The sequence below is a fragment of the Vanellus vanellus genome (assembly GCF_965231255.1).
Source record: "Vanellus vanellus genome assembly, chromosome: 5".
NCBI classification, from domain to species: domain Eukaryota; kingdom Metazoa; phylum Chordata; class Aves; order Charadriiformes; family Charadriidae; genus Vanellus; species Vanellus vanellus.
Window position 1 is genome coordinate 81,450,378 of NC_138910.1, and position 532,774 is coordinate 81,983,151.

A 532,774-nucleotide genomic window follows, 5' to 3' on the forward strand; every position below is an offset into this window, starting at 1 on the left:
CTGCTCACCGGAGCTTCAGGAAAAGCTGAAATCCACCTTAGGATTCACCGGCTGCACAGGGAGGAGAGCTGTGGCAATGAGAAAGGCAGCCAGTGTCGCGCAAAAGCGGGACTGTATTAGCACCAGGGCTGCGAAAACGGGGGTCTGCGGCAGAACAAACCGAGCAGACAGAGTGGCTGATTGTGTTCTTGTCTTCTCCTTGGATTTTTAGGGCATAGTGATGTTGTAATGGGACTTGTTTCAGTAAACTGTGATGACCTCTACGAAAGGCTCAAATTCTTACAGAACTGTAAGTAGTCTGTGTAGGAAATGCCTTAAAATGAATCGTGTTCCCATTACGAGCTGGTGTGTTTGAAACGTGTTGCATGCACACAAGTATGAAATCTATCTAGAGATGTAGCTCAGGCACTTAAATGCGCAGAAGTGTAAATGAGTGGAGAGGAAGCAGTAACACAGATGTAAGAAACCTGAATTCTCTTCCCTGCCTTTCAGCGGTACGTAGGCTGGCATTGCGCAGACACCAGAGCTTTTGGGAGGCCTCTGAGGCTTCTCTCTCAAGTAAAGTTAATGACACTGGTTTCCCCTTCCTAACTCCTTCCAGAAAAGTCATAGAATAGAATCATGGGATCCTCTGGGTTGGGAGCCCAACCATCAACCCCACACTGCCCAGCCCACCACTAACCCACGTCCCTCAGCACTGCGTCTGCCCCTCTGTTAAACACCTCCAGAGATGGCGACTCCACCGCCGCCCCGGGCAGCCTGTGAAGAAATGTTTCCTAATATCCACCCTAAACCTCCCCTGGGGCAACGTGAGGCCGTTCCCTCCTGTCCCATCACCTGTTCCGTGGGAGCAGAGCCCGACCCCCCCTCGCTGCCCCCTCCTTTCAGGGAGCTGTAGAGAGCGAGAAGGTCTCCCCTCGGCCTCCTCTTCTCCAGGCTGAACCCCCCCAGGGCCCTCAGCTGCTCCTCACCAGACGTGTGCTCCAGACCCCTCACAGCTCCGTTGCCCTTCTCTGGACACGCTCCAGCGCCTCAATGGCCTTCTTGTGGTGAGGGGCCCAAAACTGAACACAGCACTCGAGGTGGGGCCTCACCAGTGCTGAGGACAGGGGACGGTCACTGCCCCAGTCCTGCTGGCCGCACTGTTCCTGATACAGGCCAGGGTGCTGGTGGCCTTCTTGGCCACCTGGGCACACTGCGGGCTCACGTTCAGCGGCTGTTGACCAACACCCCCAGGTCCTTCTCCGCCGGGTAGTGTTCCAGCCACTCTGCCCCATCCTGTAGCATCCATGGGGTTGGTGTGACCCAAGGGCGGGCCTCGGCCCTTGGCCACGTTGAACCTCATGCTGAGGGCAGCGTGGGTTGTTCAGTGTTAGTTCACCAGGGGCTGGGCAGCGGGTGAGTCGTACGGGTGCGTGAAGGCAGGAGCGCTGCGGGCTGCGGGGCTGTGGTTCCCCTCCGTCCCTGCCTTCCCCAGGGAGCGTGTGGCCCCTGCTCCCGCGGGGCGCTGAGCCCCTCAGCCTCGCTCGGTCGTGCTGCAGGAGACGTGGCACGTCCACGTCTGTCTGTGTGTGCAGCGCCTGCAGGTATGCGGGACGTGGCTCCTCACAAAGTCTCCGCAGGTATAACAGACCGCGGCAGAAAGAGAGCTCCGCCATTGCCTGTATTCACTTGACTTCATACACAGAGGCCTACAAACCTTTAAATTAAGCATTTATTCAACTTCATCTAACTCCTGTCAAGTACATCTGGAGTTTTTAAACTCATTCAGACATCAGGGGATCTGCCTAATGTAGAATTTTCAGGTATATAGGTTGATTTTAACAATTTCACTGCCTCTTACTTATAATGAATGCACTTCTGTAACAGTGCTCTGTGTGCCCCAGCCCAAACCACGGCCCCTGGCTACAACAGGAGTAAAGGCGTATTATGTCTAATGAATTTAATTCTTGAAGGTCTTCAGCTTGTTAATTCAGCTCGTTAATTGGCATCCCATGTCTGTGAGATGAGGAAGACGGATCCCATCAGTTGTATTTCCACTTGTCTTGTTCTAACTTTGGAAATTTTGGAAATTCGGACTGTATTTAGTTTGACTAAAAAAACCAATCCCTTTGTTTTACGTGGAATTTTGTTTCCGTTTCTGTAGCTCTTGGAGCTGTCCCATCTCCCTTTGACTGTTACCTGTGTAATCGTGGTCTGAAGACTCTACAAATCCGGATGAAACAACATTTCCACAACGCATTAGCTGTCGCTCGATTCCTCGAGTCGCATTCCCGGGTGGAGAAAGTCATTTTCCCCGGTAAGTTGGCCGGTCTTGGCGTGCGGCTGGATGGGGGGACCATAACGCCGCGTGCCGTCTGGGTGCCCTTCGCCTTTGGTGACTCCGCCTTGGCCGTGGGCTGTAGGGTGAGCTGCTCCCCGCTTTGAAGTCATGGTGATTAACTTAAAGCAACTTGTACAAATTCCAGGCTTGCCTTCACACCCTCAGCATGAGTTGATCAAGCGGCAGTGCACCGGCTGTCCTGGGATGATAACCTTTTACATTAAAGGAAATCTCAAACATGCAGCTGCCTTTCTCAAGAGTTTAAAGGTAAATGACAGTAAATCCGCACGACCTTAGAGGGTCTTGAGCCTGTCCTTCTGAGGGTGATAATGGAAGCGTGACCTGGCCAGGCTGGAGAGTTGGGCAGAGAGAAACCTTACAAAGTTCAACCAGGGCAAGTGTGGCGTCCTGCACCTGGGGAGGAGTAACCCCCTGCACCAGTACAGGTTGGGGGTGACCTCCTGCAGAGCAGCTCTGTGAAAGGGACCTGGGAGTCCTGGGGGACAACGGGATGCCCGTGAGCCAGCAATGTGCCCTGGTGGCCAAGAAGGCCAATGGCATCCTGGGGGGCATCAAGCAGAGTGTGGCCAGCAGGGCGAGGGAGGTCATCCTCCCCCTCTGCTCTGCCCCGGGGAGGCCACATCTGGAGCACTGTGTCCAGTTCGGGGCTCCCCGGGTCAAGAAGGACAGGGAACTGCTGGAGAGGGCCCAGCAAAGGGCTGCGGAGATGCTGAGGGGACTGGAGCATCTCTCTGCTGAGGAGAGGCTGAGGGCCGTGGGGCTGTTCAGTCTGGAGAGGAGAAGACTGAGGGGGGATCTCATCAACGCTTATCAGTCCTTCAAGGGAGGGGGCCGGGGGTGGGAACAGTCTTGTTCCAGTGGTGCCCAGTGACAGGACAAGAGGGAACGGGCACAAACTGGAGCACAGAAAGTTCCGTCTCAACCTGAGGAGGGACTTCTCTCCTGTGGGGGCGGCAGAGCACTGGCACAGCTGCCCAGAGAGGGGGGGAGTCTCCCCCTCTGGAGCCACTCCAAACCCGCCTGGAGGTGTCCTGTGCCACTGCTGGAGGTGCCCCTGCTCTGGCGGGGGGTGGCACTGGGGGAGCTCCGGAGGGCCCTTCCAGCCCCCACCAGTCTGGGATGCTGTGAAGGAAGTGTTTTCTCTTGGGGCGAGGAGAATCTTTCTCTGTACTTGCAAAGCTGCTGAAGTCTTTGGGTGTAACCCTCTCTAAACAACAGATCATTTGTAAATGAGAGGCTAATGAGAGGGAAGGGAAGGATGCCTCAGCCCCTTTGAAGCCTTTGTTTCGGCAGTAGGCTGTCATGGCCAGCTCAGCCCCGGCATTGCCCCTAAGGAGGGCACTGGGAGCAGCCCCTGGCAGAAATACCCGCAGTGTTTGAAAGCAGAGAAGCTGCTGCTGTAATGCTGAGTCCTTTGAAGTATTACAGCAGCAGGAGCAAAACCCACTGAGAAATGCCGTGAATCAGGAAGCAAAGAGGGAGTCCCTCAGCTGGGAGGAAAATTTGTTGTTTATTTTACCTAAACCAGAGGCTTTTGGTTTTGTCTTGGTGATGTATTCGTTCTGCCTCTGCTCTTTGATGTGTTTGCCACTCTTGTTCTCTGGTTAATTTGCCTCCCTCTCTTGTGTTTTGGCGGTTTTGTTCTTGGGAAAACAAATCAGTAATAATTGACAAAGGTGTATTAGAACTTCCTTCTCCTCCCCATCTTTCTTACTTGCCGGCTAATGTCATTGACTGAAAGTGAATTTGCTAAAAATATGATTTTCCCACAAAATAATCCTTTTACACGAGAGAGAGCATTTAATCCTGGCCCAGGAGATAGAGTATATTCACTTCAGCCCTTTGTCCTGGATAACGGCCGGTTTGTCACTGGGTTGGTAGGAAGGTAAAGCCGTTTCCTTACAGCAGGCTGAGAAGGGGATTCTTTGGTTGATAGGTTTAGTTGTATTTTTTTCTTTTTTTTTAAAGGTAAAAAAAGTGAATATGAGCAACTGGGGCTGGAGAGAAAGGTTGTGGGCAGTAAGTGCATTCACAGCAGGGGAACGGTGAATCTGTGTCGGCTCTAGAGAGCCTTTTTGTCATCCAGGAATTCAGAGCGGTGTGAAAAAAATCCCTTAACTGCCAGTAAGCATTCCACGAGTGCTGGTCCTGGTAGGCGCTGAGCAATTTTCAAAATACCGAACGAGCCATCAGACCCAAGAGGAGTGAAAAAAAAATCTGTTGAGCCTTATGGGAAAAATCTTAAATTTGGGGTTTTGCCCCCCGCCATCAAGCCTGCCGTTTGCCAGCCTGAAAAGCGCCGACGTTAAACGTGGGCGGTGATGGGCGATGCTGGGAGAAGAGTAGTTAAGGGTGGGATGTCATCTCTTCAACCTCAACTGACTTTTTTGAGGTGTGAGCCCAACTTTGTTGGGGCAGCCCGCTCCGTCCTTGCTCTGAGCGCAACGGCGGCTGCTGGTGCCCGGGCAGGACCCACTCCCGCACGTTGGCCTTCTCCCGCCCGCTCTCCCTCCGGGCAGCGCGTTGCGGGAACTACTCCTGACTCACCTTTGCTTAACGTGGGCATATCTGAATTTCAGTTTTGCATCGGTGTCTCTTCAATGCCTTTTTAGGATACATCTGTTCTAAGTCTTAGTAGCTCTTACCTGCTAAATGTGCGCTTTTTTCCCCCCTAATCGCAGCTAATAGCTTTTATACTATTATTATTATTATTATTAATAATAATAATATTATTATTAATATTAATATTTTATATTATAAAAGCTATTATAGAAAAACTTAGAAAAAAAGGCCCTAAACATTCCTTTTCCCTTCACTCTCTTTCTAAGCATTCATAACCTTACACTTCTGATGTTAACTTCTGTTTTCATTTTTCCTATAGGTTTTCACTCTGGCAGAGAGTCTGGGAGGATATGAAAGCCTAGCAGAGCATCCGTAAGCCATTCTTCATGTTAAAAGTCTAAAAAAGCTGCAAAGTAACAAAGTTGGCTCTATTTTGTTGGGAGTTCTAAAATTGTCTAGTACACAAAGCGAAGATATTTTGCATGTCGTTGAGATTCAAGGATAGGACGTTGTACAGCACAAAACCCAGTGGCTGCTCCAGAAATGGGACTTCTGTCAATATAAGAATGCAACGATTAAATAATTTCCAGGTTTGCTTGTTTTAACCCGGGGAATGAGCCGCCCTTTGTTGCTGTGATGACAAACCCAAGAAATCAGGGTGTATTTGAATAAGTGGCGTTGGGCAGGTTTGGCCACGCTGTTGAGGCCGGAGGTGTGCCCTTCTCCCGTCTCACACAAGAGGGCACGTTCAGGCCGTGACACCAAACTGCATCTCTCTCCGTGCCGGGTGAATTTTCTGGGGATTTTACAAATACTTAGCTGCCTCAGTCTAGGTTAAACAGCTAAAACTGGGATTTCTATGGAATTAGGTTATTTTATTTATATCCAATTTGCTTTTCAAAAAGATATGTGGAAAGTTACGACTAAACTTATATACTAAATCATTTCAGTTGCTTATTTTAGAATAGCAGCAAATCTTAAAACGCTCAAGCGGTTGAAAGGTGATTGCTACCTGGGGGGTGTCAGTGGCTGAGCAGCTGGGGCAAACAGCTTCTTACCGATATCCCCCGGAGCTGGAGAGAATAAGCTCTTGGTGTAAGTGGCACACTTTGACAAGTGATCTGAGAAAACAGAGGTTTAAACAAAAACCTGGAGATTTTATACTAGAGATTGTATACTATACCTGTTTCTCCACATGCTTAAAGTAAAGCTTTTAGATATCTTTTTAGATTTTTTTCTGAAAAATAGTATCCAGAAGGAGGAGGAATAGGAGTTGTTTGGGTTTGGTTTTTTTTTCCCCTCCTTTTTCATTTCCAGATTGTAAAGTATCCACTTTTTATTTGTCAATTGGAGCTTAGAAATACTGTATTAAAACGCTGGGAGGTGCACGTCCCTGACTCTGCAGTTGCCATAATTTACAGTAACCGGTGATAGGATCTCTTTCCATCTGTGGGTTAACCAGCCGGTGGTACACAAAAGGTGTAAAGTCCTTGTGAAATTCCAGGGGATGCTGGCAGGAAACCGATTTGTTTGATCTTTACTGATAAAAGTAAACGCTTCTTAGAAGAAAGGCTATTTTTTTTTTTTCCTCCAGGGCCATCATGACCCATGCTTCGGTGCCTGAAGAAGACAGAGAAGCTCTTGGAATCAGTGATACATTAATTCGCCTGTCAATCGGTTTGGAAGATGAAGAAGATTTGCTGGAAGACATCGACCAAGCTCTGAAAGCCGCGGTAAGCGGGTCCTTACCTTAGTGCCTTCACTCTAAAAATAATCTCCCCTTCGGTCCTCTGCCTTTTGCACTATGCTGTCTGTAATTCGTGCCTCACTTAATTTTTAAGCAACTTGTGAGCGTACCTTGCAGAGTGCGTGCAGGGTTTTAAAGCTTTCGTTGTTAGGTTTCCCTGTGCAGCGAGGTTTACCATCCTTGTCAGTCACCATGTGAACTGGAAAAGGTTCCGGCACAGCAGACGGGATGTCCGTGGCGCCTGAGCCAGGGACAGGCGCTGAAGTCGGGCTGCGTGGGGACTCTCACGTAGGCATCGAAGCACTGCGTGTGTGCTTCAGGTTTTACATATCATAGTTTTAGAGAGGGTTGAGATATATTAAGGAGCTTCAAGAAAAGGGCTTCTCCGGACAGTCAGTCCAGTATTTGAGTAATGCTGTTTTGTCTATAAGCACTACTTCTACGCCTCTACCCAAAGCTCTGTATTTCACCATGAGCCGGCGATGTGCGCTGGCAGCCCAGAGAGCCCCCCGCCCCCCAGGCTGCATCCCCCGCAGCGTGGCCAGCAGGGCCAGGGGGGGATTGGGCCCCTCTGCTGCGCTCTGCTCTGGGGAGACCCCCCCACAGTGCTGCCTCCAGCTCGGGGGGTCCCCACAGCAGAAGGCCCCGGAGCTGTCGGAGTGGGGCCAGAGGAGGCCCCAGAGATGCTGGGAGGGCTGGAGCCCCTCTGCTGGGAGGACAGGCTGGGAGAGGTGGGGGGGGTCAGCCTGGAGAGGAGAAGGCTGTGGGGAGACCTCAGAGCCCCTTCCAGTGCCTAAAGGGGCTCCAGCAGAGCTGGGGGGGGACTCTGGATCAGGGAGAGGAGCCATGGGGTGAGGGGGAACGGTTTTACACTGGAAGAGGGGAGATTGAGATGAGATCTGAGGAAGATATTCCTGCCTGTGCGGGCGGTGAGCCCCTGGCGCAGGGTGCCCCGAGGAGCTGTGGCTGCCCCATCCCTGGAGGTGTTCAAGGCCGGGTTGGACGGGGCTGGGAGCAACCTGGGCTGGGGGGAGGTGGCCCTGCCCGGGGCAGGGGGTGGCACTGGACGGTCTTCAAGGTCCCTTCCAACCCAAACCATTCTGTGATTCTGTAATTTCAGACAATAGATAAAAATTGTTCTTTACCTGTGGTAGTTAACGTGATGCCATATTGTGTCTGCCCTTCTCAAGGCAGGTTTGCTAAGACACATGAGGCCTCTATGTGTTTGTGTATGAGTATACACACAGGCGTATGTGCAGGGCAGAGGCTGGTTAAATGTGTATTATCTTTCGGTCCTGCACAGCTTTGTGCTACGCTTTGGATCGGCTGATGCTGTGACTGAAAAATAATGGGGGGGTTTGCAAGCTTTTTTTATTCTTTTTTTTTTTTAGTAATCCTTTTTATTTTTTCCTGGAAGGGATTAGTCATATCTGAAAAACAGAAAGCGTGGGCACTTGACTTTGAACCGGTACGTCAGTCTGATGGATCTCCTTTGGAAGCTGCGGACTTGCAGTTTGACGCGCCAGTATTTCATTGCAGAATACGCTGTGTTGTACTGTACTTCGTATTTATCACGCTGTGACTTATCAAAGGCGTTGCCAATGTCTTTGGTTTCTGCCATTGCAGATAACTTGTTCGGTGGGTTTCCCAGGTGATCCCTGGAAGCAGCTCACGTCGTGTGAAAGGTCCTTTCTTTTTCCCAGAAGGAGGTCCCTGACCTTCGGGGATGCCGGAGAGTTCTTTTTGATGTGAAATCTCATGGCAGCTTTAGATCTGAGGGTGTGAGCAAGGCGTGTGAACCAGGTGCCTTCAGCCTACGCAGGCGCTCGGCCTCAACCTCTAATTTTCCCTGTTCTCCAGAGCTTCCAGGGAAGGCTAAAATCTTTCCAACCTTCATAGGCATAATTATGTGTTGGGGAGAGGAAGGAGAATTTCCTCCTGATCCTGGCGGGCAACAAACAGAGCCCGGAGGCAGGGGATGGCTGCAAGGAAGCGCCGGCCAGGCCTTGCAGATGGCGTGGGAGATCCCGGGATAGCCGTTGCTCGAGGGATGCGCACTGTATCTTTGGTTCTTGTTGCAAGCTTTAGTTTTTCTTCTCAGGGACCGCCACCTACTGTCACGCAAACCCACCCAGAAAACTGCTTATTCTGTCTTTACAACTTCAGGTTCCGTTCCCAAGTATCCCGTTTGCCTCAGGTAGAACTTCACTCTTGGCAAGGCAAAAACTTTGACTTAAAGAAAACCTAAATGTACTCCGAGTCTGTTTGTATCCCTTTGAGCGCACGGTGCTCCCACGCAGGCAGATGGAGGTATCGGGCATGTCCCTGTCAGGCACTGAAGGCATTTCGTCAGGGCAGCACGTGCTCTGCCACGCCGTGGGATGGGCGAGGGGGCGAAGAGAAGGGGACAAACCAAGGACAGCAGCACGGCACGTCCTTAGGAGGGGCTTCAGCAAGTATTGGAATAAGGTTTAATAAATATCCACCCTAGAAAAGCACGAGTTTCCTTCTTCCCTTCTCCCAACTTGTACTTTTGTCCTGCAGGAGCGCCGTAACTCGTTGGTTTGTCCATTTGTTTTCTTGGGAATTCTGCAGGTTTGGTGGCCCCTCAGTAGTCCTTGCGACGCCGAGGACAGAGTTGATGGTCTTTGGTGGACCTTGAGTCGGCTCCAAGTCCATGGCACTACCTCGTTCTCCTCTGCCACCTCTGCATCCCTGCAGGCACCTCCATCCCCTAAAAGAATTAAAAAATAAAGGTGTTTGGAGTAGTTTTGTCTGTGTGAGAGAACATGGCGGTATCGGTGGGTAAAGTATAAAGTTGAGTCCTGCAGCAGTTGTAGCAGATGTAGTTTGATGTACTGTACGGACAGGAAACTTTCGACCATTTCTCTCTGATTTGGTGATAGGGAAACGTAGCAGCAGTAACTGCATGTATTTCCATGTGCCAGCACAGAGCATGAAGGTAATCTAATGCTAAAATGCATCTTATTTATGAAAAGAAAAAAAAAAAGCGCATGGTTGATACAGGTGCATAGCGTAATTATCTCTCACTTTTCCCTCTTGTTGCAGTTTGCAGACCATAAGGTTTGACGTTTGAAACCGGATCTTGGAACTGAACGCTGAAATGCCTAAAGACGATGACACAGAAAGCCAAATTGCTGCTGATTTGCCTTTGATTTGCCTCTGAGAATTGAAACCTGTTCAATCTGACGCTGGATCCCCGGGGCGTTCTCCCTGTGCGCCGTTGGGTCTCTCCGGCCGCTGCCCGGTGGCCCGTGGCACGCAGCCCGCGCCCTCCGCTGCGGCCGTTCCTCTTCTCTTGGAATCCTTTGCCTTTGGGATTTCTGGAGTCAGTAAGTTGTGTTTGCGAGCAGCTGTGATGTGAGCAGCTCGGGAATGTGATCCCCCTTCTCCCCGAGGAGATCAGTGTTTCTCGTGGGCGGTGCTGGTGCTGCGGGGGTGGTGGCTCAAAGGGGTTGGTTTCTGTTACTGCTCTGTAGGATGCCCAGTTAATTTTTCTCATCTCTTCTTATCCAACAGTCCAACTTAAAAACTTCACTTAGATTTTTTTTTTTTTTTTTTTTTAATAAGAAAATTAGGCTGGAAATATGGTTACATGCTTTTTTCACCTGTTGCTATTTTATGGAGCATTGAAAATGAAGTGAAATCCAATACCTGGTAAACAATAGTAACTTTCTACAGAGGATTCTTTCCCTTTTAAAGAAAAAATCATGTGGTGTTAATTGTGCTAATGATTTGGTTTATGTTTGGAATGGGAATCATTTTAATTAAAATATGCTTTGAATTTCCCTGATGTGTTACTCGTTTTGACATTTGCTTACACTACTTGCATTTAAATCGCGTGATAAAATGACCCCAGCTTTGTTTAAATTTTCCCATAGGAAAATAACGCTGTTGATGTTTTTACTTTCGTCAAGAAAAAAAAAAAGACAGAAATTCTAACATATAACAACTTATCGTGCAAATTGCGATATTCAGGCAAGGAATATCCAGGCGCCTCTGGGCGCTGCTTGCGTGAGGTTTGTGGTGGGGGCTGCCGGTGGCGCCCGGCGAGGTGCCATCTCAACCGGCCAGACCCTCCTGCCCGCCTCCCACCGCTGCTGAAGGACCCCAAAAAGAAGCCCGAGTGCTGCTGGTACTTGTCACAAGACTGACTACGCAGATCATCCGCGGTAAAAAACATTTAGCTTTCCCAAACTAAATGAAAATTAGACTTTCTGGGGGTGTCTTTTTGGTTTTGTTTGTTTCCCAGGTTGAGAGCCGACATGAGGTGCGAGCTCGGTGGCTTTCACGCACCGGCTGGTTGAAAGCTCCCTGAGATCATGGTCTGGAGCTCCCTAACGAGCGCGCAGCTGAGACGAGGGGGCTGTTGCAGGTGGCTGCCGGGACCCCTGGGGTACCCAAGCAGGGACACCACCTCTGCCCTTGCTGTAGCAGAATCGAGCCCTCGGGGTTCTGCAGAGCCCGGGCAGAGCCTGAGCGCAGGATGGCAATGATCTGGCCCTCAGAGCTGTTCTTCTGAGTCATCCGTGGTTAGCCGGTCTGCGAGATCAGGGAAACCTTCTCTGGCAGCGGGGTTGGACTAGATGATCTCTGCCTCCAGCTCGGGGGGTCCCAACATAGGAAAGACATGGAGCTGTCGGAGCGGGGCCAGAGGAGGCCCCGGAGATGCTGGGAGGGCTGGAGCCCCTCTGCTGGGAGGACAGGCTGGGAGAGGTGGGGGGGTCAGCCTGGAGAAGGCTCCGGGGAGACCTTGGAGCCCCTTCCAGTGCCTAAAGGAGCTCCAGGAGAGCTGGGGGAGGGGACTTTTTCCAAGGGCATAGAATGATAGGATGAGGGGGAATGGCTTCAAACTGAAAGAGGGGAGATTGAGATGAGATATTGGGAAGAAATTGTTGCCTGTGCGGGTGGTGAGCCCCTGGCGCAGGTTGCCCCGAGAAGCTGTGGCTGCCCCATCCCTGGAGGTGTTCAAGGCCGGGTTGGACGGGGCTGGGAGCAACCTGGGCTGGGGGGAGAAGTGCCTGCCCATGGTGGAACGAGATGGTCTTCAAGGTCCCTTCCAACCTAAACCATTCTGTGATTCTATGATTTAAATAGGGAAAGACTTCAATTTGTCATAATTAAAATGAAGGCTGTGCTTCCCATACTGAGTCAATACATCATTTTGGTGAGAAGTAAAGGGTACAAAGACAATCCTATCAACCTGTCGAGGTGCTGTGCCTTCTGAACAGAGAACAATTAACGCATATATTGACACACAAACAGAGTAGTCTTCATTATCTAGAATGATTAAATCCTGGGAAAACTGAGATGAAGGTATGCATAGCCAACAAACGCCTCATTTACTTATTTGCATTGCAAAGTAAAAAGCACGTGCAAAATGAGTAAGGTGCTACAGAGGGTGTAGGTGGTATGCAAATGAGGAGCTCGTGTTATTTTTTGAAAATCCCACAGCTGGTGCTGAAGGCACCGTGGCTGCATCGTGTCAGCTAGCAACTCTCCCCGCTCTAGTGAAAATCATCTTCTCATCCATGTTAATTTCTGCCTTAAATTTTCATGTGTGTGGTTACAACGTTTTTTGACTAAATATCTGATTTAATTTCTACGTTCCCAGTCCGGATGGTTTTTGTAGCGTCTTCGCTAACACAGAGGTAACGAGCGATGAACGTGGGCGGTCTTAGAAAGGATACACCGGAGCGGAAGATGTGCCTGCGTCTGCGAGGAATTGATGGGGAGACGCGAATGTCCCAGGGACCGCGTGCACCCTTAGGTGGCAGTGCCGGGCTGGAAACCCCAAACGCCCGCCTTGCGCAGGGCGAGGCAGTAAGAGGTGAGCGGTTTGCATTTTTCCCCATTCCCGGGAGATCAGGGACCAGAAGTCGTTTTTCCATCGTTATTCTTTATTCATCTGAGCATCCTGGATCAGCGTTTCCAAATTAGATCACAAATGCCGAAATATGATTTGGGTGAAATGGGGAAGGCGGGAGCCGCCACGCGGCAGCGGTGGCTGGGGGCTGGGTGGAGAGGGGACAGCCGAGCCCCGGGGGGCTGAGCTGCACGTCAGGGCCGTGGAGGGGACGAGAAATCAACACCAACCAGTCCTGGGGCAGGGAGCAGTGGTGGGGCTGGGCTGGGCCCTGCCATCCCGGTACCACTGGTGGTCGTGATGTGGCTTGTTTTGGTGGACCAGGGGCTGAGATGGCCCCTTCCAACGTTGCTCCAGCTCAGGAAGTTTTTCTCTCCTTGCAGTCAAGTCAACGAGTTTGAAGTGTTGCTGTGTAAAACAGCTTTATAATCGGGGTACCCTTCCTTCTGCTGAGGTTTCCCCAGGTCTAGTGCTCTGCTAACCACAGCCGCTGTCTTCCCATGGACCGCTCGTGTGGATGATCCTCTGAAGAGCTACGACTTGAGGGTTGGGGAGATGGGCTCTCGCGCCCTGCCAGAGCTGCCGTCCGCTCCAGGCCGGGCAGGATGCTCTGCAGCCAGTGGCAGAGCCCGGGGGGTTGCTGGGTGCAACAGTTTGGTTTAGTTTTTCTTATTCCTCCAAAACGTTGGTTCCTGGTTAACATCAGCTCAGCAGTAAAAGCCCATCCGCAGAGTCTCTCCCATACTAGAAAAACATATAGAACTGTGCAGCCACTGCGTTGTGCAGCGAGCTCCAGGTCCTGGGGTGGGAACGGTTGGTCTTCGGCTGCTTGCGAAGGGACACAAGCGTCTGGCTTCTATCAGAAGAATGTCTACCCCGAAATGAGTAGCTTGTGTGTTTCCTAGTCCTTCGGCTGCTGCCTTCTGCAGGTGTGAATTTCCTTTAGACCCTTTATTTGGGGAAAAGACAGGTGAAGCTTCCAGCAGCTAAACTCTCAATGAATTTTTCAATGATTTTCTTAACGTGCACATTATCAGCCTGAAGTTGGCTATGAGGCTGTCCTCCCCCCGACCACGGGCTGACCTCAACATCGGACCTGCCAGAAACTGGTCTTCTTATAGGGAGGGGTTGAAGTGAACAGGAGGAGAACGCAACAAGCTGATTATACACCAGATCAGAAGATAATCTTCCCTAAATATCCCTTCTTTCTACAACTTCCCCGGAGTCATCCTGTCTGCCCCCTCTCGCAGATCCATCACGCGTTTCACAGATCACGTTCTTTCTGAAGTTAAAAGGGCGCATTTCATCCTTTCATTAGATTTTGCAGATGTGGCTTCAGATTGCATTACACTTCAAGGGGAATTTCTTTTTTATGTTGAGGCCCAGATCACACTTGTATTGAATAAAGATTCCATTTGTTCCCCGGAAAATAATTGTATAGCGCTGGGCCTAGAAATAAGACCAATTAAAGCGTGTCTGTTCCGAGAAGGCGCAGGCTGCAAGGTGGCCGAAGGGCCTTCGGGGGAAAGTGGAAGCGCTGCGGCAGCTCCTGTGCAACATCCAGCCCGGTCTTGCCCCGTCCGTCGGACATGCTGGGAACCCGCGTGGTGGGGGACGCCGACAGCAAAACGGTCCTGGTCCTCACAGTGGTGGGACTGGGTGTCTCGGGAGCACGTGAGAGCGGAGCTGGGTTTTAGCACTTAATCTCCAGAGCCCCCGACCCTGCTGCTGTGAGGGGGGTTCTGCTGGAAAAAGCTAAATCCCAAATGGCGATTGCTTCGTTTCTGCAGCAGGTGATGCTCCTGCCTCACCGGCTGCGGGGCTGTGCCCACCCTCCCCGCTGGGGCACGTCTCGTTCGCTCTTCCCGGGGCTGGGCTAGAGGAGTTCGTGGCCTGTGGCTGAGATAAAACACCACCTGGGCGACTTCTGCTGAAAAACTCAGGACTGGAATGTCGTTTTAAGCTGTATACAAGAGTGATCCCCGTCCAGCTGTTTTCTGACTTTTTACCATCCTCATATCACAGAAGGGTTTGGGTTGGAAGGGACCTTTAAAGGCCATCTAGTTCCATGGGCAGGGCCACCTCCCCCAGCCCAGGTTGCTCCCAGCCCCGTCCAACCCGGCCTTGAACACCTCCAGGGATGGGGCAGCCACAGCTCCTCGGGGCACCCTGCGCCAGGGGCTCACTGCCCCCACAGCCAAGAATTTCTTCCTCATATCTCATCTACATCTCCTCTCTTCCAGTTTGAAGCCATTCCCCCTCATCCCACGGCTCCCCTCCCTGACCCAGAGTCCCCCCCCAGCTCTCCTGGAGCCCCTTTAGGCACTGGAAGGGGCTCTGAGGTCTCCCCGGAGCCTTCTCTTCTCCAGGCTGACCCCCCCACCTCTCCCAGCCTGTCCTCCCAGCAGAGGGGCTCCAGCCCTCCCAGCATCTCCGGGGCCTCCTCTGGCCCCGCTCCAACAGCTCCGGGGCCTTCTGCTGTGGGGACCCCCCGAGCTGGAGGCAGCACTGCGGGGGGGTCTCCCCAGAGCAGAGCGCAGCAGAGGGGCCCAATCCCCCCCTGGCCCTGCTGGCCACGCTGCGGGGGATGCAGCCTGGGGGGCGGAGGGCTTTCTGGTCTCCTGAAGGAGAGGAGGTGCTGCCCTTCCCATACCAACCTGCTGCCTTGCACCAAAGGTAGATGTGGCTGCGAACCCCCCCTCCATGGCCAGGAGAGGTGTTTTGGAGAAGGGAATGTGTGGGGCTCTCCATCCCGAGTCACCCGTGGAGGACGCCAGGAGCAGCCAGGGCACGCAGCACGGGACCGGGTGAGCAGTGCTGTCCTCCGTCGGTGGTTTTGGGACCTTTGCTCCCCGTCCCCGCGGAGAGGCAGCACCCGGCTCCCGGCCCCAGCGTTACAAATGGCAGCAAGCGCAGGAGTCAGCACCTCCCGCGCTCTCTCCCAGCCTCGGATTCCCCTAACTTGAGCTTTTTTTGGCATTTATCAGCTGTAGTCACAACCGTGTGATGAAGGGCTTTTTTTGTTTTCCAGCCGTAGCACAGCCAAGAGCCGCACCACATTAGTCAGAATAGTTCTTAGAAACTTCCAGCTTTTACTTACAGGAAAGTTGCAGTAATTGAAATCCGCTATTTATCATAATTATATAAACTTGTATATCTAGAAAATGTCAAGCGATACTGTGCATACTTTCCATTTCGGTGGAGACACTGGCCCATTTTGCAGATTTGCAGACTGGCCCCTGCTGTCGCCACTGACCGTGAGCGCCGAAATAACCAAGCTGCTTTATCTCCTCCTGCTGCCGTGGGTCTGTGTCGGAGCGGAGCTGGGAAACGGCAGCTCGCTATCCTGCGTATTTATGGACTTGGTGGCCTCAAAGGCATTAACTCCAGCAAAGCGGATGCACTCAGTGTTGGTACAGCTCCTTAACCATTGCAGGTGTGTCTTTGTGAGACGCTGAAATGAGTTTGAGCCTGCTAAGTGCTTCATAATTTTTTTTTTTATCGGCTGTTGTGCACAGTAGCTGACTTAGAAATGCAATTTTTGTTCCTCCCTTTTATCGTCTTCCATTAGGAAAATAGGGATTCTCTCGTGTCTTGCTGCAAAACCAGGTGTCGTGACGTGGCAACGGAGCCGTGGCGCTTGCCCGGCCAGCCTCGACGTGGCCAAACCCAGCTCCGGGTCCCCGGAGTTTCCCTCCTCCCAACTCCTGCGGCGGTGAGACCGTCCCGGTCTCCATAGACCCCCAAATCACTCCAGGCAGTTCTTGGGTTGGACCCACATCCCCACCCCACCGGCTGGTGACCGGGATGTCGGAGTAAGGATTGGAAGATTTTCCTCCTAAAATTTTCAACCCTCATTTTGAGCTCTATAAGCAACCATGAAAATTCATTTTTCCTCTATTGCATAACACATTTTTTCACTGATTATATCACCTTCCAGCCCACGTTTCCTCCCTGGGCGCTGACCTGTGCGGGTGTTTGCCCAGCGCCCGGCGCTGCTGTCCCCACGCTTGGCCACCGAGGACATCCTCTGGGCTCGCATCCCCTCCTGCCCGGCTTGGGCCCCGAGCAGGGAGCTCCCCCTCGCCGCGGGGGACCCACGTCCTGGCTCTTCATCTCCTGCCCAAGAGCGCCGCGTCCTCCCGGCCAGCGTCTTTAATGGAAACGCTGATTTTCTTGGTGAAAGTCTTCTGGTTCGGATTGGGGCTGTCAAGGCATCGCCAAGGACAGGAGTGGAAAGAGAGGGAAAGAGTTGATGAAAAAAAGGATGTGTTGAGCCTGGCACGGTTCTCTGAAAAAAGTCCGCCCCCTCGGGGCTTTTTCTGTCCCCGTGGGGTGGGAGCAGACGCCTGCCCCTCCTCTGCTGCCAGCACACCATCCCCGCCAGCCCTCCCCGCAGCCCCCCACTCCCCTTGCGCCCACTGCGCAGCCCCCCGGCTCCTTTCACAGAATCACAGACTCACAGCATCTCCTGGATTGGCAAAGCCCTGTAAGATCATCCAGTCCAATCATCACCCCAACACTGACAGCCCACCACTACCCCACGTCCCTCAGCGCTATATCTACACCACCCTTAGATACCTCCAGGGATGGGGACTCCACCACCGCCCTGGGTAACGCGTTCCAGTGCCCGATGACCCTTTCAGTAAAGAAATTCTTCTGAATATCCAATCTAAACCTCTCCTGGCACAAATTGATGCCATCTACTCTTGTCCTATTGCCTGTTCTTTGGGAGAAGAGACCGAACCTCCTCTCTACATCCTCCTTTTAGGGAGCTGTAGGGAGCGAGAAGGTCTCCCCTCGGCCTCCTCTTCTCCAGGCTGAACACCCCCAGGGCCCTCAGCCGCTCCTCACCAGACGTGTGCTCCAGACCCCTCACAGCTCCGTTGCCCTTCTCTGGACACGCTCCAGCGCCTCAATGGCCTTCTTGTGGTGAGGGGCCCACCGCTCTAAGGGCGAGCGATGCTCTCACATCTCCAACATGGGTTGCAGAGATGGAAAGAAGAATTTATTTGATTGTTTTGCAAAACGGAGAAGAGACTTAAGCTCGGGGACTGCTGGCTCGCCAGGACCCCGCAGCGCCGAGCCCTCTCCCAGCCGCGCGTGAGAAACGAACCCCAGTGCATCCCTCCACTGTGCAGATCTCACACAGCTAAAGGCGGTGCAGCCTTGCGGCACAGTCCTGCCGATGACCGAAAGAAAAAAAAAGAAAAAAAAAATCCAATTAGCAACGCTTATTAATTGAGAGTACTTGATTTATTGACAATGAAAATTCGTTTGCTGATGGATGCGCAGTACTTGAGAGGCTGAATATAAATTAATGGCTATAGATATTGATATCTTTTAGAAATCACAAAGGATTCTGCAATCATTTCCTCTCTTTTAATTGGGTTGGTCAATAGAAATTTCAGGTACATTTCTTGCATGTGGAATGCTGAGTAAGCTGCTCTTAAAAAGCCTAAAAATCGTAAGGCTACGTAAGTGTCTAGAATTAATGAAGAAACTGGAGTGCATGGCTAGAATTTCACCTGTATCTTGACTAAATACCGAGGTCATTCGGGATGAATAAATTAAGTCTGAACAGCTTTTTAGTTGGGTGTGATAAGTGGGAGAACTTGAAGCTGCCCTAACAGGGAGGTGGGCACAAACACGTCTCGTTTTTCTCCTCTGTCCCTAGGGAACACTGTGCTAATTTTGGGGATGGAACTAAAAAAATTTGTTTTCCCCTGCTTTTTTGACTAGTGCTCAAATGGGCTGCTGTGGGAAGATGCCCCCTCCTGGGTCCTCATCCTCTCGGTTGATGGCCTCATCCATCATTTGTGGATGTCCTCAGACACAGACGCCCCTACGGGACCCAGCCCGGGGTAGCAGGGATGCTGCGGTGTGACGCCTCGGAGGCCGTGAGAAGGTTTGTCAGGGCACCGGCAGGACGCCTGTCTCGGATAACGCTCCAGCTTCAATGCGGTGCTGCATCGGCACGCAATTAGTTCCTAAATTACCAGCCCTCCCTCATAGAAAATTCTTGGGTTTTTTTTCCTTATTCATCATCACTGCAATTATTAAAACTAGATGAGGTTTATTTAAATGTATTTCTAAAGTATGCAGAAGTATTTGTTGGATGCCAAATCTGTGATTTTCAGAGGAAGATCGCCAGTTCCCTGAGAAATTGGACACCTACTTTTCTGAGGAAAATCTGTAAACCCAAGACTAAACTGCATTTTACCCTTAGCAATGTGTTGCTCTTCCTAGTGGCAGTAATATTTATTCAAGATACAACGGTACAGAGTTCAGATTGTCTTCCACACTCAAGACCAAATCCCATCTGGTTTCTCAGACGTATATTTTTCTTAACTTCTTCAAGTAACTGTCCATGATCAGTTCATTTAGATTTGCAAATTCCTCACCCTGGAGACCACTATATATAGCTGAGACGATCACGCTGGCAGTAGCAACTTCGTTGTGAATTCATCCTTTGGCAGATGAGCTGGAAAGGATCCTCCGGGGTCCCGTATAAGGAGTGGGAATGTCCACGCTGCTCCGCAGCTCCCCGCCGTGATTTATAGCCCAACTGCAAATCTCATTTAATGAGAAGTTCAGGTCGGTTCCACCACCCGATCGCGTGCGAAGCCTTTCATCACATATTTATTGGGTTTGAGTGTGTGAACTATTTGCACGTCTTTCCCTCTTCCATCTTGGCATCTCTTCATCCCCCAGCCCCGCCGTGCCGCCAACCTGGGGGCACGGCAGAGGGCCGGGGCAGGGGATGGGATGGGACCTGGGCTTGGTCCTACCAAGAGACTGATGAACAGTCCACATCTCAGTCGGGTCTCACAAAATCTCAGCGAGTGGGGGTATTTCTTGGCACACCGGCAGCGCTCAGCGTCCTGCGTGAACCTGACCTTGGCTTCGCCTTTTCCAGCAGCTCAAGGCATGAAGCTGGAGAGTGACGGGGGCTGGACGTCCCGCCGGCAGGGCCAGGCTGGAGCCGACGGCCACCACGGCACCGTGATGGGCTGGAGCTGGAAACCCCAGCGTTTGCACAAGTCCACTGCTTAAAACATTCTGCTTAACAGGATAGTGAAACACTGCTAAGGAAATTTATGGTCTGACACCTGCGTTTCACAAACCACCGGCCACGCTATGGGAGAAGGTGGCCAAGCCCTTTAACGGGTTGAGCTTTCCCTTCTTTAGGCAATTTATTGGTTTGGACAAAATCAATTTTATTGGCAATTCTATGGACTGCATTTCCTTTCCCAAGCACGCAAGGTGCTCCTTTACCTGCTGGAAATCTCAGTGCCTGACTGCAATAGGGGAAGGGGAGTTTTGGCAGAGCCTTCAAGCGGTCTGCGGGTCTGCGCCTGCTGCTGGAGTGGGACCACTCCACCATTTTATATATATATGTTTCACACCAATGGACCTTCATCCAGATCAGTGGGAGAGGGGAACGGGATAAGGCCATCGGTGCTGGGGGGGCGGGTGCCATCGCAGAGTGTCTGCAGATGAAGTGGTTCCCTTTGCACTGCTCTGCAGGGTTTGGGTAGGAAAGTTTAATAGTTAGTTGTTGTTGTTTTTTTTTTTTTTAATATTTGCATGTCTGCCTGTATTTCCAAGACGCCTGCTGTGTTTTCACCACGGCACGATTATTGACATCATAATTAATGACTCTGAAAGGCTTCGTGTGTTTCACAAGAGCAATATGAGATCTGTGAAGAACGGAGCGGAATTCCATTTGAGTTGGGAATATTTCCCAAGAGAGCGTGTCACAAAGGCTCTAAGAATGAAGAAAATCTTTATATTTAGATTATGTTAATCATTTATCTCTTCTCCTCGACTAGGCTTTCTTGGGCACTGATGAACGTAAAAGGAATTCTTTCCCTTGGACACATAGAGAAGAGCAGAAACAGACCAGTTCCAGCCACGAGTAATGTCTTCTGTTCCCAGGCTTCATTTCAGAACTGGTGCTTCTGCTTTTGGTAAGTGATGTCATCCAAGCAGCAAGTTCACAGCTAGTTTCAGCAACGTGTTAAAATGAGCAAGTGGGAAGTTTAGATTTAAAATTTAGAAAATCTACCATTTGAGATATCCAAACATGTATTTGTCTGCAGTGAGAAGTATCTCAGAAAGTCAGATTAAGATGCTTCTGCTTGTAGGCGAAATAGAAAAGGGAGTGAACATGAAAAGAAGCAAAGACAGAGAATAACATAAGTAAAAACAAAAGCAATCAGATATCCTAAACCCTAGAAATTTCCCCCTAGTCCAAATATTTGGCTCATTGAGCTTTATTTTATCTTGTTGCTTTTGAGATTGGACATGGTCTGCTTGGACTCATTTTATATTTCCTACAGGGCATGTTCTGACCCGCAGCCTGAGGTCTTTGGGAGATTTGGCTTGGTGATAGTCCCCTTCTACGTTCACCGCTTCCACGAAATACCAACTGCAGGGTGAGTTCGTGCTGAGCCAGGTCCCATCCTTCTGGCTAGTTCTCTTTGCAGATCCGCCAGCACGGCCGCGTCGCTCATGCCTCACACGTTGCAACCTCACATGAGAAATTAAGCTAATGAGCTTTGTTACTAACTCGGTTAAATCCCTTCTATTCTTTCATCTCTAAAATGTGCATTGCATTATTACTAAAATTCCTTCTGATTTGCTGAGCTCTCTTTGCAGCAAACGTGAAGGCACCTGCATCCTTCTGTCGGCATCAGGAGGTGCCTGTGCTTGTTCAGCGTTTTCCTTCGGTGCAGCATTTCTTCCTGTCCTTCATCTCCCATGTTTGCCTACACAGACACGGGGGAGAAACTGATTATGACTGCCTTCCTAAAAGAATTTTTTTTTTTTAAATGAAAGTTTAATTAGCAAACTGAAGTCCATTGGAAAGCACTGTCCTCCTTTTCTCCTTTCCTCCCTCTTTTCCTTCCAGAAATGTCTGAACTTGGAGAATTGCGCTGGTGTCCTTCTTCACACGTGGGTTTTCATTGGTGCTGTTGCTTTTTCCAAAACCTTATGTTGAAAGAGCTTCTGTTCCCAACATCAAATCTTATGTGAGGGCTTCAACACTAAAAATAATTGATGCTTTAGCTGAAGTGGTGTCTTTGCAAATGGCCCCAGCTCTGAATCAGCAGTGTTGGCACAAACTGGAGCGTAGGAAGTTCCATCTCAACCCGAGGAGGGACTTCTCTCCTGTGGGGGCGGCAGAGCACTGGCACAGCTGCCCAGAGAGGGGGGGAGTCTCCCCCTCTGGAGCCATTCCAAACCCGCCTGGAGGTGTCCTGTGCCACTGCTGGAGGTGCCCCTGCTCTGGCGGGGGGTGGCGCTGGGGGAGCTCCAGAGGGCCCTGCCAAACCCCACCAGTCTGTCATTCTGTGATTGCCGCCTACATCCAGCATGGACTTCTCTGAGCAGCTTCTCCTGAAGCTCTTTGAGGAGCTCCAGGCATGTCCTTTGCAGGAGTCCTTGTAAAGTGGTACCACTGGAGCCCTACCCTGGCACCTCCAGCCCTTGAAGAAGCAAACCAGAAGATGACGGACCACGAAGCACTTGGTTGGACTCAGTTCAACCTCAGCATTTCTTGGGAGAAAAGAGAAATCTGGACACCCCTTGCTGGGAAAGGGGCTTTTCTGCCCTGGGCTGTGGACTGGGCTGGACTGGCGCTCCAGGCTGCGGGTGGGCCACCTGGGAGGAGAAAGGCTCCTGCACCTTGGTGGGTTTTGGGGCAACTGGTGGGGCATACTGGGGGTCTGGGAGGACCACAAGCGGGAGTGAATTGAACCCAGTCCACATCAGGCACTGGTGGCCTGCAGCACCAGCGGGTGCCCAGCGGAGCTGGGTCCTGCAGGCAGCCTGCCCACGCTGCCTGTAATTTTCAGAGATATGTTTCAGGTGGCAAAACTCACTGTTTATCCCTAATGCTGAAATACATTCTTTTTTTTCTATTGTATGTGAAAACCATACTGAAGTCCATCTCTGGCTTGCTTTTTTTTTTCCTTGGTAACAAATTTCTTGCCAGCTTGGCCACTGGGCTCGGTATAATTAATGAAAACTCCCCCTGAGACTCAAAGAAACAAATGCCTCCATTTACGGCAAAGGTTAAATCCAATTTACTCCATATTAAATCCATTCTTCAAAGAAAAATCCAAACAAAACCATCGCAGGATTTTTAGCACAGGCGACCGGTGCCGTGCGTTTCGTATGTCCCCCCGTCCCCAGGGTTAGGGCAGCTCTCCACCTCCGTAGACGTCTGCCACCGTCCCATCTGAGGACGGTGTTTGTCCAGCCGTACGTCTGTCCCTTGCGACAGGGAGCGTCGCCGGGCTGTTGGCAGCAGTGCCATCTGCTCCGGTATTTTCCGCAGAGTATTGTTCACAGGAGCCGTCCATGTATGGATGTGCCTCTGCCGGGAACCTGATAATGAGACGCGAGGGGACATGCAGGGGAGGACGAGAGCTGCTTTCATCAATTACCTGCATTACTGTAAGTGGACAGGTACTATTTCATTACCTATTGAGAAATGAGTTTTATTGATCCTGTTAATAAAGGAGACGGGGCTTTCTATTAGGAGGCAGTGAAGCAGATAATGAGGCAGCGGCTCTCCTCTGCCCTCGGATATTCAGGCACATCGCTTTTTACCACCTTCTTGAGCGCTGATCCTTTTTTTGACGCTAAATTTCCCCCTTCAGAAAGGACACGAGCTTCATCTCATCAAAACCCCATCTCCTGCAATCTCCCCGCACATCGTGTGCTCTCGTTTACCCCTCCGCCAGCGCAGCCGCCGCGGCAGAGCATCCTTTCTGCCTTTGAGGCTTGAACCAGAGCCCTTTAATTTGATGACCGCTGCGGGAGCTGATAAAGCCGGAGCCAGATTTAGTCCTCCCGGGGCCCCTGCGAGCAGCCCAGCCCGGCGTGGACGCGAGGGGCCTTTTGCAGTTGTATTTCGGAGCCGCTGAAACGTGAGGGTGGGTGGCCAGCCCGAGGGCGCGGGGGTTTCACCTCTCCTCAGCCCTTCTTTCCCTGAAATGTGGGGATCCCCCACGGTGCAGCCTGGACAGGTGCCCTTCGCCCGCTCCCCTCTCATTCCTGACCCGATTTCCATCCCCCACGAGGTTTGGTAGTGACGGCAACTCCTGCTGAAGGGACACCCCCCCCCCCAACCCTGGGGGAGACCTCCTGCTGCCAGCGGTGGCCGGGCCGGTAGCGGGGTGGCCCCGCGGGGTAACGCAGGACGCGAGGTGCTCTGTTTGCAGGGACACCCCGGCACCGTGCCCCCATTGCTGCCGGGGGAGCCCCGAGGCGAGCAGCGGCACCCCTCCTTGCTCGTCCTGCCTCTGCACGCGCGGGCAGCTCTAACGGATGCTTAACGATGGCTGGGGACGGCGGCAGCAACAGCCGTGTAAGCAATGGGGTGTTAATTCGCTAATGAGGAGGAGTGGGGCAGCCTGGTGAGCCTCCTCGGCGCATTGACCCCGGCGAGCGGCTCCGGAGGGCTCCGTGTGTCGGAGGGACGGGGCCGCCCGGCGGGAGGTGGTGCTCCGGTCCCTCCACCTGCAGCCGGCGCAGCGGGCGAACACCGGCGCGAGAAACGCGCCACCAACGCCGTGGGTGAAGCACATTTTCCAGTGAAATACAGGGAAGGCGGCGGTGGGGACCCCGCCAAAGCCGCCTTCGGCATCCCGTTGGCCAAAACTCCCTCCGCATTGGGGAAGGGCTGTGCGAATCTGGGCTCAGACTTGCTCGGGTGGACCGGGGCTCCGGCGGGGATTCGGCTGCCATGGGGATGTGCTGGCTGTGCCGCCGGGGTTGGGTGGGTGCCATGAAGAGCCGCCAGCTGCAAGGTGCCCATCTCGCCCTGCGCACGTGGGCGACTCTTTGGGGTAATTCCAGTAGTTTTCAGGCCATTCACGGGATATTCCCTGGGTTTCCTCCTGAGAGCGGCGCTCATCGTGCTGCCAATAGCACGGTAAAAGGGAATTGGCTGTTAAAAGATGAATATTTAATAGGTAGCTTATTATTTCTTTATTAAATACACGTCTTAGGAAGCTTTGCTCCACCGATGGGTGAAAAGCTCTTCATCCCGTGCGTGCTCCGGAGCCCGCGCCCCGCTCCTGCGCCCCCTCCCAGCGGCTCCTCCGCGCTGCCCCGGTGCCAAACACGGGGCCGGGCGGGAAAGTCCCGCTCCGCCTGCTCCGGGTGCCCTGCGGGAGATGGCTTTTCCCGGCGGCTGCGGCATCCCCACCCTGGGCACGTGAGTATCGGCGGGGAGGAAAGAGATCCTCATCCTTGCGTCGTTTCTATAAAACCTCTCCCTTGTATTTGTTGAGCTACACGAGGTTTAAATGAGAGAGCTGTGAGCGAGTAGGAGACTCACATGGAGTCTATTTATTTTAATCTTTCACTGTCATTTTAAAACTTAGAGATATTCTTCCCAGTCCTTCAATTTCCTTTGTTCTGAATCCCAGTTTATGTTTTCTTTAAAAGGTTGTGCTAACATGAATCAAAAGCCCCACAAGTCAGTTTGCAAATTTTGCTGCCAGCCCTTAATGACCTGCTAAAAATAACGTGAATGATTCATCTCCTAATCTATGGAAACGGTAGTTATTTGTTCTTGGCAGCTCTCTTGGGTTCGGTCTGGGCTGCAGGAGATGACAAGTATTAGCAAATCAAGGAATATTGAAGTGATTTTTCTCCCTTGTGGTTCAGGGGAATGAAAGCATTTTCTGCAAACCCAGGTGGGGTTTCCATGGTCGGGGGGGGAAGGAGGGGGGGGGGGATCCCCCCGGGAAGGTCTCGGGGCTTCTCAAACCTGCAGTCCCCAATTTGGTCACGGACATCTAATAATAATAATAATAATGTCAGTTTTAGACAGAAGTACTTTAACAGAAATATTTTTAAACAGAAATATCCTAAACAGTGTGTTTAAGAAGCCCTACAATGCTCAATATTTTTTAATCTTTTAATAGGGGCTGTCCGAATAAGAAAATAAGGGCTGTTGTGACAACTTCTTCTTAATTGAAACCAACTCCTCAGATTTATTAAAGCTATTTAGGTTTTAATTCCAAGTCTCCCGCAGACCTGCAGCATGCTCTATCGCCAAGGTTTCACACCACCACCAGCCCTTTTCGGAGCCCTCCACGCAGCCCCGTGCAGAACAACTCCAATTCGGGTCCTTTCTAAGGTGCAAATCCCAGGAGAGGGGCTGGGAAAGCCGACCCCTCCCTCCCGAGCCGGTGTCGCGGTGGCAGCCGGCTCTCTTTTCATCGGATTCGGTTGGGTTCGGTCAGAGAGGGGGAACATGGGGTCAGCAAAGTGTACTTGGGCTGAGCATAATATTTATTCCTCTGTCCATAACCCGCATTAGTTGTGCCTGGGGAACATTGGCGCTAACTCCGTTTATCTTCGCCGTGCTGGGATGTGGCTGCGTTGCACACAAACAGCCGCGCTCACGGGTGAGCCGGAGAGCGTATTGCTCACTAAACAAGTATGAAACCGCCTATATTAATGTTACGCGCCAGGCTTCGCCGGCGTGGCCAGCGCCGCGCACGGCACCGCGGGACGGCCGCCAACCCGCCCGAGCGCCGCGGCGCTGAGCAGCCTCCAAACCTACGCGGGGCCAAAATTTGTTTGCGAGTTATTTTGCAGCTGCTCACTGAAAATAAATAGACTTTCGGCAATCCGTGGCGGTTTGTGAATGTCTCCTTAATGGGGGGGGGGAGAAAAAAAAAAAAAGAAAAAAAGTCTGTTTCCTCAAGTAACCAATTTACTGCCTGTAATTTAATCATCTCCGTTAATGTCAAGGCCATCAGGAGGAGCCTGCGGCCAAGTCGCGGGGATGCTGAAGCGAGCGGTGCGGGGGGATCCCCGCCGGGCTGACCCCGCAGCCGGGGACGGCAGCGGTGCGCCAGGCGGGACAAGAGAAAAACACGGGGAGGAAGAAGTTAAGAGTCTAAAAGCAACTCTGAATCAAAGGGTTTGGACAAACATGATGGGTTTTTCCGGGTGTGACTACCGGAGCTGGGGGGTCTCGCCTGTAGTACTGACGGCCGGAATATATCCCGATGAATGAAGGAAGGTGTGAAGCATGCGAAATCAAAACGTCCATTTGAAACCCTGTTTATTTAAAATGTGCTTTTTATGGCGGTGCTGAGGAAGCATAAAGTGGTTGTGTTTAACCGTATAAGAAAAATATTTACATAACTCCAGAACTTCCACCACTTCCCTGTATCTGGCTGCAAAAGCTTGTCAGGAGGTTTCCTGAAGATTTTGACGTCTTCTTACAGCCCAAACGAGCGGGCAGGAGCAGCACACGCACTGCAGGGTGGGGGCAGCTGTGCCATTTGGCTTGTGGAGCCACCTGACAGGACCCCCTCCTCCCGCAGGCTCCCGGCACCTCTCTGTGCCCCCGGGGACACAAATCCGACACGGCAATCACGTTCTGGGTCTTAATTACCAACGGGGTGGTGGTGTTGTCCTCAGGTGTTGAGAAAAGCGCCACAGAAGCGGGTGCGGAGGTGGAGGTGGAAATGGTGTGGTGGACCTGGTTGTCTCTGTGGGTGGAGAGGAGTTCAGAGACGCACTGTGAATTTAACCTGGGCTCACACGGGAAGAAAATGAATGGAGATGAGATGTCGGAACAGATATGGTCAACAGCATGAAAGGCAGCCGGCAGGGAAAGGCAGCAGAGGATGTCTATGTGCTGTAGCCAGGAGGTGGACTCTCTTCTGGGTTTTCACGAAGAAAACATTAAAAAAAAAAAAAAAAAAAAAAGAATTTGCATCAGGTGAAGATGGTAGTGGAAAAGCCACAAAAAAAAAGCTGCTATCACAGCTTTCAGGTGGGATTGGTCCCAGGCACGCCCCAATTACTGTTTTAATTGGTTGCTTCAATGGTGATTCTACAGGACAACGTGAAGAACAGAAGATGTTTGTGGATAACATTGAGCTGGAAGGAGCTTCAGTCATTGCATTTGACAGGTTCAGGGCTAAAATGATCTCGAAAAGTTGGAAATGGTCCAGTCAAAGACTACGGGTCAGACAAAATTAAGGCTTTAGTGGAAAAAAAAAATCCAATACATCAATGCTGGGTGAGCAATAACATGGCAGACAACAGAGCTGTTTGCCACGGTCTGGAGGACCACGTACTGAACAGGAACAAGCAACTCTGCAAAAATGTCAAGTTTTACTTGGAAATTTGGACTGTTTTCTCCTTTCGACGATGCTGGTAAGATTTCAGCTAAAATACCGTGTCCGGTTCCATATGCCACACCTCAAAGGAAAGGTGGAGAATCGGACACAGTGTGGTGGGAAGCCCAGGAGAGCCGTCCCATGGGCAGCGTGGGCGCAGTCACCCACAGGAAGGGCCAAGCAAGGTTTGGGTGGCCGGGGGTGGCGTGGAGCTTGGGGAGGAGTCCCGGTCCCCACCGGGTCCTCCCCGGGTGTGCCCCCACCCGAGAGCTGTTGGGGAGCCCGAGGCTCTGGAGGACTCATGCAGACAGTTGGTCCTTCCCTCTCTGAAGCAAGGGCAGCAGCTAAATGTATTGTCTTTAATTATACGCCCCGTGACTATGTGCTTCATTCGTTGACCTTAATAGTGTATAAAGGTCTCATAAATCAGACAAGCCTTGAAGAAAAGACCACAAAAATAACGCAGCCGCTGGTGACCACAGTGCGTGATAGAGATCTAGGGAATGGTTTCTTATCACCGGGAAGGAGAAAAACCACCACAAAACCACCCTCTTCATGCATAAAAGGCTCAGTAAAAAAATGTTATGTATTTTCGGTGTGCAGCAGTGAGCTGTTCGGGGAGGACGTGAACTCGGGCGCCGCCGGAGCCAGCTGCATCGTCTGGCCGTGTTCGTGCCTTCTGACCACTGTTGGGAAAAGGCTCTTCAGCTGCTCTGTTTTCTTGCTTCTTGCCAGCCACGCCAGCTGGAAAAGCACTCGTTTGGGGCTGAGGGGCAAGGGAGAGCGTAGGATGAGCCCGGCCTCAGACATGCTTTGTGCCAGACCCTTGAAGAGGGTTTGGCTGACCCTCCTCCCGCCACGGCTGGCGGGACCACAGCGACCAGGGCTCTCGCGGTCTGAAAGTCTTCTGGTTGCTTCTCCAATGTATGTGCTGAGTCCTCCTCACACAGAAACGGGGGCAAAGTGTCCCCAACTGCTGATGCTGGGAGAGGGGTCCCAGAGCTGCGGTTGAGCCGCGAGTACACTGGTGGCTGTTCGGGGCGAAATGTAAGGGCTGAGGTACAAAACTGAATTATTTGAAAAGGGGCTGGTAGGTAGCTGAGCTAATAGTAGGAGCAGGTTAACGAGTCCTGCGACAGCTGATAAGGCTGTTTCCCGTGATAAAACAGTAGTGTTCCCGGGCACAAGCCGGGATGTGGTAGGCAGCCTCAGGAATCAAAGACTGAATAGAAGTAGTCTAGCCTAAACCCCATGAGATCCTGTAAAGGAGAGGTTGATCTCGTGATTTGGGAGGAGGAACACGTCTTGCTTTTGAACTTTTGGGGTTGGAAACGGCGTAGTTTTCATTACGTTGTCTCTGCAAGCTCTTCACGTGAAAGGAGATTATTTATTTGCTGCTGTGTCTGAAACAAAAAGGGAATTATGTTTTGAATAATAGCGAGTCATGGTTAACTTGCTGCTATCACTAGAAGCAAAATATGGTGAGATTCTGCTCGAAACACCATTCTCCGACCTCTGAGAGTTGCACGCCTGCCCCCTTCGCACAACCAGCGAATAATTTTTTCTTCCCCGTTGAGTTATAGCATCGGTGTTCAGCGGGTTTTATTACTTCTAAGACCAGTTTGGTGCGCGGACTATAACTCTATCAGAGTAATGAAGGATGAAACTCCTTTTATAGCACTTAATGCTGAGCTCTTTGTGTTCATCGTGACAGCTGCATGTAGGAATCTTGGATTTATTTTATTTACTTTTCGATGACTATTGTGTATTGTAACTCGTGCAGCTTGCTAACCCGGCATTTTTGCAATCGGCTAACGCTAACAAAAGGCGGCAATCCAACGACTTTTTGGCTCGTTAATGAGCCATGGCACTTTGATCATCCCTGCTGGAGGGGGCGGCTGGAAGGTGTTGTGGGAAGGACACTTTGGGTTTGCACATGAGTCTCTCGTGTCAGCTTTTCCCACTGTTTGATGGACGGATGAGAGGAGGAGGACGTGTTTTATAAAGGCGACTACTTGCGGACACTTCTTTCATCTCCATATCTCTAAAGAACTCATGAAATAAAACTGTGTGTGGAAAAGTGTCGCCCATGGACCAGGGAGTCAAGGGGCACTTTGGCTGTGAACTCTGTCCATTTGCAACCCGTTGGAAACACCATCCCCTTTTCGAATGAACACTTCCTGCCCAGTGAGCGCCCGTGAAGCGGGTGCGGTGCTGGGGGCAATTTCCCCCCAAAGCTGCCCCCAGGCTGGGGGGGTCCCATCACTCTCCTGTGTCCAGTGGCAGTGCAGGGGTGGCAGGACCAGCCCCACCACCCACAGTTCCTCTGGCCCTGCTCGCCGAGCCCCCTGCCGGGGTGCCCAGAAAGGGGAATCGTCCCCCTCGGGTCCCCCCTCCCTGGCGCAGTGTGGGGCAGCCCCGCAGGGAAATTCCAGCCCCGTGGATGTTGTGCCGTGGCAGGGTCACGTCACTGTGAGCTGTGGAGGAACCTGTCCCCCAGGGAGACTCCACCGGGAATATCACCAGGAGAAGTCCTGGCACCTCGGCCAAAGCTTTAACGGAAACTTTTTGTTTCTGACAGAGAAACTTCAGTGTGCACGAAGTTGTGTGCGAGTGGCTGAGTTCTGTGCTGCCATTGCTGGTTTCCAGGATGTCACGGTTTCGGTTGGGATGGGGTTGACTTTCTTACCAGCAGCTGGTGTAGTGCCAAGTTTTGGGTTTGGGATGGGAATGGTGGGACAGCGCACTGGTGGGTTCGGTTGTTGCTGAGCTCTCAGGCCCTTTTCTGCTGGGAGGGCACAAGGAGTTGGGAGGGGACACAGCCAGGACAGCTGTCCCCAACTGACCACGGGGCTCTTCCATACCGTCTGTTGTCATGCTCAGGATATAAAGCTGGAGAAGAAGAAGGAATGACTAAGGGAATGGGGGTTGTTTAGCTTGGAGAAGAGGAGGCTGAGGGGAGACCTTCTCGCTCTCTACAACTGAAAGGAGGTTGTAGAGAGGTGTGGGCTGACCTCTTCCCCCTGGTGACAAGTGATAGGATGAGAGGAAATGGGTTCAAGTTATGTCCGATGAGGTTGAGATTGAATATTAGGAAATTTTTTTTCACTGAAAGGGTTATCAAACATTGGAAGAGGCTGCCCAGGGAGCGGGGGGGGAGGGAAATCGCCATCCCTGGAGGTGTTTAAAAGAAGGGTAGAGGTGGTACTTGGGGACATGGTTTAGAAGTGGTTTTGTCAGGGCTGGTTAATGGTTGGACTTGATGATCTTAAAGGTCCCTTCCAACCTCAGCAATTCTATGATTCTATGTTTGGAGTGATGACGTTTGTCTTCCCAAGTAATGGTTAGGCGTGATGGAGCCCGGCTGTCCTGGGGATGGCTGAACGCCCGCCTGCCCATGGGGAGCAGGGAATGAATTCCTTGGTTTGCTTTGCTTGCGTGCACGGTTTATGCTCTACCTATTCAACTGTCTTTATCTCAACCCATGAATTTTCTCATTTTGACTCCTCCGATTCTTTCCCCCATCCCAACCGAGGGAGTGAGCGAGTGTCTGCGTGGTCCCAACTGCCACCTGGGGTTACACCACCACACAAGAACACTCACCCACCCTGCCCGGGCGGCCGATCCCCGGCAGCTCCTGGAGCATCGCTTGTGCACGTGGACGGGGCACATGGAGGGACCGGTGCTCACTGCCCCAGGCCTGTCCTTACGCATATTGGGTACGGATTCCTGAACGGGAAGAAAATGCTATTTCTTCTTTCCAGACTCAATAATGGAAAGCAAGAAGCTCATTCTCAGCACAACTTGCAGAAAATATATTAAATATTGACACTAATTAGATTAGCGTGGCTCAGTACAGTATTGATATTAATTTGATTAGATTGAATTTAAGAGGAAACAATGTTTAACTTAATGCCCGTAATAAATGAGGAGGAAGGTAGTGAAGCTTTCCTCCTCCATTAAAAAAAAGACAGATCAGAGAATAAATAACATTTTAGGGTCAGAAGAGAGACACCGTTTCAGGTGGTGGGTGCCACTGCCCTTAAGGTGCAGTTCCCTCCACGTTGGCCGTGGGGTGAGCGTGACAGGGCCCTGCCGGCACTCTGCCCCAGCCCAGGGGAGAGCCGTCCGCCCGGAGCGCATGCGGAGCAGCCGTTTGTGGATGGACAAAGGGAGGGGAAAAAAGGAACATCGGGGGAAAAAGGGAGTGAGGCCAGCGGCTCTGTGTGCAGCCCGAGCCCACCTGGCTCAAAGCCCCCGTGGCTGCACATCCATCAGCCGCGGGTGCTACCGGCGCCGGCGAGCTCTGCGGCTGGGCTGCACAGAGCATGAGCTCAGGCTGAAGGCGGTCTTTAGGTCTTCTGGCGTCTTGATTTATCCTCCCATGACAGTTGTTTTTCTCCTCTTCTTTGGCTTTAGTCCTTCCTCCCGATGAAGTTCTAGCAGACGGGAGCAAATGGGTTAGGGGGAGCAGGGGAGAGCGTTCACCCCGGCAGCAAGCGGAACCCAACAGTCCAACCGACCCCTCGGCTGGGTTTGGGACTGCCCGTCATCCCACACAAACCCCCTCCGCCCCCGACGTGTTTTCTGGAAATGGAAATCTCAAATCTGTTGTTGTACAATGCGGTGAGAGCAGAAGCAGGTGACATCCATCTTCACTGAAGCGCCCTGGTCCTCCCAGGAGCAGGACCACCCCTCGCCTGCCCCGGGGAAGTGGGCTCCTCTCCCTCCTGCTGACAAACCCTCTGCCTGGGGCCAACGAAGGCTTTGGGGATGCTCAGAGCGCTTCTCTCAGGGCAACCCTCGCGGAGGGGGATGCTCTGCTGGTGGGACCTCCTTCTCCAGGGGCTCCTTCCCATCACCCAGCCAGTCCTCCCCACATCTAGCCGGGAGGAAAGTGCCGTTATTTCCCAGCCATCTCCACCGTGCCACAGCCGTGGCACTTGAGATCCTGTCGATAGCTTTGCTTAGTTGGTTACTTGCTTAAAATAGTGGATCTTATTAACTCTTTGGCACTTTGCAGAGGGAAAACTTTTTAATTTCAGAGGGGAAAATTGTCCTTTGGGGTTCATTTTTAGGCTAGGTCAAGTTTTGTGGTTTGAATAGAGATATTTAATCCCACAAATAAATGTGGATGACCATAACTAATGAGGACATAATTATGTCCTGTTTAGTATTAGCATCTCTTAACAGCGTAAGCAGGATGCTCCTGCTCCCCTGTGCAGATTTTCTACAAGAGTATGATTTAACTCTACTTTTGTGCATGTCTGCAGCATCAAAAAACTACGTGGTAATTAATACAGATATTAATTGTCATGGACAGTTGGCATGAGCCGCACGTGACCACGCAGAGACAGAGAGAGTGAGATCCTGTGATTTTGGCAGCAAGCAGGCGTGTTGCAAAGCTGGCAGGCGGGAGTCGGGAGGAGTGCTGGACTTTTTAGCGTGAAAGCTCTGTAGACGTTCAAAGTTGTCAAAAGCAAAGCGATGGCAAACGTTGGATGACAGTCGTCATCCAGCCAAGTGGTCATCGCTCAACTACCTTCGCCCCCACGGCTGGAAGCACATAAGCCCATCGCTTCTAGAGGAAGGGGAGAGAGCAGGGACCCCGGAGGGAGGAGCGCCGTGGCAGGATTGGGATGATATATGGCTTGCTCCCAGATGGGAGAATCTGTTTATCATGGCTTTGTTGCTATAGCAGCGAGATTTTATTCCAGAGATGTTGACTGGGGGAAGGAATTTCAGAGGTTGGACGTGGGAAGGGGTTTGCAGTGGTTCTGCACTCAGTGGCGGCGCGAAAGCGAGAGGTGAGAAGCAGTAGGGAAAAGGCTTGTTTCTAGCCCGCATCTATTCCTCCTGTGGCACGGAGGACCCCGGGATGGACCCAGAACGCTGCTGTGATGGCGGGGTTTTTTCAGAGCCCGTCCCTTCAGAGCTAGACTGCAGGACCAGGCAGTTCTGTGTCAGACCGGCGAGGCAGAGGCGACGGTGGCGTGGGAACGGGCAGGGATGAGCGGAGGCAGCCGATGGAGTCGGGCCCCTCCCGGCAGAAATGCTCTTGGGATGGTTGGTGACACTTTGCAGGTGGTTTTGATGGTAATATTGAAAAGGTGCCTGCTCGGCTCTTCCCCGAGACCCTTGGGAGAGACTTTAGTCAGCTTTAGCAGCTGTAGGTACAAAGACGCTCCTGTATCCCCCTGCTCCCCTGCATCTGTGCAAACGGTAGTCATTTTGCCAATGGGATATGTGGAAAAATCATTTTTAGGTGACTTTGGTTTGTCCAGCTTCTCTGGCGGGTCCAACACAACGGAGACTTTCTGTTTGGTTCGTGTGTGAGTAAACGTTTTTGGTGCAACTAACAGTGGGGGTTTTCCTTTGCTTGATCTTTATCTTTGTAATTTTTAAACTGACTTCCGTAGATAGGAAAGGAAGTGCCAAGATCACCCCTGGACTACAGCAGCAACGCTGGTTTCCCAGTGCCGCAGGATTAGTGTTTTCACTGCTCTCATTAGCCGACCACAGAGAGTTACTAAATAGCTGCTCATTAAAAAGGTGAGACACTGTCACGGCCCAATAGATCATCTGTACCTCTGTAAACATCCTTGTCTTAAAGGCAAATAACAAACTAGTTAATTCATTACTAATTCTTTATGGACTTGTTGATTGATCCCTGGTACTGAGGACCAGCAGTAATTTTTAATAGCCAAGACGGAGAGTCCAATCCTTATTTCGCTGACCTTGTCCTGAGGTGTCCACTGCTGAACGCAGCACGGCGTTGGTGATGCTGTCGCCCGCTCCCCCAGGGCGCACGCTCTGCCGGCGGCGAGGCCACAAGCTGGGGTCCGCACCGGGCAAGGCGAGGGGCTTCAGCATTTCGGACTTGCTTCGCAGCTAGAGCTGCGTTTTTGGGGTGCTGAGCTCTTGTGCCAACATCTTTGGATGTGTCTGCGAGTGTCGGACACAGTGCCACCTCCCCTTGGTCTGACGCCCCGAGCTGAGGGGGGGTTTGCCACGACCCCGCTCCCAGGATTCCCTCCCTGATGAGGTTATGACTGTTGCGTTATTGCTCAGCTTTACAGAAGGCTGAGCTGACTTTGGGTGAGTCTCTCAGAAGGTGGTAATGTGTGATGGACATAAGGCTGCATGTAAATCATAGAATGACAGAATGGTTTGGGTTGGAAGGGGCATTTAAAGACCATTGAGTCCCACCGCCTGCCCTGGGCAGGGCCACCTCCCCCCAGCCCAGGTTGCTCCCAGCCCCGTCCAACCCGGCCTTGAACACCTTCAGGGATGGGGCATCTACCACCTCTCTGGGCAACCTGCGCCAGGGGCTGCTCCTCACAGCAAAAAATCATGGGCTTTTGATAATCTCTTGACTATTGGGACTCAAAGGAACAACTTCCTCGATTACTTTACATAAATTAGAAAGAAAGAAGTTTATGTGCTGCAATGGAAACACACTGAAGAGCTGCAACTGGAGAGCAGTGAAATGTGATTTCCTGGGAAGGACCTTTGCCAGGCTGGAATGGTGCTGTGATAGACCCCACGCGTGTCCTACAGGGCACGGCCAACAAGCCTCTGGTTTGAGCGCTTGAGGAGCGCAGGTGGTGATGCAGGGATGCCGCACGGCGCAGCGGCCGTCGGCGCTTACACACGCAGTACCCTGAACCCTGCCGGCGTTCCGAGGGATGCCGCTCGCCGGGCCCCCGGGGCTGCGCAGCCGACGGGAGAGGCTGAGCGCTGATGTGGGGTGAAGGCTTTGCCAGACCTTGTTTGGAAACAGAAGAGATCTTGGCATGCCGGACCCGATAAATGAAATCCATAGGAATTTAGCTGTCTAGACAGTCCTCTACACTTAATCTCCACGGAGCAGCGTGTTTATCCTATACCTTTCCTTGCTGCTATGTTGAAAATCCTTCTCGTTTCTGACACAAACTTGGGTTTTCAAAGGATCATTAGAAGTTATAAAAACAGCGGTGGGAGAAGAAGGATAAAATAGATGGAATAAAGAGAGAGGCGTTCTTGACGTGCACGAAATAATTGCTGTGCGCTTCAGACAGGGTGGGTGCTAACGTTTGTTCAAGGCCACGTATATATCCCTACAGACATTTATCTTGTTTGGTAGAGCAATAATGTATATTTATTGCCTGCCTGCTTGTCCTCGCGTATTCCAGCTCAGATGAGGTAGTTAAATTTGGTATGGCACGTACACCAAAACTAGTGTAAAGCGCTGAAGACTTCGCTGCTCCCATGGCCGCCAAAGCAAAGTGATCATTTAAAACACACCTCTGTAATACGCCTGGTTCGAGTTGAAAAGATTGGGGAATGAGGTTTTCAGGTGTCACCCTGCTCAGGGTGTTCCAGATCCAGCTGTAATCATGTAATTACTTTATCACGTGGAGCAGCCAAAGCGTTGCCCTCACGTGCACCGCAGTCCTGCCGAAATTCTGGGACTCTGCCCACACAATGGTGCAGCGAAATGCCCCCGGGGCCCCCCTGGGACAGCAGGCGAGAGGCAGACGGAGCTGAGGTTGGGAACGGGGTGGAAAAAAGGGGCTGAACAGCTTCGGGGGCGGGGGATGCACCGCCAGTTGTTATGGCTTAGGCTGTATGTTGTGTTGTGTTTTTCTCTGTCTGTGCTACATTCCTCACCGCACCTCCCTTAAAGAGAAATTAATTTTCACTACTCTGAATTCCTGCTATTTTATACTCCTCCAAAGGGCTATTATTCATCAGATTATCTGTGTTTGAAGAGCTGTTTCTTTTCTCTAATTTATATCGTTTCCATACCCCTGCAAACCTCTCCCGGAGGCCGGTACACGCCAAAAGCCCGGCCCATGCCGCTGCCGGTGCTGTGGGTCAGCACTGAGCTGGAGCCCGTGGCCGGAGGGAGCTCAGCACCGAGCAGCTGTCCCCGCGCTTGCGTTTCGGATGCGCGTTGCAACCGGGCAGGACTGTGACGCTACAGCCACTCGCTGCCCAGCCCAGAATCGCAGAATGGTTTGGGTTGGAAGGCGCCTTTAACGACCATTGCGTTCCACCCCCCTGCCCTGGGCAGGGCCACCTCCCCCCAGCCCAGGTTGCTCCCAGCCCTGTCCAACCCGGCCTTGAACACCTCCAGGGATGGGGCAGCCACAGCTTCTCGGGGCACCCTGCGCCAGGGGCTCACCGCCCCCACAGCCAAGAGTTTCTTCCTCATATCTCATCTAAATCTCCCCTCTTTCAGTTTGAAGCCATTACCTCTCATCCTATCGCTCCATGCCCTTGGAAAATGTCCCTCCCCAGCTCTCCTGGAGCCCCTTTAGGCACTGGAAGGGGCTCTGAGGTCTCCCCAGAGCCTTCTCTTCTCCAGGCTGACCCCCCCACCTCTCCCAGCCTGTCCTCCCAGCAGAGGGGCTCCAGCCCTCCCAGCATCTCCGGGGCCTCCTCTGGCCCCACTCCAACAGCTCCGGGGCCTTCTGCTGTGGGGACCCCCTGAGCTGGAGGCAGCACTGCGGGGGGGTCTCCCCAGAGCGGACCCACGTGCAGGACCTTGCACTTGGCCTCGTTGGACATGCTACCCAACTGACTCACTAATTAGGGCATATAAAAGCTCTCACTATGAAAACTTTCGCTTTTTGCAGTGTAAAAGCCAAGGCTCTGAACGTCTGCAGAGGAGGTGGGGTACCCACTGGTGAGAGGCAGCAAAGGGAACCCTGTGGCAGGGAGAACGGCGGGAGGGCTGGGGTGGGCAGGGGCCTCTGGAGCCCCCCGGGTCCAGCCCTGCCTCAGCAGGGGCTCTTGGAGGGGGCTGCCAGGTTGGCCTGAGCATCCCCGATGACGGGGACGTCACAGCCTGCCTGGGGAACTCCTCCAGTGTTCTGATTAAAACATCTCCATAAAACAATTGCATAAATGTATTTTTCACTTTAAAAGGTTTATTTTATCCATATAGAGCAAATATTGGCACATCTTCAGCTGGATTTGTTTAACAAACTGAATCGTTTGGTGTGACTTGTGATCCTCCAGTGGGCTCATTAAAGGTAATCCCTGTTTCTCTTTAACGAGGAGCACAGCCCGCAAACAAAGCCCTGTCACAGTGGTGGGTTTTGGTGGTGCTGGGGCGGAGGAGAGGTGGTCTCCAAAGCCCACAGCAAAGGGCAGGCCTGGATCTGTGGGGCTGGGGAAGGTGGGGTGCTGGGGTGGTGGGATGCAGGGGAGGTGGGATGCAGGGGAGGTGGGATGCAGGGGTGGTGGGTGCTGGAGAGGTGGGGTGCAGGGGAGATGGGATGGTGGGGAGGTGGGATGGTGGGGAGGTGGGATGCAGGGGAGGTGGGATGCAGGGGAGGTGGGGTGCTGGGGAGGTGGGATGCAGGGGAGGTGGGGTGCTGGGGTGGTGGGATGCAGGGGAGGTGGGATGCAGGGGAGGTGGGATGCAGGGGAGGTGGGGTGCTGGGGTGGTGGGATGCAGGGGAGGTGGGTGCTGGGGAGGTGGGATGCAGGGGAGGTGGGGTGCTGGGGAGGTGGGGTGCTGGGGAGGTGGGATGCGGGGGAGGTGGGGTGCTGCGGAGGTGGGTGGTGGGATGCAGGGGAGGTGGGGTGCTGGGGAGGTGGGGTGCTGGGGAGGGGGGTGCTGGGGTGGTGGGATGCTGGGGAGGTGGGATGCAGGGGAGGTGGGATGCAGGGGAGGTGGGGTGCTGGGGTGGTGGGATGCAGGGGAGGTGGGTGCTGGGGAGGTGGGATGCAGGGGAGGTGGGGTGCTGGGGAGGTGGGGTGCTGGGGAGGTGGGATGCGGGGGAGGTGGGGTGCTGCGGAGGTGGGTGGTGGGATGCAGGGGAGGTGGGGTGCTGGGGAGGTGGGGTGCTGGGGAGGTGGGTGCTGGGGTGGTGGGATGCAGGGGAGGTGGGATGCTGGGGAGGTGGGGTGCTGGGGAGGTGGGATGCAGGGGAGGTGGGGTGCTGGGGAGGTGGGGTGCTGGGGAGGTGGGTGCTGGGGTGGTGGGATGCAGGGGAGGTGGGGTGCTGGGGAGGTGGGTGCTGGGGAGGTGGGGTGCAGGGGAGGTGGGGTGCGGAGGAGGTGGGGTGCTGGGGAGGTGGGATGCGGGGGAGGTGGGATGCGGGGGAGGTGGTAGTTTTACCCTCACGGCTTGCTGCCTCACAAACCAAGAAGCGCCAAGGCACCGCAATTTGCCTTCTGCTCTGGTTTAGTCTTTAAAATAAAAAAATTAGTGTTGGTCCTCTGGACTGAGTCATTACATATGTAGTTTAATAACCTATACTTTTAAACTGTGGCTCACAGGTCAGAGGGCAGATGTGCTTTTCCAGGTTTGTGTAAGAGCATAAACTGCTTGGCTGCGGGTGGGAGTTGGGTTTGAACTGGTCCACAGTCATTATAACTCCTGATCGTGCTCGGACTGGGGTCAAACCCTCCTGTTGGCAGATCATCCCTCAAATTTGCAGGGAAAACAAAGCACACGCGGTAAACTGCTGTGTCCAGAGGGCTGTTTTTCAGTGACGATCTGGGGTCCCCCTTTGCTCCGAGCAGAGCTCCCCTGGCTCCACGTGGCACATTGCTCAGGTCCCTCGTTCTGTGGTTCCCAGCGTGGCCGGGGGTGTCGTGGCATGGGCTCACCCTCCTGTGCTCTCTGCGCCCACTCCGAGTGCTGCGCAGGGAGCCCTGCCAAACTCCCAGGGATGAAGAGGAGATAATTTGTTGTCCTGGTGGACAACAGGATGCCCGTGAGCAGCAATGTGCCCTGGTGGCCAAGGCGGCCAATGGCATCCTGGGGGGCATCAAGCAGAGTGTGGCCAGCAGGGCGAGGGAGGTCATCCTCCCCCTCTGCTCTGCCCTGGGGAGGCCACATCTGGAGTGTCCAGTTCGGGGCTCCCCGGGTCAAGAAGGACAGGGAACTGCTGGAGAGGGCCCAGCAAAGGGCTACGGAGATGCTGAGGGGACTGGAGCATCTCTCTGCTGAGGAGAGGCTGAGGGCCGTGGGGCTGTTCAGTCTGGAGAGGAGAAGGCTGAGGGGGGATCTCATCAACGCTTATCAGTCCTTCAAGGGAGGGGGCCGGGGGTGGGAACAGTCTTGTTCCAGTGGTGCCCAGTGACAGGACAAGAGGGAACTGGCACAAACTGGAGCACAGGAAGTTCCATCTCAGCCTGAGGAGGGACTTCTCTCCTGTGGGGGCGGCAGAGCACTGGCACAGCTGCCCAGAGGCGGGGGGGGGGGAGTCTCCCCCTCTGGAGCCATTCCAAACCCGCCTGGAGGTGTCCTGTGCCACTGCTGGAGGTGCCCCTGCTCTGGCGGGGGGTGGCACTGGGGGAGCTCCGGAGGGCCCTGCCAAACCCCACCAGTCCAGGATTCTGGGATTCTGTGATAGGATCAACCCACCCTCTTATTACTTTTCCTGCCTCCTTTCTACCCCCTTACCTTGCAGTCCCAGGGGGGTTCACACCTTGACTTTGGGTTTGGCTATTTAAAGGCTGAGCATCATTAGGGAGCGCCGTACCAGGACCCCCATCCGTCTCCTGCGGCAGCGCACGCCCCGTGCCCCGAGACAGAGCCCGACTCCCGCGGGGACCATCTCCTTCTCCCCCGAGGAGCGGGGACCTGGCTCCCCCCAGGCAGCGGGTGGGCGAAGGGACAACAGCCTGCCCGACGGCAGCAAAGTGCACACACAGGAATACAAAAGTACTAATTTTTTTTTTTTTTTTTAAATGGCATATTAACTAAAACCATAGCAATTTAGCTCCTCTCTTATTTTATGCCAAATCCGGTATAAAGTTACAGCTGTGCTATTGTGGTACATCAGACCAACATGCTTTATGCCACATCCTTCCTCACCCGGTTGTTAACGCTGAATTATTTTTGTGTCATCCCTTCAAAGAGTACCAGGAACAGAAATTCCCGGCACAAAGCTAACGGGCATGGCTCCGGCTCTGCTCTCAGCTGTTGTGCTCCCCCTCCCCAAGCAGAGTTCTGGATTCTGTTGGGGGTCGGATATACAATATAGGTATACAGATATACAATAAGTAAAGGAGAAGACGACAGAAACATGTTTCCGGACAATGTTCTCTCCACATTTGTAAATAACAGTCAGTTTCTACATTTCATTTGTGTTAACATGTATATATTTGTTATATGCATTTATCTATTTCTAGCAGGAAATTCATTTCCCCAGGGACCCCTAGACTACCAGCACCGGGTAAGCTTCTTGCGCTTCTACAAACTGGCTACTTTTTGGAAATTCCAAATTTTATTTTTCCCCGTGAAAAAGAGCAAGCCCGTTTCATTGCGAATGAGGAGTGTCACTACTGTAACCTGCGCAGAACTATTCCAACAGTCACATCAGATCCCTGTCGGGTTTGGGAGAAAACCAATTTCTCCCGAACAACAGTGGAAGGAAAATGTTCGTTTGCATCAGACAGCACAAATGAGACGACCTGCCGGCCTGGAAGTAAGCAAACAGTGGTTGCAAACGATAACCAATTGAGTTATGTAGCTGCCACGGGTGGCCTCACCCTCTCCGGTACATTTTAACATGCAGCAGGAGAACCTGATCCCGCCCCAGCCGGCGGCAAAGCTCCCTGCGGTGGGAGCGCAACCGGGGTCCCTGCCGCCTTTGGCCAGGGCCATGCCTCCTCCCCGGCTCGGGGGGCACGGTCGGGCACCCAAACCCACCCATGTGAGTCGGGGGGTCCCGGCAGCCCCTGCCGGCTCTCTCCTGCGCCCTGCCTGCCTCATCGCTCCCCCAAACCCACCAGCCCCCCCAGCCGGGTGCCCCAGGAAGCCGGCAGCACCGCTCGGGCACTGGAGCCCACACTGCGCCCCTGCTATTGCCATCCCCGGGGTGGGGGGGCCTTTACCTCTTGTCCTGTCACTGGGCACCACTGGAACAAGACTGTTCCCACCCCCCGGCCCCCTCCCTTGAAGGACTGATAAGCGTTGATGAGATCCCCCCTCAGCCTTCTCCTCTCCAGACTGAACAGCCCCACGGCCCTCAGCCCCTCCTCAGCAGAGAGATGCTCCAGTCCCCTCAGCATCTCCACAGCCCTTTGCTGGGCCCTCTCCAGCAGTTCCCTGTCCTTCTTGACCCGGGGAGCCCCGAACTGGGCACAGTGCTCCAGATGTGGCCTCCCCGGGGCAGAGCAGAGGGGGAGGATGACCTCCCTCGCCCTGCTGGCCACACTCTGCTTGATGCCCCCCAGGATGCCATTGGCCTTCTTGGCCACCAGGGCACATTGCTGCTCACGGGCATCCTGTTGTCCCCCAGGACTCCCAGGTCCCTTTCACAGAGCTGCTCTGCAGGAGGTCACCCCCAACCTGTACTGGTGCAGGGGGTTACTCCCCCCCAGATGCAGTACCCCACACTTGCCCTGGTTGAACTTCATAAGGTTTCTCTCTGCCCAACTCTCCAGCCTGGCCAGGTCACGCTGAATGGTGGCACAGCCTTCTGGGGTGTCAGCCACTCCTCCCAGCTTTGTGTCACCAGCAAACTTGCTGATGGGACACTCCATCCCTTCCTCCCTCTATCCTGGTCCTGCTCCCCCCGTCTGCATGCGGCACCCACCACCTCTGCAAGGGTGCCAAGGCTGGGCACCCTGCGTGGTGAGACACCCAGCGCCAGCGGGCGCTCCGGCAGCCCGGGAGGGCTCCTCTCCCGTCTCCACTCAACATCACTTCTTTCTTCTCACTTATTGACCAAGAGGAGTTGGGCAGGAGCAGCCACCCCCAGGGAAGCGGCAGGGTTGCACGGGGGCTTCGGAGCAGCCCCAGACCCCAGGAATTCCTCCTGCTGCTCTGGTTTTAGTGCCCGCGGTGGGGGTCTCCCCTCCTGGGGGCTGCAGGAGCCAACGGGAAGGGGTTTGGGTGCCCCGAGAGATGTTCCCAGAGTGCCGGAGGGAATGATGCTGCTGAGGACGGCTGAGGGTCAGATGAGGGTACACATAAATGTCTCCGTCATGTTCTTCTAGAGAAAGAGCTAATAGAAAGTTCATGGGTTTCGGAAGATTAATTTTCTGAATATACAACAAAGAAGAGAAGCTAATGTTAATGGAAATGCCCAGACACTTTCTGATCCCGCGGCTCGGCGCTGCAGCCCAGCTCCAGGCTCCCGTCCATCGCAGGGAATGTTTTCTCCAAAACAGAGCTGCTGAAGCAAACAGGATTAGTGCAGGCTGCTGGGATTTACTTTATTGTATTTTCCAGGGCCCAGGTTGCAGCCTCGGAGTTCACGCTCTGGTTAATATTTGCAGCTTAGGTTGCGGAAGAGTTGTGCTGTAACCTCTTGTAGGTGTTGCAGCGTCAGTGAGGCTCCGGTGGCTGGAGGGAACCGGAGCACACGTCTGGTGAGGAGCAGCTGAGGGCCCTGGGGGTGTTCAGCCTGGAGAAGAGGAGGCCGAGGGGAGACCTTCTCGCTCTCTACAGCTCCCTGACAGGAGGGGGCAGTGAGGGGGGGTCGGGCTCTGCTCCCAAGGAACAGGCGATGGGACAGGAGGGAATGGCCTCACGTTGCCCCAGGGGAGGTTTAGGGTGGATATGGGGAGAAATTTATTTACTGAAAGTGTCATCGGGCACTGGAACGTGTTACCCAGGGTGGTGGTGGAGTCCCCATCCCTGGAGGTATCTAAGGGTGGTGTAGATGTAGCGCTGAGGGACGTGGGGTAGTGGTGGGCTGTCAGTGTTGGGGTGATGATTGGACTGGATGATCTTACAGGGCTTTGCCAATCCAGGAGATGCTGTGAGTCTGTGATTCTGTGAAAGAGAGCTGGGAGCATGGCTTGGCACGCGGGAGCAGTGTCTCGTAGTCCTGACGGAGCAGGACACGCAGAAACCGGGCTTTGAAGCGCCTGGGAGAGCTCTGCTCTCTTGCACGCCGTTAATTCCCATCAGCCGGATTTCGAAGCATATTGACTGGCAGCACAGCATCTCGTGTGGCAGTGGACAAGGAGACGAGAATGGCTTTGTACCAGATAAAGGCATTGTATACATGTAATCTGAGCGAAGTGAGCTGGGGAAGGCAGGCCAGCGGCACGCCGGTGTGTGTTCACATGGCCAGGACGGAGGGAGGTGATCCATCCCCCTTGTCAGACCACAGCTGGAACGCCGCCTCCAGTTTTGGTCACCCCCAGTACAAGGAAGATGGGAGTAAACTGGTGCGGGTTCCGTGGAGGCGCCCAGGATGGGCAGGTGCTGGAGGAGCTGTGCCAGGGCTGAAGGAGCGGGGTTTGTTCAGCTCGGAGCAGGGGTGGCTTTGGGGACCTCCTGGTGGCCTAGAGGGGGTGGTCAGAGCTGGGACCTTCGCAGTGGTGCGTGGCGGGGATGAGAGGCCATGGGCGGGTGTCAGCTGAACCAAGAGAAATCCGTCTGGATGTAAGGAAAACCTTTCTGCCCCTGTGGAGTGCAGGGCAGCGGCACAGGGTGCCCAGAGGTGGTGTGCAGTCTCCATCCTTGGAGGTTGTCATGACCAGACCAGGCAAGCCTGGACAAGACCAGTTCTGAGCATCTCAGGGCACCCTACTTTAGCTGGTTGGACTGGAGACCTCCCGAGGTCCCTTCCAACGTGAAATATCCTATAAGCCTAGGAGTTGCGTTTTCCCCCAGTGTATAAAACAATTGTTTCAAATCAACCCTCAGTTCTTGGTTCCCAAATTCTTCTTCTGAAAGTATTTATAGATTGCCTTCTGAGGATATGGACTCAGACTGGAGATGGAACAGCTGATTCATTTAAGAAAAAAATATAAAAAAATATTCATAACGTTTGTCCTCTAGTAAAAGTCAAAGTTGTTTTGAAAATTTTCCTCTGTGAAATACAACCACAGAGAGAAGTGACATATATTAACAAATTCTTTTTTCTTTTTCTTAATCTGGAAAACTTGTGTACATGGAAATTTCTTCTTTCCAAATTGGGTTGGTGTTTTTTCTTATTGGTCCATTGTAAAGCAAGGAAATGAATCTCTGTGACAGTCCCAGGTTTGTGAGCCGCAGAGCAGGATCCAGATGACCTCATCATTGGCCGGTGATGTTCACCTCAGCTGGGGAACATCGGGGCGGGGGGGGGTGGTTGTGAAGAGAGGAGTTAGTGCTCCTGCACAGGACACCAACGTGGTCTTTAACAGACGGTAAACCTTGCTTGGGAGTGCAAGTTTACAGATATATGGTTGTGCAAGAAATGAGACGTGGGGAAAGTTCCATGGGGGTGTCCTGTGCCCATTTAAATCTGCCTTTTAGCAGGTTTCCTCTTTTCTCAAAGGAGTATTTTCAATGTTTTGTAAACACACGTCCACTCACACTAAACATCGGGTGTGCATTGGTAACACTGACCCACTATGCTGACAAACACGTAGAAGTAAATAGGGGCTGGAAAAGACAAATGCAAAAACATGTTTGCGCAAAACGCCCCGAGCACGTACCAGTTATCTGTCAGATGTTTTCAATTTCTATGGTTCGATAACGAAGACAAAATCGTAGTAAAGCAGCAAAACCTCACTGAGTCCCGGTTATGGTGACACTGTGCCACGGCAGCCTGCACGCCTCTGGGGTCAGGCAGGCGCGATTTTTTGAATTAATTATTATTTCATAATTTTTTCACCCCCATGGCCAGCCCAGTGTCTGCATCAACACCTGGTTCTGCCCAGGGGATGTCCCCGGCGGTGACCGGCGGTGGTGCTCCGGGCAGGTGAGGGTGAGCTTGGCTCCGCGGCGTGGGAGGCTGCAGAGTCCATCTGTCCGTCTGTCTGTCTGTCCATCTGTCTCTGCAGAGCTCGCTATGCGCAACCCTGCGCCGCAGAGACGCCGCTGCCCAGGACATGCGGGAGTCGGGGTCAGCTGGTTACTTCTCGGTTCGTTTCTTTAAGGTTTATAGCGAGAAAGCACGAGCGAGGAGAAGTCATCGCCGCTCCTTAGACTTGCTTCTCCAATGCTTGGTGCAAGCCACAGGATCGGAACTCTGAAGAGAAACGGTTAAATACTGCTCTCTGACGGAGATGGGTCCGGCCACGGCGGAGGCTCCAGTGCCCCCTTTGTTGTGAGACCTTACAGGTACCCACCGGCTCAATCCAGAGTGCTTTTAAAGCTCTGGCCCTTGTTTGGATCACCAAAGGGGGAACAGCATTCTCTCTAAATATGCTGTTTTCTTTTTTTATCCTGTGCTTTTCCCCCTCCTCTGTGAAAAGCACGGACGAGGGTGCTCAGCTGCCGGTCCGTGATGCTCAGCACCCACAGAGCTCCCCGTCTCCCGTTCTGCAGCCCCACGAGGGCAGCTGCCCCGTAGCATGCATTTGCATTAAGTGTTAAGATGAAATCTAAACATTGTGTCTTTAAAAAAAAAAAATAAAAGAAGTCCAAGCAGACATCCGAGGCTCCGAGGGCCAAAGTCCTCTGGAGCTCTGAACACTGGCGTGGCGCTGGCGAGCCCGGCAAGCCCGACGCCGTGTTTTCGGCATTCAGAGGCGGTTCTTGGCAGCGGCTGCAGAAGAGGCCGGGGACGATGAAGTATGAGGGTCCTGCCTGTGTGCCGTCCACTTGTGCAATCTCACGAGTCGCCTCTTGGAGTTTACGGTTCTTCTCAGCTTGTCTCAAGAGGAACAACATTTTGCTCAGATTTATCACGTGTTTAAACAAGCTGATAGTGCTTTGAAAAAACTTATTTTCGCGGCGGGTGTTTGGTGTCGTCTCAGCAAAAACACAGGGAGCGCTCAAACCTGCGGCCGCGCGGGAGCTGAGCGGGAGGCGACGGCTGGTCCCGCTCCGGCGGCCACCCAGGGGTCTGGTAGATGTTCCCCAGGTTCTCCAAGGAAGCACCGTACAGCAGCTCCATCAGTGAATAACCAGTTGAGGCCCACCGTGGTGCAGAAGCTGTGTGCGAGGGGAGGGTGTCCGTCTCACCATCGGTGGCAAGTTTGACCATTTTTTGGCTGCTGGCAAATTTCCAGAGCTGCTTCATCTTCCCCTTCCTGCCGTGCATCAGGGAAAGCCTTTGGGCAAGGGCAAGGCCAGGACAGCCAGCACTGATGCTCGGTGGCCCTGGGCAGCGTGACCCTGCTGGCCAGTGCTCTCCAACTGGTCCAGGTCACCAAGCGTGGCAAAACGCATCCAGCATGTTTTCAGATTCGAGGTGAGGTCCAGGTTTAGCCCAAGCTGTGCCTGGCACGAAGCTGGAAAGACCAATGAGCGAGCAAAGCTACAAACCGGTTTAGTCATGGGTTTCTCATGACTAAAGATGCCCACATCTTTAAACCTAAAGGTGAGGCATCTTTAGACTGACCTAAAGAAGGGGCATCTTTAGACTAACCAAAAGATGTGGGCATCTTTAAACCTAAAGATTGTTTAGGGGGTCCTGGGTGGGCATCACCAACTTCTGGGTGGCTTCACACCAACTTCTAACTCAAACTCTGTCTCTCTTCTCATATGAGGTTACAGACACATACAGAGCTGCGCTCCCTTTAGCTTTTCTAAGGCTTTTCACACTTTGTCCTCCAAAGCAAAGCTATTTTGCTCTACGTCTGTAAGAAGCAAACTTTTTGTGGGGAGAAAGGAGCCATCAAGCCTCCGGTTCAAAGCAGTTTAGTGGAAGAGCTTTGCATTATCTTTCTGACATATTCAACTTGAACCTCTTCGGTCTGGTGCGCTGAACCCCAAGTAAACAGCTGTGAATGGAAAATTTGCTCAAAAATCTGTGCTTTACAGGGAAAAATTGGCACACAGACCCGAGATGGACTTTATTAAATATTAACTAAACTGAAATCAACCGGGAGGGCTCATATGACATTGGTAGTGCTTCTGGCGAGTAAACGCACCCCTTCGCTTGATGTGAGTCCTGGACCTGAGCTCCGCTCTGTCCTCTTCCCAGTGGAGCAGGGGCTGGTTTCAGAGCCAGAGAAACACAGAACTGGTTCACACAAGGAGTGTTCAGAAACTGGAGATGTCTCCCCTCCCAAACACCCCCTGGCTGCCGTTGGGCTGGTGCTGCTCCGGCACTGCTGCTCCCTCCCAGGCGAGGACGGGACCTGCATGGGGATGGATGCTCTCTCAGCTTCCCCACTCGTGCCATACGGATTCACAGGAGCCCCAGTTCCTGGCAGCCACCGCTCCTGCTCCATCCCTCTCTCCCACGGCTGCCCCAAGCCCTGGCCAGTGCTCAGCTGGGGAGAGCAGGACCATGCCCAGTGGAGCAGGACTGCCCCTTCTGCAGCCGCCGCGCAGCGTGCAGGGGGCGATGGCCCTGGGAACCCCCTCCGTGAGCACCTCCCCGATCCCCACCTGCCCCCTCGGCTTTCCTCCACGCTGGCACCCAAGCTCCACCAGCTTCTGGGGTCTGAGACCCACCACAGAGTCCACATCAGCCCTCCATATCCCACACGCTCGGTGACACGCTCAGGCCACAGCAGCGCTGCAGGCTGCCGGGTCTTCTGAATTTCTGGAAGCTGAGACTGTCATATATTGTATATCTTGGCAGGATATTTAGGAGAACATAACCTGGCTTGCTACCAGTGTGAAAAAACTTGGATTTTTTTATTTTTATTTTAAACAACTCTCTTCACTGCTTTCCATCACCAGTGTTGTACACAGATCTTGCCGAATCAGACACTCTGGTTTTGATTTGTAACGACAAAAACAATCTACTAGTGCTTAAAAAATAAGTTGGATCTCACCAGAACACAGCTCTGGAATATCTTTAAAACTATTCCCATGTCAACAGACTCTTTGTTTCCCCTCCTCCATCCTGCGTCTTGTAAAATTGGAAGCAACGACCTTGCAGCCTGGGCAGAAAGAGTGATATTGCCTTTCTCTGAAGAAATAAACTCTAAAGGATATCTCAAGTTACTGAGATTAAGTTAGACCTTTTCTTAGAGGTTTGAGGTTAAAAGGAGCAGGGGGAGCTTCTATGAGTCCAATATTGATGTGATTATTCACATGATGGTTTTTCAGTCTCTGGTATTGGGGGAGGACAGATATCTGCCAACTTTGCCATTTTCCTGTGGCTGAGTGACCTCGAAAGATAATCTTACACTTCAAAAATTGCCCTTTTCCAACCCATGAGGATGGCGATTGCAGTATGAGCGCCGTGGTGGAGTCAAACCTGCGAGATGGCTTCAGTGTCATGAGGTGAAGTGGAAAGGAAATGGAAATAAATTAATTTGGAAACGACAGCATTGCTATATCAGTTGGTAGGAATCTATCTATCTATTTATTTATTATTCATTTATCTGTTTATGGAGTTTCCACCCATCCTCTATGCAATCCAGACTCAAGTTAGGTTCATCAGATCCTCTGCTTTTGCCAGGAGCTGAGGAAAACACAGACCTACAGACCAGTGGCTGGGAGCTGTGGAGCTGACTTGATCTTCCCCAGGCGCTGCTATTAGCGTCTCGGTGCTGCTGAGCTCTGAGCTCATCATCTTGGATGCGCTCGAAGCAGCGGGTGCATGTGCTACTCATCGGGCTGGGTATTCATCTCCCAAATTCGCCTTCTGCCCTCCTCTCCCTCCAGCTCCTGTGTCTCTGGTGAGTCTTTTGGGCGCCTGGTCTTGTGCTCCTGGGACTCTAGAGACGGTCTTTCATCTGTTTTCCTCTTTCTCCTGACCCCTCTGATCACAAAGCCGTGGTGCTCCACCAGCCGGACCCCTTCCGCCGGGTTTGACCTTGCACACAGGGCGCTGCTTGTAAGATCTCCGAAGAAAAGCATGCACGCGTGCATTTTTTTTCTTTCTGACTGTAAAAAGTGCCGGAATACTTCGTGTCCCTGTTCCTGGGGGACTTCAAGCGCTGTCACCCTGCCCGGCCAGCGGCCCCGGCTCTCCCCAGGCTGAGCTGGGCTGGGAAAGGTGTCTGGGCAGATGGAGCACCAGTCAGGTTACTCGTGCCCCAGTTAGCATTTTTAGTCCCTTTATTAGCTTTAAATTGCCAGCACAGATGAATGCAGGCTTTAATTCTGAGGGTGTAGCAGCTTCGGTTCAGATTGCTGCGGCAGCATTTTAACCCGAGCACCATTATTTTCATTTCTGAGTCATTTACTCTTTTTGAAAATTACAGAATCGCAGAATCCCAGACTGGTCGGGGCTGGAAGGGCCCTCTGGAGCTCCCCCGGTCCCACCCCCCGCCAGAGCAGGGGCACCTCCAGCAGTGGCACAGGACACCTCCAGGCGGGTTTGGAATGGCTCCAGAGGGGGAGACTCCCCCCCTCTCTGGGCAGCTGTGCCAGTGCTCTGCTGCCCCCACAGGAGAGAAGTCCCTCCTCGGGCTGAGATGGAACTTTCTGTGCTCCAGTTTGTGCCCGTTCCCTCTTGTCCTGTCACTGGGCACCACTGGAACAAGACTGTTCCCACCCCCGGCCCCCTCCCTTGAAGGACTGATAAGCGTTGATGAGATCCCCCCTCAGCCTTCTCCTCTCCAGACTGAACAGCCCCACGGCCCTCAGCCTCTCCTCAGCAGAGAGATGCTCCAGTCCCCTCAGCATCTCCGCAGCCCTTTGCTGGGCCCTCTCCAGCAGTTCCCTGTCCTTCTTGACCCGGGGAGCCCCGAACTGGACACAGTGCTCCAGATGTGGCCTCCCCAGGGCAGAGCAGAGGGGGAGGATGACCTCCCTTGCCCTGCTGGCCACGCTCTGCTTGATGCCCCCCAGGATGCCATTGGCCTTCTTGGCCACCAGGGCACATTGCTGGCTCATAATTGCTAAAAGCTTTCAGCTGCATTGCAGGTTCAGGTCCTCTTTCCCCCTCACCCCCCCGCAAAATCCCCCCACTGTGCTCGGCAGGAGCACCATGAGCTCAAAGGTACCTCAGGCTCTGCATCTCCCCCCGGCCAGCGCAGGAGATACCGTGGCACCGGCGGGACTGTGGCTGCCGGGGACACAGACCACGGAATGGTGACACGTCTGTAAATGGACTGCTCTTTGGAGATTGAATAAAATGGGGAAAGGTGGTTTAAAAAGGTAAAATTTGAATAGAAAGCAAAGAATAGAGAGAAGATGGGGAAGAAATTGGATGAGGTTACCCGAATGGAAAATTTTGAGCTGCTCTACCATAATTGGTATTTATGAACGACGGGAGAGAGCACTTGTTTGCTTGTAGATCGGTGATGTTTGGTGCCATAGCAACCGGCTAACTGCTAAATAATCAATACTCCTGCATGTAAATAAACGCATAGGCACGAGGGAAGGGAGTTTCTGCTCGGGCTCTCTTAGGTTTAAGTGCTGTTGTGCAGAGAGATAGAACCAAATGCACAGCACAAGTGTAAAAGGGGTCATAATTTCGTTAAATCTGTGTGTATTTCCATATCTGTGGAAGCGGCACCAGCTGACGTCGGGCTGCTGTACCCACGCGACAGCCCTCGGCAGCTGCTTTTTCGGGTCTTTAATAGTTCAAATTCTGAATGCAGCAGACCCAAAGTGCCCGAAGTGTCAGAGGCGACCCCAAACCCCGGTGTTTTGTGAGGCAGCTCGCCCTGTGGGGTGTTAAAGACAGCTGGCGAAGAGCGGGTGAAGCAGCACGGGGTACCCGGCTGCGCCGTGGGGCCGGCAAGCCTCCGCCACGTCACGGGGGGACATCTGGAATCACGGGTGGGAGTGGGCTGGGTGAGCACCAGGGGCTCCAAACGGAATTAAGCCCGTAGGCAGCAGCGGCAGTGTTTGGAGCCGGTACTCTCCCATGCGCGCTAGGGGTAACTCGTTAACCTCGGGAGACTCATTTTGAAGCTTTATGGCCGACTTCTGCGGAAATACTACACGGTTAAAATAGCCTGAGTTCTCGGGGGAAAAATATATTGCTATTTCCTTAAAAATTCTTTTAAAAAATCGTAAAATTGGGGAAAATTCAGTTCATCGCTTGGGATCTATGGAAGAAAGGTGAACTGCCAGAGCAGCTGTTATCGCCGCTACACTCCCTCCCCAAAGCCCCAGACCTCCTCGGGTTTCCGTACGGCAGCCACAGCTCTGACTCCGCTTGCGGTGGGATGACCTCTCTCCTCTTTTATTTGGCTGATTTAAGAGGAATGTTTCCTGCTACACAGGAACCGCCCCCCCGGCGGCTCTTCGGGGACCCGGGCTGCGGGTGCCTGCGGGGACAGCTCTGGAGGAAACCCCGCGGGAAGAGGCACAGCCATGACACTGGAGAGCCCTGCGCTTGTTGTGTTTCTTAAAAAGGAAGGGTGATCCCGGGGAAACATTCCTCCACCCGTTCTGCCACGGGAGCCCTCCATCCAATTAATCACCGCCGTGCTTGTTTCCGGGCCCTTTCATGTCTGCCGCTGTGGAGGATCGTGTCAGCAGCCCAGGTCAAGTTGTTCCTCGGTCTTTCGTACAAGCGCTATGAATTTGCAGTATTTTCTATGCACATCTTTAGTCCATGGAAATAATAAAGTGGCATGTTAGCTGTGTCATCAGAAGGTCTCACTGGTGCATCCGCGGTGACGTCTGGGATCTTCCCGCAGGGATCTGGGCCCCAGAAGGTGTTCAGCTGGGATGAACGCTTTGGTGTGAGCACTTCAGCATCTATCGCTTCAGCGTGAGCACTTTGGCACGCGTGCGTCAGCACGCATTGCTTTGGCGTGCATCACTTTGGCATGCATCACTTTGGCATGCGTCGCTTCAGTGTGCATCACTTCAGCATGTGCACTTCTGCATGTGTCACTTTGGCATGCATCTCTTCGGCATGCATCACTTTGGCGTGCGCGCTTTGGCGTGTGTGCTTTGTCATGCGTGCTTTGGTGTGCATTGCTTCAGTGAGCATCGCTTTGGCATGCATGCTTCAGCATGCATCGCTTCAGTGAGCATCGCTTCAGCATGCATGCTTCAGCATGCATCACTTCAGCATGCATCACTTCAGCACGCATCGCTTTGGCATGCATCACTTTGGTGTGCATACTGGTGTGCATCACTTTGGTTTGTGCATTTTGGCACATGCGCTTTGGCGTGCATTGCTGCAGCATGCATCACTGGCGTGCATCGCTGCAGCATGCATCACTTTGGTATGCATCACTGGCATGCATCACTTTGGCATGCATCAATTTGGCATGCATCACTTTGGCATGCATCACTGGCGTGCATTGCTGCGGCGTGCATCACTGGTGTGCATCACTGGCGTGCATCACTTTTTGGCGTGCATCACTTTGGCGTGCATTGCTGCAGCATGCATCACTTTGGCGTGCATCGCTGCAGCGTCCATCACTTTGGTATGCATCACTTTGGCGTGCATCACTTTGGTGTGCATTGCTGTGGCATGCATCGCTGCGGCATGCATCGCTGCGGCGTGCATCACTTTGGCGTGCATCACTGGTGTGCATCACTAGCGTGCATCGCTACGGCGTGCATCACTTTGGCATGCATCACTTTGGCGTGCATCACTGGCGTGCATCACTTTTTGGCGCGCATCACTTTTTGGCGTGCATCACTTTGGCGTGCATCGCTGCAGCGTGCATCGCTGCGACTGCAGCGCAAGGGAGCCGCCGCCAAGGAGCCCCTTGTCTCCCACGCGTGGGCAATGACCTCTCCCACCCTCACTACTGATTAACCATCTCATCGCCAAAAGCCACTGCCCGCCTCACCGGCCCCACGCTGTCGCTCTCACCCCCCGCCCACCGCTGTGGCTCTGTGTTTTGGACACGGAGGAAGGTTCTGCTGAGATGGGCGTTTTGTGGGCTGTGGGCTCCAGTCCTCTCTCTTAATTTGATGTTACGTGCTTAGGGCGCAGCACCTCATTCTAGTCGAGAGGTGAAGTGGTGCTGAGCCTTGTCATCATCCCACTCTCCAACCCGGGGTGCTGCTGGCCAGAGCGTAACACACTGCTTTCACTATACTGCACTACGGCTGCCATAATTCCTATTTCTAATGCTAATTGGCCAGATTGGTTCTCCTAACCACATCTTCATCGTTCGAATTTTTTTTTTTTTTTAATTTTTTTAAAAAAGAAGCAACCCTCGAGCCCAGGGGTAATGACCTTTTGTCCCCGAGCAAGCGCTGCGAGTGCCGTGCTGGTGGCCGAGCCGCTCGCTAAGGGACGCCGGCTGCTGGCCACGGCGTTAGAGGTGCCACCGCTGTTTGCAGGCGCTTGATGTCTGCACCAGTAGGATCACTCACAGAGGATGAAAACGAGCTAAATCACCAGATGAGGTCCCTGGATCCACGTTACTGCTGTGACTAACGCTGCCTCGGAGCTGCAGCGTCGCGTGGGGAAGGCGAGGAAGAGGACGGGGTGGTGTTAAGTGCACAGTTCGCAGCCGAAGGGCCGCCAGATGATCTAATCACAGCCGGGCTTGTTTTCGGTAACCCGGGATGGCGCCGTGCCAACGCCGTTGCCGTTCCTGCACTTGTTGGTTTCTCAGCAAAAAGCCGTGGCAAGCGAGGGCAGGAAGAAGCGAGCCTTGCCCCGGCGCCATGAGACGATCTTTTGCACTTCCAGGAGGAATTCAACTACTGTCAATGTCTGGAGGTGCAACATATCCTCTCCAAACTACGGCCCCCCCTCCAGTGTGGTGCGAATGGGGCAAACACGTGAGAAATCATTATCGGTTTTAGAAGAAACAGTAAGAATCTGCTGATTGGCTCGTTCTTGTTCCATTTGATATCTAGGCTTTACTTATAACCGTATTCACATACATTTACATACATATCAGTGAAATATCGGTATAGCGGAGATACGTTTTGGCATTAACAAAAATGAACACAGCACGTCTCTGAGGGTACAGAAAACACAGAAAACAGGGTCTGGGCATGTGCGTGGGTGCTGGGGGGGGAGAACATTAGCCGGTCAAATGCCGGTTACGAACACAGTGGTTGTGGAAGCTGATGGTGCTCAGGGGGTCGGTGGCCCACGTGGGACTGAGCCCCCGGGAGCAAAGGGAGCAGCTCGTGTCCCCCCTCTTCTCCAGGGAGAAGCTCAATAAAGAGGTTTCATCCCCGGCCATGTGCAGGGTGGCCGTGAGCGCGAGGTGCAAATTAGCAAAGTAATGAGATTTTGAGAAAGGTTGGAGAGAAACTGTGGGAAAACGCTGGGTGCTGGTGGGAAATGCTGGGGGCTGATGGGGAATTGCTGGGCGCTGGTGGGGACCGGTGGGTGCTGATGGTGTAAGCCTGGGGCCGCCGCTCCTGCTGCCCCGAGGGGGCTGTGGGGAGGGTCCTCGCGTGGGGGTCCCGCACGGTGCTGCCCCAGGGTCTCCATTAAACACATCAAAGCTTGGCTTGTACACAAAAGGCCATTCCTTTCCGCACCGCGCAGGGAACGAATAGATGTGTTTTGTAAAATACACTTCAGTTAATATTTAATGCTATGTTTGAAAGCGAAAATGAAAAAAAAATATTAATTCGTCTTTCTTTGGTGCTTACAACACCGGTTTAATTTCAATCTGCAAACACTTAGAATAAAAGAAACAGCTTTTAAATGTCTTTCTTTGGAATTAGTAATGGGTAAACACACTATTTATGTTCTCCAAAGCTGTAGAAATCAGCCTAATGGAAAGCTAATTCAGCTCAGCAGCGTCTGATTTCCGCCCCCCTCCAAATGCATTAGGTTATTTTAAATACATGAGTGTTAAAATTTAAAAGCGGATGTCCGTAGCCCTGCCTTGGGTCGGTCTGCCCTCTCTCCCGAAGCGTGGCGAGGGCGGGAGGAGCAGGGCAAGGTCCCTGCGGAGCATCCCGGTGCCCGTCCCGCCGCAGGTGGCCCGGGGAGGGGGACCGGGAGCACCAGCCCGGGGTGGAGGGGCAGGGGTCTGCCGGCCCCAACGCTGCCCTCGCTGAGCACAGGACCAGCGCCGGCACCTGGATCCGGCCCTCAGGAACAGTCAGTACCTTTCCCCAGGCCCTCAGGTGTCCCCCGTTAAAAGTCTTTGAAGAAAGATCAGAAAAACAATAGACAGATATAAAATGTTAACCATTGAGTAATACTGAAAGAAAACCGGTGCAATGCTCTAATGAGGTGTATGGAAACCCAAACAATCACTACGTGTGTGTTAAAATAAATGACAGATGTGGTAGCGCTGCACCTCAGTTACGTGCGGGCAGATGGCGAAGATAACGGCTGGCGCGGCCGCAGCAGCGTCTGCCCCATGCCCTCAGCGTGCCGGGTCATCCCCTCCGCGGCCCTGGAAAATGCTCCGCCAACTCTCAGCGTTTCTTCTTCTCCGGTGGGTTGGGTGGATGTAAAACAAAAGTCAGAATTGGAGTTAGACACAGCTGTGAAATAAGTAGATTTTCTGATTTTGGTTGTGGTTTGGGGCTTTTTTTTTTTTTTTCTCCTTTTTTAGAGTATGTTCATCCTTCCTCTGATCAAATCAGCCCTGGCTGAATGTTGCAGCCTCTCGAGGTGTTCTAAGGCGAGGAGCTGGCGCTCAGCCTCAGCCAGACAACGCTCTTTCCAGGTACTCGCGTCTCCCTGAAATTCAGACCCTTGAGTTGTTTTGTTTCCCGGGTGGCTCTGAGTCTGTGGGACATTGTGGAAAGGAGAACCCTTCTGCTCCAGCGCCCAGGCGCCCGCCGGCCGCCCCGGCTGCTCCCCTCCACCGCGCCTTTCTTCTTCCAGCACCCGCGGAAACGAACTGGGTAACGAGCTCTGAGCTCTGAGGAGAAGGATCTGGGGGTTGTGGTAGACAGTAAATTATCCATGGCCCAGCAATGTGCCCTTGTTGCCAAAAAGGCCAATGGAATCCTGGGCTGCATAGGGAAGAGTGTGGCCAGTAGGTCGAGGGAGGTCATTCTCCCCCTCTACTCGGCACTGGTGAGGCCACAACTGGAATACTGTGTCCAGTTCTGGGCTCCCCAGTTCAAGAGAGACAGGGAACTGCTGGAGCGAGTCCAGCGAAGGGCAACTAAGATGATGAAGGGCTTGGAGCATCTCCCTTATGAGGAAAGGCTGAGAGAGCTGGGACTCTTTAGCCTGGAGAAGAGAAGGCTGAGGGGAGACCTTATTATGGCGTACAAGTATCTAAAGGGTGGGCTGAAGGAGGATGGAGCCAGGCTCTTTTCAATGGTTCCCAGTGACAGGACGAGGGGCAATGGGCACAAGCTGGAACACAGGAAGTTCCGTTCAAATACATGGAAACACTTCTTTACGGTGAGGGTGACAGAGCACTGGCACAGGCTGCCCAGGGAGGGGGGGAGTCCCCTTCTCTGGAGGTTTTCAAGACCCGCCTGGATGCAGTCCTGAGGGATGTGCTCCGGGCAATCCTGCTTTGGCAGGGGAGTGGGGCTGGATGGTCTCTAGAGGTCCCTTCCAACTCTGAAAATTCTGTGATTCTGTGATTCTGTGAGCTCAGGCGGTTCTTAGCAGACACTTGAGCAGAAAAAGTCAGAGGTACCTTCGCAATGCATGGCAAAGAAAAAGGAAAAAAAAAAACAAACCAAGATGAGGCTGAAAGATTGCGTGAACGTTTTCACCCCGGTGTGACCATATGGTGTGTTGGACAACGGCGTTTTACGGCCATGCGTTGGACTGGGCACCGCTGCCCTGCTCTGCCTTGGAAATCCTCCTTACTTACACACTGATGACCTTAAGGAAAAGAAATATAGTTGGTCATTAAGTAACATTACAAAACTTAATTTAAAAACCCCATAAATAGTGAGCAACGTACAAATATATTCTCTGCTGCCTCAGGCTCAGCCAGCGCGGGTTGGGCTCTCCTCTGCCTTCGGAGGGGGAGGATTTGTCACCGACCGGTGAGCAGTGGAGATGTTTTGAAGGAGATATAAAAAATCCTTCCTTCAAAGCTTCCCAAAAAAGGAATAAATCGTTGCTCTTGTGCTTAATTTACGGTGCTCAATAAGTCTTCTGGGAAAGCCAAGGTGCGGCCCCTGTGCCTCGGCCTGTCACAGGCTGCGAGAGCCGGTGTCGGTGCCAAAGGGAGGCAGGAGAAGGTTTCCAGGAGGACCGGCGTGATGCAAGATGTGTATGGTATTCCATTTTTTAGCAGAAAACAGGAATCGGCTGTTTAAGCCATGCCTTAAAATGCAGTGGAGATGGGCAGTGTATGGCAGAGAGCCGAGTCCTACCCAGCCAATTCCACGGGGCTCAGACCATCAGCGCTCTGGAGCTCTGGGGGGTTCAGGGCCCAACGGGAGCACGCGGGAGGGACCCTGGGTGGCTTCAGGGGACATGGGCTTATGGCCAAGCCTTGGCCCCTCGCCCCCGCTGAGCCTGCACATCAACCTGCACCAGCCTTGGCAGCCCCAAGTCATCCTTAATGTCTTCAACTACTACCCAACAAATGTTGCAAGCCTCAAGCTCAACAGCCAGCGGCGCCCTCCGCGGTGCCTGTGTCCGCCCGCAGAACACCGTTTGTGGTCGCGCGTGTGGAAAACTTGGGAACGGGCAGTTAAATTAAAAGGTGGAAGCCGTTGCCTGCTGGCACGTCCTATAGCGGTCCCACCAGCCCGAAGCCCGAGGAGCCTTCCCAAGGGTCTCACTCACCGAAGGACGCTCGGGGATATGCTGTTGGTGGGGGGAGAAGTGGGGAATTACGAAGCGACCCAACGTCTCCCTGACAAGTTAAACAAAACATGGGCTGAGGGGGAGGCACAGCTTATGGGTGCCTTAGTGTCGCAGTAGCTTTTATCTACTTTTCTTTCATACGCAGAATGGCTTCAACAAGTAAGAAGTGACGCGTTTCCCAGCACCTGCATTTTTCCCAGAGAAGCTTCTCGCGTGGGGGCTTAATGTCACCCGCGCCGGGGGTGCGCGGTGCCTTACGCGCAGGTTTAAAAGCGAGTCCTTCGCCCGGCGAGAGCTGCGAGGTGCGGCACAAAGCCGGGGAGGTCTCAGGACCGGTTCTCTGGGCTCACGGCTCTTACTTTCCGTAACCCGGTAATCACATAATGCTGTAAACGGCTCAGGCGCTTTTAGGGGGTAAATGCCTGATTCAAAAACACAGCGTTGTTATTATTATAATGGCCATTGATGTAATTCTAGGTGGCACTGGTCCTTCCCTAGTCGCTGTCACCGCATCCCGGAGGAGAAGGTGGTGAGGAGCTACCCGGGGGCTGCGGGGGAGCTGGGGGAGAGGGAAGAGGAGGGAACTGGAGCCCCAGGAGCCCCTTGCGGGGCCAGGCGTCCCTCTGCGGGAGCGCAGCCGCGGGGGCAGACCCTGCTGGGGGGCGGCGAGCCAGGGGCTCTCCACCAGCCGCGGCTAAGAGCCGGCACGCGCGCCTGGAGGAGGACGAGCCCCGTCTCTCCCCATTCCTGCTGCTCTCCCAGCGCCGTTCCCTGCCTTCCCACAGCCTGCTGGGCAGGGGGCGGCGGGGCTGGGGGCTGCGGGACCCCCGCAGTGGGGTGCTGGGAGCTGGCTCCCCTCCCTCCGGCTCCTCTACGAAACGCTGGCAGCAGCCGTGTTCTTGCTCAAGGGCATCATCATTCTTCGCTGTTTCCCTGTAAACAGCCCTCTCTTTACACTCAGCTTTAATTTTTGCCTTTGCAATCCTTCACGTCCCTATCGGTGCCCTCCTGGGTGGACCCGGGGGGGGACACCCTGCTGGTGGCCGCGGCGGAGCTGTGTCATGGCAGGTGGGACCCTGGACGGGCAAGGAAACGCCGTTTGGACCCCGGCCAGGGTCTCTGCTTCTGCTCAACTTCCGTGTGTTTTGCAGGCAAAACCGGCGCTGCTCGGCCCCATGAAGCGGTATTTCAGCGTCAGCCAGGGGAAAGCAAACAGCTGTCCGTCCTCACTTTAAGTCCAGCTGGGACGGGTTATACACGTCTCATTATAAGCTCCGAAACAGCAGAACCTGTGCGCTGCGCTCAGGAACAAGATGAGCTGGTTCTTCACAATTGTAAAATCTATTACAGAATCACAGAGTCACAGCATCTCCTAGGTTGGAAAAGAGCTGTAAGATCACCCAGAGCAGTCATTAACCCAGCACTGACATCCCAGCACTAACCCAAGTCCCTCAGCACTATATCTACACCACCCTTAGATACCTCCAGGAATTTTGCCAAAAATTGAAAACATTGCCAAAAGGAAAACTGATGTTGCGGTTGTCCGGGCGCGCCGTACCAGCTCAAGCCTTTTTGGCTTGGGGTTTGCTGATGAAAAGTTCTTTGAAGCGTTCTGCTGCGATCCCCTTTATGGCTCTTCTGGAGAACTTTTTCTCCCTTGAGAATTTATCCAGGCTGCACTCCTGAAGCTCCCCGCCGCCCCCCGCAGTACTAACGCCAGGGAGCCTCTGCCTCCGTTAGTTCTTGGCTTTCTTTTACTTTGCAGGTAGCATTGATTGAACCGCCACGTGCTCAATATTTAAATAAAGATCTGAAACTTCAGTGCTCTCCAGGCATTTTCAAAGTTCTTTCGCCATTAATGCTTTTTCCTCCCCTCTTCCATAAAGCAGCAGCTTTCTAGGAAGGCCAATAAGGAGGAGAAGAACAATTCTCGGAATGGGAAATAACGAAACCAAAGCGCCAGCGAGCCAGGGCCCGTGGTTTCAGAGCTGCCGGGACACCGGTGCTGAGCACCGCGGCGGCATGAGGCGGCTCTGGCGCCCGGCTGCCGAGCCGTGGGAATTCGGGAGGGAATTCCAGAGGGAGTGCGGGAGCGGGGGGAGGTCCTGCTGCTGGGCACAGGTCTCAGGTCACCTTGTGTGTCCCCTCCCCACTCACCAATGCGTGTACGAGAGGTGTCTGGAGGAGCCGAGCCCGGCTCTTACCTCCGACGGCTCCGACGCGGGATGGTGATTAATGATCGCCCCCTTCATTGCACAAGCGGCGTCGCGCGGCGCTCGCCAGGCTCTGTTAGGAAATGTCTCCGCTATTTCAGCAGAGATCCCTCTGAGGAGCATTGCCAAAGTCACATCGCGTCCTAAAGAAAAAGGATTGCTGACAAACAACTGAAATTAAAAACAAGCTTTACCAGCGCCCAGCAAACGCCCGGGAAAGATATACAGAGGTTATTCTTCCAGCTGTAGGTTGTCTGACCCTGCTGACGGGCCTGAACCTTCTCCCGTATGTCACCTGGATCAGCTGAACTACCACCAAAATCAGCCTGGAAAGTGTTCAGAAGTGCATATAAGCACAAATAAAGTTCACTTTCAAAGCAGAGAATTAGGACGATGAAGGATGTCGCGGACAGCTTCAGGTGGGATCTGACGGCGCCTTATCTGGCTGTGGGGATTTTGGTGCCTTATCTGGCTGCGGGGCTTTTGCCGGGTGCCCGTGGCTGATGGATACGAAAATGGGAGAAAAACAGTGGGAAGGCAACATCTGACACTCCAGCGCTGGCGTTTCCAGCTGTCTGGTTGTATACAGCACGTAGTTACAATTGGATCCCAACTGATGCATCTCTGCACGGATAAAGCAATGTGTTTTGGGAATAAAAGTCCTGGCTGCTGTGCTGCAACCGGCTGGTGCCAGTGACAGCCAGGAGGGCAAGCGCGGGTGCTCCCGTGGCCGGGGGCCGTGGCAAAACCTGGCTGGCCGCTGTGGCATCCCAGCCCTCGGCACGCCGGCTCTTGGCACGCCGGCTCTTGCACTCTCACCGCCCTTTCCCAACACCGGCAGCGGCGCCGGCGGGCTCCCAGTCTGGGAAAGGTCGTGCCTGGTGCGATGCCGGGGGCGAGCCTCGAGAGACGTGATGCCGGGAACGCAGATGGGCAATGTCTAAGGGGGAGCCTGAGCCGGCATCACCCCTCGTCTGCTGCCGGCAACGTGAAATCTCGAGGTCACGTTGAGATTTCAGGGGGGGAGAGAGTAGCCGGGGGATCCCGGGTTTGCCTTCATCCTTCTCCCAGGGGATGCTGGCTGAGAGCCGAGGGACGGAGAAAATACATTGTCAATGCAAGTCAGATGGCAAGGTGAGGCTAACACTTTTATTTTGTTTAGTACGCTAATTAAAATGATTTGTTAATGTTCTGTATAAAAACCGGGGGAAGTTTGGCCCACTGGCTGCCTATAAATAGCCCAGAAGCGTACGCTTCGCCTGAATCACGCCAAGCGGGTGCTCCCAGCTCACCGCGCGCCACCGTTTCATGGGTACTGCGGCTTTCGGGGCTCATTCAAACACATTTCTACTCACTGAATTACAAAAATAAATAAATAAATGAAATAATCTTCGTTATTTCTTTGAACTCGGGTACTTTTCCTGGGAGGACCTGGGAGGAAGGTTCTGCCTGGTCTGGCCGGGAGTGAGGAGCGGTGGCAGTTGCACACCCACGTGCAAACTCCCCCCCCCCGTGGGGTGTGTGGGGTTTCACGCTGCAAACTGCCCCGTGCAATAACACCCCCCCCCCCCCCCCCGCAGTCCCTGCAGCCAAGGAGCCACGCAGCCCGTCGTCTGCTCCGGGAGGTACATAAGGAAACGCTCTGTTTGCCTTCTGGTTTTATGAAGCGGAGAGCTTTCCTGGGAAATCCTAATGGCTTTTTGGGGCCAAAGCTGTGTTTCTGCAGGGCCGGGGAGCAGCGGGAGCGGGCAGGGAGAGCGCGGCCGGGGGACACCGATGGGGGCTTTCCTTATTCCTTTATCAGCATCGCTCCGAGTCCTGCCGCCGTGCTCCCCCCATCCTTCCACTGTGGAGCAGCACACGGAGCCGCGGCACTGCGGCCACCGGCACGAGCGGCTTTTAATTTTGGGGGCTGCGTGCATAGTGGAAGAGCTTTGATTTCAGAAGTAGGTTGCGGGGTGGCATAACCTGATAATAACTCCAGCCCAGGTGGTTCCGTAGCCTTTTGATCGAGTAGGAAACTGGAGTTAAAACGCCCCCCTGGGGGGGGGGGACACCCTCACCGGGGTGCGCTGGGCACACAGGGTTCAGCCCGGAGCCCGGCTGGGCGCAGGGGGGCAAGTGGGGACACGGCCCCTGCCTGAAACGAGACCTTCCACCCGACACGGGGCAGCATCGCTGTCAAATGTTCTGTAAAGGATTAACTGGCGTTTCCCAAATCGCTGCACAGGTTTCCCTGTGCACGTGCACCTCTCAGCCAGACCCAACCTCATGCTCCCCCCCCAAAACCGGTGCCGCAGCTGAGACGCCCCCCGGGCCCGACACGGGGATGTGTGGGGTGATTCCTGCACGGAGCGGCAGAAGGTGGGGTGTGGGAAGGGAGTGGTGCCGTACCAGTTGGCACCCATGTTCCCAAATAAACAGAGCCGCTCTCCTTGCCTCTGCCTTGCTCTTCGGAGCGCTCCGCAGTGGCGCCTTTCCCTGTTGTGACACGAGCGGGCGGTTTGCAGCCGCCGCCGAATATCACTGTGGGAACCACGACAGGCTTCGCAAACAGTCATCTGCTATTTTTACCTAATTTGGAGCGGAGAATACAAAGAAAGGGACGGCTTGCCAGCATCCCGCAGCACCCATTTTGCACCTACCCCGGCGCTGGCTGCCGTCCCAGTGGGATGGCTGGGGACGCCGGTGACAGCGGTGACAGGTCCAGCGGGCCACGTGCCTGCCCAGCCACGGCCAGCCTGGTGCTGTGTCCTTGTGCAGCAGAAGGTCCTGGGCACGCCTGGGATTTGGGGTACCCGTCCCCTTCGCTTACCAGCACCGGTGTGCCAGGGATGGGGATGAGCACGGGCACCAGCCGCTCGTCCGGATGCTGCTGCGAAGCCCTGGTGGGGGCTGAGTTGGAAGAGGAATTTACACCCACGTAGGGGGCTTTGGGCTGTGCTGGAGTACCTGCTGCCGTGGGGATGAGGGTGGGTACCACCCCCGATTTTTGGCCAGCCCACGCAGCGTCCAGCCCCGCCACTGGAAAGGCAAAAGGCCGCTCACCCCGTCGGTTCAGATCAGAGCTCGCTTTGAAATGCGCGCGTGGACTCTGAAAACAGCACTGAGTTTAGGAGCAATGGTATTTTATTCTGAAAGCATAAACTTTCTGACAAAACAGAGCAGAGGGGAGGGAGCGAGAGCCCTGAGAGCCGGGGGGGGGGGGGGGCGGGGGGGGGCACGGTGTGATCCTGTAATTTGGTTTGAGATGCTCGGTGTAAAAGGGATACGTACCTGAGATTGAGCGGCTAAATAAAACCGATCGATAACGGGCAATGACCGCGTAGCCCAGTAAAACATCAGCTGAATTATTAACTTTGGCATTGTTGCTGTAATCAAACTAATTTATTGACATAGCTGCTATAATAATTCATTCTCAGTAACTTAGATAATTCTGCTAAGTCAATACGTGCGGGGGGGACGGGGGAACGGGGCCAAACCCCGCCGTGCTGTTCCGTAATTGTGTTTTTAAAGGGAGAGAGGGGGTGGGGAGGAGGCAAACAGGGCTTGTTGGGCGCTTGGCACCCAGCACCTTTTTGGTCTCGTTTTTCCCCGGCACAAAGCGATGGCAGCCGTTGGGTTTCTGACCGTCTGATATAAAAGCGTCAAAACCAGGCGCTGGGCGAGGGCAGGGGTGAAACCCAAACCCCGCTGGGCTCAGGGGTGGTGGGGAAGGTCAGGGGGTGCGGAGGAGCTCAGCGGGGCCGCGGGGTGCGATGGATGGGGCACCCGGGGCTCATCCCGCTGCCCAGCGCGGCCCGGCCACCCTCGGCTGCCACGGCGGGGGGTGACGTGCAGACCACTGGCGAGCGCGGGGTCCAGAGCATCTTTTTGACCTTGAGGCTGCTTTTAATAGGACATTTTGCTGACAACCGTGTGTGGATTTGAGGAGCCCGATGGCCTACAGCCGCTTGGCCACCCTTGTGCGATGCACTGGCAGAGCCTGAGCGATGCACTGAACAAACTCGTGTGACGCACCAGCCGAGCTCATGCCATGCACTGGCCAAAATTGCACGATGCACTGGACAAGCCTGTGTGATGCAGTGGCCAAGCTTGTACAATGCACTGGCCAAGCTTGTGCAGTGCAGTGGCCAAGCCCCACGCAATGCACTGGCCAAGTTTGCACGATGCACTGGCCAAGCTCACACGATGCACTGGCCAAGCCCATGCAATGCACTGGCCAAGCTCACACGATGCACTGGCCAAGCTTGTACAATGCACTGGCCAAGCTCGTGCAGTGCAGTGGCCAAGCCCCACGCAATGCACTGGCCAAGTTTGCACGATGCACTGGCCAAGCTCACACGATGCACTGGCCAAACTTGTGCAATGCACTGGCCAAGCTCACACAATGCACTGGCCAAGCTTGTACAATGCACTGGCCAAGCTCGTGCAGTGCAGTGGCCAAGCCCCACGCAATGCACTGGCCAAGTTTGCACGACGCACTGGCCAAGCTCACACGATGCACTGGCCAAGCCCATGCAATGCACTGGCCAAGCTCACACAATGCACTGGCCAAACTTGTGCAATGCACTGGCCAAGCTCACACAATGCACTGGCCAAGTTTGCACGATGCACTGGCCAAGCCCGCGCGGTGCAGCGGTGTGTGTGGCTTTGCCATGCCCTGTCCCAGCCTGGAGCTGGGGGCACAAGGCTCCCGGGAAGGGGGAGCCCGGCCGGGCCACCTTTCCCAAACAGCCGGGTCTTTTAATTATTACTGCTTACTGGTGGTTTAATTGCTGTTAATAGTCTGCAGCAGGTCCTCGTGCCCTCAGTCTGGGGTGAAGGCTGCCGCAGGTGAAGAACCGGCACCGGCTCGGGCACCGGCAGCCCCAGCCCCTCTCCCGGCCCCGGGAGATGCTGCGGGCTGGAGGGAGGTAGCCGAGGTGGCCACCGGGCTCTGGCACTGGGGACACTCGGGAACACGGCTCGGGGTGCACGTGGAGGGGCAGCCTGGGCATGTGGTGGCTGGTGGCTGAGTGTTGCTGCCCGATGGATGTGTTTATCCTGGGGAAAGTGCTCCTGGCGGCTTGGCAGCTCGTAGCCAGGCTCATTAAGCTACGCCGCTGCGTTCCTAATCCAGGCCTCGGGCAGCTGGCTGCTGCCGCTCCCCTGGAAGCCAGAGCTGTCGTCTCCCGCCATGCCCAGCACAGGCGCCACGGGGAGGAACGCTCAGACCGTTTCTTGGAGCAATTAAACCCAGGCTGGGAAGCCAAAATCTCAGTTTCTGTGTCTTAAAACACCAGCTGCAGATCCTGGGCTGGATTCCGCAGTGTGTGCAGACTCCGTGCCCGTCACCTGCCAGCAGCAGGACAGGGGTGGGCTTGCCCGGATCGCCGGCCGTGGGTGGGCAGTGGCATGGGGGCTCCATGCTGGAGCTGCCTCCAGCTCGGGGGGTCCCCACAGCAGAAGGCCCCCGAGCTGTTGGAGCGGGGCCAGGGGAGGCCCCGGAGATGCTGGGAGGGCTGGAGCCCCTCTGCTGGGAGGACAGGCTGGGAGAGGTGGGGGGGTCAGCCTGGAGAAGGCTCCAGGGAGACCTCAGAGCCCCTTCCAGTGCCTAAAAGGGGCTCCAGGAGAGCTGGGGGGGACTTTTTACAAGGGCATGGAGTGACAGGACAAAGAGACATGGCTTCAAACTGGAAGAGGGGAGATTGACATGAGATATTAGGAAAAAATTCTCTCCTGTGGGGGCGGTGAGTCCCTGGCGCAGGGTGCCCCGAGAAGCTGTGGCTGCCCCATCCCTGGAGGTGTTCAAGGCCGGGTTGGACGGGGCTGGGAGCAACCTGGGCTGGGGGGAGGTGGCCCTGCCCGGGGCTGGGGGTGGCACTGGATGGTCTTTAAAGGTCCCTTCCAACTCTAATCATTCTATGATTCTATGAAAAGCTTTAGGACAGGGACACCAGGGGACTTACAGAGCTGAGCTGCAACCCAGCGATCACCTAAACGTGGGTTTCTAATCAAAAACAGGTCGCCAAAATAATAATGACGAGATTTTTAGTGATGAACTAGCAGAGTTATTATTTCACTGGCAAATGATGCATCAAAGCACTGGTTGCCAAAGCTCCACCATGGCATTGATGTGCTCTTTCTTAAAAAAAAGGCCAAGCATGCTGTGTGCAGGGAGGAGGGCACACAGACGGCTCGGAGGGACTTGCGATATTTGTTTATATTGCTTGTTTTCACTGGCGTGGTCACCATGCGAATGGTGCCTCTGCTGGCACCCGGCAGCGGTTCCTCCTCACGCCGCGGTCCCTCCTTGCCTGAGGTCAGCCGTGACGGGGCTGTGTTGGTGGCAGCTTATTAGATCAGATCAAGGTCCTGAAAAAATGGTGTTTTCTGCCTCAAAAGTACGCACCCGCGTGCTTTGCGAGCTCGGGAATGTCTTCGGTGAGCTGCTCGTGGTGTAAGTCGGAGAGGAACGCTTCAGCTGCGTGCTGCCTTCGCAGCGGGGATCCTGTCCGCGGCTTTACTTCGATTGAAATGACTCATCCGTAACTTAATTCTGGGGGGATTTACCAAAACAACTCCTGGGCAAATACGTTAGCTAGATACTATTTAAAAGATAAATGGGAGCGAATGGGAGTTTTATTTGTGCCGGTCGGGGATACACAAATGAAAAACTGAATTACTGGAGGCGGGGCGGGAGCGGAGCCCGGCTGCGGAGGGCAGGAGCGGGGTCCGCGGGGCTGCACCGCCGTCCGTGTCCGCCGTCAGCTGGTGTGGAAGCAACAGCAGTTTTGAAGGCAGCAGCGTGGGAGGAGAGCCCTAACCCCGGTGGGTTTGAATGTCACCTTCAGTGAGTGGTGCAGAGCAGAGAGGGACAGACGGATGGACGCTACCAGCGTGGCGTAGCGCTTCTGCAGGAGCTCTTGCCTTAGGTTACGTCGGTCAACGGTCACCTCACGTCTTTGGCTCCACTCCTGTGGATTTACAGCCCAGTGTGGGCAGCAGCACCTGACATACTGCTGTCCTCGGCCTTTCGAGGTGTACCAGGGAGGGAAACGCTCTGTCAGAAGCTCTTCAGTTAGAACACACTGATATTCGTCATATACCAAAGGTCTGTTTTAATTATACAGTAGCAGCGAGAGATACCGTAGAACCGGGCGGGCATTTAATAACAAGAATAATCGATAAAATTGGGTTTATTAAACTTCCTAAAAGCGACCACAATGTTACCTTTATTAAATTTCTGATCAGCTTACGCGTCTTGGGAATGGCCATTTTAAAACTAGAAATAAATTTTGCCGCCGGGTGCAATCCTGTCCTGCTGCGGGCTGGCGGACGTTCAGTGACTGCTAATGGAGTGGGGGTGGTTTATGTCTCCCACGGACCTCCCTGTCCGGTGGCAAAGCATTTCCATAAACCAGGATGTACTTCTCTGGGATTTTGGTCTCTGGCTGAGCTGTAGGATAGTTTGAATCACCCACTGTAAAGGATATGTGTGAGTTAAGATGATGTGAAGTAATTCAGGTTTGGGTCGATCTTTATGGTTGTTTTTTTTTTTTCCATTATATATTCAGAAAAAAATCCTAATTTTAAATGTGGCATTAAATGGGTCTGTACTCCCAGTTGTCTTTGGAGGTGGCCCTCAGGCTGTGCCGAAGATGCCTCCATGCCCTGGTCATGGAAGCAGATGCGCCACGGTCATGCAGCACTTACAGCGCTGGGCTTTGCAGAGATGGAACTGACCGGGGGCTGGATGAGCCGCGGGCTGGATGAGCCGTGGGCTGCATGAGCCGTGGGCTGGATGAGCCGCGGGCTGGTGCCCACCTCGGAAGGAGCAGGACCCCTGCAAACGTGCGACCCCTCACCCTTTAGCTTCAGAGGGGCATTTCCTTTTTTTCGTGTGTTTTATCCTCAGCACGGTGCCTGCCTGCTCCCTGCATGGGAGGTGTTGCCGTGGGTACAGCATCCCTTCGGATCCCCTGCCCCACCGGTGGGGCCGAGCACCGCCGCAGCTGCCCCCGCACACACAGCGTCGGTCAATGAGTACATGTCCCGCTCTGCCACCTTCGGGCAGGACATGGCAACCTTGGCAGAGGACAAGAAGGACAAGAAGTTCTCGCCCTTCATCATGTAAATTTATCTGGAGGTTTCACTGCTGGGCGGCCTTATCGCCGCCCTGACGGTGACACCGGGCTGGCATCGCCACCAGCGAGGGCTGCTTCTGATGCCAGCAGCCAGCCGAGCTGAAAGGACGTGCTTCAGCAAAGCAGAGATCATTTTATCATTATCATTATTATGGTTTGAATAAAACATCATTGTTAAAAGGCTCCAGCTGCAGTTTGTCGCTGTGGAAGCATCGAGGCTTTCTTCTCTTCACACGAGGAAACAGCTTCAAGTCGCACCAGGGGAGGTTTAGATTGGATATTCGGAAGAGTTTCTTTACTGAAAGGGTCATCGGGCACTGGAACGCGTTACCCAGGGCGGTGGTGGAGTCCCCATCCCTGGAGGTATCTAAGGGTGGTGTAGATATAGCGCTGAGGGACGTGGGGTAGTGGTGGGCTGTCAGTGTTGGGGTGATGATTGGACTGGATGATCTTACAGGGCTTTGCCAATCCAGGAGATGCTGTGAGTCTGTGATTCTGCGGCGCTGGCTCAGGAGGTGACTGACCGCAGGACGGCCGGTGAGGGAAACGCTCTGGTTGGAGAGAACAGTAATTTGCAGAGTCTGTAGCCTCGTCTCACCGGCCCGTCAACGACCTTCAGAAGATCAAGAGCAGCAGCATGAGAGGGATAGGAGGGGGAGAAACCTGATTGCTCTGAGGCTAAATCTTTATTTCCGGAGTGTTTCGACATGACCAATCTCTGTAAAGCAGTGACTCTCCCCCTCTTCATTAGGCACAAGGTGACAGCACAGATTTAACAGAAAAATGAGCAGCGTTTGAAGGCCAGAAAGGGCAGTGATGCACTTTAGCGTGACGGCCCTGGTGAGCGCATCAGCGGAGGCTTTACCTGTCCTGAGGTGGCCTCTCTGGGGAAGAGCCATGATTTGGCAGCGCTGGGAGATGGAGAGACTCTATCACCTCTGGTGGTTTTATTCTAAGGCCGCAGTTACTGTTTGAAACACACTCTGCCACGTGAAACTCTCTGGTTTTAGTCTTGAACCGCTGAACCTTGATGCATTTTCTTCTGCTAAATGAGCTGCCCGAGGACAAGCTGATGTTTCCTTGCCTTCCTGGCACTCATGTACCACAGAATATGTTAATATTTCAAAGTTTCCTTTATTTTCAAATATTTTAAGTTGCACTATTTGGAGTTTTAAGGTTCCTTACACCTGAGTTTGAGGAGCGAAGAGGTCCCTGGTGCGGGGGCTGCCGCTGCCGGGCAGGGATGGGGGGAGGCTGTGGCCGAGGTGGGTTTGGAGCACCACCAGCCTGTGGTGTCCTGGGGGGGGTCAGCTCTGCGGCACGGGCCGCTTCCCACCCCAAAACCTGCCGTACCTGCTGTCGCCCTCAGCACGTGGGCTCCATCCCAGCGCCGGCGGAGCATCGCTCTGGTCTGGGGCTGTCGCACAGCACTTGGTGGTGAGACCGGTCCAGCCGCACTGGTGGGCGATGTCCCTCGGAGGGGGACCGAGGCGCCCGTGTGTTGCACGGATCTCACTGTGGGAGAGACGGGGGAGTCGGCAGATGGGACAAAACCTTGCCCAGGTGTGGGAAAAGGGTTTCTCGGCATGTTTTGGACTCTGCTCTTTAGAGCCTGCTCACGCTCAGGGCCAGGGAACTGCAAATACATCGGGCAAAATCCCACTGACTCCAACCTGCCATATACACCGCCAGTTGTCGGGAATTACATCTTCACACTGTAAAGCCACTCTCAAAGAGGGTGTTTACTTCTTTTCATCTGCAAGTCCTTTATAAATGCTGAATTTATTTTTCCTAACGGATGCATGCAATAACCGTGAGTGCCCTCTGTGCAAACAGTCTGTGTGCTGAAGGGTGGACGAGGTTTGTTAAATCAGTGTGTTTACAAAAAGCCGCAACAGCCGGGGCTTCCAGCCTCTGCTGCCATTTATTATCAAAACAAAGCGGCCCAAAATATAAATACGTTGTCTTTAATAAAATGCATTTGAACATGTTTAACATATTTTATATTCAAAGCGGTTCTTTTATGCTCCGCAGCGCACCAAAGCGAGGGCTGAATTTCTGCGCATCCCCTGTTGGCATCGGCACCGGGGCCCTCTGGGGCTGCCCTGTGCTTTAAGGTGATGCTGGCGGGGACAAACCTGGGGGAGCTCAGGATTAATTCTCCTTGTGACTTCATTCCTGAAAAGTTTGATATGCTCAGGGGGGGAACCACAGCTCGATGAAGCCGGCCAGGGGACAGCCACTGGTTGGGGTCAACCAGAAACAGCTTGGATCTACGGAGTGATCCCCAAAATCACCGGTCTGGAGTCCCTCTCTGCCACCGCGTCAGAGCACGCTGCCTGCCCCACTGCTCTTGCCAAGCGCTGGGGCTGCGAAGACGTGCCGACGACGGGATGCTGGTGCTCCGTATTTCTCCAGGCAATGCCGGGGAAAGGCAGGAGGGCAGTGGGCAGGATGTCGGTGTGGGGGGCAGAGCCCCCGCCAGCCTTTCCGGGGCTTCCTCTTTAACATGTCCGGGATGGCCCGGGGGCTCTGGCACCCCAGCGGGTCACAGAATCACAGCATCCCAGACTGGTGGGGGCTGGAAGGGCCCTCTGGAGCTCCCCCAGTGCCACCCCCCCGCCAGAGCAGGGGCACCTCCAGCAGTGGCACAGGACACGTCCAGGCGGGTTTGGAATGGCTCCAGAGGGGGAGACTCCCCCCCTCTCTGGGCAGCTGTGCCAGTGCTCTGCCGCCCCCACAGGAGAGAAGTCCCTCCTCGGGCTGAGATGGAACTTCCTGTGCTCCAGTTTGTGCCCGTTCCCTCTTGTCCTGTCACTGGGCACCACTGGAACAAGACTGTTCCCACCCCCGGCCCCCTCCCTTGAAGGACTGATAAGCGTTGATGAGATCCCCCCTCAGCCTTCTCCTCTCCAGACTGAACAGCCCCACGGCCCTCAACCACGGGGGATCTTCTTAAAAGGCCACAAGCAGTTAAATCCTGAAATTTCCTCCTTGCACTTCCCAGGAGGAATGGCAACGCCGAGGAGAAGGGAGTGTGGGGGGTGTTTGGCCACACGAGACCCCGCAGTGGTGGTGCAGCGCGCGCAGCCCGGCAGCGGGATAACCGTCAAGCACACGCTCGGTTTGGACGGCAGTGGTGGTGGGGAGGGCTGAATTCGGCCCTGCAGGGAGCACCGGCAGTGCCGGGGGGATGACCTCACGGCTGCTGCTGCCCCCGGGACGAGCTGCAGCCCTTCTCCGAGCAATCCCCAGGACGGAGCTCAGCCCAGCGCCCGCGCTGCCGCTGAGAAAAAACTGGGAAACCATAAAAGCAGCAGCCGGTTAATTTATAACCTGTTGTTCTCAAGCGAAACGGCAGCAGGTTAATAATGCGCAGAAGGGAGCTGGGGCTCAGCCGGCCGCCTCAGAGTATGACTCGCAGGGACGTTAATGCCAGCGAGCTACGCGGTGACTTGATTGGAATTTTTAATTCTCCAGGGGGATCTGTCAAACAAAACCAGGGCAGTGCCTGCACCCCGCGAGCCGGGACGTGCCCCCCCCCTGAGACCCAGCCCCGGCTCTGCCTCTGCACGGGGACCCCCTCACTGAGCCACGGAGTGGAAACCCACCTCCGGCTACCGCAGGGCCGGCTCGGCCGCGCTGAACAGAGCCGAGGGACCGGCCCGCGGGCAGCTCGCAGCGACAACTCTTCCGCCGGGGGAAAACTCCCTCAGGGGACCCCGAGCAGGATCTGAGCCTGGAAAACACACTTGACATCCACCCAAGTGCCTGTGACTCTGGGCAGAGACTTGTGCATCTTGAAAACGCCGTTTAGCCTCGCGGAACGCGCTTTCGGGGAGCTTTCTGCTGTCTCTGGGCAACCAGACCTATCGGCTCTTGTTCTTCCTGCTGCTGTTCAAGATCAAAGAGATTTGCTTTCTGCGGTTCCATCACTTTCATTTCGCAGTTTTTAATGCTCTTTTGCATTCTGCTTTTTTTTTTTTTTTTTTTTTTTTTTAACATAGTTCCTTGGGAACTATGGGACGTGGGGCTTTTTAGTCTGGAGAAGACTGAGGGGGGATCTTATCAATGGTTATCAATCCTTCAAGGGAGGGTGTCAGGGGGTGGGAACAGTCTTGTTCCAGCGGTGCCCAGTGACAGGACAAGAGGGAACGGGCACAAACTGGAGCACAGGAAGTGCCATCTCAGCCTGAGGAGGGACTTCTCTCCCGTGGGGGCGGCAGAGCACTGGCACAGCTGCCCAGAGAGGGGGGGAGTCTCCCCCTCTGGAGCCATTCCAAACCCGCCTGGAGGTGTCCTGTGCCACTGCTGGAGGTGCCCCTGCTCTGGCGGGGGGTGGCGCTGGGGGAGCTCCAGAGGGCCCTGCCAACCCTGTCCAGTCCGGGATTCTGGGATTCTTTGTTGGTTCGTTTTTAAACTGAGCTCAAATTAGCTGATGAAAGGAAACTTAAACTGAGACGCGCTGTGGCCCCGAGGCCGGGCAGTGAGGTGTTTCTTTGGGACTTGTGCCGAGAGCGGAGCTGCAGCAAAGCTGAGCACCCGGGAAAGTCCATCCCTCGGTGGTGCCACTGATGGCTGGGGCTGAGCACCAGGAGCCGTGCCCAGGGATGCACCCTGGGATGCTGTGCTGGGCTCAGCCATCTCGCCAGGGACAGTTTATTTGGTGCCAGAGTTTTGTTTCTAATCTTCTCGCCTCTCCTGGCACCATCTTTGGCAGTGCCGGCCACCAGCGCTGCTCCCTCGCACCTCGCCATCGTGCTGGTGTCACCCTGCCCACTGCTCCGGCGGTGGGGACAAGCCCTGAGCCAGCCACGAGGAGACTTTTTACTGGGGCATGTAGCGATCAGACGAGGGGGAATGGCTTTAAAGTGGAAGAGGGCAGGTTCAGATTGAACATTAGGAAGAAGTTTTTCCCTGTGCGGGTGGTGCGGCACTGGCCCAGGTTGCCCAGAGAGGCTGTTGAGGCCCCATCCCTGGAGGTGCTCAAGGCCAGGCTGGAGGTGGCCTTGGGCAACCTGGGCTGGGGGGAGGTGTCCCTGCCCAGGACAGGGGGTTGGAGCTAGATGATCTTCAAGGTCCTTTCCAACCTAAACCATTCTGTGATTCTATGATTCCATGAGTCAGCCCCGGTTTTGCACTGCCCTCCTCTCCCACCGAGTGTGAGATAGACCACTTCTTTCTGCGTTCTGCTTAAAAACTCACACTTTGGGCTAGAGACCGGGCACTGTGGGTCCCCCGGTGACTTTGTGGTGCCACCGAGCCAGGTCTGCCCCCGGCGATGCTGCCGAACAGCCCCGTGTCCCAGCGAGGGATGGCCCCGGCCTTCAGCCCTGCTGGCGCCCGGGGCACCCCAGATGGTAAACCGGGGGGAGAACACTGACTGAGCAAACAAAGGGTTAAATAAAATGGTGGTGACCATTGCAGGAGAGTTCTCCTACTCCACCACTGTTGCCTTTACAAACCTTCCAACTTTGACCAGCACACTACGAATTTTCTAGTCTACATTATTTAACGTTATCTACACGTCACGTGAATGAAAAAAAAATAATGTGGGCTTTGTTACTCTTGCCGACTAAAGCTTATGTTTTCATTTAGAAAATGTGGCAACGAGCAGGGGATCTCCTGAGTATCCGAGGTTTTCCTTCAGCACATTGGGCCGGTTGGGGTGCCCGACACCTCCTCCTCGCCAAGTCTGTCTGCACTTTTGGGGAGTGCTTCATGTTTTACCACCGAGCATTATTCAACTTCCTTATTCTCCCCCCATGCAGCAAACACATCCCTTTCCCACAATTACTTTATGTGCAAGATTTGAGCCTCCTTTTATATGCTTGTTTTGCAAATAAACATCTTGGGTAATGCTGTGTCTGTGCCACCTGTTTGCTTTCCAATTCATGTGCTCAGAGTGAGAGCGACCAGCACTGAGATCATCGATCCACGCATTCAACCCCGTGTGAACCTCATGAGGTTCAACCAGGCCAAGTGCAGGGTCCTGCACTCAGACCGGGGCAATCCCAAGCACAACTCCAGGCTGGGCCAAGAATGGCTGGAGAGCAGCCCTGAGGAGAAGGACTTGGGGGTGTTGGGGGATGAGGAGTTCCCCAGGAGCCGGCGATGTGTGCCGGCAGCCCAGAGAGCCCCCCGCCCCCCGGGCTGCATCCCCCGCAGCGTGGCCAGCAGGGCCAGGGGGGGATTGGGCCCCTCTGCTGCGCTCTGCTCTGGGGAGACCCCCCCGCAGTGCTGCCTCCAGCTCGGGGGGTCCCCACAGCAGAAGGCCCCGGAGCTGTCGGAGCGGGGCCAGAGGAGGCCCCGGAGATGCTGGGAGGGCTGGAGCCCCTCTGCTGGGAGGACAGGCTGGGAGAGGTGGGGGGGTCAGCCTGGAGAAGAGAAGGCTCTGGGGAGACCTCAGAGCCCCTTCCAGTGCCTAAAGGGGCTCCAGGAGAGCTGGGGAGGGGCTCTGGATCAGGAAGGGGAGCCATGGGATGAGGGGGAACGTGGGGCCACAGAGCCGCAGAGCGATGGGTGACACTGCAAAGGGACCACAGCCCAAACCAGCATGCCCAGTACCGCTGTGGCCTTTCATGGCTCTTCAGGTATGTCACAAGAGATGCTCTGTCTGTAATTTGGTTTTGGTGTGTTGGTCTGTTTATGTTGAAGCGTCCACATACGCAGTCATTCATGCTCCCTCAGGTTCCCAGAAGTGAAAGGTTTCCCTGCAGCGGTCCCGGCTGATCGCCAGCCGCTCACATTTGCACACTAGTATCACAGTATCACAGTATCACAGTATGCTAGGGATTGGAAGGGACCTCAAAAGATCATCTAGTCCAATCCCCCTGTCGGAGCAGGAACACCTAGATGAGGTTGCACAGGAAGGCGTCCAGGCGAGTTCTGAATGTCTCCAGAGAAGGAGACTCCACAACCTCCCTGGGCAGCCTGTGCCAGTGCTCTGTCACCCTCACTGAGAAGAAGTTTCTTCTCAAATTTAAGTGGAACCTCTTGTGTTCCAGCTTGAATCCATTACCCCTTGTCCTATCACTGGTCGCTACTGAGAAGAGCCTGGCTCCATCCTCATGACATTCCCCCTTTATATATTTATAAACGCTAATAAGATCACCCCTCAGTCTCCTCTTCTCCAAACTAAAGAGACCCAGCTCCTAGTAGATAAAAATCAAGTGACGGTGAGTATTTCCAGTTCTGCAGTGTCATGCACGGTTGAGAAAATTTAAATAAAGGTGCTTTTGATTAGCTGCGGAGTGCTGCTCGAAGGGTTTCCGTGATGACTGTCGGCATGAACTCCGGCACCCGCGGCCCGGGCTGGGTCCCAGCTGCAGGAGCGGTTTACACCATAAACAGGTTTCTGCCCTGTGGCTCCCACCCACGGGACACTTCCCTAAGTCCTTTACCGAGGACTCCTTTTTCCAGGAGAATCTCCTTTCAGGAGAGCAGCCAAGAAAAGCTGTAATTTGAAAGATGAGCATCGCTGGGTCTCTGTCCTCCGCGTATTGACCGGAGGCTGCTTCTCTGGGGTGCCGGTCCACACTGAAACACGGTACCACTGTGTGGCAATGGCTGTCATCCACCGAGCAGTAAGGGACCAGGCAGGGCATGGGGGATAAGGGAAAACCGCATATAGTCATTGGCTGTTTCTCTGCTGGTCATTTAATTTAACTCGGCAGAAATAGTTGGTGACATTCCACGTGCTCACTGGAGGAGCTCACCGAGCGCTGCCGCGGTGGTGGGTTGGGTTTGCCCGTCCCAGCGATGCTTCAGGCACATTAGTGGAGTCGCTGCTCTTCTGTATAAATCTGCTTTGGGAGCTCCAAAGGTTCGTGTTAAAACTACAAAATATAAGAAAAAAAAGCAAAGTAAAATAAAGTAAATAATGTAAAAAAGTGTGAGAAGATCCTTGGCAAGCGGGTCTGCGGCCAGCCACCCCTGCGGACCCTGAGCTGGCTTTCAGATCGGGCTGTGGGCTCTGGTCCCACACCCTTCTTGTCCAGCACCCCACGGCAGGAGCCGCAGAGCCCGTCCCGGCAGCAAACCCCGCCAGCCCCCCATGGCCCGTTCCTGCAGCCAGGCCACCACCCGGGACACTGTGCAGATCACAGAATCATGGAATGGTTTGTGTTGAAAGGGACCTTGAAGATCATCTCGTCCAACCCCCTGCCTTGGGCAGGGACACCTCCCACCAGCCCAGGTTGCTCCAAGCCCCGTCCAGATAAAATGGGATGGGTGTAATCCTGCCAGGTTTGTGTTCCATCAGCAGGAGGTGCTTCTGCAAAACTCAGGTAACCGCGTATTGGAAATGCTGTTACTAACCGACGCTCACACAGCGCTCGGTCCCGGTGGCATTGGGCACAGACCAGTGGGGTGGGCCAGTGCCCTGCGAGCTCCGCTGGCCAGGACGGACCTGCACAGCAAGGGGCCACAGCCGGCGCTGGGGGTTGCGCTTCCACCTGGAATTCCTGTTGGGAATGGTGGTGTCGTTGTGTCCCAGGCAAGAGCAACCCAGGAAATGGAGACCGGCTATTCCGTCGAACTTTTATTCTGACTGATACAACACACATGGATTTGGTACACAAACAAGCTCGTTTTTAAGGCAAACAATGATCTCAAAATGGTGTTTCCATACACTACAGTTCCCATAACATCTTTGACAGAAGTACAACCGATTAAAACCAGTATTAGAAATACTACTGTAGTGGAATTTAAATACATCACATAAAAGGCATCATGAAAGAAATGCAACAAAAATACACCTTCCCCACTCCACGAGGTAAATGGGAAATAAAAGCTTTCATTTATGCTTAAGCTCTTTGAATTCATTTTTGAAAGTGCATTCCTCCAGCCACGAGCCGTTACGGCAGCCGCGGCTGGCAAATAGTGCTTAAACTCCTTTGCTGTAAACAAATCAAAAGCGGACATTTTTTCCCATGTTCCGATATTTAAAGTAGCTTCTTCATATTCCCACACCCAAAGACGGATAGAACTGCCTTTTTCCAAATATAAAAGTGTCCTATTTCACTAAAAAAAGGCATGGCGTAAGAAAATTATTTTAAGTGAACTAAAGTGAAACCACCCGACGTTTAATAATAACAAGCCCATGTGCAGTTCCTCCAGAACCGAACACGGGGCCCTTCCCGCAGCCGACTTCAGGCGACGTCACCTTTGAGCTCTTCTCTCATTACCGCGTAGTGGATTGATCGCGCACAGGAAAAACCAGACCCTCCTCCTGCCGCTATAAAAGAGCTGATAAAGGGGATTGATTCCCTCTTCCTCGCAGGACCTCCCCCTCGGTGCCCCACTCAGGACCCCAGCCGAGCTGTGCACTCCGTAAGCGCCGCTGCTCAGAAACATCTCGACAAAGAACGAGTCAGTCCAATCGTTAAGGTCAGCCCGACATTTTCTTTCAAGCGACTGGGTTTGTTTATTTGTTTTAAAAAGCTGATGTACACCAGCTGAACAATACCAGTCCTCTGGGCAGAACACCAGGCTTTTTATATTCCAAAATAACTTTTTTTAAAAACCAAGCGTGAATCCTGCAAGGCACTTTTTCAAAGAGAACGAGTAAAATTTTTATTTCGCCGTGTTCCCCAAAGCGCTGCTCAGTAAGTGAACCGGGGGCAGCAGCACCGGCGACGTGCATGCACGTGCCCCACCGGCTCCGGCACCGCGCAGCAGCTCGCCCGGGGCCGCCGTGAGGGGTCCCACGGCCTGAGGGGTGCAGGCGACTTCTAACGGAAAAAGGAATTTAGTTCATTTAACTGAAGGCGATGATGAGTACTGATAAAGGAAAGGCAGTACCCCACAGAATGGGCCTCTGTGGTTTTAGGCTGGGTCTTGAATTAAAGAAGACAGACATCAGCTTTTCGGTTGCACCCGAACACCACCCGGGTACAATTAGATTTACGTAGACAGTGGCTTCTGCTGTCGGATTAATTATTTTTGTTTGACTGATACGAAGATAAGGAATTAGACAACACGGTAGCAGAACAAGAAAAGCGAGTAACCAGTTTCTCTTCTGAGTAGTTGCTTTTATAAACAAAGGAAGAGAAGCAAAACCAGAGGTTCTGCGCAAGAAGTTCCTATCAGATGCGTGATTACATTTGCCTTGAAGGCCCTGAATTCGACACTGTATGGCATGTAGTATATGGTGTACAACTATACGATGTACTGTATTTTATTGTATTTGCATCTGATTTCACCCAAGAGGCCATGACACAGGAGGCGTTAGAGGCTATCATCTACAAAAGGGCGAAGAAAATGAGGAAAAAACGTAGCCCTTTTTAAAAGAAACTTCAGATGCCACACAAATGGATTAGAACTCAGTTTTCTAATAAAACCTGGAAGTTACGTGGGGAAAAGATCTGACTATTGCACACACTTCTACACACCTCTTCCAGTCGCCTTTCTTTTAAAAATTCCCAAAGCTGCCATATCTCTCAAATTTGTCTTGTTGGAGGAAAGAAGAAATAAACTATTTTGAGGTACTACTTTGGCCACTTTGTAGGACACTTGAGTAATGAAGTTTTGAGTGGCATCCCCATTACTCACAAATAATTTGATTTTTTTTTTTTATCCCTAGACATGTGCCTTTCCAAATAAAACAACTCATATGAAAACAGTATTTTTGGCTTTGTAAACCTTTGCCATTAATCTACAGGAAGAAGAACATTTACTGTTTCTTACAACCTGTTTATCACTCTCTCCATCTGCTCAAAGCAGTTTTACGGCGTGCTTTGCAAAGAGCAATTCTTGTTAGGCCTGGGTATTTCACAAGCCGCTATTTAAAAAAAAAACCCACAGATTTCTCACTTGTGCTGTTTGCCCCAAGGCTACATCCTCCTCAGCAGATGAGCTTGCTTCAGCATCCACGCAGAATAGGTATTTATTGGCACAAATCCACGCGTCACAAACTCGTGCTACGGTCAGTCCTCCAAAGAGAACGACGTGCCATGATTGGTACAACACAACCTTTTCGGGTTTAAGCCACTGAAATCCAAATAAAGTCTCCTAATTTCATCTTTCTTTAATTCTTGTGGGCTTTGCCCCTTTCTCCCCTTGTCCCTCTGGAGAAAAGGAGGAAGAAGGACTCTCTGAAGTAGATAATCTTAGTATGAAAATATATATAGGACTGGGTCTCTTCAGTAATTTAATCTGTTGAATGTGTTCCAAGCGTCCCCTGATCGGAAAACCACTTTTTCTACCTTAACGCAAGAAAATTCCCTCCAAACTCTATTTTAGGCACAAAACCCATCAGGTTGTGCAGCTCAGTTATGAACGGCAATAAAACAGAATATAGAAACAAAACCAATGCCGCCTTCTGCATTTGAGAATTTTTGGCACATTGGATAATTAATTATTTGGCACTATAAGTCCGCTCAGCGATACCATTTTCAGCGATTCATGCAGATGCTAACGTGTTACAGATACCCCAATTCACAGTAAGATTTAAAACTACTCATTGGCAAAAGTAGCTTCCGCGCAAAGGGATCAATGGTCCTTCACGCCGCTGTCCGTCGGATTTCCTCGGACAAGGTGATCGATCTCTCCTTCCACTCATTGTTGGAGCACTTGGAGACGGCGTTGGCAGCTTGACAGAACTTCCGGAGGAGGATCTTCCTGAGTAGCAGGTAAACCCACGGATCCAGTATCTGGTTAAGGGAGGCCAAACGCACAGCTGTCAGGAAGAAATTGCATTCCTTGTGCAGTTCTGAGCTTTGGGCTTCACCCGAGAATCCCTTGCAGTGTTCAAACGATGTGTGGCTGAAGATCATCTTCAACATCGTTATCTAAGGAAAGTCAGGAGGAAAAAGTGATGTATGTTAAGAGACCGATATCTGTATGTCACTATATGCAAATACCCCTCAAGACAAAACCCTGCCAAGAATTGCTTTTTCCTCCCCCATCCGATTCAAACTGTGATCAGAGCAAATAAGCGTTAAGAGAGCAGCCCAGCTCGTGTGTGTGTGTGTGTGTGTAATGAGTGATAAACATGATACCTTTCAGCTATCTGTCTGATTTATTTACAGCTCTCATGCTGAAAACAAGGCAGCTCATGCTGCTTCCCAGCTCGGGACACAACTGAATCTGCGAGGTTCGAAATGGCCTTGGCTAGAAAGGGAAAGTACTGACCTTGCAAAATTGACTTAAAGGGACTCATTTTATCATTACCATATTATCACAATTACAAGGAACAGCTGAATACCTCATGATGAGTACAGCTCTTAAAAATTATGTTATAAACAGTAAATGTCAGAAAAAGGAATTTCAAATACAAAAAAGTCTTCTTTTTTTAAAGTTGTTTTAGTCTATGAATTTTAAATTTTAGAATTTGATTTTAAGGTAAACTATCTGTTTATGAACTGAGCCAAATTGAAAGAAAAAAGGTAATAAAGGCATTTTGGGCTAGGAGTCAAGAAAACAGAAAATAAATATTTTTCTTTTGCCAAAATCCACAGACTGCATTTTGTGTTAACCTGACCTGTATTTTCCTCCTCTCCCCCCCCAGTGAACACAGTGACAGATTTAGGAATCTGTTTCCCACAGTATCTGAACTCACATGACAGAGAGACACTATTTACACTGCAAAATGCTTCACACCAGTAGAAGTTTCTGTAACTGACGTCTCCCACACCTCACAGCACAGAGCAGCAAGCTCTGGCCTGGGAGCCAAAAGCTACACGCAGGTTGATCTTTTTTTTTTTTTTTAAATTTAATGCAAGCAGGTGTGGCAACATCTTAATTTACAATTCTAAGTACGCAGCGTAGAGCTATTGGGGTCCTGCCACAGGTATTACATGGATGGCACGTGTCAGAACACAAGCACTGATCAGCAGTAGTCAGAATACTCAGAAAAGCCTAAGAGGAGGCAGCTTTGATTAATACTTTCACCCCAAAATCTGTACTTTAAGGTAATTTTATCACTCGTATTTCAGTGTGAGCAATGATATGTGCTGTTGGTAACAGTACCAGCAGAGGGGAGGATTCCTTTTTCTTATGGGATGCTACACGGCTTACAACCTTATTGCACTATAATGACTCAGTCAACAAAAATAACAATACTTTGTAATTCCTCATTTTCCAAATGAAGACATAAACTTTACAGCTATCAGTGCCATGAGCCTTGAAACACAAGGGCACCTTTGCTCTCACGTTACAGCCTAGAGAGGTAAGACGCTGCCATAGGCTGCACAGAAACCCTGGGGCTGCTGAGGAGCGCTGCCGCACTCCCAGTGCGCTCCCAGCCCCCGGAGCGCTGCTTTGGCTATCCGTCTGCCGCTGCTTCAGCTGGAAATGGGGACAAACCTTTTGTTGTTTGTTTTTTTTTTTTTTTTTAAAGCTGGTGTGAGAGCTCACCATAGCTGGCGTCGTGATGCTCTCATATACTAATATATAACCACAGAAAATATGAAGTACATTTTGAAAGATGTCAGGTAGACATAATTTTCCATGGTTTAGTTGGTATCTGTTGTCTCGAGTTTTCTTCTGAGTTTTCTATACCAACTACAGCTGCTTAAAAATATATCACTTTAGAGGCATTTAGTTGCTTCTCTACAGATAAGCTACATTGGATTTCGTATCGGAGTGTTTTTTCCAGGGGCCCATAAACACGGGGACCAGAACGGCTCTGAGCAGGCACTTGGCAAGCGCCGTGCTGCCCAAGGACGTGCGTATCAGCTGTATGATGGGGAAAATACCTCTGCGCTGTGATGGGGAAAATACCACCCGGCTGTGATGCACAGTGAAGCGCTCGGGTGCTTCCGAGCACGGAAAAAGGCAGAGCTGATGTGAGGACGTGGGGGAGCTGCCAGCCGGGCTCCCCGCTGGGTACCAGGTCCCACCACGGAGCAAAGCATGAAGCGACCTGTCACTTGGGAAGCCACGGGCAGGGCCTGAGTGCCACACTGTCCTCCGAGGACAGGGCTATTGAACACCTCACTTTTCCTTGACAGGTCCTTTTTTTGCTTGCAAAGCTCTTCTGGGCATGACTTGAAGACCTCGACAGTCTGAATTTACTGCCTGGATATCCTGCAGAATGGAGATGCAGTAGGTCCGTGCATTTTGATGTGTCTGCTGTGTATGTCAAGGAGACGGATGCCTACGCGCAAGGGCTCTCATGTGCATCTCATTCACTGTCTTTGCAAAGGTCAGCGGTACCGTACACTAAATAAACTGGCAGCCAGTCCCGAAAACAGCCCGAGGGACGAGACTCGCAGTCAATTATTCACAGCCCTGTCCAACTTCTTGACTTCAGCCTTTCGAAAGAACCAAGACACCCCGCGCCAGCAGCAGCACAAGCCGAGTGATCCCAGCCACGGCTTTCCCACAGAAGGCTGTCTTCAGAGCGGAGCGTCACCCAGAGAGGTCACATCTGGACTTCTGCTGTCCCCAGAAACTGGGACAGTCAAAGCAAGAGGGACCAGGAGCAGAGGCTACGGGGGAGGATTTTTCCATTCAAAGGGATATTCTGGGTGCCAGATCAATAACCATGTGTTGACCTTGGAAAGACTTGGATGAGTCCGGAAAGCAGGGCAGCTCCGACAGTGAAATAGAACTGTTTTTGTTTCTTTAAATAGAAGCAGTTGAGGACTCCATCTACTACATTTAATTTAAATAAAATTGAAAATAAGCAACCACTGGTACAGCTTTTCAAAAATAGGGATAGATACAGATCCAGACCACATCAAACAGCCACTTGTGCACCAGATCCACACAACCCCACCACTTCCTCTGCCACCTCCACCTGTTTGGAACACTGTCACTGTCACCGTCACCGTCACAGCTCGGCCTGCGCTGCCTGCAGCGCCTGCCTTCTCTGCCCACCAGAGTCTGGCACACCCCACCTCCTGCCAGGGACGGCAGCATCCCTGTGCTGTAAGGAGCGGCAGCATTACATGAACATGTTGTGCCCACGGCACAGCCGATGGAAACCATCCCGCATTTGGCATTGCCAGTACGGGGATTACCTTCTCCCAGATCAGCTCTTCCTTTGGGAACTCTGCAATGGCCCTCGTTTTGCAGACCTCGTCGTCTCGTTGTTTTGTTAGGGAACCCATGGAGCTATAAAAATATCAGGCTAATAAAATACATTTCCCAAGCAGACAACTGCTGCTTATTTTTGGTTTTATTACATAATATTCCTTTACCGGAATATTTGTGGGACCAACAATTGCTCTACTGGAAATTTTATTTGTTTGATATCCTTAGAGGTTTTTTATCATGGCCTCTGCCGGTCTTCTAAATGAATTAAAAGAAGGACTGCAAAAGGTAGAGGAACAACATCAGGTGGAATAAAGTCAACGGAACTACACAGTTTATGCCAATAAAAAATATGGCTTAAAACGCACACAGTAATATAGTTGATAATTGTATTTATTCAATTAGAGTAGATAAAACTTTACTGTTATCACTGAACGTAGTTTTATAATAACACTAAACCTCCACCGCCCTGGTTTTCAAACTTACAACCAAAGACAAGATGTGGTTTCTGAGATGTGTTTTCTGAGATGCGTTTACAGTGTTTTGAATAAAGTTGGGCTGTAGTACCCAAGAATTTTTCAGTGTTGTTTCACAGGCTCCCCAGCTGGCAATTAATTTTACACGGGCAGCCTGTGTTACCCCAGGGACTCCCAGGCAGCTCACTATCATAGTGCAAATAGCGCAGAATGAACTTCCATTGCAGTTAAGAAAAAAAAGAAAAAAAAATCCCAAATATATTTTTCTGGTTTTACAAATTATGCTGGAAACTGCTGCTATCTGCAATAAAAGATGGAGAATAAAACAGTTGATGTGCTTAAAGGTGCATATTTTTCAGCCAAGCAAGAGCTGAGTAGCTGCTCTGGAACGCGGGGTAAGAATCTGACGGGAAATTCCTGGTCCCAGACTGCAAAATCTTTTCTTGACATAGCTTCCAAAAAAACAAAACATGTTTTCTATCCATCATGAAGACAGGAAGACAGGAGGATTCACCCTCTTACACTGCTTCTTCTCTCCCATCAGCCCTAATCTGCTGCTTTGATAATTCTCTCACACATAAAGAAGCGAGCCGGGGAAGGGACAGAGGATTCTCCTGATGAAATGCAAATAGTTAGTGGCTGTGGTAAGCGACGCACGGAAAGCCACGATGGAGAGGATATGATTTTGCCTTGCAATCGCTAACAATATCTATAGTCACATACCATCTTGTTTTAAAATCAAAATTGTAATTTTGTCTCATTAAATTTTTAGGACTCTCTTCCGCCGCCTGTGCTGAAGCTAAGGCGGAATGAGAGACTTCAGTTCGAGCAGGCCAAATGCCACTACAGACCCTGCTTGTGGACTCCTGAAGGAGAACTTCCCATTGCCTGGCATGGATTCCTTTTTAAAAGTAGAAATACTGCCCGTCGCAGGCAAAGCTAAGACAAGTCCAGCCAACTAGACTACAGAGGGGTGCGTTTGGCACCCGCACCACCTTAACCTTGGTTCTCTCCTTCACTGTACCTGCTCGTCCATCAGACCAACAGTAATCCAGAAAGGATCTAAGTTATACGGCACCTGACGATCTATCTTTGTTAGCAACCTTCTTGCAGTAGGGCAATGCAAACCCTCCCGATATGCGTGGACCACAGACGGACCGCTACGTCCTGGGCAGAACCGCTTCTCAGAGCCGGCTCGGCGTCAAGGCCACGCTGCTTTCTGCTCCGCACATCTGGTGCGGGCGCCGGCGGCACGGCAGGCACTGCTTCCATCTGCCACCCCACTGGGAACGCGCCACCACAGCGACCTCAAGCACATCACTTCTCTGTTCCCGAGAAACATACGATAGCAAAATCATTTGCAGTCCTCTTGGAGAATTGCTGGAGAAGGCTGGGGATTTCAATAAGACCATGTTTGCAGAAGGATAATCATGCAGGAAATCATGACAGGGTCCCATCAAAGCCTAGCAGGATTCCAACAAACTGGGTCTAATTTTTCCTGCTTGCTCGTGACCTTCTCTAGACAAATACAGTCCAGCAAAATCCAGTCTTTTGGCCAAACGGAAACGGTCAGTATGCCGGGGCAGTTCTGAAACAGGTGGCTATTTCAGGCTCAGAGGGAAGCGGAGCGTTAGTGGGAAGAGTTACTCATTCATAGAAAAGGAGCGTCTATTTTCCCTGCGGCTCAGTGTCTTTTTTTCTAAGTGAAGGCGCTTTCCCTAACTATGTTTTGCACACCTAAAAATATTACAAAAGAATATATTTTTAATAAAAATACCTATAAAGGAGAATGTATTTGACTTCTGTCTGACAGGAGGGTTAAGGAGGAGTATTTTAGTAGGAAAAGCAGCAAAACACCAGAGCATTTTGGCTTTCGATAGCCTTAAAACAACTCTGAGTGAATAATTCTGTAGCTCAGAGCTCTAAGAGAATTATGATGAGAATTTCAGTTTGTGCTGCACCGGTGTTTCTGTGCAATCAAGGAACAGCTTACTCTATTCTACCTCAGACTCACTTCAATCTGCTGTCAGTTTAGTTCAACAGTTATGCTCCACAGCCGAGCACCAAAATAAATAGAAGATTAGAACTGAAAACCACTTATGATAAAGCAATAGCTTAAGTGGAGCGTTTTCCCAGGTTCTCCGTGCTCAATCCCAGTAAGATCCTGAGTGCACAACAACAGGAGACAATGCCTGCATTACGTACGCACTGCCTCTCTTCTACCAACTCCGGCATAAATCAAGAAAAGGCGGGACGCTTCGTTAAGCCCTTTAGAGCACAGCCACTATCATCAGAAGTTTCACTTTTCTGTTAAATCACACTTGATTTTGTAATTTTTATCAACAATTCAGGTCTAAAAATACTGTCTGTGTAAAAGGGCATTGTTTACCTAATAGTAGTACTTGTCAGAATCCATTAGCTCTCAGTTATAAAACTAAGATTTCTTTAATAAAAAAGAAACAAAATATCTGAAAATCCCTGGATTCCTGTTTCAACTAAATTTCTTAAAACTGCTAAATGATGCAGCTGTAGGTTAAATGAGTTCTACAATCTGAATTTTCACTGAAAATGCCCTTGCATTACTCCATAGTCACTCCTCCAAAAATCTGGCCTCTTATTGCCAATTTGTACTTCGTAGTTGTACAGAAAACGCTGCAGTGTATGTATAAACACACTCCTGGAGTCGCAACCCTGCATTTCGAGAATACGAAGACTGGAGAATATGCTGAGTAGACAGGGAAGCTTTTCAGAACTCCACACGAGATACATGCTTTCAAGTGTCGCTGCGGCACCGGGAAACAAACTGTTGACAAAGCCACTCTGGGTCATGGCAGCGTCGCCCACGCCATGGGGCAGCAGTCCTCCATGCGACCGCAGCACGCCTGCAGAGCCTTTGCCAACCAGCGTCTCTCCAGCTGGCCCTGCCTTTGACTGGGAGCGCCGGGCTCCTCGCCCGGGGAGGCAGCTGACCATCCGTGGCCAAACCTCCGAGAAGCCCTGCTCTCTCTCACCAGCCCCCCCAGCGCTTTCTGGAGGTGCCAGCGCTGTTTACGACACGCTCTCTGACCTGGGCTCTGCTCCATTAACTCTGCCCACAGATCCAGTCAGTCGAGCGGGAGCAGCTCTATCGCTTTGACTTCTGACTGTTCCATCTGCAAAAATGCCACGGGAAGCAAACCCCCATGAGGGAAGCAAAGCCCCTGCATCCTCACCGATTTTTCGGAGTACTCAGGTTCTGAAGAAAGAGAAAAAGCGTCCCTCGTCTCAGGGATTTGCTCTCGATGCTACAAGGCTGGTTAAACCCTCCGGTGCAACACCCCCGTGGCCCCGGGCTGGGCGAGGGAGCAGCAGGGACCTGCCGCCTCGGCTGCGGAGGGAAGCGCAGAACCCACATCCCAATGGAAAGACTGCAAAAGCGAGGGCTGGGAGGCAAACGCACTTCTTTCATCTTAATAACTGCCTTCTAATTTTTTCATCTGCTTAATCACGGACAGGCATGCGACAGTTAACTTCTGCAGAATGAAGAAATCCTGGTGTCTCTCCTTGGGACCCAACCGCAGGCGCCGGCGGCGGTGCCGCAGCAATGCTAAAGGCGAGCACAGGTGTCTGGGGCTGCGGGCGACCCGTGCGCAGAGACACAGGAACGGCGGCAGGGCAGGCTCCGGCTTTAACTTCGCAAATCTAACGCTGCTCGGGGTGCGAGGAGCAGAATGTTATTCTTTGCTCTCAAGTTCTCACCAAATTTTCAGTGCGGTTTCATATTTTTCTTTGGTCACAAGCTGTTAAAGATCTCTAGAAAGTTAACCTACAGCCTCCGACTTATTTTTGGGGGGTTATTTTGGAAGTTTGATGGCATTTTAATTAATTTACAAGGACAACAATAATAATGAAATTTTTTTCCTCCTATTTTTACCTCATCCCTATCGGCCATTAGCTTTGTCAGCCATTCCTCTTGCCACAGCCCCATTAACAAGAGCTCAAGTTCTCAGAGCACAGGAAGGAAGAAAATTCCTTCTCTGCCCACAAAGTACCTAAGTTCAAAATGACCACAGCCAGCTTCAGCCCTCTCCTGCTTACGGATCCCAAGCACAAACTTTCCAAAAATCATACTGTCCTTCGAGAGCAGAGCACGCTGACCTTTTTAGATGGGGTGCCAGGCTCCCCGGTGTGCCCTTGCCCCACATGACAGAAAGAGACAGAGATTCAGCTTCCTCCGCTCCTAAATCACGAGGAGGGGTTTACCCCTGTGGGACAAAAAGGGGCGTAAGTGAGGAATAACACCACAGTGGAAAGAAATGCAAGGGTCCTTTAAAAAACCCCAGAAACATAAAGCCGTAAGTAAGACACCGTGAGCAGTCTGCTGAAAGCCAGAGGGCACTCTCAAAGTCACAAGTCGCACCATTTCTCATAAAACACCCAAGTAAGTTTTGCTACAAGGTGGGAGCAAATAAAAAAGCGTGCATGGCTGTTTCCCATGAGCACAGGGTTCCAAACACAGCAAGGTCTCGATAAACTTTCCCACAGGTTCCCCCAAATAAGGAACACGTAGGTTCTGGTTCCCCTTGTCCCATCACCTTCAGACCCCTGCGGTGGTGGCCGGCAGGTAGACCGTGCCGGGCAGGAGCACCCAGCGCGCCATCCCCCTGCTGCCAGCCACCCCCCTCCCCTGGGAACCTGCCCCTTCTCTGCCCCGAGCCCCGCCGTGTCCTGCTCCCACACCATCATCTCCTGGCGTCCTGCCTTTCTCCTCTGTACAAGACTCTCATTGTCCCTCCTTTTCCTTGGTCTTATTTTTCCAAATGCACTGCATCTTGGACCCCTCCCGGCTTCTCTCCTACCGGCCTTCCACACCTGACATCCCCCAGGCTCCGTCCCCGTTTTTCCTCTCCTGAGCGGCCCTTCACGGCCATACTGTCCACGAGGAACCTGAACCGCTGGCGCCTCCCACCCTGCCCAGGCCGGCGGCTCTCGGGGCCAGCATGGCCTCCTGCCCTCACGGAGGGACCCCCGGCGGGCAGCAAGGTGACCTACCAGCAGCGGTGACCAGCAGGCCGAGAGGACACACATGATCCCCAAGAGCTGGATCAGTGTCTCCATGGCGATTCGCCCCCACTGCTTGCTGGAGCGCGACGCGGTGGCTTTGGTCCGACAACGAGACACCAAGGCCTCGATGGTGGCCAGGTTGCAGGCCACCGTCACCACGAGGGAGAGGAGCCCCAGGACGGTGAAGGTGGAGGCGAAGAAGAGGCTGCCGGTGAGCCGGCTGTCGCCAGTGCTGATGAAGCACCATGTGCCGGGCCACTGCAGCGCGTACTGGCCCAGGCCGGCCACGGGCAGGAGGGCGAAGGCGAACACGGCCAGCCAGATGCCGAGCAGCACCGCCTTCGTCACCCGCGTCTTCATGTGGCTTGCGTACCAGTGGGGCGCGCGGATGGCCAGCGTCCTCTCCACGGCCATGGCGCTGGCGATGAAGAGCGGGCAGAGGCCGAAGAAGGTCATGCTGAAGCCGAAGAAGGCGCAGAGGTGGCCCGAGGGGTCGACGGCCTCCCAGGTGCGGTCGGACAGGTAGACGGAGATGACGATGGGGCTGGTCAGCAGCTGCCCCAGCAGGTCGGTGACGGCCAGGGAGCCGATGCACAGCAGGAAGGACCGCTTCCGCCGGCTCTCCTTGGCCCGGTAGCTGCGGGAGACCAGCAGCATGGCCAGGGCATTGCCCACGATGCCCGTGATCATCATGGTCAGCGGGAACGCCACCGAGACGGCGCCGCAGCCCTCCGCCGCCCGCCCCGTCCCGTTGCCCCGCTGCCGCATGGCGCCGGGCTCGGTGCCGTTGGGGCCGCCCTGGCACTGCCGCCCCATCCCGGCGGGCTACCGTGGCGGAGGAGGAGGCGGCAGCGGGGCGGCGAGAGACCGGCCCATGTCGGCCAGGAGCGCTGAGGCGAGCGGCGGCCGAGCGGGAGCCGTTATAAGGCGGGGTGGGGGGGGCGGGCGGAGGGGGCCGGCCATTCCCGCCCTGAGGGGAGGGGAGAGGCGGCGCGGCCCGGCCGCGCAGCTCCGCCGGTGTGGGCCCCCTCAGGGAGCCCCGGGAGGGGTCTGCGGACACCGGGCCCTGTCCCGCGGCGGGGATGACCCCCTCAGGCGGCCCGCCGGGACGGGGAGGGGGACGGGGGGCTCCGAGGCCGGTCATGGCGGGCGGGTCGCGGGCTCTGCTGCCCCCGGGCGGCGGCGGGACCGGGCCGGGGGGAGAGGGGACGGCCGGGTCGTGCCGAACTGCTGCCCAGCTGGTAAAGTCCTACGAGCAGAGACTCCTAATCTCGCTCCATCGTCCCTGGGGGTGTTCAAGGCCGGGTTGGACGGGGCTGGGAGCAACCTGGGCTGGGGGGAGGTGGCCCTGCCCAGGGCAGGGGGTGGCACTGGATGGTCTTCAAGGTCCCTTCCAACCCAAACCATTCTGTGATTCTGTGGTTCCTGTGAAAGCAGAGTTAACAGTTTTAAGAAACTTTGCAGGATAAAAGTGCTGTTAACAAAAGACAGTTTAAAGTACTGCCCTGCCCCGGTTTTACGTTGTATGACTGAGCTAAACCACAACGTGGGGAGAGCCACGCTTCTCATAAATAAGAACCACATTAGAAGTTATGGCTTGCCTCATAAATCATTGACCTGCAGCTTCTTTGTTAATCCTCTACTTTCTAGACCACGTACTGCAACCCGTCCTTCAGCGACAGGCCCCAGCCGCTAACCCTGCCGACACACAGCGGGACGGCGTTGCCAACCGAAATCCAGTGCTGGGAACGACGCCCACGCTGAACTTGGGTGTATGCAGCTCCAAGTAGAAAGTAAGGAAAAACGTGAGACAAAATATCCTTCCCCCCCCTTTTAATTGCGACATCGACACACTGATTTGAAGCCCCTGTGGGTTCGGCGCACGCCTCCGCTGCGTCCCCGGGAAAGTTTTTGTGCCACCGTTTGGTGCTGCGACAGGGGTGTGTGCCCTGCAGTTGTCACAGGGGGAATGGTCCCAATCAGCGTAGGTGGGCCTTATTGCTGGACCTGCTCCATACCCAGCTTATGAGACAGCATCAATTTATTAGTTCCATTTTCCAAACTAAGTAGCTTTTTAAAAACAAACAAACAAAAAAAAGGTGTAAGCAACCTCTTTTTCCAATCAAAGCACTACTAATTTTGATAATAGGACAGGTAAAGTGAGTAAATTGTGCAGGACTTTGTTTAAAGCTGTTGTCATAACTGGACTGTTACAGGAGCATTATTCCCTTCCATTGCTCTCTTGTCCAAATTTCAGAAAAGTCTGCACAAATATCTATACTTCCATACTTAAAAACCAACCCAAACCAAACACCGTATTAGCTGTTATTTCTGACTAAAGAACAACAACAAAAAATCCTTTACTTTAAAGGAATTCCAGACAGAGAATTCTATGACCAGTGATACATTTTGATTAATGCTCCAAGAACAAACTATGGAATTGATTACAAAAATTTGTGGCAGAGCTTCTTCCCCAGAAGCATGTGAAAAGTGCAGCAGAGACTGACGCAGCAGTAGCATCCCTGGCAGAGAAAGTGCCCAGCCAGGAATGACTTGAGAAGGGAGGTCCATCCTGAGGTGTTACCATTAACGGCCGGGAGCGAAGGTGCATTACTGGGGCTGTAGAACTCGCCTGCCCCTTATAGCTTCCATACACTTCAGTCAAACTTTATTTCCATTTAAAGTATGTTTTCGTACTGCATAAGAACATTCACTCTAAGATCTTAGTAACTCAGCCCATATCTGACTTGAAAAGGACTCAAGCATTGTATTTCCTAGGGGAAGATGACATTAAATTGTCGCCGTTACAAAGTGAGGTGCTTATGGAGAATGAAACTTCTGCTCCGAACCCCTCCATTTACATCTCATACCATCCCAGGAGAGCCAAACTCCATGGGTCAGCTCTTGATTTTCGAACTTTAAGAAGCCTTTTCTGATACCTGGGTGAAAGGCACCAGGTGTAATACACTATTACTATTTAAAGTTATCCTCCCATACTTGCTATTTGTTTTTCAATATCTGTCTAGCAGTGCTACATTGAAATTGGAAAGGTTTCAAATGTCAACAATATTAGTATTTTTCATTACTGGCGGGCTGATGATCCTGCATTGCATTTAAAAGGTGATCTTTTAAAACACTGGCCTGCTAACGAGCAACACAAGCCCACGCTGCTACATGCTGCCCCCCACCCTCAGAGAATAAGGCATGGGAAACAAGCAAATAAATGCCTAATGCCCTGAAAAGGATGAAAGCGTTGCAGATTATTGGGCATAACAACTAATTTGCAGTAGTTGATTATAACTACTACTGAGCCTAGGGGGTGAGTGAGAAGCCAGACTTAACACAGCGACTATTTAATCCCTGGTGGTTGATCACAATCACTTGCATCGGACAAGAGCGTCCAGAAGTCAGTTACCTGGTGTGGAAACAAAGCAAGCTTGTTTTAAGGTGTACCAACACATACATTTTAAGGCTTTTTATTATTGATTATCCATCTGAAGAAAAAAGAAACATTTTTCAGCAGTGGATTTTACTCTGTTGCCAAACTTACATAAAATTAAAGTCTACTCTGCTTTTGCTTAGACACACTTTCTAGTTTTCAAGTACCACAGAAGAATGCTTATTGAAAACCAGTTACCATTCATGAATAGATCTAATTTTTCTTAGAAAAGCACATTAGCCCTAAACTTAACCTAATCAACACTTCCTCCTTGGCCATGATGGTTGATAAAGCTGCACAGAAACGCCTGCTCATTTCTATAGGCAGCAATTTATCTGACCCAGTGGCTGAACTGAGGGCAAGGGAAATACCTTCTAGGTAAAAGGGAAAATGTACTGCCAGGCTACTGGAAGTAATCGCCCACCTGCCCCCGAGCCCCACACAAACCCCTGACTACAGTAAACCCACACCTTCCTACTGCCCGAGCTTCACCTCACTTTGTGGCTGTTCAGACAGGGACCCTCTTTGGTTCTAATAGTTTGGTTCTAATTTATTTGCTGATACTGTAACTAAAAAAAGAGATCATCTGTGTCACTTCTAACAGGCCTGCAAAGACTACCATAGTCGCCGTGCCTTTGTATTTTAAAATGTAAAAATAAAAATAATTTAAACATACCACTTCCTCTAAAAACTTTGTGAAAAGAAGATACAGAACGAAGATACAGAAGAAAATACCTTGAAGTTTTGTAAAAGCTTATTTCAAACCTGCTGCCCTTTAAATCCAAAGGTATTTTCAGTACTTAAAGAACTCAATCTGAAAATTTACGACATGTGGCCAGGTAAGTGGAGACACTGCCCTTCCTGCAATGCGGTAACACAGAACAACGAAGTCTGTCAGTATAGGGTATAATGAGAAATTTGCTCGTGTTTCCAAGAGAACGCACTCACTGCACAGTTGACTCACAGGTTTTATTTACACTTGTCTACAGAATCATTTTGCCTTACATTTTATCTAAGCCAAATGAAACCATAATTTTCCTTGTCTGTAGCCTATCGTTTGCTAAATTTAAAAACTTTCATCTGTTAAGTACAGCAACAATTTCAATACAAAGCACAAGAAAAAAAAACCAAAGGCTAACAACATAGCATCTATTAGATCTGATTTTTACAATTTAGTAGTTGGACTTTGAAGTCGTCAGAGGCACAGTTACAAGACTAACCTGCTCTTGTGCAATCTACACACATTTAGCATTGAAATTAGATAGAAAAGAAAGCATTAAAGAAGAAACTGCAGAGCATTTTTTTTTCTGCAAAAAGATTATCAAAATATTTCTACACCGAAAACATTTTGCTTATATACCAGTCCAAAAGAAGTGTCTTAAAAAAAAAAAAAAAAGGAAAGCAGAATGTAGTTGTTAAATTTTGCTCCGTTTGTTTTTTGTGCAGTTCATTTAAAAAAAAACAGCGGTCAAATATGGAAGTTTTACTACTGAAATCAATAGATATATTGCTGTTTGCTTGCTTAAAAAGAAGAATTTTCCTTAACATACTTACCTTGTGATGGCACTGAAGATACTTAAACCTTTCTTAACCAAACGGAGCTCAAGAGAGACCAAGTTTTAATGTGATATTGCTAGTGAAACAGATTCAATACAGCATTTTAAGCCATAAATTACGTTTAAGGGAAAAAGAATGATTGATGAAGAACACATTTAAGATGTCAGAACTTTCTACACAGTTTATTAATTTTCATTTTTAAATATAAATAAAATTCAGATACCTTGAGAATTTTAGTCAGCCCCAAATGAATTCTACAGGTGGCCTGCAGAAGCTTCACTTGATTCCAAGAAGCTAATTCCATATTCCTCCATCTCAAGAGTAGTTCCTAAGTGACGCTTTGCTAAGAAAGGATCGCAGAGTCCGGGGTCCACGCATGTGAAAATACCGTAGCCAGCGCCCACTGCAGAAAGGGCACTTTGCTGGCTGCAGCAAATCATTTCTACAGTGACAGGCACTCGAGGAACAGAGAGGACAGTGCCCAACGTCTCAAACAGCCTCGCTTCGAAGGAATGAAGTCTAATTCGCTCTCTACAGATTCCTATGATGGACTGGGTACTTCACAGCTATGTTGCACTGAGCATAGCTAAAGAGAAAGAGGGGTATCTGTCTATACTTTTACTTCAACACAGAAAAATAATAATAATAAAAAAAAAAAAATAGACCTACATACTGTCATCCAACGGGTAACGCCAGCCCTACAGCTACACTAATCTTTCGTGGTCCCATAGGAGTTACAAACAACGAGCTCAGGAGTTGGATGCAGAAAGCTCACGGGCTCTATATTCCTCATAGTTCTTCGTAATTGTCACGTGAAGCGCAGAGTTGTATTAGATCGGATCCAACCTGTGCCTGCTCACACATGTAATAGCGCCACGAATTGAGTACCTGAGTCTTTAAAAATAATAAAAAAAACCCTTACTCAAATAATAAAACTTTACACCTCCTCTGGGGAGTTTATGGCTTAAAATGCTACCTCACTTTTTGTTTGATGAATGAACAAAGCTGCAGTTTTCCAGAAAGCAAGGACAGACATGCACCTCTACTAGCAGATTTAGCACTTCTGACCAAGTAAGACACCAACTTCTTAAAAATGTCTCATGCACTGACTGGATTTTTTTGTTTGTTTTTGTTTTGTTTTTTAAATGTGAGCTCTAATACATTATTTCTTTTTAGAACTTGTACGGGAACCAGAATGGGAAGATCCAGATGATGATCTGCGGCGTCTGTAAGATATAAGAGGAGAAAGCATGCAAAGAAATAAGTTGAAATTAATTTTAGCATCCACTTTGAGTAGTCTGTATCATATAATAGCTGGAAGCCAAGTATATCTGATAGGGGCCTTATAAGATTATAGAAATAACTTTAAACCACTTTAAGGTCATGAATGTGAATTTAACACTAAAAATGTAAGTTTAACACTGAAAGTAGAATACAATTTCTAAATGCAATATTTACTTATGAAAACAAATGTTCAGGTTAACACTTTCAGACACTGAAAGAATGGTGACTCAGGTCTTTCTATGGAATGTACTTCTAGCAGGAGGAAGTTTCGTTGCAGGGGCGGTGGGAAACAATTACAGAGGTTTTAATAGAAAGTAATAGTAGGGGAAGTGAGAAAACTACTTTTAATATCAGAATAACTGATCAGATTTAATTCTTTCCCAGTGAACCTCAGTCCTTCAGAAAAAAAAAAAAAAAAAAAAAATCACACATTTAAATACACCCATTCTTATTCTACATAAACCCAAACCTTTCGGGTGACCGTGATCTCGATCGTCTTTTTTTGCGATCACCAGATGAAGTAGATCTAGAACGACTTCGCTTCTTGCTTCTCTCGGGGGAAGATGATGAACGAGAGCTTGAGTAAGATCTTTTTCTTGGGGTGGAAGACCCCCTGTAGGACCTGGAGCTGGATCTTTATTGATTAAGAAATAAATCAGATTTAATTCTGGTATAATATAGAAAGAACAAAGAAAGAACAAAAAGAGACAGTTTTCATGAACACTCACTACTCTATTTACATCTGTGTTTTATCAAATAAATTTGCGGATGCTTTAATACTTACTCCTTAGTTATCTGCCAATAGAGACTTCTACTGCCGTGGTAGTTCTTTTAATAAATTTTGCTAAATAGTGTTTCTTGATATATAGACCACCAATGGTTTGGAAACCTCTTTCCAGCATTCACCAGAACGACGTATTTTGACAAGGAAGCGATGGGAGTTTGGGACAGGCAGCAGCCTATATGAGGACCTTCCTCAGTAGTTGAATTCACAAAGCAAAATGGCTTAAAAACCACAGATTAATGGATATTTCACACTGGAAATTTGTAAAGTAGTGTTCATCTTACTAGAATAGTAAAAAACCTCAGAAGGTGTACTTACAAATCTCAAATTTGGGTAGAGTAAGACCTTCAACAGCCCAAATATTTTAAAACACCCTCATAGAATACAGCCATTTTGGCATTAAAAAAAAAAATAACCATTTTCACTTACAAGCACTCAAAAATCACTTCGGTTATCTAAAAAAAAAAAAAAACAAGAAAAAAAATTTGTGGAAAAAGTAAGAGAGCTGGAAAGTCCTTAACTGTAATTCCAAAATTATATAAAAACACCTAACAGGATTTTTTTCAGTAAGCTGGATATTAAAGAAAAAAAACCAACACGCCACCACAGTGTACACTCTTGGTAAAATATTTTCAGGGTTCTCACTGTAAATAACAAAGCAGTCCTATTTCACAGAAGCTAACACACTGAGGACACTCGGTGGATGCCATGTGGCACACACAAATAACCCTGCTGAGCTGATGAGCCGCTCCAGCATCTAGTGAGGGCACAGGCACCCCTTTTTCTCCCCCTAAAAAAGCACGGATTCCATCTTGTGCTGACCCTCACGTGATAACCCACAGCATGTTTCTGCCACCAAAGGGGGGTGCCACCACGTGTGATTGGCGTTCCCAACTCAAACTTCCTTATTTACAGTTTTTAAGACTCTCTGCATGCTGGGAGACGGGACAGTTCTTCGTGCCATCACAAAAAGAAAGTCCTACCAACGGGATGCCTGTGCCAGGACACCCCAAGGAACTCAGATGATGTTGTTACTCTTCCCCACACAGCTCAGTAACTGCTATACAGAAAACATCAGCCACCTCCAACTCCTGTCAGCTTCTCACATGATTTACTATCAACATTTTTATGCATTCCCCCCAGGCTTATAAAGGTAATGGCAGCACTATCTAGTGGAAGTTAGATACGTTATTGCTAAAGACAAAACCAGAAATATAGCATATTTTCTAATGTTCTTCCACATCAAGTAGCCAAAGTGGAAACAGCAAAACCAGCAAAAATTACTGAAGCAAGTAAACATGCATTCAAATTCTTCTTCCTTCAAAGTGAAGATCTGTGGCGTCCACTCGTCTAGCTTAGATCAGACTTAAACTCTTCAACCAAAACCTCGCATTCCCAAGAAATACATCTGTAGTGGCAACAACTTCGTGCAGAGACCCCGGGAATTCTGACTTCCAAGATAAAAATGAGTTAATGTTTTTTGACCAGCATAATTTTACGATGAAATCAACAAGCGGTTGGTTCTTCTGCCCTTTTTTCTCTCTGCAAGGAGAGAGTGCTACCTCATTCACCTTGATTTCGACCCACGAGATCTAGAGTGTTCTCTGGAACTGGAACGAGATCTTGATCTGGAACTGGAAGAACTTCTTGAATGGGACCTGAAACAACATGGAAGATTTTTTTTTTTTTCCAGTGCCTGACTTGTATTTAGCAGAATAACTGCCACTGTTAGCAGCAGAGACAACGGTGCATCAACACAATTTGGCCTAGAGTCACTAAAGAAGTGACAATTTCCTCTTACTCCCCCAGTATTACCACAGTACAATTTAAAACAGAAACATTAACATAGTAAGACAGTGCGTTAAAAATTTATGAAGTCAGCTTTTTATTACATTTCCTCAATCAAAGCACAAAAACTAAACAGGACTGCAGTTATTTGGCAAAATGAAACAACTGCATATCTACTAACTATTTCATGAAATCAATGCCTTAACTTTTAATTTGTGCCTTAACTTGAAAACCAGTTTCTTTGAAAAGCAGAGTACGTAACAGGATTAGGACTAATTAGGTCAAATTTTCCCCAAGTCAGTTCGCACACACATTTTGTAAGCAGTTTTCAAATTTTAGTAAAGATTTTCCCCTGCATTAAAAATAAAGTAGTAGTTAACTCTTGGCTAAAATACGGACATACCTAACTCTAATTGTTACTAGTCAAAATTATTTTCAAATTTTTCATGTTGATGGATTTTCTTTAAGGCACAAACCACAAGAGATACGTGAAAATGGTAGCGGACTTGCAGTAACTGTTGTAAAAAGAAGGCATTGCAATCAAATTCTAATAATCTTTTCAGGAAAAATATATGTGTTGTCAGTCTCCCGGCATATATTGTTGCCATGGCTTTTTCATTTTACTGTGCAAAACAAAAGCAGCATGAACACATGCTAACTAGAAAATATATTTAAACCTTTTTAAAAAACACAAAGAAGTATCCGCAAATGGCAACTGGTATTTCCAATGAAATCTGTAGCTAGAAGCAAAAAGTTCAACAGAAAACAGAAAGATCCCTAGCAAGTTTCAGCTGTGACAAGCCACTTTTTAATATTTGTGAATTAAGGAATAAAGTTATGGGCAGATGAAGCTCTTCTGTCTTCTTCGACATTCCCACCCCTAAACCCAAGAACTGCACTCAAACGCAGCCCACGCTGGCTGCATACTACCCTCACACAGGACAATACAGCCCCTTCCTCAAGGATCTTGCCCCACGCCTCACTTCATTTACAAAAATTGCTGACAGCCGCTCAGCTTAGTCACTACTATTCACTTAGTGCTCCTCCTCGCAACCATGCGGCAAACACCCGTCTCACGAGGGCCTCTGAAGGCGTGGGGAGGCTGACAATAGGTGGTGTGAAGAACGTAATTTCTCATAGAAGAGGCAGCATGAAAAAAAGCATGATAGCAATGGGGAGAAAGACAAAACAGAGACAGTGGCTGACACCTGGTTAGTACGAGGGTCCGAAGAATTTGGGCAGCGACCACAGCGGTGCGAGCAGAGAGGTGCAGTTACACAGTTAGGAAGATTAGAAGAAACTTGAACGCTATGTATATGAACTTTATGTATAGCCCCATGAGCTAGTACTGATTTGAGGTCTTAATCCTATCAGTATCATCCTTGTATTAGTTGTAAGGCAGCTAAAAAGCCACAACGTGATTTACATCGTATGATTACAAAACATGTATTGAATTGTTCATATATTAATGAATTTAAATAATAACGTCAGATCTTAAATCTACCCAGCAGACTTTTTTTGCGGTCCCATGACCAATATAAACCTTCAGTGTTACTCTGACAACACTGCCACCGTACTTGAAGCTTTGTTGCTTGCCAAATTAAGTTCAAGTTTCTTGCCTTCATTTCCAGGATATTTTCCATTCTGTCCTTTCACTGAACCTGTCTGGACTGCATCATCGCTGCCCTCTCCTGCCACTTCCTCCCACTTGAACAATACCACCCTTCTGCCTCTGTTCAACAGCTCTACCCAACGTTGCTAAAGAAAGTTCACCCATTGAATCACATACGGCCAACAAGCCTAAAAATAAAACTGAAAGTTATACTTTTAAATTTATTTGAAGGATTCAATTGAAATATCAACTTAAATTTACTAAAACAAGCAACAAGACACATGAAGCCTCCCTGCTGAGGATCCACAGAAGGTCAGACCAGAACATTATCTACCTGCGTAAATTCTGTACATAAAATTGTTAACATTATTAAACTAAAACTGTAAGGCAATCAAGAAAAAAAAGTAAATAAAGAAGTTAGATACTGACATTTTGCCTGGCGTTACCCTTGACCTGTACCCGTTTACCTGGACCTAGACCTTGAGCTTGAATGAGAGGATGAGCGCGATGAAGATCGTGAGTGGGAAGATCGAGACTTAGAACGACTGCGCCTATTGGATTTCTTTTTCTTATTAGTGTCCTCTTCTTCACTGGCATCAAGATTATATTTTGAAAGGTCAGCATCATCTTCATCCTCATCCTGAAAAAACACAGATAAACAAAAAAATCCCTAAGAAATACTTTGATCGTTTTCTTCAGTTAGCGTTTTTTATTTATCCTATGGTTTATTTTGTGCTTTTTTCAACCTTTGAAAATGCTTTTGTTTGTGCATTTAATGAGATCCCAAAATTTTAAGAGTAAAGAGTGACTGAAAATTTGCGTTTCAAAGCAAACTATTAAAAAGCCTGCAAAACACCCATCTGAAGTCCCATTTTCTGTTAGTTAATGAAATTAATGAAAATACAGACATTCATTTTTACCAGTTACTTTAAATGAGTGCCTGGAAGAACTTTCAGACTCAAATTCTATAACTGTAGCATAATTCTGCAGAGACATGTTTCATATGCACAACTGGGGGACTGCTGTGTTAAAAGTAAGCATATGCACGTGTCTGTCCCGGCAGGACAGCTGTCCAAAGATGTGGACAATCCAATACACGATAATCATGTATTTCAGAAAAGATGAAAAAATCTCCGAATATTTTATTCCATTTTATAAAAAAATAAATCAGGCGTGGTTTTAAAAGGCTAAGGATAAAATTCAAGAACACTCCATTTATATGGTAACCATAAAGGTCCCAAATAAAAATCTCAAGTTTTTGATTCTGATCTCAGATAAGCTTTTAATTTTCTGTGGTTTAAAAAAAATTACACAGTTTTGAATGCATTTATATATATATCTCTAGAACAAAAACAGTTTGTGCACATACTTTACAGAAGCTGTAGGCACCGTTATTCTGATAGCTACTCCTCTACATGACTCTACAGACAGCTAAAAATACAGACCAAACCTTATCTACTAATACTAAACAGCACTGTAGTAATAATTAAAAAATAATTGCTAGAAAAAAAAGCAAAACACGCTACCTCATCCAATTTATATTTGGAGAGATCTTCATCCTCATCCTCCTCATCTTCCCCTTCAGATTCCTTATCTTCTACTTCCTTCAGGATAGATGCAGGACCAACCGGCTTCCCTCTATACTTTTTCTTTTTGCGTCCAAACTAAGAAATTGTATTCCATTAGAATGCGATTTAATTAAAAGTAATTTCCAACTGCATTTTTTGATAAAACTTCTATGAGAAAATAAATATACATCAATTTCGAATAAGGTACTGCTTAAAGGGAAGAGGAATTATCAGGAAACATCAGTTAGCAACAAGAAACTTTCTAAAGATGTGCTTGTCTTAGATACGATTAGTGCCCACAGACAAGATTCATGGAAATCTGAATTTAACAGAAGAGCATTTTATATTTGTGTCTATGGTATATCTTTATAAAACAGCGTTGAACATCCGGCTGAAAATAAATGCATGACCCTGAAGCCAGCTCCGGAAGAAGTTTAACCAACTCGGCTTGTACCAGTGTCCTGGGTTCAGCCGGGATAGTTAATTTTCATCCTAGTAGCTGCTGTGGTTTGGATTTAGTATGAGAATAATGATGATAGCAACAACTAAAACAATACATGTTAGTAATACTTATATTAAGGACTTTTTCATCTTCCCATAGAAACAGAGAGGGAGCACAGACAGGACAGGCTGGCCCAAGGAATATAGAGATGCCAGGCTCAGTATATAAATGGGCCTGGCTGGAGGGCAAGGAAGGATCTGTGGTCGCGGCTTGGGACGGGCTGGGCAACCGATCATCGGGTGGTGAGAGCGACTGTATTGCATCACTTTATTCTGTATATTCTTTTACCACTATTATTATTTTCCCTTCCATTACTGTGCTATTAGACTGGCTTTATCTCAACCCATAAGGTTCCTTTTTTTTTTTCTTCCCTTTTTCTCCCTTTTCTCCCTATCCTACTGTGGGGGGTGAGTGAGTGAATGGCTGCGTGGTCCTAGCTGTCGGCTGGGGTTAAACCACACCGCCAGTTTAATTTGAACTCGTTCTTAGTTTTTCACCCCCCAAAAGGCAAAACAGATCCATTCACTTTCAGTTCAAAACTTTCACACTTGGGCATTTGACAGAAAGATGCATCACGATATATTTCTGCCTAGCACCTTTCCCTGTAAGGAAACCAAGTGCAAATGTATGAATCCTAAACACAGATCACACAATACCCGTCTTCCACGGTAATACATATACATAATCTTACCTCATCATACTCCCCGTCTGATTCTTCGCGTTCTATATATTCAACATTCTCTCGTTCATTAAATCCTCCTCCGTATCCTTTAAAAAGAGGTAAAACAAGACAAACTCTTGAGCTGCACCAAATTTGGCTACATTAAGCACAAAGATTAGAATAAACTTTCACAGAGGCTCTGGAAGCCTTCAATGGATTAATCAATATATGCCATACGAATGTAGTATCATAGAATCACAGAATGGTTTGGGTTGGAAGGGACCATCTAGTCCCGCCCCCCTGCCCCGGGCAGGGACACCTCCCCCCAGCCCAGGTTGCTCCCAGCCCCGTCCAACCCGGCCTTGAACACCTCCAGGGATGGGGCAGCCACAGCTTCTTGGGGGAACCTACACCAGGGGCTCACCACCCACACAGCCAAGAATTTCTTCCCAATATCTCATCTCAATCTCCCCTCTTTCAGCGTAAAACCATTCCTCCTCATCCCATGGCTCCCCTTCCTGATCCAGAGTCCCTCCCCAGCTCTCCTGGAGCCCCTTTAGGCACTGGAAGGGGCTCTGAGGTCTCCCCGCAGCCTTCTCTTCTCCAGGCTGACCCCCCCAACTCTCCCAGCCTGTCCTCCCAGCAGAGGGGCTCCAGCCCTCGCAGTACCTTCGTGGCCTCCTCTGGCCCTGCTTCAACAGGACCGTGTCCTTCTGCTGTTGGGGACCCCAGATATGATCTCAAGAGGAACATGAATTGTTCCCACACATACTTATTAAATATAGTTCCTCAGGAACCCAATTGGGAAAATGGATTAAGACACACAAACAACACAGAAGCAATAGTGTTTAAAAGAATGAGGAAAAAAAAATTCTCAGGATTATAGCATAGCCCTGCTGAGCAAACAGCTTCCTTGAGGAGCTCCGGTGGGGCTGCAGTGCCCGACAATCGCCTTGGTGTGGAAAAACACAAGAATGTCTCTGAGGGACTAGACCAAAGGCTCCTGTCCTCGAAGATCAAAATCCTACCTCTGAGAGCTGCCGGCAGCCAGCTCAGGAAAGCGGGCAGCGAAAAGAGAGGTGGGGGCAACAGTGGCTAACCGCTCTACCAGCTGCTGCTGCTGCTACAGCCCCTTTGCCCCAGCCAGGTCCTACATGCACACGGCCTCCTGCCTGGGCATGCCACTCTGCTCCCGCACCGCAATTACAGTGACATAAACTTGTATATACATCCTCAGGGAGCAAGAGGAATAAAAAAGGAATAAAACAGACCTGTACAACTGCCAAGATTTGCCTTAAGAATTTTTCTATTCCTTTTTATCCTGCGAGTTGAAAACTCAAATGGCTCATTTGAATTTCAGCTAACTTTGTAATTTACTGCAAGTGTGTGCAACATGCTGTGTCCTGCACATGACTGCAAATCCACTCTGAAGGACACTAGAACTTGAAAAATTAATTAAATATTAAAGATATTTAATTATATGAAACATAATTAAATATTAATATTGGTTTTCATTTTGAATAAGCTCTGTGCTCGTCTCCATGCTTCTTTTATATGCATTAATGTTACATGCTATGCATTAAATTCTCTGCCTGATCCCATTTGCAGTGGTAACAGTATAAATAGTTACGACCGCAGTGTAAGGATATCCTCTGTTCCAGTTACCACTGGGTTCATTCTTAATGCAGGAGGAACTTAAAATGCGTCAGTGTGGCCAAACCTCATTAAGAGATAACAGCCTAATCTATACAGCCTTCAAACACTGTTCTTGTGACTGCTGGGTCCTCTGCAGACAGACACTCTATATACACTAGACCTTTCAGAGTTTAATAAAGTCTTGCAGTACTCCTTCCAAACATCTTAGTATCAAAATCAAATATAGTGACAGTTTAAGCTCAGTATTTGCTGTCTTTCCAAATGAAACCATCATACTTTACACACTACTAAAAGCAATCAAGTCTAAGAACTTACAGATTTATTTACACATGGAAAATCATTCACCTTTGCTAGTTCTGCTGTGAAAACAATCCCTTTAGTTAAATTACACTGCGATTTATAAAAAGAAGTTGTCTTACAGTAATTTGAGTATTTTAAGCCATATAGATCTTACCTGTTCTTTCCTCCAATTTAGCGTACTTTGGAGTATTACACATATTACATTCTGATCTTCTGGCCCAGTTCACATTACCACATCTTCAGAGGCAAAAAGAACAAAAAAGAAATAAGAAACATTTTATTTCGAATCATAAAGCTTAAGTGTTGAGGCAAGACTTAAAAAAAAACCCCAACACACCCATAAAAGTGCATTTGCCAAGTTTTAGCAGTGACCTGCAGTCACTAGTACAACCCAATTAACTCCAAAGCCAACAGTCAGCAAGACACAAAGAACTGCAAGAGAGCCTGTGGGTATTTCACCAGCACAAGGACAATGGGAAGACGACCACACTGGACAAATCCAGGGGAAAGAAGTAAAATTAACAGGTAGGCAGACGGAAGCAAGACTACATAAAAAGTGTTGAAATTCCTCATGACTCTCCACTAGTGGCATTCACAGTTCAGAGGAGTTAACGAAGAAGCTTATGATATGGGAATAATGCTCATGATCAGCCACTGTCATCCACCCATGCACAGCTGCAGCTGTATGCTTCCGTTACTGCATTTCTATCTTGGAACGTCCTAAAAGGCCACTCATACTTCACCCCTCTGTAACACTACCATGAGGGTGCTGCGCAGGCCCAGAGACCAGAGGAGGAGGCCGGTAAGACACAACCCAGCTATGAATTTGGAAAGTCACGACAATCCTGAATTGTGCCATCAAGTGGGTTCCCTCACCGGGACCCACGGCGCTGCCTGGGAAACCCGCCCATCCCACGCTGCAGGACAGCGCAAATGGAAACCCAGCAGGCCGAACACAGCTAAGTTCTGACAGAAAAAAATAAAACCATTCAGATTTGACTGGTCAGATGGCTTATTCAACCAGCAAAGACTGAAACCCTTAAAAGTGCTCCAGAAAAATCTGAAAGCACCTTTCAAAAATCAAAGCATTTTACTGAAGCAATCCTTTTCTAATTTAGATCTCAATATTCCCAACTGATGGCTTGGAGAAACATCTGAGAATTTAAGTATGTGCTAAACTTTCCTCATTAAACATTTAGTGAATGTTAACACCAAAATATCACATTGCAATGAAGGTGTTACTTCCACCTACGTGTTTCTTCCACGCTTGAGAAGTGTCTCATCTCATCAAAGAAAAAACAAACTTTTACCTTTCTACTCTTAATTTTTTAATCTTTTTCCAGGCACATTAATTAAGTAAATGCTGTCCAGAAAATGAAAACGAATGCTCCCCTCACAGCACAACACTACTAGTGGAATAGCTGCGAGTTTTGATCGCTCTTCTCTCATCAGTACAAGTAAATTTATACTGACAAAATTAAGCATTGTATTGCAGATGTGTTGTGTGGCTCTAAGAGAACACGGTATTTTTCAGAAAGGCGTACGTTTTACACTGCCAGTCGTTAGCACTGAAGAGGCCACGACTCTTTTCAGCAAGCGTCTTTCCTATTTCAGTCCCTCCAGCTTTCATCATTTTGGCTTCTGTCGTTTTTTCTGGAAAAGAAAAGACAACAAACAGTTCTCAAACATCTTGCTTTATGATCATTTAGAGGGGTTTAATACTCTTTTCTTTTAAAAAGACAGAAACGGACGAGGAGAAAAAGATATATCATCTCAGATACGCACCTCTTCCACATCTGTTACAGCTGGTTCTTCTAGCAAAGTTAACGTTCCCACATCTGAAAATAAAAGCAGAAAGAGAAAACGCAGGTTAACTGAACGCTGGGAAAGGCACACACACGAGATTTGAAGAAAAACGCCTTTCTATTTCAAACGGAATTTGCTCCGAATTACACCACCAAGTTTCTCAGGCCGAGTCCGGCCCCGGGGCGGGCTGGTGACGAACCGGCCGCCCGACGGGGGTCGAGAGCCGTCAGGGAAGCTCGCCCCGGCGGGAGAGCGGCCGACCACCCCCCGAGAGCCGGCGGCGGCTGCTCCCCGTCCCTGGCGCTGCCCCGCGGGACTGTCCCGCCCCGTGCCGCAGCCCGGGCCCCGCGGCGGTCGGGCCCACGCTCACTTCTTGTCGGGGCAGATCCAGTCCCCGTCGCTCACGCGGAAATTCTTGGTCGACATCTTGGGCCAGGCCGGGCCGGGCCGAGCCGAGCCGAGCCGAGCCGAGCCGAGCGCCGCCGCCGCGGGAGAGGACCGGGGCCCTGCGCGGGGCGGGCTGCCCGCCGCGCCTGCGCCCCTGCTGCGGCAGCGAGTCGAGCCGCCGCCGGGCGGGATTTTGGTCAGGCAGCGGCATGGACGCCTCAGCCCGGCCGCGGGGAGAGGGCGCCAAGTATAAACGCCCCCTAGCGGGCCGGCGGGCCGCCGCGGAAGCGCATGCGCAGTGCGTTCCGGCGGCGGCTGCCATGGGCGGGCTGTGCCTGAGGAGAAAGGGCGGGCGGTGGAGGGGGGAGCGCCTCGGCCTGTCGGCAGCCGGCCTTCGGCTGCCCCGGAGGTGTGACAGTCGCTTGTACAGGAGCTCATTTATTCCTGGCAGCTTTTTTTCTTCCAGCGGTTGGTATGGCTCTGGCACCCCCAACATGGCGGGGACAGAACTGCCAAGGCTCCTCACCAGGAAAGCGTGCCGGCAAATCGCTGCATGTACACTTTCAGTAAAAGAGAAATCATCAGTTGCTGATACGTAATGAGAAACAAATTAAATAAGGCCTCATTTTCCCAGACGGGAGAGCACCCAATGTTCAGACTGGTTTCTCAGTGGGATGGCCCTAACAAAATCCCTGTCAGGACATACAGAGGGGTTCAAATATGAACAAGGCAGGGAGGGCATAGCTGTAAATATTAATCTCAGAGTGTTCAAGTAAATCCATTATTTTTTTAAAAAAAACCCTATTTTACTAATGATTCAAACCGCCTTTGGGGGTTTGCTGGTGGGCCTGCTGGGGCAGTGGCCGCTGGCCGCCATTCCCCCCGCGTGGCCGGGACCGGCGGCCCCTCTCGCAAACCGCCCCCGACGCCATTGCCTTGTTCTTCTTGGACTGGTAATGATCTGGCACGATCTGCTGCACTTAGGTTGACCAGCATTACCTAATCAACTACATGCAATGTACTTATTTATAGCAAGTGTTACTTTCCTGGCAGTTTTTATCCCTTTTCCCTCCCACATCCTGTGGAAAAATCATCTGGAATCTGGTTTTACAGGACTGGTTTTTATCACCAGTTCACGAGGCGAGATGACAGTGTTATTGCTATTTATTTATAAAAGTACAAAACAGCCTGAGCGCACTGGAAAAATGTGTTGGGGCGCCTGGTTTGTCTGCTGCAGAGGGTTGTGTGCAGATTCCCAGTTACGAAACGTCCATCATAATCAGAAAGGACCAAACCTGCCTTTTCCTGCAGCCGGAGAAAGTCCCAGCCGAAGGGCTGTGCTGGAATTTTGAACAAGGGCTGTGAAAAATCTTGTTTTTCTCTACTCCAGAATTGGAAGAATAAGGGGAAAGTACCAGATGAAAAGGAGATGGCGGCAGGGCGGCTGCCGCAGCGCTCGCCCGTTGGGACTACAACAGCAGCCGGCCCCGCGCTGCGCTCGTGGTTGTGTCCACAGCCTGCTTAAGAAGTGGTGCTTCACAGACGGGCACCGCAGCCTGCAAAATTTAAAACCTCGATTAGCAATTTTTTTCTCCAAAACGACATTCCTTTATGGCGCTGGATAATCAATCTGAGCTTAAATGAGGTAGCAGAGTCTTAACGCATTGTAGTAGATGGCAACAAATCTTCTTTGGTCACTTTGTCAGTGTGGATCTTTAAAATAAGGTAAATAAAAAAGAGCTTGAAAAAAGCTGGAGAATCCAGTGGCTGCCCTCTCACACTGCCTGGAAGGATTCACTCCCGCCGCCCTACCGTGTTTTAGTCATGACAGCAGGTGGCACTTTAGTAACGTACATCTTTTCAGGTGCTGTTGTTATTGCAGATTAAAAGCCTGGTTTTTTATGGAATTCAGGGAAGATATTTTAAATACCAACGTATTGATAACTCTATTAAAAAAAAAAAAAAAGCAAAGCATCACTGTCACCATGCATGATTGGCACTGGAAAATGAATGCGAGATTATTTTTGAGTTGCACGTGATACAGAACAAAAAGCTGGCAAAGTGCATCAGGGTGATGTGGTATGCGTCTCCGTTTGCACCTCCTACCAGCAGGAGTTTTCCACTGTCCCCTGCCTTTTCCTGCAGAACAGCCACCACCCGGCTGCTCCCCCGTTCCCGCCCCGGGGAGGCTCTGCTTCTGTCAGTAGGATTCTGGGGAGTAACCAAACCCAGAAGTTGTCCCCGAGAAGTTAATTCATTCCTGTGTGCCTCCAGGAAAGACCCTTTCATAAGTAACTGGAATATCGATCATAAAGTGTAATATCAGGGAGACAAAAAACCATCCAGACCTACGGAATAAAGTAATGTATGATGGAAGTTGTCTTCATCTGTAATATCCTTCTGCTTATTAAAAAGTATTGTCCAAAGCTAACATGTTAGAAGAAAATCGTTATCTGTTGATTTTAGTAAGAATTGGATTGAACTTCAGCATGCGTAGGAGCGGCATGGCTGTGAAATCTCGGGTTCCCACTGAAATCACTGTGAATTCGTTATGATCCCACTAGAACTGGGGTCTCTCCTGTTGGTGTCTGCAGAAACGCTGAAGAAGGGGCAGAGCCCGTGCAGAAGATTTCACGTCCTTCGCGTGGCTTCTGTGCAGATGCAAGGGCCAACTTCGACAGAACAAAATATAAAATGAGCTTGGAGGATGCCTCTCTCTATCTTGAATGATAAAATCCTCACACTGTTCAGGTCAGAACAAACCCCCGTATCGATGATTTCAAGGACAGGAATTTGTTCATAATCCCTGGAGGGAGACCAAGGCTCGCAAAACTTGCTTTTTATGTTAAGAATTGGAAGAGAATATGTACTGTTCTAAAAATAAGCACAGGAAAAACTGCAATTCACCTCACAATAATTTCAGGCTTAAATATTTTAAAAGTTACTAAAATACAATGAGTAAAATATTTAAGTGGTAAAGGAAACTTCCCAGAGGAGTCTCTGGCCAGGCACCTGCAGCCAGAAGTTTGGGGCGATGAACTGCATTTTGAAAGCAGGACCTTTCCCTCTCTGTGCAGAGAGAGGGTTTCTGTAACTTCTGTTTGTTCCATTTCCGTAAAAAAACAGATATATTAAAAGCTTTGAAAAGCCACTGGGGACTGAAAAAAAAAAATTATCTTTTAATTTATGAATAAAAGCAAGGCCCAAGTGGACAAGATCTTCTGCAGTCTGGAAGGATGCTGTGACCAGACAACCTGGTGTTCACCTCAGTGACTATATAGTATATTCCCTTTATTTTATAATCCAGTTAGCTTCAATTAAAGGTTTTTGGTATGCTGGTCTTCTTTTCCTGTGTTTCTTACACAAAGTTTCATTTAAATAACTACTCCCCATTTCACAATAGCTTATGAACAATTTTATTGGATTCCTGTTTCTATCACAATACATTTTGGCTTCAAACGTGGGTAAGGAATTTATAATAACCAAGTAAATGAGAAATACATCACCCATCGTTTTAACATAATGAAACTGAACAGTTGAGAATGAAGAAATGTACGGAAAACTGTTTAATTGGCCTGTCTCGAGACAGCCAATTCTTACCAACAAGCCCTGAAAATCAGTTTTCCTGAAGAAAAAATAAGTGGGACGAAGGTTGGCCAAGATCAAAGTCAGGTAATTAAATGAAGGTCGCCTGTGCTTCATGGCTCGTTCGTTCTGGTTTTCATCTCCCTCCCCGGTGTGATGGCTGCATGCCATGCTCTTTATTAAGCACCTTGGGGCACCGAGGTTTTTAAGCATCACTTTAAAGCACTTAGTACATTGTTGATGCTTTCCAAGACATAATAATAATAATTATTATTTCAGACCTATGAGTTAAGAGCGCAATGTGCTTCCATCGGGTGAAATCTAACTGGTATGAAAACCTGTTTGTATTGATGTAGTTGAAGATCCACGAAATTATACTGTGAAATAGTGTTTGACTGCTTGTTTTTCAAGGCACGTCACAACTTGACAGCTACTTGTTTAAACAAGAAGTAGTGAAAATGCAGAGTGTGTCCGAAAGCGCAAATGCTCCGAACTATTCCGGACTCTTGTGGGTTTGTGCTTTACTCTGAAATAGAGGGGCTGCTGAACTGGAGAGCCACGTTAGGCTGTGCGGCAGCTTGGGGAACCTTGCTCTTCCAAGCTTGGTTTCGATTTTCGAGTGTGACAGCCGTTTGGCAGTGGAGCTTTTCAAGCAAGTGATGGGTACTGACATGTCACTCGAGCTGACATGCTTTTGGAGGAAAGATTTTCTTCGACATGTGACCTTTACAAGAGGTTAGACGCTGCTTGTCATTTAGGGATTTAATAATTAAAGAATGATTCACACCTGCTGAGAGTACACAAAGTAAATGTTATCAGTAATACTTTAGATAAGTTTGTTTTAGTAAGAGTAGAGTTGGCAAATATTCACTACATCATTTAAAGGTGGGGCTAAAAGGGCCTTGAGGAGGTCGCTTAGTGCCCTGCCCTGGTTTGGAGGAGCAGTCGGTTAATGGGACCAGTCACGGGAGCTGCTGGTGTAACCCCAGACTGGGCTCTGCCCGCCTGGGCTCCGGGAGCCGTCCTGCCATCCAGCCACTGCCACTGATAGCCATCCAACGAGTCGCAGTCAGAAACACTCCTCACCTCAACCCCCTTCCTGCAGAGTGAGCGGACTGCGTTTTGTCTGTCCATCAGCGGGTATAAAAAGGGCCCTCTCTTGGTAGCACCCTCTGGTGTGGGTGAAGGGACTGTTCCTCTTCCCTAGACTTCAAACACGGACTTTAAAAACTTTCTTCCTAGGCCTTATTTTCGAGCTCTTCGGTCCTTCTTGTTGACCAGCTCTTGGCTGTGCCCCCGCAGTGGGGTGAGAGGGCAGTTGTGTACCGCGCCGTAGCTGAGGACCCGCTGGATGTGCTAGAAGGGCCATTTCGTTCTGCTTTTGTGCTAGGCGACTATTTGGGTGTGTTAAAATCATCCTTAGTTTTTTTTTCCCAAGTGCATCACATCATGAATACATACTGGGCTTATGATTCACCATAGGTCAACGCTTTTTGCAGTACTGTTGCTCTGCCACTTGATCACTATTTAAAACTTGTGTATTTGATTTCTCCTTTAAAGTCTGATATTTTGCATGTGGTCTGAGTTGAATTTCTTTTTTATTAATTTCAGATCAATTCTCTAAATACCAAGGTAATTCTGAATACTTAACCGGTCTTTCAAATTTCTTTCGATTTTCTCTTTGATTCAATCTGGATGGCATTTCCTTAGCTTGTGCGCAGGAGCGTCACACAGCCAAGGTCACTGGTTTTTCTCAGGGGAAGGTGGATCAGACCCGGGTATTTCCCTCCTGCTTGGTGGAGATGCTGGATGGAGTGAAAGGAGGTGTAATGTGACATACGCAAGTTTTGTTTTCACATAAACCTTGTAGCTTTTTTGGTACTAGGTATGTTATTTGCTGTTGTGCCATATATTAATTGGTTTTGCCTGTCATTAGTAAGCCTGTAATGGGAAATACTTTGCCTAAACAGTGTGTGAAACCAGCTCAGCTTTAAAAGGAGAAGCGTGCACGTCCGTTGCCTCGACGCCTTGCCCACGTGCTTTGCATCTGACCCTTCACATCCCCCATCAACATGTAATTTAGAAATAACATGGAGTTTCAACAGTCAACTGTGCAGGGACGATGAAAATGGATCCTATTTCATCATTACATTTTTACTCCAAAACAATAGCAATATATTATCTCACCGAGCTCCCGGTGTTGTTGACAACAGCCTTTCCTGCAATCAGAATTGTGATATAGATGCATTATTTTCTCCAGCAAATTCTACCTGTCAGACAGTTGTTTTAGTTCTGGTGCTCCTTCTCAGAAATAAATAAGGACTCATGATACACTTCACTCTTTTGACAGGAAAATCCAGACATGTTTGCCCTCAATTTAGTTGACATTTGCAACACAGGTTAGGATTTTCTTTTGGAGCCACAGGAGATCTGGTTTAGATTTTGAAAGCAGATGTAAATTAAAGTAACGCTTTCCTCATCATTTAGGAGAAGTAACCTATCCAGCAAAGCTGTATTTCTGGGTACGTGAAAGGGTACAGTTAAAAGTGACACCGTCCAAGAACTGACACTGTGTCTCCATAACCTTGGAAGAATTATTTTTCAATGCAGCAACTAACTATTCTGTGGCTAGCTAGATCTGACAAGAAGATGGCCTAGCTGACATAATCCAGGGATATCGAGGGGTTTTCGAAGAGCAACTAAGGTAAATGTTCTTTAAATTTAAGACGGGTATCTTTTTTTTCCAAGTTTTTTTTTTTTTTTTTTAAAGGAGCCAGTTTGGAAGAGAACCAGTTGCTGTGCCCTGGCCAAGCGAGGCTGAGAGGAGCAGTGACGATTCCTTGTTGACACATTCAGGGACGGGGAATGTCAGTGAAGGATAAGGATTCTCTGACTTGGAGGAGAAATGGCATAAATAGTCATGACTTGATCGTGAATGCATTTAGATAGAAATTAGAACACAGTCTAGCCACCCAAGAACGAAGGTCTGTACTGGTTTTCCAAATAAAATCGGGCAAGAAGGATTCTAAATAAGTTAAGATGGAGCTTGGTAAACATGTGGAGACGGTTGTTTGATTTACCAGAGGGCTTACTGGGGAGGGGAAGCTGCGTCTGTGGTACGAGAGTTTCTGAGCACCACACACACTGGCTTATCCTGGGAACTGGGGAGGTGACTGGATCATTGTTTTCACTACATAGTGCTGCATCAGCGCGATGCTTAGGGTTCCCCTTAGGCACCTCTGGAGGTTCCTGGAGTATTATTTTCCTCCTTGGCAAGAAGCTTCAAGGCTGCCGCTTCTCCCAGCTTTCTCTGGAGAACTCGCTGACAATCTGGAGTCAGGAGGAACGGTTGCTTGCTTCGCTTTTGGCTTTGGAGGGTTACTTTGCTTGCTTGCACAGCGGAGCAGGCGTGGTGGGATGCCAGCATCTCTATATTTCACCCCATGTTTTTTGATTTTTGGCAAAAGTTCTTACAACTTCCATAACTTTGTATTTCATAGCACATATTTTGCATATACACTTACAAATTTCAAGTAATTAGGAAGTCTTTAGTCAATGCATCTGAAAGTTGACCACCGAATTTGCCCTGCTGGGCTTCCCTCTGTTTTCAGCAGGACACGTGCTGTGTGAGAGGAGCAGCTTCTCGCGAGGGTGGGTTACCCCATGGGTACCCAAGAAACTGCTCCGCGATTGCTGGGTGCTGGATTTCTCTCACTTTCTCTTCTGTTCTCTTCCTCTTTTTTTCTGACCCACTTTGGTGTCCGTCAGGAGAGGACTGAAGGATTCCTCTCCAGAATCAGAGGAGTCTGTCAGACAAGAAAAACCCCAAAGACTTGTCATTTGTTCCTTTTTCAGCAAGCTGCTGGGGCACCATGATCTCTGCAGATCATTACGTGAGGACACCGAGGCCTCCTTCCTCTGGTGTCTCGGTGTCTCCGGAAAACACGAAAGGCATTTCCAGTGCTGAGACCTGGCGGTGTTGGTGAGCGGGGCTGCTTAAAATGATGACACCTGTGTGATGTGTGAGAGGGATGATGTCTGATGGGCTCTGCGCTCCCGTGTCAAGGAAGGAATAATAAGGCTCCCAGCAGGAAAAGCAGAAGACATTCTCTCTAAACCTGCTGCTTAAAGGAAAGCGATGTGTTTAAGAAAAATATACATAAACGAGCCAATATTTATGATTTTCAAAGGTATATTTTAACACCACGTAGGTGAGATGCAGAATAAATAATGCCCCAATTGACAGCTATAATTACTGTGGTTCAAAAAAGCTTATTTTGAATACAAATTTGTTTGAGCAAAAGCATTTAATGGGCAAGTGCAGTGGAAATAAAGGTGAAGCATGTAAAAATAAGATCTAATATACATTTTTTAAAAGCCAGGTTGGAAGGGGTTCGTCACTGTCAAGCAAAACAAGATGTGATTAACCTTTCCCATGCTTATCCTCCCCTGCTCTTCAGACACTGCATGGTACCACCGCTAATTAGTGTGTGGCCAGAGTCGGTGCGACGGGAGGATCTGTTAGAGTTCGTCGGCTCACCCTGTGGAGGAGCATCCGTCCCCACGGTATCAGAGCACCCCGTGGCTGCGACAGCGCCTGCCTGCGGCACTGCAGCAGGGATATCTGGCTCAGACGTACCTGGAGGGCTTCGGAAGTTTCCAGCTCTTTGGGGGGACATTTCTTTGCTTCATCAAAAATCTCACATTTGCCTTTTCACAGATTCTGCCCTTGTTGGAATCAACAGCGCTGCGTGGAAGATTTTGCAGGTCAGCGTTTACCCCTAGAAATTTGGTGTTAAGTAGACAAAAGTGTATCTTGGTCACAGGAATATTAACCCCTTCAATTGAGTCAATTTTAATCATTATTTTCTACTGTGTATGTGTAAATAAAATATAATTGGCAAAGTATGACTGACTTTGGCATTCTGTCTCTAAAAACAAGAGATGCAGTCGGTTCACACGTGTCCCTGCTGATGGAAATGTGCCGGTAGTACATTTAAAGGGAAAGGAACAATTCCAAAAGAAACTGTACCTAAAAGTTTTTGTGCTAATTTTAGCTACAATATTACTACTTTGAGCTGTATTTTTCTTAATGAACATTGTCCCCGTTTAGGACTCTGAAGTCAGAATTCGGCTGCTGAGCCCTCCTCGGGTTCCTGAACGGTGTTCTTACGCCTCTAGTTCATTGCTGGTGCTGTGCTTTTTGCATCTTACCGGCCTGACATATTTTGCTGCTTTTCCAAATTCTGTTTTGACAAAATAAAATAAAAAAATTTTAATGATTTGGTTCGGGTAAGGAACTGAACAACCCCCAGGGGTTGCTGTGCCATTTCTTAGAGGTGCCTCTGAGGGACCTGATTCTTAGGATGTCCAAGGAGAACCATGAGTGTTCCTTCACTGCCAGAGAATTTGTGAATTCTCATACATTGCTACTTACCAGCCAGAATGCAAAAGCAATTTCATGTCCTCATTTTTACAGCCAATTCTGCTACAAATTTGCACATTTCAGTGAAGACAGGCTCTCTTTTTCCAGAACACTCAATTACAGTAACATCAGACACACAAAGTCATTTTGACAAGTGTCGTATTTACAGAGAAGTGAATGGCCACAACGGAGAATTCTTTCTTTCTCCCCTTTCTTTCTTTTGTTGTAGAAGAAAACTCTTGAGTAAACTTTTTTTTTCTTAAATTTCAATTACAAGTAGAATAAGAAATTCAAAGTGCAATTTTGGTTCCCATCGTGCCTCAAACCAACATGCCACACCAAACCAAACCAAGTCAAGTGAATCCAGACTCGGAGCCCCGCTCCAGAGAGGTGCTGGGTCTCCTGGTCAGAAGCTAGAGAGATTGCAGTGGGCTGACATCTTGGCAGAGAACTGCTCTGCACCTCCACAAGACAGAACTTTTTTCCCCAAAAGGTTTTCTGACATGTATTAATCACACTTTTCCATGAGGTTGGATTAGATCCTGAATTCAACACAAACTCCTGGCAAGTGGGCAATCCAAGTACTGAGTGAAGCAGAGGTGCTTGAGCCAGCAATGTGCCCTGGTGGCCAAGAAGGCCAATGGCATCCTGGGGGGCATCAAGCAGAGCGTGGCCAGCAGGGCGAGGGAGGTCATCCTCCCCCTCTTCTATGCCCTGGGGAGGCCACATCTGGAGCACTGTGTCCAGTTCGGGGCTCCCCGGGTCAAGAAGGACAGGGAACTGCTGGAGAGGGCCCAGCAAAGGGCTGCGGAGATGTTTATGGGACTGGAGCATCTCTCTGCTGAGGAGAGGCTGAGGGCCGTGGGGCTGTTCAGTCTGGAGAGGAGAAGGCTGAGGGGGGATCTCATCAATGCTGAGCAATATCTACAGGGCGGGTGGCAAGAGGATGGAGCCAGACTCTTTTCAGTGGTGCCCAGTGACAAGACAAAGGGTGACAGGCACAAACTGGAACACGGGAAGTTCCATCTCAGCCTGAGGAGGGACTTCTCTCCTGTGGGGGCGGCAGAGCACTGGCACAGCTGCCCAGAGAGGGGGGGAGTCTCCCCCTCTGGAGCCATTCCAAACCCACCTGGACGTGTCCTGTGCCACTGCTGGAGGTGCCCCTCCTCTGGCGGTGGGTGGGACTGGGGGAGCTCCAGAGGGCCCTGCCAAACCCCACCAGTCTGGGATGCTGGGATTCTGTGATTCTGTGATCTATAGATGTATGCAGAGGGGTTCCTGAGGTCTCCCACCTGGAGCAGGTCTATCCCCAGTATGGGATCAGGCCAGCCAAGGCTTTATCTAACATCAGCCCCAACCCAGAGCCCAGCCCAGCCCCTTCCCCCCAAAAGAAATAAAACCTCACTGGTCCCCCTCTTGGGGAAGGTGGAGTCCTCACACAGACCACCAGCTCTGTCCTACTGCCGCTGCCAAAACCCTCATGCATTTACCCCACGGTGTGTGCGCCGCGTTCCCAGGCTCGCACCGTCCCACCAAAGCTCCGCTCCCACCTCGTCTTCGGCCATGAGCAGGATGGTGCTGCTTCAACACGCCCGGCTCCCTTTCACGCCAGCAGAAATGAATTTTGTTCTTATTGTGTTAGCAACTATGCTTTTTTGTTAACGCCGGAAATTTTGAGTGCTGTGCAAAATCCCTACGTTGCTATGGTTATAGCACAGCCATTCCCAGAGTCTCCCCGAAGTCGCCAGAAATGAGAAAAAGCCAAGGGACACTGTGAAAGTAATTCCCAGTAGCACGGGGTTTTCGGATGTTTCCCCTGCTGTCAGCTGGGGGGAATGAAGGTGGCAAACTAGGTTAGTGCCATCGTCTCAGTTCTAAGTAATATAGAAATCATTTCCGGCTGGAAACTTTTCAATTTAAATTACCTCCCAGGAGGTTTCCAACTTAAAACTTTGGCTCTAATTTCTCCACGCGCGTGCAGGTTTGTCTCCCCCCCCCCGAGCATAAGCGATCCAGCTGTTCTCTGATCTCCCCTCCATCCCTCACCGGTCTCCACCCTGCGTGTTCACCCTCTTCCCCGGCTCTTTCTCTGCTGTAGGCACAGCAGAGGGAACGATTCCCCAAATTGCCATGACCGCACAGAGTTTCTCGGCGCCGGGCTGGGAAGATGCTCCCACGGTCCCTCGGGCGAGGATGCTGCATCCCCCGTGCTCCCTCTCCATCCCGAGGACCTGCGGGACTGGTCCCGGCACCCCAACCCCACCGCTGCTGCCGGGTAATGGAGACTGACAATTTCATCTTTAAGCTATTTATCAGTGGGTGCTCTGCACATCAGGTGTCACGGGAACATGACAACTCTTGTCAGGGAAACAAGAGAGCCCTGTGACAGGCTTCCAATTGAATTTCTTCACCCAGCACTCCCAGCATTAACACTACGTTAAAACAACTTCATTCATTATTCAAAAAAAAGGAAAAAAAAACACCCCAGTGAGATCCTGACAAAATATATGACTTTTTTTTTGAATCCTAAAAATGCACCTGATTTTGCTTCTTCGATGCCTTCAGAATAACCTGTCTGGGTTCATTAAGAACCGCTTTATTTGTTGCCAGCGGATCAGCTAACCACGGGTCATTCTGCCAGCGCGTGGGAGTCAGTCGTTCGCTATGAATGATTCATAACTCAGGCTGCTTTTTAATAAAATGCTCATGTTAAAATTCTACATATGCTCAGAAGGAAGAAATAAAAATTCCTCTCTATATTTTCATTGGAATTTATAATAAATGGCAACTCGGAGATTTAGTCTCTTGTACGCCCGTCCTTTCTGCAGATGCACCACACTTGTCTACAGGCTTCACTTGGCTGCCCACCATCCCTAAAATCACTCTGCCATGTTGCTCCCGTACAGGCGTTTCACGGAGACTGTTAAGTCTGACTTTTATCTCCTCTTAAAAAAATGCTGAAATAGAAGAAGAAAAAGTACAGGCTGCAGGAGGTGGCGTCGTTCCTGTGCCTTCTTCCCTGGGAGAAGACAAAAGCAGTAGTACCAGCAGCGTGACCCATGACTTCTCTCCACGGAGAAAGCACCATCACCCAGGCATCGGAGGTACAAACCACATGCTCTGTATTTTCATGACACGTTTTTAATAACCCGGGAGTGTTTGATTATTAAGCATAACACCATGCTCTTCCAAGGGGCAACTGAAGCAGAATACCCAGCAACGCTCTCCCACATTCTCTGGGGAAAGGTGCGCAGACAGACCCGAGAGACTGGTGAGGCCCCACCTCGAGTGCTGTGTTCAGTTTTGGGCCCCTCACCACAAGAAGGACATTGAGGCGCTGGAGCGTGTCCAGAGAAGGGCAACGGAGCTGTGAGGGGTCTGGAGCACACGTCTGGTGAGGAGCGGCTGAGGGCCCTGGGGGGGTTCAGCCTGGAGAAGAGGAGGCTGAGGGGAGACCTTCTCGCTCTCTACAGCTCCCTGACAGGAGGGGGCAGCGAGGGGGGGTCGGGCTCTGCTCCCACGGAACAGACGATGGGACAGGAGGGAATGGCCTCAAGTTGCCCCAGGGGAGGTTTAGGGTGGATATCGGGAGAAATTTCTTCCCGGAAAGGGCTGTCCTGCACCAGCACAGGCTGCCCGGGGCAGCGGTGGAGTCACCATCCCTGGAGGTGTTTAACAGAGGGGCAGACGCGGTGCTGAGGGACGTGGGTTGGTGGTGGGCTGGGCAGTGTGGGGTAATGGTTGGACTTGATGATCTTAAAGGTCCCTTCCAACCCAGACAATTCCATGGTTCTGTGATTCTATTCTATGACAGAACAGTGGCAGTGGCAGTGCCAAGAGCTGGCGTGTGGCATGTTTGTTGCCTTCCTTCTGTTACACCTCATTTGTTCCCCAAAAGTCAGACGGAAAAGGGGTAATCCCCGTTCTATCCACTGACCATCACATGGCCTGGAAACAAAGCCGCTGGGACGCGGGGCTCTGCCATCCCTCCCCGGAGCCCCCGAGGCCGCCCCAAGGAGGAGCGCACATTTCCAACGTCAGCCGCTCGGCGAGGGGCCATTTCCCGAAGCCGCGGGAGTCATTCGCCTGTGTTTCAGCAGGGGCGGGGGGTGAAGCTCCCTTCACAGCTGGCCTCTGTGCCTCCCCAGCCTCCAGCGGCCTCCACCGGGGAACAGTTTGTTCCGCATCTCATGCCGTACCCCCATGGTACCAAAGCCGAGTCATCAGAGAAGCGAGCAAAAACCTGCTATTAATTTTAGTAAATCTCTTCACCACAAGGCAAAGGTTCCTTTTCCTTCATGCACGTGACTTTGCAAACCCTCTTTTTTCCCCAAATTCAAAGGTTCTGCTCAATTCCCAAAAATACTGGGGAAAAGCACCAGTTGTTCCTGCTTACACGGGTTGGCTTTGTGCAGAAGAATTAGTATTCCACGTGGTCGCGCAAACACAAATGGTTATAGCGGGTCCCCAGTGAATCCTTTATGAAACAAGACATACTGTGCTGGAACCTGTTCGTTTAAAGCCCCAATTAACACATTGGTAACTGCTTATGTCTTTCCCTTCACAGCTGCTGAGCAAGGTGGTGCAGGTCCCGCTCAGGAGTGTAACGGCGGGGACCAGCAGGGCTGGACGCCCCTTCCATCCCTGATCACTGCAGAAAGGCTTTGCCAGAGAATTAGCTTCCCTTTTCTCCTGTATTCCTAACTTTGAAGAATATTTTTGCCATAAATATTTCTCTCGCGTAAACGTTAGTAGTCTGTCTTTGCCTGGATGCTGCGTGTAATTTGGTTTTATTAATGACTATTCATCCCTCTTGCTCTGCCACTTGGTCCTCCAGCCTTACTCCTCACCCACGGGGTTCAAACGGACATCCACAGATCTCTGCGTCCCAGCTAAACGCTCTCTTCAGGGGCACAGCCTGTAAAAAGATACCTAGTTTTGACTTACAGGCCTCTGAGGATGCAGAACGACGCGTCTCCTGCTGATCTGCTGCAATGGTCATCATATTTTAAGAAGTGCGTACTGCCATGTATATATATTTTTAGTTATTGGGTCTTTATTCTTTGCCTGATGGATCCAAATGTCTCAGAAAAACAATTTTTATACCCAAAGACCCCATGAGTCTCTTTGGTTTATGTGGCAGGGCGCTGAAGTGTCAATAAATTAAGAATTGAGAGTACTCTTGAGATTTAATACCCACCATAAGTACCAGTCTCACTCCACTCACTGTCTTCAATAGCACTGTGAGGAGAAGTGACTATAGAAGAAAGGTCAAGATGTTGTGGTTTGCTTGTTTAAAAGTAGAGAACTAAATAGAATATAGGCAGATGGATCTGAGGTCATTCAAAACTCATCTCAGGTAACACAATGGAGGGAACTGGGTGGAAGTTTGGTGGCAGTCCTTGCGAGGGAGCTGGTGCCTCTCTAAGTTGCATGGCAACACGCTCAAGACAAAAATAAAACATCCATATGGCTTTGAAACTCTGATTTATTTCTAAGGTAAAATAGATTTTTTTCTTTAAGGTTGAAGTCTCTTGAATAAAATGAGTAAGTCCACTGACACTGGAAAAAGTTCCCAAGTTTTGAATTTTTCAAGGATTCCGATGTGTAGATTGTGTACTCCCATCCCCACTGCTCTTCACCTGCTCTGCTCTGCACTTCACCACTTCCTCCTCAGCTTTGACCCATCTTGGCGATTTCCTTTTTTAAGCTCTTCTTCCAACTCTTTGAGTTCTTTTTTTTTAAACTTCTTTTTATATTCTGAATGGTTTTAATTGATGAAAAACAATTCCTCCAATCGTTCCTGTGGAGCGGGAGTCTCGGAGCGATGGCCTTGCCTTGCAGACTCCACTGATGCCAACACGCTTCGCAGAAGAACGCTGGGTTTGTTACCGCAGTGTTGTCCTTTTACAGTTTGCTCCTCAAGCAAGAAGACACAGTGGCGCACAGCGAGCAGAAAGTGTGAATTTGGGAGTCAGGTCTTGGTCCCGCCAGAGGGAGGGACAAGGGTGAACGTACGGCTGCCGTTTGTGTGATCCCGTCCCCGTGGACTGAGCTGGCAGAGGGCGGTCACTTCAGCAGCCTCCCAGAGGGACAGACCCGTGCCAATCGATCTCTACGTGGGCACGAGGAATTCCTGTCTGGTCCAAACAAGGGGCTTTAAGCAGTTCAAGCTCATGGACATGGCGGATTTGCATCACCATCCCAGCTTCCAGCCTGGGAAGGTAGGTGGAAGCACAATATTTGAGCGGTTCCGTGGAAGGACTTTGTGTCTTCTTGGTACAATATCAAAGTGTCTTTGATTACTTGGGGTGTGAATAAAGAAAGACCTATTAAAATGGTTATAAGTACCTGCAGTGCGTCTTGCTGGATGCCATAGAATCATAGAAGAGTTTGGGTTGGAAGGCACCTCTGAAGGTCATCTAGTCCAACCCCTCTGCCATGACAGGGACATGGGACATCTTCAATGAGACCAGGTTGCTCAAAGCCCTGTCCAGCCTAACCTGGACTGTTTCCAGGCATCTCCCACCTCTCTGGGCAACCTGGGCCAGTGTCTCACCACCCTCACAGTCAGGAATTTCTTTGTCATGTCTGTTCTCCCCTGAGCACCTGCAGGTGGGATGCGGCTGTTGCTGCTGGAGGGGACACGGTTGAGGCCGGGTGCTGGTGACCACTTCCAGCAGGTGTCATTGCCGTGCTGTGACGGTCCCCTCCAGCCCTGCCCGCACTTCCTTGGGGATGGACCATAAATATTCAGTACCGGATTGGCTGAGATGTAAAATAGCAGGTGCAGCAAATGTGTGGTGAGGGTACATTTAATGGCTGAAGGATTCAACATTCCATCTACTGAGCTAACAACTGTATATAAAAACTCCATCTGTAGCTTTTTATGTCATGTTGAGGTTTTTTTTTAATTTAAAACCACAATTTATTTTAAAAAGTACAGATACTTTTGTTGGCTTTGTGCAATTAAATGGCAAAATGGATTAAAGCCATTGATAAAAATGTAAATATTTGAGTAATTTTAGGTTTCATCTGAGTACATTCAGAACAAAAAAACTTGTCCTGTGCAGTTCTTCATGTTCCATTCCCTATGGTAAAATTCTTGCTGGCAATTATGCCTTTTCTTTTGGCCTATTCTTCCTTTGTTTCCATCTCCCCCTCTCTTTCCCCCTAGCTCCTATAGCTCCTTGTGCTTCAAGAGCGGCTCTTCATTTTAAGAGGAAATGCTGCCGCGTCTCCCTGTGAGCCAAGTGCCTCATCAGCTTCCCTCAGCATAGTTTGCTGGAAAGCAATGCCAAGTATTTCCATTTATTTTCCCATAACGCCTTTACAACATCCCCAATGCTCGTCTTAGCTTTTATTGGCTACTCCTTGTAGGAATCTTGACATTTATACAGTAGAATTCCAATATTTAGACCAATTTATGCTTTACAGATCTGATTCAATTGCCAATGAAATCAATGGATTACTTGACTTCTATCAGAAACTTTCACGCTGACAGATCTTCCACTCCTTCACATTTATAATGGCTGAGGCACTATAAACTAACATATTTTGATCAAAAGCTACTTCATAAAGGTAATTTAGTTGGCTACTCCCTGAAATAATGGTATCTGTGGCTAATGTAGCAGTCCCAATTCAAAGCTAGTACAAGTAGGCAAAACCTACTTGAAAGCAAAGATGAATTTACCCCATATACCTCAAGTCGCAGGTGACATCACGTGGAATATACAGTGCAGACGGGGCAGCCAGCAGCCAGCTCCTGGACACAATCTAAATCTCCCCTCTTCCCATTTCAAACCATCACCCCTCAATATAGTCATAGAATCACAGAATGGTTTGGGTTGGAAGGGACCTTGAAGATCTTCCAGTCCCACCCCCCTGCCCTGGGCAGGGACACCTCCCCCCAGCCCAGGTTGCTCCCAGCCCCGTCCAACCCGGCCTTGAACACCTCCAGGGATGGGGCAGCCACAGCTTCTCGGGGCACCCTGTGCCAGGGGCTCACCGCCCCCACAGGGAAACATTTCTTCCTCATATCTCATCTCAATCTGCCCTTTTCCAGTTTGAAGCCATTCCCCCTCATCCTATCACTCCGTGCCCTTGTAAAAAGTCCCTCCCCAGCTCTGCTGGAGCCCCTTTAGGCACTGGAAGGGGCTCTGAGGTCTCCCCAGAGCCTTCTCGTCTCCAGGCTGACCCCCCCCACCTCTCCCAGCCTGTCCTCCCAGCAGAGGGGCTCCAGCCCTCCCAGCATCTCCGGGGTCTCCTCTGGCCCCGCTCCAACAGGTCCATATCTTTCCTCTGCTGGGGGCTCCAGAGCTGGAGGCAGTACTGCAGGTGGGGTCTCACCAGAGCAGAGTAGAGGGGCAGGATTTCCCCCCCTCACCCTGCTGGCCACACTTCTGATGCAGCCCAGGATACGGTTGGCCTTCTGGGCTGCGATCGCACACTGCCGGCTCATGTTGAGCTTCTCGTCAATCAGCACCCCCAGGGCCTTCTCCCCAGGGCTGCTCTCCAGCCATTCCCCGCCCAGCCTGGAGTTGTGCTTGGGATTGCCCCGACCCAGAGGTAGGACCGTGCACTTGGCCTTGTTGAGCTGCATGAGGTTGGCTTGGGCCCACCTCTGCAGCCTGTCCGGGTCCCTCTGGATGACAGCCCTTCCCTCCAGCATGTTGACCGCTCCAAACAGCTCGGTGTCATCAGCAAACTTGCTGAGGGTGCACTCCATCCCACTGTCCATGTCACCAACAAAGATGTTGAAGAGCACCGGTCCCAGTAGTCACTTTAACTATTCATGTTTGGGAGGAACTTCAGACCTGACCCTGACCTGTCTCTGATAAAAGCTGTTGTATTTCCCCAATCCATCTACTTCTTGAGATCAAGCCCTGTACACTTGATCTCAAACAACAATAACCGTCACTTTAAAAGTCAAATTATCACAGATTTTTCTACAAGCTTTATACACAAATTACTTCAATGCCATTGAAATGCAAATACAAGTTTGAACAGAGAGTTATTTTCAGAATAACTCCGCTCTAAGTAAAATATTTTCAACTAGAAATATCCTACATACTCAGCCTTTTTGCTGTGCGAATTTTATTTTCTATATTTTGCTCTGTAAACTTATTTTATCCCGTATTGGGTTTTGCGGGGTGAACCTGGGGTATAGCGGCTCAGGATAATAATGTGGGCAAAGAGCACAATCATGATTTCTGGTTAAGCTCACCTATTATTTAGGTGCTTTTTTGCAGGCTGACTTACATTCCTGTCACATTACAGTCACTTTTCATCAATACCGAAAACATTTGTATTTTCTGGCATGTTTGAGGAAATGATCTGGTGAGTATCAATAAAGACAGCAATAATTGCCATGGGCTTACTGTTGTTTATGCAGGAGAAATTTCTGTTATTCATGGTGGGCTGTCAGATGTAAGACATCATGCAAATGGAGTGGATCTGGGAAAGAATTCTCGTACGGCTGGAGCAGAACTCCCAGAAATATTTATCTTACTGAGAAGAAAATACAGAAAATTATACAGTAGCTGTTGTAGAAGCAATAAATATGTACCCGAGTATCATCTACAGTCGTTCATAAAGATCACTTGATTGCGATCGCAGTGCTGCGTGGTTAAAGTGAACTGCCTTGATAGAACAGAAGTTTTACGGATATATACACCATAATTAACTACTATTATGTATACTGATGCATACTGATAATTAATTACTCTTTCAAATGAGATAACAATCAAAGCCCTGATTTAAAAGCACAGATCTTTCTCTGTGTTTTCTCTGTGACCTCTGATATTTCAAAGCGTGGAAATACTGATGTTCCAGTAATTGGCTGTTCCCGCGTTGCTAATCCATTAGCTACTTGATTATGGTCAAGATGGTGGTGATGGGCTCAATCATGATGGAGAAGAGGAAAATACATCCAACGCGCTAAAATCAGATGCGTTGAACTTTGACTGTGCATCAGCATTTGCAGTTGCTACTGCTGGTGTTAACTTTGGGAAACATTATATTGCCTAGAAATTAACAAAAAAATGAAAATAAATGTCGTTTCCAGAAGACCCTTAGCATGACTGAAAGGGTGAAAGTTCATAAATAAATGGTCGGGTTTATGAACTGTTTGTCTGGAAAAGACTGCGTAGTGGGAGTTTTAGTAGTGCGCGTGTGGGTGAGTGCATGTGCGAATGCACGTAACAAGAACCGTCCTGCCACCTTCACAGCCTCGTCTCCTGGGCTTTTTGAAACGTGGCAAATTTATTATTCTCAGTCCTACCTCAAACCCAAGAGCAGAAAGGCCATTTTCTCGGTATAAGCTGCTTGCAGAAATCTGCTGTATGTTGATTGTATTATGGGTGAGCTTCAAATAGCAGTACATTTCCATTGTACAGGGAAAGTGTTTTAGCAATTAATTAAAAAAGTCCCAGGATGTGTTGAAAGGTGTTAAAACAAACAATGAATCTATTTTTAAATGACGCATTGAAATTCATCATAAACTGAGGGCATTCAAACATACGAATAAGAAAAACGTGAAGAAAATCTGTATTTTTCATCATATAAAGCATTAGTCTGTTGGATGGCGCTCTGTGCGTGGCTTAAATGTGAGACTTAAACATAAAGGAAAAACACTGTTACTGTGAGGGTAACCAGAGAGTGGAACGGGCCGCCCGAGTCCGCCGGGGGCTCTCCATCGCTGGAGGCACTGGAGCCGACGGAGGCAGCGCCGGGCGGACGGCTCCGCCTGACCCCGCTCGAGCAGGGGCTGCGCCAGGGGGTGTCCGGGGGTCCCTGCCCACCCCACCCCTCCCGTGATTCTCTCTCCGTCCAAGAGAGACGCCCAGTGTCCCGTCGGGCAGACCTGAGCGGCCGCTATCCCCGCTCAGGCCGCTTTAAGCGAGTCAAGTCAGCATTACGCTGAACAAACCTCCAACGTGAAAATTCCCCATCGGTGATCAATTTATATACGAACGGGTTACTCCCTCTTGGATCTTTGGGACTTACACCCTACTTTAAATCCAATCTCTCTTTCCGTTTGGGTACTCGTCAGTATCATTGCAGCTGAAGAGGGGAAGTTTGGGAGTCATCCCTTCAGGCCAAGGCAATGCCAGTGGCCGGCCCGGGTGACTGCGGGAGAACCGACACTTCTGTCCCGTCATGCTGAGAGAGAACTTCTCATCTCACCAGATAAAACATCTCTGAAGAGTAAGTAGTCAGTCATAAATCCATTTCCTAGACTAAATCCGCTCCTTTGGACTCCTGAAAAGACGGCTCAGAACGTTTATTAATTTTCTTTGCTATGTATTATATTCTTGTTGTTTCATTTGAGCTGTATTTTTCCATTAAAATGAAAGTCATCTGCATATCCTTTATTCCAGGATTAGCTCTTTTTATTTTATTTTCCCGGCAGACTGATTGTCAGTTATGTTTCGACAGCTTCAACCACTGATGGATTCCTACGCAGCTGCCTGGGCATCTGTGGCAATGAAATATGAACGTGTTCCACCGAAATCCAAAGACTTCTGCTAGGGGTGGCGGTTATCCATAAGAAAAGTCTTCTGGAAAATGTTAGCATGTTCTTCAAACGCAGCCTGACAAATTATTTAAGTTGAAGGTCATTTATCCCCAAGAAACTGTAGATATTATTCTTTGGGTGTTAATTAAAAAAATATAAATACTCCCTTTAAGAAATCTTTATATTTTACGCTTCATTCTCACAGAGGTCAGAAGATACAAATCCGAAATTGGAGACACAGAAGAAACAAAAAAGTCCTCCTCAAAGGCATGGCACCTAATGCCTTACGAAGTTCGGGGCTTGGGGAGAAAAAGAATGAATGAGAAGGGAAAAAAAAGGATCGTTTTCACCGTGTTTTGATTTTGGCCGCTTATGATTCAGTGCTCTGTATATTACGGGTAGATACCTGGAGGTGACGGACTCTGTGCGGATACTTCCAGAGATTAATATCCACATCAGACTAATACAGGGAAAGTGAAGCCATTTCTTTTTACCTAGAAGAGACAGAGGTTGTGTATAAATCTTGGGAGAAAACAGCGCCATAATCCTTTCCTGAAACACACGCTAAGGTGGAAAAAAAGAATCCTGCAGCCCAAAGTGAGCGGGGTGCCAACGCGGGTCTGGGGGTGCCGCATCACCGACGGGCAGCGCCGGAGCTGCAGCCTGGCCAGGACCCGCAGCAGGGACCCCACCGCTGCCCCCAGGCTGCCAAGGCTGGTGGTCCCGGGGCCCTGCAGCTCCCCCGGACGTAGCAGGAGTGGCTGTCTGCTGGCCCGCACGGCCGCAGGAGGGGACCGTTAGTGCTCTGGGGTGCTCGCGCTGGAGCCCGAGCAGCTCCGCTCCCTCGCTTGCCCTCAAGGCAGCCGCTTCCAGCTCTGCTGGTTCCTCTCGCCGTGCTAGGAAGAACGCAAAGTGACTGCCCCGCAGTTTCACGTTTGTGTCGCGCAATCTGAGCGGCGTTTGGTAGAACCGCATGGAGCGGAAATTACAATGGAATTTGAATTTGTGTACTTACAGTTGTCCAGGACGAACCAGAGAAGACGCTCTCGTGGAAAATGTCCCTGCCCTCGGCAGGAGGGTTGGACTCGATGGTCTTTAAAGGGCCCTTCCAACCCAATGATTCTGTGATTGTAAGGGTAATGCAGGATGAGAAAAGTGTTTTTCTGAAGAAAATCTGCGCTCCTGTGCTTTCTGCCATGCCCAGGAAGATCCTCAGAAGACACCTACTCAGCCACAAACGGACTAAACTGTGAATTCGTCATCCAACTCACTTCATAATAATGTTATCACTGAACAGCTGCTTTTAATGTTTAATAAAAGGTATTTATAAATTGCTGTAACAACATTGTTTACTGTTTGCATTACCTCTCCCAACCCGGTTCATTAGCTGTCATTAGAAGCAGTTTACAGCGTGCATTTTGCATATAGAAATGCGGAGTAATAATCTGCATTCAGTCCCATACCAGCTTCAGCTGTTCCTCTCCACCTTCCCCTTCTCTCTGACAGAACTCTCTGAATTATATAAAGTGAACATAAGGAGTCATGGACACTCAGAAAATTAGCTTTGGAGATGCCAGTAAGTGCCTCATTCCCTTTAAGGGAATATAAGCTGTAGTTCCTATAGCTTTTAGAAACTCCTACAAAAAATCAATAAAGACCTTAAAAATACATGGCATTTCACAGTGAATACCCTCCTTTATTTCACCTTTTAATAGGAGACTACCGGATTTTTCTAATAAGGTTATCATGTTCCACCGCAGAGAATGCTTTAGAACAGCAGCTGGTAATTGTACTCATGTTGTGACCTTCTATGCCAAATGGGGAACAACTTGAAATCCTCCTCTTCTCTTGCTGTGTGGAACACGTCACATTCCCTTTTGCAGCCTGGAGAGGACAGTATATACCTCACCCAAAGCTCCAAGTCAACAATAATTGATTTGAAATTCGGCAGTGCAGTGCTCCTACCGGCCCATCCCTTTTTACCCGGCCAAGGACCAAGAGTAACTTTTCAAACTTTCTGAGTTTGCAGATATCTAAAATTCCTCTAGTCAAGGTGTGGAGCTGTCAATGAATAATTTAAGCCTCCCGGCAATTTACAGGTTAGCTCGGGTGAAATTGTGTCCAGTTCGGGGCTCCCCGGTCAAGAAGGACAGGGAACTGCTGGAGAGGGCCCAGCAAAGGGCTGTGGAGATGCTGAGGGGAGTGGAGCATCTCTCTGCTGAGGAGAGGCTGAGGGCCGTGGGGCTGTTCAGTCTGGAGAGGAGAAGGCTGAGGGGGGATCTCATCAACGCTTATCAGTCCTTCAAGGGAGGGGGCCGGGGGTGGGAACAGTCTTGTTCCAGTGGTGCCCAGTGACAGGACAAGAGGGAACGGGCACAAACTGGAGCACAGGAAGTTCCATCTCAGCCTGAGGAGGGACTTCTCTCCTGTGGGGGCGGCAGAGCACTGGCACAACTGCCCAGAGAGGGGGGGAGTCTCCCCCTCTGGAGCCATTCCAAACCCGCCTGGAGGTGTCCTGTGCCACTGCTGGAGGTGCCCCTGCTCTGGCGGGGGGTGGCACTGGGGGAGCTCCGGAGGGCCCTTCCAGCCCCGACCAGTCTGGGATGCTGTGAAAGGCAAGAGGCAGAGCTGCAGGGGTGACGTCCCGGTCGATGTGCAGTGGGCTGTGGACAGTAAGGCATGGAGCCGTCTGCCCCCACTCCTGCACGTGAACTCAGCTGGTGGGAGAGACACCGACAACCCGGCACAGGAGATTTAGCGTGTTGGGTGATGGGAAGAGGTGCAGGTATATGGGTGGAAAAAGTATGGGATAATTTGAGAACTTATCTAATGATCTGATGGGACTGATTCATGGGTTCAGGTGCACTGGAACTACTGTAATTAGTAGGATTGATCTCATTTAACTTTAGCCGTCTGAAAGCTGGCTGTCTAGTCTACACTAGCACTGGAGTCAGCGAAGAGAAAGCGGTGCTCATGGCAGGTGATTCATCCCTACCTAAGAGCAGTGTCTGCAGTTGGGCAGGAGGGACCCACAGTTAAAATTTGAGATCAGCCAATCCTTAAGCAATCACGTAAGAAGGTGACACCATTAGAAACACCGTACTGGGTCAGAGCAATGGTCTGTCTGGCCAAGTATATTGTCTCTTCCGGTGGCACTGGGCAATGCTCTTCAAGAAGAACATCTGAGTCTTAACCAGGTTTTGCTGCCCGTTTGCCTTGTACTCCCCCAGCATACAGAGGAGTTGCATTAGGGATGTTCAGAGTTAAATCCCTGCCTAACATGATTAGTAGCCACTGACCTGCTGTTCAGGAATTTGTCTAATCCTTTTCAGAGTCCACTGATGGTGTTTGCCTCCAGAGCCTCCTGTGGCACCAGGTTCCAGAGCTTCACGACCTGCCGCGTGAAGAAAAATGTTCTTTTACCTATTTTAAACCATACTCCTCCTCCTCGTCCCACTGCCTGCTTCCCCGTCCTCGTTGTGTGTGAGAGAACAACAGCTCCGTGCCCAGGTTATTCCCTGCCTGCCAGTGCTTGCAAACCTCAGCTCCGTCCTCCTCCCGCCTTCTCCGGCGGCAGACTGAGCCCCAGCCTGTCACTCCCCTCCTCAGGCGGCCGTTCTTCTCTGCTGGTGGTTTCTGCTGCCCTTCTTCACGCCTTCCCGAAGTCTGCTGTATCCCCAAGGAGCGGAGCCCAGCACTCCGCGTGGCGCGGGAGAAGTGGGCGCACCGAGGTGGCGTGTGGTGGCAAAGGGTGCGTTTGCCTCCTTCGCCACAGCCGCTCTGATGACATTCAACAATTTGTCGGCTTTTTTTTTTTGTGTCTGGTGTGGCCAGGCAGTGATTTCAGGGAACTGCAGAGATGTCCGTAAGGGTTCGTTCCTAATTGTAAGTGTCGGCTCTGAGCTCAGCACCGTCCTGTCACTGTGTCCAGAGTTTTCCTCTTTATACCCCTTACCTTACGTTTATCTACACCGAAGCTAATCCACTATTTTTTTACTCCCTGCGTTTTGTGATCCCTCTCTGGTGCTCCTCACCAACAGCACTGCATTTGATCGCATCTCATGCTTTCCTCCTCACTAGCATGAGGCATAGTCGAATATCTCGAAGAACAGGAATGCCTCGCTCCAAATAGAAACATAATCCAATGTGATGATTTACAACAGAGAAAAAACAGAAAAACATGTTTACAATATTTTACTTCCCCACCCCGCAACTCACCCGGCGTTTTCTGAAATCATTCTGCCTTGTGCTGTGCGCGGCACGACGGAGCCGCCGCCGCCGCTGAGACTGGGCTCAAAGAATGCGCGAAGATCACAGACAGACGGTTCAAAGTACGGACGGATGGGTTTAATGCAAACAAAAGCGTGCAGCTCCATGCGGAACAGGCGTGCTCACATTGTTCCTGCTGGAAGCGTGCTGGTCTGTGTGATCTTCAGCAGTAGGAGCATCACAGAATGATTTGGGTCACAACAAACAGAGAGCTGGCAACTTTGAATTAGTTTATGTTTTAATCTATGAAACATATTTTCGACTAGGCAAGATCTATGGAAAAGGCTCTGAATAAATGCAGTGTTTGTGTGTTGCCAAGGCTTCATATCTGAGCAAGAAGAAGAGAAAACAGTTCTGGCTAGGCAACTCCCGAAATGCTCACAGCAAAGCGGGAAGACAGGCGTTTCTCATCTCTGCTTCAACTGGCCAAGGACAAACGTTCAATATATTCGTCAATGACCTGGATGAAGGGATGGAGTGTCCCATCAGCAAGTTTGCTGGTGACACAAAGCTGGGAGGAGTGGCTGACACCCCAGAAGGCTGTGCCACCATTCAGCGTGACCTGGCCAGGCTGGAGAGTTGGGCAGAGAGAAACCTTATGAAGTTCAACAGGGGCAAGTGTGGGGTCCTGCACCTGGGGGGGAGTAACCCCCTGCACCAGTACAGGTTGGGGGTGACCTCCTGCAGAGCAGCTCTGTGAAAGGGACCTGGGAGTCCTGGGGAACAACAGGATGCAGTGTGCCCTGGTGGCCAAGAAGGCCAATGGCATGCTGGGGGGCATCAAGCAGAGCGTGGCCAGCAGGGTGAGGGAGGTCATCCTCCCCCTCTGCTCTGCCCCGGGGAGGCACATCTGGAACACTGTGTCCAGTTCGGGGCTCCCCGGGTCAAGAAGGTCAGGGAACTGCTGGAGAGGGCCCAGCAAAGGGCTGCGGAGATGCTGAGGGGACTGGAGCGTCTCTGTGCTGAGGAGGGGCTGAGGGCCGTGGGGCTGTTCAGTCTGGAGAGGAGAAGGCTGAGGGGGGATCTCATCAACGCTTATCAGTCCTTCAAGGGAGGGGGCCGGGGGTGGGAACAGTCTTGTTCCAGTGGTGCCCAGTGACAGGACAAGGGGTGACGGGCACAAACTGGAGCATAGGAAGTTCCATCTAACCCTGAGGAGGGACTTCTCTCCTGTGGGGGCGGCAGAGCACTGGCACAGCTGCCCAGAGAGGGGGGGGAGTCTCCCCCTCTGGAGCCATTCCAAACCTGCCTGGACGTGTCCTGTGCCACTGCTGGAGGTGCCCCTGCTCTGGCGGGGGGTGGCACTGGGGGAGCTCCAGAGGGCCCTTCCAGCCCCCACCACTCCGGGATTGTGTGAAATATCTCAGCTTAGTGCGCGCTCCTACCAGCTCTCGGGAAAGGCAGAACTGCCTCTCCCCTCAGCCCGGCCGAGGGAGGGGACAGCCCTCACCCGCCGGAGGGTTTCATGGGTTTGTCCCTCGTTACGTAGCTGACCGCTGCTACCCACCCCCCGCTCCGTCGCTCGCACCCTGATGGAAGAAGACGTTAAGCTCAGGTTTGCTCTGGCTTCGGGTCAGACGGAGCCAGTCCCGGTTCTGCAGGAACACCCTGAACTGGTGCAGCAAAAGCTGACGTGAGTTGGACAAATCGTTTCCAGGGAAAGCTCAGATTTTGGTTTCAGTCCCTCAGCGGCCGTGAGCTCAGAACGTGGCTCTGTCCTTCAGCAGAGAGGGGACGTGCCAGCCCCAGGTCTCACGCTGCCTGTTCCTGCCTACATGGGTAACTCTGACTCGGGGGAGTAACTGTCTGCAGAATTGATTCTTTATATGGAAAAATCAACTCACAAGCACCTTCCCAGTGCCATCTCCGAAGCTGGTGCTTATTTATTCATTTTCATTTTAAAAAAACTACTCAGCCCTGGGCGTGAGCCGTCGCTGGTCCGTCATGACAGCTGACGCTTGCCTACGCGCTCACAGCGCCACCGCTTTCGGACTTACTGCATCAACGACACGTACCTGGGGACAGCCCGAGTACGAAAGGCACTGTATATATCCAAATTCTAGCAGACACTTCACGCAATACATGTTCATTGTACGGCACTTCACCAGGGCTTTATCTTAAAAAGAGAACAGAACACAAGACTTAGAGAAATGGTTTGCTTACAATCAGCGAAGAATTATTATTCTGGCGCCGTGCTAATACATTGTCATACAAATGGCAAGGCAGCCTGATAAGAGTTCCACTGTTTAAGTTGAAGGCTTCTGTTCTGTCTTGAGATATTTGGGCTACATTGTTATTCTTAAATCATTTCTATTTATAATATGGAGAGCGGGTCTAAATTGAAGACAATCTTATGCTATTTTTTTTTTTTTCTACTGTTCAGTTCTAACTAGTCAAGGCCATTCCCAAATATTTAATTAATAAATTTAGTCTGAATAGTTGGGTGTTTTTTCAGCATCCAAATCCAATCTTTCAGTGGATTTCAGTAAATCATCCCTGAAAGCTTTTTTTTTTTACTTAGATACAGTTTTTGCACAGCATCAATCATTGTGCTCTTTGACAGGAAAAAATGTTTTCTAAATCTGGCTTGCTTTATTGTTCTCCATTACATAAATAAAATGATTTATGGAGTAAGAAAAGGAAAGAAGGAAGGAGGAACATCGTCTGATCTTTTTAGAATTATTTTTTCTTTATCCTGAGATTTATGCGTTTGTTTTTTTTTTTCTCCTGGACTTGTGCTCGTACCGAAGGAGAATCTCAACTTTCTGCTAACCTCTGCTCGGTGTCTTTTGCACCGCGCCCCCAGATTAGTAAAATGTCAGACGAGGACGGCTCAGTTTTGGACGAGACGATGCCGGAGATCTGAAGAGCTCTCATGAGCCCGACAGCGCCGTGATGCTCCGAAACCCTCCGTCTGGCCACTTCGGCACGGCGGCGCGGGTGAGCGGCATCAGAGCGGGCGCTCCCTCCGGCTGCAGGAGGCGGCTGTCTCGCCATGGAAACACGGGGCCCAAACACACACACACACACACAAATGCACATGAAGCAAAATTAATGGTTGCTATGGTGACGGAAGACAAACGATGCTTTTTTGCAGATTCATCGGTGGCGCCGTGTCAGATAACCAGGTGCCACAGGGCTGCAGGAATTCTTCACCGGGGTCTGCCTCCAGCTCTCTTCAGTTCTAACTGAGTCAAAGGCACTCAGGGAAAAAACAATAAACATACCTGTAGCTGGTTCTGAGCTGCGAGCCCTCGCTCACGGGGAGGCAGTGAGCGCACAGCGCTTTCCTGGCTGCTCCGAGGGACGTTGGTGGGGTTGATGGTGCACTACTGGCTTTAATGGATTGCAGGAGGTCCCCGAGCTGGCGTAGCTGCGCTGCTCGCTCTGGGCACGCGTGACTCTCATCCTCATGTGAAACACCTCACTTCTGTTGTACCCAGGACCAACACTCTGCCTGAAGCCAGCAGAGAGGCTGAAGTACGGCACCGCTGCGGTTCCTTACCTCACGTACGTGTAGCAACAACAGCTATCGGCGCTACATTTCCATTATGGTTTTTAATTGAAGAATCTTAATTAGCAGGCACCACCAAAGTGTCCCTATCTTGCTGGATAAACAGTATGCAGAGAAACATGACTGGTGGTGTCTTCATGGAGCTCTGGTTTATAGAAAAGGTCTGGATAAGAAAAATCTTAGATGTAACTTAAGTGCTTTTGGTACCATTTTGCCGGGGCAGACGATACTAGGGAAGGATCATTTATCATAAGTACATTCTTGTAATACTCAGAGAAACAATTTTTCAGCTCTGCGTTATCTATTGCCGCTCCTTTTATGTTCTTATTGCTTACTATGAGCTTCTGTTCGAGAGAAAAAAAGTAAGTATATTTCAGAGTGACTGGAGTCCTACACGCAGCTTTTGTGTGATATATTCAATATTTTATGATTCCTTTCTTGTTAAGTATTTCTAAATAGCAATACCTTTTAGGCTGACTAAGAGAAATGGGATTTGCTTTTATTGAACGTAAGCGTATGCACATTGTAAGAGGTGATGGAATCATATAGGTGCGGGGAAAGCTTAAAGGTTGAACTATTACCTCTCTAAAGGAAAACAGAAGTCTGCTGGAAAGAAGAGCTGCATCTTTTGACCTTAGTGTCATCACAGTTTTGAAACAGAATCCGGGATGAGAAGTCAGAGACTGTTACTGTGTATAGCTATACATACGCTATGATAGCGATTTTCATTAGAATTTTCAGGGTGTGTTTCACTGTACGCAGCAAGGCAGTGCAGAGATTCCTGAGCTACTGATGACTGACGGCCAAACAGCATGAAAACTAGCAGGGAAATGTAACCTGTATGGAGCTTTGGCCTCCCCAGTCAGATTGTTCCCAGTACCCGCGCTTGCTTGTTCAGGTCGCAGACTGTATTAGCCGCCACGCTGCTGAAGAAGGACCAGCAACAGGTTCACACGCTCTCTTCTCCATGGAGCAAAGGAGGACAACCACTGCCGTATACTGTCACATCTGGGGTCTGCTCTGCGTTTTCCCAAGCAGACCGGGCAGGCAGATTATAGCTGAGCTCTCACTATCTCTTCTGGGATGTCTTACATGATTTCTTATTTACATTAGTGGAAATAAAATACTGGAAGATAATTTTATAGACCATCATGATCATTGATGCAAGCACTAAGCCCATTCACTCAAATAAAAATTCTGGAGTTTATTCAATCAAGAAAATACGTGGAGTTGATTTGTGCCCCTGGGTCGGGAAGGCAGCGCAGAGCTTTGGGAACCGTCTCTCTCTGCGGTGCCGGAACGGTGAGTGTGGAGGTCAGCGGGGAAGGTGGGGCGGGAGCGGAGGGTGAAAACTGCTCCCTCCCCAGTGGGGAGCTGGGATGCAGAGCAGCAAGTGCTCTGCGCCCCGGCCACGGTCTCTGAGCTCTCCTGGGTTTGGAGACTGAATGTCTAAAGTCTGACCCAATAGACAGCAGGTGGGAGGGAGCAGAAGACCCTCGCAGCCTGCTCAGCCTGGCAGGACCTCAGCGGATGCTGACCTTGGAGTGCCTTCCAGAAGAAGTCACCTTTCAGGGCAAGTCTGAGCAGCAAACCTGGACAGTGAGAAAACATCTGCTATTTTATAGCTGCTGTCCGAGGATGCCGCTACAGAGTTAAGAAGCATTTTGGCCTCCTGGCAGGCAGAACAACAGTGCAGCCATGGCTGCTGCTGCCCACCGTGCAGCACTGGAAATAGTCTCTTTCCAGTCCTCGGCAGACTTACATTTCCTGACGTTACTGTGCAGATGTGGAGCCAGTCTCACGGCTGAGGCCTGGCACTCTGCACATCTGTCTTCTGGCTGCGCTTACCGAGTCCTCAACAAAAAGAATGCAAAATACAAAGGAAAGTCAGTAAAGGAAAAGGGAACTCTTTATGCTTTCTCGGTTATGGCTTTTTAGAGCAAACCCGTTTAACACAAAATCTTGTTCAAGGACCAGTCCCTCTAAAGGAAAAAGTGAATATTAGGTAGCCGGTCTGAGAAAGAGGATAGCATTCTCCCCTGGACAGCCCAGTGACATGCGCTTGTAATGTTTTGTTAGGAGATGTGCTATGCTCGTGTATGAGTTTGAAAGAAAAAAATCCATTTCTAGTCGTTGTCAAGATAGGGAGAGAGAGAAAAAATCCTTTTCTGGAACAAATGAACAAAAGAAAACAAAATTCAAGGTCACAGCTAAATATAACACATAAAAAAAGAAAGCAAGTCCAACAGGCATCAAGTAGCTGTTCAGGCACAGCAATCTAATGAAACCAATTGTCCCTGACCTATTCTATTAACATTCTGAAAATGCAAACACACCCTTACAGCCTGTGTACTTGCAAAAACCCCACCCAGACAAGAGGGCCCTTAGGGCGATACACCCACCTGAGAGAAAGAAGACAAAAGGAAGGCTAAAGTACATCCTCAAGATTGTCGACCTTTTGCCCTATATCGCAGCAATACCTAAACCAAAGACTCCACTTGGCATGTCGCCCACTAACACACAGAGTATTCACAGGCAGCTCTGTATGTAAAAGCCAACTTCATAATTATTTCAGCTCATGATATTGGCTGGGGTGACCCAGCCGGCAGCCAGGACCACTCAGCCGCTCGCGCAGCTCTCCCCTTTCCCCCCAGAAGGGCAGGGAGAAGAGGGAGAAAAAAAGGGGAAAGGGAAAGAAAAAAACTCATGGATTGAGATACAGACAGTTTAATAGAACAACAGAAAACGAAAATAACAATAATCATGACACAAGTCACTCTCAGCTCCCAGTGAATCCCTGCCTTCCCGAGCAGTGATCTCAGATTCCACCCCCCGTGGCTGACCCCCATTTCTATACTGAGCATGACGTCTATGCTATGGAATACTCCATTGCCCTGGCTCATTGTGCTGTCTGTGCTCCTGCTCAGCTTCTATGGGAAGCTGAAAAAGAGTCCTTGAAAAGTATAAACATCGCCTAGCAACAACTAAAACAATATGCATTATTGACATTCCTGTCACAGCAGTCACTAGAAAGAAAAGTAACTCTTTCCCAGCTGAAACCAGGACAGATATATAACTGCTCTCAAAGGCACCAAGCTGCCGTGTACGCCCAGCCTCTGAAATGCAAATACAGGAGGTATCTGCACTCGCAGTTACCTCTCTCACCTGCTGCCAGCAGCAAAGTGACAGGCAGCACAGACTTCACCCACCAAGCACCAGGACAAGCTTTTGCTGCCCCAGCTTTGTTGCTGTCTCCGCCTACGCTGCAGTCCCCCCTCCTGAGCGCAGCGCAGGCACGTGGCTCGGAAAAGATCTGGGTTACGCTCTCCAGTTCACAACCAGCTTTCTGGCCAACCGAGCAGCTTTCTGGGCAGCTTGCTGCAAACTTCAGATGATACGAGAGAGGGAAGCACAGGCAATATCAGGGACTTTCATTGTACAGAAAAGCTTAAACTGTGCTTGAGGCTCTGACAGAGCACGTGATGCCTGAGCAGAGAGAAGATGGATGGAGCCATGCAAATCCTCAGCATGTTTCCCTGGTGAGAGCAGTACTCCTGTAACAGAGGGATTGCCAGAGCAGGCTTGGCGAGGCCAGAACTTCCACATGATCCTTGGCCGTGCTCAAGACATCACAGTCTTAGGACATGAATGTGCCAGAAGAGGCACAAAATGATCTCCACTTTACAGTCCCGACTCTGCAAGGTGAGACCTACCTGTTGCGGCAGGCATTGTCCTCAGTGATTTCCTGAACTTTCCCCTCTCCCTTACGCTTGAATTCAGCAAATTGTTCCAAGAACTCGGCAACAGATAAAAAAGTTTGAACTGTTCCTCTGAAGAAACTCTTCCAAGTTTTGGAACGAGAAAGATTTCAACCTTTCTCAACAGTCTGCCGAAAGAGGGAGAGCCAGGCAAGCCAGGCAATTCCTCTTGCCTCTCATAAAGCAGTGGCTGTGGTTTGAAAAGCAAGGTAATGGCTTTCATTTCACCTTTAAACCTTTGGCATATGGAATCTTGAGAAAAAAATCGCTAACAGAAATTCCTAGAATGGTGGCTGAAATAAAACGAGATGCATAATATCAAAAACATTGAGAATTTTATTAAATCTGAGTATAGAAATTAATAAGGGGGAGAAAGTGCCAGTTAGCAACCGGGCAGTTTAGATAAATGTCACATAGTGAGTACGTGCATTAATTTGCTGTATAGATTGTTCTGACTTGTCACATTCTGGACAACATGTAAGAGCCGTGCCTTCTGCAGCATTTCAGAGCTCAAGATGCATGGACTGAGCCCGGGAATCCTTGTAGCGTGTTTTGTCTCTTATGAGATTTTTTTACTTGAAACTGCATTTGTTTATCTTCAAGCGCTACACTGTGCAGGTTCCCATAATTTGCATTTCAAACTTGGCAGAGGAAGAAGAATAAAAATACATAAGGAAAATTTTACCATTATCTCTGAATTTCTGTGGTTTTATCGGTTTCACTCAGAATCCATCATGCCTCTGTAAGGCTGTTTTTAAAAGATAAAAATAAGAATTTCAGATTGCTACAGCAAAATATATTGATAAGGAAGAAAAAAATAATCGGAGGAAAAGCATATACCTATGCATTAAAACAATACTAAAAAATTATGAACCAGGCATAAAATGTGCATTCTTAATTGTGGGGAGACATTTCCCGACGAGAGTCAGTCACAGTCTTTATCAGTCTGAGACTGCTTCTTGCTGCTGTCATCTTGGGTTGCAGGTAAACATCGCTCTGATCACATTAATCTTTACGATTCCAAGAAACAGCTTTGAGATGGTTCTTAATCAATGGCAGTGGGGTTACAAATGTGTGCATGAGCTCTGAATCCAGCTTTTCTCTCCCTCTAAAATTCTTTCTAGTGATAGTGAACTTTCTTTTTGACTCCACTGCCAACCTTTAATCATGTAAACGTGCATTTAAATTTGCTTAATAGTAAAGCGAAGTTTACTCTGCCTCTTCGGAAGGATTCTAGAGTTTGTAGGTTCCTTAATGATGGCAGCCCCACCTGAAACCCTCTGATGAAGCCTGAGAATCAGATATGAAGTCAAACATCTGTCATATTCCTCTACCTTTGAAATTTCACTCCCTGAAAAATACCTCACGATTATTGAAGCATTTCCACTACTTTATGTTGCAAAAGACAAATGCTGATCATGCAAATACAGACCGGTCTTTCGTTAGTACTAAACTGGACTGAGCAAATGGAACTGATTAAAATTACCAAGGGAAAAAAGGGTTAGTTTTAACCAGGATTAGTTCCCCAGGTTAATTCCCTGGATAGCCAGAGAAATGGTTAAAACAGAGCAGGAACAAATATCTGATGCTGGAAAAAAGGAAGGACGTTCCTTTTGGTGGCAATGCGGGTTTGACATGATTATGGAGTAGCAGCTACTGTAGCCCATCTGAAATCCACATGCAAACCACAGGAACAAATTACACTTCTGCTTGTGCATCTGTGGGCTCAGAAGCCCAGCTTTGGTGTGCAGTAGGCACACGCGTTCTCACACTGCCTGGGAGTGCGCATCCAGCCAACTCCATTTCCCTTCCTCCATGGACAATGTTTGACTAATATACATTCCTTTTATAAGTTTAGGTAGCTCTCATAACGCAGTATAAAACCCCTTCTGCTTTCCACACATTCCCCTTATCTACAGTTCTACACAAACAGAAATAGCTGCATTTTTATTTTGGTTGATTCTTAGGCAATTTATAGAGTATAAAACTTAATCCACAGTGGGAGAGAGAAGGAACAAAATTTCAGTTATTTTTCTCCTTGAAGCTCTCAAAGCTTTTTCTAAACAATGCACTTTTATTTCGATAACAGAACTCTAACCTTTTTAGATCAAATGTGCTCTCTTCACACCTTTACTGTAGCAGAGTGGCTGTATTCCATATATTGGAAGCTGGCTGTTAAAACCGAGGGAATGCACGGACCACGGGAAGCATGACACAGGAACACCGAAGGGCAGGGAATATGGTGAAAGCACAACGATCTGATCAAAGTGAGGTCTTGTCAACAGGGTGAATCCTCTGCTTAATCCAAAGCTTGCGATGGAGGGCCTTTTCATTTTCCTGTTCTAGCTTCTTGAAAGAAGAAAATAAAATTAATATCCTCCCATGGGTGCCCATTTGCCCGCTCCTCTCTGAACGCTCCTTAAATGGGACACAATTATTTGAGAAGATGCCTAAAAACCTCTGAGCGATGAACAGGCAGGTTGGTATCAAAAGGGGGTTTTAGTAGCTATTTCCTTTCTTTGTCCCCAGCTGAGAACAATTAGACCAATTAGAAGGTCCAGGCAGTTGCAAATGATACAGGTAAACAGAAAAATGCTGATAATAGTGATGATTGGTTTTGACAGTGAGAGTTCTTAAGGTCAAAAGGAGGAGAACTTGAGACAGCAACAGTCAGTTTTCTAAAACTACTGGTAAGTGTCTGATTATTTTACTAACAAACATTGGTGAATATTTTGGATTATATGCTTCCAGTTCATGAAGAGTTTTGCTTTCTGAACAGTTCAGATCGGTTGGTTATTTGCAAGAAATGCATTTAATATTCTATGGAGCTTCATCAGGGTGCTAAAGCAAATCCTGTTCATGGAGCACCTAATGACAGTGGCTCTCAGAGTGAAAACAAAAGCAATATGATTTACTAAGAAAAACTGTCATTAGGAAAGCCCTTATGTAGCCTTACTGTTTAAAGAGGAAATCTAAACCATTGTCAAATGCAAACAGAGCTCTTTGTTTTCTATCACTGCAAATGTTAACTGCTCCAATAAAAGAGTGCCAAAACTGCACGCATCTGTGTAAAATGGGTGGCATTGTTTATACATCTGCTTAATATCGCCACTGAGTTTGTATTCAGACATTAAAAAAGAAATAACTGCATGAGCCCACCCCAAAACATCATTCTCCTTGGTGCTTTGCCTCCACAAGGGAATGCGAGTGAGAGATGGCCATTGAAATTAGGGAGGAACAACAGAAGAGTCAGTAGGATATTAGAAGAGCATCAAAAATACCAGGAGATGAGGACAGCCCACCTTCATTTCCTCATTGCCCTTCACCATGTTGCACAAAAGCTGGCTGGGGAGCTCCTGGCCTGCCTGATGACCGGGGAGCACTGGATGCGCACATGGGTGCAGCCCTGATAACCGGCTGGAGCACTGTCAGACCTGGAGAGCAAACTTGATTTTCACACCTACAGCTCACTTGTAACTGAAGTCCCAGAGCTCTTGCCACAATCGCACAGTTCCCTGTGTGGAAGTACAGAATATTTTGAGGTAACACGGTACCCAGTACAAGAAACAGTTGTCCTGTTATTCTGAGCCTAACAATTGGGGGAATTTTCCAAATTCAAATGCTGCACATTTGAGCTCCTCAACTGTTTTGAGTTTGAGGCAGATACTGCAGAACCTGAAAAGAACAGCTGCAGCCACATCTTTTCATGTTGCTAAGTTCACCTCTCAGTGCGAGCACAAAAGCTGCCTCTAGAAATTCTAAATTTAGCATTCACTGAACAGATTCCTAAAACATTGGAGAATATTTTTAAATGTGATGGTTTCCTGGCAAGATACGTGCAGTGCCAGCATGCTACCTGTTATCTTCTAGATCATGTTTGGTCTAAGCCTAGCAATGCAGGACTGAAGGGAATAAAATGCAAGGAAACTAACCCCTTGCCTATCTAAATGTCACTAAGTGCAGCTGTACCTTTAGGGTAGACTGCCGTAAATTAGTGCAAAGACATTCCCAGACCAGTACTTCTACTGGATAGCCTACTAAACCGGAGAAGCGGTTGGTTCGAGGAGACATAAGCATAGCCCAGTGCAGCAGGGGGAACTGTTCACCCGCGCGTTACAGATCCTGGGAAAGTAATTAGCACATTGAGCATAATGTTTTGCAGTTTTGTTTTTTTTCAGGATACTGATAATCCAAAACCTGCCTGCATATCAGTGTCATAATCCAGCCCTAAATTAGGGGAAAACGGCCTAAATCCTATACAAATGACAAGAGGTGGGGAGAAGTAGAAGACCTGGTCCAGTTATACCTGGGGCCAGAAATAAGTATGTATGTTGAGACTTTTTCCTCTCCCATTTAGGAAAATGTCTGTAGCTGCAGTGGAGAAAAATCATCTGGCCAGCGAGCACTCTGAGAGGGGTTTTGTGTGTTTTTTTTCTCCTTAAGTAGTAGTTTTGTCCCTCCTGATTTATGCCTGCGTTATGTAAAACAGTCATGTAAGGGTGAGCTGTGGATTTTGCTTTCCACATAATGCTGCGACAGAGGTGTCATCAGGTTCGGGCAGGGAGGGTGCGACACTCTGCCAGTGTTAAACCTAAGTAAACTGCAAAAGGAATCGGAGCAGTTGGTACTGACTGAACTGCGGCCCTGGATCAAGCTGAGATCTTGCTGGTGTCATGGTGGGACTACTGAAGAGTTATAAACCCCTTGGTTGGAGGTAGCAAGGGGCAGCTTCACTCGCATGATAAACAGCAGAAGGGAATCTTCCCCAAATTATTATCAAATGAGTGGAGACTTAATGCTTTGAATGGTGAAACTGAAGGCTGCCGTTACAAAATTACTGCATTAGAGTAATAGCAGAATTGTTCCAATTCTCTTCGTTGCTCCTGTTGATTAACTGATTTTATATTATTTCCCAGTGATACATACTGTATTATTTATTGCTGTAATCAGTAAGACTCCAGTGCCATAAATAACTTTGCTTGCACAATGTACGACTTTGTTTTATGGATCCGCATTAATGTATTAAATTATGTTTCACTGAAAATAGCTTTTGCTACAGTGCATCCAGAGAACACATGTATAAAGAAACAGCTGCTTGGATGACCTTGTGTTTGAACTGTGGGTTTGTTTTTTTTTTTTCAAAAAAAAAAGATTTTCTAAAAAGCAAGAAAGACCATAAAGTAGGTAGATGGAAGATACGAGACAATTGAAGCCAATACGAGGATGCCTTTCTTTCTTCCAAATGCTATTTCATTTAAGACACATGTGGTGAGTACCTACGGCTTTTGTCGTCCTACCAATTTCAGCTAAGCAGTTGTTATGAATAATTACTACTGTGGGACAGGCAAGTGATTAAAAATTGCTTTTGTTGCTGAGGCAGCGCAAGTGGGCAGCGGGCAGAGATCTGCCCTTGGGGGGGGAATCAGGCCGCAGCTCAGGGGTGAGAGAGCCCAATTTACCTCGATTTCTCCCCAAAGCAGCGAGACAGCGGGCACTTTCCTCAGCGCGCCGTACCTGGAACAGGGGCTACTCTTTCAGATTCCTCAGTCTAGCAAATGAAAAAGATTTCTCAAAGACTGTCAACAATGAGTAATTGTCAGATTACTCAGTAATAGCTTTGTTTTAATTTAAAAAATAATGGTAGTGAATTAAAACATGTTATAAAACTCCCCTGTTGCACGAATCACGACAGTGTGACTCGCTGTTTATCGCAGCCGTGTTGGATCTGCTGCCCTCCGAGGTCCTCTATAGGCTGGGAAGCAAAGATGAGATGGAAGTAGTGACCACACCAGATGCCAAAAACTCTCATAAGACTCAAATGCCGCCACCGTAAAATCCCAACCGACAAACCCACCGAGGGCTGAGGAGAGGAGGTCCCTCCTCCCCACCTCGGCCTGCTGAGGGAGCCACCCCGCCGCCCCTGCACTGCCTCCTGGGCAGCATCGCCTACTGTGATTGGGTGGTCATAGCACATTGCGTGCGTTCGGATTGGGTGGCCGTGGTGGCCGTTTGGATTGGACGGCTGGGATTGGTCAAGAGTGACTGCTCCCTGGCAGCTGGGCGGGACGGCGCGGTGGCCGGCTGAGGGGAGCGGGCAGCCATATTGGCTGGCTGTGGTGGCCGTGGTGAGGTGTTGTACCCTCTGCTGTAGCTCACTCAAAGCAGTCAGAGTATTCACCGGTTGCATGAAGGTAGGCACGCACACCCCCCTCTGATGACACAAACCAGACTTCATTAGGAAATAAGGTGGCAAAAAATGGGTTGCCGTAGTTATAATTCAATGCAGAGGCACCGGTACCTGGTGAAGTTCAATGGTGGCAGGTTCCCGCTGTCTCTGCTGGCATAAACCCCAGGCACTGCAACAGGAGCCTTGGAGAAGATCAGGGGAACGTCTGCACAGCCTAGCAGGGTTGTGCAGTGATACGTAAGCTGGCTGTAAATGAGGTGCAAATGTTAGTTAGCTGGGCGAGTTAACATTCACATCCTCTGGGCGTATTTACTCGCTTTATGGGATGTGGGGCTATGCGTCATCGCCTGACACCTCTCCACCAAAATACCTGCTGGCATCTGGCAGTGCCGGTAAGAAGTACAAAATGTTGATATTTGAGGTACAAAAGCTAATCCATTTGTAAAGTTATATTCTCAGCTGTATCATTTGCTTTTCTATTTGGTCAATGCAACCCATAGTCAATGCTAACCCATAAGGTGAAGAATTTATATGTGTGGTTGTTACTCGTATTTGTACTTGTGTTGTCTGATTTGATAGATGCTTCATTTTAGTGTCATGAATAAGTGACATTTGGAGATGTGCTTGCCTGCTTTTTCTCCCAGCCCAGGGAAAGCTGAACCTGTGAGCCTTGCGCAGGTGTTGAGGACAGCTGAGTGCCACTGAAAAGCCGAAGTGAAGGGAGCAGTGAAAGGCAAGGAGCCTGCCCAATTTACTCTCTCACCAGCGCTGCCTGCAGGGATGGGACTCACCACTTTTCTCCAAAGTTTTATTTCTGTCTTGTGTTCTGAGGGATGACGTAAATGTACAAAAAAATTATGTTCTTTGCAAAAGAGACCCAGAAGACTATTTGCACTAAATAAGGACTTTCATCCTTCTCATCTTTGTCCTATAAATGTGTTCTGGAGAGCTCACATTTTTAAAAGACAGCTCTGTAATGTGTCCATAGCAGGAAGGGGGAAAAGGCACATTTCTGTTCAGTTGTGAAGTGGTACAATATTGCAGATTTGCCCTCTGGAACCTTCCCAGTGTGTATCAGTCCATAAAACTATAGAGCAGTAGAGAAAGAAATATGCTTTCAAGAGGTGATCTCTGACGTTAGGTGGTAGACAGGAGTCATCAGTAACTTCCACCCTGCAGCATGTAAGAAGGTATAATGATCCACACACACCGCAAAGCAACATTTTATGCCTATTGTGTTGATAGCAGTGTTTCTGGGCTACACCAGTATTACAAACAGTTACTGTCATTATGGTGTCTTAAGAAACGAGTCAGCTAATAAAGACCAAGTTTGTTTTGTGTTGTTTTGGTTCTTTTTTTAAAGCATAGAAAATAATATCCGTTCAGCTCAGGTATCTTAGAAAAATGAGCCTTTCTACCAACAAAGGAAAGAGTGGGGGAAGCATAAGACTTCAGCAGATATTTCTTTTTTGGAAGAAAGAACAAGAAAACAGTGGAACAGCAAGATCTGTGCTTATTAAAAGATAGCACTGGGGCTCTAGGCAACATTTATCAGACACAGTCACAAAAGTCTAGTGTGGGATTTACTACTGCCTATCACTGGGAAAAAATAACAACTAATGAAGCCTGCATTTGTTCAAGCAAGTCAAATATCCCATTAAAAATCCTAGTTGCATTTCCAGGAAGGAAAAGCAAGAAAATACATTTTCCGGAGAGGTTGTTTGTTAGCAACAAATCTAATGGAAGCTCTTCCCGGGTGGCTTTTCCCTGGTCAGCGAGCTCCCGATGCTGACTGCCTCGTTGGTGAGGTGTTGGGGTGTGGAGGACTGGCCTTAGCCACCCAGGATAGTCATATGTTAGCGTGTGTCATGGCACCACTTCAATCCAAATAATAATATTTTCTTACCTCTATCAGGAAAAGAAAAACCAAATGCTTCCCTCCCCAAAATCTCAGCTTCTTGGAGGTGCTGCAGGCAGGCCTCCTGGTGGAAAACTGTCCTGGCTCTCAGCAGGCGGTGGCACACCGGTGGCACAGTGCCTTTGGAGTGCTGCACGTGTGGTTCCTGCGGCCGGGCTGGGAATCGGCAGCAGAGGCAGGGATGGTTTGCTTTTCTGGGGAGCGTGGGGGTGGGAATTTTATTTTAGCCCCAGTCTGATATGGGTCGTGTTTTGGGAGAGTGTCACCCTCCATGCAGAGGGGGATATATTTCCTTTCACCTGCGCTACGTGTTGTGTGGGTGCAGCTGTAGCGAGGGAGTGGTGCACAGCTAATGACTCCTGCTCTCTGAGTCCACGTGCTGGATAAAACTTGTCAGCAGGCTGCATCATCTGTATCTGGCAGAGTGTCCAGGGAGGAAAAGAGAAAACATGGGTTTGGGAATGTGTAAATTGCCTGTGGTGTGACAGAGAAGCATGAGCGAGGGGCAGAGATGCGATTCATATGTATACTCTGTAGATTGACAGGTCTGTGCCTGTCCCTTGGTCTCTCTTGAAGATGCTCCATGAATACCAGGACTCAGGTTCCTGCCTATCCGGACACGCGCTCCCTTCCTACACAGCGCCGTTTACATTGTCAGGAACACGATCAGGGGCAGTATTTCTGACTGCAGGGCACATACCCAGACCGAAATTCATGGTGTGTGGAGAAGGAGCAGGAGGAGCTGCTGACTCCAGGCCAGATGCTCGTTTGAACCACTGCCTGCAAGAAGCAAAAAATGGTTCTTAAAGTGTCTTACAGCAAAATTCTCTATTCTATTTTGGTGGCATATTGTCAACATTTAACTCAGCATAGATCAAGGTATTCAAACTACTATATTTTAGTTATCATCACCACTAAAATCCTCGGAACATCAAAACCTGTTCTACCTCTTTTTTTTTTTTTTCCATTTGCAAATATCTTTGGCGAGAGAAATTGAACAATAAACTTTAGTTTTAGTAAGGATAATTGTTAGAGAAGATCCTCTAGTAAAAGATGACTATTAAAGTGTTCTTGTGCATTTTTCACTCCTACAGAATTTAACATACAAGTTGTTGTCTTTTTCTCACAATGCGCAAGCTCAGAGGTAAAGAATCTTTAAGGGACATGAATAACTAAGTGTGTGTGGGATACAAAAAATAAAAAAGATTGCAAGCTAGTCTTTAATCTGATGGTAATCTCTATTTTTAAGGCAGCATTTTGTGCTTTCCGTGTATTAATTAAAGCGTAAACCAGCTGCTAAGCTTATCTTTACAAAGTAGGAACTATTAATATTCTTATTTTTTGTGCTTCTTTTTACTTGCTTTTCAGCTAAGGCACAGGAACGCCAGCTGAACCAATTAGCTGTCTAAAGTTTAAGGCTTATTACACATGCTAAGAAATGAAATTCTTGAACGTACAGTAATGAGGTACCTTAAAATGCAAGACAGTGGGCAGATGCAATCAATCAAAATAAATCCATCGGTGATACTCTCTTTAACATTTTATTGGTAACTATAAAGTGAAAGTAGACAGGCAGTGATCAGAATAGAAACCCTCTGATTAAAATTCAATTTGTTTTCCCTTTCCATACTTGAGAAGACTCCATTCAGCAGGTAAGGGTGAATGCACTCTGGGAAAAACAAACAGAATTAAATGAAGACATCATCCGATTCAGATCTGGAGAAATAAACCTTGTGCTTCTCCCTGAAATGAGCAGCCTGACGTTACGCATTAGCATTTTAAAAAGAGTAAAATAAATCCGACAATTGGAAAGATTGTGTGTTTTAGATAAATATTTTTGTTGTGCTTGCCTGAGACCATATATTTTTGTTTTCAACTCATTAACCTGAAGACAGAAAGAAATTAATTCTTGGGAATGCTGTAATGTCATTACTAGGAGTATTTTAAGGTTCAGTACTCGGTGCAATTCATTTCCCCAACGCTTAGCAATACCGCTCAGCTAAATTTTACAGCATACAAACAGGAGCTGGTACTGCAGCGGCGGGACGTGTTTGTCCTGTGCAGAGGCTGTCGCGGTGCCCCTCGGTTTCAGCCGTTGATGCACGGGGCTGTGGGAGTCGGCGTGTTTTCAAGAGCGCCTTCCCAAGTGATGTACTCTGAAGTGCGGTTAGTAGCTCTGCACTTAAGGAGCTACCTCTGCTGCTTTGAAAAGGTGTCCCTGGCCATATTGGTTTTAATGCTCTTCTAAAGCCTAATTCTCCTTTTGGTAGTGACCACACTCAGGAGGGACTGAATCAACTCCTGCTGTCGTCAGCGGGAATTCGGGGCAGGTAAGCGAGAGTCCAGTGGGTACCTAAAGTGTCCAGCCCTTGGCTGTTACACATAACCTAAGCTGATGTACACACCTCTAAGTGGGTGACTTTGTCCAGGCAGAAACCATGCAATGTGATACAGAGAAGATTCTTTTCAGCAGATCGAGAAAATTTTAAGGAAATGCCCACTGGTGACACCATGATTAATCTCTCACGCCGCTTCTGATGCATCTCTTTAAGACAGTGGGAGAGCTGTCATATTCAGAGCTGCGCTGCCGCCAGACTTGATGCAGGAGCCTCAGACTTGATGCAGGAACCCCACAGCCTTCAATGGGAAGACCAAAGATGCTGCAGAAGGTAACGCTCACCATTTTTGTGTAGCATTTCCTGGACATAATTAATGGTATGATCTATTGTGCGGTCTATCAAAGGCGCAACTGCTTGGGAAAGCGTAACATCAGGATCTTCAGATCCTGTGCTAATTCCTAGGGGATTTTATATTCAGTCTGCCTCAATTCCCTCTGAACTATCAATTTATCAAGTCAGACTCATTTGGGATGCAGCTGCTCTGCATCTCCTGGGGTCTTACAGATCTCAGCGTGAAACCTCCTCCCCGCATGCCTGCCATAAGCTCCTGCTACGGCAGCGTGCAGTTATTATGATATTCTTCATCTCATCTTCTGAACTGCCGCCGCGTGCTCCGTGCTCTTCCCTGGTCACCGTGCTTTGCCCTGCAGGCAGCGGCAGTTCAGTGTCAGGCGAAACAATTCTTGAGTGTGCAAATGTTTCTAAAATGTTTGTAGACCCTTTAGAAATGAAAACGGCTTGATAAGACCTATTAATATATATTATTCTGCTTCCACAGAAACATTTAAAGCGTGAGCATTGTCTTGGCAGGCTTGGTTAGGAAACATGGTCGATGTAGCTGATGCTTTAAAAAAAGTATCTTTGCCTGAGACGGCTGCAGCCCGCTGTGTGGTGGGTTACCAGAGGAGACACTTTGTCAGCTCGGTTTCATTTGGGGAGCAGCTGCTTTCTCATGGGGTCCGGTCCTCCCTGGCTTGCTGCCTCTCTTGCCTCCATCTCCCCGCTGCCTCCCAGAACGGACTTGATTTACTGACAACCGGGCAACCTCAGGTTTACTCCTTTTCTTCTGAACTTTTATCAAGTTTGGTTTGCTCTCTGACCTGCCTGCCGGTGCTAGCAGTCTGGTTGGCTCGGTAGCCGCAGTTCTTTATACTCTTTATACCTGCCTGCTCTCTTGCTCTGGACAGTGCTCGTGCTACTGTGCACTGCCAAACGTTTCCCTTTGCCTTCGCTGGTGTACCTTTATCCTCATCAGCCATCGTTTTGCAGTCTCAGTTCTCAGTGTGCTTTTTCAAGGATGCTGAAAAATGTAGAACAGTTTTGTGGCTACGCATCCCGACACGCAACAAGAGCATTTAATTGATAGACCTCATTTTGTTCCTTCCCCTCGCCCTGCTCCAGTTTGCAAGGAGACGGGCAGACAAATGAAACCTCCGCATCAAACTTGTACCCAAATAGACATGCTAGACATGCGATGCGTGAGGTTTTTGTTTATGTTTTTGAAAGGAGATTAGTTTTCATATATGCTAATAAGATAATGGTACCTCCTTTATTTATTTATTTATTTATTTTTGCTGGCACGGACATTTTCACGGTTTTAGATTTGGATACAGCTGACTTGTTCTGTCTGGACTTCTGGTTCAATCTTTTTAATTTATGTCTTCCCTTAAAGAAAAAAAAAATGTAAGAGAAAAAGGCCATGATGGCTTAAATACCACCATCACCATATATATTGCATCTCATCTCAAGTTCTGCCTCTGCAGGGGTCCCTTCACGGAGTCCTCAGAGGACTCTTAGCCTTATTCTACCAATAGCTCTCTGTTGAAAGCCTGTGCTGAAGAATGATGTCTTTCTTACCATTAAATAGCAATATGCAGAAAAAATACATCTAGAAATTAATTTTGCATGTTACACTACAAGATGGGCTTTCACTCAGGGCAGCTGGTTAATGCACCACAGGCACCAGCCAGAAAACGTGGTAATTCCTTTCTTTTTTTCTGAATAAAGTACATTCTTGTGAAATAAATGCACTTTCCCCCTTAAAAAAAAAGTAACAGTTAGGAACAATACAGCCAAAATGTTTTATTTGGGCAATACAAATACAATCAAATCAAAAATATCACAGATTTTCATACATTAGTAAGAAGTTACTGTACACTTGAACAGTTGCCATTTTTACAGCTAACAAAGCTTTACCTTTATTAAAATGTATTTTCCTCTCACATAAAATATACACTTTTCACTGACGTATTTTACATCATACACCTCTCTGGGATAAGAAACATTTCACAAACAATGCACAACAGAGGCCATCTTCTCTAAACCCATACAAAATATTACATAGAAGCGAGAAACACTGGTATATCCTACTAGGCTGCAGCCCTCAAATGTCATAGTCTGGTGCTACTAAAAATACTACATGCATTGTAAAATGCTGTACATCGTTTAAAGTTTGGACTTGTCAGGTTTGATCCTAGTTCCACACGGTACTGCGTCACGAGTGTTAAACATCATAGACTTTGTATTAATGGCACACCGACTCTTCCTTTGTGTTCGTATCTGCAATTAAAAACCCCTCGAACGATGTTCCTGATGCCAGAGCAAACGCAAGTGGTTTTGCAATATAACACCAGGGCAGATCATCTGATACCCCGCGTGCCTCCCAGACACGCAGTCTGCTCCGTCCTCTGACAGCATAATAAACAGCTGAAATGGAATCCGCGATCCACTGAAGTGAATGGAAGTCTTGCCGTTGGCTTCAGCGGAACCAGATTTTAACCCTGCAGTGGTGTTATATTTCCCTTACAATTAGTACAATACAAAAGGAGGGGGGGGGGGGGAAATGCTGTGAAGAAAGACTCCAGCCATGCTGCAATACAGAGATCACCGGCAGCAAGCATCGCTCTAACGTAAGGCTTCCATAAGAGCTTCCCCGGGGACTACCGAGAACCGTTCTTTCATAATCATTTTCTGATTTAATTTGGAGAACAGATGCAGGAAATAAATATGTTCATCCCTACAGGCTGTTGCTGAGATTTGGAAAGAATTAGGAACTCCGTTAACTTCAGGTTAAACTAATTAAAAAAACATAGAAAAAGAAAATGTGGCTATATTTTAATCCTGGGAGAAGTTCTGTTGTTAACCTAACGAACGAGTTGTGGGAAAGCGATTTTCTCCCTACCCATTGCACGCAGTAAGGGTACACGGAAGTTACCGGGTGGCTTTGGAAAAAAAAAAAATTCCCTGTACTTTTTAAGAGGCTTTTTCTTTAATTGCAAATAGGAAGATCTGCCCAGCTACTGAGGCAGACACTCTCTGTACTGTAGCATCGTTCTTGTAATGTTCTTTCTTGGCTTGAGTCCCTCCCGCAAGGCACCGGCCGCTTCCCGGTGCCGAGCCCGCGGCTCCCGCGGGACGTGGAGGTGCCGAGCCCCCCCGGCGCGGCCGCGGCTGGCGTGCCCGAGGTTTCGGAGCAGTCAGGCTAGCGCTAGGGTGCGGGGAAAGGTCCACCCAAGCCTGGTATCTCAAGGCGCCTTTCAGACATCAGCTTCTCTTTTTGCACAGGTTGGTTCTGGGCCGGCTTTACACAGAAACACCCTTCCTACCTTAGCTCGTCACCGGGGAGAACATCCCCCACCAGGATTTCTTCAGGTACCTTTGGGCAGGGGATTGTTCCTCTTCAAAAAAAACCCCTCAATCCTCATAAATAAGGCATCCGTTTAATTTAGTTACTGTAAACCGCTTTTTAAAAACTAAAATCCTCACGGTATCCTGTCATCTTGAGATGAGTCATTTAGAAAGGAATAAAAAAGAGTAATATATATATATATAAGTATCCTTTTCTAATCGTAACACAATGTACAATCTGCAACCTGATTCTGGAATAAAATACAATCCTTAACAGAAGCGACGTGAACGTAGGGAAAAGTAATTCAATCATCTCCCGTCACTCGTGCATGTACCGCATTAAGATGGCTTTATCTTCTCTGTGGCTAATGGTCACTCAGAGGGGGGGGGGGGGGACGGGACGCGGCGGTTTGGCATTACCCGCAGCCTGGCACCGCGGCGCTGCGAGGCTGCTGTGGGACGAAATCCTGGCTGCGAGCGCGGCTGCGCGCGGTGCCTGTCGGGCTGACGGATGCACGGATGCACGAGGAGCGCGCTCGTGGCGTTGGGTTCGGCCGGCGAGCGATGCTCTGACCCGGTCGCTGCTGGAGCCGGGGCGGGCAGGCTGCATTCGCTCGCTCAGCCTCGCCGGAGCGTTAGGAAAGTGCTTTCTGTGCTGCTGATTGATGGGGTTTAAGCGGAATTTGATGCAGTTGGGTTCGCACTAGTCGTGGGAATATATTTTCGCAGCAGTGCAAAGGTGACCAGTGTACTGTGATGAATTATATTTCCTTGGATTCGCTTGGCTTATGCTGTTATCAGCTATAAGCAAGCTAGAAAACAAACAAATACAATATCTGATCTTTTGACACAGATACTGTACATGGGGCCCAAAGCAGAAATTTCATCAGCAGAACAGCAGATAAAGGTGCGATGGTTATCATCCATAATGTGAAATCTGGCTCTGAAATCATGTGAGTGGCACGTTATACACAAGCACTTCCAAGCTGCGCTCGGCATTATTCTTAGATTTACTGTGTAATTTAGGCAACCGTTTATTTGTGGGAAAGCTGCCTGTGCACAAATAAGGGCAGAAGTTGGCTTTTCTTTTATCTGTGTGCTACTTTATTTGTCCTGGAATAAAATACAGTATTATTTGCTGGCATTTGCCGGTACCTCAGCAAAACGTTTACAGTTCTGAAATTCATTAAAAGCAGGTTGTCACGGCTGATTTTTGTTCAGTCTGTTCGTTAATAAAATCAGAGCACATTCACTTCATCTAAATTAAGCTGAGGTTTGGGGCACTATATAGAAACGATTATTTCTTTTTACAGTTTAGATATGCGTATGGGATATCATTTATACGTATAATCATACCTGGAGTTTGTTATATTGGTGTCTTGTGTCCGAGTGTATGAACATGCAGTGCATGCTTGCTTTCTTTGGGTTCCTAGTGTGCCCTTCATTCAGCAAGGTCTACTGTCGGAAACATTTTATAAGTGCTTCGTATTGACTTGTCTATGCTACCGAGCCCCTGAATGAGAGTCAAAACCACCTCCGCTGGTAGGTTGGTTTTTGTCCTTTTACATATTTTAATGTAATGGCTCTCCCTCGCTTTCTGTAGAGTGGAAATGAGAAGGGAAGCCCAATATTTACCATGAACGTGTTATGGAGATTCATGAGTAAATACACCGGGCCAACCTTCGCCTTCTCTTCAACTAATCTGTGTGGTTTACTTTGTTTGAACCGCTGAGGTTACTTGTGCCAAGCCGAAGCTGTAGCAGAAAGTGGGGTTTATTGTAAATCGATGGTATAGTGCTGCTCTGCAGGGGCAGGGCTGGGGGGAACCGGGAGTATGCTGCCGGGTAAAAAGGCCCACGGCGCAAAAACACCTCCCTAGCTCCAAGGGCACAAAATTTGTCACGGGCAGGTCAGCGTTGACACAATAAAGGCAAAATTTGCTTTCTCGCGGGAACCCCAGGGAGTGTGGGCATCATATACAGATCTACGGAAGAAGAGCTGTGCTAAGAAAACAACGTGATGATGCTTTCTAGGTCCCCTCTGCCGTACGGATCGCGATCGCACCGGTAAGCTCCCGGAAGTTGCATCTTCCTTCCTTTTGGTCTTGGGATAAAGGGGTTTGTAATGTCATTGAAGCTTTTTGATTTTGTATTTATTTTTATGAGAGCATCTTGTTATTGTGGGTCACTAGTTGATACATCATACATGTCCAACCTGGAAAGTTCCGTTTAAAATACTCTTTTTGAAAGAACAGTTCTATACTTGCTAAATAACACCAAGGATTCTCCTCAGTAATTTATTCTGCAACAAAAAGAATACCGGACTTTTGCAAAATTTTTTTTTTTTAACATTTAAAATATTGAAATGAATGGAAAAACATTTGTTTTCATTCATCAAGTTTAGGTAAAATGGACCCCCCCCCTTCAGATTTTCAGAGGCAGTGTGATGTAATGGGGCCCTGTGAAAAAACAAAGGGGTCGGACACCAACGCTCCCCATACTGACTTCTTTCCGCGTGTTTTCTCAAGGCTCATGTTAATAAACACTATTTCGGTTCTCATTCACTCAGATTCTTCCACCCGGGATGCGCGCAGGCTGCGCTGCGTCCGTGGGAAAGCCGCCGAGTCCCTCTGTCAGCGCGCCAGGGACTGTCACGGCGGTCTGGCAAACGGGAGCGCCAGAAAACTCTCCTGTGCCTGCAGGGGGTCCAGGGTGACAACGGCAATGCAGCATCCCCGCATCCCTGCCCGGCGAAATAGCGATTCCCGCTTGTTCTGCCCCACGGGGGACCGCGTCACCCGGGACGGCGCTGCATCCCACCCGCCCCTTCCCCTTCCAGCGCCCGCAGAGGAGTCATCGCGTTACAAACCCGCCGTAATCCTCTAGCGCCGGTTAGATTTACATAGGCGAAGGATTGTACGAATGTTTACTTCAACCGCTAGCAGTTGACGCGGAAGCTTTCTGTTCTGAGCGGGTGCGTAACGCTAGGCTTTCCCTTCATCCTCCTCAATGCTTTATTGACCTTATTTGCCTGTAAGGGGCTTTGCCATCCAAAGCTGTAATTCTGCTGAGCGATTTCCCGGCAGCGCGAGGAGTCCCGCTGGGCGACCCTTGCGCCGCGTGGCGTTACGCGCGGGGCTTGCTGCGGTCCAGCCTGGACCCCCTCATCATTACACCGCCAACTCACGCCCTGTAAAGGTCAATCTTATCAGACCTGCCAGCACAAAGGCCGCGTGTGCGCAGGGCTCGGGAGGCTGAAGACCAAAGTCAGCATATCTAACACAGCCATCGTTAGCCCAGAAATTAGGACTTGCCACGGTAAGCGAATGATTTCCTGTAGGTGTGCTGCACGAGGCCGCGCCGCCGTGACGGAGCTCGTGCACGTGGCTTAGAAGGGGCTTTGGCTTTGTAACCTGCGTCAGTTCTGCTGTTGGCCGTGTGAGTTTCTTGAAAGAGAGGCATTAGCAACACAGTGACTTGGCTTATACGTTTGCTTTGATCGTGTTTTTTGAGCCGTGTAATCAAGAGCTGGTGCTTGATAGCTAAGATTGGGGTTTATCTGTCAAGCTTCCTTAAGCTGTTAGAAGCTAACGGAGAGATTAGGTTTCGAATATGGGCTTCATATCCTAACCCCTTATGCAAATACGTTTAACAGATACGACACCACCCTGCTCCCTGGCTATAATCCAAAATATACCATATTATTATATGTTAGACCTGCTCGGTGAGAAAAAAGAATCAGTGGGTTGTAGGAGCTTTACCATGTCCATAAGTGTTCATAATTCATTCCTCTTGTCCTAGAAGTGAGCTCGAGTCTGTCTCTTACGGAACTCATCCTATCTGCTGTTGGATTTGCACGGGTAAATATCATTCAGACCCTTTTTAATAATTTGCTACTCCAGTTTTAACTGGAAAAGCTGAGGCTGGTTCGTGCTTCGTTCCCTCCTAATACGGTTCCCCCCCTGGTTCTCAGAGGTCAAACCAAACTGCAAGAGCACAGTTGGATCGATGTCGTATTTAAATCTGGTGTTTCACTGTAATTGCTTTTGCACTGCGAAACAGCTGTTTCGCAAAACCCTGTTTGACGATGCTTAAATGTCGTTTTTCTTGAACGTGGTAGAGGATTGACTTAGCCAAATTCCCCTCCCTGGTGGCTTTTGCGGTGTCAGTGAGAGCTGGGGCTCCTCTGGTGCTAGATCATCCTCCCCGTGTATCAAAGGGAAGGTGCACGAGTGGAGCAAATACATTATTTGAATCTCTGTGGTTATGAAGAAATACAAAAATGATAACTGCCGAAGAAACGTTAATAGCCAACATTGTCTGCTGGTGATGGGGAAAGAGTAGTGCCCATTAAGAAGGAAAAAAAAGAAAGCAAATCCCGAGGAAAGCTGCTTTCCCTCTTGTCATAATGACCAATGCTGTTAACGGGATTTCTAATGGATGTTTTATACTCTTCCCTAACAGTATGTTACTAATAAAAGTCTTACTTTGTCATATTTTATGTATTTATTTTCAGCATATGAAAATGTAGCAGGCATCCTCCCTGCTAAAACACGCTTGTAATTGAGCTTTGAAAGCCCGGGTCAGCTGCTGCACAAAAGACGCTGATGGTAATTGGCCAAACAGCCCATCGGAGCGCAACCCTGAAGTATCGACGTTGGCCCGAAAGGAGAGCTGATTCTGACAGGAGAGGGGAAATTCAGGGCCAGTGGACGTTAGTCACTCGGTTCCCGCCCCCGCCGGAGGTGCACCTACGCTGGAGTTGCTTTCTCTTTCTAAATCCCGCTAGCGAAACGTTCGGATTTAGGTCTAGCAGATCAGCGTTGGGTTCGTCTTTCTGACCAAGAAAGACACGTCGTTAAGCCTGGCCTACTTTGCAAGTAAAGCAAGAGCTTAGAATTAAGCGTAAACACCTTTGAAATACTCCAAAATGTCATTATTTGGGCATGAGCCATGTCACCTGTGGAAATCCACCAGCACGTTAGGATTGTTTTTGGGCAGAGAGTATTTTTATTTTAATTTTATTTTATTTTTATTTTATTTTATTTTTTATTTTATCTTATTTTATTTTATTTTATTATATTATTTTTTCTTATTTTTTCTTATTTTATTTTATTTTAATGTTGTTATGTTATGTTGTTATTTTATTTCAAACCAACGAGCCAGGTCCTTCTATTGCACAAAGCGAGCCCGTTGCCGGCCGCAGGGATCGCTGAGCCGCACTCTGGCCCTCCGCAGCGGCACAGCGGGGTTCTGCTCGGAAAGAGAAGGATGAAAAGTGGAGCTTTATCCCCTCAGGTGCGCAAATATCATCTACGTCACTCGGTAGAAAGTTCTGATTTGTAATTTTGCCCTCCGGAAGCGTCTTCCCTGACACTGCGGTTGCGCCCCCAGCGATCTCATCGCCTCCGTCCCCCTCCCCGGATGGGGTCCTGCCCCGGGGGGGGTGGGAGCTGCCCCTCGAGCCCCCTGCCCGCAGCCCGCGCAGCGCCGCTCCCCTCCCTCACGCTCGCGGGCTCAGGGTCTGCCTCTGCACTCACCTCTTGGTCTGGCATAGATAAAGATTTTAAACAAAATCTGTCCTTTAAATCATGGCCCCCACTTGGCAGCATATTATACCTACGTGTGGTTTTACAGCAAGTTATTAACGCAGCAAAATTATTTTATTTATTCCAATTTCACTGTTCGCAGCTCAGCACCAAACCAGGACTGCTTTATAGCTCCCAATAAATCACCTTAAAACCACGCTTTCATTACTGGCCTGGAAGTATTTTTGTTTTTCTACACTATTTTTAGCTGTAATATATATAGCATCATTCAGGTATTATCGTCGTGTCGGCTTTTTAATACTGAGCTTTGTATTGCAGGACTTATTTATTCCTTCAGCTTGCCTTATCATCGCATCATGCGCTAAGCCTTTCGCTCTGGATCCCCAAGGAAAGTGTATTTGCGGGATGAAGAACAGATGGTGCCGAACCAAGGCGTTATTCGGGGTACCGCTGTTTACTGCTCTTTAAAACCCTCCCTGTATTAGCAGAGTAATTAAAATAAGCGAGAAGCACTGGCACCTGGGGCGTTTGTGCTCAGGGCTCGGTATGACGTGGTTTCCCCAGGCTTCCCAATTACCGCGGCGTAAAACAAGAGAGAAAAACCAAAAAGTCTTTGAGGGAAGAGGAATAACCCACGGTGACAAGCGGGAAAGCGGCGCTGAGCTAAAAGAACGGGATAAATAACCAAGCTGATCCGTCCGCGGCACAGGGCGCATGGCATTCTTCTGGCTGGAGGGGAAACGAGAAGGCTGGAAGAACTGCCACGAGCTCTGCGAAAGGTTTCCCTCAGCCCTGGTTAAAACGCCGGCGGCTGAAGCCAGGGCGGACCGAGCGTGGCTGGGACGCGTGAGGGCGCCCAGAGCGGCGGCACGCTCGGCATCCTTCTGGAGCAAGGTGGTGGCCGGGGGGCTGGTGCCAGCGTGGGGCACACGGCGCTCCTGCAGGCAGGCGAAGGCGTGAAGCACATCTGGTGGGGTCTTCACCAGCGCTGCTTCGGGGCAACCCCCTCTCCCTCGCTTTAGATGACGCTGCGGCAGGTCAGCGCCTACATCTTTCGTTGGCACCAGACAGCCCCAGGAACTGGGACAGAGCGGTCCCTTTGCCTTTGCGCAGCATCGTGGGGTCGGTTTGCACTCTGCCTTAACTTTTTCTTTCCTCTTTGCTTCTCAAACATGTCTCTCCTATGCCTCAGGAAGATGGGAAACACGTCCCGAGGAACGCCGGAGGGACCAGGACCCCGGTGCGCGTGCCCGCCTGCGCCGGAGGAGGCACGACCCGCTCCGCTGCCCCTGCCCTCTCCTCCAGGTTCTGACACAGGGGTTGTCCTTCACGGGGGTAAGTGCTTTCAAAGCGGTTGGCCACTGCATGTAATTTGTGGAGACCACCGCGTCTCCAGTGCAGTGCTTGGGCCAGCAGAAGCAGGACTCCAGGCTGCAACCAGGAGGCACTGGATGCTCCATGTCGGCCCTTCCCCGGCGTCACCCCTCGCCGCGGCTGCCGGAGGCAGTAAAAGGTTCAAAGCCAAAGTCTTTACAGCCACTCGGGTTTTTTGCCTGCCCTACGAACCACGTTATTGTAGGCACGTGTTTCTGGAGCCACGCTCCCGCACTGAGCACCAGTACAGCACCAACCACGCGAGGTGCAGTTGGGCACGGAGCTGCCGTTGGCCTGAGGCTGGTTTTGAGACAGAAGTGCTGCTGACCTCTAAGCTGCTTTAAATGCTGAGGATCTCCAAACCCGCCTGGAGGTGTCCTGTGCCACTGCTGGAGGTGCCCCTGTTCTGGCGGGGGGTGGGACTGGGGGAGCTCCAGAGGGGTCTTCCAGCCCCGACCAGTCTGGGATGCTGTGATCGGTTTAAAATCCTGCCTGTTTTGTATTTCCCCTCATTTTCCATCAGAAGTCCAAGTGTGGCGTGTTGCATGACTCTGGCTCCACCAGGGCAGCCAGCTGGGGCGAAGCCCATTTAAAAAAGAACACATTGTCCCCAAATGAGGTTTGGCGCTGCTTCAGGCCTGACAGTTGTACCATATTTAGTGGGTACCATCCGGAGTATGTTTTTTCATGCAGATCATTTCAGTGCCGATATCAAGCAAGGTGCTGCAGAAAAACACTGGTTCTTAAACTCACGCCTCTCGGATTATGTCAATATATTATTCATATCACCTTCTTATTCTACTGCATTTTAAAAATCTGTTTATGGAAAAGCGCTCATAGAATGTATTAGCATTTGACCAGAATAGGGTATTTAATTCAGCATGCAAGCATTGACAAAGAAGCATATATTATGCCTCCTACACAGCATTTACTGTCATTAGAGTCGCCTACATATATTAAGTTATTTTGTTGATGATTATGGATGACTATTAGCGAAAGAACTTTGTGCAACATAAAACCATAGTTGCACCCTGTCTGAGAATGAAGGAGAAAAGGGCATAAACAAAGGGCTTGGCTTGCGAGTGACAAACTCGGTGTTTTGAAGCTATCTTCGGAAAATTAAGGATTGCATTCAGTCATCTGGCACTTGCTGCAGCATGGCATAAACCTGATGCCTTTGGGGTTTTCCTCTGCTCCGGTTTCGGCCCCTGACCCTTTCCAAAGGCGGCGCAGGGACGAAGCGGGGCTTCGGCGGAGTGCGGGGGGACGGATGAATTAATTCCCCACAGTATGTAAAGAGCACATGGGATCCCGTAGTCACTTCTGTCCCATGTGCAATGCTGTGCGTTGCCATCGCGCTGCACCAACCGGTTTGTTAGCGTTCATAGAATTTGTGGCATTGTATTAGAGCCAAGGCTCGGTGGTGGTGGTGGTACTGGTGGCAAATGTGGAATGGTCTGGAAGATTCACCGCCAGCCTGCTGGGTCCCTGCTTTACCCCGAGCTTCTGTGGGGCTCTGCAGCAATGACTATTTAAATTATTGAGCGGGTGATAGCGTCTGTAGGTTATGCAAACCTACATGCATGCCACAGGCTGCTCCACATGTTTTACCCTTCTGCATGCCTTGTTTTGCACTTGGATGTTGCCGGGGGACTCGTGTCTGAGTTTGCAAATTCCCTCCAGGTCTGCTCTTGAAACCCGCCTCTGAGATCTTTTAAGAGGTGTTGGGGAAAAAAACCTTCTGCATCGTGTTTTCTCCCGGCTGAGTCTGGGCTGGTCTGTGCAGCTCTCACGACTAATCCTGATCTTGCTGGTTTTGCCACAAATGCGGAGCTGACTGAGTTTCACCTGGGTGGCACGACAACGACGCCAACAAGGAAAAGCCACGAAGAATAGTTCAGTCTGGTGGGCAAAGGTGGTCTTGGGGCTGCAATGCCAACGTTTTCTGTGCGATTGAGGAGCCAAAGCAAGCTGTGGGGCTTGGGGAAGGTACCGAGTCCCACACTGGCCGTGACCCGGCAGCTTGGGAAAGGACGCAAAGCGGCTGCTGGTTCGTGGGGGATCTGCTCCACTGTGGGAAACTCCCGGCTTGAGCTGGGTCATGTTCTCCACTGGCATCTTCTCCTGCTGACCCCGATGTAAGGGCTGGGAGTGAGCGGGAGGCGCGTGAGATGGATTTGCAGTGGGTGCTGAGGAAATCTGAAGACGGAGCAGATGAGAGGTGGGGGAGAAGGAGTCTCCCCTCCCCGGGTCAGAGCTGGGGACCTCTGCTCTGGTTTCCCCCACCCTGGGCTGCCACTCCAACGTTACGGGTGGAGCCAGGAGCTGTGAGCGACAGCGCAGGGGATGCCACAGCCGGGAAGGAGAGCATGTCTTGGGGGAACACAGCCGTGACCAAGCAAAGCTTTCATGTCCCTGCTCCACCGAGATGCTCAGCTGCCGGAGCGCCGAGGTCCCTAAGGAAGGAGGGGGATAGCTGCATCTCCCCGAGAAACCCTGCAGCCCGAAAGGGTGCCTGCAGGAATTATTCTGAAGTACGTGGCTGAACTAATTTTTCCATTTAATCAACATTTGTCGCATCATTAGGAAAACGGCCCTGCCCAGGCTGCTGTACCTCCCCAGCGCGAAAGGCAGAAGCCCACAGGAGATGCTGTTCTGCCTTCCTTGGCTTCAGTTTGAAACCATGCGAAATAAAAGACATCAACAAAGCGATGCCCCGGGGAAATTGCTGATCACCTTTCCTACAGTAGTTTGTCCAACCCAGTAACAGATCTGGTGAACTGGTGCTGTCCGAGCCCAGGATTTTGAGGTCCTGCAGACCCTTTCCGTGGGTTGGGGTACGCAGAGACAATTAGATTTGCCCGTTGTAAATGATGGCCGTTGGTTTTGTTGAGGAGGAGGAACAGATAGGTGTCACAGGACAGAAAAGACTTTACAAAAAAAAAGAAAAAAATGAGAAAGAGTTTGTTCTTCCACTGGAGTAAATGGATGATTAAATCACCCGAGGGTCTTGCTCTGCGATTCTCGCTTTTCAGATAAAAACGCCAAGCCATCTAAACCGGTTCAGGCTGAAGTACGTACTATGCTTTACATCAATTCGCAGATCAGTATTTCTTTAAGCTCTAGCCGCCTGGTCATTCTGACCACATATAAAGGCCATTATATAAAACTGAACAGAAATTAATACAGTCCCTTGATAGCCAGAAGCTCATTTTCAGAGCAGAGCTGCCGAGATTGTTATTCTAATTGCCGCTCCGACTGCGTGAGCGGGGACTGCGTGGCACTGCCTCTTTCTCTGGGGCTGCGTCTTATCTCCAGCAATTTTCTGAGTGCATGTTCTGCGCCGGCTGATCGCATCAAGAAAAGCCAAAGGATTGAGAAGTTCGGGCGCTCGGTGAAAGGAGAGGCGCAGCAATACAGATGGAGTGCTCAGATCTGTGCGTTTTGGCTATCCACTTCAACAAAACGTGCTGGAAGATTTGCTCAGAAATAAGCAAACAGATCCTGCAAGCGCGATTGTGTCTCCATCTCCAGAATAATGCTGCCTGGATACCCTTCCCCGCAAACCACCGATCCCTTTGTGCTTTCTGATTACACTGTAAATCTCGCTCGCTCATCTGTCATAAAGATTGATTTTTCTTTTATTGTTTTGTCAGTGTGTGGTTTTATCTCTTCAACCCCCTTCTCTTCCCCTCCATCCCTGAGCTGACATTTTGCTGGAGCGAGTGTCGCCACGGCTATTGTACGTTACCGAGCGAAGCTCTAAAAACCGAGTCCTGCAAATTAGCAGACATCGTTAAAAAAAAAAAATAACAGCCCGCAAAAGGCACGGCGTGCCCGGACCGCAGGAGCCCGCTGCCACCTCCCGGGGTGGGGGACACCCCTGGCACCCCCCCTCCTGCCCTCGGCTCTGCTGCGCCTTTTCCATGGGGGCCACGAGACACTTTGTGAGAACACACGCGTTAGGGAAGGGCCGGGAGCGGTAACTGGGACCGCAGCCCTGCGCCCGAGGTACGGTCGGAGAGGTGGCCCGAGGCGGGCAGAGGTGCTCGTCCGTCCCCGGGGTCTCCCCGCGCCTCCCCTCCGCCGCAGCACGGCAACTCGAGCCGTGGGAATTTGCAGCGTTCTACTTGTTCGCTTCTGAAGGCTGGTAATTATTTTGTGTCACCGTTGACAAAGTTGACGACTTTCTTTCCCTTTACCGTAGTAATTCACTGACTTTTGTATGTGCACATAAAAAGGCGTGTTTACTTTGATTAGACAAATCGTGAATGGTAAATTACAGTCTGTACCATCGAATCTGCTATTTTTCTTCTGCCCGTTATTATAGACCAATATTCTACTTTGAGAAGGCTTTTAAAGCTCTTCACAGTGATTGAAGGCAACGGACAACTTTTTCTATTCTGTTTACACCGACCTCTATTTGATTTTAACAGACGTGAGAGGCTTCGACTGTGGGATCACCCTCATCTGTAGGTGTAGGCTGAGCAGCGGCAGCACAGCGCTCGTAAGCCAGGGAGCACTCTCCTTGAAGACTATTGCTAATTGTGTACGATTAGTTATGCCCTTTTTTAAACAGTCACCTTAAACACAGCCTCAACACCGGCAGACTGTCAGCTGTCTCCTTGTGACAGTTGCAGGGCTGTGTACAACCCGGGCCGTGCACCACTGGCCTGATCTGCTGCACTCAAGTTCTGCAAGAGAGCTAAAAGTTTGGCATACCGGCGATTTAAAACAACTTTCCATTTATAAAAAAGCGTGTGGGATGGAGTCATTAGAATAATAAATTCTAATGCTTATATAACACTTTAAATGTCTACGAAGCGCATTATAACCAGAGCTGTTTCACAGCCCTGAGAACTTGGGCAAAGGGCGGAAAAAAATGCCCTAATGCCCCGTCCCTTGGCATGGAGCTTGGCTGGGCAAACGAGCCCTTGCATGTCTCCCCTGACTCAGCTTAATTAATGAGCTGCTCCGAAATCCACCTGTGAGGGACCGCCAGCTGCCCCATGGAGGAGGTGCTCTTGGTCAGCAGAGGAGACCAAGCCTTTCCCCATCCCACTGGCTCTGGCTGTCCCCCCCCACCATCATCATCACCACCACCATCACCATGGCCATCACCATCACCACCATCATCATCACCATCGCCATCACCATAGCCATTACCACCATCACCATCACCACCACCATCGCCATCACTATGGCCATTACCATCACCACCACCACCACCACCATCCCCATCACCATGGCCATTACTATCACCACCACCACCACCACCATGGCCATTACTACCATCACCACCACCACCATCACCATCACCATGGCCATTACTACCATCACCATCACCACCACCATTGCCATCACCATGGCCCTTACCACCATCACCATCACCGTCACCACCACCACTACCACCACCATCACCACCACCACCACCACCATCCCCATCCTCATCCCGATCCATTTTGTGTACCTGGGGCTCTAGGAGTGCCTTGCCGCACCTGGCTGAGGTGAGAACCATGAAGTGGTGGTCCCTGCAGCTGAGGGGTGTGAGACCTGCCCCTCCCACCGGTGGGAGGACACTACCGAGGGACAGTGTGGTGACGGGCTGTTGCGTGGGCACCATCTCTGCTGCCTTGGGGTGCTTCCCCTCATCACTGAGCCCAAGGAGGGGACTTCTCTCCACAGTGGGGTGTGCTGACCAAGGAGAGGGTGCAGAGAGCCCCTCAGGGAGGGGAGAGGAGGAGGGCGAGGGCTGGCCGGAGGAGAGGGGGTGCTTGGGGAGGAGAGGGGGTGCTCGGGGAGGAGAGGGGGTGCTTGGGGAGGAGAGGGGGTACTTGGGGAGGAGAGGCAGGCGGCGGCTGCTGCTGCTGTACTGGTTTTAGAGCTAAATCAAGAAGACCTCTTTTCTCTCTTAATTTCTATTTTTTTACATCTTCTCAGACCATTTTAGTACAAAATAATTTCCCAAGCTCAGACATCCTCATTTGAATTGTTATATTATCTGTTTTTAATTGTTTTTCCCCCCCTCTGATTACACTGAAATGTTGGGCCAGATCCTGTGCTGGTGCAGACTGCTATCCCAAATCTTGATCTGCATATAGGGTGAGATGTTAAGTGTTAGTGGGCGGGCAAGTTGCAAACAATTTTATGATGGTGGGAAACTGGGAGCAGGCCAGCAGGAAGATCTTTGGACTCTAATGGGAGAGACCACCTGTAACTGCTCCTCAGAAGTGAGGGGTCTGGAGCACACGTCTGGTGAGGAGCGGCTGAGGGCCCTGGGGGTGTTCAGCCTGGAGAAGAGGAGGCCGAGGGGAGACCTTCTCGCTCCCTACAGCTCCCTGACAGGAGGGGACAGCGAGGGGGGGTCAGTCTCTGCTCCCACAGAACAGGCAATAGGACAAGAGGGGATGGCCTCCAGGGGAGGTTTTGATTGGATATTCGGAAGAGTTTCTTTACTGAAAGTGTCATCGGGCACTGGAATGCGTTACCCAGGGCAGTGGTGGAGTCCCCATCCCTGGAGGTATCTAAGGGTGGTGTAGATATAGCGCTGAGGGACGTGGGGTAGTGGTGGGCTGTCAGTGGTTGGGGTAAGGATTGGACTGGATCATCTTACAGGGCTTTGCCAATCCAGGAGATGCTGTGAGTCTGTGAATCAGGGAGGGAAACCTGCTTACAGAGGCAAACCAACCTGGTTTAGCTTTGGTTTGCTTTCCTTCTTCTCCCTAGTAAATCCACGTGTCTTTCATAGCACATTTGAAGTTAAAAGAACCGTAGATAACACCTCATCGCAGTTGTTAAATTTCAAGTCGATGAGCCGCTCTAGTTAGTCACCGCCCTTTGGGTCCTGCAGGCGTCTGCTCACTGCGCGAGGGAGAGGGCACTGCGACGCGGCGGTGCTGTCCCCGCTTGGAGCAGATGAAGGCCTTGGAGCCAAGGCTTCTGCAGGAAGCCCTGAAGATGTCACGGAGCCCAAGAACCTCCTTTAAACAGTTGAGGAGGAAAGAAACGGAATCAGTTTTGCCAGTGGCGTGTGGCAGAGGCGGCACAGCGTGGGCCTCCGGCCCTGGCTGAGGCTGGTCCCCAGCCCGCGGTGGTGGTGGAGGTGGTGGGAGGGGGACAGCACTGCGGGCACCCTCCTGGGGGCGGAGAAACCCCCGCCAGCCCTGAGAGAGGACAGGGCCAAAGAAAACCTGCGTCTTTCTGTGGACTGAGGGCATCTGCCGCAGCCCTCTGGAAGGTCACTGTGATGGCCGCATTTTTTTTAGGCAGCTCCTCATTTTCTTAATGTGAGATATTTCTAAAGTTAATTATGAAATCTTTAGTATTAAATATTCAGGAACACTTATTTTTGAATACCTCAGGTTTAATTTAGGTTCTTTGAAATTTTAATATCTTGCTTCAATATTTAATGCTACCCTGACATGAGTATAGAAATTTAAAGTCTATTCTTCGAATGAAACAAATCCCGGGTTTCTTTATGGAAAAGGCGGAGATGGAGAGGTGAAGAAAGGGTCTATCTTAAAAGGATGCAACTCTTTTTTCCTAGTGATGTCTGGGCCATTGCAGTATTTCCAAATAAACATGTTCTTTTTGCGCTAGTCTTCGTAAAGTAACACAGACTCAGGCATGCAAAATTTTTTTTCTTTCCTTTCTGCTAATTTTCGGAGGTCCCCGTGTCTCCAACGCAGCAGACACAGTTTTGGGTCTCCTGCACCACGCTCATCCATCAGGCGGCCCCGGGACTGCGCCGTGCCCGAGGCTGGGTACCGTTTTCAGTTGGGATGCTGAGGAAGCCCTGGCAGCGTTTGCTTTGGGGCTCCGCAGAAGACGAACGACACAGAGATCTGGGCAGAAATCCGCGTTACTCGGGCACTTTGCGGGTGAAGAATGAGGGCGTTTTTGCCCTGCGTGGTTTGCTCGCTGATGCCAGGTCCCTCCTGTGCCACAGCAGCCGGCGGTGGTGGGTCCTGGGTCGCCGCTGGGGGCGAGGGCTGTGTCATCTGGAGTCATTTGTTTCTGTTCATCCCCAAGGCTAATTCACGCACGAACTCCAGCTTATTGTGAGAACAACCCTTCATACACCTGCGAACTGTGTGTCTGTGTATTTATTGGGCCTTGTAGGGCTTTCTCAGTTCATGTATCAGTTCTAATTAAAGCCTCTCAGTTATTAAAATATCTTTATCGTGTTTTACAGCACAGTGCCTTCAAATCACAGAATCACAGAATGGTTTGGGTTGGAAGGGACCCTAAAGCCCACCCAGTGCCACACCTCCCACCAGCCCAGGTTGCTCAAGGCTATGAGAAGCGTTACAATTTTTTTAGTGTTTTTTTTTTTTTTTTTTTTTTAGGGGGAGGTAGTTGCCTAATCAACAGACGCTATTAATTTGTGAGCTGCAATTAAAGTGCAATGACTAATACGTGCTTTGTGAAATTTTTAAAGAATCTGCATTAGAGTCATAGATGCGTAAAAGCACTTGGGAAAAAATGACAAACTGATGGGGTTTCGTGTTTAAAAGCTATCAGCCAGCCTGTAGCTGGATGAAATCTGAATTTGTCTTGGGGAAAGAAAAAAAGGGTTCTTTTTAAGGGCAGAGAGCGAGCCTTGCGTGGAGGGTTCCGCTGCTGCCTTACTCAGAAGGCATGGGAAAAATACCAGCTAAGGGTGGCGGAGCCAAGTTGCTAGGTGCTGAGTGTCAAAGAGCAAGAAAATATGTGTGAACATGTAAAATAGCAGCATGCAAAATTATTATGACAAAGGCTCTCTGTGAACGAGAACGGGATATAATGGGGCTGATTTTGAAAAGCGGTTTTGTCCAGTTTTGTGCCTGCAATTTTATGTGAACCTATAATGCCGGTGCATCTTTATGGCCACATTTTATGCACTTAGATGATCGCCTAGCCAAGCTTTTACTGCCAATCAGTTAGATTTCCACGGGTCTGATATCAGGTACCATTCTTCACCAAGTGTAATAGCAGGCACAAGTAGTCTCACCAAGTTAACCGGACTGTATGTGCCCGAATAACCCGGCATGGATGAGGATGTCACCACTGATCTCCCATCCTCCTTCTGTGCTGGGCCATTAGTTGGGACAACAAGGTATTATTTTCAGAGATGAGGACACAAAATCACCATTTTAAATCCCTGGTAAATGTCCGGGCAGACACACGCACCCAGAGGAGGTACGGGGCTGCTCGTAACCGGTCCTTGGCACAGATTTTCACTGCTCTTTGTGGCCCGCACACGTATCGATGAAGCCTGGAGAAGTGTGTGGCGGGAGCGTTTTGTGTGTCCTCGGGGACCCTGTTTCAGCCCCAGCTCTGAGAAGGACTAACTGCCGGGGCCGGGTCCCTGCCGGGCTGGCTCACGGGGCACCAGCATCGCGGGAGCATCGCTCCCCGTGGAAAAGCGCTGGCGGTGGGAGGACGCAGCAAAGCACCTGCAGGACGCTGATCTTCAGCGGCAGCTTCGCCGACTCGGAGTACTACAGCTCCTGAGCAGCCCTCCAAAAGTGCACTCCAACCATGAACCCACTGACTGAGAGGTGGGCTGCAGCCCAGGGTAATCTGGCACGAGCAGCTCGAGCGCTTCACCCCTCGCCCCGGCTCGGAGCACCCTCCTTTACGTGTGGCTTTGCTCCCTTCGCTTAACGCCTTTAACCTTTTATGTTGGTGCTCTAAATGCACCGCTGAGGTCTGGCATCAAATTATTCTCTCTCTCTCTATCTCTTTAACCCGCAGAGTGCCAGTGCTCGGGTTTCTCACGGCGCCCATGGAGATGCAGCCAGAGATGTGCCGGGGAGGCACCAACGCGGGGCCGGGAGCTGCCGCGCCGTCACCTCGGCTTCTCGCTGGCTCCCGCAGAGCGGTACCCGGGGCCTGCAGGGAGGGCGAGAGCGCTCCAGGTGTGCTCCAGCCTCGGCATGACGATGGGGAAAAGAGGCCAGATGTGCTCTTAAAATGGCAGTGTTAGCTTTTTAACACCTTCTTGCAGCTGGACTAGATGATTGTTGTAGGTCCCTTCCAACTGAAATCCTCTTCTCTTCTCTCTTCTCTTCTCTTTCTCTTCTCTCTTCTCTTCTCTTTCTCTTCTTCTCTTCTCTTCCTTCTCTTCTCTTCTCTTCTCTTCTCTTCTCTTTCTCTTCTCTTTCTCTTCTCTTCTCTTCTCTTCTCTTCTCTCCTCTCCTCTCCTCTCCTCTCCTCTCCTCTCCTCTCCTCTCCTCTCCTCTCCTCTCCTCTCCTCTCCTCTCCTCTCCTCTCCTCTCCTCTCCTCTCCTCTCCTCTCCTCTCCTCTCCTCTCCTCTCCTCTCCTCTCCTCTCTCTCTCCTCTCCTTCCTCTAGTCCTATCCTATCCTCTACCCTATCCTATCCTATCCTATCCTATCCTATCCTATCCTATCCTATCCTATCCTATCCTATCCTATCCTATCCTTTTGTGTGGGTTTGTTTTTTTTTTTGAGGGTACATAGACCCTGTAGAACTAAGGCAGTGTTCTCCAGGGGCCGGGGTGGGTGAGGGAAGGGGGAGCCCTAACGGCTGAAGGTGAGCGCGTTAGGTGTGCGCAGCGGGATGTTCCCAGACGTTCCCAGGCTTGAGGTGGGATGGCGGTCAACGTGGCTTCAAAAGTGTGGAACCGTGATTGTACAATGAAACTTGAGGCAAACTCTTCTTGCTCTTGCGTCAGCTTTGCTGGAACGGTCTTGGATGGGGGTTTGTCCCTCCGAGAAGACACACCTCAGAGGGAGCGAAGGCAGATGACTGAGGAACCATTCAAGGCTTGAAGAAGTTAAAGAAGTGCAGACTGCTGAGGTCTGATGATGGGAAATTCATTAGCTGCCGGCTGAATAAGTAATTATGATTCTTTTTTCATGTAAGAGCTCTGCCAGCTTGCAAAGGAGCAGATGTGCACACAAGATGGATGGTTCCAAATAGTCAAAATACTGTTTTTTTGGGGGTTTTTGTTATTTTTTTTTTTTCACTTTAGTGATTAATCTTGTTTCATCTAAAATAAACCCAGATTGTAGATAGTCTGGAAAACAAAACAACAATATTTGGAGAGTGGGAGTGTTTGTTTAACAGGTGGCTTATTTAGCAAACGGTTCGCTCTCGTAAAATAATATTCCTGTAAGAGTTGTGCAGCAATGGTGCCGAACACGTGAGAGCGGGAAGGCAGGTTTGGGGGTTATTCCTCGATGGGGGCTCGGCTTAGGCTGGTTTAATTAAGAACATCTGCGGGAGCGCTTTGCTAAGTGCATCTGCGTGTATTACTGACTCCCCGCGGGGGGCTGCGCCCGGGAGAGCAGCCACAGCCCGTCCCGTCCCCTCTGCGGGGCGGTGGGTGACAGCACAGGACGTGTCTGCAGGGACACCGCGCTGCGGCCGAGCCCTGTGCTGGGAAAAGGGGCAACCGACGGGCTTCAGCCCGTCACCCCGAGGGACACACCACCTCATCAGGTGTCTGGTCTTTCCAGCCTCCGGTGGCACCGGACACCCATCCCTAAACACGGATCGGCTGCTCGGACGTTATTCCCTCTTCAGGATGTTATCCTATAGAGGGTGTTCCCTAGATCAGGTTGCTGTTCCCATTATTCCCATGAGCTGGTGACGGAGGAGCTGTCATTGTCACGCGGAGGGCGCCAACACGCCGCTGTAGGACCAAACACCTATTTTTTACAAGTCTTCTGCGCGGGGTGGGATAGCTGCGCTGGAATTCGAGCGGAGAGTTATTTTAGTACCAATATTTTGAATAGTGGAGGGATAATTACAGGCAGCTTTGGCTCGCTACCTCCACCAGGCTTGGCTTGCCTTTGCACGTGGTGTCTCTCCACGTTTAAAGAAATACAAATGGCTCTGTGGGGATTTTTTCCTATACTTATTTGGTTCTTAATAACCCTTCCAAAGGCGCTGACGCTGTATGAAGTAGCCGGCCCGGTACTCAATGGTACCCACACCACACACGGTGGGCTGTGTTTCGGTTTTGGCCTTCCCCTGCCTGAGCCTGTGGAAGGAGGGAAGGGATCTTTTTCCAAAATCTTTTTAATTTATTGGAATATTAAAGCGCTTTTCACAACTCCCAGGTTTTGCTAATGACGTGAGCTTTAAATATTTAAAGACAGGTAAAATACCTTTAATGATAAAAGTCATGATCGCAATAACGTACGTGATTATTAGGTTATAACAGCCCTAATTCTTGAATTCATTTTAAGACTCCGTCCCAGTATCTGCCATTATTATTTGCCATTTGCAGCAACGGTGTCATGATTTTTGGGGTGGGAGAGGAATTAGAAATTGGGAAAGGGGTGGTGGGGGGGAGGAAGGCTGGTTTGCTTTTTGCCCAACTTGGCCAAATCCCTGGTGGTCCAGCGCTGACGGAGGAGATCCATGCTAAAGGGACCGGCCTTAGGTGAAGAGCCCCGACGGTAACCACCGCGCGTTTCGCCATACGGTAAATAATTATTTTCACCTGCACACGTCTCAACCCCTTTCAGAAGTTTTTCGGTGAAAAACTCTCTACTCCCTTCTTCTCTTCATTAACCTTTACCGGAGTGCTAATTCTGTACTCAAATATAAGGTCAAAGCCCTCAGCTGATTTTTTTTTTTTTTTTCAGCAGCGCTGAGTGCCTGATCTGAAACCTCCCGGAGCGCAATTCCGCGCCAGAAGCGCCCGCGGGTGCCTCTCGCCTGGCGCCGCCGCCGCCATCGCTGCCCGAGGGGCCGGGGCTCCCTCCGAGGGGCAGCGCAGCTACTGCGGGTGATTAACTTTGGGAAGTGAATTTTTTGGAAACGTACTCTCTAACATTGTGGCCTTTTGCAAAAAGGTGCTTCAGGCACTGAAACGAAGACCGAGACGCTTATTGAGACTCCCGTGATGAAAAATGAATATTGCTGTACAGACTCGGGCTGTCTTTGCCCTACGTGTCTCACCAGCAGGGAGGCGAACCGGCGCGCAGACATTCCCGCTCGGATGTGCCCACGTAAAGCCACGCGGAAAGACCCGTCACCGCACCCCACGCTCCAGGACGGCGGCGCGGCCGCGGCCGGCTTGGCCAGGAAAGTTTTGCTGAGCTGGCAAAACCCTCACAGAGCTTTCCAGTTTGTTTAAATTGAAATGGGAGCCCTGTCAGAGACGAAGACGGGAGCTCCGCCCCCAGCGCACGAGGCGTAACACCCCGTTTTTGTCATCTTAGCTGAATAGTTGATGCTTTTTTTTTTTTTTCGGTCCGTTTTATGGGTGAGGAGCTCAGCCTGAGGGCGGCAGCCCATCTCCCGTCCCGCTGCCCTGCCCTTGCCCGTGGTGGGGGAGGGATGGGGACGGAGGGGGGGGGTGGCAGCGGGTGCCAGCGTGCAGTGACGGCGGGGACAGCCACCCCCTGCCCACAGCGGGGCCCGATGCCCAGCGCCGAGCGTCTCCTGCCCACCACAGCCCGCGGTGGCAGCGCCGCCATCGAATTAACGTGAGGAGAACAACCCCGACAAAAGTGCCCAACGCACGGGTCGCAGAGCAGGACGCTCCGCCTGCGCTTCTGCGGGGATCCCCGCGGGAGGGCGGGCGCAATCGCCTCTCCCCTGCGCGGGGTTCGCCGCTCCCCCACGGCTGACGCACCAGGATGCGTCTGCGGCGGTTTTAAAACCATTGATGCAGATACCCCAGAACTAAACTTCCGAAAGACGGGGTCGAGCGCGTTGTTTCATTTAGCTCTGACCCCCCCCGGGGCTCGTTTTCCTGTCTGGCACTCCGTTTGTCTTTCTGCTCCTAATAAACGCACAGGTAGGACGGATACATGCACTGAGTTTGCCAAAAGTGGCTTAGAAATGATTCGTAGGGACTTATGGTCCTTCATTTTTGGCAAACAAACATCCAAACCTCTTTATACGGAAAACAGTGGCAAACGCGATCCATTGCCCCCCCGGCCCAAACCCCCAGGATATCTCATTTTAAAAGCCTGGGGGGAGTCAATTTGCAGTAGCTTATCCAAAGTTAATGTTTTTTTCCTCCTTATCGTAATAAATGGAAAAAGGTCAAGGTTAATGAAGAAAATAGCGAATTTGAAGTTGCGCGGAAGAACAACCCGGTGCTTTTAGCAATTTGCTTAAACGAGGGAGGAAAACCAGGTCCTCCACCATTTTAAAGCCTTCGCAGCCTAACGAACCGTGCTACCACCTCCTGCCGCTTCCACCGAGCCGAAATTCCTGCAAGAAACCGCCTCATTAGGAGGCAGCGGGAGCAGCCCGGCCGGCTTGCCGCGGCTCCCCGGGATGCGGCGCCTCTCCCGCACCTCACCAAGGACCGCAACCCGAAGGGCCGCGTCAAAAATGTTAAGCGCACCTAAACGGCAGCACCTCCCAGCCTAAATCAACCACCCTGTGGAAGAGCAAAGCCTATTTTCATATAAGAAAATAATAAAAAAAAACAATAAGAGGAGGAGAGGGAAGCACCGGCCCTGCCGTCTCACCGTTAGACACCGGCCAGAAAACGGGGCGGCTGCCCTTCGGTCACGTCTTTAAGGTTTATTCTCACTCGTGGTTCACATTTAAGTCGCTGTCGTTGGAGGTTAATGGGAGTTATGCGCTCGCGACTATAATGGTTTTGATAAGCAGAAAAGCTGGTGCTATTGCACATAAATCGCATGGCGTAATGTGCGAATTGTGTTTTGGTTTTGGCTGAAAAATAATAAAGAGGAGGATGGATGTGCGTTAGGAGAGAACAGATCTCACCCTCTGGATACCAAATATCATATATATCATCATTACAGGCATTTTTTTCGTCCGGCAGCATAAAAAAAAAGGGGGGGGGGGGGTGCGGGTGGTGGAGAAATAATGAGTACTTTCCTATTTGGTGGATAAGGGGACATTCCTGTGGCCACAGCAGCACTGTACCATCTCCTCCTCCCCCATCTTTTAATCCTGGCTCACCGCACAGATGTAATTTATTCCGCTAATGAGGGCTAAGGTTTACCTGCCGCCCAGCTGCCCCGGGGGCTGGGGCAGCCAAAGGGACTGTGAGTAACGTGGCTTTCAGCTGTGCTCTTTTCCAGTGCTGGTTGGGGTTGGGGTTGGGGTTGGGGTTGGGGTTGGGGTTGGGGTTGGGGTTGGGGTTGGGGTTGGGGCTGGGGCTGGGTTTGAGGTTGGGGTTGGGTTTGAGGTTGGGGCTGGGGTTGGGGTTGGGGCTGGGGTTGGGGTTGGGGTTGGGGTTGGCATTGGGGTTGGGGCTGGGGTTGGGGTTGGCATTGGGGTTGGGTTTGAGTTTGGGGTTGGGGTTGGCGTTGGGGTTGGGTTTGAGTTTGGGGTTGGGGTTGGGGTTGGGGTTGGCATTGGGGTTGGGGCTGGGGTTGGGGTTGGCATTGGGGTTGGGTTTGAGTTTGGGGTTGGGGTTGGCGTTGGGGTTGGGTTTGAGTTTGGGGTTGGGGTTGAGGTTCCTCACGTGGGAGAACTGAGCTCAGGGCGAGAGCAAAGGAGAAGGTCTCTCCTGCATTCCTCCAGCCAGCGGGATGGTGGGGGGGCAAAACTAAAGCAAACCCTGGGGGGGGAGGGGGGGAGCTAAAATTAAAGCAAACCCTCAGGGACAATCTGTGGGTGATGCGGAGCGGCTGATGGCCCTCGTGCACCACGCAGCCCCCCCGGCGCGGGAGCCTCCCCCACGGGTGATGAGGGAATAGTCCTCCCGTACAGAGTTACACCCCACCGAGCGACGGGGAAGCTTAATACGCCCTAAAATATGAATGACTGAAACCTGAGTTTATGGGAGGTGGCAAATATGCTGATCTTTACCTTTTTTTTTAACAAGGGGAATTTTCTAATGTGAAGGAACTTTGAGCTCTTCGAAAATTAGGCATTAAAGTGGGCAGAAAGCGATGGGAACAAACAGGTATGTGCTCAGCGCTGCGCAGTAAAAATCTCCCTGCCCATACAAAATTTTTGGAGCAGGATGTATGGTGAATCCCTTCCAAATTACCCTGCGACCCTTGTGCCATTGCCTCGGCCCGGCTGTTTCCCGTTATGTTATGGACTTTTCCGACGGCAGAACAAATTCCCTCCCTCGCCCGCGATGCTCAGCAGAGAAACGTAAAACAGGAGCGAAACCCGGAGCCGACCCAAACCACGTGCGTTTGCAGCATCCCTGCGTGTGCATCGGCCGCGCTTAAGGTCAGCCAAATGGAAAGCAAATTCCTCCCATCGATGTCAGTACTTATTTATCTGCTCTCAATATTAAGGCTGAACGGAGAATTTTTAATTCCTGGTTTTGTTTTTTTTTTTTAAGATTTTTTTTTTTTAAGATTTTTTTTTTTTCTTCACTATTTTCTTGTTTTAAAGGATTTTGTGATGCGAGCTGTAGCGTGGCCGGCAGGGTGGGGCGTGTGGCCCCTCTTCCCGCGGGGACGGGGGACATGCGGGGCCCCCGGGGGAGTTACCCGGGAAGGGGACGGGGAAGGGACGTGGGGGGCCATTGGTGGCCCCCCCCCCCCCCCCCCCGGCAAACCCCGCCAGCCAGGCGATGCGCTGCCGGGCTAAAGCGTCAGCCTGAAATTTATCCTTTCCCTAAACTTCCTCACGTGTGTCAGTTTATGCAAGAATTTAAAAGATTATTTAAGATTCTTTTAAAAGAAAATAAAAGTTTTTCCTTGCTTTTTTCTTACCCCTCCCCACCCCCCCAAAGAAACAAAACCTTCCATGGCAGACTATGAAATATGGATTATTTACCTCCAGGCTGGGCACAAGCGTGATCCAACCTTAGAAGTAAATGCATATTTAGTCTTTAAGGCAATTTTTTTTCATCCATGTAAATACATATTTTGGTATACACATTCTTTAGAACACAGTTACGTGGACTAAGCGGAGATTTTGGTAGGCGTAACGTTTGCCGTTGTTTGTCTAGAACGCTAGCTCTGAAAAATGTGCAAAAAAGCAGCTTTTACTGGTGATGGTTTTTAACGCTCCTGTATCTTAAAAACAGCACAGTTTCTAAAAAAAGTATCTATATTGAAAAGTTTAAAAAAAGCTGTCTAGCTACGAAGGATACGTTTCCTGCCAAGTTATAAACCCTTGAGAAACTGCATTTGTTCGAGTTGTGAGACATCCTTTAATTCAGTATTAGTATAATCACGATCAGCGACTGTATAATTAGAGCATCGTTGCTTCTGCGACCGCCCCCGATGCAGTGGTAACTGCAGACCTGAGTTATCGCACAAGTAGGAACTGACGGTGTTACAGACTGTGGGGTTTCCAATGGGGACGACAATCTCGATATAATTATTCAGTTGAACTGCTTGGAGCTAAGCCATTTATTTTTCACGTCTGAAAGGTGGGAATAAATATAATAATATTTGCCCGACAGATACGAACAGTATGGGTTAATCCTTTGAAGAAGCATAGAACATACCTGCAAACAGTCGCCTACAGCAAATACACCCCACAAATTACAGGGTGGGCGGATTTCGTAAAAATGTGGCTGTGTTCAATTTGCAACAGTCCGTTTTGGAAGAAACGCCCCCATAAGTCCCAGTCTGTACAATTACCGGTTTACCGCACGGAACAGATCCACCAAAACCCCAAGTTTCTTTATTTGATCCACCCCGCCTACGGCTCCAACCCCGCAAAAATTAAGGTCGTTGGGCTCTATGGCTGCGGGATGGATGGGCGGTAGAGTTAAGGGCGGCCGTACCTCTTTGGAGGGCTGAGTGGGCTCCTGAGCAGCCCCAGGGGACGGACCCGACCGACAGCGGGGGCACACGGTGGCACCGGCGCCGCCCCGGCACTGCGCTGGGCACCCCCTCCCCCCCACCCCCACACAGCCCCACTGCCGAACACCCAGGTCTGACTGCTAATACACACCGATTCCATCTACGGAAACGCCGTCAGCACCTAGAAATGTTTGCGGGGTTTGTTTTCTCTTTTGACTTGACAAGAATTATGTCCCCCCAAATTTAAGTGCCAATTCAGAGACGGGACGGAGTATCTTGTCCGCGCTGCCCAGTGGCTCGACCTGGTATGAATGCAAACAGTCAATGCTTCATACTTCTTTTTTTTTTTTTTTTTTTTTTGATTTAATAAAGCTGCTGTTCATTCTATTCTGTTGCTGGAAATATCAGGATCCAGATATCAGGAATGGCTGACATAAAATATGTCATTGGAATACATAATTTGACCCAGCCACAGTATAGAAACATCTCCCAGTTTCACTGGGGACGAGCCATAGGAGTCGGGCTACGCGTATCCTTTTTGTCTTTCTTCGTAAAACTGCACTGACATGACACTTTCTGCAGCACCACTGTTTCTAGCGAATGGATTCTAAAATATAGCACTTTAAAGCTGCAATACAAGAGAGATCAGAATATCAGGACTGTGTCGGGTGTAATTTGAATTGGGTTTATACTATTTCCTTAAAGAATGAATTTTGTCATGTTATTCGAGGTTTTAAAAAATGCCACGTTTCTGAAAAGAGTCAGTGCTTATAGCACATGGCTGTAAATAATACGAGAATGTCCTATTCCGGACGGTTTCTCACTGAACGTACGCAGAGTCACCCGGGACATTTTGTTGCCGCATTTTGGAGTCAACGTGTTTCCGTTCATGCCCTGCGCCTGAGTTTGTCAGTGGCTACAACAGATGCGCCGCACAGTCCGTCTACGTGGCAGCATGGGGATAGTGTGTGTGTCGAGACCAGCGAAACTGGGAGTCTGCCTTTGCCAGACCGGGGGTACCCGCGAGCTCAATTTGGAGCTGGCGCGTGCGCTCAGCGCTCCGCTGGCACCGCTCGCTGCAAAGTCCTACTGCGAGCAGGAAAAACGTCGTATAATAATTGTGTCGCCGATTGGAGTTTGTATACAAAACAGGGGAATAATAACGTCGAGAGCGGTTGTGTTATTGTTCTTGTCATCAAGAGCTGTTTGGTAAGCAAGTCAAGGTCTTCTGGGGTCACCAGGAGATCTTGCACTCAAGGGGCTGTTGGCCATAGTCGCGTCCCAGCAATTTACACAGATGGCATTTTTCAATTCAGCCGTAAGCTGTGAGCAACCTTTTGTGTTAATGCTGTCTGGGGGTGTTTAAAAAAAAAAAAAAAAAAAGTTAGTACCATTAGATGTTATTTTGCAACTTGATCCTTCACTCGGTGAAATGAGAGTGTTATCTTGCTAGACTGCAAAACTAGGAAATTGCGTGCGAGGACTTCACTGCCGCAGTGAGACAGCTGCGCAGTGTTGGTACCTCGGTGATGGAGTCCTGTCTGTAAAGCTGATTCTATCATGGACGGCAACATGCACTTCAGTACAGTCATCGGAGCAACCTCGTTTTAATAGATAGATGTATTTTATATATATAGATGAATATATATAAAATTCTGCTTGATACTTGGTGTATTTTCAGGTATCTAATATTTAAAAGCATCCTTTATCATTGCTAAATTAGCCAAACCGGTACAAAATTAAGTGCAAGAAAAATACCGATTCACATAGGTTTTGCCGGTAATACAAAAGGGTCTATCCAGCTTCTCACATTTACAGCCGTTTAGGAATTTTGATTTAGAATGACTATGGGAACCGTTCCTACACTCAAAAGATGCCTCGAAGTAATTTGCATCCTGTTTCATAATGGGAAAACTCGTTTTTACAGAGATGACCTACTGGTTAGTGGTGGTAGGTGGGAAACATAAGATGGAGTTGGTGCTGTCCTCGACCGATTGCCTAAAACCGCTAACTTTAGTCTGCAGCAGTTCGATGACCGCCGGGAGGTGGGAGAGGAGGTTCTCCTTTTAGCCAATAGCACCTTTGTCCTCGACTAGAGATCTCTTACGCTCAAAAGGATGCTTTAGCATTTCCCAAAACACGTTCCAGATTTGTTGGAGAGGAAGAGGAAAGTAGTGTTTTATGAAGGCACACCCATGCGGAATTTGCAGGAAAAAAGGAAAGAAACCAGAAAGCGGTACTGCACAATGCAGTTATAATACAAGGTACAAGGCTCATTCTTGAAACCTGAATATCATGCTAGAAGAAAATCTAGATATGTGTAATATTTTTGAAGAAATATTTTGAAGGCAATATTATTTGACTTTTTTTTTATCAAAAAAAGAAAAAATATTTCTGTGTAAATGTGGATAGAATGCTATTTAAGAAGGGAACTGAATATTTGTATTGCAGCCTTAAAGAAGCACATTTTTACTGCAATATTCTTTTTTTTTTTTTTTTTTTTTGTAAACTACGGTCTGCGACTCAGCAGACCATGACTGAATGCTTTTGAAAACTTGTAGATTACAAACATGAAATCACGATTAATATCCTCTAAAAGTAATTTCAGAGCTTTCACGTCTTAAAAAAGGACAATGTGTACTGCTTCACAAGGTAATGCAGCTAATCAAAAAAAGGAGTAGAATTAAAGTATTTACATAATGAGCAATTCTACAGAAGGCGATCATCCCCATGTAAGCACTGCTGATTATATCCCACGCTGCTTTTAACAAACTCTACCAGATTGGATCCAGTCATCAGCACTTTCAGAGAATCCTTAAAAGCCTTTTATGGGTCTTTACACTTAGTGCAGAATGATGTTCTTCAGGTAGAATATGCTGGTGAGGGAGGACAGTGTCAACACAAGGTACCAGCAGGAGAAGAGGACTTCGGCGTCACCGGTGATCCCGTACTGGGCTGTACTGGGAGCTGCAAAGAGAAGAAGAAGAAGAAGAAGAGGTTAAGTGAAAATTTCCACTCTTAGACCTCCAGATTCTCAGTTTTCATCAGTTCTTCTAAGACAACCGTGAGGGCAGCAAAGACATTCCTCTGAAAACGGGAGCAAATGCTGCAGAAATAGCCGAGCCCTCCCGCTACACCGCTCGGCAAATACGGCTTTTTGTTTTAAAGAGGATAAATCATTATTAAGGCAAGCATTTAAAAATGTGAGTACTTAACATCAGATGAACGCTGCATGTTTAAACATCTGAATAATTTATCTGTTTTTAAGTTACTGAGCATTAAGACCTCCACTGAAATCAATGAGAGGTGAATATATTTAGCTCTGTTGGAAAAACAACTCATTTTCCGCCTGACTTTAGAAGCCAAAGTTTGGCAGTCTTGCTTAGCCAAAGACATTCATATTTACTTTCAGTCTCTTTGAAGAAATTGTATTTACTTGCTTTAACACAAAGTCTTTCTCAAATTCCTAAGTAAATATTACAGTAAGTGCATGCAAAAAAGAGTTAAAATATAAGAAAACAGTGTGGAGGAACAAGTGAGGAGACCCCCCCTTGCAGCGGTGGTGAGCGGGCTGCCCGCCGGCTGTCCTGACTGCGGCGGGGACCGACCCGGGCAGAAACCCGCGATTTTGGCCCCGAAAAGCCACAGGTGGGAGGAAGGGAAAGGACCTGTCACCTCACCCTGCGCCGGGCCGAAGCTATCGGGACAACGTTATTGGGATCGTCGGCTGCTAAATAAACACTGCGGGCACGCTTTGGCCAGCAGATTGCTGCACGAATTTTCTCTCAAATCAAATATTTTTCTTTTGTGTGATCAACCCGGACTGCTTAGAGGCATACGCGGCATCCTGTGCTCTTGGGTCAACCATCCTGTGCTCTTGGGTCGACCACTGGTATCAAAGGTTTTGCTTTCCAGCAAAACTATGAATACACTACAAATTATTCTGAAACATAATATCTGCGCCAGTCTGGTATCGGGTGCCGTTGCTACGAGCAGGCGTTGCTTACGCCAATGGCACTTTCTTTAGACACAAGTTGCAGAATTTGCTTTTTTGACTAACCGGACCCAACGTCTGCCAGAAGCACGGCTGGAGACCCGCTGGTGGATGCCGAGCGAGGCTGAGCCAGCTTGGTGCCCACGTCCCGGTGCTCGAGGCCTTTCCCTCGCGGAGGACAGAGGTGTCCCAAGGGCCGGAGGGGAGCAGACGTTCCCAAGCTCATTCCTGATCACCCGTCTTGAGCGAGCTGGGGATGCTCAACCCACAGGCTGCGCTGCGAAAGGGGGAGACCGCTAAGGTGGCTACTTTGAAAAACACACGAGCCATGAGTGAACGAAGAGGAGAGGTCGCCTGGGAGCCCGGGGTTGGATGCCACGTGGAGGATCCCGCCTCCTCTGCAGGAGCTCTCCTTCCACCCTGTTAAGCTGCTGTCCCGCGGTGTCCTCAAGGTATGGGGCTCTCTAGACCAAGACCACCAAGAGATGGTCCAAAGAGGAGACTTCAGCCAACAGCTCGGCAGGTACATGGGAGAGGGCGACATAGAACAGGTACCGGCGGTGCCGAAGACGGTTTCCCTGGGGCCAAGCCAAACCTCGTCCCACCACCTTGCCCGGCAGCACCGCGGCCCCTCGCCAGTGCCAAGTCCACCTCAGGCAGGGAGGCACCAGGGTATGGCGCTCGCAGGGCTTCGGAGTAAGCAATCGTCACCGAATCCTCGCGTGCTTCCCTTCTGGGCAGCGGAGAGGAGAAGTGACGCATCCGCGATGGCAGACACATGCCCAGGAGGGTTGCACAGGGCGGGCAAGATGGGGCCCAGGCAGGAGAGCGGGACCTTGTGCGGTGGGGTCGGTATCTGGCGTCTGGCTTGCATGGACCCCCCCAAGATGAACAACCATAATAAAGCAACAGAGGGATTTCCCTAAAATCACAGCCCGTCTGGAGGAGCAGGACACAGTACTGCAATCACCCAAGAAAATAAAGCAAACCCGTGGTTTTCGCCAAATCTGGTTTGCTTCTGCAGGACACGGTCTCCTGAATTTCAAGTCTTGTTCAGTCTGAACACTAAAACATAAACGTCCTTTTGCTTTCCGCACAGACATCCGTGCTGCGTGCCGCCGGGTCCATTTTCAACGTATGATATTTTATTAGGCGCAGAGTATGTGATTAAAATCAAAAATCATTCATTCCCCCCTGCCCCCGCGTAAAAGCTCAGGTAATAAAATAAATTACAAGACGAAGCTTGATTTTAAAGCTTAGTTTAGTGACTTATAACCATGACTAACCGCAGGACAGGGCGCGCGCTGCTCTTCTCTTCTCTTCTCATTAAAAAGGAACTTTCCGTGATAAGTCAGTATGACAAATCAACATTTAATTTATTACAAAAGCCAGGCTAGCAAGCTGAAGCATAGCGTAGGTGGTATTTCATTTTATCATATTAAAAGAGTTTCCCCAACGTAAAGATAATTTGAACTACGGTGGCTATAAAAGCGAGTGGAAAATTATGTAAATCTGATTTCCTGCATATGAACCAGTACTATCTTTCTAAAGCTTATTAAATCATATCTGGATTGTTTCAGCACAAAGGTACGAGGTGAATTAATGGGGGAAAAGTACCCAGACTTGGGTAGATAATAGAAAAGAGGTATGGTTCCTAAAGCTGGCTAAGCAGAAGCATTTGATGGGAAAGAAACCTGAAGGAGAAGCAAATCTGGACCAGTTTAAGTGACCGGACCCTACTGGGTTTGAATAAACTGCCCCGAGGGCTGAGTTCACGTGGTCCAGGGATGCCGAATGAGCGCGGGGGCTGGTTTTGCTGGTCCACGGACCACATACAGCCCTGTTTGGTCCCACACTCACCCCGAGGAGGGTCTCGGTGCTACGGCTGGCTCTGACAAACAACATTTCAGTTCAAGAAAAACCATTTCATAAACTCTCTGAGTGTCTTTCAACCCGTCTTCGGCATGGCAGTAAAGGATGAAATCCAGCTGTGCTGCCTCGCTCCCAGGGGCGCTGCGACTGACGCTCTGAAAGAGCGCGAGCCGAAATTTAAAATTATTCTCCAGCCCCTCTCACGCCTTTTGCGTTTCTCAGAGTCCTTTAAAGAGGGTGAACTGGTGGGAGCGTGCTGGCACCAGGGTCTGCTGGTTCGCACCTGCCTGGAAGAGTTTCACTTAGTCAGACCCGCGGTGGCATTTGGGATAAAAAAAAAAAACCAAAATAAGAGCTTGGTGCTCTTAAAAATTCCTGGAAATTCAACAAGCTTCTGCAGTCCTTTTCTTTTTCACCTCGGTACTTTGATTAACTTTTCCCTGACTGCTTTGCTGGCAAAAGAAAATTTTGTTCCCAAATATTAATAAAATTCCGCAGCTCTTTTGTGGTGTCTTACAAACTTTAAAAAGTAAACAAGTTTACTTTTAAAATTGAAAAGCTCTTCGTATGGTCTGCTTAGTCACCCATCTAGAATGAATAATTGGGTTTGCTAAGTGCTACGTAGTCCTTGTTTCATTCTCATTGCTGTGCAATACTACGCGAGGTCGTTTTGCACTTGGACTGGTTAATTTTCATAGGGATTTTTTTGAAGGTTCTTCGTGTCAGAATGAAAACCTCAGCTTAGGAACAAATGAAAAGGTTTAAGGGCTTGAAAAATAGCGTAAAACTCACGGATTCTTTTCTTCCCCCGCTACAATCAGCATTGACTGTCATTGTTTTATACAGACGCACACACTTGCAGTCTTAATATTTGTACAGTGAGATAATGGTGGAGGTATGTATGATTAGGCATCAAATAAAAGCATGAATTGTTTGACTCCCTGATTACATCTGCAGCTATCCCGAGCTTTCCCATAATGCCCATCCCCACCGCTATAATGTAGCGCTCTGTTTATAACTGATTTTACAGCGCTTGAAGCTTTTGGTACGCAGCGATGGGCAGGAGAACAGCGCTTGGGCTGCAGAGAGGTATTCAGCTGTCTAAAGATTCTCGTCCACAACAATGTCTGGATAACGACCTGAAGGAGGTCAAATTGTTCGACTCCCCTGGGGCTGATGTGGCAGTGCAAATTCAGTTCAGAGCTGTGGCAGTGGTACCTTAAAAGAAAGTGAATTTCCATCTAGAAGAAGGTTAAAATGAGCTTGATGAGAAGCCTGATGTTTGAAATACAAGATGACCTAGGGTTTAGAAGCTGCAATAAGTTTAAAATACATCAGCTTCAGTCATTGATGGATAATAATTTACTCTCTTGCTAACGGAGAAGGGGCGCCCTGTGGCTGGGCGCAGGGTTACTGGGCGCTGATGGTCCCACCAACGATGTTTGGCTGTCAGTGTTTCACTCAAGCCATCGGTTGCTGTCCCTGTATGACCAGAGGAAACGGCTGTAATATTTCGGGGGGGAGAGTCCTCCTCTGGTCGGGCAGGGCAGGGGGTGAGGCGGCGCCAGGCAGGCGGCAGCATGGAACTGGGACACCGGCGCAGGGTGCCCCGAGGAGCTGTGGCTGCCCCATCCCTGGAGGTGGTCAAGGCCGGGTTGGACGGGGCTGGGAGCAACCTGGGCTGGGGGGAGGTGGCCCTGCCCAGGGCAGGGGGTGGCACTGGATGGTCTTCAAGGTCCCTTCCAACCCAAACCACTCTATGATTCTGTGATAACACATTAAAATTAGCGGTAGATGTGTGCGAGCGGGCGCTGTCACTGCAGCAGGGACGGGGACTCGCGGAGAAGGTTTCTGCTCCTATTCCCCTCTTTGCTTTGTAAGTCCCGGCGTTATTAGTTATCGAGAAAAGTGTGTCCGCCTCTCACTTTTGACAAGACTGCATCGAGCATCTTTCCTGGGAGTCATTTACAGGGCGTCAGTCCTGCCAAAGGAGAAACCCCCGCTAAGGTCAGCACTGGCCGTGTCCCCCGCTGCCGCCAGGGCACAACCAGCTTTTGTACGTGCCTTTGAAGCCCACGTGCTCTTATCAAGCTCTCCTTTTTTTTCTAATTTACTGATTATTCTACATAATCCTAATGTTTTATAACAGTTAGCAGTTGCGAAAATATTTAAGCACACTCTTAGCACAGATAGGATTATATTCAGGCATCTCTCCTGGTGGTGAATAGAAAGGAACAAAGTAATATTGTATCACTCTGTAATTAATAAAAGAGATTAGGAAAAGTACTATGCTGAAACGTGCAAACCAACATTTCCTAACACCGAGGACTGCATTAACCGGAAATAATTATCAGCTTTAATGCTGATGCCTTGTAGACAAAAGCACAGACCTCTTTAGATTGTCTGAATAAGCAAGACTAATTCTGTTAAATGGATTATGCAGAGAGATGTTAATAAGCATTTCATTTAACTATATTCAGGTTAATTATTTATTATAGGGAAGCCTTAATAAATAGGTTTTGTGCAACATTTAAAATATACAGAGAAGGAAGAAATAAACTAACTCAAGGTCAAAGCAGTAAGAAAAAAAAGATGAAAAGCCCGGGCTGTCAAAAGTGGGTTTTTTTTTTTTAAAAGAAAAGATTGTAAGATAATGGGACTCTGAAGGCTCAGTGGAATCCTGCAGACAACATCTCTAAATATCGTTACACTTGAGGTTGGCTGAGGATTTATGGCTTTGGAGGAGCGGGTCAACAGTCTGCAGAAGACTGAATGAGAAAGCAAGGGCTTGTGGTAGGAGAGGTGATCTGCCTGGAGAGGACCGGCTTGCGCGTGGCTGGACCAAGGGACGGTTCGTCAAGAAGAGAAACCTCACTTTGTGCCTCGGAGGCCAGGCGGGATTGCAGAAAGCTTGACCTTGGGAGAACAAAACCTTAAAATCTTGTGTAAAAATGAATCAGCGAAGACACCGTTTTGTTTAGTCTTATGCAAATGTAATCATCCCCGAGGCTACGCGCCCGAGAGAGGAGATTTACAGTGATGGAAAATTCACGAGTGAAGTTAAATAGATAAATCTGAACGAGGAGGCCCTTTTGATGTCTGTGCCAGATGGAGACTTTGATTAAACACAGCTTTGACCATGATAACAACACTTGGAAAATGCTGATAATTTAAGTAATGTTGAAATGCGTTTGGGCCACGTCTGTGGTAGCTGAGAGCTGGACGCGGTGACTCAGAAGGTCCTCTCCAGGCTGATGTTCCTCTGTTACTGGTATGAACCACTGAAATTCTTTTTAATGAGAGAGAAATGTGCGGCACTGCACAGGCCAACATCCCCAGAGCGCATTTGAAATGCAAAATGCCTGTATTTTAAATATAGGCGTACATTTGCAAGAGATGTTATTTTATAAATGATGCATGGTCGAAATGTTTTGCTTATGCCGGCGAAGAAGGTCAAGTGAGGAGATCGGTGCAGAGCTACGCAGCCCCGGCTCTGGGGAAAGGCAAACGCATGGTAAGTGATGGCTCACGGGGCACTGCAAAACATTTTTACCGAGTCTAACGCAGTGCTAGACGAGGTCGCTCAACGCCTCTGGAGGTGTCCTCGCCTCTGCCCAGTGCTCATTTGTCTCCCCAGTCCGCGCTCACCAAACCGCAGGGACGAGGATTATACCGGGAACACGGGAGGAACGTGTCGGGGGACACCACCTCCTACAGCATCACCTCCAAGGAATGCGCTAGTGCAGGGACCAGCCAGCTTTTGCTCTGGTAATGCCTGTGCAGCCCTTCTCTGGGTCGCGTGGGTGCAATTTCGGGTGGAGTTTTGCTTTTATGTATTTTCTAGCCAGGAGTCACTTCGCACTACTGAGACCGATATATCTCAAAATCCTTGAGAAAGAAGACAGGAAATATTGCAAAAGTTGTCCATGAGCTAACTCTGCCCGGATGGATTTATGCAACTTCTTCAGCTTATTCTGAGACAGAGCTGTGGAGGATGAAGCCAAAAACCGCGAGGTCCTTAAAAGAGTGGCTTTGTCATTCTCTGAGATGTGGCAGAAAGATGCGGAAGATGAGCCCCCAATAGACCGATGGAATTGATGAGAGAGAGGTACTGTCAGGTCCTGTTCATCAGCATTCACACAAGGCTGCTGTCAGCTGCAGAAACCGTAAAACGAACGGCTTACGCTGATTTGTTTCTTATTTCTAATTTAAATGAATAATGCAGAATTTTTTGAGTGTTGAAATAGGAATGCAGAGAAGAAAAGACTATTGCTTGAACTGCAGAAGTAAAAAAACAACTATTTGTTGCACTAAAATATTAAAGCTTAGTATTTTAAATCCTTGAGACAGATACGCCACCAGCAATGTTTTAAAGTGAGATACTGTCCCTGGGTGTGTTCGCACGTATCTCTGCGTACGCACATAAAAGAAGAAAGAAGCGTTTCTTGTTTCAGTCGTAAAGACCCCAGTTGTGGTATGTTCTGTATCTAATTTGAAACTGGTCCTTGATACCGATTCCGACTGAGTTAAAGATAAAATATGATATTTATAGGGCCAAAAAGCAAGCGAAGCAATCAAAAGGTGATAACTAGCTCAGCCACCCAGCATTGTCATTTCGTAATTGTGGGGACCTTTGCCCGGGAATTTGGGTTCCCTGGCTGTGGAGACACGACGTCCAGGGAGGCGGCAGAGGCAGAGTCACCCTTCCCGTTCCACCCACGCACACACCGACAAATAACTCATGCTTATCATTACGAACGGTGAAGTACTAATTTAAAACCAGCTAAAAATACACACAGTAATGTAAATTTTAAGTAAGATGATTTTTGCTTGCTTATTAATGTGATGGGGCATGCCAGACACATTTTGCAGTTGTTCAAACTAGACCTGCTTAGTGAACACGTAACAGCTGCATTTCATTAAGCTCATAGAGAAGGCAAAACCGTCGCTGATGGAGGTTGTTAACTATGTGCAAAAGGTTTTAAAGTGGCTTAATTTCTGCTCTCCAATAGCTCTCTCCGCAACAAAGCATTTCCAAAGTCAGCAACTTCTCCGAAGCCCTGGGTGGAGGCCCCTGAGTGTGTGAGGTGTGGGTACGGAGGCACCCCGACCCCGCTGTCGGCTCACCGGCGCCGTGCTACCTCGCCAACAGAATTGCTCCCTGTTCTAAGGGGAGCATCCCGTGCTCAGGCCGAAGAGGATGCGGTGAAAGATCTAGCCACATATTTTGGGCGAGTTGTGAACGCGGCGCTGGGGCTGGGGACAGCTTTGGTGGGGACCGCCAGGAGCAGCCGCGCTCCATGGGGGTCGCAGTGCCACAGGGTCGTTGAGTCCCGTCACCTTTCGGATTTTTGCCATCCCCTGTCTGCTCTTCCCCAGTGTGACTGCGTTGACTGTGACTGAGTCAACCACCTCTCAGCAGCCCCTCTCCCACTTCCAAAAGCTGGGCTAACAAACGGAACCCTAAAATTGTAGTGTTTTTTCCTAAAACTCATTCGTCCTTCCTGTCAGCTTCCAAAATCTCACTCCTGATCTTCCAAATTGTCACTGACTCTTCCCATAGATATCCAGGTTTAAATCTGACTGTTATTGTTCACAGCACATCATCTAATGGAAAAGAAAAAACGGGTGTCATTTTAGAGGAACAGACATCTCCAATTTCTCAAACTTATAAATGGTGAGTAAATTTCCCTGCGAATTTATACTTTAACAAATCACAGTGATTTGATCATACGTGAAGTTACGGGTGGATTGTCAAAATTTGGGTAACTTAATTGAGAGAGGGTAAGATAACCTTTTAACTCTACTGAAATGGATGCTAGTGTTGAAGAGTATTTAAGATACCAGAAAAAAAATCCTCTCCAAGAAGGGAGGCCCATGGGATATCTTACACCGAGGCACGAGATCCGGATAACTCAAAACCCTCGAGTTTGGACGTTTTTACTTCATGTGCCAAAGGAATTGCGATGGTCCTCAGTGTCAACGTGCGTTTTGAAGGAGTTCAGCATCTAACTGACAGTGATACGATAGTCAGAGACCTACAGAAGCTATTAAAATTTTCTATTCAGCATACGTGCACCCTCCAGTTGTTAAAAAAACATGACACAACCCAAACTACAGCATTTGAATAGATTTGAATGTAAGCACTTTATATTGCTACTGTTTCCACAACAAAAAGGTATTGTTAAAACTTTATTACCTAGGTGTGATTTGTTTCCAAACTCCCATTTTAAATTTCAGCGTATGGTTGCCGATAGAAAAGTCCCCATTTACAGGCAATTATCACACAGTGGTACCTAAAACTCCCTGTAGTTATTGCTCACTCTAATTATATGCTTTTGCTGTTGTTCTTACTCAGTAGTGTTTGTAAGTGGGGGCTTTTCAGTGGGGGCCAGGCACGCGCCCTTTGTGCTACTCCAAATTTCTGTATTTACAGCGGATTCAGGTACCGCGCGAAAAATGGGCGTTGGTGATTTGGAGAAACTCTTAACAATAGCAGCCCGAACACAAAAGCCTGTTTTGTAGATAATCAGTGTAAATAATAGATTCCCCACACGCTGCTGTCTATCGAGTTATTTCCTCAAGCAAACGTCGCTGGCTATCATAAAAGCGGAAAAATAGTGGTGCTCAGAACAAAGCGGGCTCCCTCTCGTCCTTCAGGTACTGCTGACATGCTTGTGCTGCAGCTGCGAAAACAAAACCAAATTTGAACCCTTACCTATTCTTGTACAGTATATCTTTAATGGAATTGCGCTTAGACACAGATAAACTTGATCACATCAAATGAAAAAACCTTCCATTAAGTAATGCAAAGGGAAAGGATCCTGCTAAAACGTGAAGAGGAGAAACGAAGCGGGCACTGACCGCAGAGCGCCCTGACGTGCCCGCTTTCCACTGCAAGGAGTATTTCATAATCCCAAGAACTATTTATGAGGAAAATTACTGTGAGAGGACAGAATAAAAAAATGGCTTTATGTATCGTCCTTTATACTCAAGTTATCTCCAATTTCTCTGTGCGGCTGAGGAGCGCAGTCTCACTGGAACAAATAAAGCAACCTTCAGGAAGTTCAGAGCTGCAGGTGTGCACCAGCCTCGGAGGCCTGAGATGCAGCACTCCAGTACTGCCTCCAGCTCTGCAGTCCCCAACAGAAGAAGGACGTGGACCTGCTGGAGCGTGTCCAGAGGAGAGCCACGAGGGTGATCCGAGGGCTGGAGCACCTCTCCTATGAGGAGAGGCTGAGAGAGTTGGGGCTGTTCAGCCTGGAGAAGAGAAGGCTCCGGGGAGACCTTATTGCTGCCTTCCAGTACCCAAAGGGGGCCTACAGGAGAGCTGGGGAAGGGCTTTTTACTGGGGCATGTAGCGATAGGACGAGGGGGAATGGCTTTAAACTGGAAGAGGGCAGGTTCAGATTGAACATTAGGAAGAAGTTTTTCCCTGTGCGGGTGGCGCGGCACTGGGACAGGTTGCCCAGAGAGGCTGTTGAGGCCCCATCCCTGGAGGTGCTCAAGGCCAGGCTGGACGTGGCCGTGGGCAACCTGGTCTGGGGGGAGGTGGCCCTGCCTATGGCAGGGGGGTTGGAACTCAGTGATCTTCAAGGTCCTTTCCAACCTAAACCATTCTGTGATTCTATGATTCTGTGACTCTTAACAGGTGGAGGAGACACCAGCCCCAGTCCTGGGATGAACAGGATCACCACCTCATCCCTGCCTTTACCCACCAAAGGTGACGAGAGAAACCGGCTGAGTGCCTGGTCCAGAGGCGAAAGCCGAGCAGGTAATGGACGGCACCGCGCCAGCATCCCGCTGCCCGGCAAAGCAGACGGAGCCTGAACACGGCTCTTCAGAACAAGCGGCAGCGTGTGCCCAGTCGCCGACAACCCCAAACCACCTCCCCCAGGTCCCCAAGAGCTGACCAGCAAGGCAGGCACTGTCCCCGGGGGACCCAAGCTGGGATTTTAATGATAGAACCTCGGAGTTGGATGTGGGGTGAGGAGGAGGAGCAGCAATGCATTGCAGAGGGCACGTGAAAATGCAAAATAAACGTAGTGACTGAGAAAAAGCTTTTGACCAGAAAAGAAAAGTAATTCAATAATTCAGAAAAAAATCTGCTCTTCAACAAAAATAGCCAACTGCCCATGTACTGGAAGAGCAAGAACTGACCCTGTGACACTGCCTCAGAGAAGCAGCTGCCATCCCAGTGGATCTCCTGTGCCACCTTCCCAGGAAAGGCCAAATATGTTTCTGGGGTGTGTAAACAGAAGTGCAGCCTGTGAAGCAGTGCCGTTGCCCTCCTTGGCACGGGGGGGCTGCGTCCGCCCGGGGGGGTCACCTCGGGCGCTGCACAGACTGAGCGGACACAGCCCAGAGAAGAACAAGGAGAACGCCTCACCGAGGAGGACGGCTCGGAGTGGCAGGACAGTTCGAAACCCGAGGAGGAGAGGGCGTCCCAGTAACAACCATGGGATCCAAGCAAGGTTGAGGGCACGATCTGCTTGTGTCTGTAGCGGGTAGAACAAGACCAACAGGTCAGACCTTCGGCAGGCAGGACCCAGAATGGCTACAAAGGCCAACTCAGCCCAGAGTTGCATGGGAAGGGCGAGCATCTGCATCACTGCAGAGTTTTAAGAGCAGCGTGTATGAATATGTGTTAAAAATAACACTAGACACCAACTTCTTTTGGCTGCAGGAAGAGACCTTTCTGGATGTTCTCTTTGGGCCTTAAAAAAAAACCAAAACAATCCGGGAACGCACCATAATTAGCGGTGACTGCAACATTGGATTTCCTTCCGGAAGCGGGTTCCGCAGGAGGGAAAGGAGGGCAGCTCACGGCAGAGACAAAGCTCAGCCCCCTGCGCCGGCAGGTCCTGGCGGCGGCTCCCCAGCCCAGCGCGGGGCTGCGGCTCCCTTCCCCTCTCCCAGAAATCGGCTCTCGGTTCTCTCCGATGGCTGAAGGACATGCCCGTGGGATGCAAACCCTGCAGAAAACCTTAAACAGGTCTTTAATTCTTGCAGAAAAACGAAGGTGGCTGTGGAACCTATAATTAGCATACGCCTCTCGGCTTATCAAACCCAGCTCTGCTGTTGCGCCGTGGCTTGTGATTTCCCTCATAAATATTTTAAGATCTGTCTTAAAAGCGGTTACTTGCCTTCCAGTGGGAGCAATCAGTGGAAGGTTTCTCTACAGCTGCGCTTGTGAACGGGCAGGAATTTTCTCATTCCCAGGATAAAATTATCTTTGGATGAGCTCTGCCTCCTCCCGGGTCGCGCTGCCCTGTTTCCACAGGCACGGCTCGTGCGTGGTTTCACGGCGTTAGACTAAGCACCGTCTTCTAGCCTCCCTCCTCTTTCTCTTCTTTCTCTTCGCATAATAGGAAAACCACCATATTCGAGTACTTTACATAAACTTGCAGTTTTAACCCGTTTCTTTGCGGGATCAGACCTTGATGGGCTATAATTATCACTAATGTTCCCACATTAGAGCTGTTAATAAGTTAAAGGGCACTGTTGTTTCTACGGCTCGAAAGAAAACGCGGCTTCCATTTGCTTTGAGTCTGCCCAGCTTTCCTCTCCTTCTTTAGATGTGCTAAAAATAATTTACCCAAGGATTATTTAAAAAAAAAAAAAAAAAAAGTAAAGATTTTTCGGTATATTATTTTGTGTTTTATTGCATCAGTAATCTCTCTGGTGAGGTTATCTCCAGTGACTCAGATAACTTTGCCTTCAAATAAAAGTTATTACTTAGCCCAAAGGCCAAGCAAAGAGCGCTTTCTGGAATCAGATCCAGCCCGCCTTTTTGGAGCAGATACGAGAAAAGGTGACTAAATGCAAACCCAGCATAGCTTGATAGGCAGAGTTATATGATCTACTACTAGGTATCAATGAGCTAGAATCACTGTCTAGGATTTCGTTAGCAAAATAAGGTCTATTTAATTAATACAGTCCATGAAATGGTGAAAATTCCAACTCGGAATTCTAATAAAAGTCAGAGATTATCATATTGCTGTCTCCCCTGCTTGGTTACGTGGGCAAGGCTGCAAGGTTGGCTTCAGAAATGCAATCTGTCTGTAGGCACCTCTAGGCAAAAAAACAAATCCAGGCCCAAAATCCTGCCCTGCCCTCCTCACGCCCCAAAATCCCGCCTAATTGCAGATGTTTCCATTAATACTGTGCTTAGTGCTTTGTGGGCTGGAACACATATCGCATAGTACTGAAATAAAAATTATAACGACTGTGTCACCTGGCTGACCGACAACATGGTGCTGCAATCAATGACGCGGTGTTGCATCTTTTTACTCTAATAGATGGGCCTCCTCCATCGAGCGATGGGCGTCGGGGGGCCTGACCGCCTGGTCACTGCAGTCAGTGGCTCCATGTCCAAGTGGTGAGCAGTGACAAGCGGTGTTCCTCAGGAGTCGGTACTGGGAGTGGTACTATTTGACATCTTTGTTGGCAACATGGACAGTGGGACGGAACACACCCTCATCAAATTTGCCGATGACACCAAGCTGAGCAGACTGGTTGACACACTGGAGGGAAGGGATGTCATCCAGAGGGACCTGGCCAGGCTGGAGAGATGGGCCCATGTGAACCTCATGAAGTTCAACCAGGCCAAGTGCAGGGTCCTGCACCTCGGTCAGGGCAATCCCAAGCATAAATGCAGGCTCGTCAGAGAATGGATGGAGAGCAGCCCTGAGAAGGACATGGGGGTGCTGGTGGATAAGAAGCTCAACGTGACCCAACCGTATCCTGGGCTGCACCAAAAGAAAGTGTGGCCAGCAGGGCGAGGGAGGGGATTCTGCCCCTCTGCTCCGCTCTCATGACACCGCACCTGGAATATTGTGTCCAGCTCTGGAGCCCTCAACTTAAGAAGGACATGGACCTGTTGGAGCAGGTCCAGAGGAGGCCACAAAAATGATCAGAGGGCTGGAGCACCTCTGCTATAAAGACAGGCTGAGAGAGTTGGGGTTGTTCAGCCTGGAGAAGAGAAGGCTCTGGGGAGACCTTATAGCAGCTTTCCAGGATCTGAAGGGCGCCTACAAGAAAGCTGGAGAGAGACTTTTTACAAAGGCATGTAGTGACAGGAAAAGGGGTAATGGCTTTAAATTGAAAGAGGGGAGAAAATATATTAGGAAGAAATTTTTCACAATGAAGGTGGTGAGCCCTTGGCACAGGTTGCCCCGAGAAGCTGTGGCTGCCCCATCCCTGGAGGCGTTCAAGGCCGGGTTGGACGGGGCTGGGAGCAACCTGGGCTGGGGGGAGGTGTCCCTGCCCGGGGCAGGGGGTGGAACGAGATGATCTTTAAGGTCCCTTCCAACCCAAACCATTCTGTGATTCTATGAGTTCTATGTCTGAAGAGGCATACTGTAGCTTTCAATTACAGGTCTTACCAGAGTGTCCCTCACCCCGTAAAACCCCTGTCCTCCCATGTATGTGCTCCACTCCGGAGGTGTGCTCCACCTGCATTGCTCTTGGCACAGTCCAGGTAAAGGAAACCACAAAACCAGCTTGTATTTTGGAGTCTAAATGCTTTTGTCTTGTCTGGAGGTGTGACATAGCAACCACTGTAGAGGGGGACGGCAACAGAAAGGGATCGTTTTATGGGAAAGTTGCAGGAAAAAAACAAACAAATAATGAAATTATTTCATGATATTATTCAGTTTTCTGCTCATATTGCTGGTTTCAGATGTGATGTGTTCCAGGCTGGGACTATCCCCTTACCTACGTATCTGCAGTACACATCTAGCCCAGATTTTGTTATCACCTGTAGCAATAACAATCAACAAAACAATAATCACTTGTTTAGCTTAAAATTAAATAGAAAAAAAATATGCAGAGGGTAAAGACATCCAGTCTAGAACAGGCTGATGTTGGGTTCTGCATGGAAGTCTAAAATGAAACAGAGGAGAATGGGTCATGTTCTTCCACTGGACATGGTAAACACAGCTTCGGTTAAGAGGACATTGAGAAGAAGACTAGAAAAGCACTAGGGAAAGCACTGGGACAAGCAAGCCAGGCACCCATTCCCACTCCCCCGTCCTCGTGTTGTAGTACGTCACTTGGGGGACCCATCTCTATCCTGAACTTTGCGGTCTGGAAAGGTTCTTCAGTGAAGAAGAACCAAGAGGAGCCAAGAACCGTGACTCTCCATGACAGATAACCACGCTCAGCTTTCCATACCAAGTGTGTAATTTTTGAGTCGCCTGCAAGGGCTCAAGTTTGATAAATTCGCCCAATTCAGAAGCGTGATGCTTCAACAAAACTCTGGAATTATAAAGTCAAATGCTGAGAAACACAGGGTGTTTTGAAAGGAATATGCGTGGCGTGTGCTATCAGGTACTTATGCACATAATTTTGGCAGCCTACAATAACTGCTTCTCTGACAATGTTGCCCTCATTTGTAAGTGTCACATTTGAGAAAAGGAAAAGCTTTTTAATGCGACAGAAAAATTTGACTTGGGAGCTAATTGCTTTAATTTGATAGAATTTTTGGCTCATCTGCATACTTGACAATTATTTACAACTTACATTGGTAATTAGAGGTTGGGTCTTGGCTGAAATATTGCAAATAGCTTTGAAGACATTTGCTGATCCTTCTAACTTTTAGAGGAAATGAATTTATTAGTAGTTAATATGTAAAATATTTGTACTTCTGACCTTTTGTAAAACATTCTTTCTATATTTTAAATGATTGCTTGTCAGAATCGTTTTTCTCAAAATGAAGTGTGACATTGTAAATAAGCTCTTGAATTAAGCAGCATATTAAATCTATGTATTCAGTGGCAACCTTTGATAGTTCTCATATATCATGAAGATTTTGTTGGTTCTGCTACATTGAGGCAATGTCATATAGCATTGTGAACGATAATTTTTTACACTGAACTTTACAGTTTCTGGACAGTTTCAACATCATTCTTCTGATCTTGACACAGGATATTGAGTTAAGCAGGTTAGTACATGATTTCTTGCCTTTTTTTTTTGGTGACTGTGTATGAGAAAGGAACTTTTTTGCTGGAGGAGCTGACAACCTTTAAACAAATCTTCCAGCGGGGTAGTTGTCAGATGATTCCTAAAGATGCGTTTTTTTATTCAGCTATTCTGATGATTTTCTTAAGCATTTCTTTGGGCTTTCTCTTGGTCATATTTCTGCATAGTGTATATATTGCTCTCGTTTTATAGGTATATTAAAAAAAAAATAAACCCATGAAAGTCTTCCTGCTGAACTGCGCTAATAGCCAATCAACCAATCATCAGTAGAGCTTTCATCATAATAAGGTGGTGGATGAAATAAATAACAAAAAGTCAAACTGTTTACGAATTCCAGAAGAGTTAAAGTATAGTGCCACCCTGAATTGTAACTGACTAGACCGGCATCATCTCTGGAGTTTGCCTGGTATGTCAATACTGCTTGATCTTGTTCTTTGTAACGGGGTACGTCTTAAATAGAAGGACACTGGATAAGTCATATACATAAAAGAGATCTACATCTTGCTGGCATGTGAAATTCCTCTGATATATATTTTTATGAAACTACTCGCACATTATGTGCTCAGCAGCATAAATAAAGCTGCGTGCTACCCTGGCAATTTTACGTTTACTACATTAGTTAGTAAATGCAATGGCCACCCTTACTTTCCTATAATAAAAACCGCTGACCCTTTCCATGAAAGATGATTGCAATTTCCACCGGCCCGTATAGGCGATGAAAAAACATAACTCATCAAAATCTGAGCTATTTGCTCTTAAGATACAAGAGCATTTTTCTTGAACGCTTGACGTGACATTAACTATTCATGAAACTTGAGAATGTTCAAACACTGCCTGGGTAAAATTGTTACTACTTTTCAACTTGATTGAGATCTTTTCTGAACCAGACTCTACCGCAGCCAGCAAAAGGGCCCTCCGCACATAAGAAATGCGGAGAGTGTCCAGGTACTGTAGCTGTGAGCGATCGATTTGCTGAAAAGCCGAGTTCCTCCTCCAAAATTGATTCATGGTAACTGCCTCCCTTTGGGTCAAACAGTATTTAACCGCTTGTAAATTTTAATTAAATGATTTGTCACTTTGAACATATAGTTTGTCATCTCGCAGCTAAGCGATGTGTCTTTATCAGAGGCTGACTCAGGGGGAAGGCATCCATCTCCTGTCACCTCGCCCCCCATTAAGATAATTTGGCGGCTGCGCAGTGCGGGAGGCTCCGGGAAACAGACCGTGCTTCCCAGGAACAAGTCCATCGTGCACACTATAAAAATACAGTTTCTCCCTTTTGTCATTAGCATATGCTTAAATTTCTGAGAATAACAAACCCCTTTCCCAGCAGCACGCAGCAAAACAGATTTGTTCCTCCCAACAACTTACTTTTTCCTTTTTCACGCGCCAATGACACCTGTAGCTATTCTTACTCAGCTGCCCAACCACCGCGGCTGTGCCTACAGTTATCCGTTCTTGCAAGATGTCGACTCCAGGAGAAAGTGAAGAGAAGTTTATAAACCCGGTAAATCTGTTGAGTGACTCTAGAAACGATGGCTTATTTTAAACGGGTTTTGTGACTGTGTAGTCCTCACCCCCTTTTCTGTGTGACTATGGAGTCTTCATCGCGGTGAATTTAAATAGGTCTTCTGCATGTGAGTGTTATACAACACTGATGTGGGCGTACGGATTTCATAGACATCCTCCTCTATCCTTGACGGGGTTTCATCCTGCGAGGCAGAGGGCCTCTTGCTCGTGCAGGGACGCAAGCTGTTGCTTTTAAGCTCTTGCTTTAATTCTGGGGTCCACCAGTTGTGAGCTAGGAGGCCAGGCTGGACGGGACTGGAGCAACCTGGGCTGGTGGGAGGTGTCCCTGCCCAACGAGATGGGCTTTGAGGTCCTTTCCAACCCAAACCAGTCTACGGTTCTACGATTCTATGAGAACTTAACCAACACCATGTAAAGTGCATCCACAAAACACACAGAAAGCGCGTATAATCTAATCAAGTATTTGTTACTTTTCCTTCATGTGCAGATTTTCTTCTTTCCAAAGTACTTCCAGTTTTCCGCCCTTTTGACCGAGAGTGTCGTGTTAGAACGTGTCACTCAGTTTGATCTTTATTCGCTGCTCGCTATGATGAATTATTTGGGGCGTTTCTGGTAAGGGAATGCCACAGGAGCTGGCATGGCCCTCGGGAAGACTCCCGGCTTTCGCAGCTACCTACGGGGCTGAACCCCCTCACCTCCAGGGGGGTTTTGGGTTGGCTTTCTGCTGGGGCTCCCCGAGCCGCGGGGCCGGTGAGGGCCCCTTCGCAGACCTCCCCCCGCCATGCCCCTGGCCAGCGCTGCTTCTCCTCTGCAGCTGAGGCTTTCCATGCACCAGCCTTCCCCTTTTCAGCTTAATCCAGAGGATTTTGGAGACATTATGGCTCAGCTTTGCATACGTTATTATGCAGAAGAGAGGAAAAAAAAGACACCAAACCAACAACAGTGGAGCTTTTTCAAAGCTGACCGGGAGCTTTAGGCAGGGAACTCCCGTTAAGACTCCTGGCTTTGAAAAGCTCTATCAATTAATACGAGATTTTGGCAGAGATAGCAAAAGAGAGAAAAAAAAAAAAAAGCAGAAAGTGTTGGTGCCTCTGTGGGAGGCCCCTTCCCAATTAATGCTGATTAATGGTAGGGGAAGAGCACGTGGAGTGCATTATCCTCAGGACGGGTGTCCCACTTGCTGCACCTTTTGAACACGTTGTGCCGTGCAGATGCTTAGTGTCACCGTGCCCTCTCCGTCCCTCGCCTGGGGACGACCACTGGCTCCGACCGGAGAGATGCAACGCGGATGCAAGGAAACGCGCTGGTGAAAAATAAGTTTACCTCCACAGATGTGTTTCCTAAGCAGTATGTGCACGAAGGTTTGCACGAGCGTTGAGGGAAGATGCTCAAGCACTGCGCTCTCGCTCGCGCCGCCACGGGCCCCGCAACCGCAGCGGCGTGCTGACCCTGCGCCGGCCGCTGAGCCCTCGGGGGCCGAGGGCAGCTGCACAAACTCTCTTCCGTGTGTTATTTTCCACCCCCTTTCCCATCACCCGTGTGAAGGCAGGAATTTGGGTCTCTTCAGTAGAAACCCACTACGCTCACCACTAAAATGCACTTCGAAACAGAAAACAGAGAGCACCCAGAAAAAGTTCCTTCGTATTCTCAGCGATCAACGTTGTAGGTGAGCCGCGGCTCAGCACTTCTCCGCGGAGCGCTATGTTTGTGGGTGGCAGTCAGATAAACGCGCCGTCGCGTGCGTCCCCCTGTTCCTGAGCAAGCAGCACACACAGACTGTCAGAAGCGTTTCCCAGGCAGGCAATGGGCAATTTCTTTCTGCCATTGATTTTTGACTCAAAATCAGGATTTAGGAAGGCAAAGACAGAAAACAGTACGTGGCACTTGGCAGGAACGTTAGCAACTTTCAAAGTAGTTATGGATGTCATATTCTTAAAAGAAATGGTAACAGAAGGGGAAATTTTATATATATTTATTTTTTTTATTTTTTTTCCCCCCCTCCAGGTAGTAGACAAAGTTTGGCAGGCAGTGATGAAAGCTTTTCACCTTTCCCTTTTTCTAAGCTCGCTGAGAATTAAGGGTGCTTTGTTTTGAGCATATACCCCACGTCATGCCTGTCTAAAGAGCTGTGCTTTTGGGAAGACAGAGGTGGACCTGGATGCCTTTAAAACCGCCTCTGATAGTCTTTGAGACACGTGGGAGAAAGATACATTTTGCTCCAAAACCAATTAATTTTTTTCCTCGTTTATACTGCACATAACCCGTAACTCCTAAAATCCTTCAAGCTGCCACAAAAGGAACATTCTGAATAACTGAATGAGACCCGGATAGTGATAATCTGCATTTAACAGGCTGAGGATTCGTACCTCTTTGTAAAACGCAGCGCATTCTTCGTTTAAAATGGAAGACGAAACGGGACAGTACGTGGCGGGGGGGCACATCGGAGACTGTGGGTGTGGAACCCTTACAAACAACATCACAGGCGCTGCTTATTCCTGAGACGTCTCTATAACCAGACTGCTTTGCTTTGACAATTTACTGCAGACTATTCAAATGACTCGCTGTTTTCCTATTATAAAATCCATACCCCCTTCATTCGCGGGAACATGCTCTTGAGCTTTCAAAACCGAGTTGTTCTCTGAATTGCCTCAGTTTGGCAGAAAACTCATTCAGTGTAGTTTTATATACTGTGCGTGTTGAATAAGGGGGCTGAATGGTAGGCAATCATTTCTGTTGCAATCAGAGATATTAAGAAGGGTAAGTTCTATCATCTTTTTTTTTTTTTTCCCCCGAAGAGATGCATCCCTGCCACTGCGGACTATGATTGAGAGAGAAATGCAAGCTGAGACATGTACCTCGAAGATGAGAAGAAGGACATACAAAAGATGTCAAGGTCAATCATTTCGTCTCGGTGTTCGGAAGGACAGGCATCGCTGACTGTCCCAGCATCACCCACCGTCACCCATCACAGCGGGGTACAACGTGGGGGCGGGTGGGTGGGAGGGAGCCGGCTGCCACTCATCCCTTGGGTTAGTCTTCTGCTGCCTAATGCCAACAGCGTTTTCTTATGGAAATGTCTGACTCAGCAGCTGAAAAATGGTGAAATATTTTGCAAAACTTTCACCTTAATGAAACCCATCTTTAAAAACTTCAACCAGATGGCTCCACAGTTTTTTTGCGGCACTGTAAAATTCAGAGGCTCGGTTAAAATCTGGACTTAATGAAAATCATGTACAGGAACAGGTGCCACAAAGCACAGGAACGTCTACAAACTGAATTTTTCCTTGTAAACCTTGCCGCATTAATGGAGCAGCATACGGTAAATTGGGCCTGAGCTCTTAACGTGTTTCCTTCCACCTATCATGAGTGTGTCCTAACCCGGTGTGAGGTTCACACGAAGACCTGCTGCTCAGAGAAACAAACTCCCGGTCCTGCCACACTCACACTGTGGATCGCCCTATATCCTTGACGAGCCATGGTTTATTTTTAAATGTTGGTATTCAGGTCACAAATTCGCATTAGCAGCCAAGGGGACGGTGGAGCAGGACACTGTGCAAGTGGCTTGAGTCTAGAATATAAAGGCTACAGCCTGGACTCTCAGCTCCGGTCCGGCTCTGAGCAAAACATCTTTGTTTTATTCATCACTCTCAACTCCACAAGCGAACGACCTCTGTCTGCTCATCGTCAAAGTCCGTTTAAGCCACCCTGAATGCTCAGGGACCGCTCCGCTGCCCTCACTGGTGTACTTGGCCCTCCAAAAGCATTTCGTATTCCGAGGAAGCTCTGTCTCCAATAATTGTAGAGTCCAGCACAAAAGCGGGTTAAACCCAAGACGGCACCGCTCCTGGGAGCAATATTTGTTTAGTTCTTCAGAGCTGCTCCGTAAACCTGTTATGACCGCGCTCTTTGAAGGACATGGGCTTGGCTCAACTATCGTGTTTTTACCTAGACATTTTTGTTGTCTTTTCTTTAACCCACAAGAGACTATTAGAAGAAAAAACACATCTTAGAGTATTTCTTGGGCTGCCGGATGGCATGCTTAAGAGCTCGTCTGGAAAGTTTAAAGAAGGACCAAAACCAGTTTAAAAAAAAAACCCCAAACCAGTTTGGTAGACTCAGCCTTGCAACTGGTATATAATAAGGGAAAGATAAAGATGCAAAGATACGCCTTTAAACATTAGGGTCAGAATTAGGAAATGGCTGATCCTGTATTATCTCTGGATGTCAGTTTTCCTCCCTAGCTGGAGATATCGCTGGCAACTGCATCAAAACGTCCATGCTGCACAGATAATCTAGATGCAGCTGGCAAGACACTGAAATTTCCATTTGGTGAGAAATTCAGACAGTGAAAAGACAAGAAAAGAAGTGTTGCCTGGAATGAGACGGGTAGCCTGGAAGATAGCCAGTATTTTTTTTTTTTCCACTCAAAACTCAACAGGCTTTTATTTGAATTTCTTTAAAACTGACATATTCACGGAGATTTCAAATAGGCATTTTCTGACAAGTCCCCTATTCCCCCAAGCCTTCCCTCCCTTAACAACCCAAGTTTGTCAGATCCTTCCCAACCAGCTGTAGCTGTAGGCTCTTTTATATTCTGCACAGACTTGGGACCCTCCCTGAAGTTATAGATACGGAGTTATATATACATTTTAAATCTCTGCACATGGCTACACATCTCATCTAGATGGATATATGCATATTTATTCCCGTAAGAATTACTGTAGTCAGCCAATTCTGGCTGATAAAACCTTCACATAAAACATACCCTTCTGTGATAAATAAAAACAAAGACTGCTCTCTTTCTGCTAATGAATCACATTCTGGAATCTCCCGCTTCTCTTTTCTCAACCGGAACGCGTCCTTACATGCACGGTCTTCTAGAGCAGCTTCACCATGACCTGCAGGGCTGCGGGCGGGAAGATCTGCACTGTGACGAATGGAGTCACGCTTACTGTCTTACAAGCTAGACACGCAAACACCCGATTCCCTGCCGTAATTTGGGAGCACAGGCCTAAATCAGGTCTGTAGACGAAGAACAACATTTAGATATATGGATGGCTGCCCCCGGCCAGCCTTCAGAGCGGACATTTCCAGCCCGTGCACCCCGCCCACCCCCTGCCAGGCTTCCCCCACCGCCCGCCCGGCGTCGGGTACCACTGCGTGAGTGAGATGGGGAGATGTCTTGAGGACGTGGACTGAGATGGTCATGCGTTTTATCTGTATTGCTATTTAATAAACAGATGCCAGAGCTATAAAGAACCATAACTATCTTTCTAAGATAACAGTAACCGTGGGAAGTTAGTGCTGTGCTGAAAAGAGCTTTCCCCGCGTCTCAGAGGTGTGCTGGTTCCCAGGCTGTAGGTCCGACACAGTGTACACTGACATATGACAAATGCCAATGCCATTTACAATCCCATAACTGACTACGTATAACGAGAACCCACCGACGCCAAGGCCACCGGTCCCTCGGAGCCCAGGAATCGCGTACAGCCGCGAGCATCCCCCAGAAGGACTGCCAACCGTGCCTGCGAGATGGGGCTCATCCCTCGGCACCGCAAACCCCCGGGCAGGAGAAAGGGTCAGCACCGAAGCAGCAGCAGCTCATAGGGGGAGTGTCTCTGCCCGCCTTCCGCATCCTCTAACCTTTCCATAGACGATGGGAACTATATCACAGGCGTCCCTGCACCGCTTTCCCGGCATTTCTCACGAGCGCTTCTCGGTTAGAATGTGAGATTTCAGCAAACTGGTTGATGTATTGTACTCTGAAATATTTGGGCATTCTCATTTCCGTGTGAATCCCTGGATTTTGTTGGTCAAACGAATCGGTGAGTGCCAGAGCAGCTGCTCCTCTTAAGCGGGCTTCTCAGGTTTGTGGAAAACCTCGTTAATGTTGAAATGCCCCACGGCAGAAGGCACGTGGGCAGTACCATATCAGAAAACATATTCTTGCATTTTACGTACTGGTTTAGAGAGAAGGAATAGATGGACTAAAAGAGACCTATCTCTAATCCTATTTTTTAGCTGATAGAAAGTAGCTCTTTTGATATTAAATGATGCATCTATTCCGCAAGCAGTGAATAATATACTTATGATTTACTGCGTTTAAACAGTCTTCCGAAATGATGCAGTCTTTAAATATTGCAGAATGTCCCTGAGCACACACTGTGAGTTATCTGAAACATGTGTTTTACTTAAACAGAAACGTTTACCGAATTCCACAGATTTTACTTTGAGGATGCAACTTCCACAGAATGATTTAGAAACAATTTAACTCGTTTGTAACAGCGGGTGAATATAATACTTTAGTTATTTCCCATAGCGCAGCCGGTCTATAATTCTAAGGGTTCCTGGGTTGAGAACCTGCCTTGCTCTGCTGCACGTTCCTACAGTAACACATCGCACCCCGGATAAAGGCTGCAGCTGCATAAAGCTGGGTGAATATATAAACTAGGTTTTTTGGCAGAGAGAACTGTGCTGGGATTTCACATCTGCCTGGGGTTCTGAAACGCAACAGAAATGTCCATGATACGTTATGAATGTAAAGCTTTAAGATAATTAACAAAAAAGATTGATATCTTGATCTTTTTTTTTTTTTTTTCTTTAGAGACTGTTTACCTGTTGGATGCTTACCTACTCCTAGCAAGTCTTAGTAACCTTATATATGCTTTAATGTCTGTCAGCTGGGGCCAAAGAACCCATGGTGTTCTACCGGGTGTTGGAAGGGGATTCAAACACCAGATTGACAGGCTGGGAGAGGTGGGGGGGTCAGCCTGGAGAAGAGAAGGCTGCGGGGAGACCTCAGAGCCCCTTCCAGTGCCTAAAGGGGCTCCAGGAGAGCTGGGGAGGGACTCTGGGTCAGGGATGGGAGCCATGGGATGATGGGGGACAGTTTTACACTGAAAGAGGGGAGATTTAAATTGGATATTAGGAAGAAATTGTTGCCCGTTGGGGCGGTGAGCCCCCGGCGCAGGGTGCCCCGAGAAGCTGTGGCTGCCCCATCCCTGGAGGTGTTCAAGGCCGGGTTGGATGGGGCTGGGAGCGACCTGGGCTGGGGGGAGGTGGCCCTGCCCGGGGCAGGGGGTGGCACTGGATGGTCTTCAAGGTTCCTTGCAGCCCAAATCATTCCGTGATTCTATGATGAAGGAGCCGTAGGGCAGTCTGGCAGACCCTGCCTTCCTTCCCAGGGTGGGATAATTCGGGATGCAGCAAAGTGGCCACTGAGACTCAAAAGCTCTTTGAACAAACAGACGTGTGTTTCTAATGTATTTTAGAAGGTAAACTTGCAAGGGTCCAGGACCTGTTATCCTAGATCTTGATCATCTTTTCACACTCGTTTTTGGAAGAAATTCCACAAACTGGGAAGAAAGAAAGAAAATATTTCAAGTGCTGGCTGGTGAAGATGAACGACCGGCTGCTTCTCAAGGCTGATCATTCCCTTGTGCCTCAGGGCTCATCTCTACTCTGGTATTTGCTGTACCAGTGTGTCTCCTGCCCACATGCAAAAAATCCTTGTTTCATATACATGGTGTTTTCATTCCAGAAAGAATGGCATAAATTCCGAGATTCCGAATCCAAGCCTGTAGGTTTTCCTTACTCGGATCATTTGTTGATTAAAATGGGAATTGCAACTGCATAAGAAGAGGAGGAAGGGGGGGGTTGACATGTTTTTGTATGAAACAAATAGAGTCTCCTTGAGATTAGGTATTATTTGGTATTCTAGCATATTAAAATGTACTAGATAGGCGGTAAAGCACATTAGGGAGAAGTAACTGAAGTTCAAGGAGTTGTCCAACCTGCCCAGAGTGCTCACTTAAACACAGGCTTTTGTTCCTGAGAAAAGGAAAGAAGTTAAAGTCCTCCTCTCTCCAACTCCAATTTTTATGAAAGTACCCTATAACATGTGAAATCATTAATTAAAGAAGATCCCTCAGTTATTCTCTCCGACCTGTCACTGTTACTTATTTAGTCAGCATTAAGAATTCAGCAGCATCTTCAAAGGCTTTTCGAGACACCACCTGTGAACTAATTACGCTTAAGGATGAAAGATTTGTAAGTAACTACAGCTCTTGGCAATGGCTGACAAAATAGACACCAACTGTGGCCCCAATTTTTTAACTTTTGCGGCTAATTCTACATGCTTTAAGCGTTGTAGCTTAAAATTGAGAAAGGAAACCCCCTGATGTAAAAGGGGCTCCAGGAGGGGAATGCACGAGCGTATCGCTACGGCTCTCAAACACAGCGTTGGGTTTGCATTAGTTGTAAATGTTTTAAACAGTTTGTCGCCTCTTTGGAACAGGTAAGGAATCCTTAAGGATTTTCCTTTTTTAAATCAAAATGTTTTTTACAGGTAATCATTGAGAGACATTTTGGGGATGCTGCCACACAGCTTACGAACATCTAGGAAATGGCACAAAACTTCTGCGCTGAAATTTTACACATGCAGCTTATAAACAATTTTTAACAATAGAAGGTCAGAACAGTTATACTGAATATGAGAAGGAAAATCGGGGGGTGAAAGGTCTTTCTGTGTACCAATTTCAGCGCTGACAGAGTCTGCACAAAAGTGACCCGTAGGGGTCAGAGGCAGTAGCAACTCCAGGTTTAAGCATCTTAAGATGCCCGTGACGTTTTCCCTTTACACTACTCCTTCCGTACACATATATACATAGAATCATAGAATCATAGAATCAGTGAGGTTGGAAGGGACCTTTAAGATCATCAAGTCCAACCATTAACCTACCCTGATAAAAACACCACCACTCCTAAACCATGTCCCTAAGCACCTCATCTACCCTTTTCTTAAACACCTCCAGGGATGGTGAATCCACCACCTCTCTGGGCAGCTTATGCCAATGTTTAATAACCCTTTCTGTGAAAAAATGCTTCCTAACATCTAATCTAAACCTGCCCTGACATAACTTGAACCCATTTCCTCTTGTCCTATCACTTGTCGCCAGGGAGAAGAGGTCAGCTCCCATCTCTCTAAAACCTCCTTTCAGGGAGTTGTAGAGGGTGATAAGGTCTCCCCTCAGCCTCCTCTTCTCCAGGCTAAACAACCCCAGATCCCTCAGTCATTCCTCATAAGGTTTGTCCTCCAGACCCTTCACCAGCTTTGTAGCCCTTCTCTGGACACGCTCCAACACCTCAATGTCCTTCTTGTAGTGAGGGGCCCAAAACTGAACACAGTACTCGAGGTGAGGCCTCACCAGTGCCGAGTACAGGGGGATGATTACTTCCCTAGTCCGGCTCACCACACTATTCCTGATGCAGGCCAGGATGGTGTTGGCCTTCTTGGCTGCCTGGGCACACTGCTGGCTCATGCTCAGCCGGTGGTCCACCAACACCCCCAGGGCCTTCTCTGCCAGGCAGCTTTCGAGCCACTCCGCCCCCAGTCTGTAGCACTGCATGGGGTTGTTGTGACCCAAGTGCAGGACCCGACACTTGGCCTTGTTGAACCTCATACCATTGGCCTCAGCCCATCTGTCCAGCCTGTCCAGATCCCTCTGCAGAGCCAATCTACCCTCAAGCAGATCAACACGCCCCCCCAGTTTAGTGTCGTAACTACTTATGTATATATATGTATATATGTATGTATATATGTATGTATATACATCTACTTATGTATATACTCGTGCGCACTAATAACAATGAAAAATATTTTTCAAAGATGTTTTGAGAATAAGATAATTACTGCGTATTCAGAGTTGGACTAAAATCTCAACAGCAGGTGGCTTCAAGAGCTTCAGGAGCGCTACAGATTCTTCACTTTCTACAAAAAGTAACTCCCGAGTTTGGGCTTTAAGAAAGATCCTGGAAAACTCTACCAGTGATGAGACTGTTGGACACCCCGTCAGTCATGCCACAGAATCACAGAATCATTGGGGTTGGAAAAGACCCTTAAGATCATCGAGCACCTTGACTTACGGGGGATCCCTGGCCTGCAATTCTCTCTCGCCTATCTGCAGTTACATACCGACTCAGTTTGGCGTTTTGCCATAACCTTTGGCTCAATATCGAGACACCGGAGAAGGATCTGTCTCCTTCCAGCAGGAAAACCTTCTCCAGGAAAAGCATGCATTGAAGCTGCAGTGAAGCGAAGTTGTAAATGACAGCAGTAATTAGCCGACAAGCTGCAAGGCCTGGATGAAGTAAGGAGGCGGCTGATGCTCCGTGTCCCGAGTGATGCACGACGCGAGGAAAAGCGAGTTTCTGCGGGTTTGTCGATGTTTTGTATTGCTGCCACTGCACGCGGGAAAGCCGGGCAGAGGGACAGAGGTCCCAGGGGCGCTGCGGGCTGAAACCTCCCGGGCTGACTTTAAACAAAGTCTTATTTTACTGTCATAAGCAGCTACCGCCAAATAACCCGGGTTTTCTGCCCCGATCTCCCGGCCCAAGCTACCGTCTCCTCCGCCGACGCTGCAGCACATGAGGGACTCGGGTTTCTGACACTCCGGAAACTTTTTAATTGCCTCTGCGGCTGTATAACTTCGCGGCAATAGCGATGGTATTATCTAGCTATTTACCAGACTAAAATTAGAGAAGGAGAGGGACTATCACAGCGTTATTTAATTACGTGAGGCAAACAGAACGCTTCAATGGCAACACCGCTGCTGACAGCAGTGCTGATTTCCAGGAGGAAGGACTCAATCCCAAATTTTTCTCCATTTTGAGAGCTTGTCTTTTTTAAAAGAACCCCTCCCTGTTGTTTTTCAGGGCACCAGATGTTGTTTTCCATCTGCAAACTGACCTCGGAGTCCTTTCCTCAGTCATTTAAAGTTGGATTAGCTCATGTAGCTTCATCTATCGCAGCTTTAGCTTCCGCTCAATTTTTCCTCTGTTGCGTTCAAAGGCTTTCATATTCTCAATGTCATACTGTACTTCGGAAAAAGACCTCTCTATCTACCATCACGCTCTCGGAATTAAGGCAGGGATTGTTATAAAAGGATGCTGTTCATTTCTATTCCACCATCTCCATCCTGCTCCCCCAAAATTACATATAATTTTGCTCATTTGTCATACATTTCTGCAGACAGCAAGAATTCAAACACGTCTCGAAGCTATATTGCTTGAACATCAAGTTTTTAAAGTGAGAAAAGACTGCTGTGTTGTAGTGCTTACCTATGGAGATTGAAACCCAAATGTTACCGGAGTCCATTCCAACCATAACCACACAGCACAAACCATCGCTCCTCGAACAGAGCTTGGAACAGCATCAGGCTAAGGGCACTTTTCAACCAATTACAAAAACAGCATTAAACGACCCATAGACTGAGGTTCTCCTATCGCTACTTTGCACAATTGCCGTATCATCCGCGACTCTTTTCTTCTTCCCGGCTTCCGTTAGCTACAAAAATAATTTCTTAGCTTATTTCCAACTGCTTGGTAGTGCAAAGCAACTGTGAAAAATCACAGGGAGAGGAACTTTTATTACAAACACTATCAGCTTTTGGCAGGTTACGTCCGTCCCTCCCCTCCCTCCGCTGCCGCTGCGTTGTGCGATGAGCGGTGGTCGTGCGGAGGCGGCTCAGGCGCTTTCCTGAAGGGCTCTGCAGCGCAGACACGGCAGATCCTCTGCACGTAAAAGAGACAGACGAGCGCTTGGGAAAGCTCGCTGCTGAGGAGGGGCAGGCGGGCAGGCAGACAGCGAGCGTCCCCGCAGAGGACACCAGAGATTGCCCTTCCTAAGCCCTTTAATTAAAAGCACCGAAGGTTTATACGCTTGGCTTTTCTACTCCTGTAAGTTTTAAGGCGGGTGGATCAATCTGCTGCCGAGCGTTTCTTTTGTAACTCTCTGTTTCATCTGCATTTTTAACTGGGGAGTAGATTACCTCCGTCGCCGCGGCTTTCTGGCACAGTCTTTCTAATCTTTTTATCTTAATTTGGAAATCAAAGCATACACGGCCTAGGTTTTGCTAGAGGAAAACTCTGCTTGTCTTTGTCTCCCAGATGATCCCGGTAAGGCATCCCAGACTCCTCCTTGCAGGGGACCTGACCACTGCGCATCTTCTCACATTACGCACGTGGAGGTAACGTCGCCCCGTTGGGTCTGACAGCGTAACTGCCCCCCGGGGAAGGGGTCTGAGGTGAAGCAACGGGAGGTGGAGCAGGCTACGCCAGAGTCGTGACTTACCCCTTCCAAACCTCTTTGCAGAGTGGTTGGGAGTATCGATACGGGCTCACCCAGTGCCACCTCCCGAGCGGCTCCGGGCAGGGCAGCCCCTGTTCGGTAGCCTGTGCCACCGAGGCTGTCCTGCTGGGGAGCAGCAACGGGCAACCCCCGAGGAACGGGGAGGCACCACCGGCGGCCAAGACCTCTTACCACCCGCCAAGCAGAAGGGCGGGCTTTTCAGCGCCTAAAGGAGGACCTCGCAACGGGGTGTTAGATCCATCCTACGGGTCTTCCAGTGATGAGACAGCAAGAAATTTGTAAGCCTCAAAGCAACGTTCATGTTTACAGCGACACCAGAGAAGGGTCAGGTCATGACAAAGAGGAAACACAGCAATTGCACCGCGCGGCTGCATTCCCTCTGTACATCCACTGCGTCGCCCTGGGGCAGGGAATGAATGGCAGAAAAACAGAGATGCGGGGAGGGGTTGTCGCAAAAGGGGAAATTTAAGAAGAGGAAAAACATATGAAGCCTGGGGGGAAGACAAACCAATGAATGCACAAAGACGGGGAGGAGACAGTCCAGCACTACCACAACAAAGCTGCCCGTGATCAATTCCAGTCATCGATATGGCAATGTGTCGGTTATGAGTCCCTGAGGAAAAGTACCCAAACATACTTCGTGAATGTATGTGGATACTGACCTGGGCTTGAGACAGGACTAGAGGTAGTAGGCTCAATAATTTCTACAAAAAGGGAAAAGGAAAAAAAAAAGAGAACATTTGGGAGTTAATCACACATGGAAGACAAATACAGAATGAGACAGCAAACAGTCATGCAACAGACACGGCAATTTCATTTAAAGACCGGGCTGGCCGTCGCGGGCCTGCGACAGCCGTGCCCTCACCAGACTCCTGTGCCTCTGAGCAGTGCCGGCACAGCCCACGCGTATGCACACATATACACACAGCCGAGACACCGCTGCCTTTCTTTTCCCAGCTACGTCGTTCCTGGGGCAGCGGTATACAGCACCGGGACCACCGCGCTCGGAATATGCAAATATTTTTGCCTGCCGACTTGGCACAGCCACCCCGGGAGTTCTCAAGCTCAACAACTTTTCTCCTGGGAATCACTCAATCCTGCCTAGAAAAAGGTGGGTTTGTTGACTGCGCTGAAGGAAATTTTTTACGATGAATGTAAGTCGAGGTAACACTTTTGAACGGAGAACGTTTTTAAGTAATAGTTTTATGCTTTAGTGTTTTTGTTTAAAAATGCATGTCTTTTTAATTATCAAAGTCTCTCCAGAAGAAAACATTTATCAGAAACAACAAACACATTTTGAAGGTGTTTACTTCTCCTGGGGCAAGCAATACAACCAACAGATAGGTTAAGAGAAGAGCACAACTCTCCAGCGTTCAGTCTAATGAAAAAATCACCTGTGGCTTTTCATTATAATTTTACTTTAAATTTCATTATTCCGGGCCTTTTTATTAGCTTTGAATAGTGCTATGCAAAATGAAATACCAGTCCCAATCAATCTTGCACAGAAGCCAGCTACCATCTCAATGTAGCAATTCAATACTCCTAATAAAAAAGATTTAACAAAATTACCAAGCTCAAAAGATCATTGACCATATCTTGACTATAACAAGAAACTAATGAAAAAAAATGCGAGCGAGCTGACAACAACAGATAAGCAGGTAACAGCTGAACACACTCTCCACTCGCGTCCGATTTTGCATTTTTTCTCTACAAATTACTTTTCAGGTTAGTATGATGCAAAAATGATTCTAAGTGAAATAAAAGACAAATATTCTCCCAAGCAAAAAGTTATGAAGTTTCTTTGCCAGATTACTGACGTGAAGAATTCTGCTAATACGGACGAACGTTTCCAATCTGAAAAATATTTATTTGGCATCTGCATCATTGTGGCTGATAAATTCAAATCACATTTCAAAAAGAAAGAAAATGGAATTTCGACCGTATTACTCCAACTTTCGAATTCTATTTGAAATTTGAAATCCACGCAGGGTCGCTGACACCTCGAGCGCTCTTTAACCTGAAACGTGTTTAAAGCCTAGCATCGAGGTTTGCTACGCTGGAACAGGGGCAGTTGAGGGATGCGGCCGTGGGGAGAGGACGAGCTGGGGCCACGTCTGGCGGCCAGTCCCCAGACGTCCCTCAGGGGTTCCTACCGTGGCAGTTGGGGCAGTGGAGAGGCACGATGGGGCGGAGGGCGCTCGCCACCCTGCTGCGGCCAGCAGCGTCCCCGGGGAGGTGCAGCCTGCAGCCGCCGCGGCGGTGCGCGGGCGCTGGGCTGCCTCCAGCGAGCCCGATGCAAACTCGGTGAAGGACACCCCCTGGGCTTCAAGCGAGCAACAAGGGAAATGCAATAGCACCAAATGTTTCCGGCTGGCTAGAAAAAAAATTACGTCCTCTGTGAAATAAGGTTGTACTCCTGTGTAGAGCAAACCCGCTTTTAGCAGGGGAAAAAGAAACTGCGTTAAAACAAGACTCGGAAAAAACAAGGAATTATCATGAATTCATCAATTTTGTATCTGAATGACTGTTTCGTAAGTTTCATAACAATTTGATTTAGCGGTCTTTAATTTCTTCCAAATCTTTACATTCTGAGAAATACCATCCTGCCTCTCATGTGTAATTATCAGCTTTGCTTCAAACGCACTGTACGATGATGACAAAAGTTATTTTTCTGGCTACCCTAAAATAACAGGATCTTTATTTAGATTATAGTTCTTGTTGCTACGGCTTCCAGTAAAGGAAAAGGTTCCTCTTGCTGCAGAATAACAACATTCTTTGCAACAATCAAGTAAATTAACATACTCAATGAGCACAATTTTTCATTAAAAGGCAAAATACCATACCCAAACCAGCAGGGATTTTACTAGGATTGTGTCTCTTTTGGAAACGTTGCATCTAGATTTAATTGTAGGAGCTTAAGTAGCATAAAGTCACAGAATTGTAGTATCACTGAGGCTGGAAGCAAAGGCGGGAGTATCGTGTATTATTCTTGCAAAAATCTTGGGTTTTAAATACATTATTAGATCAAGGAACTGGAGGAGATGGATAGATTTCTAGTTTTGAGTTCTAAAACTCTTTGCAAATCTTTATTCATGAAATTGTTCGGGTCTATAGAGAGAAAACAAAACCAGCTGGTTTCCCTATAAGTACGCTAGGCTGGTTCATTAAAATTAAATATATTAATGACTTCTCAGTAACACCGGGAGGCAGGGATGCGCAGGGAAGAGTGGCAATATCTGTACATCACTTCGCCGGGACCCCAACCCTACAACATCGGGGCTGCTCAAGTTTTCAAGGGTGGTCGTGGGAAGAAGAAAGTATAACAGAACGACGTGATATTCTGTGACTCCAGTGGAGAATTCTCCTCGAGCAGAACTTTTTTGATTTGTTCCCTAAAGCAGAGGGAAAGCGACAGCACCGCCACTTGGTGCTGTCTGAATGGCCGCGCGCCGCGTCCTCGCTGTCACCTGCAAACCCCCCGCTCGGGTGAGGCAGGCGGGAGCCAGCAGCAGCTCGGTATTTTAAAGCAGAGCTTTAATTCAAGCTGGGACCGAAAAGAGAGAAACAGGAGCGTCCTGGGCATAGGGATACTGGCACAGCATCACTGGCTGCTAAACATACCTGGAAAAGGGGTAATTTCGGTCAAGGTCTAAATGTACTAATGCCCCAAACCACTTAATATTACATTTGCATTTGCCTGTGCCCTCGCTGCCCCGCCGGGAGAGCCGCCGGCTTTTCGGTCCTGAAAGTCCCACTTGCAGACCGGCTGCTGCTGCCAGTTTGGGATAACAGGGCAAATCCCCACCATCAACTTCAAACAGCCGGTGGACGGGCAAGTGAGAAGGTCATCACTCGTGGTGGGCATCTCCCCGCGCCACGAGGCTCCAGGGATGCTCAAAGAGGGCTTCTGTGGCCACCACGCCGCGGAGGCAGAGCTCAGCCCCTCCGGGAACCCGGACTCCTCCGGGAAGACGGGCCAGAACCGACTCAGCCAAAACAGAGCGGCACACTTTGGGAAAAGCTGACGAAAGACGACAGTTTAATTTTTTTTCTGAAGTGTGTACAAACGTAGCTCGTGCTGCCTTTTCAGGGTCAGCGCTCTTCACAAACACCCTCCCGACCATACGGGGATGCTGCCAGAGATGTCACTGCGGAAAGCAGGACTCACAGCAATGGTTTGGGACAAGCCAGCCTGGAGTTAGAAGCCCCCGTCCCGTCGTTGTAGAGGTGCTGCTGTGGAAGTCACAAAGCAAGTTTCGGAGCGGGGTCGGTACACCCGCGGACGGGTGACAGCCACCCTCTGGGGTCAAGGCTGCATCCCCGACTGGGGCAGATCTGGGAGATGCTCAAGAGATCTCTGCAACTGTGCGCAGGAAAAGAAAGCAAGCAAAGCAAATGGTGACAGGACAGCAAATAAAGTATCGGGTGGCAGACGGATTAGGCGCATGGAAGCAGTACGAATATCGCTGAGAAGAGCAGTCGGCTAAGGGATGCTGTCAGAAGGGGTGTACGAGTCACAGCCTGACACCGAACGGGGCCAGGGAGAAATACCAAAACCGCCCGTAAGCAATGCGGAGAGCGCTGGAATGGGGCAAGTGTGACCCAACGCAGCGCAACGCAACGCAGAGCAGCGGCTCTGGAGCAGCCTGGAACAGGGTCGGGAGCACTGCAAGAAGAGTTGCGATGGAGTAGAGAAGTACGAGGTGATGGCGTAGGTATGACAAGCTGTCCGGGTTAGCATTACATTGAGAAAGGTAGAGAAAAGTCCTCCCGGGACAAGACAAGGAAATCTATTTCTCAGCAAAGTCAGATTTTGATAAACGCAACCAGAGCTTTTTTAAACAGAGAAATGCACTGACACGTCCTGGTATAAGCGTCCGACTTCACGGAGGTGAAGGAGGGGGAAATGTGGGATAAGGTGTGCAGATATCTGTACCACGTTCTCACGGGAAGAAATAAAACCTAATGTTCTTTTAAAATCAGTTTTGGTTAGTGACAGTGAGCGTATGCCAGAGCCCACTGCTGGAAATAATCTGGCGTTAGAGAATCAGCAGTTGAGCGAGTTTAAATAAAGTGGAAGAATAAATCCCACAGACTTGTAACTACAGCTCTAATCCTCAAAAGCGGAATCTTTGGAGAATATAAGCTACTAAAGACAGCCGGGACAAGGAGGTGCAGTTTAATGTCAAGGACGTTTAACGTTGCCTTTTACCAATAGGAAAGAGATAGTATCTAGAAATTCCTCTCTGATCCCAGGCGGAATAAAGCTGGCAGAGAAAACCTCTTAACAAAATGGGAAACCACCCCATGAAAAGCTACAGAGCACGAGGAGGAAAACTGCGAGGCAGAAAAGGCGCCGGCCATAACGGAGCGATGTCTGGGGGACCCAGCGGGGGGGGGGGGGCGCCCGGACAAGCTGGATGGCACCTGCGAAGGGACACCCCAGCACAGCTGCCGCACAACAGCCGCAGCCCCACAGACGCCTTAGGGAAAAGGAAAGCACCTCCGCTTGTAAAGGTAGGGCAGAGAAATTAAGCGTGGACCTAAATATTTTTTTTCTTTCACTTCAGTATTAGCAACAGCTTAAAAGAGCGCATGCTGAATAGCAAAATGGAAATGCCCAAAGTTAAAAGCAAATTTCAGCCAGCTCAGGATACTCGGGTCAGAGGGATTTAAGCACGTTTGCACGTAAAATGATCAAAACCAGAGTAAATTCCTGGGGAGGGGAGGGCAGGAGGAACAGCGGGACCGAGGGTTGGAGCCAGGCTCAAGGAGGGTAAGCACACCCGGCTGCACCTTCGTGGCATGCTGGGCTTTAGAAAAGCACGCGGCGAAGGAGCTGTTAAAGGATATGGGCAGGTGAAAATAAACAAGTAAATAAAAACTGGCTATTAGTTTACTAGAGGCCAATTACTTCTAATTGTTTACCTAGAAAATTTCCTGCTGTATGACTAAGGAACAGAGGAATTCATCAGCCCCTCTTTGCTCGAGCAAAGGGGTGTAATCTGAGGAAGAGCGCGCCCAGAAACCCGCGGTGAGTCCGCAGCCTTTACAGCCCTCCCGCTGCCTCCCGAGCCCGGGCACAGCAACACAGGTCCCGGGAGGAGGGAACTCCGTTAGTTCATGGAAGGGATGACGGGAGGGAGCAGCCCACGGTATACGGGGATGAGACTCACTGACCCAGGCGTCCTCCCGGTCCCAGCGCATTCATAGCATAATCACGGAATCACGGAGTTTCAGAGTTGGAAGGGACCTCTAGAGACCATCCAGCCCCACTCCCCTGCCAAAGCAGGATTGCCCGGAGCACATCCCTCAGGACTGCATCCAGGCGGGGCTTGAAAATCTCCAGAGAAGGGGACTCCCCCCCTCCCTGGGCAGCCTGTGCCGGTGCTCTGTCACCCGAACCGTAAAGAAGTGTTTCCGTGTATTTGAACGGAACTTCCTGTGTTCTAACTTGTGCCCATTGCCCCTCGTCCTGTCACTGGGAACCACTGAAAAGAGCCTGGCTCCATCCTCCTTCAACCCACCCTTTAGATACTTGTACGCCATAATAAGGTCTCCCCTCAGCCTTCTCTTCTCCAGGCTAAAGAGTCCCAGCGCTCTCAGCCTTTCCTCATAAGGCAGATGCTCCAAGCCCTTAATCATCTTAGTTGCCCTACGCTGGACTCTCTCCAGCAGTTCCCTGTCTCTCTTGAACTGGGGAGCCCAGAACTGGACACAGTATTCCAGTTGTGGCCTCACCAGTGCAGAGTAGAGGGGGAGAATGACCTCTCTCGTCCTACTGGCCATAAACTGACCCTTTTCTCCCCAAGAGAATACAAAATGCTCTGCAAAGGTAAACAACGCATCGTTTCAGTCCGCTGCCGCAGAAAATCACCCCTCCAGCCTCTGACTCTCAGGTAAAAGCCACACCGACCCCCCAAAGCGAGCACCCCACCGCCCAGACCCACCGGCAGCCACAAGCAGAGATGGAACCGCCCTCCGTGCGCACACCAGATGGTTGTCACACCTTTCTGTTTAAAAATGCACCGAGCTCCTAGCGCGGGATGCATCCTGACTGCCTATACTGGCACGCCTCGGTTCAGACATCCTTTGCCCTGAGGTATGACTGGTCCCTCACCCTTCGCGGCCAACGGAGCCGCATCTCCCTCTCCGCCGCTCAGAGTCCGTCAGAGCGCAGCGACGCGCGCACACAGCGCAGCGTAATTACCGCGAAACACAATTGCTATGGCATCTCCCAAAGAAGAGTATGATCAGTGTTTGCCAGAATAGAGTTTCTCCCGTGGAATTTACTACTTCCGTAACACAAACGGTTTCAATATTAAACTGCAGTCTGTGGAAAGGGTGCAGAGACGGAACAGAGCCCAAACTGCCACACAACGCTTCCAGCTACAGAACATCGCGGGCTCGGACAGAGGCGTCTGCCGGTGGAGGAAAGAAGAGAAAAACTAGCAACATCTCAGCTGGCACTTGCAACCACTGCAAGTTTTCCCGCATTGCAAGTTTAAGTTAAAATTTATCGAAAAAGAAATTCGGTAAAACCCCAAATTGCTCACAATGCTTAACGAGGGTGCAGGACCTGAAACCTCTTTGGTGTCGCAAGTTAATTTGTTATTTGCAGAGCACTGCCACGGTCACGGGCCGGGCCGGGGGTGTCTAAGGCAGCCCCCGGGAGCCGTAGCTCACACACTGGTAGGGCTCATTTATTAAATCCAAGAAGGGAAAGGCAAAAGTGAAGACACAAAACCCACGAAGCTTGGAGAAATCGGGAACACAAGAGGACCACGGCGGATGATCACCTTCATTCTCGTCTCTTTTTCCCATGCCTTGTCCTGGCACAAACACAGAGCAGAGAAGAGCGCTCATCATTTATTCCCGTTCCCCCTCCTGCCCCCGCGCCCCCACGTCAGCTTTCTGCGTATCGTCTGTAAAAATTACACAGGACTTTTGACAACCTTCCCATTTCTGGTACCTTGCCAAACCCCTCAGTCTTCATCTGCTGGCTCTGACTCTGCGTTTTCTACAGTGAATTTACTAATTTTTCTAATCATAAATTTGAAATGACGAGAGGCGTCAAGCAACTGGGCACAGCGCTTTTGCCATTCTGCTGAGACGGATTTGCCCTTGAAAAAGTGATCTCCTTCAAGGTAGCCGAAAACAATGTGTCTCTGCGGATATCACTTCTGAGGCACAGTTCCGCTCTAAATATTGTAATTAATTTCATATTAACGGTATTTGAAATATAACACATATTTTTTCCCAGTGTATGAAGACTGGAAGGATTTCCTCCGCCAATGAAGGTCTTTAAAAACTGCAAATCACAAAATACAGACTTTCACGGACACAGAACCAGCCCAGTGCCGCTCCATGTCAAGACAGGGAACACCAGTGATTTACCAGTCCTATTGCCACTCACCAGCATCCCTGTCCAGCCGCTGGGCTTCGGCTGCGGGACCGCATTTCTGCTGACACAGGAGCCGGTGAACACCATTTATCTGTCGCTCTCAGTGGGTCTTAATGCCACCAGAAAAACCATTTCCATCCATTAAGGAAGGACAATTCTTCAGCAGTGTAAAAATGACGATGCTCTTTTACAGTTCTGCGGAGCCCCCTCCCAGCACCAGCCCGTCGCTGGGACCATTACAGAAGTCTTCAGTTACAGCTATGAACCCAATTTTTTAATGACAAAGATAGCTTGTTTCACCACTCTGCAGCTGGTCCAAAATGAACTTGTTTTGGTTGGCGCAACTGATACTGTTTTGAGGATACTAGTTTTTAAAAATGAAAAATATTGAGCAAAGCCTTATGCCACACTCAAATACCACTTTTCAGAATAAAACGCAATGCTACACAAGTCTGAGATTTAATTATTTGTATTCTTCACTATTGTGGTGACAGAAAGTCCAACTTATTTCACAATAACTATGTCAAACAGAAACTGTGAAATGTTTTAATTGCTTTCTGTAGCCCTCAACATTGTAACGTCGGTTTCTGCCATTCTACAGGTATTTTGATCCCAAGTGTGAAATGACAACTGGAACAAACTCAGGTTGCCTTTGGCTAAAAATGTGTGTTTCTTGAAATCTCGTTTTAGGATACGACACACACACGAGCATAGAAACCCATTCTGCTCAACAGTATTTTCTTAAGAAGACTGAGAAATCAGACACACAATCAAGACACACACTTAATTTGACAAAACCAAAGCATTGGCGTATATTCTAGGTTGTTTTTTTCCTAATGATATTCTAGTTTATTCAAGCATTATGCAGTCTAGATATTAACACACAAAACAGCTTCCTTATTTATATTGGGTTTAAAATCCCATGAAGTTTCTGAAGATAAATACAAATGATTTGAAAAGCTATTCATATGATTTGAGGTATTCGTATGATTTGAAAAGGTATTCATACCTACGAGAGAATGGCATTCGCATACACTGGGTAAGAGAAGGCACAACCTCATGAGGTATTTTATTATAGGATGGGGGTAGGTGCTTGCTCAGTAGTAGCAACATCTTATCTAATGAGAGTCCAATTTCTAGATGTGAGAAAGTGTCAAAACGCGATGGTACCAGCGTAGCGCACTTAGGGATCCCGAGGAGAGCATTTTCTAACAGGAGAATACAAAAATCTTGTTTCATTTCCATTTGCATCAGTAGAGTTCTGCTCTAATACTATTTAGACTTCCCACGTATCAGAGGAATCGATAACTGGTCCAAAATACAACCGGCAATTAAATACAAACACATTAATTAATTAAGAAAACCCCTTCATAACTATTATGACCTTTGATAATTAAGCAGGTTTATTTAATCTAATCTCCCGTGGGCTTTATCGGCTATGTTAAAGATTAATGATTTATTTTGAAATGAAGGTCCTTGAGCCTAGGTAAGGCAGAGGCTGTTTGAGTAAATGGAAAAACATATTTAATAATAAATCTTTTGGATGGAAAGTGTAAGTGGATTGGGAAGACACATGACCTTAATTTATTCTGTGTCTTTTACTCACCATTAATATTTTGCAATTGCAGTTTGAGCTCTTTTACAGGTTTGAGTTATTACACCTTAATTGCCTAATAATGGTTTATTTTGTTTAAATGGTTTGTTCTTTTATTACAGGATGATAAGTATTTAATAGCTCAAAGGCTATAAGACAATAAAAAAAAAAAAAATCATTATTAACCCTGAGTTTGAGACCTGAAATTGCCAAGTAGTTTACTCACTCCATCCTTCAGTAACCCTCCCTGCCCTACACATACAGGAGTTTTGTTTGGCTTGATAGCGGGAGTTTTTCAATAAATACTCAATGATTTTGAAGCCTGTGGAAAACCACGGTAATGACACCTTTGAGTGCATTCTTGTAGAAGAAGTCCGATGAAAGTTAAGTTATAAGAGCACTCACTGAAATCCCTCTCTGTGGAGTAGCAGGCCTGAGCACCACGCGTCTTCTGAGCTGCCACACAAGAAGTAATGGGATGAATTGACGGTTTTACTTAAAATTCTAATGAATTTGGTTTTCTTATGAAAAATCAAAGAAGGATACTAAAATAACACACTGTTTTAACTCTGGCGTCTACTAGAGTTTATCTATTTATTTATTTACCGGTAAGTTCCAGAATGAAGCATCATATTTTATGTAGTATGACCTATTTTATAGCACGAAACAAAATTGTTTTAAATTAACTTGATTGGGGGTGTGTGTGTGTGTGAACCACTAACAAGCCAAAATTATATTTCCATTAAAGATGTTGAAAATAATGTTTAAAATAAAGGTCACACATTTGATATTCTTGCCAGTAAGAGCACGCAGTTTCTGTCCCCACTATCGCAACAGTTTTACTTCTATAACACATTGGTGTATGCTCAAGGCTTTACTTTTCACCCAAATGCCTGTACTTTGAGGAAATTAATAAATCTGGGAAATTTATCCCGAGCAAAGGGATTTTGGCTAACGCACCCATTCGCATCGCAGTCTACTTTTTGAGTATCACAAAAATATACCCACTGGTTTGGGGTCCCATCTTTGCACTGGTGTTTACAAGCGCTACACTACTCAACAATGCAAAAGTGAAGCGCAACAAATTTCAAGGAACAAAACTAAATTTGAATAAATGAATAATGAAACTTTTTTTTCAGATTTGAAAAATAAATTTGAGGAAGGAAATCTGTACGGATTTCAGAATGGACCTCAGCACTCGTGGCCTTCACCCCATCCCACGCAACGCGGGGACAAAGACCCTCTTCCACAACAAGTCTGAGAGATAAACGTAAACCAAACGTACATGCAGAGAGAAGCCAAGAAAAGGCAAAGAACTCCAAACCCCGGTAGAAATAGTTTGTCCGAGCGCGAGTGCCCGGCACGGCCTGGGCGCGCGGGGTTGTCTGCAGCCGCCCGAGCGGCGCTGGGTGTGGAAGAGCGATGGTCGGGGTTTCGAGAGACGCTTTGGGAAGGGAGAGGACCAGCAGCAGCTCCGCTCCTACCCTGAAACGCCATGGGCATCGCACCCATCCGCCCCCCCCGGTATTAGGGACATGCTACTTATTCCACGTGAAGCCACGTAAGGATGGTTTTCTTCCAAAGAAACTGAGGCCCTTCCAGATGCAGAAAAAGGTCTTCCAAGCAGCCTAGGGACGCCCGGTGCAGTTTGTGAAATACAACTTTCGCAACCGAAGAAAACCGCCAACAGCACTTCTGCATTCTAAGAAGATGCATCAATAGGGCTCGTTTGATGTGGAATCGAAAAGCGTTTCTCTCGGCGCTGTGTAGCCAGTTACTCGACACTGCCGGGTATCATCAAAAATAACAGATAATAAAAGGCACAACCAATTTGCAATCTCCGCTGAGGATCTGTGTTTATGAAAACTTCCACATGGTTTACAATTTTTTTCCTGTAACGCTTATCAGAAAAGCACTACTGAGGACATGATTTGTGCAATTCCCTTCCCCTGCACACTTGAAGCACCTCAATTTCTCACTGAGCGGCGGCAGCCAGACTGCCAGCCAAAAAGGAAAAAGGGGCTGTTTTAATCGCCATCAATTAAGGGAAATTTTTTGAAAGCTTCCTGTCGTCGTCTAACCGGGCCCTGTGCTGCCTGACCACCCCTTCCAGCTTGTACGTTGAGGTTTGCCCGCCAATCCATAGATGTCAGCATCCGCGGCACGCAGGCTCTCGGCTGAGCAAAACCCCCCCCCGGACCTCCAGCGACCATCCATCAGCGCGTTGCAACCCGCCACGGACATTCCCGTAACAGAAAGAGCCTTAAAATAAATTGCGTGTTTTTAATTAAAACGAATGGGGGAAAAGGAACGGCTCTATTCACGGAAGAGAAAAAAGAATGCGTTAGGACTTTCCTGAAAGTGATCTCTAAACGTTTAATCAACCCTTCCCAGCCCGTCCCTCTTCAAAGCCCACGTTTATAGAACAACGTGGCATAACTGAGTTGCAAAACGGGCGAAGAAACAGAAGAGAGACAACCGAATTGTCGGGGTGCCATGCTGAGTACGACCTTCTGTTGATGGCAAAGGTCTAATGAGGCTGCTAATGAGCCTGCCCCCTGCCCGCTGCCGTGTCACCTGTGGGCTCTCTGCGCCTTAGGCAGCAAAACCAGGGCCAAGCAAACAGGGAAACCTCTTGAATTCCTATTTCCTACCAACATTTGAATTATGGCTACATGACAAAAGTTACATGGAATACAATGCTTTTATTTAGTTGTTCAAGTGAGAGTATTATAAAGGATAAACAATATTTGTTCCTTAATTCCTATTTCAGATTTTTCCAGAGAAAACTGCTGCTTTAATGATTTTTACAGCTGTTGAGGCCATAACAAAATGAAGAAAAAGTGACAAAGTAGTCTGCATCCTTTTAGCTTGGACTTTCATTCATATGTATAAATAGGAAGCTCATGAATAATGTAGATCTAGAAATCTGTTAGCGTTTTTGCTGCTCAGAAACATATGATTAGCATTGCTCTGACTCCCAATAATTATATTCTTGTTCTCAGAGGTCATTCTTTAAATCTGCACAACTGTCGCTATATTTCTGGAAGTAAATAAGGAAAAATATACATTAGAGATGGAAGACGACGCATGCCACAGCACTACCTCCTTCCCGCGCGTACAGCGGTATCCTGCGACTCCTGATTCTTTTTGAACACGTGCTTTTGCCAGGTTCACGCTAACAGGCGGGTATGCCAGTTCTGAACATGCGCAACTCCAACAAGACCAGGCTGGATGCCGGGGGGGACCTTTTGGGAGACACCCCCTCTCCCGCGCGAGGCTGGGGTCCGTTGCCAGCCGTGCTTGGGCGTCTCTTGGGAAGACCCAGCGTTAAACATAAAACCGCTTCTGCTTGCTGGCTGCCCGCACTTCACCCGGACGTGGAAAAGAGGTGGGCTTGGTTTTTTCTGGCACGCAGTGGGAGCGATATGCAATCCCTGGGAGAGACAGCTGACCCCAATATTTAAGACCTTTGATCAACGTGCCTGGCAGCTTTTGCTCTGACACACGCAAGCTTGATCTGGGTTGTATAAAAGATCTGTGGGCTACAAACACTGCGAACTGGGGTGCTCTGTAACCAGCAAGAGTAATTCTATTATTTCCCCAGTTTTTTCCATGGCATACCTTGCCACACAAAATTATACTTAGGTGACAAAGCTGGTTTTTTTGGTTTTTTTTTTTTTTTTTTTTACAAAGCTCTGCACACGCAGAAGTGCCATTTACACCGTCCTGGTGCAGAGAGAGGTATCGCTCAGCCGTACACCTACTAAAATCGCACTATGTGGTTACGCTTGAGCCAACATGAATAGTTCATTTCACCAGAGCCGAGCACGATTTCTGAATAAATATTAACTTGGGGTCAGACAGGGAGTCTACCTGTAAGGATGTGAGTCCTGGTACTCAAGAGCCACGTTTCTGCCCATTCTCTCAGCCACTCCGAGCAGTGACTCCATGGGGCCGGGACTCCATGTCCCATGAAGAGGCCTTGGGTGAAGGAAAAGTCCTGAGAGCAGCAGGCGGCTGAGCAACTCATCATCCCGATTGGCAGAAAACAGGGGAATCTGCCCGAGTTACAACGGGACAGCAACTTAGAATGGTTTGGGTTGGAAGGGACCTTGAAGATCATCTAGTCCAACCCTGCTGCCCTGGGTAGGGACACCCCCCCAGCCCAGGTTGCTCCCAGCCCCGTCCAACCTGGCCTTGAGCACCTCCAGGGATGGGGCAGCCACAGCTTCTCGGGGCACCCTGCGCCAGGGGCTCACCGCCCGCATGGCCAAGAATTTCTTCCTCATATCTCATCTCAATCTCCCCTCTTCCAGTTTAAAACTGTTCCACCTTGTCCTATCACTCCATGCCCTTGTAAAAAGTCCCTCCCCAGCTCTCCTGTAGGACCCCTTTAGGGACTGAAAGATGCTCTGAGGTCTCCCCAGAGCCATCTCTTCTCCAGGCTGAACACCCCCAACCCTTTCAGCCTGTCCATCGCAGCATCTCCAGGGCCTCCTCTGGACCTGCTCCCACAGGCCCATGTCCTTCTTATGTTGGGGGTTCCAGAGCTGGACACAATGTTCCAGGTGAGCCCTCCCCAGAGGGGAGCAGAGGGGCAGAACCCCCCCTCGCCCTGCTGGCCCCGCTGCTGGGGGTGCAGCCCAGGATCCGGTTGGCCTTCTGGGCTGCCAGTGCATGGACATGGAGAGCTGACTGGGAAGGGTCAGACTACTAACTGAAGTCAGACTGCTAACTTCAGGCACCTAACCAAGTCGCTAACGTTTGTAGTCGGTATATAGGGCAATAGATGGTACCTCTGCAGTCAGGGGCCATCACGCCATGGCTCAGCCCTTAGAGACGCTCCCCCTGACTGGGGGGAACTGGGATCCTGACCATACCACCTCCTGGTTAACCTCCTCTGGGGTTTGCCAGGTGAAGGTCTTCTGCTGCTCGCAGCACTGAGAATACAGGTATAGACAACTCTTTCTACAAGACCTTATTATGGCGTACAAGTATCTAAAGGGTGGGCTGAAGGAGGATGGAGCCAGGCTCTTTTCAATGGTTCCCAGGGACAGGACGAGGGGCAATGGGTACAAGTTGGAACACAGGAAGTTCCGTTCAAATACACGGAAACACTTCCTTACGGTTCGGGTGACAGAGCACGGGCACAGGCTGCCCAGGGAGGGGGGGAGTCCCCTTCTCTGGAGATTTTCAAGACCCGCCTGGATGCAGTCCTGAGGGATGTGCTCCGGGCAATCCTGCTTTGGCAGGGGAGTGGGGCTGGATGGTCTCTAGAGGTCCCTTCCAACTCTGAAACTCCGTGATTCCGTGAAAAGTCTCGATTTCAATGACATTCTTGCCCGAGCTCCGCATGGCTACTGTGTTTAGCGGCAGCACCCCCACCTCTGCCGTCCTCGTGCGTGTATAACACATGCCTACAACTAGATGCTGTTCAACTGCTCTGATGTTTGCTTTCACTGGCACAGCAATTTGTGAATAAGTTATTTAATAATTGCTGCGTAATTGTAGTTCTGCTGATCCCTGATGAACTGAAATCCACAGACAATGCCTATCAAATGAATCATTACAAATCTCTATAAATTACATGGTGAAATATGCCAATGTCATGATGAAATTCATAAATCGTCTACAATTTCTGCAAAAGGAGACTTAATTAGGCTGGAGTTATGGCTGCACATCTCTATCCAGAGTTTAAGGAGCACATTACAAGATTTGACTTCGAACCTTCCAAGAGAAATAAAGAGCCCCATAATGCTAAAGTCAGAGAAACAAAGAGAAGAATACAACGGTGAACATTAATGTGGATTATTCCAGTTACAAATGAGTCATAGAGACGTACAACTGGGTTTCATTTGGTACCGATGTATGCCAGAAAATAGGTAGAACGTGAGACAAACCGCACCTGGCTAATCTATGGAACAAGGCATCGTGCAATCGCTCCGAGGGAGGAAATGCATTTATTGCCTGGGGAGCTATGAAAAGCTGAGGTCAAGGAACAGAAGTCTCCTGCAAAGAGCCTACAAGAAAACAGAGGCTCCAAGCGCACACTGCGGTGGGTTAAAATAAACAACAAAATGCGCTTCTCAAAGGATTCACTTATCTCCCGCAGGGGATTTAGCGATATCAGACTGCGCTAGCTGTTGTCAGACCCCGTAACTTTTTCCTGGTCAAGGCAGTGAAATTGAAAATATTAAATTGCCTGTTATTTACGTATTGGGATCCCGCCTCGCAAGGTTAGACCCAAACCAAGGACGTCCCCGCCGAGGCTGAGGCAGACCGGCTTTCTGCGGCTGCTTCTAACGCACAATCAGCAGAAACTCGTAAAGGCAAGCGTCGTGCTGCAGCTTAGAATCTTGTTGCACAGATGAACTACTATTAGCATATTATAAATATACTATTATTATACTATTAGCATGCAAGAACCGAACATATTATTTCCGGAAACAGAAACACCTTCCCTGTTCTTCCCGATAGGAAATAGAAATACCTTCTCCATTCTTCCCGATCCCAAATCCACCTAAACCAGCCTCAGATAACCCTGGGCTGTCCCCCTCCTCAGCCCCGCGGGTGCCGACACCGACCCTCGCTACATCGCCCTCTCGCTGCTTTAACGACACACACAACAAACTGGCTACTTCGCCTCTATTGACCGTGAAATAAATCTTCATCTGCAAAAAGACAAACAGGACTTCTTTTCTTCAATGCAGAACAACAAAAATCGCCTTAAAGAAACCCAGAAGCGTGAACAGCTACGACGAAGGCATTAGGTAGGGTTAGACCCAGGGCAATTGTTTCCGTTAATGCCAGCCACGTACCCCACTTGTTAAACAGGGGAATAAAACCAAACCAGCACTAAATCCCTGGGTGAAACTGGTTTTGTTTAGCTCTGCAACAAGGTGTTCACTGGAAGAGCAGAAAGCCAGAGCTGCATCTCCCTTTTTGACTTTTTTTGTGGGGAGCAGACCTGAGGCTTTCAGTTCATTTCCTTAGCACTGAGGACAAATCCCTTTGATAAACTTCATGGTTGGGAATCATTTCGGTTGCGTGTCCCACCGCTCTCTATTGAAGACCGCTGCAGCACCCAGCTGTTCTAAGGGTTAGAGATCCTGCCCTCTCTGCCAGGATTTATGCATGACAAATTCATACCCAGTCGTTTTTGGACTGGCTTCATCCCTTAGCCCAAGCAGTGATTTTCCCAAGCGGCGCTTTATTGTGCTGATCTACGCGTAGGAAGAGCCCGCTCCCAGCCTTGCCTTGCTCCACCGCCACCGCGCACGGGTTTACTCAGGGGCAGTGTCCTCCCGCTCCGTCATCGTGCGCAGCATCACAGCCAGGCGCCAGTTCCAAAACCCAGGGCAAACCGAGCAAAAATTAAGAGTCATTAGCAGCCCCGTAACGAGCTCCAAGCTCCGCTGCAGCTCCGGCTGGCGTCAGACCAAGGACACGAGGTCAGACACACCATGTTCCTCCTTCCAGAATGGCACTGTCGGTAACTACCCATGTGCTACGAGAAAGCATTTTCACATCCCAGAAAAGCCCCAGGCAAAAAAAATGAATACAAATTGCGGTGCGACGGTTTCAGCCCCTGGCCTGGGAATTTTATTTAAAGCAACGCAAGCTTTTAGGGTATTTTTGATAACAGCTATTGCCAAAGACCGCAAAGAGTTGAATGAACCTTTCTCACTCGCGTTGACACTTGCATGTCCTGGATGTGATGGTCTGCTCAGGTTGCGCACCGAGCTGTGGAACAATATTTGCAGAGCCCAGGAGCAGATTAAGCGGCTGCTGGTTGAGAGTAAGTGCTGAAAGGTCAAGAATAAGCCTTTTATTTGCAAACAAAACGGGGCTGGCTGCAGAATTCCTTTAGTAGGAGAACCTATGGGGCTGATGGGTGACATGCTGAAATTCAGACAGGACGACGACAAGCAGTGCAGGGAAACTTTAATCCTTTTTTTCACATTGCATCCTAATTAGAAATCTGCATTCAGGGAAAGCATTTTGTTGTTTGGCAAAAAGTGCTATTTTGCTTCAAAATGTCAACCGCTTAGTCATTAATTAAAAGTACCATTTTAAACCAGACAGACTTTATACAATATATTGCCCTGATAATAGCAGGAATCTATTTCTTAAACTGAAGGCTAGGTGAAGAAAGGTGAAGATGAAGAAATGCACCTTGCTGAAGAAGAAGAAGAACTGCACAGAACTACCTTTTGCTGTAAAATCTTGCTTTAAAAATGCTGAAATCTCTATTGATTTAGATAAGATATTGTTGGATCCTTACTCCAAAGTTCCTTTCTCCAGCCTGACAGACATTGTCTCAGATACTTGCGGCACTGCGGAAAGCTCAGCAATAACATTAGCAAAGAAAAGGGGCAGAGACCAGATGTACGTTTTATAGGCTAAATAAATAAAAGCTGTACATCACGGCTCTATTGTGGTGTCCCTCAGTTTACAGTGTGGTTACTTCACAAGATTTGTTGCTTTCTCCCTCACATCCCCAATAATTTGAAATGAAGCGTTTTCTTCTTTTGCTCGGAATAGTACTTTAACTGAGTAAATTACCAGAATTTAAAAGAGCAAGTTGTCAGTTTTGTGGTTTATCTTTCAATAAAGTTCATGAAATCTAAATATTGCAGAGTCTAAAAATCTGAGTATAAGAGAAGGTCTATAACAGTAACAGCACCTTACTGCACAGCAAAATTCAAATTACTATTGTTGATGCTTCATTTTGAAGTCAAGGAATCAGCTTTGTTACTTGTGATAATATGTTTGGGAAAAAAAAAAGTACATTTATGAAAAATTCATGATAGGTCTTTTTCATTTAAGCACTTCTAATGTTGCAAGAAATATCTAAGCATCTGATGCCAATGTTTTTTGCCTGAGGTATGGAAAAGCCCTGAGAAGAGTAAGATTTTATATTCAATTTAAAATCCAGTCAAAATCTCAATATATAAACCTGTAGGTGGAATTAAGGATAACATTAACTGAGTTCAATATTTCAGATGCTTACTGAAATACCTCAGCATTTTGTTACTTATGTGATTCAATACAGAGGTTCATTAGTGTTTGTAGTGTGGGCTCACTGACAAAGCTCTCACTTTTAAATCTCTGAATCTATTTTTAGCTTTCTTGCCGCAAAAAAAAAAAAGGATTTTTTTTTCTCTTTCTAATTTTCTTCAGTTCACATTTAGGAACGTGTTGCAGCTTTCAGTAAAATGTAAATAGAAGCTGTGGAGATCATGTCTGTCTCTAACTTCTTTAGCAATCTCCAATTTAGAGGACGCTTGACAGGACAGAAGCACACACTTTTTTCAGATCATAGAATCATGGAATTATTTAGGTTGGAAAAGACCTTTAGGATCATCAAGTCCAACCATTAACCCAACACTGCCAAGTTACCACTAACCCACGTCCCTCAGCACCGCGTCTGCCCCTCTGTTAAACACCTCCAGGGATGGCGACTCCACCACTGCCCCGGGCAGCCTGTGCCGGTGCTGGACAGCCCTTTCCGGGAAGAAATTTCTCCTAATATCCATCCTAAACCTCCCTGGCACAACGTGAGGCCATTCCCTCCTGTCCCATCACCTGTTCCGTGGGAGCAGAGCCCGACCCCCCCTCGCTGCCCCCTCCTTTCAGGGAGCTGTAGAGAGTGAGAAGGTCTCCCCTCGGCCTCCTCTTCTCCAGGCTGAACCCCCCCAGGGCCCTCAGCCGCTCCTCACCAGACGTGTGCTCCAGACCCCTCACAGCTCCGCTGCCCTTCTCTGGACACACTCCAGCGCCTCAATGTCCTTCTTGTGGTGAGGGGCCCAAAACTGAACACAGCACTCGAGGTGGGGCCTCACCAGTGCTGAGGACAGGGGACGGTCACTGCCCCAGTCCTGCTGGCCACACTGTTCCTGATACAGGCCAGGGTGCTGGTGGCCTTCTTGGCCACCTGGGCACACTGTGGGCTCATATTCAGCCACTGTCGACCAACACCCCCAGGTCCTTCTCCGCCGGGCAGCGTTCCAGCCACTCTGCCCCAAAGCTGTAGCACCCATGGGGCTGGTGTTACCCAAGGGCAGGACCGGGCACTTGGCCTGGTTGAACGTCACACCGTTGGCCTCGGCCCATCGATCCAGCCTGGCCAGATCCATCTGTAGAGCCCTCCTGTCCTCAAGCAGATCAACACTCCCGCCCAACTTGGTATTGTCCCCAAACTGACTGAGGGTGCCCTTGATCCCCTCGTCTAGTTCGCTGATAAAGATATTAAAGAGAACCGGCCCCAACACTGAGCCCTGGGGAACACCACTTGTGACCGGCTGCCAACAGGATTTAGCTCCATTCACCACCACTCTCCGGGCCTGCCCATCCAGCCAGTTTTTCACCCAGCGAAGCATACGCATGTCCAAGCCATGAGCAGCCAGTTTCTCCAGGAGAACACTGTGGGAAACGGTGTCAAAAGCTTTACTAAAGTCCAGGTAAACAACATCCACAGCCTTTCCCTCATCCACTAAGCGGGTCACCTTGGCATAGATGGAGATCAGGTTAGTCAAGCAGGACCTGCCTTTCATAACCGATGCCGACATGGTTGGGTTTCAAGCATCTGCTTTTGTTAAATAACCTGGGGTCTATCTGGTAAATTATCTCAGTCATGGCACTTTCCAACCTGTCAAAGTATTCATTTAAATACTGAAGTCTTGGGTTTAAAATCTATTCTATGATTTTAATGAAAGTTCTTGATATCCTTGATCAATAGCTAATTCCTTTTTAAAGCCCTGTGAGCTTTAGTCTCAACAACTTGTTATGAAAATAAGTTCTGCACTTAATAATATTTTAATGAAGACTTGCTTTGCATAAAGTTTAAAATTTGCCACTGATTAGTGTAAGTGAAAGCTCTCTTGGGCTTGTTTTATGAGAAAACTTCCTAATACACCTCTAGACTAGCCAATATTTCAATAAGCCTCTTTTCCTTTAGAAGATAGACAGTAATCATCTTTAATCTCTTGACATGGGAATTTTTTCATCCTTTTTTCCTACCACCCCTTTATGAACCTCCCCCTCCATTCTGCAAAAATTTTCTTTTTGAGGCCAAGGCTGAAGTCTGTGTTCCGGATTGAGTTGTAAAATATACTTATATTATTACATTATAGAAAGTCTAGTTTTCATCCCGTTTGTTATGCATGGTATTCTTTAGATTTTCAATTTTTGCAAAAAGTTAATTTACTTCAAGTTTTTCTACCCCTTAGAAAAGAAACACAAGTTCAAGAGCTCTGACCGTCGGCGCTCCTCACCCTGATCAGGGCACGAGCAGCCGCTGCCTTTAGCAGCGCGCTGTAAATAAGTTCCACAGATGACCTTGAATGCTTTAGTCATCATAATTAACTGATACCTAAGATGAACACTCAGACATGCCTCTAGACATGCTTCAACCTCTCTGATTTATCCAGTTCTGTAAGAATATGTGTCTAAACATTGTTAGCTACGGTTATAATTGCACAATTTGAGAATATAAACACAAATGTAACAAAACATAACATAGAGGCACCTTTGGCAAGGACTCATTGCAAAAATCACTGGGGTTTTTGTTGGTTTCTTTTCCCCTGCAAACACAGGTACACTCTCAGGCCTTTAAAGTTTCTTCCAAATATCAAGGGGAGAAAGACACGCTATTGGCCTTGCTCAGACGGGTTATTTCTATCTCGTCCCATCTCAGTCACTTATTGTCATATAATTCAGAATAAAGCTCAAGCTGGAAAATGGATTTAGAGAAAATTTCTCCTTACCTCTCAGTAATTGTTACCTGGAGCAGCAGTTGGCACCCATATGGAAGGATCTCAAACCCAACACCTGACAGAATTATTACGACTTACATAAATGGAGGATTTGCCCATTTATCTTATTCTGTACGAATGTATAAATTTAAGGTGCTGAGTTTTTAACTCTGCCGGGCTCCTTGTCTCAGCAATATCTTATGAAATTAGTCCCCTGGGTCAACCTGTGATGTAAAGACAACGCTCTGTTTTAGTTGTGCGCTGTTCAGCTGCATTGTGTGTCTCCATTTCACCCTGTGCGAGAACAGGGAGAGAAGAAAGGTTTTTACCTTGGCTATCAATCCCATTGGAGGTGCCTGAAAGTTTTCAGAGAGTTGTTTTCCATGGGGAACATGAACGCTCAATTAAAATGCCCTGGATGAATACACCTTGATCGTTGAGAAAGGTCCCTCAAGAAACAGCTCCCAGATTTATAACCCCACTTCTCTAATTCCCTGAATTTCAACATGCTCATCAGGAGCTGGGTGTCTGTCCCAGTCTCCATTTCCAGGACAGGTCCTTTCCATGATGGATCACCTCTCCTATAGTGGACGGATCAGCCGGTCCTATAAGGCCAACTTGGACACGGTAAGCAAAACCAAGGACGTAGACCAGAAAACCCACCAGTGAAGACAGTGTGTGCACAGAAGGAAAAAAAAGGAAAATCACCTTCAGTCTGTAACGGAAGAGGTACACCACAGACGTTATGAGCTTCCATGTGGGACAATTCATCACACAAAGGTTTGGTTTGGCTTTATAAAGGGTATACCTTGAAACCCTACAGGCGTGGACCTGGATGTCCCTTGCAGCAGGTCAGAAGCCATAAGAAAGCATCACGGCTCAGGCATGTGACAACCCCTTTACAAATGATTTGCAAGTTCCCAGAATGGATTTCAAATCTGCTCGCTGTCCTCCACCCCTCCGGAGACGTGGGGGAAGAGACCTGCCCTGCACGCTCAGCAGCACCTGGATGAGAAGCTCCGGCCAACGCCTGCACCCTCAGGGGCAGGACGGACTGGACCCCTCCAAAGAAAAATTCAGTCCACGCACAGTGATGTCTACAGGAGACTTTGTGCTTGATCCAAACCTTATTAAAACACTAAATGTATTTGACTGCCTGCAGCAGACTTTGAATAGGCTCCTAATAAATCTATAAAAAAGATAAATCTATATAATTTTTTTTTTTTTTTTGGCAGACCAGCCCTCCTGGCTGAGACATAACACACAACTATGCAAATTTAAGTCTGATTTGCTTTGCAGGCTGGTATTTGAGAGATAAAATAGTAAAACATTTCTTAGGTAATTGGACAACAGCAGAAGCTGTGGACACAAAGGGAGTTCCCCTGGAGAGTAAATTTCTTTCTAGAAATGTCAAATTTGGTCGGCTAGGCAAAGCTATCGAGCTGAACCTTGGCAGAAATCTGTCGCACATCCAAATACACTAAAATACGATTCCTCAGTCAATAAAATGAAACTGCTGAGTTTAATGATGACACACCAAACTACCTGAAGAGGAGACAACCCGAGCGGTCTTTGCACGGTGACTACAAGCTACGGAAATTGCTGATAATACGGTCCACCCGCAGCAGCGCCAGCCTCGCCGGGCCCTGCGCAGCCCGGGCTCTACGGGAAAACTCCTGCGGGAGGTCCGGAGGGCAGTGCCAGGGAGAGGGGAGCGCGGCCAGAGATGCAGCCCGAACCTTGTCTGCAGCAGGAGAATTTAAAAAAACAGGGAAGGGAAAAGGGAAAAGGGAAAAGGGAAAAGGGAAAAGGGAAAAGGGAAAAGGGAAAAGGGAAAAGGGAAAAGGGAAAAGGGAAAAGGGAAAAGGGAAAAGGGAAAAGGAAAAGGGAAAAGGGAAAAGGGAAGGGAAGGGAAGGGAAGGGAAGGGAAGGGAAGGGAAGGGAAGGGAAGGGAAGGGAAGGGAAGGGAAGGGAAGGGAAGGGAAGGGAAGGGAAGGGAAGGGAAGGGAAGGGAAGGGAAGGGAAGGGAAGGGAAGGGAAGGGAAGGGAAGGGAAGGGAAGGGAAGGGAAGGGAAGGGAAGGGAAGGGAAGGGATAATAAAATACAGCTTGCTAAAGCAGGTATAAGTGCATACAGAAAACTTTATGGTTTAAGAAGAGTCACTTCAGGAATATGACTGCAGCCCAGGCAACAGACAACGTTAAATCACCACCGCACAACAGCGATGGAAGGGTGCCTGTCCCAGCAGCAAGCCCGCTCGGCCACCCCGTCCCCTCTACTGGTGATGATGGTAGTGCAAATGCATGTGTTTATCAGTACATGAAGTCGCTAATTCTGGATCATTCCTTTGCTCGTTTCAGGAGAGGCTTTTATGGATTTGGAGCCATTTATTTTGCCATAGCATTGCCCTTCCCTCCCTCTGCTCCAACCTCATGTCTCCTTACTCCCGAGAAACCCTGCTGTCTCCTCTTCCCACCGTGACTACGGCGGGTGGAAAGAGGCTGCAGCTGCAGTAAGAAAAGGTCTGGTTTAAACACAAAGGAAGAGTTGCTAACGCAGGAAAGAAGCACGGCTACGACCTGACGGCGATGGGTCACCCTGGATGGAGGGAGCAGGTCCAACAGCTTCCAGGAACGAGTGGCATCGTGAGCCTGCCCTCGGTCAGACGGCCAAGGTCCTCTCCCAAGTCCCCTTAAGCCCTAGTTTTCCTCTGATTTTCATGACTTGGCGCAGCAGGAAGTGACCATGGAAAAGGGTCGCCTGTCCCCTTATTTAGAAGATGTGTCCCAGCAAGGCCATTATACCACTCTGCACATACCCTTGATACCTCTGGGTCTTCAATGTTCTGGTAGACGTACCCAACGCTACACCAATTATACACAGTGCCACTGAGGAACATGCACAATATTACACGTTAAGTGCAATTTACAATGAGTTAATTTAAATTTTTGGAAGTATATTAATTTTTTTTTTTTTGCATTTCAGACATGAAACCCAATGTATTAAAAATAATAATACAGCAGTTTAATTAGGAATCTTTATGTAGGAACCGGGACACAATGCAATCAACGCATATAAATTGAGGGCATGGTCTGGTGCTTCCTGGCATGTAGAAATGTTTGAGACAAGATTCTAAGCATGTTGCACTAACCATAAGTTCACAGTTGGATGCTTATTCAATAAAGTAGTTCTGTTCAGCTGCCGCAATTAAATTAGCACCGAAAATACTACCACATCTCTCACACACCTTGCTATGCTCCTACTCCTTCCAAATGTCATTATCGACCTTTTCTGCAGCTCTTCACAATTATTTATGTTTTTGAATAATTACTGACAATATATCTAAGATTTCTGCGTAAACCCGAACATCGGTAACACCAGTGGATCACATAACCAGGACACGGACCCTTCTTCTGTATTGCAACTTTTCTTAAGAAAGGCACCACTTACCTGATGAGTTATTTATAGCATTCCTAAAAATTCTAGGGAATGTATAGGAGGTGCTCTTTAGAAAATAAAAATAATACCTTCACTGAAGAATGAAAACAGACATATCTACTAGAGAAGCAACAATTGTTTTCATCTTCTGCGAGGTGGTGGCTTACATGAACCAAGACTTTTGTGGATGACATCTTCAGGGGGCACACAGAGATCACACACGTAGCAGTGAATTTAATGCCTCTACGAACAGTCTCTTAAGTGGATTTATAGTTTCTGTAGATGTGTAGATTAAACCTACATGCAGATCCACAACCACTCCATTTCTTGCCCTAATCTAACAAGTGCTCAGGCAGAGGAGAGAGGAGATGAGGACAGGGGTTGACGTCGCACCCCTGACCGAGCCAGGATACTAAAGGATGCACCCTCCAGCCTGACTTACACCGCCTGGTTCTGCGGTGCTCAGGATCTGGCACCTGGATCTCCAGCAGTTCGTCCCTAAAGGATGGGCTTGTGGTGGCAGCATCTCGCCCTACGTCCTGCTGCGGGGACCAGTGGCTGCGCAATGGCTCCACCTTTATCCTCACCGATCAAAGGCAGGAAAAACCTTCTGCCACGACTCAGCTTTGCTAAGAGAAACTACCAACTGTGGCTTCTGGCCAGGAGAGCGCAAGGACAGGAGACAGCTCGGTAAGGACGTTGCTGCTTTAGCAGCAATAGAGACCATCTCAGTTTTGGCTGCTTCAGAAAAAATGGTGGAATAAACCTACCTCGCCGCCAATGGTTAATGATAACTCCCTCCCCTCGCAATGACCTTGCAGATTTGTTTGTAGGAAAAAGCCTTTTGTCTCGAATTAAGATTGCACTAATCTAAAAGCAAAATCTGCTTAATTAGAAAAGGGCTAATCCATTCCCCGTTGGCTCCTTGCCCTTGTAGATGGAACCTCTTACCCTGGGTACACACCGTAACGCCTCATCCCCTGGGTTTAACGAATCAGCAAATCCATGCTTTATTTACAGGAAAGGGCTACATTATTCTTCTTCTTAAGTACCAGAAATTCTGGGAAAAGCCAGCGTAGGCAGTGCTAAACTTCTGAGCAATTAGGCCCATAGATGGCAGGATGGGACTGTCCAACAGACACTCCTCAGGCGGGTGTTCTGGGAGGATCACGTACTTCATATGCTTACCCACAAAAAACAACACATTTGGATGATACAGAGGACTTAGCCATGAATAATTAGCAAATTGCCATTCATTATTAATTTATTGGAACCACTGCTTCTCTGTATTTTTCCCGCAAGGCTCAGGCTTTCTATTTTACAGCTGCTGAATTTATTATTAATAGCTAGACCTTAGACATGGCCAACAAGTCTTCAGTTAGGGATACGATAAATTTTGTTACGTTCCCGGGATCTGGCATGTTCATAACTCCCCAGACGTGAGGTTCTTCTGCAGACTGATCTGGCCGTCTGTCCCCAGGACAGAAGTGGCTCTGGGTGACCTTCTGCTGGGTCCCGGCTGACAGCAGCAGCAGGGTTGTCCTCTGGCCATGGGTGGAGGAGTCATACCCCAGAGAAGCTCTCCCCCTGGCACCGTCAGGTACACCTCCATTAATCATCTACCATCTCCTTTGCTCAGCCCACGTCGCAGCCACACAAAGTCAGCTTTTACCTTGTCCTGACATCCCTTTACCCACTTTATGACTTTCTGTTAGCTCGAGGTTGCCTTTATGGATCACAGAAAGCCAGAGCCCTCTTGGTAGTAGAAGAAATAATCCTTTTTCTGGTGTCCTTGAGTTTTATATCTGCATGGGATGCAGACACCAATAACGGGGAATTAGCTCTGTCCTCGAGAAAGGCTCCCAGCTGTGCACAGCGACGATGTCATTTATACATTATACAGGGAAGTGCAAAGAAAGAAAATACAGATTTCCTAACTCTGCTATACTCATTTTTCTTAAAAAAACCCACAAACCCAACCAAGAGCAGACAGAAACAGCCAATGAGCAATTACTTAGCGATATCGGGCAAGGTGCCCGCCCCGAAGAGCGGAGGTGTGCAGGCATCCACGCTCAGGGTTTGAAGCGCTCCCGCTGTAGCTGCGCCTTGTGACAGGGTTTTGATAACTCCCCCTGCGCCTTTGGGCACCCGTCGCGGTGTCGCATGGGACGGAGGGCGGGGGCCCGAATCGCGGCCGTTACCGGCAGCTGCACTAATGATGCTGCTGCAACCGCTCCGCATCTCAGACTCTACTGCCCCAGTGCAATTAACAGTTCAAAACACACGCTGAAATATGATGTCAATGTCTAATTGTTAACTTTTGTCAAGTTTCGTGACAATCAAATTATACTTAACCCTGTATTCGACTATCAAACGTTGCAACCAACCATTAACTGCTAACACGTCCCCCACACATACCTGAACCAGCGCATACGTTCAGCTATCAGTGCCAACAAAATAAAATGCAAGCAGAGTTTCACGAGAGAAAATTCTCTCTGAAGGAGTAAGGAGTCCATACTTAATAAGTTGCTACCCTGCGATTTTTTTTTTCTTTTTAAAGTGATACTCTTTCTAGATGACATTAATGCAAACTATGAGCAAGGAAAAAACTCCACCAAATGATCTTCATTCCCAACTGAGATCTAGATCACCACCTTTGGGAAACCTCTCCTTGTTTTTACTAGGTTAAAAAAATCATAGTATAAAATAAGACATTTCTCCTTGGTCTTTCATTGAAACCTCTGAGCTAACGCCACCCCCATATTTCATTCCGTGAGGTCAGGATCAGACCCAGATTTCAGTATTTTCTCTTAGACTGTTCTGCTTCACACATCCCATCTCTTTCATGATGGAGAACATCTATTTTTACGATTTGTAACAATGTACTCGGTACTTATATGACATTTTCAACCTCTGCATCTCAAAGTGCTTTTCAGTGGTGGCTACTTGGTTACCTCAACGATTTAAAGCTGATATAAAATCCTGGCAGCAACTAAGAGACGGATTCAGCTCTGCTCTGTTCAAAATTAAACCAAACCTTCGTTTTGCCTTCTCTGAATTGCAAATACACCAAATACTATCTGCTTCTGCCATAATATTCCTTTGGTTTCACTTCTTGCATTTTCTGTTTAAAATAAGTGTAACGTTGTTTCCGCTTTGTTAATGATTTCTCAAATATTCAGTAAAAAGGCAGCAAAGGCTTCGTGCTATTTTCTGCTTATTACATCTCTTCTACAGTAATTTAGAATACCCTGACAATACTGTCATATAGGAAGTATATTCAGAAGGAAGTTTCATGGCTAGAAGGCAATAACCCTAGGATTTAAGCAACTGAAAGTCTACGTTTCCACTCAATAAGGAATATCTTTATGTAGAGAAAAGCGTGTAGGATATATTCTAAGTTTTGTCTTTCAGTTTTATCACTATTAAAACAGATTAGCATGCAAATTCAACAACGCACATCTCCGGGTGCCACTAACAGATGGCTACATATTCAACAAACGCGAAATGCTACAAATGCACAGACAAAAATATCTTTCAAGCAGGACATTTGAGACCCATTTTAGGTAATCTTCATGCTAAAAATCTCAACGCTTTGCTTTGCCTATTACAATGCTTATTGTCTTTTCCAAAAGATTTAACTTCAAGTCCTCCGCGACTTCTCTGTCCCAGAGGCCAACGACCGACCCAGCGACCTGTGCGCGGGGCTCCGGCACCCCCCAGTTATTCAGCTCGGTGTACTCCTTGTGTTTAACTTTGCTTACAGCAGTGCCTTAGTCATCCGTTAGTGCTATTCTGGGCAAAAAGATTTTGTCATGCTAATTCTGTCTCTATACCACGACGGCGGGTTGGGTTTAGTTGTGGTTGGGTTTTTCTTTGGTAGATTCATAACTCATTAATACCCCCAAAATGTGGCATCACTTTCAGAACAGAAACCTTTCTGCAGCACGGAATAAATACCCAGGTGCGTTATTTCCCAGTACTGAGGAACACAATGGTATTTGTATGCCTTGTGAAGAAACCAGGGGGGAAAAAGCAAACTAATTATTTTTTTTTTTTGGCTTTTGAATCCATGTATGTGGAAACAAACAACCATGAACATTTGCCACATGTCCACGTTACTTACGGTTGAGAGGCAGGCTGGCATTGGTCGTCCCTAGCTTGTTGGCAGCGACACATGTATAGTTGCCAAAATGCTCTTCTGTCACATTGGTAACAGTAAGAAGTGATCTTGTACTATAATTTTTAATAGTAATTCCTTGTTGACCATTGATCAGTCTAGAAAGCAAAAAGAAAATTTCTGTAACTCATATACCATAAGCAATAAATTTCTTTTTTTTCTTTCTTTTTTCTTTTTTTACAGACACAACCGGTAGCACGCTAAGCTGTTTGTGAGCTGCCGAAGGAGCCGTTCGAGCAAAATTCTCATAGCGACAGATCGTCGATGCCGTGGGCAACTCTGGAGCTGTGGGGTGCTGAGGGGAACAGTTTCTGCCTGTGCGTCCTACAGTCAGAAGAAAATACAGACGGACGCGCACGGCCCCGCCTGGCCGTAGGACGGGATCTACACTCTCAGATGGAGAGCCGAGGTTTTAAATTGGGCAAAAAACCTAACTAAAAAATTAAATACCCTATATTTGGGAGCAGAAAAATACGATGGTAAATCTTTCAGAGTGTTTTTTCAGACTCTGGAGATGGCTTTGGTCCTTACGCACCTCCAGCTGATGGCAGATGAGGATTCGGTAGCCAGAAATGCGACTACGCAGGACTGTGACCCCAGTTTATTTTACAGGCCTCTACAGCTATAAATTAAACTTGTAATTAGGAAAAACGTGCTCCAGCAGCAGTGCATGCCAAGCCAGCAACCTGAACAGAAACCAGGCAACGAGGTGCAGGACAGAGCCAATCCAGGGCTCCTTCCACCCAGCTTGGCTTCACTGGCTTTGAGCTTCCCACCCCCAGTCTCGTAGGAACCGTGCGGGTCTTCTGACGCTGCTTCCAAAGCCACGTCAGAAACACCACTGCTGCACGGGGGCGAAGAAAGATGACCAAGCAAAATGTAGGTAAACCGCATCTGATCAAACAGGGAGATGAGAAGGGTAACTGTGTTATTAAAATACTACCTACGGTTGATTACTCTTAATTCCTTACATTTCACATAAAGAGCAGAGTTACGGATTAAGTAGACAATTTTTGTTTGATATATTGAAAGATATAATCATATAGCCTGGGAATGAATGCCATCTTTTAGCATTTTGTCTAAAAACATCTCAAGTCTGCCATTAATTGCACTTCTGCATATTATGGATTGAATACTTCTCATCGTTACTTGAGTGCCTCTGTTCCCATTTAACTATATGCTGCTGCACATAGAGGAGTTCCCCCCCCCCCCCCCCGCAGTTTGTGCTCTCAGTGGAATCACTGCGAAGGACTTTGGTTTGCTCTGGGCAGCCCAGCGATGAGGAGAGGACACAGCACATCCCACGGATACATGGGGTTTTGCAAGAAAAGCAAAAGAATGGGACTGAAACGCCTGGTTTGCAGTTACAACATTCACCTTTCCTCCAGACTTATGAAAGGCAGAAGTTTGTCCTTTCAACCTACGCATGTGCTTCTCCACATGGATGTTCTGCTTCTAAAACTGCCAGTGTCTGTTCATCCCCTTTCTGCCTCTCCTGCAGAAAAACCCAGGAGCTTCCCCCGCTCCGAGGGCTCCTGTGCCAGCACGCCGTGGCTCGTAGCTGGTGGCAGCGGGCCGGCACCCTGCACGTGGTGCTCAGGGAGGCAGAGCAGGCGGGCGCCCAGCAGCACCCCAGGTCCTCACTCCAGCCCCAGGTCAGATGCTTTCCTTGGGAAAGCATCCTTTTCCCTTTCCCCAGAAGAAGGCATGAGCTGCAGCCATGGCCACCATCCCTTCCGGCTGACTTTCACGGTTTGACCCCCCCCAACCGCTCTCCCAGGAGACTGGAGCGATAGCTCCACTTCCACCTACAGCTTATCCTACCAGCTGATTCCAAGCAACCTCCCTCCATCCATCCTCTTGGCCCACAACTGCTGTTTGAACTACAGCATCTCCATTTTAGAGCTGTAAGGTTTAACTCATCGGATTCCTCAAGGAATTGGCTGGATGGTTGCACTCAAAGAGTTGTGGTCAACAGCTCAATGTCCAAGTGGTGACCAGTGATGAGTGGCACTCTTCAGGGTCAGTACTGGGACCAGTGCTGTTTAACATCTTTGTCAGCGACATGGACAGTGGGATGGAGTGCACCCTCAGCAAGTCTGCCAATGACACCAGCTGTGTGGAGCAGCTGGCATGCAGAGCGACCTGGCCAGGCTGGAGAGGTGGGCCCATGCCAACCTCATGAAGTTCAACCAGGCCAAGTGCAAGGTCCTGCTTGTGGGTCAGGGCAATCCCAAGCACAACTCCAGGCTGGGCGGGGAATGGCTGGAGAGCAGCCCTGAGGAGAAGGACCTGGGGGAGTTGGTGGGTGAGAAGCTCCCCAGGAGCCGGCGATGTGCGCTGGCAGCCCAGAGAGCCCCCCGCCCCCCGGGCTGCATCCCCCGCAACGTGGCCAGCAGGGCCAGGGGGGGATTGGGCCCCTCTGCTGCGCTCCGCTCTGGGGAGACCCCCCCGCAGTGCTGCCTCCAGCTCGGGGGGTCCCCACAGCAGAAGGACACGGAGCTGTTGGAGCGGGGCCAGAGGAGGCCCCGGAGCTGCTGGGAGGGCTGGAGCCCCTCTGCTGGGAGGACAGGCTGGGAGAGGTGGGGGGGTCAGCCTGGAGAAGAGGAGGCTTGTAAGACTTCTTACAAGGGCATGGAGTGATAGGACGAGGGGGAACGGTTTACAAACTGGAAGAGGGGAGATTTAGATGAAATATTAGGAAGAAATTCTCTCCCGTGGGGGCGGTGAGCCCCTGGCGCAGGGTGCCCCGAGGAGCTGTGGCTGCCCCATCCCTGGGGGTGTTCAAGGCCGGGTTGGACGGGGCTGGGAGCAACCTGGGCTGGGGGGAGGTGTCCCTGCCCAGGGCAGGGGGTGGCACTGGATGGTCTTCAAGGTCCCCTCCAACCCAAACCATCCTATGATTTTTTTTGTCCAGAAAACAAGGGATGTTGGGATTTCTGCCATCCCCGTGCCCCGGCCAGTGCTGCAGCAAAGCAGCAGCAGAGCGGCGGCGTCACCTTCCCTCCATGTCCCTGCTGCAGGAAGTGGCTGACACCGGGGGGCCAGAACTGGGAGTGGAGAAAATGGAATCAGAGCGATATGCATATCAATAAGGCACATAATTAACGGACTGAGGAGTCGGCATTAGTTAGCATAAACTCAGCAGTTTTGAGGATTTCCATTTGCAGTTGTAAGAACCGGATGCTTTTACTTTTAAATTAATTACTCCCGTGCGCTGCTCTGCCTGGCTTATTGACTCAACACAGCGTTTATGACTTGTCTGGGTTTTACCAAGTTACTGCTCAGGCTGGAACGGCATTTTACGTTGTGTGCAGCCACCCTACCCCTTTCTTCCCCTTGCTGCTTCGTAGCAGTCGCTGCAAAGGGAAGAGCGATCTCCTTTTCATTCCAGAGATTACGCCTACGCATCCAAAGAAGATCACGCGCCAGTGCCAGCCCCGAGGGCTACCTTCCTATGAGGTTTCATATCTGAATACCTTCATGTTATTATAATATATTAAGCCACTATAATGAGTTTTGTTATTTCAAATGTAAGTCTTGTTTGCTTTGTCGAGGATGAGGGAATTAATATTTTTAGATAGGTGACTTTGGGGCTTCGTCCCCGTGGCTGTTTAACGCCCCGAGATCTAATTTCTGCGCAACCCAACATAACATACTTGAACAGTTCTGAGTCTCAGGAAGTGGGAGTCATCCCGGTGAGGCCGTTCTCCTCTCCGCAGGGACTCTTTGTACACTTTTAGAAGTCACACAATTTCAGTTTTAAGATGCTTTTACTAACTTTTCCCCCAAATTTCTGGTCCCTTCCCAGCTCACCGCACTCTCCCTGCCGGGGGGTGCCCTCCGCTCGGGGTCTGTGCAGCCACCTGACGGCTCCCGCGTGGGGTTGAAGGCACCGCTTTCCAGGGATTAAAGCGCGAAGTGGTCTGAAACGCGCCCGTGAGACCTCTCCCGGCCTTCCCCCCCGCTGCGGGGGGAGCGCCGAGGGGTCCCCCCAGCCCCGGGGAGGTGCCCAGCCTCCCGCGGGCTGCGGCTCCGGGGCTCTGGGCTCCTCGGGGGGCGCTCGGCCGGGCAAGGACGCGGCACAGCACGCCCGCGCGCCAGCGCTCGCCGGCAGGCAACGAACGGCAGCTCTCGCGAGCGCGGTGATTAGGTAGATTTAGCCCGGCAACTGCCGTGAAGACCAGCAGTTTTAACCAGGAGTGGTCTGCCACCGCTTTTATGCTTAGTTTTAACGGCTATTTTATGGTGAGGTGGTCCCCCCGGCGTGTGGAAACTGTGGGTTTGGATTTACGTTAATTTAAGTACCAACAATACAAAAGGCCCCTTTCAGACGCTGAGCGTAGACTCCGGCTTTCACATCTGACTCCCACTGCTCATTTATTCAACAAGATGTAGCAAAAATAATAATAATAAAAAAGTCCCAATCCAAGACTAACCGATGAAAATGGGATTCTCCCTATTCTGTTAGCAGGAAATATAGCGGGTGCGCACTCCCAGTCTATACATTTAGTCTTGTACTGTATCTGCAAATTACCTGCAGGACAATGTGCACGCTACTCTGAACTACCTACGAAAGCCGACTCTTCTCAGTTTTGCATTAAAACAACAGCTGAGCTGTCCAAGGCTCGTTCTGCGCTGGCTTTCCGTCATCCAGTGGTAAAAGGGTAATACTGGAGGAAAAAATACACGTATGTGTCCTTCCCCCTTTCCTGCAGGGGCTGGAGGCTCAGGGATCCCCAGGACCTTTGCAGTCATCTATGTCAAGCATATCTGTCGACAACAGTTTAACAAAAAAGGATGGACTATCAGATTTAACATAACATTTGAGCGGTAAGACACAATGGGACGGTGCATTCCTTGCCGATTATAGCAAGCCTCAGGTGATGCACCGCGTGAAACAGAAAACAGAAGGCACAACTTTGGCATCTGAAAGGCTCTGCTTCGTCTTTCCTGCTGCTGCCGTGGCACTGAACGCGCTCACGAAGAAAGCAATCGGTCAATGTTATAAATAGAAAGGTGATTATCGCACTGGAAATGGCTAATTGAATCCAGAGCGCTAAAACCTGCGCTGCAATACTTTCTACATAAAATATGTTTCTGCTGCAGCTCCCCCTGACACGCGTATATGGATCCGTATATCATGGATCTTCGGAAGTAGGATGCAAATTAATTTCTCCACCAGAAGAAAAACATTTGCTGTTATATATAGCAAAGATGGATTATATTGTTTTAAAGAACGCTTCAGGATATGGTCAAAGTGCAATAGTTCGGACTGCTCTGAAACCTCGCGCAGGAAGAAGAGCAGCTGATGCTCCTAAAGGGGAGCAGCGGGCCAGAGAGGAAGGAGCTGACAGATGGCTTTCTACGAAAAATGGTCATTAATATTCTCACGTCAGCTCCCAGGTTTAACGGGATGTTCCAGCTGAGAAACCCAGCACTTGGAAGCCAGGAAAGTCCAGAAGCTAGAAGGTGCGTACGGACAGTCGCTTACAAGGGACAGCACCCACGTGCTTTTGCATCAATATGTAAACTCAGCTTATCTAAGAGCTTGTTCCAGTTAAGAGCTGTAAACCAAAATTTCCTATTATAAAAAAAAAAATCTACTTGTTCAACGAGCGGCTTTTAAAATAAAGATGACCCTACAGAGATGGCTGCTATCATTGCATAGCACTGACGACCTGAAGGTGAAGCTGACTGTAAACAAACCCAAAGCGCTCGGTCAGTCTTTAGGGTTTGAGCAGAGCGCGCTCCCCTGACCCCTCTTGGATGCTGAGACGTGCAGCAGCTCTACCTGAGCCTGCGCGCTATAAACCTGTGGTCGAGACCGCTAATGGCACAACGGGGTGAAAATTCATACACATTAAGCTTCGCTTGAAAGTCTTGTTCGTGAACCAACCTTCCCACCCCAACACCCTTAGCGGGAAAACCTATGAAGATGAATTAAAAAAAAAAAAAGAAAAATATCCTTTTAGTCGACTTTTTCAGTGCTTCTCTGGTTATTATACTTAAAAGGCTGTAATTACTAAAGCAATTTTAAACGTTAGGCTCATTATTGCAATTATCGCTATCACAGCCCGGCCGCGGCCGGCCTGATTACGCCTCGTTTTTGAGCACGGAAACTACGATGGCAAGGAAACCGAGAACCTCCCCCCCAAAAGCCGCGCAGCATGGCTGCTGGTAGCCGACACCGCCAAGCACCCGCCGCCTAAAGCTCAGCGCCGGTTTCGGGAGAGCCTGCAGGACCCGCCATCACCGGGGACAAAGCCAGCCCGGCGGAGCCCTCTCTCTTCCACCCGGGTCCCCGCGGGCGGGCAGCATCCCCGGCAGCACGAGGGGGTCGGCGAGCGCCGGCTACTTACTTCCTCTCTCCTTTGTACCACTCAAAGACCGGGGCAGGAACTCCTGCACCTTCGCACCGTATCAGGCCGTTCCCTCCAAGCATCACACCGCTGGATTTAAGTTCCTGAATTGTGGGGGCAACTGGAAAAAAAAGAATTGTAAAAACGGACATTTGCATCGAGATAGGCAGATTGTTTAACGCCGCTCTCTCTTCGGCACGCTCTACGCTACGCTCAGCCTGGCGCGTGTTTTCCAGCTTGGTTCACATTCAACCACGTTTTCTTCCAGCAGTGTAAAAATTATCCCACACAGCAGATTCTGATATATATTCTGTGTATCTGGTGTAAAAAAAACACAACCGAGACATGAAGAAACATCAATCCCATACTCAAAAAAGCTGTTTTTCCAACTCAGTTACTCAACGTAAACTATTTGTAAGTGTTAGTGTCGCACAAGATGTGTTTAAAACCTGAGAATGGGAAAAAAGCAGATGGAGCCCCAAGGCTGGTGCGGGCTGCGGGGTCCCGCTGGGCTCGGCTGGGGGGGAATTCCGTGATTCCATGATTCCGTGACCGCCCGGCTGGGGAGGGGTGCGGCAGCGCCCGGGGACAGGGACCAAAGCAAGGGCAGGGCCAGCGCCACTCATCTTCTGCGTCACGTCTTCTGCAAGCGCCCCGTAAACCCCATAGGCTTAGATGGCCTTTGAGATGTCGCCTTGCCGACCTAAAGAACAAACTTACCTTCGCAATTATGAGCCAACTGCAAATGCCATATAACAGCACAACTTTTCCCGTATTGCACTGGGTATAGATTTGTTTCAGTAAATGCATTTTTACTTTTTAAATTGTAAACATCGTAAATAGCAATGAACGTTTTAAGCGTAGAACCGCAGGTACGAATACAGATAAAAAAGTGATTGTCAGTTTTTCCAGTTGCCAGCGAAAGGCAACCGTAAGCTGAAAATAAAACACAACAAATTCCTCGGGAAAGAGGTTATCAAAGGAAATGCTGAACAACAATTGCCTTCTGCCCGGAATTTCTTTTACATTTTCTGTTTTTAAACAATAATTTATGTGCATCATAAAACCACTATAAAATCCAAAACACAGAACTTATAAATAAAAATCTGTTTATTTTTTCCCAAGCAGTTTTCCAGATGTTGCTTTAAGGTGTTTATGTGCCTGTAAAATGCTGACTGCCTCTCGTCTGCTTCTTTCACCGTCTCACCCATAAGAGACCATAAGCTTTTATGGGAACCCACCGCGCTAGAGAAGCATCGGATCTATGGAAGAGCAGAGTGCCGGCCAGGTTCCCCCCGCACGGGCGGGTCACCTCCATGGCACACCTGATGGACACTTGTCCTTCACCAGCGCCGTGAGCGGCTGCTTTTCCAGCTGTGCAGGACCTGGTGGGACTCCAGCTGCCACAGCCCGGGGAGAGCAAACGCCCACTCTTAGCACCTACACACAATTCTCAATGTTTAGCAAAACCGCGCGAGGGCATTTTGGGGGGGGGGATTAAACAGCGAATTGGTTCTCTCTTGCCCACTGCTCATGTTCTACCTCGAGTCAGGCAGACAGACAGACCACAATTTGCCGCAGCCGGCAAACACCCCCTCTGCCTTCAATGTTCTCTTCCCAATGATTACATCGAACCAAGCCATAAATTCTTTAACTTTCAACCGGTAACATTAAAATCTCAAGTGGATAATAAACATATGAACAATTAACATGACTATTTGTCCACAATCTGCATAGGAAAAAAAAAAATAATCAGATTTTTTGTGTTACTCCATAAAAATCACAGGGACATACAAAGCTTACTCCTTCCTGAGAAATGAAGCTGTTTGTGCAGCCAAGACTTTTAAAAAATAACTTTGAGTAAGACTGATGAGCATGAAGAGCTGTGAACCGGTCACATTTTGCCTCTGCTTCTCCGGCAACGTGTGGCACCAGCAGCTACTGAGAGCACCCAGAGCTCCCGGCGCAGCTCGTGCTTCTGAAGCGTTCGAAAGAATAACACTACAATTGTGCAAGATGAACCACACAAAAGCACCACCTGGATGACGGAAGAGAATGAACGTCTACTGCATGGGCACGCAGTCAACGGAGGTTGCTGAAAGGTGGACGATGATGGGGAGGAGGTCTACCTCTCACACAGGGTCTCCACCCGCCCTGGGACCGGGGACCACCCGCCAGCGTTCCCACTGCTTCCCTCAAGTTGTAGGAAAGGTGTGAATGCTGCAACAGAACCCCGAGGACGTTTCTCCACCATTAGTTCCTATGTGACCATGGCCAGGGAGCACCACCCTGAGCAGGCCGGTCCAGGCACCGAGCCCAGACCCCCGGCGTTCCGAGAAATGCCAGCGCACTTCCCCTTTCACCCGTACCGGTCTGCCATCCTGGTTGTGGATCGCTGGGGGACCTGGTCCACCCGCCTGCCCGAAGCGGGGCCGGCCCCACCCAGGTGGTGCCGATGGACACCTCCATCCTGAGGTTTCAAAGCTCCAGGGAGACCCACAGCCTGCCTGGACCACAACACATGGGCACTTACCCGCACTGTTACAGGTACGCACCTTGCTGCAGTTTTGAACTCCTGCTTATTTTGTCCCTGGTGATATGAAGAGCAGGACTAAATTTCTCTTTGAAGAAAACTTTTACCCATTTAAAGACTCGCGCGCTCATTCTCCCCGTCCTCATTTACCTAAAAAACCTCAGCCTAAAAGTAAGGCAGTTCTACCTCTCATTTCGGATGTCACATTTCCCAAAACGCATGCTTGTCTTTTGATGTGCCTGGAAGTCCTCCAGTTCACCCACACTTTGCCTGAGTGTGCTCCACGCGGGATGCAGTCCTACCAGGGAGACGCTGCCAAGTGGAAGAGGGAGGTTGTTCCACATGGTCTGCGCGCGATGACACCTGCCATTGCTGACCTGACATGGCATTTCTTACCCCACTTTCCCTCGGGATTTCCGTGCCATGAGCCCGATTGCCCGTCTTACATTTGTGCAAGTCCTCACCTGCGCATGGACGCCACCCCACGCTTCTCCTTTACTGATCACCTTTCGTTTTTGTCACAGCCCTACCGTGTATTGAGACGATCTCCAGTCATGCCTGCCCCACGGGGCTGTCCCTGAGCAGAGCCGGGCCGCCTGCCCTGGGGAGGGATGGAGCTTGGCTGCACCTGGAATGAACTCAACGTGGCAGGCATGAGTAGATAGCATCTACTTCTGGGGACACCAGAGAGAAATTCTGGGAGAGGAACCGGGATAACGCACTGGACCCGTACATTGGGAGAGCTTTCACAAACTCACAGTTGAGTTGAAGCTATTGACCTCTTATGTATCTCCACCACCAGGCAAAGACACTGGGAAGCTTTTCAGTGACCAGAGGTTTTGTCTTTCAGGTGCTGAAGGACACTGGGAAGATCTATCCTGACCGTGGGTTTTGTCCTGTGCAAAGAAGAGCCACGACCACCCTACGGGTTCCACAAGTTTGGAAAGGTAAATCCTCAATAGGAAAGGGAATATAAATAAATATATATATATAAAAATAGTGGGAAACAGTACTTTATCCGGCCCTTTTCCCTCACCATCATGCGGTGGCTCCTTGGAAAGCTCTGCAGCGAGAGGCAAGCATTTTTAAGCATTGTACAAAGGGAATGGAAATATTTGGTTTTTTTTTCTAATTCAGAGTGGGTAGGATTATTAGCAAAAAAATGAGTGTGAAATGACTGTACCACACTGTGTGCACACTACACAGACGACACTTAGTTCTCATGAGTTAAGCAGAAAGAGCAAACAGAAGACCAGCAAAGGCCTGAGTCATGTAGAAAGATTTTTCCCCCAAAGTACCACCTTCACCCTTCTCAGCGCGGCCTGCCCACCTTTTGCTTGGTGTTTTGTGGGTTTTGGTGGATTTTTATTTTGGTTGGTTTTGTTTTTTAAATAAATGCAGAACATCACCGCTAATAAATTTTAAAATTAAACGATCCATAAGAAGGTACAGCTTGCCGATGCTTTTTCAGGCAGGAGCCCCAGGCACCGCGCTCCCGGCACAGCTGGGGAGAAGATGCCGGCTGGATCCCAGCTACGAATCACAAATCCGGGCTTTGCTGTTGGGTAAGGCAGAGTTTTGTTTGGAAAATACTGAAAAACTTCTGAAACGAGGTTTTCTTAGATCTCCCTCGCAGAAGGATTTCAGCTTCTCTTTGTTCAGAGTAAAAATAAAAATCAATATTGTCTGCTGTAGGAAACCCCCGGTTAGTGCCGGTACGAAAACACAAACCGGAGAGAGCTTAGAGTCACCATTCCTTTAGATTTTTTTCATTGTCAGGTTGTTTTCTTGGTTTGAGTATAAAGAGAAACTCTGTGACGCAGGCACATTTCTGGCGCACTGATTAGTAATGTGCTGAGCCAAAAATCCATCAGACCCTACTGCTCCCACCGGTGTGGAAGACCGAGTAACTCCAGACGGAATTACACACCTCAATACCCGCTGCCACTGGTTGCCAAGGTTTGCTTTGGAAAGGAGAGAGACGCACACATGGGAAGAGATGCTTGGGCCTCCACTATTTCATATATATTTTTTTTTTAAAAATGTTTTTCCATGTAGTCAGCAAAGACTTGTTTTTGAGAAGACGTTCATGTCTCTCATGCTGCAGTTGTCTGCGTTCTTACGCTGCTGGCGCTGCACGGGTCTTCTCCTACGTGAAAGATTTGGAGGTTATAACAATCACAAGGAATAGTCTATTGATCAAAATACATATAATTGAGCAAGAGGAAAGCTCGTATATTATGTTAACAAGTGCTCACGAGGTTCAGTTCTACTCTGTCGTCACCGTTACCCGCTGTAGGTTGGTCGTTCGGTGAACGCTCCCCCCGCCAGCGGAGGAGCGCAGTGCCGGGGGATGCGCGGGATGAGCCAAACCACCCGGCGGCAGAGAGGGATGGAGGCTGACAACACCCCGCCTCCAGCCGGGGCTGGCGGGCAGGACTTTGGGAGACCTTATAACAAACAGACACAAATAAACGTGATTTTTCCTCCCAGGTCACACCGCAAGAATTCCCCAAACACGTGCGGTGATGGTTCCCCCACCCCCTCCCTCCCCCTGCGAAGGCTCTCCGCGTTGCGCAGTGCTGATTGCCCCAACCTCATCGGGTCCTTCTCCAGCTCTTTACACCTTGCTTCATTTTCTTTCGTATTGCCAAAAAACTTACCAGCCCTCTGCTGACCCCCTTTTATCGGGTGTTACGAACACCATGGGGGGGGGGCCTCCAGCACACCCCCTGCCTCGTGCAGGGACCAGGGGGGATCCGACCTTCTTAAGTTACTAAGGCGGATGATTTAAACCCTGCTCAATCCCGACGGCAATTAGAGGCCTTCCAAAACCCCTGGCAGGTTTCCCACAAGGCCCTTAGGACCACCCCCAGCCCCACCAGCACCGCTGCCCACGCTGCCGCAGGCAATCCGGGCGGCTGCTCTCGGCTTTTTACGGCTGCTTAGGGAATCGACAGCGAGGATAAATATTGGCCAACTAGGAAAATGCTTTCATTCAGGAGATTAATAATGATGACTTGAAGTATTACAGAAAATCATTTGGCGTCCTTAACGATGCAGTCCCTCCTCCATTCAGCTGATTGAGCAAACAGACGCGAGCAAAAGTCCTGAGTGGGCAATAGCAGGGAAGGGATAAATACAGATGGACACGAGTTCGACGGCCTGATGAAAGTTTAAAAAGGCAAAAAGAAAGAGCAGCTTTAATAAATTTTAAGTAAAGTAATTACAGCTGGAAAAATAAGAGAAATTTTGGTTAAAGATTCAACACACAAGAATCTGAGGTTGAAGGGAGGCATAGGACAAGAAGGAACGGCCTCACGTTGCCCCAGGGGGGGTTTAGGGTGGATATCGGGAGAAATTTCTTCCCGGAAAGGGCTGCCCAGCACCGGCACAGGCTGCCCGGGGCGGCGGTGGAGTCGCCATCCCTGGAGGGGTTTAACAGAGGGGCAGACGCGGTGCTGAGGGACGTGGGTTGGTGGTGGGCTGGGCAGCGTGGGGTAATGGTTGGATTTGATGATCTTAAAGGTCCCTTCCAACCCAGATGAGTCTATGGGGCAGGCTAGGCTCCAGCGAGCCTTCCCCCAAACTCCGCAGCTTCCACAGCTCTCCCAGGCTTTCCCCTCCACGCCTTCGGTAGGAAGAGACGCCGGCTGTGTTGCAGAGACACAGACGTGCCTCTGAGCGCGTGCGGAGCACTTCGTTATAAATAATTATAAACACACAAGCGAGCAAGGAAAGAACAACTGGTCCCAGAGGTATAGAGAGTGAAACCGTTTACCTGGAAGAGCCTACGGGGGAAGGAAGGGGGTGACAGCCACAGAGCTCCCAAAGGGGGAGAACATAATAGAAAAGTTAGTGGTCTGACAGAAGATGCTGCAGTAAAATGTAACAGCGATGTTAACGAGAAAACCTTGTGTAAGACTAATAACTTCAAATGTATTTGCCATTTTTATATTTCCTAAATAATGGTTATATAAAATAACAAAGAAAAAAAATATGATATCATATATATCTGTCGGCAGCACTGGGCTTTTGTGACTCATATTTGTAGGTTTCCTCTCCCGACGGTGGATCCTTGTTCAATCCTCTCCCACAGTTCATCCCTGCGGAGCAGAGCACTTAAAATAAATGCTTCATTTCTGACTTGAAAATAAATTACTGGAACTTACTTAACATCAGCTTCTCAAATACGTGTAAGTGCTTTGCTGGGAAAGGCTTTTTCCAGTGGGCGCTCAGAGACTGGGCTGAACCGGGGTTTTGCCAACGCCCTTTTGCGCTTGTCCCTACACGAAACGGCACAGGGGTAAGGCTGTTCTTGACCCAAAATACATATTTATTATCCCCACGGAATGCATATTTATGTATCCCCACCAGGGGGATTTGACACGGGAAGCGTGTGAGCGAGGGGGACGGGAGCCGACATGACCGGAGAGGCGATGCGAGGTGCCGCCTCCGGCTTCGCGGGAGTCAGGCAAGTCTCACCCAGCAAAGCACGACGTGCCTCTGCAGCGCCTCGCACCATCACCCATCCAGGTCACATCACTTATGGCTAATACAGCATGGGAAAAGTGCAGCTTTCCTTCTTATTTAGGAGTAAGAGAAGAGAGCGCCACGCAGGACCGGAGCCCGACACAGCGTCAGCAAGAACGCTGATGTGACGGTTGAGTTACTCCTGTCCCATCACCAAAGACGCCGCGAGTGCGCTGGCAATTCGCTCGCTGCGGCGTGCGAGCCTCAGCGGGATGCGTTAGGGGTTTCAGGAGAGAGGAGCGCTCCGTCAAGTGCGTACGCACGCTCCAAAGTGTGCGCATCCCCTTTAATTTTAGCGAAACAATTGAAGTTTCAATAAATCGCCCTATTAAAGTCTCATGTGAGGATGCCGAGCCCTCACTGCGCTCCATCTCTCTCCCAGCGTGTTAATGAGAACGACGTGCAAACTATCATCTTCCTCTCCCGCTCCTGTGCTAAAAGAGCTCTATAATTATTTTCTGCTCCGTTTCTGCTCATCTGATATCATCAACGCGTTCGCATGAGTCAGGCGTTGGTGCCGGGAAACCAAATCCTGCAGCTTACGTTCCATCCAGAAGCGATGAAGAGTACTGCTGAATGTGGTTTCCTACCCAAATATTTTCATTTTGCTTTTAAATGTCTAAAGGAGCAGTTAAAACAATGCAGGCGAGGCGCTGGCGTCCAGGCAGGCGCAGAAAGCGTGCAGCAAACCTCCGGCTAGAGCAGGTTTCATCTTTTAACATTTTAATGAGCTCCGGGACTTTTACGCATATTAGTTATGTTGCCCTAATTACTCATTATAATTCTAATGTGCATTTTATATTTAATTACGATGCTTATAAAGATTTGGTATGGACAGTAAATTATTATAACTAGCGTGTGCATAATGATTATGAGCTGTATTTATTAACTTTTACACTAGCATTCAGGGCTGGCAACTTCCAATTTCACCTTTGTGATTAACCATATTGTCTGATTAAACTAACATTTTTTGTGGCATTAATTGTAAATGTCAAAAAAGTCTTATTTTCCCAGTTTCCATCAGATTTTAATTTGGCATCCTAACGTAGTCCTTTTGTTAGCGAAATTGCTCTCCAGTGTGTTAAGATAAAGACTTTCAGGTAAGAGAACAGGTTTTCTGCCTCAGAAAAACACATATGAGCGATATTCAAATGTATTCTTTTTTAAATATAGATACACACATAGTGTTTTGCCAATAAAGTAACAAATCCTTACAAGTGAAACAGCATTACTTGTACTTTATATAATTAAGATGGGCTTCCAATAGCCTAGTTTATTTAATCTGTCTGACTTATTCATGGCGGCAACCCTGCCTACTCCCAAATTAATGGAGGGCTTTAATAAATGCCTCTCCATATCAGAAACTTCTCCGGCGTGTGGCGACATTCGAGAGATGTGCTTTTAACAGTCACTGGGCTAAATGACTAAGATGCTTATTTCCCCCCCCCCCCAACCCCTCTTCTTGACGACTTACCAAACCCCACGGAATTCAGCGGGATCCTGGTGGGTACATATACACAAATTTTATATGCAAACGCACACGGTATCAGCAAGGACTCAGTTCCACTCCTGCGTTTCCAGATGTAGCCCAATGTCTCTCTCGTGCTTTTCCCTTTCCTGTCGAGGATTTACCTTTCCAAACCAGTGTACTCGAAGTGCTGATTAATTAAACGATTGTGTAAGTACCTTGCGGTAGCCATGACGAACGGGCGGATTCTCAGGCACCCCCTGGGCGTAATTTGGCAGGTGGCAGGCTGCCGCAGAACTTCCCCAGCCGCGCAGCTCCCCCAGCTACACCTAACGGATCGCATTATTACATGGTGACATCCCTGCCTGCTGTGCGAGTTCTGGTTTTGAACATCAAACCTCCCAGCGTTGAGGGGAAAGCTTAAAATCCGCAAGTAATTGGTACGTGGGAGAAAAAGAAAGAATCGGCAACACAAAATAATACTTAACAAATAATAGGCCAGCAGACAGGAATTCTTAACAACGTGTTTTACAAGGATTTGAGTGACAAGAAAGAAGAGGAAGAAACTTAAAGCCTCCCCAAACCCGCAAAGCAAACGGAGAGCTCGAGGGAGCCAGAGGAGGGACCGCAAGTTAGCGCGCGGGTGGAGGGACCGCTTTGTTTTTCTGTCCATCAGATTTCATCTCACCGCTTCATCTGTTTAAGCCTTCTATTTTCCGACAAAGCATTTTTCGAATCGGGTTCCCTTTAAGGTACCTCTGCAGATGTATTTCTATCCCCTGATGAAGGCGCTGCTCCAGCCCGGGAACACGCGTCCTTTTTGAGGGGCCCCCGCCAGCACCTCCTCCGCACCCCCGGCTTTGGCAACCAGGGTTCCCGTGGTGACTACGCAGACAAATATTCGTGTGGGCGCATTGGCAGGGTCACATCAACCCCCGCCCCGGCCGCTGAGCTGGATGGGAACAGCCCCCGCACCGTCAGCAGGGACAACTCTCCATCTTTTTGCAAAGAGCTGCGTCCCGTTTGACGGAACGAGTCCCGCCACCATACAGGAATTCACAATGTGAACTAAAAACTCAGCTCTGTGCGCTCCCGCAATCCGGGACCTCGTAAGGTACATCAGAGGAACCGGGAGGGGACAGCCAGGTCAGGAGCATCTCTTGGAATCACAGAAGGGTTTAGGTTGGAAGGGACCTTGAAGATCATCTCTTATCTGCACTTATCCGACGGCGTCGCGCTCGCCCTTTCCGCAGGCGTAATTGGAACCGTGATGAACGAACATGAAACAAATCCGGCATTTGCATACAAGACTCGTTGGTAATTTAGAAGGAACAGATGCACAAAACATAAATAGGGATATAAACGTTCGCTGTATCAAACAATGCCAAACACTGGAGTTGGTTTATTCTTCCATTGGCCAGTGCAGCTCGATTCAAATTCAACTGAAGTCAAAGTCTTTGTATTGACTTCAGTGGGCTTTCAATGCGGCCCAGAAAGATCTGCAATAAAAGAGAATTTCACAGTTTTCAAACCAAAAAAAAAAAAAAAAAGTAAAAAAAACCCGCAACTTGAAAGAGCACTAGTTTAACAAAGACAGCTCTTGTCATGTAAACCCTCTTTTTATACGCTATCGCTCTTACCGCTGTAATTTGAGGGAAAACTTGTCATCAATACTTTCTCATCAGCAAAGAATGGCTGAGCATCTGTAATTACCTGAGCTGAAAGAAGAAACTTTTATGTGCCATGGCATAAAATAAGATATCGACAGGACCCAGCAGAACCGCTGATGTTATTTTTTTAAATATTCGAAGGGGTATCTATTAAAAAAAAGGGCTTAAAACTCTCAGGTGTGGTGTGTAGGGAGACGGAGAGGCACAACTTGAGTCCTGAGGCTGCGGCCACAGCAGAGAGGGGGAAGGTGTGTTTGCTGGGACGCAGGCGACAGCCCGGCACCGCGGGACGCAGGGGACAGTGGGTCCGCAACAGGGCGCCGGGCTCCTGCTCGGGGAGAGGTGGCAGAGCCCGGGCAAAGTGCTGCCGAACCTCAGCAGCACGTAAGAGAGCACGGGTCGTGGGAAAGAGTAGGAGTGCTCCATGTACAGGAGCAAATGTACATCTCCGGGTACCGCTGGAGCACCAGTTAGCACGGGAAAGGGATGTTTCCGTAAGGGCCAGGAGCACCGCCACGGCAGGACGAGGAGGGAAAGGAGGATGATGTGCTGTCGCGTCTCTTCACCCGGGGCCACCGGGCATCCCGCCCGAGCCGGGCTCACCAGCTCCCGCCGGGCACTGGCATCAGCGAACCTCCCTCGGCTCTTCCTACTGGAAAAGCTTCCACGCAGTTAACGTGCCCTCGCGCTCCGCTGCGGCTCCTTTCTCTCAGCAATTTATTCAAACGTGCGTGTGGAGGCGAAAGGGGAAAAATGAGTATCGGCACCCCGGAGCGGTACCAAGGAAGGAGGAGGAGGAGGAGAAGGGGCTCTTGCATCCATGCGGTGCCCATCCAGAAGGAAGAGCTGGCTGGGAGCCTGGGCGCGAACAAACACGAGCGCTTTTACTTTGCTATTTCTCTCCCTCTAAGGAAGATAAAAGCATTGGACTTCAACAAATTCCAGGAATTACTAAGTAGATCTTTTGGCAGGAAAGCTGAGGAGAAAGTGAATTACAGCAAGCTGGTAGTTTTCCAAGGAAAGGAGGTTTGGAACAAAACCGTAAAATGTCTCAGAGTAGGTCAGGAGCGCGGCAGGAGACCTGCTCGAGCCCCACGGGAGCGCAGCCAGGACGCCAAAGCACAAAAGCAGATCAGGCAGGCGTGAGACGCCAAGGGCGGTGACAAACCGTGCCATCCGGACGTTATCAGGATCAAAGAAAACAAAAAGTTACCCTGCTGCTCAGTACCAGCCCTGCCTGGTGCCCAGGCCGTGGAAACACTCGTGGTGGCGTGTTTCTGCACCACCACCCTTGCAGCTTGGCCCAACGTGACACGACACGATCACTCATCAAAAACTTCAGCACTGGACCCAAAACGAACTCTGGGGACGCGCGTCCCTTTACCCTGGCAAGGAGCCTTTTGATGACAACTTTCTCTGCACCCTCACCACGGACTTTTCTTCTCATCGGCGTTTCCCATGCTCACACCTGTAAGCGCCACACGTCAACAGCTTATGAGTGTCAACACATGACACCATCTGTCTTCCCCGGCAACAAATGGAAATTAATGAGAAAACATGATCTGCCGTTGATGAATCCACGGTAGCTGTTACCCATCTCAGGTTATCTCCCAGGTATGAACGCATCTTGTTACGGTTCCAGCACGTGTCTGGGGACTGGAGACACGCCAGGTAACTGCCGGTTCCCTCTGAACAACAGGCACCCAGGACCTCGGTCCCCAGGACCTCACCCAGCCTCTCCAAGCTCTCAGAAATAACAGTTTCATCATCGTTTGCTTTATGCAGATCTTTGATGAAGGTTATTATCGTCATCTGATGACTTAAGACAACAATTAGCTTATAGAAGACGGTTACCCATCTACTGCAGGTTAAGAATTATTTGTCCGCTCTTGGTACACAGTCCTGGTGGCCGGCGGGTGACCAACCATCCCTTCTTCTGAGATGGTGGAGCAGAAAAGCAGGAGGTGTCTGACAACGCGCAGTGCTGGGAAGAGAGGGCAGTCCCTCCCAGAGATGCTCGACAGAGGCATTATCTAGTGCAAACCACCTGCTCTGTGGGGCACCAGCACGGTCTCAGCTGAAGTACCAAGCTGAGAAAAGCAGAAGGAATTGGGATTAGTGGTGCTGGAAAAGACAATTTCTTAGAGATACATTGCATCACTAAATATGTGAGATGGAAGAAAAAAGGAATCGGCTCTTCCCTATCTCGTTTATGGGCCAGGAAAGCAATAATCAACCAAAATTGAAGGAAGGGAGATTTAGGTCTGGTAAGCTATTGTTGGACGAGATTGCTTAAGGAGACCGTCAAGGTGCTCCTTCTCTTTTTTCATTTTAAAAAGAAAGGTTGAAAATTTGAATACCGCCATCTGCATCTGCACAGCAGCATCAGCCTGACTCCTCAGTTCCTCCTCTGGGCTGAATTTTTGTGGTCGCTGAGATCAGAACAGTTCCTATAACGGCAAATTCCTTTACTCATTTCTTTAGATACTGGTGTTATGCTTAAGGTTATATGCCATTTTTCAACACAACGGGGGGAAAAAAGAAATTATACTCTTCGCCACTTATAATAGCAATGAGATCTCCAGATTCATGCTTAACTACGAAAATGAGGTAAGTACTGGAACCGGATTTGGAATTAAAAAAAAAATAATTCAAAAGACAGGAGTACAACTTTTTTGCAGAAAACTTATCTCGTACCTCTCGGATCCGATTTGATATATTCCACATGCATAACAGAGTAGCTAGGTGTACTCACCAAAATGATATTTCTAAGGACAGAACTCATTACTACTGTATAATAAATGGAAGCATAAGTCAGAGTTAGCACTGAACAGATTGTTTGGGGTTGCAAAGACAGCAGCTGTCACAGCTTGACAGCTTTCTTGTTAGTGAATCAGCTTTACTGACAGTCTTTTTGATTGAAAACCCCTGTTCGCTGACAGTGTGTTATAGCTGATATACATATGTATCTCATGGAGAATGAGAAAGAGCCATAAAAGGTCTGGAAGCTATTGCTCTATATTAAAAAGAAGTGAAGTTTACATAAAGGGTTTTTGGTTTCTCCCCCCTCCCCAGTCATCTGCGGCAGATGTAAGCTGATGGAAGCAGGACAATCTAGACCGATAAGTGACAAGCGCGCACGCACAGTCAAGTCCAGAGCGCGTTCTTCTTCTATCAAAAAGCAATAAAGCCACAGAAATACTCGTTGCTTTCAAACGCTCTCCGGGAAAGTTTGAGTAATTAAAAACAAAGTTTAGAAATAAAATTACAGAAATAAAACTCAGTGCAATTCTGACGGGGGCTTCCCAGACCTCCTGCTAGCCCAAAGGGGCGACCTGCTGGAGTAGATCTATTCACATTAATCCAAACAAGAACCCATTTACTTTGAGTCACGTTCTAATTATCTCTTACACGCTCTCTGTCAATGGTTTCGACTGGCGGCTCCGCGGGACAGGGAGCGTTGGCTTCTGCTTTCTGCAGCACACTCAAAATATCTGTGCAAGACCACCGCCGCCGCCCGGCCAAGCACAGCCCGGGCTTCCTCCGGCACCTCGGCTGAAGAGCAGTGCCCTGGGCTCGCCACTGAAGAGATGTCATCTGCATCCTTGTGGCACCAAAAAATTAGCGGGCGGTGGTAAAAGAGGTATTGTATTGAAGCAAACGCATCTCGGGTGTCTCTCTCCCCCCCTCCCCGGTCTGTATTTATTTATAAGACTGTCCATATAAAGTGATTTCTTCCTCCGTGGTTTTGTGGTATTCCAACAGATAAAAGTCAATGAACTGGGTACAATGGATGTCAACTTTTAGTCCAAGATTGTTGCTTAAAACAAAGCAGACACGATGCTGCGCTGAGGAAGAGCAAAGCCGAAAAATGAGCGGCATTTATGAGCCCCAGAAACATCCAGGGCTTTGCAGTTTGTCCCCGATGATCGTTTATATTTTTGTTACAACTGCTCATTTCCAAAGAATGCCACGTATTTCTCAAGAATTGACAATAGGTGCCAAGTCAACACTTGGATGCAGAGCTGACTTTACATGAGGAGTCTGGAACATTGGGATTTCCCCACTTAAACATTGAACTGCTGCATTGAAAGATAATTCCCGATTTGCTCTTTTTCTTGACATTCTCTTTTGCCATTACTAATACCAGGCAGAGAAAGCGGCGAGCACCTGAATGTTGAGACGTTTGATATTGAACATAATTTTGTTCAAAATACACTGGAGATAGCGCATTTTGCAGGGATTTTTTTTTTTTTTTCTTTCCAGAATTTGTGAACTGAATTCTGTCAGTGTAGGAATGACTATCGCGATCTTTGTGCACAGTGTGCAACGGGTATCAAAGCACCTGAAGCGATGTGGTGCGTAATGTTACTTGTCTTTGGGAAGCGGCACCGCGTGCAGCCGTGCCCAGGAGGCGTCAGAGCTTTCCTCGCGAGAGCTGGCGTTTGCTCTGCAACGCTAAGGTCCAAAAAAAGGTCACAGCAGCCCCAGAGTAGTTTGTTTTTATTTGAGAACGGGCAGAAAATAAGAAGAGAACCAGCTTTATGGACTATAATGCCTGAAGAATGATGTCGGCAATTTTTCCTTTCTTGTGTGTCAACAGCACTGCTTTGGTTTAAACTCTAAAAGCAGAAATATTACTTCTCAAAGCTCCCCGAGCTCAGACCTGGGGCCTACACCACACACTTGCTAATGCCAACCAAATTGCAGAAGTTATTAAAACCTAATTTAGCAATCTCACCGGGGGACAAACAAGCTGTAACAACATCGTTACCGCCCTATCGGGCCTGGCTGTCTCGTTGACCCGCCGAGCGTAGCCAGGGGAGGAGCTGACGGGGGCCCTCGCCGCGTGGCACCACGGCCGTGCCCACACGCTCACAGATGTCTTTTGCGGAACCATTTCAAAGCGGCAGCGACTGCTGCTGGAAAAAATAATAATGATACTAAAAAAAAAAAAAAGAATCCGGGAGTTGAGAATTTGGCAAGACTGACACGCTGCTCAGACTTGTCTTTGCACGACCCCAGTTGGTGTCACCACCTGCGCTCAAGACCCCTTTAGACTGTCACCTCAAAGGCACGGCGCCTGCACGGCAGAGGGAAGGCCGAGCCTTAGACCAACAGCAACAAGGAACACCACAATTACTAGAAGAAATATTGCTTTACAACATGTTGACTATTATGAGAAATATTTTAAGTAATTGTTTTTGCTGAAGAGCAATCTGGGCAAGTGAACACTCCTGGAAGCTGAAGAGCTCTCCATTAATTTTGGCGCTAGTTTGGAGTCTACCGCAGCCCGCTGTATGCTTCAAATTGCTTCTTGAAATGCATAAGCTCTTTAGAGATGAGTCATCTCCTATTAAGACTTCAATTTCCCCGAACTGTCTCTGAGCCGGGGTTTAAAGTGGGATCACCTGGAGGCTGGAGAGCCAGCAGTGGGTCAGCGCCAGGAGAAAGCCTTCGCTCCCGCTGGGCTGGCTTCCCGGGGGGCTTCTCCTCAGCCGCCAGAAACACTTCCTCGCTTCGAACCCCCTCAAACCTGACGGGGGGAGCAGCCCACCTGCGAGATGTGACATTTCAGCACCTCCGGCGATACCGGGGAGCCAGCCCTGCAGCCTGGGACGCTGCCCTGTCGAGAGGAACGGGCTCCCGCTCCTGCTGGGGCCAGGAGGAATAGCTGCGGGAGAGGCGGCTTCGCCGGGGGTGGATGCACACAGCTGTCCAGAATCTTACTGTAACCTTATTTTGAATTTAAAATGACAGCATGAGTGGAAAAGTACACAAAAGCTATATATATATATATATATATATATAAAAACCCCACTTCATTACTTTTTTTTTTTGGCCACTAATTCACGAGCTGGTCCCCACACTCTCACCAACAGTGGCCGGAGGCCTTTACACTGTACCTTTGCTTCAACCATCAACAATATATTGTTGATAACATTTTTCGCTGCTATTCGGAGCGCGTGTCATGGATACCATTATTTGTTACAGCACAGTCTCACAGAGGTGCATAAACATAACGAAGGGCGTTTACTGGTATACCATAATTATACAATATGTGGACCTGTAACTGCTGGCAGAGTGTAAATCTGTGCAAATTAGTACAGTTATTTTTATTCCAAGGGCTTGTTTTCCTGGGGACAAGAAACAGATTACTTTCAAATGGGTAATCGTGGCAGTCCTCAGAATTAGCCACTGCAGAAGTGACAAAAAATCAGCACCTATAGGCTTCTGAAACAATAAAATCCCGATAAGAATAATAGAAAAAAAAAAAAAAAAGTCTTCTAATAGCTAGGTCAGACACACTGCTTCCCAAGAAATCAGTACTTCAAAAAAGGATTTGCTTGCACATCCTTTAATAGCTCTCCAGCTTCTCCATGTGGTTCACAGATTGGTGTTGCAGCCACCTTTGTATAGCGAAGGGAGAACCTGAGGGGTTTTTTGGTGTCACAAACTCTTAATGTGCCTTTGCAGCCGAGAGCAGGGCCATGGCAGCGGCAATGCTGGTGTTACGCTGGAGCATCATCTCCTCTGCCGCGGCAGGGGCCACCTGCATCCTTGTCCTGCAGCCTCACGTGCCACCGGTCAAGCCAAGACCGTTATGGCAGCGGCAGCTGACGTGACAAGCTGCTGTCCTCGCACATCGGCGCCGCACCACGGGCACACACAGGGGGCAGTCCCCACTCCCCCCCAAAATAGCCAAAAAAAAAAAAATAAAAAAATATCACTTGGCAGCTTTAAGCAGAGATTTTCTTTAAGAAGATGAAAAATGTATTCCTCATCTGTTGGAGGGATATCTTACTCCAACTTCTTCAAATACAAGACCTCGTTTCATGTTGCCAAAGCCCTTGATTATGTGCGGTGGCAGCAGAATGGCATCTACGCGAAGGGACATTATAATCAATTTTGTCACGCTTCGATATGAGCAACATTTTTCAGAAATGTGCAGTAACTGCACAGGGGTTTGCAGAACTTAATAGTAAACTATTACACCGCAGAAAGAAATCAATGTTAATTTAGGAGCCAAATTGCACTCGAGTCAGAAGCTTGAACTATATTGTTTTAATCTGACTTCTGAAATGTTAATAAAAATACCTGAAGGACATAAACCGACAAACATTACTTTCATCAGGGGCTTCTTTCCCCACCAGTGAGGGGAAAGAGATTTTCTTCAAATCAACGACATTCTTCCCCTGCCCCACCATTTGAGGTGGTTTTAAGTATGTGACCGATTTGTATTGAATCAGAATAAGTTGTTTTTCATTAAGTGCTACTATGAGACAGGACATCACATAACTCATGCAAGCGATCTCAGCGATGAGAACAGCTTGCAAATTACGTAAATAAGAATTCAGTCCTGATGTTGGCCAAATAAAAAAAAAACCCAAAGGAAGAACCCCCAACTCTGATTACATTGTACACGATCAAAAGCTCCATTTTACAGGAGAGCAGAAAAGTGTTCAAAGACCTTTATCTTATGCAAAACCCCCTCATTTTTCTTATTGGCACTAGTTACACCTGAAATATTCTGCCAGCAGCTCCTCAGCTGGAGGGCCGGACCCAAAGACAAGCTCTGCTCTTACTGACTTAACCACGAGCAAAGTTTTCATCTCAGCTGTGCATCATCTCAGCACCTCATCTCCTTCAGCTACCGTGGGCGGCTTTGGCTTCTCATATATTTGACCCATCGATATAGAAAGTAATTACGCTGTTATTTCTCTGCTCTCAGCTGCGTGTTATATGCTGCAGGAAAGATGTCCTCTCCATCGCTCCTCTGAAGGCCTTCCTACGCCTTTCTAATTGAAATGGAAGCTCAGGTGTAAGAGTCATAACTACTGAATTAGAACACCCGTACAACACAGAATCTAATTTTTTAGAAGCAGGTTAATATAATATTTAACAATAACAGGAAAAACAAGTCAAGGGATGGTCTTGTTGGACTAATAGACAAACCTCCACAGCCACGTCACTCCTGACCCGCCCGCGTTACAGACTGCTAACGTGTCCCTCTGGAACCCAGTCCGCGGTCCCCCAACAGCCCATCGCGGGGCCGCGCTGTTCTCACCATTCAAAGTGCTCGCCCAACTCTCACTTTGATCTTGTCCAACAGTTTTCAGATGAAAGCAGCGAAGGGAGGACACCGTCCATCCCCCAGGTCTGCACAGGCAGGACAACACAAAAGGGGACCAATCCTCGCAGCCTTCTTCCCAAAGAAACCTGAACATTCGTGGAAAACGGGGCAGCCCAAAGTCACGCTTTGGACACAGCTCGCACCTGGCTGGGGTCATCTCTTGCGCTTGCAGACTCTGACCCACCACGCGAGGCCACGCTGCACACCAGCGTGACCTTCACCCACGTGTCGAGGGCGAGAAGGTTTGGACAGAGCAGTCACACCCTGGAAAGCTCACGCTGCAACAAGCCCCACTCATCCATTAACAGAATCAAACACGAACCAGCAGTTGGATTTCCAGGAGTCCCCAGTGTGACTTAGAAGCCCAAAGTCCCATTTTAGAATGGCAACCTGAGAATTTAGGAACACCTGTTTCACAGAAGGCAGTGAAACTGCAGCCTGGAGCAATTTTAGCTTTTCCAAGTGTAATTTTGATACTTCAGAAGGGTATTGCAAAGGTCGGTCTTTCCAAGGCTCTGTGCACCACCGACCTCGAGACAGTCGGTGGGAATCGCGGCTGCTCAGTACCTGCAAATTGCTCTCCTTTGTTACAATATCGGGAAATAGTTTGTGATTAAAAGAGAGACTGACCTACACGATGCAGTTTTAAATGTGTGAATTGCAGCCAGATGGATAATATCAACCACTGCAACACCAAGATAAGGTCTTTCTGTTCCACGGTCAAATATGAACATATGACTTCATCTCATGTGGGTGCAGTTCTGTTTGAAGAGTTGACATGACCGGATTTACTTGATATAAATGACACTGTAAAGAACAGCAGTAACTTCTCCTCCACAGTTTTGTTCTTTCCGAGAACTGGGTTTTGCTGGTTTAAAAGAAAAAAAACTTTGTAATTGGATGGAAGCGTCCTCACCAAGGAGAAACGTTTGTGATTGTTTCCGGTCCTCTAAGGCCGGGAGGAGCAGCACCTTTGACTGAATGCTATCGTAAACTCCTGGTACCGCAGGCAGGAAGGCTGGTCCTTCTCAGGCTGGCTAACAAACAAACAGTATTGCAAAAACGAAGACTCACGCAAACACAAACAGCTGTTCCAAGAAAAAAAAAAAAAAGTTGCACTTATTGATCAAAATACATTTATGTAGAATCACTGGTTTCTCCAACAAAGACACTCCGGGTCTCCCAAAGGCAACGCTGACCACAACCCCCAAGTCCTAAATTTATTTGAGGATATAAATATGAAGCTGCACACCTGTAGCCAGTACAAATTGAAAGAACCAGAGTTACTTATTGATGGTTGAACAGAAGCCCCTCTCCTCCCCTCCCTTATAGCAGAGGAAAGTGGAAATTAAAACCGCAGATTGCTCCAGTCATTTTATACTTGGTACCAAAGCAGAGGGGGACGGAGACCTTTGGAAAATATTTGGGCCTTGCCTTTTCATTTAATAATGCATTCACCTTGACTGAGGGAAACTTTCTTTGTTGAATCCAAACCGAAAAGCTTTGCCCCGGCAATGTTTTTCGTAGGTCAGCACCAGTTCACAGCAAGACACTTCCTGGGAAAACCGAGTCACAGCAACGTGTCCAGGTTTTAGGAGCCCCAACAAACCCTGAAGTCCTATAATGTTTTTCCCTGGTAGGTTTAAGGTTACAGATATAATTAGGTTAGAGTGGCTTGTACAGTATGTCTGATTTCAAAGTAAAATCAGAGTATTATGCATAGCATTATGCAAAGCGCCATAGCAACAGTAAGGCAGACTTCTAAGAAATGCTAATGAGATAAGCTGTTCTGCAAAAACCCTAACCTGTCCAAGCGAAAAAACAAACACGTTACTTAAAATTCATACAAGAAACTCACACATTCCTTCTACAAAAAACCTCCACAGCATAAAATACCTTATCAAACCACGAGGGCAGGAAGGGGGCACAGGGTACCCGGCTCGCCGCTCCGACATCCCGATCCCGCCGGACCGGCACTGCTCCGGCTGAAAAGCAGCGGCAGAGCGCGGATGCCGGAGCCCGGGAGGGGGGCAGCAGCCCAGGGGCCCTTTGCCCTGGGCCACCCCAAGCGGGCGACGCAGAGCCTGCTCCGGCCACGCAGCCCCGGCCTCCGGAGGCAGGGGAAAATGGGCTGAAAGGAAGAAAAAAGTAAAAACCAACCCCAAACCAAAGACAACCTCAGATGATTTACTGAAGAACGTGAAATACGTGCACAGAAAGGAAAGGGTAAAGGAGGCAGAATCATTCCAAACACAGAACTTGACCAATTCAATGACCACAATTAATTGTTTTATATTACAGGTTAAGCCGAGGAAAGAATAAGGCAGCAAATACTTGAATAAACCGAACTGATACAAACCCAATTGGCCTAATAAACTCCAAAAATATATTCAAGAGCTGGACTGCGCAAATGTAGATCTACAGTGCCATTTCTGAGGTGTGGGGCAAGCGCCTAACACAGCCTTCAAGAAGGTTTCTCACAGAGGGAGAGCGCAACAGGAGCCGGGGAATTACAAGCCAGTCCATTTATCTCCAACGCCCGTAAAAACGCTATTCATGCAATCAAAGATGCGATAGCGCCTGGAAGATGAGAAGAGGAGCAATTGCCAACAGGTTTGTTAAGAATGGATTGTGCCGGGTCAGCAGCTCCTGCCGGGACGGGCCGCGATGGCGCGGCTCCGCCGCAGCAAGCGCCGAACCAGGCCCCAAGGCAGAAGCCGGCTGGGCTGGGCGAACAGCTCTCTTGAGGTGAGCCCCCCTCGTCTGGAAGGCCGTGCTCGCGGGGCTGCTGCCCCGTCTGCTCAGCCGGACGCCAGCCCCAGGCTTCCCGCCCGTGGGGGTTTTCAGCAGCACCATTATTGAAGACGAGAACCCCGAAACAACGCTGATAAGTTGAACAAGCGGCCTGAAAACTGGGTGAAACCAAACAAGAACGAGTTCCACACTCGGGATTCGTCAGCTGGATGAACACGGCGAGGAGGCGAGACAGCCGATCTGCAGACGGTGACCAGGGCTGCCGGGGTAACCCCCCCCGAGAGTGTCCTGCTGCCACAGGGAAGGTGAGCGCCCTGGCCAAATATAGGAACAGCCATCAAAACGAACCCTTCCACACCCTTGGCGATCCATCCCCTCACCTGGCGTGGGAGCTCAAGTTTTAGACACCTCCTTGAGAAAGCCCTTCCCTAGCACCAACCCATCTACAGAAGAGACTTTCCATCAATCCCTTAGCAAGCACGGCCCAAGAATAGAGATGAGCTGAATCGGGGCGGGTAAACATGGGGAGATAAACACAGGGAGCACGAGTCCACCGTCTCCAAAGAGACTGAAAGGCAACAGTGATCTGTTCTCCATTCCTCAGAGGACGTGAGGAATGGGGTTGTAATTCTGCAAGGAAGGGTCACATTAGTCCCTTGTGAAAAATGTTCAGTTAAGGACTGTGATTGAGTAGAGCGTGTTGCCCATGGAGCTGCCATCACTGGAGACACCTTACAGAGGGACTGGCCAAACATCCCTTGGCAACACTGATTCAGGGGCACAACTTACCAGGTTAATACCGATTTTACAGACGGTCTATTTATTCACTTCCATTTTCCTTTTTCAGTGTTTTCAAGATCTAATGGAAAATAGCTGCAGAAAGAGATGCTGTTCCAAGTAGAAACGGCTCAGCATCTAGAATATTTAGAGTTATCTTTGCATTTTTGTGCTTACTGTCTACAAAACTTGGCAGATGAGCTTTCTCTTCTGGGGGCCGCAGCACACGGGAAGCAGGAGGACTGCTGCGGGTCGAGCCCAGGCTGCACTGCGCATTGTCTCCTTTGAAGCACCTTGTGCCAGAAGAACCGGGAGCCCTGGCTCCGGAAGGAAGACCTCTCCTCCCGCCGGTGCTGCCAGGAAGACCCCAAGACAGCCAAACCAACAGACCCGGCAGGACCAGAGCATACCAGTGCTTCCCAGTGCCAGCTGGGCTTCCTCAGCACAGGAACTGTAATTTTCACCTCCGCAGTAAGCACCGGCTAATCCGGCCTTCAGTTTGCAGCGAGATGGGGTTCACAAAGGCTGAAATTAAATCATTGGCTTTTAATTTCAACTGAATGGCTTTTTGCCTCTCCAAAGCCACCAGATCTTAATTCAGCAAAGCTCACAAGATCCGGCCTTAGCAGAGCTGTTCAAGATACAATTGCAGAAAACTACACCCTTAGTGTATATTTTCTGGAGGGGAAGAAAAAAAAAAAAAAAAAGAGAATACTGCAATACAGCTCTACTTTAAAACTCCACATTTGCCATTTATTTAGGTAGCTGAAAATTTTAGATAAATTGAAATAAATGCCGGTTTCGTCATGCACACATCCCATTCTTCAGCATCTCAGTGTGGCCTCAACACTTCTGGACATTCTCGCATTTAGCAACTGCCTTTAATATTTTTTACGTATGACAGTAATAAACCAGAGGAGAGTCGGCAAAGCTACAGCACCACACGCACAGTCTCAGCCCGGCGTTCAGATGACACATTAAAGTCTCGCTAATCCAGACACCGCTTCGTTCAAAGTGGGGTTCAATATTATCGTGTACAAATCGGCATTTGCTTTATAAAATGTAATGGAAAATGCTAACAAGATTTACTTGTGAAATGAAATTGGATTATGTCTTATCTATTTTAACTTGATTTGGTACAGGATTCCTTCTCCATAAGCCAGCAGCTTCAATTTCTTTTTCCCATCCCCACCTTCTTTCCCTCTCAGAATTGAGGCAGACAAACGCACCACAGATTCTCAGGCGACCGTTTTTATACGGGAAATTACGGGGGACAGACATAAATTAAGTAGAAATTGTAGATTATGCAATACGAAGCAGTATAAAGAAAAAAACCCTCATAGAGTCATTAGAGTTATAATTTATGTGCTGTAAGGCAGACAGCAAGCTGGTTGTTTATGTGTGGCTGGAAGTTGCCCAGCCAAGAAACTTCAAATTCAGAAAGTAATTTAAACCTGGTAATTTTCTTGTACATGCTTGGATGACTGAACAACCGCTATATGCGATGAATATCCATATTCAAAATTATGCTTATATCCACCGTAACCGCTCAGGGCTCATTGATACATTCTATTAACTGGGCACAATAAAACCTTGATTTATTCTACAGTTATCAGGTCTGCGGTAAAGAACGTTCCTTTTAATAACAGGGAAACAGTATTAAAAATTGTCAGAAGCAGTGGTTAAGCCATCGCACGCATGCAAACGTAGTGCTGTACCCTCACCCTTCCGGGCGCCGGAGATGGTATGTGAGGACATCGCTGTACGAGACGCGGTGGAGGGAGACAGGGATGGAACAGGGATCATTCGGAGTCTGAGATGAAGCGATGCTCCTGCAGCACACCGCCGCCCGTACCCCATCCCATCGGCGCAAGAGCAGGGGGTGAAGCAGAAGCCACACACGTGACTTCCAAGAGCATTTTCTACCATAAGCACTACAGGTGGGAAAGGCGATCGGCGTTTTGTGAAGTTACAGGACGCCCGGAAGAGGAAAGGAGGGGAGTTTGGCGTGATGGTCACAGCTTCGGTGCCACGCGCCGAGGAACTGCGTCGTAAGTGGAGTTGGAGACGTGGTGGATGCGCGTGGGAGGTGGGCACAGCGTCCCTGTCCAGATGCACAGCCACCCAGTAACACCAGTGCGGGTGAGGAGCTGCAGAGGCTGTGGAGCTGGTGCCGAGTCCACGCGCAGGGCGTTAGCAGGAGAGTTTAACAAGTTCGCAAAACCAGAGAAAAGAAAGGAATTGGATTTTTTGGGGGGGTGGAGGCAGAAAGCCTTGCTCTTCGTTAGTTCGTTAGACAAGTGAACACGTTTTCTTAAAAGAAACAGGGCTGAAGAACACTCGACTAAGGACACCCTGCCCAAGCCAGGGTAACAAGAGGGCCTGAAGGCTTCCTCTCTTCTCTTACATTTCTCCTGTTAAGATCTTTCCAGATTTAAAACTTTAAAATAAATTTGATGGACATTTCTTGTAAATACCGACTGGTAGACAGACCAAAGCCCTCCTAAATGAAATATTTAGTTTTGCCTGGCAGGAAGCTGTCCTGCCAGGCCAGCACAACAGACAGCAAACGGGCAGGATTCTGCCGGTTTGTTTGATCGTGCGTACCACATTCCTTTTGGAACGGGGCCGCCCATGCCGAGGGGCCGGGGAGCGAAGCCCACCCCAGCACACGGTGCGTCCCCAGGGCCGGCGCCGGCGGGGCGAGCTCTCCCAGCATCGCCCTCCTCCCTCCCGACCCTCTCCTGAAGGCAACGAGCCGTTTTTCTGCCTGGTCAGAAACAGATGAGCGTCATCAGCAGGGAGCAGATGTTGCCGGTGCTTTTGCGTTGCGCTTATGCAGCCAGGGGACAGCGCGCACAGCCGAACAGGAGCGCATTAGCAATTAGCTGACTGCGACAAATCACTCACGGATACGAACTGTTTCACGCTGGAGCCAGATCCTAGTTTTACACCGCTGCAATTTTATTTCCCTCCTCCATTTTCTTCTTTAGTTGTAAGAGATATTTAAACAAACAAACAGTCAAATACTCTACGTGTCCCCAGTGCAGATTTACAAGTTTGCCTGAAAGTGGCATAATGCCATGTGCATCCACACTATGGCCAAGGACTCTTCCAGCTTAGCCCGGGTCACCTAATTGGGACAAAGATCAGCTTGGACACTTTGCTCAAGGATTTCCCGAGTTTCCTGGTTGATTTAGCACTGTTGCGTGTTTCTCACGGCAGACAGAGGTACCCTTATGCTGCGGGCACACCTGAGCACCCCTCGTTTGTGCTACGCACCGAAGAGGAGTATGATGTCCAGAGCCTGCACAGCCACGCCGTTTGTCCCATCACGCCCTTGGCTCGGTGTTCAGGGAGAGCTAATTCCATCCCACCTGCAACCCCACCTCTGCTGCCGGCCGTACCGGCACCCCCGGTCCCGCAGCGAGCCCCGCGCTCACCCCGTGTGCCCGCCGTGGCGGCTGTGGAGGGGCCACGGGCTGGTGCAGGAACAGCCCACCGCTGCTCAGCTTTACCTTCCCAACGCTGTCAGAGCTCATCTTTCCCACTCAAAGACGCCCGACAGACTCGAGGCTCGCATTAAGAGAACGGTGAACCGAGGGCAGGAATAGCTCCGGCTTCGACACGGCGCGGGGCGCAGGGCACGCGCCGACGAGCGCATCAGCTGCGCATGGCACTGAAGCTCGAGCTCTGGCTTTGGCCAGCTAAGCTGATGCTTTTGACTGTACTAGGACTCCCCAAAGTCTAGATCCTGGCTCAGAAGGCACAAGAGATTCTGTGAGTTTACCGCCTACTCTATGCTCTTTTTTTTTTTTTAAATAAAATTTTTTTGAATAAAAAAACCCCAAACACCCAAACAAGCACTAAGCAGACTTACCAGTTCTTCCCTTGCTGTGAGCACTCCGAAAGCTCCCGAGACAGCTAGTTTCACCCTTATTTTGCATCACGGGGATTTTAGTAACACAGATGCGATATTTGTTTTGCGCTCACCATTCCTTCTGGTGCCTATCGCAAGTTATTTACCGGACAACACAAAGCGTTTGAGTGCAGCCTGTGTGAAAGGTGTCACCCCAAACCACCCGGGACACACCTCCACAAGTATCCGCACAACTTCTCCCATTGGCAACGTACTGCGCAAAAAGTAACGGTCACCTGTTCCACGGGACATCACCCCTTGCGGTTTGTCCTCCCACGTAGCTCCTAGTTTTTAGGGAATTCCTGCTTTCGGGAATTCAGCCAGGCTGATGTAGGTGGAAACACATCAGTGAGGGCAAAGCAGCAGTGAGAGTGGTGACGGGCTCTCCCCGCGCCGCTCCGCGGCTGAAGGCTGCCCTCGGGACCCGGAAAGCAAGGACTGATGCTCACAGCACGTCACACCAGAGCCTCAGAGCCGAGGGAAAGCGGGATCTGTGCCCAGCACCTCTGGCCTACGTGACCACGCGGCGCAGAAAGCTCTCGGTGGGACCCAGCGCACGGCCGAGCGATGCTATAAGCATCGGTGCATTGATCCACCGTGCCCCAGGACATGGTGGGCTCCGAGTACCCTGACGACATGTAAAGGAGGGGAGCCCAGTCAGCTCTGGGAGGTGGGAACATCCCATAAACACCTGGTAGGACGGCTGGTGCCATCAGCGACCCCCTGCAGCAGCCCCCCTCCCCTGCTCCGGCCCAGGGGCTTTGCTGCCCACAGCGCATCCATAGGGACAAGGTCTGCGCAGGGAGACACAAAGCCGAGATCCCCAAAAATTGTGGTCAATAAAGATGCCACAGCAGTTTTCAAACCAGAATCTGTTACAAATTACCAGCTGGGTAGTTGTACTTAACCTCAGGAAGTTAGTTAGACTGAACAAAGCCAATTATTCCGATTTTCTTTCCTATTTTTTCTTTCCCCTCCCCATGTTGGAGGGAAGAGGAACACTGTTCCGAATGATTCGTGCCACACCAAGTGCTAAACCAAATTCAGCCCCAAGTCAGAAGCCCCTCCTCAGTGTGACAGTCCCCGAGGGTCAGACCTGCGAGGCTGCAGGGACAGGTGACGGGCTGCGTGGTGGTTCCTGCCCTTTCCACCCGGATCGCTACGGCAGAACTGTGCACCAGCAAAGCCCTCCTCGCCTTCCCACCCGGGCACCCCCACGGAGCGGCTTGCTGCCTATACGGGGAGCACTTCCAATTTCCGCCGAGATGGATCACCCAAATCTTCCAAACAGAATCTCGAAAAAGTTTCTCATCTCCTTATATTATTGCATAACTGCGGCAAATTAAATCGGAACCGCTTCAGCCCAACAACCACAGCAGTCCTCAGAAGTGACTCAGATAACTACTCAAAAACTTACTCCAAAACCCGAGTGTCAGCACCACAACCCAGCGAGAGCACAACGCCCACGCCAGCGCCACCGTCCCCGGGCAGACAAAGGGAGGATTTGAACCTTCATCGCGTTTTCCCTTCCTTTGGCGAGACTACCGCCTACATCAAATAGCACAGGTCATTTCGCTACTGCGATACAAAACCCAAACACACCCCAATTTCACCACGAGCAGCAGTTCTCTGCATTAGACTTTTCTTCTCAGCCATGTCCCGCTTCTCCATCGGATTTAGTGATTAAAAAACAACATGACTTACAGTTTACTGTGACTTTTACTTTTCTCACATCTGGGACCGAGACATCGTTTTCCGCACTGCATTCATATTCTCCAGCCTGGTCTCTTGTGATTCCATAGATGTCCAGGTACTGCCCGCTCTCAAACGGTTTTGCTGAAATGAAATAACCAGAGAAAGAAATTACTGGAAGCTGAGCACAGAGCACCCGAAGCTTCACCAACATCTCCACAGCGGCTGGAGGGCTTTGCTGGGCGCTGCAGGTAACACACGCCCAAGGGCAGCTGGGCCACCACGGCAGCTTTAGCTCAGAAACCCCCCTGAGCTCCTGGACTTGGCCAAGGGTCGGGTCAGGTCCTCTCCTGCCCCTGCCCCACAGTCAAGCTCAGCAGCCTCCAGACCCACACGAGCAATTTGCCAAGGCAGCTCCGTACCTGGTGGGCTTCACAAAACCCAGGAAGTGGTCCTCGCTCGGAACCTTGCCTTAAGAGTTTCAGCGTGCGTTAGGGCTTACGGTTTGCACCTGGGTGGACATCTGCCCCCCTACAGCCAGCAGAAGCAACGCCATTGATCAGGGCAAGCCACAGGGACAAACGCCCAGCCCTGGAGCAGCTGGTCCACCCCCGCATCAGCTTCCCATCACAGGTGCCCTCACTTCCCATCACAGGTGCCCTCACTTCCCATCACAGGTGCCCTCACTTCCCAAGGACCATTTGAACTTGTAGATATTCACCAACCAGCCCCACGTGGAGGGTGGTAAACCTCATCAGCTGGGGGCCGCCTGCACCCCGAGGGCTGCCAGAGCCAGGCAGGGAACCTGCTGGGGGGACCAGCGGCTGCTCTTCTCTAACGGGCGGCCATGGGTGTGCAATGGGTGGGGCATCCCCCGTCCTACCTCCGGCAAAGAGCCCTTCCAGGCTTGCCCACCACACCACCCAGTCCTTACGGGGGTGCCCTAACAAGCGTTGCATCTTATCAATTAAACATTGACTAATAGCTCTCCTCTCCCGCAGGGCCCAGAGGCAATGAGTAAGACCCCCGGCCTTTACCTTGCTACAGGGGAACACGGACAGCGCTGCCGAAAGCAGCGTCTGATGGGAAACAATACGAAATACGTGACTCTTTGGTGTGTTATATCTGAAACTATTAAATATTTTAGAGAGCAAGAACGGTTATAAGATTCAAGAGCTCATTTATCTCCACTTGACATGGACTCATAGCACACCCAGACGTTCGTGTCGCTTGCTTATTCCCAGCGTCTCCCAGCTTCTCCCGACTGTGGCTCTCGCCTTGCAGCGAGCACTTTGATATCCTTCAGAGGAAAACTGCCACCTGGTTCAACGGTCATCTTTCTACGCCCGTTGAGCAGTGGGCTCCTGGTGGGGAGCAAATGAATTGTTTCAGATTCCTCATAAGGCGTTCGCCGCATAACAAACCAAAACCTGTTAAATATATTTTTTACCTTCAAGCAGTACATCACAGCAGTCATGACTACACATGGTGGAAATTCCAGGCCTAAAGGTTAAAAAGACTCGCTGAAAACGTTTTCCCACACAGACAAGAATTCCATTGACTGTTAGTAACTGTGCAACTTATGGAGCAATGACAAAAATCTGAGCTGGGTAGTGAGACCTCAGTAAGAAGCATTCTGGCCATGTCCACTGCAGCAGTGAATTTCATTTGCTTATCTCCTCGCGGATTAATGTTTTAAAGTGCGCAAAGTTCAAAACATCAATTATAACAGTGCATCGCTTAGCAAGATAGCGCTCATTAATAAGCACAATATGCCACACCCATCATGGGAAAGGGCCCCAGTAAGCACTGGTTATGTAAAGTAGAAAGATAAGACTGAAATCGGAATATCATTGTGAATTGAAGTGAACGTTCATAAAGTGCAATGAAATAATTTGTGGGATATGAGAAGTTGCATGAGAATTATTTTTTTTCTCTTCCGTGTTGTTCATAGGAATAAATTACAAAAAAAACCCAACACCCTTCTACAAACAAACCAGCTCTTACTGCTCACATGGTGGCCCTCGTCCTGCTCCACTCTGGCCAGGCTGAATCATTTTCTAGGAAAACTTTATGTACTATTGCTTTGAAGAGCAGTGAAGGATGCAAAGCCCCTGCCGGCACTGGGGCACCTGCCCGGGCGGAGGACAGACCTTCCAAGGAGACTTCTTCTTTGTTTCTAATACCAAGAAAATGATATAAAATGCAAAATTCTCCCGCGTGTCAGGTTAAAAATGACTATTAAATTACGAGATTGTAACGCTCTCCAATGTCAGTACTTCCCTGGATATATGGTACGCACCGAAATATCGTACAGTGAATTCTGAGAGTATTTGATGTATCCTATCCCGAACAACATCCATTTGGAAAAAAAGAAAAAAATTAAACGGGGCCACTCCGCAGCGACGGAGGGACGGGTTTATGCGTTCGGCACAATTCTTCTACGGCACGAGCAACGTCAGCCCTCAGGGCTGGCAAGAAGTCATCCGGCCGGCTGGAAAATATCGACGGGAACCATATGCGCAGGGAAAGCCAAGGGGGTTCCCGTGCCAGCGCGCCTCGGGGCGCCGCGGCGGGCGGAGAGGGCGGCACAGCAAACGGCCACAGCTGAGTGGAAACTTGGTGGGACTTCCCACAATAATTCCTGGAAGAATGATTTGCAAAAAATGCCCCTCAGCCCCCTTCAGAAGCCCTGGATTCAGAGGGATCGTACGCTGAGCTATTTAACCTAATTTACGCTGCGAACTATGCACGCAGTTTTATAGCGCTGTAAGCCCCACCTGTTTTATGCAACTCACATACACATCCGAAAATACGAAAATTAAGTCATTTTTAAAGCCCTCATGGCCCCAGGAATTTTGCATCTAGATCACACAAGAAAGCTTTTAGTAAATATTAGAGATAAATATTTTTCTTGGGGAATACACAGACGCCACGTTTCATCTTTCCTACTCGTCTGCACAGTGTTTCATCTCCTGCAGCTTGTTTGTAGTTCTAGAGATTTCCTGTGGCTGTGTGGGAGAACGCAAATCGCGTTATGTGAAAGGTATATGCATAAGTGTATGTAAGTGTATTTACGTTGCATTGCATACGCATCCAACTCAAAAAAGGCTACTCCTAAGCAGTAGGGAGAATAAATTGTGTATGAAGATATTGGTGAATGAAGACGAGTTTCAGGAGACAGCTCAGTTTTCTCACTGTTTTTTTCCGCGACGTCTCACAGCCCCGGGGTAACTGCTCCTCGCTCTGCCCTTCTGCAGACCATGTGCGTTTTATGGACCTATTAAGACATCAGGAACACGTCTGGCTGAATTTACTGGCCGCAGAGCCAAAAGACTTAGCAGATTTGGTGCCTGAGAAAAAGAAACGTGGAAGGTTCGTTAGCACCGGTCCACCAGCCTGAGGTCGTGTCTGCCAAAACCGTTGATCAAAGATGGGAAGAAGTGTTTCTTGAAGTAAAAGAAACGTAACCATGAGAGTGCCTTGTGTCCGAGGCCATTCCTGATGGGTTTTTCAGGAGATCTCTTAGCTCGACTTAGGGATACACATACTGACAGGCAAGTAATCTGCTCCGGATATCTTGGGTTACAGGATCAGGTTCTTCAGCCAGGAAGGGAAACGCCTGTGAAACTAAGCTCGACTGCCTCTTTTCTGCTACTGCCATGTGATATGATGCCTGATAAATCATCTCACTCGTTATTCCTCAGGAGAGTACACAATTAAAACTGTGTTTTCCTACCACGCATATGGTATCTGGCATCAGGTGTAGCACACGTACACACTGCCATATGGACCAGTTCTCAAAGGCTTGGATGGATGGTTTTTGCAAGGGTAGCATCTTCCTCCCCTGGTGTTAAACATAAGTCAGTAAGAAGAAAAATCTGGTGCAAGTCCTGGGTAGCTCCAAAAAACTCCGAGGACTTCATCCGAGCCAAAGGGAATATTTTTTTTTTTCCTATTCACTAGGATATTAAATAACTACAGCCTCAATCTAGGACTGGGAGAGTGGGGAGCGCGAGGCTGAGCTGATGCCAGTCCTGGTTTATCACGGACCCAGGACACTTCACAGGTGGACACGAGAGACTGCTGGGAGCCCAGTGAATCGTCTCAGGAAGAGAAGCGGCATGAAGATGCCAGCATGGGCTCGTCCTCACGTACGCTGCCTCAACGATGAGGACTGGGCTCAGTGTGAGAGAACAGAAGGTGGTCTCCAGTGACGATGCCATCATGATGCCATCTGATTATCACCAGATGCTTTGAGTAGCCTGTAATCCATAAGGTCCTTCTTGATCTCAGAGGCTGGGAGGAGATGCAGGACCAAGGGTGCAAGGAGGCACCAGGACATGAGTTGTCGTGGGATGCTGAGAAGAATCTAAAGTCAAAACAATTGGGATTCACACAGAAAAATAATCTGAAGCCGTTTCTACTACTCATTATGGATTCGGGGGTTGAAGTTACACCAAGTGCTGTAACTGGATGACACGTAGTCCTCTCCAAGGAACCGCAGGTAACCTGAACAGCTCGCTGCCTGCTAGGAGAATGGCCCTATCACATTAGGGACCATTTAAACATTGATCACTGAAGGCTGTTTAGCTTTAGAGAAGCCACGCTCCACATTTGAAAAGAAAAATCACATAAAATGCACAGAAAAAAAAAATAATCCAAAACTGACAGAAAAATTGAGGGCTGGAGGAGATCTCCCCGCTGACAACACGAAACGAGGAAAGCAATTAGAGCAGTTTTGTTAGAAAGGCGTGCTGACAAAAGAAAAGGGATGTGAACATAGATGGACAGAGGTGAAAGTTTCAGAGGCGCAGACGAAAGGTTCCCTCTCGCTGAAATACCTGGGTACGGAGAGAGGTGTTTGGCGAGCTGGCTGCGCGCAGGCCCATAGCGCGGGCGGCGGGAAGCTCAGCCGGTGGCGAGAGGTGTTAGGTGGAGAGGGTAGAGGGTGGTCCTCCAAGAGAAGCTGTCACAGTTAGTTTTCCTCATTCTCTAAATTTACATCCGTTCCTGTCTCTGCGCAGAACCGCTGCCACGCTGCGCCATGGGTCCGAGATGCACGGAGCCAGCATGTTTTGGAGGAAGTTTTGAATTTTCTCTTTGCGGACTTCATCGTGCCGTGGTCACCTCCTACTCCAGAATATGGACTGCCTGCTCTGCCTCAGCGGCCGAATATTAACATAAAGGAGAGCCAGCTCCATTTTAACGCCTGCGGAGCAGATGCAGGCAACCAGATGCTACTTTGGAAGAAAAAAAAATACTTGAGCTAGTAGGTTCGCCTGCATGTTATGTCTTCTGGATATTTAGTTTCACGTGTATCGGACTGCACGCTGATTTTTGTGGATCTTTTCAAAAGACACCACCCCCAGCAGGGAGCTCACCTCCGCGCCACGACACGCACAGCGCCCTTCGGCAGGAGAGGGGTTTGCAGGAGATCCTCTCCCGCCGAGGCCGCTGGGTCTGCTGCAGCGAACAGCCGAACACGGACATCTCCAGTCTCAGAACAGCCTAAAAAATCCCCTTCTCTACAAAACGAAAATTAAAACCATGTCGGGAAGAACAGGGCAACGATCTTTTTAATAACAAAGCTACACGATTAAATCTCACTTGAGCTTATTCATAATTCATCGCACTTAATGTGGGGATTTGGCTCTTGGGAAGGGGATAATTATTCCCAATGAAGCCCCACGCCTGCGGCGCCTTTCGGAAGAGCCCTGCTCCATCCGCCGGTCAGCCGGCGGCGCGGGAGCCCCGGGGCTGGGGAGCGGGAGGGATGGGGGGCAGGAGCCCCAACGGTGCCCCCCAGGCGCTCACCGTGGGGTAGAGGACTTGTAGTCATGGCTTTTCTGATGTCCAATGGCCTCATAACGCCCCTTCCTCCTGTTGCTGCATCAAAATGATGCACTGCAAACGACGGCCTATTACTCATCTACTGATTATCTGTTGGGCTCAAATACATTGTGTTGATCCCTCCCGTTTCGCATTACTTTTCTGTCTGCGGTTTGTTGAAACTGGAGGCATTGCTAGAGTTAAATGAATCACTAATGACTTTTTTTTTTGGTATTTCCTCATACCCCTCAAAAACAACACCATTTTTTGGTAAAACGTGCATTTAAAAAAGAATTCTTGATATGTTTAAAAGATGATTTATTCATGAAAATGCCCAGAAGAAATGATTCTGGGAAATCACAGAATCACAGAATGAATCCCAGACTGGTGGGGGCTGGAAGGGCCCTCTGGAGCTCCCCCAGTGCCACCCCCCGCCAGAGCAGGGGCACCTCCAGCAGTGGCACAGGACACCTCCAGGAGGGTTTGGAATGGCTCCAGAGGGGGAGACTCCCCCCCTCTCTGGGCAGCTGTGCCAGTGCTCTGCCGCCCCCACAGGAGAGAAGTCCCTCCTCAGGCTGAGATGGAACTGCCCATGGTCACGTTTGTGCCCGTTCCCTCTTGTCCTGTCACTGGGCACCACTGGAACAAGATGCTCCAGTCCCCTCAGCATCTCCGCAGCCCTTTGCTGGGCCCTCTCCAGCAGTTCCCTGTCCTTCTTGACACGGGGAGCCCCGAACTGGGCACAGCGCTCCAGATGTGGCCTCCCCAGGGCAGAGCAGAGGGGGAGGATGACCTCCCTCGCCCTGCTGGCCACACTCTGCTTGATGCCCCCCAGGATGCCATTGGCCGCCTTGGCCACCAGGGCACATTGCTGCTCACGGGCATCCCGTTGTCCCCCAGGACTCCCAGGTCCCTTTCCACAGAGCTGCTCTGCAGGAGGTCACCCCCAACCTGTACTGGTGCAGGGGGTTACTCCTCCCAAGGTGCAGGACCCCACACTTGCCCTGGTTGAACTTCATAAGGTTTCTCTCTGCCCAACTCTCCAGCCTGGCCAGGTCACGCTGAATGGTGGCACATCCTTCTGGGGTGTCAGCCACTCCTCCCAGCTTTGTGTCACCAGCAAACTTGCTGATGGGACACTGTCCCCTCATCCAGGTCATTGATGAATATATGGAACAGGACTGGACCCAGTACTGACCCCTGAGGGACACCACTCGTTACTGACCTCCAACCAGACTCTGCACCACTAACCACAACACTCTCAGCTCTATCTGTCAGCCAGTTCTCAATCCACCCCACTGTCCATTCATCTAACCCACACTTCCTAAGCTTGCCTGTGAGGATGATGTGGGAGACAGTGCGGAAAGCCTTGCCGAAGTCAAGGTAGCCAACATCCACTGCCCTCCCCTCACCCACCAATCCATCCAGTCATTCCATCGTAGAAGGCTATCAGATCAGTCATACGACTTCCCCTTGGTGAATCCGTGTTGACTACTTCTGATAACCTTCTTTTCTTCCAGGTGCTTTGAGATGACACCCAGCACAAGCTGTTCCATCATCTTTCCAGGGATGGAGGTGAGGCTGACCGGCCTGTAGTTTCCCAGGTCATCCTTCTTGCCCTTTTTGAAGACTGGAGTGACGTTGGCTTTCCTCCAGTCCTCAGGCACCTCACCTCTTCTCCAGGACCTTTCAAAGATGATGGAGAGCGGCCCAGCAATGACTTCCCCCGGCTCCCTCAGCACTTGAGGGTGCATCCCATCGGGCCCCATGGACTTGTGGGTATCCAGTTTATCTAACTGATCTCTAACTTGTTCCTCATCAACCAAGGGAAAGTCTTGCTTCCTCCAGACTTTCTCTGTTACCCGCAAACTCTGGGTCTCCCAAGGACTGGCCCGAGCAGTGAAGACAGAAGCAAAGAAGGCATTCAATAAATAAATAAATAAACCTGCAAGTGCTGCAGGTATGGTCGGGATGAATGTGGCATCCGCTATCTGCTCGCTGTCACCTCCCTGGAGCATCTGCCTTCCCCCGCCTGCCCAGCCTGGGGCTTCTGCCTGCCCGCAGCCCCCCCGCAGGGGACGTCCCCAGAGGTTGGCACCTCCTTGTCACAAAGCCCTCCAGCCACCGCCTCGGTACCCACACCTACCAATAAGTGGGGCATGACAAAAATAAGAGTAACAAAATTAATATTTTTTTTCTTAAAAAAAAAATAGCAGCGAAAAGTAAACTAGAAAAAAAGGAGCATCTCGTTGGATTTTTGAGATCATCTGTTACTTTTCTGCAAAACTTTGTTCAGGCCCCCAAGTTGGCATGCTGTCTTCAAAAGACCGCTAATCTCCCAAAACAGTCATGAGGGACACTATGCCAAAGGAAGGGGAAAGAGGGCGAAATCTACAGTTGCTTGGTTTGGTTTTGAACACTGAAGATTTTGTTTCACTGAAATATCTTCTATGATTCATAAATTGCTCACTCAAAAGTGCAGTGTTTCTCAAATAAAAATCTACTAATATCGGAGGGAATAAACTAAGCATGTATTAAAACTCTGATTTTCATAGCACTTAATGAGTTGATCTGCTTTTATTGAAAAGCAAGAAATACTTTCTGTTTGTTATACAATTGTCAGAAAAGTCATACTTCTTTCTGTGCAATGTTTTTGTACGGTTTTAGTTTGAACCTCCATATTTCACTAAGATTGTAGTCTTACTCTCGTTTCTCACTTCCTTCACAAAGACCCAATTATTTGACCAGTTTGAATATTCTTCTCCCCACAACCGTATTTAACAAGAAATATTTTTTTCAGCCTGTTTAAACATTTTAAGAAGACATGAGGATTTCTAAGAATACCTTTAATTGTTCCTGAAGGGATGCTCAAACTTCTAGAACAGTCTTGACAAAAATGACATTTTTTAAGAAGCCTTCCTCAGAAACCCCCTGACCACAGACGGTGTAATGTCACTTGACTCCAGAGCAATGGATCGTGATACTGAATGTCACTTAATTGGATTCTAATACTAAATCTCCCAAGAATGGTACTTACAACTATTGTCAAAAAAAAAAAAAAAAAAAGCCACAAGTCCCATAACCTGCAACCAAAAGATACCGTCTTTTGTACGGGAGAGGTGGGATTTTGGAAGTTCCTTATTTTTGGTTTATCCAAAGGCAAAGGAAAGAATCACAAGAAGCAGGTTATATTGAGTACTACTGTTTGCACTGCTGTCTTTAAACTGTTAATTAATCCCCTCATTTTCTCCGCCTAGAGCTCCACACCATTTCCCCGTGGGTTCTCGGCCGGCTGCCAGCTCTGCGTCTGATATCAGGGAACTATTGATTTCATGACACGTGATACCTTTCCCAACTGAAGAACGCCCTCCAGGATCACAGGCCAGGCCATTAAATTCATATAAAATATTAATCACAAAACTTCAAGTCCCTTAACGGTTGTAGGGTGGACCAATCCATCTACACAATCACCATGTGCCCATCGGCATGATATTTAGCTGTCCCACGCATAGAATCACAGAACGGTTTGGGTTGGGAGGGACCTTGAAGACCACCCAGTCCCACCCCCCTGCCCCGGGCAGGGCCACCTCCCCCCAGCCCAGGTTGCTCCCAGCCCCGTCCAACCCGGCCTTGAACACCTCCAGGGATGGGGCAGCCACAGCTTCTTGGGGCACCCTGCGCCGGGGGCTCACTGCCCCCGCAGCCAAGAGTTTCTTCCTAATATTTAATCTAGATTTATGTTCTTCCAGTTTGACGCCATTCCCCCTCGTCCTACCACTACATCTACTTGTGAAACGTTTCTCCCCAGCTCTCCTGTACACCCTCTTTAAGGACTGGAAGGCCGCAATAAGGTCTCCCCGGAGCCTTCTCTTCTCCAGGCTGAAGAGAGGGAGTGCACATGTTTTTTCTTGTGTAAAGGCTGGTGAAAGACCCCAAGTCCCCCTCAAGCCACCCCATGACCCAGGGGACACACACCTGGGTGTCTTCCAGGGAGGTCTTGCTCGGCCGTGCACGGGAGCCGCTCCGAGCAGCACATTGGCAGCCGAGGAAGCGCTTGGGTAGGAGGCAGCCCTGCGAGTTGTTGCATTTAGGATGTTCAACCACCCAACGAGCGTTGCATGTCAAGAGGGCTGTGTTGCAGTAGCTCATCCTATACCGCCAGAGTAGCATGAATTCCTGCAGCTGCACTGATTGCTCGGGCACCCAGCCCCCACCCGTGCGAGCCCGAGGCCCTGGGCTGTGACTCCTGAGCAAAGAGGGAACGTGCCAGGCCACCAGACGGGCACATCTCCTGATTCCGGGAGGTCCCAGCCAGAGTGGCCGATTCGGAGAAGCAGGTCAATAAAAAATGCAAAGCAACGGGCTTGTGTAAAGCACCGCAAGCCACAGCTGTGAACCCTGAGCTGAGTGCTGAGTGGCCTCCTCGAACGGCGCAGAATGAGGATAGGCAAGCGGCACATCCTCTATCGAGGCAGATAAAGAAGGGGTGTTCTCCATAAACCCCACAGGAGCAGGACATGAAAGCTTTGTCAAACCCAAAGGCATCTGAGCCTTAAATTAAGGTTATTTTTGCCAGCGGAACATGCTGGCGTCAAAGGCGTTGCTTCTGAAACCAGCTGGTGCCAACATGTGCAACACACGGCCAAGAGACAATTTGCAGGTTTCTCTGGTGGCTCCGGACAGCCGACAGCACGTCCCCGTCCCTCCCTCCTCCCGAAGCTGGGACAGACGGCGTCGGCAGACGCCAGGGGCTAAGTGGAGTGGAAGAGGAGCCGACAGCAATGCGCAGGACTCCCGTGCTTATCTCCCCCACTCCCCCGCACAAGGAAAACTTCCCTCATCATGGTCAATCTTAGCCCGGCACTGCTGCCACTCCCTGCCCTGGTCTGTCTCTGAAGGTTTCCTGGCTCATCTCCCAACACGTCCAGCTCGGTTGCGAGGAACAGATGTTTCGGCTCAGTCCGGTAATGCTTCACCTGAACGAGGAGCACAGCGCTCGCGCCGTAATGAAGCTGTTGGCTGCAAGATGAGTAATGATGGCATAAGGGAGGCAAATCACTGTCATTGCTGATCAGGTTAAATCACTGAATTATTTTACATTCTGCTCCTAAGACACCTAAAGGGATCTAGCTTCGCTTTTGGTATAATGCGGCAATAAATCTACCTCCGTTTAGGAAAGGTGGCTGTGTGTCCTTGCCACTCGGAAGGCCATGTCTGGCATGGGGCAGGAGCTCGCTCCACCATGCAGCCGTGAGCACGTCATGGGGTCCGGCCTCAAAGGTTGGTCTCCTGCAGGACATCACCTTGATGAAGTGATAGCTCTGATGTGAGAAAACCCTTCATTACCTGTAGGGCTTTACCACACTGCCGGGGAAATGAGATCATAGAATCGTTATGGTTGGAAGAGACCTTTAAGATCATCGAGTCCAACCATCAACCCCACACTGCCCAGCCCACCACTAACCCACGTCCCTCAGCACCGCGTCTGCCCCTCTGTTAAACACCCCCAGGGATGGCGACTCCACCGCTGCCCTGGGATGGGATCCCTTAGAGAGGGAGACAATGGAACAGCAACTCCAGGCAACGCAAACCCAAACCCACGAACCAGGAAACAACAATCCCCCATTTGAAGCTATCCGGGACAAAGCAGTTTGGGCGAAGGAGGTCTTTTTGGGTGGCAGAATTGCCAGGCTGCTTGGAGCACCTGCTCATTGGACTTTGAATTATGAAGCTGGGAAGACGTGGTTCGATGGTGAGATCCTTCTCACAACTAGACTGGTGCTGGGAGTACCTTCACTGGGCAAAGGCAGCAGCTGAGTGGGGGGTGGATGAGAGCAGCTTCTCATAGCTCGAAAATGATATCATGCACAATAGCAAATATATTAGAGGGAAACAGTGGTGTGAAATATCCCTCATCAGCGATGAGATCTGTTAAATTTTTAGAATTTAGCAGGACAAAAGACAGCAGGTGGAATCTTTTGTTTCTAAGACTTTTAGTTTTAAAACTACTTTGAAGTAGACGGATCATTTTACAAGGCGAGCTCAGACTTTGTACACACACAAAGCCCTGGAAATCTGATAATAATTCACGTCAGTATTTTCAGCCTGAAAATCCAGGCTCAGGCTACTTGCACTTCAACAAAATACTTCTCATTTCTGTCACGTGTGGATAACATCTGAAGAACGGTGGGTTTCTACCAGAAGTGCAAGGCGAAGAAAATATTTGGCAGTAGCTGTCCTGGTATCAAGCTTTGTTTGTTTCTCGGGATTTAGCTAGAAGTTTTAAAAAAAGCCTCTTTGCTGCTCTCCCCCCGCAGCAGCTCTCCAGGAAGGGCCTCGCAGGGATCGCACCGCCCGCTCAGGGACCGGCGTCGCCTTTTGTCCTGTAATTGGATTGAATCGGCTCTTAGACTCATTCCTCCCAGACAGCCCTATCATTTGAGCGCTCCGAAGATGTATTGCACTAATATATCGTCAGAACGACATTGCTATGATGATACATTAACGCAATACATCTTCACAGCTTTAGGGCTGCCCAGAAACAATAGGACGGGCTACGGATTCAGTTCAGTCATATCACACTCGTGCGCACACGCCCCGGCGGCAGATGGAACCTGGTAGAGAAGAGGAGTCATCACGTGAATATCTTCGAAGCTAAATTCTGGCTAGTTTCTGGAAAAGTGTAGCTCTCCTCAGTGTTAGTGAAAAATCTGTTATTTTGCATGTGCTAAACAGTTCTTACAGGTTTTTTATTTGGTGTTTTTGGCTTTTTTTTTTTTTTTCTTGTAAACACTTCAGTGTCACTATTCTCTGGAAACAGGACTGAGCGAACGCAAGAGTGTCCCGGTGCCAGGGATTTGCCTTTCACTCGACATGGGGAAATCTGTCCTCATTCAGCTAAATTAATGTTTTCTGAAAATCTGCTCTCCCAAACACGTGCATACACATCCATCCAGTTTACCCTCACGTTTCAGGAGCATAACTAGAAACTAGACTGGAAGTGATGGGGAGAAAACTGTGAGAAAAGGGCAAGAGAGCAGGGAAGAACTGGAAAACACGAAACTGGAATTAAGCAGGGCCGGCGCCGAGGATCCGGGCTGAGCTGTCACAAAGGCGGAGGGGGACTGCTCAACATGAACGAGCCGGAGGAGCCGGGATGGCACAGTCAGCAGACAGTGCCACACACTACACACAACTACAAATAAACCAGGAGATTCCTATGTCTCAATCTTATTTTTTTCTTCCTTTTTTTTTGCCGCCTGTGGCCATTGGCCGTGAACCCCGCTAGCAAAACCGACATCGACACCTCAGCCTCCTTGTCTGAGGAGCCACTGGTGCTGAGGGTCTACGCTAATGCAGGTGACAGGAGGTAATGCAGCGTGACAGGAGGGGATGTGGAGATTAAAACGGTGCTGAGGACCTAACGTGCACCGTGCGCGGGGTCTGGGGTGGCTTTGCTTGGGAGCAGATCTGTCCTGGTTGCGTGGGCTGAACTCCCGCTCGTGGTAGGACCACGCGAGGTTCACTCCAGAAGAGCCTCCACCCGGTGTCCTTCATTTGAGGGAGTCGAGTTCAGGCACTTGGGGTGCCTCTGGAGCGGCACTGCAGTTTGGACCAGGAGGGCAATCTTGTGAAGCTCCTGGTTGCCCTCAGGCCTTGCACGTGGCTCGGTGCTGCAGAGCGTACGTGTGGAGCCCGGCCTTGCCCTGGTCAACAACGCGATGCCAACACCAACCCAGGAGAGTGAAAATATTTGTTTGAAACATAGGGAACTTCATGTAACAACACTTGAGGTAAATATTATGATGGCCAAGTCACGCACTCCGGACAAAGCCAAAAGTGAGGGCGATGGGACAAACAGGAACGGCCTCACGTTGCCCCAGGGGAGGTTTAGGGTGGATATTAGGAGAAATTTCTCCACCGAAAGGGCTGTCCCGCACCGGCACAGGCTGCCCGGGGCAGCGGTGGAGTCGTCATCCCTGGGGGTGTTTAACAGAGGGGCAGACGCGGTGCTGAGGGACGTGGGTTGGTGGTGGGCTGGGCTCGATGGTCTTGGTTGGACTCGATGATCTTAAAGGTCCCTTCCAACCCAGACAATCCTATGATTCAAACATAACAAACATAAACAAATGGGAAACCTCCACACCCTGACCGTTAGCCTGTGCCGTGCATTTTCAAGAAGTGTCCTTCTGGTTGAAGGGAGTCAGGTAGAAAAAGTTTTGCTTTTCCCATAAAACTTTGGGAAACTTTGGAATTTAACCTACTTTACATCTCGCTAAGCGCAGGAAACGCCGGGCTCTCCCACTCCGCCTGCCCCAAGCAGCAAAGCTGCTTCGCCGCCAGTCCCCGCCGGATTGCGCGGTCGGAGCGCGGCCGCCCGGGTGGGCCACCACCAGCGTCCCGGGGGCCACCGGTCCCTCTCCGCTGGGCAGACTCGCCTTTGGAAAGTTTTGTCAAAACCAAAGCGGAAAAGAGTTTTAATATACAGCACCTGAATTTTGCAAAGCAGGAACGTTCCAGCAAAAGATTTCTGAATGGCTTTTGTTGTCACCGCTCCTGGCAGCACCCGCCGAGCTCCATTTTCAAAACCCACAACGTGACACACACACTCCGCGCACAGGTGCTAAAAGCCGGCGTTATGTTCCAGGCAGACCTTAATTCTTTAAAATTCCGGTTTCATTCTTAAACTATCGATGCTGCACTTTGCTCTTAAATGTCAGAACAAAATAAGTAATACCTGCAATTTATTCAGATGACATTTCAACAATACGAGATTTTCAGATTACAAACTGCAGCCCCACGTTTCTTACGGTGTTACACCGAATGTGTAGATTTTTTGGCTTTACATAATGGGTTTGTGTAATGAATATTTATATAATGAAAGCATTTACATAATGACTGCAAGTTAAACATGCACAATAAAGATTCCAGGCAAATAATTTATGTACTAAGTTAAAAATCACCTCTAAATACATTTTATTTTCATTCCTACGAAAGGTTCATTTTATCTCTTGTTCAAGAAAATGGAATCCGACCTCGGCCAAGTAAAGGCTGCAGTGATGCAAATCACGATAATATTTCGGAATTAGTCTACATTGAGTCATTTGTATTCAGAGATTTGAGTTTCTTATCTTTTAGTAGCAGCTTTGACAAATAATTTCAGAATATTCTAAATATGATTCCTTCATATAATTGAGTGTTGTATTCTAGATGTGACGCTTGCATGTAAGCCTCATTAGTGCCACTGGGAATTACAGGAGAAAACTGGTAGAAATTATAAAGTGCAGATGAAGCCTGGGCTTAGATAAAGGTACTTTCCTGCAGACGGAATATAAACCGTTACAGAAATCTGGTGTTTTCAACTCTCTCGCATTTTGTTTTCTAATAAATCCAGGGTTCCCGTTTGCCAGACTGATATTTAATTGGATTTGAGCGCCATTTGTAACTGTCTGTGCACCAGAACATACACCTGAGCACAGAAGTGGTACAGTGTTACGGAAATGGAAAAATTCTTCTTTATTTGGTCGACCAGTGGACAGCACACACTCTGTAAACTAGATGTTTGCTTCCATCACATTTTACAAGATTTTTGAGCAAAAAGTGATTTGGAGCCTGTGTTCTCCCAGTCCGGACAGAGTTCTGTCCCTTCATCAACCGGGGGACACCCGCGGCACATCCCAGTGCTCTGTGGCGGCCGCATCCGTGCTCCGCTCCCGGAAGGAACGGGCTTTGTCACGACACAGCCCTGCCGTGCAGCGCCTGCAATGAGTTTGCCAGGCCTCAGCACCGAGGCTTGTCCTGCCCTGCCTGCAGCTTTGTCAGTCGTTTTTCTGCGTGTAACGAGGCATCTATGGCTGTTAGACAACGATGCGAAGCAGAGGAGCGCAGGAGACCCCCCCCCGGCTGCCAACAGCTCACCCGCGGTCGGTTGAGTAAGTGCAGGTTTGGAGCCGGACAAAGTGGGGTTCAGGGGTATCGGAGAACAAAGGAATGATATTGGACATACAGAGAAGGCAGCACAGACCGTGAACTGGGATGTGATGTGGCGCTGCAGAGCGATGGAGGAAGAGCAAAGGTGTAAAAGCATGATAGCAAACATGGAAAAACGACCCCAAACGGATCCTAGAGGGAGGAAGAAGAAACCACCACTGCGAACATCGTATTCCTCCCCTTGAAGGATCCTGGATCCCCCGAAACTCACCCTAACAGCCCCCCACCAGAATGAAGCCACCCACCTTCAGCCCCCGTGGGGCAGGGAAGGGTGTGCTAATCGCCAGGAGGAGGGATAGAAACTAAGTGCTTCTATAAAAACTTAAACTGCATCAGTATTCTTTCTTTTTTTGGTATGCCACAGACTCACAGAGTGGTTTGGGTTGGAAGGGACCTTCAGAGATCATCTAGCCCAACACCCCCACCGTGGGCAGCGAACACCAGAACTAGGCTAATAATGATTCTTGAGTTGAAACTTCAATTATATATATAAAACAAGCAGTTATTATTATTGTATCCGGTATACCTCCTCTTTGGCCATAAACAAGATTGAGCAGTTGATGAGCACCGGTGTAAATGCATCTGGAGGTGAAGTAAACCAGTCGTGCCGTGAGGAGCCACTTCCAGTGGCACCCCGGGCAGCGAGCCCGCCGCGGGTGCACGACCCACTGTTTTACGGTGGGCTACACATGCGTGTCCTCAGGGGCCCCTCCGGGCAAGAGAGACATGGACGTCCTGAAACGAGTCCAGTGGAGGGCCAAGAGGGTGATGACGGGGCCAGAGCACCGGGACTGAGGGAAGTGGGATCTCGGCCTGGGAGGAGAGGGCTCGGGGATCCTGTGCCTGGTGGGGGTGTAAAGGAGGTGGATCCAGACTCTCCTCAGAGGTGCAGGTGACAGGACAAGAGACACTGGGCTCACAGGAATTCCATTTAAGCATGAAATAAGTTTTTTTTACTGTGAGTGTGATCACACACTGGGACAGGTTGCCCAGAGAGTCTGTGGCACCTCCATCCTTGGAGATATTCAAACCCAGCTGGGCACGTTCTGGGCAGGAGTTGGACCAGCTGATCTCCAGAGGCCCCTGCCCACCTCAGCCAGTCTGTGGTTCAATTCTGTGATTTTCTTTTTTTTTTTTTTTGAGTACCATATTTGTTAATCACATGTTTGTGTTTCATCTAACCTACTGCTTATGGCGAGAGAGTAGGGGATGTGGCAAACCCAATCCAACAAGCCGCCCTTAGAATCACAGAATCACAGAATGGTTTGGGCTGGAAGGGACCTTGAAGACCACCCAGTCCCACCCCCTGCCCTGGGCAGGGCCACCTCCCCCCAGCCCAGGTTGCTCCCAGCCCCGTCCAACCCGGCCTTGAACACCTCCAGGGATGGGGCAGCCACAGCTCCTCGGGGCACCCTGCGCCAGGGGCTCACCGCCCTCACAGGAGAGAATTTCTTCCTAATATCTCATCTAAATCTCCCCTCTTCCAGTTTGAAGCCATTCCCCCTCATCCTGTCACTCCATGCCCTTGGAAAAAGTCCCTCCCCAGCTCTCCTGGAGCCCCTTTAGGCACTGGAAGGCCGCAATAAGGTCTTCCTGGAGCTTTCTCTTCTCCCTTCCCCCAAGGACAGTCCTAAAAAGGAGAAGGTGTATGGTCTTGCAGGATTATCTGCCAGCTACTTGGTCAAGATGCTCTGGCAGAGAGGATGCAATAGCGAGCACATGGTAAATGCACGACGCTCTCTCCAAGAAGAGGGGGTCCAAGAAGGGCTGCAAGGGCAGAACAAAGCAGGTATGGGGGACGGGAAGGGAAGCACAGGCTGTAACTGCCTGCCCTTAAATCCTCAGTGGTGAGAAACCATACCCGTCTGCCCCCCGTTTGCTGTGCCAGGCGCTCGGCGAGAGCACGCCGTCCTGGCGCCGCGAGCACTTTGATTGACTCTCCCTCCCGCGCGGCATCCTTGATTAGTCTTGTCCTCAAATTTCATTTTCAGTCCTCACTGCGGTACACGTAATGGGTCCGCAGCTGAACGATCACATTTTTCCTCTCGGTCCTCATTGTCAGTCCTTTGGTCAAGATACAAAATCAGTGGGTTCACTGAAAGCCCTTGTGATTACGTGCACTAATTGTGTCTGAATTCAAGATGAGGAGGATCTGATTCCTCCTCAGACCCCTTCTCCAGCCTGAGTGCACTAATTCCCCTTCTCTGCTTTTTTCCTCTCCAGAAACATTGTAACAGCTCTTTTCTGTAGACGATCTAATGCTTTAAGCTATTACTCTAAAGTATCACCACGGTTTCCAATAAAATTTTATTTGACATTTAGTTAAAATCCATTTTCTGCTACAACTGATTTTTTTTTCCCTAGTCCCTTGATGGACACTTCAAGCCAAATTCATTGCCATTGTCTTAAAGGTCAAAAGTTGAGGATTTTTTTCCAGATCTTGCTTTGTAAAGCCAACCGTTACTGCGGATTATGAGACACGGCGGTAAGCCGGGACAGTCCATGAAACCGCTCTTCCCCGCAATTACATGGATTCCATAAAAGTCGTGTGAGCAAACAGAAAGACCTTCACTGCAAACCCAATTCTCATCGTAGAGCCCCTCTAGAAGGTCCAGCGCAACACCAGCCTTGCCCGCGGCAGCATCTCCTTTCAGAAGCGCAAGACCCACCAGGACCCCCCGAGCGGCAGCTGAGAGACGGGGCGGGGGGGCGCCCCCGCTCTGCGCCCGCAGACCCGCGTTGCCCGCCGGGACCCACCTCCGCCGCCTCCGCAGCACGTCGGCCGGCGCAGAGATGCCCGCGGCCTTCGCTGAAAGCGTTCCTGTCAACACGTTATGAGGGATTAAAAGTATAAATGGAAATACTAAATACAACCTGTGCTGGTTTGTTTGTAGTTTTTCATACCTGTAACTTAATTTGCTCAATAAAACCGTTCTAATAAACTATGCCGTACCATGGAATAATCGTTCAGTGGTAGATTCATTAAAATAAATCTATTGCATGATGCCTTAATGTTTTTAACTTTCACTCATGCTTCCAGGCAGCCCTGTGTGTTCTTCACGGAATCACGGGATTCTCAGAGTTGGAAGGGGCCTCTAGAGACCACCTAGTCCGACTCCCCCGCTAAAGCAAGTTCTTGATTATTTCCCTGTTTTGCTTTTAATTGGGATTGTTTGATAAATGCCCCCAGCCCGTTAAAACGAGCTTAGAAATATACGCCTATTCAGGGCGCCGTTATTTCTCCGTCCCCATGCTACAGGAGGGTTATAGTTTTCACTGCTCTCGGCTGAAATCAGAAGCAGCTTTTATTTTCTCAGAGTCGAGTCAAGCACACGCTTTTTAAGGCGTTACAAAAGTGATGCTGTCACACTTCCGGAAACTGAAAACGCAAAAACCCGTTTGGCGGCAAAAGGCTGCGGAGAGCTGGAGGTGACAGGCGGCTGCGCTTACCGGAGGGAGAGATGTGCCTCCAAGAAATGGAAGGCTCCGGCTTCCCCGTGGCCAGGCACACCAGCGTGACGTTGCTGCCTTCGTTCACGACGATGTCGCTCGAAATGCGGAATATCTTCGGAGAAACTGGAAGGAAACAAGGAGAAAGTTGTAACGGAGAGCTGCCGGAATGAGCGCAATCCCGCCAGAGCGCGGACGGCTGAGGAGCGCGGGGACACCCTTATTGCCACTGCGGTTACACGTACACGCGGTTATTGAAATACAACTATGCAAAAACCTCGTTTGGGAGTGACCGCAGCTATTTCCATCCCGTTCGCAGAAGCTGAGCCAAGGATCCCAGATGCTACGAGCCTGGACGCATTCCTGTGCAACCTGCTCTAAGGTGGCCCTGCTCTGGCAGGGGGGCTGGACTAGATGATCTCCAGAGGTCCCTTCCAACCCTATCATTCTATGATTGCCGCTATTTTGGGTGGAGCGGGCATTGTTATCCAGTTCCCAGTAAACTGCTACCGATGGATGCTCTCATTTAAGAGAAGGTTGAGCTTGCTCACGACAGAATGAAAAGAAGATTAAAATAAAGTTTTCTGGTACTTTTAAAATAATGATGCCTATTACGTCTACTCCGTGTGTACTTGGAGAGTCACATCTGTTCACGGAGAAGGCTAAAATACCTTTATTTTGGTTGCTTTGTATTGCTTTTGAGCTTGCAATAGCAGCATGGCCAAGAAAAAATAAGCTAGATTTTTTTTCTTTCATTTCATCCGCAGAATTCTCCTCTAAACTCCGTTTTCTGTACCATTTATACATCTGGGCATAAGAGACGAGAGTTCCACATGGATGGAAAATGATGGAAAGCATTAAACGGCCTAACCCTAAGGGAATGCTTTACTTCTTGTAGCGTTACGCAGGGAGGAAAGGAACGCAGGGTCTCAGCAACGAAGGCAGGAATTCTGGATGTCAGAACGAATCTTTCTTTCTAAAGAAATATGTATTTCTTTACATGTCTTATTATCACATTTGATATAGAAATCAAATCAACACGGTAACGAGGCACACTCTATTGACTTCTCTGAAAAGCACTATATATGATAAATAACAACTTTTGTACAAATATCAGGGAAAGATATAGAATTTTACATGTGGGTGTTCGGGAGCCTTCTGTAACGACTGCTTTAAAAGCAAAGTGCTCTGCAAGGTAAATGGGTACCAATAAAATGAAAAAAAAAAAAAAAGTTTATGATCTTCCGTGATGTCCCTGCCCGTGGCAGGGGGGCTGGAACTAGGTGATCTTTAGGGTCCCTCCCAACTCCAGCCGTTCTGTGATTTTCCTAACCAAAGCTTCTGTCCAACCGGAGCTTTACTCTCCTGAACGCCCCAGTCTTGTCTCGCTGGTTTGCCAAAATCCCACCATCTGAATCCATACAGCCACCTTTGCAACCTGCGGTATATTTTTAGCACCTCTTCAATGTACGTTAAAAGCACAGAGCTTTTTCCCACGCACAGAGCGGTTTCGTGTGCTTTGGGATCTCCACCTGCAGATGTTCTCCAGCCCCGTCCCTGCTCCGGTGACTGGAAGCATCTCAGTCCTAGAAATGGGTTGGGGTCAGACCGACTTCAAAAAGCTGGAAATTCTCGGTGCTTGCTCGTGGCTATGCATTTGTGAGCACAGAAAATTAAGAGTCTATGCGGAGCATTTTTAATTAGCAGAGAAGCATTGTCTTTAGGGAAAATGAAGGTCTGGGGAGGGCTGAACCTTCCCTAATTCCTAAAGCAGTGAAGGTCGGCGTTACCACCTTTGAAGTTCAGGCAGGTTTACGCGATCCCTTGAACAGAGATGTACCTCCGAATTTGCCATAGTCTGACTCACAAAGGTGACAATCACAGAATCAAATCATAGAAGCACAGAATGGTTTGCAATGGAGGGGACCTGAAAGACCAATCCCCTCTTCCCCGCCTCAGCTGATGACCCGGAAAAGCACGCAGTCATTACAGAGCGTTTTTAGGAGCTGAAACATACAGAAGAGTTATTTCCATGTAAAGGGGTAATTTATTAATCAGATTTCTTTGCAGATCCAGGCGATGAACCCGTTACTCAGCCTCCTCCTGCAGAAGTCCCGGAGGAGACCGTGAATGGCCCCCCCCAACCTGCCCACCCCACCTCAGCTATGCCATGGCACGACCCTTCCTGGGGGCCCCCCAGGCCCGGGAACGGGGTGCTGGTAATGCAGGTCTCCCCCGCTGCCCCGTCCCAGCCCGAGTTAAATATTAACGTTACAGTTTGGCGATAGAGAAAACATTGAAAGGAATTGTTATTGTCCGAAAAATAAATCTACTCCCTAAAGACAGCTGGTGAGGGATCATCCTATCCAAAACGTGGAAATCCATCTGAGAGCAGAACATCACGAGTAATGTGCCATACGCAGTGGCTTTAGTCGGGCTACAATATTTTAAAAATATCTTCCTAAATCTGAGCTATTTATTTCTTTATCCTTCAAGAACGAATGTACTTCCAGAAAGTCAAGCGAAGGAATCAAATAACTCAAACCAGTTCTTCTCACAAGTAAATATATACAACTGACTGACACAATATCTATTCGGAAATGTGAAAACATTTTCCAGATGGAGTAAACGTTACAGTGTAAGATTTCCAACGGCATTAAACTTCGTATTGGAGGATCTGCACCTTTGAAGGTAGAAAGAGAGATTTGCTCATGTTTTGGCATTACTGAAGCAGTACCACAGGGGGACTTTTCACGCCTATCGCCTAATGCTGTTTACCCAGCCGGTTTTTATTTGCCTCAAAGCTCTCACCAAACACAGAGGAGGTGGCCGGAGCCGGCTGTGCCGCCACGACGGCACCGGGGCGGCAGCGCGGACTAAAGCGGGGCAGAGGAGGTCTCCCGGTGCTGCGCCAGGGTCCGGGTCACGCTTGGTGCCGTCCCTCCCCTGCGCCCGCCCCCGGCAAATGGGGGGGGTGAAATAGCCACTCGTGGTTCAGCGCACCGATTTCATTACCGTGACTGATAGAAACAGGTTAGAAATACGGTACCGGTAATTTCGGTGGGGATGCGGAGCTCGTGGCGCGCTGCACTGCCGGTCCCTCAGCACAGCTCCTGTCGCTCCCGGGAGCGGAGTGCCATAAGGATCCAGCAGAAAAGCTGGATCGTGTCAGCAACTGTAATCAAATTCCCCCAAACACAAATTTCCAAAGAAAATACACCCTCGGTCCCGCCACAGGCAGGAATCTGGAGCTGAAGTAATAGGGATTTCATTCAGTTGACACAGACAACAGAATTTCTTTTCCACGGCAAAGCTCAGCACGGTCTACTCTCTCCTCCGCTGCTTAGTGCAAGCGTTGCCTTCGTCCTCCGCCGCCTTCCCTCATCAGGTCTTATTTGCTCTTTATCACTCACCTCCTTTTCAAGTGCCCTCTTCTCACAAAAAGCAGCACATTTCCCCCAGCGCTCAGGCTCCCGGCCACGGCTCTGCTCCCGCAGCTCCAGCTCTCCCCCCTCCCCCTGGTTTTAGGATAACCATTAGCTCCGGCTGTCAGTCTCGCCTTCTTCGTTAGAGGTCTTGCCCACCGTGTTCAACCCCCAAACCTATAGTATTTTGTCAAACATTTTAATTTTGATATAACCGTATGTTCTAATGGCAAACAATTTGAAAATCTTTGCCCGGTGATTCCGCACGTAAGCCGTGGCTATGGAGCACAGGATTCGATATGAATGGAACTCAAGCGTGTTAACAGATTTGTGGAATATTTGGCCAGAGGGGCCATAGGATAATTTCGTCTGAGCTCAGATAGTCACAGGCTCTCGAAATTCTCCCAGAAGCCCGACTAAAGTATACGTTTCAGAAAGCTGTCTACTCTTATCCTGGCAACCGCAGGTGATGCTCGCGCTGCCACGTCCGGTGAGCGCTTCCAGCGATTAAATACCCCCTTGCTGCCGGGAAATAGCATCTCAGTTCAAAATTGCAGTCCACAAAATCCCGCTTTCAGAAATCAGATCTTATTATGGTTTTGTCTGCAAGACTGAACATCCCCCTTACTATCGAGTATCTTTTCTATTTCTACGTGATAAATGACCTCTTCATCTTTCTCTGCAGATGATTTGAGCACCACAAGCTTAATTTTTGGAAGTCTTCCTAGGTAATATTTGTTTATCTCTTTTGAGGAATAGCTGAATCATCCTGAAATGTGAACAGTGGAACAAGACATAACGGCCTCCCAAGGGTGCTACCAGCGCTGTGCGCAGAGGTAAACCCACTGCTTTACCCCAGCTTTCGTGCCCCTTTCCCTGCGCAGTTATTATCAGCCGGACCGCTATTCCGTGCCGCGGGGGCTGGAGGGAGGGAGAGGGCAGGAGGCACTGACAGGGAGAGGGTGGTTTGCTGCTGTGTGGTTAAGGACACCGGTTGCGTACGCTCCCAGAATGACAGGAATACCCGGGGGCTCCTGCAGCTCCCCCTGCACGTCCGCCTGTGATTCCCTCCTGAGCAGTACTATGGGAACCTCCGCTTAACTTCCTCGTTACAATTGCATAGCTTGGCAGCAAAGGCTGGGTCCCCAGCAGGAGGAGGGAGAGCAGCAGCATCCCCGGGGCTCTGCCGCAGGAGGGACCTACCTGCTCCATCCAACGGCATCCTCTGTGCCACCTCACAGCATCCTCTGTGCCACCTCACGGCATCCTCTGTGCCACCTCACAGCATCCTCTGTGCCACCTCACAGCATCCTCTGTGCCACCTCACGGCATCCTCTGTGCTACCTCACAGCATCCTCTCTCCTACCTCACAGCATCCTCTGTGCTACCTCACAGCGTCCTCTGTGCTACCTCACAGCATCCTCTGTGCCACCTCACAGCGTCCTCTGTGCCACCTCACAGCATCCTCTGTGCCACCTCACGGCATCCTCTGTGCTACCTCACAGCATCCTCTCTCCTACCTCACAGCATCCTCTGTGCTACCTCACAGCGTCCTCTGTGCCACCTCACAGCATCCTCTGTGCCACCTCACGGCATCCTCTGTGCCACCTCACGGCATCCTCTGTGCTACCTCACAGCATCCTCTGTGCTACCTCACAGCATCCTCTCTCCTACCTCAGCGTCCTCTGTGCCACCTCACAGCATCCTCTGTGCTACCTCACAGCATCCTCTCTCCTACCTCACAGCATCCTCTCTCCTACCTCACAGCATCCTCTCTCCTACCTCACAGCATCCTCTGTGCCACCTCACAGCATCCTCTGTGCTACCTCACAGCATCCTCTGTGCTACCTCACAGCATCCTTTCTCCTACCTCACAGCATCCTCTGTGCTACCTCACAGCATCCTCTCTCCTACCTCACAGCATCCTTTCTCCTACCTCACAGCATCCTCTGTGCCACCTCACAGCATCCTCTGTGCTACCTCACAGCATCCTCTCTCCTACCTCACGGCGGCTCCACTGACTTTCCCAAACCAACTGCCCCACCAGTGCCTGGCACAGCGCTGCTTTTTCCCCTGCCCGCTCGGAGGAGCTGCTTTGTCCGACCGGAGCTGCTGCGCCTGAAGCCCGACTGATCGATGCTAATAAGAATCCAGTCTCTGGCTCCTACTTCTTCCCAGAGTCCGGAATTACGTGTGCCATTATTTTGCAGGGGATTGACACGGAGTCTGTAGTTCATTGCAGGGGCTCATTTCTCGTTTTCAAGGACTGGAATTTTATTCTCGGTTACATTCACGTGTACATAAATGATGCAGCATAACAAAGCTTACAAGTGGAGTGGGGATGACTGTAGGGTACAGCTGCTTTTTTAGCCGCTGTTGCTTTTTGAAGGTGGGAAAGGATGCCTTATTTTCATCACAATTTACCACGTAAAAAGAAATCTGGGGCCTCAGCATAAGTGCACCCACCTTGTTTCTTAAAATCCGTGCTGCCGTACTGTTCCCCCCGTCGCAACGTCCAGCCAAAGCCTATGCCGTGTCAAGATTACAACATACGCGGATGGACACACAGCTCTGCTTCTGCTGAGGGTTTCCCCAGATAAAGGCGATGACAAGTTATGAACTACATTTTTTTATAGTAAGATTTATTAAATCCCATGGGCGCCAACTCCCTTTTCAGATTGCAATGTAATCAATCCCATCTTATCTACAGAATATAGCCAATCCCAACAGAACCTATAAAAACGGTGAGAGGAATGGGGTTATAAGTACAGCAGTGTGACGGCGGGGAGTTTGGCAGGAGAGACCGTACCACCAGAACCTAAGGAATGGCCTGCTTCACCCCCCCAGGGGCTGCAGGTAGAGCTCACGTGCTCGTACGGCCCGAGCTGAAGCTCCGTACGTTTGCTTTTCAATAAAGAGGGGCTTTTTTGGTGAAAGAGAAGTATTCTGTATCCCCTTTTCCAGAATTCCCAACACCCTGAAGCTCTCCATGCAGACGCCGGGCTGCGCTCCCCACCTCTCCGTCTCCAGTGCTAATTTGATTTTTTTTTTCCCCTAACGACAGTTTCATAATTAATCAATAAACACAGGGCGGGGGAGAGACGGTGCTGCTTTCAGCAGCTTAACTAACCATTTCTTTTGGCCTGGAGGCAACGCGTTGCCCACCCCAAACGTGCAAATGCGGAGGCGCCCCCAGCCGCGAAGGGGCGAGCAGCGATGTGCACTGACGCCGTCCCCCACCGTCCCCAGCCCTCCCGCCACACGCGCTGCGGCTCCGCTGCGCTGCCGTCTTCGAGCACAAAGGATGCTGCTGCTTTGGGCGCGAGCTGCAGCGGAGGGCAGCGGCGCGAGGGACGCTCGAGGTGCCTCGGTCTCTTGAGATTCAGCCTTCCAACGCGTGTTTATAAAAGCCACACGTGCCCCAGAGACAAAACCCTCCCGCGGAGCACCGGGGTCTCAGCAGGCGGGGGTCCCGGCAGGGGCGGGGGCGATGCAGTGCCCAGCGCGGGCAGCTTTCTTCTCTGTTACAGGTTCTCCGATCCTGCTGCCCGCGGCGATCGGCACAGAGGGGCTACGGAATCACGGAGTTTTCAGAGCTGGAAGGGACCTCTAGAGATCATCCAGTCCAACTCCCCTACAACAGCTTTGGGCATTCCCACGCACGCAGAAGGAACCTGCTCCTTCCCACAATATTTCGTCCTCCTTCCCACGAATCCCAGAGCCGGGCAAATTCACCCCAAGGGCAAACCAACACCGCCAATTCTCTTCCCGTGGCTGTTGGCGCCTACGGGCCGTGAGCGCACACAGTCCCCGCTGGCCGTACCGCACGCCCTGTCCGCTCTATCCAAAATACACATAATTTTTAAATGCACCATATCTTATGCTATATATGAGACTACGGTTACGAACACATAAGGTCTATCGCATTTTTATTCGGGAGAGAGAGAAGCTCTCTGGTGTAATGGTCCCTCCCCAGTGCCACACTCCACTCCACGTCCATCCGTCCGTCTGCAGGCAGCACGGCGCCCCCGCCGAAGGCCCCCGCAGTGCCGCCAGGGCTCCCGGTGCGACCGCCAACCGCCCCCGACAGCTCTTCCCTCCCACACTTCAGCCGTTGTGTCTGTGTGGCAGTGAACCCTTTCCCCCCTCGTGCCCTGTGATGGTCTATCACAGAACTACAACTGAGCTTTAAACGCAGAAGAAAGAGGCAACGGCAGGCGGGAAGCCCAGGGAGTGCGGCGCAGTGATTTTATGCCCAGGGGTTTTCCGCACTCCGCCTCCTACTGAGCACAGAGCCCACCGTCCCGACCTCTGCGGACACCAGGTCCCAGCAGACAAACCCTCTCTGAAGTCTGCTGAAGACTGGAAAGCCTGACCCAGGAGAGGCGTGCACGCTTTCCCTTCTTTTTGAGGCTCATCATCGGGAATTTTGCATTCTTTCTGGGGGAAGATTTGAACTGTGACGTGGTAGAAGATGGAGAATTTTCCAGACTCACTGAGTGCAGATTAAGTGATTTTCTCTTAAGCACATGCTTTGTTCATTCTCTAATTGACCGGGCTCTTCTTTAATCTAGGTTTTATTGCGGGGAAATTAAATAAAATCGAGTAGAAGCTGTTTGTAAGTCTTACGGCAACGGCACTGGGCAGGTAGAATCATTTATGCATTTCCAAAGTAGAATTAGAAAATAAATGAACACAAGCCATACATTGACTAAAATAACACGCAAGTAAGCCCAGAAATGCAGTGCTGCTCTGTAATGTAATCCTGTAAAATTACAGAAATGATACAACGTGATCTGGTACTCGTGAAAAATTGTAGATTTTATTTTTACTAATGATTTCCTAGGAAGGTCTTCTTTCTCATGACAGAAATCGGCTTCTCTAGTAAGCGTTTCTGGAACATCGCAGTTTGAGACAAACAGTGATTTCTGCTATATTGGTACGCTGCTAATTTTTCTGCTGTCTACTGACGGTTAGGGATCATTACATTCAGATCACTAAAATCTGTGGAATTTATTAATTATGACTGGAATATATATGCATACTCACAATGGAAAGTTAATATTTAATAAGAATTAGAAAATGTTTATTTTGCGTACGCGCTTCTTAGGATTCCTCTAAAGACTGATCTACGGGCAGATTCAGCTCGTAATATCTGCTACGCTGAGCTTCCAGTGCAGATTAAAGCCACCGCAGAGCTGCTCTCCGTTTCAACAACCACAGTCCTCCGCCCATCCCACACGGCAACGGTGAGGGTCAGAAACACATTCAATATAGCAGCGAATAAGCGTTTATGCAGTAGGTGGATTAAAGAAATGCACAAGAAACAAGACAGCAAGCAAGGGCGGAAGGCAAATTAAGATCCCAAGTAAATTCCGTACAAGGGCCCGAAACCAAAAGCGCTTTGCAGCCATCTGATGGTTTTCCTTGAAACGCTTTTCGAAGGAATAGGTCTGGTGGGAGGTGTCCCTGCCCAGCGCAGGGGGTTCAACTGGGTGATCTTTAAGGTCCCTTCCACAGGCACCGAGCAGCGCTGCGGCGCGACAGCGGCGGTGGCCACCGCTGCGGGGGCCCGGGGTGGCTGAAGAGCCACGGGCAAGTGAGGGCCACCCCACCGCGAGGTCGCAGAACCCATTTGCTGTAACCCGCCTGACAGTCGGGTTTTCCAATGACATATTTTGAGTGATTTGGGACCGATTCCCCGTTGGCAAATTTCAAATTGAAGAGTCGCCCCTGCTACATCTAATATTAAACGCACTTTAGCCTTTGATCATTTTCGGGGAGTCAAAATAAATCAAAATCAAAGCCAAAGGTTTTTGTTATCTAAAAGACATGAGAAAAATTAAATGACTACTTTTTATTTTGTTGATGAAATTTAAAGCAGTGCTAAACATTTTGCAAAGAGATTGACATTTTAGTGAAGCTTCATTTTCTGCTCAGAAAGCAGTCTATGACATCGCTCTAATTAAACGTGATTAATTGAGAGAAAAATATGGAGCAAAAGAGGAACATGGAGGATGAATGCATTCTCTAAAAGCTGTCTGTAAATGACCAATAATAGGGAAATTTCAGCATTCTCCATTATTTCCTTTCTCCAGTTCTTCGTTGAGAATAGTTATTGCACTCCGCTTTAATAAGCAATTTGTCAACATTATAGGATAGCAAAAAAACAGGGAACATCCTCAAAAAAAAGTTGTTTACCTGGTTGGTTTGCACGGTGTTTTGTTTAAATATTTACCAAAGCTTATATCCACTACAGCATTAAATAAATGAATCACCTTTATTAGAAGGGCACACCGATAGAGTGCGGGACGCAGCGGCGTGTTTGCTCTCCCTTGGGCTGTTGATCACGGAGGGAAATAAATCTGTTTCTGTTTCCAAAAGCCATTAAAACAAACGGCGTGGGAATGAAGTTCAGACAAGCCTTAATAGCGCGCTGCTATGAAATCAAGCGCGCCATAATAGCGATAACGTTAATAATAACAACCATAATTTTACCCCACCCTGATGCCGCTAAGGCGCTCCTCATTGCAACCGGTCCCTCCGCTCCAGAGCAGCTCGTAAGCGACCACAGCCCGTGGGACCCCCACAGGTATCCTCCCGCGAACGCTGCCCTCAGAGGGGGCTCTGCCCTTGTCCCCCCGCCCAGCCCGCCTGCCCCCTGCCCCGACGGCGGGACGCTGCGCTCAGCCCCGGCACCTCCCTGCGCGCCCTCGGCCGGGGAGGGGGTGCTCACGGTGGGCAGGAGAGCTCGTCAAGCACCCGGGCCCCCTCGGTGATAATAAAAACCTCAATCTCAATGTCGTTTGTTACCATTAGCAGCCAGGAAACGCTGTGAGCCGCACTCGCAGCCAAAATCTAAAAAAAAAAAACCAAAAAAAGAGCTCAGGAGAGGAGGGGATTATTATTTTCTCAGGCTCCCTGCGTTTTAACCTCCTCATCGGGTGTTTCTCTCTGGCCTTTGGGAGCAGATGACCCTCTGATCCCCCCACCAACCTGCCGAACCCCGCACGGCTCCCGGCCCCCACGCGCCCCTTCCCACCCCGCCGGCAGCGCGGCACCCGCGCGGCGCCCGACACGGCGGCAGTGGGGACCCCCCGCTCCTCCTCCCACCAGCACACAGCACCCCTCGGCGAGGGGCACCAAGGCAGCGAGAGCATCGCCGCATCTCCCCAAGCCCGTCTATGAATATACAATTTTTTTCCACGTATACACAGATTTTGTAATATTTTCTGTACATCTGCCTTTTCAAATCTAAAAAAAAAAAATTCATAGAGTCATAGAATCATAGAATCAGTGAGGTTGGAAGGGACCTTTAAGATCATCAAGTCCAACCATTAACCTGCCCTGATAAAAACACCACCACTCCTAAACCATGTCCCTAAGCACCTCATCTACCCTTTTCTTAAACACCTCCAGGGATGGTGAATCCACCACCTCTCTGGGCAGCTTATTCCAATGTTTAATAACCCTTTCAGTGAAAAAATGCTTCCTAATATCCAATCTAAACCTGCCCTGACATAACTTGAACCCGTTTCCTCTTGTCCTATCACTTGTCGCCAGGGAGAAGAGGTCAGCTCCCATCTCTCTAAAACCTCCTTTCAGGGAGTTGTAGAGGGTGATAAGGTCTCCCCTCAGCCTCCTCTTCTCCAGGCTAAACAACCCCAGATCCCTCAGTCGTTCCTCATAAGGTTTGTCCTCCAGACCCTTCACCAGCTTTGTAGCCCTTCTCTGGACACGCTCCAACACCTCAATGTTCTTCTTGTAGTGAGGGGCCCAAAACTGAACACAGTACTCGAGGTGAGGCCTCACCAGTGCCGAGTACAGGGGGATGATTACTTCCCTAGTCCGGCTCACCACACTATTCCTGATGCAGGCCAGGATGGTGTTGGCCTTCTTGGCTGCCTGGGCACACTGCTGGCTCATGCTCAGCCGGTTGTCCACCAACACCCCCAGGTCCTTTTCTGCCAGGCAGCTTTCGAGCCACTCCGCCCCCAGTCTGTAGCGCTGCATGGGGTTGGTGTGACCCAAGTGCAGGACCCGACACTTGGCCTTGTTGAACCTCACACCATTGGCCTCAGCCCATCTGTCCAGCCTGTCCAGATCCCTCTGCAGAGCCAATCTACCCTCAAGCAGATCAACACGCCCCCCCAGTTTAGTGTCGTCTGCGAACTTACTGAGGGAGCACTCGATCCCCTCATCCAGATCGTTGACAAAGATATTAAAGAGAACGGGCCCCAGCACCGATCCCTGGGGGACACAATTATCTAAATTTAGCTGTGAAAATGCAAAATATGTGGTTGGTTTGTCGGGTGGTTGGTTTTTTTTTGTTTGGTTTTTTTTTTTTTTGGAGATGTTTATCAGAGTTAAAAACTCATCAGGTCTTGGCTTGGGCTAATAATCTCCGGCAATTGACCCCGCAAAGAGGCGGCAGCAGGTCGCCGGCTGGGCTCCCCCCTCGCGCCCCGGCGGGTGGCAGCGATGACGGGAGCCGGGGACAGACCCGGCTGTGACGAGGAACGTTTCCTCCGAGGCGGCCAAGGGCCCGTCCGCCCGCGGCTTCTCACCCCGCCGGCGAGGGGAGAGCGTGCCCGCAGCGGGCAGGGATGCTGCAGCCCACCCTGCGGGTACCATCCGCCGCATCCCCGAACCCCACAGTGCCGGCGCGGCGGGTTGGGCACCTCCGTGACCCGAGCTGTCTGCTGCAGAGGATGGAAAAAATACGGTGAAACAGTGGCTTCTCTCTGCAGACAGAATAATTTATTGCTTTGCTTTCCTAATATGCATATTGTTTTCATTAACTTGTATAATATCCAGAAATCTCTAACATGACGCAAGAAATAGATTATTTTTCTTCTTTTTATGGCTTGGACATAATAATTAGTTTTTATGACAAATACATAGAAAAATTAAAATGTGCTTATGAGGGTTATTAAAACCAGTGATGAACTCCATTTGCCACTAATTGAGAATCTATACGACTTTTCAGTTTGCAATCAGCAGATCCCCCGGCATCTGGAAAACCTTCCGCTTTACAAATGATTCTGTTTTCCAAAAGTTTTCATGAATTTTGGCATACGCACTCGCATGAAGATTTCTTGTAAAGAAAAAAACAAACCACCCTGATTTTGTATTCTTTCCTCCTTTTACTTTTCCCGTTTTAGTCAGAAGGACGAAGCAACTTGTGACTGAATAACCAGACACAACCACAACGCTCAAATGTGGAAGAAGAAAAAAAAAAAAAAGAAAGAAAAAAAAAAAAAGGCAGTTAATAAAAGGAAAGTTTTGACAGAAAAAAAAAAAAACAGGTTGAAATGTGGTTATTAGGAATAAGTAATACGTTTGAACCATATGTGAACGGGGGGGTTTGGGGGGCGAAGCGCGTGAACAGCCCGCAGGGTCGTGGCCAGCCCACCCCACCATCCGCGGAGCTCATCAATAGCCATCTCCGAGCAACAAAAAAGTAATAATATTGCCCAACGCAAACCGCTGCGACTACTGTGAGGTGTATTAATTAGCAGAAACAGATGTAACTTATTTCCAGGAGATTACGCTGGCTGATACCCCGCGCAGCAGTTAATGCCGCTAATCCAGCCCAGTGGCTAATTAGCCGGAGAGGTGTCTGCGCGCCGGCGAAGCTTCAGCGCTCGCTCCTGACCCCCATCCCGGCTGTGAGTCCAACCCCGCTCCCGCCCGCTCTGGGAGAGGACACCCTCCAACCAGCGGCTCCCTACGGAAAGGAGAAGATGCCAAACACTGGTGACCCCACGCTAAAACCGGGAGTCTCGCAGAGGAGCCCCTTAAAGGCAGGACTCTGCACAGATCACCGTCAGGCGGGCGGTTAGGGAACAAAAGTCCCCGCGATGTAATGCAAAATTCATAAGTTACCATAAATCGGCGTGCTTCCAATGCTCCGAGGAGCGAGGAAGTATTTCACTGCTTTAAAACACCCTTAATTTTGTCAAGATTTTTAAATTATTTATACCTGCATAAATCCCCTGGCAAACATGTACACCCTTTTCATCCTCAGACCTGTAAACAATTTCGATCCCCTACACAACCCCTAAACGCCACATCTAAAATACCTTACTTTAAAATAAAAAATCCAACAAAACTGTTTTTATAGTTGAACATATTGCACCATAATATCTATCATAAAAAAGATAATTGTGCTTTTTAGCACACTGTTCCACTTCTCCACTTTTACATACTTTTCTTTTTTTTTTTTTTTTTCCTGGAATGCGTTAAAGCTGCCGCACGAGAAATATTATCCTACCCTCCTCTGCTCAGCCCTGGTGAAACTCATCGGGAGTGCCGGGTCCGGGGCTGGATCCCCGGAAAGAGAAGCCCGGAGGGAGCGGAGCGAGTCCAGGGGAGGGCCACGAAGGCGATGAAGCATCGATGGAGCATCTCTGCTCCGAGGAGGGGCTGCCCAACCTGGGGGGGAGAGCTCGGGGGCCTCGGAAGATTCTCATGGGAGTCTTGCCAAGGTCCGGCTCATATTCCCATCGAGCAGGAGTGGATGAGCAAGAGAAATCGACGGCAAAGACTTAAATTGGTATGCAGTTTGTTGAGTTTAAAACGAAATTTAAATTGCTGCATTTGAAAGGGTGTGGGTGTCAGAGACGAAACCCTTCAGGGATAGGTTGGACGGGGCTGGGAGCACCCTGGGCTGGGGGGAGGTGGCCCTGCCCGGAGCAGGGGGTGGACTGGATGGTCTTTAGGGTCCCTTCCAACCCAAACCAGTCTGTGATTCTAAGTCCCATCCCAAATTCCCAGCTTGAGGCAAGAGCGAAAAAAAGGTTTTTCGTTGGGAAGGAAGTGACCTCCTTTGGGAGGTCACTCACTGAGATGAACAGCTCCGAGGGCTGGAGCCCCTCTGCTGGGAGGACAGGCTGGGAGAGGTGGGGGGGTCAGCCTGGAGAAGAGAAGGCTCCGGGGAGACCTCAGAGCCCCTTCCAGTGCCTAAAGGGGCTCCAGGAGAGCTGGGGGGGGACTTTTTCCAAGGGCATGGAGTGATAGGATGAGGGGGAATGGCTTCAAACTGGAAGAGGGGAGATGAGATCTGAGGAAGAAATGTTTCCCTGTGGGGGCGGTGAGCCCCTGGCGCAGGGTGCCCCGAGAAGCTGTGGCTGCCCCATCCCTGGAGGTGTTCAAGGCCGGGTTGGACGGGGCTGGGAGCGACCTGGGCTGGGGGGAGGTGGCCCTGCCCGGGGCAGGGGGGTGGCACTGGGTGATCTTCAAGGTCCCTTCCAACCCAAACCATTCTATGAGAAGGAAATTCCTTGAAAGCCAGGATAAGTGGAAATTGCAAGTTACAGAATAATAAAAGTTCAGAATTTTCAAGCCATATTCATCTACGGAACCAGTTAATCGCCCACATGCCCAGCAGCGTTTAGCGCTCCAAGAACTGTAGTGCTGCGCCAAGTCTTGACCCTGTGGCCCCTCACCTCCTCAGGGCTGCCGAAAAGAGGGAACGGGAGGAGGAGGAGGAGTTTGCCCTCCCCGGAGCGTTTCAGGCACGCGTTGCTGGAGTGGCTCCCGGTGCAGCTCACAGACTATTAAAGCTGCCGCCAGGCGTGACCCGAGACCGCGGGACGGGGTGGGAAGGCGGCAGGGCAGCCCCGCGGGAGCAACACGGAAGGTCCAAGGCCCCTCCTCCCCCCCCGCACCCACCACCGCCAATGTGAGGGGGTTTACAAATGCAGAAAAATGCAGGTGACCGTCTGGATGACTCTCCATCCAGCGTCGGGTTTTGTCCAGCCGAGGGCCCCTCGCTGCGATCACGTATTGCACAACGATGACCCACAGATTTTCTCGTGTTTAACAAAATAAAGTAATAACACGAGCTCAATATTTAGTGAGTTGTAAAATGCCCCCAAAACATATATGATTTTTAGAGTATAGTTAATACAGTCTTTAAATCAGTAGAGTAAATAATATAGAGAAGCAGATAACAGCCTGTGCCAGTGCGGCACAAATCTTCATTTACGTGGCAATCAGTCACCAACTGGGGAAACTAAGAATATTTTTTTTCTTTTTTGCATTTACATGATTAGTTCCTTAACAGCAGTTTGATTGAAGAGCATCGCCTAAAGGTCCCCACCTCTTGCTTATTAAGCACACTTTGTCTTGTCCGCCGAAGAAGCATCGGCACACTGGTTCTGATAAAATAAATTATGGGTGGGCTGAGAAGAAAAATCACTGTATCTTGATTCATCATTTATTTTCAATTCATGTCAATGCTAAAACGTGAGGAAAAACTCCTAAAAGTAGTACTTTTGTAAGTTTTTGATTAATCTCTTTTCCTCTTATCTATCATTAGCAGTATAACCATAATTTGTATAAACTCATGTAATATCCTTCATGTTTTAACTAGAAATTTATTATCCCGTGTTACCTGTTATCAGCAATCGATGTATTTTAGACCGACCTGAATATCAGTCTTAAATTATAGAAAAAAAGACCCACATTGCCACAGGAATATGCTAATGCAGATTTGGAAGGAAAAATCGAACAAAAAACGTTTAACCTGTTGTATCTAATGTATTTCTGTATCTATTGTATTTCTACCGACAGTACCCCGGAGTCCCGGCCAGGACAGTTTCCTGGAAGCAGACACTGGCTGGTTAAAGGCGACACAGCTGCACTCACATCTACAAGATTTTTCCTAAATCATTTGTTTCGGCACAGAAATATTGGCCTTTACCTGCCCGACTTGGGGCAGCGTCACTTCTCAAAGGTAACGATCTATTTTAACCTCCGTACAAGTTTATGGAGGCACAACAGACTTGGAAAGATGTCAGCAGTGGCAGACGTGTCACCTACATGGGCGCCATCCCTCCTGCTGCCTCGTTACCTGCCCAGCCGCTAACGGCGGCGGTGTGCGCCAAAACTTCTCGGACTCTGGGAGGGTCACTCAAAAATAGTTTATTTATCCTCAGCAGCAGTACCTCAAATAGAATCACAGAATCACAGAATGGTTTGGGTTGGAAGGGACCTTGAAGACCACCCAGTTCCACCCCCTGCCCTGGGCAGGGCCACCTCCCACCAGCCCAGGTTGCTCCCAGCCCCGTCCAACCCGGCCTTGAACACCCCCAGGGATGGGGCAGCCACAGCTCCTCGGGGCACCCTGCGCCAGGGCCTCACCGCCCCCACAGGCAACAATTTCTTCCCAATATCTCATCTCAGTCTCCCCTCTGTCAGTTTGAAGCCATTCCCCTTCGTCCTATCACTCCATGCCCTTGGAAAAAGTCCCCCCCAGCTCTCCTGGAGCCCCTTTAGGCACTGGAAGGGGCTCTGAGGTCTCCCCGGAGCCTTCTCTTCTCCAGGCTGACCCCCCCACCTCTCCCCGCCTGTCCTCCCAGCAGAGGGGCTCCAGCCCTCCCAGCAGCTCCGGGGCCTCCTCTGGCCCCGCTCCAACAGCTCCGGGGCCTTCTGCTGTGGGGACCCCCCGAGCTGGAGGCAGCACTGCGGGGGGGTCTCCCCAGAGCAGAGCGCAGCAGAGGGGCCCAGTCCCCCCCTGGCCCTGCTGGGGATGCAGCCCAGTAATTAAGAAAATCTATTTGGGTTTTTCAAAACCAACTGGAATGAGGCATGCCTTGAATATGGGAATTGAACGAAAAGTGAATTTATACTCAAGAAAGATTTGCTGAAGTCAGTGGGAGTTTTGCTATTGATTCATCGAAGTAAGGAGTTTTCTCTGCATCGCTAAACCCAAACGACGTTATGGCTGTTGGCTCCGTGCTCACCGCGCGCCGCCGCGTGACGGCTCAGACTCTCGCCGGGGTTTCGTGGGCAGCGGCCGCGGTGCCGGGGGAGAGCAGAGGCGGGCGGCGGGGGCGCTGCTTCCATCGTGCTCGGGGGACTGGTACCCAGCCTGGCTTCACATGCCGAGATACCGTTCACAACACGTGCATTGGAATAAGTTTATAATTTCAGAGAGCGTCACCGCATAAAAAGTCAAGGAATGGAGGCCATTGCAAAAGGGCGAATTTTTTTTTTTTAACTAAAATTACTCAGAATAAAAAAGTAAGAAAATCTTAGCAACTATGTATCAATTGTATCACTGTGATTGATTTTCACTTAGAATATGCAAACATTTAACGAAGAACTACCCAAATTGAATTTTTTTTTTCAAGAACATTTTAGTAAAATTTTGAAAGTTTAACAGAAATTAGGCTAAAATGGATTTAGCCTAATTTCTGTTTTTTGGATTTTTTTTTTTTTTTCCGTTATTAAACACTGAGAGTGATTTTCAGGGACCGTTTTCACACCGAGATGCTAACCCCTCCGATGCCTGGCTTCCACCCACGGTCTTCAAAGACCGAAAGCAAAAACAGCTCAGCAAAACCGCGTCTATACCGCTTACGAGAGGGGTTGGCCCCAAACCGGGAACAAAGCGCCCCTTCTCCGGGGAGGGCTGGGGATGCGCCTCCAGGCGTGGTGCTTCTGGAAGAGGCACCCTGGCCTGCATCCCACCGTTCCCGCAGGAGGGGAGGCAGCCGAGAGCCCTGGAATCCCACATCCCCCCCCTCCCCCTGGCCTGTTCTACCAGGCGGGAAAGGACGCGCTCTGAACGAAGGCTGATGGGCAAAATTTGTTATGATGCTGAACGTTCTTTGAAAGACGATCAGGGCGGCTTTCTTTTTTTCCAAGCCAATCGAAGGATCTTCATCTCTTACCCACAGTTATTTTGTCACGCAACCATTTTTCCATCAATGAAGCAGCAGACTCTCCGCAGATAATCATTCTTCACTTTCTGATGCCATAGATTTTCCCTATTTTCTGTGACTCATATTGTTCACTCGGTAACTGCAGAGAGAAGGGAAAGGACGAGCACTTGTTCTCTCTGCAGCCCTTTCATCACTCTCCTACATTTTTTTCATTACTGTACTCAATTTATCACTGAGAAAATACAGAAATAGAAAATCTGTATTCTTTGCCATGAGATGGATTTGTTATCAGCAGTTTGATGCTTTGTAAAGCAGAAGAAATGCAGAAAATAAAATTGGCATTTCTGTTAATTGATTTGCAAAAATCCAGTTTTAAATCATAAAAACCTTACTGAACCAAAAACCTAGCAATTTCTTCTTTTTTATTTATTTATTTTTTTTTACTTTCAAAGCTTTCCATCTTTTTCGCTTACGTGGAAAGCCATTCCCAGGCGCATTGACACCGCCAGACCGCTGGGTCCCCGACCAGCACACCCCCTCCTTTGATGGGTCAACGGTTTCCAGCAAAGCGAAGCAGGGCCAGGGGCAATCCCACCCTGGTCCCATCCCGCTCCCATCCCAGCCTCGCTGGCCAAACCGGCGCTGATGCTGCGGGACAAGTCCCGTGTGGGCTGGTGGTGCTGGTGCCACCACCCAGGCTGAGGGCCGTGGGGCTGTTCGGGCTGGAGAGGAGAAGGCTGAGGGGGGATCTCATCAACGCTTATCAGTCCTTCAAGGGAGGGGGCCGGGGGTGGGAACAGTCTTGTTCCAGCGGTGCCCAGTGACAGGACAAGAGGGAACGGGCACAAACTGGAGCACAGGAAGTCCCATCTCAGCCCGAGGAGGGACTTCTCTCCTGTGGGGGCGGCAGAGCACTGGCACAGCTGCCCAGAGAGGGGGGGAGTCTCCCCCTCTGGAGCCATTCCAAACCCGCCTGGAGGTGTCCTGTGCCACTGCTGGAGGTGCCCCTGCTCTGGCGGGGGGTGGCGCTGGGGGAGCTCCAGAGGGCCCCGCCAACCCCAATTCTGGGATTCTGCGATTTGGGGACCGCGGCGCTCTGCCCCCGCCGAAGGCTGGTTCGATGTTCAGGCAATTGCACAAGTGACGCTGATTTTGGCCGAATGCATTTTCCTCCAACTCCAGCACATCTGGGTGGGTTTTTTTAACCACAATTTCAGCAAGCTGAGAGTAATTAGGTGGGTATTTTTTTTTTTTCATTCACTATGTAATTATTCTTATTGAATTTCTTAAGCACAACTGAAATTGTTTAAAATGAAAAGCAAATCACTTGATTTAAAAAAAAAAAACACAACCCCGACTGATTCCTGCTACTAATAGCACTGTAGTGGGATGATGCGGTGTTATGTCTTTCTGGTCTGAAAAACTGAAATAAAAGGAAATGAGAAAAACGTGTTTCTGCAAGCCATAAAGTCCTCGAAGCACTCACATCCCATAAACCGGCGTACGCGTGTGCCCTGCGCAGGTGCGAGTGGGACACTTCCCAGCTTCAGCGAGAATCCCTCAGCCGAAATAAAGATTGTCAGAGGACACTAGACTCTGCATAGAAAAAGAATTATTTGATTTGGAAAAGCTTTCAGACGTATCACAAACGCCTTTCAGTAAGCAACGTTCTTCAATCAAAGTGCCGCTAAAGATTTAATCATGTAAATGCAAAAAAAACCCAAAAAACAACCCAGAAAGAAAAAGAAAAAAAAGCAGCAATAATCTACTGGCTAAAACTAAAGTTTTCTCAGTTGGTGACTGATTGCTGTCTAAGTAAAAGGTCTGAGCCACAGATGATATTCTATTTTAGTTGCATTGTTTAAGCTAATTTAGCACACACTGATACGAAAGCACTCTGAGAAATCAGGGAGTCTTTCTGTGAATCTTACAGCCTGCTAACTATGTGCTACATTTAATTATTTCCTAAGCAAACTATGTCAAATTTACTTTTAATTTTGATTCTAAAGGGGACCCTTCTCTGCTCCAGACCCTCCCGCACACCCCAACAGCCCCAACCCTCTGTCCGGCACCGGAGATTCGTGTCGTGCCTGTGCAACTCCTTCTGTACGAGACCGAAATATAATCTCAGGAGGGATTCTGGGAAGCATTATCTCAGATAAACAATGCAAAAGTCTTATATGCATTAGTAGTGGTATTGTTTGATTAATGGAGTTACTCCAATTCATTAAAAATGTAAATAAAGATTATTCATAAAGGTTACTCTTTAAGATCCTTTCCAATTTAGTGATTTCAAACATTTAGTATATCCACACCTGGAATATAGTGTGATTTGAACGGTGTATTGTTACAGAAAATAGGTACCCCAAAAAAGAAGGCCGATTAAAAGCATGAAAATGGTCAAGGGTCAAAATAATACAACATTCAATCTAGTTAAAAAACAATGACTCCCCTGTATTAATTTTATCCACCAGCATTGCAGGGGAACGATCACTTAGAAAAGACAAGAAGAAAATTGTTTACATAGGGTAAGAAAGGAACAACGGGGTGGAACGGGATATACATTTGTCAGTTAAAATACAACTGGAATAAATTTGTATAAAAGAGTCAGAACACTTCAGAGACCTCGGGGTCCATAGGAAACTTCTGAAGACCTCTCTCTGTGTCTCTCCGGTCCCTTCCCTGTAATTCAAGCGCACGGTGTGATGGCAGAACACGTTTCATAGAATCATAGAATCATAGAATCAGTGAGGTTGGAAGGGACCTTTAAGATCATCAAGTCCAACCGTTAACCTACCCTGATAAAAACACCACCACTCCTAAACCATGTCCCTAAGCACCTCATCTACCCTTTTCTTAAACACCTCCAGGGATGGTGAATCCACCCCCTCTCTGGGCAGCCTATTCCAATGTTTAATAACCCTTTCAGTGAAAAAATGCTTCCTAATATCCAATCTAAACCTGCCCTGACATAACTTGAACCCGTTTCCTCTTGTCCTATCACTTGTCGCCAGGGAGAAGAGGTCAGCTCCCATCTCTCTAAAACCTCCTTTCAGGGAGTTGTAGAGGGTGATAAGGTCTCCCCTCAGCCTCCTCTTCTCCAGGCTAAACAACCCCAGATCCCTCAGTCGTTCCTCATAAGGTTTGTCCTCCAGACCCTTCACCAGCTTTGTAGCCCTTCTCTGGACACGCTCCAACACCTCAATGTCCTTCTTGTAGTGTAGTTTCCTATAAGCAGCCGCTTTCCTAGTCACTATAGTCTGCCAAAAATATTCTAAATCCTCTCTTGCTTCCTGTGCCATTAGGCAGAAGCTACACTGTCCTCATTTCTCCAGAAGGTGTCAATAAGTTGCTAGTTATTATACGAGGACATACACATATTATTGCCTTAAAACCCCACTATTCCTCTTTTCTTGTCAGGCAGTAAGCTAAATACTACAAGGTTCAATTTAAAACCAACGGAGAGAAAAGCATAGTTTGGGCAAGCCAGAAAAGCGATGTAATGTAACAATTCAGAGTAAACTTGTATTTGCCGTTCCATATCGCTGTGGATAAAGCAACAGCCGCGCTCGGCCTTCGCGAAATGGAGAGGCCACTTTTTGGGGCGGGCAGGCTGTCGACGGCTGAAGTGGCTGTGCACTATAAATACATATTTAAGACACATTTATGCATATATAAATATACATGTATGTATAAATAGAAACAGGGGACATAGAGAAGCGAGAAACAGGTAAAATGCAGAAATGGGGTATGTGTAGATTTTGAAGATGAATTAAGACATGAGTGGGCATAGAGCTTTTCGCTGCAATATTTTACGCAACACACTAAGTACCGAGAAAAAAATTCTAGAATAGAAAATCAGAGGTAAACACCATCGGTAATCCTTACAGGCAAAATTAGAATATTTGAGGTTTCTGGCAGATAAACAATAATATACTCGTTGCCACTCTTGCTATCACATGAGCTATATAAAAGACCTGTAACGATTCAAGATGCTTTCTTGTAACTGCACATTTTTTCTTTTGGAGAATTTTACGGGTTCGATTTTTCTCCGGTAAGGCCGGATGACAGATTTACATTGTATTCCCAATATAGTTATTAAAATAATTTCCCTTGACAGTTCTCTGACCGCATCACTCCCCCTTCTTTGAATCCCAACCATATGTCTCTGCTTACTTTGCATTTCAAGTATCTGAGAAGCAATTCGTTGTCCTTTACTCCTCAGTACGTGTCCACTCTCACCCGTTACGACGCGAACGTGCCGTTGGACGGCGCCCACGGCCGCCCGCTCGGACGGCACCACCTTCCCCTTCCCTTCATCCACATCCCCCTCCACGCCGGGGAGCCCACGGGGAGGACCGTGCCACCTCCGCCACCCCTGGGGACCCACCGCCCCTGTGAGGGCCACACGGAAGCAGCGGACTCCCACTGCCGGCGGAGGCAGTGCACCTCCCCTGGTGATAACAAGCCACAGTCATACCACTTCACAGACGCTGCCAAGTGTTGGGAAGCTGAAAAGTCAAACCTTTCAAAGGTCAGGGTGACTTGAAACGTGGCATGGGCCCGTGGTGCTTAGGGAAAAACTTTGGTACCTTGTCAAACGACAGCTTAAAAATGGGGCTGAAAGGAACGGAATCAATCAACAACTTCAACCCTTTGCTCCGAGAGAAGATCAAGAGCATTGGAGACATCTCTGGCGGGTGTCAGCCCCACCTCGGGGTGTCAGCTGATGGCGGACATCTCCCCAGGCCATCTCCCTGCTCGGGCTCTTGTCTGCCCACGGAACTGGAAGTCCCCTCCTGCTCTCCAGCTCCTTGCTGGGAGGTCTTCTTGACCGCTTGTCCTGCCCTTTGCGTCCTCTCTGTAACGACGGTGCAAATATTTGAAAATTTGTTTTAACCTGCTAGAATTCCCTGGCTAGAGGCACGAAATCTTGCACATTTCTGTCGGGTGTTATATTTCCCACTATTATTTATTTTTATGCCTTTCGCTTTTATCTTCCTTTGAACTTTGTTCACCTTGCCTAAAACTTTCTCTAAATTATTCTTCCCCAAATTGGGCATCCCATTCCAGCTAAGTCTTCATCGGGGGCAGATAAAGAGGAACGGGTACGAACCCTCTCCAGTCCGGGTACTGCATCTCCAGACGACATCTGCCCTTTTCCTGCGGTATTTACGTTGCTGTCTCAGGTGTAATACATGGCCCACCATCACTCTTTTGAAGCACTGCTGCCTATGTAGTTTCCACTCATTTGTGTATTTGATTTCTCCCCATGAGCGCTGTCTCGCACCGTCCTTATTGAATCTCGTCTTATTGATTCCCGACCCTTTCTGAAATCCATCATTTTGAATTCGAAGCCTGTTGTCCCAGGTACTTGCACTTTGATGTCACCTGCAAATTATAGAGATGTATTCTCCAGTATATCACCTGATTCATCTATTGAAATCTGTATTAAATCCTTCTGGAATCATGACAGACCCATTTGATACGTCCTTCCCGTGGGGCAGTGAATTATTGACAATCATTCCTTCAGTATTATTTTTAACAAGCTGTGTACCCACCTTACAGCAATTGATCTGGGCTGTCTTTCCTTAATTTTTGGAAGAGAAAGCCGGGACTGACTGTGTGAACCATCCCTCCAACGTCAAGATGTGGTTCCCATCTGCTGCCTGACCTTTCCTGGGAGGCGAGTTACCTTCGCGGAAAGGAAATTAGACTGGTCTCTCATAATGCCTGCTTTAAAAATTAATGTTGCTCGTTTATCATCTATTGCCGTTGGATTGTTTATGAGATTCCCTTTTTTTAACGTGGCAATCCCAGACTTTTCTCAGGTCAGAAGTCAAGCTCACTTTTTTATATTTTCCGGGGTCTTGTGGAGAGCGCTTTTTTAAAACTAAATACGAGGTTTCACCTCCCCCCCGCCAGTTTCCCCAAACAACCTGTCAGGGTTCAGAGACCACTTTCAGAAGTTTGAGGCTGAACGGTGCCAGTTTGTGGTTACACTCCTTGTGTGATGCAGCTCAGCATTTCATTTGATCTTTCCCTATTTTGGCTCCCCGACCCCCCCGCGATGAGTAACGCTCTCCGGCCCCCTGATGGAGGTGGGCCAGAGGGACGTCTGCTCTCGGCACACACGGACCACTGCGGGAAACGTCTGCTTCCCTTCGGGCTCCAGTCTCCGTGGATGGAGGAGGAGGAGGACGCAGCACCGCAGGAGGATGAGAGGAAGGACGGGAGACCCACCAGAGGGGTGACCCCCAGTGCCCCGTCCAAGCATCGTGCTCACACAGACACGGGTTTTCCAGCAGCTCTGGGACAGGTTTGATGACGAGTACCACCCTGACACAGCCCCGTGTTGCCGTGCACCGAGCGATGCCTCTCATTACCCAATCGCATACTATTTTTACGCAGGAAAACGGTTCTCGAGCGATACTGAATGCGAATATAGACTGAGCGAGCGTCGAATGAATTGACTCAATTCACATGAATAGCGGCTTGCTCCCCGAATTGCGTCAGTTGGTAGGTGCTTATTTTTGTTCTCACCACGTAGCCTAGAAATTAGTAATGATTATCTAACATTTAAACTTGGAATGGCTTTCCACATTATTAATTTCTCCTCTCGAGTTTCTGCAGAACTGCCCCCGTCGCACCTAACCGTGTCGCGAGCGCTGTGATTTAATCTTCATGACGTTCCAGTGACACGGGAAGCATTAGTATTAATGGGGATTAATGGGATTATTAATATTCACGTTTTACAGACAGTTAACACCAAATTAAAATCGAACCGGTACCCGCCCGACAGTTTTGGATACCGCACCAGAGGCAGTGCAGATACTTGACCAGAGGCATCTTCCAACAGGATGCCCCCGTGTCCGGCTGCTGCGGGAGGTGCCGGGGAGGACGGCGCTGCCGGTTGCCCCGAGCAGGCTGCTGCTGACGGCAGCGCTGGGAGCACCAGAGGGCACCCCGGGGATCAAGATTATGTCGACGTTTTGTGCAGAAAAAAAGGGAATATTAAGTTTGCTCCGGGTTCCTAACTCTGCAACTTTAATATGATTTTGATGTGGCTTTTGAAAACGTTGTCGACAAGAAATAGATGTTCTGACCCCATAGCTGGAACTGTTCCAACCCCAAACGAACTTGAAGGCTTCAACCAACAAAACCAGCGTTTGCCCCACCTGAGCAGAGGTAGGCGAGGTTTTATTTCCGAAATGGTTGCAGACCTGCCCTATACAACATCCGTGGCTCTCAAGTATTCCTGTACTGAGCCTTTTGCCCTTTGCCGTATTACCTACAAACTAGAAGATTTCTTCTGAGAAAAATGCAGTCAGTTCTTCTGCTCTACCCCCATGCTCAGCCCGGCATAACCTTGAGATGATGACAGGATCACCCTCTGCCTTTTCATTAACAGAAGCAGCACGTTCGACACAGCATTGTCCTAATAATGGAATTTATAACGTTTTGAAGTCCTACAGTATTGCCTCAAGCGTAATCTCTGGGCCAGCAAGGATTTGAGTGCCAAATGAATGCCAGTTCCCTGTTAGGCTATTTAAATCGACTAACAAAGGTCCAAGTGAAAATTTTACCATAATTTCAGCCATTGAATCACAGCAATAGATTCAATTTCTCTTTCCAGTGTTATAGTGACATATACGCTGCGTTACAATACACAATTACCACCCGGAATGTCTCTGCTTACAGAAATCAATAAAAATGAAAAGTGTAAAAGGATTCTATGCCCTTGTTCCCTATACATTACACTGATTATTAAAGACTCCAGCAACAACGAATAAATCAAATCTGCCCCACCACGCAATAGTATCACAAGGATCACAACCATTCAAAGCAGGCAGCTTACTCCAGTTCATACGGACTTCCAGAGCTGAGTACTCAAAATCCTGTTTAATTAGGGCTTCAACATCCAGCTAATGACTTTGCTTTGATAACACAGAGCAGCGCTTTCCATCCTAGGTTGAAATTACAGCAGTAGCTTGTCCGTGCTGGGTAACTATGTGACATACCAGATTCATGAATAAATAACCATTTCTCAGCGTGAATGAGCGGCCAGATTAATTTACAGTACTTCAAAGTTAAAAAAGACTAAGCACACTCTGGTGGCGTAGCTCACGATGAAGGCAACGCTGGTTTCCCTTTGGCAGAAGGCACGGCGGCAGAATGGCAGAAGCATCAGTAGAAATGGTTAAACTCCACCGGTGTCCTTTGCTACGGTATTTGGCAGTACCTCCGTGGGGAGCTCAGTGTGGTTCAATCAAAGAACATACAGAGACCTCACTTGGGACTCTCACGAGGTGACCAGCAGGAGCCTGGGTCGCGCACCCCGTGCTCTGCCGCAGACCAGCCCGCCTTTGCCCTGGGTGCTGCTCTGGACACTGGGATGGAGCCGGCGGGCACCCATGAGAGAAAGGGATGCTGGCAGGAGTCACCTAGCCCCAGGGTGGTGGGGGCTGGAAGGGCCCTCTGGAGCTCCCCCAGTGCCACCCCCCGCCAGAGCAGGGGCACCTCCAGCAGTGGCACAGGACACCTCCAGGCGGGTTTGGAATGGCTCCAGAGGGGGAGACTCCCCCCCTCTCTGGGCAGCTGTGCCAGTGCTCTGCCGCCCCCACAGGAGAGAAGTCCCTCCTCGGGCTGAGATGGAACTGCCCATGTTCCAGTTTGTGCCCGTTCCCTCTTGTCCTGTCACTGGGCACCACTGGAACAAGACTGTTCCCATCCCCCTGGCCCCCTCCCTTGAAGGACTGATAAGCGTTGATGAGATCCCCCCTCAGCCTTCTCCTCTCCAGACTGAACAGCCCCACGGCCCTCAGCCCCTCCTCAGCAGAGAGATGCTCCAGTGCCCTCAGCATCGTCATGAAGCACTGAGTCAGTGAAGTACCGGTGGGGGCGGAGGAGGAGAGCAGAGCAGAGAACGCACACTATGGGCCAGCGGGAGCTCAGAGCGCCGGGCGGGCAGGGACCTCTGGAGGTGGAGCGGTCCAAGCCCTGCTCACAGCGGGGTCACCCCGGGCAGCTGCCTTGTGGGAGGGCCAGAAGGTGGCAAGCACTGGGAGCAAGAAGAATAGTGGAGCTGGAGGAACTGACGTGGACACACACACGGGAGCACGCAGTCAGGAGATATTTGCTGATGTTCTACAGCCTTGAAAGCACTGCCTGGAAACCCTCTCGCTCAATGGTATTTTGAGGGGAGATCACGGGCGTGTGCAGGATGAAATCCTCGTGGCCATCCATGGTATTCAGTTTGCCCATGTCTCTGCCATTCAGCTTTTGTCAAGGAAAAGCTAAACAACACGGAGTGGGCAAACCTCTTGTGTCTCCTACCCATCAACGTGCCCGTTCCTATGAAAATAAAAATCAGCAGTGGAGATGCTCGTGCCCGAGGAAGCCTCGCAGTTAGGACGTTTCAGAGTTGGGAGGTTGCTATGATAATTTTCAATTGTAATCAACGAAGAGCCATAGCAAGGCTTTTCCAGCTGTTAAAAGATGCCTTTGCAATGTGAAAGGCTCATGACAAAACATTATCATCAGTGGATATTTCTGTCAGGTTGAAACAGCTATTTGCAATGTGGGGTTGGAGGATTTACTCAACGTTGGTTTTATTCTTTCCACTGCATAGCAACAGAGGTTATTAAGAGCATCCTGTGAAATATTAGATTTGGGACTCCGTGTTAATGAATTTCTCCACGCTGGAAATACTAAAGACTGACAGAGCTAAAAGCACTTCACCAGTGGAGGTCATTTTATCCATACAACTGCAGTTCAGGAGCAGATATGATTATAATATAAAATCGTTAATTAGTTTGGGAACTTTTTATTTGCGACCAAATTGGTTTTTAAAACTCATTTAGGAAAGACTATGGGATTATGGCGAAAGCAAAGGAGAATACGCTACCCGTGGTTTTGAGCTCCTTGCCCCGGCACAACAGCTCTGTGCTAAATGAGGCACGTGAAATCAGTTGACCTCCGTAGGACTCTGAACAGCTTCCCGCGAGGGCCTAGGAATCACCGTTTGATTTTTGAGCGTGCGATGCCGTGGCCAAGTTCTGGCTCTAGCGGCCAGTGGAAAACATGGTAAGTCACGGAATCACGGGGTTTCAGAGTTGGAAGGGACCTCTAGAGACCATCCAGCCCCACTCCCCTGCCAAAGCAGGATTGCCCGGAGCACATCCCTCAGGACTGCATCCAGGCGGGTCTTGAAAACCTCCAGAGAAGGGGACTCCCCCCCTCCCTGGGCAGCCTGTGCCCGTGCTCTGCCACCCGAACCGTAAAGAAGTGTTTCCGTGTATTTGAACGGAACTTCCTGTGTTCTGACTCGTGCCCATTGCCCCTCGTCCTGTCACTGGGAACCACTGAAAAGAGCCTGGCTCCATCCTCCTTCAGCCCACCCTTTAGATACTTGTACGCCATAATAAGGTCTCCCCTCAGCCCTCTCTTCTCCAGGCTAAAGAGTCCCAGCGCTCTCAGCCTTTCCTCATACGGGAGATGCTCCACTCCCTTCATCATCTTAGTTGCCCTTCACTGGACTCGCTCCAGCAGTTCCCTGTCCCTCTTGAACTGGGGAGCCCAGAACTGGACACAGTATTCCAGTTGTGGCCTCACCAGTGCAGAGCAGAGGGGGAGAATGACCTCCCTCGACCTACTGGCCACACTCTTCCCTATGCAGCCCAGGATTCCATTGGCCTTTTTGGCGACAAGGGCACATTGCTGGGCCGTGGATAATTTACTGTCTACCAGGACCCCCAGTCGGGCTGATAGGCAGCGCTGTGGCGGGGAAGGTGCTGGGCTCAGCCCTCACACCAAGGGCAGCCGCCTTCGCGGGGGACGGCAACTCAAAGACCCCATAAATGGATTATTCTTCCGGCCAGAGAAGTACAAGGGATTACGAGCGGTGTTTCCAAATTAGCACATGGCACAATGACAAAGGTCTCTAGTTATGGCCAGAGAAAGCTCTGGATGAGTAAATATCGCTGTGCTACTGATGAGATCGGTGCTGAGAGAGAGGATCAGCCGCCGGCACGTGCCAGTGGGGACGGCCCGGGAGAGCTTAGCTCAGTCAAACGAAGAGTGACATATAAAGTAATAACGAAGCGATCTGTTTCTAACAGTGGGAAGACAGAAAAGGTGACTTTAAAAGGAACAGAACTGATTATTGCAGAAAGAAATTTTTGAGGAAATACGTGAACTAATACGTAAGGTAGAGAAAGGCAGATAGCTTTACTATTTAGCTTTCCTCAGGTTACTCTGACATTTTATATAAAAAAAAAAAACCCCAAATAATAAAGCAAATCAAAATGTGTTTAAGAAGAGGTTAAAAGTGTGCAGCACATCATAAACAATAATTTCCACAAGGTCTCATGGATGCCAGGACTGCGTAGGGGATATTGTTTCCCATCACACCGGACCACAACAGAGGAGGGAAATACCTGAATTTCAAACCAAACAGCGCCTGGCCGCTCTTCGGAAGGCGACTTCATCATTTTCCCTGTGGTTAAGTTGTTCCCCGCGTCAGTTCCTATGGCTTTCCCGTATATCACCGCGGGGAGGGAGAGCGCTTCCTCTCGCGTTATGCCTTTTTTTAATGTGAAATGCAAATCGCGCTGGCTGAGCTGTCGCTGGGGCCGAAGGAGCTCCTTCCCAGAGCCCCGGCGGCTGGGAAAGAAAATCCCGCCTGTTGTGATGAGGGAGGAATATCTCCGTACAGAAAGTTAGCAGTTAACGGCTTGTTTACATAAATTAATGGAAACTTTGAATAAGAAATTACTTCTTGCTCATAACAGACTCTGTGTGTCTATTCTAAGTAGCGTTACGAAGGGAATAATTCAGCATAGCTCACGCACGATGACGGGAATGGGATTTAAAGACGACTGGAAAATTAGGCAATAAAACACGGCAGGCAGCGTGTTCGCGGGGGTTTCTCCAAGAGCTTTCCAACAGCGGTGAAGTGCAGCGGTGTGCTGGGCACGCGCTTCCCTCCGCCACTATTAGAAATGGAAATTAAAAAGGAAGAGTCAGAGGAGAGTAACCGAAGAGATGCGCTTCGGGGAGATGATCCGAAATGGGGCAACTCCTCCGACAAACGGGCCAAACCGCGAAGCATAAACCAGAGTCCTTCGATATCTGCACACGTGGAAACACCTCGGGAAAAATTATCACAGCAATTCTATTATAAAATTAAATATTTTTGCATCTGCTTGCGAGAATCAGGCTTATACCTATAAACATCCCTGCTGTACGTAATTATACTCATAAAATGGGTTCCTGCATGGGTGAATGCGGCGACGCAAACGCAGTGTTTACGCGCGTGGTTATTCATTTTGGGGTCACAGGCTCAAGGCGCATCCAAATACTCCAGCCGCAGCCAGGGAACCCTGCTGAAAACTTGACCGCGCTGTTATAGCGGATGCATTTTACTGCTTTAATTGAACTTTCCTGCACACTTTTATTTCAAATAAGCAATGTCAGAACACAAAGCAGGCTGCGAATTTACACCGGGGACACATTTTATCTCATTTGAACCTTATCTGAATATTGCATTATAGATCTGGAAACACATCCAGTAAGTCTGGGTGAATAATGGATTTTTTTTTTTTTTATGAGCAGTCGATTTCTAAGTTTGAAAAAAAAAAAAAAATTAGTTCACGTAGAACTGAGAAAGGAAAGTTTCAGTTTTGAGAACTGAAATGAAAACCAATAAAATTTCTTTGGGGAAACATGAATGTTTTTTTCAGTCTAACCCAAACCCTGTGTTTCTTTTCCAGGTTACAGAATCCTGTCTTGCTCAAAAAAAGGCCGTTTAGAAAAGGGCAGTTGAAAAGCTGAAGGCATGAGACACTGATTTCTAAAGAGTTATTCTAATTATCTGCTCATGTGTAGCATTGAGGGGTCCGTTACCCCGAGACAGCCCTCGGGCTGCATCGTGTGATAAGTAAATGATGAGTACGACCCTCTGCAGGTGACGGCTTTTCAATCTCGCCGCTGACTCCGGATTTCAGAAACTGCTTTAAAACTGCATCGTTCTTGACAAAAAGGACCGAATGTCTGCGGGTGAAACCTTCCTGGCTTCATCATATTTGTGTGAACCCCAAACTTAGTTCTTCTCTTTCCATCTCCCTAATTTGGGCTAAAAGGCACAACAGTACTTTTTCACCAACATTATTCGAACAGTCCCTGCAGTGCACCAGAGACTGGCACGTGATCTTTTAAAATCATTTAATCTACAAAGCTGGTTTCGGAAGGAAAGCTTGCTTGATACAGGATAGATACCACATATATTCATTTTTGTTTTAAACAAAGATTCTATAAACTGGGGAAGTCTGATATTAGAAATATATGCAATTTGTTGTCTCCAGCGTTCCTGGTTTTTGAGTCACGGTGCGAAAAGACCGTATTCGTCTAAGCAAGCTGTACTACAGTCCACAGTGAATTAGAAGAAAATCAGCCCCTTGCAAAGCCCAAGGTAAATACAATGTCAGGAAGTAAACTACAGCAGCACTTAAAGATTATAAATATGATCAAGAGCCATTATTGTAAACCCAGAACTGTAGGCATTCTGCAACTGACTTGCATTGAATACCTATAGTAATTATATTATAGTACAGTAATACCGATTTCACTACATTAAATATTAATTATAATGTTTATGTACTGATCTTATTCCTCAATTCCGTTCAATCTTATTCCCAATAAAAAGAATTAGCTGTTGAGGACAAGACTATAGTGGCCTTTGATTTAAAATCGGTCTCACTGGAACGGACCGATTCCATCAGACCCTTCTTCGCAGCATTCCGAAAGTCAGCAGAGAAGACCGAAAGGCAGAAGGGATGACAGCCCTATTATTCAACGCGGTGTTTACGTTTCAGTGACACAGAGGGGTCTCTGCAGAAGACGGTCCAACTCGGAGAGGTTTATCATCTCAAGAGAGACATACGGCAAAGACCTCTAAGCCGCAAAAGGGCCGGGGCGGTCCCCGCACACAGGCGGAGCGGCACCGCTCCACCCCGCCACGGCTGTTATCCCGGACAGAGATTTTGGAATACTTACGGGCAAAATGTTTTAGCACGCCAACTACACTCAATTCACCGTCAAAACAAAACAATGTCTTTCCTTTGAAGTATTTCAAACGGAAAGATTTTTTTCATAAAGCAACCCTTTTATTGTATAATGGAAATGTTGTGGGGGTTTTTTTGTTTTTTTTTTTTTTTTTGTTTTTTTTTTTTGCCAAGGATCTATTTTACATAACAAAGCGAATTTGCCAACTATTAAGGAAATTTTCCAGTTTTCTCTTACAGATGACAGAAGGAGAATTAATACCATATTTCAAATGCAAAGTGGGGATGATTAAAATTTCAGTCCAAATAAAGTAAGAACATTTCTGAATCCTAAAGACAACACAACAAGTAATCTGCTGGGGACAATACAACAGTCTTACGATTCTATACTTCAGCCCTTGGTATTATAAAGCCTTACAAGTACGCAAAAGTATAACTATTTATTTTGTCTCCCTGTAATGTCTTCAGCCCTGTTGGCCTCGAGGCAGGTTTGAAAACCACAAGCTGAGGAATGTGCCCGTTTTATCTAACTCCTGAAGTGCCTTTTCATCCGCTCAAATCCAAGTTCACACCTCTCTCGTGAGGCTCTTGTTTAATTTTTTCTTTTAAATGAACGTATTAACTTGAAGGGACAAATGCTCAAAGCATCACATGGAAAGAAAGAATGCCAAAAACTATAGTAAATGAACAGATTTTGTATGTGCACCTCCTTGAGCACAGTTTTCAAAATTTCCCCATGGGGCTAGGCTATTGTTTGCTAAAATTCCAAAGCTTTTATCTGAATAGCTAGGATAAAAGATCTGTGATAAGTAGGTATAACACACGTTAGAGTCATATTATAGGATTGCATTAAGAATCAATGCTGTATGGTTTTCATTTCGCTATAGAGTTTTCTTGTATGGTGCAAAAGATCTTTTACCATTTATTATCCGTGTTACTGCTTCATAAATTATAACATGCAGGAAACAGAGTCCCAGTAATTTAAGTCATACAGTTTTCATCACATGGTTCCTTTAAGGAAACTCTTCAGAGCATTCCTGTGAAAGATCTGTTCCTATAAATGAACAGTCAGTGTTACGTGGCTTGGTCTTGAAAGGGAACAACATCGCTCTTCGTCTCCCAGGACACATATCCTTAGGTTATATTCAAATCCTGAGCATCGTCTGATGCGCAGATAAACCCAGTAAAAATTAAAAATTTCCACCGAAGCATTGAGGAATTAACGTGTTCTGCCCTTCTGCCTTTCCCCCTTACTCCTGCTTGGCGGTTCCTCCCCGCTCCCCCCCCCTCCCCGGCGCCTTCCACTTCTCACCATTGCTCCTCGCTGGAGGGAAGCTGCAAACCCAAAAGGGCGCCTGGCTGCCCATAAGTGGGGGGTATTTTCATAAACCTAATTCCGCTGTTATGGAAAATATACCTGTACGGGCGGGAGAACAGTTCACAGAAAAACCCGACCCACCCCCGACTCCCCAAACGCTCTCTCGTGTCGGATATTCAGTTCCGCTGCCTTTGAGCAAACCGTAAACACCGGAGAAAGTTGTGAAACGAAGCATTTGAAAAATCAGCGCAAGAACGGCATTTTCACGCCTGTTCGCTTCAAAGGATGCTCTGATTTTGCTAATTGCCTCGAAGAGGGCTTCGATTTACTGTTTGCTGCAAACAGTGTTCTCCTGTAGTTCTGCGCCGCAGCCCGGCGGTGTTTGGGGCGCGCTGAGCTGTTCTTCTGAAATTCATTCCCTCGGGTCCACGGGTGAGACGGTTCATGTCTTTGCAGCCTGGACGCAATGCCGTGCACCAGGCGGAGCCCGAGGCACCCTGGCCTTCGACATAACCACCTCTCCTGGCAGGAAACCCCCCCATATTTTCTTAGTTAACATATCCTAAAATTCTGAGCCTTTGCCATAATTATCAGATAGAAAAGAGAAGAATAATTCGGATTACCCTCTACCATAAACGTTGTGTTTTTCTAAAACCAAAGAGAGAAGCATCATTCTAGGACGGCTCCAAGAGTTGCATAAGGCCACACCAGCAGGATGAAAAATACCCGGGTGATTTATTGTTTCAGTTTTACCTACAAAACAAGGGCTAATTGAGTCTAGTCTAGTGATACTAATAAACCACCGATGAAGCTGCTTATTGAAGAGCAGTGACTCCTGACCACCAAGACCCACTTTGTAGGTTCTGGTTGCTCGTGCCCACTGGATGGGAGACGATGAAATCAAAGTGTTAACACATGTGAACACGTAGTTACACATTAACACTTTTTTCCTTTGTTCTTTCTGTTAAGGGATTTCAAATTAAATCACACTTTCAGTCACCGCTGAAGTGTTTTTTACAACTTGTTAATGATACTGTAATTATTGCTTCATATACCGCATGCGGGCAATTTCCAGATCGAATCTGCAGCCGTTTGATTACAGCAGGTCAGTCCCCAGAAATAGGACGTTCTGGCTGTTATTTTACGTCTAACGGCTCCTGAGACCTGCCCCAACCATGAGGCATTTCCCGGAAATAATTCACTATTGGTGCAACTGCTACTCAGATATACCCACGTACGCGACTAGAGAAGAACCGGTGCTCAGTGCCGTGAGGATGACGAAGGGCGCCGCCGCCGCGGGGGAGCGCGCAGCCCGGAGAGGAGGGGGATGCTCAGGGCCGCCGCCTGCCCAGGCTGCAGCTTCCTCTTCTGAAGGTCCAGTTTAGAAGACCAAAGCCTCCTGAATTAAACCTCAGCGTGAAGGTCTTTCAGCTGCTAACGTGGGAACAGCAGCGTCTTCATTTCCCCTCCAGAGGATGACCCCTGCAGCCTGGGCAGCCGTCTCGGGTTAGGTAACCTCTGCGTTTGCTGTCCTGGCATCTTTTGATATAAAACAACTGAAAAAGTTTTCTTTACATCTTTATGAAAGCTGTACAATCAAAGATTTTTTTTTTTTTTTTTTCTAATGGAGATTTTCCAGGCAGGAAACATTAAATCCATATCCTTTAAAGCTTTATTTCAAATTCCCTACAATTCAGCATTACAGTATGAATCTGCGACTGTACTTTTCAGTTGCTCTCAGCCCTTTCCTGAAGTTTCCCTAATTTAGCACTATGAGTTCTTTTTAAAAATACACATTTGATTTTCCTCTTTCCAACTGGTGCATTTTGCTGCTTGTGAATATCAGATCTTGTTATCATGCTCTCTCACCCTCTCCTAAGCTATAAAATCAAGCTTAAGCTGTAGAGGACTCCAAAAAGAAGACAATATATGAGAAGGAACTTCTTTAATAAATCCATCCCCATGCTTGCTCATTCTTGGTAATTCTCCCATAACCATGACTCCAACACAACCCATAGTACAAAATATTTTTCTTCTGCAAGTTCCCAGTACATAAAACCAAGACCAGATATACCACCTAATAAATTGAAAGGGAAGAATTGTACCTTCATATGCTGGGGGTGGGATTTGAAGAGCTAATACACAGTTCTTATTTTTCATTTAATTAAACCACCTATGCAACGCAGATAAAGTTTGTCCTCGCTCAGTAGAAGACATACCGGAGCAAGTCAGCTCCCAGACACAGTGGAGTCCTCGGCAATGGACTGTCCTCAGTGTGACTTGTTCAGCTGCATGGGAAATTTTTTTTATCCAATTGGGCTTCACTATGGATGGGGATTAACCTTGGGCATCGGTCTCAATATACAAACCTTACAAGGAAGAGTGTAGTGAATACATGTATTTATTTCAAGACTGATTGTCTTGCAAATACATTCCTCCATAAGTATCTAGAGATGCTGCCCCTGACGTGAATGGAAAAAAGGTCCCATCTTCATTTAGTCTTTTTGTGTGTGTATATTCACTTAGTTGGTAAACTGTAAAGGAGACTGGATTGAGAGCCGACGTGTTTCCAGAAAACTGCTGCGCATTTTCCGGTACAACGTATGGCTGTTTCTGAGGCAAAGGGAACTCCTCTTCTTAGACCGAACATTCGGTTTCTCTGACGCGGTCTCCAGCTGTTAAAGTACTTCATGTTCGGGCATTTAACTCTTTAGTCCGGTTTTCCTAATGAGAACTTTCTACCCCTTCCTGTTTATGGATTTTTATTAATGGACTGGTCACTGGAGGCAGAATATTTGCGCCTATGTATAATTCAGTGAGCTTTATGAAAGCGCCTAGCCTGCGAAGGGGTCCTGCAGCAGCTGCCGCTGAAGCCGAGCTAGCTGCCAAGGATATAAATCTCAGTCCTTTACACTGTCCTGGATAAGAACGCCGTCTCTCAAGGACGTCATTAATTTACACGCGGGTATACAGGCTCACTTCACAACTCCTTCAGAGCAGACTACAACTAGAAGCGACGCAGCAGCCTGCAGTGCAGATTTAAGTATTATGCATCATATAAGGAAATAAAAGACAAAACAAATTCGCTATGCTATCAGCTCCTCCAGCATTAAATGTGGAAATGTAGCATGGAGTGCACCGCTCGTTTTATTGCAAATATTCTATCAAAGTCCTCCGAAGTTGACTACTCTCTCTGCTTGTAACTCCAACTTCATTTTCCTGTGTGCTTGGCCCAGTTTCACTGCAGCTGATGCTTCTTCAAAGACAAAAAAAAAGTGTGGGAAGAGACTGACACAGAAAAATGAATAGCGAAGCATTTAAAACAAAACCAAAAAAAGGACACGCTCTGCACTGGTGCCATTTTGTATTTTGATATTATACGTAACCATTTCTTACTGGTAAAAATGCATATGGGGAATGTTCCTTACATTTTCTTTCTCATTTAATTTTACTTCATTTGCTTTTGTGTTCAGCATTTCTATCGCCAAATCTTTGTGCTTCATCCTGGGACACCTTCAGTGACAAAGGTCATATTGCAAACAAAGATGCGCCCTTAGACAGGAACCAGGAATATGGCCCCTCTCTCTTACTTGGACACTTAAAATGCTTTTTATTTTACTAAAAAATGTCTGTCAACTACCTGCTAAAAGTATAAAAATTCTTTTGCGTCAGCTGTCTCCAAATATTTATAATGAAATTTAAAGTAGGATCATAGAATCATAGAATGGTTTAGGTTGGAAAGGACCTCGAAGATCATCAAGTTCCAACCCCCTGCCCTGGGCAGGGACACCTCCCCCCAGCCCAGGTTGCCCACGGCCACCTCCAGCCTGGCCTCGAGCACCTCCAGGGATGGGGCAGCCACAGCTTCTCGGGGCAACCTGTCCCAGTGCCGCACCACCCACACAGGGAAAAACTTCTTCCTAATGTTCAATCTGAACCTGCCCTCTTCCAGTTTAAAGCCATTTCCCCTCGTCCTATCGCTACATGCCCCAGTAAAAAGTCCTTCCCCAGCTCTCCTGTAGGCCCCCTTTAGGGACTGGAAGGCCGCAAGAAGATCTCCCCGGAGCCTTCTCTTCTCCAGGCTGAACAGCCCCAACTCTCTCAGCCTCTCCTCATAGGAGAGGTGCTCCAGCTCTCGGATCATCCTCGTGGCTCTCCTCTGGACACGCTCCAGCAGGTCCATGTCCTTCTTCTGTTGGGGACTCCAGAGCTGGAGGCAGTACTCCAGGTGGGGTCTCACGAGAGTGGAGTAGAGGGGCAGAATCACCTCCTTTGACCTGCTGGCTGCACTTCTGATGCAGCCCAGGATACGGTTGGCCTTCTGGGCTGCGATCGCACACTGCCGGCTCATGTTGAGCTTCTCGTCAATCAGCACACCCAGGGCCTTCTCCTCAGGGCTGCTCTCCATCCATTCCCCGCCCAGCCTGGATTTGGGCTTGGGATTGCCCCGACCCAGAGGTAGGACCCTGCACTTGGCCTTGTTGAGCTGCATGAGGTTGGCTTGGGCTCACCTCTCCAGCCTGTCCAGGTCCCTCTGGATGGCATCCCTCCCCTCCAGCATGTCTACCTCACCAAAGAGCTTGGTGTCATTGGCAAACTTGCTGAGGGTGCACTCGACCCCACTGTCCATGTCACCGACAAAGATGTTGAACAGTACAGGTCCCAGTACCGACCCCTGAGGAACGCCACCCATCACTGCTCTCCACTTGGACATTGAGCCATTGATCACAACTCTTTGAGTGTGACCACCCAGTAGAGCAGAACTGCTTTGTTTCTCTGGTAGCTCTCGACTCCCCTTTTGGGAACTGTTGTAACACGCCCCAGTTTGGCTTCCCCCAGCGATCCCCATCTCTTACTGGCTGCTCCTGCACTCGGCATTTCTCTCTTCTTAAACACCAGCAACAAAACCAAAACCCAAGACCATTAGAGTGGCCATATAAGTCTGGAGTGGACTTTTTTCCCCTTCCATCTATTCTGTGGGATAAAAAAACATGCTGGTGGACTGGATGCTTGAATGGGACACTCATTTTGGGGACATTCATGCTGAATGACTGTCCAAAAACCACAGAATGAATGGACCAGCAATGGAGATTCATCATGCAGATACAAATCTTTCCCTTAGTGGTTAAAAAGCAACATAAAATATCGCCTCGTACTATTTCCCTTTATGGGACTGGGATTTTCCTCTTCTTTTTTGATACTTTAAACTTACATTTAACCGCCCTGTTCCGCATAATGACATTTGGTAAACTATGGGTTGATTTAGCCTCCGCTGATGAGAACTGACATTTTTCCCACTGACTTCTCCCAACACCTTCTCTCATCTATGAAAATAAACATCTTTTCCCCCTGATGAACCCTAAAGAAGCCAAATAATCTTACATTTTCTGTCCTGCTGATCTTGTTTTCATTTACAGGGCCAGTCCGTCCTTACCCAGCCAGAAAATACTGTAAAATGACCTGTAAGTGGGTCGATTTTTGTGTAATCAACACTGAAACCACAGGTTTATAGACGTCCAGCGGGAGCGGAAAGCGCTGGCCAGCAAGGTGCGAGGCCTGGGGGGGGTCTGCTGTCTTCTCACCCTTTTCCAGAGTGAGACTGTGTTAGAGCACCGGCAGGAAAGCAAAATAAGACCTAACAAGCAAAATAACATGCTCGGCCGCCCACGGGCTGCTGCCGCCAGCGGAGGGTGGCGATGGGAAGGAAGGGAGGTTGGCGGGTCCCCCCACCAGCGGGGCTGGGCTTTCTCGCCGGGAGAGCAGCCGGCTCCCAGCTCGGCACCGGGACGGGGAGGAGCGGCGGGAGGGGACGCACAAATCCTTTTCAAACAGCAGAATCTGGCTGGGCGCTGCGGGCAGCGGGCGCGCGTGAAAAGAAGGCTGACCCGCGGTATTATAAAATTACAGTCCGGTTTAAAAGGCCAATGGAATCCTGGGCTGCATCGGGAAGAGTGTGGCCAGTAGGTCGAGGGAGGTCATTCTCCCCCTCTGCTCTGCACTGGTGAGGCCACAACTGGAATACTGTGTCCAGTTTTGGGCTCCCCAGTTCAAGAGGGACAGGGAACTGCTGGAGCGAGTCCAGCGAAGGGCAACTAAGATGATGAAGGGAGTGGAGCATCTCCCGTATGAGGAAAGGCTGAGAGCGCTGGGACTCTTCAGCCTGGAGAAGAGAAGGCTGAGGGGAGACCTTATTATGGCGTACAAGTATCTAAAGGGTGGGCTGAAGGAGGATGGAGCCAGGCTCTTTTCAGTGGTTCCCAGTGACAGGACGAGGGGCAATGGGCACAAGTTAGAACACAGGAAGTTCCGTTCAAATACACGGAAACACTTCTTTACGGTTCGGGTGGCAGAGCACTGGCACAGGCTGCCCAGGGAGGGGGGGAGTCCCCTTCTCTGGAGGTTTTCAAGACCCGCCTGGATGCAGTCCTGAGGGATGTGCTCCGGGCAGTCCTGCTTTGGCAGGGGAGTGGGGCTGGATGGTCTCTAGAGGTCCCTTCCAACTCTGAAACTCCGTGATTCCGTGAAAACAGAACGCCGCTCATGCAAATCTAACTCATCAAAAGCCAGAGCTTTGCTCACCCTTGACCACGGCACCCCGAGCAATCCCGACTCTTAAGTTACACGGTGCTTTGAATTTGCATTTTTGGGTGGCAGACCCTTTTAGCCCACCATGCCCCTGCGGTCACCGCAAACACCCCCCCCCCCCCCCCCCCCGAGTTCCTCTAGGTATTGCGTGTTTCCCCAGGGCCGGGGGGGCGCGTGGCTTTCCCCTTAGAGCCCACAGTACACGGGGGAGCACGCAACACGTGCGGTATATGGAGAAGCCGCAGTGCGAGGCTGCCACGGCGGATGGGAGATCGCCCAGCCCCGGCTTTCTGTTGTAGGCAGCCGTCGCCCTCCCTCCCCTCAACACCGTTTAAAACACTGCCGTACATAGTTCGACTCCTGCGGGAGTGCACAGAAACAGAAGCAAAGTACACAGCCAAAGACGGCACACGGAAGAAGAAAATGCTGGAGACTAATGACAGCACTGTTACCCAAAGACGACAGCTCGATTGTTTAAATTTCATAGAAAGGAAAAGCTAGAACAGGTTTGTCAAGAGGTTTCTGAAGAGCCCGAATGACGTTTCACAGTTTTACAGATGCTAATTATTCCAATAAGACTAATGCTTAATGGGGTTTCAAAATTCTAGATGCTGATGTCAATGTTTTTAGGGTTTTTTAAGTGTTTAATATTGACATTTATAACTGGTTGGATTTATGGAGTTTTTTCCTGTTAGATAACGTTCAAGATATGTGCAGAATTACCTTCAAAAAATATAAGGACAGCGGTGAACTGATCCAAATCTTATCGGTGAGAATTAGTAGTTCAGTTACAGATCCGTACCGCTAACACGGTGCTTCTCTGCAACTACAGAACGCGGTCAGCTGTAAGAGAAGGCAAATCTCGGAAGTCTCTCTCCACACTCAGCCTCTGCATTCAGCATCCTCATCCTGAATTACGCCACCGTTTGACCCCTAATATGAATATATACAACCAGGAACCGGCATATGCACAGCCACAGGTCTGGGCTTGTGCACGCTGATGTATACGTTCCTGGCAGCCAGGGCCAACGCACACGGACCCTAAAGCCTCTTCTACTCCTGCCAGCTATCCGCTGTGGGATCACTTAAAAATAAATGTGGGTGAAACCACCCACCAGTTTTATTTCTCTCCACTAATGCCTTACTGGCTGGATTTTCGTGTTGCTGAACATCAGAAAGGCCATTCCAGACCGTGAAATAAGTCTGATTTTATCCTCTCAAGCCTGTCAGGGTCCCCCCTTGTCAAATGGAAGGTAATACTTTTCCCTATTTAGCAATAGTTATGCAAATTTAAGTTGAAAAGGAATACAGTTATAAAAGGGCAATCATTATTTACTTATTGTGGATGCATTGATTTTAGTCTATAGGCAATATAAATGAACTATTCCTTGTACGAAGAAGTTTCCAATATTTCTGATCGCTCCAGTGGCAGAGCCTAAAGACCCCAAAGCCCAGCGCGGAGCCCCACCAGCCGGGGGCACGGGAACCTGCGCCGGCAGCAAACCGCCCTCTCTCTCACGCTGAAGCAGCAAAAAAATTCAGTATTATTGCAGTCGCACGGCGTTGTTCTAGCAGCGTTTCCACAGCAGAAACTACTGCCAGCCTCTTTATTGATACCCCGTTTCCAACCCGCCTCTCCAGGCCAGCGACAGAAGAGGGGAAGCGGAACCGGGGGGGGAGGCAGAGGGGATGGGAGCTGGGGGGGACGGGACGGGACACGGTGGTAGTGCCGCTCCGTCTCCTGCCGCAGCCTGGGGACGCCTGGTGCGCCCCAACAGCCACTGCCAACGTGCAGAAGCCGCTTCCCAACCGGTTAAGAGTCTTGAGCAGCAAAATGTCTAAGAATGGCACTCTGATTACGGTAAATTTTCTTGGAAAGTATCACGTCACTGTGATTTATTATTATCACAGAAAAATCTCAGAATCTCCTGGATTGGCAAAGACCCGTAAGATCATCCAGTCCAATCATCACCCCAACACTGACAGCCCACCACTACCCCACGTCCCTCAGCGCTATATCTACACCACCCTTAGATACCTCCAGGGATGGGGACTCCACCGCTGCCCCGGGCAGCCTGTGCCGGTGCTGGACAGCCCTTTCCGGGAAGAAATTTCTCCCAATATCCACCCTAAACCTCCCCTGGGGCAACGTGAGGTCATTCCCTTCTGTCCCATCGCCTGTTCCGTGGGAGCAGAGCCCGACCCCCCCTCGCTGCCCCCTCCTGTCAGGGAGCTGTAGAGAGCGAGAAGGTCTCCCCTTGGCCTCCTCTTCTCCAGGCTGAACCCCCCCAGGGCCCTCAGCCGCTCCCCGTAGGACTTGTGCTCCAGACCCTTGACTAAGATATTTGTCACTTTAAATGAGTGATTGATTCTAAAAGCGCGTACGGGCACAGTTACGATGCCGCGTTTTCGGTGGCATCAGCCGAGAAGGGATGCTGCGGGGAAAGCTTCGCGCTTTGGGAAACCTGTATTTTCAGCACCGTTTCCATTTGTCTCCCGTTTTGAACATTAACTGGACTTGACAAAAGGTTTTTATCAGATTATAGTATTTCAACTAGGATATTTAGTATGTCAGATGTTATTAGTTCTAATCAGGCTAAAAGCAAGCTGCTGACCTCAGTCTTTCATGCGGAGACACGGCAGATGTGCTCCTCTCGGTGACGCGCGGAAGGGACACGGCCGTGCCTCTTCAGAACGTCTCATGTGCCCTTTTATTTTATTTTCCAGTTTATTTCCATTCTGCTTCTACAGAAATGGCTTTCATACACAGATCTACGTTTTCAACTATTAAAATGAACAGAATTCCTGATACGGCATGTTTTAATTGCATTAATTAGAATCGTGCGAGGAAGAATTTACTAAAAAGCTTACCATGCCAAAGTTTTGACCCTAAAATACTTTTATAGTGTTTTCTCCTCAATCTTAGAGAGACAGAAGATAAAGATTTTTGAAAACGTTGGGAATTTGTGTGAGGACAATCAGTGGCTTTGCACCTCCTTAGCAAGACTTCACTAAATATTTAGATTAAAAATCTTTTTGCAAGATAAACCAAGCATGTTCTAGATCTTCCCTCCATCAGGTGAGATGATAGTTTTTACATCCTTCTTCAAATCTAGTTGATGAAAATGATGACACCGCAAGAGAGAGTTGCTGAGATTGGTCTCCAACACACTCCACGGCTATTTAACTTTGTTAACATCATTCCAAGCAAAAAATAAACTTTTAAATGCGGGACACCTTTTTTTCTCCCGACAACTGCCAGTCTAGCACTACGGAAGTTGAAATAAAGGAAATCCAAAGAAAAAGAAATCAGACAAATCACAGTAATCACAGTGACAGGCAGCGGAAAGCTCAATAAAATATTATAGTGCTTACTCAGGGTGCAGAGTTGCAAAACCACTCGCAATGTGGAAATGATGGCAATGAATAGCAAAATAATTATCTCAGTTTTTCCAGGCCAGCCCCATTGCCTTTAATTGAAGCAACAGGACGTCAAAGAGGCATTCAGAGAGGGAATAATCGCGCCCATAGTAAGGGCAGTCAGAAGAGCATGTACTTACATGTAACTGAACCCTTAAAAGTGTTATAAACCAAATTTTACGTCTTTACAATAATACACCCGCAGTTCGTCACAGTTACAGACTAACATTTTGGAGGATCTCTTCAAACGAAATGGCATTTGGATAAAGCAATTGTAATTAAAATCTCTGCATTGCCACACTCTAGTTTCAAATGACAATTGCATTTCCGAGGCAGCGCAGTGGAAAAAAGCAGCATTTCAGTTTTGCTCTTCCAAGCAAGTCTTGCCGTGAGCGGTGACTCTTTCCCGAGTGAAACTCTCAGAGCTTTTGCCATTGAGTTCAGTGGGAACAGCGTATTCAAGAGATGCAAAACCTTAAAAAAGACATAAGCAGTAAATACAGAATCTTTCAAAAAGCACAGCTTTGGCAGCCTTGACAATTTCGTGCCTTGCACGACGCAATCGCACATCACCTTCTCCTACCAGTGACTCGTCGCGAATGGACTCCCGCAGGTTCATCAGCCCGCCCGGACACGGGACGCCGCGTCTTCTCCCCGCTCGTGGCCAGCGCCAGGAGAAAGCCTGCGGCAGCGGCGATGCCGCCGGGGCTCGAGGAACACGTGCTGAGCCCCCGCGATCCCCGCCGGGCGGCACTAACCACAACGTTATTTTCACATTTTCAAGTCAAACTCTTCTGATTGTAAACGCCTCAACGAAAGCGTTTTCGTTGAGATGTGGGAGACTACGGAGGTCATCTGCACCTTACTTAAAAAGGAATAAAAATAATAATAATAAAAAAAAAACAAAACCAAGCTGGCCCAACAGGTTTTGTTCACATCACCCACTTTAGATCAGTCTAACGCAACATAAGAGATTTGAGCTCTATTTGCCTCAATGCCGGTAAGAACCAGAGGAGACCCACAGCGCAGAGAGGGCACAGCCACCACGTCGCTCCCCGACAAATTCTCATTCTGAATCAGCTTTGTCTCCTAAATATTGTTTTAAAACTGTCTTTCAAAAAGGTTGGTAATTCTTTTCACGCGGCATTTCCAGCGGGTTGTCTGTGTTTGACTGGAGGGAGGTCCCTGTTTGCGGGGCGGGAGCTCAGCCCAGCGGTGCCTTAGAAAGGGCCAGCAGGGAGTGCACGCGCCGCTCTGGCTCGGAATTCTTCAGTCAAGAATTTCTTCCTCATATCTCATCTAAATCCCCTCTTTTTCAGTGTCAAACCGTTGACGTGGGTGGAGACGGGATGCAGAACACAACTAACCTTGCGAACGCAAAGCTCAGAATTGAATACGCGGCATTTTTCCCCTTTGCATTAGACCACGGTGTTCTTTAACCTAAGCTGTTGGGGTTTTCTGCTTTGCCCCTTATTTTCTCCTCCTTAACTTCTGCTTCTGGCGCTGCCGTATAACGCAAGAAGTTGCCGAAAGACGGTCGGGACTCTGCTGAACGCAGCTTTCGCAAGGCTCTCACGGGGCACAAACCGACCCATTCAACTTAATTCAAACGTAGCAGAGCTAATACACTTCAGACCAGAGAGCAAATGATCATTTTGTGTAGATTACCTTTTGCCTGCGGATTTCAGAAGATGGAAATTTCAGGCTCATAATGGAAATTCGGTTGCAGCCACGACTGTAAAGCACCTCCAGCGCTGCAGAATTATGAGTTTCAGCCTAGCACAGCCCTGTTCTACTTTAGATGAAATATTCCTGATTTACATCCTCGTAAATGAGATCACCTGCTAATGCAAACATTTTCCCATGATTTAAGTCTTTTAAAGAAGGGGAAAAGCCATTCATACATATTTTAGAGAGCGGGAGCCCCTGCAGCTCCTTTGAATGCTGTGAGAGGTACAGATGTGGGAGGAATTTAATGAATGGATAAAAAAAAAATACAAATGCTGGAGAAAACATTCTGATGGGTCATTAGCGATGCGTTAATGATTGCGGATGCAGCCCTGGTAAGGGCGAGGGCGAGCGGGACGCTCGACTGGGGGGTCTCTCTCATCGAGCAAACCTCACGCAGCCGCCTCCACCTCCGGAACAATTTCTCTAAGTCTTTTTCTTCTTGTGCTGAGCAGGGACAAGATGATAACAGTGGCTGGCACTAGTGAGTTAATTTTATAACAAAAACTGACATGCTACTCGAGCGCTAGCAATTTAAGAGAGTAATGGATTGTCAGTTTTTGCTGGAAAGTGGTTGTTATATGATTTTTGAAGTCTTTTGCATATTTATTTTGCCCCACTTTAAATAAATTTGGGTAAGATTTATCTCGTTAGCTCCAAATGCAAGTCCCTCTTGGCCTGATTGAGGAAAAAAAAATTAGACTTTGCAAACATTGCAAAGACTAAATCAATACATTAATATTTAGGGGACATCAAGGAGGTTTATTAAACAGAAAAAGTGCCTTGAGTATTACTTTGGAAATATTATACACGTTTAAGCAAAAAACGTAGGTTGTGGTTTCTGACTGAATCTGTAAGTCGCATTTGCGTAGATAACTGGACTATTTACAAGCACGGCGCGTGGAGTGCGGGTTCCGTACAGAAGCCAGGCGCCGCAGAGGGCAGGACGGGAGCAAGAGCCGTGTCTCACACGCAGGGGGTCTGTCCCGGGGGCAGCCCTGACGTGCCCAGCACGGGCCGGACTGAAATCAAAATTAGGATGTCAAGTAACTAATGTAAGAACGTTTTTGTGTCACCGATTCCCCGGGGTTCGCATTTTGGTACCGCTGGAGAGCGCTGATGTAGGCGGGATGCGGCTCCCGGGGGGTGGGGAGGGCAGAGGGTGCAGTGGGGTCAGGGAGGGCAGCAGAGACCGCGGGGGGGGGCAAAGGGAACGAGAGCTGTTATCGGCACCTCAGAGCCTAAACCACAGACCTACCCGAGCTGAGCATCCACGACAGACCATAACACAGCCTTGAAAGGACACCCCTCGACCCAGGCTGTGCCAGCACATCGCGGGGCTGCCGCCACCAGGAGCACGGCCAGGCTCCTCGTTCGTGTTCAAGGAGACAAACAGGGCTGTCGGATCCTTAATCCCGTCATTCGGAAGACCATGGCCACAAACCTCACTCATCCTGGTCACCCCCCAGACCCCCGTGTGAACCACCGTCCTGCACCCCGGCTGCTCGCCTTGTACAACCCATCCCAACGTGACAGGGACCGGCCACCTTTCCCGCATCGCTCATGAAAATTCACTCACGGCTAAGTTATTGCAGAATCACGGACTGGTTTGGGTTGGAAGGGACCTTGAAGACCACCCAGTGCCACCCCCTGCCCCGGGCAGGGCCACCTCCCCCAGCCCAGGTTGCTCCCAGCCCCGTCCAACCCGGCCTTGAACACCTCCAGGGATGGGGCAGCCACAGCTCCTCGGGGCACCCTGCGCCAGGGGCTCACCGCCCCCACAGTCAGGGATTTCTTGGGGGAGGCCTGGGGAGGTGTGGCTGGAAATCTGCCTGGCAGAAAGCGACCTGGGGGTTCTCATTGACAAGGGGCTGAATATGAGCCGGCAGTGTGCCCAGGTGGCCAAGAAAGCCAATGGCATCCTGGCCTGTATTAGAAATAGCCTGGCCAGCAGAAGTAGGGAGGTGATTGTGCCCCTGTACTCAGCACTGGTGAGGCCACACCTCGAGTATTGTGTCCAGTTTTGGGCACCTCAATACAAGAGAGGTATCGAGGTGCTGGAGCAAGTGCAGAGGAGGGCAACGAAGGTGGTGAAGGGCCTCACAGACAAATCCTATGAAGAGCGGCTGAAGGAGCTGGGAGTGGTTAGTTGGAGGAGGAGGAGGCTGAGGGGAGACCTCATCACTCTCTACAACTCTTTGAAAGGGCACTGTAGAGAGGTTGGTGCTGGTCTCTGCTCACAGGTCATTAATGACAGAACAAGAGGGAATGGCTTCAGGCTCCACCAGGGCAGGTTTAGACTGAACATTAGGAAAGAATTTTTCCCAGAAAGAGTGGTCGGCCATTGGAATAGACTGCCCAGGGAGGTGGTTGAGTCCCCATCCCTGGATGTGTTTAAGAGACGTTTAGATGTGGTGTTGGGGGATATGGTGTAGGGGAGAACTTTGTAGAGTAGTGTAGATGGTTGGGCTTGATGATCCCAAGGGTCTCTTCCAACCTAGACAATTCTGTGATTCTATGATTCTTCCTAATAACTCATCTCAATCTCCCCTCTTCCAGTTTGAAGCCATTCCCCCTCATCCTATCACTCCATGCCCTTGTAAAAAGTCCCCCCCCAGCTCTTCTGGAGCCCCTTTAGGCACTGGAAGGGGCTCTGAGGTCTCCCTGGAGCCTTCTCTTCTCCAGGCGGAACCCCCCCACCTCTCCCAGCCTGTCCTCATAGGCTGAGAGAGTTTGTAGGAATTTGTCTTGTAACAGTGCTGTCCCTCAGCCGGTACACTCGTTCTCCCTTCCCGGGAGCCACCCCACGTGTATGTGTAAAGCATAACAAAATCCCCCCGAGCCCTCATTTCGCTAGGTTAAACAAAGCAATCTCGTTCAGTCGTGTCCTCTATTCTTTGAATCGTCCCGGCAGCCCTCCCGCGGTCCGTCTGAGCACCCCGTTCTGGCCTCCGTCCCCCCGGAGCCACGGGCGAGGGCCCGACCTGCCCCTTCCCCGCACGGTGCCGCTGCGCCCCGACACACGGGGGAACGGGGGACCGGCGCTCTGCCCCGCCGCAAAACTAATTCTCAAGGGCAGCAGTAAACAAGTCTTAATGTTTTTTTGCAAATTGAAAGGGAAACACAGATTGGAGGGTCCAGTTTAAACTTTGGTAGAATAAACCTCAGATTAGAAATGGCAGAAATCGCAACGTTTTGCTAGAAAAATTATGAGCAAGACGGTGTGGTAAGAGCTATTTCATTTTTTTACTTCACCGCGGCAAACGTCTGACGTTTAAATCATCTGTAGTTCACGACTTTGCAGATCGAGCATCTGGCACTGAGGTAGAGCGAGTTGATTACAAACTCCTACCTTCTAAACTTTTAATTAATTACTCCATAATTCTCACTTCTTTTTAATAAGGTCGCCGGAATAAAGTGAACCGGATTATCTTCCTCTCTTTCATGTGATTTTTCTTTCACTGATGTAAGCGTGGGCTAAAGACGCGTTAGCCTTTTTTCTTCTTTTATGAAGTATTTTGATTAATTTTCTTGGTACAAAAAGGCGTAACTCCGTAACAGGGAACAGTGCTCTAGACTGGACCGGGTGGTCTCGTTAAGGCGCTGGGCAGGGGTTTGGGAGACTGGGACTCAACTTCAAGCTCTGCCAGAGATTGCTGACTGACCGTGGCCAAACCCCGGAGGTCTCGCTGCCGCCCGTGTCCGCGCCTGGGAGAGCGACGGAGCGGCTGCCGCTTCCCTCCAGCCGGGGCCATCTGCTGACCACGTCACCTTTCTACGTTTTACTCACGGAAATTAAGGCATCTTTAACCCATTAAAGTGCGTTTATTCTCTGGAGCACTCACACGAACGTGTTCAGAAATTGTCAGCCCGAAGAGCAGAGAAGAGGATATTCAAAATGAGAGCTACTGGCTCTGTGTGTATAGAAAGACCTCACCCACCCACCCCCCCCCCCAAAAAAAAATAAAGAGAAAAAGAGAGAGGGAGGGATTTACATGGCTTTTAAAGTGGATCGTCACAGCAAATAATTTTGCAATCTGGAGTTTGAACCTATTTGAGAGCTCACGATCAGACGTAAGTCTTTATTCATTTAGTCTGTGATAGGACGCGCACACCCCTGGCTCCTCCAGCTCTGCTGTTTGCAGCAGGAGAACGTCTTCTTTCAACGCTACTCGACAGAATACAGCCTGTGGGCAGAGGAATTTTAAAGGGCTAAGACTCGGCTTTCAAATTTGCTTTTTCTCCTGTTATTTCATGTGCTGCCGTAGGTCTGCCGCTGGTCGTGGCTCCACAACGTAAAAGGACACCCAGCCCTTCGACTGAGAGATTTTCCTTTGCCAAAAAAGACCCGCTTTTCCCTTCATTTATTTCTCCCCGATAGCAGAAGTTGTCTCTAATCTTGAAATACAAAGCCACGACCAATATTAAAAGGAAACATAAAACCGCTTCCATAAAACGTTATTACACCATCCCTGTGAGCCCTGTGGGGCAGGGGAGGACGTACAAGCTTACGGCACCAATTAGCCCTGTGATGTTTCCTTTCCAGCCTCCGTTACTTTCAGACAGGTCAGTCTCCATCTCAAAGGACGCCTAAATCTCCCGTCCCCGCCGCCGGAGCCTCCGCACGCGCGAGGCGCAGCCGTGGCTTTATTAGCAGAGTAAGTACGAAGCGACCCGATTAACTGTGCTGACATGCACAAGCCCCATTGCGGTCCACGGGGCGGATAACGACAGTTACCTGTGTGACACGGCTCTCTCTAAATCACCGTGCAGACGCCAGCGTTGACGCCAGGTGGAATCCCACCCGTGTGGGTGAGCGATTGGTGCAACTCACATCTGATCCACCGAGCACCCACTGCACGGCCGCTAATTACTACTAATACCTATAGCGATATGTACATAAAGGTATGAGCTGGAACGGAAAGAAATGGCCACAGTCACCACGGGGATGGGATGGGGCATCCTCCAGCGCCGCTGACCCCGCTCGGCCGCCCAGCGGGTGCGGGACCGCTCCCTCCAAGCGGGAGCTCGGCAGCTTTCCCTTCTTGAGAAGCGCTACGAGAACTACACCGCGAAAAACACAGGGACCGGGGCCGTTTATTTAACCTCAGCTGGAAAATGGTCCGCTTGTTCCGGCTGTGCTCCACGGAGCTGGTCCCTACCCCCTACGTAAAATAATATTGGAGTGACTGACCGTATATCTGCAATTGGAATATTAACTGACGCTGTCCCAGCTCCTTCATTCCGGCTCCCCAGTCCCATAGCAAATACTTCTGCCATCCCTGAACACCCCCCCGCGTACACAGTACGTTTACGGGTCTCCACGCAACAGCCGCCTGGGAGGAGGGTTATAAAAATGACCCAGTGACGGCTTTTTGGCCGCACTAATAAAATAACGTTCATTATGCAACAAACACACTTAGCTCTTGGAGAGCTACAGTCTAACTTTCTTACAAACCATCGGGGTCTGAAGGTCCGGTGGTTAAGGATAATTAGTCCGAGAAGCGTTTCATACGTGTTACTTGTAAGGGATTTTGGCGTGCCATATGGATTAATAGAGATTGCCATTTAAATTCCTCTGGTTTATACTCATCGCTTTATTACTCATAAAAATGCAACAGAAAATGTTAATGATGATTACACCAAAGACTAATAACTTAAAGCCTTAGGTTATACTTTGCATTTCTGAAGATATAAATGCAACCGCTTAATAATTATGCATATTTTTAACTATTGAGTTATTATTTCTCTCTATACTTGTAGTTAGCCTAATTAATTTTAAGCTCCTGTTTATACGTTTCATACACGCAATTAATTTCCAACTTTTTTTTTTTTAGCCCCTTGCACGAGGTTATTAACTATTACAAAGACAATCAAAAATACGAATTGTTCACCCCGGAACGATACGATAAATATCACCTCCGTGTGTGTACGACTGACAGTGTTGTTCTGGAGTGCTCAGAAGAGAAAACTATCTCATGGGAATAAATGGACTGTTCTTATTAACAATATTGTGATCTTAGTATTTCTGTGAGAAAACTGGCTGGAAGAAACAAAAAGTATGGATTTTAATGCAAAATCAGCTGATTTTGTCTTCATTTTATTTCGGTTTTAATGAATTTCTGTCAAATTTCTAAATCCAATAGAATTTCTGGTTTTGAAAAATTGCTTTAGTCGTTCTAATTTTGCTTTTTTTAAGCTGATGCGTTAATTCTTGGTTTTATAACTATGCTTTGTTTTATAACAATGCGTGTGATACCTCAACTATTGTGTTGGTATTTTCCTTTTTTATTTTTACGTCGTGTTCAATTGTCAGAAGAGCGAGGATTTAAACCAGATTGTGGCAAGTTGGAGACCCTTCTGGGCTAATTACCTATTGGCAGGGGACCAGAGCCAACGGCACATACAGTCTATGGCTACATGTATCGGAGGAAGAAGGGAGGAAGAAGGGAGGAAGAAGGGAGGAAGAAGGGAGGAAGAAGGGAGGAAGAAGGGAGGAAGAAGGGAGGAAGAAGGGAGGAAGAAGGGAGGAAGAAGGGAGGAAGAAGGGAGGAAGAAGGGAGGAAGAAGGGAGGAAGAAGGGAGGAAGAAGGGAGGAAGAAGGGAGGAAGAAGGGAGGAAGAAATTCTTTAAAATGTGCTCAGCTGACGTTTCCTGTCTATAAATGATTTTTTTTTCCAGTAGATCTCCAGTAACGGTTCGCAATTAGGTTGAACGCATACCTTGTACAATTAGGTGCACCTGCATCGTCCTGGGAGTGTGCTGGGTTTGCACAGAACAGGTGTATGGACCGTCATCTGTCACGTCCACGTCCTGTATCTGCAGGCTGTATTCTCTTCTGTTGGCTGTTGCGATGGACACTCGCGGGTCTACCGACCACTTATCGCTTCCAGCAAAAATAATGCTCGACCGATTCAGCCAGGCCCCCTTTGAAGCTCCATCTTCCAAGTAACACCTGGGAAAGAAGGTGAAACCGTGAGTATGAAAATGAAGGAGCTTTTAAATGCCCTTCAGCCGCTGTTGATTTTTAGCCCGACTACAGCTGTAATAGATTAGAGCTGAACCTCAAACCCTGAGTCATTTGTTAATTCACAAATCATCCCACACCCAAAGCCTATCTTACCAACAGGCGATAAACGTAACTATCTTTTCCTGCTAAGTTCTTCCTTTCTGATCTTCCTGCCGTGGGCGCTCGGTGGAGCGGGAGGTAGAAAGTCTCGGTTATTTCTGCACCGGACCCAATGACATCGTCAGAGCCGCCCTTTCCGCTCCGCTTTCACGGGGCTGTGCCAAATGACGGCCCCTTTCCCGAGACACAATCAACTTCTCCCTGCTTAGTTACGGAACTAAAACAAAGTTTTAGTTTTCCCACCAAAAACTATAATGACATCTTTGAATCCAAAACAATATTTTTTCCTTTTCAAAAGGTTATTAGATTTGTCACTGCTAATCATATTCAAGACATCTCTTTTAAAGCAAACACGCATTCAATTAACATGTATTTCCCCGCTGACAAGAGCGATGAAATATAAAGCATCGCTCTACTCAATAATTTTTAAGACATCTTCGGTATGGCAGAATGCGATTTGCTTATTATGCCATGCTTTAGCTTTATTAAAATTATTATTAGAACAATAACTAAACATAGCGCTCTGCAGGGTATAACAGTCACCTTAATCGGAGCTCGGTGAACACCACCACCCCTACAATCAGAAGCAGACATACCCCAAACAGATTCCTTGCCGGCTAAATTTTAGTTCAAAAATTTTCCTCCATGAAGTAGGTTTGGGTTTGGTTTTGGTTTTGTTTTTTAAAACGAGTAAAAAGTACAGCTGGAGAATGCAAACACGTACATCTGCAGAGTTTGACAGCCTTTCTACACAATATCTCGGGGGTTTGAACACGGCCCCGGAGACTGGGAGGGAACAGCGGCCGATCGCGCCAGCGTAGGCGCTGCAAACCGTCTGACACTAATCAGCTGAGAAATATAAAGAACAAGGTATATTGCAAAATCTAATTTGTAGTCCGTTTCACCATCTGTAGATTCAAAAACCAGTCGGAGTATTAAAGGTCAACGTTAATTGAAAATCTTTTCTGTAGATATGCAACCAAAAAAAAAAAAAAAGCCACCCAGGCGTAACAGAAGTATTACCTTCTACTGAGGTAATTAGGCACTGCAATATGCTGCTCTTGTCAATATTTGGTATTGCGTATTAGGAAGCGTTTGTAATTTCTCTCTAAAACAGCTTTCCAGCTGAAGTTGCTCCCTTGCACACCGGGATGAGGAGAACCGCGCCGTGAGGGACACTAATAAATCATAGAATCATAGAATCAGTGAGGTTGGAAGGGACCTTTAAGATCATCAAGTCCAACCGTTAACCTGCCCTGATAAAAACACCACCACTCCTAAACCATGTCCCTAAGCACCTCATCTACCCTTTTCTTAAACACCTCCAGGGATGGTGAATCCACCACCTCTCTGGGCAGCTTATTCCAATGTTTAATAACCCTTTCAGTGAAAAAATGCTTCCTAATATCCAATCTAAACCTGCCCTGACATAACTTGAACCCGTTTCCTCTTGTCCTATCACTTGTCACCAGGGAGAAGAGGTCAGCTCCCATCTCTCTAAAACCTCCTTTCAGGGAGTTGTAGAGGGTGATAAGGTCTCCCCTCAGCCTCCTCTTCTCCAGGCTAAACAACCCCAGATCCCTCAGGCGTTCCTCATAAGGTTTGTCCTCCAGACCCTTCACCAGCTTTGTAGCCCTTCTCTGGACACGCTCCAACACCTCAATGTCCTTCTTGTAGTGAGGGGCCCAAAAATGTCACCGGCGAGTCCTGAGAAGAGCACGGCATCAACGCAGCGACGAAAACTTTGGGGGAAAAGCAGTAAGAAGTGGGGGAATAGCGCTGACAGCCCTCCTCAGCACAATTAAGAAAACAAGAAGGAAAGCAGAGGTTTGCTGGGGCGGGATGCCCGCGGAGGCGAGCTGGTGCTGGTGGCAGAGCGCGGCGCTCCCCAGCACCGGAGGGGCAGAGCGGTGGCCGGGGGGCCCGGGGTGACGCCGGGGGATGCCAAGCTGCTCCGGAGCCGAGGAACCCCTGTCACTGGTGGGGCTAAAGGGGCGGCCACCCAGCGGCACGCAGGCTGCCGGGAGAAAAACGGTCCCAGGAGGTGCTCTAACTTTTAAGTCAGCTTTGGAGCTGCTGGCTTTGGAGTGGCCATCAAACCTTCCTGTCATCTGGAAAGAGGGGAGCGGTGCTGGTGACAGGAGATGGAAAGGGCGGTAAAGACCACTCCTCAGACCCATGGGCGTTTTGATGGTGTGTTCAACGGACGCTTGGGACACAGCCTACATTCTGCTTGGCGGAGTCGGACAGAGAAAGCAGTCCCCAGGCAAGGCAGCCCAGGGATGCTCTCCTGAACTCCAGCCAGGAGGCTGACTGTCGTGAGCAGCCAGGAAGACTCACGGAAGAGCAGCGAGGAAAGAAAACATAACGATGGGAAGGAAACCAATCAACACCAGCAGAACACAGGACGGGGTGAAGTATGGGAATACACGGAGAACATAAACACTGGAGATACTTCGGGTACCGCCTTGCCATAGACAAGGAGACGGTTGTCACAAGAACAGGAGGGCTGGAGGAGACAGGAGAGGAGACCTGAGCAAAAGAAAACGGGTGAAGAGCCTGGGGAAACAGGACTGGGAGAAGGGGGTCCGGGAGGGACGGCCAGCCAGGAGCGTCCCTCTCCGGGGCTGAGAAGTGGGGGGATAAAAGGACAGAGAGAGCATGCAGGAGGAGCTTTATTTCCATGAGCCGATGGAAAAGACTGAGCCTGTCCGCAGGGAGGTTACGGATATTTAACTACGGCTCAAAACCGAACCGAGCACTATACTCCAGTTTTCCATAAAGAAGGTGACATCCAGCGCGTGGGCAGAGGCCACGTGAAAGCGATGTGATGTGACTGGGAAGTCATAAATGTATTACCTACTTTTAAGGAAACACGGAGAGTGAACTAGGCAAATTTTAGGCTCACCACCATGCCCACAATAGAACAGGCTTTAAGACAACGTTAAAAGTTGAAGGAAGGTACTACAAAGTGCAAAAGACTAATGGGGCATTTTTATTTGATAAAGAGGTTTTTTACATGAAGAAAATCCAACAGAAGAAGAGAACTCAATAGATCTCACCTCTTTGATAAAACATTAAAATAGCGCAACTATGGAAGCTGTTAGGTGGGAGAAAATGGTGATTTCGTAGCTTAAGCATATGGCGGTATTGTTTAAGGGGAAAAATGACATTCCCTTTAGGAATAAGAAACTAGAAGCATCAGGCTGAAATTCTTCAGAAATGGATCATGAGAATAACCCTTCATTTAATTAATGATCTCAACATGAAATCTGAAAGGGTTCTGAGAGAAGCTGCGTACAATACGGGATAAAAAAAATCTCGGTTTATATAGCAGAGAACTGGGATGTCATGGGGAAGCATCACTTTGAGGACGGAGAGCGCAGCTGATGTCTGCGAATCCCTGCAGGAGGAGTGGTGCGGGGTCTGGTCCCATTCGGAGAAGGCAAGGAGCCGCTTGCGAAGTCTTATGAACATTTTCAAATGGATTCTAATGAACAGAAAACCGGGGAGAAGCAGAGAAACCTCAGATTCGCTGACGTTTTTCCACAATGCGTTTCCTTTCTACTGGTATTTCTGCAGCAGCTGGATGCAGTCAGTTATAAATGAGTATTTTTGAAGGTAGCCCGGAGTTTCAGTGACCGTTTACCATTTTATTTAACTCCCTCATTGTTTACACACACGCACATCATCAAAAACATGCAAGAAAGCGTTAACGCGATGGCTTCTTCCCACAAAAGAGAAAACCAGCCTCCTCCTCTCCCAGCGCACACACCCAGCCTCAAATTCCCTGCTGTCTGTGCAGCTTCTAAGAACAAAATTAGCCCCACTTAAAAAAAAAAAAAAAAAGAAGAGAAAGAGATAATAAAAGATGATTTTTTTTTTATATTAATTAAAGACAAAAGGGGAATTCTCATCAGGCACAAAGCGAGCCAGCTGAAAACCATGCCGAGAAGGGCAGAGCTGTCGCGGCAGCTCCAAAGCATCCTCAGAGCCTCCGCACGGCCCCCGCTCCCAAAGCCCCAAAGGCTCCCAAAGCCCCAAAGGCTCCCAAAACCTTCTCATATAAACACAGCCCTTTTGAAATGAAGGCTTTCCTGCCGAGAGAAGGGGAGGCACAGCAGTGCAAAAAGCAACATGAAACCTCTCGCTGTTTTACTTGATATACAAAGGTATTTCCTCAAAATAGCTTTCTAAAACAAATAAGGAATTTTGCTTTAATTATCGAAGGTGCGCGGTTATCTTGGATAGAGATGAAAACCTGCTAAACCCAACTTTCTTCTATACCCCACTAATTAACAAAAAGCATGCAGTATACGATTTCCGTATAAAACATGAAAAGCGAGGACCAAAGATGGAACAGATGTTTAGCTGCTGAGAAAGGTTTTCAAGCTTGATGAAAAAAAATAATCACAAAAGGTATTGCTAAAAATGTAACTAGGAGAAAACCTTCCAGTCTTGTTCAGACCCTGACGAAGCGTGTTGTATTGTGGAAGCACATCGGTTTCAGGCTAAAAATTGTATTCCAAATAAGGTTCTTTGAAAACAGGTTAAATATTTTACCTAACAGGCTCCTTCAGCAGCCCAAAGTACGCTTTTCTCTACATTTACTGAAAACCCGTGCATGTTCCCTAACACCGTGGGAGCCGACTGATTTGAAAATGTTGCTGAATTTGGCTGAAATATTTTGCACAGATTAGCCTTCAAATTAAACAGCAGCCAACACGCTGTATTTTCCCACTACGCCCGCGAGATGCAGTGGATAAAGTGCATGTTTACTCCATGGAAGAAGCAATCAAATGATTCATCTCAGAAATGTTTCCTAATCTAACGAATTCAAACTCTTTCTGTTTGCAAATCACTTCTCGTTTCTGAAAATGCAGTTACTGCTTAAAACCATTCTGCAGGCAACTTGGGCTACACATTCACCCACATGTCCTCCTGGCCATCGGAGGCAACGCTTCTGCACTGTAGTTACTGCTGAGGAACGGAAATAAGGACAAATGAGGATTTTTTTCCCCTGTAAGTGAAGGCTTGGTCTTTTTTCCCCCTAAACCTTTACAATTTTCTATGAAAGAGCAGTCTTTCCACATATGTTTTGTGGGACGTAACCAAACACGTGTGTATGGATGAACATTTGCACAGAATAAACACCGAGAAAACAAAAATACCGACCCCAAGCAAACCCATGGGATCGGAGCAGTGCGCGTGGACTCAGTCTGCAACACCACAGCCGACCCCGAACACGGCCCCCGCGTTTCTCCCTGCAAGTGTATTTCTCACACACTTGATCTCTGGATGCACTTCTTCATTTCTTCTTCTTCAATGGCACCCTGGGGGGCATCAAGCAGAGTGTGGCCAGCAGGGCGAGGGAGGTCATCCTCCCCCTCTGCTCTGCCCTGGGGAGGCCACATCTGGAGCACTGTGCCCAGTTCGGGGCTCCCCGGGTCAAGAAGGACATGGAACGGCTGGAGAGGGCCCAGCAAAGGGCTGCGGAGATGCTGAGGGGACTGGAGCATCTCTCTGCTGAGGAGAGGCTGAGGGCCGTGGGGCTGTTCAGTCTGGAGAGGAGAAGGCTGAGGGGGGATCTCATCAACGCTTATCAGTCCTTCAAGGGAGGGGGCCGGGGGTGGGAACAGTCTTGTTCCAGTGGTGCCCAGTGACAGGACAAGAGGGAACGGGCACAAACTGGAACATGGGAAGTCCCATCTCAGCCTGAGGAGGGACTTCTCTCCTGTGGGGGCGGCAGAGCACTGGCACAGCTGCCCAGAGAGGGGGGGAGTCTCCCCCTCTGGAGCCATTCCAAACCCGCCTGGAGGTGTCCTGTGCCACTGCTGGAGGTGCCCCTGCTCTGGCGGGGGGTGGCACTGGGGGAGCTCCAGAGGGCCCTTCCAGCCCCCACCAGTCCGGGATTCTGCAATTCTAACTACGAACAGTATTTTAATAGTATTTTTCAAGCTGCCAATAATAAGCGATAACTCTGTATTATGTTTATTGCACAAACATGAACGTATCTGGAGAAATAAGAGCTCTTTTGACTGCACCCCTGCAACGGTTCAGCTCCTCCAAGAAGACAAACAGCCCGGCTGCCCGCGCGCCCTCCCCGTCCTGCTGCGCCGGCAGGGACCGGGCCACGCTCGGCGACAACCCAGCGTCTCGCGAGTGCGGACTGGGGGGGAAGGCAGCTGCGAAGAGACAAGACCCCGCACAGCAAGCCAATGGGACCTACGGGGAACCCAACTGGAGGGGCCCACGCCCAGCGCCGGGGCTGCACGTGCGGAGGACATCGCTGACCAAAGCCCTCCGCGGGAACCTCTACTTCCTTAAGACTGCAGCAGTGTAGTTGAGCAAAATTTTTACTAAAAACTTAAATGCTGGGTTTGCGCTCTGAAACGGTCTGCCCATTGAGTCTGCCAAACGTTTCAGGGAACTTAAACCAGAAGCTGTGAGCAAGGCTGAGCAGTGAGTTGGAGCAGAGTCGTGATTTCACGGGCACCGATGGAGCTGGCAGCCATCCACCGCAGTTCCCTCAGGATGAGCCTGAGCCTCGAGCTACGAGCCCACCTCTTCGTCACCTTCTGCTCGTTTTAAGTGCCACAAATACAGGGGATAATGGTGCCAGATCAACGCACGGTTCCACGTCAGCACAGGCAGCTCCCCGCGGGATCGCGGCACTGAGGGTGCACGGTTGCTGATCACTGATGGACAATTCAAGTCCCACAAGAAAACATTTCTTACAGTAAAGTATGGGAAATAATCTATTGAAAAGATGACAACCAGTAGAAACCGCAAATATTAGTGGCCTTCCCCCTCCCCCGGCTTTCCTTTCTTTCCTTTAATTTTGTTCATTTTTAAACTTCCTGCACATCATGGCAGCATTTTCTGCAATGTAATTTTAAAAATCTATGCGTAGGGCCAATTATTTTTAGAATTTAATAATAACACTGTAGCACAATTAAAGAAAGCATAACAATCATTAAATAAAAGTGACTTTTGCTCTTTTTACCTTTACTTTGCTTGGGAAAGTATTGATTAAACTATAGCTGAACTCAGAAGATAATTATTCTATTTTTAAACTTAGAATGAAAAAAAGAACCATTTATTTTTTTAACTGATGATTGTAATCAGAAATTCTCTACTCAACAAGCATAAAAGATAGATTTTAATGTTAGTTTTCATACACGGCTGAGGTATTTTATTATTTTTCCGATCATTATTAATGGGGATGATCTTCTGTAATTTGTAAGTACAGAAAAATATAGCCTCGCCCAGCTTCCTTAAAGTTTTTAATCCTCTCTCTTTTTGATACCTCCCACTTTCCTAGCTCTCTAGTCTATTATTTCCCCGTAATTAAAACACAGACCTATTAATCTTTGAAAAAGCCCAGTTCTTCTCCATTGTTTAATTAAAACCGCACACGGTCTCTTTTTCCAAGAGCCTTCGTGGCGCAGGGGGGGTTGGAGCTCCCACCTCGCTGCCCCTGAAACGAACCGCAGGGGACTGCGCACACAGCTTTCCACGTTCCGCATATCACGTGAACGTTTGGCATACGCCTGTCTCCAAACAGCCTTCAACACACTCTCCAGGGGTACCTCTGGGTAGTACTCGGGTGCGTCTTCAAATGAAAAAAAATCTTCAGTCAGGCAGGACCAAAAGCTACCATTACACCCCCTTCTTGTGCCGTTACTCACCTGACCTGGATTGCAAAGCTAGAAAGATAAGTTAAAAACTGTCTTATAAATCTGTAGGTAAATTCACAGAATCATTTTGGTTGGAAGGGACCTTTAAGATCACCGAGTCCAACCGTTAACCCAACACTGCCATGTCACCACTAACCCACGTCCCTCAGCACCACCTCTGCCCCTCTGTTAAACACCTCCAGGGATGGTGACTCCCCCACTGCCCCGGGCAGCCTCTTCCAGTGCTCCACAACCCTTTCTGGGAAGAAGTGCTTCCCAATCTCCAATCTAAACCTTCCCTGGGGCAATTTGAGGCCGTTCCCTCCTGTCCCATCGTCTGTTCCTTGGGAGCAGAGCCCGACCCCCCCTCGCTGCCCCCTCCTGTCAGGGAGCTGTAGAGAGCGAGAAGGTCTCCCCTCGGCCTCCTCTTCTCCAGGCTGAACCCCCCCAGGGCCCTCAGCCGCTCCTCGTAACATTCGTTCTCGACTGAGCCTGTGGAACCCTTCCGATACACCCGTTCAGCCCCATGGGTCTCCACCTCGTGCTCCACCTCATCGTTTCTGCTCCGCTCCCCCCAGGTGGGGCGGTGGGGGGTGAGCACGAGGAGCCGCAGGGCAGCCGGCCGGGAAATGCCACCCGGGGGCTATGGCAGTGCCCAGGCGCAGAGCTGCTCAAACGCATCTCTGAGAATGCCAAGTGACGTAGTGGGAGACGCTTCCTCCACAAAACACATCCCCCAAATGGTGAGACACATACTCCAGGTCAGAACATGACTCATTTCTGTGTAGGCTGTGTCTCTAAAACCAGTGATCCTGTTGCAGTTCAGGTTAAAACTTTTATCTCATTTACAGAAAGTCCTGCGATCCTTTCCTTTCCCTAAAAACCTGGAAGAATTCGACTTGAAATTTTTTATGGTTTTATATAAGTGGTGCTTTGGGAGCCGGAGGAGCTGTCTGTAACGCCCCCAGGGGATGCCAGCGCCCCCTCCCACCACCCTGCGGCGGGCGAGCGTTCACCAAAGCAGATGTGAAACACTTAACAGAGTTGTTATTGCTTACTACAGCATCTTTTTTTTCTTCCCAGTGAAATTGGTTTTGGCATTGAGTTATAGACACTTTTTTCAGAACATAGAAAATGCTTCGCAAAAAATCAGCGCTGCTAAAATTTTTCTGCTTTAAAGAAGATTGGCTTTGAGCCCCACAGAAGGGGAGAGGGAAACGCGAGGGTCAGAGTTCAGCCTCGAAAAACACCCAGAAGCTCAGAACATAAAACAATACATCCGAGCTCCAGAACCAGAAAATCACACCAGAAGCCTGCGAAGAACTTTTGCAAAGTCCTTTTTATTGATGATCTGATAAACGTTTTCTCTGGGTTCTCCATGGTTTCTTATGAATAACATCTTAAAAGTTTGCTACACTAAGGAAACTTCTCTGAACGATAAAAATAACTCAGGCGCAATGATAGGTGATCCTTTTACTTTTGTCCTCAAAATCAGTTTTCTCGTGTTTACTGCTGCTCAAAGCATGGCATTCTGCATAAAGAAAACCTGTGCAGCTGCTCGTTATCATCACGGCATTTTATTTATTTACAGGAGAGCCTCAGAGCATCGGGGAGCTGATGCATCGATGGCCGGTGACTGGGCTGGTGGCCACCAAGCCCCGGCTGCCTCTGGGCCCGAGGCTTGAGATCCCCCCCACAAGCCACCCTATTTATTTATGAACCATGCAAAGGTCAAATTATCCTGCAGAGGGAGACTGTTGTGTCGCGAATGGGACAGAAATCTGCAAAGACGGTTTCTGGAAAGTCATAAACAGGAGTTCCGTAAAGCAGGGGAGACGAGCAGTCGCCGTAAAGCAGAGTTTAAAATCAGCACCCCAAAACTTTGGGTCACGGCAGCCAGAGCAGATCTAAAATAAGTAAGCGGCTTTGCTCTGCCTGGCATCTTCGTTAGGTGCCAAAGTCCTGAGATCTACCTTTAAAAATGCTTTCTGCTTGAAGGATGACGGCAGCGCTCAGCTGAGACGCGCTGAGGTTTCTCTCCATGAACCTGCACCTCTCCAGCACCGATTCCCCCCTGGTGCTGAGCCGCCCCCCCCCGGCTCCCAGCACGGTCCGGGCCCACCGCCACCCCTCCTGTGCCACGCCGCACTCCCAGAACGGCCCCACACGCGTCGGGATTAACGACGTGGTGCTAACGGAGCCAATACAGATTTTGGGTTCTCTCCGCACAGCTGCCAGTCGACAGCAAACATTTGTGAATTTTGCGGCGTTTAGTGTAGGTCCTGCAAACACTGCAAACTCTGCTTTGCTCCTCTGTGACCCCCCGGCAGCGCCCTGCATCCTCCTGGCACGTACCCCGGCCCCACCATATCCACCCAGTCCACCACAGCTTCTGCTCCCACCACCCTTTCCAAACCTCTTCCCTCCCTCCCGCCCCGGGACCAATTTTCCTGCTCCACAACCAGCAGAAGCCCCAACATCTCCATTGTTCTTTGCCTTTTCACGGCAGTGGCGGAAGGAGCTGTGATTACACCTCGAGGTGTCAACATGCACAAATGAGCCTTTTTCCTCTGATCTTTGCTCTGTGGGTGTTCTGCTTTTTAAGCACCATAAACCGTAGCCGGCATCAAACCCTTTTTTAGAGCAAGTTTTCTCTCCAAGTTCATAGAATCATAGAATAGTCTAGGTTGGAAGAAACCCTTGGGATCATCGAGCCCAACCATCCACCCTCCTCTACAAAGTTCTCCCCTACACCATATCCCCCAACACCACATCTAAACGTCTCTTAAACACATCCAGGGATGGGGACTCAACCACCTCCCTGGGCAGTCTATTCCAATGCCCGACCACTCTTGCTGGGAAAAATTCTTTCCTAATGTTCAGTCTAAACCTGCCCTGGTGGAGCCTGAAGCCATTCCCTCTTGTTCTGTCATTAATGACCTGTGAGAAGAGACCAGCACCAACCTCTCTACAGTGCCCTTTCAAATAGTTGTAGAGAGTGATGAGGTCTCCCCTCAGCCTCCTCCTCCTCCAACTAAACAGTCCCAAGTTCAAAAGACATAGTGCATCTCCCCTACAGAGGATGGAGAGTCTCCAAAGCCAGTCTCCTTCCAAGCATCAGGACGGGGATGCTGCAGGAGACCGGTCCCTCCGCAGGTGCTCCAGTAGGGGAGAGCACCTCCAGGTGCTCCAGGGGATCCCAGCGGGAAAACCTTCCTTGCTCTTACAGCACCGTGTGGGGGATGACAGAGCTTCCAGCCTCACCTCATCCCTCCTGTAGCCTCTGCTCCGAGGCACCTTGGGGCAAACAGCAGATTAGATTCAAGGGAGGTGATGCTTATTCCCCTCTACTCAGCCCTGGTGAGATGCCACCTGCAGTGCTGCCTCCAGCTGTGGAGCCCCAGAAAGCAGAAGGACATGGACCTGCTGGAGTGGGGCCAGAGGAGGCCCCGGAGATGCTGGGAGGGCTGGAGCCCCTCTGCTGGGAGGACAGGCTGGGAGAGGTGGGGTGTCAGCCTGAAGAAGAGAAGGCTCCGCGGAGACCTCCGAGCCCCTTCCAGTGCCTAAAGGGGCTCCAGGAGAGCTGGGGAGGGACTTTGTCCAGGGCATGGAGTGATAGGACGAGGGGGAATGTCTTCAAACTGGAAGAGGGGAGATGAGATCTGAGGAAGAAATGTTTCCCCGTGCAGGCGGTGAGCCCCTGGCGCAGGGTGCCCCGAGGAGCTGTGGCTGCCCCATCCCTGGAGGTGTTCAAGGCCGGGTTGGACGGGGCTGGGAGCAACCTGGGCTGGGGGGAGGTGTCCCTGCCCGGGGCAGGGGGGTGGGACTGGGTGGTCTTCAAGGTCCCCTCCAACCCAAACCATTCTGTGACTCTCTGATTAATCTGCTGCACTGACAGCACAGGAGCCAACGATGTCATAGCATCTCCTCCCCTTCCAAGCGGAACAGACTAGCCGCGCCTGAGGCATTTCACCCAGCGTTTGCAGTCAAATAATTCATTGAGCACCATATCAATACACTTATTCGTAATTACCTCCTTTAAATAAAGATGTTCTTCCAAACCTCCCACCCTCTATTTCCTGCGACCCTCAGCAGTCCATCACATCACTTTCTAAAACCACAGCTCAGAACTGGAGATCTGCAAACTTAGGACGAAACCAAGATAATTCTTTAAATATTTGCTGACCCGTGGACTTTTCGAAAAGGAGCAGAGCTTTTTATCTGGCAAACTGCCTGAAATAAATGGGGATGCACGCTACCTGAATTTTCATGAGTGATTAGCATAATTAACCCCCCGGCTCTACTCCTACGCCTCTTCCATCGCTCCAGAGAGTTGATATACAGTTGATTAACTGCGAGAACCCATCAGATTTTCTGCTCTACCGTTGGGCATGACAAAGGTGGCAGGTACCTGCCAGCCTGCGGAAGAACCAGAAGGCAGAACGGAGAGAGAGAGAGCGGACAAAACGACTGGGAGAGAAAGCAAAATAAAACTTTTCCACTCCACGCCTCCAGCTGCTTGATTTGATAAACTCTGCTGCCTTGAGATGCTTTAAGGTACCATAGGAAATCTGTCTGCAGACAGAACATGGATTAGTCCCTAAGTCGGAGATATTTGAAATGGAAAAGCAGTAGAATATTAGTAACTAATAGCAAAAGTGTTTACTCTTCTACTTCTACAAGATTTTAAACGTAATTTTCTCTGCAGCTGATGTTATTTCAATTTCAACCTGAACGGGTTTCCACCTCAATACCTGCCAATCCATCCAATCCGTCCGAGAGACCACTGTCGCAGGGGCTTCCTGGCCTCCAGCGCCCATCATAACCACCGGTGACGTCCACCGTGTGCCTTTACCTCCTGCCACAAAGAAGTGGCCTTTGGCCATGGGCAAGGGCAGAGGACGTGGTGGCATCGCAACCGCACTGAATTCATTTGTTGTTTTTATTTATGCGAAAATATTCCCACCCCTTTTCACAGACACATTTTCATATTAAAATGAACAAAATAGCATAGTGTAAAGCTAAGAATTATTAGTTATTCATTAATTATTTCATGGAAGCACATACTGTTTTCTCTTTGAAGACTCAGAAACATTATCGCACAACATTATTGGTTCTGACCGTCTCGGTTTCAGCTTTAGAGAGTAACTCCCAGCTTAGTCACATTATTTGAAATATTTAAAAGGTGCCGGCTGCTGCACTGGATATTTATTAATTCCTGAAGATTTACGATTTAGAAACGCTGGCTTCCAGAAATTATGAAGAAGAATTTGCATAGGCAGAAAAGTAAGTAAACAATTCACGGCACGGTTTTGTCTTTAGATAATTTTGCACTTTTCTTAAGGCAGACGGATCCTTGAAAATTTGAGAGCCAATTGTGTTTATTGTATAGGAATAAGTAAGTCAGCGGTTTCTCGTGAGGGTGAAAGCCAACCAGGTGGCAATTTCCCCTCCGCCCCCGCTTTTTTGCTACACAACACCGAAACACAAATTAAAGGAATAAAATGCAACATAAGGTCTGAGACGATGGCAAGGCAAAAGGTCATGCCTAGAGGATGAGAAATACTGTGAAAATCCCGTGTTACTTTCCAAATTTTCAATATCACAGCACGCTATTGTAGGATTTTAGCACCCAGAAATATACAACTGAATTAAAACAGCCATGATACTAATGAACTGCAGTTATTTCCGTTTCAGAACAGTTACATTAGTCTTTATTTTTAACGCTAAAATGAAACAAAGGTTTCTTCACTGACGCAATAAGCTCTGACAAAAAAATGAGGGCTTACAACGGGAGGCTATTACGGTAACGCGCTCTCAGGATACAATAATGAGTGTCTGATGGCTGTTACACTCAACAAGCACATAAATGCCGTAATTTGATAATGAATACAGCGTGATGGCGATGCGGGGCTGGCACCAGCTGCAGCACATTACGGAAAGCGCGAGGCAGGCTGGAGGGCAGCAGGCATCGCCGGGGAGCCCAGCGCAGCCCCCACCAGCTTCCTCCGGGGGAAACTGGGGAACTGCCACGCTAAACGCAAACATCCGCCCAAAGTTTTGAGCTCCCAGCCCAGGAGAGGGACCCGGGGTCAGCGGGAGGTCCCCAGGAGAGGCACGTGCGGCCGGGCAAGGAAACGCGGGCTCCCACGCGCACGGACCTCCTTGATATAAACTTGCTCTGCCTGCACTTCTGCACTTGCCTCCGTAATCACAGAGTCACAGAATGGTTTGGGCTGGAAGGGACCTTGAAGCCCACCCAGTGCCACCCCCCGCCCCGGGCAGGGACACCTCCCCCCAGCCCAGGTTGCCCCGAGCCCCGTCCAACCCGGCCTTGAACACTTCAAGGGAAGGTAATGTTTTGGAAGGCCACACCAAAAGGCAGGTGTGATAGGGACAGAGGCCAAACACTATTTATCAGTCATTTAACATATGTGATGAAAGAAACAAGTAAGAAAACCCTCGAGATCTGTGCTCTGTTGGGGGGTTCTCCATGCCGCGCTGCCCGGGGACCCCATTGTCCGCAGCTCGACAAGGGGTGGGAGATCCCCTCTGTGGGCAGGAGCCGTCCCGGCTTCCTTGGCTGCCTCGACCAAGCGTTTCTGCCGATGCCGCGGCTCCCTCCTGCTGCCAGGTTGGCCGCTGGGACCACGCGGTGCGGTGAACCTGCTGAGCTCCCCGTGGCTTCCTAACGCCGGGGAGTGTTCCGCCGCCTGCCTGCAGAGTCAACGCAACGGAGAGGTCCCCTCTCCCCGCTTAGCTCGTAAGAACAAAATGCACCAAACATAGGGAGAAAAACCCCTCTACAAGCAAAGGCGCGGGTGCTCCTGCTCCACAGCGGAGCTTTGGTAACTCCACCTCTCCCTCCTGCAGCAGAGCAGCGACACCACTGCCGCCGCCCGGGCTTCGGGGATTTCTTAATGAATACACAGCGTTTGTGTTTCACATGTTCTTCCCGAATAGGCTTTTTTCACTAACAAGGCTTAATGAAAAAAGCATTCTTTCCAAGTGAAGACTAGTTGGATTTTAGGATTTCCATATAATAACATCTACACTATGAGTAGGCAGGAGACACAAGGCGGGAGCTAATTGTGTGCTGTGTCGCGTCCTTTATTGGATCAGTATTGACCCGGGACTCTTCTCTGAGAAGGTAATACCAACCCTGCAACGCAATTCTCTCCAGGTTGGTTTAAGGAAAATAATAGAGTTAATGACAGAAGCAAAGCTACCTAGAGAGGTGTAATTCATCATGGAGTGTTTCGTGCCATTATCTTAAAAACATACAGTGTAGTAATCACTTGAAGTAGTGATAACACATAATTGTATGCTTCTCATAAATTATAGGTGAATGGGAGTTTCAGCTAATGAGTGCCAAATAGCAGCTCAGGAACTGTAGTGATTACAGAAGATGTGGTGATGAATGCATTTATTATTGGGGTATTACAAATCTTTTTATAGCAGAGATGGCAAGTTTATAAATAAATAACCAGCCACGGAGGTACCTGCATGTCTAACCGAGACAACTAAGTTATTAGCCTGCAGTTTAAACCACCCTCTTAGAGAAAAACATTTTTAAAGCTTGGGAAAAACAAACTGCAGCAAAACAAAGAAAACACGAGTCCCGCCCAAACATCGGCATCCGTGGGCATCCACACGCTCCTTTGCCACCACTCGCAGCAGACACACTGTTGGAGCGTTCCCAACACAAAACAAGAGTTTTGCATTTTTTCTCATGGAAAAGTATCATCCCCCCCCCAAAAAAAATAATTAAAAGCAACAGTGCTCCTTTATGGTACAACTAAGGTGCTGCCCAAAGGCAGGAGCTCCTCCTGCGTCGCTGGTTGGGATGAGGGGGGAGCGGGGCGGGCGAGTCCCGCAGCCGCCATGGATGCAAAACCCAGCAAAACCCCGTTCGGAATGCAATTTTGAATCTCTTCTTCCTCTGCAACACTCGCCATCAGAAAATGCTTTTATTTGACAACAGCAACAACAAAAAATAGGCCGGGTTGGACGGGGCTGGGAGCAACCTGGGCTGGGGGGAGGTGGCCCTGCCCGGGGCAGGGGGTGGAGTGAGATGATCTTTAAGGTCCATTCCAACCCAAACCGTTCTGTGATTCTATGAAAAAAAATAGCAATATCTTTTGGGGCTTCTCCCTCCTCTCTGGGACAGGAGGACCGATGGCAGAGGAGGGAAGGGGGGAGCTCCGTGACCCCCTTTCTGGGGGCTCGCCTCCTCCCACAGCCACCCCCCACAAACCAGTAAACACTGGGGGCGAAGACACAGACGGAGAAAGATCAAACCTACACTTGGTGGTGCGAATGAGCTTTCTCACTGATCGCAGTAGAGGCCAACTGGTTCCAGCCTCCTGTTGCCCGTGGAGAAGTTTCTCCTGAGCGCCCTCTCAAATATTCCTGCCAGCGCGGCCACTGCTTAGAGCCCCACACAGGTAACTGGGGGTTAGTTCCATTGCTTTCTTTGCACGCTAAAAACAGGACTGACTGTCAGCACTGCAGAGAAAGAAAACAAATATAAAAGAAAAAACCAAGCAGAAAGCAAGCAAAAATCATACAAAAATGTTGATGCGACTCAAGAGCCCGACGCGAATGCGAATGCTCCCGAGCCGATGTGTGGCCGAGCGGGGCTCCGGGATGCTCCTGCCCCGCCAACACCACCGAGGCATTCGCGCCTTTTGATGTCAGCGTTGTTCCCCTTTGGACCCTGAGCTGCCGACGCGTACCCTGCTGCGGGCGGCCCCTCGGCGCGGTGGGCTAGCAGTTCTGCGTTTGGAAGAATTTGGCTACTCCCTTGCTCTTTTAAATGAAACAAATATGTTAAAACTAATATTAAAAAAAAAAAAAAAATCCAAATGAAAATATTCTGGCAATCTGTGACGTGTTTTGGCATTTTTACAAACACCACATTTCCTCGCAGGGATTTCTCCGCAGCCTGGCAGCGTGCTGTGTGTGCCACCGCTGCTTTTGTCATCGCAGTGACAATCAGCCAAATGGCAGAGCGAGAGAAGCCCCCCGTTTCTCTGAAGCCTCCGACATTAGCTCAGACCCGGGTTTAGTTGCTCCTCCAAACTCAGGATGATCTATGACTGGGAGCTTTGCTCCTCGTCAGGCAGAGCAGAGATGACACGGAGGTGTACCGCACTTCAGGTCAGCGTATAACACGTTTAGGGAAGTGCAGCTGGCAGACGCGGCCACTTCAACAACTCCATTTTTGTGAAAATATTTGAGAAGTTATCTTCATCCCGCTGCGGAATGAAAACAAAATTTAAAAACCTCAAAGGCTTTCGTGAAATAGAATTTTCCACCCAAACTACTAACTAAATAACTCAATTCGTATGAGTTCTACCAGGGCTGGTACACGATTTCGTCTGTGCTTATCTCCTAGAACATTTAGTTGGCAGATATACTACTGTTTGGACTATTAGTAATAAATAAATAAATAGATAAGGTAAATGTAATTGTGCTGCAGTCCTTCAATATAATGAATCTTTTGGGAGAAATAAGAATGACCTCTTTATTTAAAAGAGGAATAAAATGTTACAGCTGGAGCTGTGCGGCTGATGTAAGAAGACGCGTTTGGCGCACAGATGTCTCCGGTTCCCGCTGCCAGCCATAGCCAGATTTTGGATGAACCTTACATCCGCCTGCTCTGCAGTGCCACTACCAATACATTATTAATAATATTATTAAACGCCTCCCCGGGGGATGATGTCGGCGTGGCGCAGCCGCTCCGGGCCACCCCATCAGGGCAGTGGGCCCCCAGCTGGGAGAGGTCGGGGATGCTGGTGCCCTCCCTCCCGGCCACGACTCCTCACCCTGCTCCTGCGGGGCCGCTGTAGCAAGAAAAGGAGCTATACATTGGGAAAAGGACCCGCAGCTCAGGAATCCCTTCAGCTGGGCTGTGTTTATCGCTTGGATGGACCAGAAAATCCACCCGGTTCCCAGCGGAGCTTTCCAGCATCGAGATCTGCCCATCTCCAGTGAAATGCAGAGGGGCTGCTCCGTGGTGGCCCTCAGCTGTACTACACACTGCCACGTGGTGGAAACCTTTGCGTCTTATGCCATGCATTGATGTCTCAAGTATTTTGTAGTGGGATCTCATGGAATAATTGTAGGACACCCCAAGGCGTCCTGCGTTTGGCAGATCCATCTTGGTGGTCCTGGTCTCTCTGCCTCTGCACTAGCACCGCTGGTGAAGCGAGGAAAAGGCAGGCAAAGGACATACGTCACTACAGTGGCACTCCAAAGAATTTCATTAATTCATATCTCATTTTATATATCCTGAATTTCCACCATTTGAAGGATATATCCTGGATCCAATCCCTTCCATATTACTCACATGTAAGATTTAAATGAGTCTCACTGTGCAAGATAACGGAAAAGATTCAGACAAAGAGTTTGCTTTTAGAACGGCAAATTACAACAAAATGGCTTTGAATTCACTGGAAGATAAAAAACCTGACCCAGTTCTTGGTTCATGTGGTGCTTAGTTTCCCAGTTTTTATAGAAAGAAACCATGTAAAATCTGAAACAGTGGCTACTGATCCTTAATTTATTGGTGCAAAATCATACAATCACAGAACGGTTTGGGCTGGAAGGGACCTTGAAGACCATCCGGTGCCACCCCCCTGCCCTGGGCAGGGACCCCTCCCCCCAGCCCAGGTTGCTCCCAGCCCCGTCCAACCCGGCCTTGAACACCTCCAGGGATGGGGCAGCCACAGCTCCTTGGGGCACCCTGCGCCAGGGGCTCACCGCCCCCACAGGGAAACATTTAAGGACAATAGTGGGAGCTTTAATTATCTCAGCAATAGCAGCATTTTATGTACCTTTGGGCTGAGACTGAGATAGATATGTTGCCATAGGTACATGCGGGATGCCACATCTGACCAACACGGAGAGCAAAGCAAGACAAACAGCAGTGTGAAGTTCTCCGCTATCACAAATAAAGTAAGACAGTAAGGACTGGCCTACGGGTGTCTTTTAAACCAGACTGAGTATAAGACGTAAAGGGGTTATTATAAATCTGGGCGGATGCCTTAAATATATTATACATCTTCAAATGTTGTGCCCAGACTTGTTATTTTTTGTCGCTGTACTGCTAATAGGATGAGCGTTTTTTTGAGCACCTGAGAAGCCTATTCTCGTTTCTCATGCTGCATTTCCACTTGACTCACTCATTGTGAAAAGAAATTTTACCGGAGGAATTCAGCTTTTTACAGAAGGCAGCCAAGGAAGTCGATTACTTAGCAAAACCGCCATCTCCACTCAACTGGTGCTCTTTATCTTCTCGCAGCAGACACTCACGCGCTTGCCTCCGTAATCCACTCTGAAGAACATGGCCCACCACCACTAAGCGCAGTTACGGCGGGATAATCACAGCTATTGATCCTGGCACGCTGGTTTTTCTGCTAAAATCTCCCACTATCTTCCACTATCTTGCGGAGCGGGGCCTAGAGCGCATCCACCCAACCAGCACGTCGCCGGGGTTTGGTCTGCTCCTAATTGTTGCTGCGGATTCTTATTTACAATATAAAAAACAATGACGTGGAAACCACTTCGCACTCGACTGGCTTTGAGGAAAGCGGCACAAAACGCGTCTTGCCTATGTCTGCGTGCTCCACAGGCCTGCGCCCGCGGGCACGGGCAGCCCACACACCCAGTGAATAATTGCACCGCGCCGACCCTATTCAAGTCCCGTCTTTGAAACGGCGATGCAATTTCTAGCAAACGATTTTAGCAGATGTGAACGACGATTACTTTTAAAGATACAGCTGTTCACCTGGACTGCTCTAAACCAAAACCCCGACAAAGACAAGAGCGGGCAACAGCGCGCCGGCACCGCCTGCGGCTCCTGCACGGGGGAAACCACGCTTGGGCGACTCTTCTGCTGGAAGGGAAATAAGAAAAACATGCAAGCTTTCCTCCTCTCTTCCTCGGCTGCAGGTGACTTCAGCAAGGACAGGCTTTCACCCCAGACCTACACCAACCTTGTAAGTCGTTTCATAGAACCACAGAGCAGCCCAGGCTGGAAGGGACCTCGAAAGACCAAGTGGCCCAACCTTTCGTGGGAAAGGCAGCCTCGATGAGAAGTTTCGGTTTTCCTTTAGTTTCAGAGAAATTAAATGCAGCCTTTATTGGGCGCAGGAAAACAGCACTGCTCAGCACAGGTTGTTTTCTGAAGAAGCGACAGTGCACACAGAGGAAGGATGAACAACCTATCCAAACAAACATTCACCGACTACCTAAATGCAACTATTTTATTAATTACTGGGAAATCCATTCGTGCCATTTGAATCTCGCCAGAGATGACTTTAGCACGCACGACTGCTCTAAGGCAAAGTTTGATACAGCCCTGTAACATCTGCATAACCTGTGTGTAACAAGGAACCGGTCTTGAGTAGTTTCCTTTAGCACATCACCTATAAACAAGCTTCTTAACAGTAACAACTAGTGGGAATCCCGTTTTTTCTTTTCCCTTTATGTTTTTCCTTTGAAAAAAAAACATCCAGTCTTCTTATTCATGTTCAGACTACATTGCCTGTTCGTTCTACTTGTAAAAGAGGTGGAAAGACAGAATCACATCTTTTGAAAGTTAACAATTTCACATCTCCAGTGCCACAGAACAAATAGGCTTTTAGAAAATGGATCAATTACTGATAACCTGTGCATGAGGTACGTTAAGATGCTGAGGGTGTTAACAGGTGAGGTAATCACACTGGGAAAAATACAGTGCACATTAAAATTAATTTTCAGATGGAATAGCTGCAAACGTTTCTCCATATGTTTTTAGATTAAAGGATGTCGTCTTATGCACTTTGAGCCACCCTCTGCGCCCCCCGTCCCTCCCGCAGAGGGGACACAGCTGGAACCCCACAGGTGACGGAGACATTTGCATTCACCAGTGTCGGGAGGTGCTTGGACGGCACAGAAAAAATCCACAATCACTAACGGGATTGGTTAGCCGAATAATTGCGCCTGCTGTTTCCCACCCTTCTGCACTCCGGTCAATACGGTGTTATGCAAAACAAACCCAAACCATCCGCTATACAGTCCCTGTGTGACTATCCATGTCATATAAATGCATATATAAAATGATAACTAATTCGGTAACTATGTTCTGTATAGCCATCACTATATAATCGTTATATAGAAACACGTATGATTCACATGCCTTTTCAAGAAGGTGTTTAAATTAAGGCTCAAGTCAATTACGGCCAAAGCACAAACATTTAAGGGTAACGTAGTGGGGCTGATGGAAAGGCAGTTGCTGAACAGCATCTGCCAGTGTCTTCCCAGAGGAAGGCTACTGGAACAGCCTTCCAGTATCTGAAGGGGGCTGACGAGAGCTGGGGAGGGACTCCTTACAAGGGCATGGAGTGAGAGGATGAGGGGGAATTGCTTCAGAGTGGAAGAGGGGAGATTTAGATGAGATCTGAGGAAGAAACTCTTGGCTGTGGGGGCGGTGAGCCCCTGGCACAGGGTGCCCCGAGAAGCTGTGGCTGCCCCATCCCTGGAGGTGTTCAAGGCCGGGTTGGACGGGGCTGGGAGCAACCTGGGCTGGGGGGAGGTGTCCCTGCCCAGGGCAGGGGGTGGGACTGGATGGTCTTCAAGGTCCCTTCCAACCCAAACCAGTCTATCATTCTATGAAGAGCACCACAAGAAGTTCCCGGTGGGGTGAGCCCGTGGCGACAGTCTGTGCCGTGCCGCCGTCTGTCCCTCCCGGCACCAGCAGGACACACGGCTTTCCCCACCGGCTCCAAGCGGAGCTCGATGCCGTGTCTCCTCTGGAGCGCAGAACCGGGCGGCTCCGCAGCACGCGGTGAGCGATCGGCGGTGACATCCCACCGGGAGCCGCCGGGACAGGCAGGGCCGGGTGGAAGGAAGGCCCGGCAGCTCGCCATCAGCACGTCGCGTCTGCAGCGCCTGCCGTCCTCCAACACCCCCAGGAGGGCCTGTCCGCGGTGGGTTTGGACATCTCGGATGAGAAAAGGGAATTCTGCTCTGAAAATAACCACGCAGCAACATTATCTTGCGTAACAATTCATCCCAGACACACAAACACATCTATATACCAGCATTTATTTAAATTAATGGCAAAAATAGGTTTCCTTCTCCAATTCCCTGAGCCAGGCAGGAGTCGGTCAGCACGCACGGCTCCGCTACACCCTGAGCATCAACAGAAGCGTTTGCTGAATGCCAGCGGGTTACAGCCCCGCAGAGCATCAAAAACAGCTCCTTTTTTTTTATTATTATTATTAAATGTAGCTGGAAAGAGTTCAGCCTGACTCTCAGAGGTAAGCCGAATTCAGAGTGCCGGGAAAGAGAAATCAAACAAACCCCAAACCTGACCATGTTTTGGGCAGAAATAGTTGAAACTACAGGTGGAACCTCACCGTGACATTTGCAAAGAGTGACTTCATTAAAAACAACTACGTTTCCGACTGCTAATCCACCTCTCCTACGCCCTTCCCAGACAAACGCTTTAAATGCCGCTTGCCGGAGAGCTCAGAGAGGTTTCAGCTGCTCGCCCACTTTGAGCCATTTTTCGATTTCTGGGTTTCCTTTTCTCCGTGGGTTCGGTTCGCGCAGCGGCGGCGGGACGGCAGCGCAGAAGCACCGCGCGCGGCACAGAGGGGATGCGCAACGCTTCTCCTCAGGTGCACACGGAGGGACGCGGGAGACGCACCAACATTATTCCCACATCACAGCGCGTCCTCGAGCAGACTCGCATCACTCACGGTTTTGCTTTGACGAGTAGCGAATAGGAACATCGAATAGGAAGACTTCATCCTGTTATGAGCAATATCTTATAAGCAAACATATTTTTATACAAGAAGGAGGGTGAAAGACCTTACTGGAGCAACGGCATTAAAAAAGCGAGGAAAAAAGGCAGATCCCTACAGGCAAGAACACGTCCACCTATGCACTCCTGGTGCTATTAGTGCTCTTGCTGAGCGCGCTAGAAATCAATACATGTTTTTAAGCAACTATTCCAAGAGCAGGTGGCATACGGCCAGCCTGGGAGCTGAGCTGGGAGGGTGGGAAGGCATTTGCTCTCCATCTTCTCCGCGTTTAAAGCAAACCAAACGTCTGAGCTGCACCACAAATAGCACGAATCGGAATAAGGTTATTAATCCTTGAGAGCCACACGCAACTGCGATTAACCAGCTTGTCTCTCATAAGCAATATCTGCGACTCCAGAATAAAAAACATTGCCATAAAGAACACGCAGAGGCATGAACCTCTTCTCCATAGCTTAAAGTCACATCTTCATCACGAAATTTTAAAATCCAGTCTCTCTTTTGAGGCAACTAGGCAACCATCAATAATTTCATCTCATAATAGGAGAGATAATTAACTGAAATTTACTGGCTTGTTAAAAAAGAGCGTATGAACGGAAAAGGAGAGGTCCACGTTGCTGCCCCGGCACTGGGGCACCTGAGGGAGCCTCAGACGGGGACGGGGGCTGTGCTGGGCAGGGCACTGCCCACCCCCCCGGGGAAAACCGCCCTTTTTCCCAAACAGGATGGACGTGCCTGAGCCGAGCTCCAGGCTCCCACCCTGAACACGCCACCGCTCTCCCTGCTGCCACTTGAAAGCTGCCACAGTTATCCCCAAACTCCTACGGCACTGATGCTACGGGTAGTCATATCCTGAATACTGTACTTTTGGGGTTTTTTTGCCTAAAAGGATAAGAAAGCATCAAGAAAATGGACCAAACCCACCTGTTGTTATCATACACAAAATTCATTTTCATTTAACTACACACATTTTCAGGATGGTGCTCTGCTGTGTTTCTCAGATATCAAAATCTTAATTTCACTGTGATGCTACAGAGGTATCTGCAGTAAGATTGGGGTTTTTCATCCACCAAATGAAGCAATAAATATTATATAAAAACTGATTAATCAAAAGAGGCTGCTGTCCTGCAAATTTCAGAGCTCACTTGTCTTCTCCAGGCAAACCCAGAAGTCAGCCCCACCTCCCCAAAGCCCCCGGTTCAGTTCCAGGGAGGAGCCTGTAGGAAAAACTCACGAATCAGAGACCCAAAAGACAAAAGGCAGAGCGGCAGGACTATGTTTCCAGGGAAGCTTTGCTATTATTTTGACGGGATAATCAGACCTGGGTAGCGGTGGCGGTCCCTGGGCAGCGCGCGGGGAGGGGAGGCTGGCGGCTGCCCCGGTCCCCCCCGCTGGGACCCTCCCGGCCCCCCGCGCTCGCCAGCCCAGCGCTCCCCAGCGCTCCCACGGCCGCGCTCGCCGGGTGGGAGGGAAGCGTAAAAGCGTTGACGGGACGCTGACGCACGCCGACAATAAATTTACAGCCGCTGTGGGAATAAAATCGACGGGCCCGATGACAAAGGGTTGCGCTATCAATCTGCAGGGATGGCATCAGTTGCAAAAAGAAGGGAGAATGGGATGCCCGTAGTTTTTAACAGTAAGCATGTTTAGCCTTTGCTGGGTTTGTTAGTAGGAGACAGAGAATTTTACGTACATAATTGCACAAAAATTACATATTTGCAGACCATTGGAAAAAATAATGATCTAGCTTTTAACTGTTATGCATACTCAGCCCAATTTAACTCCAGTGAAAGCCCTGTGTTTATACGCAGGGAAGAATTCGACTTAATTATTTCCAGTATTTTTAATACAAATTCTGTTTGTGGGTATGGAAGTGTGTTTACAGCCGTTCTGCGTACTGGAGGATAATGGAGGGCTGACTTTGTGCACCGCCGCAGATGCCTGATTGCGTATTTATCTATAATGGACATTTCAGTGAAATGACCCAATAATTTTGCCGCCCGGACTTATTGCAATACCGCATGTTAATTGCTAGAGCGAGCTGAAAATAGATCTTAAAATAGGATGTAGGTGGTTAGCCTCAGGGGAAAAGAGGAATGAAAGATTCCGTCTGCGATGCTGGCTGTGTTCAGGAAGAGAAGCGGCAGATAAGCCTGAGAGAGGAGTAGGAGCAGACGGAGGAAAGAAGAGCTGCGGTTGTATGGGGAGCCACATTTCCACATCCATCCGGCACGTGCTGGTTGCTGTCTAAAAGGCTGAGCAGCATCATAGAATCATAGAATTGTCTAGGTTGGAAGAGACCCTTGGGATCATCGAGCCCAAACATCCACCCTCCTCTACAAAGTTCTCCCCTACACCATATCCCCCAACACCACATCTAAACGTCTCTTAAACACATCCAGGGATGGTGACTCAACCACCTCCCTGGGCAGTCTATTCCAATGCCCGACCACTCTTGCTGTGAAAAATTCTTTCCTAATGTTCAGTCTAAATCTGCCCTGTTGGAGCTTGAAGCCATTCCCTCTTGTTCTGTCATTAATGACCTGTGAGCAGAGACCAGCACCAACCTCTCTACAGTGTCCTTTCAAAGAGTTGTAGAGAGTGATGAGGTCTCCCCTCAGCCTCCTCCTCCTCCAACTAAACAGTCCCAGCTCCTTCAACCGCTCTTCATAGGATTTGCCTGCGAGGCCCTTCACCAGCTTCGTTGCCCTCCTCTGCACTCCCTCCAGCACCTCCATATCTCTCTTGTACTGAGGTGCCCCAAACTGGACACAATACTCGAGGTATCACCCACGCGCATGCACTGGGGAACAGAGATTTGGGGAACCCCTGGCGAGGCTGCGGAGGCGGCTAACGCAGGAAAGAACGGGAACATATCGCTCCGCTGAGAGGGCACCAGGAGGAGCAAAGTGACACTTCTGCAGCTGGAGCACGCTCCATCCCGCAGGTACCGGCCAGGGCACCTTGGCTCTGGGTCGCCCCTTCGCAGACGCCCGCCGCAGCAATATTCCTAATATTTCTGACCGAAAAGTGTTCTCTCTTGTTGAGAGCAACAAGTAAATAAAAAAAGAAATCCAGCACTTCTGCAGCCTATTCCTAGCACTTGGTGATGTGGTCTCCCGTCCCAGTTGATACCAGTTCCATTATTACTGGTATCTGCACTGGGGCCGCTCCTCAGGACCCTGCTCTGCGGCAGCAGCCGCTGAACCAGCGCGACAAAGACCCCACGAAACTGGCACAAAAAACAGCCAAAGTCCAAGTATTTCTTCGTTACTATTCCCTACGTCTTCTGAAGTAGCCTTGTCTTAATTGTGTTCACATTTGTTGTCCAGAAATTTAATTTCTTATAGTTCTTTAGTCATGTGTCAACATATCTAAAATTCCCGTAATATTTATTCTCCTTCTCTGGATAACCTTGTCAATCTTAATTATAGCTTAGGGTAGGCCAACAAAATTGAACGCGTCACTCCAGATGAGATGTACCATTGTTCAATATGCCGCTGTAATATATTCCGTACTTTTAATGCACCAAAGCATTTTAACTGCTGTTGCACACTGTGCAGACAGTCATTTGAGCTCTCAACCACATTTATTTATTTAGATTTCAACCTATAAAACATAAAGTAATACATTTCAAGACTCCAGGTGCCCTTGACAAATAATTAAAAACGCAATTCAACAAATCCTGAAATAGCACCAGCACATCAAAAACTTTTCTCTGCATTAAACCGTACAAATGTCAAACTTCTTTACCTCAACTGTCACAAAACTTTATTTCCTCCTGTCACCCATTTCCACTAAAACAGTCGCATTTACCTGCCTTGCTCGCAAATTAAAAACCCTTTCCAGCCAAAGGGAGTAATGGATTCTCCAGTTCCAGGAGTTTTCTGGAGAGAACTCTGCCGGTTCTCAGTGTAAATGGTTTTTGCAAGCCAGGCCCGTTTCGCTGCCGCCACCGCCACAGCAGCGCAGCCGACCCGGCGGCCCTTGGCCGAGACCCCGCAACGTCTCGCTCTGGCTGCCGGAAATTCCCCTAAAACGGGGCGAGATGGTCCCTGTCCCGGCACCCCCAGCTTACGGGATGGGCTGGCGGCAAAGGCACAGGGTGGCTGCAGAGACATCTAAGGGCCCTTCTGAAGTGAAGGAGGAGGTGGTGAGGACCTGCGAGGAGCAAAGGGGGTGCGCGTGGAGCCGCCCGGTTCCCACCAGGCCCGTGCCACCCAACGTCAGGCTCAGAGGCAGAGTGGGCAACCGCAAGCGCGAGGGAGAAAACAGAATTTTGCCTATATGAGCAATCTCCTGCCTGGAGCAGCCCGACGGACGGCATGCATTCAACAGAGAGCGAGCTGCCGTCTCACAAAACCCCACAAGTCCCAGAGCCAGAGAGTAACTTGGGCTGGAGGGGGCTGGAGCTCCCCAGAGCTCAGAGCAGGGGTGACTTCAACCCTGGGCCAACTTGCTCTGGACCTTGCATATCTCTTTTCATAAAGTTATCATAGAATGGTTTGGGTTGGAAGGGACCTTGAAGATCATCCAGTTCCAACCCCCTGCCCTGGGCAGGGACACCTCCCACCAGCCCAGGTTGCTCCAAGCCCCATCCAGCCTGACCTTAAATATACATATGCCCATCTAATGCCCATCTAATATGCCCACCCAATGCCCAACCAGGCTGTGGTGACGTATGCCCACAGCCTACTTGAAAGTACTGCTCTGCATTCACCAGCCAGTGCTGGATCTCTGTATTTTTCCTACCACCCTTCTTCCAAGCACATATTTTCTGAAATAGGAGAGGTGATGGTAATTTAAATGTTTTTCCACTCTTGTATTATGTTACTGTATTCCTACATGATGTAGAAGGAAGATACCAGAAGATATCATGGCCAGTGGCCAAAGGGTCATGTTAGTGGACACAAAGAGATGACCCCTCCACCATCCCTCTAAGACTCAAAGAGCAACAGAGGACGCAATAAAACAAACCGCAGCCGCCTCAGTTCCTTTTGCTGTAGATGACCAGGTTATGTCTCATGCCTAACTTGAACCTCTTACTGCAACAGGAACTGTAACTCCCTGAGGATTTCAAAGTGACTCTCTTCCTAGCGAGTACTTAGGACTATAAGAACCCCAGCAACCCGTCTTCAATACTGAGTGACCAGTGGATGGATACCACTGCAATAATGCATTACAGTTATGAGAGAGAAGCTAGCTCTATCGCATACAGCATCGTCATTTATCCGAAAAAATAATGAAGCAGATAGAATAGAATAAATATTAACAAATCAGAGAAGCCATTTCCAAAGATGTGGTGACATTATTACAGCACTTAACTATTACCTACATTTTACCTGTTCTTTCTTTAATTTAAGGACATTTAGAATAGAATTCATGATTATTATTCAAATTATGTGCTCCAGAAGTGCCGCATGAGTCCACCGAGGATCCTCACCTTCACCTCGAGAAGACACGCTCTGCATTGGTCCTTCACACACCCAATTGCATAAAAATCCGTCTCCTATGTGGAGGCGCATCTCTCCCATTCTTGTACCAGCCTTGCATTTGCCCATGGAGCTGGTGGTTCCCGCAGCACCCCCGAGCTTGCCAGGCTCCACTGTCACCACTTACTTTTGGAAGTCTAGCTAAGGACGTAACAAATCTTGCGTTTAAGTACCAAACACAGAGCTCCTTGACAGTAATATGCCAGCTACTGAGTGTATCCCTTCGATAGCGAGCGATTAATCAGACCTTAGACGTTCAAGTTGCTTCAGGATTTAAAAATCCCACTTGTGGAGGCTTCACAGAGAATAGGGTAGCGCATCCGGGTGAATATTTAAGATTTTTTCGAAATGCTTAGAATTTGCAGCAAATATTTTACAGTTGCAGACAAATTTTGTAGAGATTAATCAAGGGAACCGGTGAAATATCTGAGAGAGGCTCCTGCCTTAACAAGATCCAACCACAAGGTGACGGCGTGGCTAGAAAGGTAAAATGCTAAAAAAGTTTCTATTACTTTAGAGACTTGATTCCTAAGGGAATGGTTCTATATAAATTATATTTTCATAATGTGGACTGGAAAGCGTGACTAGAGCACTTTCATCTAATTTTCATAAAGTGTCTCGAATGAGCAAGTACCCATCCCTGAATATAGGTATTGCAGAAAAATTGAGAAAAAAATGATGTCTTAGTTCAAGCTTCCCTAAGGCAGCTTCAAGTGGAGAAATACGGACTTATTTAGCAAACTATGAAGGTTGAATGTGCTAGACCGCAATGCTAGTAATTATTAAGGATTTGCTCAGAGGCCAGGCTCTCCCTCTCCTTTTAAATTCTAGGGGGGGAGGGAGGAGGGGGGAAAGCACCTTTCCTCAACAATTAACCTTGTCCCATATGGATGAAAAACAAATGAACCATTGCCCATGTCTGTCATAAAGCCTTTTGTTAAAATAAATTGGAAAAATCAACATCACTGAAGTCAGTAATCAAGTTTCTTCTGTCTTCTACTAATGGAACTCTGCTCTCATCCGCTGCCGATATCCTCACGAGCGAAAAGTCTGGTACAGCATTTCCACAGAAGCAGAGACTGGCTGAGACTGGCAGAGACCGCCGGGGCTCCTCTGGCCCAGTCCCCTGGAGCTGGTGGCCCAGGACCGTGTCAGGTTGGGTTCTGGAGTTATTTATATTTATTTAATATTGCTAACTCAGACAAGATGTAGTTGAAAAGTAGAAAATTTGAAGATTGGGAGCTGTTTATTTGAGTGGCAGTTTTAGAATCGCAGAATCGTTGAGGTTGGAAGGGACCTTTAAGATCATCGAGTCCAACTGTTAACCCAACACCGCCAACACCGCCACTGACCCATGTCCCTCAGCACCACGGCTGCCCGGCTTTTCATTATCTCCGCGGACGGAGACTCCACCACCTCCCTGGGCAACCTGCGCCAGCGCTCCGTCACCCTCCCGGTGAGAAGTGTTCCCTGATGTTCAGAGGGACCCTCCTGTGTTTCCTTAGAATCGACTTCCTAAGTTTTATTAAATGATATTTACAAAAAAAGCCTAAATTTGTTTCCTCACTAAATAACAAGAAAGCTACTAGAGAAGATAGAAAATTATATCATTATTAATAACACAGAAGGGGAAGAAATACATTTTTTTTATTCTTTTGACCAAATTTAAGCTAAAGGATGAAAATACATATTCTACTGAAAACCTCAAAAACATCAAAACCTTTTTCAAGGAAGAGAAATGATGGATAAAGTTTTCATATTCCAAAGGAACGGAAGTTATTATAATTACACTTGTGGGCAGCAAGCTAGCGCTTAGGAAAACAGAAATTCATGAGATACAACTGACTACAATTTGCCAAATAAAACCAGGATGAAGAAGGTTCCAAAGGCTTTTAAGAGCTAAGAGGTTCACAAGGCTGTGAAATTCATGAGGAATTTGCATTAGTATCAATCCGTACCGGCTCTTCTCCTCTGGCATGCAAAAAGAACGTTTTTGAAAACAGAGTCCTGAAGTTAGAAAATTGCTTAAGAAATGCTGCTTAGAGGCAAAAAAAGTCCCCCCCCAGATTAATTTTTAAGCTAGTTAATATTTCAAAATTATGTGAAATCATCTCAGTCTCAATATTACATTTCATTAAGGCACTTAATTACACGTAGTTCGGTTTAGAGACCGCTCAGCTGCGTGGGGCCGAGCGAGTGCTTAAATTCCTGTCTGAACGGGGTAATAACACTTGCAAAAAAGATTTCTCTCTTCTCTCCCACACTGAAAAGGCAGCTTGCGTGCAACCAGACACATCTACTCTACTTGGCGTGAACCAATGCCGTTTCTCGGTCCTCCCCCCGGTACTCCACGGCGCAGAGGGTGACCGTCGCGACTGCCGACGGCAGCAGCCCCAGAAAGGGTTTGGCGCTGCCCGGGGGGCCGACCAGCACCTCCCAGTCGTGGTCTTGTTGCCTTTGGCAGAAAAAGTCACTCTGAATGATTTTTGCCAGCGGTTTCCCAGCCGCGAGCATTGTCCTGCTGATAATACTAATAATCCTTTGGACTGCTGATAGTCCGAGGTCCAGATGTGCTGTGTGAGAGCCCACGCTCCTGCTTGCAAAATAGTAAAAGTAAACAAAAATATTCTCTGTGGCAAAGAAGTAGCTGCTACCAGCTTTTCCTATGAGCTAATTAATTTACTAATTTCATACACGGGGCTTGGAGCAACCTGGGCTGGTGGGAGGTGTCCCTGCCATGGCAGGGCGTGGAACGAGATGGTCTTTAAGGTCCCTTCCAACCCAACCCTTCTGCGATCCTGTGATTTTCTCCTGCGTGAGTTACCAGACAGTTGATATCCGCAGTTTCAAGAGAATATATATACCGAGGATGTTCGAACTGAAGGTGACGTACACCAGTGCTCCCGCATTAGCCAAAAATGATGCTTGCGGAATGTTTTGGGTTGGGCTTTGGTTTTTTTTTTTTCATAATAAACACGTCTCTGCAAGCAAGACAAGAAATCGCATCACGCTACCGCGGTGCTTCCAGAGCAAACTCATAAACATAGATTTGCTCCCTCTTCTCCTGATTTCTTAAAGCCCTATCAGTTTTGGAGCCTGACAGGACCGGCTTCACAACACAGCAGCTGTTCCGCTCTGCCTGGTGCAATATTGATTTTTACAACAAGCTCTGTAAATATCAATATTTCTGTACTTCAAGCAGGCGAGCGGCAGCACAGCGCCATGTCCCCTGCCAACCGAAGGCGCCGGGTCAGTCTGCAGAGAGCCAAGACAAGTTTAATGAGAAAGTAAACCAGACAGGAAGACAAAGAGCTCGGAAATAAAAAATAAGCCGTGGAGGAAGAGCTGAGAGCTGAAGTGAAAGAGAGGAAAGGCGGGCAGAGAAAGCGCAGAGCCTCTCTGGGGGCATGCCAAGCCCAGAGGAGGAATAAGGGAGAGAGGGGAAGCCGAGGCGAGCGGCGTCGGGGCGGCAGGGACAGCCCCCGGGACCGCAGAAGCTGCCTCTTAGGCTTCCTCATTTTCTCATTATTTTAACTAAGTCCTACTTGCTTGTCAATGACAAAGCGCACGCGTTGGTCTCATTAAGCAATGTTTTGCGATCTTGTAGGACTGGAAAGTCCTACAAAATTGAAGAAACTGAAGTTGCGTGTTGTGCATTTCATGGCTGCCCTTCATTCCACGGGCCATGGAGTCGGCGTCTTCCCGAAGCTGCCCCAGAGGTGGGCTGCGCTGGGAGCGCACCGCCCAACGTCTCGCTGCGAAAGGGGAACACTGAAGAGGAGGGCTGAGGACGGGAGCCGGAGCGGAGGTGGGTCGGCCGAGTACGTAGCAGGGAGGCTGGACAGGCCCCGTGACCTCCCGGCCCCGTCCCGGCCGGGCAGGGGCACCTCGCCCACGCCACCCCAGCCGCAGGCCTGCCCCTCCCCAGGGACCAGGGGGTCCTCACCGCCCGCCTGGGCGGCCTCTCGCTGCCCTCAGCCCTCAGGAAACTGCAGAGGGGGCAGAAGCAGCCCCGCGCGGGCACGTTGCTGGTGGGGGGCCGCGTGGAGGAGGCAAATTGCGACATCGGTGAGTATTTTTAGTATTTTGTCTCACGTTACTGTAGTTTCAGTAATTCCTTCACACAGCGGATATAGCAGAAGGCTATAGACAAAACTACGTTTTATTATTATTTTCTGATGCCAAACATTAGCGAAATTAGCTAATATTGTGCAGCTGAACAGGGGGAGGTATGAAGCACAACATACTCCCTGCGCGCTTTTAATTTGGTTTATGTTTTCAGGTAGGTTGCTCGTTAAAATTTTCACGAAGTAGTAATTCAGATGGAAAAAGCTGTGGAATGCCAAATTCTGAAGGTTTCCTGTAATTTTTTATTAAGCCACAGAATTAAACGGATCTTCTCTGAAGGACTGCTCTTTCTGTAGAGAAACCAAGTCCAAGATCAGAAGGAAACCCGCCTGCCGCCTGCCCGACCGACGCTCTGCGCCTCAGCCCTTCAGCTGCTCGCAAGTGAGCTGCCCGAAATGGACTTAAGCTGGCTTTGGGTTTGGTGGGTGTTTTTCCCACAGCCTTAAAAGGGTATCCTCTTACCTGTACTATGACACAGAGTTTATTTAAATGAAGAACTAATATTTTTCCAGTTAAGCACGAAACTATTCTTTATACATTCTTGGCAAAATACTCCATGTCAAACTCTTTCCAGCATTCCCTCATCTAAATACTGAATCTATAGCTTTCAATTTTCTTTTAGAATAATTCTTTATGTGACTTAAGAGCTCTTAAATAAAAATACAACAGTCCTCCAATGTGAACCGAGAAAAAAACTTTTTTTTTTTTTTAAGAAGAAAACATATTTCCACCAGGTATGCTGTTATTACGTCTGCCATTAATTATGCCATTTATTAATTTAAACCTTTTTCCACCTACCTCACGCATATTTGAAATAAAATATTCAAACACATCCCATGCCTATAAAAGGGTAAATTCAGCTGTGAAACAGAACAGATTTCCATTTTCCTAATGCTTTTTGGCACTTGCTGCTGTCCAGTTACATTAGTCTGTAAAAATGTCTCCAGCTAAGTACGTGCCAAACCAAATGTGAATTTATAATTCTGTGCAAATAAGTCCTGCACGTAAAGACCCTCAAGAACTAAGAATATGTAATAGAAACAGTTTATACAATTCAAATGCCTATAATCATAACACTGTACCAAAAAACGTGATATATGTTCCATCAGGAAAAAATTAGCTTTTTAGTTAAATTCTTGACAAGACATAACCTTAATAGCTTGCATTTTTCTGTGCTACATACGATTTTGACAGAGAAAAATAGAGGACATTTCAGACACATTATGCATTTTGACATTAAGTAACTAGCAATTAGCTAAAGTACATAATTGCATCTTAATGCAGCAAAGGAGAAAATAAAAAAAAATGGGGAAAAGTGTTACAAAACTGGGTGTTTGGTAATAGGGAAAGCAAAAAACAAAACAAAATCTGGGGGGAAAAAAATAACATAGAGACAGTGAAATCACTCATATGAAGCTGAAAATGAAGGTGCATAAGATTCCCAAAACCTGCATTCCTGGTTCAGCCAGAATTCCCGTGGCGTACTTAGAGGTGGGCTCACTAAAGATAGCAAACAAGTCCTATGAAGAGCGGCTGAAGGAGCTGGGGCTGTTTAGTTGGAGGAGGAGGAGGCTGAGGGGAGACCTCATCACTGTCTACAACTCTTTGAAAGGGCACTGTAGAGAGGTTGGTGCTGGTCTCTTCTCACAGGTCATTAATGACAGAACAAGAGGGAATGGCTTCAGGCTCCACCAGGGGAGGTTTAGACTGCACATTAGGAAAGAATTTTTCCCAGAAAGAGTGGTCGGGCATTGGAATAGACTGCCCAGGGAGGTGGTTGAGTCGCCATCCCTGGATGTGTTTAAGAGACGTTTAGATGTGGTGTTGGGGGATATGGTGTAGGGGAGAACTTTGTAGAGGAGGGTGGATGGTTGGGCTCGATGATCCCAAGGGTTTCTTCCAACCTAGACAAGTCTATGATTCTGTGATATGTCCACACAGCTCCACCACCCTCAGTGCCGCGCAGACAATCACTCCGGTAGGAAAAATAACATTCTTTCTAGCTGCTCTTCTTTGCACTCGGCTGGTTCTGAGAATTTCCCCTACGTGCTACGCTATCGTAGGCTTCCACAGCAAGGAAAAAGTAGCTGTTTTGAAGAAAAAAAGAGAGCCCCACGACGCGAGGCAGCTTTGGAAAACGCGCTGCACTGAGAGCCCGGGGCCCGGAGCCACGGTGGGTTCGTGAACACAACTTAGAGTACATAGCGTCCGCGCTGCTCGCACTGTGTCCCGGGAAGACTGTACAAATTCAGGCAAAATGTATTGAGCCAGAGAGGGAAGTCAAGTTCTGCAGCCACTTGCAAGCAAGAGAAAAAATGCAAATTTGACGTGCAAATTTGAGAAGGACTCTCCAGCATGGCTAGCTCCCGTGGCAAGGTGTTAGACTCGCCACACAGAATGGGTTGGTTCCCACAGCCCGCAATGCCCGCACGGGCCAGGCCAGGCCAGCCCTCCCTGATGAACGAGGAGTAACACCTCAGCTGGCTGGTACACTCGGCCCCGGGGATGATGCTAAGGATAAATATGGAAATATTTATTCAAGATTAGTGTCGGATTATGGAATTGCATGTAGCTGCAGTTGGCAGAAGTACGTTTTCCATGTTCAAGTCATCAAGAGACTGAGTGGCTTTCTTTGGCGTCAGGACTTGCTCGGAGTCATCTGTAACTGTGTTGCTTTGACAGAAGGTCTCCTGCTCCTTCGCTCGCAGACAGCTCGTACGGGTCTTTCTTTCAGCACGTGCAGAGACACGGGACCACTGTACCCACCCTTCAGCAACCAACGCCAATTCGCTTCTGGTCAGAGCGCCTCTGTAAAGCTAAAAGCTCTCCTGTGAGGGGTCGAGGATTTAAGGGAGCTCCCAGACCAGCTTTCCCACAAAGACGCGTTTGTCAGGTGTGTGTCCTTCGGAAGGGCTTCCTGCAAGGTCCGCTGGCACCGGCGTTTGCCATGCTGTGACTTCTGCACAGGAGAATGCCCTATTCCATTGTTCCCCCTGACCCCTCTCCCTCGGATCCTTCGAGGAAGAGTCATCTTTAACGAGGCAGAGGGGATGTGGTAGAGATGGGTTTACTATAATTGCTTCAACTCCACATTTGGGATAGCAATTATGACAAGTCTTTCCCAAGCACACTAAAAGCAATGGAAGATGCGTCACGCAGCTTGCAAACCAGTGGATTTCATAAAGGAAACAAAGGGGGCAAAGAGACGACATTTTCTACCAATACGTTCTGCTGCTCTATCACAAATCCCCTTCAGTGATCTGGATCAACGCGGCAAACACCAACCTTGGCTCGGCAGGTGCTGATGGGAGCTCAGACGGCACAGAGGAGAACGGGACAAGAACCAGGACAAGAGCTGAAGGGGACAGCGGTGTGCGCAGTGGGTCAGAGAGGGCTACTGGTGGCCAGCCCCGCGCCAGGTGGCGAGCGCGCAGCCAGAGGGAGCGAGCATGTCCACGGGGAGCGGGAGGGAGGAGAAGCGCTGAGATTACAGAAGACACCCAAGGCCGGTGTTGGGGTCTTCAAACTTGTAGAACTGCTGCTCAGCAGGAGAATGAGTGGTGACACCCACGAGCAGCGCTTCTTTAGGGCAAAGGCTAGCAGAGGGTCAACGGAGGTGAAACAGGGACGCGTCAGACAGGGTTTCGTGGAAAGCAGGAGTCCAGCGGGGCTGTGTCTCATCTTCCAGATGTGAACTATTAAGCAGTGACATGGTACTTGAGAAGAGACATCTTCATGGATGCTACAGCTTCTCTTTCATGATCAACTCCTGCGCCGCGGAACAGCGTACTTGGTTCTGCTCACCCGCTGACTGCGGGTATGCAAAGGGAATACAGGAAGGGAAGATTTAAAAAAAAAAACCAAACCCAACATGGAAACAAAAAGATTAAAGAAATGGGAATAGTTTCGATTACGAGGGATAGCAGAGGCAGCTCAAGGTCAGGCTTACAGCAGAGGGAGCAGCGCAGTCGCGCTGAACGTGCACAGGCACCGCTTCTCGCCCCCTATCGTTATTGTCAACGAGAACCTAAAGCGCGGCATTTTCCATGCAGCGAGACCGGCAGCTTGCCTCGGCCGTGAGTGTCACTGTGTCGGCTTTTTGGAGGCACTCTCGGGGCAGGCTGAGAGCTGAGCTGAGCTGAGCTGAGGAGGTGACTGCCCACCCAGATCACTGCCACCGGCAACACCACCACCTTCAGAGTTGGCTTCGCAGAGGCAACTCTGGCCGGTTTGCTTGACCGCTTCAAAACCCCAAGGGTACCCGGGGGTAGTTCAGCCCATTATTTTCTTAAAATGCATCAGGTGAAAATAAAAATGATGATAAAACACTATTCTGTACGTGGCGGAATTTAGGAAGGGCTGTTAAGGTTTAGGGGATGGTACAGGTTTACTGAGAAGCATGACACATCCTGACACAACTTCGCTTGATGGCTTCTCCTGTCCTCTCACCTCTAGCTAAGCAGAGGCACCGGGATTTGCCCACAGCTGAGGTTCGTTTAAATACATACAGCTCAATTCTTACGGTCTGTCTTCAAATCCCCAAAATACGTGCCAAAGCACTAATTGCAGGGGGGGACACAGATATGTGTACACATGTCAAAGGCAGCGGGGTAACCCTGCTCAGGCGTGTACATTTCAAAATTAATAGCTAAGCAATTTCTCAATGAACTCTCAAGACTTCAAGCGCCTGTATATGACAATAAACGATAGCGATCGGTTTCATTTTAAGTAAAATGTTGAACAATTCATTCAACATGAAACGAAAATGTTGAACAACAGTGAGTCCTCATCACTACGGCACTCAGAGTTCTTTACTCAACCTTAGGATCAAATCTTCCTTTTGACCAGGATGTTATGACACAAAATAACACCTCTCAGCACGATGTGCCGTAAAGCTACAAAAACATTTTAAGCTCTAAAATATACACCCGAGGAAAAAGGTGTATATTCACAGGTACATTTTATCCGCAATGCAAGCAAAGTATTTTTATACTGAGTTTCTAACGAACAGATTTTCAGATAATTTTCCCTAGGTTGCTGGGAATTGCACATAATGATGCAAAACCTGATCTTCTGGAAAGTTTCCAGAGCTGCACTACACTCCATCGTGGTGATCGCTATACTCAACGCAGTATTTATTGTCCCATGAAACGCTTTATTGCTGTTAGGAAACATCTGAATGTTGGTAACTTGCTAAACCTGACAATTACAGACCCGTCCCCCACCCCTTTTAACATAAAATCTGACCACATCGACCTCGTGGCTTTAAAAGGACTTTGTATTCTGATGTCTCGAAAGGTGAGGCTGGATTCCTGCGCCTATTAGCATATTAGCATAATTAAATTGGCTCTGCCTTTAGGGCAGCCAATCAGACTGTGCGAATGCGGGTGCTCATGGAGTTGTTGAAATAATTTGCCCCTTGAGAGTTATAGTAAAGCGATTCAATCCCGCTCTGCTGCGAAAGGAGTTCAGTCAGAAACGTGAAGTCTATCAATCGTCCCGCAAATACCCCACGGGCTGAGAAGACAACGCCCTCCGCGGCCTCCACCGCCCCGAGCAGCGGCAGGGAGCACAATCCTGTTTCCGTGAGTCGCCCCTCGTGGTGAGAAGTCTGGTGGGATTTGTGGAGTTGGTGAGGTGAACAGCAAATACAGGAGCGCGGGCGGCATCGGCGCTCACCATCGCACGCGACTGCCCCGTTTCACCACAAGCACAGACATCCCCACTAAGGTGATACCACACTTTGGCGGACCACCACCTGCCCCTGCCCGGGGAGCTCCAGCCTCGGCTGCACGGCGGCTCCCGGCACCGTGGGCACCTCCCGGGAAGCGCCCTTTGCTCCTGCTTCCCCCCAGGGCACTATCGTCAACAATAACAGTCAACGAATTTGAGCAAGAATAAAGTTTAAAAAAGGAAGATGATTATTTTTGGCAGTGTGACGGTAGTGCAGCAACCCCAAAGCTACAAAGACTTAAGAGCGTGTTTTTACCAAGCCGAGGCCGACCGAGGGAGGAGTAGAGCACCGAGGGGCAGAAACATTCTTTCCTGAAGGGTAAAGCCTAGAAAACCTCACCGGTGTAGTTATTACTCTCTAACACAGCAAATCTGCGCTGGCGCAGGATGCACTGCCCTCCTCCCGGAACCGCGCTCTCTCCTGAGCAGCCCTCAGCCTGCTCTCACGTGCAAACCAGGCGAACGCGAGGCGCGCTAACAAAACCGAATCTGCAGAGCTTGAAAGAGCTGCGGTCCTTTAACAAGAGGAAGGTTAGCGGGCTGTGAAAAGGTAAACAATCTTTTAAAACGTCGAGCGTGAGAGACAGAGAAACGGTCTGCTCAGAAGCAGTAAGGATCAGTATTTGCCAGAAGTGGCCGTGAGTTTTACACCGCCCAGCAACAGCCGGCGTCGGCACGGCTACCAACGCGGCACGATAGTGACACGTCCTCCGCTGCAGACGCAGCCAGAGCTGTGCCTGATCTGGTACCGCTCTTGTGGTGGCATCTGCGGGGACAGGGCCACGTTTTTCCTGCATTTGTTCCTCTATTTCACTACATGATTTCATTCATATATCCTATTACGCAATACCAAGACGACAATGGTACGCACCGGCAGCCAATGACTTTTCATGGGGTTATCACACTTCTCAGAAATGGACAGAGTCAATCAGACTGGTCCAATACCATCAACTCAAACCAAAGTAAAATAAAAAGTTCTCACCACCGTAACTGTAACTTATTACTTCCACCAGGAGCCACCCAATGCTAGCCTTTTTATGCCTCAAAATCCGCTTCCTTTCACAGATGCTATCACATGTTCACAGCTATAAATATAAGAAACAAAGACTACGTATTTTGGGCATATGGAATTTTGACAGTCAGAATTCTGATTGCTTTTGATTTTCTAGTTTTACGAATTCCTTTCTGTAAAAAGAGATCCCTTAGCTCTAAGTATCTAACTGCAAAGAAGAAGGAAGAGGGTTAGCTAACAAAATTAGCCTAAAATTTTACAGGCCAAATAATGCTGGAAGGCCAACGTGACTAGGAAACACACCTTTATCAGTTTTGAGGAGAATACAGGACACTAACAGGCACAGTTGGAGATAGGCAACGAATAAACATACTCTGTTGCTACCGCAACCACTTATTTGCTATCAAACATCTCACTACAGGACAAGCAAACGCATTAACCTATTTGATAGTATTCTCCCTACTCTAAGGGGGAAGTATTTACTAACATTACCGCAAACCAGAGCTGCTCGCTATTCAGTATTGATTGCAATGCTACAATAAAAGATTGGAGTGTGTTTGAGACGACTTCTTCACGGTCAGCGGGTGAGTGTGGGTGTGTATTATTCTCTCGCGCGAGGTTTTAGTGTCATTGCTGTCCCCAAAGACCACAGACGGACGGGCCCATGCCGAGGAAGAGCAGACCGTGCACGGGGTCTGACACAGCTGCGCCCTACCGCTGTCAAAAACTAAATCTGCGCCTTTTACTCCACTCCCGCGGGGACAGGAAGGCAGAGGAGGGATGCAGAAGTCCTGAAGGCCGGATCAGCCACCTCTGCACGGTGGTCCTCAGCCCCAGCGAGAGCCGGACCGGGGCACTGATGAGCGCACGCTCAGAGAACCTACACTGCACAGAAACAATACTCTGAAGTACAACCATGAAAGTGTACCTCGTTAGACATGTGAAAGAAAAATGCCTTGTGAAGCTCTCGTGGCTTTTCAGAAATAAAAGATACCGCGGAAATGTAAGAAAACAGAAGAGGAGATTCTCCGTGGTGTAAATCAGCACAGTGCTCCCACCGCCGACGGGGTGGAGCGGTGCCTCTCCGTACCCAGCTGGGATCTGCTGACATTCGCTGCCAGGGCACGCGTGCATCGACCCCCAAAACTTGGAAGAAGCGCACCCTTTACAAACCCCACAAGGTAGGATATTAGCATTACAAAAGCTTTGCCCTTTAGGCTGAAAATATGATGCAAATACTTGCCAGCATCTCATCTCTAATTTCTGGCATAATTATTCTACGTTAGGAAAGATGCTAATTTGAATGTCCATTTAGAGCACTGATCAAATTGATGCCACTGTTGGAATTCAATTATCTTCTTAGGCTTTCAGCACTGCAACCTAAGGCAATATGTGTGTCTAACACGACATCGACGTTTGTTTATATGCCGCGATAATCAGAAGTGACAAGAAAGTGAATCTTTTTTTAAAAAAGGACTGCCTTAAAATGGTTCTGTTCGCTGAATATATTTTCCCAGGGACACTTGAGGACCACGCTCCCCCCTGCCCCCGTTTCCCATCACCGAGATCGGTCTCTGCCTCCCTCGTCAGGATCATGGCCAACGAGCCCGTGTCGCCCACCTCCGCCGCCGAGCGCAGTCTGGGGAGAGCCACTGCGAGCCACAAAAATGCACAGCAGCGAGACGTGGGGTGGGCTCGTGAGGTTGTTAACATCATGAGAGACATCAAGATCAATCAAGATTAATCCCCACCGGTCAACACAGCGGCTCACCTGAGACCAGCAGGAACGAACGAACGAACTCATGGTGGGAAAGGCAAGGCTGAGCCAAAGCCCTGCAGTGCGGATGGAGAGTGCCGCGGTGGCAGAGCTGAGGGCCCCGGGCAGGGAGCGGGCTCCCTGCTCCAGCCGGGATCCTGCAGGGGGTGAGGAACCCCGGGGGGAGAGGCTCCTGCGGAGCTGCCGGCGCTGGCGGCTGGCCGAGCCCTGGGCACAGCCCCGCACGGCTCCGGCGCAGGCTGTGGGGAACCCAGCTCGCCCGCTTCGCCCCAAGCGCAGGGGGACAAACGTACCGGGCTCCATTCTGCTTCTGATGGCGAATCTGAGCAGTGACGCCCCAAACCTCGCGCTCTACACTCCACCGCCGGTGGGAACCCCGAGCACAACGCCGCACCGCGACCGGGTCTGTGACGCGGGAGCTCATACTCCCCACTCCCTCGGCAGAGCTGACGTACAGAGGCAGTCTCAAATGGGGGCTGGAGGCATTAATTGTCTTCTGGAGTTCATGCTTCCCTTATTTCCCAAAGATGTCCGCCGGCCTTTCCATCTTGGCAGAACTGATCTACGGGGAACAGGCGTACAGAGATTTTATGCAACCCTTACACAAACTAAAATAAGGGTGTTGGTGTCCTTTTTTAGTTTGAACCTGAAATTCTGACTTGAAACCAGAATGTTTACATCTAGCCACAGAGTTTAAATCTACCTATAAATTCTGGTATTTGTTTCTATACCCAACATGAGCCTTGCACATCCTTTCTTTCTGATATTTGTTTCTATACCCAACATGAGCCTTGCACATCCTTTCTTTCTTTCCCACTTAATTTTCCACCCAAAGGATTCTGGTTGTCTGCACAGATTTGCCTTAGTGGGAGGTCTTTAGCTGGCCAGCGGCAATGCTACCAGATGCTGAAATTTTAGAACTCTCATTTGAATGGTAATTGTGCTAAATGTTCTCAGCTTGCTCGTGATACACCAGTTGTTAAAAACACATCAATAATGCAAATCGAGTCCTGGTGAGGACCTGACCGCACGTGCAGCCATCGCAAACATGGCAGAGCTTCCCATGGCTGTACCTAGGTTTGAAAGTAGTCGCTACTGTTTCAAAAAAAAAAAAAAAAAGGGCAGACTTTTGGAGTAATCCTCTAAATAACTTCTTTGCTTGGAAAAAACATGAGCCTCCCATTGCTGCATGACTACCGACGGCTTTACCAAATGTACTTCAGCTTATGGTAATGGGAAGAATTAGCAAGGTCAGGGATGCTGCCACGGAGAGGCTCTCTCGTCGAGTCACTGACATCTCTGGAAGCACGGATTAGGATACGAGGGGAAAAAGAAACACAGCAATAAGGTTGGAGGTTTTTCAGTGTCTTTTTAACGCTGTTGGAGAGGCAGCTGCTGCTTGTTTTTGAGATACAAACTACAGTAACATTTTTAATTGTAAAATGGATAAAGACAATGAATTGTAAATGCTTTTAAAGGAATATATTAATGAATGTAGTATATGAAATGAAATTTAATTAAAACTGTAAAGTCGTAAGCCTTTAAAGATAAAGTGAATTAACGAAAAGGCTTTATAATGAATTAATATAATACATGAATTGGAATTTAAATAGATTTTAAAGGTATGTTAGATAGTTCTTGTATGGAAAAACAGCAACACATGTGACTGTAACTTTTTAATTGGTTTTGATTACTGGGAAAGAATAGTTACTGGCTTCACTTTACTTGAGTATAATTATTTATACATAATTTATTCTATTATTCTAATGCTAATGGAATAATAGAAATTACGTAGCTATGTAAACAACTTGATTAGATTAGGTAATTAAATTACTCTCCAACAGCGTAAGTAGGGTCCCTATAGCGTAAGGCACGCGAGGGTTTCCGTCTCCAATCCCGCTGAAACTTTCTCAGTAACAGGAAGTGACCACCGCATAACCATTAAGTCTTAATGAAGACGAACGCAGGCGACCTCACTGCCTGCTCTCTGCCTTTACCGCCTCTCCTACAGTTTCCAGTCCCATTCCTGAGAGACCGTGTTCTTTAGGGAGCCCAAAACAACTTGGGAAGAGCTCACACAACACATCCGCAGAAGAGCCGCTCGGTTTTCCCACCCGTGCCCTGCCGACACCGAGAGCAGGAGGAGCCTGCGGAAAAGCCCCTGGCTTTACCCCCTCCTTCCAGAAGCTCAAATACCAACACACTATCCTAATTTTTCCATACAGTTATCTCAAAGTTTATCATTACAAGGATACCATTCATCATTTCATATTTGCAGTGTGAAAAAAAAAAGTGTGCAGCAATGGCCCAGCAATGTGCCCTAGTCGCCAAAAAGGCCAATGGAATCCTGGGCTGCATAGGGAAGAGTGTGGCCAGTAAGTTGAGGGAGGTCATTCTCCCCCTCTACTCTGCACTGGTGAGGCCACAACTGGAATACTGTGTCCAGTTTTGGGCTCCCCAGTTCAAGAGGGACAGGGAACTGCTGGAGTGAGTCCAGCGAAGGGCAACTAAGATGATGAAGGGCTTGGAGCATCTCCCTTATGAGGAAAGACTGAGAGCGCTGGGACTCTTTAGCCTGGAGAAGAGAAGGCTGAGGGGAGACCTTATTATGGCGTACAAGTATCTAAAGGGTGGGCTGAAGGAGGATGGAGCCAGGCTCTTTTCAGTGTTTCCCAGTGACAGGACGAGGGGCAATGGGCACAAGTTAGAACACGGGAAGTTCCGTTCAAATACACAGAAAAACTTCTTTACGGTTCGGGTGGCAGAGCACGGGCACAGGCTGCCCAGGGAGGGGGGGAGTCCCCTTCTCTGGAGGTTTTCAAGACCCGCCTGGATGCAGTCCTGAGGGATGTGCTCCGGGCAGTCCTGCTTTGGCAGGGGAGTGGGGCTGGATGGTCTCTAGAGGTCCCTTCCAACTCTGAAACTCCGTGATCCGGTGATCCCTTCCAGTCTGAAGGGATGCCACACCTCAACGCTCCCCCCTCCCGGTGCCCACGCCAGACACTCAGAGAGGTCCGTGTCTCCCACTCAGGACTGTCAGCACATCAAGATAGATTTTTTATTTCGTTTTGTTTCGGGCTAAAGACTAAGTTCAAGAGCTTTAAATCTTCCAGCTTATTATTAATATTTTTGTTGTATCTTATCGTCAGTTAATCCATGTTTTTTCTTTCTTGTCAAGTATACAGATAAGACACACAAAGTTATTAGGTACATTTGGATGGATACGTGATATCACACTGATAAAAGCAATCCTACGATCTTTTATCTAAAATGGATATGTCAGCTTTTACCCAACCCGGCAGTAGAATGGGCTGATATAACTTGACCTAAAAAGTACTCACTTGAGGGAAAATATTTTTGAAAGGAGATGAATTTTTAAACTATCAAAATATATAGAAATCCGGTGACTGAAATTTCAAGATTTCAAAACAGATTCAGTTTAAATTAACACTGGCTGAGTTCATCCTAGCTTTCCTGCATCACATGTGAGTCTTCAGGTGAAGACAGACTTCTTTTCTAAAAGACGTATTCTAGCTGAAAAAGAAATTGTGGACTGGATACAAAAACTACACAGGCAGATTCTGTGGCACAAAAGACTACACAGTCGTGACTGGTTTCTTCAAGGCTTAAAATCTATAAATCAACTCCATGACAACAGCTCATGCCACGTTCTCCATGTGCCCACGTTAGATGTCTAGTTTGGATCAGGTGTGAACTCAGGAGGATCTCCTGGAGAATGCCTCTTTATCACCTCTTGGTTCGCACCACGGAGAGGTCACGGAGCACCGTAGCTGCTTCCAGAACCAACTACGCTGGACAAGATGCTCGAGGATGGCACGAACTGCCCCCCACCAGCTAACGGGCAAGAGCACACGGCATGCACCGCAGCCACCCAAAATACGGCAGCTGACGGAGGTGTACTGTGGCTACTGGATCCTTTGGGCGAGCTGCTCTGCTCCCCACCTCCTCTCCTACGTGCCCCAGGACGTGCCAAGGCAGCCATGGCTGGAGAGAGAGCCATGGCTGGAGAGCCCCGGGAGCAGGACGGTGGTGGGACGGCACAAGTTCTGAGCAACAGGCACGGGCAGGAGAGCAGCACTGCCCCAGGAACGGCAAGGAGAATGCAAGAGAGCATCCTACAGTGCGCCAGAGACCTACTGCAACTAATTATTTCAGAAATCCAGCCTTAACGTTTGGCTGCCAAGTCAGTGATGAAAAGTTCGTTAAAAAATACTATAGCGTCTGACAGCTCTGGCCAGATCTACCATGTTCTCTTATTCTAATATATGCTTTAGGAATAGCAAGTTGTCAGATACTGGGATGATCAGTCTTTGTTCTACATTTTCATCTTCATAAAATGCCTACGTGTAAATATTTCAGAATCTGTTGTTCTTCTTAAATTACGCTGCACTACAAAGAACTAAACACTTCACGTGGAGAGCCACCAGCCAATAGGAGTTGGGAGTCCTGAAATCTCCGGGGAGATTAGTCCTTAATAGTTTTTAAGTGCAATTGCTGGAGACTAAAAGCAATTTTAAAAGCCTTCTAAAGAGAAGCCATGATCTAAATGAAGTGATATCCAGCCACAGTAGGACAACACCCTAGATAAGAAAGGGCATTTTAGCTTAGCCAAGCGAAATGCTGTTTGCTAGAGAAAAAATGAAAGAGGTAGAGAAAATTGAAGAAAGGACATGTAAAACTTTTAAAACTTCCCAGTGTACCAGCTGTAACCGTGTGAACTCTGTGGACAGCAAGGGGAAAAAATGCTGCCTCCTGACACTTCATTTGAAAGATGAAGTCTTCCAAACAGAGGCCAACAGCAGTACCTACAGAACCACGGCCACAGCTGTTAATCTACAGGTAATTTGCTATTTCCTTCAACAAGAGGGAAAGAAAATTTGCTGCACTGAGCTGATTTATGGTCAGCCTGGGGAGGGTGCCAGCGGTGCTCCTCACGGGCCACGGGGGAAGCGTGGCCGCTGGGTGCGGTGGCGGTTACCAGAGAGGACACCTTTGGGTGCCTTTCCCACATCGTCCTCCCCACGCGAGACCACTGAGCGGCCCCCGGGGCTGCGGCAGCCCGACGCCGAAATGCCAAGCGCTGGGAGGCCAACACCCCCCCCCACATCCTTCGGAGCAGAAAAAACGTTGGTTAGTTTAAGTTTTGTGTTCAGGCGTATGTAATTTCTCATTTAAACATTTCTCAATAAATATATCCGTTGAAAAGGATCGGGAATAAGGCATCAGCTGCAGTCTAAAAATACTGCTACAGGAAGTAAACACACCTAAGCCCCAGCAAAACCCCCGGGTGGGTTTCTGTGAAGGCAACAGCCCAACCTCCTCCTCCCTGGTGTCAAGCTCCCAGCAGAAGTGGCTTAGCGGTGGCAGCGATCATGTAGATGGCGAGTTCAGTGTTCCACGTCCCGAGTCAGCCCCGAGCAGCCGCAGGTACCAGCGCAGCGCGCGGACACCGCGTCGGCGCCACCCACCGCCCGCTCCCTCCTGCATACCCTTTGCTTCCGTTTTTGCATCTCTTGGGCATTTCTGTTCAGCTTCGCTTAACTATATCTTTCCAGCTTAAGCTTACATATCGAATATATTGCTTTTTTTTGGTTGGGTTGGGTTTTTTTGCTATTTTAACCAGTATTTCTTTCACTAATTGAAAATGTATGTATTACAAACGTCTCGTGAACGAGTCACATGTCTTATTATCAGAGCAGGCTCTGACTGCAGTTGGCGCACCTGGGAGCTCTGGAACATTAAGGGAAACACCCAAGTTTGAGTTAATGACCCATCCCCGTCCCTGGGTAGCCACTGCCAAAGACGACCCCAACGCAGAAATAACGTATTTCTCCCTTTTAGTAAATTAACGTCTTAAAACGAAGTTATCAAACCAATACAACTCAAGCGGGCACTTCGCCTCTCCGGCAGAATTGCCGTGTGGCGCGGCGCGTGTGCCGACGCGGTCGGGGGCAGCGGGGAGCCTGTGTTTGCCGAGGGCCTCCAGGGCAGAGCCGCCGGGGAGCGTTCACTGGGGGCTGTCCTCGCTGAGCTCTGCAGCTTCCCACCGTATTTACTGAGGATTTTGGCAAAGGCGCTATCCTTGTCCTTAACAAGCTTAGCTAAGCTTTTACGAGCCCGTGGCAGGTTCTGCTTGTCTCACATAATCTGATGGGAGGAAGTACTTTTGCCTGTACTGGAAAATAATTGCTCGCTTATCTTCTACAGTGCTTTTAAACCTCCTCCCGCACGGTTGAAACAGCTTCTTCAGTTTGCTGGCCTAAATTCTGCAAGATAAATGTGTTGTCTCTTCTCCCTCCCGCTTCCCAAGCTGATAAACAGGCCATTGTGTTACGCTGCATAGACTGTACGTAAACAGCTGAAAACAATATAAAAGACAATTTCGCTATGACTTGATCGTAAATGTCGAAGGGAAGAAGTTGCGATGATTTTCTCCTCTGCAATAGCAAAGCAAAATAAAGTTATTCTGAAATGACCAGAAGTGCTTTTCGGGCTGTAAAAACACGCATTAAATGTGAGAATGGCAATTCCATTAACCCAGAAGAATAAAAGATGAAGAGCGAAATACCGTCCCCACAAAAGGTACAATGGCATTCATTCCCAGGGGTGCGTCAGCCGCGGAGGCAGCCTGGCGCGGGCACGCGGAGCACGCCGAGCACGCGGCGCTCTGCTCTTCCCGGCGTCCACAGAGAACATTTCCAGGCGCTGCCGCATTTACCCTTTTTAAGTCAACGGGACTTTGAAAATGGCATTCTTCGCCTCTGCGTGCTTCTGCTTGCCTGGGTTAAACCCACCTGCTTGGCTTGTAAACCACCTTCATCGGTGAAGAGCAGATTATGATACCTCTGCACTGGGTGACATCTTCCTCGTCTCCCCAGAGAGACCCCAAGCATGTATTGTCACTCACGTTTCGTGACAATATTCCCAAAATTCAGCACATCTCCACACACTGCTTAATTGTCTTGAGAAACGATAGGAAACACCTAAAAGCCCCAGGCACAGTAGATGATACGCTATTTTTGCAATATCCATCTGAATAATACTTCCCAGCCTTCGTTACGGACCAAACAGTGCTTCCAAAGGACTCTGGAATACAAGAAGCCTGTTGGTTTTCTTAACGGATTTACATTGTTTTTACACTAATATAAACAAGACGAGATTCGGGCTTCATCAGAATTTCCTGACAAATAAATCCATCCCTATTGAAAAGAAAGCTCCTCTTCTCATGACAAAGGCACGCGAATGAAACCATGGTTACAGAAGTTGTCTTGTGTGTTAAATAATGTAATACTGAATTATTTTAAGTCTCTAATCTCATTAGGATCAAACTGTAGCAAAGGATTAAAATAGAGATTAGAAGCAGTGCAGAAGGATACGCTGTCCCTCTGCAGGTATAAGGTGAAAAGATTTTACCCTATACTCACTAGGTTATGGAACGGGTTTTACTTTACTAATAATTTTTTACTGTACGAGCCTTAACAATCTGCAGGTTCAAGGAAACAGCTGGAAACGCCCCGTACATCTGCCACCCTCTCTCTGGGCTGAGCAGAAAGGACGGGGAAGACAAAGGTGGTTCTGAGCAGCTGTGTCCTGCCTCCTCTTCTCCCTCGAGGTCTGCCACCTCCGGTTTAACTCGAATGAAAAGAATTATGAAAACCACAAAATAAAAATAGGGGGAAAGACAACATAAAGTCGTTTTTTTCAGGGGTGCAGATGCCAGAAGTGCCTCGCAGACTCCGCCGCCAGCGCTCCCAGCAAACCCGTGGCTGTCGCTTCCCTATTTCACCACACTGGTTTGGTGACGAGACAAAAAGCTCAAGCTTTCCCCTAAGGCTAGCTGGTGGGGTGCGGAGGTAAATCCAAGCATTTCCACTAAAACCAGCTGCCTTTTCGGCAGATCTCGGCAGCCTGCACCCTCCCCAACGGCGGGAGCTGATTGCATTCGGATGCAGAACACAATTACCCTCTAACTTCGCCTCTAATCTTTCTGAGGTCAGCCCACGTACTGCTGCTTGCCTGGGAACGTGTAATGAGAGATTTGCATCATTTGCAGTCAGTTTTAATAAACTTTCTGTTTACAGTTGTCTAGTACGGAACAGGAGTTCATCCAGTTAACTCTTTGCTTACAGCAGGCCTCCAGGGTACACGAACACACAAGCTAAAAGACACCCCTGAGTCGAAAGAACGGATTCCGCGCTTTCCTAACGGAACCCTGTCCGTCTCGGCGAGTCATTAAACTGGTGAGAATTTTCAACCAAACTCACAATTACCGTTATGCAGAAAGTTCACCAAATTAAATAGGTAACTCAATTTCAGAATACATAGAAATGTTTACGTTACTTGGAAAAAATAAAGACTCTGAAGTTCATCACGTGGCAATATTTTAAGGGGATGCAGAGCCTCGGAGCTCACGCTTTGAGACTTCTGGCTTTCCGCTCCCTCCGTTAACCCCAGAAAATCAACAGGGGACTCTCCAAAGGACAGGAAAGTAGAAAACCCCCAATTACTTCATTACGAATCTCGTTACAATAATTTCAGTATTTATCAGTGGTAAGAGGTAGCTCTCACCTCTTAGCACTTACTGTCTAAGAGCCACACACTGACCCTGCCCGCGTATTAGGGACAATACACTGCATTTAAAGGGTTTTGGCAGAAATCCCATCATTTTTGGTGACCTGACCTCAATTTCTTTGTCATCTGAAAGGATAAATTTCTGTTGAAGATTTTGCATGACTTGCATTTCTTACAATAGATTGGTTTTATTTTACCTGTGTGGGTATATATGTGTGGGTATATCCATGAAGACAGAGCGTATTCTGCCAGCAAGGAGCTGTTCTCATAATCTATTTCCCTGTGACAAAAGGCTGGATTTTCTTAAAAAAAAAAAAAAAAAAAAAAAAAAAAAGAAATGCTTTCACCTCCCAAAGAGTACCTGCTGAAGAACCGCCTAAGTAACGGCAGGACTGGGATCTCCCTGAGCGGAGGTGGGGCTCGGAGCCATCCTCCCCTTCCCACTCCCAGGGCCGGCCGTGCTGCACCCCCCTCCAGCTCTCCCTCCCCGCATCGTTCCCTTCCAGCCCTTCCCCTAAACTGACCCTCACGGGGACTACGAGGCTTTTTTGCTTCCCGTGGGTCCTGTCCCACCAAGGCAGGAAATCACCGGAGAAACATAGGAAAAGAGCGGATTTGTACTGGTAAACAGGCAGGGTGATATTTATCCAGAAAAACCCTCTTTGTGACGTTGCGCACGCTCTCACAGCTGACTCCGCTGCTCGGCCTCAGCACACGGCGCACACGATGGGCATTTGTCTTGTTTCAGCCACCGAGCGAAGACCACGACCGAGCAGCTCGCCGCGCACCTGAGGCAGTCGCAACCGACCCTCGCACAGTTTGTGGGCAACCCCTGGTGCAGCGGGAAGCGAATCCACCCAGACGCCGTCCCGAGGGAGGAGGAGCGGCGCAGAGGAGGGAGCCGTGCGGGAGAGAGGGATGGGGACGCCCCGAGGGAGCGCAGAGCGGAGCCCACCGCTGCCCACCAGCGCCGGGCTCCCCTTCCTCCGCGGCCGCCTCCGCCATCGCCCCTCGTGTCACGGTCCCGCTATTTTCCTCCCACGCAGGTACTGAAAGTACGTTTTTCCATTACTGCTTTGAAACCCAACACAGTTTGAAGTATTACGAAATATTACTCATAATTGGGTGTGACGTGCTTAATCTGCTGAGAGCAGGTGACGCAGCCATCCACCGTGTGGCCGATCCGCACGTGCCGTGTACGTGGTGCTAAAGCGCCTTCGCCACGTCCCCGCACCCCGGGTATGCCACAGCAAATCCGTGTAACCCCGGCGCGGGGAAGATCGCACGCATTTGGACCGTACTCCTCCGTGCTTTGCATGTGGCACCTCAGGGAACAGGGCCCTCTGTTTAAACACACGTCTGGTGTGGTTGTACACCTCAGTTCAGCCAGCAAGAGCACTGTCGCCAGGTACGCTCGCTAATGAGGGGCCTGATGCCTTTAGCTAGTAAGATAATGCAGCAGTGAAGAGGCAGCAGTAGAAGTGAAGATGGAGCAGTATGGAGATCAGGAGGTCCCCCCATGTCCTCAGCCACCGTGGGGAAGTCACCTGTGACCACTGAGCTCAGCGCAGAAGGATCATAGAATGGTTTGGGTTGGAAGGGACCTTGAAGATCATTGCGTCCCACCCCCTGCCCTGGGCAGGGCCACCCCCCCCCAGCCCAGGTTGCTCCCAGCCCCGTCCAACCCGGCCTTGAACACCTCCAGGGATGGGGCAGCCACAGCTTCTCGGGGCACCCTGCGCCGGGGGCTCACCGCCCCCACAGGCAGGAATATCTTCCTCAGATCTCATCTCAATCTCCCCTCTTCCAGTTTGAAGTCATTCCCCCTCATCCTATCACTCCGTGCCCTTGGAAAAAGTCCCCCCCCAGCTCTCCTGGGGAGCACTGGAAGGGGCTCTGAGGTCTCCCCGGAGCTTTCTCTTCTCCAGGCTGACCCCCCCACCTCTCCCAGCCTGTCCTCCCAGCAGAGGGGCTCCAGTCCTCCCAGCAGCTCCGGGGCCCTTCATCTCCAGCAGCAGAGCAAGCGTGCTGCCGAAGGATGCCAGACCCAACAGCGACAGACGTACACGCATAACCACAACAAATCACACATTTTGGAAAAACAATGTAGATATTCCAGTGAAAGCCTGCAAACTTCATCTGGCGTATGACAGAAGTAGTTAAACCCCAGCTTCTGAAGGAAATCAAATACGAAATTGCCGATTTGTTACCTGGCATGAGAGTTGGCCTCAGAATTAGGGGAAGGGAAGGCGGAGGGTGCAATACAAATTTTTCAGAAGGCTCCAGCAGCACTCACACAGACCATTCCGCCTGACTGCCATACTGGGCAAACAGGTGGACACTGGTGGAGTACCAAACGAGGAGATGTACTGAGAAGTGGGGTTAACAGAGAAGAACTGGCATACCTTCTCCTCAGGGCAACGGCACCTCAGCGGGCTGTCCCCCACCTCGGCAGAGCTGACCCCGACGCCCCCTCCCAACGAAGAGACGGGAGACGAGGGGTGAGGAATTGGCTGGTTTTCGGGTTGTCTGAGCAGTGACATCTCTGCTGGGCAGCGCTCAACCTTATCCCAGGCTGAAGAGTGGCACAGAAGGAGACGACAAAGTCCCTCGGCGACGCACAACACTTTGGGGCGGTAGGAAGGCACGGCAGCCAAGAGAGCCCCAGCCCAGCCTGGGGGCAGCGAGCACGGCCGAGGGACCCGCCGCACTGGCTAACGGCAAGGAACGGCCATGGTGGGCGAGCCAGCCCTAACACACGCTCGACGCCAAAGGTCACTGACTGAGGCGGTGCTGCTCGGACACCTGCTCCAGACAACGGAGTCTTTATGGGTACTTTTAGCTTCGTGCTGCGGAGAGGAGGAGGAAAGTGAAGGTACGGGCAGGAATTATACAGGAAGGCGCCGATGACAATGGAAAATGTCATCATGCCAATAAAAATCCACAAGAGCGCCACAGTCTGCATATCTCGCATCCTATCTCAAAAAGGATTCAGAAGACCTAGAAAAAGTATGAAAAATGTGACGAGAATGCTTAACTAATTGGAGGAGGTTCTATTCAAAGGAAGATAAAGTAAAGCGCTATTCAGTTCGGGAAAGAGAGGAGGGCGTAGCGGATGTACAGAAAACCATGTACGGCAGCAAAAGCATGAAATGGCAAACAATTATTTGTTGTTTCTCAAAATGCAAGAACAAAAGGTTGTGAGAAAAGAATTAGACAGTAGGTGCAAAACAAAGAAAAGAAAGTATTTTTTCACGTAGTGTATAATTAAACTGCGGAACTCATTACCACGGGATGCTGTGGGAGCCAAACACATAAATGGATTTGAAAAGCAATTAGACAAATTAATGGAAGAAAAGTCCATCAAAGCCTATTAAACACAAAGACGTGGATACAACTATTGACACAACATTCATCATCAGGCACACGGCACTTCTCTCCTACTACGTTTATCTGGAAAATGCCGTTTCCCGGCCCGGCGGCGGCGGCAGCGCCTCCTCCGCAGCGACAGCCCAGCGCCAGCACCGCCGGCCACGGGGCTCCTCTCCCCTCGCCCGGGTACCGCAGAGAGCCCTCCCGCGCACCAACAGAGCCGGGTTTTACCACGAAAGAAAATAAAGCCTCCACTGAAGCACCAAAGTACTGATAAAGTAATGACACACACTCATCAAAAATACTGGAAATACCAGCAGTGCTACGCTCAGAAAATACCAACACTTGGAAAAAAAAGCCACAAAAACCTTTGCTGACTCTTACTAACCTCAGATGAACTTCCAGTCGTTCAGGTTTGCCAATTAGGAAAGACTATACCCATACCTGGAGGCTGCAGCAACATATATCTGTTTTTATTATGCTGGGAAATGTAACCCGAGGGCTGATTATTGATAGTCTGTACGAGGTAACAATAAACACTGTTTTTATTTTCTTATTAAAGAAAGGAATTTCTGTGTGGAGTTACAGAATCCCGAACTGGTGGGGGTTGGAAGGGCCCTCTGGAGCTCCCCCAGTGCCACCCCCCGCCAGAGCAGGGGCACCTCCAGCAGTGGCACAGGACACCTCCAGGCGGGTTTGGAATGGCTCCAGAGGGGGAGACTCCCCCCCTCTCTGGGCAGCTGTGCCAGTGCTCTGCCGCCCCCACAGGAGAGAAGTCCCTCCTCGGGCTGAGATGGAACTTCCTGTGCTCCAGTTTGTGCCCGTTCCCTCTTGTCCTGTCACTGGGCACCACTGGAACAAGACTGTTCCCACCCCCCGGCCCCCTCCCTTGAAGGACTGATAAGCGTTGATGCGATCCCCCCTCAGCCTTCTCCTCTCCAGACTGAACAGCCCCACGGCCCTCAGCCCCTCCTCAGCAGAGAGATGCTCCAGTCCCCTCAGCATCTCCGCAGCCCTTTGCTGGGCCCTCTCCAGCAGTTCCCTGTCCTTCTTGACCCGGGGAGCCCCGAACTGGGCACAGTGCTCCAGATGTGGCCTCCCCAGGGCAGAGCAGAGGGGGAGGATGACCTCCCTCGCCCTGCTGGCCACGCTCTGCTTGATGCCCCCCAGGATGCCATTGGCCTTCTTGGCCACCAGGGCACATTGCTGGCTCACGGGCATCCTGTTGTCCCCCAGCACTCCCAGGTCCCTTTCACAGAGCTGCTCTGCAGGAGGTCACCCCCAACCTGTACTGGTGCAGGGGGTTACTCCCCCCCAGGTGCAGGACCCCACACTTGCCCTGGTTGAACTTCATAAGGTTTCTCTCTGCCCAACTCTCCAGCCTGGCCAGGTCACACTGAATGGTGGCACATCCTTCTGGGGTGTCAGCCACCCCTCCCAGCTTTGTGTCACCAGCAAACTCGCTAAGGACACGCTCTGTCCCCTCACCCAGGTTGTTGACAAACATGTGGAACAAGACCAGCCCCAACAGGAAGGTACCACTGAATTGGCACTTTCAACAGGGGCATTCCCTTTGATGGGGATAACCTGCGGACCGGTCCTTCCCAACTGGCCCTGGCAGCCTCGGCTCGCACCGGGGCATGGCGGGTGCCGTTCCCCATCCACGGCAGTGCTGCGAGGGGACCTGCCCGCACGCGCGGAGCTCGGGGAGAACGCGAATGCTGCACACCTCTCGCTGAGGACAGAATATTACTTTGCAAAGTTTTAAATCTTTTCCTGATTATATTGAGATATATCAACCCATTTAGTGCAGACTGAACATGCTGCAAATTCTTATTACGCTGATATGTTTTTACTTAGGAAAAAAAATTACAGCTAGGGTTATTTTGCCAGATTTAAAAAAAATCATGCTGAATCGAAAAGTGTTTTTCTCGTAATTTAGAAACCAGACAGGAATGAAATGGCAGCAAGCGTCAGCCCTGGATTACTGACACTCCGTGTCACACAACACGAGCAGAGCTGAATGCAAACTATTCTGCACGTGCCCATCTTAAAACAAAATCTGCAAACAAATAGCACAGCGAAAGAAATGGTACAGTTCCAGGAAATGCCACCTGCGTAAGGGAATATTTTTTCTTAAAACATACTGACTATTGGATATTTTTATCTTAATTGGTAAATTCTAGCAGTAGGACGCGACTCTGAGACCTGTGCTAAGCTTCCAAGTTCAGATGTGAAATCCAAAATTTGTGCTACTTAGCGAACCTATTGCATATTGTAACCTGAAAAATGACATTTTCATAGAACTGCCACATAAAAGTTGTCGATAGTTTTTTTCTAGCATCGATGTAATGCTCATTAGAAATAAATAAAAAATACTCCCACTAAATTCAGTGTATCTGAGACTACAACATATTTCCCTAGTAAGGTAAAATACTTCCAAGGCTAATTTGATTTAATCTATTTGCTGGTCTTAAGTAATATCTATTCTACTAAAAAGGCACTTAATTACTGATAATGTTGCCATCTTTGAATTGCATGTATTATTCATTTTAAAAATATAAAAAGCAATACTACAAACTATGTAAGACTCAGATCTGAGTAACCTTATTATAATCTAACTAAACTCATTAAAATCAATTGATTTGCAAAGAGATTGAAAAATTGCCAGAAGAACCACAACTGGCATTTTTGAAACATTTAACAAATAACACACCAGGAAAACTTTGCCAACAACCAAACAAGTGTCCTATAGAAAAGGTATTGGTCCTTCCGCATAGGAAAGATCAACAAGCAAGTCTTTTAAAATGAAATAATTATAAAGAAAATAAAATTAAAATTAAAAAAAATATATATACCTCACAGTGACTGGACTGACCACTGCGAACCCTTCCGAGTTTCACGCGCTCCTCCAAAAAAGCTACTTTACTTCAGCGTAAAGAAGCTGCTAAGTCTGCTCGAGGACCACTCTGAGAGTCAGAGCCCAGAGGTGAACGTGGAAAGTACACACAACATGAAATTACAGCGCTTCTACCCACAGACCTTCAAAACTCTTCTCATCTTTGCTCTTCTAATTATTAAACAGTCTCCAAAAGTCTGGAGAAGAAAGAGGTCTGACAGAAAAATAACACACACTGATTGCTAACGACGAAGCTAATCAACAGCGGTTTTTAATTCTTGGCTTCAACAGCCCATTTGCCTTTTTTTTATTAATATGCAGAGCAGCACAAGTTGTGTAGTCTCCGGGTTTTAAGCAGAACAACTTTTGTGCGTAATGCTTTAAAACTTTCTTCCTTGACATCATTAGGCTACTGCAATAATGAGTAGTGCTGAACCCACTATAAAGTCCAGTTTTGCAGAATTTTTACTTCTGCTAAGGAAAGCGGCATGGATATGAGAAAATTATAATTACATCTAGCATTCAAAATAGGTAAAATCCAGATTTGTGCAACCTCTGAAATGCCACTGTAATGATTACTGCCTTTCCGATGGAGGAAGAGCTGCATTAATTAAATTGAATTGGAGCCTTGTGGAGGTTTCCAATAACTTTTTAATTATGGCTTAATGCTGCTTTCTAGCCCTCGCAAAATTGAAATTTCTCATGTAATGGCTGTATTTCATTTTCAGTCTTCTTTTTTTTTTCCCAAGACACTCACAGAAAGCCGTGAAGTTGCAAACCCGTCAGCCGTGAATCAAGCAGGGAGAGTTTTGTGCCATACAGCATTCTCCCGGTTCCTTCCCAGAGTGCAGACCTGCTAAGGAAACGTTCTCCTGACCCGCTGCAGCCATCTGCACCGCTGTGCCCACGCCGGGAGTGCCGTCTCTGTTAGTTAATCAACGGAAAAGAGCGTTTTCTGGCGAACCAAAACATTGCCACAGGCTCCTGCCCTGCCTGAGGAGGAGGCGGCTCTCCTTTCGTTTCCGTTGCCCTCCTCGTTGCCTGCAGAGCGGCTCTGTGAAAGGGACCTGGGAGTCCTGGGGGACAACAGGATGCCCGTGAGCAGCAATGTGCCCTGGTGGCCAAGAAGGCCAATGGCATCCTGGGGGGCATCAAGCAGAGCGTGGCCAGCAGGGCGAGGGAGGTCATCCTCCCCCTCCGCTCTGCCCCGGGGAGGCCACATCTGGAGCACTGTGTCCAGTTCGGGGCTCCCCGGGTCAAGAAGGACAGGGAACTGCTGGAGAGGGCCCAGCAAAGGGCTGCGGAGATGCTGAGGGGACTGGAGCATCTCTCTGCTGAGGAGAGGCTGAGGGCCGTGGGGCTGTTCAGTCTGGAGAGGAGAAGGCTGAGGGGGGATCTCATCAACGCTTATCAGTCCTTCAAGGGAGGGGGCCGGGGGTGGGAACAGTCTTGTTCCAGTGGTGCCCAGTGACAGGACAAGAGGGAACGGGCACAAAGGTGGCCATGGGCAGTTCCATCTCAACCTGAGGAGGACCTTCTCTCCTGTGGGGGCGGCAGAGCACTGGCACAGCTGCCCAGAGAGGGGGGGAGTCTCCCCCTCTGGAGCCATTCCAAACCCGCCTGGAGGTGTCCTGTGCCACTGCTGGAGGTGCCCCTGCTCTGGCGGGGGGTGGCGCTGGGGGAGCTCCAGAGGGCCCTTCCAGCCCCCACCAGTCCAGGATTCAGTGTGACTCCGTGATTCCTCAGGGCCGGAGCCACACATGCCGGGCAGCAGAGCCCAGGAGCCCGGGGCCGGGGGAGGCAGCGAGGCCCGACCGCCTCCGATAGGCAACGCAGGGTGGGAGGAGGAGGATGCACCCTCTGCTGGGAAGCGGCACTGGAAGTGCTCATGGTCCCCTTACTGGGACTGGGGATGTCCTTCCTGATGCTGGGACTGGGGATGTCCTTCCTGATGCTGGGACTGGGGATGTCCTTCCTCATACTGGGACTGGGGATGTCCTTCCTGATGCTGGGACTGCGGACATCTTTCCTCCCCTTTGAGCAAAACCTTCCCCCCGCTTCTGGATTTTACCAAAGCAGTATGGCACGGCCACGTTCACTGTCACACTCAAAAATCAATAATTTAGAATTCCCATAATGCGTAGTATCTGCTCTCAGACTGAATGAATTAATCCTGATTATAATTACTATGAACATCAAATGAAATATTAATATGCAGGCATTTTCATGTGAGTTCATATTTCCACTTTCAGTCCAGCAAGAGTGCACAAAGAGTGACATTTACAGGAGACAATATACAATGTTCCATGGTATAAATTCTTGACGCGCAGAAACTTTCTCCGTCTGAAGGGTTAGGCTGACTCTACTACATCCTCACAATATAAGGCTTTAAGAGATATAAAAGATGACATTTCATTTTTGTTCTCTGGAACATTTCTGTTTGAATGGAATTCTTTCCTAAAGAAAATATCAAAAAAGAGGAGTTTAGAATGACATTTCTAGCACTGCAAAGCTTTGATTCCAAACGCACAAATTCCAGCACGTGAGCTTTGCAGCCTGAGGGCTCTGCTCGCTGACGGCAGCTGACACGCTGATCTCCAGCCAGACCTGGAAGACGTGGGGTAAATTATCACCACCTTTGAAAATTATCTTTGTGCAAATTAATCTTTTTCTTTCAACTGGTCGTACCGTTAGCGAGCAATTTGGTAGGGAGGAATTATCAAACAATTTTAAAAGACTGACAAGTCTTTTCACTTTATTAGCAGAAGTTTCAGAAAGTCAAGAAAAGTTGAATTACTCCTCAGCTGCAGAAATGTAACACCTAAACCTGAACTCTCGATCCAAGAAAGTCTCTGGGAGAAATCACGTGAATTCCGCTCCGAAACCACCGTGGCAGAAACAACAACAGCTGGGATGTATTCTGTGCTTCTGATACAAATCAGCATTCCATATTTCCAATACTTTTGGCAGAATATTCGGCGTCGCGGTGGGTTTCAGGAGACTCAGCGATGGCGATGTGACCACCTGACCGATGCCAACCGAGATGCGCGTTGAGCCCCAGGACGGGGAGAGGCCTCGCAGAGCCCGCGATGCTCCGTGATACAGCCGCCACCCTTCGTCTTCAAAAGCCTCCGAAATTCCAGGTGTCTAAACCAGGAGGGGGCTATAAGCACCGCTTGTGTCCCACCATTCCACACCCTCCCGCGGTCCCTGCCAGGCGGGTTCGGAAACGGAACAGGAGCAGACAGATTACTGGAACCCAGCCGCCCTGAGCACCTTCTCTTCTCTCTGGCTGATGGACTGAAGTAATTAGTCAATTGTCTGTGCGTTTCTACACAGCACAAGTAAATAGCTGTGATAAATAATTACAACCATTAGCAAAAAGAAAATAATTCTAATAAACAATACAATGCAGCAGGGACGCACTGTCTGTGTTCATTAGCCTGGAACTAACAAAGCTCCGGTTCTGGGAGGATTACACCGACAATCCTGTCCACTGAGTGGCTGTTCCTCGCTCCTGAGATCAAACATAAAGGCTAATTTATTATTCTTTAACTAAAATATTATCCCAAATTACCTAGTGTAAAGTCGTTGGCTGTAAGAGCCGCCGGCGGGCAGCGGCCGCAGCACGCGCGAGGGGAGCGCCCCACAGGGCCACGCGCCCGTCTCCAGTCCCTGTTCCCTCAAAACGGAGGAACGCGCTCTTTTCATTTCAAACTTTGACTCTGCACCGCGGACACTCAACCGGTTTGTCACGGCAGAGTAAAACGCCTCCTGTGCCCTTCTGGTAGCGTGCAGCGGGGCAAGAGCCCCAAATGAATCATCTCGTTTACAGCAAGTAATCGATAGTAACGAGTAAACGCTAAGTGAGGAAGGAGCATTAATTTTACATCAACTCACCGCAGGTATGCTGTTCCTGGGACGGAAAACACCGAGATACAACCCCATAAACATCTTTATACAAAACAACACAGTGGTGCGTGTGTGAGAACATAATACCTTTTCCTCTACTTTTTAAAAATAATTCCTACACGAAAATCAGCATTCGGTATGGTCCAGAGCAAACCGTTTCCAGTCGCCAGCTACGAAGGACGGGGTGCCCCCTGTTAAGTTACGGTCCCGCTTCTTAAATTCACCGGCACGCAGGGGCAAAGCAAGGCAAAGTGTCATTGGAATATCTTCGCTTACGCTCGGTGGAGAAGAAGACAGACTTCCGGCTCTGCTCAGAAAATGAATAAAAATAGGAGTATCAAAAATAGGCAAATGCTCTAAAGCAAAGGCAAGGTGGGGAATCTGGCCTGGTCACCAAGGGGGAAACCAAAAAAAGGAGAAAAAAAGTCTTGCACTGTCCTCGTCAGGTGGGAGAGAGCCAAGGTCCTGCCCCTGCTGCCACCGTGGTGGCACACTGCGGTGTGGGACGCTGGCTTGGTGGCCTGGGGGCAACGGGCATCGGCCAGTGCCAAGGGTCATCGCCAGCCGTCACCTTCTGTGGGTGACGCTGGTGCGAGCAGGAGAGTGGTTCTGCCCATGAGTTAGACTCTTGGTCGCAGGCAATGCCCACGACACCCAGATGTCTGACCCCAACCGGGGACTGGGGATGCTGAAAGGTCACTTTTCCACCGAAAGCCATGGAAATAGCTGAGCTTCTGGTAATAAAGATTAAATAACTTCTTACAAGGCTATTAGGCAACTTAAATCTACAAACTCCTGACCTTCCAGTGCCCAAAGGGGGCCTACAGGAGAGCTGGGGAGGGACTCCTTACAAGGGCATGGAGTGATAGGACGAGGGGGAATGGCATCCAACCGGAAGAGGGGAGATTTAGATGAGATATCAGGAAGACCTTCTTGGCTGTGCGGGCAGTGAGCCCCTGGCGCAGGGTGCCCCCAGAAGCTGTGGCTGCCCCATCCCTGGAGGTGTTCAAGGCCGGGTTGGATGGGGCTGGGAGCAACCTGGGCTGGGAGGGGGTGGCCCTGCCCAGGGCAGGGGGTGGGACTGGGTGGTCTTCAAGGTCCCTTCCAACCCAAACCATTCTATGATCCTATGATTTACCCCAAGAATTTATGGTCTCAAAAGACTGGTCAATTCTAAATTTGCAACTCCTACCTCCGGGTGCGGGGTCTGTCACCTGGCCAGACCCACGTCTCAACGCCCACGCGTTACGCCAGCACACGGAGCTGGTGCACTGACCACGTTATCAGAGAATTTGCCTCCTGTTTCACCTGTGCCAGCCCAGGGGGGACGGGCCTGCAGGACGTGGGGTCCAGGATGGTTTTCACCAAACCTGGCTCAGAAGCACCTACTTCACTACAGAAGTGAGGACACACCACAGCGGAGCGGGTGCTCAGCATCCCTTTGCCGTTACGTCACTGCTGAGGCGAGCAAGCAGGGTAAGGCATTTGTCTACAACGTTATGTCACTCAAAACACGCGTGACGTTGCCCATGAACATGGCATTGAGGAGCCCGACTCGTTTCTGCTGCTGGAGTCCAGCATCCCAAAGGCACCCAAATTAACCCCCCCAGGAGGCTGATCTGCCCCGGCAGCAAAAATGATGAAGGAGGAATCAAATCTAAGTTTGAGTCTAATCTTACGGTCAGTAATACAATATTTATGTTTTAAAATAGCTTCTAATGTATGTCATTAGCATAATTGCCCTGTGTTTGGGCCAGGTCTGGGCAAGTTCTCGCACTGAAATTAAACAAAAGCAATCACACCGAAGTTACACAGCTATTAATGAGCGGCGCAGTGATGTCTCCGGGATTCAGGGTTTGTAACAGGGCAGTGCAGCGTTGAAGGAAATAACTGTGGTGGCCTCTGCAGCCCCCACGTAATCAGATGGAATTCTTACAAATGTGGTGAATCTAGTTTCCTATTCCACTACAGAACTCCCTACTTTTGGGGTTGTTTTTCTCTTTCTCTGTTTTTGTTTGTTTGTTTGTTTGTTTTCCTGGAAAGAACAGTCATCAAATAATATCTAAAGCAAATAATATCCAACCCCTACCTTCCAACCAGCTTTTCTCTGAGCCTGCTCCCAGTGTCTCAAACCCACACCTCTACCAGGAGTTGGGTTATCATATTTTCACCGCTTTCCTTTCAAAACCTGGCCTGTCGCCATCACCTTGCTTGCTGCTCATCCACCAACAATCCCTTTGCGTGTTGCCAACTTTGAGGCTAAAGACACGTTTGCTGTAAAATCAAACCAGGCATTTTCTGTTGCAAAGACTTGTGCAAGTTCATCGTAAGCTTTTTTTTTTTTTCAGTCTGCCCTTCCCCTTTTTTGAGGATTACTTCCCAAATTGAGCTATACGTGCCGTTCGCTGTACCTCTTGAAGGTGAGAATGACATTTCTAAAGGAATCATCAGAACATGAAAAATCTAAAAGTCTTGTGCCTGCGTAAGAAAGAAATTTCAGATAGTTTTGAACCATCGGATCTATCCAAATGCTGGACAAAGACAAAAGAGAAGGGTTTAGGCACACTTTAAGAATAAGGGCATAAAAAGATTAAGTTGTTAAGGCTCTGTTAGCTCTCACGAAGGGCTGACACGGAGTGAGCTCCTCTCCGGAGCCGAGTAACTCACCACGTCGAAGGTCGTCCCAGGTCCGATTGCCGGGCTGGTCCGCCGGCGCGCTCCGGGCACAGGGACGCCTTTGTTCCCCGAGGAGATAACCCCAATGCTCTAATTAGGAATTCCAGAAGGCACAGCTGTGAGGAATCCAAACTTTGCTCTCCAGTAACCAGACTCACGCAGTCTTTTCATGTTTTAGTGTAACACAAAAAAGACACATTTTCAATCAAGAGTAATTAATTAAAAAATGAGTAGTTTGAAACAGTGCAGTGTTTGACCACATCTAACACTGAAGGAAAGCCGGTTAGGTAACTATACTAAAAAATAAAAAGTCAAAATAAATGTGATTTTTCATGTTGCTTTGCACTAAATCTTTAATTCCTCCATGCGACTTAATCTGAAATACTAGACTTCAGTAACTATGTGGCTAACTAGGCAAATATTTCAAGCCAGAGAATGCATTCCACAATTATTCTGTGGTTGTGAATGATCCGTGAGCAAGCTGTAGTGTGTACAAACATGCAATCTAGTCAGGTCATCGGTACGATGAATTAAACCCATGAATTGTAGATGGACTTTGCCACGTGAGCACGTCAAATGCTGTTCACTAGTCACATAGATCTCACCAGACTTACATCAGGTTTTATTTGATGAGGACTGGATGGCCTAATCCAAACACACCAAGCAAAATGTCTATGGAAATCATGTTATGACTTATGGAAGTATACTTTTGTGCTTATATATTTTTCTTTCGGTATAGAAACAACAACAAAACGCATTGACAGCATTACGGTCGCACTCCCAAACGTTCCCTTATCCAGAACAGCAGTGGAAGACAGAATGCCCACCTGGCCTTTCCATGCCCTTGTGGCAGTCTCATTAACCACGCAGGCCTTAATTAGCACCTGGCCGTCACACCGCCCAGCCCCCTGCCCGTCACCCCGGCCCTCCTCCGCTCCGCTCCCCGGCACTGGGGCTGCTCCAGGCGCAGAGCAGGAGAAGATGCTGCTGGTCCAGTGCCACTGCCTCCGCCTGGCTGAATAAACCCCGGACTGGTGGGGGCTGGAAGGGCCCTCTGGAGCTCCCCCAGTGCCACCCCCCGCCAGAGCAGGGGCACCTCCAGCAGTGGCACAGGACACCTCCAGGTGGGTTTGGAATGGCTCCAGAGGGGGAGACTCCCCCCCTCTCTGGGCAGCTGTGCCAGTGCTCTGCCGCCCCCACGGGAGAGAAGTCCCTCCTCAGGCTGAGATGGGACTTCCTGTGCTCCAGTTTGTGCCCGTTCGTTCCCTCTTGTCCTGTCACTGGGCACCACTGGAACAAGACTGTTCCCACCCCCGACCCCCTCCCTTGAAGGACTGATAAGCGTTGATGAGATCCCCCCTCAGCCTTCTCCTCTCCAGACTGAACAGCCCCACGGCCCTCAGCCTCTCCTCAGCAGAGAGATGCTCCACTCCCCTCAGCATCTCCGCAGCCCTTTGCTGGGCCCTCTCCAGCAGTTCCCTGTCCTTCTTGACCCGGGGAGCCCCGAACTGGACACAGTGCTCCAGATGTGGCCTCCCCGGGGCAGAGCAGCATTTTCTCTAGTCCGTGACAGTCTTATGGTGAAATTCAGGGGCCGAGACGTCAGTGAGAGAGGGGCATCTCCTGGGAGGGCAGAGCTGGAGCAGCCGTGCTCCCCCACGGCTCACCACCAGCCACCACGAGACCCGCTGCCTGTGCGGCGGCCAGACACAACGGATGGCGCGGCCGTGGTCCCCGCGGCAGGGCACGGCCCTAAAGTGGCCAACATTCATTCCAGGGGCAATTAAAATATCCCTTGGAACAGCCCTTTGTCTGCACCTCCGCACGCTGCGCCCTGTCCCCATCAGCCCGGGTCCGGGGCCCTCAGATCCCGCGCGCTCGGTGCTCCCGTTACACAAATGTCACCCGCAGCAGTGGCTCTGACAGACCTTTCCGCGTCCCCCTTGTGTTTCACGGCTGCCCTCGCCCGCACGAATTGGATGCTTCGCTCCTGTTTGAGGACGCCGCTTGGCTTGCTTCCAGAACTTTTAAAATTTGTACCAGAGACTTTCAATATTAGGTGAACTGCTTTTTTATTATAAAAACTGTCAAATGTTTGAATTGCTACTCTGCATCCTATCGTTTTTCATTTCCCCTAATCTATACCAATCACTAAGCTTGCAATGCTGCTGTCACGTTCATTTTTTTCCTACATAACAACAACTTTATCCTGTAACAACTTCACTTTGTAATGGAATAATTTAAAAAAAAAAAGTAAATCCAGTCATACACATCTCTCATTACTTACAAATAAGCAACTTGCCAAAACCGTCCCACACAGACACAGTAATTTTACTCCACTGGCTAAATATGATTAGTGACCTCACGTCTTTTTCAAAAGACATTGGCATCACTTTACAATTCATTATGGGGACCAAAGACAAACTGCCTTATAAATCCGGTATCAGTAATGAATCCGAAGAGCAGTAATTACCAGCAACCGGCGCAGGTTAGCAGAGCACCTCGGAGTGCTGCAGCACCCTGTCAGCGGGTCGGGGTTTGCCACACTTCGGTAGCAACAGAAACGTTATTGCTCGAAGAAGCATCTTTCTTCAGGTGCTTCGCGTTCAGCTGATAAAGTCAATTTTTCCTCTGTTTTAAGGCGTGGAAACGGAGGACCGCGTGGCTCCGCTTCAGATAACAGCCAAATCCAGCGACTGTCAGACCTGCGCTGCTGCTTTCCATGAACTGGCACAAACCCGACCGCGCGCAGCTGCGGCCCGAGGAAGGGCACGATCCTGGAAGCCAAAGAGTTTGCAACACAAATTAAGAGCTTTCTGAAACTCAAAGAAATGCTGCAACTTCCCCGTTTTCCACAGAAACAGATTTTTCTCATAGTGTTCACGTAAACTGACTGTGGAAATCCTTTCTGACTTGTTTCCGGACAAAGCCAGGCGCAGTGACTGTGCTGCGCCCATCTGCCCGGCTCTCCTGGTTCCCGCGGACCCGCCGGCCCGTTTGCATCCAATCCCACCGAAGGACGGGAGGTTGACCCAAGAGAACTCCATGAAAATGAGAAAAGAAACCCTATCAATGCTTCCAAACTGCGAAAGGCAGGAGCAGCTCAGCCTTTGCCATCTCCTTTGGACAGACAACATCTGGCTGCAAACATGGTCAGGCTTCCCGAAAACTCAACGCAAGCAGGCAGCTCCAGGCTGGTCCCACCATCTCCCAGTCCCACCATCTCCCGATGCCAGCACCTCCCAATCCCAGCATCTCCCAGTCCCTGCATCTCCTGGTCACAGCATCTCCCAGTCTCACCACCTCCCAGTTCCAGCATCTCCCGGTCCCAGCATCTCCTGGTCCCAGCATCTCCTCCCAGTGGGCAAGTCTCATGGAAAGAGGGGTGAGAAGAATCATAAGGAAGAACCTAAGAATGTCCCAACAGGTGGGAAGAAGAGGGGCGGAGGACACAGGACCCCATTTTGTAAGAAACCAGCCTTACTTGGTAAAAATGTCTCCGTGAAATATGTAAGAAGTGTGAAAGTGTCCCATTTGCCATTCACTGCAAATTTAATATCAGAAAATCCGCTTTCTCGCAGGTTCACTCTTAGCTCAAATCCAGCACCGCGGGATCACAGTAGAAACAATACCGCAATAGGAAAGGTTCCCCGTATGTCGGAAGGATGACGCTCTAAGTTTCTAAGACTACGAGCAAAATTTCCAGAAATAGGCAGAGGGCACATGGAGCTTATTTAAACCACTCGCCAACCGCGATGGCTCCTGCAAGGTTCCGCACCTGTTTGGGGTTTTGTTAAATGCCACAAAAATTGGCAGCAACACAAAGCGGTAGCAGTTAAATTGTTCCTTAACGGAAGTGAAGTGAGAATTAGAACAAAAGTAACACACGTATTGTGTTTGCAGATGAGAGAACAAACAAAGTGTACACTTTTCTAAGTTGACGTTTGAATGTTCTTATTTTTCCAGTGGCGGTTTGATACCTATACCAAAAAAAAAGCAGCAATAGAGGAAGCGTGCTTTGGTTTAATGGAAAACAGATTAAGAAGACCAGTGGTAAAACAGCAGAAGAAAACACCCTCGGAATGAAGTCTTCAGTGCCAGGGTGACCTTGGATGTAATCCACCTCCGAGATATAAAAAACAAAACCGATGTACCACGGCAGTGTATCAATCATTTTTTATTACAAAACAAACTAGGAAAAGCTATGGGAGGTGGATCAAAAATGGCTGGAGACTCTGCAAGGCGCTGATATGCATAGAGTGCCGTGACACCGGCCAAGAGGAGGGGATGTAATTATTGTTTACAATCCCAGGTTCAAGTAATATTGCAGGGGAAGATAAATCAAAGCCTGACATTCAGAGCAAAATATCGGTGACCTTGGCAGGGACAGCCTCTTCAGCGGCCCAAGTCACAGCCACAGCCACCAGACGCGGGGCTTTCTCGACGAGAGGACACCGGCAGTGACACCTGCCTTTCACCAGCGAGGCTCCGTCCCTCCCTCTTTTACGCTGATCTTTCATTTCCGTCCCGTGGGTTTTTTTGGAAACTTATTATACTACTCTCACCACATTAGTCGGAACACTTACACCAGTCTTAACTGTGATCCTTCTTCAAAAAGCTGTCAAAAAGCTTAGAAATGAACTGAAAATTTCAAAGAACAAATTAAAATTGCTGAAGTTAATGGAGTCCAGCCAAAGGCAATCACGGGACAGTCTGTTTTTAGATATGCTGGTGGCCCCTTCTTAACGTTTCTGTCAGATGTCATACACCATTTTAGCATTTTGGATGAGATTTCCCTTCATCCATGACCTGACATCACACAGAAATACGTTACAAGAAATGGCAAAATTAGAAGGAATTTTTCTTTTTGACTTCATTAAGACATAGACCGTCCTCTAACATCACAGTTCTTAGTAACTTTTGATCGTTATCTCCCCCTCCTTTCTCGCAGCCCGTAGGCTGCGGTAAAGGGCCCGAAGAGGAGCGGGGGGAGAGGCGGCCCCATGGCCCGACGCCGCGGCAGCGCTCCGGCTCTGCTGGGAGCAGCTTCCCGGGCTCGAGGAGAAGGGGGAGGGACACCCCGCCGAGGAGAAAAACTTCTACCTATGTTAAGAATAAGGGTACAAAATATCAACTTCTCACAGCTCCCCTCAGCTTCCACAAAGGGATGACTGACAGCGATTCCTCCTCCGAAAAACTATTGTCTCACCGCATCTCACGTTACCTCTCCCTTTGGCAGTGTGTGGAACTGGGGATGCTGGTGCCAAGTACCGCAAGATACTGGCTTGTTCCTGCTCTTGTAGCATCGTTACAGGCTGCTCTTCTCTGGCAGTCTCTACAAAACACGATGCCCTGAAATAGGGTAACTTAAGTTCACGCTTATTTCAAGTACTTCTCTCAGCACCACAGACTACTCTTAATATGACTTTTCTTGGTTTTCTGTCATAAACATTTGTGAAATCATTTTTTTTTCTTGGGAAAGCATCTTCAGCACCGGACCACCTTTTCTCTCCCGACTGCTACCGTTATCAAACGCAGTCAAGTCCATTCGTCAGTAAACAGCCAAAACAAGGTGGCTCAGCTCAAATCATTTGTGACGAACACTAGAGAGGATTACAAGGGACAGCAGACCAGGCAAAACTGACAGTCTTCCAAACTATTCCTCATAAATGTCTTTACTGGTAACTGACTTGTTTGGTACATCGGGGAAAAAAATATTTTCAAGAATGGAGAATGAATAAACCACCAACATTCACTATTAAAAAAATCCCTTGTTCAATAGTTAAGTAATTCCAAATATGGAAATATTTAGCCTTGCCCAATGACCGAATAGCAGGTATTTTGAAGGTCGGTGCACAGCTTCATACAGCTGCACAAAAACTTCAGACAGGTAAGTTTATAGGCTAAAAACAGTATTGAACTAATAATAACGTAAAGCTATAGAGACAGACTATAAATTACAGACGAAAAATTAGATTACTAGAAATGGAGATGAGAGACAAGTACCTTCCTTTTGACGGCCATTTAGCTCAGGTTATGTTTATTCCTCCACTTTTTCTGTGGTCTGATTCCCCGCCCTTCACTTGCTGGAGGTTTCTGAATCACAGCCACCGAACTGCCCCTCTTTCCCCGCTCAGGCTTGCCAGGCTGTACGGGAACGGGGGTGCTACACATTCACACAAACCCCAAAATTGCCCTAAGCCATTGTGGGAGCACCAATGAGACCGGTCTGGAAGACGTCCCTGGCTTCCCCTTGTGGTCCAGAGTGCGGTTTGGTTTGAGTGTCATTTCTACTGCCTACGAACAAAGGACCCGTCTAGTTTTGATATCGTTTTGTTATGAACGAGAGGGAAGGGAAGGAAGAGGGCTACGAAGATGATTAGATGATGAGGGGATTAGAACATCTTTCATATGAGGAAAGGCTGAGGAACTTGGGTCTCTTCAGTCTAGAGAAAAGAAGACTGAGGGGGGATCTTATTAATGCTTTCAAATACTCAAAGGGAGGATGCCAGAGGGATGGGAGGAGTCTTTTTTCAGTGGTGCCCATTGACGGGACAAGGGGTAATGGGCACAAGCTTGAACATAGGAAGTTCCATCTTAACATGAGGAGGACCTTCTTCACTTTGAGGGTAGTGGAGCACTGGAACAGGCTGCCCAGAGAGGTGGTGGAGTCTCCCACTCTGGAGACGTTCAAAACCCGCCTGGACGCTGTCCTGTGCAACCTGTTGTAGGTGACCCTGCTCTGGCGGGGGGGTTGGACTAGATGATCTCCAGAGGTCCCTTCCAACCCTGACTATTCTGTGATTCTGTGATTTTGTGATTCTGTGAAGGCTCCTACCGAATTTTTTGTTATACATGTATTACAGTACGTGCACGTACCACCAGAGAAGTCAAAGACTATATGACGGTCTGAGTCCTCATTATAAGAAAGGCCAATATGTTCCAATAACTTGGCCATCCTGGAATCCAGCCTTTCATTTCTGGCCGGGCAGACTACGGGCAGCTGTGCGTCTCTGCAGCCGCTGAAGCCCCCGCCATCTGCCGCGGGCTGACGAGGAGCCAGCTCACGCCTGCGCTGCGCCAGCACCACCACGCTTCCTGGAAAACGAACTAAAAAGAACCTGGAGAAAAGCAAAACTGATTGGGAACCCGACCGCTGAGAAACACTTGAAAGAATGGGATCTTCTATCAAAGGGAACGCTACTTAGACACTTGCGTTTTGACCTCCGTTAACGACCTGGAGAAGGGACACTGAGAAAATAAGGAATATTGACAGCATGGAAGGTGTTCTGGAGCTGCCCCATGCACAAAGAGTGATTTAATTCTCCGTATAGTCTCCAACTTGGTGCACTGACATCTACAGCAGAACCTGCGTACAGAGCTCCGAGTATCCCAGATCCCCTTCAAGAAAAAAGCAGGCTGGAAATATAGTTTCTGTATATATTTTTATACATATGTATAGAAACACATGTATGTACACACACATACAATTTCCGTAATCTATTGCTGGAAGTTTATAATCAAATCTTTTTATAAAAACCTTATGAGAAAATATGTAATTTAGATTGACTCTAGTTCTAAACCTCCTGTCCAACCCTTCCCACCACTGCCTCCTAACACTGAACTCACTGGTCTCCAACGATCGATTTGTCCGAAGACCTTTAAGAAATTGACATTTTATCAAATATTCCATCTTTATATGTTTGTCTCCTGTAATAGCAATTGTTTTAACATTTTATGTAAAGTCTTTTGTTGTGGGCTAGGCTTGCGCCGGATATTTTCTGAAGATGGGATAAGATTTGGCATTTGAGCCAATTCGTTGTTCAGTAGCCTACATTCATCTTCCAGCGTTAGGCAGATCTTTCCCCAATTTATATATTTAATTAAAGGTTTTCAAATCATTATTATTCAGTGGTTGCCAGTGCACTTCTGTTTGCTTTCAGGTTTCATGAGGATTCAAATCATTCATGGAACTTTCTTTCTCTCTCCCACGTCCATGCGTAGAGAGCCCTTGATTGGCTTCCTTGGACGCAGCGGGAGCTGCTGGAGGCTCCCGGGTTGCGCCGCAGTGTGGGCATTCGTGTTCCTTTGCACGCAGATAATGAGCGAAAGAAGCAAATGACTTGATACGACGTGCCAGGAGAAGTTATCTGAAGGACTTCGCAACTTGACCTCATATTATAAAGGCTGTGACTATCTTCAACGATGCTTTGAAAAGTGAAGTAGCTGAGACAGGAAGAGTCCCCGTGACATTGCAATTATGCGAAGGTGACATATAAATAAAACCCCTAAGCAAAAAGAGCTGCCTTTTCACACTAAGATTGAAATAATTCTCAGATCAGGACTAAATTTTTGTGAGAACTGTCATATCAATTAGAGGTTTTAAGGAAACTGAAGACGTAGATAATGTATTGAGCATAATAAACTGACATTTTGATATGCAACCAGCAGACGTTAAAAAATGACAACTGACGCCAGAAAGTCCAGAAAGATATTTAAATCAGTAATGCTGAAATGAATAAATTAAATGAGCAATTACGAGTATGTTTGACAAAGCACGATATAACAATGCATTAAGCATATATTAGCTGAGCCTTTACTCACTGATCTTTATCTTCTTTTAATTAATGAATTTAATTGACTGGAAGGGAGATTTAAGAATGGCTTTTTACAAGTCAAGCGGGAAAACCATTTTGCACTTGGGAGAGGAGAAGCAAAGAGAGTATGCGATGGCTCGAGAAAACACGGGGGTGGAGCCGCTACGGACTGTGTCTGGGGCCAAAACCTGAGAAGATACAGGACAGTCATTCACAATCATAATTTTCACAAAGAAGAGTTTATCGACGTCAAAACCAGTAGGACGTGCAGCATAAGGGGAATTCCAGCTAAACTGGACGGATTCATTCATAAAGAATTTTTCAAATCTTGGGATCTTGGAAGTCCTTCAGATAAGAGGAGCGCCGTTACCTGCCTGCCAGGGCCCCGAGCATCCCTGGGGCTGCCATGCTCGGCCACGGGAAAGGCGGTGAGCTGGTGATCTCCGGTGACACGCAGCTCTAAAAGCACCCTCTGGGTCTTCCGGGTGTTTTTCCAGAAGAGCCGCTACTCTTTTCTGGGTCCGGATACAATCAGCCGCCTTAATATCATCGTTAGCCATCAGCCAGCCTGGACACAGGGATACCCACCGCCTGTCCGCCCAGCGCGTGCTGCGCCGGGAGCGCGCTGCTTTGGGAGGAGAAGGAGCGTAGTTACCGCTGCACGGGAAGGCAGATCCGCCCCCGCCGAGCGCTGCCTCCCGCATCTGGGCGCCACCAGCTTCGGCCGCGGGGAAGACGCGCGCCGTGCGCTCCCTCCCCCTGCCGGAAAGCGTTCCTTGTTGCTTAGGCAGGCCCACAGGGTTCCATTTTAAAAGCTGTATCTTATATAAATTCACAAATATGCCTGCGTTTATATATACTACCCTATGTATATGTTTGTATGTGCATATATATTATTCCAAGAAGGTATCAATAATATTCTATGATTCTATTAAGTCAGAAAAGAAGAGCAAACTATCTAAAAAGAAAGATTTATTCCGCTATTATGCATATAATCTTTATGAAGAATGAACAGTAACTATTACCTCTTTCTTTTCTTTTTTTTTTTTTGGCTTCTCTTTCTATTGTATTTTAAATAACAACTGTTTGCGGTTTTCTCCATTTTCCATATCTGGGGAATAAAATATATGCTTAAACTATTTGAAATTTGTTAAGCCTAAAAATGTCAGATGGAGACTGGTCCTGGAGTTTCTCACAGCAGATTATATTTAAATGGCTCATGACTTTGCTAATAGTAGACTGGAGGCAGCGTAAGGACTAACACCACCTGGAAGAATGAATTCCACTAGTTATAAATTAACCAAAGATTTATTTTATTAAGAAGGCTTATATATATAAAAAAAAGATTTATTTATTAAAAAGGCTATGAAAAATCAAAGATGGTTTGGCAGAGAAAAATGCAGCCTATATATACCATAACAGGTCTGAAGGCTTTTATATCACATTTTTTCAAATGTTGCGCTCTATCACAGCAAAAAGCAGAAATATGCTGAGCTACTCAAATTCGATCTCGGCGAGCAGTGATGCACAGAGAGCCAATGGGGAAATTTCACTACGCGATTCGTTAGAAGGCTCTACTGATGGGACTCGTTATGATGGGTACTGGGGAAGCGTCCCCGTATATATTTATTTAATATATGCTCACATTGGCTCTTGTTTATCTTTTGTTTCCACCAATCATTAAATAATAGGACCAAAAAACCTACTCTAAATCCTGAAGGTGCAACTTTTAGCAAGTACATCTCAGCGGGAACGACCACTCACTCCTCCCTGCAGCTTCTGGAAACAAAGCAAGAAAAAGGGAACGGGGCAGTCGGTGGAGCAGCCGGGACAGAAACTCATGAAGAACCTCTGGGGAAGGACAGAGAGAGCCTGGAGTGCGCGGAGGGAGAGAACCAAGGTCCCTCCTGGCGCCCCGCGCCTCGCTGCGGCCGCGGCTGCCCGCGGGTGGGGGACATCCCCGGTTGCGCTTGGCTCGTGGGGGTGGCAGAGGAACAGGGAACAGGGATGCTAAAATACACATCCTGCCAATATGCGCTGTCCTGCGAACACAGAGCTGAACAAATATTCAGTACCGCAATGAAATGAAAATGTGGAATATTTGTGGAATGCGTAGATCCTTCACAAAGTCGGGGTTGAGTTTTGATACTTGTTTCTATTGGAGGGTTTTTTTTCTCGCAGTGTCTGCACTTACACACCACCACGGCACTAGGATGGAGAAAAGGGGTCAGTAGGAGTGCGAATTCCCGGCGTGCAAAAAGCCCCACAAAGTCGGCGTTGCCCCAAACCCAGCCCGTCTGCGCGAGCACAGCCTGACCGAGGGCATGGCACCGACCAAGCCGAGAGGATTTCCATTAAACTCCATTCCTCGGATGCACACTTACTGTCATCCATAAACTCACCACCGCCAAAAGGCAGCAGCTGGAGACCAGCTTCTCCTGCTCGGAGCGGAGTTTGGTACGGCAGACCCGTACCCCACGGCTCCGGCCAACGCCCAGAGCAACACGGCCAGACCACCACCCATCGTTCATCCACTCTCGCCCGGTTAGGTTGGTTATCTGGGGGGGCGGCTTGGGGTTTTCCCTACGCAGGAGAAGACAGTGAGACTCCACGTGCAGGTCTGAGTTTTGCACAGGAAGAAATAGAGCGCAGGAAATATTTGGAAGAACGAGTCCTCAACGTTCTACTGGCAGACAATACCCAGGCGGAGCTACGGCTTCCACAGGGCAGCTGGAAGCCTGTTTCATCACTGGCCTTTGATGAGCGAGGAAATGATACCGCCTATCGTTATTCGCACTCGCCAGCTAACGAATCACACTTTTTAAAGGGCGGCTGAGGAAGGAGCTGTGTGAAGCAGCAGCAGACAGCTGGTTGCGTCCGAGGCGCTTTGCTCCCAGACACGTCCACTGCTAACCAGCCCCACAACAACAGAGCGAGCCTTTTAACCGTCCCATTAGCCGGGCAGCTTCTCACCATCGCACCAGAGGGTCTAGAATAACAAGCTTATATAAAGCTCTAGTCACATTAAATATTAAAATATTGTTAAATATTAAAACTAAACTTCTGGAAGATAAAAGCGAAGCAGAAGTCACAACCCATTCTATTATTCTCCTTAGCTTTGTCTCAAAGCGTTTTGTACCGGGAACGGCCCAGGCACTTAGGAAAACCCAAAGGATAATAGCTGGCACTTAATTGTAGCGCTAAACGTCGGGTTCCTGTTGGCGGGAGAGAAGACAGGACCCAGCAACTTTTATTTGCTTGACAAATTCATCTTCCGTTCCTCTGTTCTGCTGACTATTAACACGCTCAGGACAAACGAGAAGGGGCACCAAAGAGAGCAACTCCTTTGAAATTCTGCCGCCGACCTGCCCCTATGCAGCCACGTATTTTTTTTTCCCTTTCAGGGAATTTGATATTTGTTTCTATTGGAGGGTTTCCCTTTCAGGGAAAAAAGCATCCTTTCATTTCTGTATGCTTGGTGAGACCGAGCGAATCCCTGTCTACTAAATGGGGGTGGAAGACATCGGCGGCTGAAGTCTGTGAAGCCTTCACCCAAAACGAAGGCTGTTCATTCAACGGCCAGGAGCCACAGGTCACGCAGAGAGCTTTGGTGGGACTGTTGCGCTCGAGGTGCCTCTCGGGGCAGCCGTGAGCAGCCCGGAGCTGGCAGACTGCTCGGCGTGAGACGCTCCGGGCAGCTCCCGGCAGGTTTTAGCGGCAGCGGGAACGGGAAGGGGGAGGGAGAGAGAAGAGGGAGGCAGATGAAAGACAGGAGAAACACCAAGCGGAAGGAACGAGGGATGGAAATTCCGCTCTTTCCAGCAGAAGACAAGAAGTCTGCGTGCGGAAGGGCCGGACACAAAAAGGGAGACCTGAAAACATACAAGAACCGATGTATGAGATGACTGAGGGTCTCTCAACCTCAGAATAATTTGAGAAAGTGTCCGAGCAAAAACACACATTGCCATCATTTACAACAGCAATTCAGAACTGAATCACTATGCTTTTTTTTTTTTATTAATGCGTTAAGACGTGTTTCCTCGCTAGTAGCTGTTATTTTTCACAGCCCGCCCTCAGCCAAACACCCCAGAGGTTGCTCCACCACCCAAATCCGCTGCGTTGTGGGGGAACCAACGTATGCAAACCCGTAGGAGAATGAAGACGGTGATACCAGATCAGAACCCGCATCCGCCTCAGTGCAGCGGAACGTACGGGATCAAACCAGAAGAGCTTTGACGCAGACCTCGAGCCGGGGAGAAGGCGGCTCTCCTGTGGGACACGGCGCCGGCCACGGCCACCCCCCTCCACCCGGCCCCGGCCGAGCCCCGGGCCAGCAGTAAGTTTTTTAATTACAAACGCTATGCTCTGAAATTGGATAAATATGCCTAATTGCTTTTTTGTTTGTTTGTACAAAGATAGGGAAAAAGCACATTTGAAAGATGGTAAGAACGAAAAGTAAACAGGATCTCCAGTACCTCTCGGAATAATTGTACCTTTCTGCATCTCCCGGGGTAACCACGGCAAATCACCGCCCTCTGCTCGGCACAGCAATTCGCGCGCATTAGTCATTCTTGATGCTGAATTACCTTTTCACAAACAACCAGTTTGCAAACAATTAAACTATCATAAAAATGGCATTTTTTTCTCCACAGAAAGCTCTGGGATATGGCACGTTGAGGACGTTTTTCAAAATTTCGCAGGAATCCTTCCTCTGCTTGTGCAGCAAACACCGGCGGTCACCACTGCTCACACAAAATTATATTTTATTAAAATTACATCCAATAAGAGAAGAAAAAACAATGGCAGAGTCAAGGAGGGCTGACCCCTTCCGCAAGGGTGTGCTGAAGCCGGGGCAGCAGGTCGGCTCTGGGGACACTGGAAGATGCCATCCACCCAAACCCTCCTCCCCTGCATTTAAAAGCAAACTCTCCCCCCCACAGGACTTTCCTCCTTTATTGCAAAGAGAATATTAAGATATCAGAAAATATTAGGAAAAAATTTCTTCCCGGAAAGGGCTGTCCCGCACCGGCACAGGCTGCCCGGGGCGGCAGTGGAGTCACCATCCCTGGAGGGGTTTAACAGAGGGGCAGACGCGGTGCTGAGGGACGTGGGTTGGTGGTGGGCTGGGCAGTGTGGGGTAATGGTTGGACTCGATGATCTTAAAGGTCTCTTCCAACCTAAACAATTCCATGATTCTATGAAAAGAAGTGGATCTGGTGATATCAGATCCTGAGAAACTTATTCAACAGAGAGGCGCAGGAGCCTGCTCCTAACTCTGCTTTGTGTTATTAAATCAACAAACAGTTAGAAATTCCCCTCCCCCCTCCCCAACCGGTATTTTTTTTCAAAACGCTTCCAACAAGTCAGAGAGAAATCAGCCAAGTGTTGACAAGTCGGGTAAAACCCTCCCGCCCCCGGCGCCCCGATGGATCCCAGTGCTCCCCAAGCACTGGGGGGGTCGGGCTGGTGGGAACACTGACATCGCTCCACGGCCACGGGTACCGGGCACGAGGCCAGCGGAGCCGCAGGGCACGGCCATCCTCTTCCTTCCTTATAGCAGATTTATCTCCTGACAGCATCTTAAATATATATATATATATATATATAAAACTGATTTTTTTATCACCGCTGCATGCATGCAGGGAGACTCTTTATAGATCCAGAGCCACAAATTGTGCCATAATCAAACTGTACTCGCGCAGGCACCGTATCACTGTCGGGGCATGCTGTTTATACCCAGAATATACGGCTTTTATGTAAGGAAAGCTTTGGCTTCTGTGGAAGCAACAGGTACAATAAACCCTTCCGAGTCTGCGGTAGCTAGGTCTCACTGTTCAACCTCGTTTCCATCACAATTTGTACGATACGGGAGAAAACTGTATCTCACGTCACCCAGAGCAAGTTATTTCTCAGGAGCTCCTGAGCTTTTGGTCCCGGTGCAATTCCATTTTTCGCACCTCACAAAAGTCTCTCGCAAACGTACCTAAGCTCGGAAATCAGAAACGATACCCGCTTCCGTCAGCACCGCGCACGTACACCTGTGCAGTGCGATGCGCAAAGCAAAGCCCTGGTGGCAATCAGGATGGACCTACCAGACGGAAGGTACAGAGGACACAAACCCCCTCTAAATTAGATGCGTACGGGGTTTGCTATTTTTACCTTTGAAAAATGAAGCTGAACTACACAAGGGTCATAAACACAAAGGCTATAAAATAGAGGTGAAGCCTATATAACGCATGCAGGGATATTTGAGAACTGAAAAAAAAAATTATGTAATTTGATGAAAAATAATAGTAAAATGTAAAAAAAAAAACAAAAAAAAAAAACCCAAACCGTCCCAAACTCTTTTTGCCTATGAAATATCACGCAATGAACAGTTCTCCTCGCAACACTACCATGCTCTTGCAAAACTGTTTGCTGGGTGAGGAAAACGGACAGAAGAAGGGGCGCTGCGTGGAGGAGGGTGGCTGACGGTGGAGCCGTGGCCCAGCGCCGGGGCTGCCGGTCACCCAGCGGGAGCCCGTGGCCCTTTCAGAAGGTCCGATTCACACAGGGACGCGCTGGGGAACAGACCTGGGGACAGGACATCTCCTGTGGGCACCACAGCTTTAACTGCACCTTCAGTTCATTCATCATTTTCATTTTCACCATCCCTGGAGGTGTTTAAGAAAAGGGTAGATGAGGTGCTTAGGGACATGGTTTAGGAGTGGTGGTGTTTTTATCAGGGCAGGTTAATGGTTGGACTTGATGATCTTGAGGTCCCTTCCAACCTCACTGATTCTATGATTCTATGATTCTATGATCAGAGCAAATGGAGACTGGCAAGTGTGGCTTTAAATACATGGGATGTTAAGGAAAGTTTAGGGTTTTTTTTTCATTCTATGTGTAATATTACACTTTTCCACACTTCTGTTAAAAGAAGGAAAATTAATAAAGTTCTATGATGGCTTCAAAAAAGTTCCTTCTCTGGTTATTTTCTTCTCTGCTTTGATTTTTTTACTGCAATTTCAACACTAAAAACCTAAGGTGGCGTCGCCTTGGGTTATACGTACCTTACTTCACAACAGGAAACAACTTGTCTAAGTTCTCCTACACGGCGCGAGTGCTATAGTGTGGCACTATCTTGTTTCCCGAACAATACATGTTCTGAGCTCAGCGGAGGCAGTGTAGATCGCGTTTCCTCTCGTTCTCTCCCAAACAGAGGAACACCGGCTGGTTTCCACGGATGAGTGGCACCATGGCTTCCTCCGCGCCGGCAGGAGGCGAGCAGGGGAGCAGCCTTTCGGATGGAGGGATTGGGATGGATTTCTCTTGATGTCGTCTCCTCTACGTGCTGACATTCAATCAGCAATTTTGAAGTTGTATCCTAAAACCAACTCCACCCAGGCAGGTTATTTAACCTCGTTCCTCACCCCACCACCGAGCCTGTTTGCCTGCGAGCCCCCGCTCTGCCCTCACCGCCCGCGCGCCCCGTCGGCAGCCACAGCCAACTCTGAAACCTACTGACAGCCCGCCCGGAGCGCAGGAACCCAGGTGCCCAGGAGAGGAGGAGCGCATGGAGACAGCGGCACGACGATGCGCACCAGCCACCCTTCGTGGTTATCGGCAAGATCTCTGTTAGTCCGCAGGACGCAGAAGTCAGAACGGAGTGGTTGGAAATTAAACAGCATTTCCAAGAGACTCGTATTTTCTACTATTACGTATGTCACTGCCCGCGCGATGGCAAAGAGCCAACGGCAAACCTCAGAGCTTGTTTCTACCGGCACGCAAAACTATCTCAGACTGAAGAAACCAACAGCTGGATGGAGAACGGCAATGCGGCTCTCAGGTACGCTGACTGCAGAAATTAGAAAGCATACGGTGTTTATTGCCTGAAAAGAATTCAATAATAACGGCCATGTCTACTTGGCCTTCACCCACCAAAGCGACGACGGACACGGTGGAGCTCCTGTCCCATCAGCCTTCACATGTGAAGCTGCCCTCCAGCAGGTCGGCCTCTTCCGCCAACAGCGGTGTTTGATGAACGAGAGATGGATAACGTATCGAAGGTTCATTAGCTGACAGCCCATGACGGGTCTGGCGGTGGAACGGCGCGCAGTAGAACCCTGCCAAGATGGGGCTGCGCCAGCTCCCCCCAGCAAAGGCTGCACTGAAAACCTCCCAAAAGCGCTTCGGCGGGGGGCGGGGGGACGTGGGCACACAGCGCCTCGGTCTGGGCAGTCACAGTTGACTTGTGAAGAGCAAAGACCAGATAAATTTCCTAAAATTTCCGTTTATTGGAACTTAGTTATATGCACTGGAAAAGCCCTCTGGTTAAAGCACACCCCACTCATCTTTGAAAATTCAGAGATAAAAGGCCAGGTAACATTTTACCCCAAATACTCGTATTTAATTAATTTATTACACAGCTATGAGTATCTGTTTCTAACTGGGACGGACGATGACTCAGGCGGTTTGTCCTTGCTGGCAGGTTTGGTGGCGGGTCCCTCCTTACATGCTGCCCCTCCTACGGGCATCCTCTCACAGCCGCGCTCACCACGGCGCCACACCACCATTAACCTCAATATTCCAACACTTACGGGCAGCACCTTTGACAGACGTATCTTTCTGCTCATTTTCTTTCCTTTTCTTTTCCTCTGCGTCTCTCCCTTTTTCATCTTTCTCGGTGCAGAGCAGTTATAACCTGATTAATTAAGCTGACCACTCCACTGAGATTTTGTAAATTGGGTTATAAACTGAGCAATTAATAACCATTATAAACACAAATATAAACCGGCACTCCGCATTTTGGTAGGAGTTGCAGGCGGTCCCTCTGCTCCGTTCCCGGCGGGTGGTGGCTCTCCTGCCCTGCAGCGCTCGGCGGCGCCGGACCGTGCCCCGTTCCCGCTATTTTGCAGAGTCCTGACCTGAATTCCGATGGGAAAGGGAAGCAGTGCCGACCGACACCGCGCGGCACTTCCCTCCAGTGCGCGACCAGTACGCCGGCTGCTGATCTCAGCTTTTATGGAAAATACCTATTCAGACGACACAGATCTTTTACATAACCGTACATCGGTATTTTACATTCTTACTGTATATTTTGAAAACAAAGGATGCATTTAACGCAATAGTATTTATTTTGTAAGCCTGAAAATATGGATTTACTGCGAATTTCCGTGTGCGTGTACTATTTCATTCATTTACTGCAGTTTCTTTCCTTACGCAGTGGACGCAAAGTCCTTCGCCCAGCACAGACACAAGCCCAGCAGATTTGCCCCAGAAAACACCACTTTACCTACACTGAGATCCAATTTGGCCTCCAAATTCCCCGTGATATCCTTTCAATGATGTGCCACGTGCTCTTTGCGAGACTTTTCAGAACGCTTTAATGCTGTGAAATGAGGATTCGGATGACGCCAATTTAACACGGCCCATCCCATTGCAGATCCACGTTTCCCTCTTGGGGAGCAGCCACAGGACCGCAGCAGCCGTGGCAGAGAGCAGAATGTGCTCCATCCCCCTTCCAGGCCCGAAAACACGCCTGGAATACTTTTTTTTTAATCTCTCTTTATTTGTTTCTTTCGTTTGGTTTGGGGGTTTTATTGGAGTCTTCTTTTGCTTTCCTGTGTAATAACAAGGGACATGTTTTTTCTCCCAGTGAACGACCGGTGTTCTACAGCCCTACATCTTCGGAGACGCTACCACCCCCAAACAGCCCTAGCGCGGGCAAGTACAGAATGACACAGTTATAAGGGTTTTATTTAATCTTTCTCAAAATAGAGAAAGCGGCTGGTTATGGCAAACACAGGTGCACTTTTTTAGAAACTTGCTGAAGCTGTCACACACACCCAGAAAAAGCGTCTCAAAATTCAGATGTCGACACGTCGCTGTGAAGAATCTCACGAGAAGACATTTACGAATCTCTCTGCTACAATAAGAAAGTTATAATAAATGAAGAAGGGCTCCTCTCCGCGTGGAAGCAGCGCCGTGTTTCAAACAAAGGCGCTCTTAGACATCACGGCAAATTTATCAGAACGCGTTGAGTTCATCTGTGTCCCGATGAGAAGAACCCCCGGCCCCGGGCGAGCTGGCCGCGGTTGTAACGCAGCGCTCTCGTGGGGCTGGCAAACGGGGGACGCCAGGGCTGGCGGCAGGCACAAACCTTCACCTCCAGCTGGCGGTCCCCTTCCGACCCTCTTTGTAACGCAGTGGCCTTCGCACGCACACGCAGAGCTGCGGCGTTTGAGCGCTTGGCAGAGAGGCGGTGGAGGTCAGTCCCGGCCCTTTCAAAAAACTTTGTGCTTATTCACAAAAAAAAAGCCGCTTTTGTAGCGCTGGCTTAACAAAGGGAACGGCTGTGTTTCCAGTGCCACGGATAATCCCTGCTCAATTACTTCCGATTTACTGGAATAGCAATCCGGAGAAGTCATTGCACTGAACACAATGTGACAGCGCCGCAGACATACTGTCTTTGTATAATTAAAGCACAAGAAAGGCTCCTCTTATAAGTTTAATACATGAGTCAGTTCCAATCTGGTACAACAAGATTGTTTCCACATGATATTTTTCTCTTACGCATTGAGATAAAGAAAAAAAACCACGACCCTAACCCGGGGAATTTTGGACGGTATCCTGAGCTGATATTAAGCATTGTACCACCGAAGTCATGAATTAGCATTAGACTAGAATCTGGCTGACCTACTAATTTAAATTGATCCAAGTAGTACATTATTTTTTACAAACTAGAAATTAATCTTAATTCGCAATGCAGATAAAGACGTGTACCTTTCTCTACTTTTACAAATTTACTGGAAACCTTAATACGTACCGGAAACCTTAATACTTACATCCAGTTCCAAAGATCTTGCGCATCCTGCTTTCTCACTGCTTTTACTCTTATTCAGAGTTACCATCTTTAAAAAAGCTACAAGTTCTAAACGAGTCCTATCTGGAAATGCCTTTACGTGCTAATGTAAATGTAATTAACGCCATGCACAAATTGCCTGCAAGCAGAGGGAGCTCTGACTCTTCTGAGCGCAGCCCCCGCGGCTCAGCGCCTCAGGATCAGACCTTGGGGACAGTGACAGCAGATGCCACCCAGCCCACCCGTATCCCCCAGCCCTCCCCGGGGGTCCCCGCTTTCGGGGCTGCCCCATCCCGCTGCCTCCCGCAGCCTCAGCACAGCCCACCCCTCGCCTCCACGCCAGCCCCACCATCGCGCATGGGGTGGGATTTTTTTTCCACGCTCGCTGTAGAAATAAAACCTGTCAATAGTAACTATCTTATAGAAAATATTTCAGAAGAACGATGGGAACTTTATGCAACAGTCTGTAGAAAATATGTTTGTTAAATCATAGAATCACAGAATGGTTTGGGTTGGAAGGGACCTTGAAGACCATCTCATTCCACCCCCTGCCCCGGGCAGGGCCACCTCCCCCCAGCCCAGGTTGCTCCCAGCCCCGTCCAACCCGGCCTTGAACACCTCCAGGGATGGGGCAGCCACAGCTTCTCGGGGCACCCTGCGCCAGGGGCTCACCGCCCGCACAGCCAAGAATTCCTTCCTGATATCTCATCTCAATCTCCCCTCTTCCAGCTGGAAGCCATTCCCCCTCGTCCTATCACTCCATGCCCTTGGAAAAAGTCCCTCCCCAACTATGAACTATTCCGCATGACATGCAAAAAGGGACACGATCACCACTTACTGCCTAATAGAAAATGTAATAACTTTACACCCGAGCCCGTTGCCCCAGCCCTAAGTGAAGCGACGACACCGGCTCCAAGGCGGAGTGTCCCCGCGCCGCCCGGCCGCGGGCTGGGCTCCGCTCCCCTCGCTCCCCACCAGACCAGCTCAGTGACCAGCACGGGACCACGCAGCATGGAAAGCTGCAGCTGGACCGGCCCCCACCCGGCCCGACCCCCCATCGCAGACCTGCACGACACCTGGGGCTATCGGAAAAACCTCACTTTGTTTTTTGAAAGACCGCATGGTTGAATGCAATTAGCGTTACTGTTATGAACAGGAAAAAAAAAATATGAAAATTAATACATAGCTTTACATAAACCTTTTCTTTCTATGTGCAGTCATACAACCCAAAAGCAGTTCTGTGCTCAGCAGGCAAAATGAAGTCTTGGTATATGCGTGCTTATTCTGTAAATAGCGCCAAGGATAACACACCACGGATTAACGCAAGAAAACGTGCCTGACCCAGCACCAAGTGGTATCAACCCCCCCCAGGACAGCAGTGACCAGCGGCACTGCTCTCAGCTCTTTCAGCCGCGCTGCCCGACCCAGGCTCAGCAACCTCAGCTGGGTCACATAGCTGAAAAAGCAAATTTTCAGTAAAAAAGTTGTTGGCGGACAAGTGCTGCAGCACCTGGAGCAGCAGTACTGCGGTGGCTCCTGTCCAGTCGTGGCAAACCCCAAAGCTGATACATTGGCAGAGCAATGCAATATCAGATCTGACAAATAGAAATAATTTGACTTACAAATTCTCAAAATTTTTATAATTTTTTTTTTTCAATTGCGAATGCTTTACAATGTGAGTTAAGAACACTTCTGTTGTTTGCAAAACTTTAAATGTGGTTTTATACCTACTATTGAAAAACGTACTTCTTACAGCAAAAAATATTCCTATAAAACTGCTTAGTGAGGAACCATTGTCACACTTCATCAGGGAGCAGCTGAGGTTGTTCTCGACCTGCGGCGACCTGCCAGCCCCCGCCTGCTGCCAGCAGGGCCCGCTGGCGCACGACGCTCAGCACCGCGTCCAGTTGGGTTTGAACGTCTCCGGAGATGGAGCTACTGCGACCTGGGCAGCTTGCCCCGCTGCTCAAGCGTTCTCGTTGTCAAAGAGGTTCTTTTCCTTTATTGCATAAGGTAAACCCGCTGTCCTGATAAGGACCCCACACCACCAAAGAGCATCGTGGGGACAAACTAACAGAAAGGCCCGGGAGAAAACTAAATCCGCTTTTTGATCAAATCTGGCGGAAAATCTGACATCCGCAATTAGTTTGATGCAATGTTTTCACTGAAGGCACAAATTAGGCAGCGTTGGACTGCGTATAAAATAAGATAATCAGAATTATTAAACACTTTCAGAGGGGAAAAATACCCTTCTTTGCGTGGAAGAATTTCCTTGAACATCTCACAAGTTGAATTATGGTGACCAACTAAACATACAGTCAAATTTTAAAATTATATACCAAATTAAGTATATGTACTTAAACAAATGTATCTGATAATGCTTCTAACAATTAACACGTCTTTAAACAATTGCTGTTAAACGTCTCCAGGCACTGGTGCCACGTACGAACATAATTTGCCTTATCACAGACACAAAGCCGTTCCTCGCTCTTTTCTATATATTTAAGTACTGTTTATTTTGACCTCTGAGCTACCTGACTAAAATTAAAGTTTTCTCTGATGCTCCAACTAAGCAGAGCAAGAAATATGTGTCATTTGCTATAGGATATATCCATATTCGGCTCAAAAAAGAAGAGCAAAAGGACTACCAGTAATGATTACAATACATAACATAATCACATCGGATTACGGAGATGAATTACATTAGAGCTTTTACACTGCGGTTAAAACCTTCGAAAAGTAAGACACATGCTAAAATAACAGCTGGAGAACAGCTGGATACTCAAGACAAAAAGTATTGAAGCACAGTGTCCCTCAAACCAGGACAGACAGTAATAAATCATGAAACCTCCACGTCTGCCACACTGACTTGATCAGGAAAAATGAATTGCCGAGTACAAAGAGCAATGAAGAGAGGTGCCAAGAAATAGTCATATCTGCCAGTAATAATTTGAAGTCGAAATATAATCATACACTATATATATGATAAATAATGTGAGACAAGCTATCCAGCGACAAAGGTAAATAATAAATTTATGTGGAAATGAGGATTTACGTTGAAGCAGGGAAATAAAACTAGAGAGATACTGTAAATATCGCCCATTCCCAATGATGACTTTTAATTTCTCAGACAAATAACTTCTAAGGTTTCCCATATATTTTCTGGACCTGGAACCAATACCTTTTCCATCTCCAAAGTTTCAAAATAATACACTTCCAGCTAGTGGCCACCACTCGGTTTTGACGGCAACGATGTATTTGACAAGGAAATAACGAGTAAAAAATCAATTATGAAAACTTATAAGAAACCAACTTATCGCATAAAAACGACGGCTTATTCCCACGTTAAACCCCACAGAAGAAAGCCAGGGGCAAGCCGCTGTGAAGACACCGCTGCTGGAAACATCTGCACCGTTCCACCCCTTGTCCCTCAGGCGGAACTGGCCACCAGTGGCCACCGCGCGGCTGCAGGGACCTGCGCGCAGACAGCCCCCCCGGGCTGGGGGAAGGAGAGGGAACGCGCATCGCCTTCAGAAGCCAAAGGGCCCTTGTACGAGGCTCATGCTGCCCGAAATCTTGCGGTGGTGCCATGGCACGCGGTAAAGGCCGCTTGAACACAACATCTTCAGAAAGCAGAGCGCTTGCTGCTGTTCCGACCAAAGGTGATATTTGCCTCAAATTAAATCTGTCGGGTTACACAAGAAGCCCCGGGGGGGTACCCGGATTGCCATATGCGAAACTAAACTGCAACACGCAAAATTTTATCCAGGATTTCAACCACTGTCAATATGTAACTGCAAAGAAATAAAACATCCCTCTGACGTACCTGGCTTGTCAAGTTCAGTTCCATACGGATCGGTTTATCTATGCCACAGGGCTATGATTTTTTCCAGGCTAATTATTATTACTCATACTTGAATTTCATTGGCAACACTATAAATATCTGAATAAAGTTTTATGTTAAATGTGCAAAATTGTTTCTCTATAGAGCAGGAACGCATCCGCGCTGAACCTGCTGCACATCCCAAACGTGCAGCTCTGGCAGTCAGAGCATTTCGGTCTGCTGCTGAAAGTAATCCAGATCGCCACGGTCCTTAAAAGTCAAGACAGAATTAAAGATAATACGAAAAAAAGAATTAAGCACAAGGCAAAGCACCGCAAATGAGAGGCCGGGAGGGCCCGCAAGCAATCAGCGGTGAACTCTGGGGTGGAATTCACATAAAATGTATCCTTGCATCCTCTTTCTTGTCCCTTTTGGGGGCTTTCTTGTTAGCTTGCGCTCCCAGGGGTGCGTGGCGAAGTGCGGCGGGTGGCGAGCGCGGCAGCCCTCCTGCAGGCCCGGGGGCTTTACGGGATCGGCAGCTCCCCTAATTAGAAAGGAGGAAACCTGCACTTCTCTAATAACATGAATGGCGAAGCGCTGTGTCCTCAGAGACCTGCTGCGTCCAGACATAGAAGGACGCCTTGGAAGTGGGTAACATTTAATTTTTTTAGGCCCTGTTTGAGAAGAAGAATGAAAAACGTGCTTATCAACAGATGTACAGAGCAAGATAAGTAGACCAAAAATACGACTAATAAAAAACCAGGAGAAGTGCAGGAGTCCAGTTCTAAGACCAGTATGTGTACAGGAAGAAGAGGTCCTCGTGGAGCCTTCGTGGGCATCACTGGGGCTTCCAACCCCGACTTCCACCGGCACACATCAACGCTAGGAAAGCCTTCTGCTCAGAACCCGCGGCCTGGCTGCTACCGGAGCCCACGCGGCCTGAGGTGCCGTGTGGGGACCGGGACCCCCCCACAGGCCCCGCCTGCCTCGCGCACCCCTCACCACCCCGTTCTCCTGCAGCAGGGCTCGCACGGGGAGGCGCAGCACGCTCCGGGCCTTCCGAAGCAGACTGAATTGCCGTCATGGATGATCTTTGTCCAATAGCACCGTGAACTACCCCTCGCTCTGAGCTCCATCGGAGGGTCTGATCTCCACCGCCAAGGCTCCAGCCCCCGTCCCACGCCTTGGGCCAGCAGCAGGACTCTTCAGATGTCAAATAAAGCCCAACGGAGAACAAACACTTATAAATATAATAAAAATAGTATAAAGCACTTTGTACAGCTCTCACAAGCAGGCACCAGAGAGCGGCTGCTGAGGCTCAAACGTAACAACGCAGGCTTCAAAGAAAGCCATCATTAAACCCGGGGCCGAGGGCTCAGCACTGATTGAAATCTGACTAATTGGGTCTTCCAGTAAACAGGCGGAGACTAGAAAGGAAAAATATTTAGGGTAAGCAAGTGTCCTAGAAAAATCCAAAGCTCTAGTGAAAAATAAATTCTGGTGCATGTTCTAGAAAGGACCTTTTTGTCTACAATTAAAAACAAACTGGAGATTTTGGGGCAGTTTGCAACAGGAAGGTAAGATGCTGTGCAGGAGTCTGGGGAGCCCAGAAAGTGGTCCACTGTCACACTGCAACAGGATATTCAAAATATTTTGTAGCATTTTGCTGTAATGCAGTACAATATAACACAAAATATCGTGCATCCAGACGAAACACGGCGCGGTGTTCGTTACTCCAGCCTCGCTGAAGGGTGTTTCTTGGCATGTCTTCATCGTGGACTCAAGGTCTCGGCCATTCCCAGTCAGCTGCTGGGCTGCAGCTCTGCACACAGAAAGGAAATTGTGACTTATCCCCGAGACTCCGCAGTATGTAACATAAAGGGCTGTTCTCTCAAACTGCTGAGGGAAACGATGTCGTAAGAAGATTTGCAGTGATCGGAATAAATGCGCTGTCCTGGGGGTGTGGGGAGGGACGCCCCAGACCAGCAGATTTGGGTTTTCCTCTTTCCTTTTACCCAGTCACTTTTTCTGTCTTGCCTTTATTTTTTGAACTACCTAGAAGGAACAAGGTAGACCTTTTTTGAGTAAAAACTGTTTGCACGTAAGCGTTAAACCACCTACGCTTGTCAGAAATTTAAAAACTAGGAGCATCGGTTACTAGTAATGCGTTACTGCTATGTCATTACTAAAAGACGTAACTTTTGCATCACCGCGCCAGTATTTACACTTCATTATATTGAAGGGAGTTATTATATTTAAAGGATTATCTCTCCTGCCTTGCACTGTTCAAAGCAATAAATGGCTGCCAAGTTTGATTAATGGCCAAGAGGAACCTAAGGCATTTAATCAATCTCAAAGGTTTTTTATTGCAAATATTCTACAAAGAGCTTATTCCTGTTATAAAACAAACTATGGATCAAAAATAAAAATAAAAAGAACCATTCTTCCCTCCTATGGGAAATTGCAATTATCTTCTAACACAGCGTTGAATTTTCAAGGGATGTAATTTTTTGCTCATGTCAAGGCATACATATATTTGTATGTGAAAAAAATGCATTAAAATAAATAATTGAGTGGCATGTGTGGAAAAAGATTAACATTTAACACCTGAGGCACAATTTTCAGAATTACCCATGCAAAAATGTGCATGCGATTGCATACCACCAAGTAATTACCTGATTTGCATATGTAATGAACTATGAGGCCATCCCTCCAGGAAGAATTTCAGTGTCATTTTGAGGGGTCTGTCCAGCGCAGAAAGGGAAGGAATGGTCGGCTCTCATCTTCTCAAAGTCTGACATAAGCGCGGTGCTCGGAAAAGGTCCCCAACAGAAAGTAGTGGAGACCAAGAAGGCTGTGGAGACCACTCGAAGCCTGGGCAGGAGCTGCACAAACATCCTGCCGGCCTGTCTGGGAACACCAGCTGACTGCTGCGGGAATGTGGCTCATAAAACACCCTGATGGCTCACCCCTCCCTGGCCAGCTCTCGGGCTTTTGAAATGGGGTGTGATTAACATTTAAGGATGAAATAATAATTCATTTTTGTACCGGGAGGTGTGATGGACAGGCAGAGCTGAGACCTCTGTTGGAAGCCCTTCTGAACCCAACCACTGCCTGCCCGGAGGGCATCAAACGCACGTCACAGACCGGACCTCCGAACTCAGGGTGTACCAAGAACCTCAGCAGACGCACCCAAGCAGAAGGACGCGAAGGCAGCCCACGCAGCAGCCCCCCTCACCCCACCACCACCGCCGCCGTCGTTACGATTGCCAAACCAAAACGTGGTCGTGCCGGTATCATTCCGTTAAAGTAGAACGAGGGGTATGGTGAATCGTAGTAAGTTTTACTTTTGTTTACTTCTTAACATTCGGGATTAGTTGTGCGCATATTTATGTTGCGCTTCAAAGGAAATAAAGCACCCCCCTCAGGGAGATTTGATTTTATTTTAGTTTAGATTTTGCTTTATTTTGTTTTGTCTCACTAAACAGATATGTTTGAGAAGCACATACAGAAACTGTATTTCAAAAGATTTTTTCCCCCGTTATAATTAATTCATAGTGTTATATATAAAAGGTAACCAACAATGAGAAGGGGCTATTGACCAGAAGCAATTCAGGAGTTATGCCATTAAAAATATATAAGGTAAAAGTAAACAGAACGCTCATAGGTAACACTGCGTAAGAACCGACTTCTTGAAAATCGATTACTTTTGGCGAACAGACACAGAAATTTATGCACCGATCTAATATTCCGTCTCACAGTACCCACCGGGCTGCGCTGCACCAGGGAGCCGCTGTATGGGAAGAGTACGGGAAGAGCCACGGAGAAGTTAGGGAGCTGCCAGCGGACGGGGACCTTTCCCGTGAGGTGTTATTTATTGGCCTCAGCCATCCAGTGCGCCTCCAGTGACAGCCCGCCGCGCGCTCGCAAGGTGCCCAGGGCTGTCACTCCGATAGACCTCTCCACTGTTTCAGGCTACTATCCATAGCATTTCCTTGTTAAAATACAGGAAAGCGCATGCCCAAAGGAGAGCTGTGCTCTAATCAATACAGACTAGGATGTCAATAAATTTATTTTCTGTAAGCAAGAGCGGTGCTGTCCCCACAATGAGAGCTGAGATAACAAAGCTCTGTATATCTGACTGAGTTTCAGTATAAATGATGGATGCGGTACGTACGCCTCCAAACATAGCTGCAGCTGCAGTCATGTATGCGTTTATTGATTCTAAAAAATTACTCAACCTATATTTTCCTGTGCTATTCCACAATGCTGCATTTTATAGCAGTAAAGTACCACAGGACTCCAACAAAAGTAAATCTTTATAACCAATACTCAGACAATCGCAGTTTTTCCCAGTGACACTGAGGTAATAATTAAAAATTCACAGAAAAAAAAAAAAAAAAAAGAGGATGAATAGGACCATAAAAAAGCCAGCGCCTCATAAAAAAAAGGATGAATCAACGTGAAGACCCTGTAACAACTACCGCTATGAATGGGCTTTGGACGGCCATCTCTGTACAAGATACAAAGCCATCTTTGTAAGAGATATAGACCCATCTTTTTAAAGCGTCTCTGCATTAAAGAGGAAAGGAACAATTAAGCCTAATACCGGGAGTGAACTATAGGAAATTATTAAATGCAAGCTTTGAGTTTTGCTCCCCGCGCTGTTCCCGTGCTTTGCCGCAGCACACAGAGCCGTAACTAACGCCGTTATTGGCACAATGCGAGTAATCAGGCTGGTGGCCCGCAGGCAAGCCATGGGAAATACTCGCGTTTGGGAACCTACGGAGGCGTAAGCACGCCAAAAAAGCTCACCAAAGAGCTGAGATACCTTGCAGGTGATGGTGAAAGGGTCTATGTCAGCATGGACCAGAGCGGCATCCCTCTGTCCTTCCGGCGGTACGCGGGAGGGACATCCCGAGCCTGCGGCCACGCAGGAGCAATAGGCGGAATAGGAGGAGCACTGTGACCCCGGTATGAACATACGTCTGCTGCCAGCACTGGAGTGGTCTGTACATTAAGCTACTGAGTCAGGGGTATATGACACTACCACCGTTGAAGCCGTTCCAGGCAGTATCTCCTATCCTGCAAACCAGGACACGGACTCTATTCCAGTCCCCTCCGCACTGGCTGGGGTGACCCGTGCCACACTGCTCGGAAAAGCCCCTGCGCTCGGACTGCCGTCAATCAGAGACAGAGAACGGGCTTCTCCGGAGCTCTGTCTCCACGGATAACCACCTTCAAAAGTCTGTTCAGTTCCTAATTTGAAAATGTCTGGTTTAATCCCGCTAGCCAGCAATTCCTGCGACACCCTCCTCGCCCGATCAAGGAGCTCTTTTTGCACCTCCCCACAAAGGAGGATTTCACGCAGACATTACAGACGCACCGGTTCTCAGATTTGTTTCTGGCAGGTGGACCGGGGCTTCTCCAGCGGGTCTCCTGAAGCCACGCGCGGCGCGGAGGTGGGGCTGGCTTCGCTCCTGGGCAGGCAGCGGAGGGGAGAAACACGTGGCGGAGAAGGTCCCTTTCGTGGCAGGGCTGGAGAAGAGCGGTGCCGGTGGCGGTTGGCACTCCCTGAATTGACCTTTGCTTCCCCGTGCTGGACATTGAGGATTGTAACCCAAAAAAAAGGCGGTGCCACAGACTCTCTGCAGCTCTGTGGGTGACACCGGTTTCCTTCAGCCCCGGGGAACCCGCGCAGGGCCGTATGAGCCGGCACAAGCGAGACGGCGTGGAGGCACTGCAAGCAAACGCTATTTGTGAGATTATATGGTCGTACAGGAAATATTATCTGAGTTTAAGTTATTTGTGACACAAGGTCTGATGGGACTAGATGATGAACGCTTCCCTTCTCGTGAAAAATGACAGAGTCTGTTGGCCACGTCACTCTTGTGACTGGCACTTGTTTTTTCTGAGGTGGCACAGAGGGAAACGTAGTACAATACATGTAATTTTTTAAAGTGCCTTAGTTGTCGGCATTTAGATGACAGTAAATGATCTAACAGGGTATGTTACCCTTGGTACTAAACTGAACCAAAAGCTCAGCAGTTATGGACATTACGCAAATAACATCATCAGTACTCCTGGCTGGTAATCTTCTGAAAACACCCCGTGGCCAAGAACACAGCATCTGTACTGCGTCAGTCCTTCTTACGAGCATATAAAAAAATAAATTGTTGAAGGTGGGATGTTTGAGCATGTCTTAAAACCATCATAAATATGGATTTCCATGGCTGAATCTGCCTTTCAGGCTTGGGAAAACGTGCCTTGGCTAAACAAAACCAAACCCCCAATTTGACAATGTGGGGAGCCTGAAAGCTTCCGATGTCGGGCGGCAGCCCAGACGCCTGGAAGTCCTGAAGAAATGCATGCTTCGATAGCGAGCTGTGCACGTCCAAGGGGCTCAGCGCCTGCGGGCTGCAAGCGGCATCCCAGGAGCATCAGACATAGCGCATCGCCACTTGAGCCCTCCCTGCGCTGCTCTGCGCGATGCCCCATGCAGAGACCCGGCAGCCCTACGAATCTCCTTGCAGCTTTCAGGTACACACGCGCGCGCGGAGGGAATGGCTCCTGCCTTCAGCACGCCTCGCAAAAACATTTCAGAAAATATAAATAAGAGCTCAGCAATTCAACGTGGACAATGACCACCAGTGATGCGCGCTCTCTTCTGTCTTGTCTTACAGCCGTCATGGAGAGACGCTTCCTGTCCCACTTACAACCTGCACGTACGCGAACCCAATTCGACCTGGGTGTTTATCACACCCTTGAAGCAACGGTGCGTCAGAGGTCTTCCGCGGGTGAACCGCCCCACGCGACGGAGCGGTGCCCTCACCGCAGGACCGCTCCTGCGGGAGCGCTGTCCCCTGGGGCGGACGGCAGAGACGCGGCACCCAGGCCCCGGGGAACGGGGATCCCGCGCCACGCTCCCCTCGCCGCACAGTGGAGGACACCATTCAGCCCAAGAAGTGAAAATGCGGTGTGAAATGTAAAAAATAATGCTAAGAATTGTTTGGGCAACAGAAACGCTCTCAAAATGCCGGACTGCCCCGGGTCAGTAGCTCAGCTTTCTGTGGTTAATTTCAGTCCTAAATACACATCCAGGGGGTTTCTGGCAAAAGCTGTACTTTCAAACCGTAGCATATTTGTAACAGGTCTCAAACAGGTACATATTTGTAAAGCAATTTAGCTGTGACGTGTAATAAGTAATAACTGAGTAACAACGAGTGAAATTTTATTTCTTACACGGCACTTCCCAAGCCCCGCAAGTACCGCTCTTGGATGGCAGCTGTTTGTATCTCCAGGTGGCAGCCAAAATGTTTTGCTCTGTTTTCTATGAGCCCGTCAGTGGATCTCCTTGTTCTCGTCACGTATCAGTGCTCTGAATCCTCCCATAATTCGCCTCCTTGCAATTCATAGTTCATAGGCATTAAAAGTCCACAGCTGAGGGTCTTAGGCTGAGAAGATTTTCAAGATTTCCTCTGTCATTCATTTATTGTCCTTCAATATTAATTTGCATCACCAGCGAACCTGACACCTGTCAGGAAGAACAAGCCTTTCAACCTGGGAAGATACCGTGAATTTGTAACTGACACACTTTGACTTGGGAAGAAAAAGCAACTTACTACTTTTTTAAAAGGAATGCATACAGAAAAAAGAATCCTGGCTGAGCTTTCTCCATTAATGGTGGTGGTTTAAGTGATTGGAATAGAAAACTTTGCACTAACCATGTTTAAAAGTAATTGCAGAGAAAGGGAACCGGATTAAAAGGACAGAATTTTCTGAGACTGTATGAGGCAAATTTTAGGTCACATTTGAGTGAACTGCTGGATCGCTGCAGATTTCCCAGTCCTGAATTTCTTTTCCTGATGTTAAATATAACACTTCAAAGCATATACGTTGTATTTTAGTCTTATATGAGAACTTCAGTGGACCTTTGGAAAGTAGCTAAGCATTGAGTAGTTCTAAATTCGCTTTTATCAGAGAGGTACAAATAAGAACAACATACAACTATGGTCAAGACGCAGAGTAAAAACTGCCTCTGAGAAAACAGGGCTCCACTCAGCCCATGTCTTGCAACACGTCTGCAGTGTAAGAGGTATCATCATTGACATAAGATCAACATCAGGATTTAACTTCTTCAGGAATTTGAGGTTTAAAAATATATAGCATGGAAACGTATGACACGCTTGCTCTGCATGAAACGAGATGGTCTATCGAGAAAGTTATTGTTGTTTTAAAAAACTTTTTAATCTTCTAGATTAAAGGAATAAGCCGTTGTATTTTAATTATCATAATCTTAGTGCCATAAACAAACTTCTATAGGGCCAAATCCTCAAACGCAGCACATCAGCAACTCCACTAAAATGCTATAATCTCTGCAGAAACGATAAAGCAATTCCCCTAGATACAGCGCAGTATTTTAACTATCACATTGCTGGAACCTTCCCCATTTTTGGCAATACAATACCATTTCTAAATTGAAGACGAGTCTATCTCTATATTGGCAGCTCTATGTCTTTCACACAGGTGAAATACAGATAGGTGGATCAGGTTATCCATATTTTGCATAGTCGAGGATAGCATAAACAGCATAGCAAGAACAGAAAAAGCCCTTATTCCTTAGGTAAGCAGAACTTATAAATTAAAAGGGCAAAATACTCTATATTAAGACAAATCTAAACATTGAATGCAATTGGAAGAGGCTTCTGGGCAAGCCTGCATTGGAAATTCAAGCTTGTAGCTCTCCAGGCTTAACCGCCACCGCCACCACCACGTTTTGTTTTCACTTTCAGACGGACAGTATCTCAATACCATCATCAATGCCTGACAGATTTCGTCCTTGCATCTGATAATCGCTTTCACACTTCAGACACTTTTCTGTGTCAAAGAGGATGACTTAATTTCTTTTAATATCTGCCTAATAAATTTGACTCCTCGCTGTCAAACTTCTCTTTTTCCTTTCATCGCTTCTCAAAGTTTGATGTTCTCAAGGGCTGATTTTCCGTCTACGTTCTCTAGTTCTCTCAAATTTCTAACAACTTAATTCCAAAAAGACACCAAGTCATGGATTTGTGGAGGATACATGGAGGATATGCAGCAATAAGCTTTTGTTCCTCAATGCCAAGTACTACAGAAATATTGATAAATATATACATTAGGTATTCACAACAGAAAATCCTGCTTTAAGATCTGACTAAGTGAACGATGTGTTGAATACCAAGAATGGCTCACTGCAAATTCTAATATTTAAATGGTGATGGGAGATTAATAATACCTTTCAATAAAGGACAATAATTTATTGAATACATCCAAACCACCACTTATTTAAAGGACATTATTTCAAGAGCAAGTAAATCCGTAATTAGTGGCTTAGTCAATAATCCAAAGACAGATTTTATTTTTCATAATTAACACTTGGCAAATACACTAGCTTTTAAAACTTGTATTTTATACCGAGGGACTTAGGCAGACTGCCAGAAGAACTGTATGTCTTATTCATAAATACATTTTTATTGTAACTACCGGCAGGGTACGTACAGAGTGATGTGCACGCTCCTGCCCAGCCACGTGTGCGGTGACACAGAATCACACAACAGTTTGGGTGGGAAGGGACCCTTAAAGGCCATCTAGTCCAACCCCCTGCCGTGAGCAGGGACACCTTCAACTAGACCAGGTTGCCCAGAGCCCCGTCCGACCTGGCCTGGACAGTTTCCAGGGATGGGGCAGCCCCCACCTCGCTGGGCAACCTGCGCCAGGGGCTCGCCGCCCTCAGAGTAAAACATTTCCCCTTTATAGCCGGTCTAAACCTTCCGTCTTTTAGTTTAAAGCCATTACCCCTTGTCCTATCACTAGATATCCTATGTATCACCAGATAGGACTGCTAGAAAGTTTGTCTTTGCTTTCTTTGACTTTTCTTTTCAGGCTGACGTACCTGTAGAAGCCCTTCTTACTATTCTCTGTGCCGAGCTCAGCTCCAGCCGTGCCTTGGCCTTCCTGACCCCATCCCTACACAACCAGGCAGTGTCCCTATACTCTTCCCGGGACACCTGTCCCTGCGTCCACTGCCTGTGCGTTTCCTTCTTGCCCTTTAGTTTGACCAGCAGGTCTCAACTCAGCCATGCTGCTCTCTTGCCTTCCTTTCCTCATTTCTTACGCCTGGGGATCGAGAGCTCTTGTGCTCTATGGAAAGTGTCCATGAAGAGCTGCCAGCTCTGTTCTGCTCCCTTGTCCCTGAGGGCAGTTTCCCAGGGGGTCACATTGACTAACTCCTGGACGTTTGCATTCCTAAAATTCAGGGTCCTGACTTTACTCTTCACCTGACCCATATCCCTCAGGACTGCAAACTCCACCAGTGCAGGATCACTGCAGCCCAGGCTGCCTCCAGGCTTGACGTCACCGATTAGCTCGCTTGTGTTGGTGACCAACAGGTCCAGTTATCGCCTCCCCTCTGGTGGGGCTGTCTACTACCCGGCTCAAGAAGTTATGCCCAATGCACTGCAGGAGTCCCCTGGATGGCCTGCAGCTCGCCGTGCTACGTTTCCGGCAGAATTCGGGGTGGCTGACGTCCCCCAGCAGGAGGAGAGCCTGCAAGCGCGACGCCTCCCGTAGCCGGAGTAAGAGGCTTCGTCAATAGGCTGCCCTGGATCGGGCGGTCTGCAGCAGACCCCAACCACGGGGTTCCCTTTGCTGCCTCAGTCTCTGCGTCGTACCCATAAGCTTTCACCCCGCTGGCGGCTGTTCTTCAGAGACAGCTCTTCACACTCAATCACTTCTTGATGTAGAGGGCAATGCTTTCACCCCTCCTTCCACCCCTCTCCCTTCCGAACAGCCTGTAGCCATCGATAGCCGCGCTCCGCTCCAGTCGTGGGGTTTGTCCCACCAGTTTTCAGTAAGGGCAACCAGGTGGCAGCTTTCTGGCAGCACAGTGGCTTCCTGCTCCCCCTGTTTGTTGCCCGTGCTGCGTGCACGGTGCAGAGGCACTTCAGCCGGGCTCTCAGCCGTGTCACCTTCTTAGAGGAACACCACTTCATTCCTTTAGGGTATTTCACTGCTCTATCTTTTTTTGGCTCCCATGACCTCAGGAGCCCCCGTCTCATCTCCGTAAGCCTTCGAGTGCGCTGCAGCGTACCCAGCACACCTCAGAGCCACAGGCCGCGGACCCTCGCTGGCACCCCGTCCCTCTAACCTTGGTGTGCCATCCCACAGCCTGTCACGGGCAGGCCTGATATTGTCCCCCTCCCCCTTCAAGCCGAGTTTAAAGCTCTGCCAACGAGCCCCACTGGCTCCTGAGCAAAGACCCTCTTCCCCCTTGGAGAAAGGCGGACCCCCCCACCTGCCAGCAGCAGGCCTGGTGCCGTGTAGGTCATCCCATTATCCAAAAACCCAAAATTGCGTCGGCGACACCAGCCACGGAGCCATGTATTAATAGACTGGGACCGTCTGTTTCTTCCAGTGTCACTGCCCGCAACTGGGGGGAGAGAGGAGAAAAGGACCTGTGCTCCAGACTCCCTTACCAACTGCCCCGAGGCCATATCCCCACCGGAGGAGTTGGTCCACACTGCCGGGGCTGAGCACCGAACGAGACGGACCCCTCCCGCGCTTCGACAGGGCACTGCTGAAACCCGCCGCGCAGAAACGCAGCTCCGAAGCTCAACACACCTCAACTGGCACTTAGTGTTCTTAATGACGACTTCTCGATAATTTCAGAACAGACCACGGGGAGCACGGGCTGCTGCCCAACACCAAACCCACAAAATCTTTGTCCAAAACCAAAAAATAATCAGAATCTTTGTCAGCAAGCCAGATATAATTCTTTGCTACGCATAGAAAAATTTCTACTATACTGGTTACTACCATTTATTTTGTCCGTTCCCCACCCCAGCACAAGATGATAAGTGAGGAAACACAGAAGGGAAGGAAAACCCGTAACGGTGCGGCTGGGCTGACGCGGTGGCTCTGGCAGGAGCCAACATCCCAATTTCATCTGTCATTTACAAAACCTGTTTGTAAAAACAGCTCAGACGGGTTTCAAGTCTAAGTAGAGTTCCTTGATCAATAGAGCTTCCAAGGAATACTAAACACTTTGCAGAGAGAGAAAGAGAATTTAGATTAACCTTAAAAATTACATTTTGCCAGTGATAGGCAATGTAAGCCCAGTTCCTCTTTGCAGCATTTCAACAAATATTTGCCCTTTTTATATATGTAGTTAGATTGCTTTAATAAGACTAGCTTGCTCCTTACAGCAGAACCGATCCATACTTATTATTTTTCCAATAACATACACTTTTTTTCACCACTGTGCAATCACAGTCAATTCCTCACACCTTATTTTTCAAAATAATATTTAGCTTGCACCAGTGTTTTATTTTTTAAGAGAGTAGGAATAAAATAACTGAATCTTCTCAAAGCAAGCTATGAATACTAGCACGAAAAAGCAACAGCCAAGGAATGAGGTTTCACCCTAACGAAGAAAAATCACTTTGGCTTCATCTGTGTATTTCAGAACAAAACTATGGGGTTTTTAGGAGGCAAAACAGAGTTGCAGAGCCGTTCAAGGGGAGTGCCGAACTGTACTTTGATAGCACTAACCGCAACCTGCTCTGTCGTGATTTTTGAAGCGTGCTGCAGGTAAGGGATTTGTGTGCGTAACGCACCTCGCGCGGAGCTGGAAGACAGAGCCCCACGGCACGGACCGCCTGGGCAGCATCCCGCAGGAGACTGACAGCGCGGGGTTAAACCCTCCGTGATATTCTCTCATTGACAACCCGTTCATTTTAGAGCAATTTTACACGGAAATCTTTACAGAAAAATCCCCCGCCTTTGCTTTTTCTGGGCACGAGCTGCTCCAAGTCCTCGCAGAGGCAGGCTGTCCTCCCCCGGGGGGTTCGGCGGCGCGGGGAGCTGCCCCCAGGAGCTGAGGTGGGCGGCCGTGGCTGCACGAGCGACGTGCCATAACCCGGGGTAGGAAACCATCAGCGCTCCATCCCCGTCTTCAACTCCAGCAGCTGCTACCGCGGCCGGGGAGGCAGGTGCTGCCGCGGGGACGGCATTACCGCTGAAGGGCCAGGCCATTTGGTGATAACTTTTCTCGCTAGAATACCGCATCGAAAGCGCTTTTAAATTTCCCAAAGTGTTCAGCTGGGAAAGGAAGTTAAACAAAAAAAAAAAAAAAAACAAACCCACATTTTGAGACAGGAGAGGAGAGGAGGAAATGTTTTTCTCGCTCGCCTTCATTCCACTATGTTTTTTCCAAAGCTGCGCCTGTGGGAACTGTTTTACTCGCCGCCAGGCCGGACGGCAACGGCACGGCCGCTCTCCTGGGTGGTTCGGGGGACAGAAACGCAGCTCCCGCCGGCGCGCAGCAGAAGGGAGAGAAGCTGCAGCTTCAGCCCCACAGGGCACGACGGCCGGGACCGGGCTCCCAAACATCCGCACATCCCAGAGCAAAGGGGGCTCGGACGGTTCTTTGCTTCGTTCCGGCAACAGATTTGGAAATACTTTTGGAGATGATGGGGCGCATTACAAAGATTAAAAAACGAGGAGAAGAGAGCCAGCAGTGCAGCATCTCCCGGTGAGGCTGCGAGCGCTCTGTGAGCACTCCGACAATCTCGGGTCAAACACTTGACTTGCAGGAAAAAATAACCGTACGGAAAAGCTCAGCGACACATTTAGCTTGTAGATGGTTGGGCTTTTATTTATTAGATATGTCTGTTCTTGCTTGTACAGACTTCGCCTGATGAAGGGCTCCCTGCTGTGTACATCTACGGGCAAACACGCAAACCCAACGTCTCCCTGGGCATTACCAAAGCAGCGCCCCACTCCACAGTGTGCTCCCGTCCCCGCCGTGCTCCCGTCCCCGCAGCGTGCTCCCGTCCCCGCAGCGTGCTCCTGTCCCCGCAGCGTGCTCCCGTCCCCGCAGCGTGCTCCCGTCCCCGCCGTGCTGCCCGGGGGCATTGTGCAGATCCTTCTCCCCTCTGATTTTAAACCAATATTCCGACTCCATCCAATTCTGGCTCGCAAAGCGGAACGCAGTCAGGACCAGCAAAATGCGCCTGACCTTACGCCACATTTCTTGTCAAACCACCACCTGCCCGAATTAATTGCTAGCTGTCTCCAGGCTGGCTTGGGAACTTCCAACTTTTCTGGAGTTTTTCATTAGGACAAGTTTGTAACTAGACCAAACCCAGCAGCACTAGGAATGGTAGGAGCAGTTTTCGCCTAGAAATGGTAACGCCCAACGGTGAAAAGCAAACAGAAGGGATGGTGAAGGCCATCAGCATCCATCCGCCCGGCTTGGGGTTCCCTTTGCTTGCAGCAAGAAAAGGAGGGAGGGAGGGAGGGAAGGATGCAGAAAGCCTTTGAGAGACGCATGGTCGAAGGATTCCCTCAGCTGCCTCCAGCTCTGGAGGCCCCAACAGCTGAAGGACACAGAGCTGTTGGAGCGGGGCCAGAGGAGGCCCCGGAGCTGCTGGGAGGGCTGGAGCCCCTCTGCTGGGAGGACAGGCTGGGAGAGGTGGGGGGGTCATCCTGGAGAAGAGAAGGCTCCGGGGAGACCTCAGAGCCCCTTCCAGTGCCTAAAGGGGCTCCAGGAGAGCTGGGGGGGGACTCCTGGACAGGGAGGGGAGCCATGGGATGAGGGGGAATGGCTTCACACTGGAAGAGGGGAGATTGAGACGAGATCTGAGGAAGAAATGTTTCCTGTGCGGGCGGTGAGCCCCTGGCGCAGGGTGCCCCGAGGAGCTGTGGCTGCCCCATCCCTGGAGGGGTTCAAGGCCGGGTTGGACGGGGCTGGGAGCGACCTGGGCTGGGGGGAGGTGGCCCTGCCCGGGGCAGGGGGTGGCACTGGGTGGTCCTCAAGGTCCCTTCCAACCCAAACCATTCTATGGTTCTATGAGTATATTTGCTGAGAAGGAGGAAAATCACCAGAAATCTGGCTGGTTTGCCTTCCCGTGGTGGCTGCGATCCCCAGGCACCGCTTGCCGTGGGGTGCCCGAGCCCGGCGCGGCAGCAGAGAGTGTGTGCGGCACACAGGGGAGAGGGCACCTGAACCCCCCCAGCTGGTCACGCGTCACTCCTCCGCGATGCCAGAATCTCACAAAGCCAGAATAAAAATGCAATGCCTGCTATTACAAGCCAGAAAAGATAATTTTACCCGCAACATTGTCACCAGGTGTGGGGATAACTTGGTTTTCATCATCTGCAACACTAAAGAGGTCCATTTCTGGAGCCTGACATCCCACCCCAGCTGCTGCCCGGGAGCCCCACAGAGACCAAGGGTTTGCGTACCACTGGGGCCGTCGTCGGGTCTCTGCTCCTACAGCTTCTGCATACAATACTACACATTATTGGTGTGGTTTCTTCCTTGATTTTTTTCTTTTACTTCTAGTGGAACAATCATAGATAAGGTGTTCACATACCTTATGAAGGAGGACATTGGTTAAAAGTGCAAATAAATTAGGAGCTTTGCTTTCCCAAATAGTGAAAGCTCAAATACTTCTCTAATATGCCTCTATTAAAACAATGAAAAAAAAAAAAAAAAGCTAGGAAGGAAAAGGATTTTGGTTTTAAAAAAACATCATTCTTTAAGCAAAGGAGAAAATAAAAAATATGAAGAAAAGATAAATTTAAATTTCTTCTGAAAATATACAAAGACATTTGTTAGTTGAGAAAAAAATCCCTTATAGAAAGCTGGTCTACAAATGCTTTTTAATCCAGAATTTCAGTACATTAAAACTCGACAAATCCAACACCTCATTACAGGCAGGTAGCTGCAGACCTCCTTTGCTGGGCCATTAATTTTGAAGAAAAAGCTTATTTAACAGTGTGCTGGAAACAAAATGCAGCTAACGAGTGCGGGAAAGCTTTGATGTTTGGGACCTACAACCACAAAAACAGATTATCCAAACATAACTACGGAAAGGGTCATGGAAAGTGTCGGACAGTTTAAAACTGTTTGTGTTTCTTTGTTGTGGAAATTAAACAAAATCTTGTTTTTATCCCCAAAAACTGCTGCAACCTAGCTCTCGCAGGGCACATGTTCCTTCTTCCCTCGCTCCAGGTGTAGCACCATCCCGGGGCAGTGCGTGTCCTGCATGTCCCGTGCATCCCGCGGCCACCGGCACTTGCGCCCACCCGGCGCCCGGGCAGCGCCCGCGGGAGTTAATGGAGTTGGTACCGCACGATAACCAAACACCATTAATATGTCTAAGCTCAAGTTCTCGGGATCAGAAGTCACCGTCTCCCATGGAAACAGGAGCTGGCAGTAAGGAGAGGAGTCACGGCATCTCCGAGGCAATTAGAGGCAATCTAACAGCATTCATGATTTAAGCACTCGCTGGTAAGTGCAACGCACACACAAACTTTCCGCCGCCGCCTGCGACACAAAAGGTATTTACCCTGTGGAGAGCAAATAATGTTTGCACTCCTGCCTTCCCCGGCGATCCCGTCGCTGCGAGCAGCCAGAAATTGCAGCTAAATCCACGTATTTGTACCTAATCAATGTCCCTGCGCCATGCCTCGCAGGCGGCGGGAGGGGAGGGTCCGGCGCAGAGCCCCGCTGCCGTCCGACCCCCGCTCCTTCCCGAAATGTGCCCTCTGCACTCTTAGTAAATGAGCAGCTCCGGAGCACGGCTGCATCTCGATGAGCTGAAGAGGACGACGGCAAAGCAGAAGGGAGGTCCGAGCCCTGTGGCCACCTTCCTCGGCCAGCCAGCGGGAGCTGCTCAGCCCGGCCCCTCCTGGCTGCCCCTTCCCCACATCGCGCCGTGGGCAGGACACAGCCCACGCACCCACCCACCCACCCACCCACCCCCACCGCTCTGCCCTTAGCTCCGCTCAGGGCTTCTCCTCCCACCTTCTGATCACCGCGAGCAATCAGTTCTCCCCTTGTGCCCCTCTGTTCCCCTCTTTTCTCTGGTGTATCCCCATCTTCTTCTTCGCGCTGCAAACCTCCTGGAACAAGGACTCTGCTTTCGCATTCAGATTTTCTCTAGGACAATGAGTCCTTATCTCAAAGGCTTATCCTGGATGCTCTTAGGTGACCCCCCTGCGCCCCACCACAGCCGGACATGAACGTTTCCAGCGGCCTCACTTGCACTCTTGACTACGGAAGTTCACAGTCCCAGACCAACAATGAATTGTTGCTATAAGATGACCCAACATCAGAGAGTTTTAAAACACGTAGCAATGCTGACAAGTTACGGGATACGAAATTTCTGCCCTTCATCTGGGTTGTATAAGCGACGCCAGGGGAAGCAACCAGCTTCGGTATGCAGAGGTTCCTACAAGGAAACATCACCAGTTTAACTAGAAAGGGTCTAGAAATACCGAACAGCTGCAGAGCAAATCTTGTCAAGAGAAAAAAAAACATCTCACATGAAGCAAAGATGCCCAATTACAAATTTCTCTTATTTTTTGTGTAATACTTCAGAGCTAAAGAGAGTTCACCCTGAGAGGAGGAAGATAAGATATTTTTGTTGTCATCTCTTAATAACGATTAGGCAACAAGTGAAAACCTGGATCAAAGTAGGAGGTATGAAAAATAAGGCTGACAATCATGAAAGGAAAACCGATCCAAATGACGTTAATTATCTGCTCTGGAAAATATATTGATCGTGCTCACGAAGAAAAGGGAAAAGATGCAGTGGTGCAGTGAAAAAAGCATGGTGCCAGCCAAAAGCCTTGTCGCGGTGTCCACGCCAGCGCCCCGCCGCAGCCCCGCTACCGGGCACGTGAAACCGGCAACGCCTCGAGCCCAAAAGGATCAGCTGGATGAAGGTCTGAAAAGACAAAAACTATCTTAAAGAACTCGCTCTCAGGACAAATCCTTCTTGAGCATGCTCCTGCTCCAGCCAGCTGAAAAAGACAAAGACTGTGGCTGTCTCACAGCATGTGTCACCATCTGAATTCACACTCGCTGCACAAACACCATGTGACGGGAAAAGACGAAAGTCACAAGAGGCAGAAGGCTAAGATGGAGGGAGGAAAACCAGGACTTCCTACAACTAAAAAACACCCCGTTCGTTCACGCTCTGGGCTTCACGGCGCATGCCCTTCACGAGGCTGGATGGCTTACTGCATTTTTTCTTTTGAATTCTGGATTGGATGGACCTGGTGAAAACTATCCAGATATTCTGCCCCAGGAAAAAGATGGTCTGCCCTGGCGTAATATATAATGCATGCCTTCGTGCTTTGCGTAAACAAAATCCAGCTATATAAGCAAAATTCTGTCTTTTAAGCTTCCGCAGTTTCACTGACTGCAATACAAGTGAAGATAGATATTGTCTTGTGCATATTTTATTTTTGCAGCTTTGTGACTTGTGAGCAACAAACGGAAAAGGATAAAACCACCTGGATTGAAATTCAGGGCTTGGTTCCGCACAATCACAGCACCGCACACTGGCTGAGGTTGGTAGAGACCTGTGGAGGTCATCTGGTCCACCCCCCCCCCAGCCCAAGCAGGGCCACCCAGAGCTGGTTGCCCGGGACCACGTCCAGATGGGTTCTGAACACCTCTAAGGATGGAGACTCCGCCACCTCCCTGGTGGCTCTCGGTCACCTTCACACTGAAAAGTGTTTCCTGCGCGTCAGTTTGTGCCCGTGGCCTCTGGCCCTGTCCCGGGGCACCACTGGGAAGAGCCTCCGACCTCTCAGCATCCTCCCTGAGGGTGTTTGTGCATGTGGATGGCACCCCCCGAGCAGCCCCGGCTCTCCCAGCCTCTCCTCCCAGAGAGATGCTCCGCTCCCTTCAGCCTCTCGGCGGCCCTTCGCTGGATTCTCTCCAGTATGTCCACAGCTCTTGTACTGGGCAGCCCAGCACTGGACCCATCACTCCAGATGTGGCCTCACCAGTGCTGGGCAGAGGGGAAGGATCCCCATGGTGGCACTCCAGTTGTGAGAGCTGTCCCACCACAGCTCTGCGGTACCAGCAAAGTCACAGCCCCGCACCTGCGTAGACTTCCAGCTCCTCCTGTCCGACCCCCCCGCGGTGCCGGCTGGCGGCGAGCACTTGAGAGCGGCACCCCGCGTGCCGACTCCCCGGGAAGGCCAAGGGACCTCTCCCCAGGGCTCTCCCACCCGCGCTTCCTCATGCCCTTGCCCCAGTGGGAGCCAGTTCCATGTCAGCCCTGCCTCGTAGATCGCCACGGCCCCTCTGCTCTGCTCCCAGTGTCCTTCCTGCGAGAGTTACAGAAGTAAATCTGTTTGCTCATTAATAGTCTTGGTGTCACTTGCTCTCCTCCCTTCGCTCATCATAAGTATTTGTGTCCGAGTGGGGAAAAATAAAGAATGTTTTCTTCTCACAAAATACTGACGGGAAGCCCTCGCTGCAGAAAACCCAGTGCTCAATCATTTATTGAGGGATTTGTTTCCCCAGGGTGTAAAAGGCTATACAAGTACAGCTAGTCACCCAAAATTAATAGTTACTAGTAATTTCTGAACTGCTTTGTAACTGACAGTCAATGCGGCCTTTGTGCGACTCTGAAACATGACATTTTCTTTTCCTGATCGAATTCTATTCAGGAAGGAGTTGCATTCGCACGGCAGGAATGCTCAGCGTTCCCCTCCCATGAGTCACGGATGGCGAGCGCTCCCACCAGCCCCAGCCACCGCGGGCGCTCCCACCCGAGGGACTCGCTGCGCGGCGAGAGAAGGCGGCCACCGGCTGAACAGAACTGCAGCAGTTTGTAGCGGAGATCTCATTACAGGAAAACGCCCAAAGCTTCTCACTGCTCTCTGTTAGTTTATAAACTTAACAGAAACCTAATGAAGAACCTAAATTATTTAAAAAAAAAAAAATCCTCTCCAGATTCAGTTGAGAAGCGTATACAAATATCTGGTGGTACTCAATTGATGAATCTCACAATTAAGTACAAGACCCAGTTTGGGACTAAACTGCCTAAAAACGCGGCACTCCAACGCGCCGCTGTGAGAAGCGCAGTGTGGGACAGAGCTGTGACGCACGACCCGGCGCCGCTGCGCTGGACACAGCTCACGGGACCGAACCGCATAACGCAGCTCCATCGTCCTTTCCTCTTCGTGATAACAAGCTCATCCTCCTCTTGGGCTGCCGAGGTACGGCTCTGTTACAGCTCATGGTAGCAGAATGAATGCTTTTCTCGTTAAGAGTGTAAAAGTAAGCTCGGTGCACACTTTGATAAGCACAATCAGCTGTTAACTGTAATATGTAATACTAAGCGTGAAAAATTCAACTCCACTACAGGTTTCCCATATCACACGTACCTTTTGAAGAAGAGAAGGAAGAGTACAATTTTGCTCATACGATGAGAGAAGTAATTTGATTTCCAAAACATTGCAAACCCAGCAAAACGGCTAGCGAATTCAATGGCAGTATTTAAAGAGCTATTATACAATGATAAATGAGGGCGCAGGTGGCGAATTTGGGGTGCCAAAGCCCCAAAGCGCGATGTACATCGATCTCTTCCCCCACCTTGTGCCCCGCTGTCAGCAGCTGCCCGAGCGATGCTCATCTCTGCTCTGCACACCACACTCCCCCGCTGCATCTCGGGCGCCTTCTCCAACCGCCGCCCAGGGACGTGAGGAGACGTTGGTGAGTGCGCGTAGGAACTGGCACACACACGTTTCACCTCACCGTGCTTAACGTGTGGGCACCTGACTGCGCCGTAGGTATACAGCGAGGCAGGACTTTCCTTAACAGAGATTATATTTACTTATATTTGCGGGTGCATCCGCATCATTATTTTATGTTTTAGACTTATTTTCCCTCTAAATCATCTAAATTGCCATCGTTTCATTGACATCAGTGAAGCTGTATCATGTTGCCTCAGAGTCTGCTCTTAATAGTTATTCACCCAATGTTCCTCATTCAGCGCAATCACCTCAGACCGAGCGAGATCTTTGGTGAATGTTTATGTGCACCGTCAAAAGCAACTAACTTAAATAAAAATGCACTAAGCTGCCAACTTTCAAGTATTCCTTGAGAAATTAATCCCAGAAAATATAAAGTCTGGTTCACTGATGCTACACAGCACAAAGAGTCTACTTTTGAGCTCTGATGATAAGGATCGGTTGAATCTATTCTCTTTAATTCTGATGTAAGTCATAACTTTCACTTATGTTACCAACATTTACTACCATAATTTCTGTGAAGGAACTGAAAAATTCAGGTGGCAGGGAAACAGGAACAAGTTTCAGTAAGCTTTAAGTAAGAGAAGAGCTAGTCTCACCGTGGAAAATTTTTGTTGTGTAGAACATGTTAGTGGCGAGATTAAAAATGACACCTAAAGCGCCTAAAGACAAACAGGGAATTTAAGAACTGGCAACTCAGCTCTATTGACTTAAATAGCCATTGAAATGAGACATAAAAGTTCCTCCGGCATTTGTCTTCATCTTTCAGCACTCCGAAATAACTTAAACTCTGGCCACTGCGGCTCTATGCAGGGCCACGGAGGGCAAAGGCAGCGGGAAGCAGGGATTTACCAGGTATAATTACTTAACTTAAATTATATATTATATTATATATATATTATATTATATTAATTATAATTAATTATATTATATTAATTAATATATTATTATATATATTATAATATATTATATTATATATTAATTATACCAAGTATAATTACTTAACTTAAATTACTAAATGGGAAAAATAAGTTTACATACATTGTAAAATACAAATATTGCAAGAGCAAAATCGTCGTAGTGACTTTCCATCTTTTGGAAGCGGAAACCAAAACACTCCGGATTTTCAAATTGCCAATTTGGTTAAAAATACGTTACAGCTGTGTAACTATCATGAGCAAATATCCTTGAAGTTACAAGATCAGCTCTACAGCTCCTGGTCCTCGACCGCACACACCTTATTCAGCCGTATTTTCTTTTTCTTTGATTGGAAATAGGGATTTCTGCAGCGCCACCTTCACGCCGCTCCCTCGCCCACGTACACAACCCGGCCGCTGTGTGCTGGGGAGAAGGGATGGCTCAAGAGAGCTGAAAATACACTTTTTTACAGCAATGGAAGTCCACCGTGTGAGCTCTGTGACTTCTAGAATACCACCTACGATCACCTTTCTTTCCATCGACATCTCGGGAAGAAACTTTTTTTAAATGACAAAAGCGCTGCAACAAAGTGGATTTCTCGCGTTGTAAAGAAGCCCACATATCTCTGAGAACTTCTGTGGTTAAGGTTAGGAAATTATTTTTCAATTCACTAAACAGTAAAGTATTTCAGTTACTCAGAATCCTGAGAAGAGCAACCTCAAAATAAGCAAGAAAGGTTTTCAAATGAGGCAAGAAAAGACAAATTATAGAGGGATACTTTGAAGATGTATTACGTTTAGTGTGCCTTACTTTAATTACTAACACCAATCATCCCTTTTAATAAAAGGTCAGCTGCTGTATTTGTCAAGAATAGTGACTTAAATCGTTTGAAACGTAAGATGCAACGATCACATTTTCTGCTAATGATTCCTTGTGCATATTACTTGTCATTAGTTCTAACGAGAAAGCTTTAAATGCAAACGTTCATAAAGATGTTGCAAAAAAATAAACAAGAGCCCATAGCAAGATGGTGTTTCACCCGTCGGGGGCTCTCCCGGCGCAGTAACGCACTCGTGGAGAGCGTCCCGGGACATCAGGGCCACGGCTGTGCCCCGGCGAGTCCCCCAAACTGAAGCCGGGGGGGACCCGCTGGCGGGTGCCCCCGGGGCACATCTCCCACGGACACCACAGCGGGCGTCTGAGCAGGACGGGGCAAACCTGGGGCTACTTTGGGCCAAACTGGAATTAGGAATTTTTTTTTTTTTTTTTCCCTTTTGAATTGAGCCTTAGGGGCCCCGATCTGCAGGGGAATGTTTTTAGGTTCAAGGAGGGTTTTTTGCAGCTTTACAACTAGGGATTGCAGGAAACTTTTAATTTCACCTTTGATATCTTAATGATGATAGTAGCTGCTACAAATCAGCACGCATTTTTGTTGTGTACGTGCACCAGCAGGCGGGCTCTTTTCCCCCCCCCCCGAGCCTCAGCACGGTGCAAAACGCTACTGGATCTCGCTTCAGTTCATTTTCTAAAACTATCAAGAGTGCACCGTAATTTTCCCTCAGTGCTCCAGAATACGTTAGTATGGAGAACACCGAGTAATTGCCATGTGCAATTTAAAGCTCGGTCACTGAATAAATAGAAAATTTTAACAGACTGTGCACATTTCCAACATTCATCTGGAGGAACGAGCAAAGATTTCTCATTTTGAACTTTTATGCTTTGTATAATGCTTGATTGTTACCAACCGCTGGAAATTAACATAAAGCCACAGATAACAAATCCTTGCAAACCTATTTAGAAGTCTACAGCAAAATAATTGATTAACGCTTAAAAAAAACACAAACCCTAAAGAGTCAGGCTTCAAGGCGTCATGAGAAAAGACTGCAGAATGCGGATTTACATTTCAGACACACATTCGTTCTTTTAGGAAAGTACCGAACACAACATTTATATTCATTTTGTGGTACCGTCAGTGCTGATTGATGTGAACCTATCCGTATTTAGATAACCTATGAATCAACAAAATAAAAACCCTCATATTATGGAGAAGAATAGAAGAAGGAGAAGGAGAAGATACCGTCTTCATCTTTTTGAAACGATTAAGATGAGGGAGGCTGTTCCGCGGCTTTCCTTTTGCAGGGACGCTGAGCCCCCCGCGCCCCGGCCCGTGTCACCGCCACCTGCGGCCGCGGCGTGGGGCCCAGCCCCGCGCTCCCGCACCCGCACGCCCGCCCTGAGGAGAAGGCACAAACTGAGCTAAAGCGATTTGGAATGGGGCGACGGAAAAGAGAGCGTGACAGATAACGCTCACGACAGGCTGAATTTTGTAGAGGTGCTGGAGTGGGCACGTGTTTTGCAGTGACGCCTGGATTTAGAAATCAGTGAAGGTTGCCGTGGAAATGTAGTAACATGCTTCGTATCGAAATACTTATCAAAAAAAAAAACCCTACAAGAAAACATCTGCAAATTTTTATACACTTTTCTAAGGTTTCTGCAAGTATTAAACTCATTGTCAAACATCATTGCTTGCCTGAAAGAAAGTAGGAATTTTGTTGTTTAAAATCTATTCTGCGCTTTAAAGGTAATTTAGAAATCCTGAAGACTAACTCAGCTCATTCACATGTACGTGGAGAGCTGACACGAGTGGGTCTTCGGGACGAGAGTAGTTCCACATGGAAGAGTCCAAGTCTCTAACACCAATATGACACAAATACGGTGAGAAAAGAAGAAACTGGGGGTTACGGAGCTGTGGGGAGAGGGGCCCTCCCCAGCGCCGCCCCACAGGCTGTGTCCGGCAGAGGGCCTCCGCGGCTCCCGCAGGCCGAGCGCTCCCCCTGCGCCCTCACGGGCGTCCCAGCGCGGAGCGGGGCCCATCGAAGCCGCTGCTTCGACCGTAAATGACACCGGTTTGGTGAAAACTGAGAAAGTGCAACTGGGGAAAGCGCTACCCCTCCTCGATGCCCGGGTGGGGAAGCCATCCCGCGGGAGGTGCAGAAAACAGGGGCTCTCGATGCACGAGTACCAACAGCAAACCTCCTTCTCCCAGTGACAGGAGAAAACCGGGAGAGCCACAGCCCACGGACCGCGAGAGGCACGCTCTCAAAGCTTCGAACTGCAGATTGAGGCAAACTCTCTCATCCTGGGGCACGGGGGGCAGAGATCTATTCCTTTGGACACGTGAGAGCAGCAGATCGTGAACCAAACCAGCCTGTGCCAAGGAGAAACGAGAACGATAGCGCAATCCTTAAAAGGCTCTTATGGATGACAATTTAATGCAACCGCCTGACTAAAATAAGCAGCCCTGCTTCTTTCAGACTGCCGAGACAGCCTCATAAATTACCTCCACGTCAACACGCTGCCGTACTGCATTTTGGCATGGGGAAGGAACGTCTATGCTGCCCCTCTTTTCTGTGCCACAGATTCAGGAGCCCTGTGGGAAGGACCCTCTCTCTGACGAAGCTTCGGTTCGGATCAGCCCCGGGTAAACAAAAATGCTGTTGCAGGATGTCGGTGAAAAGTGGCTCGTGTAGCACAGGCGATGGAGACCCACGGATGCCCCTAAACCCTTCGGTACCCCCCGCAGGGTGCGGGATGCTGCTGCCCCCAGCCCGGGATGCCGGCGCTCCCCATCGACAGCTCCCGCCAGCGACTCCGTTGTTTCTTAATATACTGCTGGGAAACTGAAGCAGACGCTTATGGATTGCGGAGGTCAAAGGAGGCTAAAAGCCTTGGGGGGGATGGGGCCAGAGACCCGGCCCTCCCCTGCGCTGCAATGGATTCGCTGCTGTGCGCTGAGCCGCTGCTGCGCCAAGCCCGGGAAAACCCCATCCCTACGCCTGGAATGGAGCGGAGAGGAGAGGTGCGGGGTTCGCTTTGGATTTCACGGGCTTAAGGCTTTTTCAAAGATGCACTTGGTTCAAATGTGAGCGTTATCTTCCAATCACGGATTTATCAAGAGTACCACAAATGTAACTGTAAATGCAATCAAGCTGTGACTGGCAGAAATCAGTGTATCATGACTACTATGAATATTTCTCTCTAGGATTAATTTGTATTATCATTTTGAACTCTTTTTATATAGCCAGTATTGATTTGCAGGAGCCGCTTGCATTTTAAAGCGCAACTACGTGCTTTTCATTTACAATTCCATGTCCTTTATTACAAAGGTGCAATGTTAATGTTTCCTCATTTTCATGGAAAATAAGCTATCGCACCAGATCCTTCCCCAGTTTGCTGCCCCGAGCCCTGTGTGCCAGCCCACAGCAGGGTGCAAACGGGTAAGTTACAAACCGACTTTTAAAAGTGATGGGCACAGTTACGGCCGGGCTGTGCCGTTAAGAACCACTGCACTGCGCACTGGTTTGAATTACTTTGCTGGTTAACAGCATAATTCGTGCAACTGAAGTGGAACCAGACGCTAATACCAGGGTTCAGCAGACAGGACGTCGCTCAAATGGCAAGTAGGGCTGGAGGTGGAAAAGGCAATGAGTTTATATGTCTTCTAAATATTAAATTTGGAAAATAAGCAATCTAGAGGAATTAAAACAAGGCTCGAAATAGAGTAATACCCCTCATCCACCGGGGCTCCGTCAACCTCTTCATTAACAAGAGAAAACGAATAGTTATTCATCAGCACCAAGAGGCTGCCATGAGGAACCGTTCACCGCTGCACGTACCGGCCCTGCGCTTTGAGCTTGCAGAGTAAGACGTGCTCAGTGCGTCCTGTGGGTTTGAACTGGAAGCCTTTATCCCCCGCGCGCGGGAGCCGGGCGGCGCGGCAGGACGGCGGCAGGACCGCAGCGGGGGACGCCGAGGGGTCTGCTGAGCGCCGCCCGGGCCACGAGCTCTCCCGGAGGCGTTTTCTGAGCAGCTCTGATCCCCGCTCAGAGGAGCGCACGGCATCGAACCATCAAATGCTTCTAAAGCTTTCCCTATTCCTCCCTTCCCTGGATATTAAGTACTTTACATACAAAGATTCTTTCTAAACAGTGTCACCGCTGAAGCACGCAGCCACATTTCATCCTCTTCAAAGCCAAAGTCGGATTGAAGTGAAAGAAAACATTTCAGCATCTTTTAGGCGATCCAAGAAAGCTATGAAAACCCTGAACAAATTGTTATCAATTCTATGATTTAAACATATCCACAACATGTCTCTCTGTTGAAAGGGAATTTAGTCATCGAGCCAAAGGGGATCTGCGGGGAAGTTCGCGTCTTTCCCGCTTCAGGCCTCAGGCATGGAAACTGGGGCAAAAGAAACGGTTTTGTGTTCATGGCTCTGCGCTCAGAGCAAAGACAGGGCTTTGCACGGGTACGCCTCTCCGCAGAGCGCGCGGCACCCGGCTGCCCTGCCTTGTGGGAGCCTCTCATAATTACAGCGGTACAGAACCACAGAATGGTCAGGGTTGGAAGGGACTTTATACTTTTCTAAGTTTCTTTATAGGCATAAAAGTACAGCATTGCAGTCTCTTTGCTCTATCAGAATACACTGGGTGACAATGTTTTGAATCCGGAAAACATGAAATGTCTTAAAAATGGTATTTTCTGTAGAGGAAGTGGGAGAACAGCAGGAGGACGCATGAAAAGCAGACTGACCCCCACGATGGATGAAGCCGTGGCGTGGCCTCACTGGGCTCTGAGATGCCTTTTTCAATGAGGACGTGTCCCTGCTGTCGATCAACAATCTGCCACAGCCACAGGTACACCAACCAACCCCCAAAGTAATACATTTAACTCATTGCTTTTAACTCTTTAATCTTGATCGGAAATAAGATGATCAGATGGTGATCTTTGTGACTAGCAGGAGCTTTTTTTTTTTGAAGTTTTCCAGGTCAAACATGAGAGCCGAGTGGATGCTCGGCACTCACAGACAGCAGAGACCCAGATCGCAAAGGTACCATGCGGTGTTGACACCGTTGACCGTTACTCATTTCTCCTTTCATTCACTGAATTTCTCTCTTAATGTTCTGCATAGCAAAAACTGCAGCAGAAAACAAACTCGTTTTAAAGTCCTTCATGCACAAACACTGGGAAATACCCCAGTGATATTCCACATAAATCAAACCCTTGATTTATTTTTGTCTTTTTTTTAGCAGATGCTAAAAAAAAGGTTCACCTTTTTAGATGTGTTGTTGATTCTTCTGATGTAGGGCAATGGACGCTGTCTTATTATCGGGCAGACACGGTGGTGGTTCATCCCCGTCACCCGCAGTTGGAAACACTCTCGGGAGAGTATGCAAATTCCCCGTACTCACCCCATTCTTGCTGTAAGCATAAAAATAGAGCCTGCTTGAATACCGACGGGAAATGAATCAGAACTTGGCTTTGGTCAAAAGCACTTTCAGTCAGTGCGAACTCAACCGCTGCACGAAAGAAATCAGAAATTCGTGTTCAGCCGGAAAGCGCGGTGCTGCCTTAGACCTTCCGCATACTTTCTATATTTGCCGGTATCACACCAAAAAATGACGCGAATGCTTTCTCTGCTCAGCCTCTCCCAACGCCAGCCGGAGGAGCCCGGCAGTCGGCCGCCCGGTTTGGATGCCGAGAGAGGAGGTGAGGATGGGGTTTGCTCCTCAGCTGCGCTGGTTTGGGACAGCGCATGGCACAGCCGTGGGCAGTGAGGAGCCGCCGACAGAACCAGCCGGGATCCCCCGGCAAACCATGGCCGCACTGATCCACAGGGAGCTCGTGGAGAGGTTTACTTTTTAACGCGTATTATCTCAGTGTAGTTACATGGTAGTTTATGTTTCTGTCCCCTCCACACGGGGTTGCTGTGGCTGCTGAACTGAAGGGCTTTAAAACTCTGCTTTGCCAAGCGGTTCACCCAAGATGTGTTTTTTGGTAACCGTGACACCCTTGCCACCACCACTGCCCTTTTTCTACATCAAACGCTTCAAGTTCTGCTCTTCCAGCACGTCACTTGTCCATCCGACCCTTACGAGCCCACGTGGCGCTGTCCTCAGCCACGGCAGCATCCGACCGCCGTCCTGTCCTCGCGCAAACTCCCCGGCTCTGCCTCGCTCTCGCCTCGCCGCAGGCCGCCCCTCACCGCGCGGATGGCTGAGCAGAGAGTGAGAGGAACAACCCGGCTCGGAGGAAGCTGGCAGGGAAGGTGCCACACGCTGCCCTCCCTCGAGAGCCGGAGAGGCTCCCAGCCCAAACCACCGCGCGCAGCACGCACGGGGCAGGGCGAGAAGGTGCCGGAGGGGCTGCGGTGCGGCACAGTGCTCTGCCGCCCCCACAGGAGAGAAGTCCCTCCTCGGGTTGAGATGGAACTGCCCATGGTCACGTTTGTGCCCGTCACCCCTTGTCCTGTCACTGGGCACCACTGGAACAAGACTGTTCCCACCCCCGGCCCCCTCCCTTGAAGGACTGATAAGCGTTGATGAGATCCCCCCTCAGCCTTCTCCTCTCCAGACTGAACAGCCCCACGGCCCTCAGCCTCTCCTCAGCAGAGATGCTCCAGTCCCCATTTGATTTTGTCTGAATGACACACTGTATTTTCTATATTGAAAATAATCATTAAAGGTGTGGCTTTATGCTCCTCAAACAGATTTCTAGGTACCTCATTCCTAACTAACATAAGCCGTATTTAAATACACCGCAACACCAAACATTTCTGTGTACTGAATCGCCAGGCAGCAGGAACAACGCAGATGCAATCCTCTGTACTCTTCAACAAAACTTTAATTTGGAAATTTCTAAATTTCACATTGTAGAAGACACAAGAAGAAATATTAATTTTGACTATCCAAAACTGTATCTATACGTTTTCATTCCGTAAGTTCACTATTAAGTTCCACTTGACAACAGCGCAGGTACACATCATCTCACGGGTTACAAGTTTTCGCTAGGCAGACATACGTCATATTTTAGCTGTATAATTATCCATGAATGTGTCTGAGAAAATCCACATAGATTCATTGATTATCTTTTTTTTTAAAAAAAGCTTAATGTGAAATATTTAACATGTTCAATATGTTGAATGGTCCCTAAGGACCCATCTGACACCGCGGGCACCGGCTCCCGGGGAAGCCTGCTCCCCTCGTTCCGCCTCGCATCGGCATTCACACGCGCTTCTAATCATTCGTTATAACAAGTGTACGTTCTTCAGCATTTCCTTACCCTCCTGTGCAAACCGACAATAAAACTTTATGCGCTTAAAATTACCTCTGTATTGTTGGAGGACTTGCCTAGCATCTCGTTAGTAGCTTGCCTTCATCTTGCAACTTTAATTAGCAGCTCCAGTCTGGGATTTACCTACGACTGTCATGGGTGAAGAGTGCTAGCTAATGAATTATTCAAAGTAAATTAAGAGACTAAGGGACTTCTCTACCTGTCTGAGACTAATACACACTTCATTAGCAAATATTTTCACCTGTGACAGTCACAGGTACCTCACAGACTGAATTTTTACGCTCACCTGAAATGGATTCTGTCTATGTCCCTGTTAATGTCAAACCCGGAGTTTTACTTCTATAGAGATTACATTAACACTGACAGTTAGTAAATTGGATCCTCAAGATTATAGGATATCTTCATTAAACCTGGGTAATGCCGGGAACGGCTAAGCAGGCGGATTGGTATCGCCCTCGAAATGCCCCAGTGGGGCTTGTCAGGATCCCACAATGTGATTTATCACTACCGCTACAGACTTCTTGCTGTATTAGCTGAAACTGCCTCAAAACTTTTAGCAATATTTTTAACTCTGAAAATATGCACAAAGCTTCAAGCCCGTTTTGCCCGACTCAGCCCGTGCCGGACGCGGTAAGGATGTGCCCTCCATCAGTCCGGCCGGTGCAGCTTTGCCGGCCGTGAAAACCCGTCCTCAACCAGCATTTTAACAAGACCAGATCAGTAAAAACAGAACTTCATCTCCATCTCTGACAGCCTCAGAGACAGCGGACCCATCACAGCGGGGTCCGCAGAAGGAGGCGTATTCCCGCAGTCTCTGCCTGAACGCACTGTGCGAGTGCTTCTGCACCAACCGGCGGATTTTACCTACCGGGTGCCATAACGGAGGACTGGGGTGAGCCGGTGCGAGATGGTACCGTGGGAGAAAAGGGTACCAAGCGAGCCAGCTCCGTCTGTTGAGGGAGACTGCACCAAACCAGCCCGGCACCGCAGGGCACCGCACCACACCAGCGTGGCACCGCACGGCACCGCCTCCCGCCTGCGCCGCCGGCCGGGAAGCGGGACATGGGACACCTCCTCCTGCCCCGGGCCTGTCCCCAGGTGTGACGGCAGGAGCCAGGAGGCTCCTCAGCCCCCCCGGGGAAGGGGATGGTGCCACCTCACGTCAGCCTCTCCTCAAAGCTCAGAAAGCGGACGAACAGTCGCCTCCACAGTCATTACAACACTCAGCAGCACATCCAGACTCTTACAGAGGAAAAGACTATAAATGCATCGTCACCACAGCATCTTGGAACTGCTGGCAGACTCTCAGTCAAAATTTGGTACTTGAACCTTTAATGCAGTTTAGTGTACGGACTATATATCTGATACTTGATGGTTCTATAAGTTAAAGCAAATAAATTACCAGCGGCAATCGGCTGTATCCTACTCTCCCTGGAAGATGGCAGCCCTGATACAGCACAGATTCCCAAAGGACAGCCAGTCTGCTCTCGACGATATTGATCTGCTCCACTCTTCTTCCTCCTAATTGTCACCAATGCAGTCCCCTCCAATTAGCCCGCTCAGCTAACCGCCAGCAGCAGCCGGCTCTCCCGGCGTTCCTTATCCAGGAGGTGACAAAGTCAAAGCCTAGCTGAAAAAGTGCCCCCAAAAATATAAAAACAGAGCAGCGCTTGCTGCTCCAGGCATTTTTTTTTTTTTTACGTGCAATATTTAATATACTTATGGATTGAAAGCCATCAGTGAAATAATTTATGCAAACGCTCTTTGGGAACGCTGTACCAGCGGAGCAGGGAAACCGCCAGGTTCTCCGCAACGAAATGGGAACCCAATGTCGTGGTTTAGGCCAAATCCACCACTGGGGACCCGAGGGACCCCAGACGGGACCGACAGACGCTCCCCTCTACCCCTCTACAAAGAGAGAGGCAGAGGAGGAAAAAGAGACTTACGAGTTTAGAAGAAACTAAACTACTTTAATGAAATATTAATAATAAAATAAAAAGAAATAATGAAAAATATATACAAAACCGTATCAAGCTCCCGAGATGACAATCACGTCACCGGCTGGCACTGGGGCAGTCCCAGGCTGGACTCAGTGACGGACGGGAACTGGATTCCGGATCTGGAGTCAGGATTGGGATCACAGGCAGAGAGAGTCCTCCTCAGACATCGGCCATTGAAGGAAGAGCGCTGACCCTTTGATCCCTCAGCTTTTATACTGAGCATGAGGCAGATGGGATGGAATACTCTGTTGGTCAGTTTTGGGTCACCTGTCCTGTCGCTCCTCCCCGCAGGTGGGACCCCACTATGCTTTTCCACTTCCGACCCTCCAACGGGGCAAATAACAAAGTTGGTTGGCCTTGGCTGTTATGGCAATAAGTGTAAGCAGGAGCCTCTCTGCATCCCATGCCCGGGCATCAGCTGTAAACAATTGGTCTGATCACTCAGAGAGAGTGAACACTGTCTGCACAATATGCAGTTAACTTCAGGAGTTAGAAGAGGCCCAGCTAAGAAGCGAAGTTACTGAACAAAATTGGTTCTGTTTTACCTCAAACCAGGACACCCAACACGCCGCAATACAAAGGCATCTTTTTTTTTTTTTTCTTCTGACAGAAATCACTGGTTCTAAAAAGTGCTGCCTTCCACAATCTAAAGATAAAATTGACTATTAAAGATAAATTGAACTGTTTACTTATAGAAAAGGCTTACAGGTTTATGAACAGAGGACACATGAATAAATAACTTTTTTTTTTGCTAAATAACTGTGGGGGAAAAAAGGCCCAGAAATGCTTTTAGTTTACTGGGTTGACTCCACGGGCAGCCCGAATCAGCACGGTTGCAGGTTGCGCAGATGTGACAAAGACAAGGCAGAGGTCAAATATCTCCCGAACACATTTTGTATTTTTTTTCCCACGCTTGCAACCAACGTTAAAATATTCTCCATCGCACTCCTACACGAAACAGGTTTTATTTAGGTCATTCAAGAAGTTAGATTTTTGACATTAACATTAAATATTAATTTAATATCTTGCAGAACTGAATTAATTTCACAGAGACACCCTGTCACACCCTGAGAAGTAGGTTTAGGTACAGGCAATTTTCAAATGAGCAAGCGGTAGGTCTCTGCTGCGAGCGGCACACGCCGGCGCGAGGGAGGGCAGCTGCGGCTCTACAGAACTCTCCACCCCCCTCTGCCCGCGTAGGGGGAATCTACGCCAAAGGAAAGGGCCACCTTTCTGACATCATTCAGCTCAGCAAAGGGCCTAAGCGTGCCTTCTGGAGAAGCAACCAGCCACAGTGGATAACAACTCCTCAATTTCTTTGAGAGCTGAGTCCAGTCGTTAACTGCCTACGAAACACCTGCTTTGCATTTATGTTGAAATTGTTCCGTTTCAGCTATCAGTCATTAGTTTTTATTATGTGTTTTTCACCAGGATTGAATTTTTGGAGTTTTTTGGACATAAAAATATTCTGCCACACACTGAGGTTGCCTATTTCTATTCTACTAAACTAATTATACTGAGTTCTCTAAGCTTCTCCCTGTAAGTATTTTTTATTTCCTGTATAATGTTTTTCTCTCTCTTCTGCCATCTTTCTGTTATTTCAGCATCTTTGGGAAAACACGCACCAGAACTGTACATCGTATTTCACCACCTGTCTCAGCAAGGCATTTGCATTCCCATTCGTTACTCCACACCGTGTGCACCTCCGCATCCCGTCAGTGTGGATTTTGCCATCGTGTTATATGAGGACCCGACGTAACCTCTGTCTTTAGAATGGATCCAGCTTCCCGAGATGTTCCCTTTGAGCAGCTTTCCTCTTCGTTATATCCTACTCCACTCATCCCTGTGTCACTTTCAAATCGTATCATCAATAATTTCATATCAAATTTCAAAATATTCATGCAAACACCAAACTGAACTGCTCCCGTTGCTCACTACTGAAGAACCCCACAGGAATACCCTCCCCACCCACACTCGGTGGTGACGCCACACTGACGGTATTGCTCAGGTCTGTTAACTATCCAGAATCTTAATGCACTTAACACAGCCTTTCTGACCTCGCAGCTTGCCTTTTGGTTTTTGTAAGAAACAAGAGTTTTTACAGTACTAAATCAAACAGCAGTAATAGGCAGCGCTGACTACATGTGGCCTTTCAGCCAAACCTCCGAAGGTTGGGATAGATGTGAAACACTTCCTTCCTCACAAAAGAATGCAAAAAATTATACTGAATTGGTTAACTGTTAGAATCTGTTGGATTTTTTGCTGAAGTATTATAGAATGAATATTATTATGGAATAACGTCTAAGGACTGGTGATCTTCTCAACCACGCGTTGTAGCACTCCAAGGTTCAGAGCATCCAGACCTGCTGGCTCCCAGATGGGCACCCCAAGTGTACAACATCTGCCTCGGAAGCATTCAGTGATTCCCGGGAGACATCAGCCCACTTCTTCCCAAAAGGAGAGAAGTTATTGAAGAACGTGAACAACGGCGCAAGGACGGGCACCTTACTGTTTCCTTCCAGCACCAGCCCGTCCCATTGCTATGGTTCCATAGACAGGAACATCACTGGGATCAGCTACGGCTTCTGCTTTCAGATACTAACAGAAAGAGTACTTGCTTCATGTACAAGTGTGACAAAAATATTTACATCCTTACCTTTATTTACACAATAATAGAATGTTAAAATGCTCCAGTAATCACTACATACAGATCAAATGTGAAACCTTATTATATAGCTCAGGAAAATTAGCTTTCCATTGAAATATGGCATGACCTTCAGCCACTAGGATTCGCGGCAGAGTCTATATTCAGCCATTCATACATATATTCATAAATTTGGAAATTGTAAATTAGATCACGACATGGATTCGGCCCCAGTGAATGCTGAATTCTATCCTTCACTGAGGCACATCTATCACAAATAAATATTTACCAGCACGCCCACAGTATTTTCCTCAATGCTCACCCACTCCCTGATTAAACGTGGGTCGTTTTCAGCCATAACTACTATTCAAACTCAAAAGTGGAAGTGATCTAGGAAATAAATTCTCTTTTAGAGGTATATTTAGTGTCGTACGTCTCGGTCCTCTCATTCAAATGTGAAATGTTCTCCTCTCTGTCTTCATTGTTTTCCATTCCGTAATCGCAAACTCCGCAGTCAGAGCTGGAAATGAAGACCTATGGGGTGCCCTCCCCCCAGCACAGGCAATGAGCTGTCTTTGTCACTGTCACATCCAGGGCAGCGGCCAAATTAAAGACATTCATTTTCATGGCTGGTTATTACTACCTGATAACCTGAATGTTGAGAGAAATACATTATCCCCGACGAGACGGAGAAGCTGGAGCCAGAGGAAACTGAAGCAGGATACCAAGAGGATGGTCTGAAAAAATACCTGTCACAATGCAAGACGGTGTTTCTTAAAATCAGAGGGAAAAATAATCCATGAATCGAGATGAAAAAGCTCAAACAGGAGTTTTCACTTCAGAGGGGCGTTCGGCAGGAAGAAGCAGAAGGGTTAGAGCGAGCGCGGCCAGGAGATCCCAGAGGGCGGCACAGCCGGGCTGCCGGCACGCACGCAGGATGCTCCGTTGGAGAGGCATTTCTTGGAGACAGCAGAAGGAGATGAGATGTCTTTAAAAAAGCGTAAAGCTTGAGCTCCTCGGCCAGTATCTACATGGAGGTGTCAGAAGACAAAAACGGAGATTTCAGTTTGCAAATCCAGGGTGCAAATCTGAAATGAAAACGTATCTGTGTGTCATCTTCACGGAGAGAGCGAGGTAAGTTTTCAAGAGCAGAGACAGGAAATGAGGGAGTCAGCGAGACCCAAAGCCCGTCCACACTGCAACAGTGTGGAATAGGACTCTTCAAAAGGAAAAAGTAATAATAATTAAAAGAAGAACCGAAAGAGGACAGAGACTCAGGAGTCAAGGTTTCAAGACGAGCGCAGCCACTGACGGCAAAGCTGGATGACAGATCATAAAAAATGAAAACTATTTTTTAGCAAAATTCTCCTCTACGTAGTCAGGTTTAACGTCGCCGTGAAATACACGGAGCCACTCGCCCAGATACTATTCAGCGGATCTGAGATTTTCACGTCGGCCATACATCGCTCCAGGAGCACACGGTTGTCTTCAAAGGGATTTTATGGGTTCGGAATTGGTTCATCTTGTTTAGACCAACAATCTCAGAGGCCATAAACTAACAAAGACTTTCTGGGGTTACAGATTATTCTCGTTTAATGACACAGACCATGCCGCCCATCGCAAGGCATGCATAGTCAGAGTGCAGGTAGCCCGATCAGCCTCGGAAAGCACTCCCTGCTCTTTTTTTTTTCTTTTTAGAGTAGTAAGAGCAGTAAATTAGGGTCCTGATTAAGGAAATTTAAAATATCTCCAGCAGCGAAGCAAGGTGAACCCACCCTGATCAAATATTTCACGTAACAAATTAGTGCGAATATCAGTCATATTGCACGGCACATCTGGTCTTTATATTTTGTTGTCCCTTTTACTGTTTCTGACAGAAAATGACTATGCACAGGAACAAAAAACCCCAAAGCCGACAATCAGCACTTGACATCGCGAGTTTACTTTAACCAATCTGAACGTCACTGCTGCCTCGGAGAACTGCAAAAATCTTTTATATGTTGTGTATAAATAAAAATCCCAAGGATCAGTTTGGAAAGTAATCAAATGCATGGATTTTCACAAATACTTTTAGGGAAAATGTCCTTGCTCTTGCTACAGTTACAGACGTGAGCTGGATGAAGACGGAGCCTGGCGTGCCGTCGCTGGCTTTGGGAGTGATGCTCTTCCTTCCCGCGCAATCTACAGCTCCACGGCAATGCCAGAGCCACCACGCCTTTGACCAAACAGCAGGGTATGAGTTTCAAAAGCCCCTTTCCTGTTTCCAGAAATTAAATAAATAAATAAATATTTAGGCTCCTAATTGCTAAAATTACTCTGGAAAATAAACTGTAGGCTCCCTTGGCACTCAGATTATTTTCACGATATTACTAAATCACATTTTTCAAAAAGCCTTTAAAATTAATTAATATAGTCAATGAGTAAGCAAAACAATTCTAGTACGGACCTAAGGAAAGAAATTTAGCGCTGTAATGAAGGAAAGTATTTAGCGTTGTCCACAAATCCTTAGCCATACTGCAAACCGGAACTCCTCTATTGTTTCCGATACTCTGAAAGTATAATTTATCACAAATACTTATTTGTTCTTGTGCTGAGACACTAATAACGACAATAGCACGCTAGCCAGTGATCAGAATATATTTTATGGTGTCTAATATAATCTTTATCTAGGAAAAGTATTCACAGCCATACTCAGAAAACCACCCTTTTGGAATAGATGGTAGATAACCTAAACTATGGGGTCCCTTTCCCTAAGAAATCTGATACATTCTGTTAACTGCTGCACAAGTCTTGCCCTGGAAAAAGCAGCTAATTAAATGAATGCAGAAATAAATAAATTTTAAACGATCTTGCCTGGACCCTTAGAAAAGGGTCTTGGTACCACCGCAATGCTTCCCACCTCCAGCCTCATGGGAAGCCAAGAGCTGTGCCCAACTTCCAACGTCCACAGGGTGCAGTCGCCACCCCTGGAGGATGTTAACAAAACAGAGGGGCAGACGTGGTGCTGAGGGACGTGGGTTAGGGGTGGGGTTGTCAGGGCTGGTTAATGGTTGGACCCGATCATCTTAAAGGTCCCCTCCAACCTCAACCATTCCATCATTCTCATTCCGTGGTTCTACCAGCTGCAGCCGGGCTGAGCCGCACTCCCGCGTGTTCCTCAGCCACGACCCCCCCCGGCAGCGGAGACGGGGGCAAGTTTGGAGACCTCAAGCTGGAAACGGTGGGATGAAGGGCAGCGTTTTCGCTCGTCTTCAGGCAGAACGGGCACAGGCGAACCAATTCACCGTCATAACACCTGGTACGAAGACAGCAAGCCCAGTAACAAATACTCCCACCAGCCTTCGTTTCTTGCTGGGAATGTTTTGTTTTTGCTTTTCATACACACTAACGTGTATCGGTATCATTAATCATCCAAAACAACTAAAAACCAGCTCCAAAGGCACTTCCAGCAGCTGAAAAATCCACTTTCTGTTGAAAATGGAGTCCCCTTGAAGATCTGCGCAAAATGCACTCTTAAATATTATCTTTTCAGGTTCATTTCTCCCCAAAATGACATACTCAGGAATATATATTGTAATATGGAGCCAAATTTGCAACCCAACCTCTGCTGAAGTTAAAAGTGATCATTAAAAGACCTCATTCTTCATTTCATTATGCATCACACTAACAGGTTCGATAGATCTTTACGCCGGTGCAAACAGTTCTGTTATTTATAACCACTTTCAGAGGACTTTACAGTGTGGATTTGAACTTACACAATTAAGATAATAAAATTGCCTTTTTTCTTAAATAATCCAATCAAGCTAGTCTACTAATTTAAAATTAATGGGACGGAATGAAAATGTTGGACACTTTCAAAATAAATTAAGTGTGGAACCAGGTTACTTTTAATCAAGCTGTCATGCAAATTAGCGGCTTCACTCAGTGAGTACTATTTAAAGAAGTTCTTTGCCAGGGAAATTGTTTTTGGAACCATTACAGGAACCATCTCCTTGTTGTTAAAGAGAGAGGAATGCCAGGAGAGTCCCGCTCCCCCGCTCGGAATCGCAGTGTGGCAAAGCTGTGCGAGAGGGGGACACTGCGCGGCCGTGGGCTGCGGGCAGGGGTGGGCTACAGCAAACGTTTTCCGAAAATTAACTCTTAATCTGAAATATCATGCACTGCTGCCGGAACATAAAAACAAACAAACAAACAAACAAACAAACAAAAAAAAACCCACCGACATAAACCCACTGAACAAGAACAAAACCCCCCCAAACAACCCCAAAGAAAAAGCAAACCAAAAAAAAACCCCAACAAACCAACCAAAGGAAAAACCAGACATACAGATGGGATTCTCAGAGGAAGGGAAGTGCAGGAAATGCCCGTTTCCGCAGGAAATGAAGGTGTAAGCAGGAAATCCCCCCCCCCATCGAGCCGGGGCTCCCGGGGTCGGCTCAGCCCCCCCGGGCACCCGCTGCCCCCGGGTCGGGGACGGGCAGGCGCCAGCGCGGCGTGCTCGGCACCCGCACTATTAAAAACGGCCAAAATTATACTTCAGTAGTGCCAACGGCACTTATTTGTTAATTGAGTGGTGCTCTTTATTATCAACTGATTGCGCCGACCGACGTAGAAGATGCTGTAACTTTATAAAAGGGTTGACGACTTCAATAATCTGCGTGCTGAACGCCTGTTGCGATTTTAGATGAAGTTTACTGATTCTCATCCCGATGAAGGAAAAGAAAGAATGTTCTTGATTCTGCCGTTACACAGGTATGGATGTATATTCTTAAACAGCATACACGTGTAGTCAAATTAATATTCTTAAACAGGAAAAGGAATCCTTTATTCTCCTATGAATATATTTGTATTGCTCTTCTGCACCCAGTCAAACTTCTTACCAGCAGATGTGCTTTGGATATTGTATTTTATCTCCTTCTAACTTATGAATAATGTGTCGAGTCATCTCCAAAGACGGCAAACATTTGCACAGAAACTGTATTCCAGGTAACATAAACTTTGATCAACAGTAAATGCTGCACATCATTTCCTCCTACAAAAAATAATATCACTTTGTTCTATTACAATGTAGTATCTTCCATCTAAAAACACAAAAGGTTTGCAAAAAACGGTAATGACGTACGCTTATTCCACTTCTCCCCTGCCTCCCCAAAAAGAATCACAGCAATCTCAAACATGCTCGTATTGAGTGAAAATGTGAAGCTTTACGCTGATGTTTTGTTGGTGGTTGGTTTTGGTTTATGCACTTACAATTCGAAGCACTGCATCCCAAAAATACTTCATCATGAGCCGTAATCTCGGTGCGAGAGCGGCTTCTCCTCACGCCTCGCTGTAGCCGTCGTTAGCAGGTCAGCCACCCCCACACTGGGCACCGAACCACCATCTAGTCCCCATGGCCCAGTGCCCCAGTGCCTCCCCCCACTCGCTCAGGACCCGAGTCGGCTCCTGGACCACTCTTCCGCGAGTTACCGCTTCCCCCATTCACGGCGACAAAGGCGCCGAACCATCCTTAACCTTATATTCCACTTCCCTACACAAGCTGCATTTGCTTGAACACTTCCAAACAACATTCCTTCTGGCCACCCGCCTGGTTAACCTGGTAAAAAGAAAACGTATGCGGATGTGTCCAAAATATTAAAAAGTATGCTTTACAAGACAGCCATCCTGGAAGTATATTTGAATTAAAAGTAAATTTTGTTGCATAAAATCTTCTCCTTCACTGTTTACTTGACCCAGCTAATATATTAAAAAAAAAGCGGGAATCAGCATAGTCCGTTGGAAATGCGATGTTTCGAGAGTTATTTGAATTACGCCCCAAATACGTATGTGCTGTTCAGGGTTATTACTATTTTCATAAACAGAATAACGTCTTCCCTGGGCCTGAACAGCTTCATTGCAGCAAACAGTAATGCTGAAATAGATGGTAGGGAGGGAAAGGCGAACCGCTGCTGGGGGGAGAAGGCCGTGGGTACGGGAAAACAGAACGTGCGGGTGGTGGAAGGACTGGCACGCCACTTGCCTATATATAGAAAGGCCAGGCAGCCAAAGACATTAATTATTTACATCGCCACTTAAGCCGTATTGTTATTTATCAAAGAATGCATGTTAACTTGAAATATTTACACAAAGCTACTGCTCTCAATGAGACGAGTATCACCGAAAGTGCTCTTTGCACCTCCCAGACCAAGAGCTATTTTATATCCATTACCCGTCGATAAAATCAGGACGAACGAATCACAAATGCGTTACAGAGACAAAAAAAAAAAGGAACACCGCCACGATCAGATATTCGGTTATAATACACGAAAGAGGAAGAGGAAAAAAAACCCGGACCCAACTGCGCAGTGCGTAGGACGCGACGCAGCACCCGGAGCCCACCCCCGGCCAGCGGACTGTCCCCCGCGGGGCTGAGCCCCCCCGCGCCGGCCGGGGCTTCCGCCACCCTCCCCCTGGCTCTGGCAGCCGGGCCGAGCGCGGCAGGTTTCACCATCGCCCGGCGAGAGCAGCCAGCTCTATTTGGGGGGACAAAATAAAAAAAAAAAAAAAAAAAAGAATCAAAAAATTCAACTACTGTGTCTGTGCTAAAGACTCTCGGGTCTTCTCCGCTCCACACCTGCGCCCCAGGTTTAATTTTAAATTTTGAGCGGGTTTTGGCGTTTCGTGGATACCCATTTCCAGATGCCTCGCCGCCTCCTCACACCCCCGCCGGCATCCACCGCTCTGCCTCTCCGCGCGGATCATAAGCAAATCCCCCCCCCCCACCTTGGCTGAGTGCTGACCCCCCCCCGCCGCTCTGTGCCAGGCAGAGCCGCGCTGCCGCCCCCGCCGCCCCCCGAAGGCTCGGCCCCACGCGGCCCCCGGCCCCGGCCGCACAGCACCCCAAAGGACCACCTCCCCCAAATCCCAAATTTAACGGGCAGGCTGTGCTCTGTCTATAGCACATCCACCGGCAGACTACCAGAGACGGCACGTAAAGAAGGTTTATGCAGGCAAAAATGAGTCACAAATTAAATACAATTAGTTAAATTAATTTTAAACTAATTTCCAGCCACGTGCAAGACTCTACACTAAAAAAAAAAAAAAAAAAAAAAAAAAGTAGCTGTGACAAAAGATACATTTTGTTCTCTCTTCCTCTGCTATGTGATCGTCTCAGAATGAAAAGCCTAGCACAATTTTCTAGTCCAATTGTTCCAGCCCCGGGGCGGGGGGTGGAGGGGGGGGGGGAGGGAATTGCCCGTCATAATTAGGCCACTTTCATAACATATTTACTCATCACCCGGTCCCCTGCGAAGGCGACCGCAGCGCCGCACCTGCGAATGGGGGACCTGTTCCGTCACCGCCGGGCGTTTTTCCATCCTCGTCCCCCCCCTCACCCCATTCGGATCCCGCTACGCGCGGCTTCCCAGGTCGCGGGGGAAAAGCAAAGTTCACCAACTGCAGAGGAAAAGATACAAAAGACTGATCGCTGCTCACGGCTCTGGACCCCGTCCCTGCCGTTTTCCCGAGGGGGCTTTGCGGGCGCGCGCGGGGCGGGGGGTGCACGGGGCTGGTGGTGGACCCCCCCTGGGAGGGAAGGGCGAACCCAGCGCCCCGCCGCAGCGGGGATGGGCCACTCGGGCATCATAACCCTGGGGTCTTTCAGCGCTTCGGCGACTTACTCTTTCCCGTGTACTTAATACGTCTGCTGTATTGATTATTTATCGGTAAATATTCTTTTCAGCTGTTCTTTTCAGCTTTTCTCCTGGCAGAGAATCAAAGTTCCCTCAAAAGCAGAAGCTGCAATCCAATCTCGGTTGCAGGTCAGGGAGCAGCTGGACCACTGGGGCAGGCGGAGTAACGCAGATTTCACACCTTTCAAAAAAAATATATCCATATATACGCAAAATTGTCTCTTGCACGAGTACTGCAGAAAGTAAACAGAGCTCTCCGACAGCAGAAGGTCTTTGAGAGAAGGAAGGGAGACATTGCTTTACTCAGAGGACGTGAAGCGTTTACTTGAGGACCTTTGAGCCATTACCCAGAAACACCGCCACGGTCGGAGCCGCCCCATCGCGCGCACCCGCCCCACAGAGGCGCTGCGGGTGCGGAGCGGGCGGCGCGTCCCCGCCGCTGCTGGACCCGGTGCTGCCGGCTGGCAAGGAGGCAACTTCTCATTTTTTTCTACTAAGCAACATGGGGTTCCCAAATCCTGAAGGATCACGTATCGGTCGGGACAGGATGCTGATCTGATTTCTAGTTCAGTTGCCAACTCACCAGTTTACTCCACAGCCCTCCTTCTCCAGAAACAGCCCTGAAGGACCTCCGGAGTTAACGGGGCACGGCGGAATTCAACACACTGCCGGCTGCCGAAGAATTTTTCAGGATGATTTGGACAGTGTACACGACGATTCTCAAGCCATTATGTAAATGTACACCCTCAAAGGCCTTACAAAAAAATAAAAAAATCCTGAAGAATTAAAGTAACTTGAACGGCAAAGTTTGGGATTTTCTTTGTGGAGCGGAACATAATGGTAATTTCTATAGCAGCGGGATGCAAGTTAGCTTTCACCCGTTGTTATACCACACTTAACAGATTTTGAAGGTCACAGTGGCTTCCTACAGTCACTGCCCACAGCACCTAAAAATCTACTTACACGTAGAACCGCGATACGAGAGACCCTTAATACTGGAAAGAAAATTTGAGACTAATCAGTCTTTTCTTTCCCCCGTTGTTCATATAAGCATTTCAATGACCTTTTCCAATATTTGATTTTAGGTTTACTTAATAACTGTCTTGAACAAGAATTCTAAGAGAATTACACCGCTGGGGTGGGATTAGAGGTTAGAAGCGGCTTGGTGGGTCCAACCAGAAAAGGTGGGCCGTAAGCGCTGCAATACAATTTAACTGATATCGAGACGACCTAAAGTAGTAGCGAGACAGCGAAACACTACAACATTTCTATATATACAACACATTTAAAAGTACATGATTTTGCCAGTTTACTGATTTAATTCCTACGATAAATCCAAGACAATTATGACACATCAAGATAAATGCACACATACTTTAAATGTACTAACCTATAATTCTGTAAATATTATATTATACCACCATATTGAATTTATGACCAAACTATTTAGCAAAGAAACAAAGAAATGTTTTAATTACGGCAGTATTATCTATTATTTCATTCTGTAAGCAACACAATAGCTGCAAAACTACTGCACTTTTAACTCCCACCGGTATGAGATTTTTCATCACATCTATTAGAGTACATAACTAAGCCAACTCAATACTTCAGAAGCATAGATCCTAAAATAAGTCAGTTTATAACGTAAGTCCTTTCTGAGACCTTCATATACAGTTGTGCTCATTTTTTAGCTAATTTAGTTCACCTGATCCAAATCCCTCATTAAAAACTGCTCTATTACGGTGGTTAGGAACAGAGTAACTGAAATAATTGTTTTAGACCTGACGAAGTTACCTATTTGAAACCACGCTTTCAGTAAAGCTGGGTTCGTTTACCCTGCAGAAAAGACCTCAGCCTTTCAGATCTCGTGACACAGCGGACAGACACGAAAGAGAGCGCTTTTATTTATCTGTTTATTTTTGCAAAGACATCCATCCTTCCCGCTGCCTTTGGAAACTTATTATTGCCTCAGCTCAAGACATCAAATTATTTTGGGATTTCACCGAGCTGTGTTCAATCTCCTAAAGACTTTAAGCATTCAAAGTCTGAGAGCGCCTCATCTGTAATTTACTTCAAAGTGTGTTGACACTGTTTAACTTCCTCTACGACCATTTCCCAATGTCTTTATAATTAAGCTAAAAGCGTCTTATCAATCTAAAAACCTGGCAGAGCAAGTCTTGTAACTTCTAGTCCTTGTTAACCTTCACTTATATGCAAGAAAACAAAAATAAAGAGTAGGAAATGCTAACAGAAGCGTTATTTGAGGGACTGACACAAAGATGAGTCAACGCAACTTCTAGAACTAAAAAAAAAGCAACAACAACAACAAACTCTTTAAAGCTGTGTTACTTAAACTTTTATCTTTGGTTGAGCTCCACGTTTTCCTCTCAGCATCAAAGCACCAGTCCCACCACTAAGCACGGGGTACCAAAAGACGGTTCCAGCTCTTGCGGTGGTCGTTGGGTGAACATCCCGTTCACTTCACGTTGAGTGAACATCACGTGTGCTTCCACGCACACTCGGTAGTCCAAATGGATGAGAGCCCCGCAGGCCGCTGTCCCCTCACGGTGGGTAACCCAACAGCTCGGTGCAGTCGCTGACTTCTGCAGTCTTCACTTCAGTTTTGGGTTTGCCGGAACCGGCAGAAAAGGCCACACGGAAAATTATCCATCCTTTCACCCTTCCTCCGAGGTACCTGAACCTCTGCTCTTCTCCCTCATGCTCCCACGGGTCACGGCACGGGAGTTACTCTCCTCCTCTCCCCTGCCGGCAGAAAGAAGTTCTTGACCTTTATTCACTCAATTTAGAGAAAATTAGCAGTTTCCCATCTTGCTGAGTCTTCAGTGCAGTACAGCCCCTTACTCGGGGCTTCACCGTCTGCTTCACCTATACCTTCCCGAAGCCTCACCCGCGAACCCGTGAGCCCATGCCACAAGCCGGGTAGCGCTGACGGAAAGGGCACCGAGACAGGACATGGGCCGGGCGAGGCGTCACCGACCCAGGAGGCGCCTCACGCACACACGGAGGAGTCTCAGTGTTGGCAGGTCCAGGGCCAGAATAGCAGAAGCCGCCACGGCGGAGACACTAACCACCGCGGCCCTCCGCTGGGAAGGGCTGGGGCACGGACCCCCGCTGCAAAATGCCGCGATGGCAATTTCCACTCGTCGTCGAGCGCAGCGCTGCTCTCGGCACAGACCCCGCTCTCCTACAGGCTCCAGCTCTCACAGCCACCGCCGCTCTCGGGAGCGCCCGACCATCGCGCTGTTCTATCACACATGACACAGACGGTCTGATCTGATATTAAATTACATCAGTAATAATATACACTTTATTTTGAGCTCTGTCACAAACACAAAACATGTTTATTCCAAGACTGTAATGTACCACTTACCAAAAGTATCGGCTGCAATATTTAACATTTTCATTTTTCCATCATGCGTTTACAGCTCTATTTTAAAATTAAGTGACACCACAATTTACTGCAAGCTAAGGTTATGTCTGGAGCTCCTGTGTCGAGCTGAACGTTTCCAGTGGGGAGCATCACAGTCGCAAGGAACGGGCGACCATAATGCGTTCAGTTACACCCTCCCCCATTAAACTCCTTTCTGGTAATTATAAACTGGTGAATTGGGGGTTCGGTATCAGCCAGCCCGTGGCAGCGCCGTCCCCCCCGAGGGCCGCGTCCCGGGCACCCTCGCAGCCCGCTCCCTGCAGCGCCGCGCTGTTATCACACCCAGCACCCACCCCGCACCTCACACGGGCTTTCACCTTCTGGCAGAGGAGCGCCCACCACCTCTGGAGGGCGTTCCAGACTGGCAAGAGACCGTGAAGAAACATCAGAAAATGCAGAGCCCCGCACCAGACCCCATGGTGGTGACATGGTATCGTGTCCAGTTCGGGGCTCCCCGGGTCAAGAAGGACAGGGAACTGCTGGAGAGGGCCCAGCAAAGGGCTGCGGAGATGCTGAGGGGAGTGGAGCATCTCTCTGCTGAGGAGAGGCTGAGGGCCGTGGGGCTGTTCAGTCTGGAGAGGAGAAGGCTGAGGGGGGATCTCATCAACGCTTATCAGTCCTTCAAGGGAGGGGGCCGGGGGTGGGAACAGTCTTGTTCCAGTGGTGCCCAGTGACAGGACAAGAGGGAACGGGCACAAACTGGAGCACAGGAAGTTCCATCTCAGCCTGAGGAGGGACTTCTCTCCTGTGGGGGCGGCAGAGCACTGGCACAGCTGCCCAGAGAGGGGGGGAGTCTCCCCCTCTGGAGCCATTCCAAACCCGCCTGGAGGTGTCCTGTGCCACTGCTGGAGGTGCCCCTGCTCTGGCGGGGGGTGGCGCTGGGGGAGCTCCAGAGGGCCCTGCCAGCCCCCACCAGTCCGGGATTCTGCAATTCTGTGAGAGTGGGAGAAGCTCTGCACTGGTTCCCACAGCTCTTGCTCTCCTCCCAGTCCCTGAAGGAGCTGCCCCAAGTTGGGAGCAGCACCGGGGCTGGGGAGCAGCGGGACTGGAGCGCATCTGCTGCCACTGGCTCTCTTCCTCTGAAAGAGGAGCGTCAACGTTCCTGAACTACACCAACCCCAAACCCGCAGAGAACAAACACGCACCGCTCGTTCCTGTGCTCCTGATCCCGAGCAAATGAAGCGCTCTAACATGTTGTCTCTGGAAACTTCCACCGCTGTTATTAAAACCCCAGAGAACCCCTTCATAGCTATTTCAGCACTTCAGCTGGAAGCTTATTAAAACCTGCTACAAAAATCATGGGAGCTTTCACACGAGGGTTGCGCTGGACTACCTGCTCAGGTTTTAAATACACTCATCTGTCCCGATGCACCTTATTCTCCCACGTACAAAGCCCACTGGCACATGGACCGTTTTTTTACAACAGGGTAGAGAGACAAGTGGAAGAGAAAGTTGGAGGCAACCAGCAAGGCCAAGCAGAAAGAGCGGGGAAAAAAGGCGGAAAATGGTTTAGAAAAATACTGCTTCGTTTACCGCAGCAGTTTTTTTTGTTCCACAGCAGCACAAAGCAATCTCTCCTGCAACACCTTTGTGTTTTCACACGGCGTCTGCCCTCACCATAGCCCAGAGGCTGCCGGAGCTATCGACAGCTGCTGCGAGCATCCTTCCCCACGGCCAGCCCCAAGGAAGCACCTTTCCAGAGCAGGCGCCGAAGGTACCGCCGAGGAGGCAAGCCAGCACGCTGGAGCAAGGACTCTGTCCTATTTCACATGTTCTTCTACAACTTCCACATAAAGTTAACAGCTTTAATATTAAAAAAACCCAGCACTAAGTCTATAAAATCCCTAGAGGTGTTCAAGGCCGGGTTGGATGGGGCTGGGAGCACCCTGGGCTGGGGGGAGGTGGCCCTGCCCAGGGCAGGGGGGTGTGAACGACATGGTCTTTAAGATCCCTTCCAACCCAAACCATTCTATGATTCTATGATACATATAAGTGCCTATATATACGTTATTTTAGTCAGAAATTCAACTACTGTTCTAAAGAAGAAGTGATGATTTACCTGTAAGTCAGTATCTACTAGGTGGGTGGATGGATGGAGGAATGCGTGGGTGGATGGAGGAATGGATGGATAGAAGTACCCTTTTTCACCACATATCTGAAGCGTAACAAAAGAAATATGCTGACTCAGCAGGTTCCCACTGCCCTGGCATGCCCCTGGACAACCCGTCTGCACGGCGGGTTGGGGGAGGCCCTGGGGCAGGCGCCAACCCCCCGAGGAGCCGGGGGCTCTCTGCTGCGGGGGCGCGGCGGCAGGTAACCGCTATTTATTTTCGCATAACTTTACACCTTAACCCCACTAAATCAACCAGAACTTCATCTGAAACTTCCCCTTCCCTTCTTCAATCCCGTTTCCTTGGAGAGCACTGTCCTCCGTGCCAGTCTTGCTTAATTCAGTGCACTGACTCCGTAGCTGGTAGCAGAGCGCGAGCGCGCCTCTAGGCCTGGGGTTTAGAGATGCCCCCCTCTCCGACGCGCAAGAAATGGGAGCGTGGTTTCACAGCCTTGTTTTCTTCTTCAACTGGTTATTTATAACTCTTACCCGCTCCTGCTTCCCGCCCGTTCCCATCGCTAACCTGCCCGCGCGCATCCCGCACCTCTCGGCAGCACCGTGCCACCGCCGCCGGCAGCTCTGGAGCTCCTTACCGGGACCGTGCTCCAAAGAAACAGATCTCCTCCGCACTTAGCGGCATCGACAGCGAACCTGAACGCTCGTGTAGAGCAACACGACAAACCTGTCAGTCAGTCCCGTCCAAGGAGACGCAGGGCAAAGGTCTGCACCCTCTTCCTCACCCCCGGAACGCATTTAACAGCAGCGCTCCCTCAAGTGGAAATCAGGTGGTCAGAAAGGGGCTTCTTTCACGATGGTGAATTATATTCCGTTTAAAAACATTTTTTAACATGAAGCCGGTGAAATATCAAAGGCGTACAACTGCGTAGTAAATTATGTATGCCTATGTTTTGTAGAGGGAATAAGGTTCCTGCCTACTTTTGACAGAATTGCATTATGCAAATTCAGCAGGCACATCACAGATGCTGTACTAAACTGGACAGTTTTCGTATTCCTGTATATTTACATAAGTATAGAAAAAAATACAGCATATATACATAAATATACAGAATTTCCTTCATTTACATTGGCATTTGCATGAGAAAAACTACTGGAGATTTCTGCAAGAAGTATTGTATGCTAATGAGGTTTTTTCCAAGACAAAACTGCTACTGCTAACAGTTGGATACTCTCTTTGTTTTAATTATGCATGACTAATGATAGCTGTTTGGCTGTCTGACCACCAGATTGTCTGCCGTTGCCAAGGGAAAATCTTTTAAAATAGATTGACTGTTTTTCTGTTATAAAACAAAGCATGTTCTACTTCATCTGATATTTTTTTTAAAGTTTTGCAGGTATAAAAATCAAAACTTGAGCTGAACTCACTGGTGGGCTGTTCTCGCGTGTAAGGCACCTCCAAATCTCTACCGGCGTTGTGAGCACTACACTGTACTAAACCAGAGCTACAGCGAGAGCTCCTGCAGACATCTACTGGCTCCATGTGCTGTTACGTCTACAGAACGTACTACAGAAAAAGCACCAAGAACCACTGCTGCAAGGGCTGAACATTTTATTGGGCCTATTTTACATATCCACCTACGCACAAATGCAGGTGCGCTAATGAATCCAGCCTGCTCTGGGGTCCCCGGCAGCTGTAACGCTGGGGAAAAACCTGTCCATCCCGTCAGAGGAAGAAATATCTTTTCTGCTGCGTTGAAAATTATTTGAAAAAAGTAAAAAGAAGACAGCCCGATAGTTTCTGATGTGGTAGGATAAAGGTGAGCGGGATTTGGTACACCTGTGCAGAACACCAGAGCACCACAACCTCATCCAGACCCAAGAGCGAAGCCATGCTCAGGCCGGGCTCTGCCACGCTGCATACAGAGGTGAATGTCCAGCAGCCCGGCAACGCACCCTGGGTGATGGGCCACCCGTACCAGCAGCCCAGTAATGCAGGCGTGATGGACCACCCATACCCAGCAGCCCAGCAATGTGGGATGCGATGGACCACTCATACCCAGCAATGTGGGGTGTGATGTACCACCCACACCCAGCAGCCCAGCAACGTGGGGTGGGATGGACCACCCATACCCAGCAATGTGGGGCGGGATGGACCACCCGCACCCAGCAGCCCAGCAACGTGGGGTGGGATGGACCACCCATACCCAGCAATGTGGGGTGTGATGTACCACCCACACCCAGCAGAGCTATTGAGCCCCAGCAAAGGGTCACCCCGGCCCCACTACACGGCTCTGCTCCAGAGCTGGCTCGGCGGTGAGGGCTTTGGGACGGCTGCCCCACACTCTCAGCATGGTGGAGGCGCATCTACCAACGAGAGGCAGAGGAGGGACTGCCCCAATGATCACAAACTTCAGTAAGGACGTGGCAGAGTTAGCACCAACCTTGACTGGACAGCTGGGTCGAGCGGAAGGAAATGGAGATTTGGCAAACTTGAGGAGTTCCTTCCTCTGCCTCCAAGTGGGACCTTTCTTTTCTGGCAAGTGTGTGGATTTTGTACTGATCATCTCTGCTCAAGGCTGAAAGAGAGCCAGAGCTGAAGAGGACTCTGAACTCCCAACTCTGCCAACAGGCAGTGCCTTAGCAGAGGGGCATTTAACAAACTTCTCCCCACGGTGCTCGTGAGGAACAGCATCCTCACAGGAGACAAAGCTTTGTCCTTCAACCTTATCCTTGCGGATCACTTTGACTCGCAGATGAAGCAAGGTAAAGGAGCCGGCAGCTCTGGTACCAGCAGCCTGCGGATGGATACAATCAATTAACCTGATTGATTAGTGCAGCGCTACCTCATCACAGGCAGGTCCGCTGCCGCCACTGTCACCTGCAACGTCTCACGGAATTCCTCCAGAGCTGTGGCCAGCCAGATCAGCCTGCCCTTGCCTTCACCCAGCTGCTGCCCTCAACCCCTCTACTTTCAAAAAACCAAAAAATGTTGCTTATTCTCAGGCCAGGCTGCTCCTCGCCCTGCGCCGGCGGTACCTGAAGGCGGCTCGAGCGGCAGGGAGGGGATGCTCTGCATCACCTACTCCTCATTCCCCTACCACGAAGCGCGACAGCCCCACTGCGGAGGGGTGCGAGAGAGGATCCTTTGAAAGGTTGGCCCGTGATGTTAAAATACTACAGCGGGCGTGCAGCACCGGCAGTTGGCACGGGCCAAAGCCGCGCCAGGGAGACGGAACAAGGTGGGCGACAGCCAGAGTGCTCCCGACCCTGCCTGGTCCACGCCGGACACCGCGGGAGCGCGGCCCTCGCCGTACCCATCCACCTCCGCCAGCCTCAAGAGCAGCTGAAACGCCTCCAGGTTGATTCCTGGAGCCTGCTGCAGCACAGATTTTCGTCCCCAGGCACGGCGCCGGGGCGGATTTGTGCCAGGAGAGACAGCGGTGAGCCAGTACGGCGTGCGGCGGACTGGCCCGTGAAACCAGCCAGCCTCAACCCCCGAGACTTGCTTCCCCGGGATATCGGCTCCAGTCAACTCTTATGCAAGATGACAAGAAGAAAGCAATTTAAGCCTCTGTTTTCTCCTCAACAGAACAGCCCTTTGGAACAAATTCTGTTTTTCATTCCTTACCGATTCCGTGTTTTGTTAGTTCCTCTGCATAACATCTGAAACATTCGCGATCGTTTAAAATGATAAATTATTTTAATTTGCTCTGAATTTATTTATTATTACTGCACAGACAAGAGGCAAGCGCCATAATGTGCTTGTTTAATAATTGGCAGGGATTTGGAACGTGAAAGTCTTACCCAAACAACAACTTCATTTCATGAGGGGGTGTGCACATATGTCTACACAAACCACAGTCACATTTCAGAGAGACAGGAACAAAGCTCCACAGAGCCAAATAATTTATGATCCTCAAATGCACAAGAATACCAAGAGAGTATGGAAGCCAAGAAATGTACCTTTTAAAATCATAAAGGAAAGAAGAAGATGTTTATATTTATTACAAGAAGATGTTTATATTTATTAAACATGAATTAGGCACCTACACCCCCCTGAGGACCCGCAGAGCTTCGGAGTCGAAGCCTGCGTTGGCCGGCTTGACGCAGGTGCTCAAGCCACACAGGCACCTCCAGCGATTTCGACCAGAGCAGCCGGATGTTCCTCAGGACCTGGGAATCCATGGGATTTCACGGCTCGAGAAGCGTTGGCAGGGAGCCCGCGCAAAATAAAACCCATGGTGATGACCATAACGCTGTAGTTTCACCCTTGAGCGCCTGGAGCCAGGGGAAGCAGAAGCAGGAACTGGAAACAGGCCCAGCAAGGGCTCGCTTGGCCGGGACTCCCCTGCGCCCGTGGTAAGGCACTGATGTGCTTTACCGGGAAAGGGGAGGTCCGCTCTGAAAATCGACATGTTCTGAAAGCCAGAGAAGCAGGAGACGGGAGTTTGGCTGCAGCTGCCAAACTTCTGCCAAAACAGAGATTGTACCCATACCAGAGTCTGACTTCAGAGCCCCTGCGGTTGGTACCCCTAAAGGGACCTAGGTTGGAAAAATAACGTTAGGTGGACATCTCTCCCCTGACCCATCACCGTTCATCAAAGGAGAGCTGTGGCGGAGAACAGGGAGCACCCCAGTTTCCACTGTGAGCGAAGAAGGCGACGCACAGCTGGGGAAGTGGTTTTCAGTAGATGGTGGGAGCTGCCACCTCTGCGAAGCTCGAGGGAGCCCCAGTGGAGCACTGAGTCATGCACAAGGAGCAGCATTTCTCCAACGCCGTGCCTGGCGTGCCTCCTGTGCCACGCCGCGGGTGTCACGGTCAAAACGCCCGGTACCTCTTGGGGGAGGCAGAAGTCACGCTGAAGTCGGGGCTGAAGCAGCGGCTCTCCCAGACAAGGACACCGAGAGACGCTGGAGGATGCCAGGAGCTGCTCATCACGCTCCTCAGATGGCAACTTCTGCCACCAGCGGGAAAACTCGTGGAAAAGAATAAGCCGAGTAACTCTAAAAGCAGCCACTGACGGAGAGTGTTTCAGACCAGCTGGCTGCCGTGTGCCCAAACCTTTCCACACCAGTAAAAACATACTCCTAGGCAGTGCTCGCCCACCGCTGCCTGGCGCAGCCCCTCCTGCGTTGCCTGGTGGTTCATACAAAGAGTGTGATGGCCACCTCAAGCCTCCGAGGGACAGGAGAGGGTGACTGCACACGCCATAGACCTGAAACTCTCCGAGGTGGAAAGAGAAGCCCAGCCAGGCTACGGGCAAAGAATTTCAAATTTAGAAAATGAACCAAAAAAACACAAAACCTCCTGACCGATGACCAAAAATAAACCAATCTTCTATAATCATCGTTCTCTGATGACTATTGGCTGCCCTAAACCTCAGGCAAAATTCACATGGAATGGCCAAAAGAGACTACTGTGGCCAAAACCACGTGGATGACGTTCAATCTGCCTGTTAACGAGGCTGGGCTAGAACTGACCCCTGCTTTTCCCAGCCAGGTTTGACAAGAGCCAACGTCCTCTCTGCAACCCCAACCAGCTCCGGGTATCTGTTTTGCAGCTTCCACCACTCCTACTCTTCAACGAGCCTTCGGGGACCTCGATCCAACGGATCCCAGCTCGAGGTTTAACTCGTTACAGTGAAGAGTGCCCATTGTTTTACATGTTCTAGAGCACGTGTTTCGAAAACGACTCTATAATCACACAGCAGTAAAAAATCTTTTGCTTTTTTTAATAAGCGTGTCTGCTTCCAAAACTTAATTTCCTGCGGTTACACAACATAAAAGTACTATCAGGTAAACCAGCTTTTGTTAACCACGAGCTTTAAGAAGAACGAAACGCAGGATAAGGAACTTTGCCCGCTGGAGAAAGCCATTTTGATCATCTGCAGATCTGAACAAGTGGGTACCTGAGAGGGTGTTCTTTGCGAACTGGAACCTGTTTTCTTGGATGCATAAAGCCGAGAGGGCCACGCACACGAATCAGCCGTAACCTAGATAAGCAGCGGCACAGAAAGCCAGAGAGAAATTCTCCTTTATTCCTCCCGCAAGCAGAAGCGCCTCTTGCTGCCATGCCGGCGGCGCGCTCTCCGCCGGCCCTCCCCGAGCTCAGCCAGCGGGAAGGGGACGGAGCAGCCCCCACGGGGCGGCGGTGGCCTTCGTCCCCCCCGAGCACAGAGCCCTCCAGCCCCAGCACGGCGGCTCTCGGGCAGCCCGGGACGCGGGACAGGCTGCCCGTGCCTGCTCTGGGCAAAGCGCTCTGCATGTGCCACCGCTCTGAAGCCCCGCTGGGCAGAACGGCCGCCGCGGCTGTCGGCGTCACGGGTGCGCTGCAAACCTGCGGCCATCCCTCTCCTCACAGGGGGTCCTGAGAAGGGTCGCCAGAGAAATCCAGTCCCGAGAATACGCTCCCTTCCCTTATTTCTAGCGGTTTCCAATGTAGCGATTCATTCTTTTAATAAAATAACGTTTTTGTAACTTTCTCTCTTCTTCCTCCTGGGCTCTCATTAAATCTGTACTGATTGCCTGGGAAGAATACAGAGAAGATGCAGGGCAGCATTGTACTGCTGAAAATAATTGGCTTCCCAAAATTATTTAGCCGTACAAAACAACTGCGTTACCAATGTCATTTCTTATAACTTAATAAACAGTGACACAAGGAGTGTCGGGACTGCACGGATCAATCACCGATTGAAAACAAACAGACGGAACCAGGTTTTAATCACCGACACCACAGAAGTAACTCCTCATCAGAGAGAACATCTCGGCCGACGAGAGGTTTTCTTTTAAAAATAATTCTGAAGATGTTTTTCCATAGCAAAACAGGCGCAAAGTGACATTTTTGGCAGCTGGAGGTGCAACGCGGGGGGTGTCGTGCCCTCCGCCCGCGTGGGGAGCGCTGGCTGGGGGACAGCCCCCCGCACCGGGGACACCTCCCCCGGCCCCGCGGTGGCCCGGGCGGCGAGGACGGGGCGTGCGGCCACCCCGTGGGACGCGGCGAGGGGCGACGGGAGGCCTGGCCGGGCAGGGGGCCACACTCGCCGCTTTGCTTCTACGGCGCTAGAAACGCGCTGCAGGCGCTGGGGGCCGCGCTGATTAATTACACTTTCATACGAATTCACTCTTTTAAAACGAGGGAGCTGCACTACTTATTTTAATTCGTGTTAACACCGAAGAGGGTTTTACTGGAAAAGCTCAGCAGTTAAAGGAGGCTTTGCGCCTCATCCTCAGCAAAGACAATGAAAACTTAATGCGAGAACTGAGAGTGGAGCTTGGCCGGCTCGGTCCCCACCTCACCCCTGAAACGGGCTACGCGCTTGCTGCCCAAATATTTCAGCTCAAAACGAGACTCGCCAGAGAAAGCTTACCCTCAGTTCAAGGCAGGTGACCCCGTTCCTTCCCGCTCCTCGCAGCCCCCGAAGCGCGGGGGGGTAGGAAGCTGCGGGGCTGAGCGAGACCCCGCGGGGCAGGAGGGGTGCCGCGCCAGCGCCCCCAACGCCCTCTCCCGAGGGGCCGCCCCCGCCTGAACCCGCATCGCATCAATCACCCTCATCCGCCGGCAGCCAGGAAAACGCTGACTCAAAGCCCTGGGAATTACTCCCATGTTCTAGCATTAATTATTAAAACCAGGGATGCTCGACGCTGTGAGCACGGTGCCGCCTTTGTACCAAAGTAGGGAGGGAACTGCTGAAGCCCTCGGTAGCGGAGAGCGGGTCGAGCCGGAGAAGCCCGGTGCTGAGAGGAGAATCAACACGTGCGGGCAGAAGGGGGCCGATGGCCATCTTGCCGTCGGAGGCCGCGCACGACAGCGCACAGCAACTTTGGATGCTGCAACGTACGGTGACTGAGAGGGGCTAAATTCAGACAGCCGCGGAGCTGGAAGGAAAAAAATACCTCCTTTTCTAACGCCCAAAGCGCTTATCCAGCTCACTGGAATTTGTATTTAAATAAATGGCCGGCTTCCGCTACGTAGGATACTAATAGCAATTATTTTAATTTATATTGAAATATGTTTATGTTACAAATATCCAGTGAGGGAAAATTCAGAAGGAGCAGCGACGACGTGCAGCGAGAGATTCGAGATAAACAGCTCTCCCCGTCTTCTGCACGCTCTTTTGAAAGTGCTTTCCTACAGCGATCCTACGGTTCCCCTCTCGAGCTGCAACGCCAGCTGAAACCAAAATAAACTCTGATTTGAAAGCTAGCCGACGAAAGGCATATGAAATGAAAAAAAGTTAATCACAGAGCAAGAAGAATGAAAAAACGGATGTAATGCACGTTATTTCACCATCTAATTGCTCTGCTCCAGAGTTCAGTAGCGATGTTTACGTTCCCGTTAGCAGCACCTCTTCACAAAACAGATACTCTCCCCCTCTCCTGCGAGACCAAAGTAAGGTTTTAATCTTAAAGCTCTGATTTCATTTATGTAACCTACCCGGCTGCACGGACACCGAGTCCCAAATGCAATCTTAGGCCTAGAAAGCCACACGTATTCCTGCTGAAACCCACCAGGAGGGAACCTCCAGAGTAATTCCACAATTTTTGGCTAAGGTGGTTCTAAACATGTATTTGTTCGTGTCCTAATAACGCTGGGTGCTGCCCGACGGCCTTAACTGCCCGTGAACCCACCGAGTTTCCTTCTCTGCAACCTGTCCCTCTGGAACAGGACAAATAAAACAGACTTTTTAATTATTATTATTCCCTTTGATTCTCCAATTCTGCAGACAGAAAGCACGAGGACTTCAGGACCTCTCAAAACACGGCGTATAATCGAGGCGTACATAAAAAATACTTGTCAGCTGCCCTACATAGACATCTACTGTATTTTCAGTAGCTACTACACCAGAAGCAGGCTGACTTGCTATAAAACGATTCCAAATTCCTCCTGAAAATCCCTCCTGCAGTATTTTACAGCTGATCGCAGGATCATTAAAAATGCATACGGCTAAAATACTTTGTAATCTGGAGACCTAAGCGAGCGACACGCCAACAAAAAAATAATACAGCCAGATACTTCATAGCTTAAAACTACTGCCAATTAAATCGGAGATTTATCACAAGCAACGAGGTTCAACCCACTGCAATCACATTCCACGTATTGAGAAAATGCATTTTTCTGGAGCTATAACAATATCATGACAAAAGTGCAATGCGTGAATAAAAAGTTAGACTCAGAGGGGGGAAAAAAAATAATCAAATCAAGCCAAGGGATTACTGAACTCAAATCAGAAAGAAGGATTCGAGTAGATTAAGTATGGTGCACGACTCCTGGTAAACAAATTTTGCTCCAGTCGACCCGACTGAAGAGAAGACAGCGTAAGCGCCGGGAGCGCGAGGTTCGTTAGGAGAAGCAATAACCGAGCGACGGTAAGCGTGTAATCTCCTAATGGCGTAAAGCTCGCTTTCCCTGTTAATTGCTGAGAAAGACGAAAACGCTTAACAAAATAAATAAATAAGCAACTACTTCTCACAGGGCGTTATCCTCAGCATTTTACACAGCTCGGGCTGCAGAACCCCAAACTGATGCTGGACCACCCCCCCACCACCCCTCTCAAAAAAAAAAAAAAAAACCCAAGCCACATTGTTTCACGCAGGCAGCTTCCAAACTTTCTACGGAGAGACATTGTGTTTTATTGAGACAGCGGAGAGTTAAAAATCGGGAAACCACTTCCAACACCCAAGCGGGACCTACGCCGCCGCAGCATCCCCGAGAGCGGTCGGGGCTCCCGGCGGAGCCATAGGCTCCGCCGGGAGCCCCGACCGCTCTCGGGGATGCTGCGGCGGCGGTGGCCGGTGGGTGGGCTCCGCTCCATCCTCCCCAATCCCCCCCATAGCCCACTCGCCCCATCGCGCCCGCGCTCGCCTCCTACCTAAGCACCGCCGTATCCCCCTTCCTGACCACCAAATTGTCCACGGCCGCCCCAGGGTAGTCGCCACCGGGAGCGGCGAGTCGCCCGGGGGGTAGGAGACAGCAAAGGCCGAGGAAAACGATCGCCAGCCACTGGTGGGAGCCCCCGGCGCTCCGCACCAGCGGCACCATCTCCGCTCCGCGTTGTCCCCGGGCCCGGCGGCGGCGGCGGCGGCCGAGGGTTACCCCCGGGAGAGGTACCGGTGGCTCCTCCTGGCTTGTACCGGCGCTCGGTGGTGGCCAAACGCGGAGCGTGGCTGCTCCCGGGCGGCCGCCGCAGCATCTAGCGAGGAGGGCAGCGCGCCCGCCCTGCGCGCCGCGGATCGGCGGCGGAGCGGCGGCGGCGGAGCGGCGGCACGGCGGCGGAGCGGCGGTGGCGGAGCGGCCCCCGCTGCCAGCCCGTTGCCACGCAGCCGTCGCCTTGGCAACCGTCCCGGCGGCGGAGGGATGCGCGCCGCCCTGGTCCACCCCCCCCCACCCCACCCCCCCCCTTCCTTCTCCCCTCCCCTCCGCATCCCGGTTCGATGCGCGTCCCCGTCCTCCCTCCCCCCCCCACCCCCCCGGGGGTCATCCCGCACCGCGGCCCGGTGGTGTCAAAAATTCCTCCTCGGTACCCCCTCTCCACCCGCCCCGACTTCGGATTTAATAAAAATTTACCACTTTTGCCAAATGCTGGCAAAGGCAAAATTACGGCTTTCGGGCAAGCAGGGCTGGCGACCGCACCAACGCGCTGCACGGCGAGGCCGCCTCCGCCCTCCGGAGCTGCCAAAATCGCCAAAGAATCGGATTCCAGTCCTTGCGGGATTTATGGGATCGGCCACCCTGAGATATTTGGGGAGTGCCATTTCCTAAAATTCTACGGGGATGGCCACAGACATTCGCCAGCAGCAGGAAAAAAATGATCAAAAAAACATTGATAGATTATTTCCCTATAGACACACACAATTTATCCGCCTTTTTTTCCTCCTGTGGCCTTCTCCGGCGTGTTAAACGCACGCTCAAGCTGTTGTCAGCCTCTGACAAACGCCACTAAGGGAGGGATGCTGTTTACCCAAACGCCCCCTTTCCAGTCTAACCGTCCGTCGCAGGACGGGAGGTTTGCCCCCCGCCGGGATCAGGCTGACCCTCCCACAGGAATTCCTCTCCTCCCGTCGCTTCCAGAGACGTTGCATAAGCGATGCGCTGTTGTGTAACAGGAATTGCATGGCTGCTGTGGCATTGAGGGCAGTTTTGAAAGGTTCTCACACTAATTCAGGCACATCTGGCCAACACAGTGTTGTGATTGTTCCTTCCCAGCAGCTCTGCCACCCCACGCTGCCAGCCCGCGGTACAGCGCGCGCTCCTCTTCCCGCTGTACTTTCCCTTTCATCAGCTGCCACAGAGCACACATTTTTCTGCTGCACTATTTTTTCCTACGCGTAATTTGAGTCAGAAGGATTTGGAATCAGAATGTTCCGAGCAAAAATCTTTAATAATCATGATACTTCCAATTTCTCACTCTTTTGATAAAACCGTATTGCGTCTCCTGTAGGCTTTACCCTTCTTTACTGCCCCCCATTGCACTACATCTTTCCAGCTGCTGTTCTAGCGAACACAAAAGGGAATTCTTCCTCTACTTCTGTGGCACGTGATACTACAGAGTTCCCTTGATGAGGAAAGAGAGGGAGGAAGAGAGAGAGAGATTGGCTCACAAATCTCGGATGTGGAAGACTCACCATCAGTATTATTGCGATAATACAGTAATGCCTTTTTAACGCTAAATACAACTCCACAGTGTGACAATTCTCTCCACTACCACACAGGCAACTGCCAGAGCATGCAAGTGGGATCACGACAGTGGGAATCTCCTGCGAGCAGAAGTCGAACATCTCGTATCAAAAATAATATCGGGAATATTCCTAAGGCAACACCGTGCATTCTGAAACGGGCTCGCCAACAGGACACACTCCTACTCCAAGGCGCCGCGGTTGCTTTTCCTGATGGGAAGTTGTTAATACCAGGTGGAGCCATCCCACATCTCACAGTGTCACCATCCCACATGCAAAGTTATACAATAATCTCCTATAGGACCTTTACAGACACATATCCTTCTTGCAGTCAGCGACCACAGAACATCATTGCAAGCGCCCTGTCTGCATAGCTCTCGCACATCATCTTCACCATCACGCATCAAGTTCTGGTGTCAGCAGCGTCAAAGTGGTTCTCCAAACACCACATCCTCAGAACGTTTGTTTCCAGAGGAACCTCAGTAACCCCGTGGGTTTTGGTCTGAATTTCTTCTCTGATATTTCACCTGTGGCAATATCTCAGCTTCATGAGCCAATTTCTGTCTTCTGCACAGCTATCTGGAGTCCAGTACAGTTGAGGTTGGCAGGGAGCTCTGGAGGTCATCTTGTCCAACCCCTCGGCTCAAGCAGAGCCACCTAGAGCTGGTTGTCCAGGACCACGTCTCCAGAGATGGAGACTCCACAACCTCACGGATGCATTGCCTGCCAGTTGGGTTACTGGAACGCAAGTGGTTTATCTTACAGCCAAAGACTGAACGTGGCTCTGCTTTGGACCCTAGGATGGCACCTTCCCCATTCACGTGCTCAGGTATATTGGACTTTTCTTCTGTCACTCTTGATGTAGCATCAAACTGCTCTTCGGTTGTGGTACACTGTTGCACAGACTCATGCTGTCTAAAAAGCTGGAACACAAGTGAGCAGTATGGGGGAATTCTTTAACCAGACCCCCGTAGAAAATGCCCCCTGTTACCCGGCCGCAGGACCACAGGCCAGTCACCCGTTTGCCATCGTTATTCAGGGGGGATGCCCTACTTCTCAGATACTGTCATCCAAACCTTCGCTTCCTTTTCCAACCATTGGACTTCTAAGCTGAGATCCTGCGTTTAGATGTCTGAATGCTCTCCCAAATCCTGCGTGTAAGGGAAGCTTGGTCCGAAAAACCAACCAGCTCAACCTGAGAGGCACCACTTGCCCAGCTGCGCCAACAGGTCCTCGTCACAACAGCAGCAAGACAAGAGAGTCAAGCGCAGAGAAATTTTCATTGAGAAGGTCTTGTACCCAAGACAGATGACAAACACACCAGCACCTGTCCAACTTCAATGGGCCCTGATGACCTTTCTGTCACTCTTCCCCACACGTCTTTCCTTCCAAGGTTGCATTCAGTTCAATCGCCATCTCCTTTGCACGGTTTCCATTCCATTGCTCTGAGAAGAGCATCTCAAGAGCTTCACCTTCCTTCTTGTTCTCAGGATGTTTTTTCATTTGCCAAAACAACTGAATTGCTTTACCTCCCCTTCCCTCTGTGATAACAGCAGACGGGCTTAGCCTAACTAACGAGCAGCGTAATCATCCCTCTCTGCTGCAAAAATAGACCCTTCCGCTATTTCCTCAACCAGTTCACACCTCACTATTTTCCATGTTAACTGTTTTGAGTAGGGGAAGTTCAAAAAAAAAAAACAAACCAAACCCCCCACACTTGTTTCTCAAGGCTGTCTGCTCTTCCTTTTATCTCAACGGTGCTATGGACCCAAGTGAGATAATGCCATTCTTTTTATAAAAAAACAAAAACAAAAGGAAAAAAGAAAAAAAAAATGTGAGTTCAGATCCACGAGATCAGTCTCTGGTCCTGCAGACTTGCAGCCCAGAGTGAAATGTGGTTCCTCCTGTAGCAGACATGCAAAATATTTCTATTCCAGCTGGACAGGCAACATTTGCCAAATCAATTACTTTTTGAGGCAGAACATTTACGAATGTGTTTGTCATCTTCAGGGCTATTTCTTAGACTTTGGGGGAAATACCTTTCCAAGCTGTGATGCAACTTCTGCAAACACGTGTTGGTATCAAGGGGAGGAAGACATGTAACCACGTGGGAATCAGTTTTTATATTTGAAAAACTCCACACAGCTGTCTCGTGTAAGCAGCCCTTTGAACACTCTGGTACATTAAGTACTCAGATCATCCAGAGAGAGATGTGATATAATAGCCGAGATCTAATTTTAGGGAGAGCTCTGTAACCTTTAATGAGTCACATGATGTTGTTTTTACTTGACCTTAACAAACAATAAAATAATGTGCTCCTCTTTGAATAAGAAGGACAAAAGACAATTCCTCAACAACATTCTATTAATTTTGCACTAGATCATATAAATCTCAATCAACAATAGCCAAGACGAAGCTTTATATTTTGTTTTGTTCACTTTTAGATTCATATCCCTGGCTTTCACGCTATTTGCAGATCAATGGAAAAAAGAGCAGGTCAGGAGTCAAGAGCAGTTATGCCAATCAGTGCTGCTCCAGAGACTGAATTCTTTCATCTGAACCTTCCCCACCTCCTCCCAAGTCTAGGAAGCTTGCAGGGGAAAGAAAAAAAAAAATCTCACAGCAGGTGTGTACACATATAGAAAAATTATTTCCATGGAGGGAAGAGAGAAATCTTCCTCATTGGTTAGTTACCGAGAGTTGCATTCGGCTATTTTAGCGCGTTGGTCTCACCTGGGAGAGGTAGGTACTTCCAGCTTCCTAACGCTAACGCCAGATGATACTTCTCGTGATTCAACCGCATGTTTTTGTTTCGAGCCAATTAGAAACGCTAAATTTATTTGTTGTTTGTAAGTATTCCGTTAACAGTTTGCGCAAATATTCGAGGCTGCTTCACAAACTTCACACTTGGCTTTTTGCTTCATTCCCTTCTGTGTGCTTAACTCTGCCGTAACGGCTCCCTCGTGCCAGCCAGGAAAGAGGGAAGCTGAACGACTACAAGAAACTCCCCGAGAACCGGCCCCTCTGGTCGGCGGGCGCAGCTGGCATGGCCGGCGCTCCGGGGTGGCTGAGCCCCGGCGGGCAGATCCGCGGCAGGTTGCCCATCCCGCCTGCAGCCGGCCGCGGGAACTTGGGGGCAGAGGCTGCTCGGGGAAGCCCCTCTCTCTCACTGACACCATGGCTGGTGTTGGGTCGATGGTTTTCCGTGAGCTCTTCAGTTGCGAGCGCGTTCTTTTTAATTGTGGAGTTCCAGTTACTTTCATTTTTCTGTGTGCTTAGGATGGTGCTCACCGACTGCTAATTACCCCTACCTTGGAGCTGGCCGAGGAATCGGCTCTATTTCTACATGTTTTGACATTGGCTGCAAACGTGCATGTCATATTTCGAGCTCCCAACAGCACCCAGGGCAGCAGCATTGCCTAAGGTACGGCTCCTCTTCTAAAACGTCACGCTTCATCCTCCATGCTGCGGTGATGGATGGTATTCTGTCCTGTAATTTTCTTAATGGCTCTAATCAAAATCTTTTTACAGAGCTCTGTGAGAATCAAATGGGCAATTTGCATAAATACATTTGTTTGCTTTGGAGATATATATTGCTGAAAGCGTTCAAGTATTTCCACCCAGTTGCCAAATGACTTGGGTCATCATAGTCCATCCATCATCCATAGCATCGGAATTGCAACCTGAGGTCTGTCATGATACTGTCCCTGATAATAAAAACTTTGTTTCTGCTTCCTAAACTGATGACAGGCATTTTAAACTGGGGGGGGGGGGGGGAGAGGACATACAGGACAATACGGATGGGACGCAACAACAACAAAAAAAGAACAAAAAAACCCCAACCCTACACTCAATTTTCAGAGTCATGTTTTATGTCCAAATTCACAAAAAACTTGGAATTTTGAAACATTTTTACAGTGGCTTAAGAACAGTAGAAACTTACATAGAGGTAATGAATAAAGCATTCCCAGAGGTAAAATTAGTTTTTTAATTTTAATAGAAAAATTTTAAGAGAAAAAAAAAAGTAAACATCTCTATTAGCTGAGGAATTCTCGGGTAATTAACATTCTCAGGTAACATTCTCTAACATGTCTGTTTTCTGCCTTTCTCTCCTGCAGCAAAAACATCCCATAAAACAAGGACAACACTTTATTACTATGCTGTAGCGCAAACTCTTCCAGCCATTGCTCAACGTTCTTAAAACATGTCTCAAGCTGCCCAAAATGCGAACAAACAACCCAAGGCACCCAAAGAATGTCTCAGCTTTGGTTTGCAACGAGCAATTTCTGATGTTTCTGGAGAACCGCTGTGCGAAAGAGCTCATCTAGATCGATCCCCCTGGATCGTCCGTTACAGTACAAAAAGGCTTCCCAAAATGCGTTCCCTGAAAATGTCATTTGCAAAGGGGTGGCGGGTGCAGAAAAAGGCGAGGAAGGGACAAATCTCAGAAAACACAGACCCAGTGCTTTCACATTTTGAAATAAAAGGGTTTGTATGTCTCCTTTCCAATATCTACTTTTTGGTTTTTTTTTCAAATCTCTCATACATGACAAATGGAAATAGTGATTTTGTCAAGTATTGAAATCACCTGAAATTTCCTTTTAAATAAGTATCTCTTTCACAGATAACTTCAGAATTCATGGTGCTATGGGGATGGGGGGGGGGGGGAGGGGGGGGGTTGCTAATAGGATTGAAAGCAAAGGCTGAAATCTCCATAAAATGCCTTTTCCATTTTCTGCAGTCTGTTACGTGACTGTACAGAAGCGCTCAGTAAAACACTCTACAAAATTACTGCCCATGCCTCAAAACCTGGAAGAATCCCGGGGTGCCACCGTCTAAGCTAGCACCCACGAGCCGTAAGCCAGTAGTTCTATTCGCACCACAACGAATGGGCTCAAACTCCCGCAGATTTGAGTCGTTGCCTTATTCGAGTTTTTAAATTGACAGAACAGGGCTGCAGAGCAAGCTCAGCCCATGTCAGACAGCAGAAAACGCATATAATAAAGAATTCTCAAAGGCGGAGGGAATCCATGGGAGCCTGTTTATAAAAGACAAGCTCTAATTATGCCTTTCCCAGGCGCGAGGCGCTCATAACGCCGCCGCTCCGCGTTCTCACACGGCCGAGAAGAGCCGACGTGTGCGGCATCCCCCCGCCGCACGGAGAGGCAGAGGCGCCACGCGCGCAGTCACAGGCGCTGAAAGGCAGGAGTCACCTCCGCCTCACGCCCAGCATTTGAGCAGGAGGACTCAAGAGTGAAGGGGACAAAAAGAAAAAAGGTGGAACAACTTCCTCTTGAGCATCTACGGAGGCGGTGGGAGGAGCGGTACCAACCCAGCGCCCTGTGAATCGGCTTTCTTGACCCAGGAGAAGCGCGGAACCGCTCTGCTTCTGCACGACGCTCCTTCCGAGACCTACACCCTTCTGCTCGACGGAAGCACACGTGCGTCTTTCGGTTCTTGGTTGGCTTAACCAACCCTCTGTGGGATAAGACGGCGCGCAGCACAAGGCTATCAATAAAACTTTAGTCATATGTGGGTGAATGAAAACATTTTCTTCACCATATGGTATACTATGGAAATAATTGCCAAATGACAGAAGCTCACTAATATTGATGCCAAATACATAGATAATACTGTCAACTTGCGCTCAGCCTACATTCTCCTATTTTAAGACATACAGGGGAGTGCGGTTTGAAAACATCCACAAGAAGCTTCGGAGTGCAGAACTCCGCACAGACTCAGATTATGGCTAGAAAGTGCCGGGGGTTTTTAATTGTTTGGAGCTCTTTGACTCCCAAAGGTAAAGAGCAGAGTTTGCTATGCAAAGAAGGAGCTTTAAATACACTTCAGAAAAAAAACAGTAAGTGACAAAACACGAGCATCCCGCCTTGCTAGAAATAGGTCTTCTTCTGGCTACTGTTCGACAGCGAGGAAACGTTCTCCCTGTTGGGTCTGGAAGAGGAGCAGAGGAAGGAAATCTGGAGTTTGTGGTGCAACAATTTGCAGCTTTCTCCGCCTGAGACAAGCCAAGGCAGGCACTTTAATAGTGTGGTGTAAGGCTTATAAATAAAATGCTTTTTTCGTGTTAAGGAAGCGCACAAACATTTTTCAAGTATCCTCGCTGCTAATATAAGACGATTTTATGGGCATAAGGATTATACATGCAGTGTAATTCCAACTCATAAAACACACGGCAGTTGTTCCTTTGGTATTTTTCAGATTGGAGATGTGCGGAATAGTCATTACCGAAACTATCAGATTTTAAAGCACATTTCCCAACCGAGACGTTTGTATTGTAGCGGCTTGCGCTGGGATCCCTCACTATTGCAGTCAGAGTTTACAACGTGGAAAGGACGGGACGTGCTACATGTCAGAACTTAACCAGTGTGGACAGTGCGTGAACCTGTGCTCAGCAGCCCGGATCATTCTCTCGTGTTAGGATTCCATTTATTCATCAGGGAGCGTTTTGTCTAAAGAACCTCTGGCATCTCACGCAAAGGTTTTGACCTTGGGAGAAAAGTGCCGTGTGGCGGACGGAAGGACCGGGACGGCGTATGCAAAGCAGAAGGCAGCGAGAAAGTTGGGGTACTCCCCCCTCCCTGCCCGGTGACCAACACCGCTGTCGGGGACCTGACGGCAGTGCAAAAAGCCTCCACCGGCATTATGCTGATCATCCCCACCCTCATTATCACAGTAAGGGGACCCCACCCCCTATTTTATGATCAAGAAAACAAACAATAAGAAAGTGATATTTTTTTTCCTGTCCTATAGTACGACTCACACACTTTCCTTTGGGCCATGGTCATCTCCAGTATAACATTAGGGGACTTCTTGCTTATTCCTTTTTAAAGAGCACTGAAGAGCACACACCAGTTGTCTGGAGATGTGAGAGCCTGTCACATTCAAATAGCTCACCTAAAAGCATCATCCTTTAATTATTTAGGCTACCCAAACCAAATTCTTCCGATCTATGCTCATACTCCACCAGTCGTTCTTGTTGGTGTCTTCTGGAAGATCTCTACCTTGGCAGTGCCCGCTGTCCCCGCCAGCTTGGGGTCATCCTACTCTACCCCGACACCTCTGCAAACCCGTAACCCCGCACCCGGCTTCAGCTCTGGCCCTGGTTGCACTGGGTGCCCTGGAAAGGTTCCCCTGAGCCGTCATCCTTTGGCGTTTCTAGAACTCGGAGCGGCACCAAGGCAAGGCGGAGCCCAACGGAGCAGCGCGGGGCCGTGCCCGGTGCCGTTTTGACAGCGACGACCAGAACTGCACTCAACTGGGTTTCCTGCCCCATGGCGCATCTGTTCCAGACAAGCTATCACCCTCGCTTTCGTAATGGTTTTCTTTACAAAAATGTTTTGTAGGAAAATATCAACCTTCCTAAAACCAAGTAGATTTCCGTAATGCTCTTTCCTTATTCACAAGGTCTGTTATCATCTGGCAAAAGGAGCACCGATATGATAAGAAATGAGTTGGGGGGCGGGGGGGATTTTTTTTTAATGCACACTGGAAGGAGGATATGAAGACCACTGATCACAGCATATCAAATAAACCAACCTGATAAAATGATTAATGTGGTGACTTCATATTATCATACTCTGTTCTCTATTTGATTTACATGTATAATTTAGCTTACTCATTTAATCTCGTTAATAAAATATCAGATGGGAAGTCTGTGTGGATTGCATGTTTTCTCCCCAGGTATTAAGATTAAAAACCCAAGGAATCTCCAGATAGGGACTTTGTAAATCTCTGAGCGATGGTACAAAGAAATGCCTTATAGCACTTCCATAATTGATGCCTGAATCACAGCACTTCTGGAGGCCATAGGAAACAATATTTGCATATCAGTCGTTTCTTTTGACAAGCAGCGGGGGTTTCAGGCTCTGCGCGGAGCGGCTGCAGCGGATACCAACCCGCCGTCGGAAGGGTTGATCACTTCCCTGAAAAATCAATCTCCGCTTCTCACAGCGTTGTTAAGTGAAAATGCACCTGCGCCATTTGGAGTCAATAATAAGAACAGAGTTCTGACATTATTAGGAAAAACGCATGAATAAAACAATGAAAATAAAGTCAACTTTGGCCACGCTTATGGTCAAGAACAGAAATGGAATTTCACAGTCACATTACGAGAGGCCAATTATCCCTCTGAATATTAAAGAGTTTCTGTGAGAAGAGATGTAACAGTAGAACAAACAGAGCCACAAACTAACCACTACGAAACGTGATTTATCTCACCAATCTCAAGCAAGCAGTATGGCTCGTAGTTTGAATATTCATACTCCATCCTCAGTGTGGCATTTTAAAAAGATACTGTATCTGTAAAATAAATTGAAACAACCGCGAGAAATGAACCACGATCTGCTAGGATACGGTAGACTTACAAAATAAGCTTAATTCATCAAACAAGTATACCTCGCCAGTGCACATACTTCTCATTTCTCGTCCATAACTTATCTGTATATGCATGCTTACACACAGAAACATATGCTTCATGCAGAGAGATTCAAAAGATGTGATCTTAAACTTTGTTCCGGTGCAACATGGAGACTACTTCTGAAGGTGGTATGCATAAAGCAACCTGTTGGAAAGGCTAAATCTTGAAGGAAAGCTTTTCAACCTCAATTAAAGATAGTAATTTTTAGTCATTCCAAAAAACCTCAAAGGTCACCTCTATAACACCTGCCAACCAGACTCGTTCACACATTTTTAAATAGTAAGTCTAAATTCAAAATCAGAGGAACTTTAAAAGACTGAGTCAGATATTATTGTCCTAAAAGTGAACACCTCTGTTGACTTACCTAGAACTTTTTAAATTATTCTTTTTCAAACTGAAATATCAATAAAATGCCTGACCATAGCACTGTGAAACGTTTTACATCAAGCATAAACCTGTTTAAGCTTTAGCATATTTTTTATCCTGGTTTTATTTTTTTTTAAGAAAATGAGGCTTATGTCACCAGATGTGTTTGTATTCGCATGCCTACCTACCGTGAACGGCTTTGAAACTGGGTGACTGATTTCAATCACATCTGACACAAAGACAAAGGTCTAAATGATAATATGTTCCTACCAACGTTATGAAATTAAGTAACCAGAGATGCTCTATTAGTGCTCCACTTGAAAGAAAAACTGCAACATGAGCTTACCCTTTATCAGACACCAAGAATTCAACCTCAAAATGCAAAGTCACAGGAAACTGGGCTTGCCTAAAAGGAAATTAAATCTTGATTTAAAATAGATAAACAAAATTTGCATGTCTGAGAATCTAAGATGCCGCTAGGTAGGTCACTGCTACATTTTCAAGATTTTTCTGGGGCATCTTTGCTGCTGCCATTAGTCCCGGTATGCCTCTCATTAAAGAATCCCGACACCATCAGAAATCCTTCCCATGTAGCTGCTGGTAGGTGATGATCAACCCTTCACCTTTACCTTTCAGCCTGTAATTGTAAAGTCATGTTTTTCAGAACTTGAATCATTCTTTGCCATAATTCTTCTTAAATCTTTCCAATTTTTTGGTATCTATTTTGAAGTATACAAACCCACTACACGGCACAACAATCAGTATTATCACAGCAGTCTCAATAGTGCCACATCACCTCTTGATGCTCCTTATTTCCCACCTATACATTCAAAGAATGGATGTCTTCAGTTACAAAACCAGCAGCAATTTTCCTTTTTCATTATTTTATGAACTTAAATTACAAGGGATATTCAAATTCAGCATTTGCTTAACCTGTTTGGCCTTAAGAAAGAATTACTGGCTTTCGCGACTCGTGTTTTTGGAAAGCATTGCAATAGGAGGATGTACTTAGAGCATAGACAGCAAACCTTAGTATATAGGTGAACTAGGTCCAGTCAAGAATAAATCACAGACAATGATGAATGGGAAACTGTAAGCAATAATATAATTATTAGGTGTATAGGTACAGATATTCTACTTGCGCATGTGCATGAGGTCCAAATGCCTGAGTCTGACAGATCAACAACAAAAGAACCAATTTAAACAACGTAATAATTATTATTTTAAATAATCTAGGACACAATTTCAATGCTTAATTGAAATCCTACTGTGGCTCTTCCATGTACACGGAAAGGCAGAAGAATGAGCAATGACAACAAATGCCAACAGCGTTTGATCCCCTCCAGGAAACAAAACACATAAGATCTATGAAAAGTGGGTTTGCCCGGAGCAAAAACTGGGAATTGATGTTCAAATTCTCATCATTTGTCAGTAATTAGTCATAGCGGTTTGAAATAACACCTCTAGTACAAAAGTAATGATGTGTCATTCACACACAAATCCCAGAGGTTACGACGAACCAGAAGCCCGGGAATCCTGATGTGTTGGCACGAAGCCTAAGGAGTTTGCTAGTGAAGTTCAAACCGAACGTACCATATCACTGAAAAACCCACAAACTCTTGTGGTGGAAGAGAAGAGACATTAATGCACGAGGCAAGGGAGAACGTGAAAGCCAGAGGAGATGATGGGCCCAGACGCGGCTCCTGTCAGCACCAAAGGCTTCCCCGCCGCGGCCTGTGCCCCGCGGCAGCCTGCGCCCCGCCGTGGCCTACGCCCTGTGGCAGCCTGGGCCCCGCCGCGGCCTGGGCCCCGCGGCAGCCTGGGCCCCGCCGCGGCCTGGGCCCCGCGGCAGCCTGGGCCCCGCCGTGGCCTGGGCCCCGCGGCAGCCTGGGCCCCGCCGTGGCCTATGCCCTGCGGCAGCCTGGGCCCCGCCGCGGCCTGTGCCCCGCGGCAGCCTGGGCCCCGCCGCGGCCTGGGCCCCGCGGCAGCCTGGGCCCCGCCGCGGCCTGCGCCCCGCCGCCACAGCAACAGCCGATCAGAAATATCAAACGAGATTCCTCCGTGCTTCCATCAGAGCACTCATTTCCACTTAAAATGGTGGATCAAATGAAGTCGGCGCAACAAAACCAAAACCAGGAGCACAGCAAACTTGCAGATTTTAAGAGTGCAACTATGTTAACGAAATCGCTGGCTCAGCTGGTAGACAAAATTACTGCTCTTATGCAGATGGAACATTCCGTATTAATGCACCATCGAAACAGCAGGAGGCAAATACTCAGGTGCACTAGGTGGTGGACAAAGAAAGTACAGGAATGAAATGGGGTATAAAACCTCAGAGGATAGAGAAGAACATCTAAATAGGAATGTTAGACACGAGAACAAACGTATCATGCTACTAAATAATGCTACCGGAATGATTTAACTTGCAAACCCGAGAAATAACAAGTTGCAACAATGGAAACACATAAAGAAGTTGACTGCACACACTGATAAAACCCAGAGGTTGTAAAACCCCTGCCCCAACACACAATATAAAATAGGGGACATAAAATGACACAAAATATTTCCCTCCCTCAAAGAAAAACAATAATTCATAAATTGTTTGTTACGAGGTCTTGTAAGGGTACCAGGCTTGCGTATGCTTATGGCCAAAGAACCTGTGCCGGGGGTTTCCTGCCACACTTACATTTTAATTAAAATACTGACACCCCTTTCGCAATTCGAAAAAATCCATAAAAAACTTCATTTATTCATTCACGCTACTAAAGTGCACAAGTTATGCGCATATTTGTTTCTTTTTTACCATTTTGTTATGAGTCAAGTTGTTCCCTCTGTTTTCTTAAAAGGAAAACAAAACAAAAAAATCAAAAAAGGAGATGTCTTAAAGAATGAATTTCATTTTTCTACAGGAACGGCCTACCATGTAACTGCATCGCCACATTTCTACTCATGCAAAGGACCGTTTCTTTTGAGGGACACATTACTCAGCAACTTTATTTTGTGCAAGTACCGAGGAGCAACGCAACCGCTCCTCAGGGGACGTTTCCAGTAGACCGGGAAACGGCGCAGCAGCTCCTCAACAAGCCCAGGAGGCACCGTGTGGAAGACGGCACCGTTCAGGGGGTGTTACTGGTCTACAGCAGGAGGTCACTGTGCAGCTCCCGCGTCAAAGCCTGGGCTGGGCTGGAGCTGCCAGAGAGCTCCAGCAGCGCCCAGAGAGGTTCGACACCGCCACGACGGTTTACGCCAGCCGCACACCCCTGAAGGTGCTCCCGTGAGGAGCGCACAGAGAGAAAAGCGTTCCCTGAAAGTACCACCAGTGCTCTTCTGCTGTGCAGTGATCACACATTACCGAAATACTTCATTTATAGGAAAGTAAAACAAGCCTCCTTACCACAACGCCCATCGCAGCGGCGGCGTCTCCTCCCAGACAGCGCGAGAAGCGAAGCAGAGGGCAGCAGCCTCTCCAGAGCCAGGAACCGCTCTTTCCCTCTTTGCCACGGGGTTGAACACTTTTTTGCCACTATGCCCCCATTTGGTAGCCCTCCCAGTACCTTGGCCAGCCCATCAGACAGCGGTCCTCTGGCAGGACATTTGGTGCTCTTGTGGAACCTGCCCAGAGCAGCATCGTCCCACACCACACGGGACGGACCCGCTCACTCCTTTTCCTCTTCATTATCTGTGCAAGCAACATCCACGGAAGAAGGGCCCGTGCACGGCCACTTCCCGTTCATTAGTGGGCTGTGTACGTTCCCCTTCCCAGTCCGTTCCTCCAAGAGGTGTTGGCTCTGAGCATCACAGTGTAACCAAATGCCCTTTCCAGACTAAGCCCGGAGGATGCTGGTGCAGCCCAGCACGCTCTCCGGCTGCATGCCACAGCGTGCCTCGGGCTGTTGACCAGCCGGGATGGAAAGTGTCCGTCCATCAGCTCCCTCCATGCTGCAGCCACGCGCAGAGTGCCAGACCTGGCCAGGAACACCACCGTGCGGATGCACGAGCTTGCTTGTGCCCAGAGCTGTTGGCCATTGACAGCCTCTCCAACAAGGGGTCACGAGGAGCAGCCCGCGTCCCCCGAGAACGGGAGTCCCTCCTTGGAGCCAGGTGCTGAAAGACATCCGACGGACGTTTCCTCCTTTGCTCAGCAGCAGGGTCACTCCTTCCGCCCCCAGTACGTGTTATCTTCCAGGTTAAGCAGGTGATTAAACCTGCAAAGGAATATTGAAGCACTTCCCAATTTATAATATGGTGGGACACCTAGGAAAGAAAATAAAGCCTATTAGGTTGTGCATGATACATGTATTCCTGTAATGACTGTATACAAACTAAATCTTTAGTGTTTAGTGAAATCAAAAGTGAAAAAAAAAAGCTGCGCTTTAACAGAAACTAACTTGAGAAAGTAATTCCAACACACATGCTATTTCACTAATATATACACAGAAGTTTTCTTAAACAGCACAGTTTCCAATATACAGGTTTATTTCAATTTTTAGACAAACCTTTGTTATCTGATTATGTTGTTCCCCTCCACTCCTCCCTGGCGTACATTCACTTTTGCTTATGTTTTTACATGTACTTGAAGACAACTGCAATTCTTAAACTTCTGCCTTAGTCATATAATGTATATCAAGTAGGAAATATTTGCAAAGTTTATTTTCGGTGTGCGTGGAAATCAAGCAGTGATAGAGTAAGCTATTATCCAGACCTCTCTAAGAAGCCGTTGTTAATATAGCTGGCTGTATTTACAGAGGAAGGTATCATGAGAAGAGTACTGACCCCAAACCAACCCAAAACCTAAAATATGCATTCTCATTAATTTCATTGTACGTTGCTTCAAGAAAACATTATCTTTTACCTCTCAAATTCAGTTCCAATTACTTCTGAAACTCATAATTACATATATTTGGGGCGAAAACACCAGAGAGAGGAATGCACTTGTAGCTGTACAGTCATTGTCTTTTCTTATGTTGAACCGGAGAAACTTTCCCCACAGCCTGTGCTTTAAGCCTCCCAGCGAGTAAGCACGGGGGAGGGCGTTTCACCTTCACAGAGAGTTTAAGTGGCACCGCGTGAAAATAGCTCTTCTTTTGGCAACAGCTGAGAGCCGAGCGAGAGGAGGAATTGAGGTTAATATTCCGGTATCCTCCAGATAGTCAGCTGCTACCCATCGTGCGATGTAGGAAAATTGATCAAACAGAAATTTCCGGTCACTTAATCCTAGTAGAAATTAACCTTTTTTGCGTGATAATAAAAAGGAGTCTCACTTTGCCTGGCTGAGAGACAGCAGATGCCAAAGGGAAGCTCCTCCCTCGCTGGTGTAAGAACGCACAGCCGCTGCGACGCGTACGGAAGATGGGGGAATCGGGGGCCCTTGGTCGCGTTTTCATCAGACAAGTGAAGCACACACCCCCCCCAAATGACGCCTGAATCAGTCGCTATACAGAACACAGGCACCGTGGGCTCTAGAAGTACGGCGCCTGCCCGCACGCGGCTCTCGAGGTCTGGGAGTCAGAGTCTTGTTACTGATTTTGGTCCAAAGAGACCAAAGCAGAGGGGGCTTAACTCTATACGTGCAGTGGTTCATTTAGCAGGCGAGTAGTGATGCTGGTAGTTATGCAAAGGAAAAAGTTCTCATAAAAAGAAATCCAAGACACCATCTGACAACCGAGCAACCAAAATGGCTGAAGAGTTATTTTCCTTAACAAGTGCTCGAGGTGATTTTGTTGGAAGAACCATATTGTTCAAAAAAACCCCTTTAGGGCAAAACCTGTTTGATATAAAATTTCAAGCCAGACGCGAGCTGTGTCACCTGGAGCGGCAGTCTGCCTAGCACAGCCTTTTTCTGGAAGGGCATCCTCGGGTTGGTCCCAGAGGTTGGGGGGCCTTTGCGCTGCGGCAGCTCCGCACCGTGATGTGCGTCTCCAGTGAGGAGCACACCCATTCCGCCCTGAATTATTGAGAAAGGCACATGTTTCGTTGTGGTGTTTGCGATGGCTAGAAGGAAGGTCAGACGGGGTACCAAAATTTGTTCCAGGCCTTTTGAAAGACTTCGAAAGCATGAAAGTCTTGACAATTTGGCTGCAGTTACTTAATTTTTTATGGACTACTTCATTTATGAGAAGGAACCATGCCCAAAACGTCAGCCTTAGCTGCTATGCTCCCAGGAGCAGATAAAGCCCGTGTCACAAACATTACCCCACGTGCGACATCAGATGGATAAGGAGTGACAAGCCTTCAGAGTGGACTGAGCATTCAAATCAACTTTAAAACCAAACTTCATCCCCGTAACTCTGCCACAGCAACCGTTACACGCATTTCATCCCGTAATTTTAAAGTAGACATGAGTGAAATTGAAAGCAACCAAGCAGTTTGATCCCCCTCCAAAAGTTAAAAATTTAAAGCAATAGCATTAAGAAAAGCTCCGTAGACGTTACACAGCTCGTTACAGAATTTCGCTACCGCCCTTCTCTGAAGCAGCGTTTTTTCTTCAGCAAAAGCATTGTCTTTACCCTTATTGCTCACTGACCCCAGTCCCAATATTTGGGAAAAACCTTCACGGAAAGCCCTCCTGCTGACACACTCCATCTAACAAAAGCTGTGAGCTTCTGAACAAGTCTGGGTGGACAGCACGAAGTTATGGCAAGGCGGGAGCTAAACGTGTTTGAGTGACGCTCCGTCAGCTGAAGTTTGCCGACACCTTTTGGGCTTTTGATCTGTTTGGGGCTGTGGGTGTTTGCTGTGCAGCTGCTCTGAAACGGCGCGGTTTGGTGGCCAAGTTGGGTTTGTGTCCCAGAAAGGAGCGAGCGGCTTCCGGATCCTGCCAGAGGAGCAACGCTGCCCTTCTTCCTTCCTTTGCCCCGCTGACAGTTCTAGGGAAAGCAGCCCACTCCTCGCGCCCCGCTTCCATGGGCACATCCAGGAGGCCAGCTCACTGGCACTCCTCAGAGGCGCAGCGCCCAGAGACCTGCTGGGCGGAGATGTCCCCAGACAGGCCCCTCTGCCCGTGACATCTCGCGCTGCTGCAGGAAGAGCCGGTCGCGTGTTTTTTCCTGGCGGGAGCACGTTGGATGCTGCGGAACAGGAGCGCGTTCCCTCCCTGCCTCTACTTGCAAATGCAAAGAAGAACAGCATTTGCCGTTTACATTCTGGTAATGACTCACTCAAAATAAGCATATCAATCACATATAATTAAGTTGTCAACCCTTAATTTAGGGTGTTGTACTACTCCAAAAAAAAAAAGGCAAATATAAATACCAAAGCAAAGTGACAGAAACAAAGAAAAGAGGTCTAACCATGATTTTTACGGCCAGAGAAAACCTACACCTCTTGCTTTTCTCGTTATTCCAGTTAAAAACTGACATTTAATCGCTTAGTATTTCAGCTGAATAAATCTCAGGCATATTTGGTAAGAGACGCTTAAATCTACCATTTGTGACTATGCAGCTAACCCTTAGCACGATACAATCACTGCAATGTATTTATGAAATACTGAACCCCCCCAGACTGCTAGCTGCCAGCGTTACAGATACACAAAAGAGAAGATCTCTTTTCCGAGGAGCACAGAGGGTAAATCAATGGGAACGATTAACACAAACGAAAGGCAGGTCCAGCGTAAGATAGAGTTGGCTTGCACTTTTACGGAAACTAATTTTTAACAAAAAAAATGACATTTTGATGAAAATTGTTCAAAGTTTTAGTGGCATTTACAGGAAAAATGTAATAATTCTAAAAAAAAAAAATGGTTTTGGACAGTTGTTATAAATGCTGCTGGCGCACCGCATTGGTCAGACCGTACAGTTTGCACACATCGCGCCGAGCATCAGCAGTGCCTTACAAACACCAAGGGACACGTTCTTGGCTACAGACGCAATTTCAACATGTTCGATGCAGCAGGATTTCTGGTGGCCAGTTTACCTTGCTGCAGGTTATCCGCTTTCAGCATAATGGTGGTTTATTTATTTAATTTTATTCAGATCCTTAATGATATTTTTTGGCTGCAATCTTATTTACTAAGCTGTATTATGAACCTGTGAATAGGGTTTTCTTCCATACGCTCAACACTATCTTTTGCTGCCTCTACACTCCATCGGACTTATTTCTCTTCTTTTAAGAGATCCTGGCCGGAGGTTTCTGAAGAGAAATAACATGTTTTCTTTGAAAAACTTGCTATAGTTGTCTTCTCACTTCTGTTATTTCAGGACTGACATCAAGAAAGTGTTTTACTGTTCCAGAATAGGTAATACGTGTTTCCTGTCTGAAACATAATGAGCATACGATCACCCTTTTGAATCTCCCTTTGGGTGTCAAGACGATGATAGAGGATAGCTGGGTAAAACCCCACGGCTCCCGAAATGGTGAAGGAAAGATGCCCAAACGCCTCGGGGAGCCAGCGGGGGCTGCTCTTGCCTCTCCCAGGTGCCATTCAGGTTAATATCAAATGAAAATTTCATAAGTCTTCAAGATCCCACAAGGTAGGAATGCTTGACAGGTGAATTTCAAAATGGATTTTCTTCCCCCTCAAATTCCACAAAAGATTTTGATCTTTGGCATCAATATATATTTCAAACATGAATAAGTGGCAAAATCAATTTTGAAAATCCATCATTTAATAAGCTAAGTGACAAGTTATTTCTACTCTTTTCATGGAGAACTTATACAGGAAAAGTGTTTTTAAAAAAAAAAGAGTAAAAAGAATCTGATCCAGTGATTTTGATTATTTCTGTAAAAGCTAGGAAAAAAATCAGGGTCACTTTTCAGTAATATTGTGTCCTACCTTACTCCAGAAGTATCCCAATGAGACAAAACTAAACAGTGGAATTAAGCCCAGTATTGTATTCAATTCAGCACTTTGATGGATGATAATTTCATTGCAGGGACATCTAATAAATAAAGTGAAAGCAATCAATATGGAATTGTAATTAACTTTTTTTTAAAAAAAAAAAACAAACAAACACCAAACTTCTTTTTTTTTGTTTTGCAAGGCTCACCGCTGAAAAGATGAGCACAGCTCCGCGCGACGCCGCGGCCTCTGCTCAGCACCCGCTACGCCGCGCATCGCTCCCGCGCCAGCTGGACCCAAACGCCTGCAGTCTCCCTTCGGAGGCTGTGCACATCCGCGGGGAGGTAAACACGGATAACAGCCTCTAATGAGAATGGATTAGGTGCTGCGTGCTCCTAATTGCTGTGCCTTCCCTCCCCAGGCTGCCCTGCCGGGAAAGCGGCCGCAATCCCAGGGCGGAGCGTGGCAGGGGACCGACGGCGCTTGAGCATCGCCACCTGCGGCGGCCGCGGGGCCCGGGACACCCGGGATGTCCGGAGCGGCCTCAGCAGCTCGCAAACACCCCCGGAAGGACCAAGGCAAACCTCTCCCTCCCTCGTGCTCGGTACGGCGCTTCCAACACCAGCAATCTATCGCGTCGGGCAGGGAGCTCCACGGGTTACGCTCTAAAGCTCATCTCGGCTTCTTCGAGCAAAGCACTTTGCTGTATTTTGAGTTACTTTCAACACTAACAGGACAGCCCCTCTAAGGAGCACTGCGGCAATCGCATGTCCTTGCAGAGCGCGAAGAGAATCTTTGCGGAAACGGTACAAAGAGATCAGGATAAGTTCTGCAGCTGCGCAGGGGAAAACAATGCAGAAGAGAACGGAGAAATACTTCTTTCACCATTAAAAATAGACAGATAAATAAACTAAGGTCACTTCACAATACCGTCGCAGATTGTATGCCACAGAAGCAGCTTGGATGCCATCAAACAATCAAGCTGGGACCTGATGTGGTCGCACAGTTAATATCAGCTGTTAGAAATTAATTCCATAAAATTCAAAATTGGCTTGTTGGCTTTTATTGATCAACAACTCGTTGTTAGGTGGAGCGTTGCACAACTGACCCTTTGTCAGTAATACTATCTTTCAGGAGGCAACAAACATCTCCTTATCTATACTCCAGGCACTGGGGGGAAAAAAAAAAGAAAAAAAAAAAAAAAAAGAGATAAGACTGTGCTGGCAAGGTACTGCCTGCGTAATAGTATCACAGTATGCTAGGGATTGGAAGGGACCTCAAAAGATCATCTAGTCCAATCCCCCTGTCGGAGCAGGGACACCTAGATGAGGTTGCACAGGAAGGCGTCCAGGCAAGTTCTGAATGTCTCCAGAGAAGGAGACTCCACAACCTCCCTGGGCAGCCTGTGCCAGTGCTCTGTCACCCTCACTGAGAAGAAGTTGCTTCTCAAATTTAAGTGGAACCTCTTGTGTTCCAGCTTGAACAGAATAGCCAGATTTATACTGGCAATAAAGCCTTTACATTGTAATTAACAATGGTTTAACAGTTGAGTTTACTGTGAAAAGGAAGGTTATTATTACATATAGCAACACGCTTGGTGACAGCACGTCGCCTTGGTGTGCAGACCTCCTGCTGCGTCGCACGGATGGTTCAGGGGGAATCGCCCCGGTGCGTAGTGCTGCTCAGCGGACGGCGTATGGTGAAACACATCGACGTTGCGCACAGCCCTTCGCAAGTCACGGGAGGAGCAATAACGCTTCAGTAGGTTCTGGCTGACCTCTGGGGAGCTGGAGCTGTGGTCCATCCCGGACACGCACCCCTCCAGTGGCGCAGAGGCTCAGCGCGGGCTCCTCGAGCATCCTTCGGCCGCTGCTCGGGAGGGACAGACCGACCTTCACCCCGCCGAGCAAGGGAGCTTCTGCCAGGACGGGGCTCGTAAGGGTAACGCAGACCCTCCGCCAGCCGTAACGCGGCAAGACTCTGGGGGTCTGGACGGGAGGGGAACACACACCTCTTCTGTCCCTGAGCCGACCAAACCCGCGTCTCAGCCTAAGCCCACGTGTTTGCCGCTGCTCCTTGGGTCCGCTGCCACGTGCAACACTGGGCTGTCCCCGTGCTCCTGCTCTTCTCCACTTCTGACTCTCGCAAAATTCTGCTGAGCCTGTCATCCCCATTGCCCTAACGCTCATCTCTCCCTGGTGTCAGGGGGAAAATCCAGATCTTCCACAAGATGTTTTTGCTGTTGTGCAGTAATACAAAAACCTATTCATAAAGTCTATGCATTTGTCAATATGATAAATAGTATTACCTCCCAGAAGCCGAGTTCATTACCTGCTCTGATGCTATCGGTACTCAGCAGAGTACTAACGGATCAGGTGAAGAGAGCGTTAGAAAACAGATTGCCTTCATATTAGGTGTCTGTGTGGATAAAAGCGGAAGAGCATATATATTTACCAGAAATATTAATAACTCTAGATGCCTTTAATGCCGACCCATTCTAATACTGATGCCACATCAATTAAATTTAAAAACAAACTATCTGCACAGCTTATTGCATTGCTTCAGGTTAAAGGCATGTCTCCTCTGAGTATTTTAACATATCTTTATTAAAATGAACGGAAATATACACATTTTTCAACTGCCTTCATGCAGCTGGATAACAGATGGTAACAATAATGGCTTTTGTTTTTTTCAAGCCCAAAGTATTTTGATTATTTTGAAGCGTTCACGGCTATGGCTAGCATGATAACCTCTATGCTGCTAAGTGATGCTCTTCTTATTGCAGTGCCTCAGCAGCTCCAGCAAGCGCTCGCAGGAGACGGAGCTGCCCTGGGTGAGCTGTGAGGGAGCCCCGGGTGTGCTGGGGGGGAAACCGGCTCCTCGCCAAGGACAAAGCGAACCGTGGAGGTGTGTCGCAGCTCAACGCTCTAATGACCTCCGCTTTAGACTTGGAATAAATGAGAGGTCACAAGAACTGTATCAGGATATCAAAAGCTGGAGGGGAGGAATAGACAAGTTGATTCTTCAGCATCGGTGGTTCTGGATATTTTCATACATTCCGGATTTTAGCCCCCTGTTGAATCTAGGACATTTGCAAGAGGAGAAAAGGATCGCTCTTCCGCCACTCGGGAACTCCGTCTGGACGTTCAACACACCCACCCATATTCAGAGAGGAGTAACTGGTGGCATCCCTCAGCTTACGCCAAATAACCACTCTAACACCTGGCTCAGCAACAAACCTGATCACGAGTGGTTTGAAAACACGTTAAATGAGGCTGTGCTTGACATATCCAAACTTTTTGCAGAAGGGTTTGAGAAGGAAAATTATTTCAACACCAAGTTGCTGCCTTGCACAGCAAACCCTGCAGAGGATCGCCCCCACCGCCCGCTGCACCGGGTCAGGGCCCGGAATACGTTACGGAATTAAGAGCAGAAGACACTCCAACAGCATCCGCTTTCCTCCTGTGACCTCCAGTCCCAACAGCAGCAGATGCTGTAGTCAAACAGCCTTAAAAAACCCAAGTCTGTAGAAGTTGTGTAAGAGTTCGCAAGCAACGACCATCCATGAAGATCAGACCTTTTTACTATGTTAAATATTTAAGAAAATCCTTTTTAGACACACTACATGATCACTCAAGAAGAGGAACCAAAAGGAGCTTACAAATCTGGAAACATCGGGAAATAAGGAGACGCGTCCATAGCTGACAGCAGATACTGTATGTTCACTCCCGTTTCTCCCACCCAACCTTCGCCCCTCTGCGAGTTTAGAAATATCCCCCATATTTATTGGGGCACTCTTCAACCATACTAATGATATTCAGACATGACGTGTCAGGGTCGCATCCCCAGCAGGGGAAAAACAGGAGTTTTTCCTGAAACTGCGGGGACATACGGCTGCATTTCTGGCACAGTCACACTGACTGACGCACTGCAAAACACACATCTGTAACATCGGGTGAAGATTGGCACTGCTGGAAGGACCGCAGCCTCCAGCAAGGTTAGCTGCTGCTGTGCTGCGCGGTGCAACAGAGTTCAGAGAAGGTCCTGGTGAAGTATGGAAGAAAGCACTATTTGAGGCTCGCCCTCATAAACACGGGTGTATTTGTTAACACTTTTCTCGTGAAAAAACTTAAAACCCTCGACAGAAGAGAAGCATTTTTCACCAAGCCCACTCTGCGGATGGTGAGACGAGACGAACTGCGTACCTCGACCAAATTCACATGCAGAGTCTGGGTCAGCTGAAAGTAAAACTCTTTACAAACCGTAGTTCTTAGTCATCAACTCCACAGCCTTATTAAAAATATACTCAATTGGTGGATTTTTTTAGCAAGCTGGTGCATGGACTAGAGATCTTTTTAACAAGCTAGATTTGATTTTTTTTTTTTATTAGAAATCCCACTGTAAACCCCTTATTTTTGCTACAGACATCACTTCTTTAATTTATCTGTATGCTTGTTACTGACTGGAAGCGACTTTTCCTTTAAAATTACTTTGCTAGGAGTATGCTGTGAATACTTGATTAGTTGCAGACAGATTGACTTGCAGACTTGTTCTGCGCTACCTGCTTAAAATATTATGTACCCCAGAAATACATCTGCTAGCCAGAGGCAATTCAATCTGTGCAGATTTCATTTTGCCTGCAGTACTGAAGACCGTATCTAGACAGTTAAAATACATATTTTAAGGGAAAAAGCGCCTAATAAGCAGCTGTGTTTCTACCTTCAAGATGTGGATGATTTTGTTCATATCTCCAGAAATCATCAATATTTTGTTTTTACTTCAGTGTTGACACGAAGAGTTGTGACACAGCACCAAAATTTGAGAACAGACTTCAAGAGAGTGCTTTGATCATTTAAAGCCCTGAGCGCAGTTACACTTTCCCTATGACATTTATCCTGCAGCTGCTTCCCGCTTCACGAACTCTCATCGGAACCAGACCTAAAGCATCAGAACACATCCTTTTCCTAGCAGTCTTTATTCATTATCCATTTGCAATAGCTCTTTTAGCTTTGATATACCAATTTTCATGAGTGTACGTACCCATATGCGTAAACATATACATTTCTATTTAGATTTTATCTTTGTTTATTTATTTTTTCTTTAATTATACCTGGGATGGCACACGGTTTCACCCACAAACACCACCTTCAGCACTGGTGGGGCTGAGGCACCGATAGACTCTGTCTTTGGGTTTCGCAGTGGAAGAGGTGGGGGGAAATCAAACACTGACTCCGGTTCTCAGCCGAACGTACACACAAGCAAAGCCCAGAAAAGGTCACCTGAGCTCAACCACAAACACTTCAAATGCCTCTCGGGTAAAGAGGTGCTCCAACAGCAACAGGAAAGCAATAGCAGAGGTGCAGCATATATAAAATAACAACCCAAAACCCTGAGCCCGTGGGTCCTGGGTGGCAAACACGCCGCAGGAACTCGGTGCCATAAGTTTTTCAGGAGGAGCAGCCAATCACCCAGAGAGATGAAAACCTAAAGCTGTCCACCCTCAGGCTTACTGCAAAGAACTTGGAGACTATTTTCCATGTAGTCTGTCCGTCTCTGACCCTGACCACCACTCAAGCTATTCTTAATCTTCGAGGTCCTCAGTTCCTTCTGAGCCTTCATCAGGTACTTCAGCCTCATCTCCTCGAGACACAGTGCGAGTCCTGAAAAATCCCCTGTCCTTTAAAACAGGAAACAAAAAAACGTACCGGTCTTTACATGCATAGTTCCTTCCCCTTTACCCATAATTCCCACCCTGAAAAGAAGCAATGCGTCTGAGGGAGATGGCAATACATCCCTGCAGGGCGACGTGACTCCCAGTGGGGTCCACAGCACGAAAGAAAACGGGAGGGGGATTATGAGGGAAAACACAGTAAGGGAGCTCAGAGGAGAGAGACTGATGTCAAACAGCGATGGGGGCGAGGAAGCTTCTAAAAAGAATTCAGCCTTAAAAAGACGAGTGCTCAGAGTCCTCTAGGATGACCTCCCTCGTACGTTTACCTACGGACCTCAGATTCGGTCAGCGGGAAGCTCTTGATCCCCTTGCACCAACACGCACACCCAGGGCACAGCGTCCCCATGGACGTGAAGCTCTGCCAGGCTTCGGGCAGTCACACCGCCATTCTGTCATCTCTCAGGAGGAGGAGGGCTCACGGGAGGACGAGACGACCCTCGTGGTCATGGGGTTTTGTTAGTGCTCGTCTTCAACTCAAGAGGATGGCCGGGGACCGCTCGTCAACACCTGAACTAGGTTCTGTTGGCTCTGATCAATGAGAGCAAGGGTCACTTCTGCTCTCTGGAGAAGCCACCCGTCCAGCGAGGGACAGGCTCTGGGCCGTCCCCCCGCGCAGCCGCAGGCTGCTGCCGGCAGAGGGGCACTCCCAAAGCGTCTGCGGCCATCTCTGCGAAGGAACGTTTCTGCAGTGTGAGAGAGGACTCGCGCGCACGCTGGCACCGAGCCTCCCAGGAGAGAGAACGGAGGCTATCTCTTAGCACACAGCTGAAGGGGAGGACATCTATGTGCTCAAATACATATATTTGAATGTAAAACTCAATGCTTGTAACTACAGACGCTTGTAAAATTATTGAACGCAGCTCGGACGCTAATGGAAGAGGTAAAAAGCACGAGGGTGCTGCAGATGCGGCAGGTTACGTAATGCGCGCTGGACAATGCCACCCATACTGGCTTTCACCATCAAGCTACTGGTTTTGCTCAGCAGCTTCTTGGTGCGCGCAGCCACGTACCTCACACCGACTTTCGGGGACCACCGCGCGTGGCCTCAGAGGTGGAAACAGTATGTGATAATCCAAATACATCGGTTAACGAGGTGTGACAAAGACTCGGCTGAAGTATTGTAATGAAATACCATTTAATTATTTTAATTAGGGGAAAAAAAAAGAACGCAAATCCCTCTGAAGAGAGCCTGCTGTGCCCCCTACCCGGGGTCAGCCCGCGGCTGAGTTCAGCGAGTTCCCTCACAGCCTTTCTGCTGGGACAGCTCTGGCCTGCCATCGGCCTTCAGACTCGGGAGGTGGAGCCGCATAAATTCTATCTTAATGTTTAGTACTTCATAGCAAATAATCACAAAGGCTCCCAGTGACCCCGGCACAGACACGAAACCGCCCTTTTACAATATCTATTTTTTTAAAGAGCCAAGTAACTACTGACAGACTCTGCTAACGGTGACTGACCTAAACCGGCCAAGAAATAGACCGAGCAAAGAGCCACGCACAAAAAAAAGTGTCCTTGGCCACAAAAAATTAGCATGCTAGATAAGGAAAATAAAAGCATTTAAACGTATGAAAGTTCTGAAGAGTATTTTCGGCTGAAAACAGTGCTTTTCCAACACGAGTAGAAGAGCTAGAGTACAACTGGGCTAATTTACATAATTCAGCTATTCATGTTCAAGGTTTAAATGCCGCCCTATAAAATAATTATAGGGATATGAGAGGTAAAAAATAAATAAATATGAATTTATTCAATACGCTCAGGAGAAGGAAAACAAGAATGACTCGCACAGAGTGAAAGTTTGCAGGAGAGAACAGGGTTAGCTCCTTACTGCTTTGCTCTGGGTGTTTGAAATACAGCCCCAAGCACGCGTGCAGAGCAGAGAAACTTATGTTCCTCAGAACATTCCCGCAGCTGGTTGAGGCTATAACCCGGCCTGATTGTTAACAGCAGCAAGGGGTATCTTCAACGTAAAACACGAAGGCAGGAATGGCTTTCTCCCCCTGGGTCCCCCCAGCTATGGATTTTGAGCAGCCGACACCATACGCTGCTAGCATTAATCTTTCTCATTCAATGCGAGATTAAAAGCCATTAAGAAAAATTATCTATTTCTAAGAGGAGCAAACAAATTATTTACTTCCTGATTTATTGCTACTCCTGGTTTTGTTTTGCCTTGTTTTGTGTTTCATGGTCCCTCCCACACGGATTAACGCATTCATAAATGGTCTATATATAGGCAAGTGCAAACCTGCTTTTGTTTTGTACTCATCCACAGTGGGTTTGCTCAATCACCAATATCTATCTTTAAAAGGAATCTCACACTCCTCGCGTGTTCCCCTGCGGCAGGGATGCCTCCACCACGGCTGGGCTGTCGCAAACACCTCCTGCCCGTTTTGGGTCAGGACTTGCAGAAGAGCCCATCCAGCGCACGGGGACCGGGTGCTGCTGCCCAACTTCATGTGCTGTGAAACCCGGGGCCGGCGCCGGGTGCAGGGTGGGGTGACCGGTACGCAAGGAGGACAAACACCTCTCTCTTTAGACAACCAAAGAAGGAGGTGGAAGGGAGGAAGGATGTGCTCTCTCGAGATGCATCAGAGGTCACATCAGGGAAAAGGAGGACTGAGGAGCGATCGCTGGCACAACCATGATGGGCACAGCCCCACAAGAACATGTTCAGGCTGAGAATTAGGAGATTTTTTTTTTTTTAAATGTTCAGAAAAGCAAAATTCTGGAGCAGAAGAGCAAAGCGGGGCAGGGGGGAGCGCAGTGGTTTGGGGCCGGGGGCGGTGGCAGCGGTGCTGGCGGGAGAGGCTGCGGGCAGGTCTGAGCTGCACAGCCCCGGCCCCACCGGGGGCTTCGAGCGGGCTGGGGGTCCCTCTTCTTGTCCAGATGCCCCTGCCGTAAGTGCTGTTTGCAGAAGCCCTCGCTCAGAACCAGGGCTGTTCCCATCCACATGGGTGGCGGGTCCGCCCTTCGCGGCAGCGGGGATGGGGTGGGACGGCTGCCGAGAGCCTTCGAGAACCTCCCACAGGAGAAATCCTTTATTTTGTCACCGCTTTTGCCTTCAAAAGCAAATTTTCTTCTCCCGGCCCTTGTCTTCATTCACTGCACCGTTCCATTCCCACCTTCCCCGCATGCCCTGGGCGCCTGTGCCGACCAGCGCTACCGCAGCGCATCCTCACCCGGCTCCTTCCCGCACCCTTCCCTGTGCCCGGCTCACTCCCTCCCCCCGCCCCGTCCTGCCGGTGGGTACCGGAGAGGAGCAGCCCACCAGCACCCCCTATTTTTCCCCCCACCCTCGTGCTGACGCGCAGCGGCCAGCGTGCCGTTACACGGTTCGCTCGCGCAATAGTTCGGGCTACGGGGAACAGAGCGGCAACGAGCTGAGCATCTGTTCTCAGGAGAAAGAATTTGCAGTTACGTGTCCTGGCTTGAGCTATGGTCAAAAAAATTAAAAAGAGCCCCCCAAAAGCCCCACCTTAAGTCCAATGCGTCTTTTCCATCAGACCTGCTGCTTTGTCGAACACACACACACTGGCCGTGGCTGCGGCGAGAACGCGGCGCTGGCAGCGGGGCGGCAGAGCGTCCTCAGCGAGCGGCGGGAGGAGGAGGCGCCTTCACAAGCCCTAAAGCCGGTGATGGATCCCGCACGGCAAACCCCGCCAGAGAGCGGGACTGAGGGGACAACAGGTACCGAAACGCAGCCCAGAGCAGCACCGCGCAGTCCTCGGGCGGCCAATGGAGAGTTGGATCTGCTTTACCAAGTGCAGAATGGATTCAGCGTGTGGCAGCCCGGCCAGACCCACTGCCCCGCTCTCCCCCTCCGAAAAACCCGGCTGCTGGCGCGGTCCGCGGAGGGAAGCGCGGAAGCCGCGGGCAATGATACCGCGGAGGCAGGATGGATGGGGCGGGATTCTGCCCCGTTAACCTGCACTCTCCCCACCACAGGTGAAGAAAAGGCACTTCAGTGCAAAACGCGGTTCTGCTCTTCCGAGATCCCGAGAACACTTCGTACACATTAACGTTACCTTCAGGGCACACCCGAGGAAAAAAAAAAATATATAATTTTTATATATTTTGTTTTCCGTTTGCATAGAAGTTGAGCAGCGCCTGTCAAGGGCAGTGACGCAGAGCGCAGGACGGCGGCATCCCAACCCCGCCGGAACCCGCCAGGAACGTCGTAGCGGGGAGGGGGGAGGAGAAGGGCTCGGGGTGTCCTCCCGGCGAATGGCCCCCAGCAAACCGCTGCGCCGCTGGCCAGAAGAGGCCCAGTTCCGCCGCAAGGTCAGCCTCCTGCCTTGGGAGCAAAGCAATTCTTCAAATGCAAGGAGTTACTTTCCTATACTCTTTTGGGGAGTTGCACGTAATCTCAGTAAAATGCAAAATACTTCCCGTTACTCTGTTAGCAAGATTAACTTGCATTTTCACTCGTGTAGTACAAAGTCAGCTTTTAACAAGTGTTTGAGACAACATCAGTAGAATCGTGATTTTTTCAACCAAGTGAAACACATCTAAAAGCAGCAAGCTGGCAAATTTGTTTGAAAAAAAAAAAATAAACCTAGCAGTAGGTAAGTATTATTTGTTTCTCAAAATTGGTTTAAAGGGAAAAAATATTTTAACTGGTTCACAGAAAGTGGTTTAGCTTTAGACAGCAAAATAAGGCTTTTGGTTAGCATCAACACTGACGAGAAAAAACCCTTTTCCTTCTGCAGCCTGAAATGGACTTGAAGAAGAAACACATACGAATGATGAACAACATATGAAGTGATAGCAATTATCATTCAAGAGATCAAACAAAAATACTCCGAAAGAGTATAGAATAACACACAATCAGGGAAATACAGTGAAATTATATTTGCACTGTAAGACAACAATTTGAATCTTGTCGCATTTACATAAATAGTTAGAAAAATATTATATAATAATATGACCATCAGTACAGATGAGAATCTATGGGCCAAACATAACTGTTGGAAGAGTTCTAGCGTTCTCCACTACTTTTTTTTTTTTTCCTTAAAGTGAGACATGCAATTTTATTTTTTAACATGCGAAGGCCAATTGAAATGGCCCAAATGAGCTTTATAATAAGCTACATCATTCAAAAAAAAATAAAAATAGGGATCTACAGGCAAGACCCTATCTTCCCTTGGCAGGCAGCTCTCGCCTCCCGGCTGGATTGTTTTGAAGTTAAACCATTCTTTATTGCCCGCATGACGAGCGTGCCTCAAGGCGTCAAAAACTGCCGAAATCTGAAGGATCAAGTTGTGGTCTCACAAGTGCTGAGGCGGGACGGCAAGGGGCGAGGGAGCCGGGTTTATTCCTACAGGAGCGTGCCGTGCCAGAGGGGACGGGAGCCGCGGGAAGGCTGACGCTAACGCCCATGAGATAGGGGGTACGGCGCAGCTCCTGTCGGCGTTGCCCTGCGACGTGGCGGCGTGCCTCGCCGCGACCGCGCGGGGACGGCAGCAGAAAGGCTCTGCCCCGGGGGGGGGGGGGGGGCACGGCGCGGGGATGGATGGCGTGTACCCCCCAGCGCAGCGGCTGTGCAGCGGAGCATCTCTGCCCCCGGACATGGCAGTTGGCGGAGATGGGTGGGCTGGTACCCGGTCCCCAGGATACGGCTCTGCTGCTGCAGATACTACGTGGGGAAAAGTACTGGAATTGCATTAGCTGGGAAAGCGAGATGAAGACAGAAATCCTTTCACCCATACGCAGGCAAGCCTAGCGCTTTAGTTTAGCGCCCGAGAGAAGCAGCCCGCCCTGGGGATGCTTATCTCTGTGCACAGGGAGGACGCGAGGGTTGAAATCCAGCAGGATTCCTCAGAATCCCTGACAAACTGGAGAAATCCGGGCAGCTCCAGCACAGCCCAGGCGCGTTCACGACAGAGGTGGGGACCTGAAGGGCTTTTCTGTCCTGTGGTTCTGCGTTTTTAAAGCATATACGAACACGATATTCATGTATTCCTCTCCTGCTGCCCAGAGCCTACTTACTGTCTCGGGCAGAGAAATGCAGACACATAAGCAGCTTTTTTAAGCCATTGGTATTTCTATTGGTTCCAATTTCAGACTCGAGGGATTTCTGCTGTACAGTGGGAGCGCAAACGGACTCGGCGCCCTCAAGTACACGACCGCACGTGACGATGCGAAGCAGAAGTCCCCGAGAGCTTGAACTGCAAAGCAGCCAACCCTTTCTGGGTTTCTTGCCAAATTCATGATCAAAATTCCATAAACCACACGTTAAAAAGTCGTGCCCAAATAATTTACGGTCTTGTCACTCCTTCGTGTAAATTAGGCATGGAGAAATTGCATAGGACATTCCTATTGCCGTGGCTCAGTCCTCTTTCTCCAGCGTTACTCCTAAAGCTGGAAGACGTGACACCGTATTGTCACGCAGTTAATTCAGCCCCTCTGAGACCGCAGCTCTGGGCTGGGTCGGCACGTGAACCCCGTTTCCAACACGCCCAGGACTTCCCAGCCCACTCAGGCAGGATTTAAAGGACAGAGATACAGAGGCATCAGACAACTTCCTAAAAGCGAAGACCTATTTATCAAAGCAACGCGAGAGCAACACGGAGGAGCTATTTGCGGGCGTTCTGCGTACGGAGTTCTCTGTCAGAGGGACCCCTCGGCGGAGCAGGGCGCCGCAGCCAGGCTCGCCAGTCCTGCGGCAGCACCCCCACACCTCGGCCCGGCTGCCTCCCGCGGGGTGACGGTCCTCCCCCCGGAGGGAGGAAGCCAGAGCCTCAGTCCTGCGAGTGTGATTTTGCCCCCTCTCGGCTTACGAGCTCCATCCCCCGCGGCGGTGCAGGCTTGGCTGGGGGAGGGCGCGGGAAGGTCCTCGGGGCCGGGCAGCCGGACCGTCCCCTACCACGGCACTGCTGTCCCCATGTCCTCTCCTGACCGTTCTTTTTGCCAGGTGGTTCTCTTGGAGTTCAAAGGAAGAAGTCACCCAGTACCTTCCAGTAACCAGCCCAACTCCTCACCTGCCAGACCTGCAAGTACGGGTCAGAAGGGTTCGAGTAACTTTTAGCAGTGACTACATTCAAAGGCATCACTTAAGCTCCGCTGCTATCACTTGTTCAGGTTAAAATTGAGTAAACTATTAACCACAAACTGTTTGCTCGTTACCTTGTTAATGAGAAGGCGACTTGGACCTCCTGGCTCAGCAGGGTTAGAGCGCTTTCTCATGGAGACACAAAGTGTTTTCGCTAGTAACGAAACGACGCACTTGCTAAGTCAGCCTACACACATTTCAGAGATTTTTTTATATAATTCATTCACTAAGCTTCCTACATCCCTTCATTGGGAAAAGAAGGTCAGGAAAGATGTGAAGGCGATAACCTCTTTCCTGTAACATTTGAAGTTATTAACTATATCTCTGTATGAAAATATGTGTATAACAATTTCTGAACACACCTGAAGACAAAAAAGAAATCTAAAGAAACTGGAATAATTTTCAAAAATATGAAGCATGTAGTATACAGCACATATGCTATGCAATGTACATACAAAAGCACATTTTACAATTTTATTTACCATTACAACAAAATACAAATTATTTGAAAGCCTCCATATCCTAGTATCACTGCATTTCATTTTTTAGATGCCAGAACTTAGAAAGCTGCATAAAGCAGTCACCATATAAACAAAACAAAATACATAAATAGGGAGGGGTTTTTTTTAAAAAAAAAAAAAAATAAACCACACAACATTCCAAAGTCCAGAAATTCTTGTTTCTAGAAATGCACGTCTCACTTCTGTCCAGTTGGCAGAGCCAAAGCCGAGTTCGAAGGCGTGAGGTGCGCCCTGCGAACCCAGCCCCGCACCCCGCCGCTTCCGGCGAGATTCAGCGCTCCAGTGCCGAGGGCGAGAGAAGGAACAAGCCCGGACGGCCGCAGAAGGACTCTCAAGAGGACTGCGCCCCATCGGTCGCCGTGCCTGCTCGGCAGAGACCCGGCACCTTCGTCCGCCGGTGCCGCGCGGTGGCTGCGGGGACACGGACCCGCTCCCAGCCCCACGCCGGCACCGGGACACCCAGCAGCGGCTCCTGCCTCCGAGTGCTGGCCGGGAGCAGGCAGGCAGCGAGACAGGAATGAATCTGAATTTGAAAGCCATACATAAAATAAACCCATCGGTTTTCTCCTCCAAGCCCTTATTTGTGTCTCATCTTCATAAGATCGTTAACGCTTCAATTTGTAGGTGCCACATGAAGAAGTCAATCATTGCTAAGACCGAAGTAGTGCTATGTAGTTTCTATCCAAGATTGTATTTGTCCTAAAATAAGCATGATATTAGATCCTAATATTGGTTACCTGTCAACAATGGGGGGGTGTACGCGAGCACCGTGCCTGTGCGCGCCCGCAAAGGGAAGCGAGTCAGCTCGCGCCACGCTGCCGCGGCTGTTCTGCTTCTGGTGCCCAGACTCACTTGTCTGGGAACCACGAACACCTTAGAAGAGAAAGAGGAAGCAAAATGTAGCTCCGCTGTTTCCTGGATGACAGCCCAGAGAGGGTCAAAATAACCTGTACTTTCTTCGGTTGTGGTAACCCTTCATAAAATAACCCTGGATCGGGACCAGGTGCATAACGCGATTAGTTTTCCCCGCAGCAGCTCAGCCCCGGGGCACGACCGGCAAAGGGAGAGGTCTGAAGCTCACTAAAGCGCCTTTGGAATCTAACGGCATCCATCCCGAGAGCGTCACGAAGAAGACGAGCAAGCGCAGAGGATGAGGAAGGTTGGAAAGGACTGAAAGACAAAAACATCTGTGATTAAGGGGTGGAGAAAGGGGACTCCAGAAAGGCAGAGAGCGGGCAGAGCGAGGCTCAAGGCTGGACGGAGGCCGGGAGTTCGTCGGGTCGGTTGGAAACACCCGCTGGCTCTCGATGAACAACAACAGAGAATCGTCAGCAAAATTTAGCGAATGGCTTCAGTAGCGCTGTGCTGGTTTCTGAAAGCCCAGCGCCCCCCCCGAAGAGCGAGGGGCGGCAAGCAGAGGAGGACGCGTCACTTCTTGTGTGGATTTTCCCAAGGCTCGATCTATTGGCCCACAGACTAAGCTTGCATTTAAACCTAACTTTTACTTCGCATTAAAATATTGTTCAAAAGAAAAAAGGAGGAAACTCATTTTCCCTACATACGAGTTATTTAAGAAGCCGTCACCAAAGCAGAGCCCTGGCTCCCGCCACCCCGGGGCGGCGACGGGGCAGTTTGGAGCCCCAGGTCAGCACAGCAGCGGTCAGCGCGGGGCACGGGGCAGAGCCGCGGCACAGCCCAGCCACGGCACCGACGCTCGGACAGCCCGACAAGCCACCACCGAGAGCCCCACCTCATCCCGCCCCAGCCATGGACCACGAGGAGGGACGTTTCATTACACAAAGTGCAAATAAATAGAGCTGTGGAGCAACAGCTCCACCGAAAATTTCAACATTTAACAGCTGACTGTGTATAAATCCCTCCAGCTGTGCGAAATCTCTTGCATTTCTGTCTTGAGGGCAACACCTTCTTCAACTTTCACTCCTTGCTTTCGGAGCTAGTGAAAGAACAGAGACGGCTCACGTTGCCATAGATCGTCATTCTTCACGTCCTGATGGCTACCGACTTCAAGGGATTACCGACACCGATCCCTGCCGGCCGCGCTCCCAGGGATGCTCCCCGCATCCCGCCTGCCCGGGAGATGCTCGGAGAGAAGGGGCAGCCCCGTCCCACAGCCCCACCGCTCGCCGGAGCGCCACCGGGATGCTGCGCAAACAACCACGCTCAGAAAATAACGAGCGTGCGGCTCCGTTCACACCCTGTTCTTAATATTCCTTCCCCAGTTTAGAGCCGGTACACCCTCCGGTGAGGTACCTGCTCCAGTGAGGTACCTGCACATGAGTGCATTTGGGGTATTCGGGGGGGGGGGGGGAAGCAAAGTTGAGAAGACCACATCATTTTCCTTTATCACAGGATCCAGGACAGCAGTTCTTGGTTCTTCTCATCTCCTCCTCCTGTCGGAACGGATTTTGACTCCCCCTCTCTCTGCCCCGGTTCCCCTGTCCCCCGTGCACCAAACTGGCTGTCCCGGACGTCTTAACCGCAGTTACTCAAAGAGGTCATTTTTTTCTTCCAACAGCGATTAACGCTGCCAAAGCCAACGTGTACTCTCTCTTTTGCAAAACGGTTGAAAGTATTCTAATAAGCTATAAGGTGAGCTGGGGCTTTGCAGTGCACGCTCCTTCGGGGAGAGAAATGGGTCTGTGTATTTTTAACGCAGCTGCTTCATTGCGAGAGGTGAAGAGCTCAGAGACACGGACATTCAGAATCACAGAATTGTTTTGGTTGGCCTACAAGATCATGGAGTCCAACCATTACCCCACCACTGCCAAACCCACCACTAACCCACGTCCCTCAGCACCGCGTCTGCCCCTCTGTTAAACCCCTCCAGGGATGGCGACTCCACCGCTGCCCCGGGCAGCCTGTGCCGGTGCGGGACAGCCCTTTCCGGGAAGAAATTTCTCCCAATATCCATCCTAAACCTCCCCTGGGGCAACCTGACCCTTTCAGGATCTCTGCAGTTGTTGTGCACTGTTACACAGCTCTAACAGGAGATGAGCACACCCTCCTGCTCTAAGGTTTTGGGGGGGGTTTTGGCCTCGCCATCTTCATGGGTTGTGAAGGACACCATACAGACAGAACGTTTCAGAGAAGCCACTGGACCCCAGTGGGACCCTCCAGTTCAAGGAAAGCTCTCCATCCCCTCACGCTCCAGGTAGGTGAGTAGGAAAAAAGGAAGAACCCAAAAGTCAAAACGTAGTCCAAACAAATAAATTAAGTTTCATAAGATCTCAAAAGTGCAACTGGGAAAGCATATTTTCAGGCTTTCCTCTCTCCTATTCACTAGTTTCTTGGCCAACTGTGCAGCTATTATAGCTATGCATCCATAAAGCTCATGAAAATTAGAACCGTGCCCGAACGAGCGCCTCGCGCCCCAGCAGCGCCTGGGAAGGATCAAACAGGCAACGACATTTGGATCACAGATGCTGTGCAATGTTTTTACAATTACAGTTGATTTAATGCAAGATAAATAAGGCTTTAGAGACACTTTAACATCTATTGATTCATATGAAAAGGAGTGTACATAAAAAGATTTATTTAATTGCCTTTGCATTTTAAAAGTGTAGGTTACAGCAATTAATCACTCGGCGTATAGACATGAAAACGCCCCGGTGATGCAGAGCGTGTCGGCGCGCTCTCCCGCGCACCGCGGGGAGAGGGGAGGAGATTTTTGAGCGAGGTTAATGTGGAACCTCACGTTTAGATTTAGAAGTTTGACATGAGGTACGATGACATTTGCCAGGCAAGCGTCGGGTGGCGTCCTTGAGGAAGGAAGAAGCCTGTGAGGAAGGGCAGCCGGCGCCGGAGGTCGAGCTCGGCTGTCTGCGGAGCAGCCACGACCGCGTCGCGTCCTCCTGCGGACAGTGCCCCATCCAGACCTCAAAGGCCAAGAGCCTTCCAGCAGGTTCGGTGGGTGTTTCGGCAAAACCAATTGCGTGAGCAGCTTCTCCTCGGGAGCTTCCCCAACACGGCCAAATACCCACCCCAACCTTCCCTGTTCCCCTCCGCTTTTTCTAACGTACTTCTTAATTATCCGTCGCCACCTCGGCACGCAAACCACGCCGAAGCCGTGTCCCTGCTCCGCGCGGAGCTGAGGGTCGCTCGCCGCCTCCGGGAGCGTAACGCGGCCGCAGCCCCTTGCCGGCCCTGCACACCCCCCAGAAACACAGCAATGTGGTTTTGGGGACAGACACACGCTCGCACGAAGGAACCGAGTCCCGCAGCCTTTCCTTTTCTAACGTACAATATCCCCCCTGGCTTTCATTAGGATTCGCAACAAGCAGTACGCTTCGCTCGGGTCTGCCCTTCCCAGTGTCACCTCCCCGGCTGCTACCAGTTTTCATCATTTGTTGTTAAATTTTATAGCAGAGGGGGTTTTTTTTCCCCTCCCCCCCTATAAATATCACTGCAGGGAAAGGAACAAAGCCGACTTCTGGACACCTTTGTAGTGGCATCAAACCCGACCTAAAATAACATCCATGACTTATCCCAATGAAAACAACTCTCTGGTTGCTGTTATTGGGAATATTTGGCAAGTACTGATGAGTAACTACCTTAAAAAGCACACTTCTAGCAATTATTAAATAAGAATTAAAACTGCAGGGCGTTTTTAGGTGTCATAATAACCTCATATTAACGCAATTTATTACTTCACGGCCCCGCTTTGAGACTCGGTGTTGGTTACATCGGACAGTGCACTGGCCGAGGGTACGCGTCCCAGTGGCGCAGCCCACCGGCTCTGCTCTGGCCGGAGAGGAGAAGCGGTCAGAAGCCAGCGGCTCAGCGCCGCCCCAGCGCCGCCCCAGCGCCCGGGCGCCAGAGGATGCTCTGAGCCGGACCCGCAGAAAGTGGGTCACCGTAACAAGGGTGATCTCTGCCGAACGTAAATAACATCTGGCTCGTCTTAATCCCAACCCGAACTGCAACCGGGAGACGCGGAATCAGCCTGCGCTCGCTGCCGAAGGTGGGCCCAGAAACACTTGAAGCATACATCTCTTTTTTTTTTTTTTTTTTTTTTTTTTTTATAAACCCAGGATACCTTAAAAAATTCTCCAGCTTAGTTCCTGTGTGCCAAAAATGCAAATTATCCTGATTAATACGAAGTCATTAAATCTAAGATATGTCAAACATTGCTACATCAATTAAACTGTATTAAGGAGACAGATGAACAAACTAGTGCTTTCCAAGTTACACGTATTTGCTTTATGGAGCAGCGGCCGTTTCGGAAAACGCGAAGGGCAAGTTGGGATACGCATTCAGCAATGAGTTTCGCGTTTGCAGCAGTATGCAAAGTCGTAATTATTATTTTATGTCTCATTTTGTCACACGGTTGCTATGCTTGGCTTTCAGTAGCAAGCATATCCTTATCATTTAACCCAAATGAGATTTAAAATAATCTTACAGAAAAAAAAAAAAAAAAAAGTCTTCGGACTCCAGGTATTTCGCACCACTTCTAACTGTAAATTGAATGTTAATCTGAACACAGATTTCTGTGCTGCTTGTTAAACTCCTCTGCATTTGTAATAGAACTCACCATTCTCACAAGTGGAATCTACTTTAAGTCAAAGTCAGTGAACGAGTGCAGAAGAGAAGATGAAATAAGGAAAGAAAAATGAGAGGGTTTTGCCTATTGAATACATGACTTTGGGGTGATTTATTACCATACCTGAATTCCAGATGAAGTAGCTTGAACATTTAAAAAGATCAGTTAAAAACCAAGCTACGTTCCTTTTCCCTGCCTTGGGTATCGCTGTGCATTTCTGCACAGAGGTATGTTGACTCTTTCACAATGTGGACTCTTTCAGACAGATCTCTAAAGAAAGAGTCAAATCTCTTCCCGTTCATAATGCTCAAATAACAGGAACCAATTTCCCCCCCCCCCTTTTTTTTTTTGTTTTAAAACACTTATGTTTCATCTTCCCTTCGATTTTTCCCATAGAGGAAGACCTTCAGACATGGGGTGGAGGAGGGAAGACTCGTTGTTTTTAGGTGTATTCAGGCATTATGCAGAATACAAAAGAGCTTTCCCACAGAAGTTGTACTGAAGTACCGTGTCAAGCACGGCAGAAGTAGTTTTATCCCACAAATGATGTAATCACATGGGCATTGTGTACCTTTTCCTACTTTTTTTTTTTTTTTTTTTGTAGGCACAAAAAATGCTCCGTAGGGCGCCCAGCGCCCACCCCCCACCCGCGCCCCTCCGTGCGCCCCCCGCGGCCGAGAGCGGCGCGGGACAGCCCACCTCAGGGGTGCGAGCTCAGTAGTCGCCGCTCCTGCTCAACAAGAGCGGAGATTGACTCTTAAAAATTAGAAGATTGTTTTCACGATCCATCTAATCTGCTCTATTAATAAAAATAGACCAAACCCTTCTGGCGCAATCCATTTCTCACTTCCACTTTCAAGTGGTCTCTAAATACGAGCAATCATGCCCGCCCAATTAATCAGAGTAGCGAACAGCTCCAATACCTGGGGAGAATGCAAAACCACTGCTACTGGAAAGTTTAATTTAAACACTTGAGATAAATTAAGGAGTACTTTAAGAAACAGTGGCAGTTGTCCAGTAGCAGGGAAGAACTAATCTCCCGGCTTTTTCTCTTTTTTCTTTTTCCTTGAAAATTTCTGATGAAAAGAGAAGTTGTTTGTCAGGTACTGTAAGGCTCTTGGAGCCGCGCTGATGCTGCCCTTCTCGAGTAGGAAAACAGAAGGAGAATAAAGCTGGTAAACATTCAAGTTCCAAATTATTTTCATTTACACCCTAGTGACACAAACAGGCTTTCACATATGGTGTCAATGTGTTAACTGAATTTTCTCCACCTTCTACTACTTAAGCACGACGTCGACTCGGCAGTCCTACGAAGAAACAGCTCAATATAACATACCACACTCATTCTACACTTTGGGAATTGTCATATTGCATCTGCGGGATTAAATTTTTTAAGGAGTTGTCAAGTTTAATTGGAGAGTTCGCACAGTCCCAGCTCTGGTGCTGTGATTTATCCAGCGAGTGTTTCTCTTTTATCACTTTACACTAACTCATAGATCTAAATAAAACCATCTGTGAACAAAGCCTGCAGAATTAGGCAACCCGCTCCAAGTGTGTTGCTTTTCCCAAGGTTTAATCCGTATGTTTTGTTGTTTGCTGGACGCTTGATGGCGTTTTAAAGTTTTCGGCAGGCCCGGTGTTTGGCGACGCGGATGCAGACGGCTTGAGGCAGGGCCGACCGGCTGGCGATGCTTGCTGTGCGCCAGCCCTGCCACGCCGCGACTCTTCCTGAGCCACCATCCCCGATTTCCTGCAGTCCGGGGCAGCAGAAACACCAGGAATGATGCATCTCAAGGGGGAGCAGCATGGTCCACCCGCGTCCCTCCTGGAGCTCCCCTTTTCCCAGGCCAACAAGCGCTTTGGGGCACGGGCGGCACTGTCCCCCCTCTCTCCCAGCATCACCTTCCTCCTCCCCAGCTGCTGCGGTCCCGGTCCTCGGCTGCCTCTGGAACCCATCGCAGCCTGAACAGACACCCTCTCCCCTGCGTCTAAGTATACGCACGCACAGATTTATATATAAATACAGTTTCCGCTTGGAATTATATTTTATGAACTTTGAGCTTGGGAGCAGAGCAGCACAGGTACAAGCTGGGATCGGTGTCGGGCAGAAGTTCGATGCGAAACACACTCCTTCTGTTCTAAGGGGCAGTTTAACACCTCTCGGGACAGGAGCCGATACCAATTAGTTTTCTCTGCTCAGCGGTTGAAGATTACTGCAGCCCTAAACAAACTAATGAAAAGCAACGAGCTTTTAATAAGCGAAGCAGAGCACGGCAGAACTCCCGGGGCGGATCAGGTCGGAGGCGGTGGATGCTCAGACGCTCCCTTTACGTTAAACCACTCTTACCCCTTGGTGCGGGGCACAGCCCGGGCCGTCCGCAAGCGCAATGGACCCCGCGGCCCCGGGCTGAGCACCCGCCTGGGGTGCGGGAGGGCACCAGGAGCACCCCCAGCCCACGTCCCACTTGGGGTGGCTGCCTTCGGGGTGGGTTTCCCCCCCCAACGTCCTTTTGGCCCACAACTGCAAGGTGTTTGTACCACAGCACACGTTATCCTCTCTCTAAATACGGAGAGGGCTGCGCCCAGAGCTTGGTCCGTGCCAAAGCCCTGCTGTACCAAACCAGCCGTGATTGCTGCAGTTATTCCGTGGAACTGATTTGAATAAGTTTCTCTGTTGCCACCAGCTGCAATAAAACCGATAGAAATCTTTTGAATTCATACAGGGGAGGGGAGATGCCGTTTTTCCTCAGAAACATCATTCACTTCATCACTCCTCAGCAGACAAGCTCCCAGGGGCTCGGGCTGTGCCCGGGCAGCGCTGGGTCCGGGGCAGCTCTCCGGGGTTTTGCAGAAGGTGTTTCGGCTCCCGCTCCCTCCCACCCGCTCTAACCCAACGCCGCTCTGTTTCGCCTCCGGCACTTACTCCCTGCAGCCTCTACCCTAATATTACGTGCGCGGCGAGATTGCCGAGCAAGGGATTGAGTCATAAAAGCCTTCTGCAGCACTCGCTTTACCTCGGGGGGGGGGAAAACCAAACCCACCATACATCCTGAGCGAGCTGCCAGCTGCCTTACGCAAGCGGCGTCCTGCGGCATCGACCCTCTGCCGCCCCACACAACCCCCGGGAGGACGCGCACGCGCTGGAGACGCATTTACCCAGAGCCAGAAACTGCCCCGAGAAAGGAGAGGCGAGGCATTTTAAGTCTTTCGAGTACTCAGAGCTCTCATTTGTACGTATTTATTCTACTTACATAAAAACAGCCCCCCCCAAAGCCATACACCGACCCGTAAACAGAAAAATGGAAATGGAAACCCTCTGCTTCCTGCAGCGGGGGCGGGAATTGCCCCAGCGCGGAGGGGAACAGTGTATCTCTGTGTGCAGAGAAAATACCGACGATGTGTGCAGGCTCTCTCTTTGGTATCCAAATATGTTTATATTTACAAAAATGAGCCCCGAAAATACATGAGAATGTCCGATCATATACACCTCTCCAAAGTCCTCTAAAAGAGCTAGCCAGCACCCACGGCGAGGCCAGGGAGCACCGACGGCTTCCGTATAATAGCCGGAGATTTTTAAAGGGACGTCACTCCGCAACAGCTTTGTTACACCCGGTCGTGCCCGAGGGTTAGACCAGGGGACTTCAGGCTGGTAGCCTGTGTTTACGGGGTCTGTGTTCGTGCAACCCCATCGCATTCTCTCCTATTAATGCGAGCAGAAATGTAGACGACCTGCCCCGTTCTTCGTCAAGTGCTGAGTTTGCAGAAGAAGGAATTATACACACAACCCATTTAAAAAAAAAAAAAAAACCAACAAAAAAACTCCATTAAAACTTATGACAACTGGAAAACTTTCATCTTCCTATCAATTCGTAACTTTAGGCCTGCGGCAGTCGAGACGTTCAGCCCAGCTTCACCATTACCTTTTACTGTAGAGCCCCACACAGGGATCAGAGCCCATTAAAAAGAAAGTCTTTAGTCTAAAAAGCGCACGATCCAGCTACGGATGTGCGTTACGAATCAGCTCGGGCAGGCCGGCCTACAACACCCACGTTTTTCACGTCTGTCTCCGTGACGACTCGCACACAACGTCCCCCTCACAACGCTCAAGAGGTACAGAGCCGCCGCGTTCCCGCCGGGGGAAGGGAACGCCTGTGCCCGGACCCACAGCAAGTCGCCCGGTTCAGAGCCACCGTGCGCCGCCGCCCCTCGCGCCCTGGCCGCCGTCCTCCGGGGATGAACATCTTCGCAAAGGCGTTAAGCGGTTCACGTGGCCGGTTCCGGGGTTTGTGTGCAAAGCCGCGCTGCAAGGGGAGGAACCCAGCTCCGTGCCCCCCGCGAGGCCGGTGCCCCCGCGCGCAGGGCATCGGCGCCCGCGCGAGGGCTGCGCCTCCCTGCTCTCCGGATCACCCACCGAGGCTCAGCCGCTACAGAGGATCAAGGCACGGGGGAGCTGCTGCTGCCCCCAGCCTCCCTCCCGCCTCGCCCCACGGGGACCCCCGAGGTCCCACCATCACGGCCCTGGTAGGGGCTGGGGGAAAGCAGCTGTAAGGATGGAGAGCATCCCCTGCGCTTCCACCCCACCAGCACACCAGTGGCCCAGCAGCAGCTCCCGCCGACCCCCAGGCAGGCTCGTGCCCATGGAACAGACCCAAAGGCGGCGCCGGTGCCACCCGGCCGCAAACGCGGCTTTCCCAGCCCGGATGCCCGCCCTGCGGCTAGCGGCTTCTCTGCCGGGACAGCCACCAGCCGCCACCAGATGTGGCTATTAACACCGCAAAGCAGGAGCAATATTAAGCGTCTCATTTACGTCTGCACTTCATGGCAGTGTCTAAATACTTTGACACAAAAAAACCACCCTAACTTGTTCTGAAGATATCTTAATATTTTCGTGCCGCTCACTCTCTCTCACTAGACCCCCTCGTCATTTAAACCCAACTGACCAGACGGGAGGAAAACGATCTTCATACCCAAAGAAAAAACAATCTCATCATGTCAGAGACCAGTCTTCCCTTGACCTCGTAGTTGCGACCATATGTAACCAGGAGAATAACATATGGTTGACCACAAGCTCAACTTGGTCCGTTTAACTATTACCACAGCGTTTTCACACCCTTCCTCCCGAAGCCATTCTTTAAAGGGGCTTCCTGATGGCTATTCACGCAGCAGCAAATTGCACCTAATGAAAGCAGGCATCTCACCCTGGCATCCAGAGTTTTGCTGTTGACTTCAACCATAAATCTTCACATCTTTTTCCTTAGGGAATCATTTTCTTAGCCAAAATAATGACTTAGAAGATACACATTTTATAGAAAATGTGTACAAGAGCTCTTTTCCTGTGACACGTTCTCATTTGTTAACATAATTTTGACAGTCTTATTCCTGAGTGCAACAGTCTGAAGACGTAGATGCTAAGCAGTGCTATAATTAGAACATAATTCGCTCTAAACTTCCCGTTCCAAAATAATGAGATACACAGATGGAAAAACTGCTGGACCGCCAGAAGGGATAGCAAAGAGCTCCTGAATAACCTCGGTCAGGCTGCTGGCCACGGAGCAGGTCTCCTCCCGCATTAGCGGACCAGGAATTCGGGAAGTCAGTGTGAACTGGCAGGCTTGCAGCGGCGTTTCCCACCGCGGGCGCCTGGGACGGTTTGGGTTAAGCCTGTCCTGCTCGCGTAAGACCAGCGTCCCAAGGCAGACTCCGGTGCCGTTTCAGAGCAGAAGACCCTAAAGCTGGTGGTGACCAAACACCATTGCGGCTCCTGCCGCACCTTCAGGACGCGACGGGAAAACGAGACAGAGGAGCTCAGGAGCAGTGACCTCAAACGGGCTCTGAACGAGCCCCATGCCAGCCAGCCCCCAGTAATTAAGCACAGAACACGGACCTTTTCACCTTTCATTATTTTGTAGAAAAAAAAAAAAACCCAAACAAACAGGTTTTCCTCCATGCCCCTCTGCAGTCGGCTGCACGGTGCAGCCGGCCTCGCGGAAGGAGAGAAGAAAGCGGAGCTGCTCCGGCTTTAACAGCCAGTACAGTCTCTGGATGGGCCACTGAAAAATAAAAGCGTTCCACAAATATAGCAGCACATTATATTTGTTTTGTCATTAATATTTATGCCTTTATATATCTCACCTTAATTACGCTAATTAAATAAATTTGCCCAGGAAGCTTACCAGGTGAAAGCCCGAAGATGGGAGGGCACGGTGCCTTTTGGGAAGGCTGCACTGTTCTTTCCCTGTGCCGAAGCGCGCACAGTCTGAAGTAGATCATTTTGGTCATTTTAGGAGCTGCTGTAAAGCCTTTAGACAGCTCAGTCGGTTTTAAAAGCATTTGCCGTGATGTATAATGGTCTGTCGAAATCCCCAGGCTTTCGGCCCAGACCAGTTGTTTACATCTAAATTACCTTTCTTCATTAAGCTCAAACTTTAATTCCCAATATATTAAATTTGTGTTGTTCAAAATAATAAGAAGGGGGTTTTTTATTGGCTTTGTTCCTACAATTATCAGATTAAGGACGGCATTAAAAAGTTGTCAAGACTTTTGGCAGACACAGCCGGGGAGTTATAACCAGGGCAGGTTTCCACAGCAAGTCGGGGGGGGAAGAGGGGGGGGGGACACGCGGGGGGGGGGGGACACGCGAGGGGGGGGGGGGACACGCGAGGGGGGGGGGGACACGCGAGGGGGGGGGGGACACGCGAGGCGGGGGGGGACACGCGAGGGGGGGGGGACACGCGAGGGGGGGGGGACACGCGAGGGGGGGGGGACACGCGAGGGGGGGGGACACGCGAGGGGGGGGGACACGCGAGGGGGGGGGGACACGCGAGGGGGGGGGACACGCGAGGGGGGGGGGACACGCGAGGGGGGGGGACACGCGAGGGGGGGGGGACACGCGAGGGGGGGGGACACGCGAGGGGGGGGGGACACGCGAGGGGGGGGGGGACACGCGAGGGGGGGGGACACGCGAGGGGGGGGGACACGCGAGGGGGGGGGGACACGCGAGGGGGGGGGACACGCGAGGGGGGGGGGACACGCGAGGGGGGGGGACACGCGAGGGGGGGGGACACGCGAGGGGGGGGGGACACGCGGGGGGGGGGGACACGCGAGGGGGGGGGACACGCGAGGGGGGGGACACGCGAGGGGGGGGACACGCGAGGGGGGGGGACACGCGAGGGGGGGGACACGCGAGGGGGGGGACACGCGAGGGGGGGACACGCGAGGGGGGGACACGCGAGGGGGGGGGACACGCGAGGGGGGGGGACACGCGAGGGGGGGGACACGCGAGGGGGGGGGGACACGCGAGGGGGGGGGGACACGCGAGGGGGGGGGACACGCGAGGGGGGGGGACACGCGAGGGGGGGGGACACCGGAGGGGGG

General features: G+C 48.9%; 4 protein-coding genes across 4 annotated transcripts in view; 1 reads left to right on the top strand and 3 right to left on the bottom strand.

The window, feature by feature from the left end:
- The window catches only part of CTH (cystathionine gamma-lyase), a gene marked incomplete at its 5' end in the record, with an annotated part of 20,548 nt that extends 10,081 nt beyond the window's left edge, over positions 1-10,467 (top strand). The window contains 6 exons of the mRNA XM_082484424.1: positions 212-289; positions 2,147-2,299; positions 2,469-2,590; positions 5,226-5,278; positions 6,501-6,639; positions 9,723-10,467. Of these exons, the coding sequence (XP_082340550.1) occupies positions 212-289; positions 2,147-2,299; positions 2,469-2,590; positions 5,226-5,278; positions 6,501-6,639; positions 9,723-9,743 (566 nt within the window). The 3' untranslated portion in view covers positions 9,744-10,467. The remainder of the gene's footprint in view (positions 1-211; positions 290-2,146; positions 2,300-2,468; positions 2,591-5,225; positions 5,279-6,500; positions 6,640-9,722) is intronic.
- A 69,384-nt stretch (positions 10,468-79,851) lies between these two features.
- PTGER3 (prostaglandin E receptor 3) lies at positions 79,852-89,764 on the bottom strand (the record flags this gene model as incomplete). The annotated part of the gene is made up of 2 exons (XM_082484080.1): positions 79,852-80,239; positions 88,937-89,764. The coding sequence occupies 2 exons, from the start codon at positions 89,762-89,764 to the stop codon at positions 79,952-79,954; spliced, it is 1,116 nt and encodes a 371-aa protein (XP_082340206.1). The 3' UTR covers positions 79,852-79,951.
- Positions 89,765-93,342: 3,578 nt separating this feature from the next.
- On the bottom strand, positions 93,343-106,398 carry ZRANB2 (zinc finger RANBP2-type containing 2). Its single transcript, XM_082484313.1, has 10 exons — positions 106,276-106,398; positions 105,885-105,937; positions 105,644-105,752; positions 104,254-104,336; positions 102,174-102,250; positions 100,939-101,076; positions 99,880-100,052; positions 97,584-97,670; positions 95,698-95,862; positions 93,343-95,170 (listed from the first exon to the last, which is right to left on the bottom strand). Exons 1-10 carry the CDS (start codon positions 106,329-106,331, stop codon positions 95,107-95,109), a joined length of 1,005 nt encoding a protein of 334 aa, XP_082340439.1. The 5' UTR covers positions 106,332-106,398; the 3' UTR covers positions 93,343-95,106.
- Positions 106,399-179,860: 73,462 nt separating this feature from the next.
- NEGR1 (neuronal growth regulator 1) lies at positions 179,861-487,342 on the bottom strand. The gene is made up of 7 exons (XM_082483897.1): positions 487,158-487,342; positions 344,043-344,275; positions 292,107-292,232; positions 272,847-272,978; positions 245,355-245,475; positions 238,939-239,090; positions 179,861-180,056 (listed from the first exon to the last, which is right to left on the bottom strand). Exons 1-7 carry the CDS (start codon positions 487,325-487,327, stop codon positions 179,932-179,934), a joined length of 1,059 nt encoding a protein of 352 aa, XP_082340023.1. The 5' UTR covers positions 487,328-487,342; the 3' UTR covers positions 179,861-179,931.
- Positions 487,343-532,774: the final 45,432 nt, after the last annotated feature.

Bases quoted from the DNA above. Each gene is read 5' to 3' on its own strand.
- NEGR1 (XM_082483897.1), bottom strand. From the start codon at position 487,327: ATGGTGCCGCTGGTGCGGAGCGCCGGGGGCTCCCACCAGTGGCTGGCG. The intron at 292,233-344,042 runs GTATGCGTTCAA...GTTTCCTTCCAG, and splicing joins GGTGCACCTAATTGTACAAG to TTTCTCCGAAGATATTCCGC. The intron at 239,091-245,354 runs GTAAGTAGCCGG...TTTGCTTTCTAG, and splicing joins TGGTACAAAGGAGAGAGGAA to ACTGATCAATGGTCAACAAG.
- ZRANB2 (XM_082484313.1), bottom strand. From the start codon at position 106,331: ATGTCGACCAAGAATTTCCGCGTGAGCGACGGGGACTGGATCTGCCCC. The intron at 105,938-106,275 runs GTGAGCGTGGGC...TTTTATTTTCAG, and splicing joins TGGATCTGCCCCGACAAGAA to ATGTGGGAACGTTAACTTTG. The intron at 100,053-100,938 runs GTAGCGTGTTTT...GTGTTTTTTCAG, and splicing joins CCAAATATAAATTGGATGAG to GATGAGGATGAAGATGATGC.